The sequence below is a fragment of the Homo sapiens genome, chromosome 5 (assembly GCF_000001405.40).
Source record: "Homo sapiens chromosome 5, GRCh38.p14 Primary Assembly".
Lineage (NCBI taxonomy): Eukaryota > Metazoa > Chordata > Mammalia > Primates > Hominidae > Homo > Homo sapiens.
The window spans coordinates 141295890-141785723 of record NC_000005.10 but is presented as its reverse complement, the minus strand read 5'-3'; the positions used below and the strand labels follow the sequence as shown (position 1 = coordinate 141785723).

General features: G+C 45.8%; 29 protein-coding genes, 5 long non-coding RNA genes, 4 pseudogenes and 1 further gene across 107 annotated transcripts, besides 66 other annotated features; 8 read left to right on the top strand and 31 right to left on the bottom strand.

Annotated features, from left to right (window-relative positions):
• Nucleotides 1–10502: 10502 nt before the first annotated feature.
• Nucleotides 10503–28425, top strand: LOC124901094 (uncharacterized). The gene is made up of 2 exons (XR_007058975.1): nucleotides 10503–10814; nucleotides 15387–28425. It is a non-coding gene; the product is annotated as an uncharacterized LOC124901094 (long non-coding RNA).
• Nucleotides 23197–23697: an enhancer, noted in NCBI's record as "H3K4me1 hESC enhancer chr5:141141594-141142094 (GRCh37/hg19 assembly coordinates)". NCBI's record gives its function as "activates a minimal SCP1, AML or CMV promoter by ChIP-STARR-seq in primed H9 embryonic stem cells {active_cell/tissue: H9 hESC(primed)}" and the evidence as "EXISTENCE:reporter gene assay evidence [ECO:0000049][PMID:30033119]".
• Nucleotides 26445–27014: an enhancer, noted in NCBI's record as "H3K4me1 hESC enhancer chr5:141138277-141138846 (GRCh37/hg19 assembly coordinates)". NCBI's record gives its function as "activates a minimal SCP1, AML or CMV promoter by ChIP-STARR-seq in naive H9 embryonic stem cells {active_cell/tissue: H9 hESC(naive)}" and the evidence as "EXISTENCE:reporter gene assay evidence [ECO:0000049][PMID:30033119]".
• Nucleotides 27015–27583: an enhancer, noted in NCBI's record as "H3K4me1 hESC enhancer chr5:141137708-141138276 (GRCh37/hg19 assembly coordinates)". NCBI's record gives its function as "activates a minimal SCP1, AML or CMV promoter by ChIP-STARR-seq in naive H9 embryonic stem cells {active_cell/tissue: H9 hESC(naive)}" and the evidence as "EXISTENCE:reporter gene assay evidence [ECO:0000049][PMID:30033119]".
• Nucleotides 27584–28153: an enhancer, noted in NCBI's record as "H3K4me1 hESC enhancer chr5:141137138-141137707 (GRCh37/hg19 assembly coordinates)". NCBI's record gives its function as "activates a minimal SCP1, AML or CMV promoter by ChIP-STARR-seq in naive H9 embryonic stem cells {active_cell/tissue: H9 hESC(naive)}" and the evidence as "EXISTENCE:reporter gene assay evidence [ECO:0000049][PMID:30033119]".
• Nucleotides 42028–42322: a silencer, noted in NCBI's record as "tiled region #9103; HepG2 Repressive non-DNase unmatched - State 10:DNaseD, and K562 Repressive non-DNase unmatched - State 20:ReprD". NCBI's record gives its function as "represses a minimal TATA promoter and a strong SV40 promoter by Sharpr-MPRA in HepG2 and K562 cells {active_cell/tissue: HepG2 | K562}" and the evidence as "EXISTENCE:reporter gene assay evidence [ECO:0000049][PMID:27701403]".
• Nucleotides 50548–50842: a silencer, noted in NCBI's record as "tiled region #9303; HepG2 Repressive non-DNase unmatched - State 10:DNaseD, and K562 Repressive non-DNase unmatched - State 10:DNaseD". NCBI's record gives its function as "represses a minimal TATA promoter and a strong SV40 promoter by Sharpr-MPRA in HepG2 and K562 cells {active_cell/tissue: HepG2 | K562}" and the evidence as "EXISTENCE:reporter gene assay evidence [ECO:0000049][PMID:27701403]".
• Nucleotides 50585–50785: a silencer, noted in NCBI's record as "peak5502 fragment used in MPRA reporter construct". NCBI's record gives its function as "represses an SCP1 promoter by STARR-seq MPRAs in K562 erythroleukemia cells {active_cell/tissue: K562}" and the evidence as "EXISTENCE:reporter gene assay evidence [ECO:0000049][PMID:32103011]".
• LOC124901092 (uncharacterized) lies at nucleotides 64916–82358 on the top strand. 2 transcript variants are annotated; one of them, XR_007058973.1, is made up of 2 exons: nucleotides 64916–80882; nucleotides 82048–82358. It is a non-coding gene; the product is annotated as an uncharacterized LOC124901092 (long non-coding RNA). The 2 variants fall into 2 exon arrangements; XR_007058972.1 differs by having other exon boundaries at nucleotides 64916–81039.
• LOC124901093 (uncharacterized) lies at nucleotides 69002–79923 on the bottom strand. The gene is made up of 3 exons (XR_007058974.1): nucleotides 79847–79923; nucleotides 78058–78199; nucleotides 69002–69086 (listed from the first exon to the last, which is right to left on the bottom strand). It is a non-coding gene; the product is annotated as an uncharacterized LOC124901093 (long non-coding RNA).
• Nucleotides 83335–83484: an enhancer, noted in NCBI's record as "active region_23312". NCBI's record gives its function as "activates an Ori minimal core promoter by ATAC-STARR-seq in GM12878 lymphoblastoid cells {active_cell/tissue: GM12878}" and the evidence as "EXISTENCE:reporter gene assay evidence [ECO:0000049][PMID:35858748]".
• Nucleotides 84073–84573: an enhancer, noted in NCBI's record as "H3K4me1 hESC enhancer chr5:141080718-141081218 (GRCh37/hg19 assembly coordinates)". NCBI's record gives its function as "activates a minimal SCP1, AML or CMV promoter by ChIP-STARR-seq in primed H9 embryonic stem cells {active_cell/tissue: H9 hESC(primed)}" and the evidence as "EXISTENCE:reporter gene assay evidence [ECO:0000049][PMID:30033119]".
• Nucleotides 92371–92904: an enhancer, noted in NCBI's record as "H3K4me1 hESC enhancer chr5:141072387-141072920 (GRCh37/hg19 assembly coordinates)". NCBI's record gives its function as "activates a minimal SCP1, AML or CMV promoter by ChIP-STARR-seq in naive H9 embryonic stem cells {active_cell/tissue: H9 hESC(naive)}" and the evidence as "EXISTENCE:reporter gene assay evidence [ECO:0000049][PMID:30033119]".
• Nucleotides 92905–93438: an enhancer, noted in NCBI's record as "H3K4me1 hESC enhancer chr5:141071853-141072386 (GRCh37/hg19 assembly coordinates)". NCBI's record gives its function as "activates a minimal SCP1, AML or CMV promoter by ChIP-STARR-seq in naive H9 embryonic stem cells {active_cell/tissue: H9 hESC(naive)}" and the evidence as "EXISTENCE:reporter gene assay evidence [ECO:0000049][PMID:30033119]".
• Nucleotides 93377–93426: a silencer, noted in NCBI's record as "silent region_16461". NCBI's record gives its function as "represses an Ori minimal core promoter by ATAC-STARR-seq in GM12878 lymphoblastoid cells {active_cell/tissue: GM12878}" and the evidence as "EXISTENCE:reporter gene assay evidence [ECO:0000049][PMID:35858748]".
• Nucleotides 103445–103494: a silencer, noted in NCBI's record as "silent region_16460". NCBI's record gives its function as "represses an Ori minimal core promoter by ATAC-STARR-seq in GM12878 lymphoblastoid cells {active_cell/tissue: GM12878}" and the evidence as "EXISTENCE:reporter gene assay evidence [ECO:0000049][PMID:35858748]".
• ARAP3 (ArfGAP with RhoGAP domain, ankyrin repeat and PH domain 3) lies at nucleotides 103494–132322 on the top strand. Of its 19 annotated transcripts, none has more exons than XM_047417511.1 (33): nucleotides 103494–103551; nucleotides 105253–105761; nucleotides 105902–105963; nucleotides 106068–106179; nucleotides 111916–112119; nucleotides 112254–112323; nucleotides 112591–112711; nucleotides 112799–112983; nucleotides 113066–113172; nucleotides 113423–113622; nucleotides 113744–113829; nucleotides 113972–114154; nucleotides 114324–114459; nucleotides 115096–115212; nucleotides 115661–115802; nucleotides 115913–116015; nucleotides 119081–119300; nucleotides 120350–120413; nucleotides 120639–120802; nucleotides 123469–123621; nucleotides 123935–124040; nucleotides 125798–125945; nucleotides 126248–126316; nucleotides 127071–127145; nucleotides 127245–127359; nucleotides 128878–129006; nucleotides 129087–129220; nucleotides 129448–129530; nucleotides 129625–129660; nucleotides 129792–129855; nucleotides 129966–130103; nucleotides 130324–130362; nucleotides 131289–132322. In XM_047417511.1, exons 2-33 carry the CDS (start codon nucleotides 105472–105474, stop codon nucleotides 131772–131774), a joined length of 4341 nt encoding a protein of 1446 aa, XP_047273467.1. In that variant the 5' UTR covers nucleotides 103494–103551; nucleotides 105253–105471; the 3' UTR covers nucleotides 131775–132322. The 19 variants fall into 19 exon arrangements, 16 of the variants coding, with proteins under 16 accessions (XP_047273467.1, XP_005268556.1, NP_071926.4 ...); XM_005268499.2 differs by having other exon boundaries at nucleotides 123469–123681; NM_022481.6 differs by having other exon boundaries at nucleotides 105221–105761; nucleotides 123469–123681.
• Nucleotides 110196–110864: an enhancer, noted in NCBI's record as "OCT4-NANOG-H3K27ac-H3K4me1 hESC enhancer chr5:141054427-141055095 (GRCh37/hg19 assembly coordinates)". NCBI's record gives its function as "activates a minimal SCP1, AML or CMV promoter by ChIP-STARR-seq in naive and primed H9 embryonic stem cells {active_cell/tissue: H9 hESC(naive and primed)}" and the evidence as "EXISTENCE:reporter gene assay evidence [ECO:0000049][PMID:30033119]".
• Nucleotides 110865–111532: an enhancer, noted in NCBI's record as "OCT4-NANOG-H3K27ac-H3K4me1 hESC enhancer chr5:141053759-141054426 (GRCh37/hg19 assembly coordinates)". NCBI's record gives its function as "activates a minimal SCP1, AML or CMV promoter by ChIP-STARR-seq in naive H9 embryonic stem cells {active_cell/tissue: H9 hESC(naive)}" and the evidence as "EXISTENCE:reporter gene assay evidence [ECO:0000049][PMID:30033119]".
• Nucleotides 120483–120552: a silencer, noted in NCBI's record as "silent region_16459". NCBI's record gives its function as "represses an Ori minimal core promoter by ATAC-STARR-seq in GM12878 lymphoblastoid cells {active_cell/tissue: GM12878}" and the evidence as "EXISTENCE:reporter gene assay evidence [ECO:0000049][PMID:35858748]".
• Nucleotides 126663–127862: an enhancer, noted in NCBI's record as "BRD4-independent group 4 enhancer chr5:141037429-141038628 (GRCh37/hg19 assembly coordinates)". NCBI's record gives its function as "activates an origin of replication core promoter dependent on BRD2, P300/CBP, MED14 and CDK7 cofactors, and independent of BRD4, by STARR-seq in HCT116 cells {active_cell/tissue: HCT116}" and the evidence as "EXISTENCE:reporter gene assay evidence [ECO:0000049][PMID:35650434]".
• FCHSD1 (FCH and double SH3 domains 1) lies at nucleotides 134306–146422 on the top strand. 10 transcript variants are annotated; one of them, XM_005268524.6, is made up of 20 exons: nucleotides 134306–134376; nucleotides 134607–134704; nucleotides 135320–135365; nucleotides 135770–135837; nucleotides 136194–136329; nucleotides 136416–136552; nucleotides 136704–136767; nucleotides 137628–137756; nucleotides 138204–138326; nucleotides 138494–138589; nucleotides 139002–139121; nucleotides 139533–139637; nucleotides 139792–139953; nucleotides 140576–140704; nucleotides 140782–140865; nucleotides 141034–141151; nucleotides 141286–141506; nucleotides 142636–142723; nucleotides 143967–144022; nucleotides 144161–146422. In XM_005268524.6, the coding sequence occupies exons 1-20, from the start codon at nucleotides 134356–134358 to the stop codon at nucleotides 144224–144226; spliced, it is 2067 nt and encodes a 688-aa protein (XP_005268581.1). In that variant the 5' UTR covers nucleotides 134306–134355; the 3' UTR covers nucleotides 144227–146422. The 10 variants fall into 10 exon arrangements, 7 of the variants coding, with proteins under 7 accessions (XP_005268581.1, NP_258260.1, XP_047273816.1 ...); NM_033449.3 differs by having other exon boundaries at nucleotides 136188–136329; XM_047417860.1 differs by lacking the exon at nucleotides 137628–137756.
• Nucleotides 135706–136284: an enhancer, noted in NCBI's record as "H3K4me1 hESC enhancer chr5:141029007-141029585 (GRCh37/hg19 assembly coordinates)". NCBI's record gives its function as "activates a minimal SCP1, AML or CMV promoter by ChIP-STARR-seq in naive H9 embryonic stem cells {active_cell/tissue: H9 hESC(naive)}" and the evidence as "EXISTENCE:reporter gene assay evidence [ECO:0000049][PMID:30033119]".
• On the bottom strand, nucleotides 144660–148727 carry RELL2 (RELT like 2). 6 transcript variants are annotated; one of them, NM_001130029.2, is made up of 8 exons: nucleotides 147983–148727; nucleotides 147315–147554; nucleotides 146864–146929; nucleotides 146703–146769; nucleotides 146075–146260; nucleotides 145429–145804; nucleotides 145279–145312; nucleotides 144660–145053 (listed from the first exon to the last, which is right to left on the bottom strand). In NM_001130029.2, exons 2-7 carry the CDS (start codon nucleotides 147496–147498, stop codon nucleotides 145280–145282), a joined length of 912 nt encoding a protein of 303 aa, NP_001123501.1. In that variant the 5' UTR covers nucleotides 147499–147554; nucleotides 147983–148727; the 3' UTR covers nucleotides 144660–145053; nucleotide 145279. The 6 variants fall into 6 exon arrangements, with proteins under 6 accessions (NP_001123501.1, NP_776189.3, XP_047273069.1 ...); NM_173828.5 differs by having other exon boundaries at nucleotides 147315–148727; XM_047417113.1 differs by having other exon boundaries at nucleotides 144660–145312.
• Nucleotides 147319–147438: an enhancer, noted in NCBI's record as "active region_23311". NCBI's record gives its function as "activates an Ori minimal core promoter by ATAC-STARR-seq in GM12878 lymphoblastoid cells {active_cell/tissue: GM12878}" and the evidence as "EXISTENCE:reporter gene assay evidence [ECO:0000049][PMID:35858748]".
• Nucleotides 148139–148188: an enhancer, noted in NCBI's record as "active region_23310". NCBI's record gives its function as "activates an Ori minimal core promoter by ATAC-STARR-seq in GM12878 lymphoblastoid cells {active_cell/tissue: GM12878}" and the evidence as "EXISTENCE:reporter gene assay evidence [ECO:0000049][PMID:35858748]".
• Nucleotides 148699–148988: a silencer, noted in NCBI's record as "silent region_16458". NCBI's record gives its function as "represses an Ori minimal core promoter by ATAC-STARR-seq in GM12878 lymphoblastoid cells {active_cell/tissue: GM12878}" and the evidence as "EXISTENCE:reporter gene assay evidence [ECO:0000049][PMID:35858748]".
• Nucleotides 148875–164843, top strand: HDAC3 (histone deacetylase 3). Of its 10 annotated transcripts, none has more exons than NR_149168.2 (15): nucleotides 148875–148988; nucleotides 149094–149176; nucleotides 150771–150913; nucleotides 155599–155680; nucleotides 155808–155864; nucleotides 155985–156040; nucleotides 156418–156551; nucleotides 157085–157165; nucleotides 157512–157610; nucleotides 157767–157831; nucleotides 159441–159530; nucleotides 159653–159711; nucleotides 159960–160039; nucleotides 160359–160516; nucleotides 164187–164843. NR_149168.2 is itself a non-coding variant. In NM_003883.4 (15 exons), the coding sequence occupies exons 1-15, from the start codon at nucleotides 148934–148936 to the stop codon at nucleotides 164254–164256; spliced, it is 1287 nt and encodes a 428-aa protein (NP_003874.2). In that variant the 5' UTR covers nucleotides 148875–148933; the 3' UTR covers nucleotides 164257–164843. The 10 variants fall into 10 exon arrangements, 4 of the variants coding, with proteins under 4 accessions (NP_003874.2, NP_001341970.1, NP_001341968.1 ...); NM_003883.4 differs by having other exon boundaries at nucleotides 157537–157610; NR_149165.2 differs by lacking the exon at nucleotides 150771–150913.
• Nucleotides 149049–149098: a silencer, noted in NCBI's record as "silent region_16457". NCBI's record gives its function as "represses an Ori minimal core promoter by ATAC-STARR-seq in GM12878 lymphoblastoid cells {active_cell/tissue: GM12878}" and the evidence as "EXISTENCE:reporter gene assay evidence [ECO:0000049][PMID:35858748]".
• Nucleotides 149108–149402: a silencer, noted in NCBI's record as "tiled region #64; K562 Repressive DNase unmatched - State 1:Tss". NCBI's record gives its function as "represses a minimal TATA promoter and a strong SV40 promoter by Sharpr-MPRA in K562 cells {active_cell/tissue: K562}" and the evidence as "EXISTENCE:reporter gene assay evidence [ECO:0000049][PMID:27701403]".
• Nucleotides 151426–151555: an enhancer, noted in NCBI's record as "active region_23309". NCBI's record gives its function as "activates an Ori minimal core promoter by ATAC-STARR-seq in GM12878 lymphoblastoid cells {active_cell/tissue: GM12878}" and the evidence as "EXISTENCE:reporter gene assay evidence [ECO:0000049][PMID:35858748]".
• Nucleotides 166370–167029: a silencer, noted in NCBI's record as "silent region_16456". NCBI's record gives its function as "represses an Ori minimal core promoter by ATAC-STARR-seq in GM12878 lymphoblastoid cells {active_cell/tissue: GM12878}" and the evidence as "EXISTENCE:reporter gene assay evidence [ECO:0000049][PMID:35858748]".
• Nucleotides 166370–167146: a biological region, named in NCBI's record as "ReSE screen-validated silencer GRCh37_chr5:140998145-140998341".
• On the top strand, nucleotides 166724–270703 carry DIAPH1 (diaphanous related formin 1). Of its 5 annotated transcripts, NM_001314007.2 has the most exons (29): nucleotides 166724–166926; nucleotides 197474–197500; nucleotides 198527–198682; nucleotides 201499–201600; nucleotides 202109–202239; nucleotides 202432–202518; nucleotides 203349–203412; nucleotides 204841–204980; nucleotides 206528–206636; nucleotides 207099–207209; nucleotides 207381–207499; nucleotides 208133–208249; nucleotides 208853–208968; nucleotides 209430–209494; nucleotides 210578–210757; nucleotides 211516–212232; nucleotides 213684–213798; nucleotides 214288–214296; nucleotides 251291–251389; nucleotides 256027–256121; nucleotides 256451–256552; nucleotides 256783–257022; nucleotides 257142–257271; nucleotides 258027–258151; nucleotides 259263–259427; nucleotides 259551–259686; nucleotides 261495–261581; nucleotides 266728–266780; nucleotides 268716–270703. In NM_001314007.2, exons 1-29 carry the CDS (start codon nucleotides 166810–166812, stop codon nucleotides 268752–268754), a joined length of 3753 nt encoding a protein of 1250 aa, NP_001300936.1. In that variant the 5' UTR covers nucleotides 166724–166809; the 3' UTR covers nucleotides 268755–270703. The 5 variants fall into 5 exon arrangements, with proteins under 5 accessions (NP_001300936.1, NP_005210.3, NP_001073280.1 ...); NM_005219.5 differs by lacking the exon at nucleotides 266728–266780; XM_047416885.1 differs by lacking the exons at nucleotides 166724–166926; nucleotides 266728–266780 and adding an exon at nucleotides 167428–167730.
• Nucleotides 166950–167146: a silencer, noted in NCBI's record as "fragment chr5:140998145-140998341 (GRCh37/hg19 assembly coordinates)". NCBI's record gives its function as "represses an EF-1alpha promoter that drives an FKBP-Casp9 reporter gene in an ReSE screen in K562 erythroleukemia cells {active_cell/tissue: K562}" and the evidence as "EXISTENCE:reporter gene assay evidence [ECO:0000049][PMID:32094911]".
• Nucleotides 167090–167139: a silencer, noted in NCBI's record as "silent region_16455". NCBI's record gives its function as "represses an Ori minimal core promoter by ATAC-STARR-seq in GM12878 lymphoblastoid cells {active_cell/tissue: GM12878}" and the evidence as "EXISTENCE:reporter gene assay evidence [ECO:0000049][PMID:35858748]".
• Nucleotides 180009–180088: an enhancer, noted in NCBI's record as "active region_23308". NCBI's record gives its function as "activates an Ori minimal core promoter by ATAC-STARR-seq in GM12878 lymphoblastoid cells {active_cell/tissue: GM12878}" and the evidence as "EXISTENCE:reporter gene assay evidence [ECO:0000049][PMID:35858748]".
• Nucleotides 187778–187827: an enhancer, noted in NCBI's record as "active region_23307". NCBI's record gives its function as "activates an Ori minimal core promoter by ATAC-STARR-seq in GM12878 lymphoblastoid cells {active_cell/tissue: GM12878}" and the evidence as "EXISTENCE:reporter gene assay evidence [ECO:0000049][PMID:35858748]".
• Nucleotides 196328–196786, bottom strand: RPS27AP10 (RPS27A pseudogene 10; annotated as a pseudogene).
• Nucleotides 220464–227413, bottom strand: DIAPH1-AS1 (DIAPH1 antisense RNA 1). Its single transcript, NR_038333.1, has 3 exons — nucleotides 227237–227413; nucleotides 223819–223922; nucleotides 220464–222659 (listed from the first exon to the last, which is right to left on the bottom strand). It is a non-coding gene; the product is annotated as a DIAPH1 antisense RNA 1 (long non-coding RNA).
• Nucleotides 227528–227822: an enhancer, noted in NCBI's record as "tiled region #13738; HepG2 Activating non-DNase unmatched - State 12:CtcfO, and K562 Activating DNase matched - State 25:Art". NCBI's record gives its function as "activates a minimal TATA promoter and a strong SV40 promoter by Sharpr-MPRA in HepG2 and K562 cells {active_cell/tissue: HepG2 | K562}" and the evidence as "EXISTENCE:reporter gene assay evidence [ECO:0000049][PMID:27701403]".
• Nucleotides 227528–228435: a biological region, named in NCBI's record as "Sharpr-MPRA regulatory region 13738".
• Nucleotides 227583–228435: an enhancer, noted in NCBI's record as "H3K27ac hESC enhancer chr5:140936856-140937708 (GRCh37/hg19 assembly coordinates)". NCBI's record gives its function as "activates a minimal SCP1, AML or CMV promoter by ChIP-STARR-seq in naive H9 embryonic stem cells {active_cell/tissue: H9 hESC(naive)}" and the evidence as "EXISTENCE:reporter gene assay evidence [ECO:0000049][PMID:30033119]".
• Nucleotides 237836–238036: a silencer, noted in NCBI's record as "peak5501 fragment used in MPRA reporter construct". NCBI's record gives its function as "represses an SCP1 promoter by STARR-seq MPRAs in K562 erythroleukemia cells {active_cell/tissue: K562}" and the evidence as "EXISTENCE:reporter gene assay evidence [ECO:0000049][PMID:32103011]".
• Nucleotides 264208–264502: an enhancer, noted in NCBI's record as "tiled region #13534; K562 Activating DNase matched - State 14:Gen5'". NCBI's record gives its function as "activates a minimal TATA promoter and a strong SV40 promoter by Sharpr-MPRA in K562 cells {active_cell/tissue: K562}" and the evidence as "EXISTENCE:reporter gene assay evidence [ECO:0000049][PMID:27701403]".
• LOC124901091 (uncharacterized) lies at nucleotides 265088–268716 on the bottom strand. Its single transcript, XR_007058971.1, has 2 exons — nucleotides 268076–268716; nucleotides 265088–266743 (listed from the first exon to the last, which is right to left on the bottom strand). It is a non-coding gene; the product is annotated as an uncharacterized LOC124901091 (long non-coding RNA).
• Nucleotides 268435–269060: an enhancer, noted in NCBI's record as "H3K27ac-H3K4me1 hESC enhancer chr5:140896231-140896856 (GRCh37/hg19 assembly coordinates)". NCBI's record gives its function as "activates a minimal SCP1, AML or CMV promoter by ChIP-STARR-seq in primed H9 embryonic stem cells {active_cell/tissue: H9 hESC(primed)}" and the evidence as "EXISTENCE:reporter gene assay evidence [ECO:0000049][PMID:30033119]".
• Nucleotides 269061–269686: an enhancer, noted in NCBI's record as "H3K27ac-H3K4me1 hESC enhancer chr5:140895605-140896230 (GRCh37/hg19 assembly coordinates)". NCBI's record gives its function as "activates a minimal SCP1, AML or CMV promoter by ChIP-STARR-seq in primed H9 embryonic stem cells {active_cell/tissue: H9 hESC(primed)}" and the evidence as "EXISTENCE:reporter gene assay evidence [ECO:0000049][PMID:30033119]".
• Nucleotides 270313–270938: an enhancer, noted in NCBI's record as "H3K27ac-H3K4me1 hESC enhancer chr5:140894353-140894978 (GRCh37/hg19 assembly coordinates)". NCBI's record gives its function as "activates a minimal SCP1, AML or CMV promoter by ChIP-STARR-seq in naive H9 embryonic stem cells {active_cell/tissue: H9 hESC(naive)}" and the evidence as "EXISTENCE:reporter gene assay evidence [ECO:0000049][PMID:30033119]".
• Nucleotides 270910–271159: an enhancer, noted in NCBI's record as "active region_23306". NCBI's record gives its function as "activates an Ori minimal core promoter by ATAC-STARR-seq in GM12878 lymphoblastoid cells {active_cell/tissue: GM12878}" and the evidence as "EXISTENCE:reporter gene assay evidence [ECO:0000049][PMID:35858748]".
• Nucleotides 270910–271564: a biological region, named in NCBI's record as "H3K27ac-H3K4me1 hESC enhancer GRCh37_chr5:140893727-140894352".
• Nucleotides 270939–271564: an enhancer, noted in NCBI's record as "H3K27ac-H3K4me1 hESC enhancer chr5:140893727-140894352 (GRCh37/hg19 assembly coordinates)". NCBI's record gives its function as "activates a minimal SCP1, AML or CMV promoter by ChIP-STARR-seq in naive and primed H9 embryonic stem cells {active_cell/tissue: H9 hESC(naive and primed)}" and the evidence as "EXISTENCE:reporter gene assay evidence [ECO:0000049][PMID:30033119]".
• Nucleotides 271565–272190: an enhancer, noted in NCBI's record as "H3K27ac-H3K4me1 hESC enhancer chr5:140893101-140893726 (GRCh37/hg19 assembly coordinates)". NCBI's record gives its function as "activates a minimal SCP1, AML or CMV promoter by ChIP-STARR-seq in naive H9 embryonic stem cells {active_cell/tissue: H9 hESC(naive)}" and the evidence as "EXISTENCE:reporter gene assay evidence [ECO:0000049][PMID:30033119]".
• Nucleotides 271900–272019: an enhancer, noted in NCBI's record as "active region_23305". NCBI's record gives its function as "activates an Ori minimal core promoter by ATAC-STARR-seq in GM12878 lymphoblastoid cells {active_cell/tissue: GM12878}" and the evidence as "EXISTENCE:reporter gene assay evidence [ECO:0000049][PMID:35858748]".
• Nucleotides 272745–455039, bottom strand: PCDHG@ (protocadherin gamma cluster).
• Nucleotides 272749–296643, bottom strand: PCDHGC5 (protocadherin gamma subfamily C, 5). 2 transcript variants are annotated; one of them, NM_018929.3, is made up of 4 exons: nucleotides 294024–296643; nucleotides 290859–290917; nucleotides 280243–280331; nucleotides 272749–274777 (listed from the first exon to the last, which is right to left on the bottom strand). In NM_018929.3, the coding sequence occupies exons 1-4, from the start codon at nucleotides 296481–296483 to the stop codon at nucleotides 274551–274553; spliced, it is 2835 nt and encodes a 944-aa protein (NP_061752.1). In that variant the 5' UTR covers nucleotides 296484–296643; the 3' UTR covers nucleotides 272749–274550. The 2 variants fall into 2 exon arrangements, with proteins under 2 accessions (NP_061752.1, NP_115783.1); NM_032407.1 differs by lacking the exons at nucleotides 272749–274777; nucleotides 280243–280331; nucleotides 290859–290917 and having other exon boundaries at nucleotides 293847–296483.
• On the bottom strand, nucleotides 272749–300694 carry PCDHGC4 (protocadherin gamma subfamily C, 4). 3 transcript variants are annotated; one of them, NM_018928.3, is made up of 4 exons: nucleotides 298109–300694; nucleotides 290859–290917; nucleotides 280243–280331; nucleotides 272749–274777 (listed from the first exon to the last, which is right to left on the bottom strand). In NM_018928.3, the coding sequence occupies exons 1-4, from the start codon at nucleotides 300548–300550 to the stop codon at nucleotides 274551–274553; spliced, it is 2817 nt and encodes a 938-aa protein (NP_061751.1). In that variant the 5' UTR covers nucleotides 300551–300694; the 3' UTR covers nucleotides 272749–274550. The 3 variants fall into 3 exon arrangements, with proteins under 3 accessions (NP_061751.1, NP_001373813.1, NP_115782.1); NM_001386884.1 differs by having other exon boundaries at nucleotides 300539–300694; NM_032406.1 differs by lacking the exons at nucleotides 272749–274777; nucleotides 280243–280331; nucleotides 290859–290917 and having other exon boundaries at nucleotides 297935–300550.
• On the bottom strand, nucleotides 272749–309758 carry PCDHGC3 (protocadherin gamma subfamily C, 3). 3 transcript variants are annotated; one of them, NM_002588.4, is made up of 4 exons: nucleotides 307178–309758; nucleotides 290859–290917; nucleotides 280243–280331; nucleotides 272749–274777 (listed from the first exon to the last, which is right to left on the bottom strand). In NM_002588.4, exons 1-4 carry the CDS (start codon nucleotides 309605–309607, stop codon nucleotides 274551–274553), a joined length of 2805 nt encoding a protein of 934 aa, NP_002579.2. In that variant the 5' UTR covers nucleotides 309608–309758; the 3' UTR covers nucleotides 272749–274550. The 3 variants fall into 3 exon arrangements, with proteins under 3 accessions (NP_002579.2, NP_115779.1, NP_115778.1); NM_032403.3 differs by having other exon boundaries at nucleotides 309578–309758; NM_032402.2 differs by lacking the exons at nucleotides 272749–274777; nucleotides 280243–280331; nucleotides 290859–290917 and having other exon boundaries at nucleotides 306929–309758.
• Nucleotides 272749–355217, bottom strand: PCDHGA12 (protocadherin gamma subfamily A, 12). 2 transcript variants are annotated; one of them, NM_003735.3, is made up of 4 exons: nucleotides 352541–355217; nucleotides 290859–290917; nucleotides 280243–280331; nucleotides 272749–274777 (listed from the first exon to the last, which is right to left on the bottom strand). In NM_003735.3, the coding sequence occupies exons 1-4, from the start codon at nucleotides 354962–354964 to the stop codon at nucleotides 274551–274553; spliced, it is 2799 nt and encodes a 932-aa protein (NP_003726.1). In that variant the 5' UTR covers nucleotides 354965–355217; the 3' UTR covers nucleotides 272749–274550. The 2 variants fall into 2 exon arrangements, with proteins under 2 accessions (NP_003726.1, NP_115265.1); NM_032094.2 differs by lacking the exons at nucleotides 272749–274777; nucleotides 280243–280331; nucleotides 290859–290917 and having other exon boundaries at nucleotides 352502–355217.
• On the bottom strand, nucleotides 272749–364673 carry PCDHGA11 (protocadherin gamma subfamily A, 11). 3 transcript variants are annotated; one of them, NM_018914.3, is made up of 4 exons: nucleotides 362064–364673; nucleotides 290859–290917; nucleotides 280243–280331; nucleotides 272749–274777 (listed from the first exon to the last, which is right to left on the bottom strand). In NM_018914.3, exons 1-4 carry the CDS (start codon nucleotides 364494–364496, stop codon nucleotides 274551–274553), a joined length of 2808 nt encoding a protein of 935 aa, NP_061737.1. In that variant the 5' UTR covers nucleotides 364497–364673; the 3' UTR covers nucleotides 272749–274550. The 3 variants fall into 3 exon arrangements, with proteins under 3 accessions (NP_061737.1, NP_114481.1, NP_114480.1); NM_032092.2 differs by having other exon boundaries at nucleotides 362619–364673; NM_032091.2 differs by lacking the exons at nucleotides 272749–274777; nucleotides 280243–280331; nucleotides 290859–290917 and having other exon boundaries at nucleotides 361045–364673.
• PCDHGB7 (protocadherin gamma subfamily B, 7) lies at nucleotides 272749–368047 on the bottom strand. Of its 2 annotated transcripts, NM_018927.4 has the most exons (4): nucleotides 365450–368047; nucleotides 290859–290917; nucleotides 280243–280331; nucleotides 272749–274777 (listed from the first exon to the last, which is right to left on the bottom strand). In NM_018927.4, exons 1-4 carry the CDS (start codon nucleotides 367862–367864, stop codon nucleotides 274551–274553), a joined length of 2790 nt encoding a protein of 929 aa, NP_061750.1. In that variant the 5' UTR covers nucleotides 367865–368047; the 3' UTR covers nucleotides 272749–274550. The 2 variants fall into 2 exon arrangements, with proteins under 2 accessions (NP_061750.1, NP_115272.1); NM_032101.3 differs by lacking the exons at nucleotides 272749–274777; nucleotides 280243–280331; nucleotides 290859–290917 and having other exon boundaries at nucleotides 365288–368047.
• PCDHGA10 (protocadherin gamma subfamily A, 10) lies at nucleotides 272749–372737 on the bottom strand. 2 transcript variants are annotated; one of them, NM_018913.3, is made up of 4 exons: nucleotides 370113–372737; nucleotides 290859–290917; nucleotides 280243–280331; nucleotides 272749–274777 (listed from the first exon to the last, which is right to left on the bottom strand). In NM_018913.3, exons 1-4 carry the CDS (start codon nucleotides 372546–372548, stop codon nucleotides 274551–274553), a joined length of 2811 nt encoding a protein of 936 aa, NP_061736.1. In that variant the 5' UTR covers nucleotides 372549–372737; the 3' UTR covers nucleotides 272749–274550. The 2 variants fall into 2 exon arrangements, with proteins under 2 accessions (NP_061736.1, NP_114479.1); NM_032090.2 differs by lacking the exons at nucleotides 272749–274777; nucleotides 280243–280331; nucleotides 290859–290917 and having other exon boundaries at nucleotides 368273–372737.
• PCDHGB6 (protocadherin gamma subfamily B, 6) lies at nucleotides 272749–377703 on the bottom strand. Of its 3 annotated transcripts, NM_018926.3 has the most exons (4): nucleotides 375104–377703; nucleotides 290859–290917; nucleotides 280243–280331; nucleotides 272749–274777 (listed from the first exon to the last, which is right to left on the bottom strand). In NM_018926.3, the coding sequence occupies exons 1-4, from the start codon at nucleotides 377519–377521 to the stop codon at nucleotides 274551–274553; spliced, it is 2793 nt and encodes a 930-aa protein (NP_061749.1). In that variant the 5' UTR covers nucleotides 377522–377703; the 3' UTR covers nucleotides 272749–274550. The 3 variants fall into 3 exon arrangements, with proteins under 3 accessions (NP_061749.1, NP_001373835.1, NP_115271.1); NM_001386906.1 differs by lacking the exons at nucleotides 272749–274777; nucleotides 280243–280331; nucleotides 290859–290917 and adding an exon at nucleotides 373103–373785; NM_032100.1 differs by lacking the exons at nucleotides 272749–274777; nucleotides 280243–280331; nucleotides 290859–290917 and having other exon boundaries at nucleotides 375059–377521.
• Nucleotides 272749–382946, bottom strand: PCDHGA9 (protocadherin gamma subfamily A, 9). 2 transcript variants are annotated; one of them, NM_018921.3, is made up of 4 exons: nucleotides 380348–382946; nucleotides 290859–290917; nucleotides 280243–280331; nucleotides 272749–274777 (listed from the first exon to the last, which is right to left on the bottom strand). In NM_018921.3, the coding sequence occupies exons 1-4, from the start codon at nucleotides 382769–382771 to the stop codon at nucleotides 274551–274553; spliced, it is 2799 nt and encodes a 932-aa protein (NP_061744.1). In that variant the 5' UTR covers nucleotides 382772–382946; the 3' UTR covers nucleotides 272749–274550. The 2 variants fall into 2 exon arrangements, with proteins under 2 accessions (NP_061744.1, NP_114478.1); NM_032089.2 differs by lacking the exons at nucleotides 272749–274777; nucleotides 280243–280331; nucleotides 290859–290917 and having other exon boundaries at nucleotides 380225–382946.
• PCDHGB5 (protocadherin gamma subfamily B, 5) lies at nucleotides 272749–387777 on the bottom strand. 2 transcript variants are annotated; one of them, NM_018925.3, is made up of 4 exons: nucleotides 385200–387777; nucleotides 290859–290917; nucleotides 280243–280331; nucleotides 272749–274777 (listed from the first exon to the last, which is right to left on the bottom strand). In NM_018925.3, exons 1-4 carry the CDS (start codon nucleotides 387594–387596, stop codon nucleotides 274551–274553), a joined length of 2772 nt encoding a protein of 923 aa, NP_061748.1. In that variant the 5' UTR covers nucleotides 387597–387777; the 3' UTR covers nucleotides 272749–274550. The 2 variants fall into 2 exon arrangements, with proteins under 2 accessions (NP_061748.1, NP_115270.1); NM_032099.1 differs by lacking the exons at nucleotides 272749–274777; nucleotides 280243–280331; nucleotides 290859–290917 and having other exon boundaries at nucleotides 385140–387596.
• PCDHGA8 (protocadherin gamma subfamily A, 8) lies at nucleotides 272749–393091 on the bottom strand. Of its 2 annotated transcripts, NM_032088.2 has the most exons (4): nucleotides 390487–393091; nucleotides 290859–290917; nucleotides 280243–280331; nucleotides 272749–274777 (listed from the first exon to the last, which is right to left on the bottom strand). In NM_032088.2, exons 1-4 carry the CDS (start codon nucleotides 392908–392910, stop codon nucleotides 274551–274553), a joined length of 2799 nt encoding a protein of 932 aa, NP_114477.1. In that variant the 5' UTR covers nucleotides 392911–393091; the 3' UTR covers nucleotides 272749–274550. The 2 variants fall into 2 exon arrangements, with proteins under 2 accessions (NP_114477.1, NP_054723.1); NM_014004.3 differs by lacking the exons at nucleotides 272749–274777; nucleotides 280243–280331; nucleotides 290859–290917 and having other exon boundaries at nucleotides 388941–393091.
• PCDHGB4 (protocadherin gamma subfamily B, 4) lies at nucleotides 272749–398026 on the bottom strand. Of its 2 annotated transcripts, NM_003736.4 has the most exons (4): nucleotides 395443–398026; nucleotides 290859–290917; nucleotides 280243–280331; nucleotides 272749–274777 (listed from the first exon to the last, which is right to left on the bottom strand). In NM_003736.4, exons 1-4 carry the CDS (start codon nucleotides 397837–397839, stop codon nucleotides 274551–274553), a joined length of 2772 nt encoding a protein of 923 aa, NP_003727.1. In that variant the 5' UTR covers nucleotides 397840–398026; the 3' UTR covers nucleotides 272749–274550. The 2 variants fall into 2 exon arrangements, with proteins under 2 accessions (NP_003727.1, NP_115269.1); NM_032098.1 differs by lacking the exons at nucleotides 272749–274777; nucleotides 280243–280331; nucleotides 290859–290917 and having other exon boundaries at nucleotides 395428–397839.
• Nucleotides 272749–402982, bottom strand: PCDHGA7 (protocadherin gamma subfamily A, 7). 2 transcript variants are annotated; one of them, NM_018920.4, is made up of 4 exons: nucleotides 400401–402982; nucleotides 290859–290917; nucleotides 280243–280331; nucleotides 272749–274777 (listed from the first exon to the last, which is right to left on the bottom strand). In NM_018920.4, the coding sequence occupies exons 1-4, from the start codon at nucleotides 402822–402824 to the stop codon at nucleotides 274551–274553; spliced, it is 2799 nt and encodes a 932-aa protein (NP_061743.1). In that variant the 5' UTR covers nucleotides 402825–402982; the 3' UTR covers nucleotides 272749–274550. The 2 variants fall into 2 exon arrangements, with proteins under 2 accessions (NP_061743.1, NP_114476.1); NM_032087.3 differs by lacking the exons at nucleotides 272749–274777; nucleotides 280243–280331; nucleotides 290859–290917 and having other exon boundaries at nucleotides 399724–402982.
• On the bottom strand, nucleotides 272749–411833 carry PCDHGA6 (protocadherin gamma subfamily A, 6). 2 transcript variants are annotated; one of them, NM_018919.3, is made up of 4 exons: nucleotides 409217–411833; nucleotides 290859–290917; nucleotides 280243–280331; nucleotides 272749–274777 (listed from the first exon to the last, which is right to left on the bottom strand). In NM_018919.3, the coding sequence occupies exons 1-4, from the start codon at nucleotides 411638–411640 to the stop codon at nucleotides 274551–274553; spliced, it is 2799 nt and encodes a 932-aa protein (NP_061742.1). In that variant the 5' UTR covers nucleotides 411641–411833; the 3' UTR covers nucleotides 272749–274550. The 2 variants fall into 2 exon arrangements, with proteins under 2 accessions (NP_061742.1, NP_114475.1); NM_032086.2 differs by lacking the exons at nucleotides 272749–274777; nucleotides 280243–280331; nucleotides 290859–290917 and having other exon boundaries at nucleotides 406079–411833.
• Nucleotides 272749–415482, bottom strand: PCDHGB3 (protocadherin gamma subfamily B, 3). Of its 2 annotated transcripts, NM_018924.5 has the most exons (4): nucleotides 412915–415482; nucleotides 290859–290917; nucleotides 280243–280331; nucleotides 272749–274777 (listed from the first exon to the last, which is right to left on the bottom strand). In NM_018924.5, the coding sequence occupies exons 1-4, from the start codon at nucleotides 415327–415329 to the stop codon at nucleotides 274551–274553; spliced, it is 2790 nt and encodes a 929-aa protein (NP_061747.2). In that variant the 5' UTR covers nucleotides 415330–415482; the 3' UTR covers nucleotides 272749–274550. The 2 variants fall into 2 exon arrangements, with proteins under 2 accessions (NP_061747.2, NP_115268.2); NM_032097.3 differs by lacking the exons at nucleotides 272749–274777; nucleotides 280243–280331; nucleotides 290859–290917 and having other exon boundaries at nucleotides 412885–415482.
• Nucleotides 272749–421562, bottom strand: PCDHGA5 (protocadherin gamma subfamily A, 5). 2 transcript variants are annotated; one of them, NM_018918.3, is made up of 4 exons: nucleotides 418973–421562; nucleotides 290859–290917; nucleotides 280243–280331; nucleotides 272749–274777 (listed from the first exon to the last, which is right to left on the bottom strand). In NM_018918.3, exons 1-4 carry the CDS (start codon nucleotides 421391–421393, stop codon nucleotides 274551–274553), a joined length of 2796 nt encoding a protein of 931 aa, NP_061741.1. In that variant the 5' UTR covers nucleotides 421394–421562; the 3' UTR covers nucleotides 272749–274550. The 2 variants fall into 2 exon arrangements, with proteins under 2 accessions (NP_061741.1, NP_114443.1); NM_032054.2 differs by lacking the exons at nucleotides 272749–274777; nucleotides 280243–280331; nucleotides 290859–290917 and having other exon boundaries at nucleotides 417941–421562.
• On the bottom strand, nucleotides 272749–425730 carry PCDHGB2 (protocadherin gamma subfamily B, 2). Of its 2 annotated transcripts, NM_018923.3 has the most exons (4): nucleotides 423168–425730; nucleotides 290859–290917; nucleotides 280243–280331; nucleotides 272749–274777 (listed from the first exon to the last, which is right to left on the bottom strand). In NM_018923.3, the coding sequence occupies exons 1-4, from the start codon at nucleotides 425586–425588 to the stop codon at nucleotides 274551–274553; spliced, it is 2796 nt and encodes a 931-aa protein (NP_061746.1). In that variant the 5' UTR covers nucleotides 425589–425730; the 3' UTR covers nucleotides 272749–274550. The 2 variants fall into 2 exon arrangements, with proteins under 2 accessions (NP_061746.1, NP_115267.1); NM_032096.1 differs by lacking the exons at nucleotides 272749–274777; nucleotides 280243–280331; nucleotides 290859–290917 and having other exon boundaries at nucleotides 423153–425588.
• Nucleotides 272749–430703, bottom strand: PCDHGA4 (protocadherin gamma subfamily A, 4). Of its 2 annotated transcripts, NM_018917.4 has the most exons (4): nucleotides 428103–430703; nucleotides 290859–290917; nucleotides 280243–280331; nucleotides 272749–274777 (listed from the first exon to the last, which is right to left on the bottom strand). In NM_018917.4, exons 1-4 carry the CDS (start codon nucleotides 430614–430616, stop codon nucleotides 274551–274553), a joined length of 2889 nt encoding a protein of 962 aa, NP_061740.2. In that variant the 5' UTR covers nucleotides 430617–430703; the 3' UTR covers nucleotides 272749–274550. The 2 variants fall into 2 exon arrangements, with proteins under 2 accessions (NP_061740.2, NP_114442.2); NM_032053.3 differs by lacking the exons at nucleotides 272749–274777; nucleotides 280243–280331; nucleotides 290859–290917 and having other exon boundaries at nucleotides 427991–430703.
• PCDHGB1 (protocadherin gamma subfamily B, 1) lies at nucleotides 272749–435625 on the bottom strand. Of its 2 annotated transcripts, NM_018922.3 has the most exons (4): nucleotides 433055–435625; nucleotides 290859–290917; nucleotides 280243–280331; nucleotides 272749–274777 (listed from the first exon to the last, which is right to left on the bottom strand). In NM_018922.3, exons 1-4 carry the CDS (start codon nucleotides 435461–435463, stop codon nucleotides 274551–274553), a joined length of 2784 nt encoding a protein of 927 aa, NP_061745.1. In that variant the 5' UTR covers nucleotides 435464–435625; the 3' UTR covers nucleotides 272749–274550. The 2 variants fall into 2 exon arrangements, with proteins under 2 accessions (NP_061745.1, NP_115266.1); NM_032095.1 differs by lacking the exons at nucleotides 272749–274777; nucleotides 280243–280331; nucleotides 290859–290917 and having other exon boundaries at nucleotides 433031–435463.
• On the bottom strand, nucleotides 272749–441895 carry PCDHGA3 (protocadherin gamma subfamily A, 3). Of its 2 annotated transcripts, NM_018916.4 has the most exons (4): nucleotides 439267–441895; nucleotides 290859–290917; nucleotides 280243–280331; nucleotides 272749–274777 (listed from the first exon to the last, which is right to left on the bottom strand). In NM_018916.4, exons 1-4 carry the CDS (start codon nucleotides 441688–441690, stop codon nucleotides 274551–274553), a joined length of 2799 nt encoding a protein of 932 aa, NP_061739.2. In that variant the 5' UTR covers nucleotides 441691–441895; the 3' UTR covers nucleotides 272749–274550. The 2 variants fall into 2 exon arrangements, with proteins under 2 accessions (NP_061739.2, NP_114400.1); NM_032011.2 differs by lacking the exons at nucleotides 272749–274777; nucleotides 280243–280331; nucleotides 290859–290917 and having other exon boundaries at nucleotides 438777–441895.
• On the bottom strand, nucleotides 272749–446964 carry PCDHGA2 (protocadherin gamma subfamily A, 2). 2 transcript variants are annotated; one of them, NM_018915.4, is made up of 4 exons: nucleotides 444329–446964; nucleotides 290859–290917; nucleotides 280243–280331; nucleotides 272749–274777 (listed from the first exon to the last, which is right to left on the bottom strand). In NM_018915.4, the coding sequence occupies exons 1-4, from the start codon at nucleotides 446750–446752 to the stop codon at nucleotides 274551–274553; spliced, it is 2799 nt and encodes a 932-aa protein (NP_061738.1). In that variant the 5' UTR covers nucleotides 446753–446964; the 3' UTR covers nucleotides 272749–274550. The 2 variants fall into 2 exon arrangements, with proteins under 2 accessions (NP_061738.1, NP_114398.1); NM_032009.3 differs by lacking the exons at nucleotides 272749–274777; nucleotides 280243–280331; nucleotides 290859–290917 and having other exon boundaries at nucleotides 442417–446964.
• Nucleotides 272749–455210, bottom strand: PCDHGA1 (protocadherin gamma subfamily A, 1). 2 transcript variants are annotated; one of them, NM_018912.3, is made up of 4 exons: nucleotides 452619–455210; nucleotides 290859–290917; nucleotides 280243–280331; nucleotides 272749–274777 (listed from the first exon to the last, which is right to left on the bottom strand). In NM_018912.3, the coding sequence occupies exons 1-4, from the start codon at nucleotides 455037–455039 to the stop codon at nucleotides 274551–274553; spliced, it is 2796 nt and encodes a 931-aa protein (NP_061735.1). In that variant the 5' UTR covers nucleotides 455040–455210; the 3' UTR covers nucleotides 272749–274550. The 2 variants fall into 2 exon arrangements, with proteins under 2 accessions (NP_061735.1, NP_114382.1); NM_031993.2 differs by lacking the exons at nucleotides 272749–274777; nucleotides 280243–280331; nucleotides 290859–290917 and having other exon boundaries at nucleotides 451085–455210.
• Nucleotides 274429–274538: an enhancer, noted in NCBI's record as "active region_23304". NCBI's record gives its function as "activates an Ori minimal core promoter by ATAC-STARR-seq in GM12878 lymphoblastoid cells {active_cell/tissue: GM12878}" and the evidence as "EXISTENCE:reporter gene assay evidence [ECO:0000049][PMID:35858748]".
• Nucleotides 275119–275208: an enhancer, noted in NCBI's record as "active region_23303". NCBI's record gives its function as "activates an Ori minimal core promoter by ATAC-STARR-seq in GM12878 lymphoblastoid cells {active_cell/tissue: GM12878}" and the evidence as "EXISTENCE:reporter gene assay evidence [ECO:0000049][PMID:35858748]".
• Nucleotides 276383–276883: an enhancer, noted in NCBI's record as "H3K4me1 hESC enhancer chr5:140888408-140888908 (GRCh37/hg19 assembly coordinates)". NCBI's record gives its function as "activates a minimal SCP1, AML or CMV promoter by ChIP-STARR-seq in naive H9 embryonic stem cells {active_cell/tissue: H9 hESC(naive)}" and the evidence as "EXISTENCE:reporter gene assay evidence [ECO:0000049][PMID:30033119]".
• Nucleotides 276519–276568: an enhancer, noted in NCBI's record as "active region_23302". NCBI's record gives its function as "activates an Ori minimal core promoter by ATAC-STARR-seq in GM12878 lymphoblastoid cells {active_cell/tissue: GM12878}" and the evidence as "EXISTENCE:reporter gene assay evidence [ECO:0000049][PMID:35858748]".
• Nucleotides 277739–277788: an enhancer, noted in NCBI's record as "active region_23301". NCBI's record gives its function as "activates an Ori minimal core promoter by ATAC-STARR-seq in GM12878 lymphoblastoid cells {active_cell/tissue: GM12878}" and the evidence as "EXISTENCE:reporter gene assay evidence [ECO:0000049][PMID:35858748]".
• Nucleotides 278059–278108: an enhancer, noted in NCBI's record as "active region_23300". NCBI's record gives its function as "activates an Ori minimal core promoter by ATAC-STARR-seq in GM12878 lymphoblastoid cells {active_cell/tissue: GM12878}" and the evidence as "EXISTENCE:reporter gene assay evidence [ECO:0000049][PMID:35858748]".
• Nucleotides 292716–292835: an enhancer, noted in NCBI's record as "active region_23299". NCBI's record gives its function as "activates an Ori minimal core promoter by ATAC-STARR-seq in GM12878 lymphoblastoid cells {active_cell/tissue: GM12878}" and the evidence as "EXISTENCE:reporter gene assay evidence [ECO:0000049][PMID:35858748]".
• Nucleotides 293166–293215: a silencer, noted in NCBI's record as "silent region_16454". NCBI's record gives its function as "represses an Ori minimal core promoter by ATAC-STARR-seq in GM12878 lymphoblastoid cells {active_cell/tissue: GM12878}" and the evidence as "EXISTENCE:reporter gene assay evidence [ECO:0000049][PMID:35858748]".
• Nucleotides 293366–293815: an enhancer, noted in NCBI's record as "active region_23298". NCBI's record gives its function as "activates an Ori minimal core promoter by ATAC-STARR-seq in GM12878 lymphoblastoid cells {active_cell/tissue: GM12878}" and the evidence as "EXISTENCE:reporter gene assay evidence [ECO:0000049][PMID:35858748]".
• Nucleotides 293946–294015: a silencer, noted in NCBI's record as "silent region_16453". NCBI's record gives its function as "represses an Ori minimal core promoter by ATAC-STARR-seq in GM12878 lymphoblastoid cells {active_cell/tissue: GM12878}" and the evidence as "EXISTENCE:reporter gene assay evidence [ECO:0000049][PMID:35858748]".
• Nucleotides 300596–300823: a silencer, noted in NCBI's record as "fragment chr5:140864468-140864695 (GRCh37/hg19 assembly coordinates)". NCBI's record gives its function as "represses an EF-1alpha promoter that drives an FKBP-Casp9 reporter gene in an ReSE screen in K562 erythroleukemia cells {active_cell/tissue: K562}" and the evidence as "EXISTENCE:reporter gene assay evidence [ECO:0000049][PMID:32094911]".
• Nucleotides 306099–306408, bottom strand: RN7SL68P (RNA, 7SL, cytoplasmic 68, pseudogene; annotated as a pseudogene).
• Nucleotides 308908–309451: an enhancer, noted in NCBI's record as "H3K4me1 hESC enhancer chr5:140855840-140856383 (GRCh37/hg19 assembly coordinates)". NCBI's record gives its function as "activates a minimal SCP1, AML or CMV promoter by ChIP-STARR-seq in primed H9 embryonic stem cells {active_cell/tissue: H9 hESC(primed)}" and the evidence as "EXISTENCE:reporter gene assay evidence [ECO:0000049][PMID:30033119]".
• Nucleotides 309909–310018: an enhancer, noted in NCBI's record as "active region_23297". NCBI's record gives its function as "activates an Ori minimal core promoter by ATAC-STARR-seq in GM12878 lymphoblastoid cells {active_cell/tissue: GM12878}" and the evidence as "EXISTENCE:reporter gene assay evidence [ECO:0000049][PMID:35858748]".
• Nucleotides 343298–343798: an enhancer, noted in NCBI's record as "H3K4me1 hESC enhancer chr5:140821493-140821993 (GRCh37/hg19 assembly coordinates)". NCBI's record gives its function as "activates a minimal SCP1, AML or CMV promoter by ChIP-STARR-seq in naive H9 embryonic stem cells {active_cell/tissue: H9 hESC(naive)}" and the evidence as "EXISTENCE:reporter gene assay evidence [ECO:0000049][PMID:30033119]".
• Nucleotides 343298–345601, bottom strand: PCDHGB9P (protocadherin gamma subfamily B, 9 pseudogene; annotated as a pseudogene).
• Nucleotides 355182–355321: an enhancer, noted in NCBI's record as "active region_23296". NCBI's record gives its function as "activates an Ori minimal core promoter by ATAC-STARR-seq in GM12878 lymphoblastoid cells {active_cell/tissue: GM12878}" and the evidence as "EXISTENCE:reporter gene assay evidence [ECO:0000049][PMID:35858748]".
• Nucleotides 357466–359438, bottom strand: PCDHGB8P (protocadherin gamma subfamily B, 8 pseudogene; annotated as a pseudogene). Its single transcript, NR_001297.1, has one exon. The product of NR_001297.1 is annotated as a protocadherin gamma subfamily B, 8 pseudogene (transcript).
• Nucleotides 377245–377294: an enhancer, noted in NCBI's record as "active region_23295". NCBI's record gives its function as "activates an Ori minimal core promoter by ATAC-STARR-seq in GM12878 lymphoblastoid cells {active_cell/tissue: GM12878}" and the evidence as "EXISTENCE:reporter gene assay evidence [ECO:0000049][PMID:35858748]".
• Nucleotides 419345–419523: a silencer, noted in NCBI's record as "fragment chr5:140745768-140745946 (GRCh37/hg19 assembly coordinates)". NCBI's record gives its function as "represses an EF-1alpha promoter that drives an FKBP-Casp9 reporter gene in an ReSE screen in phorbol 12-myristate 13-acetate-treated (for megakaryocytic differentiation) K562 erythroleukemia cells {active_cell/tissue: K562(+PMA)}" and the evidence as "EXISTENCE:reporter gene assay evidence [ECO:0000049][PMID:32094911]".
• Nucleotides 451825–452054: a silencer, noted in NCBI's record as "fragment chr5:140713237-140713466 (GRCh37/hg19 assembly coordinates)". NCBI's record gives its function as "represses an EF-1alpha promoter that drives an FKBP-Casp9 reporter gene in an ReSE screen in HepG2 liver carcinoma cells and K562 erythroleukemia cells {active_cell/tissue: HepG2 | K562}" and the evidence as "EXISTENCE:reporter gene assay evidence [ECO:0000049][PMID:32094911]".
• Nucleotides 459277–459396: an enhancer, noted in NCBI's record as "active region_23294". NCBI's record gives its function as "activates an Ori minimal core promoter by ATAC-STARR-seq in GM12878 lymphoblastoid cells {active_cell/tissue: GM12878}" and the evidence as "EXISTENCE:reporter gene assay evidence [ECO:0000049][PMID:35858748]".
• Nucleotides 464412–464561: an enhancer, noted in NCBI's record as "active region_23293". NCBI's record gives its function as "activates an Ori minimal core promoter by ATAC-STARR-seq in GM12878 lymphoblastoid cells {active_cell/tissue: GM12878}" and the evidence as "EXISTENCE:reporter gene assay evidence [ECO:0000049][PMID:35858748]".
• Nucleotides 464572–464631: an enhancer, noted in NCBI's record as "active region_23292". NCBI's record gives its function as "activates an Ori minimal core promoter by ATAC-STARR-seq in GM12878 lymphoblastoid cells {active_cell/tissue: GM12878}" and the evidence as "EXISTENCE:reporter gene assay evidence [ECO:0000049][PMID:35858748]".
• On the top strand, nucleotides 464940–467234 carry TAF7 (TATA-box binding protein associated factor 7). Its single transcript, NM_005642.3, has one exon. It carries the CDS (start codon nucleotides 465680–465682, stop codon nucleotides 466727–466729), a length of 1050 nt encoding a protein of 349 aa, NP_005633.2. The 5' UTR covers nucleotides 464940–465679; the 3' UTR covers nucleotides 466730–467234.
• Nucleotides 465212–465411: an enhancer, noted in NCBI's record as "active region_23291". NCBI's record gives its function as "activates an Ori minimal core promoter by ATAC-STARR-seq in GM12878 lymphoblastoid cells {active_cell/tissue: GM12878}" and the evidence as "EXISTENCE:reporter gene assay evidence [ECO:0000049][PMID:35858748]".
• On the top strand, nucleotides 481675–483089 carry SLC25A2 (solute carrier family 25 member 2). Its single transcript, NM_031947.4, has one exon. It carries the CDS (start codon nucleotides 481859–481861, stop codon nucleotides 482762–482764), a length of 906 nt encoding a protein of 301 aa, NP_114153.1. The 5' UTR covers nucleotides 481675–481858; the 3' UTR covers nucleotides 482765–483089.
• Nucleotides 484746–485040: a silencer, noted in NCBI's record as "tiled region #13681; HepG2 Repressive non-DNase unmatched - State 24:Quies". NCBI's record gives its function as "represses a minimal TATA promoter and a strong SV40 promoter by Sharpr-MPRA in HepG2 cells {active_cell/tissue: HepG2}" and the evidence as "EXISTENCE:reporter gene assay evidence [ECO:0000049][PMID:27701403]".

Here is a 489834-nt window from a genome sequence, read left to right as displayed (position 1 = left end):
GGAATCATCCATATTTTACAGATGAGGAAACTGAGGTCAGAGGTGAACCCTGGTCAGAGGCTGCCTAACTAGTCAGTGGCTCAAACTCAGGATTGTCCCAGAGCCTGGGCTCTGCAGTTAGCTCAGCAGTTTCTGAGCTTAGGGGAAGCTCAGAATGGGGGAAGCCATATTGAGTAGGATCCCCCCATGCCCAGTTCTGGAGGTCTAGAGGAATACGCAAATTGGATCTGGTTATATTAGCAGCCCCCCTCCCCCACTCCCCATTCAGATGCTGGTGATCCAAGACCTGCACTTGAAGAACTCTGCCCTAGGACCACTGGGGAAAGGCCCAGGCTGGTATCCAGACTGGGCCAGGAGTATGGGTGTGGCCCCTGCATTCCAGATTCCAAGGTCTCTCCCCACCTGCCGGCCCACCTGGAATTAGTCCAGGTGCTTTGAGATAAAGAGGAAATCCAGTCCCAACCCTGCCGAGGTGGCTGCTTTGGGGTCAATATAAACCTGGACTTCCTAGGCCCTGAATCTCAGCAAGCTGGGCCCAAGGTGTCCGCTTGTTGGTTGGTGGAGAAGGTAGAAATCAAATCAGTGGCACCCAACTCCCTGGAAGAGGTGCTGACCTAGTTGCCCTCCCTCCAGCTCCAACACAGGCTTTGGAAGAGAAAGCCACACGCCATCCCCAGGGCCCAGCTCAGTCAGCCGGGTACAGCAGCAAGAGCATGTGTTGTCTTGGGCCTGGGTTCAAATCCCAGCCCTGTTACTTACCGGTTGTGTGGCCTGAATCCCAGTTTCCTTGCCTGTAAAACGGGGATAGTGGACTCTACCTCTGCAAAGATTAATAAAGAACATTTGCAAGGAAAGCACAAGCATCCTGCAAATGTTTGTTTTCTTTCCTCTCTGGCAACTGAAATCCACCATTAGCAGCAGAGACATCCCCAGACTCCTCTTTAAAATGCACAGAGCTGGGAAGAGAGGGACAGTTATTAAGTCCACCTGAGATGAAGCACGTGCAACGCTCTGACTTTCACAGCTGTAGGATGGAAATGATTATGTTGTTCCAGTTATTGAGTTACTGACACCTGAGAAAAGCAGGCCTGGCGGGTCCTTAGAAAGCAGATTCTGGTCTCACTCCCTTATTTTAAAAAGGGGAAAGGCAGAGAGGAGGAGCGGCTAGCTCAAGGTGACCCAGAGTCAGGGACTGGAAGAGTCAGGCTCAAATCCAGTTTGCCTGTGATTTTGCTTATGCTAGGATAGACAGGTGCTGGGAGGCAGGCCCAGGCTCCTATGGGATGGGAGGGGCCCTAACAAGGTAGCCCTGCTGCTGCTGTCCACTTCCCTAGCCCTTGGAACAATGCCTGGCACATAGTAGGTATTTATTGAATAAGGGCACCCAGTAGGCATTTATTGAATGAATGAATGAATGAATGAATGAATGTGGTGACAGGAAGACAAAGGCACCCTCCCATAGGAAGGTATCTCTGTGAGACTGTGGTCACCTTGATAAGGGGCCCTCAGGGCCTTCCCAGGGCTGAGCCCACATGTCCATCTCGTCTCCTCCAGATGGCAGCTATGAGGGCAAAGGAAGGAAGATTCTGAGAGGAGAGGAAGCTGCAGCCAGGGGGATGGAGGTTAGACAGCAGGCGAGTCATGGGAAGGAGCGCAGAACGGAGGCTGGGGATGGCTTCTTCCATCAGAGCTCTGTGAGGGAGGAGTGGGGCTGTGTGTGTGTCTGGGGGAAGGCAGGGGAGCTCTGTGAAGCTGTGGGGCACCTAGGGGAGCCCTTGAATCACACTTGCTAAGAGTCTGAGACACCTGGGGGGCTCCATGGGCAAAGGCCACCTCCACTCCTCAGAGGCAGATCCAGCTCAGCTCTGGCTGCTGAGAATCCTGTCGCCATGGAGATGAGGAGCTGGCTCGTCTGACAGCATTGGCGGCACTGGGCGTGGCCTGCCCTCAGCATGATTTGCAGGTGGGGGTGGGCAAGTTGGGGCAGCAAAGGGATTCCGTAGGACTGTGTCAGGTGCAATGTTGACTGACACATGCAATGTGGCTGCTGCTGGCTTTACAGTCCACTGACATGGGCCTGCATCCCAGTTATTAACTGGCGGCCCTGAACAAGGGCCACAGCATCTCTGAGCCTCAATCCCAGCATCGGTAAAATGGGGTTGGCAGTATTGTTCGCACGGTAGTTGTGACATTCACTCGAGCCTGTCAATGGGGAGTACAGTGCTGGGGCACAGCGAAGACTCAGTAAGTGGTGACTATTACTTCTTAATTGGTGTTAGGATTGGGGCCCTGCAGGAGCCTGCCCCAAGGCAGCAGCCCCCTGCCCTCAGCCTGCTCCCTGGGACTCCCAGGTGAGACTGGAGAGAGGCCTGACTCCTTTTCCACAGACAAAGGCGATCAGGAGTCAGGAGTTATATCATCCTTTGAACATGGGCCTGGAGGCTCTGCCGCAGGCGCCTCTGAAAAATAAATAATAACAACGTGAATAATTCACAGAATCTGTGTGAATAATTCACCATGGCCTCCTAAGCACCAGCCGATTAGTCACCGCAGACCCAGGCTCTGGTCTTGTCTGCCTCAGGCTGCCCCACTGGCCCTAGGGAGTGTGGCCTGGCCACAGGGGCAGGAGGTGGAGGGCATGTGGGGACACTTAGAGGAGCCCTCTGGAGGCTACAGGGTCCTGAGGGGCAGCCAGGAGATAGGGCTGATGGTCTCTCTGGGTTTTACAGAGACCCACAGGCTGGGGAAGTCAAAGGGGACTGGCCTAGGGTCCCCAAGTGAGTGGGACCCTGCCCTGGCCATATCAAGTCGCTTTCCTCTCTGGGCTGCATTTTGGAGACTTGGACTTACTATATTTTAGTAGCCAGTAACCAGCCGTGGCTGGACAACACTAATGCAGCCCCATCTCTACAGGGACCCAGCTGCACCTCTTAGCCCTGAAATAGATCTTGAGAAGCTCACACAGCCCTGTCATGTTTCTCTTGGGAGTTAGGACAAGGTAGGGGTGAAATGTCCCAGCTCAGGACTCAGACATCAGTTGAACCCTCAGTTGCCCGTTGTAGGACCTGGCCAAATGGCTCAAATGTTCCAGGTCTTCATTTCCTCATCTGTAAAATGGGGATTAAAAAACACCCACCTCGTAATGTTATTATTATTCTGCAGATGAAATGATGTAATGACCATAAATTGCTTTGTGCAATGCCTGGCACATAGTAAGTGCTAAAAAACAGTGGCTGTTATAGATAGATATTTGTTATCTTTCCAAAGATAGCATATTGGGGATTCAGGATAAGAAGAGGGATGCTCAGACATTGCAGATGTTCGTATAAAACATGATCCGCAGGCCCAAGAGATGGGTATGGTCTGCCAGGCTGTTTGTTAGAGTGTAGGGGGACTCCGAGATCCTCTAAGTATACACTCCACTCAAAACACTGAGTCTCCTGTTTGTTTCCTCCTGAGCACTTGCCACATTTGTTAGTTGTTTTCTTATTTACTTTTATGATCTGCCTTCCCCACTAGATTGTGAGCTCCACAAGGACGGGGACCTCATCTGTCTTGTTCTCCATTTTATCCCCAGTCCCTAGACTATGGCCTCGCACATAGTAGGTGCTCAGTAAATGTTTGTCAACTGAATAAATGGATTCATCAGGAGGCATGAGATCATGAAGGGCTGCAGGAACAGAGTCTTCATCATGGGTAGGGCAAGAGGGGCTCTCAGACAGTTGCTGGGTGTGCAGCTTAGAGAGGGGAAGGTGGTTCTAGGGCTGGCCCCTGGCAGACTGGCTGCTGGTGATGCTGCAGGGCTGTGATGATGCCCATCTGCCCCTTTCTTCCCCACTTCCCAGGTAAGCTCTCTGAAAACCAACAGTACAAGGGAGGCTTAATGGTGGCACAGGCTTGCTGCGTCTTCCCCAGTAATGATTTAATCATTTGTTTAGAATTTCCTGTGGCATTAATGATTATCCCCCAGAACGGGGGGAATAATTGGCTGTGTTCTCTTGGTGAGCGAGCTCCCTGTTGGCGGGGAGCTGAGCCTGTTCTTCTGTATTCTTCCTCTCTCACCTGCCTGCCACTCACTTGCTGGGTGATGGAGATGGATGAGCTCATGTGTGCAAAGGGGCTGGGAGGACACCTGGAGGCTGCAGGGAGTTGGGCGACGGGGGGACCGAGAAAGAGATACACAGAAATGCAGAGACCGTGGAGAAGTAGCAAGAATCAGAGACCGAGAGAGAAAATGATATTGCGAGTTTGTGTTCTTAGGCTGAGTAATCCCCAAACTGAGCTCACAGCTTCAGTTCTTCCTAGTAGCTTCACTCCTCATTTTGCAAAACCTTCTGTGCATGAACGTGTACTCTTGTGTGTATGCACATGTGGGCATCTCTAGAGCAGTGGTTCTCAGAGTGTAGTACTCGGGCCAGCAGCATCAGCAGCACTTGATGTGCTTGAAATGCACATTTTCAGGCCCCTCCCCAAACCTACTGAATCAGAAACCCAAGAAGTGGGGCTTAGCACTCAAATAGGATTTCTAGGTGATTCTGGTGCACCCAAATTTGAGAAGCCCTGTTCTGATGTATACAGTGTGTAGAGATGTGTGAGGTGGATGCATGTGCCATGTGAACATGGCCACGTGGACACACATGCGGGTGTCTGAGCATTGGAAACTGCAGCAGCAAAAGCCCAGGCAGAAATCAGGCCCCTGCCAGAGAGCCCAGGGGTGCCTGTTATTTGGAAGAAGGGGCTCAGGTCCAGCAGCAACTCCCCCATCATATCCACCTACCCCTTGGTGGCCACAAGACTCCACTACCTGGGATAAGAGGGGGCTGCTGTCCCTGCCAAGGCTTCCATAAAGTTGGCCTGTCAGCAGGATCTGCGGGGAGCTGCTAGTCTCATCCCTGACACTCCAGCGTGGCTGAAAGAGGGACTGCATCCTGGCCCCAGTACTCTAGGGATTTATAGTCCTAGGGACCCGTCCCGCTCCTCCTTGCTGCTCTTGGGCCTGAAGAAGTGAGTTTTCAGGGATTAACTGATTTAAGGAGGATTATGCAGGGCTAGGGGGAATGAATTATCAGCGGAGAGAACCGCAGCACCCACCTGCTGGAGCAGCCAGCAGTGCAGCATCACTGAGGCCTGCGGATGATATTTCAGGAGGAGGTGGGTAGGGTGAGAGAGACCCTTCAGGCTCTGAGGGTAGCTCCCAGGTGTGAAGGTGCTGCGTTGGGGAGGGGAGGGGAGGGGAGGGTAAAGGATAGGGGAGGAAAGGAGTCTGGGGAAGGAGGGGGCCGGTGGAGGAGGAGGATGAATAATTTGGTTAGGTAGAGGGGGAGGCCACAGGAGGGTGGATAGACTGATAGAAGGAAGGAAGGGAGGGAGAAGGGAGGGGTGGGTGAAGAGAGCACAGAGGGAGAAGCTCTGGATGGAGAGGGGAAGATAAGGAGAGGTGGGGATGCCAGGACAGTCGAATAAAGCAGTGCAATCTCAGGGGAGTCTGTAGGGAAGCTGGCGGGAGGGAAGTCACTAGGGAGTGGGGGCTCCATGCTTCGGGAGGAGGGGTGATGGGGGCCTCTCCCACCCTAGGCTAACCTGAGGGAAGGGGCATGGGCTTGAACTTCACAAGTAATCTTAGAAAAGTGAGCTGATTATTGAGTTTTGTATTTAACAAGACAAAAAAGTGGAAGGAGTATGAATAATTAGGAAGTAATGAAGACTTTGCAAAAATAGCATTTTATTTTTAAAAATTAGCAAAGAAAATATTGAGAACATGTGCAAATTGGCCATCTTGGCCAGGTGAGTGAGTCAGCAACCCCTGACAGCCCAGCTGGGCCTGGGGATGTGAGGAGGAAGCAGCCAGGCGGCCAAATCCTGCCAGAGAGTGGGTGGGGACGTTGACATCATTCACCTCCCCCCTGCTTCCCAGCCTGCGGCTTGGCTCACTCTGCTGGGGCACCTGGGACCCATTTGGGGGGAGACCGTGGCAGTCCCCAGCATGATGCTGACCTCAAACGTCTAGGCCCAAACCCCCAGCATCTCTTGCTTCCTTTAATTACCACTGGGGTCCTGTCATCCATTAATTTTGTGCAACCCTTTCTGAACTCCATTCTATTTTCAGCTTGTGAAGACCCCTTGGGGGTAACAAATTCCAGAAGTTGGACAGCAGCTGGTTAAAGCAGGACTTCCCTTTAGAAATCCTAAATTAAGTAACAACAGCTTTAGAAGGGACCTCCTGGTTCTGGGCTGATGCTTCCTTAGCAGTAACTTGGGAGGTTTGGGTCAACACTACCCCCTCGGCCCTCTGCAAGATTTCTAATAGCCCCTTTGCTCCTACATTCCAAATGTTCTGAGCTTTGAGGTCAGACAGATTTAGGCCCAAACAGGGACTCTACCACTTCCTGGTTGTGTGACCTTTAGCAAATCACTTATCTTTCTGTCTTCAGTGTTTCCATCTGAAAAATGATAAATAATCATACCTTCTATTTCCAAGATTGTTGGGACATGATAAAATAATGTATGCAAATCAACTCAAATAGTTCTTGGCACATGGTAAGTGGGAGCTCTGTGGAGCACCCACTCTGTGCCAAATGCTGTTCTACGGGCAGGTGATAGAATACGACAGGGAGGCCCCTGCCCTCAGGGAGCTTCCATCCCAGGAGGATGCTGGAGATGACCATAGGCCCGGAAGCAAATCAGTGGGGGATTCCAAAGAGTGATCTGAGCTATGAGGACAATGAAAAGGTCACGGGCAGGTGGGGGATAGATGGCTCATCAGGGAAGGCCTTTCTGGTAAAGTGACATTTGGGCTGTGACATGTGAGCTGAGAAGAAGCCAGATGAGTGTGGATGTGGAGGAGGCATTCTTGTGAGTAGTCTCAGGATTTGTGCGATCCCAGGGGAGTCTGTAGGGAAGCTGGCTGGAGGGAAGTCACTAGGGAGTGGGGGCTCCCTGCTTAGGGAGGAGGGGTCACGGGGGCCTCTCCCACCCTAGGCTAACCTGAGGGAAGGGGCATGGGCTTGAACTTCACAAGTAATCTGAGGAACTACTTACAAATCCTGAGATTTGTAAGTAGTTCAGGGCCACATTTTTTGCATCCTGAATGGTTTCATAGAATTGGACTCCTTGCCCCTCATCCCAACTCTTTATCTCAGGTTTCCCCTGTCTCTGCGCTTAGAGTCCTCTTGTCTGTTAATGGGTCCCGGGTCTGGGAAAGTGGTAGAGCAAACGGGGCTAAGAGCCCCGCCTCCTCCTTCCCTCACTCCCTCACTCCCACACGGTCCCTCCCGTGGTTCTCCTGCCGCCTCGCTGGCTGCCCAGGGTGATGGATGCCTCCTTGCAGGGCTGAGTCATGTGTGCCTCTTGCAAGCTCTGGGCAACATCTCTGTTACTGCTGTGCTCCCTGCTCCACTCCCCTGTGGGAAGGCAGATTTATAGGGGTTTTCCCCGGGGACTGCACGTGCATCTGCTTCACCCTGGCTTGGAGGCTGCAGGAGAATGGGCCGCTGCACAGAGAAATTTTCTTCAATGCACAGATGGGGAAACTGAGACCTGGAAGGGAGAAGAGGCTCCTAAGGTTGTGCTGCCACTGAGCAGGGGGCTGAGCAGGGGCTTGAGGCCTGATCTCCAGACTCGGTCCAGAGCTCTCTTTCCTGGCACACTTGGCTGTTGGCCCAAATTTAGGTCTTTGTCAGGGTCTTAGCTTCTCAAATTCCAGACCTAGGTCTGTGCAGCCCTCTCTGAGGAGCCCCAGCCCAGCACTCTGTGTAAGTAGCCTCTATTAGTAGTGATGGCCTAGAGTGCTGTGTTGAGGTTTTTGATGCTGCACGGGGCTTCATAGGAAAGTGTTATACAATAGTCCAGTGCTTCTCAAACTCCAATGTGCATCAGAATCACCTGGAGGACTTGTTAAGCCACAGATTGCTGGCTTTTACCCCTAGAGTTTCCCATTCAAGGGGTCTGGTGTGAAGTCTGATGATTTGCATTCCTAAGAAATTCTCAGGTGATGCTGATGCTGCTGGTCTGAGGCCCACACTTTGAGAACCTCTGCTGTAATTGATTAGTGCTGTCTGCTCTGGGCATGAGAATAGGGAATTGTGACAAGTATGGCATATATTTGCCATTCCTCTTCTAGTAGGACTGTGGAATCTTTTTCTTATAAATTATAAATCTATAAATAAATTGTAAATCTTTATTTTGTAGGCAGCCAGAGTAATTTTTTCAAAATACAAACCTAATCATATGACTTAAAATCCTTTGAGGAACCTGCAGACAAAGAGAAAATGATATAGTGTCTTACCCAGTGCAGCCACTGCCCACCGTCATAGCCCATCTTACATCACATGGCCACCTATGTCTCCCTCCAGTCCATCTCATTGTCTAGCATAGCTTTGGCCACAGGGCATTTGCACATACTGTTCCCACTGCCTGGAATGCTCCTACTGTCCAGTTAGGCTCCTTGCCTAATGAACTCCAACTCGTTTAGAGACCTCAGATCAGTCATTGTTTCTTCAGGGACGCTGTCCCCAACCTTTCTGTTCTGGTCAAATTCTCCCATCATGTGTTCTCACAGCCAGGTGAGCCTCTTCTGTGGTGTGTTTAGCACAATTATAGTTCCATGGAAGTGGTTATTTGATTAATGTCTGTCTAGACCAGACTAAGGGACCCAGCTCTAGGAAGGACAGAAACCATATATTCTTTCTACTTATTATTGATTCCACAGAGCCCAGCATGGTGCCTGTTATATAGTAGGGGCTCTGTAAATATTTGTAGAAAGAGAGCAAGAGGAGACGATGTTGTGAATTTCCACTGGGCTATTGTTTAAGATTTTGCTGGAAGGGGAAGGACGGACGTGGTCAACCAGCAACCAGCAAATGTTTATTGAGCACCTACTGTGTTTCAAGGTATTTGGGACTCAAGGCCTTGAGGTTTCTTTGCCTTAGCCAAGAACAATCTCCGAGGTGGACAGTGAGAAGGGGGAAAAGAAACTTGAATTTACTGCACCCTCTCAGTGGGCTGGTCTTTTGCTTTACGTATGCTGTCTTGTTGCATTCTCAGAATGGGTCAGCACTATTCCCATTTTCCAGATGAAGAAACTGAGGTTCTGAGAGGACAAGTGGATTGTGTCTGAGGCCTGTGCATGAATTCCTTTCTTCCTTCCACCCTAGTAAAGTGTGAGGGGGCCCAATAAGGAAGAGCACAGATGTTAGAGTGGCTGAGAGGAGGGACTCTATATTCTGGTCAAGTAATTCAGGCTATTCTTTCACCAATTTTATAGACCTTGTTGCTGGTGGCACAGGTTATTCAGCAGTGGAAAGACAAAGTCCCTGCCCTCATAGAGCTTACATTCTAGTTACAGGAGACATGGAACAAATAAACAGATAAATAAGTTATTGTCAGATGGTGTAAATTCTGTGAAGGAACTAAATTGGGGTAATGGGCCAGCAAGTGGATATGGGATATATTTTATCTTTGAGACAGGGTCTCACTCTGTTGCCCAGACTAGGGCTGGAGTGCAGAGGTGGGAATCGTAGCTCACTACAGCCTCAAACTCATGGGCTCAAGTGATCCTCCCACCTCAGTCTGTAGCTGGGACTACAGGAGCAAGCCACCATGTCCAGCTATTTTTTAAAGAATATTTTGTAGGGATGGGGTCTCACTATGTTGCCTAGGCTGATCTCGAGCTCCTGGGCTCAAGTGATCTTCCTGCCTTGGCCTCCAAAGTGCTGGGATTATAGGCACGAGCCACGATGCTCGGCCAGAAGATATTTTAAATGCAGGCTTCAAGGAAGGCCTTTTGGAGTAGGTCAGTGGTCTCCAACCTTTTTGGCACCAGGGACCAGTTTCATGGAAGGCAATTTTTCCATGGACCCCGGGTGGGGGTCGCAGTGGTGGTGATGGTTTCAGGATGAAACTGTTCCACCTCAGATCATTAGGCATTAGATTATCATAAGGAGTACGCAACCTAGACCCCTTGCATGCGCAGTTCACAATAGGGTTCACGCTCCTATGAGAATCTAAAGCATTCTCTGACAGGAGGCAGAGTTCAGGTGGTACCGGTCTGTGGCCTGGGGGTTAGGGAACCCTGGAGTAGGTGACATTTAAACTGAGGCCTAAATTATGAGAAGGATCCAACCAGGGCCCACTTCTCCATTAAGGACAGTAGCACAGTGCCCACAATACTTTTAGGGGCCCTCAAAATATTTTAATTTCTTTTAAAATCAGAAGAAAACAATGAACTTTTAGGTTAAAGAAACTATAGGTTAAAATAGTTTCTTTCTTTTTTTTTTTTTTTTTTGAGAGTCTCGTTCTGTCACCCATGCTGGAGTGCAATGGCGTGATCTCGGCTCACTGTAACCTCCATCTCCCAGATTCCAGCAATTCTCGTGCCTTGGCTTCCCGAGTAGCTAAGATTACAGGCACACACCTCCACACCCAGCTAATTTTTTGTATTTTTAGTAGAGACGGGGTTTTGCCATGTTGCCCAGGCTGGTCTTGAACTCCTGAGCTCAGGTAATCTGCCAGCCTCAGCCTCCCAAAGTGCTAGGATTACAGGCATGAGCCACCGCGCCCAGCCAAAATAGTTTCTTTAACATAACCATGCTTATACCAATGCAGTACTAAAATATAATTTGTATATATTTTCATGAAGGAAGGGACCCACAAAGGCAAGTGCCTAGGACCCACACAAATCACAGTGTGGCTCTTGCTCCAACCATGGGAGAAGCCACAGAAGAGCATTCCAGGCAGAGGGCACGGCAAGTGCAAAGGTTCTGAGGTGGGAATGAGCTGGACATGTTTGAGAAACAGCAAGAAGGACCTCAAGTGAGGTAAGTAGCTTGGGGAGAGTGATGAGAAATGAATGTGGAGGGTCAGATCGTGGAAGAACTGTGCATAGAGATGCGGGCCAGGGTGAGGAGGTGAGCTGATGACCAAGGGGGCTGCCACTGACTGCTCTTGGGGGCAGCAGGTAGTGAGCTGCTTCTCAGTGTCAGAAGGGCTAGGGCCGTACCTGGGCTAGCAGGGTGACCAGTGTGTCCCCTTTAGGGGAAGGCTTGAATACAAACCTGCCTGCTACATCTTTCCAGCCAAGATGCAGGCCCAGGGAAACCTGTCTCTTGACAACCCACAATCCCTAAGAGATTTCCTGGATCCTCCTGCCCCCGAGGAAAAAAGTGGGCTGTGTCTCAGGCATAGCGCTGAGCAGGTGTTGCTTGGTAGGTGTTTCTGAGTTGGGGGCTGAGCCCCTCTGTCTTGGCCTCATTTCTGGGGCTCACAGCCCCTCCCTGGGACAGCCAGTATTGGAGGGGGGGATGGGACTTCAGCAAGTGAGATACAGTGAGGAGCTATTTAAAGCTGCCGGCAGCTCTCCCCTTCTGTTCGCGGCTCTGCTGGGTGGGAGCTGCCATCGTCACGCACCCACCGGTGCCTCAGGAACACAGCAGCCCAGCGCACCCACACGGAGGCACGTGGAGAGGGTCTTGGTGCACTTCCACAGGCTGGCAGGGGTCCCGCAGCTTGTAGGGCAAGGCTGATAAAGCAGGAATGGACCCTGGACAGCCCCTCACTCTCACCCCGGGTTTCTACCTACAGCCCAGAAAAGTGGCCTACATTTAGGTCACCTGCCCTCCATTGGCTACAAGTGCAAACAATTAGCAGCTTCTTGAGGGTGTTGATGGAGGCAGGGGGGATCTTCAGGCCCTGTGGGACTGGTCGTGCTTCTTGTGCCCTGGAGGTTGTCCCATGCCTTGGGGGAGGAGCGACAGGCACCCAGCCCTCCCAAAGCTGTAGCTTGGAATGAGCGTCTTCCTGGAATGTTCGGGACCCATCCCTGCCCCACTCACACCTCCCAGGGTCCCACCAGAGGAGACTGACTGTAGGGGCTGCCTAGGGCCTGCAGGGGCTAAAAGTGCAAGCTGTGGAGGAAAATGGGCCCTGTTATGAATCCAGGCACGTGACTTGACCTTGTTGAGCCTCAGTTTTCTTCTCTGTGAAGGAGAGAAGGGGGCATTGGGTGTGATGAAGGGGACTTATGAGCCTTTTTCTTCTCTGTGATGTGGGTATAAAAACAGTGTCCACCTCAGATGGTCAGGGAGATTTTGAGTTTAAAATGTCCAGCTTTCTCATAGCCTAGCAGAGTGAGCAATCAATGAGCGAAAGCTTTTACCTATATTATTATTGTTATCGTTTATTTGAAATTGCTCTCCTCTCCCCCAAAACCAAAGGGTCATAGTGGTTCTCTTCAGGACCCGGTGGATGCAGACATAGGCTGCAGGGTCCGGGGGAGGGGAAGCAGCAGGTGAGTTTGGCCTCTGGGTGACTATGTGCCATCTGTGGCCTGGACACACACTGGCCCCTGGCACTTATTGGGACTCCCTGTGAAGTCATCAGCCAGCCTTAATGACTGTTGAAGGCTCCATCCCTGTTCTGATGCTCACCAGCAGAACACCCTGCTCACAGACCCAGGTTCAGGAGCTGTTCTGAACCTCAGGTGAGAACTGCTGATCAACCAGACCAGGGCAAGGGGGAACTTGGGCTCTTCTTTCTGGACCAGACAGACAGTTCTACAGGGTCAACCCTGAAACACAGAACCACCTGCAGGGCCAGACCACAGTGATAAGAGGATCTCTAAGGGGAATGTCCTAAATAGGGAGGACCTCTGGCAACTCAAAACTGCACAGGGAAAGGAGAGATGGGGAAGCCTCAGGACTGAGAGGTGAGGGCTAGAAGCAGCAAAGTGAGTACTGGGAGCAGAGGCCTGCCATTAGGTGCAGCCGGGGAGACAGGCTAGGAGCAGGTAGATGGAGCTCCAAGGAGCCCACCCAGTGGCCTTTCACCACATCCAGGTTTCTTCATCTCCTTTAATACCTCCTTCTGACCCATCCACTTCATCCACATTCACCATCCCTTGAACAAACCTCATGCAATGTCCCATCACTCCAGCCAGTGTCCCCTTCATCACACCAAATGCCCCTTCTCCCTTCTAGGCCCTTTTCACTGAACCTCCTTCACTTTCATCCCATCTGATTGCATCCCAAGGTGCTACGACCTCCACCTAACCCCTCCATTATCCCACCCAGGGTCCTCTCCAGGCATCCCCAAGTCCTCTGCCAAAGTCCCAGGACTCCAACTTCAGCCCAGCTAGTTCCCTTTTCCAGGTCCCCATCACCCCCCCTCCGTGAGCCGCCCCGGAGCTGAATCAGAGCCATAGAACTAACATTTTGCACACACGTCTCTCCAGATGACAGGCAAGCTGGGCCTTCTGCCCTCGGCCCACACATACCCGTGCTCAGGAAGCACAGAAAGCCAGGGCTGCACCCCACATGGGTGAGGAAGAGGGCTGGGGGTGGGGGTAGGGGCCCTTCCCTGCCGGAGAGCTAGCCCGGCCCTGGCCCCTCGGGCCTTTGTTCAAGGCTTGGGACTCACATTTTAGGGAGCAGAACATGTGTGAGATGGAGAAATACACAGGGCTGGTAGACAGAGGCAGCGAGAGAGCTCCTATCAGAGACAGGGACAGGACAGAGCAAGGCGTGACAGGGAAACAGGGAAGGAGAGAGAGGCAGGGATGGAGGCTGAATTAAGACAGAGATCAGAGATGGACAAGGAGAGACAGAAATAGGAAAAGAGAAAGGGAGAGTAACTGAGGGAAAAAGCAAACACTCACAGGGAGGGAACCCGGAAGAAAGGAAGCAGAGATGAGCAAAAGGAAGAGGAGGCATTTGTGAGCCTGGGGGAGGGAGAAGAAAAGGGACCCTGAGAAGGATCGAGAGCTCAGATGGGAAGGAGCCGTCAGGAGCCTGAGCAGACCCTGAAGAGAGGCCTCCGAGAAGCTCAGGAAAAACAGAACCCAGGGCTTCTGCAGGATGATCCAGGGCTGTGCCTGGAGCAGGAGAGCAGAGGCAGCTCCCAGGACTCAGAGGGGAGCTGCTGGCAGGTGCACTGAAATTACTGGGGAGGACCATGCACTCCCTGACCTGGCAGAGCCTGGGCCCAGGACTTGGGCCAGGAAGGGTTGGGCTGATCCCAGAGCAGGCCTCCTGACGCTAGCCAGTGTTCTTTTGCTACCCAGCATTGCTTCTGTCCATATTCCTAATAGCACCATTTATTTGAGAACCTACAAGGTAACAGGTACTTACAGCCATTCTCTCTTCCAATCCTTTCACAAAATGCTTGCAAGACCAAATCATTGTTACCCCCTCAGATGCAAAAACTGAGACTCAGAAACATGAAGAACCTTGTCTAGATCTGACTCCACCATGTTACCTATGAGCCTTTTTTCTAGCAGTACTGTGAAGTCTCATCTAAGCATTCACATTTTGTGAGTCTGCAGTTTGCCCATTCACCAACACATACACATGGGTGGACCCCAGGAGACACACACATGCACACACACAAAGGTATCCCCAGAGGGGACTCGGTATCTGTCCTTCATCTGTCCCATGGCTTCCCCACCCCCAGCCCCAGCTCCTCTTGCTTCCCCTCCACAGTATCTCAGATCACCTCCCTCTAGCTCAGCAGCTAAGCACAAGGATGACGTCATTCCTTTTATTTAAAGAAAAGGGCTGAGCTGGAGCTCAGGATGGGGGACCATGTGGGAGCAAAAGCCAAGTGACTGGCCTCCCAGCTCCTGGCCTCTTCTATTCCCCAACCCGCAGTCTGCTGAGCTGCCTCACGACTCCTGCCACATCCCCTGAGAAGCACCCCAGAGAGGGCCCTACTCAGCATGGGAGCAGTATGGGGAGACCAACAGGTTAACCAAGAAGCAAGAGTTCTGTGAGGGTGTTACCAGCTAGTGTGTTTGTTAAGGGCTCTCTGAAGTCAAGATACATGCTTTTGTTAAAGGCATACAGGGGAAACTGAGGCTCCAGGACATTAAGTCATCCAAGGTGGTTATCTGTGCATGGCATTCCAGTAGGAGGGTGCCAGGGAGGAGGACCAAGTAGGGAACTTACTACCAGAATCACTAGGTCTAAGTTCTTTCTCTTTCATGCTCTAATGGTCAGACTCTAACCACCTGTTTCTTCCTGGAACACCTGAGAGGGGGCTTTAGCACAGAAAGAGCCCCTGGCCCAGGAGTAGGTCTGCTCAGCTGCTGTGGCCTGAGTTCTCATCCATGCCAGGACCTCTCAGCAATATCTCCAACTATTTCATGCCCCAGCCTCACTCCCTTCTGGAAGGTCCTTTTTTGAGGGGTATGGAGCATTTAGTACCTCATTTAAATCTAACAACATTGCTAAGAGATTGGTACAACTATTACCTCATTTTACAGACCAGGCAACTGAGGCTTGGAAAGGGTAAGCTACCTGCCCAAGTCACACAGCTGGTAAGTGGCAAAGCCGGAGTACAAACCCAGGCCTGTCATGTTCTAAAGCCACTATCCTCTGCTTCTTACTATTCTGCAGGACTCTCCCCCAAGACCCCCTGTGCTCCCCCGCAATGGACTGAATGTTCGTCTCCTCCAAATTCATATACTGAAATCCTAACCTCCAAGGTGGAGCCTTTGGAAGGGGATTAGGTCAGGAAGTCAGAACCCTCGTAAATGGAATTAGTATCCTAATAAAATAGATCCTTGAGAGCTCCTTCACTCCTTCTGCCATGTGAAGACACAGCAAAAAGGCACCGTCTAGGAAAAGTGGGCCCTTGCCACACACCGAATCTGCTGGCACTTTGATCTTGGACTTTCCAGCCTCCAGAACTGTGAGAAATCAATTTTTATTGTTTTCAAGCTCCCTATTTTATGATATTTTGTTGTAGCAGCTGAAACAGACTAAGACATCCCTGAATGAGGTTAAGAGGTTTATTGAGTCTGCAAGCCTTTCTTCTCTACAACTTTATCCCAGCAAGAGACTCCACACCAGGGGACTGGGTGGAGTCCCACTCTCTTTTGTTCCCCCATCAGTTTCCAAGGTCCCTAACTCTGGCAGTCTTTAGTGAGTCCCTGCCAGAAACAGGCAGAGATGCTCGTTCTATATTTTATTTAGCCACTAATTGCCTGCATTTAAAAGGCATCACAGTGCCATCCACGTCCTCTGCTTCATGCCCTGATGCGTGTTTCTGCATGAAGGGACACGGGGCAGGGGAGTGAGGGGGAGAGGGGCCACAGTCTCCCCAGTGACAGCTTTAAAAGCCTGACCCCAGTGCTGAGTGCTGGAGGATGTCAGGTTGTCACCCTGAGAAGCGAGAGGAGGCATGCAGGGGCTGGGGCCTCTGCAGAAAGGAGGAGAGAGGTCAGGGCCCTGGCGAGGGCCAGGAAAGAGTTGTGGGGGGGCACTCCATGTCCCCACTCACCCCTAGGATGAGGGCCCGGCTGATGGAGATCTACCCAGAATGCCTTGTTTTCAGCTCCACTTTCCAGCCTGGAGGACTCTGCAATAAGCAGCTGCCTGGAAAAGGGTATGGTACGGGCCGCAGACAGTCATGTCTGCTGCGATCAGTAAGGAGACAGCATTTGAGCCTTGGCTTTGCCCAAGAGCAAGAGAAGGAAGTCAGGGGAGATGGGAGTAAGGGTTGGAAGGTGGAGGTAAATGGATGAGACAGGTGATAGGTAGATGGCAGCTAACTTTTGAGAAGGCCCCAGTATTCTCCCTTTGGGTTTTCCACCTGCTCAGGAGATGTACACCCTGGTAGATGAAGAGAAAACTTGCTTCTCATCATTTCCCAATCACTTCCAAGTCTAACTCAGAGCCAAATGTAATCTCACTCTGACACCAAGCCTCATACCAACAGCAAACCTACAATCAACCACAACCCTATTGACCCACTCCTCATCTCTAAATCCAAGCCTCATCCGACTACAGTTTCAACCCTAATCCCACACTTCATACCAAAATCAAGCCAAAATGCTCCAACTCAAACTCTAAGAGCAATTAGAATCCTAATATCATTTCCAACCCCAATCTAATCTTAACCAATCCATCACTCATCCCAGACTTCAACCCTAGTTCTTACTGTAATATCCATCTCATAGGGAAATCCACCCCCAACTTCTTTCCCAGTCCTTATTTCTCACCTGACCCAACCCCTTCTCCAACAACAATTTTACCTCCTAACTGCAATTGATGCCAATCACTTGCCCTGGCACTACATCTAGCCCCTGGCTTGGCCCTGTGGCACCTAGACAAGGCTGATTGAGGGTTAGAGGACTGCCATCTTGAGCCAAGCCACCAAGCCATGGGAACTTCAGGGTGGTGCCCCCCACTTTTTGAGTGCTCAAGGTCCCGGCTCTAAGTCTAGGAGTCTGGGCTCTTCCTGCTATGTTCAGCTCCCAGCCACCGGCCCCAGTGACACCAGCCGCTGGGCCTGAGCTAAGAAGCCATGCTTCTCCTGAAGAATGGCAAGAAATTAGCACTTGGCTGGGCCGCCCCATCATTGCTGTTCCTCACACCTTGCTGGGTAATTTCTACAAGACCAAAGCCTGAGCCTAATGGGCCGCCTGCTTCCAGCCCGGTGGACAACATCAGGGAAAGCAGCCCCCAGGGTTTCTCACAGACTAAGGGGCTCTGTGCTCTGCTGAAAGGATGGTGCTTACAGTTGTCAGGAGAGAAGGACACTCTGAAAGCTTGGGATCCTACAGCTGTTGGGTGAGAATGAGCAAGTTAAGAGTGCTCTGCTGAGCCTAAAAAGCAGGAAAACGTTCTCTGCGGCAATGGGAAAAGGAGTCATCTCTGTTAGTGACTTGAGTGCCAAAGAGCCATGTCTGTGCTCGGCACACGCCGAGTGGTGAAGCCTCCAGCGTGTACAGCCATCCAAGCAGCCCCACCGAGAACAGCTCTGTGTACCATGCCCCATTCCTGGGCCCACCACCGTCCACCCTCGAGCCACCCGGTGACGAACACCAGCCATCACCACCGCATGGGCTGGCACCCCACCAGTCCGCTGTCATCACCCACCCCTCTTCCTGGGGTCGGTCTGTCTGCTTAGATGGGGAGCTGGATGGCTGGCCTGGCCGCCAACTCTGCGTTCCCTGCCGGGCCCAGTGCACCATGATTGCTCACCAAAAGCTAACTAAATGGTCTGAACTTTCTCCAGCTTTCTTTCCCAGCAATTTCCACTTCCTGGGAGGGAGGAATGGTGACTTCCGCTCCATCCTACAAGGAAGGCAAGATGGTCTGGTGGCTAAGAGGCATAGCTCTAAAAACAAGCAAACATGTCTGACCACTAACCGTACCTCCAGCCCTATCATTTGCTAGCTGGATGGGCCTTGGGCAAGACATCTTGACTTCTCTGAACTTCAGTTTTCTGTTCTGTAAAGTGAAGATAATTATGGTACCTGTCTCAAAGAGCTGCTTTAAGAATTCAGTGAGGTAGCACACAGTAAGTGTGTGTGTGTGTGTGAGTGCTGAGCATAGTGGCTGACACACAGTAGGTCCTCAGTAAACATTAACTTAGGATCATGATGTGGCTACAGACATTGGTAGCCTAACTTCAAGACAGGGTCCCAAGAGGGGGTCAGTTTGGTCATTGTCCTGGAGAAGGCCCTAAACTTGATGTGTTTACGGTCTTGTCGGAAGCACCCACTTTGCTTTCTCTTCATCCTACCAGACATTCTCCTTTCCCCGTACCACCCTGGGCCAGGGAACCCAGTCATTCCTTCATTCACCCATTCACACATTCACTCATTCACTTCATTCACTCATTCAATATCCAACAAATATTTACAGATTGATTATTCTAATCCAGGCCCTGTGCTATGGGCTGGGGGATAAGTAAACAGGTCAAGGTGCCTACTTTCATGATACCCATGGCCTAAAGTGAAGGGGGCTGGGTGCTTTATCAGTGCTAGGGTGAGGGGCACACAGGAGGACACCCTGGTCTCAGGAATGGCTTCCTGGAGATGGGCTTGTATAAGCTAACATCTGGAGGACAAATAGGAGTTAGCTGGGCAAAGGTAGCCAGGCAAAAGGGAGAAAGAGTGTCTCAGGCAGAGGAAAACAGCCCCGGCAAAGGCCTGGGTGGGAGAAGACATGCAAGCTTTGTGTGACGAGTGTCCTGAGTCGAAGTGGAGCCATAAGCAATGATGCACCATGCAGGCTAGAGTTTGTTATCCTTCCTGGGAGCTCTCCCTGCTGGGATGGTCCTGCTGATACTTTTCCTTCTCTCCACACGCAGCCTCCACAAGGAGACCTGTCCTGAGCCCCTGCCTGGTTGTTGGGGAAAGGAAGGAGAGAGGGTGAGACCCAGGAGAGGAATTTGCACCCTGGGAGGGCCTGAGATGGAAAGAAACCAGGAAGAGTGATTCCTCAGCTGGAGATAATGTCTACAGTAACCAGTCCACTGAGGCATGAACTCCATTTTCTCACTCAATCTTCATAACAGCATTACAAGGAGATACTCTTATTAGTTCCGTTTTGCAAATGATGAGACTAACACATTGAGAGTTTCAGTAACATGCTTCACACCTACAGAATGTGGCCCTGGTGTCAGTCCCCAGAGCCTGTGCTCTTAACCCCCAGGCCACCCTGGATATGGGGCAGCACAGGGGTGGGGGTGGGGACCAGGGACAGGAAGGCAGTGGAGGGAATGGTTCTTGGGGTAGCTCCCCTTGGCCTCTTGACCAGCCAGTCTCCTTGAGACAGACCAGGGAGCAAGTGCCTGCCAGAGCCTGACAGGACAAAGTTCCCCATTCAGAGTTCTGATGATCTCTCCCAGCTGCTCAGCTCCTTGCAAAGCATTTTCCCTTAATAGCCTCCTATTCAACAGAACGGCTGCAGCCCACATCTGTGGAAACCAGGCCACAGCAACTCCTCCTACCAGGCCAGCAGGGCTGCCATGGCCATGGTCACCATGTCCTAAGCTTCTCCTTGTCCCTCCAAGTCAGGAAACTTCCAAGCCCCTTCCACTCCACCCGCTGTTTCCAGGACTCTGCCTACAGCAGAGGGACGGAGCTGAGATGCTTTCCCTCAGATCAGTCTGTCCTTAACTTTTCTCTGCCCAATGCATCTTCAGGGTGAGATTGGAGAGCAGGAGGATGGGTAGAACTCCTGGGTTCTCATCCCTCCTCTGCCTCTAACTTGCTTCGTGACCTTGGAAAAGTCACTTTACCTCTTTGGGACTACCGTTTCATCAACTGTAGAATAAGAAGAGGGCCCAGCCTGAAATCAGAAGCCCAGAATCCTGGATCTACCACTAACAAGGTGTGACCTTTGACATACCTCTCTGAACCTCAGTTTCCTCTTCTATATAAACAAGTCGACCCACCTCCGCAGCTACTGAGAGGATTCAAAGAGATGACCCATGTGAAGCACTTAGCATAGTGCCTGGCTCAAAGTAAACAACAAATAAATGTTAGCTGTAATTATTGTTATTACCATTTTCATAATTGGTGTTTTTCAAACTTTTTAGCTGTAGATTTTTTTTTATGTTCAAATGCAAATTTTTAAGCAGAACCCCGATACCATATATGAAAAGTGATGTGTTGGAAGAATGCTTGTTCACGCCTCCTGCCAGCTCTTCCCAGTGCTGATGCACAGGGGCCTCTGGTTTTGACCAGTAAGTCCCAGACCCAGCTGATTATCAGACCATCCTGGGAGGATTTCAAAACTAATATCCCAAGCCCTACTCCTGAGATTCTCATTCAGGGAGTCTGGGGTAACCCCAGAGAGTAGAGCTTATGGAATCATCCAGGTAGTTCTAATGATCTCCCGGGTTGGGGCATCATTAAGGACCCTTCTGGATCTGACAGCAGGACTTTGAGTACAAGGGCCTCCTTCCCTATGGTCCTCTCTTAAGCTGAGAAATAGCCCACACAGGCCCAGTGAGTTCCAGTTATTTCCATGCCCTCTCAGCTGGCCTCCCATCAAGGTTCCTTTCTGTGAGTTCTTTCTCTTGGAGTCCTGACCGAAAGGGAACACGGAGAAAATGCTCCTTGACTTCCCTCCAGGCCCAGCCCACAGTCACCATGTTCCTGCTCCTCCTTTCCAGGCCTACCTGTCTTGAAGGCTTTCCATGTGCCGGGCACCATGCCAAGTGCCTTACATTTACCATCTTGCTAAGTCCTCACAAAGCCCTATGAGGTATGAATTATCATCATGCCTGCTTGACAGATGAGAAAACAGAAGCAGAGAGGTGAGGTGACTTGATCAAAGCCACACAGCTGTAAATAGTCAAGATGCAACTCTACCCTAGGCCTGCCTGACCCCATAACTCATGCTCTTACCTGTACTGCTGATGTCCTCCCCTCTGTGCCCCCAACTCCTAACCTTACTCTATCAGTCTCTACTCCCTGCCTCCCACATCCCCAGAAACCTGCCAAAGTTTCTCCCAAGGAGCATGGCTTCGGGCCACAGCTCCTGTACTGGCAGGCAAGAAAAACCACAGCAGGGTCTGACCTAACTGGCATCTGAGAATGCCCTGGGTCCCAAATAGGAGTAGAGAGGCCAGGCACTTGCTTGGGAGATGAGAGATGAACGTGTGAATCCAGCCATCCAGCCAGTCTCTCCTGAGTGGATCTTCCATCTGCCATCTGCCATGTGGCATTCATCCATTCATCCATCCAGATACCACGTCAGCCTGAATTTACCAGCCCTGGTCATCTGTCAATCTTTCTTCTGACATCAGAGGCCACCCCGTGGTCCTTACTTGCCGCTTTGCTCATCAGTTGGTCAGTCCATTTTTACAGACCAAGGGCCTTGGTTTGTGAGATTCTGGGGTGGAGATCCCTGATCTCAGTGAGAACAGATCTAGCCACTGTTCCCACAGACCTCATAATCAGACACCCACAGAGCCAGCATCCATCCAGCAGCACCCCCAGGTCATGTTGTGGAACAAAGTCTCCCTTTCTGCCCCTACCACCACCTCATCTCCCCTGGGCTCAGCTGCCCCCACTGTTGGGGACCTTTCCCTTTGTGACCTGTCTTGGTAATTTGGGAGGTGATTAACAGCAATCACGCTTGAGTTTGACATCCAGGCACGGCCGCTAAATTGAGGCTCACAAAGCCGCCTTGACATCCAATATGTTATATGCTTTTCCCCTTAATTAGGAGCTAAAGTGGATAAATATGAAGTTGCCATGGCAACAGCCTCCCGGGTTGGTGGAGGGATGCAGCTCAGTTTCTGTCTGCTGGCTGGCTGACATGTTGGTTGATGGACCAAACTGGCTCCTGGGAAGGGTGAGATGGAGCCCTCTCCCACTTTCCTGGAACCTGCCCTCCAAGCCCCAGTTCTGGTTACTCTCTCCATCACTGCTCATCAGACTCCACAGAGTCTGACAATGCCCCACCTGGTCCATAGATCTCAGTTGGTCTAACTCCCTCATGGAACAGCTAGAAAAACTGAGGAGGTTGGTTCCTCCCCAAGGAGTGAGAGGCAGACAAGATCTAACACCCACATCTCCTGACTTCCAGACTAGTCAATAGTGGTTCTTAACTGTCTGGAGTACCTAGATCCCTTGAAGAATCTGTTGAAAGCTATAGATTCTGCAACATAGGCCAGAGATCAGCCACACAGTGGGGTTCTGACCCGGGACTGCAGCGAATCTGCTTTTAAAATTTCATAAACAGTCGAGCACATACTGTGTGCATTTTCTCACATGCTCTAAATTAATCCTTGAAATCCTATGAGGTAGGAACCGTAATTATCCCCATTTTACAGAGTTTCAGAGAAGTTTAGCCATTTTCTCAATGTCACACAGCTAGCTGGTGGAGGAGTCAGGATTTGGACCCAGGTCTGTCTGCAGACTGCGAAGTCCAAGCTCTAACCGCTATACTCTACTGCCACCTGGACGGCCTTTCTCTGACCCACAAGTAATGACTGTAGCAGCTGTGGGGTTTCAGCCAAGGAGTCCTTCTCTTGCCTAGGGAAGTGAGAACACTCTGAAAAACTCCCTCTCTTCCTCTAGCTCTACAGAAGGACGGGTGGAGGAGAGTCTCTTGGCTCTTGTCTCATACAAGCCTCCTATTGAGGAAGAGCCAGCCCCAAACACTGCTAATAGAGGTCAAGATGTTTAAATGTTGAAGGAAGAAGCCAGGGTTCCATTCAAAGAACCTACAAAAGAAAGCACCTCAGAGCTACCAAAGTCCTATTTTTGGGAGACCAAACTAGGTCTTCCTCCTTTCCCTTCTCCTTCTTTGCCAACAAGACCTACTGCAGAGCCCTGTGTTTGGGCAGGGAAAGGAGGCAGCGCTTCCTCCCCAGCCCCCAACCCAGAGCATGTCCCCTTGCTTGGAGATCCATCAGGCCCAAGCCTTGCTGGCAGGTGGGAGGTGAGCCATGCCTGCCTCCCCGAGGAGCTGGGACTCGGGGCTCCTCCAGCGCCCCCGCACCACGTGGCGTGGGTGCTGGCAGCAGGAGCTGGGGCTGGTGGCTTGGCCCTCGAACTTCCTTTCCTTCCAGTTCTGACTAAAAATAGAGACGGCAAGGACGCATCTCATTCTGTCAGACAGTGTAGGGGGGACGCCTGTGCAGATATAGGCCCCCTCTTTCTGAGCATGTAAGACCCAGCCCCCAGTTCTCCCCATATACGCCCCTGCCTCACAGCCTTCCTCTGTGGCAGCAGCCATTGCCCAGGATCCAGGGTTAGGGCAGGGGATTTCCCACTTTCCCGAAAGTGGCTTCACGGGTTTCCTCTCCCTCTCCCTTCAAGCCATGTAGGATGGGTGGGACAAGCCTGTCAGGACTGGACCTCTTCCTACCTTTCAGTACTGGAATTAGGTGCAGAAGTCCAGGCAGCTGAGTGGAGCCCTAGGGTGGTAGTAGTGGGCGAGAGAGAGTATGTGCTCTAAGGATGTCTTGTATGTTGCACTTCTCAGGGAATATGACTGTCAAGTCCCAGGGTCCCTCCTACCTCTTGGCTTCCTGCAGGTCCTCTCTCCAGGTGATTGAGAGAAACCCCTGGTCTCCTGTTTGGGTGCTGGGTTCCTGTAGGCAACGCTACCCATCAGAGAGGCTCAGGTGGGGTGTACAACAGGTGTGAGGGAGGAGTCTAGAATCATCCGCTGTTCCCCTCTACCCAGCTCCCCACACCCAGCTGCCCAGTTCAGAGCTATGCTTAGGGAGAATGCAGCCTCTCTGCAAAGACCCTCCTTGATATCAAAACACACACACACACACACACACACACACACACACACACACACACACCCTTTCCCGGACACAGTGAATTTATAAGACTACACCAGGTCTTGAGGGCAAGAAAAGCTGGGGAGGTGGGGCTAAGCTGTGGACAGGCACAAAAATGGTACCTTTACCATGGCTCCTTGTCACCCAAGGGAATGGTTTCTTCCTGGGGCAGAAGCCGAGCTCCAGACTTCTGATTCACCCCCACCCAATCCAATCTAAGCACACAAGACTCTAAACACTTACTGGTTCAATCACACAGGAGGTGGTGAGAAGTAGGAGGGAAGAAGCAGTTTGTTGTTTATTGCTAGTGCCTGGAACAGTGCCTGGCACATAGTAGGTGCTTGGAAAGCTTTGTTAAGTGAGTGAATGAGAGAATGAATAAATGAATGAATGAGATGCAGGCATGAACCAAGACAGGAAGGGAATCATTAAAGCCATCATTATGGTACTTTTGCAACAGGGTTGGACTGGGAAATTAGAGCCAAGGGCAGGCTAATAATTTGGTGCCTCTTCAAACCAACACTCTTTCAATATTTGTTCAATATTTATTTGGAAGAGAAGCTGCGCGGAGACTGTGCAGAGAAGGGGGCCTGCTCACAGCCCTCAGCCTCTCCTCCACCTGCTGAACAGTTCACTGCCGGCCCTAACCTTGCTTGCCCTACTGAGCTTCACCAAAACTCTTTGGTTCTCCAGGACCCGCCCCCTCGGAAGGGAAGGGAGTTTAATGAACAATTGTAGCCCGTCGGCCCCTGGGGATCTCACCTCTGTACCTAGCAGCTTATAGAAGTGTTCCTGCCAACACCCTCCACCCCCACAGCGGCTTGTGCCTGGTAGATACTCTTTTCTCCAACTCATTAGGTGACTAGTGAAGTTTTAGTGCCCCTTAGAGATGAGTGCCCCGGGCAGCCGCCTGGTGGACCCCTCTCCATCAGGCCTCTTCTCCAAGTGACTACGGAGGGGAACGGCATGGAGGAGGATTTCCTCAGTGCCCTCCTCAGCTCCTGGCCATTACCCACCACCATATTTAGGAGGAAAGGTCAGGAGGGGGAGGAGGAGTGTGTGCAGGGGTCAAATCCCATTGCTTCTAGCTTGGAGCAGGTGAGAGGAGAGTGACCAACTGGCTGCCAGAAGGGACTCCCACTTCCTCCCAGTGAGCTCTAGACCAGGCCTGTAGCTCTTGGTCCCCACTCTGCAGGGGAGCATCCTGAGCCCCATGAGTACAAGCCAGCCTGAGGTAGATGGCATCAGAGCTACTGAAGTAATACTGTCTGACTTCCATTCCCTGGGGATGCCCAGAGAAACCAGATGTCTGGCCAATGAGGCGCTCACCGGAGCAAAGTCTTTAAGTAAATACATAGTCACTCACTTCTGTTTCCTCCACTCTGCTCGCCTCACCCTCCCCTGCTTTCTGCATGCAGGCTCCTACTCCCATCTCAGCCCACCGGCCCCCTGCCCCACAGCCTCCCTGCAGCTAACTTCCCCTCTCCCAGGCCCATAACCAGCCTCTCCATCCCCTCCTCAGCCCCCTGCCACCTGAGCAGCCATAAAATGAAACATCTGAGCACCGGTACAGATGAACAAATAATAAAAACATTAACAGTATATTTCTTGAGCACTCGTTGTGTGCAAGGCACTAGGCTAAATATTTTTTTTTTTTTTGAGACGGAGTTTGGCTCCTGTTGCCCAGGCTGGAGTGCAATGGTGCGATCTCGCCTCACCGCAACCATCACCTCCCGGGTTCAAGCGATTCTCCTGCCTCAGCCTCCCAAGTAGCTGGGATTATAGGCATGTGCCACCACACCTGGTTAATTTTGTATTTCTAGTAGAGACGGGGTTTCTCCATGCTGGTCGGGCTGGTCTCGAACTCCCAACCTCAGATGATTTGCCTGCCTCGGCCTCCCAAGTTGCTGGGATTGCAGGTGTGAGCCACCATGCCCGGCTCTAAATACTTCATTATGTGCATTATCTCATTTACTCCTCATATATCCCCTGTCCCCTGATATATGGGTAACATAGGCTATTCAGGGCAAGGCTCTGGGGTCAGACAGAGTCTCAGCCTTCCCACTTACCAGCTGTGTGAGACACAGGAAAATCACTTAACCTCTCTGAGCCTGGTTTCTCGTCTTCAAAATAGGGAGGTTAAGAATACCTACCCTATAGGGTTGTATGAAGACATAAAGAAATAAAGTGCCTGGGCTGAACGTGGTGGCTCACGCCCTTAATCTCTGCACTTTGGGAGGTTGAGACAGGCAGACCACTTGAGCCCAGGAGTTCGAGACCAGCCTGGGCAACATGGCAAAACCCCACAGTGCCTGTAGTCCCAGCTACTGGTGGGGTACGGGGTGTGCTGAGGTGGGAGGATCACTTGAGTCGGGGAGGTCTAGGCTGCAGTGAGCCTTGATCTTGCCACTACACTCCAGCCTGGGCAACAGCACCAGACCCTGTCTCAAAAAAAAAAAAAAAAGAAAAGAAAAGAAAAAGAAAGAAAATTCTTAGCACAGTGCCTGGCACAAAGGCTGGTTCATGCCGGCTGTTATCACTATTATTATCCTCTTTTTAGATGAGAAAACCAGGGAGGTTGTCATATGCCAGTGTCACGTGTGGCTAGATCGTAGCAGTGTCAGGATTATAACCAAGGCCTCCCTAGTCCTGTCTGAGGGGCTGCAGGCTGGGGCCAAGTCAGATATTCTCTCCCTCCCTGGCTCCCTCCTCCTCTCCGGGGTCACAGGCTTCTCTTTTTCCTTGCCCGTGGAAAGGAAACCTCGTGGCTCCCTAGTGACAGCCAACATCCCACAATGCTCTCGGGAATGTGTGCACACGCCCACCTGCCGGGCCTGGAGGAATTCAGGCTTTAGATTTGAAAGGTAATTCAATCTCCCGGTGCTTCCTCCCCTCCCCCGCAGCGCTGGGTGTTCAAGACGGCGACAAAGACCCAGTTTCAGAGGAACAAGCCCGCAAGTGCAGAGCCGCAGGCACACGCTCAGCCTCACTCACAGGCAGCCCCTTGGTCGTAAGCACATGCTCTGCACCTTGCAGCAGTTACTAGAGACATAGTCCACCCCCGGTCCAGCAGTCACCCATCCCTAACCTGCCCACCCCTGGCCTCTCAAACCTCCAGACTTTGCCAACTCTCCACACATTCCTCAGCTCCCCACGTCCATCGGGCTCTCCGTCCCTCTCCCTTGCCCCATCCTTAGGAAGCTCCCCTTCCTCTACCCATCCGTTTCTCTTCCTTCCAGGCCCCAGACCCAGGGCTACTTCTCGGAGTGAGCACTCAGTGACTGCCCTTTCACCGACAGTGGGGGCAGTCCCCCACAACTCCACACTCCCACCTCTCTTTCTTTCTATCATTGGCTCAGCTCAGCCCAGGCTCTAAGATTGGTGCCCAGCACTTGGGGCTGGGGCAGGAGGAAGCCTGGAGCAGCTCAGCGCTCCTGTTTAATTAATAATGGGTAATAAGTCAACATGTAATTAGAGGATGAGGGCATGTGGCTGTGCTCTTTGGGCCCTGCCCTAGGGGAGTGAGCTGGAGCCTGGCCACACATGCCCCTGCACTGCCCAGGTCCTAGCCAGATCAGCCTCTTGATTCCCCTTGCTTACGCTGGGTCCTGCCACTAGGTCTCTCACCTGTGGTCCCCCCTTCATTCAGCCTTCAGGGTCTTCTCCACTTACTCCTGCCTTGGCTTCCTCTCTGCCTTCCACACTGGGCCAAAGGAGCTCATTCCCCACAGTCCTGGGGATCCCAATGTCTCCAGGGATCACAGTTTCCTGAGGGGCCAGGCCAGTCCCCGACTCCCACACAGGCCTTGAGTACCAGAAGTCCCTGGAAGGAATCCACAACAAGTCGAGCCCCACACCTCTCCTGCCGACCCCATTTGGCTCCTGCACTCTGTCCTCCATTGACATTCTCCCCATTCGCTCCCACTCAGCAGGGAGCCAGTGAGAGCCCTCCAGGGACCTCCCAGTCCCAGCCTGCGCCCTGTCCTCTTCCCTGCTCCAGCTCCTAGAAAAGCCTGTTGGGTGATGGAAGGCAGCTCCCTTCCCAGCACTCCACACCCCACTGTCCATGGGAGACAGTGTGTTGCCCTCCAGTGGCAATAGCCGGCAGCAACCTAGGGAGGAAAGGGTGTCCAGGCTCCTTGGAGTGTCTCAGGTTCAGTCCATCTGGGGGTGGGAGGTGGGGAGGGAGAGCGCCACACCTTTGTCGACTCACCTTTGTCAACGCATCACTTGCAGGCTGGGTTGCTGACTACCTTTCCCAGCAGCCTAGTTAGCTCTTATCCTGTTACTCTGGCCCTGTGCTATCAAGTTCACCTCTGACCTCTTTCCCCAAAGTATCAATGAATGGCAATTCAACTAAATGGCAATAAACACGATCAACACTTCTGTGTGCCAGGCAAAGGGATTTACAAGCATTGGCCCACTCAATCCACACAACAATCCCAAGAGGCAGGAGCAGTTGTCAAAGCCATTTTACAGATGAGGAAACAGTTGCAGTGAAATTAGGGAACCTCCTGGCTCACCCAGCCAGGAGGCGTTGAGCTATGATTCTGACCCTACAGCACTGCTCTTCCCCAGGAGATATTTGGCCTAGAATTATGGTGGAAGGCTGTAAGGAGGTGAGAAGAGGGTTAGGGATGGGAGAGGGGTGTGGTACATGCAGGGGTGCAAGGGGAGTGGTAGGGGGTGCGGGAGTGTCAGGAGCAGGAGAGGATTCCAAAGAGTGATGTGAGGGGGGCACATGAAGTGTGGGGGAGGTGTGTGAGATGTGAGGGGTGAACAGGAGTGGGGAAGTGTCAGGCATGTGAACAGGTATAGAAGGTAGAGTGGATAGGATGGAGGAGTTCGCAAAGCAGGTGAGGGGTCAAAGGGCAGGGTGAGGATAAAGTAGGAGGGGAGGGAAGTGTCAGGTGTGTGGGGTGTGTGAAGGAGAGGTGGAGGGAGAGGCGGGAGGGGTATGCAGGGTGACAGGCAGCCAGAGTGAGTATGCGGTGGGGGTGCTAGGTGTGGAGGGGATGTAAGAGTGCACAGAGTGGCTAGAGAGAAAGTGAGAAGGGTAGAAAAAGGTGTGGAGGAATGAGCAGGTCCCTGAGGGCCTGGAGGACCTGAGCAGAGGAGGAGGTGAAGGAGGGGGCTGGGTGGCATGGAGAGGGGTGGATAGGCCTGAGAGGCTTTGACAGTTTGGCTTTTGTCCCTGTCCACGTACCCAGCTGCCGCAGCCCCCACCAAACCTGGCCTTACTGCCAGGCTCATTTCAGGGATGGGTGGAAATTTCCATTTCAGCAAAATCCATTTGTAAAGCCCTGGAGCTTTGAGCCTCATTCTGCTCTGCCCGCCTGGCTCTGCCCACATGGCTCTGGCCTGCCCAGCTAGCCCCACTCTCCACCCCAGACCTCCCTCTGCTCTCCCTCCCCAGCAGGCAGAGCTTGGGCTCAGGGCCTGGGCTCCCTCAGCCCCACTCCAACCCTAGCACTGCAGCCTACAGAGGACCATCCTCCCCACCCCCCACCCCAGCCAAGCATTTTGACATTCTAGGGTGCCCCACAGATCTGGCAGAAGTGGTAGATTGGTCAGTGCCTTGCCTCAGTTAGGGGACCATCAGCATGCAGTCTACCCCCACTGCGCCCTGTCCCAGTACAGACGGTGGTTTTGATGCTACAGCACAGCAAAATGGGAAGAGCTCTTCAAGATAATCCTATTTAGGCCCTTTTGTTTTACAGATAGGGAAATGGAGGCCCAGAGAGGAAAAGCTACTTACTAGTCCAGGGTGCTACACAACTGGCTGGTGTGCAGAGCCAGAATGACCATATTGCCTAGAGGAGGAGTTGAGGAAAAACAGAGCCATGCAAACTTCAAACAGGCTCTGTTGAAGAGGTGTGCCGTCAACCCGTGATTTTACTTCTCTGTACCTTGGTTTGTTCTTCTACCAAGTGGAGCTCATGACCATTCTCCCAGGCTGGTGTGATGATGATGAGCTGGCCACAGCCAGATGCAGCAAAGTAGGGGTGGAACACAAAAGCCCTTAGGGTTCTTGAGTTCATGGGGAAGGCAGGAGCAATATCAGTTCTAGATTCATCCTGCCATTAGTGTCCAGACCCCTTTGCCTTGTCTGTCCCACAGCTTCCCGAGAACTATAGAAATTTCAAGGAACAGCAGGGATGACATGGCCAGGGATTGAGGCACTGGGTGGGAAGGTGAACTGGTCTCCCAGGGTAGAAAATGAAGGGACAGTGTGGGCCATCTCACTCAGGCCTCTGGGCAAGGAAGGCTTTTCTTCTCCAGCTCTAAAGGAATGGCCACTCTGGCCTCGGGGTGGAAACATGGGTTCCCTGGGCCAAAGTCAGAGCCCTGCATTAAGGGGAAAGGCTGAACTCTCCTAGAGCAGAGGCAAGGTCTATCTTGCTCACTTCTGTTTCCCAGCACAGCACCTGGCACGGAGGGTACACCCCTCAGGCCTTGCCACAGCTAGAGGCAGCTCAGGACAGATCTTAGTAGCTGGTACCAGGAAAGCACCCAGGGCTACCTGACCTAGACTGCTCTCTGACCAAGCCCCATGTCTTATGCACACACTGTGGCACATGCCGTGGCACATGCTGAAGCCAGCCTTAGCTCTAGTACTTACCCCAGCACATCCTCCAGCTGCTGCCCTCCTTCCCCAGCCCCCACAGGAATCCCAGGTCCCATCTGCTCCACTTCTCTGCATTTCCCCTGAACATCTGGACTGCTCCTGAAATCTGGCTCCTTGTTCCATCCAGAGGGAGCTGCTAGAGGGAAGAGGAGACTCCTGGGTCCCATTAGTTCAGAGCTGGGGCCAGGGAAGGCTCTGCCTGACCCCCACTCCAAGCCTGCAGCTGCCAGAATGAACTAGCCTAACAGAACTCTGGTTCCTGTCTCCTATTCTCCCTACCCTTGAGCACCCCCTCACCCGTAGGGTTGTAACACCCAACATACCCCACACAGCCTCCCCAACATCTGCTCGAGGGTCACATGGTTCTCTGTGCCAGGATCTGTGCATGTGTTTAGCTTTGCACTCTACACAGAAAGGTTCCCAGAGCTTCCTGGCATGGGCTGTGCTCCAGAACCACACACTCTAAGGACAGGCTGCTCCTCTCCTTCCCCACCCTGTGGTGGTGGTGGTGGTTGAGGCTGGGGCTGGGGGTATGGAGGAACCAAGGCCTTTGGTCCCTGGCAGCAAAAATTCTGAGTCCTACTTCAGAGACATGCATTCTAGGAGGACCAGGCTGGGAATGACCTTGGCCCATAACCTTCTCTTTTGCCACCCCCCCGCCCTACTTCTACTTCACCTGCTCCCTTACTCTCCACAGGGTTCTTGGTTCTTGTTTTATTTTGGGAGAGGACCGCTCCCTTATAGGATGCTCTCCATGGTCCTGAACCAGAGTCCCGGGGCAGAATTACTTCTCAACCTTGAACAAGAGGTGGCTCCTGGCACACATCTCGGAGGCATTCTGACCCGAGTAAGAAAGGAGATGATAGTGAAAGGGAAGGCATTGGAGAGAGACAGAGAGTGTATGCAAGACACACAGGGATAAAGAGTCCAACGCGAGACTGCCAGGAGGAAGAAAAAGTGATTTTGTTGTTCCTTTTAAGAAAGGTAATCTTCCCAAGTACTTGGTTTCCTCATTCTATGCAAATGCCAGCTCCTCGCTCCCGTTTGCCCCTGAAACTCTCTAGACGTCCCACTTTCCATTTCCTTCTCCACGCCGTGTCTGGCCTCTCCCTGATTTGGGGTCTGTGTGCTTGGGGACCACCCAAAGACCCGGACCTAAAGGCTCAGCTGTTGCTTCTTCCTCCTCGAAGGTCAAGAGAAAAGACTCCCCTCCAGATTTCTCTCGTCCCACGCCCCTCTAAGAGCAGGTCTGGGTCGCAAAGGGCCTGCTCAGTCCCCCTAAGAGCGGCGCCCGCCCCAGCCCGGTCCCCTTCCAGTCGCGGGATGCCTGCGGCACTGAAGGGCGGGAGAGAGGAGGGCCTTTACTGGCCGAGCCAGCCCGGGAGCCCCCGGGGCCGCACTGGAAGGAAGGAGCTGGGGAAACAGAAGAGTGGCAAGCGGTTTCCCGCTCGGTTGTGGCTGTTATTATTTATTTATTCATGTATTTTTTATTAAGGAGGAGATGTCGGCCTAATGAGCGGGGAGCCCGGCTGGCTCGGAGGGGTGGAGCTGGGGGTAATGGGGCGCTATCCACACAGGCAGGGCCTCTCTCCAGCCGCGGGGACCCCCTCGGAAGCCTCTCCTTGGCGCCCGTCTCTCTCCCTCCGCACCGCGCGTCTGCAGTGCCTAGGGCCCCCAGAACACACACACACACACGTGGCCTCTCCCGCTTCCCAACACCACCCCCCGCCCCGGGGAGGGACGTTCCTCTCCCGTCCTCACCCCCAACGGGTGCTGCCGACGCCGGAGCCAGAGCTGGATCCACGGAAGGCGCCTCTGTTTCTCCATGGAGAGCCCCTTTCCAGCTCCCCGCTCTGCCATCCCCTCTCCCGACCGTCCCCTCCAAGGCTCCTTCTCTGACTACAGACCCAGCTCCCAGCCCTTGACAGAGAATGAAATAGCCCAGCCCTTGTCCCCTAGTCAGGGGCAACCTCTCCTTTATCAAGGACCAGACTTAGCTTCAGCTTTCAGCCAAGAGCAAGCTTCCGATCGACCGAGGCACACCTCAAGTCTTAAATCAGTTCTCAACAGGGGGCTAGCCTCGGACCTAGACTGAATCCTCAGGCCCTGGAAGTGGACAGACTGCAGCTTGGTCCCAATTTTGAGTCTTTATCTGGGAAGCTACACTCAGACTAAGAACCCCCTCCAATGGTAGGGCTAGCCTTAATCCCAGTCCATATTTGTGGAATAGCCTCAGACTCAACCTCCAGCCCCTAGCCCAGTCCCAGAATTTAGGGTAGTCAAGAAGGTGGAAGCTTTTGGAAGCCAATGGCAAAAATAGTTGGGTGAGTATGGTCTAGGGAGGGGGAAAAACTGTTTGTTCCCTTTGGCTCAGTTCACTACAGCTTTACTTCACTGGCAGAGGGTCACCTCCTCTTGCTTATTGCAAGAGGTCTTGCTTATTGCAGGGACCTAGCTGAGGGCACACTCTAGTTTCATGGGAGGGGGTGGAGGGGGCTCTGGGGACCTACACCTATGCGAGCACGAGGCCACAATTTCCAACATGCTTCCCTTGATGTCCAACAAATGCTGGACCAATGGAAATAATTTCTTCAGAAAACATCAGTAGAGCCCTGCTCTGTGCCAGAACCTGGGGACAGAGAGAACATCTCTAATAAGCCTGCTCTGTCTAATGGTGGCTGGGGGTGGAACAGCATAAACATCTTAGCAGCACCTAGCTATTGAGCATGTGCTTATGCCAGGCCTTGTTCTTCACGGCATTATCTCACTGCATCATTACAGCCCTACAAGGTACACAGTTATTATTCCCATTTTATTTGTTAAATAGCATTTTATTATTACCGAAGTAATAAATATGAATTGTGCAAAATTTTAAAAGTACAGAAAGCAAAAATATAAAAATAAAAACATCATATTCCTACCACCATTAACACCTTAATGCATGTCCCTCCAGATCTTTTTCTTACATACAAGTATCTTTTTACCAAAATGTGATTGAATTATACATACTGCTTTATGATCTGTTTTTTAACCAACAATCTCTACCTTTTCTATTTCAGTAAATTTTCATCCCTTTTAATGCCCAGAACCTATAAAAATTTCCCCAAATGACCCCCAAGAAGTCCTTTACAGTTGGTCCGAATCCAATACAGGGATAGCATCTGATTGTTATGTGTATTAAATCGCTTAAAATGGTGCATTCCCCTGGTTTTTTTGGTCATTAATGCATTGAAATATTCAGATTAGTTTCCCCACAGAATATTCTTCCTTCCAACTGCCTGGTTACTTCCTTGTGCTGTTGTTGAGGTTGTGAAACTATCCCAGTGTTTTCTATAAACAGGGAGTTAGATCTAAAGGCTAGAACAATTCAAGTTCAACATTCTTGGCTAGAACACATGTGAGGCGATGTCATATACTTCACTTTGCACCGTATCAGAAGACGTAGAACATCAAATTCATCCACCATGAGAAATGCTCAGATAGACACCTGCTGATGATAGTTATGATTTCCTCCCCATCTTCCTTCTAGTAAATTATGTTTGTGGGTTACTCTGACACCACGCAAATGTCCGTTTCCCCATCAGCCATTCACCTAATGGTTATTAATACCAATACATAATCCTTGCCTGATTACTCTCATGTTTAAAGATGAAAAAACTGAGACTCAGACTGGGGAACATAGTCGTTCAAGCTCACACAATCAGCAAATTAGGACTCAGACTAGAAATCAAGTTTTCTTCCTCTTTCCCACCATACTGAGTTGGGAGCACGTTAGGTGTCTGGCGCACATTTAAATGTGTAAAAACCTTCGGGGGAGGGGGATTTCCTCTCCTTATGGTCTAGGCTGACCAGAGGTGGAAAAGCTTCTTGGTGAACCCCAATCTGCCTCCTGGTTGAGAGCTGATGCCACTAATATGGTTATCAGTGAAGCAACTCGACTCAGCAACTGCTATGTGGCAGCCCATGCTAAGTGCTTTATGAACATTAGCTTCTCGAATTCTCCCAAGAAACATGCAAGGTACGCATTATTACTAGGCTCTGACCCTTTTACAGATGAGAAAAATGAGGCTCAGAGAGGTTAAGTACTTGCCTAGGGCTGCACAGCTCATGATCAATGGAGCCAGGATTAGTTCTGACTCCAAAACTCAGGCACTTGACTGTCTCCTTGACCTGGCCTCTCAAGCTGGCCTCTCTCCCATTCCCAAGGCTGAAGAGTGAAGCTAATGAACGAGGCTTGGGGCCTCCTCCTTATGTGGCTGGTTCTGACATTGCCCACAGCTCTGTGACTATCTGTCAGCATCAGCAAGAGCATCACAGAGTTCTCTGGGTCCCCTCTGCTGGCCTCTACTCACCATATGGCTCTTGCCAGAATATGACTTGGTTCCTCCAGCCTCTGCATCCCATTAATCCTTCCAAGCTTTGCTCCCCCTGACCCCAGCCCTGGCCCTAATGCCTCCATCAGAGCATCTCACACTTGTTTATGAAACACTTTCCTTTGCTCACATTTATGTAGTTGGAATCCCAAGACTACCCTTGAAGGAGGCAGGGAAATGGGCTCCATTTGATAGATGCAGACACTGAGGCTTGGGGTGAGGAACGCTCTGGGCCCAGACCTGCTACGCTCCTGTCCCAGTCAGCATTTTCAAAATGGGCTCTAGCCCCTTAGCAAAGTCAGGACTAACCTCAGAGTTGGTGCCTTGCTGCTGTTTGGAATGTGAGGCTTGTCCTTGGGTGGGGCCTGTGGCAGTGGATTTGGGGTCAGCCCTGTATCCTCTAGCCCTGCCAGGGAGCAAGTCTCTGAAATGTCACCAGCACTGAGGGCATCCTGAGAAATGTCAGCAAATGCTGATTTGGTCCCTTGGCAGAGGGTGGAGCCAGCCTTTTTCTGCAGAGCCTCCCTCCACCATCTCCCTGTTCCCAGCTGCAGAAGAAAGAGAAGCCAAAGAACCCTTAGAGTTTGCCTAATCCAACCCCACCATCTTAGAGATGGGAGAACTGAGACCCCAGAACTCACAGAGCAAGCCAGCATCTATTTTCTTCTCTGGAAACATCAAGAATTAGTCATGGACCTCCACCCATCCACCCTATTCCCCATTCCCCACCACGGTCTATCTGGAGCCCCTTGAGTCAAGACCCCGGTTCCCAGAAGTCACAGGAGCAGAAAGAAGAAGGGACTAAGGAGCCAGCTCATGGCTGTGGGCCCAGCATTAGGGGCTGCAGGAAGGAGAACAGCTTGATCCAGCCACCATACCAGCCTCTGTCCTCCTCACCACAATACTAGACTGACACCTGGACCAGCTCTTCCTGAACCTCCAGAATGGAGAAAATAAAGTTCCTACCAAATGGTGGAGGCAGTGACACAGTAGCTTCCATGTGCTCTGGGAACTGACTGCCTTCTCCAGGCCCTGTGTGGCTAGTGCTTCTCCCATTTCACACCTCTGTTTGTGAGAGCCCTTTGCTCCATCATCCTCTAGGCCCTATCAAGGGAAGGCTACTTCTTCCCCCAGCCCAGTGAATCCTACCAAGACTCCATCCTTTCATTTTCACTGCTATGGAGTACAAAGGACCCCATCTCTCCATCTCAGGCAATCATCCAAAACCTTGAGAAGTCTGGACCTCATGTTTTTGGCTACAGAGCCTGCGTTCTCCATTCCTCTGGTCCTCCCACAGTTGTCTATACAGTTGTAGTATACAGTGATTGTTCAGAGTCCTCTCTGTGCTGTGTGTGTCTCTGTGCTGAGAAAAGGAGTTCAGTGAGGGGAGTTGGTTCCATCCTTATCTCCCATGCCTGCCATATCATAGGTGCACAGTAAATATTTATTGAGTAAATAAATATGGAGGTTCAAGATCAGGCCAAGCCTGTCCTTAATAGTCTGTACTTTTACCTCAAAGCACTTTGAGGTTGATATTCCCCATAGACTGTAAGCTGCTCCCTGAGGATAGGGGCCATGTTTTCTGGTTCATGTCTGCATCCTTAGTGATTAATCCAGCACCTAGCCCACAGTAGATGTCTATTAAATCTTCATGGAAGGGAATATGTGAGTGAATGAATGATACATACATTCATAAATGAATGAGCAACCTAGGTAGACAAGGACTTTTATCCTATTATTATAATGAGGAAATGAGATTTAGGAAAGAATGGAAATCTGGCTCTCACTTCCCACATTTCAAGTGTTAGAGGCACGATTTTTATGCAGGGAAAGCCGGCCCAGGAGGTTTGGAGCTACTGACCAAGGAGTAGGCGATAAAGGTGGGTAAAAGGCTGGATGGGCAAACCTCAGGGATTAGGTCCAAGCAGATGGAGCCTCTGCCCTGGAGGAAGAACGTTCCTAGAATTATCCTGCCTCCAGATAGAGAAGCAAGGAAGCCTAATTGGTTTCTTCAGCTCCTGGAGTTGGATCCATAAATCATGGCTCCATTGAAAGCACAGGTACCTCCTCTCTAGGGACACTGGTATGACTTGATGTGAGTTCCCAGTGACATGAAGAGGCTTGCAGCCTCCACGTGCAGGTCCCCATGCCACCCTGCCCAGAATAGAAGGCACCGCTCGATAAGGTCTGCCCATCAGCTGCAATGTTTGAGGTATGCAGGTACCCAAGGGAGGAGCAGGGGAGGGAAGGGGCCCAGGAACAGCAGCCGAACACAGGGAGGGAGAGTGAGTGATGAAGACCCAAATAGCCTTCCTTCAGTGAACTCCATCCCATTCACCATTTATTGAGTACCTACCTTGTGTCAGATACTGTGCTGGGCACTGGAGACCCAAAGACAGCTCAGATGCAGGAGAGAACGGGGGGAGAGGCAGCTACAGAGACAATAATCACAACATGGGTGATAAGTGCTTGAGAGGGATGTACAAAGTGCTCTGGGAGCTCACAGCACCAGGCCATTAATTCTTCCTCTGGTGGAGAGGATTTTGGAAGACTTCGCTGAGGAGGAGGTGTTTCAGCTGTGTTTGGTCGGCTCCGAGGTTGGCAGAGGGAGGGAAGGGCACTTCAGGCAGAGGTGAGCATGTGCAAAGGTGGGGGTTATGAAAGAGGAACTAGGGGATTTCTGTGTGGCTGGAGCTGAGGGGAAGGCATGAGGAGACACTAGATGGGGAGCCTCAGGCCAGTATTTGAAAGGCTATGAATGGTCCTACTAGAGAATTTGGATTGGATCCAGTCGTGGGCAAAGGGGAGCCATTGAAGAATTTTAAGCAGGGGTGTGTTTTAGAAAGCCTTATCCAGGGGAGATGGAACAAACCAGGATGGTGGCCAAGGGGCAGAGAAAAGGGAATGGATTCCAGGAACATTTAGGGGGGGAAAATGGACCAGACTTTCCCTGGCTCTGTCATTCTTTCGGACTTTTCTTGCCTTTCTAGGCAGGCTCCGAGTTCCCCTGGGGATGAAGGCTGCTCCCTCCTTTCTCTGTGTCTGGTGCAGGCTTCTGCATACACAGAACTGAACCTACAGGGTCTGACTGACTGACAAGAACAGAGCAGCAGAGCTGACTCCCAGTGGTCAAGGAGTCCTGCTCTGCGGATGACCTGGTGACTTCTCTCCGACTCAGTCCACAAGCCCCAGAGCAGGATGAGGCCCGGGAGGTCCTCCCCTCCCTCCCTTCTTTTCTCTCCCTCTCCTCCCTCCCCCTCCTCCCCTGAGCCCAAGCTTTCTTGCTGGGAGGCTCTCAGAGCCAGCAGAGCTGTGGATGAAATGGTTCGGTGGCTCCAGCCCAGCTGCTGCCATGGCAACCAGGCTGCCTGCCAGACCCAGTCAGGAGCAGGCCCAGCCTTCCTGCTCTAGAACTACGATTCCCAGAATGCAAAGCACCTGAGGCTGTGAGAGGAACCCACCTCCTAGATGGTATCCAGCCAGGGCCTTCCAGCTTGGAAGATGCATAGGGGCATCCCAAAGGGAACACAGTACAGAACATGGGCACCTGTGTGTGCAGAGAGCAGGGGATACTTCTGGAGGAGGCCTGAGAACCCCTCCTGATGTTGGCCCACTGGACATACCAGAAGGAGGCCAATGGCTTCAGGAAGGGATAAAGGCTGGGGATGGGTACTAGTCCTGCTTTTGCCACTAATCTGTGGTGCTGCTTGAAAACTTTCTCTCAAAACTCTACAATGCTCAGTCTCTAACACCACCTTCATAGTCCAAGCCTAGGTGGTTGCAACATGCCACTAATTGGTCTCTTTGCCTCCTTTAGACCCCCTCCCTTCCTTATTCGTGCTGAAGCCTAAGTGACCTTTTCAAAATGCAATTCTGATCATATCACTACCTCCAATGCTCAGCCCCCTGCTGTTTAAACTATTCAGTGTTTAAACCTTTCGCTCTTAGATGAAGAAGCAAATTCCCTCTGTCAGCTGACAAGGCTCTGCATGGCCTGGTCTCTGTCTAGTTTCCAGCCTCCTTACTCACTCCACACACTTCAGCCCTTCTAGACTTTCATTTCCTTGCAGAAGCCATGCTACCTCCTGCCACAGGGCCTTTGCACAAACTGCTCCCGCTCTCTCTCCAGAACACTTTTTCCTCCACTGTTGCTCTACACAAGCTTCTCTTTCTCACAAAAAATGTCTTCTTCTAAGGAAGCCTCCTCTAACCTTCCTGACTTAACCAAATCCTCCTTTTATATATTAGTGTTGGCACCATGAGCCTCTCCTTTATAGCACTCTCCCAGTTGCACTTTTACATTTATCTGTACAGGCAACTATGCACCTCCCCACTAGATCATAGCCTCTGTGAGAGGAGAGAGAGTGCCTTTTTGGCTATGACTGCAACCTCAGGATCTAGCACCATATGTGACACATAGCAGATGCTCAAGAGCCATTTGTTGAAATAAATTAATCTGTTTAAGTCTCATTCTTCCCACCTGAGTGCCCCCCGTGTGTCATGTACTGCAAGGGGGTGGGGCAGGGATACAGTACTGGACAAGACACACAAGCATGGTCCTTCCTAGTATGGTGCTCACAGTCCAGTGGGAGACAGACATTGAATATATAATGACCAGAGTGCCAAGTGGTGCAAATGGTGAAAGATATAGAGCCACGGTGGCACAGAGCCCTGGGATCTGTACAGGTCCACCAAGGAAGAGAAGCAGAAGTCACCAGGCAAAAGGGATGGAATAATGTCAAAGAATGTTGCAGGCAGAGGGAATGGCATAAGCGAGGATACTGCTGAGGCAGAGAGGGCTTGGATTGTTTGGGGCATGAAGTAAGGACAGAGTCACTGGAGCCTGGAGTGAGTGGGAGGTGGTGGTAGCTCCATCCACATTCTTTGATTTTACTGGCTGGAAGTGCAGATGAGTTGTCTTTTCAAACTGGTTGGATCTTGTCTTCTATACTCCTCCCCTATTCTCAGGCCCGGGATGAGGCCCAGCGTGGACATACCCAGGCTGTCCCACTCCTCAAGTATATGGCCTTCACCCCTGACCACCCACCACTGTATTCAGGTATCTGGTAGAGGCCCTGCCCATGTCCGGTCTGATGGGGCTGTGACATGTGTGTGTGTATTAGGGGGTGATATGCTGTGGTAGCAGCCAATCAATCCTGTAGCATACATTGCTGACAAGTCTGGGGGAGATCCCCTGAAAAGGGAGACTGGCCTGGGGCTTGGGGGTGGGTGTGCAGCTTGCCTGGGAAATGAGGCATGACTTACCAGCTGCAAAGACTTCAGTGGGTGGGGGCAGCAGAGGCCCCTGGGCACAGGGCAGGGAGGGCTCTTCTCCTCACATTTGCTGCTGTCCTCCTCACTCTCAAGGGTCCTGGGTAGGGTGGGAAAACTCTTTCCAGCAGGTTTAACCCTTCCTTTGAACTTGGCAGTTCCCCTACAAGTAGTCCGAATTGTGTGTGTGTGTGTGTGTGTGTGTGTGTGTGTGTGTGTGTGTGTAAAATGAAGTGGCACCTGGGCTGGAAATAATGGACTTTAGCTTTCTTATTTCACTGCAGGTATTCCAACCACTACCCCTCTAACACACACACACACACACACACACACACACACACACACACACACACTCACACACACCCTGAGGCCAGATCCCTGGTTTTGCTGAGGTTTCCCTGTGAGTAGGAGCCTCTAGTTTACCCATTTCTCAGGAGAGTGTTTTTCAAAGTGTGAGCTTCACTACATCAGAATCCTGTGAAATGCTTGTGAAAATGCAGGTTCCCAGAGTCCTCTGATGCATGTAGTTCACAGATTACATTTTAAGAAGCATTGTCCTAAAGGATACCTAATTCTGCCCAAAATAACTGCTGAAGCATTCTCCTCCCCAGAAGTGTCTCCCCATGGTGATCCAGCCCTGGACTCTGCATTCTCCCACTCACCTCTAGACCTCGACTAGGAAGGCAAGCCAGCCCTGCCCCTTCAGACCCCCTTCAAATCCCTGCCTTACCATGCATTCTATAAACATGGACCAAGAACTCATTATATGCTGGGTGCTGGGGTTCTGGGAAGAACCTGGCAGCCAGGATCTCTACTCTCATGGGTCTTATAATTTGGCAGTGAAGACAAATATTGTAAAAGCAAATAAATAAACAAGATAATTGTGGCAGGTGCTATGAGGAAGATAAAACGGTTACCTGATAGAGTATGCCTGGAAGGGACTGCTTCATTTGGGGGTTCAAGGAAGGAGGCCACCTTGGTGCCTGTGTTTTAAGGAAGGTTCTGGAAATAAAAGAAAAATCCCTCCTCTCTCTTTGCTACTGTTTTTATCTCTTTTCTTTCCTTTCTTTGGCTCAGCTTGGCTCTCTGTTTCTGTTTCAACTCCCTCTTTGTCTCATTTCTTCTCTCCTCCACTGCTTCCGTCCCTCCCTCTCCCATTACCTCCCTCTTCTTCCCATCCTACCTCCCTCTCTTCTGCTCCCTTCAGAGGAACTGAAGAAACTAGATCTCCTTGTCTCTCAGGCTAGATAGCAGTAATTGAACTGTGGGCTCGCTCAGCAGCTGGACCTGAGAGTAGGGCTAGAGGAGGGAGTGGGGATGTCAGAGGGGAGCTGGAGGAATGAGAGCAGGGAGGGGCCTGGGAGGGTGAGGGCACTCAGAGGGGCTGGAGGTGGCTACTGAGCCAGGTAATCTAATCAGGGGGTGAGTCATAAAGATCACTCACTCCCGTGCACAGGACCAGCCTAGGAAATCACATTAATTTAAAGAGGGTGTAAAATCCACGGAGAATTCCCCTCTCTCCACCACACACATGAAGATAAACTGTCTTCAACTTCCAATATGATCTTACAACAGCTTGTCAGTGACAAAACAGCCTCAAATCCTCCCATTTATCAAATGGCCAATCCTGTTAGCGGCTTAAAAGAGACATAATTACCTGCGGCCTTTTGTGTGATTCTTTATACTAACACCACTTCCTTCTTCCTGGCAGCATTCCAGAACGTGAGCTCAGAATTCATTCCTGGTGATGGAGGGGATCTTCAGAGATGTTAAAGTTGGGGGGCAAGAGGGGTTGAAGTCAGAAATTCCGCTTGGGCTGGGATGTGGGTTAGCACCATGGACAGGGCCAAGGGCTGAGGGAGCCTGGGAGCGGCCTTGTGTGCAATGGGTAAAGCAGCACCAAGTCCCACTCACGTTTGCAGGCACCGCGGGGCCAGCAGACACCTGCCGGCGGCCAGCAGGCATCCGGAGGGCTAGGGGCCAGCTGCCTTTACCGAAAAGGCAGTGTAGGCCTCTGCCCAGGGTGCATAAGCACTGACAGTGGGGACAGAAGATCGACGTGGCTTGGCCTGTAGATCAGTAACTTGGGTAGAGTTCTCTACTCTCAGGATGAGCGAGGAGTTTTTGTGACTTCAGAATCTGCCATGCTGCTACCAGGGAGAACATTAATGTTCCCAGCTAATATTTACTGAGTGCTTGCTATGGGCCAGGCCCTCTGCTCAGCACTTTATACACACGATCTTAATTAATATAAACTTCATGTAACTCTATTCTAACATCCATTTTATAGATGAGGAACCAGATGGTGAGTGAGGCTAAGTCACACGTGCAAGGTCACTCAGGGATGACTCAAACTTGTGGTCTATGAACTGGGCTGCCTCCAAGGCAGGCTCTGGCCATGAGGAGAGATCAGTTCTGTGATTCTGGGTTGGTCCCTCTCCCCCTCTGCCCTTATTCCTCAGGGAGCTCAGTTGGGGCAGGTCTCTGTTCTCACTACTTCGATGGATAAGAGAATCCCATGGCATAACTTTTCCTTCCATAAAGAATAAGACTTCCTAAAAACTGGCTTCTTTCTGGCAAGGTCTGCTCTGCAAGCTTGCATCTGCCTTCTCTCAGCCCCTCCCTCGCCCCGCTGGTCCAGGTCCCTGCTGGGCCTCATCCCTCCATTCCAGGAGGTCACCTCGCCCCTCCCCTCCCACTTCCCACTGCCAAGGCCCTACTTGCTTCCAGCCTTCCCCACATTCTTTTCCACTTTCCAAGAGGTCCAAAGGAATCATCTCTTGGGAGGAAACCGTCAGAGTCCATTTGGAAGCCAGATAAAGAGGCAGACAGCGAGACAGACAGCAAGAGACAGACAAGAGACAGACTGAAAATGAAATTTGAAGCACTGTTGAGTCAATAATTATGGTCAAGTCCTGTTGAGAGATGAGTCCAGGGTAAGCTAGCCAGGGGTATCTCACAGGATTTCTAGGACTCACTTTTCCTTAGCTGGCTCCTGCTGCCCTCAGCCCTCCATCCTTGCCCCTCTCCCTCCCTGGGCTGCCTCCCAGACCAGCATCCTTCCCCCCACCCCACCCAGCCTCAGGGCATTCATCACTGGGTTAGTGATTTATCAAAGGCTCTGACAGTTGCTGTTTGGCAAAATCAATCTGTGAAGAATGGGACCAACCCAAGGCTCCCTGTTCTCCTGAGCCCCCACCATCAATCTGCCCCAAAGGAACTCCATGGCTCTGACATCGGCACTGCCCCTGCCCCCACCCCAGACTTGAGTGGGTCTCTGGATCCCTACCTGTCCTTAGAGAGAAGGGAAAGAAGGAAGGAAAGACAGAGAGAGAGAGAGAGAGCATATGTGTTTTGGTGCCTTCTCTTAGATGTTTATTTTGTTGTTTTTAAGTGAGAAAGTCCCAGCTCTATTAAATGCAATCAATACTTGGCCCAAGAGAAGCTTCCCTTCTCTGAGACATTTGAAACCTGGTCAAATCATTTTGCCCCAATACAAAGTAATTTATCAATTTCAAAACCTTTCTAATCAGTGGAGGCTGTGGAGTCCCCATTCCTGCCTGCCATCTTCTGCTGCAGGACAGGCACACACACATGCAAATACACACATACACCCAGAGTTGTGCATAAACTCCTTTATTCTCTCTGCAAACCACCCTCCCTCCCTCCCACCTCCCAGAGACTGCAGAATGTCTTCCCCTCAGTTCAGCCTCCAGGCTAGGTGCCATCCTCAGCATCTTCAGCTCAGCCTGTGTGCTCCTAGCCCAGAGAGGCTGCAGGCCCTGCGGGCCCTGCAGGCCTATAGCACTCAGCCCTGGAGAGATGGAGGTAGACACGAGTCCAGCCACAGTGCACTAGTGAGTGTGCTCCTCTTCACCTGGTGTGTAAACAGTGGGGTGGAGCTGGGGACTCTGGTTCATAGGCAGGGTCCAGAACTGGGGCCAGGGGGCTGGAAGGAGCCCCAGGGCCACCAAAGTTGTCCCTTAGGACCTTGGCATAAATCTCCGAGGGGCAAACAAGATCTACTGGCTGGAGTGAGGTTTGCTGGCTGAACCTGGGGATGATGTCACAAAACTCTCCTGCCTCTAAAGCTGCTATTTTTGCCCTCGAGGACAGGCCGTGTCTAAAGGGAGACTGTGACAGCAGCAAAATCACCTTGCAACTCACCCTCCCACTCCCAGGAAGAGTGGCTTGAGCCTTTACCACTCCATTAGATTGGATTCTCGGCAGGATTCTCGGCAGGTCTTTTGTGGCCGCCAGCTGTGGTGGCCAGATAGGCCACTGACCTTTGAGGAGGGGCCACCCACTGAATGGCTAATTTAAATGCTCTCCTTACAATGGACTGTGCACATTTGGCCCTCAGAGAGTGACTGAGGGAAGTGACTCAGCAAGCCAGAGTCCTGGTTCACAAGCGAACTCAGGAGCATAGATGACATGTGAACTTTCCGAAACCTCTACCCATGGAACAGTCAATCCAAAGGCCTTACCTTGGCGTTCAAGGCCCCTCCATCTGGCCTAACCTAATATCTCCAGGAGACCTTTCATGCCTAGTGTTTGGAAGGCACTCTGTAAATATGTGTGCAATCAATGAATGGGTGGAAATCTCTGTGTAGCTCTGCCCCCCATTTCATGCCTTCCTTTCTCAAGTCTATCATAGCTCCTCTAGGGCTAGGAGCAAGGACTTTGCATATCTTTGGAGCCCTCATAGCTCTTTGCCCAGGGCTCTGCACAAAGTAATATTAAACTAGAGCGAGCACAGTGCCCTGTGGTTTACAAGGTATTTTAATATTAACTGTCTAATTTAATTCTACAATAATGCTGGGGATAGATATTACCCTGTTTTATACTGAGAGGACCCAAGGTTCAGAGAGGTGAAGTCACTTGTCCTCCATTACACAGAAAGTAAACAATAAACCTGGGATGCCAATGCAAATTCTCTGAATCCAGATCCTAAAATCTTTCTACCTCATTCATTTGTTCATTTATTACATAAATAGTGAGCTTCCCCTCCATGCCAAATGTTAAGGTTTCTTCATGGCAATCTGAAACTAGGTGACATTGTATCCTGTCTGTAGATTGGAAAATAGAGGTGAAGTGATTTGCCCAAGATGGCACAGTAAATAAATAGGGGATGGAAGTAGATTGAACCCAGATCTTTTTATTTCTTTTTCTTTTCTTTTATTTTTGAGAAGGAGTCTCGCTCTGTTGCCCAGGCTGGAGTGCAGTGGCGTGATCTCCGCTCACTGCAAGCTCCACCTCCCAGGTTCATGCCATACTCCTGCCTCAGCCTCCCCAGTAGCCGGGACTACAGGCGCCTGCCACCACGCCCGGCTAATTTTTTTGCATTTTTAGTAGAGACAGGGTTTCACCATGTTAGCCAGGATGGTCTCGATTTCCTGACCTCATGATCCGCCCGCCTCGGCCTCCCAAAGTGGTGGGATTACAGGTGTGAGCCACCATGCCCGGCCAAACCCAGATCTTTTATTTCAAATCCAGAGTCTCCTCTTACACCTCACAATTTTTTTTTTTTTTTTGAGACAGAGTTTCGTTCCTGTTGCCCAGGCTGGAGTGCAATGGTGCGATCTCAGCTCACTGCTACCTCCTTCTCCTGGGTTCAAGTGATTCTCCTGCCTCAGCCTCCCAAGTAGCTGGGATTATGGGCATGCACTACCACACCCGGCTAATTTGTATTTTTAGTACAGACAGGGTTTCACTATGTTGGTCAGGCTGGTCTCAAACTCCTGACCTCAGGTGATCCGCCCACCTCAGCCTCCCAAAGTGCTGGGATTACAGGTGTGAGCCACTGCACCCAGCCTCACAAAATGTTTTGTTGTAACATTCATGAAGAACCAATTATATGCCAAGCACTATCCCATTTAATCTTCACAACATCTGACATGGGTTCTATTATCACTTCCTTCTTAGAGATGGAGAAATCAAAACTTTGAACAAAGTCCAGTGCCTGAGCATGGTAGCTCACGCCTGAAATCCCAACAATTTGGGAGACCGAAGAGGGTGGATTGCTTGAGTCCAAGAGTTCAAAACCAGCCTGGGCAACATGGCAAGACCCCATCTCTACAAAAAACAAACAAACAAAAACAAAACAAAACAAAAAACACAAAAAATTAGCTGGGTATGGTGACATGTGCCTGTGGTCCTACCTATTCAGGAGGCTGAGCTGGGAAGATCACCTGAGCTAGAGAAGTCGAGGCTGCAGTGACCTGTGATTGTGCTGCTTACCACTCCACCCTGAGTGACAGAGTGAGACACTGTCTAAAAAAAAAAAAAAAGAAAAAAAAGAAAAGTCCAATATTTAGTAGCCAAGCTGAGAGTTGAACTGTGTTTCTCTGACTCCAGAATCTGAGCTCTATGCTATACCAGCTTACTGATGATAATAATAAACACTCATTACACATCCAAATAATCAATGCTTATTGATTGAATGACTGGTCACTGTAGATATTATGTTCATGGCACAACTAGGGAAAAAAGGTGTAAATTCTGGGCTTGCAAGCCAGCATCTGCCCCTTGGTCTGCATTATGTCTCACAAGCCCTCTGTACCTAATAATAACTGCCCCTACGTCAGCCGGGCTCGGTGGTTCATGCCTGTAATCCCTTGGCACTTTGGGAGGCCGAGGCGGGCAGATCACAAGGTCAAGAGATCGAGACCATCCTGGCCAACATGGTGAAACCCCGTCTCTACTAAAAATACAAAAATTTAGCTGGGCATGGTGGTGCACACTTGTAGTCCCAGCTACTCAGGAGGCTGAGGCAGTAGAATCGCTTGAACTAGGAGGTGGAGGTTGCAGTGAGCCGAGATCATACCACTGCACTCCAGCCTGGTGACACAGTGAGACTCCATCTCAAAACAAAACAAAACAACAACAACAACAAAACCTGCCCCTACTTCTTGAGCAGTCACTGCATGTCAAGTCCTGTGTTAGGCCCCTTACATGCGCTCACATAACCCGATGTAATCCTCATATATGACATAGGTATTATCTTCCCTATTTGAAGGATATAGAAACCAAAGCTCAGAGAGATTCAGTCACTTGTCCCCAGCCACACAGCGTATCAAAGAGATACTATTGTAAAGATGTTACCTCTTTCCTTGATCCTGCAAACCATCTTGGCACAGCTGCTCCAGTCCCAGAACCCCACCATGATTGCCAGTGGGGATTATGAACATCATTTCCCTGGGAGTTTGGGAAGAGAGTAAAATTGTGGCACCAAGGGGCACTGCAGCTGAAAGTGGTCCCCAGTGCTTAGAGTGACACACAGATCCAGGGCTAAACTCTGTTGGGAGACAAGTAGAAACCGGGAGTCAATGAGGAAGTAGCTGGGAGAGTAGCTGACTTCTGGGAATACAGTGCCCATTACTAGCTTTGATCCCCCAACCCCACCCCTCCAGAGCTAACTGCCCAAGCCTCCTCTTGGAGGAGACATCCCTCCTCTTAATGAATGGCTGCAGGGCCATTTGGCCCTGCCACTGCATCCCACATTGATGGATGAATGTGCCTCTGCAAATTAGAGAAATAACTAATGTACTACTCCTAGACCCTGCTGCCTACACGTGAAGCGGGCTCTTGTGGGTTAACTCAAGAACTGGAAGGAATCAGTCCCCTGAATAACAACCCAAAGCAGCAGTGGGGAGAGGCTCCCAGCCTGGTGGGGGTGGATTTACATTTCCTACAGGGTATTCTCAGTGTCACCTCTCATCACCATAATATTTACATCAAATGCAAAAGGCCTCCTCGGAATAGAGCCCTGAGGTTGTAAATGCCAAATCCAAGAATGTCAGTGAATGCAAAAGATCGGGTTCTTTGAGCAGCAGTCTCTCCCTGCCAGGCAATGCCTGCTGCAACCCTGGGGGCAGGCAGGGTGGGCTGCAGAGCCACCGTAAACCTCACCCAAAATAAAGAAAGGCTGGGAACATGTAGGGAGCCCAAAGGCATACATCTCTGGTCCAGGAACACCAGGCAGCCTTGTCCCTTTCACTTGGCTTCACTCGAAGTCTGAAGAAATGTGTTCACACGTGTTCGCTGTGCTGGAAGGGAGGCCAGGCCACCTCATGATCAGAATGACAGCTGGGCAGATGGACTCTCTCCGATGAACCCCAGAGCCTCAGTGGTCAGGCCTCAATGTGGTCTGCAGCCCAGCAGCTGACTGCTCTACCCAGCCTGTCCTCCTTCCTCTCACTGCCCCCTTGGGGTCTAGTGAAGCTTTTCTGAAGTCATTCATTCATCAAACATTTATTGAGCACTTATTAAGCACCAGGCCCTGGGAATACAATGGTGAACCAAAGAGACACAGTTTGTACCCTGAAGGAGCTCATGTTCTAGTGGGCAAAACAGATAATGAACAAGTGAACAGATAAATAACTTCGGATGCTGTTAAGTACTGTGAAGAAAATAAATTGGGAAGAAGGGGTAGAGAGGGAAGGAGGGAGGCTGCTATTGCCTGGACAGTCAGGGAAGGCCTTCTGAGAGGTGGAGTTTGACCTGAAGAATGAGAATAAGCCATTCTATAAAGATTTGGAGGAAGAGGTTTCCAAGCAGGCAGATCAGCAAGTGCAAGAGCTTTAAGAAGAGAATGAGCACATGTGCTAGAGGAACATAAAAAGGCCTGGTGCTGAGGCAGAGTGAGAAATGAGGTGGAGGAAAGGGACATGGTCTTGCTGGCCGTGGAAAGGAAGAGAATTTCTTGCTAAAAGCACTGGGAAGCCATGAGAGTGATTTGGGCAGAGGATGGCACTATCTGATTTACATTTTAATTTTGCTCAGATAATAAAAATCTTGGTCTAGTTCTGGCTTCACAAGTTACTCAATGTGAGATCTTGAGCCAGTTGCTGCATTTCATTAAACCTCAGGTTCTTTAAGAACTTCTTGGGGTGTCAGAAGAACATGAGTTAACTTGCATGTCTAGCTCAGAGCCCAGCATTGATAGCTGCACAATCAATGCACCACTTTGTCTCTCTTCCCTCTGCCTTTCTTCTCAGCCCCAGCCTCTCCCCCGCTGTCACACACTAAGTAAACCCCAGGGCCTAGCTGGGATCTCAGAGTGGAAGGAAGGGGTCTCATCCACAGGCATCAGGACCAGCTGAGGTAGGCCCAGTGTTCCCCTCACCAGTGCCCGACCATTTGAGGAACCACTCCTCAGGGTCGCAGGAGATCAGACCCTGCAGGTACACCAAGGGGCTGCATGCTGCCAGGGAAGTGGCCAGGATGTCTGGGCCAATTTGCATGCAGACACTATGCATTTGCCTGTATTTCCATGCCATTTGCTACACCAAAATGGCAGGCCCAGCATGCAGGGGAAAGGTTATCACTGCTACCTGAGGTCATGCTCCTTTACACTTACCTGCATTCCTTCCCTGTACTTTGCATGCAACCTTTGATCCCAGAAGTTGCCTGGGGGAGAACTAGGAGGAAAGGGAAGTTGGAGGGAGCCAATAAGGAAGGCAGTTTGGAGACTAAGCCAGGGCTGCGAGCAGACAGGGTGAACCTCACTTCTCCCAGGACCTGGGCCCACACTGCTGGCTCCAGAGTGAGTAAAAGGTGGCTGCCTGAGATAGAATCCTCCCAGCAGCTGCCTAGGTAGCCACATATCCACTTGACTGGCCTCAGGGGACAAGGCACTTCTCCTGCCTCCCTCCTAGCACTGGGACCCACAGAAAGGATCTGATGAGGTTAATTAATTGCTTGTAAAAATTTCTTTGGAAGGAAAAGAGCCATCATGTCTGGGAGCCAGAGGATGGCAGCAGCAAAGTCCTACCAGTTAGGACAGGGGTGCAAAGGGCAGGGCTGTGATGGTGCCAGGAAAGGAAGGGAGTGGGACAGCAGAAGGAAGGGACATGGGACAAGTCTCAGAGAATAGCCTCAGGGAAGCCTCTGATCCTGGAATGTTTGGGGAGCCCACAGCCGGAGAGAGTTTGGTTGGGCAAGGGTGGTAAGGCTCAGGCTGTCTCGTCCCAGTGCCTGAGAGAAGAGGAAAGAGAAACACAACCCGAGCTGGAGAATCTTCCTCCCCTTCCTCACCAGGATGCTCTTCCTCTTCCTTCCCACTGGATGAGTCTGAAGCCAAGGGCTCCCACATCAAGCCTCCCCCCCACCACCGCCCACCCTGACCTCTGGAAGATCCTCTCTTTTCATTCTTTTGGGGCTCAGTATCCCCTCACTGAGTCTCCCATGTGAGAGACCCTCCTTTTTCACATCCAGTCTCTCAAAAATTCCTGTAGCCCTGACAAGGCCCTCAACTATATCCTGAACTTTATATGTAGGTTCACTGTAACTCAGCATCTCCATCATAGCCAGAGGCATTGAAATAGGGCAGGCTGGAAACAGGCAGAGAAACTGGTGCTGCGGGAACCCAGGGGTGCTGACCAAGGTCCTGAACAGCCTCAATTCCTGTTACACAGGAACTTCACAATGCTCCTTGTGCAACCTATGGTCCCATCCCTGCCCACACACCCATCCTGGCTCCACCTCCAAGGCTTCATCCTCAATGTGAATCATATAAGGGATGGGGATGATCAGGGAGCTGATCTCGATGAGCTCCTTCAGGTTACAAGCCAGCCCTCCCTACAGAGCTGCAGCCTCTGCCCCTCCCTTTTTGTCCTTAACACTGGCTCTGTCTGTTCTGCCAGCCTTGTCAAGGACAGCCCCTGCAATCTGACCACACAGCAGCTGGTAGGGCCTGGGGCTGCACTTGACATCCTGATCCAACCATATTCTCAGAGAGAAAACAGGTTGGGAGTTCCGCATGCTTGCACACACCTGCACATATCATGCACACGCTCACACTCTCAATGTCAGCCTAGACTAGAGAAGTGGTTCTTAGATTTCTTGGGTCATGGATTATCTGGCTGTAATCTCCTCAGAAAAAAAGATGCATATACCCAACCCTTTGCACATCCCATCAAGAGGGCCTGGGATAGGGGTGTCCTTCCTGATTCCTGCCCTCCACTGTAAAACTTGCCCAGGGAGTGGGACTCTACCAAGAAGATGTTCTCTGGGAAGATGCACTGAGTTTGGGCACTCCCCAGGAGTAGTGCCAGTGGGGCTGGGCTGAGGTGCAAGAGGAATCAGAACAATCTCCAAGGCCACCTCCAGCTGTCAAACACAAGGACTCAGTGGTTCTGTACCACACATGCCTCTTGCTAACCAATGCAGTCAAGGCATCATCCACTCTGCTTTGATCTTCTTGAATCAAGACAGATGAGCTCTGAGCTCCTGGTGTCTACCTGAGTCATTGCACAGTCTGACCAAGTTTTTGCCATTTACAGTGAGCCCCAACCACATAGATGAGGAAACAGGGCTCTGCCTGGCTTCAAATCTTCCTGTGACCAACCATAGACCAACTTCTTTGGGTTCAATGCACACACCTGTAGACTGTGCACATGCATGCACTGACATGCAAGGCACACATGCTCACAGGTCAGGACACACACACAAATCATGCAAGAGCATACAGAAACACATGAATCATAAAAACAGGCTGAAACATGCAAAACTCCGAAAAGCACATGCATGTATAAACTTCACATACATATAATCACAGTCATGCAAACCATATGGACACACATACATGCTCTAAAATGTAACCCCCCATTCCCACCTCCTAGGGAATATTCCAACCCCACTAAACTTTTCATTTCTCTCTGCCATGGCCTCTAACTCCCCCTTGCCTTTGTGTAATCTGTTCCTTATGATGGAATCATTCTTCCCTTCTTTTCCTCACATGGTGGATTCTTAGTAAGCTTCTATATGAGGTACCCGGGGTTGCCATAAAAATTACTACAGACTGGGTGGCTTTAAAACAGCAGAAATTTATTCTCTCACACTTCTGGAGGCCAGAAGTCTGAAATCAAGGTGTCAGCAGGATTGGTTACTTCCTGGAGGCTCAGAGAGAAAATCTGTTCCATGTCTCTCTCTGAGTGCCAGAAAGGTTCTTACCCTTGTCTGAGTGCACTAGGAGGGGCAAAAGGCAGTCAATTGTGGTCTCCCGCCCTCAAGAGCTTCCGGTGGCTGCAATCCTTGGTTTGTAGACACATCACCCCAATCTTACCTCTGTGGTCACATAGCATTCTTCCTGTGTCTGTGTCTGTGTCCCCTCTTCTTAGAAGGACACCAGAGTCTTTCAATTAGGGTGCACACTAATCCAGTGTGACTTCATCTTAACTTGATGACATCTGCAAAGACCCTATTTCTATATAAGGTCACATTGACAGGTACTGGGAGTTAGGACTTGAATATATTTTGGAGGGAGTGGGACACAATTTAACCCTCAACAGACTAAGTCTTTGCCAACTTTTCCTTTCTCCATGAGTTCTTCCCTGATCTGTCTCCCTAGACTGGTTAAAGTCAGGGCCTCTGGCATGTGCTCCCCCATCATGGCACTTAGCTCACTTATTATTATCACTTCTTTAATGGTCTCTCTTCCCAGCTCTGAGGGGCTAGGGCTGTCCATTTCTTACTCACCATCATATCCCCAGCACCTGGCACAGTGCCCAGCTGTGACAGGATCTCAATAAATGCCTGTTGAATTAATTAAACCATTTATTCACATAGTGCCATACATGAACCATAATTCACATGCATGAGCACAGATACCTTACATATGTGTGCAAACATGTAAATCAAGGGTACACACAGACACATGAAATCTATATACAGTGTACACATACATGCCAGGCCCTGAATAGAGTTCAGCAGATTCCAATTAGCCAACCAGTCATGGATGAGTTCCAAGAAAGCCCAACCCTTCTCTAAGTGCACTGGGAGAGGCAAAAAGGGGTCACCTGTGGTCTCCTGCCCTCAAGGGACTGATGGACTAATTGGAAAAACAAGACTAATATATGATGAGAGATACCATAGAATTTAGTTATATTCTGTGAGCTGTGAAAGCTCAGAGGAAGGAGCTCTTATTGTAGGCTGGAGTAGTCCAGAGAGGCTCCCTGGGGGAGGTGAGAGTGGAGCTCAACCTTCCTATGTGGGCAGGATTTGGACAAACAGAGAAGAGAGAGGGGAGAAGGGGAGAGAAAAGGAGAGGCATGAAATCAACATGTACAGCAAAGGCCCAGGGGCCAGTTCATGGGACCAGTCTGATGGAAGGAACCCATGCTAGCAGCTGTGTAAGGAAGGGAGATCTAGATGACAGAGGGCCTCAGTGCCAGTTGGAGGTTCTCCAGCTTGTCACAACACCGGGTAGTCCAGGCTCTATCTGCTAGGTGTGGGGAGCTATTTCTCCAGAGCTTAGTGACCCCAGCTTCAAAGGGCTGGGGGGAAGGCAGGAACATGCTGACTGTGTATCTCAAGCTATGGGAGCATGAGGCAGGCCCTGGGAGGACTCCTCCTCCTCAGGAAGCCCTGAGTGGCAGCAGCACCTGCTAGAAAGGCAGAGTCAAGCCCAGTGACTCCCTGCCTGGGAGAGGTATGTGACGAGCTCGCAGAAAGCTTCAGGGACACCTTTGTTGGCAAAGCAGCTCCTGTCAGCCCCCAATGACAGGGTGGGTATGGGTGGCCATCAGGTGGAGAGAAAGCCTCTCAAAGCTCCTTCCCAGCCCCAGAGCCCTGACACTAGCAGGTCCCTTGAGACAGGCCTTAGAGCTCCTGGCCTCTCATGACTCTAGCTTTCTGGCCTCAGAGCCCCAGTGGTGACAACACCCAGCTAAAGCACTGAGTTGAGCTGCGGGAAGTGGCAAGAGTCCTGCCTATGAAGTATTTTGCAACATTTAAGAGCAGGAGCTCTGGACATTTGGATTCAAATCCCAGCTCCACGCCATTCTTGCTGTTTGTTCTTGGGCAAGTACTCAACCACTCTGAGCCTGCATTTCCTCATCTGTAAAATGGGGATAATTGTAGCTCTCTCCATCAAGGTTATGATGCTTGAGTGACTCTCACTAACTATTCAGGAAATGGGAGCTACGTATTTGTCTAAATGCTCCGATTCCATCTGCATTAATATTAGTGGCTGATGTGCAGTCAGAGCCCAGGACATCCGATCTCAACTCAAAAGGCAGACAGGAAAACCTCACAGGTTGTCCAGGCTGCAGAAAAACACCTTAGTATATAGGCATCTAAGCACCTTTCTCAGGTCCTGCCACAGAGCACAGCAATGTCCCCTGCCCCTCTCCCATGCCTCCCACAGCCCAGGGGACCCGAAGTAGACAACGTAGTGAAAGCTGATGAGGTATCTGTTTCATGGCCATAGCATGCCCTGCCCAACTGGGCCTGAGCCTCTTTCTGACTGGGGTGTATCCTGGGGCTTTAGCCTAAGCTCAGATAAGGCCAAGAAGTAGAGAGAAGAGACTTAGAAAGGAAGAGGGGGCAGCAGTACCTGCCTCTCATAAGAGAGGCTTTGGAGATGGTGAATTTCTTTTTTTCAATACAGAAAGAAATGATCATTTGTCATCTAGGTTTAGGAATCCTGCAGCAACAGAGAAGGGGCCTGGGAAGTCAATATAAGGCCTCTATCACCCTTCAGGCCTCTGTCTGACCTTGAAATTGTCCATGTCCTAGGGATTTGGGGCCAGGAAGTAGTGGTTGCCATGGAAACTTGGAGAAGCTCCCAAGAAGAGAGTGGAGACTGCAAGGAAGAGAAGCGGGGCCAGAGGTTAGAAAAGAGAAAATTTGGCTTGGGCCTGGGTCCTTCCTACTGTGGACACCACTTCCCCGTCCCTTCATGCATTGCTCAGAAAGGCCCCAGTAGCGAGTAGGGGAGAGGTAGGCAGTAAGTTCTGTGTTTGAAAGGTGAAGTGATGTTCTTGAATCTATAGTGATGGGGTTCTGGAAAACCCTGGGGCACCTGGGTGGGTCACTGAAGAAGATCTGGGCAACCAGGTGGAGCTGGAGCCAGGCAAAGGGTGATATTCACCAGCTCCTGGACATCTGTAGCTACTGGCTGTTCAGACAACATGGGAGACAGCCCTCCTGCAAGAAGCAGGAGCAAGGTGAGTGGTCCAGTCCAAGTAAGCACTGGAAATGTGAAAACGGATGATCACCCCTGCTGGAGGGCTGGCCGGCTAAGCAGGCTCAATGGAGAGGGAAGAACAAGAAGAAGCCCACAACTGGACAAAAAGGACAGATGGAGGGGACAACACGAAGGGAGCCAGAGGATAAGGGAGGAGAGTTAAGGGAACACGCAGACAAGAAAGATCTAGGGCAGGTGGACATGGGCCATTCCCCAGGCCACAGGGACTCAGGGATCTCTCACCCACATCCATCCAGAAGGCCAAAGACAGCCTCATAAAGGGGTGACAAGGCTTTCCTGGCAGTCCCCTTCCCAGCTCTTCCTAAGGACTCAGTCTGCTAATTTGATACCATTTATTCAAGCTTACCCATGGCCAGCCACAAATCCTAGATTACTGAGGAATCAGAGGCCAATTTTCTGGGCTTGCTTTAAGGTGAAATAAGGCACTCACAACTCTAGATAGCCAAGCTCCTAGAAGAACTCATCCTAGAGTGGTGCGCAAGCCCAGGAATGTCAGAGCCCACTCTTGAACTTCTCCTCCTCTCTCAACAACCAGTCCCCAATTTCCTAGCCAAGACACAGTGGGATATGCGGGGGTGGGGTGGAGGCAGTCCTAGATGTCTTTTTCTCTTCTTTCTCTTTGGCCCCAGAGAACCCTGTCCTCCAGGCTGCTGGGCCCCAGGGAGCCTCTGTGAAACCCCATTTCCTCTCCATTCAATGACAAAGTCCCTCCCCTCAGACTCTCTGACTTCTGTCCCACATCCTGAGCATTTCTAGGCCAGAACCTCCAGCCACCAGGATCACAGAAGCCTGTCGGCCCTGCAGCTCCAAGCAGGCAGAAACGCTAATTGGTGTTAATGGAGACCAGGCCAGAAACTCACAAAAGATCCCCTCTTCCTGACCAGAGCCAGGCCTGGGGCACAGCCAGGCTGCTGGCTTCTGCTATCTGCTAGTAGGAGGAGGGGATGACGTGGGGGAGAGTGCGCAAGAGTGGGGTGACCCTCTGGGGCTCCCCTCACCTGAGCCTCCTATACACTCAGCAAGAGGCTGGCTTTTCTTGCGGCCCCTTAAAACAACTCCTCAGGTAGACCAGAGCACCTTAAGTACTTTGCCCCCTCAAAGCCTGCCCTATATGCTTATTTTAATCTAATCTTGCTTGGAACAGAAAGCTCTGAAATCAGACTGCCTGTGTTGGTATCCCAGTAACACACCCTAATATGTGCGAACTTGGACCAAGAATGGTGCCTCTATTTTCTTGTCTGTGAAAAGGGAGTAATACTACCTACCTCACTGGGTTGTTGTGAAGATTAAATGCTATCCAGAAAAAGCTCCTAGCATAGTTCCCAGCATGTAGTAAGCACCCGCTCAATGAATGGTAATTGTAGTTCTATGATTATGATTATTATTTCTTGGGCTCAGTTCCCTTTGTTGTGGGAAGTTCCTGTTCCAAGACTTCGACACCGAACATAAAGAATGGAATAGAGCAGGCACCCCAGAGAAGTTTGTTGAATAGATGAAAGGAAGAGAGAGAGGGAGGAAGGGGGGGAGGGGAGGAAGTAGAGGGGGAGGAAGGGAGGGAGGGAGGGAGGGAGGAAAGTGGATGCATTTATCAGAGGTAAAACCACTCTTATAAGTAGATCACTGTTTAACACTCCATCTAATAGACCGTCTGTCATTGCCTATAATTTTACCAATGTTGACTAATTCCTTTGAGTAAAGCACTGCCCTCTTCCCATTGAATCCCTTTAAAATGCAAACTGTCACACTTTAGTTTGAATGAATTATAAGATTGACTGAGAAGAGATAGTTTGAAAGCACTAGAGCCTCCGTGGGGAAGATGGGAATTTTGACATGGAAAGTGCCAAAGGAATGGAACAATTTTATAGGAGGCTGGCTCTAAGAAAATTGAGTGCAGGACACTGCAATTTCCCTTAGTAACAGTTCAGATCTGGCTGAACCTCATATTCAAGAATGTCTTTCCTTGTCTCTGTCCCAAATCCCTCATGCTGTGGATTATAGGACAAAATGATCATCTATTTCTCCACGTTATGGGCCCAGCACAGAAGGTATGACTGTATTTGTTCCTGGAGATTTCTTTTTCTCATGGCAGGAACTATCCATATGCAATCTCAATCCTAAAGTGATTTTCATTTGCCGGGGAAATTTGAAGACTATCTCTTGCCAGTCTGAGGTTAAACACAGAGGGAAATCTAAATGCAATTTTCCTGTTTGAGAAGCAGTTACAATATTTTTAAGCAATTGAAGCTTCAAAATTTCAAATGCAATGTGCAGTTAGGCCTCAGCTACAGGAGCTACAGATTTTTCAAAGTTTACAAAACAGTGGAATATCTCACTGGCTTCTCCCTGAAGCTGAGTCTTTGACTGTTTCATAAATGAAGATGTTCTGGGAGACTTGGTGCAGTTTTATTGGCGTTCGGCTTTTGGCTGGGGCCTTTTAAAGTAAATGTTACATGGGGAAAACGTAAGAGGAAAGATGTTATAACAAAGTGTCAGAGCAATAACACGTTTTTAATAGCATTATTTATCAGCATTTATTGGTGTTTGGAGTTAACAAACACTCTGGTCCATCCCCAATGAGCGTTTGCAGTAAATTTAAAGAACTTGTTTTGCCTTTGGCACAGTGAAGATGACCCAACTAGGATCCTTGTGTCATTTTACACAGATGGTCATGGGCAGAGACCAACTTTTGGAGACGGGGGCTGAGAGCATACAGATACCCTTAGCCAGTTCTCATATTTTCCCTAACCCATTTTCCATGGCTGGAGAGCCCAGTTGCTATGGTCTAAATGTTGGTTTCTCTTCAAAATTCATAAGTGGAATACCTAATCACCAATGTGATGGTATTAGAGTTAGGGCCTTTGGGGATGATTAGATCATGAGGATTAGTGCCCTTATAAAAGAATCCTCTTGGCCAGGCACAGTGGCTCATACCTGTAATACCAGCATTTTGGGAGGCTGAGGCAGGAGGATTGCTTGAGCCCAGGAATTCAAGACCAGCCTGGGCAACATAGCAAGACCCCATGATATAGTTTGGATATGGGTCCCCACCCCAAATCTCATGTTGAATTGTAATCACCAGTATTGGAAGTGGGGCCTGGTAGGAGCTGATTGGATCAAGGGGATATATTTCTCATGAATGATTTGGCACTATCCCCTTCTTGGTGCTGTTCTCATGATAGTGAGTTCTCATGAGATCTGGTTGTTTAAAAGTGTATGGCACCTCCCTGCCTCTTTCTCTCTTACTTTTGCTCTGGCCATGTGATGTGCCTGCTCCCCCTTTACCTTCTGCCATGACTGTAAGTTTCCTGAGGCTCCCCTAGAGGTTGAGAAAATTCCAGCATCATGCTTCCTGTACAGCCTGCAGAACCATGAGCCAATTAAACCTCTTTTCTTTATTAATTATCCAGTCTCATCACCTAAGGTCAGGAGTTCGAGACCAGCCTGGCCAACATGGTGAAACCCCATCTCTACTAAAAATACAAAAAAAAAAAAAAAAAAAGATAGCCAGGTGTGATGGTGGGCACCCGTAATCCCAGCTACTTGGGAGGCTGAGGCAGGAGAATTGCCTGAACCCGGGAGGTGGAGGTTGCAATGAGCCAAAATCACGCCATTGCACTCCAGCCTGGGTGACAAGAGTGAGACTCTGCCTCAAAAAAAAAAAAGAAAAAAGAAAAGAAAAAATTATCAGTCTCAAGTATTTCTTTATAGCAATGCAAGAAGGGCCTAATACAGAAAATTGGTACTGAGGAGTGGGGCATTGCTACAAAGATACCTGAAAATGTGGAAGCAGCCTGAATCCCAGAACTTTGGGAGGCCAAAATAGGCAGATCACTTGAGGTCAGTACATTGAGATCAGCCTGGCCAACGTGGTGAAACTCTGTCTCTACTAAAAATACAAAAATGAGCTGGGCATGGTGGTGCATGCCTGTAGTCCCAGCTACTTGGGAGGCTGAGGCACAAGAATCGCCTCTGGGAGGTGGAGGTTGCAGTGAATTGAGATCGCACCTCTGCATTCCAGCCTGGGCAACAGAGTGAGACTCTGTCTCAAAAAAAAAAAAAAATGTGGAAGTAACTTTGGCACTGGGTAACAGGCAGAGGTTGGAAGAGTTTGGAGCCCTCAGAAGAAGACAGGAAGATGAGGGAAAGTTTAGAACTTCTTAGAGACTGGTTAAATGGTTGTGACCAAAATGCTTATAGTGATATGAACAATGAAGGCCAAGCTGACAAGGTCTCAGATGGAAATGAGAAACTTAGTGGGAATTGGAGCAAAGGTCAAGCATGTTATGACTTAGCAAAAAGCTTGGCTGGACTGTGTCCATGCCCTAAGGATATGTGGAAGTTTGAACTTGAGAGTGACGACCTGGGGGCTGGGCCTGATGGCTCACGCCTATAATCCCAGCATTTTGGGAAGTGGAGGTGGGTGAATTGCTTGAGCTCAGGAGTTCAAGACCAGCCTGGGCAACATGACAAAACCCGATTTTTACACAAAATATAAAAATTAGCTGGGCATGGTGGCTTGTGCCTATAGTCCCAGCTCCTCAGGTGTCTGAGGTGGGAGGATCACTTGAGCCTGGAAGGTGGAGGCTATAGTGAGCTGGGATCACACTACTGAATTCCAGCCAGGCAACAGAGCCAGACCATGCCTCAAAAACAGAGAGAGAGAGAGAGGACGTGATGACCTAGGGTATCTGGAGAAATTTCTTTCTTTCTTTCTTTTCTTTTCTTTTTTTTTTTTTTTGAGACCGAGTTTCGCTCTTGCTGCCCAGGCTGGAGTCCAATGGTGTGAGGCTCACTGCAACCTCCGCCTCCCAGGTTCAAGCAATTCTCCTGCCTCAGCCTCCCAAGTAGCTGGGATTACAGGCATGTGCCACCACAGCCGGCTAATTTTGTATTTTTAGTAGAGACGGGGTTTCTCCATGTTGGTCAGGCTGGTCTTGAACTCCCGACCTCAGGTAATCCACCCACCTTAACCTCCCAAAGTGCTGTGATTATAGACGTAAGCCACTGCAACCAGCCGAGAAAGAAATTTCTAAGCAGCAAAGTGTTGAGCAACAAGTGGCTTGGCTGCTTCTAACAGTCTATGCTTAGATGTGGGAACAAAGGAAAGATTTGAACTTGGAACTTATATTTAAAAGGGAAGCAGAGCATAAAAGTTTGTAAAATTTGCAGCCTGGCCATGTGACAGAGAAAGAAAAGGTTTTTTTTTTGGTTTGTTTGTTTGTTTTTGAGAGAGGAATTCAAGGAGGCTGTGGAGCAACCACTTGCTAGAGAGATTGCACACACACACACACACACACACAAACACACACAAACACACACAAGCCAAGAGCTAATAGCCAAGGCAATGGGGGAAAGGCCTTGAAGGCATTTCAGAGACCTTCCTGGCAGCTTGTCCCATCACAGGCCCTGAGGTCTAGGAGGGAAGAATGGTTTCATGGGCCAGGCTCACGAACCCCACTCCCCTGCACAGCCTCAGGACACTGGCTACTCAGGTCCAACCTCTGCTCCAAGGGGCCCAAGTACAGTTTGTCTGCAGCTCCAGAGGGTGCAGGCCTTAAGCTCTGGCAGCTTCCACGTGGTGTTAAGCCTGCAGGTGCACAGAGTGCAAGAGTTGAAGCTTGGAAACCTCCACCTAGATTTCAGAGGATGTATGAGAAAGCTTGGGTGCCCAGGCAGAAGCTTGCTTCAGGGGCCTCATGGAGAACTTCTGCTAGGGCAGTGTGGAGGGGAAATGAGGCATTGGAACCCACACACAGAGTCCCCACTAGGGCACTGCCTAATGGAACTGTGAAAAGAGAGCCACCATCCTCCAAACCTCAGAATGGTAAATCCACTGACAGCTTGCACCCTGTACCTGGAAAAGCCACGGGTACTCAAGGCCAGCCTGTGAGAGCAGCCTTGGGGGCTGAACCCTGCAAAGCCACAGGGGCAGAGCTGCCCAAGAACTTAGGAGCCCACTTCTAACACCAGTATGCCCTGGATGTAAGATATGGAGTCAAAGGAGATTATTTTGAAGCTTAAAGATTTAATGACTGTCCTGCTGGGTTTCAGACTTGCATGGGGCCTGTAGCCCCTTTCTTTTGGCTGATTTCTTCCTTTTGAAATGGGAGTGTTTACTCAATGCTTGTACTCCCATTGTATCTTGGAAGTAACTAAACTGTTTTTGATTTTACAGGCTCATAGGTAGAAGGGACTTGCCTTGTCTCAGATGAGACTTTGGACTTTGGACTTTTGAGTTAATGGTGGAATGAGTTAAAACTTTGGGGAAGGCATGATTGTATTTAGAAACATGAGAAAGATATGAGATTTGGGAAGGGCCAGGGGTGGAATTATGTGGTTTGGTGATGTGTCCCCACCCAAATTTCATGTTGAATTGCAATCCCCAGTGTTGGAGGTGGGACGTGGTGGGAGGTGATTGGAGCATAGGGGTGGATTTCTCATGAATAGTTTTGCACCATTCCCTTGGTACTCTTCTCATGATAGTGAGTGAGTTCTCATGAGATCTGTTGCTTAAAAGGGTGTGGCACCTCCAACCCCAACTGTTGCTCCTGCTCTGGCCATGTGAAGTGCCTATTCCTCCTTCACCTTCTGCCATGATTGTAAGTTTCCTGAGGCCTTCCCAGAGGCTGAGCAGATGCCAGCATCATGCTTCCTGTAAGGTCTGCAGAACCATGAGCCAATTATACTCTTTTCTTTATAAATTACCCAGTCTCAGGTATTTCTTTATGGCAATGAGATAATGGCCTTATACACCCTATCTCTTAAAAAAAAAGCACACACACAAGAAATGAAAAAGGAGGCCCTAGAGAGCTGCTTTGCCACTTCCACCATGTGAGGACTAGTGACAAGGCACCATTCTATGAACCACAAAGTAAACGCTTACCAGCCACTGAGTCTGTTGGTGCCTTGATCTTGGACTTCCCAGCCTCCAGAATTGCGAGGAATAAGTTTCTGTTGTTTATAAGCCACCCAGCTTATGGCATTTTGTTATAGCCGCCCGAACAGACTAAAACACTAGTCTACTTCCTGAATTACTCCCAGGCCTCAACATGAACCCCACCCACTACAGCAAGTAGACAGAGGGCTCTGAAGACACGTGAATTATGCTGTCTACTCTGTCCACCACGGCTACCAAACAGGTAGCCACAGGTGACCCATCTCCATAGCCACAGCTGATTGGGCCATTATCTGTCACCTGGTAGATAAGTAGTGGCCTGGTGAAAGGAAATAGATGAATTGGGCCAATCTAATGTCTTTCTAGGGAATCTAAGCAGGCAAGCATAAGAAGAATGAGGAGTTGACAGGGTGTGATGGACATGTGTTGTTTTTGCCTGCCTAGCACTCATTTCACATGTTTTTCTGGTGATAGCACCCCAATATTCCTTGGGGTACAGTCCTAGAGTTTAGATGAGCTAGTCTCACCTAAGAGTTTAAGTGAGGTAGTCTCACCCCAGATTCTGCAATAAGACCCTAATTCCCAGGCCTGACCCAGTCAGTAGATTTTATCCTCTCACCACAATGATGGGCTCAGGATGGGGAAGTGAATTAATTAAGATATTGATCAAGCTACTGTAACAAAGAGGCCCAAATAACAGGGCTAAAGCAAGATTAAAATTTAATTCTTTCTCATATAAAAGCTCAAGTAGATATAGTAGTTCTGCTCCACAAAAGTTCTCAGAATCCCAAGCTCCTTCTATTTTGTTGCTCTGCCCCCTCTGGGGGGTGACACTTACCACCACCATGACCACATTTCAGCCAGCCAGAAGGCAATAAAAAGGAAGGGGAAGCACAACAATTTCTTTTAGGGGAACAGCCCAAAAGTTACACACATCATTTTTGCTCATGTATGATTAGCCAGAATTTAGTCCTAAAGCACAACTAATTGCAAGAAAGGCCATCTTGCCAACTAAAATATTCTACCACATTGGAAGAAAAGGGGAACAGCTGTTGTCAGGCAACCAGGAGCCTCTGCCATAGCAACCATCCCATCAACAAGATGGGAAAGTCTGCCCAGAGATGTAGTTAACACAGTGGAAAGAATAGATGAGAGATGGCAAGAATATTATCAAGGCCCAGAGACCTAGCCATGCTGAAGTCCAGCTCTACCTTTGATTTTTCATATATGAGCCAAAAATTTTCTTCTTTTCCCTTTTGCTTCAACTACTTTGAATTGGGTTTCTAGCAATTGACACTAAAGAATTCTGGCTAATTAATGGCAAAATCAGAAGGTAAAATGTCATAAGGGAGAAAGAGGGCAAAAGGACCATAAGGGGAAGCCAGAGTCATGAGGAAACAGGAATCTCAAGATGGAAAAGCAGGCCAGGTGTGGCAGTTCATGCCTGTAATCCCAGCACTTTGGGAGGCCAGGGCAGGCAGATCACTTGAGGCCAGGAGTTCGACACCAGACTGGCCAACATGGCAAAACCCCATCTCTACCAAAAATACAAAAAATTAGCCGGGTGCGGTAGCTCACACCTGTAATCCCAGCTACTTGGGAAACTGAGGCAGGAGAATCACTTGAACATGGAAGGCAGACGTTGCAGTGAGCCGAGATCACGCCATTGCACTCCAGCCTAGGTGACAGAGTAAGTCTCTAGTCTCCAAAAAAAAAAGAAAGAAATTAGTTGGGTGTGATGGCACATTCCTGTAGTCCCAGCTACTCAGGAGGGTGAGGAGGGAGGAGAATTTGAGCACAGGAGGCAGAGATTGCAGTGAGCTAAGATCACACCACTGCACCCCAGCCTGGACAACAGAGTAAGACTTCACCTCAGAAAAAAAAAAAAAAAAAAAAAAAGAGGGACACAAAAGCAAAAGCCACAATACATAGAAAATGGGTGGTGAGAGGAGAAGAGGCAGACACAGAGAGAAGCTAAATTACTTGAGCTACCACCTCTTCCTCCAAAGGTCCTTCCTCTAAGCCACTCCGAGGTTCAAATAACCTAGTTCAGTTACAATGTGTATGGAAAGTTGTGTTATTGGTCAAAATATTTGCTGTTCCTCCCTTGGGTGCCCTTTCTGAAAGTGGAACATACTTCCCATTGATGAGAGGCCTGCCATGCGATTTGCTTTGGCCAATAAAATATGAGGGAAAGCTTTAAGAATCAGTGTGCTCCTCTATTGGCCTGGGCTCCAGAGTGAAGAAAGCAGGGGAGCAGAGCTGCAGCTGACCCATGACAGATATGTAATATAGGGGAGAAATAAACATTTGTCATAGGCCTCAGGGATTTGGGGACTGTTTGTTACTGCAACATAATGTAACCCACACTGACTGATACACAGCCTATATTTACAGCAGTTCCTGCTCATCTTGTAGCCTGATTATTCATCTTTTCCTGGATTTTCAGGCACATATTTCCTTACAGTCTTCCCTCACCTATTCCTTTTTTTTTTTTTTTTTTGAGATGGAGTCTCGCTCTGTCACCCAGGCTGGAGTGCAGTGGCGCAATGTCTGCTCACTGCAAGCTCTGCCGTCTGGGTTCACGCCATTCTCCTGCCTCAGCCTCCCGAGTAGCTGGGACTACAGGCGCCTGCCACCACACCCAGCTAATTTTTTTGTATTTTTAGTAGAGACGGGCTTTCACCGTGTTCTCCAGGATGGTCTCGATCTCCTGACCTTGTGATCCACCCACCTCGGCCTCCCAAAGTGCTGGGATTACAGGCCTGAGCCACTGCGCCCGGCCTTCCCTCACCTATTCTTATAACCAACAAGAAATAAGCCTTAAACAGTCTTCCTGATATGTAATATTATTCTGGAGAGCGCTATCCCTTAAGCCAGGAATTACAGGACTGATGTTTCATGATCAAGTATCCCTTTTTACCAAGTCCCTTTCCAACTCCTAATCTCCAAAACTTCCTGTAGCCTCAAGAGAATGTGGAATAAATAGATCTGATTATTATAAAACTGCACAATTGCATGATTTAAAGTAATTTTATTTTACTGAATTTCATGTTTATAAATTTTAAAGAATTTCTTTAAAACAAAATCAGAAATGGTTCATTTTACAGATGCTGACTTCTCAAACTTAAGAGAGTCATAGATTTGAGTACATACTGCACTAGTGATGATAATGATGATACAGACATAAATTTATGCAGAACTTTCATATTTCCAAAACATATCACACATTTGCTTGCTTTAAATTCACAACAGCCTGCAAATATTATTCCCATTTTACATATATGGAGACTGGGGATGAGAAAGTTAAAGGAACTCTTTACAAATTATGGAGGTGGTACTGTATCTCCCAGCACCTTGTTCTTCTGCTGCTTTTCCTCCACCTGCTACATCTGTCATAGCAGGCACTTATAGGAAAGGGGGGCACCTACCTCCATGACAGAAGCTGGGGAGGGGTAGTCAGAGACATCCCTGAGTTGAATAAATAAGTGAATACATGAATATATGACTAACTGAATGGATGCATGAATGGATGGGTGGACGATAGATAAATTGATGAGTGGATTGATGGGCAGATTAATGGATCTATGGGTGGGTGGATGATGAATGGGTGAATCTCTTTTGTTTGGATGAATGGGTAGATGGATGGATGGGATTCCTGTGGTCTCAGAGAAAAGGCAGTGGTGTTCTCTCAGTGTCTAGAAAGTGTGTACAGACACTTATAATACTCTACCAGCCAGAATTCCTTATGCTTAGCCATATCTTAACCCTGCCTGCCCAGGTATTTCAATCATCCTTCATCCTCAAGAAAATAGAATATCTTTCAGCCATAAGGTTGTCTATTTCTACTCTCCAACTTACTAGCCATGTTTACTGTACCTCTCCCTGCCTCAGTTTATTCACCCGTAAAATGGAGATGAAAATAACATCTCATTCATAGAGTTGGAATACATAATATATAGATAGATCATTTAGTAAAGTACCTAACATATCATAAATTCTCGATAAATAATAACTATCACCCTTAATATTCCCTAAAGTTCAGAATGGTTGCCTGTGAAAATCAAAGTGAGTCCCCACTCACTAAGCATGCCATATGGTCATTATGGTCTTTAGCCCTTTTTCATTAGTGGTGGAATCTGCAATCATACAATAACCTTTATTTTATTACACAGCCCTTGGAAATTGAGGGTTTCATCTGTGTCAATTAATTCCTTCGCAGCCCACATTGGCAGTGACAATCAGAATGTCAAAATGTCTCAGAGGATTTCTAGGAAATCTGTGGCACTTCACGAAGAGGCTGCCCCGGGTGAGAGACCAGCCAGAGTGAATCGTTAATACACTTCCCAGGAAGGGGGATTCTTCTGAAATGCTAATACAATCAACTGCAAGGCAAACTTCAAGCTTCTTTTTCAGTGATCAGAGAGGCCCTCCCAGAGCAAGGATGCTCTCCACTGTGCAAGCTAAAGGCCCTACTTTCTCACCCAGCCTTTTCTGGGGAGGAGAAACACATCCTCACCACATTGCAGCTGCCCTGCGAGGGCTGCAGGTATTGTGTGTCCCCACCAGCCAGGGCAGTTCCCAGACAGACTCTGGCTGCCTGGACCCAGGTCTGCTCCAAGGAAGCAGCACGTTTCTGGAGGAGGCTTAGCCAAGAAACCATTACGGAGTGAGAGAGGAGTTATCTGGATAAATGCGGAACTGCCCAACTCCTAGCATTTGTTCCTGGGACCCAGGCTGTAACATCCTCTGGAGCCAAACTGCCTCTGTTCAAACCCTTGTCCCCGCACTCCACCTCCTAGCTGTGTGGCACTGTGTGCATTACTTAACTTTGCATGCCTTACTTTTTCCATTTGTAAAATGCATATAATAATAAATCCTACCTCCTAGGGTTGTGTGAGGATTTAATGATTTAATAAATAAAAAACACTTAGAACAATTCCTGGCACATGGAAAGCATGTATAAAATGTTAAGTATTATTATTCATTCTTTCATACATTCCCTCATTCATGCATTTATTAGTCTTTCCACTCATCCACTGATTCCTGCACTCATGCATGCATACATCCAACATTCCTATCTGAACCCTTATTAACGAATGAGGTCATGTTAAAAGTGAATAATAAATATCAAGTTTAGGTTTGAGAGACAAAGAGCTACCAAGAGTAGCCTGGGAAAGGTGTCCTAAACCTCTGCTTTGTGCAGGCACCATGCTTAAAACCTCCAACCGCATGCATTTGCTCATGTGGTTTTGTCTCCTCAGATGCTTCTCTCCCCCTTCTTCTGCCCCTCTAAACCCAGAAAACCCTTACTTATCCTCCAAGGCCCAGTTCAAGGGTTATCTCCTGGGTGAAACTTTTCCAGCTTCCGGGCATAACTATTCCCCATCTCCTTAATGAGTAAACGACTGATAGAATGAATAAAGGCTCCCACAGCTCTGTGTTCATGTTGATGTTACAGCCTGTATCACCTTGGATTATAATTAATTGCTCATGCTTCTCCTGCCTGGAACACTCCCCCTTAAGCAGCCTGCTTCTATTTATCCTTCAAGCCTTAGTTTAGACGTCACTTCTTCCAGGAAGCCTTCTTTGACTTGCCAAATATAGTCTTGGGGCCTCTCCTGCAAGTCCCAACAGCCCCTGTTCCTCCCCCATCACCACCCTGGCCATACTGTAAGGTCATTCCTGCCTTGCCTGACTGAGGCCTCTGTGGGACTCCATCCTCTGTGAGACCAGGGGTCAGGTTGGTCTTGCTTACCACGACATTCCCAGCACCCAGTCATGTCATGTACAGTGTCTACAATATGATTGGCACCTCCAGAAGGTTGTGCAGCATGCAACTCTGTATGGCAGCCCTGCCCTGGAAAGGTGCCTGACACCGAATAACCAGACAATAAGTATCTGGTGAATTTATAGATGGTGGCTAAGCTTGGAAACCCCCAGGTTCCTGTGTCAGGTGTCACTCTCATTGCCCCTCCAGGACCCTCTGGGAGGAGCAAAAGTGTTGCAGGTTCTCCCCCTCCTCCTCCTTCAGGAGCTATTCTGTGTTTGGAAAGCTCTCAGCACCTTAAGGTAAGTGGGGTGTCAATAACAGATGGCATGGAATAGGGTGGTGTAAAGGGAGGCCAGTGTCCTGAGCCTGAAAATAAGGAAGCCACTACTCTCACCCAAATAACAGAAAACTGAGTGCTTCCAGCAGATCACATAGGCTCCGCCCCTGGCCCCCCTCCAGCTCTGACAGAAGACACCTGAAGCTCCTCCTTCTCAAAACATTTAGGTGTTCCAGCACTGAACCCTCAGAAGGCAGAAAAGAGAAGTGGTTAAGACAGAGCAAGCCACATTTCTAATTCCAGCCTCACCTCGTTGTTAGCTGTGTGGCTTTAGGCAGATTGCCCAGCCTTTCTGAGCTTCATTCCCTCATCTGTTTACGGATAATACTTCACAGGGGAGGTATGAAGATTAAATAAAACAACACATATAATATACCTGGCCCAGAGTAAATATTCCAGGAATATTTGCTATTATTATTATTATTTAACATTTTTTCAGATTCAGATGGAAGCTCAGAACAGATGTATAATATGGCTTTGATCCATCCACGCCTCAATCTATCTCCTTATTGAGGCCCAGAGGAAAAGTGGGATTTGTCAGAACCACATCTGGCATAGACACAGAACCTTCCAAAATGATGTTCTTCCTGCTGCATTATCAGTAAAATGTCACTGTTGAGTGAGAACTTACTTCATTTCTTCCCTTGGCATCTGAAGGCTACATACATGGTGTAGGACGAGCCTGGACTCTGGATTGAAATTCTGCATATGTTTGGCACTTTCCAGCTGTGTGACTTTGGGTGAGTTGCTTAGCCTCTCTGAGCGTCACAGTCCTCATCTATAAGATGAGAAGAAGAATAAAATAGTTCCTCCCTTAAAGTGAAGAATCGGTAAGATGATCAGGAAATATAAGGACCTCACTTAGTACACTAAGTAACTGGCTTAGAGTAACAGACTAATAATTGTTCACTACTATTATTTTATTAGCAAGTCTTAGGGTATAAGGCTGTTGGGGAATAGAGAAATTTAAATTATGTCCTTGACTGAGGCTTTTATTCTTCCTGGAAGTCCAGGCTTTGGTGCTCCCAATATGGGAACAGCCCCATTCCCATCTCAGGACTGAGGACTTCCCCTCTCCCCATGTTGGGATTCCTCCCCATCCCCCTCCATGTTGCACCTCCTACCTCTCCCAGGCAAGCTGTGGCCTGCCTCATCCTTCCTGGTGTCTCTCACCAGGAAACACATTCTTTCTCCCACATTCTGGGGCCTGTGAGCTACAGTTCTTATCAATGCCAAAGGAACCCAGGCTCTTGCAAGCTGGGCTGGCTGCACGAGCTTGCTCTGTCTCCTGCAGGCAGAAGAAACCTGCTTTCACAGTATTGGATGTCAGCACGCTGCTGGGTGGCTTCTGTGCGTTTTGCTCTACCTGTCTGCAGCCAGAGATGGTGGCTGATCCTTGGGGATGTCCAAGTGGCCTGGGTTTTGTTCTCAAGTTGGCATCACCTGCTCTCAGTCCAGTGTCATCGAGAGAGCTGTTTATCCTCCTACGTCCCAGAATAGCCAGGAAATTGTGGGGGTCCCTGTGCTCTGTCATACCTGGGAGGCGGTATCCCACAAGAAGGGACTGGGGGATTGCAGGAGAGAGGACACCTGGTCCCACCCCTGGCCCTCACACCTCCCACCAGCTTCTCTTCCAGGAGCAGATCTGGGGGCCCCCACCTCCAGGTGCCCAGAGGCCTGAGAAGTTGTCGAAACCGCAGAACCTGACGTGTATAACTGCAGGAGACGCCAGCCGTCTCCTCCTGGTGCGGGCTAAAAATACAGAGGAGCAAGGGGCCTTGGTAATGGAGACTTTAAGAGCCTGTGACATGCAGCAACGGCTGCGCGGCCGCTAATGAGCTCCAAGCCGATCGATGCTGGCGCTTCAAGTGAGTGTGTGGGCTGGGAGCAGGGATGGGGGTGTCACTCAGCATTTGTCCATCCTAGCTGAGAAATCTGGAATGTTGGTGTGGGCCAGGAGCTTGGAGACCAGCTCAAGTGACCCCTTGACATTCAGATGGAGAGACTGAGGCCAAGTGACAGGAAGTGGGAAGACACATCAGAAAGAGGTTGAGGCCTCAAGGGACTCCAGCCTGACCTCTGCAGTAGGCTCCCTGCCCTGTTCCCAGCTCTGTGCTTCAGAGCCCAGCACAGAACCTGCATGTGGAGACCCTGGCAAATGGGTGATAATTGACCAAATGAATGAGAGTGAGTGAGTGAGTGAATCAATAAACATCTTCTTCACTGCAGCATGGCTCCCCAGTGATGGGGACTGTAATTTCATCATCCTATTGCTCTAGGAGTACCTGGCACAGAGTAGGCACTCAAAAACTGCTTGCTGCATGAATGAGCACCTAATCTGCTTCTTGATCTACCCGTTTCCTGAGTGTGGAGACAAGGAAGCCTGTAAAAATTGTGCCTGAGGTCTCTTTTCAGTGGTCCTACTACTCAAAAATGGTAGATTTCTACCTACCAGAGAGAATAAAAAACAACACAGCAGACATTTATTAAGTACTCAGCAGGCACAGTATTAAGAACTGTTCACAAAATATCTCATTTAGTCCTCACATCAATCTATGAGTTAAGTTCAATTTTTATACCCATTTTAAACAGGATAAACAGGAGAGAGCCAAGGGAGCTCTGAAAGGTGGTGTGGCTTGCCCTGAGTCATGCATTCCTCTAGGCAAAGGAGGAGCCAGGATTCAAACCCAGGCCAGCCTGCTCTTCCCTCCTTAACCACTGCACTATCCTGCCTCCCTTAAAGTACAGCAGGAGAAGACAGGAGAAGCATGGCCAGAGAAAGCCATGCAGAATGGAGTCAAAAAAATACCTCCAGGGCCTATAAAGTGTTTGATAAATTCCAGGAGAAGAATAGGAAGAAATAATGAGCATTTGTCAGAGCCTTTTATAGCATATAAGATGATTTTCCCTGCATTCTCTCATTTGATCTTCACCACAGGCCTGGGAGGAAGGTATTATCATTATCTACATTTTATTGGTGAGGAAAGTAAGGCTCCCACACCTCTCAGCTAGGGTTGGGCAGGCTGCACACCTGAGGGGGTAGTGGTTCAGTGATAAGGACTCACTTCTCATCTCCTGGAGGCTGCCATAACCTCTCCCCAAATTGTCATTGGCTCAAAGGGAAATCTAGGCTGAGGCTCACATGGCATTTCTGTGTTCTCTATAACCACAGGGGAAAGGCCAGCAGGGCGCAGAGGCCAGACCAAATGCCACCTCCTCCAAGGAGCCTGCCTGGACCTGCCCGCCCTCGGGACTCTTACTCTCCTCTGAGCTGTCCATCTCTTTCATTTCTTTGACAGCCCCTCCCAAGGCAGAGCTTGTTATCTCTGCATCATCTCAAAAAGAATTAGTCAACAAGAGTGACCCTTGGCAGTGGGAAGGTGAACACGTGGTGCAAGAGTTTGCTCAGGCAACAGTGTTATGATGGCTTAAGAACAGAAACTATGTGTGGAGTGAGACCAGAGCCCCTCACGCTCTCCAGGCCCCTCTGACTCTCAGCTACTCTGTTGGCTCCTTGACCTTCGGAGCATGTGGCCAAGATTGGGCACAAAGCGGGTGTGGCAATGCTCTTCCTAATGCTCCCCACAGGAAACACAAATTTAATACAGCATGAGCAAGGGCTGCAAAGAGCTCCTGTCCTACAGCCAGTTCCATTTCTCAAAAGGGAATGGGAGTGTCAGGAAGTGAATGCCCTGTGATTATCTGGAATTTCCTCAGTTCAGCATAGGGTCAGTGGTGTACAGCATGCCTTACTATCTTGGCTTTATGTGCCAATTCAGATGGATGAAAAAGCATTGCTTCGGGTGGGGGGAGGGGGGAGGGATAGCATTAGGAGATATACCTAATGTTAAATGACGAGTTAGTGGGTGCAGCACACCAACATGGCACAGGTATACATATGTAACAAACCTGCACGTTGTACACGTGTATCCTAAAACTTAAAGTATAATAGAAAAAAAGCATCGCTTCTCACTAACTATATAAAAATCAAAACCCAGATTTTATGTGATTGAATTTTTTCAACCCCAGTTACCATATATGATGGGGTATTACAGTCTTTGTGATTGAAAAGGTGAAGCTAGGGCGGGAATGTGCTCCAGCAGGATTCTTGCAGGCTTTCAGCCTATGTGGAGCCCCTGCTAGCTGCCAGGCACTGTATTAGACTTTGAGGATATAGTGCTGAACCAGGCAGACAGTCCCTGCTGTTGGGAATTTCCAGCCTAGGGGACAGACAAGCAGACTTCACAAGATGAAGGCTGGAAGCTCCTGACCCAATCAGGGAAAAGAGAAGGCCTCTGGGGGAGAGGTGGCCCTTGGGCTGAATTCTAAAGGATATACAGGGGCAGATGGTGCAGCAGTTATGAATTCCAGGTCTGGAGTCAGGTAACCTGAGCTGGAACCTGGGCTCTGCCACTTCAAGCTCGTGATCTTGGACAAGTTCCTTGACCTCTTTGTGCCTCAGTTTCCTCATGTGTAAAATAAGCATAGTAATAGCAACTTAGGCTGGGCGCCATGGCTCATGCCTATAATCCCAGCACTTTGGGAGGCCAAGGCAGGTGGATCACCTGAGGTCAGGAGTTTGAGACCAGCTTGGCCAACATGGTGAAAACTTGTCCTACTAAGAATACAAAAATTAGCCGGGCGTGGTGGCACATGTCTGTAATCCCAGCTACTTGGGAGGCTGAGGCAGGAGAATCGCTTGAACCCGGGAGGCAGAGGTTGCGGTGAGCTGAGATCGCACCATTGCACTCCAGCCTGGGCAACAAGAGCAAAACTCCCTCTCAAATAATAATAATAATAATAATAATAACCCCGTAAGGTTGGGAGATAAATGAGTTAATACATAGAAAGCACTTGGAGGCCAGGTGCGGTGGCTCACACCTGTAATCCCAGCACTTTGGGAGGCCAAGGCAGGCAGACCATGAGGTCAGGAGGTTGAGACCATCCTGGCTAACACGGTGAAACCCCATCTCTACTAAAAATACAAAAAATTAGCCGGGTGTGGTGGCGGGCACCTGTAGTCCCAGCTACTCGGGAGGCTGAGGCAGGAGAGTGGCGTGCACCCGGGAGGCGGAGCTTGCAGTGAGCCGAGATCGCGCCACTGCACTCCAGCCTGGGCGACAGAGCAAGACTCCGTCTCAAAAAAAAAAAAAAAAAAACAGTGGCTGGCCAATACTAGGGATCTACTGCATGTCAACTATCAGTATTTTTACCTTGTAGGTTGTTGTGAGGACTAAATAAGATAAAATTGGGTAAGTACTTAACCCAGAGTAAGTGCTCAATAAATGTAAGCTGCTTTTATTTTTGTTATTAAGTAGGCATTTGCCATTACTAGCCAGGTGGGTGGGAGGCGAATCCAAGGCAGAGAGAATAGCATATGCAAAGGCCTGGAGGCCAGACAGAGCCTGGCGCATTTGGCAAAGTTTTGAAGTTCAATTAGACTGGCACAGAGCCTGGGTTCCAGGAGTGATGCAGGCTGGGGCTGCAGAGGTGGAGGCCAGGGCTGGATCTGGAGGTATTGGGAATAGTGAGCCTCCCTCACTCCACAGGCAAGAGTGCTTCTGCTATGAAGCCTTGCCTGCGGTGATGGAGAGGCCAGCAGTATGAGGAGGGTGCTCCACCCTCATCCTCACCTTGCCCAGTGCCACTCTGCTTGGAGCTGCCGGCTGTCCATTAGGCAGCCTCAGTGCAAGAGGCTCTCTTTCCTCATGCGATACATGTCACATCCGGGAACGATCAAAACAGCTTTGCTTTGGCAAAACGTCTTGTGCTGCGTGTTTGTTCTTTGGAGTCTGAGCGTAACTCCTGTTGTTCCCGACACCTGTGATTTGCTGGTCTGTGACAGCCATTACCTGCTCAAAGTCTCTGCCTGCCACACAACCCACCTGGTGCCACCCCCATTCCTTCCTCTGCCATCCCCAGAGCAGTAAATGCCTCTCCAGGCCACAGGGGTTGGGGCCAGCAGTGAATCAGACATAGTTGGCAAGGATGGCCAATTTTAGTAATCACCTCTACCATTTGGGAACGTCTACTGTGCACCAGGTGCTTCGAATGCCTTGTTTTTAGTCCGCCCAACAACCCCACAGTTAGAGTTCATTTTCTGTATTTAACAGAGGCACAGAGAGGTTAGGAAGTGACCCAAGTCCACCATTTGATAAGTATGAGGAATAGGATTTGAACTCAGATCTCTGCACCATTGGCTGCACACTTGCCACCATGTCAGGCTGCCTCTCCAGCTCACTTGCTCACAGCTGCTGATCCTGAATGGAGGGGCCTGGGACAGCTGAAATTTGACATTGGCATTGGGGTCAACTCATGGGAGTCAGTCCATCTGGCCCCAGGACCTTCCATTCCTGAGGACAGACCCCCTTGGAGGTACTAGACCCCCAGTGTTGGTCTCCACAGCTTGGATCCTGACCAGCCCCTCGCCTGTCTCTTGCAAACTCAATCCTGTTAAGCTCTGACACCTCCAAGCTCCTTCCTGGGGTGATCCTTTAGCCTTCAACACTTACCCACCAAATCTCCACTTCGAGTTCATGTGTATCAAGCATCCAGTTCACTGTTATTATCATTATAATGGGGGAAGCACAGCCTCATGTAAAGCTTGAGGGCCCTTCCCTGTTCCCTGTACCCCTTTTCTTCACTTTCTGGGATCTCTGAGGGAACCAAAGGAGATTCAGGCCCTCCATTTTGTGATAAGTTCCTGGAGGGCAGAGCCCTATCTGACTTATTAACCTGTTTCCCTAGTGCTTGAACTGCAGTAGGTGCTCAGAAAACATATGCTGAGTAATAATATCCACCGGTGCTCTTGCTTATGGAGCTACACTGAAAATCTCTTTCACATGATACCATTTAGCTAAGACAGTAACCAATATAAAGTAGGTATTATTTTCCCCACAGATGAGGAAACTGAGGCTCTGAAACATAGAGCAATGTGCCATAGACCACAGCTAGGAGGTAGTGGGGCCAGGATTCAAAACCCAGGGTTGCCTGACTCTAAGCCTGTGCTTCTGAACACGCATCCTATACAGCCTCCTTAATACAATCCATGGATGAATGGAGGAGTTCTACGTGCCCTGCCCAGTCGACTGCCCAGCCTGACCCCTTCCCACAACCTCCTAGGATGCTAGAGTCCTCCACCCATGCTGCCCCCTCTTCTGCCCACAGGCTCAGAGCAAAGCCTCTCCCAACAAGGCTTATTATTTCTAATCTTAGGAGAAAAACCTCAGTTCAAAGGCATTTTCTATTCCATTCAAGTCAAAAAACAGTTCTCACTTTGCCTCTCTGACCCCCTACCACCCCCACCTCCTCCTCCAACTGGCGCCAATAACGCAAGATAAATCTTTCCTCAGAAATATAATAGTTGTTCTTCCTCTTCTCGTTGAAGCCTTTGCCAGGTAATTAGCATATGCTGACACCTTGATAGACGAAAAGAAAGGCATGAGATAATTCCCTTTTTCTTTAACCATTATAGTATGAAGCAGCCTTTCAATTTGCCAGTTACCCAATCCAGCATTCCTGGACGCAGCCCACCGTGTGACATGTTATTCTAGCTGATCCTACCATCTCTGGTATTCATCACCAACCCTGGGTCACACTTGATAGAGCAAATTCCCCTTCTTCACATTGACACTTTTCTGGGAGGAGGGGCAGCCAGGGTTCAGAGGGTCTGGAAATTGTGGGGATGATGTGGTCATACTTGGGTGGGCACCCCCAGCTGACAGCCTAAGGCCTTGCAAAGGCCTGCAGAGCCCTAGGGGTCACTTTCAGAAGCCCTCTCTCCTTCCCCTGTTCCTTTCCCGCTCCCTAAAAGAAGCTGGCCTTTGATCAGACTTTGGGAGTCCCTGTATTTAGTGCAGCAGGAACCTCAGCTTGGAGTGAATGGTTTTCTCTCTTCTCATCAAAAAACACACACACACAACATGCACAATGACACATACACACAAAACATGCACGCACACTACACGTGCACGTGTGCGCGCACACACACACTCCCACTCTGGGCTCATGGCCTGGGATCTTAGGGTTGCGCCCAACCTCTTTGGAGGGACTGTCCCTCTATGGCCATTTATATGCTCACAGGGTTGATTTTATCCTTGACGTTTTGAGGGATGAGGGAGAAGACGACACTTAATTCCTTCATTTCACAATGTAGTAAGTGCCTACCAGGCACTATTTTAGACATTGAAGATACAGAGATGAACAAGACAGGCAAGGGGCCCGGCCTCATGGAGCTTCCAATCCAGCCCGAGGAAGCATACAAGAAATAAGCCAGTAAAAGATATCATTTCAGATGGTGATATGTGCTTATTAGGGAGACAAAACCAAACAGGTGAGGTGATGGGGAGGGAGTGGGAGGACTATTTTAGACAGAGTGGCCAGAGGGCCTGAGATTTGAACTGATACGTGAACGAAGATGAGCAAGCCAGCCATGCAGGAGCTGGGGAAAACATTCCCAGAATGAACAGCAAGTGCAAGAGTTCACAAATGCACCAGGTCCTGCACTGGGTCCAGTTTCTTTGGAGGGATCTGTTCCACCCTACATAGCTTTGACTTTCGCTGGTACTACTGAGGGTGAGACAAGCAGCTTGCTTGTCCATTTGGTGAGGGTAGAAAAGTTGCTGCCTGGGTCTATCTGTTAGCTAGGACTTTCCCAGGCTAGGGACTACGCATCACGCATCTGAGCAGAAACCAGAAACCAGATCAACCCTGTTATCTTGCCAATGGCTGCCCAAGGAAACTTCCAGCCCTCCCATCCCTCAACTCCTTTCCTGAAGGACAGGTCCACTCCAGGCAGGAGGTTCAGTGGCCTTAACTTCTCTTTCCTGGTTTGCCCATCTGCTCCTCCTCTTGGCTGGGACAGGTTCCCGACACCCCCATGCTTGGCCCGGGGGATGGGATGGGGAGTGGGGAAACAGTGTGCCAGCCAGCCTTCACCAGTGCAGGCACACCTCCTTTCCTCTCAGTTCTGCTAAGATAAGGTAAGATTTTTTAAAGGAAACGTATCAACCAAACAGAGGGAAGAAAAAAGGGGAAAGAAGGGGGAAATGCAGATGCTGGGAAACGGGTCCACAGAGCTGAGGTTCCTGACTCTAAAGGAACTTACGCCTGGCCACAAGCTCACTTGACCTTCTGAGGACTTAATCTTCCACCACCACCACCTCTGTGGCTCCAGATGCAGGATGACCTTGGGACCGCACCCAGGTTGAAAGGTGCGGACTGGTCGCTGTGTTTGCTATTCTGTTGTGGGAGAAGGGTCACTGGGCACAGGCCCAGGGCCCGACCGAGCCTCAAGGAGCCTGTCCTTCCTCTGCTTCCCAGGGGCTCCTGTTGGGACTTCCACACGCCTCAGCCTCAAACTGGTCTCCCCACCTCACCCTGCCCCCACCCCAGTCTATTCTCCACACACAGAAACTGGAGTGATTGTTTTAAAAAATTATATGTGAATCAGATTATATCATTTATGGTTAAAAACTTCCACTGAATAAACACTATCATAGGCTGAAAAAGAAAGGCCTAGATACATGGGATGGACAGTATGAACAGCCGCCCAGGCCCCTGTTCAGAGAAGGGCTCGTTGCCCCTGGTACTGGCTTGCTGTTGGGAAATAGCCTCCAGCTCTAAGCCCCTCCGGGATTGCATCAACTGCAAAGAACTGCCTCATCCAAGGTCATGCCACTTGCGTGGGTCTCTACACCCAAGCACTGACTGATGGGGGAGATGAAGGATGAGCCATCAGCCCAACTCACGACAGCTCTAGAAGAGGCGTGTCCAGCACTGGAGTTCCTCATCCAGCCGGCCAAGGCCACTGCCGGGCCTGTGCTCATCTTCTCCCTCTGCCCATTCCTGCCTCCTGCCCCTCTTCCATGAGCATTGGTCTCCAGGGAACTCCTACATAAAATCATGCACACAAAAACAAAAGGGAAAAATTCTGCTGGCCTCCCATAGTGTTTTAGATTTTTAAAAATATAAAGCTATGTATTTTTTACAAGGACCAGCAATGCCTTACATGACTTGAGCCTGGCCTGCCCTTCTCACCTCATGTCACTGAGGCCTTCCTTGGCTACCTTGTCTAAAATTTCAACTTCACATAATTCCTTTTTTATCCTTCTTAGCACTTATCACTATCTATCATACTACATATATATATTTAAACTTATTTATCTTGTTTATTTTCTGTCTTCCCATTAGATCATAAGCTCAATGAGGGCAAGGGTTTTGTCTGTTTGGTTTCTCTTGTAACCCCACAGCTTAGCATAGTGTCTGGCACATAGTAGGTGCTCAATAGTTGCTGAGTGAATCAATAAATGAATCTTCTACCTATCACTATCTCACACAGTACCTGGAATATAGAAGAAATGAAATAAATATTTGTAAAAAAATAAATAGCCATGTCTGCAAGTTGGCCTCTAAGATCCTTTTTCGCTCTGTGGGGCTCCTTTAGTTCCCTCCAGTTTCCCAAGTTCTTCCTGTTGACCCCTCCAGGGCTCTGGTGACAGAATAGTACAAGTCTGTCCCTGCCACGTGTAAGCCAAGGATCACAGACTCTCTGACCATGGGCAGTGTCGTCAGTGGTTACAGTTTTAGAGACAAACTACCTGGGTTCAAATCTCGGTTCTACCACAGATGACCTTAACATCTGTGAGCCTCTCATCTGCAAAACAAGGATGACAGTACCTACCTCAGGGCTTCTGCAAAGTATTTATTGAATGCTTGTCTCCCTACTTGACCCTGAACTCTCAGAGGGCAGGAACCAAGTCTACAAGTTCACATGACTCCTTGGCACTTAGTAGGTGCCTGATGAACATTAGAGAGTGTATTTCCATATTTCCCATTCTACTCAGCACCAAGTATGGGCATGAGCAAAACTGGCTGGATGACACAGCAGAGGCAGATCCCCACTGGCCATGCTCTGATGGTTTCTGCCCATTCTCCTGGATTGAATTACCAGTTGAGAATTACCACTGTTTTCTCATTTGGTAGGTGGAGATAGGAAAAGGAAGTCTGTGGTGGTGACCATCATTCATCCTGTGCCCAGGGTTCTCTGCCTACCCCCAGATCCCCAAGCTACCCCACGGCTTCTCTGCTTGTGAACCTCTGACCAAACCCCAACCTTTGCTCTGGTTCCCCCTCTGTCACTCCAGAATCCAGCTGAGTACCCCCTCCCACCTCCACATGGCCTCTGACAGCTTAGGTCACATTGTTCTTTCCCCTTCCTGACCACCCACTGCATATATCGACTAAATCGTGCTTCCTGGCATTTGCTTCCACCCAGGCTGGCATTTGATTAGATTCTGCTGCAGGTTCTCATTTTACCTCTCTGTCAGATCTCCCCGAGTTGACTTTAATAGTAATAATAGTAATAATTTTGCTTTACATCTGGGAACCCACCGGGCACTCATACAAAGGGATCCCATTTCTTTTACCTCTCTCTGTCTCTATAACCATCCCAGAAAGTAGGCAGGGCAGAGGTCATCTTCTACATTCCACAGATAAGGCAACCAAGGCTCAGAGATGCTCACATCAATAACTCCTCACCTCAGCCTGTTCCCCTTTCACCATCTCAATAATTGGCACCACTGTCCACCAAGATGTCTAAGCCAAAAACTTGGGCATCTCTATCATTCTTCACCTCCTCCTTTCTTTTACAGCCCCTACCCTGCAGATGAAACCGAAATTTCTCTCCAGACCACTCACTCCTCTCCAGTTCTACCACCTTGGCCCATATGTGATGACATCATCCCTGCTCTGGAAGATTGCAAAGGTCTCCCTCCCAGCCTCTGCTATTGCCCCACCCTACCCCATTCATTCTGTACATTGCATCACAGTGGTCTTTTTCTGATGCATACACATTCATTCACTGAACTAATAGTTTTTGAGAGCCTATTCTGTGCCAGGCACTGTTCAAGATGCTGGGGGTACAGCAATGAATAAAACTATTGCCCTCGTGGGGCTTATATTCCAGTGGGGAGGTGAGGGGTCAATAATAAGTAGTCAAGTAAATGTATAGTATTAGACAGTGATCATTGCTATGGAAAGAAAGAAAGCAGAGGAGGGAGTCAGGGAGTATATCCTGTGGCAGGATATAGGCTTGCTATTATATAAGGTAGGGAGAAAAGCCCTCATTGAGCAGACATCTGAAAGAAGTGAGGGAGTGAGGCTTGCTGATACCTGGAGTTATTCCAGGCAGATGGAACAGCAAGTGTAAAATCCTGAGGTGGGATGGCACTTGGCAAGTTCATGTTTGAGAAAGTGCACAGAGACCAGTAAGGCTGGAGGAGTATGAGAAGAGGGAGAGATCTGGCAGAAGGCCACACCTTGCAGGGTCTATAGGCCATTATAAAGACTTTGGCTTTGACCCTGAGTGAGATGCTGCACCAGTGGAGGGGTTGAGCAGAGGCATGACACAATAATTTTAATTGGCTTACATTTTAACAGGACCTCTCCACCCACTGTGTGAAGAACAAACAGTAAGGGCACAAGGGTAGAAGTGGGAAGACTAGTTAGGAAGCCATTGCAGTAACACAGGGAAGAGATGATAATAGCTCGGACCAGGGTAGAGTCTATGGAAGTGGTAAGAAGTGGTTTGATGCTGAATGAGTTATGAAGGTAGAGCTGACAATGTTTTCTGATGAACTGCATGTGGGGTGTGAAAGAAAGGCGTCAGGAAGGATGCCAGGGATGACTGCAAATATGATTTTGTCACTCCATCAATTCCCCATTGTTCTTAGGTTTGTACAAACCCCTTACCATGGATTATAAGGTCCTTCATGATCTGAGCCTCCTCCTCACCTCTCACCCTCCCCACACCATGGCTTCATCTTCAGCAACAGTGAAGAATAATACTATTTAACAGTTACTGAATGTTAACCTCATGCCAGGTCTGGGCTAAGCATTTTACAAATGCCATCTCATCCATTCTCCACAACAATCCAATGAAATGGATATTATTATTAACCCTTATTATTAATAGACTCATTTTACAAAAGAGAAAACTGAGGCACAGAGAGATGAAATAATTTGACCAAGGTCACACAGCTAGCACATAGCAGACCCAGAATTTGAAGCCAGGCATTTGATTCCAAAGCTGTTTCTTTAACCATTATGGGAGATGGAAATTTCAGTTCTCCAATCACTCATGACTTCACTCTCTTAATCCCTGTGCCCTCCCAACAGGCAATTCCCTGGGCTTAGAATATTTTTCCTCCCATCCCTCACACATTCCTAACCCTCGATCTTTGTCTGGTTAAATTACCCTCCTCTGGGAAGCCAAGTCGGGTGAAATACCCCTCGTCTGTGCTCCCACAGTTGCCTGGGCTTGTTCTGTTACGGCTCTGCCCACCCTGTGGCCAGGCTGTTTATGGACCTAGGTCTCCCTTACTAGACATGAGCTCTCTGTGCAGAGACCAGATTTACCTGTCTCATAGCTGTATCCACGAAGTGAAGAACAGTGGCTGGTATGCCAGCAGTCAGTAATTATCAGTTGACTGATCAATGGGACTGAGCCTAAACGTAGACATTCTACCTGTAAGAGGGATGCACTTTTAAATCCACCCTCTAATAATCTCCTAGGTCTGTGCTCCACACCGCTCTGCTTTCCCATAGCCCCTACACTACTACTTACATAGTAGATAATAACAGCTAGCATTCCCTGAGTGCTTACTGTGTGCCATGCACTCTCTCATTTAATCCCACCAACACATAATGAGATAAATATGATTACAATCTCCATTTTACAGATGAGGAAACTGAGGCTGTCTGAGGTTCAGCGAATCCCCCAGGGTCACAATGTGGTACTGGGATGCTGAACAAATAATTGCTGAATTGAACTGATAGCACTGGCATTACCCTGTGCCTGCTTTCTCCGTGTCCACCGATCTCAGCACAAAGCCTGGCGCAGAGTGGGTGTGCACTCACCAAGCGAGCAAAACCCAGTCCAGCCTGCGGCGGGAAAAGAGGCCTCCTCGCTCCTCTCCCCGCTCCCCCAGAGCTCCCTCTCCCCATTCATCTCCCCTTCACACCCTTAATAAAAGCCCTGAGATTGACCGATTGAAGGGTGTGATTTCCATGGGAGAGCAGCAGCATTTACATGGGAACATTCAAACAGGAACAGAATTCTTCCGCGAGGGCATGGGCTTCAGAAGATAGCTGTGGATAGAGAATTGCCGGGGGAGCGGGTGCCTACGGATGGGGAGCGATCCTTTATTTATTTATTTCCCTCCAGGAGCCTTCACCTTTCATTAAAACACCCTCCGGATGTAGGTGCAATCAAACATTCATTAGACAAGCAAGTTACATTTTTAAAAAACTAACAACGCCCAAACACACACACACACACACACACACACACACACACACACACACACACTCACGCAGCAATAATCAATCTGCGAAATGAAACCGGTCTTTCGGGCGAGAAAAGCAGCCTGTGTTTGTCTGTACCGCGCTCCCCAAGCCCTGCGTCCTCCAGGCGAACAGCCGGCAATGCCCCGAAGCCCGCTCCCCACCCCCAGCCAGCCGGCCGTGACACGAGGGGTCCTTCCACGCAGGCCCTCCCACTCCTTTCCTCGGCAGGGTTTCCCCACGGGTCTGAAGCGCACAGAGAGTTCTCGCATCTGTTCGCAAACCCTGACTCGAGGCTCAGAGCTCAGCACTGGGGGTCATCTGCCCAGGGCAGCGGGCATTTCCCTAAAGCCCTGTGGTTGGGGGAACGGGGATACCGGGCGGTTGACCGGCGAAGCTGGCAGTCCTCTGCCCCTCAATCAGGACCAGCTTCCTGGAGGAGGGGACAGCGGCGAAGCCGGGAATGGGGGCAAGGAAGTGGCTTGACAGATGGGGAGTGGGAGGCTCTTTCCAGCATATGGGGCCGCGTGGGCGGAAGGAGTCTGGGCCTGGCGGTGGGGAAGGGTGGGCACGGGGCTGCGGAGACGGTCCCCGGAGCGGGGACGCGGGCGGAGTGAGGGTGGGCGTGTGAACGGGACGGAGAGGGGAGGAGATAAGCCCCCCAAAGGTGGGGGCGGGGAGTGGGGGCGGCCTTGGATGCGCTCACCCGGGAGCCTGCGGAAGGCGCAGCACGCCGAGCGCCTTGCACAAGGGCGCCCCCTGATGGCATCTCAAGCGGCAGACACGGTTTCCATTTTCTTTTGACATCAATGTAACAAAATCCTCAATTGAGCGCTTCCTAGAAGCCTGGCGCTGGGCTGAGATCTCCTTTGGAAGCCACTACCGTGCCCATTTTACAGCTAAGAGAACGGAACCTCAGCGAGGTCATACAGCAAGAGCCAGGATTCCAATCCATGCATTCATTTACTCAACAGTTCTTAAGAAGTCCCTCTTGTAGGCTGGGGGCTGGAGGTACTGCAGTACACAGATGAACAGGTCCCTGGCCTCGCGGGGCTTATAGTCTAGGTGAGGAAACAGCATACAAGTAAACAAATAAATGAGCAAAATAATTTCAGTGCTGCGGAGGAAATAAACCAGGGTGTGGAGCTAGGCAGCAACTGTGCTCTCTCGGTTTCCCCCAGCCTGCCTCCCCCTCGCTGCTCCCTGGGGGACTGAGATTTGTCAGCCTTGGCTTCAAGGCAGGCAGCAAAGGAAGGTAGCTCTGGGGGTGGAACGAAGTGGGGGAGTGCAGATTCCCAAGGCCAAAAGCCGCTGTCATCTGGGTCCCGGCCACCCCCTCACATGTACTCCGACTAGCACCTGCAGCCCTAGACGTTCCCACTATGGCCAAGCATCTGAATTATTTCCTCATCTCAACCCGATGAGTTTTTAATCTGTCTTTATACAGCAGCCTGGCTGCCTGTGCTGGGATTATTACTGAGTTCTCTGCACATCGATCCCGCCTCCCCTGGCCGCTCTGACCAAGTGAGGCTCTGAGATGGCGGCGGGAGGGGTCTTGGCTCTGGAAAGATTTAGGGGAGTGCCAGTGCTTGCTGTGGGCTGGGGCCTGCAGCACTCAGGTGTCAGATGCCCAGGATTTCAGGGGCACTGCCCTCAAGGCTGGGCTGAGCCAGGGTGGAGGGGTATGGGTATGAAGAGGCAAAGTTTACAATTTGAGCTCAGGAGATGGGGCTGTTTCAGCAATACCAGGCTATTGTTTATTGGGGCAGCTTTGCAACTCGAAGGAGAAAGATGAAAGGAGGGAGGAGAGGCTAAGATTACCTGGGACAAGGGCAGAAGGTAGGGAGAAATGGCTTCTAGTCCCAGTTTTGCCACTTACTAGCATGTAAGTGCCCTTGCAAGCTTGTAAGTGCCCTCAAATGACTCATCTGTAAAATGGGAGTGATTGCAGTGTGTGTTCCATGAGGTAGTATGCACACAGAGCCTTCATACACTAAACACTCAATATGTCAACTATTATTAGCAGCATCATTATCTGTAAAATGGGAGTAGGAATCCTGGTTCTGCTTCCTGGAGATATCTCTCATGAAACTCAAATGGACACAGGCACCAGGCCCATGTGAGGGGCTATTGTTATTGATCCGCAATAAGGTCAACAACACCAATAATGGCATGAACAGGCATGAGGCAGGCACACATATTCTGTCGCTCCCACATTCAATCAGTGACAGACACACTCAGTCTCAGCCTTTCAGACGTGCAGCCTAGATACACCCTCTCCTGCCTTCGGATCAGCCTGATAGTGGGGAATGTGGGACAGAGGCTGCCACATGCGACTTTTCATTTGCCATGGTGCCAATGAATATTTGAGAGTGGCCTTTCAAGCATGCAAATCCGACCATCACACATGGCCCTGGACAAGCTCCAAACACCCTAGCATGGCCTGGGGCTGTCTTTTGCTCCTGCCTTGTCTTTCATCTCCTGCCCATCTTTCATCTCTTGCCTCTTGCACTCTGAGCTCTCTATGCTCCTGCGACATACTTGGCCTCTCTTGCCTCTGCCCTTGTATGTGTAATTCCTTTTTCCTGGGACTCTTTTCCCTTCTAATAGCTACCTCTTTGAGGACAGGGACTCTGTCGATTGGTTGGTCGATAGTAAATGATCTATAAATATTTGTAGAATTGACACCACCCCAGCTGACGTCCAGTGGCCTCATCTCAAACCTCACTTCTTAGGAAAGGCTTTCCCTGCTGCTAGGGCTAGGTAGAGCCTCTTGTTTTTCCTTCTAAAGCCTCCTGTACTTCCCCTGTGAAATTCACATGTTTGTATCTATCTCCTAAACTCAATTTCACAAGGGCAGGGAAGCTCCTTCTTGTTTACCGCTCTATCTTCAGTGTTCAACGTATACTAGGTGCTCAAGAAAGGTTTTGAATGAGGAAATAAATGGATGGATGGCACTGGAACTCCATGTCTCCTGTTTTAGTCCCTCCCACTGACCCTCTACCCCCATCTTCAAAGGAATGACTTTCGATGTCCTAGGACCAGTTCTTTGCTCCCCCTCTCACTTCTCTCCATCTCCTTCCTTCTTAGCCATCCACTCACAGGCCACATCTGGGCCCTTTCATCCTTGGTTGTCCCTCCCTGGTGAAGAGTAGCCCCACCACTGCCCCTGAGCCGCACTCCTGAGGGCAGGCCCTGGGTCCACCTCCTTTCCACCCTCCAAAGAGCATAGTTCTGGGTCTCCAAAAACAAGGAGGCTGGGCACCCTTCTCCCCTCATCAGCCAGCTGGGTCTAGCAAATGCCAAGTCATTGCCTGCTGGTGACTGTCTCCAGCTCCTCCAGCTGGAGGAGCTGCCAGGAGCAAACCCAGAAGAGCCACCCTTGGCAGCAGCCCAAGCACTTCACACCTGAAGCCAAGGAGTTCCTGCCCCTCTTCCTGCAGACTCCCACCTCTGCAAAGATGGTTGGAGGTCCTAAAACTGGGGATCAGGCCAGGGTGGAACCCCAAGGCTGTCCCATCTCAGCACCACCTCCCCACCCCACCCGCTACTGCCAAGGTCCCCTGGATACATGCTGGCAACCCAGCCTCAGTTTCTCCACAGGGTCCTTTCTGCTAAAGCTGCCAAGGGAACATTTGCAGGACTGCTCCACAGCTTCAGTGCCCATGAATGCTGACTAATAATTAAGCCCCTACAAACTGCCTGTAGATAACCATAATTCCTTTTATTTATGCAGCCCTGAGCACATTTCAAAGCATTTTCATATATATTATCTCATATGATCTCCCACAATAATCCTATTGGGTAATTACTGGCGGAAGGAATTAATGTCCTTATTTCGAAGAGGACAAAACCAAGACTCAGAGAGGAAGGAATCTTCTCTGAGGTCACACAGCCTGTGGGGGGCAGAACTGGGCCGACCATGCAAGTTCCTGAAAGTCCAGGGTTCTTAATTGTCCACTTGCCCTGGATCTTGAAGCTGAAACCCAGAGTAGCCTACACAGTGTAAACCCTTCCAGCTCTTATGCCATTCCAGTCTCTTAACAACAACAGCAAATAATTGAGTATCCATATATGTACACAACTTGAATTATCTCACTTAACTCCCAACACAACCTTATGATATTGGCCATATTATTAGCCCCCACGTCACATATGAGATGGCCAAAGCTCAGAGAAGTTAAGTAACTTGCTTTGAGTCATACAGGCTATTCAGACTCTGGATACAATCTTAGTCTGCTTGAATAATCTGAGACTTTAACTCCTACCCATAGGTTCTGTGGCTTAACTGATGCCCCTACTCACACCAAGCCTCCAGAACCTCTTCCTTGGAGTCTAGGATCATGGGGATCTCTCTTTTCTGTGGCTGTCTGCATTCCCAGGTCACTCATTTATTCACCCATTGGTTTGTTAAACATTCATGAGGCCTTCCCTGTGGCTGGCACTAGGCATACCATGGTGGACAGTGGCACCATGTCCTGCTCTGGAGTAGATAGCCCAGGCTGGGGAAATCTGGGAAGGCTTCCTGGAAGGGTACCCAAGATGAATCTTGAAGGATGAATAGGAAGAAGGCGGAAGAGAAGGAAGAGGGAAGAATGTTCCAAGCAGGAGAAGCCAGAGGCAAGAGAGAGTGGGGACTGCTCAGGAACCCTGTAAATGAGGCAGTTTGGCTGGGACAGCAACAGGGAGGAGAGAGGTGAGGCTTGTATAGTGTTGGCGGGTGGGAGGATGTGGCAGGGAGTGACCTGGTCATGTCTGTGTAAGGATGCTGTGGAGACTGGGGGAAGGGGAGGGTACTGGGATGCTGTCTTTTCCAGAGCAGGATCCTTCTAGTCACCTCTGGTGTTAGACCCTTGGAGCCAGCCCGGCAGGCTGTGAGGATGTGGGGAGGGCAGCCTTCCAGAGCACCCTTGGCTGAGCTCGCAGGGGCCTCCAGAGTCCTGGGGCAGGGATTGTGGATGGGATGAGGTGTAACAGCCAAAGTTTCCTCCCTACAGTCACCAGTGAGGTACCCATGTCAGAACAGATAAAAGGAAGGGCTTTCTAGACAGTGGGAACAGCATCTGCAAAGGTGCTGAGGTGAAAGAGAGCAAGACCATCTGGGAGCTAGCATAGTTTATACAGCCGAAGCCAGGGTGTGGGCTAGATGGAGTTGTTCCGGTGCAGTAGGACTGAACTCAGGCCTTCATGGGTAAGAGTCTAGGGGTTCTGCTGCTGATACCCTTAGGTTCAAAGCCCAGCTCCTGCGAGCTACACATCTGTGGGAAAATTACTTAGGCTCTCTGATTCTCAGTTTTCACATCTGTAAAATAGGGTTGTTGTGAGGATTAAGCAAAACAATGTGCAAAGTACTTAGCACATAATAAATACTCAATGAGCACAATCTATGTTATTGTCACTATCACTAATGTTGTCATTACTAACAGCCTCACAGTGGGAAATCTAAGGTGGAGCACAACTTCATAAGGGAAGAATCTCATTTTAAAAAGTAAAAACAAGTTGCAACGTGTGCTTATCTGCAATCTCCACGTTCACCGATATGTGTGAAATTTCATCTGCAACTGTTTTCTCAGAGTGTCATCCCATCCCAAATCAAATGACGGATGTTGGATGTCGCAGGAATGATAGGGATATTACAGCGACCGACAGCGGGCTGGAGGCAGGGATCGTATGCAGGGGAGTGGAAGGGGCCTCTGTCAGTCTCTGGAGGGGTGAAAATGCCCATGTTTCTAAACCAGGATGGTGGGGACACTTTGGGGAGGGGAAACGGCTCTATCTGCCCCAGTTAAGATGAGAGAAAATCAGCTGGGTTTTGCTAGAGTGAATGCTCTGAGCAGAGTCTGGGATACAGCCCATGCCTCCACAAGTTTTACCATCTTCAAGGTTTGTTAATTGATCTCTTAGAATCTGAATGGTTTAAGCTTTGAAATTAAGATTTGCAGGTGTTAACCATGAGACGTAGTTCCAACATGGTCAGACAGGTGAACAAGGGTCAGAAAGGCTGTGCCCTGGGGTCCTACCAACCAGGTTCAAATGCCACCTCTATCTACATAGCATAGGCATTAGACAAGCTGTTTCTCTGGGTTTTGGTTTCCTTCCCTATACAACTGGACTGATCATTAGACCCAGCTCAAGAGTTGTCTTAAGATTCAGTGAAATAATGCACAGAGAGCACTTGACACAGTGCCCGGCACGTGATCAGGGCTCAAAAACTAGTAGTTGTCAGCACTGATACGACGTTCTCCTCCTTCTGGAAAGTTTGACCTATCACACAGCCCCAGGTGGGCTGCTCATGGGCTGGGCTGAGAGGCAGAGGTGTTCTGCCTGGGGATGACAGATGTCCCAACCAGACTACTTTCCCCTTAGGCAATGACAGGTGGGTGTCCGGTCACGGAAGTATCACTGTGCCTGGGATGGTACATTGACTCCTTCCTATAACTGGGGAACAAGTTAGGCCTTGGCCTCAGCTGTGAGAACAAGGAAGGAGGCCAACTTAGCTAACAGACTGGCTGGACAAGAACTTGAACCCAGGTGCTCTACATTGCCCTGGAGCCACACAGTGAGGTGCAGAGCCTGGGGCAGGGTGAGGTCTGCATGGGAGGTGCTGGTGATATGGTCTTGGTGAAGGCAGGGAGAAAGCCCTTTGAAATTCAGGAATACGAAATTTTAAAAACTGCACACAACAAAGAAATTGTTTTTTGCAGCTGTTTTGGCATTTGGGGAGTAATTTACCAACTTCAAGTTCGACTTAATGAAGTTGGGGGTAGGCAGCTTCCATGGGAGCTCTGCTTCCTAGCAATCTTCAGCCGCCCAGCCAGCAAAGAGGGCTGAGCGCATGGTTGCTGGGGAGCATTAACAGTAACACGTTGTGTATTTGTCATCAGAATGGAGCCCCCGGGCACAAGGGTAGTGCCCATGGCTGCTCAATGCTGTATTTGTCATGTGGCCACTGACACAATCAATTGACCCCCTTACACACCGGTGTTTTTTAGCCATTGTATAAATATTTCACCCCTCCCCAGCTGACACATAATCTCTTCTTTGCTGCCTCTGACAAATGAACATTTCTCTGTAGACTCTTAAATGAGTATGTGTCACAGCTATGTCACTGATTAATTTTTTTTACCACTATGAACAACGATGCATAGAAATGCAACTTATATTCATTTCCCGGCTTGAGCCCAGCTGTCTAAAAAATTCCACCAGCAGTTACGACTGACAGACAGCTATCCCAGCGCTTGGGCGTGCTGACATGTGGTTGTGTGAGTGCCAGCTTGTTAATTACCGGCTCTCTCTTCCGGCCTGGCTGCCGAGTAACCAGCCACAAGGACCTTAATCACTGCTGGGGCCTGGAAGGGCCTGCTTCAGAAGGCTCCAGGGGCCAAATCTCAATCAGGCCTAACCACACACAGTTTTTTCCTTCAAGCATTGGCCACCTTTTCTCCTGGGCCCTGGTTTGGGAATGTGCCTGTAGTCACCTCAGTAACACTCACTGCACCCTTAAACCCTTCACCCACCAATCTGTGAGGACAGGGACTCAGTCTTGTTTGCTTGGCACAGGGTGAATGCTCTAGAAATATTCACTGAAATGAAATCAGCTAAGGGGCAATTATTGAACAATATATCAGCCACTTGACATATATTACTCCTTTCATAGTAGGAGCCCCTACTATGCACTGGATGCTTAGCCAATGAGCAAGACAGGTAGACCTTTAGACCTGGGCCCAGAGGAAAAGGTGGCCATCAGTTGGAGAAAAAAATTGAGTGTGTGGTTAGACTTGGGTGGGAGCCGGACCCTGGAGCCGTCTGAGGCAGGTCCTTCCTGGCCCTGTCCGTGATTTAGGTCCTATGGGTGGTTAGTTGGCAGCCAGGCTGCAATGAAGTTTAGGTTCTGGTGGTGAAGGACTAGAGGTTCTAGGGATAGAACTTCTATTTGTAGAGGTGCTATTTGTACCCTGTTTGCAGCTGAGGAAACTGGAGGACAGTTCTCGCCTTTGGCCACATAGCTCATCAGCGGTGGCATTGAAATAAGAGCCTGTGCCTTCTGACTCCAAAGCCTGCACCACTAACCACTCTTGGCCAACCACACTGAGACCCCACTGTCCTTTCCCTCAGCTGCCTCAGTTTCTCCTACACTATAGCTCTCCTTCCCTCCTTCTCCTTCACACTTTCTTCTTCCTGGCAGGCTCTCGAGTCACCTTGGGCTTCAGAGCCGATTCAGCATCCCTGCCCCAGACCGACCCCATCCATCTGCTGCTCCCCCCATCCCCATGCCCCCCACTGACACAGAACCGAGCCTTCAGCAGGTGTCTAGGCTGCCCCTAGCCCGCCCCCAACCTCCATGCACCTGTGTCCTTTCCCTGATGTCATATAACCACTGGCTAGGAGCCAAGAGCATAACACCTGGGGACACTTTTGGTGATTAACTAGCTCCACCATTGCCCACAAGGCTCTCAAGAGACTGAGCGGAGAAATACAGACCCCTCCCCCTCTAAGGCCCAAGCAGACTTGGGCAGCTCTGGAGGCAGGGGCTGCACATCCAAGGAACTGATCCTCCCCATTGCCACATCCATGGAGCCCACAGGAATCAAAACTGTGGATGTATATGGCAAGGTAGAGAGTGTGGAATGGGAGATGGTCTGAATCCCAGTTTCTCTATTTACCGACTATACATCCTAGGGCAAGTTACTTCATTTCTTCTGGGGTTGTACCTTGAAGATGCTAATACCTATTTCACAGAGCTGTTGGGAGGTTGACGAGAGCTCACGTGGGACAGCACCCACCATGGTGCCTACCATATAACAGGTGCACAGTAAACCACAGCATCTTTCTTTCCCTTTTGGCAAGGTTGTGATTCCGACCTATCTTGATTAATCATCTAATCAGAGAAGAAAAGCTGGACAACACACCTACCTATTGATACCTTAGCCCATACTGACCCAGGAGACCCCAGGCACCAAAAGCACTGCCTCTCTTCTTCCCTCCAGGCCTGAGTGGTGTGGAAGGAGAGGCAACTCCTAGGAAGGACGTGAAACTGCTGTGGGTGGGGCTGCCCTTCAATCAGCATCATCCAAAATCATGGCCACTTACAAACATTCAGTCCATGCAGCACTGAACAGAGCACATGTTTATGTGCATTATCTCATTGAAAAGTCACAAAACTCTTTGAGTTAGGTATGACTGGTTTCATTCTACTGACAAAGAAATTGAGGCCTAAAGAGGTTAAGAGAACTGCAAAAAGTCACACAGAGGCAGAGCCAGGACTTCAACCCGGGGTTCACCTTATTCTCAAGATAGTGCTCTTAACTACCGTTGTATGCCACATCCCTCACACCCTCTTCCTCACTATGTCCATCAAGCTCCCAGGGCATTCTGCAGCGAGCGGCTGCAGCAGGCATCACCTTCTCTATGACGTCATTGAGAGCCTGCTCTATCACCTCAGTGGGCCTGCCCCGTCCCACCTACTAGGCCTCAGTGGAGCTAGGGGCAGGGTCAGAGGAAGAAAAAGCTCAGATGACACAGAGCTAGGCTGGGACTGGCACAATAGCAACCCTGGGGAAGGGGCTGATGCAAGAAAGGGGTCCACACAACTGGCCCTTCAGCTGGCTGGTTAGCTGTGCCATCCGCATACATTTCCTTGTTCGAAATGGAGCACTGAGCCCCGGAAATCAGGACAAAAGCACCACCCACAGCTCTGGTCTCGATGACTCAGATTCCACCTCCCACAGCCTCCTCCTGTGTGTGTTTCTGAATGCGTGTGTACCCGCGCGTGCGCCCCTCCAGCGCGTGAGGCTGTCAGCTGTGTGTGTGTGTGTGTGTGCGCGCGCATGTACAGAGATGAGCACACATGTGCACATGGCTGAGCTGGGTCCACCTGCATATCTCTGTCTCCAAGCCCGAGTTCTCAGAATACGATGACCCACAGGGTCAGTGATCATCATAACATTGATAGCCACATGCTTCCCATGCTCGGGCTGTGTGCCAAGCACTTTACACGCAGTGCAGCATAGAGTCTTTACCGCAGCCTTATTAGGTGCCTACTATCATTCCCCTTCTGCTAACGATGAAACTGAGACTCAGAGAAGTTAACCTGCTTTCCCAAGGTCACACAGCTAGAAAATGGTGAAATTATCAGATGTCAAAGTCGGTGCCCAATAAGATGTGCTTCTCGCCTTGCCCCCTTTAGGGGGTTTGGAGAGAAGTCCCAAGGGTCCTTTGTAACCAGAAGCCAACCAGGGTCGCTGAAGGAAAGGGGGCCAGAGCCTTGGAGGAAGGAAAGGGGGGCGAATAGCAGATAGACACCGAGGAGGAGGGGGCAGGGCAGCTGTCTCCCAAAACAGGTGTCAGAGAAGCTGTGACAGCCACTTAGAACCACAGTGGCAAGCCTCCTTTACATGGCGATTTGCATACATTTGCATGCATTTGCATCACCAAATCTGTGGAATGGGCCTTAATGGTCCCTGCCTCAGAAGACTGGCAGAAGTTGAGAGAGTGGGAGTGACAGGGAGGGCCTGGGGAATTCAGGAAGGGAACGAAGGGAGAGGCAGTGCTGCGGAGGCCCTGGGAAGCGCTGGGCACCGCTAAGAGACAGTTCCAGGGGAAAGAAGGAAGAATCCCTCCCAAGTAGCCTGGGAAGTCTCTCCTCCCCGAGACCATCTCCTGGGGGTAGCAGCGAAGGGGATCGGTGATGCAGAAATCAGGGAGAGCGTCGGAGGGTTGGAGACCTGTGTCCACGGACAGAGGGGCGGGTCTCGCACAGCGCCTCCCTGCTGGGGGCCTGTCCATTCGGCCGCTGGAGCTCAGTGGCTCGGTGTTGGGGCGCCATCTAGTGGACATATGTGGGAACGCGCCCTTTCCTGCCCGCTCTGGCGGCAGCCTCTTCCTGCGGCTGCTTGCACCAAAGTCACGCCAGCTTGCAGACTCCCAACAGTCGGCTGTCTGAGTGGGCATAGGGACCTGCGGTCTTCCGGAGGATCACGGGCAGGGGAACTTCCCACGGGGCGGCCAGGCTAACGTGAATGAGCTAAGACAGCTTAGTGGTGAAGAGCTTGGGTCAAATATGGCTGTATGACCTTGGCAAATTAACCTCTGAATCAGTTTCCTCATCTGTAAAATGGGAGTGATAAAATTTACTTGTGAGAATAAAAGAAGATAATATCTATTAGGAGCTTCTCAGCAGGACCAGGACTTTAAGGACTTTCGACTTGCACGACCTTGAGATCTCCTTACAATTTGTCGGCTAAGCTTTTACCCTCTTCGTCCTCTTCCTGGTCCTGCTTATTAGCACAATGCCTGCCACATGAGGAGCACTTCATCAGCAGCAGCTACTGTGGTCGTTGCTGTCATTATTATTACTGTGAGGGTGCTGAGGCCTTGCGCAGGCAGCACCCCAGCCTCACTCCCATCTGGCCTGGTCTGGCAAAGATATGAAAGGAGATCAGAGGCTGGAGGTGAGGGGCCACTTCCCAATGAGTCAGGAATAAAGAGGAAGTCATAGGCAGATAGGAGTGAAAGGGCCATATTGGGTCACAAACTTTGTAGAACCTTCTCAAATTCCCTGTGGTCAAATGCTAGATGAGGAAGGGACTCAGCCCTGGTTCACAGATGGTCAGTGTGATATGTTGGTGAGAGTTAGAAATGGATTGCTGCCACATTATGGCCGTCTTGGCGTAGCCCTAAAGGACAGTGGGGAAGGGAGGTTCCAGGGTGCAAAGCTTTGAGCAGTACACTTGGGCGTTAGCTTTCTCTAAACGAACAAATAGCCTGAGTTGTGGATATTCCCTGGCTCCTGTGGAATAGTGAATGTCCCCTAGTCAGGAACCCGAAGGAACAAAAGCCAAAGGCAAGTGACAAAGTGGTCTAGGAAAGAGGTAGATGGGTGGACTGAGAGTGAGCACCAAGTGTGCAAATTCCCTGGCTCCTGTGGAATAGTGAATGTCCCCTAGTCAGGAGCCCAAAGGAACAAAAGCCAAAGGCAAGTGACAAAGTGGTCTAGGAAAGAGGTAGATGGGTGGACTGAGAGTGAGCACCAAGTGTGCAAACCTCTGGGTCTCAGGTAAACAACCAGCAGAGCATCTTTTGCCAGGACACGCTCCACAGAGATACAATGATTCGCCTGGTGAGTGAATCTCTCTCCCTGTCTACCCTGAATGCCTGCTCAAAAGCCCTTGAACAGAGTAGTCATGCTACCAGAGATGGAGGCTATGTATGAGCCCAACAGCATGGGCTCCCTCTCACCAAGGATGAGCTAGTTCTACCACTTTGATCACTCAACCTGCCTGCAGCCAAGACCAGTGCTGGGCCCTCCCTCAGAAGGCTCTCTTCCTCAGAAGACCAGCCAAGCCTCTGGCTGCAGATCAGTTACACTGACCCTATTCTTTCTACTCTGGAGGGGACAGTAATTCGTTCTTACTGGCAACAGTGCATGCTCCAGATTCAGGCTTGTCTTCCACAGTGTTTTTACCAAAAAAGTACAATAATGTGGTCATCAAGGACTTCTATAGTTTCTGCTCTTACATTTAGGTCTTTGATCCATTTTTGAGTTCATCTTTGTATATGGTGTATGGGATGCCGATCAACAGAGTCATTGGGCTCGCTTGGTTGCTCCTCATCACCTAGAAGCTGCCAGCCTGATGGGACAAGGGGACAGCCTGTTGAATGCTCAGTGAAGACACTGGCAGGAACATGACACCTGTGGGTTGGGGCCCTCAACTCCTTGATGCGGTATTTGTTTTGACCAGTACTATGTTCCTTATACATAGAAATTGCCAGTCCTGGAGTCAAATGTGGAAGTGGACGTGGCCCATCTCATTCACATTTGTAGAATATTTGCTTTCTGTCCCCAAAACTGGTGGCTCTGCCAATTCGAGTTTCTAGTTGCCAGGAAGGGAGAACTTATATGAAAGAACACAGTAGTTTCCACTAAACTGGAAGCTGTGACAGCCACGTGGCCACCTTATGCTCCTCATTCTAGTGGGCTAATAGACAAAGAAGGGCATTAATGTGCTGGCCAGGGCCATTGATCCTGATGGCCATGAGGAACCAGGGCTGTAGATACAATGTGCATAGATGCAATGAAGGCGGGGAGTCTGGCCCCAGCCAGGGGATTCGCTGTGGCATCTCTTGGAACTTCCCACCCGGTAGTAATTGCCAATGGACAACTTCAACAACAATTCTAAAAGGACAGGGCAACAAAGGCATCAGATCTCTTGGGGATGAACGTCTGTATAATCTCATCAGGCAAGTAGCCCAGATCTGCAGAGGGCTAGCGGAGGGTCACGGAAGGAGGGAGAGAATATCAATTATGGACTCAAGACACGCTACAGCAGTGGGACTGTAGCTTGCTTCATTAGCCCTCTCCTCTTTATCTTCCTTAAGACCACATCTGGCATTTTCTGGAAGGGGACTTGATTCCAGTGGACTGTACTTTCCCTCATGAGGAAAGAGTGAGGGCAACTTTGTCCCTGTGGGGGAAAATGCCCTGTAGGGTGGCATAGAAGTCAGGTATAATGGGAGGACTTGAGTGGATCTCAGTGGCATGAGAAATGGGCTGCCCTGAGACATGAACCTTTCTTCTCAAATTCCTTCACTACCTCCTCCTCTACTTTCAGACTTAGATAAAATGCCACACTGTACAGTGTGGAACCTGGTTTCCAAGTGCCACCAAGGGCTGGGTAACAGAACCCAGAAGCATGGGAAGGTGACTCTGTGGGGTGAACCTTGACCCATGGGAGACAGGTCATGGGTGGGAGCTGAGGACTGCTCCAAGGTGGATTTCCTCCTTACCTTCTGGAGAAGTCCCACCCACGTGCCGAGAGAGAGCACCCCTGCTGAGTAGCCAGCAGTGTCTCTGAGGGGCTTGTGTGAAGCAGGGCAGGACAGGAAGGCACCGCACTGTCTCACCTTGCATCCTCCATTTCCTCTCCCTCAGCTCAGGGCTTCCACCTGAATCCTGACCACAGGCTCTGCTTCTCAAAGACCTAAGACAAAGGGATTCCTGAAAGCTGTTTCCCCGTCTGTGTCCCACACTGTGGTCACCACTGGAGCCTGAGTTTAACCAGTCCAGCATCTCTGCTGAAGCCAAAGAAATGGAGACCCCGGGGGACAGGAACCAAGCAACTACTTTCCAGATGGGAGAGAAAGTATAGATGGACATCTGAGCAATGAGGGAGGGGCAGGCATGGTCAAGAAATCGAGTGGGGAGATCAGAGGGTAGGAAGTTAAGTCCCAGTGAAAACTGCCCCCTGTAAATGGGTCTGTGCAGTGAGTTTTCTGGGAGAGAGTGATTAGATCCTAGAAGTGAGAAGGGAGAAAAATATTATCTTTCTCCCAAGGAGTAGACAACTGCATCCATGCAAGGCAGGGAGTGCATTCTCCTGACACCTTCAGGGCTCCATATTCCTGGGTGGGGGCAGTGTCTGACCCACAGATGCTCTGGACAGTGAAAACATCAAGAGTGAGTAAACGGTTGGCTGGGCACGGTGGCTCACACCTGTAATCCCAGCACTTTGGCGGAGGTCACGAGTTCGAGGCCAGCCTGGCCAACATGGTGAAACCCCGTCCTTACTAAAAACACAAAATTAGCAAAACATGGTGGCACATGCCTATAATCCCAACTACTTGGGAGGCTGAGGCAGGAAAATCACTTGAACCTGGGAAGCGGAGGTTGCAATGAACTCAGATAGTGCCACTGCACTCCGGCCTGGACGACAGAGTGAGACTGTCTCAAAAAGTAAATAAATAAAAAATAAATAAATAAATAACCCAGTATCCGGTATTTTGTTACAGCAATGCAAATGGACTAAGATAGCCCCCCCCCCCACCCCCTCTGGTCACTCCCAAAGCCCCAGTTCATAAATACTGCATGCCCAGGGCACAACCCCATATCTGGAGTACAGCCTCACACTCCGATGGAGTTTTGTGTCCAAAAAAGGACTGGCCCAGCAGCAATTTGGTGGTTTGCAGGGAGGTAGGGCAGAGACTGAGCATGTCCAAATATCCCTAATACTCTCCTTGCACCTACCCCTGCTTTCACTCTTCTGTCTTTCTTTAGATGTGTGCAGTGGTGCACCAGAAGCTTTAAACAAAGGTCTGCTAATTCCTGGAGTCATCCTTGTCATTCTCCTGCCTCTAGGCAAAGCCCTATTTCAGCATTTTCAAGGCAGCAGGAAGGGAAGAGGAGATGAGGGACCTGAGCCCCAGCAGTCTACAGTCTGCTTTGCCTGGGATGCATAAATAGGATTGGAAGGGCCCTCGTCTTTGAGAGTTGGGTGCAGGGTGTTTTTCTAGGGAGAGATCCATAACTGTCACCAGAGTCTCAAAAAAGTTTAAGATTTGCCTGTGCTGTCCAATATTGGCAGCCAGTGGTTGTTTAAATTTAAATTAATTACAATTAAATTAAATTAAATATTCAGCTCTTCTGGCTCACCAACCTCATTTCAACCTCTCAATGGCCACATGTGGCTACCGGCTGCCATACTGGACAGCACAAATAGAGAACACGGTCCATCATTGCAGGAAATTCTATCAAACAGCACTGCCATTAATTTTATGTATAGAGAAACTGAGACCCAAAGAGAGATGACTTGCCCCAAGCCCTAAGGGGAGTTAGTACTAGCTGTAGTACTAGATACCCTTTATAAAACATTTTGCAGTAAAATTGCATTAAAAATCTTGTAAATACAGCTCATGTCAATAGCCTAGGGTGGAAGGAGACAGGGCCCAGTCATGGGAATGAGGATGCAGGGGAAGGGAGGTGTTCTGTGTTTGTTCCTTCCCTCCCCCTGACCCCAGGGCTGCCCCAGTTCTCCAGGATAAAGAAGGCGTAGAGGCCTGGAACTCCCTCCTCTCCTCAATGATGACTTCATCCTCACAAAAATGTGAGGAGGGAAGTGGGAAGGGGCTCCCTGGAGGGTAGCTCTGGAGTCTAGGGGGAAATGGCACAGCCCTCAGGCCAGAGGAATTAGGGGTAGGGAGGGCTGTGCTGACCCTAACCAGTCTCCATGCAGCCATCTTCCTAAAATTCAAACCTAAATTCATGAGTCTATTGCCCCATGCTTAAACTCTTCCCTGGCTCCCCATGGCTCCTGGCATGGAGACCAAATCTCATACAAGCCCTCCAAGGGCCTGCATGGCCTGGCCCCTGAGATCCTTTCAGTCTCAGCTGGTCCCAAACTCCCTGTCTCTTTGATCTGTCTCCCTTCCTCACCAGGCTGACTCCTACCTCAGGGCCTTTGCACTCGTGGTTCTTCTGCCTAGAACACTCCCTCCCATCCCGCTTAACTCCTACCCATCTTTCTGAGATCTCAACTTAAGCAGAGCTCCCTGCAGAAGCCTCCCAGACCCCCAGGCCAGGTCAGCTGCCTCTGTTATATGCTCTTACAGTGCTTCCCTTCAGAAAATTCATCTTGGTTTGTAATTACACATTTATTTGGGGGTTGTTTGATAAATGTCTCACTTCTTGAGCAGGTCATGTTCCCTAAAGTCTGCTGAGCACGTCATTGCATCTCTAAACCCTTGAGCAGTGGTTGGTCCAGAAAAGATGATTAATAAAAACATGAGAAATAAATGAAAGGATTGAATGGGAGTCTTCCTTCCTGTAAGAAACATGCTCGGCCGGGCGCAGTGGCTCACGCCTGTAATCCCAGCACTTTGGGAGGCCAAGGCAGGCGGATCACCTGAGGTCAGGAGTTCAAGACCAGCCCCGCCAACATGGTGAAACTGCGTCTCTACTAAAAAAAACCACAAAAATTAGCCGGATGTGGTGGTGGGCGCCTGTAATCCCAGCTACTAGGGAGGCTGAGGCAGGAGAATCGCTTGAATCTGGGAGGCGGAGTCTACAGTCATACGAGATCGCACCACTCCACTCCAACCTGGGCGACAGAGGGAGACTCTGTCTCAAAAAAATAAATAAATAAAAAGAAACTTGCACCTTGGCATCCCCCTAGGCCCTGTCCCATCTCATCAGGACCAAATGTGGGTGATGGCTGTGCCTTTTACCATCCAGAGGGTAAGGGCAGGAAAGGAGTGTGACCTGGAGGCCACTGGAGACCATGGAGGCGATCAGGAGTTGCAGGGGTGACAGGAAATTGAGTTACAAAAGTGATGGAACAGACAAGATGACAACTGGGGACCCTGGGGAAAATACAAGGGGTACAATGTGGTCTAATTTGGCAATAGGATGCCACAGGCTGATTGATTAAAATAGGTAACGGGATATGCCAGAGTGATGAAGAAACAGGCAAGCTGGGTGCATACCAGAGTTATCATGGAAGTAACTGGCAAAAATAGGAACAAGGAACAGGAAACACTTTGAGCACTCATTGAATGTCAGGTCCTTTCCACATATTACCCATATATTTCCATAGATTAATCTTTACAACCCTGTCAGGCACTATTCTCTCTCCTTTTTTCAGAAAAGGAAACTGAGGCACACAGGGCAAAATAGAGATGAATAATCTGCTCAGGTCACAGCTGGTAGAGGTGGCATCAGGGCTTTATTTTAGAGACTGTTTTTTTGTTGACCTTTTGTTTTAGTTTTTGTTGTTGTTGGTGGTGGTGTTTTGTTTTGTTTTTAGAGACAGGCCTCACTGTCACCCAAGCTGGAGTGCAGTGGTACGATCTCGGCTCACTGCAATCTCCACCTCCTGGCTCAAGCAATCCTCCCACCTCCACCTCCTGAGTAGCTGGGACTACAGGTGCACACTACCACACTTGGCTAATTTTAAAATTTTTAGTAGAGACGAGGTCTTGCTATGTTGCCCAGGCTGGCCTCAAACTCCTGCTCTCAAACAATCCTCCTGCCTTGGCCTCCCAAAATGCTGGGATTACAGGTGTGAGCCACAGTGCCTAGCCGAGAGACCTTGTTCTTAATTACTGCATACCATCCACTTTTGGTGAACAAAGTGGCCTCCAAAGTGATTGTGGCTTAATAGTCTATCATTTGAGTGGGGAACAAATCGAGACATGGAAGGGGCTATTGAAGAATTCCCTTCCACATCTCCTCATTGCTTCATTCTTCCTCTTCCTCTGCTCACTAGTGTCCCTTTTGTCCTATGTGTTAAGATTAAGATTTAAGATTTACTAATTTCGGCCGGGCATGGTGGCTCACGCCTGTAATCCCAGCACTTTGGGAGGCTGAGGTGGATGGATCACCTGACAGGAGTTTGAGACCAGCCTGGCCAACATGGTGAAACCCTGTCTCTACTAAAATACAAAAATTAGCTGGGTGTAGTGGCAGGCACCTGTAATCCCAGCTACTCGGGAGGCTGAGGCACAAGGCTGAGGCACGAGAATTGCTTGAACTCAGGAAGACACAAGCCAGGGGCCAGAAGCCTCCACCTGCCCCATATCATTGAGCCAAAGAAGGGAAGTGGGGTCTGAGGGAGGAAGCCAGGTCTCCCTCTCTGTGGCTCTGCCCCATCATCTGGCATTGGTGTCCTTAACTTGGAGTCAGTGGACTTGGATGGGAAAAGAATATTACTTTCACTAATCTCTAGCTGAAATTTAACATTTCCTCCAATTATGACAATAGCAACAAACCAGTCATTTTAGCCATAACTATGGCTTTGTCACCAGTAGAAATCACATATATTTTTATATCATATTACAATATTGCAGATCTTTTGAAATACCATTTATGCTCATCACTGCATCAAAGTTATGTGAGGTATCAACCTACCACTAGATCTTATTTAAAGCATTAATAAAGAAGCACATATATTACTATATCACATCGGTTTTATATGTGTATTACAACATAATTGGTTTCCTTTGCAATCCTATATATTTTATTTTATGCATTTTAAAATATTATTCTGAGATGAGACCACATACTTTACCGTATTGCCAAAGGAGAACATGGCACAAAAAGGTTCAGAACTCTTGCATCTAGCCCCTGACCCAAACTCCCCGGCATCCATTCCTCAAAACTCCCTGTGCCCTTTACTGTCTTTTCCTGCTCCCTTATTTTGCTGGGTTAGTCTGAGTCCTTAAAGAAGAAGCTGCCAAGGCAGAATGCAAGGATTTGACTAGGGGAGATGCCTGTGAGAGAGGAAGGGAGCCTGGAGCTAGGAGAGCTGTGAAGGAGAGAGGGAAGGAATAAAGGTTGAGAGGAGCATCCTAAAACACCAGTCAAAGGAAAGTTCAGCAAAGCCATTGGGAAATCTTGATCCAAAGTCAGCTGTCAAAGGAGTCCCCTATCTCCCAGGAATGGGTCTGCCTTAGATCTCTGCTGAGCTCTGTCACTGGCTGGGAGCAGCCCAGTGGGAAGCTGGCCTTAGATTTCAGAGAGAAGCAGCTGGGGCCATTGGTTAATTTCACTCCTCACAGTGTAAGATCTGTGAGGAGCATTCTCACTGCCACCACAGTTGCCCATCTGAAAAAAAGGACATGGTGCAGGGGTCCTGTCCAGGGTGGTAGGTGAGCATGGTAGTTATAGATATAGACTTGGAGGGTTGGCTATTTTCTAGCTGCAGAGTCTTGAGCAAGTTATTTAATGCTCCCTGTCTCCTTATATGTAAAATAGAGGTGATAAAATTTCCTATTTGTAGGGATATTTGTGAGGATTAAAGTTTGCAAAGCAATGTTTACATAGATCCTGGAGCACGGTCAGCTCTCAATAATTGGTAGCCCTTATTATGGCTATTGCAATTATTATTTTATTACTATAATTCTCTTTCTCAAAGGGAAGGCCGGGAAAGTGGGGCTCCAGTAGGTTGAAGATGACAGTCCCTCCCCTAGCTGAGGCAGCTGGAAGAGGTGGGAACCACTTCCTCCCACTCCCCTCTTCTTCCCCTGAGGCAGGGGTCTTCCCCTAGCTACTGACAGTTCCTGTGTCTGCTGACTCACAGCCAACTTCCTCTCATACAAACAGGAAAACACAGCCGGCCAGCGCCCCCGCCACCCCCAACACATACACACACACACACACACACACACACACACACACACACACACACACACACACAAACACCCCCCCCCCACACCCAAACACTGGTCCTGCTCAGAGAGGGAAGTGCCTCCGCCCCTGGGAGACAGGCTCCAGGACCGGGGTTCCGGCAAGATTAGCGAAGGAGAGAAGGGCCATTCCTCTTCAGGCCTCCCCGGCATCCCCCCTGAAATTTTAGGGTGGGAGTTGGGGAGAAGGGGCGGCTTCTCCCATGAATGAAACAGCTGCTTGCTTGGTCACTGAGCTTGCAGGGCGTCCGCCTGTCCCAAAAAGGCAGCCCCAAACCTTGGTTTGGAAGTAGGGATGTGCCTTGCGGACCTTCATCCCTCGAAGGAACCTAGGCCGGGCCCTTGGGGATGGAAGTGGGGAGAAACAGACGGGTACCCCTCTGCTGGGCCTCTGCGCTTGTTGCCCAGGCCAAGTCTCAATTCTGGATGTCCAGCTTCCGTCCCCACACTAAACTGGTTGCCAGGGTCCAGCCACCCTTCCGGGCGTGGGAGAGGTGCCCTGGGGGATTAGGGCTCGACCTTTCCTCCTCCCTTTTGGCAGGACTGGAGGGCATGGGAGCAGCGGAGAGGATGCAAAGCCGTCCCTGGCACTCTCCCTTTCTCAGTTTCTACCTCCGTCCCAGTCTCCGTCCCGGTCTCTGCCTCTTTGTCCCTCTCCCTGAGGTTGTCTTCGTCCCAACGTGTTCTGGTCCTTTCTCGGCCTGCGAGAGGGCAGACTGGGGGCAGACTCGGAGATAAGCGCGGCGGTTGGGCAAGAAGCCCAAACCCTTTGGAGGCCTGCGCTTGCACAAGGAGTGGCCGGGGCCCCGCGGAGGGAACCGGCCGGGCGGGGCGGGGCTGGGCCCGTCGAGGGAGGGCAGAGGGGAGGCGGGGCCGGCGCGGCGGGACCCAGAACCTCGGACGAGCGGCGGGCACCCGCGAGCGGACGGCGGCCGCGTAGTGAGGTGAGGACCCCCGCGCCCCCCGGGTCCCTGCTTCCCAGACTCCTCCCCATCACCTTCTCGAGGGCCTTCGTGGGCTCCCAGGCCCCCTCGGCGCCGGCGGCCCTCCCCATCCCTGCCACGACCCGCCCCTCCCTCCTGCTGCCCGGCCTCTGCCCCATCCCTCCTCGCCCCCTCCCTCGTCGCAGCCTGCGCTGCCCGCCACTGCCCGCCCCGCCCCCGCCACTCCTGTCCCGCGAGCACCTCAGCTCCCAGCCCCGTGCTGTCGAGCCCGGCCTGAGTCACCGGGAAACCGGGCCCTGAGTCAGGGCCCGAGGCTCAGCACGCGGGCCCTGGCTTGGGAATGAGGCCCAGCTGGAGAGAGGCAGAGGGAGGCCAGCAGTGATGCTGGGACGGAGAGGGCGTCCTGGTCACCGACAGAGCACAAGAGTAACAGGGAGAGAGCCTAGGCCGAGGCGGAAGACAGAAACCCAGGCTCAGAGGCAGACAGAGACACAGATACAACTCAAGATCTGGTTAGAATTGTAGACTGAGTCAAGGACAAGCTTAATAACAGAGAGCAAAACAGGGTGGGACAAGGAGAGGGACAAAGAAGAATTGAGAGGTTGAGATGGAATGGGGCAGGGACAGTGACAAGGCAGAGATAAAACTCAGGGGCCACAGAATTAGAGACAGGTCTATGAAATAGACCAGGGTCAGGGTCGGGGTCAGGCTGGTGGAAGGGGGACAGAGCACAGAGACCTGAGCCCAAGGGAATGAGCAGGGAAAAGGCAAGCTCAGAAAAGGAAGGCTTGGAGAAAGCAGAGGTGGGGGGATGGCATTTCACACTGCCAAATCGCTACAGGGCATGTGCACACACAGGTGAACAGCATGTGAACATGCTGCCGGTGGGCAGAGAGTCCAGAAGCCTCTGGAGTACCCCTGACCAGAGGTCAGGCCTCATCTCTCTGGCATCCCCATCCTTATTCTTCAATTAGCCTCCACCCAGGGCCGGGACCCCACACATTAGGACTGGTTAGGGCTCTCCCGGCAGCCTGACCAAAGCAGGCAGGATGTGGAGGCGGCCAGGGCTGGAGGGACAGGAAGGAAGTCTGAGCAGAGACAATAGGTGGAAGGGGAGGAGGGACTGGGAACAACCAGGATTAGGACGGCAGGCCTGCATACATCGGCTCTGGAAACAAGAGGGAGGGGGCGTCTGCACCTCCTTCCTCCTATCTAGGCTGCCCCTCTCCCTACCTTACTCCAGAGCTGATTGGCCACATCATTGGCCCCTCCTCTGCATCTCCCTATCCCACTCTGACCCACAGCATTCTAGCATCTTGTCCCATGCTTACTCAGTTGGATGTGCAGTCAGGCAGGAGCAGAGCTTTGACCCAGACCCAGGGTGGGCAGGAACTGAGGGGCCAACTCTAGCACTGACTTACTGTGAACCTGGGGCAAGCCCCTTCCCCTCTCTGGGCCTCAGTTTCCTTAACTTCAAATGAAGTCCCTTCCCTAAGTAGAGAGCCATTGCTGTTGTTCTGGGATGGCTCTGCTTCCAGATCGCAGGCCTTTCAGCATCTTTCTTTGGAGGAAGATTGGAGGCTGGTGCTCACTGTCCAGGCCTCAGACTCTGGGGCAGAGAGGGGGATTCTCAGCCTGAGCCCTCCCTTCACCCTGCCCCTCCCCCCAGCAATGGCCTGAGCCCCCATGGCTGCCCCTCAGGACCTGGACATCGCTGTGTGGCTGGCCACGGTGCACCTGGAGCAGTATGCAGACACGTTCCGACGGCATGGCCTGGCTACAGCAGGTGCAGCCCGGGGCCTGGGCCACGAGGAGTTGAAGCAGTTGGGCATCAGCGCCACAGGGCACCGGAAACGCATTCTACGCCTGCTACAGACAGGCACCGAAGAGGGCTCCCTGGATCCCAAATCAGATAGTGCCATGGAACCATCCCCCAGCCCAGCCCCGCAAGCCCAGCCCCCTAAGCCCGTGCCGAAGCCCAGGACCGTGTTTGGTGGACTCAGTGGCCCTGCCACCACTCAGAGACCTGGGCTGAGCCCAGCCCTCGGGGGACCAGGAGTGTCCAGGAGCCCAGAGCCCAGCCCAAGGCCTCCTCCTCTCCCCACTTCCTCCTCTGAGCAGTCTTCAGCCCTAAATACTGTGGAGATGATGCCTAATTCCATCTACTTCGGCCTGGACTCAAGAGGCAGGGCACAGGCAGCTCAGGACAAGTGAGTGGAGTTGGCTCCCTAGGGACTGATGCTGGGAGGAGTGGGGAGGAGAGCATGAGGGGGACGGAGGCGGGGAGCAGGGCATGAAGGCTTGTTCTTCCTCCTCTCTCCTTAAGTAACCAATAGACCTTTCCCTTCAGGGCCCCAGACAGCTCCCAAATCTCTGCCCCCACCCCTGCCCTCAGGCCCACAACAGGCACAGGTAACTGGGTTATCACGGGTTGGGGGAGAGGGATAGTGCCGGCAGGACCTCATACACTCCCAGCGATCTCCTCTTCCTTGTGCGTTCCCCTCTCCTCCTGCCAGTGCACATCATGGATCCTGGTTGCCTGTACTATGGTGTCCAACCTGTGGGGACTCCAGGAGCCCCCGACAGAAGAGAGAGCAGAGGTGTTTGTCAGGGCAGGGCTGAACACAGGTGAGTACTAAATAGGGAAGTGGTGGGAGGGAGGAGCAGGTGAGTCGGTGGCGGCCATGTATCCAGTTATTCAACAAATGTGCATTGAGTATTCACCAGCCAGGCACTCAAGATACAGGATGAGTATCACAGACCTAGTGCCACCCTCAGGCAGCTTGTGACTCAGTGGGACAGACAGGGAATAAAACAAGTAGACAAACCAATGGTCATATAATGGAAAATTGGGAGAAGTGCTTTTCTTTCTTTCTTTCTTTTTGAGACGGAGTCTTGCCTTGTTGCCCAGATTGGAGTGCAGTGGCACAATCTCGGCTCACTGCAACCTCCCCCTCCTGGGTTCAAGCGATTCTCCTGTCTCAGGCTCCCGAGTAGCTGGGATTACAGGTGCGTGCCACCATGCCCGGCTAATTTTTATATTTTTAGTAGAGATGGGGTTTCGCCATGTTGGCCAGGCTGGTCTCGAACTCCTGACCTCAGGTGATCCTACCTCCTTGGCCTCCCAAAGTGCTGGGATTACAGGCATGAGCCACTGTGCCCAACCAGGAGAAGTGCTTTTCATTTTTTCATTCAACAAATATTTATTGAGCAACTATCATGCACCGGATGTAGATGCTTGGGATAGATCAGCGTACACAGAAATCCCTGCCCTTGTGGGGAGATAGTCTATTAACAATAAACATAATACATTAAATACTATAGAACGTTAAAAGGTATTAAGTGCCATGGAAAAAATAGAGCAGAGTAAGAGGGCTGGGGGGTTGGCCGGGCATGGTGGCTCACACCTGTAATCCCAGCACTTTGGGAGGCTGAGGCAGACGGATCACCTGAGGTCAGGAGTTTGAGACCAGCCTGGCCAACAGGATGAAACTCCGTCTCTACTAAAAATACAAAAATTAGCCAGGTGCGGTGGTGGACGCCTATAATCCCAGCTAGTTAGGAGGCTGAGGAAGGAGAATTGCTTGAACCGGAGAGGTGGAGGTAGCAGTGACTAAGAAAAAAAAAAAGAGGGCTTGGGGGCAAAATGGGTGGACTGCAATTTTTCATTTACAGTTAGCGGAGCGTTAAGAAGATGACATTTGATCAAAAACTTGAAGGAGGTGAAGGAGTTAGCCATGAAGATAACTGGGGAAGAGTGCCCCGGTAGGGCAAGTGATTGGAACAGAGGCCTCAAGGCGGGTGTGTGCCCAAAGGGATCCAGGAGCAGTGAGGAGGCCAGGCCATCTTGGCTGGGGCAGGTGAGCCACGGTGGGAGGAATGGCAGGAGATGAAGTCAGAGAGGTAAAAGAGGCCAGATAAGGGTCAGGCACAGTGGCTCATGCCTGTAATCCCAGCACTTTGGGAGGCCAAGGTTGGCGGACCACCTGAGTTCAGGAGTTTGAGAGCAGCCTAGTCAACATGGTGAAACCTCGTGTCTACTAAAAATACAAAAAAAATATAGCCGGGCGTGGTGGTGGGCGCCTGTAGTCCCAGCTACTCAGGAGGCTGAGGCAGAGAATGGCGTGAACCCGGGAGGCGGAGCTTGCAGTGAGCAAAGGTTGTGCCGCTGCACTCCAGCCTGGGCAACAAAGCAGGACTCCGTCTCAAAAAAAAAAAAAAATAGCTGGGGGTGGTGGCGCACACCTGTAGTCCCAGCTACTAGGGAGGCTGAGGCAGGAGAATCACTTGAACCCGGGAGGCGGAGGTTGCAGCAAGTCAAGATCATGCCACTGCCCTCCATCCTGGACAACCGAGTGAGACCCTGTCTCAAAACAAAAACAAAAACAAAAAAAACAAAAACAAAAAACAAAACAAAACCAAAAAAACAAAAACAAGGGGCCAGATAAGGGACTTTGGCTTTTACTCTAAGTGAAATGGGAAGCCATTGAGGGGTTTTGACTTTATAAAGGGATCCCCCTGGTTGCTATGTTGGGAGTGGTCTGTAGGGGGCCAAAGGAGAAGCAGAGAGACCAGTGGGGAGGTTTTTGTAGTAATGTAGGTGAGAGACCTCAGAGTGTAGTGATAGTAGTGGAGATGATGAGAAGTGGCTTTATTTTGAAGGCAAACTGTCAGATTAACTTGGGATGTGAGAAAAAAAGAGCAGTCAAGAATGACTTTGAGGGCTTCCATCTGAGCTGGTGCTGACCAGTATGGTAGCCATTAGCCACATGTGACTACTGGGCCTATGAAATGCGGCTAGTATCCTTTGAGATGCACAATAAATGTAAAACACCTGCTAGATTTCAAAGACTTAATATGAGAAAAAGCAATACTGGATGAATATAACAAATATAAACATAAATTATCTTATGTTTATATTTTTATGTTGATTACAGAATTTTTATGTAGTAAAAAATAGTAATTTTTATGTTGATTACATACTAAAATGTTAATGTTTAGGATATATTGGGTTAAATAAAATATATTATTAAAATTAATTTCACCTGTTTCTTTTAATTTTTTTAAACGTGGCTACTGAAAAGTTTAAAATTACATACTTGGTTCGCATTAACTTCTGCTGGATAGCACTGTCCTGAGCACCTGAAAGTTCCTGGAGCCGCCACGGTCTGAGATGGGGAAGACTGTGTTCAGGCAGCTGGGAGGAGAGGGTAGATTAGGAGTGCAGTTCTGGATGTGTTGAATTTGAGGTGTAAGTTATGCCTCCAAGAAGAGGTGAAAATAGACCACTGGGTAGACGAGCTTAGAGTCTAGAGAGAGGTCGGAGCTGGAGACCTAAACTTGAGAGTTGTCAGCACTTAGATGGGTGCATAGAGCTGTGAGTGAGTGCAGATAGAGAAGAGGACCAAGATCAAAGCCCTTGTGCACTCCCATATCTAGAGGTTTGGGAGAAGCGGAAGAATCTGCAAAACGGACAGAAGAGAAATAGCAAAGTAGAAGGCCAGGAGAATGTGATGTCATAGGAGCAAAGTGAGGAAAATGTAGAAGAAGAAGGGAGAGGCCAGCTGTGTCCTACGCTGCTGAGGGGTCTGCTGCTGAGTATGATAGGACTTAGAATTCACCCTTGGAATTGGAGGTCACTGGGGATCTTGACAAGTACAGTCTCAGAGTGATGGGGTGAAAGCTCGATGAGAGTGGGTTTTAAGGGAGAATAGAAAAGTACAGACAGTGTCTTTTGAGGAATTTTTCTGCAAAGAAGAGCAGAGAGTTGGAACTATTGTTGCTAGAGGAAGCTGAGTCAAGAAAAGAGTTTTTTTGTTGTTTTTGAGACGGAGTCTTGCTCTGTCACCCAAGCTGGAGTGCAGTGGTGTGATCTCGGCTCATTGCAACCTCTGCCTCCTGGGTTCAAGTGATTCTCCTGCCTCAGCCTCCCAAGTAGCTGGGACCACAGGTGCGCTTCACCACACCCAGCTAATTTTTGTACTTTTAGTAGAGACGGGGTTTCACCATGTTGGCCAGGATGGTCTCGACCTCTTGACCTCGTGATCCGCCTGCCAAAGTGCTGGGATTACAGGCGTGAGCCACCGTACCTGTCCAACAAGAGTTTTTTATTGGATGCAATGTTATATAGGTTTGTAGGTGAATAGGAATGATCTGGTAGGGAGGGACAGTTATGTAGGGGAGAGGAGAGTGAGGGATGTCTAAGTGATTGTGTAGGTGAGAGGAATAGGATTAAGGGCACAGAGGAGGGTCTGGCTTTAGACACGAGTGTTTATTATAGTCACAGGAGGAAGGCAGAATATGTGCGTGAAATTGGGTAAACATGGCACTGGGAGTCTGTGGGGGTTCTTATCTGATTACTTCAATTTCTCAGTGAAGTAGGAAACAGAGGCTGCAGTAGCAGTTTTCAACATTAGCTGTATCATAGGCTGGGGAAATTTTTTTTTTTTTGTGACAGAGTCTCGCTCTGTTGCCCAGGCTGGAGTACAGTGGCTCGATCTCTGCTCACTGCAACCTCCGCCTCCCAGGTTCAAGCAATTATCTTGCCTCAGCCTCCCGAGTAGCTGGAATTACAGGCGCCCGCCAGCACACCTGGCTAATTTTTTTTTGTATTTTTAGTAGAGACGGGGTTTCACCATATTGCCCAGGCTGGTCTTGAACTCCTGACCTTGTGATCTGCCTGACTCGGCCTCCCAAAGTGCTGGGATTACAGGTATAAGCCACCACGCCCAGCCTTTTTTATTTTTTATTTTATTTTTTTTAGGCTGGGGAATTTTTAAAACTATGAGTGCCTGGGCCCTCTCCCAGAGATTCACATTTAAGTGTCTGGTGTGGAGCCCATGTACTGATATTTTTTAATGTTTCCCAAGTGATTTTGTGCTGTTGAGGTTGAGAACCCCTGGAAAGTGACAGAGAATAATAGAGGAATCTACTCAGGTTAGTTAAGGGAGGCCTCTCTGAGAAGATGACATAAGCAAAGACCTGAAGGATGAGAAAAAGCAGCCCAGGGAAGCATGGAAGGCGGCAAGTTCTAGGTAGAGGGAAGAGCGTGTGCAAAGGCTCTGAAACATGGAGGAGAATGTGGCTATAAGCAAGGGCCAGGGCAACACAGGATGCAGTCAGGGGAGTGGCCTACGGGCCTCACTGTACAAGTTCTTGCAGCCCATTGGAATTTGGGTTTAACCTAAGTGCGAATGGGACGTTATTGAAGGGCTTCCTGCAAGGGAGTAAAATGGTCTCATCTGCATTTGTAAAAGAACACTTTGGTGCCTGTGGGAGAATAAGTGTGGGAGGGAGGGCAAGAATGAAAGCAGATGGCCAGTTAGGGAATTTGCATCACCCTGGTGAGAGTTGATGGGAACTTGGTCCTTGGTCCAGGGAGAGGTCAAGAACGTTTTGGACAAAGAGTCAAGACATATTGATTAGCCATGGGCAACCATGACAGGGAGCCATCTACACAGCCCTTCCCCGTCTTTTCCATCCAAGTCATACTAACGGCAAAGAAGATGGACTGAAATTTTCCCAATAAAAATTCCAAGTATGCTCAGGAAAGCAGCCCCATGCCAATCTTAAGGGTTCTGAACCTCCCTATTCCCCTGTTTGAAAAGCAGATCCAGGCTGAGCACAGTGGCTCACACCTGTAACCCCAGCAATTCGGGAGGCCGAGGTGGGAGGATCACTTGAACCCAGGAGTTTGAGACCAGCCTGGGCAACATAGCGAGACCTCATCTCTACTAAAAATAAAATAAAAAATTAGCCAGGTGTGGTGGCCAGCACATGCCTGTAGTCCCAGCTACTCAGGGTGGGAGGATCCCTTGAGCCCAGAAGTTTGAGACTGCAGTGAGCCATGATTGCACCACTGCACTCAGCCTGGGCAGCAGAGAGAGAGAGAGAGACCCTGTCTCAAAAGAGGCTGGGCGTGATGGCTCACGCCTGTAATCCCAACACTTTGGGAGGCCAAGGCGGGTGGATCACCTGAGGTCAGGAGTTCGAGACCAGCCTGACCAACATGGAGAAACCCCGTCTCTACTAAAAATACAAAATTAGCCAGGCGTGGTAGCGTATTCTTGTAATCCCAGCTACTCAGGAGGCTGAGGCAGGAGAATCGCTTGAACCCGAGAGGTGGAGGTTGTGGTGAGCCGAGATTGCGCTATTGCACTCCAGCCTGGGCAACAAGAGCGAAGCTCCATCTCAAAAAAAAAAAAAAAAAAAAAGAAGAAAAGAAAAGAAAAAGAAAAGAAAATCAGATCCAGTACCTGCCAGGCATTCTATTCTTAGGTGATGTGAGTAGGATGGAGAAAGTACAAAGAGGGTGTCCGGGGTACTTGTCTAATGTGTGTCCCTCCCTGTCTTGGCCCCCACAAGGCTCAGCAGACAGGATCTGGAGGCACGGGAGGATGCTGGCTATGCCAGCCTTGAGCTACCTGGAGACTCCACCCTCTTATCGCCCACCCTGGAAACAGAGGAGACCAGTGATGACCTCATTTCACCCTATGCCAGCTTCTCCTTCACGGCAGACCGCCTCACGCCCCTGCTCAGTGGCTGGCTAGACAAGCTCTCCCCTCAGGGGTGGGTGCTGGGAGGGGAAGGGAGGGAGAAAAGAGAGGCTGGGAGGTGGTTGCGCGGGAAAGTGCCCCCAGACCCTATGATCCCCCTAACCCCATGCAACCTCAAACACTGATCTTGGCTCCTTCCTTCCTCAGAAACTATGTCTTCCAGAGACGCTTTGTGCAGTTCAATGGGAGGAGTCTGATGTACTTTGGCAGTGACAAGGTGGGGGGCTGGGAGATGTGACGATATGGAGATGAGGGAGAGGGAGGGCTGAGAGGGGCTCAGAATTGGAAGGAGGGAAGTCCATTGTGTGTGTGGGCGGGGCAGTGACTGCATGACTGATGTCAGCATTTAAAGTAGCTGGCTTAGCAGCTGTACCCACTGCTTGTGGATTTAATGCCAATCTTATAAAATCTGGGGCAGGACCCAGGGGCTGGCACACATGGCTCAGTTCCTGTCCTCATGGGTCATTGAGCTCTCTCTCTCCAGGACCCCTTCCCTAAGGGTGTGATACCTTTGACTGCCATTGAGATGACCCGCAGCAGCAAGGACAACAAGTTCCAGGTCATCACCGGCCAGAGGGTGTTCGTGTTCCGCACAGAGAGCGAGGGTGAGGGCCACAGCCCCCTGAGTCAGGGCAGGAGGGAGGGAGGCTGTGTGAGCAACAGCCACTGACCTGCTTCTCCATCCCCACCAGCTCAGCGGGACATGTGGTGCTCCACGCTGCAGTCCTGTCTGAAGGAGCAGCGCCTCCTGGGCCACCCCCGGCCCCCCCAACCACCCCGACCCCTCCGCACGGGCATGCTGGAGCTGCGTGGACACAAGGCCAAGGTGTTTGCTGCCTTGAGCCCTGGAGAGCTGGCACTGTACAAGAGTGAGCAGGTGAGGAGAGCCGGGCCAGGGCTGAGGGGCCTGAACTAGTCCCTTCTGGCACCTCATGATGCCCACCCCCTGACCCCACCAGGCCTTCTCTCTGGGCATCGGGATCTGCTTCATCGAACTGCAGGGCTGCAGCGTCCGGGAGACCAAGAGTCGAAGCTTTGACCTGCTCACACCCCATCGCTGCTTCAGGTGGGGCCTGGGCCAGTGGGAGGCAAGGCTGGGGGACTTTTGCGGGAGGCACAAGGGTGCAGAGGACTAGAGGCCTCTTTAGTAGGACGTCAGAGGGTATGCACAGATGGTAGTCCAGTGAGCTAGGTCAAGATGTCAGAAGGGTCTGGGCTGCCCCAGGTGTGGCCTGTGGTGGCTCCTGCAGGAAGAGCCAGGGGGATGGGACATGGCAGGTAGGTCCATGCCCATGGACTGGCTGTCCACCCCTCAGCTTCACAGCCGAGTCTGGGGGTGCTCGGCAGAGCTGGGCGGCCGCTCTGCAGGAAGCAGTAACCGAGACCCTGTCTGACTACGAGGTGGCTGAGAAGATCTGGTCTAATCGGGCCAACCGGCAGTGTGCGGACTGTGGGTCCTCCCGCCCAGATTGGGCTGCTGTCAATTTGGGGGTGGTCATCTGCAAGCAGTGTGCAGGTGAGGAATGGCCTCAAGCCCATGTGGGGAACAGGAGGGCTGGGACTAGAGGGCTCAGGGTACCCGTGCCACATGCCCCTCACACCCTCACACACCCTCACACACCCTCACACCCTCACAGGTCAGCACCGGGCCCTGGGTTCTGGGATCTCCAAGGTGCAGAGCCTGAAGCTGGACACGAGTGTCTGGAGTAATGAGATAGTACAGGTGAGCGGGCGAAGAGGGAGAAGGTGGGAGGCGTAGAAGGGAGCGTCCAGAAGCAGGCCTTGGGCCAGCCTGGGGACAGGAATGGAACATCTGAGGACTCTTGAGTTCCTGTCACCTGCCTTTGTCCCTTGTCATCCCACAGTTATTCATTGTCCTGGGAAATGATCGTGCCAACCGCTTCTGGGCAGGGACCCTACCCCCAGGTGAGGGACTACATCCAGATGCGACCCCTGGCCCCCGGGGAGAGTTCATCTCCCGAAAGTACCGTCTGGGTCTCTTCCGGAAGCCCCACCCTCAGTACCCAGATCATAGCCAGCTTCTCCAGGTAGGAGGGACAGAGCAGGGGTGATCTGGGGTGGGGGGGTCAGGAAACACTCTCTGGAGTTGGAATGCCTAGACTTGGGTGGTGGGGACTGTTTTTAGTGATGATACGACTGTCCCCAGTGCTCTCAGTTTGGGATTTGGGGCTGACAGAGGCCCTTCCCTCCCTGCAGGCACTGTGTGCAGCTGTGGCAAGACCCAACCTGCTGAAGAACATGACCCAGCTCCTCTGTGTTGAGGCCTTTGAAGGCGAGGAGCCCTGGTTCCCCCCAGCCCCTGATGGCAGCTGCCCTGGCCTCTTGCCCTCAGGTCATTCCCCCAAGTGCCTCCTCTCTCCCCTACAGGAATTCTCAGACCCAACCTATGATTCAGTTCTTCCAAGGGGCCCCAATTAGCTGATCACAATGGCCCAGCCTGGGCAGTTTCCCAAACCCTCAGATCCTCCAGGGCCTATCTCCTGATGTCATGTGATAGCTGATGACGGTCATGGCTGGGGAGGGTCTGGGTGTTCCAGGTGCTAGTGCTGGTCCACCCCTGACAGGGCCGACCCATAGGTCAGGACTAGTCTCCCTGGAGACAGTGTGATCTCTCAAAGAAGTGATCAGCTTAGTGACACTCATCTCCATTGGTCAGGCCAGGGGGCTGAGACCCTTACAGGATGGTACATGCCCTGAGGTGCTCACCCAGAGCTAAGAGCCTGGTTGGCTGGCTGGTAGGGAGAGGCAGTGGGCAGGGGCTGGGCCAGAGGCCTCCCTGTCTCATTACCCCCTGCCTCTCTCTTCTGCAATCTGGGTAGTGAGGGATCCAGCTCCATTGGGCTCTACTTGGCTGTGCTGGCAGTGGAGTCAGGTCCCACTGTCTTTCTCCATTTCATCCCTTCCCCAGAGGGGGTCAGGTTATCCCGTTGCACTTGGTTGACCTGACTACTTCCCCTTCCCCTTGCAGACCCCTCCCCTGGTGTGTACAATGAGGTGGTGGTGCGTGCTACTTACAGCGGCTTCCTGTACTGCAGTCCCGTCAGCAACAAAGCTGGACCCTCACCCCCTCGCAGGGGCCGGGATGGTGAGGGGGAGCCAAGGGATGGGAGGATACAGGGACAGAAAGTGGATGGGTGTGAGGGTACTGCAGAGGGACAAAGAGGAGAGGGCTGGGATGGGAAAGTGGGGCCATGCCTGGGAATGGGCTGGGGTCCTGGGGGTGAGAGAGGGACCATGCCAAGTGGCAGCATTGGGTGATAGTTAAGAGCATCTGTTCTGAAGTCAGACTGTCTGGGTCAAATCCCAGCTCTGCTACTTCCTACCTATGTGTCTTGGGCAAGCTACTGAAACTGAGCCTCAGTTTCCCCATCTGCAAAACAGGACTGAGTATAACACCTCATAGGGTTATTGTGAAGATTACATGGGATCATATATGGGCAAAGGGCTTGGCACAGAATAAATATCTGGTAAACTGGAACTATGACAGTGGGGGCAGAGGTCTGCTGCTCCCTGACTATCTCCCTCTGCCTTAGCTCCCCCGCGCCTTTGGTGTGTGCTGGGAGCAGCTCTGGAAATGTTTGCATCGGAAAACAGCCCTGAACCCCTCAGCCTCATACAGCCCCAGGATATTGTATGTCTGGGTGTGAGCCCCCCACCCACTGACCCAGGTGACAGGTAATAGCCCTTCTGTGACCACTGAGCTTCCCCCTTTTCTCTTCCCAACCTCCAGCCTGACAGCCCTCTCATTGGTCCCATCCTCCTCCCTGACCTCATCTTCTCTCCAGGTTCCCCTTTTCCTTTGAGCTCATCCTCGCTGGGGGGAGGATCCAGCATTTTGGCACAGATGGAGCTGACAGTCTGGAGGCCTGGACTAGTGCTGTGGGCAAGGTGAGACAGGAGAGCGCCCTCTGCAGCATCTCATGCTTTCCTTGTCCCCACGTGCTCCCATCTTCTCCTCTCTTATTCCTACAGCCACTTCTTCCACTAACAGCTAAGGGTGACTGAGCACATATTCTGTGCCAGGCCCTGTGTTAAGCACTGCCCACTCGATATCTCATTTAATTTTCACAACCACTCTCTGAGGTGAGGTTTTAAGTATAAGGAAACTAAGTTTTAGAGTTTACGAATTCACTTGGTCAAGGTCACAGAGCTAGGAGGCAGCAGAGCACAGGACTAAAATTCAGGCCTCTGTCTGCAAAGCTCACGGCCCAAACCTCACTGTGCCAATGCCTCCTCCCACGAAGAAGCTGGCTCTGATTCCCACTACCCACCCTCTGCTCCAGTTTTCCAGCAGGCCCGGAGGCAAAGCTACCTTCATATTTCCCAGCTTCTCCATTCTTAGATAAGCCAGTATCTCTCTCCTGTATGCCATTCCCAAAACTGAAAATTCAGGCCCTGGAGTCAGACATCCTGGGATTTGAGTCACAACTCTCAGCCTTGTGAGCTTTTCCACATCTGTAGGGTGGGCGTAAAAGACTCACCCCCTAGGGTTGAGGATTAAATGACATGTGAGGCCCACACACAGCAAGCCCTCAGTATGTGGGCGTTGAAATAATAATGATGGTAGTGATGATGACGATGATGACGACAGTCTCTCCCATCCTAAGACAGCTTTTCCCTAAGATCTGTTCCATCTTCAACTTTTCACCCTGGTGCCTTCCTTTCCCTCCTGACAATGCGTCAGAAAGTCGTGTGCAGCCTGCAGTTCCCCTTTGACCCCTTGCAGCTACCCTCCTCTGCCCATGCCCTCCTGAACTGCTACCTGGCAGGTCACCAGTGCCTTCCCATTTCCAAAGGCCAAGGCTGCCTCCCAGCCTCACCAGGTCATCTCTGCAGCATCCGGCACTCCTGTATGGGAAATGCTCCACTGCTCTGGCTTTTGACCCCCTTCTCCCAGGTCTCCTACAACTCCTCACACTAACACATTGTCTCCATATCTTTTCAGGGCTCTGTCGTGGCCCTCCCAACCAGGTTTAAGTCTCCTCTCATTATTATCTACACTTTCCAAAAAGCTATCCCATCCTTTAAGGCAGTGCTACCCGGAGGGTGCTGTGAAGACTGTCACACCATACTAGCCCCTGGACTATGTGTTATGGTCCATGACAGGATAAGCACAGAACTTGAGAGTAAGCATTTAGAATATTTTATAGCAATTTGACATAGTAATTTTATGTGTTGAATCTAATTATAAAAAAAGGGCTTGGGCCAGGGGTGGTGGCTCACACTTGCAATTCCCAGCACTTAGGGAGGCTGAGGCGGGAGGATTGCTTGAGCCCAGGAGTTTGAGAGCAACCTGGGACCCTGTCTCTACAAAAAATAAGAATTAGCCAGGCATGATGGTGCTCACCTATAGTCCCAGCTACTGGGGAGGCTGAGGTGGAAGGATTGCTTGAGCCTCGGAGGTTTGAGCCTACAGTGAGCTGTGATCATGCCACTGCACTCCAGCCTAAGTGAGGCCCTGTCTCAAAAAAAAAAGCGGGTCGGGTTGTATTCTTCATTTTTTCATCCAGATTTTCTAGCAACTCATTTTTATTATTATTATTATTTTCTTTTTGAGATGGAGTTTCGCTCTTGTCTCCCAGGCTACAGTGCGGTGAAGAGATCTTGGCTCACTGCAACCTCCGCTTCTTGGGTTCAAGCGATTCTCTTGCCTCAGCCTCCTGAGTAGCTGGGACTACAGGCGCACATGACCTCGCCCGGCTAATTTTTGTATTTTTGGTAGAGATGGGGTTTCACCATGTTGGCCAGGCTGGTCTCGAACTCCTGACCTCAGGTGATCTGCCTGCCTCGGCCTCCCAAAGTGCTGGGATTACAGGCTTGAGCCACCGCACCTGGCCACTTATATTATTTTTAATGAAAATACAGTACTGGCCGGGCGTGGTGGCTCATGCCTCTAATCCCAACACTTTGGGAGGCCGAGGCAGGTGGATCACCTGAGGTCAGGAGTTTGAGACCAGCCATGCAACATGGTGAAACCCCGTCTCTACTAAAAATACAAAAAATTAGCCAGACATTAGCGCCTATAGTCCCAGCTACTCGGGAGGCTGAGGCAGGAGAATCTCTTGAACCCGGGAGGCAGAGGTTGCAGTGAGCCGAGATCATGCCACTGTACTCCACCCTGGGAGAGAAGAGCAAAACTCCATTTCAAAAAAAAAAAAAAAGAAAGAAAGTACACTATTGGTTAGTGACAGCTTGGGACTTTAAGAAGGAAAAAGGAAAAAACCCTGGTCCTTTACTGCAATTTACTGCAGGTAGTTTGAGAAGCACTGCTTTGCAGTCAACCTCAAACATCCTTTCCTCTATGAAGCTTCTCCCCAGCCCCCTAGGGTGGTGGGATTTCCCAGGGCATCATGAGTCTTCAGGTGTAGCATTTTTGGCTATAAAGAATGAGTATGCCTTTTTGGCTGGGCGCAGTGGCTCATGTCTGTAATTCCAGGACTTTGGGAGGCCAAGGTGGGAGTTCGAGACCAGCCTGGGCAACATGGCAAAACCCTATCTCTACAAAAAAAGTAAAAAAAAATTAGCCAGGTGTGATGGCATGCTCCTGTAGTCCCAGCTACTCAGGAGGCTGAGGTGGGAAGATCACCTGAGCTGGGGGAGGTCGAGGCTGCAGTGAGCCATGATCACGGCACTGCACAAGAATGAGTATTCTTTCTTATACCCACACCTCAATTAAGGGCATGAGGCTGCCACACAGGGGTCTTCTTTATGTTGGGGAGAGCAAACTGAATTGAATTGAATTGAATTTCTTTCCTGTCTTTCTCCAACCATCTCATGTCTCCTCCTTGGCTGTCTCCTCTGCTCTCTCGCATCCCTTTTCATTCCTGCTTTTCTTCTGCTTTCTCTTCATGTTTTTCTCTGCTTTTCGCTACCCCGGTCACTCTCATTTCTCTCCCCTATTCCTTGTCTCTTCCCCCATCCCCCTTTCTCCTGTCCTCCCCCTGCCTCTACAGTGGTTCTCCCCGCTGAGCTGCCACCAGCTGCTGGGCCCCGGGCTGCTGCGGCTGGGCCGCCTATGGCTGCGGTCCCCCTCCCATACAGCCCCGGCCCCTGGTCTCTGGCTGTCAGGGTTTGGCCTCCTTCGTGGTGACCACCTCTTCCTGTGCTCAGCGCCGGGCCCAGGCCCCCCAGCCCCTGAGGACATGGTGCATCTGCGGCGGCTACAGGAGATCAGTAAGCGGGGAGGTTTGGGGGGACAGGGATGAAGGGTGGCCATGCGGGTGCATGGAAGCAGACCTTTATTATTTGGGGGTTCTTATGGGAAACAGCAGAACATGGTGGCTTCAGGTACAAGCTCTGAAGGGAAACTGCCCAGCTTTAGACCCCACCTTCATCACTTCCTAGCTGTATATCCCTGGACAAGTTATTTAACCTCTCTGTGCCTTAGTTTCCTCATCTTTAAAATGGGCACAATAATAACACCTTCCTCAGAGGGTTGTAGTGAGGTTCAAATAGGGTAATGCATCTAAAACATGTATCGCAGAGCCTGACAAGCATTTTTTAAGTGCTCAATAAATGTTGTTATTATTATTATTATTATTATTTTTTTTTTTTTTTGGAGACAGAGTCACGCTCTGTCCCCCAGGCTGGAGTGCAAGGGCATGATCTCAACTCCTCAACTCACTGCAACCTCCGCCTCCCAGGTTCAAGCAATTCTCCTGCCTCAGCCTCCCAAGTAGCTGGGATTACAGGTGTCCGCCACCACGCCCAGCTAATTTTTGTATTTTTAGTAGAGAAGGGGTTTCACCATGTTGGCCAGGCTGGTCTTGAACTCCTGACCTCAGGTGATCCACCCACCTTGGCCTCCCACAGTGCTGGGATTACAGGAGTGAGCCACTGCGCCCGGTCTATAAATATTATTATTATTTGGAATCACTTGCTGGTTGGGTCCTGGGAGAGGGGACTGGGTGCCCTCACTGCTTTCCTTTCTCCTAAAAGAGGAACAATGTAAGATAATATTTTAGGACTTTGGAAACAAGAGACCTGGGTTTGTGCTCAGCCTTGCCATTTTATAGCAAGTAATCTGGGGCAAGTTACTTAAACTTTCTGAGATTAATGTGTCACCTATAAAATGGGAATAATAGTACATAACTCATAGGATTCAACTGAACGTTTTTTGTAATGCTCCTAGCCTGGCATCTATGCACGTTAAGCATTTAATAAATAATAGTCTCTATAATGAAGACGATAATCATGAAAATGTCCACTGATTCTCCTCCCAGGTGTGGTTTCTGCAGCTGACACCCCAGATAAGAAAGAGCATTTGGTCCTGGTGGAGACAGGAAGGTAAATTGCCCCTGCCCTTGACCTGGGGCTCCCCTTCCTGGAGCAGAGCCCATACTCTGCAACCTGGCCTGCTGGGCCATTGCCCACTTCCTCAAAGTTTCTTCCCTTGCTCCAGGATGATTTGGGTTGGGTGTTGCTGCCCTCTGCTGGTGGCTCTGGGAAGTCTGGTCCCCATGCATCTGGGCCTGTCGGAGCTGGCTCTGATTCAGGCCTCTGGGGTCTCAGGACCCTGTATCTGCAAGGAGAGGGCCGGCTGGACTTCACGGCATGGAACGCAGCCATTGGGGGCGCGGCTGGTGGGGGCGGCACAGGGCTGCAGGAGCAGCAGATGAGCCGGGGTGACATCCCCATCATCGTGGATGCCTGCATCAGTTTTGTTACCCAGCATGGTGAGTAGGCACTGGCTGGTACTGAGCCAATGGGGGTGGGGGGTGGGGGTGATGAGGGGGTGGAGAACGTGAGCACAGCCAGGGTGGAACGTGAGCACAGCCTGGAAGAGCTTTGCCTCCAGAAACTGCAGCTGGACCCCAGCTGGTCATTTGACTCTTGGCAGGCTGCTTTGCTTTTCTGAACCTCAGTTCCATCATCTGTAAAATGGGGCCAACGGTCCTCATTTTCCAGGATAATTGTGACAGTGAGACAATGCCTGTCAAGCCTTGAGCGCAGGGCCTGGCATGTAGTAAGTGTTCAGAAGTTTCGTCAGAGTGTGGAGTAGGGGAGGAGCACTGAAAATGTGACTGAGGACACAGAGCCATGGCAAACAGCGAGCAGCTGCGAGGTGAGAGCTGAGCTGTGCAGCACATTCCCAGAAGTTTTAAGCAGAATTATTCTGTGTGGGAGGTTTTCTGGGCTTAAATGGTCAGCTGTGCAAGTGGCCCCCATAATTCTTTGTGAGTTTTTTTGGTTGTTGTTGTTTGCTTTTTTTTTGAGATGGAGTCTTGCTCTGTTGCCCAAGCTGGAGTGCAGTGGCATGATCTCAGCTCACTGCAACCTCCGCTTCTCGGGTTCAAGCAATTCTCCTGCCTCAGCCTCCCAAGTAGCTGGGATTGCAGGCGTGCCCCACCACACCTGGATAATTTTTATATTTTTAGTACAGGTGAGTTTTACCATGTTGGCCAGGCTGGTCTCAAATTCCTGACCTCAGGTGATCCACCCACCTTGGCCTCCCAAAGTGCTGGGATTACAGGTGTGAGCCACCACACCTGGCCCTTTGTAAGTTTTTTATCCTAAATAAGGACCGAAAAGAATCTATTTCTCCTGTGAACCCTCTTTAGAAGGCTGGACTCTTAAGAAGGAAAATTCACAGAAAACTAAGGTGGGCAGATCCCTAGATCATTTATAATACCTAATACAATGCAAGTGCTGTGGAAATAGTTGTTATGCTGTATTGTTTTTATTTGTATTTTGTTGTTGTTATATTGTTATCTTGGGGTTTTTTTCCAAATATTTTTGATGTCGGTTGAATCTGCAGTTGTGGAGCCCATGGATACAGAGGGCTGACTGTAAGGAAAAAAACAGCGCCTCCACAAACATACACATAATTGTTACTAGTCATGGGACATGGAAAGTCAGTGGCTAATAACATTTTCCATGCCTTGGCAGTGGCCTTGTTCAGTGACCTCCCCCACTCGCTACATCCTTATCCTCTTCTCAGCCTCTCTCGTGTTCGAAGGAGGAAATAAGTCAGAGGCCCAGTGAGAAAGCCCTGAAGAAAGAATATGGGGCCGGGCGTGGTGGTTCAAGTGTGTAATCCCAGCACTTTGGGAAGCCGAGGCAGGTGGATCACCTGAGGTCAGGAGTTCAAGACCAGCCTGGCCAACATGGTGAAACCCTGTTTCTATTAAAATACAAAAATTAGCCAGCCATGGTGGCGGGTGCCTGTAATCCCAGCTACCCAGGAGGCTGAGGCAGGAGAATTGCTGTGAGGTGAGGTTGCAGTGAGCTGAGATGGCACCACTTCACTCCACCCCGGGTGAAAGAGCAAAACTCTGTCTCAATTAAAAAGAAAGAATCTGGGTGTTCATCCCCTCCCCTCCAAGGTTCCTGCACCACCATTGTTTAGTCAGCATACATTGGTTGAGCTGCTACCGTGTGTCAGACACTGGGGATATGGCAGTAAGCAGGGTGGGTCCTAGGAGGGTCCTAGGAAGCTTATTTATTACCCATCTCTTAGGTAATAAATAAGAAAACAAATATAGTCTGTTCTTGTTATTTGTGGTAGTTATGCTCTAAGTCACTGCAAACATTTAATTAGTGAATACTGGATCACTGCCCCAGAGGAAATACAGGGTTAGCTTCCTGCTAGCCTCTGGTTACAATAACATTTTAGTCAAGTGATCAATATGTATCCTTGTTTTGTGTGTTTTTCTGTGTAAAGAGACCTTATTTTATATATATTGTTTGATTTGTTAACACTGAACTCAAGGCCAACAGCACTGTAACTCAAGCTAATCTAACACATGTATTTTCTCTGTAAGGCATGTCACAGCTTTCTCACACGTAGAAACACTAGACAGCATTTCAGCACTATACTTGGGCCATTTTAAACAGTGAAGTCACCAACAAAAAGCACAAAAATATGGCTGTAAATATACCATTAAAAGGATACACTTGTTTAGAGTAAGAACATGCACATTGGGGAGGGGACTTAAATTTTTCTTCACTCTGTTCATAAATGATGATGAAAATGCCAAAAGTATTGATTTTGGGGTTACAAATAACTTTTAGCAAGTAGGAGAATGTGCAGATATGGAATCCACAGATAATAAGGGTGGACTATAAAGTGATTTCAGAGAGTGCTATTTAAAAATAAAAGTGGTGAGGAGATACAGTGTGATGGGGGTTGTACTTGTGACAGTGAGGTCAGGGAAGGACTTTCTGAGGATGAGGACTCCAGCAGAGACCTGAGAATCAAGAACATGGAGGCATAGATCTCCTCCTCTCTGAATCCCATGCCCCCATCAGCCACATACCACATAGGGAGGCCACAGATGGGCCGTGGTGGGTGGTGGTAGCCTTTGCACCATGGTGAGCAGAGACGGCTGGCTCTCCTCAGGGCTCCGGCTGGAAGGTGTATACCGGAAAGGGGGCGCTCGTGCCCGCAGCCTGAGACTCCTGGCTGAGTTCCGTCGGGATGCCCGGTCGGTGAAGCTCCGACCAGGGGAGCACTTTGTGGAGGATGTCACTGACACACTCAAACGCTTCTTTCGTGAGCTCGATGACCCTGTGACCTCTGCACGGTTGCTGCCTCGCTGGAGGGAGGCTGCTGGTATTCCTAAGATCCCTGAGAGCCAAGGCCCAACCAGGATCTCTGCCTTCCCCCACCAGAATCCATGGTTTGGCAGCCCTCCGCCCCATCACTTCCCACCCTGGGGGATCATCCAGAGACTTGGCTCAGGGGGAGGTGGGAAGGGGGCAGAGACACATCCATCCTGCATTTGTGCCTAAAAATCCCTCCCTCTGTACCAGCTGCCACTCTTTCTTCCCGGGTCCTCCCCAACCCTCCTCCATTCCATCCCCAGAGCTGCCCCAGAAGAATCAGCGCCTGGAGAAATATAAAGATGTGATTGGCTGCCTGCCGCGGGTCAACCGCCGCACACTGGCCACCCTCATTGGGCATCTCTATCGGTCAGTATGGCTAGACCCTCTGCAGAACCCTTCCTCACTTCAATCTGACCCTGCACTTTCATTCATTTATTCATTCATTCATTCATTTGTTCATTCCACAAACAGTTGTTAAGTGAAGGTATCATAGCACTAAGGTTCAGAGAATGGATTTGAGGGATCAGGCAGACCTAGGCTTTAATCTGGTGCCGTCATTCTAGCTGTGTGACTTTGGGTAAGTTACTTGTTCTCTCTGGGCCTCAATTTCTTCATTTCTAAAAGGAAGTAATGGATGATGTAATGAATCATATCCACCTCATAGTTTATGAGAGAGTTAAATGAAGGCTGGGCGCGTGGTGTCTCACACCTGTAATCCCAACACTTTGGGAAGCAAGGTGGGCGGGTCATCTAAGGCCAGGAGTTTGAGACTAGCCTGGCCAACATGGTGAAACCCAGCCTCTACTAAAAATACAAAAATTAGCCTGGCATGGTGGTACATACCAGTAATCTCAGCTACTCAGGAGGCTGAGGCACGAGAATCGCTTGAGCACAGGAGGTGGAGGTTGCAGTGAGCCAAGATTGTACCACTTCACTCCAGCCTGGGTGACAGAGGGAGATCTTGTCTCAAAAAAAAAAAAAAGAAAAAAGAAAAAAGGAAAAAAAAAGAACAAAAAGAGTTAAAATTCATAAAATTCTTAACTATAGTACATGCCAGTACATCCGGCATGTCATAAGCCTTCAGAAATGGTTAGCAATCAATATTATTTTGTTTTATTATGCGATGTCAGGGAAAGGGTTAGATATAAGAAACACAAAAATGAATAAGATGCACATCTACCTTTACCAATCTGTTAGGGAGACAGGCCTTTGAGCAATTCTGGGGAGAAGCCATTTCTGTATTGCACTGATTATACTATATTACAGGGGCCAGGTATGGTGGCTCACACCTGTAATCCCAACATGTTGGGAGGCCAAGGCAGGAGGATCATTTGAGCCCAGGAGTTGGAGACCAGCCTGGGTAACATAGTGAGACATCCCATCTCTATAAAAGATAAAAATAAATAAATAATAAAAATATACTATATTATAGGGATTGGTCAACTACAGGCCCATGGGCCAAATCCAGCTTGTTGCCTATGTTTGTAAATAAAGTTTTGTACATAAAGTGTAAAGCCACACCCATTCATGTATATATTTTCTTTTTTTTTTTTTTTGAGACGGAGTCTTGCTCTGTGGCCCAGGCGGGAGTGCAGTGGCGCAATCTCGGCTCACTGCAAGCTCCGCCTCCAGGGTTCACGCCATTCTCCTGCCTCAGCCTCCCGAGTAGCTGGGACTACAGGCACCCACCATCACGCCCGGCTAATTTTTTTTGTATTTTTAGTAGAGACGGGGTTTCACCGTGTTAGCCAGGATGGTCTCGATCTCCTGACCTCGTGATCCGCCTGCCTCGGCCTCCCAAAGTGCTGGGATTACAAGCGTGAGCCACCGCGCCCGGCCCATGTATATATTTTCTATAGCTCCTTTCATGATGCAGCAACAGAGCTGAGAGTTAGAACAGAGACTGTCTGTCCTGCAAGCCTAAAATGTCTACTATCTGTCCCTTTACATAAAAAGTTTGCTGATTCTTGCCTTATCTGTCTCCCCTAGACTGGGAGCTCCTTGAGGCCAATATTATCTTACTGCTGTATTCCAAGCACTTAGCCCAGGCATACAATAGGGACTCAATAAGTGTTTGCTGAATGAGTGGCTACACTGATGAAGACCGTGGCACCCCTCTGCAGGGTGCAGAAATGTGCGGCTCTAAACCAGATGTGCACGCGGAACTTGGCTCTGCTGTTTGCACCCAGCGTGTTCCAGACGGATGGGCGAGGGGAGCACGAGGTGCGAGTGCTGCAAGAGCTCATTGATGGCTACATCTCTGTCTTTGATGTAAGGCTTTCCTGACCCCTAACCCACAACCCCTTTCCCCTACCCTTGCAGGACCCAGAGACTCTGGATCCTGATCACCCCAACAAGCCCCCAGCCCAGGCCTCTGGTGGCCAGCTATACCAGGAACTACCTCCCAGAGCCCTGGCCCTTCTTCTCCCACAACTTCACTTCCAACATCCTCACCCCCTTGGTTCTTAGCTCTTCTGGCCTCCAGCCCTCTTAAACAGGTCCTCCTTGGCCTTGAGATCTTCCCGGCAGATCCTCTTCCAGCACCCCAACACTCTCTTTTGGCTCTTTCACAGATCGATTCTGACCAGGTAGCTCAGATTGACTTGGAGGTCAGTCTTATCACCACCTGGAAGGACGTGCAGGTAACTCGTCCTGACCTTAGTCTCCTGAATGGGGCAGGAGGAGACATCAGGACAGGAAGCTGACTTTCTGCCCAGTTGAGGAAGTTTCCAGCCTGTCCTTCTGGACACTAGCACTCAGCTCTTTGGGAGACAGGGGGAACCCAATGAGAGAAGTGCTTTGGGGAGTGGGGTTTGGTTAGGGTTTGCTCCATTTGTTCCACCATGAGGATTCTTCCTGGTGATAATCTTGGCACTGGATAGTTGGTTTTGGTTTTCTGTGGGAACATCAAGTGAGACCATACTACTAAGTGTAAGAGATCCAAGGACGAGTTAGTAAAGTCAGACAAAGCAGTGAGAATAATAATAATAAATATAATAGCAAACATAGCTGAGGACTTACTATATTCCAAGCATCTCTAATCTCATGTTAGTATGATACAACTCCATGAAGTAGGTAATCTCATTTTTTTCAAATAAACGGGTTCAGCGGGTCATTTATTCAAGGTCACCCTGTAGCGAGTGGCAGAGAGACCAGGCAGTCTGACTCCACATCTGTCCTCCCAACCACTATGATGCCTTGGGAAGTACATGTGCAGCCTAAAGATGCAGTTCTGCCACTCCCAGAGGTCTCCCTTTTAAGAGCCTGAGTGACATTGGGGTTGGGAGGAGACCTTTGTTGGAAGAGTCACTTATGAGGCAACACGAGGAACCCTCTGACTTTGATGTCTTTTGCACCCTTTTTTTGCCCTTCTGACTTTTTTACCCCTCCCCTCAGCTGTCTCAGGCTGGAGACCTCATCATGGAAGTTTATATAGAGCAGCAGCTCCCAGACAACTGTGTCACCCTGAAGGTTGGTCCTGAGGGGACTGGAGGGGAAATAAGAGGATAGTGAGGTTCCAGGGGCAATAGCCTGACCAGCATGAATTCTCTGCTCTTGCCCTGACCCCAGGTGTCCCCAACCCTGACTGCTGAGGAGCTGACTAACCAGGTACTGGAGATGCGGGGGACAGCAGCTGGGATGGACTTGTGGGTGACTTTTGAGATTCGCGAGCATGGGGAGCTGGGTGAGTATGACCACGCCTGTGTGTTCATGCATGTGTATATGCGTGTGTGTGGTTGTGTGGTCAAGGTCATCAGTGACTTCATGTTACCAAATATGAATGGTAACTCATGGATGACTCATCCACTCATCCATGCGAGGGGACATTCAACACAGTTGACTCACTCCCTCTTTCTCAGTATTCTTCCATCTTGGCCTTAGTGACCCCCACAAGCTCGTAGTTTACCTTCTACCTTAAAGGGAGCTTCTCTTCCTCTTTTGCCCAGACTCCAAATGTTGGAGAGACCCACGGCTCAATCCTAGGCCCTTTTCTCTCATCTATCTACATTTCTCCTTGGATGAATTAACCCATTCTCATGGTTTTAAATGCCATTAATAACCTGACACCCAAATTTGTATATCTGGCCCACATCTCTCCTCTCAGCTCCAGACTCACATATCCAAATGCCTACTCAACACCTCCACTTCTGACAAGCAACTCAAATGTAAAACATCTAAGACCAATTTAGATGATGTCTAGTCCCCTTTCCTCAAAAAAAAAGCCTAGGCCATTCTCCAATTTTTCCCAACTCAGTAAATGGTACCACAATTCACCCAGTGATTAAGGCCAGAAACCTGGGAGTCCTCTGGGACTCCTCCCTTTGTGTCATCTTCATACACAACTCACCAACTAGTCTTGTCGATTCCATTAGAATCAATCACTTCTCTCCATCTCCACTGCTACCACCATCCTAGTTGAAGTCATCATTATGTTTTTGTCTGTCAACAGTAACCACTAAAATGTGTGGCCCCAGAAAGGGGATAGCTGGACAATGTTCCATGCTTGCCTCCCTACAATCCATTTTCCATGCAGCAGCCAAGTGAATATTTCAAGCATAAATCAGCTCATATCCTTCCTATGGTTAAAACCCTTCAGTGGCTTCCCATTGAACTTAAAGTATCATTCCAGTCCCTTACCATGGCCCACATGGCCTTGAATGTCTGACCCCTGCGTCCTCCATGCCTCATCTCACATCACCTGTTCTCGTATCTATCCTCTTTGCTGTAGCTACATTGGCTGTTTAGTTCCCCAAATACATCTTTCCTGATTGCCAGCCTTTGTTCTTGCATTTTGTCATGCTTGAAATCTTCTACCACCCAATCTTAGCATGGCTTGCTCTTCCTAATCCTTCAGATCTCTGAGTCTCATCTTCAAGTGCCACTTTTGAAAGGTCTTGCCTGACTACCCTATCTCAGTTGCTGTCCTGTTGCTTGCTCAGTTTATTGTTTCTTGCAAAGCAATTATTTGTCTGCAATTATTTTTTTGTCTGTACCCTCACTAGACTGTGTGCTTTGTGAAGGGAGGCCATGTGTATCATGCTCACCACCGTATCCCAGGGCCAGCACAGTTCCTGGCATAGAGACAGTGAAAAATAAATGTCTGTGGTTGGATAGTTGAATGGATGAATGAATGACTGGTGAGAGCTGGGGGCTTAGTATGGATATTCTGATTGATATATAAACCCTCACCTTTCCCCTTAAGAGCGGCCACTGCATCCCAAGGAAAAGGTCTTAGAGCAGGCTTTACAATGGTGCCAGCTCCCAGAGCCCTGCTCAGCTTCCCTGCTCTTGAAAAAAGTCCCCCTGGCCCAAGCTGGCTGCCTCTTCACAGGTGAGCCTCCTTCCTCTGCCCAGCATCCCCCAGGTCTCTCCCCTAGCATCCTCCACCCAGGATTGCCCATCTATGCCCAGGTATCCGACGTGAGAGCCCACGGGTGGGGCTGTTGCGGTGTCGTGAGGAGCCACCTCGCTTGCTGGGAAGCCGCTTCCAGGAGAGGTTCTTTCTGCTGCGTGGCCGCTGCCTGCTGCTGCTCAAGGAGAAGAAAGTGAGGCCCTGGGGCCAGAGGTGTGGGATGCTGGGTGGCCATGGAGAGGAGCCATGACTGCACCCACCCTCTGACTCCACAGCCCATACTCTCATCAATCTCATTGCTTCCCTGCCCCCGACTTCTGTGACCCTGTGACCACAGACCCCATTGCTTCCATGACGTCTTGACCTCATTAACCATGATCTCTCATCTCTCCATCTCGCTGACTCTGTTTCTGTTCTCAGAGCTCTAAACCAGAACGGGAGTGGCCTTTGGAAGGTGCCAAGGTCTACCTGGGAATCCGCAAGAAGTTAAAGCCCCCAACACCGTGAGTTTTCTTCCCCAGCCCGCACTTCCAGGGCCTTCCTGCCTTCACCCCCCTGCCCTTTCTGACTGCCCCATCACTGTTCTTTGTCTCCCAGGTGGGGCTTCACATTGATACTAGAGAAGATGCACCTGTGAGTACCTCCTGCCCTGGCTTCTCCTCTGGCCCACCTCTGCACCCTGTCTTTTCTCTTCCCTCTTTGTATGCTCCATTCCTATAGCTGTGACCCTCTCTCTCCCTCTGATTCCATTCTGATCACCCCAGCTACTTGTCCTGCACTGACGAGGATGAAATGTGGGATTGGACCACCAGCATCCTTAAAGCCCAGGTGAGGGGAAAGAAAAGGCTGAGGGCTGGGTCTGTGGTCCCCCTGGGGCCCAGCTGTCCTCCTCAGTGCCTTTCATGCCCACTGATGCCAACCCCTCACGCTCCCACCAGCACGATGACCAGCAGCCAGTGGTCTTACGACGCCATTCCTCCTCTGACCTTGCCCGTCAGAAGTTTGGCACTATGCCTTTGCTGCCTATCCGTGGGGATGACAGTGGAGCCACCCTCCTCTCTGCCAATCAGACCCTGGTAAGGCACCCCACCCTGCCCCAACCCGATTCCTGTCGTGTAGCCCTTGTCACATTGCAGTAGGCAGTGGTGTGCCTGCTAGCCTGGTGCCACCCTATGCTCACTGTCCCCCTCCCTTCTGCCTTCTTCACCCCCATTCCCCACCCCTGTCTCCTGTTGCTAGTCCTCACTGTGTCTTTATGTCTTTCCTTCCCCTTGTCCCCACCCCACCTGTGTCCAGCGGCGACTACACAACCGGAGGACCCTGTCCATGTTCTTTGTGAGTATTGTGCCTGCTCCAGCGGTGTGCCTGTCAACCCTGTATTCCTCTGTGCTGCCTGAGCCCCGGGTGTGCTGTTTTCCTCATGTAGGCCATCAGGGGGTGTGTGTGTGTGTGTGTGTGTGTGTGTGTGTGTAGGCCATCAGGGTGTGTGTGTGTGTGTGTGTGTGTGTGTGTGTAGGCCATCAGGGTGTGTGTGTGTGTGAGAGAGAGAGAGGGAGAGCGAGGAAAAGGGAGAGGGAGAGGGACAGGACAGAGAGAGAGAGGAGGCCAGAAAGAATGAGGAAAATGAGGGATGTAAGATGCAGTAATAAAAGGAGAAAGGTCGGGCACAGTGGCTCATGCCTGTAATCCCAGCACTTTGGGAGGCTGAGGTGGGTGGATCCCCTGAGGTCAGGAGTTCAAGACCAGTCTAATCGACATGGTGAAATCCCGTCTCTACTAAAAATACAAAATTAGCTAGGTGTGGTGGTGCATGCCTGTGATCCCAGCTACTTGGGAGGCTGAGGCAGGAGAATCACTTGAACCTGGGAGGCGGAGGTTGCAGTGAGCCAAGATCGCACCACTGCACTCCAGCCTAGGCAACAAGAGTAAAACTCTGTCTCAAAAAAAAAAAAAAAGGAAAAAGTTGTCACAGAATCTGTGAAATAGAAGGAAAGTGATGAAGTGAATGCATTTTGGAGTTAGACAGACCTGGGTTCAAACCCCAGCTCTACCATTCACTCATTATGTGATGCTGGGCAACTTACTTAACCCCTTTGCATTCAGTTGACTCAGTGTAACCCACTGCACAGGGTTGTTCCAGAATCATACATGCCAAGTATTTTACAGCATCTGGCCCAGAGGAAGAGCTCAGTAAATGTTAGTGATTCATAATCTGGTAACTTTAACTATGTGCCCACTCCTGCCATTCCATTCCCATCCAGCCAATGAAGTCATCCCAGGGGTCTGTGGAGGAGCAAGAGGAGCTGGAGGAGCCTGTGTACGAGGAGCCAGTGTATGAGGAAGTAGGGGCCTTCCCTGAGTTGATCCAGGACACTTCTACCTCCTTCTCCACCACACGGGAGTGGACAGTGAAGCCAGAGAACCCCCTCACCAGCCAGAAGTCATTGGATCAACCCTTTCTCTCCAAGTCAAGCACCCTTGGCCAGGAGGAGAGGCCACCTGAGCCCCCTCCAGGCCCCCCTTCAAAGAGCAGTCCCCAGGCACGGGGGTCCCTAGAGGAACAGCTGCTCCAGGAGCTCAGCAGCCTCATCCTGAGGAAAGGAGAGACCACTGCAGGCCTGGGAAGTCCTTCCCAGCCATCCAGCCCCCAATCCCCCAGCCCCACTGGCCTTCCAACACAGACACCTGGCTTCCCCACCCAACCCCCATGCACTTCCAGTCCACCCTCCAGCCAGCCCCTCACATGACCCTAGGACCAGCAGTCTGAGAGGGTAGGTACCAGAAGACCCAGAAACTCTTATCGTGGCACTGTTGCAGCTTCCTCTGCCCTGGCTGGAAAGACTCCAGAATCCAGTGTGGTGCTGTGGAAGGAGCACTGGACTAAAGGCTTCAGTGGCTGCGTGTCCCAGGACAGGTCATGGCCCCTCTCTGGGCCCAGCCCATTTATCTATACCATGAGGTAACTGAAGTAAGGAGAGCAGTGAATGTCAAACTGTGTTTCTTAGAGCCATAAGCCCCACATATTATCCCTGAACAAGGGCAGCTCCTGCTTTATATATTTGATACGTAGGGGTTCCATGAGAGATTTTGGGTTTTAAAGGAATGGTTTTACTGCATTAAAGAAAAAAAATGCTTTGGAAACCAGAGGCCTGGGTGATGTTAAAGTCTATCCTGTCCCACTTCCTACATTCTGGGACTACCGTGAAGCCTGGAGTAGGGAGAGCGAGTTTGGGAGCTGGGACTCGGGGAGTCAAAAATAGATGAGTAATTGTCAATAAACCTGGGAACCAAAAGACTACCATTCTCATTCATTCATTCAACAAATATGTATTGTGCACCTAATTGGTGCCAGGTCTGGGGATATAGCATGAACAAAACAAACAGGGCCCCTGCTCTTATGAATCCTCCGTTGTGGAGGGGAACAGAAAATAGCAAATAAACACATAAACCAGTACTTGAACAAGTGAGTTTAGTGCTGTGAAGAAACTGAACCAAAGTGATGAGCTTGAAGAGTGATTGTGGAGGCCAGGCGCAGTGGCTCACACCTGTAATCCCAGCACTTTGGGAGGCTGAGGGGGATGGATTACCTGAGGTCAGGAGTTTGAGACCATCCTGGCAAAGATGGTGAAACCCTGTCTCTACTAAAAATACAAAATTAGCTGGTTGTGGTGGCACGTGCTTGTAATCCCAGCTACTCGGGAGGCTGAAGCAGAAGAATCACTTGAACCTGGTAGGTGGAGGTTGCAGTGAGCCGAGATTGCACCATTGCACTCCAGCCTGGCAACAGAGCAAGACTCCATCTCAAAAAAAAAAGAGTGATTGTGGAGATGGTCTTTGGATGGGTGGATGGGGAAGGCATCTGTGAAGAGTTGCAAAGTAAGGGAAAGAAGCTGTTGGAGGCGACAGATGGAACGCTGGAAGGAGGAGATTCTGGAGAAAGAAAGCAGGCATGAAGAACTCTGCATTGGAAGGGACTTGGTCTACTGAGGGAACAGCAAAGAGGCTGGAGCACAGTGAGCAGACAGTGGGAGGAGAGTACAGGCTGAAGTAAGAAAGACCAGCAGGGTCTTCCATGCGTAGCCTTGAAGGCCATGGATTCTATTTGGATTTTATTCTGAAGCAAGTGCATTTTAAGCAAGTAAATTATGAGATCTTATTTCCCTTTAAAAAAGAAAAAAAAGGTTGATCACTCTGAGTGCTGTGTGAACAGTGGGTTGGGGTGAGGGCAGTGTGGAAGCAAGGAGATCAGATATTAGACCAGAAGTCTAATAATGGGGGCTTGGACTAGGATGGTGGTCTTGGAAATTGAGGGAAGTGGATCAAGAGGTTTTTGTTTGTTTATTGTTGTTTGAAATAGAACCTGTAGGACTTACTGATGGATAGAATGTAGGGGTAGGAGAAGGCACATTGACTCTGGGTTTCTGACTTAACTGACTGGAGGAAATGCGGTGCCATTTAAAACGTTACGGGGGGAGGATCAGGTTGAAGGAGGTTTAAAAGCTTTAAAAGTTGAGGTTCCTATTAGATATACTAGCAGAGGTGTCAGTGGGGAGTTGGAATGTGAATCTGGAGTTTTGAGACATGTCAGGGGTACTGGGACAGGTGCCTGAGCCAAAGAAGCTTAGGTGAGGAGGATGAGGAATTGGGGAGAGGCTCCTCAGGAAGCAGTGCTAGGGCTGGAAGATCCTAAAGGTGGCAGGGGCTTCCTGCGCATCTCCCAGCTCTCGCCGACTCACTGGTATCGTTTAGTTTTCAGTGGGGCCAAGTCTTTTTCCCTTTGGGCCTGGTTCCTTCCTGGATCCAGGCATCTTTCTCACCCCGCTCACGCTGGCTTTTCCAGTTAAGCGGGAATTAGGAAAAGGTCTGGGACCAGCCCTCTCTTCGTCAGATGCATCTTTGCTCAGGTGCCCAGTGACTCAGTTTCCCTGGTCACACACTGAATTCCTCTCCATTCCTCATCATTAGCTCGGGGACTGGGGATCTACATATGCAAATGAATAATTATCAATAATTACAGGCTGAATCAGTGGTTACACTACAAATAGAACTTAGGCGTCTTGACTCAGATGCCTGGGGTTCTTCCCACCGCCCAGCGGACGCTGCGTCCGCCCCGCCCGCCCCGCCACCCGGACCCTGCCGGCGTATTCGCAGCAGTAACAGGTTTAGTTTCTCGGTGGCCCCCTCTCGCTTCCGCGCCCTGCGACGTCGCCGGACAAGTCGTGGGCGGGCAGAGGGCGGGGCCTGACCTGGCCTGGGGCGGGGCTCCATAGTGGGCGGGGCTTCCTCCAGTTCCGGAGTCCAGTGGCTGACCGCCTTGCTGGAGCGGAGATGCAGCCGCCGCCCCGAAAAGTGAGCTTGGCCCTGAATGGGGACTCCTGGCGGGCTGGGGGAACGGAGGGAGCTAAGGGGGCATCCGACTTGTGGTAGGAGACGGGAAGTCGGAAGGGGTCAGACCCCAAACCAGAAGTAACAGAGGAAAGAGCTCAGCACCCCCCCGGCCCCGCCCCCTCACCGCTCCCTGCGCGGAGTGTTTTTTAGGTCCTTGCGCTGGGGTCTTCATCCTCTCTTTGCCCCCACAGGTGAAGCCGGCCCAGGAGGTGAAGCTTCGCTTCCTGGAACAGCTGAGCATCCTTCAGACCTGGCAGCAGAGGGAGGCGGATCTGCTGGAGGACATCAGGTAGCTCCCCCAACCCCCTTCATTTACACTCACCTTCGTCGTTGTGCGCCACTTCTCCCCAATATACATGTGCTGGGGTGGAGGAACAGGGGCCAAGAGCTCCCCAGCCGACCCATCCACAGCCCTCACCCTAGGCCTGGCCTCTCCAGATACTGGATAGGAATGCTCCCCCACCTAACCCCTCCCAACCCCCTCCCACCCACATAAACACACAGGAACCCTCCCTCAAAGCCCTTGACTCCACACCACTGCCCCCAACCCCACAATCAACCTTAGGGCAGAATCCCTCTCCCTCTTCCAGACCTGTTGGAAGGCTGGCAGACATCGTACCCAGGCCCCCATCAGTCTTCACCTCTAAGCCTACAGATGAACCTCTGGGGTGGGGAGGATCCTGCTGGGGCCCGGGGCAGTAAGGTGAGGGTTTCCTGTGTTGCAGCTGCCCGAGGTGATCTCAAGGACTCCCATCAGTCCCATTCCCTCTGGGTGTAGTTACACTCTAGGAACCTGGCTCCCCCCAACCGCTCCCTCCTGCCCAGAGTAGAGGACTGAGGATGGGAGAACAGGACCAAACATAACCTTATCCCCCACCTCACCCCCGACCTGCAATCTCCGCAGATCCTACAGCAAGCAGAGGGCAGCCATTGAACGGGAGTATGGGCAGGTATGGGACTTTTCTCTGGACCTTACCTCTTGTTCCAGCCTCTCTTATATCACCAGTAATGTCTGTCCATACCTATCCCTATTGTGGTCAAGAGCAGATGCCTAGAGTCAAGCAGACTGGTGTCAGATCCCTGCTGTGTAATTATAGCCATGTGACCTTGGACAAGTTACTTAACCTTTCTTGACCTCAGTTTCTTTCTCTGTGAAATGGGAATAATAATAATACCTTACCTTCATGTAGGGTTGTTGTAAGGATTAAACAAATTAATGACTATAAGGCATTTAGCAAAGCAAGTGGCACATAATGTACCCAAAGAATGGTATGATTATACTCTGATGTCATATTCTGCCAGTTGGGGTGGGTCTTTGAAAGGGAACTTGGTTCTGTGATGGCTTTTTCACCAGGCACTCCAGAAACTGGCTGGCCCATTCCTGAAGAGGGAAGGGCACCGGAGCGGTGAGATGGACAGCAGGTGGGCCCTATGGAGGGGGAGGGCCACAGAGGCCAAAAAGTGATGGGGAGCTCAGCCCCAGGAACCTGTGGGGATGAAGGCCTAGCAAGTGGGGAAGGCACGTGAGCTGTAGGTAGAGCTGACACAGCAGCAGCAGAGGAGCTGACCCAGCAAGGACACTGTGGGTGGGGTGGAGGGCAGGAGTGAGGCTTGTGGCTGAGCTAATGGGCTGATCGATTGATGGGCTCCCAGACAAGGGAGGATGGGAAAGCACTCTGTCTCCCATGGTGTTGGTCAGGGGGCAGGGGGTGGGGGTGGTCTCATGAAGCTGTGGAGTGCTCTCCTCCTCAACACAGACCTTCTCTGGGGAGGGGCAGGACAGTGTTCGGTGCCTGGCGCTGCCTGCTGGATGCCACCGTGGCTGGGGGCCAAACCCGACTCCAGGCGTCTGACCGATACCGTGACCTAGCAGGGGGTACAGGGCGGAGCGCCAAGGAGCAGGTGCTTAGGAAGGTATGGCTCAGAGGTTGGGGTGAAGGAAGAGCTGGCTTGGGACCAAAGGTGGTCTAGGTAAGGACTTTGTGTATGCATCCCAATAGGGAACAGAGAACCTCCAGAGGGCGCAGGCTGAGGTGCTGCAGTCTGTCCGGGAGCTGAGCCGAAGTCGGAAGCTGTATGGGCAGCGGGAACGTGTGTGGGCCTTGGCACAGGAGAAGGCGGCTGATGTCCAGGCCAGGTGGGGTCATGGAGAGTGAGGAAGCCCAAGGTTGGGGAACAGGGAGGTGGGGCTGTCTAGGGGTGGAGCCAAGTCACCAAAGCTGGGCCTGACTCTGATCTCATATTCTCCCACTTGGGGTGGGCCTGACTCCTTTCTCTCATCTGCACAGGCTAAACCGAAGTGACCATGGGATCTTCCACTCTCGGACCAGTCTCCAGAAACTGAGCACCAAGGTTCGAGGGATGAGGGCATGAGTGGGGGCAGGGAAGAGGGAGGCAGAGTAGTCTAGTGGTTTGGAACATAGGTGCATATGTATGAAAGACTGGGTTGAATCCAGGCTCTCCTACTTCCTGGGTGGGTAACCTTGGTTAATTTACTTGATCTCTGTGAGCCTTATTTTCTTCTATAAAATGGAGAGAATACCCTTCTTTTTCAGTCCTTTAATATGCATTTATTGAGGATCTGTATATAATAGGCACTGTTCTAGACATTATGGATACAGTGGAGAACACTACCAATGGAGTTCCTGCCCTCACAGTCTGGTTAAGAGAGACAGACAGCAAATAAATACTTAGATTAAGATGAAAATAAAACAAGGTACTATGATAAAGAATAACAAGGGGGTAGAATTTAGAGGGAGGCCTCTCTGAATAGGTGGCCTAACTGTCAAGAAGGAGCTGGCCTTGCAAAGATCTAGGGGAAGAACATTGCAGAGAGAAGAAATGGTGAGTGCAAAGGGTCTGAGGTGGGAATAACTTTGTAGGCTCGAGGAACTGAGAGAGGGCCAGTATGGCTGGAGTACTGTGAGCAAGGGAACAAGCGCTTGAAAAGAGGTCAGAGAGATTGCGGGGGCCAGCTCATATTGAACGTGGTGGACCATGGTAAGGAACAGTGGATTTTATTTTAAATGCGTGCAGAAGGCACTAGAAGATTTTGAGCAGGAGTTGTGTGTATGCAACATTTTTAGTGTAGTGCCAGGCACATAGTAAGCACTCAATAATGTGAGAATCCATTCTGGATCTGGCTTCTCAATTGGTCTTGGAAGGACTCTGGGGGTCTAGGGCTTCCTATTGACATCAGTTTACCCTCCTAGCTGTCCGCCCAGTCAGCCCAGTACTCCCAGCAGCTGCAAGCAGCCCGCAATGAGTACCTGCTTAACTTGGTGGCTACCAATGCCCACCTCGACCATTACTACCAGGAGGAACTGCCAGCTCTGCTCAAGGCCAGTTTTAACCCAGACACCCCTATCCCTCAGCAGGGAGGGAAAGGAGGACCTCCCCCTGCTTCTTGATCCCCATGACAGTGGGTGGTGCAGGGGATCTTGTCTGTTTAGAGTGAGTAGATGATACATACATGCACTCTGGTTCTGCTCCTAGCTGGCTGCATGGCATTGTACAGTACACTTAAACTCTTCCGAACCCCAGATTCCTCATCAGGGATAACCCTTTCTCTGCCTATCTTATAGCACTAGTGGGGCTCAAAGGAGAGAATGGATGTGAACGTGTTTTAAACTTCTAAGTGCTCTGCACACGAGGGCCTTTCTCATGAAGAATGTCTTCTTCTCTCCTTCCTATACCTCATGCCCATCACCTGTCAAATCTGGAACGAGCCTATTTTACAGTAGAGGTCTGGGGGAAGGGTGGTGTCAGTATCTTGGGGTTCTCTCTAGGCCCTGGTCAGTGAGCTGTCAGAGCACTTGAGGGACCCCCTGACCTCCCTGAGCCACACTGAGCTGGAAGCCGCAGAGGTCATCCTGGAGCATGCCCACCGCGGGGAGCAGACAACCTCCCAGGTGAGGGCTGTGGCCTCTAAGAGCTTCCCCGGGGATCCTTTTTACCCTTCCCTCCCAATGCAGCCCTCTTTGCTTCACACATTGTCCTTTTTCTTCCAAGAAGTGCTAGGGACAGGGTTGGAGAGTGAGTCAGTGAATGAGTGACTTTGACTTTTCCCAACCCCTAGGTAAGCTGGGAGCAAGACCTGAAGCTGTTTCTTCAGGAGCCTGGTGTATTTTCCCCCACCCCACCTCAGCAGTTTCAGCCAGCAGGGACTGATCAGGTGAGATCTTCCTGCTTGTTGGAACCAGGCCACATATAAAGGCGATTATGATTTAGGCCTCCTCCATTATCTTTGTTTTGTGTTAACTTAGTGAGTGTACACCGTGGAGAGGGGGTTTCAGAACTCCAGCTCACCTCCCTCCCAACAGGACACACACAAAAAAACACACCTCAGTCCACCTTTCAGTCACTTGACTGCGCCATCCTTTTCATTCTACCTCTGTCCCTTGACCTGGATCCCATTTCTGAAGCTCTGTATCTCTGTGTCCACATTACCTGTGTCCATGACTGTAGGCATGTGCCCCTTTCTCTTTGTCCTTGTCCTTGGAGGTCAAGATAGAGTGGAAAAAGGAGGGAACTGGAGAGAAGGAGCAGCCTCAGGTCCTCCTCACAGCACCCCCTGACCCATTCAGGTGTGTGTCCTGGAGTGGGGAGCAGAAGGCGTGGCTGGCAAGAGTGGCCTGGAGAAAGAGGTTCAGCGCTTGACCAGCCGAGCTGCCCGTGACTACAAGATCCAGAACCATGGGCATCGGGTGAGGTGGGGGGGCACAGGTGTCATGTGCACCTTCTTGTCTCAGCAAGAAGAGCTGAGAGAGGGGATCTTGGAGCCATTGAGGGTGTCATGGAGCTACAGAGGGGAGGGAAAGGTATTTTAAGGTAACAGTGTGGCACAATAGTTAAGAGCACAGTTTTTGGAGCTAGACCGACATAGGTTCAAATTCTCTTCTGTTGCTTCCTAGTTCTGTAGCCCCAGGTAAGGGAGTGACTTAACCTCTCTGGACTTCAATTTCCTCATCACTAAAGTAGGGCCAATAATAGCACCCACCTCATAGGGAAGATTAAATGACATAATGTATGTGATGCAACTAGCAAAGTACCAGTCCCATAGTAAGTCATGCCCCACAGTATTTCCACCCACCCCTGTTCTCTGCCTTCCCAACCAGGTACTGCAACGACTGGAGCAGAGGCGGCAGCAGGCTTCAGAGCGGGAGGCTCCAAGCATAGAACAGAGGTTACAGGAAGTGCGAGAGAGCATCCGCCGGGCACAGGTGAGGCACACCCCTGAGGTTAGAGATCCCACCTTCTCAGGCAAGCCCCACTCCCTCTACTCCTCTTTCTGATGGTGGGAGGAAGGAAGGGAGAAGCAGAGAGTAAACACTGCCGTCAGCCAGGTTCCACTAACTTACTTCCTCCCCATGGCAGGTGAGCCAGGTGAAGGGGGCTGCCCGGCTGGCCCTGCTGCAGGGGGCTGGCTTAGATGTGGAGCGCTGGCTGAAGCCAGCCATGACCCAGGCCCAGGATGAGGTGGAGCAGGAGCGGCGGCTCAGTGAGGCTCGGCTGTCCCAGAGGGACCTCTCTCCAACCGTGAGCTCCTCCCCCAACACTACCCATCCTTACTTAGAAGGGAAAAACTCCAGTGGAAGGCAAACCCTATAAAACTGGAATCACAGTTGTGCCTAACTCAAAGGGTTATTACGAGGCTTAAGTGAAATCATCATATATCATTCTTTGCATAATTTCTGGCATAGAGTCCTCAGTACATTTTTATTATGAGCATAATAGAATGATTAAGAAGTAGGGTTCTGGGGCAGTCTGTAAGGGCTTTGAGTACCAGCCACTCCACTTATGAGCTGTGCAATCTCGAAAAGTGACTTAACCTTTCTGAACCCCAGTTTCCTTGTAAATAAAGTGAGGTTAATAGTTGTGCAAAACTATTAACACTGGGTCATTATGAAGATTAAATGAGACAATATACACAAGATACTTTGCATTGTACCTGGCACATAGTATGCACTCAATTACTGTAACTCTATTACTGTTAGTATTATCCTGCTCTGTGGTGACTGTGGTTGTGTACATGGTGAGTGGATGGGTGCACCTGCCTTGGAGGATCCATGGTGTCCTTTAGAGGAAAGATGGAAGAGTGGGAGATAGAACCAGTGCTTGAGAGTGGGCCCCATATGAGGTCTGTTCTTTGCCCCTCTAGGCTGAGGATGCTGAGCTTTCTGACTTTGAGGAATGTGAGGAGACGGGAGAGCTCTTTGAGGAGCCTGCCCCCCAAGCCCTGGCCACGAGGGCCCTCCCCTGCCCTGCACACGTGGTATTTCGCTATCAGGTATGAATGGGGGTGGGGACCTCTGATGGGCAAGGGTGGGGGACAGCCAAGTCCTGAATCCTTCGTGTGTGGCCCAGGCAGGGCGTGAGGATGAGCTGACAATCACGGAGGGTGAGTGGCTGGAGGTCATAGAGGAGGGAGATGCTGACGAATGGGTCAAGGTGGGTATGGGACCCCGGGCTCTGACCTTGGGTTGGGGGCAGTAGGAGGGACTTCTCTGTGGCCTCCATAGACCCTTCTAGGCAAAGCTAGAAGCCTGAGTAGAAGAGAGCCAGGGTCATGGACTGCTGAGGTAAGTCTAATATCTGTTCACATTGCTGGGTGAGCAGGCTCGGAACCAGCACGGCGAGGTAGGCTTTGTCCCTGAGCGATATCTCAACTTCCCGGACCTCTCCCTCCCAGAGAGCAGCCAAGACAGTGACAATCCCTGCGGGGCAGAGCCCACAGGTAAGAAAGGGAAATTTTGGGTTAGAGGACCCTGGGTATGGAGAAAAATTGTTAGGGGTTGTAGCCCTGGGGTGTCATGGTCCTGGGGCACTGCTACCCACCTCCCTCTCACCGTCTCTCCTGGGCCTCTGTAGCATTCCTGGCACAGGCCCTGTACAGCTACACCGGACAGAGTGCAGAGGAGCTGAGCTTCCCTGAGGGGGCACTCATCCGTCTGCTGCCCCGGGCCCAAGATGGAGTAGATGACGGCTTCTGGAGGGGAGAATTTGGGGGCCGTGTTGGGGTCTTCCCCTCCCTGCTGGTGGAAGAGCTGCTTGGCCCCCCAGGGCCACCTGAACTCTCTGACCCTGAACAGGTGAGGCTTACCTTCTCCCTGAACTCCCCAGGCACCTCTGGGTTGACCCTCCCACCCCAATAAAGCCTCATATTCATCTTAATGCCTCCTCTGCTCCCCAGTTTTACCTCCTACAGTGGCCTGGGCCTCCCATCTCCTATGGGGGGGCAGGGAAAAGGGAAACCAAGGCAGCCTTCATAGGAGTTTGGGGGGTCCTACTTTAGTGCTGGATAGATCTGAGTTCAAATTTCTATTGTATGACTTGGGCAATGATTTAACCTCTCTGAGCTTGTTTCTTCACATGTAAAATGGGGATAATACCTACTTTAGCAGGCTCACTGTCATAATTAGAGATAATCGAGGTAAAGCCTTCTTCTTTTTTTTTTTTTTGAGACAGAGTTTCGCTCTTGTTGCCCAGGCTGGAGTGCAATGGTGCGATCTCAGCTCACCGCAACCTCTGCCTCCCGGGTTCAAACGATTCTCCTGTATCAGCCCCTCGAGTAGCTGGGATTACAGGCACGTGCTGCCACGCCCGGCTAATTTTCTATTTTTAGTAGATACAGGGTTTCTCCATTTGGTCAGGCTGGTCTCAAACTCCTGACCTCAGGTGATCCACCTGCCTTGGCCTCCCAATGTGCTGGGATTATAGGCATGAGCCACTGCGCCCCGCCGAGGCAAAGCCTTTAGTGCAGTGGAATGCAGAAGGTGTTTCAATATAAGATATCTGTTGTTATAATGTATATACATACAGCAGAAAGAGAATAGGAGTGGGCATCAGGAGAACTGGGTTCTAGCCAGCACTCTGCCAATAACTGGCTTCGTGATTTTGGACAGCTGGCTTAACCTGGGTCTCACTTCTAACATAGGAGTCATATTATTAAAAATGCCTACCTCATGGGGTAGTGGTGAGGATTGAATGAATTGGTACACGTGAAGTGCTAGCAGAACACTTGAGACATAGTAAACATAAGCGTTCAATACATATTGGCTGTTGAAATATTTGTCAGCTACACCCCCCCACCGAATGCAAGCATTTGGCCACTTCCTGTATTGAGAAGTGATGAGGAAGGAACTGGAGATGGGATGAGAGGAAAAGCTGGTAAAACCTCCCCACATGCCAGGAATAACTCTGTGCCCACCCCACCTCCAGATGCTGCCGTCCCCTTCTCCTCCCAGCTTCTCCCCACCTGCACCTACCTCTGTGTTGGATGGGCCCCCTGCACCTGTCCTGCCTGGGGGTGAGTGGAAGGAACTGGGAGCCTTGGGAGGCTAACAGACAGGAAGAAGGAGGAAGCTTGGACTCCCAGGTCACGCTCTGGTCCTCTCCGTGCCTTCAGGCATCTTGCTTGGTGGAGAGCACTTGCCTGGGCTCTGGAGCCAGGCTGACTGGTTCAGGTCCCGCTCTGTCATCTCCAAGTGTGTGGTGGGATTCTGAACCTGTCTTGGCCTCAGTTTATGTTCTTTATGAGGTAAGGAAAAGGTACTAGCTTATTGAATTCTTATGAGAGTTAAAAAAGATGCCTGTGGACTACACAGCATTGTGCCTGGCACACAGTAAGTATGCAGTCACTGTTATTATTTTAAAAATTAGCTAACTTCTCTCACGGTGTCCTCCCAATATGCACCTTTTGCTCCTAGTGTCCAGATACCTAGCTTTGTATCATTATTTTTTCTGATGCCCACTTTTTTTCTTTTTTAAATGTCTATAGCAGTTTTATTTTATTATTTATTTTAGATTCAGGAGGTACATGTGCTTGTTTGTCATATGGATATATTGCATACTGGTGGAGATTGGGCTTCTAGTGTACCTGTAACTCAAATAGTGAACATTGTACCTGATAGGTAATTTTTCAACCCTCGCCCCTGCCTCTACTCCTACCTTTGCCCCCTTTGGAGTCCTGGGAGTCTGTTATTTCCATCTCTATGTCCATGTGTACCCGTTGTTTAGCTCCCACTTATAAGTGAGAACATGCAATATTTGGTTTTCTGTTTCTGAGTTAGTTCACTTAGGATAATGGCATCCAACTCCATTCATGTTGCTGCAGAGGACATGATTTCATTCTTTTTTATGGCTGTGGAATGCCTGCCTTTTCTAAAACTTTCTGGTACTTCCACCTTGTCCACAAGGAGTCTCCCTCCCTGGAGTTACCACCATCTCCACCACCCCAAGTTCACTTTGCATGACTTAGCACTTAGTCATTTATTGTGTTTGTTGAGGTTTCATTATTGGTTTCTTGACAGCCATTGGGGGTGGGAGCACTATGCATCCTATCTCCCTTAGTTTTGTACCTTGAGCAGAGCTGATTATACAGCAGTTGCCCAATAAATGTTGAGGACAGTGGATAGAGTGATGGATTTTATGGTCTAGGATGGTGACCATTAATTTAACAAATATTTATAGAATGCCACTGTCCTAAGTGCTGGAGATACAGCATTGAACAAAACAAAGTCTGAAGACTGACTTGTGGTTCTTATTTCCAGACAAAGCCCTGGACTTCCCTGGGTTCCTGGACATGATGGCACCTCGACTCAGGCCGGTAAGGGCCCTTGCCTTGGAGGAGATTGTATGTAGAGGGGTTATTCCAACCAGTCCTGTTTTGTCTGCAGGGCTGAGGGAATAGACAGGGATACCCTTAAGGGAGAACTCTGGAGCACTAACTGTGTGTTCCCTACAGATGCGTCCACCACCTCCCCCGCCGGCTAAAGCCCCGGATCCTGGCCACCCAGATCCCCTCACCTGAAGGCCAGGGAAGCCTTGACCCCCAGTGATGCTGCTGTCCCTATCTTCAAGCTGTCAGACCACACCATCAATGATCCAGAGCAACACAGCCAAAAGCTGGAATCGCCCTTATTTCCACCCTCACCTCCAAGGGTGGAAACTTGCCCCTTCCCATTTCTAGAGCTGGAACCCACTCCTTTTTTTCCCATTGTTCTATCATCTCTAGGACCGGAACTACCTTCTCTTCTGTCATGACCCTATCTAGGGTGGTGAAATGCCTGAAATCTCTGGGGCTGGAAACCATCCATCAAGGTCTCTAGTAGTTCTGGCCCACCTCTTTCCCCACCCTGGCTCCATGACCCACCCCACTCTGGATGCCAGGGTCACTGGGGTTGGGCTGGGGAGAGGAACAGGCCTTGGGAATCAGGAGCTGGAGCCAGGATGCGAAGCAGCTGTAATGGTCTGAGCGGATTTATTGACAATGAATAAAGGGCACGAAGGCCAGGCCAGGGCCTGGGCCTCTTGTGCTAAGAGGGCAGGGGGCCTACGGTGCTATTGCTTTAGGGGCCCACCACGGGCAGGGGCCTGCTCCCAGCTGCCACGCTCTATCATATGGAGCGAGGTGTTGGGGAAGGCGGGGCAGGCAGCCTGTTGCAGGCAGGGGAAGGAGAAGAGACTGAGGGGCTGTGACCTCTCCTGAGGCCCCCAGCCTGAGACTGTGCAACTCCAGGTGGAAGTAGAGCTGGTCCCTCAGCTGGGGGGCAGTGCTGTCCAGTGGAGGGGAGGGCTTTCACGCCCACCCACCCCCTGGCCCTGCCAGCTGGTAGTCCATCAGCACAATGAAGGAGACTTGGAGAAGAGGAAGAATAACACTGTTGCTTCCTGTTCAAGCTGTGTCCAGCTTTTCCCCTGGGGCTCCAGGACCTTCCCTACCTCCACCACCAAACCAAGGGATTTATAGCAAAGGCTAAGCCTGCAGTTTACTCGGGGGGTTCAGGGAGCCGAAAGGCTTAAATAGTTTAAGTAGGTGATGGGAAGATGAGATTACCTCATTTAGGGCTCAGGCAGACTCACCTCACATACTCCCTGCTCCCTGTGGTAGAGACACCTGAGAGAAAGGGGAGGGGTCAACAATGAGAGACCAGGAGTAGGTCCTATCAGTGCCCCCCAGAGTAGAGAGCAATAAGAGCCCAGCCCAGTGCAGTCCCGGCTGTGTTTTCCTACCTGGTGATCAGAAGTGTCTGGTTTGCTTGGCTGCCCATTTGCCTCTTGAGTGGGCAGCCCTGGGCTTGGGCCCCTCCCTCCGGCCCTCAGTGTTGGCTCTGCAGAAGCTCTGGGGTTCCCTTCAAGTGCACGAGGGGTTAGGCTGCTGTCCCTGAGTCCTCCATTCTGTACTGGGGGGCTGGCTAGGACCTGGGGCTGTGGCCTCTCAGGGGGCAGCCTCTCCATGGCAGGCATCCCTGCCTTGGGCTGCCCTCCCCCAGACCCCTGACCACCCCCTGGGTCCTGTCCCCCACCAGAGCCCCAGCTCCTGTCTGTGGGGGAGCCATCACGGTGTTCGTGCAGTCCATAGCGCTTCTCAATGTGTGTCACCCGGAACCTGGGAGGGGAGGGAACACTGGGGTTTAGGACCACAACTCAGAGGCTGCTTGGCCCTCCCCTCTGACCAGGGACATCCTGAGTTTGGTGGCTACTTCCCTCTGGCCTAAGGTAGGGGAGGCCTTCTCAGATTGTGGGGCACATTGTGTAGCCTGACTTCTGCCGGAGCTCCCAGTCCAGGAGGAAAGAGCCAAGGCCCACTTTTGGGATCAGGTGCCTGATCACTGGGCCCCCTACCTCAGCCCCCCTTTCCCTGGAGCACCTGCCCCACCTGCCCACAGAGAACACAGTGGTCTCCCCTGTCCGGGGGCGGCTTTTTCCTTCCTTGGAGCGTCCCTGACGGACAAGTGGAGGCCTCTTGCTGCGGCTGCAATGGAGGCAAGGGGCTGCAGAGCCCAGGTGCACTGTGTGATGATGGGAGGGGGCTCCGTCCTGCAGGCTGGAGGTGGCATCCACACTGGACAGCAGGGAGGAGGGGAGTGAGGGTAACATTTCCATTTCCCTTCATGTTTTGTTTCTTACGTTCTTTCAGCATGCTCCTTAAAACCCCAGAAGCCCCAATTTCCCCAAGCCCCATTTTTTCTTGTCTTTATCTAATAAACTCAATATTAAGATGTTAGTGACCATATGTTCTTCCTCCCAGGGCTGTTTGCTAAAAAGAACACTGCTTAACCCAAAGGAGTGGCACTAGAGGTGAATGTTAGGCTTGATGATATCTAGATGAGAGAGATGGTTTGAAGGAATCGCGATTTCTACAAAACAACTTTCTTCCTATAAGTTAGCCAGCTTTGCCCTTCCCCCAACCCCATACATGCAAGGAGGCTGGGAGAGGATTGTGCTGGAGGAGAGGATACTCTCCAAGGCAAGCTAAGTCATGCTGGCCCTTGTTTCCAGCTCACCTGGACAGCTGCACTGTCCCTTCTCCTTCACTGTCCCCCAGCATCTCCTTCAAGGCCTCAGCATTGGCTGAGGGAAGAAGGAAAAGAGGGAGTCAGTGGAGGTGGAGGTCAGGGCAAGAGAAGGTTGGAGAAGAGGGAGCAAGGGGCTATGCTAGACCCACCTTCATTCTGGATGATGCAGCGAACAATCCTCTCTACTGTGTCCTCATTCATGTCATCGTCCTCAGCTGAAGGATGAAAGAGATTGGCAAGGAAGCAGGAATGAGTCAGCTTTGGGGGAATATTACCTGGTGGCTCCCATCATTTATTGCTTAGGACATACCCTTTTACCTACTTGCTATCATGCTGGACCTCAGCATTTCAGGGACCAGAAAAGATGGGGACACCAATGCAAGCCCAAGACTACCATCCAGAGGACCGTTCCTGCCCATGCTGCTTTCTCTAGTTTTGCTTTCAGAGTGGTGTCACCCCACTTGCTAACTCAAGAGTGCATCACTAGGCTTCCTGAGCAGGTTTGATCAGGATTTGGCCTGGGTCTGTTGGTCAGGGAGGCAGAGGTGTGGGGAGAAGGGTGAAAGGTGACTGAGCCAGGGTTCCAGGCTCCTCACTCACGGGGCTGAAGCTGGGCATCGTCAGGCTCAGAGCCCCTCGACGTGCGGCAGCGGTAGCCCTTCTTCTTGAGCACGTGGCAGATCATGAAGCCTACCAGGCCCATGAGGAAGAAGACCAGCACAAGCAGGAAGAGCATATATAGCCCATGTTGGGGCGGTTCCAGGTCAGGCTGTGGTTCCGACATGAGGCCCTGGGGGGCGAGCGCGGGCCAGGGCGCCTCCTGGGTTTAGGGGGCTGCAGCTGGGAATGGGGGAGGGGTAGGAATGCCGTCCTCAGGATCTGAAACAAGCACGTCTAAGACGTCCGGCTGAGGTCCGGCCCCACCCCCTACCCAACCAGGGAGCTGTCCGGGCCAGGAGTGCTGTTTCGCCTTTCGGCAAGAGGTCAGCGGCAACGCAAGCTCTCTACCACGACCCTGGTCCCGCTTCCCCGACGCCCCGAGCGTTCCCCTTTCCAGCTTGTTCGCGCTTCTGTCCCTCCCAAGGACACTGCAGCACGAGATGGGACGGCATTCTTAGGCGGCGGGAGCAGAAATCCTGCCTGAGTCAGCGCCCGCACCTCCTCCACGCCGGCCTGAGCCAGGCCTCTGCAGCCCCTTCCTCTCAGTACTCCCGCACCCCTCTCCCTTTTTGGTTTCTCCCACCCTGACCACCTGGCCGACCCGGTACCGGTGATTTGGTTCTGGTTCCGGCTTCTGCTGGGGTTCCGGCTCCAGGGGCGTCCTAGTGCGGCTCAGGGCCCCCGACGCCCTTCCGGCGCTCATCCCTTGATTCCTCCCCTCCCCCTTCGCCGCCTCACCGGCCCCGGGCTGTGGCTGCGGATACCCGCGCCGTGGCAGGCGGGGGGAGGGAAGAACAGAGAAGGATGCGGGCTGGCTGAGAGCGGTGGCAGGCTCCGGGCAACTCCGGCCCTGGGTCAGGGAGATCGCCTCCGCAGCCGCCCTGGCTTCCCAAATGCCTTCACCCGTCGCGGGCCCAGGACCAGGGGGCGGAGCGCAGGTGTGCGGGGCGGAGAGCGTGAGCTCTGCGCGCGCGTGACTGCGCCGGGCCCCCCCGGGGCAATGTGCGGCGCCGAGTCTGGGTCCGGGTAGGGGACAGGCGGTCCGGCGTGGGTGTTGTCCACTGGTCTATCCGGTACGCCTGGCGCAGCTCCTGCCCTCAGATGCCCCGACCGAGCGGAGAGTCAGGAATCTTCTCCGAGGGCTGGGGGAAGCCGGCTTTCCGCACCTTTGAGGGACGGAGTGGCGGGATCTTCGGAGCTTCCTAGAGAAGTGACCACGGCCTGCGCCCGGTTTGGGGCAAGCGGCTGGATGGGATGGCTCGGCTTCCCGAGGATCTGACCCCCGGCCGGAGACAAATGGCCCTCGCATCCTAGGAGCTATGCTGCCAGTTCCCTGCCCAACCCGGGACGCTCAAAGCCCCAGATACCGGGAGAGCTGAGCCGGGCGAGGGGCGGAGCTCCCCTGGGGGCGTGGCCTGGGTGTGGATGGAGGCGGGGCCGCAACGCCCAGTTCCGCAGAGGCCGGCTACGTGCTTGCGCAGCACGCACGGCCGGGGAGGGGCTGGCGGCGGCCGCGGGCGGCGGGCGGCGGAGGTGCGGGGCCTGCTCCCGCCGGCACCATGGCCAAGACCGTGGCCTATTTCTACGACCCCGACGTGGGCAACTTCCACTACGGTGAGGAAACAGGGATATGCATGAGGGGTTGGGACACGGAGGTTTTGAGGCGGGGTTGCAACTCCAGGGGTGAGAGCTGACGAACTCTCTTCTCCCCACCCCCAGGAGCTGGACACCCTATGAAGCCCCATCGCCTGGCATTGACCCATAGCCTGGTCCTGCATTACGGTCTCTATAAGAAGATGATCGTGAGTTCCGCCGCCTCGGCCGGGGGTTGGGGGGTGGGGCGAGCTGTGGCCGTAGGGATAGGTGGGCTGGACTGAGTGCATGAAGTGCGACCCGCCCCTAGAGTATCGGGGAGCTGGATAGAAGTCACCAGGAGTACCTTGAAAGTGCAGGGTGTTGGGGGTGGCGTCCTCTGCTTAATGGAAAGTACTTTCTCACCTCAGGTCGGCCACCCTCTGACTGTAGGCACACTAGCCCTTGGCCTAGGGTTAGCGTGATGTGGGGCTGGTTTGAAGACAGAAGGTGTGTTCCTCCTCTGCATTTTAGAGTGTGGATAGGGCCTTGGCCTCAGGAATTAGGGTTAGGGGAGCGGATATCACTGTATCAGGGTGTGAGGTTTACCCTCAGTTCCCACTCCTCTTTTACCACCTTTCTTTACCTCCAAGGAGCTAGGGCTCCAGGGTGGAACGATGCTGCCGTCTTTGTAAATGTGTATGTGCGTGTGGAACAGAGGCGATATTTTAGATATTCCTTTTTCAGCCTGGAATACCTCTACATGGTTCTGCTTAATCGCTATCCAGTTTTTCATCTACCAGACATACACATGCTGTCTTCCCAGCTTGGAATTTATGGCTGTGATATGGGATAGTAACAGTTAAGCCACGCCAGGCGTGGTGGCCCATGCCTGTAATCCCAGCACTTTGGGAGGTTGAAATGGGGGGGATCGCTTGAGGCCAGGAGTTGGAGACCAGCTTGGGCCACAGTGGGACCCACATCTACAAAAAATAAAAATAAAAAAAGTAGCCATGTGCGGTGGGTGTGCCTGTAGTCCCAACTACTTGGGAGGCCGAGGCGAGAGGATGGCTTGGGCCCAGGAGTTTAAAGTTACAGTGATCTATGATCAGCAGCCTGAGTTGACAGGGAGGACCTTGTCTCAAAAGAAAAAATAAGACAAAACAGCTAAACCCAGGCTTTATGTGTTGCTAGGGAAACTAGTGAACAATATGAATGAATGTTCATTGCTTGTGCCAAGGCACAGACAAATGGACTGGTCATAGAAAAGACTGAGGTGATGTTAGTGCAGGAATCTATATCCCTTGAGATTGTTTGCCTGTATGTACCTGTGTGCATTTTCTGGGAGAAGAAAAGCTCTTTCTTGTGCAGTTTTCAAAGAGGTGTGACACATCCCCCTGACCTTCCAAAGATAATAAATCTTTGATTTTAATTAGAAAGTTGACATATATCCCATATATTTGACTCCAGAAAGAAGAATCCAGAGGAAAGAGGACAGAATCAGAGCTTGGGGGAGGAGATGAGCATGGAGAGAACTGGGAATAGGAGATTCCAAGGAACAGGGCAGGTGGATCAGGGCTCAAAGTTGAGAAGGTACGATAGGCTGAGCTGGAGGTGGAAAGGAAAAGAAGTGGTCTTCAGGGGGCTCATTTGTAATAACTTACCTGGTTAATCGGAGTCTCTCTACTGACTTAAGGATTGTGGGATGAGGGGAATGCTATGTTTGGCTTCATATAGTCTCCAGGACTGGGTTCAGTATGGGTGGTCTGAGCCTGTGGAGTGGGGCTGACCCTGCCTGGGTTCATCTTGTGTCTCCATCCCGAGGTCTTCAAGCCATACCAGGCCTCCCAACATGACATGTGCCGCTTCCACTCCGAGGACTACATTGACTTCCTGCAGAGAGTCAGCCCCACCAATATGCAAGGCTTCACCAAGAGTCTTAATGCCTTCAACGTAGGCGATGACTGGTGAGGGAGGACTGGGAGTTTTGATGTCTAACAGTTTAATGCCAAGCCCTTCAGTGAGGTCTTTTGGCAGCAGTGGGAAGATCTCAAGGGGGGCCTACTTGTCAATGCATCATAATTCATTTTATTTGTTTATTCAATAAATATTTATTGGTCACTTGTTCTAGGCAGGCCCTGTGCTAAGTGCTGGGAATGCAGTGATGAACAAAAACAAAATTTTAATATCGTATTTTTGCTAAGTCTTATAAAGAGGAGGTGTATGACAGATTATGAGAGTGTATACGTGGAGGATTGTTTAGCTTGGTGGAGTGGCTGGTCGGTGGGGCCTTCCTAGAGGAAGTAAAGATTGAGCTGAGATCTGAAAAAAGAGTAGAAGTAATCAGATGAAAGATGGTTGGAGGGTGAGGGGAGAAGTATAGCAGGCAGTAGGGACAAGTGCTAAGGGTCTGTGGTAGGACTGAGTATGACTCATTTGAGGAACAGAAAAAAGGCCAAGTGCAGAGTATGAAGAGGAGGTGAACTGAATTGAGGCTAAAGAAATAGGACCTTTTAAAAGCAAACAGCTCTATTATGAATTGGGGTTTTTACCCGTAGAGTAGAGGGAAGCTATCAAAGTGTTTTAAAAAGCAAGGGATCTTAAGAGGGCTATGGGCAGTTAAAAAAACAAAAAAAACAACGAAGGAGTGGTTTGATATCATTAGGTTTACATTGAGCTTGTATCATCCATAGAAGAGTCAGGGTTAGACCCTCTGGGGAAGAGAGTGGACAACAAAGATAAGCCACACTCTACTCTATATCCATGAAAAAATAGTAACCATCACAGCTACCAGTTGCTCAATTCTACTTACTTTTGTTTTTAAACTTTTTATTAGGGAAAATTTCAAAAATTTCTGAAAGTGAAGTAGTGCAGTGACCTCCCATACGTCCATCACCTAGCTTCAACGCTTATGAGCAAATGGCCACTCTTTTTTTTTTTTTTTTTTTTTTTGAGACAGAGTCTCACTCTGTAGCCCAGGCTGGAGTGCAGTGGTGCAGTCTTGGCTCACTGCAACCTCTGCCTCCTGGGTTCAAGCGATTCTCATGCCTCAGACTCCCGAGTAGCTGGGATTACAGGCGCCTGCCACCATGCCTGGCTAATTTTTGTATGTTTAGTAGAGATGGGGTTTCACTATGTTGGTCAGGCTGGTTTTGAACTCCTGACCTCAGGTGATCCACCAGCCTCAGCCTCCAAAAGTGCTGGGATTACAGACGTGAGCCATCGCACCCAGCTGAGCAAGTGGCCACTCTTACTTCATCTATACTCCCTCATGTTAGATTGTTTTAAAGCAGATCCTAGATGTTATATCCTTTTATCCATAAATATTTTATTATGTATCTCTAAATGATACTCTTTTAAAAAAACATAGTATCATTATCAAACCTAAAAAGTTAACAGTGATTCCTTAATGTCATCAAATATGGGATCAATATTCAAATTTCTGCAGTTGTCTCATAATTATTTTGTAGCTAATTTAAATCCAGATCTAAACAAGGTCTATACAGTGCATTTGGTTGATATGTCTCTTAAGACTTTTAATTTGTAGCTTTTCTGTCACCCCCTTGAATTTATTTCTTGAAGAAACCAGGTTGTTGATCCTGTAGAATTTCTTATGATAGCTACCATTTACTGAGTGCTTACTCTGCTAGGTATTATGCCAAGGGTTGCTGGTAAATCCACTTAATTCTCATACCAATCCTTAGATGTATTATAATAGACCTTTTTCTGATGTTATATATAAGTAAATTGAGGTTTGGGAATATCTAGGTAACTTAGCCGTAGTCACATAACTGGTCATTGGAGGGGGCATGATCCAGATCCCGGGTTTTTAAACCACTAATCTGTTTTCCTGAAAGATCTTAATGACAGAAGCAGCCAGGGCTGTAGGATAGAGGCCAACTCATTAGGCTGGCATTGGCACCTTTCCAACTTTATCCCTACACCTCAGCTGCACAGGATGCCTTCCTGGAATGCCCTTAGTTCTCTATTCAACCTCTTCAAGGCCTTCTCAGCCTTCACACCATCTCCATGAAACCTTTCTTGACCACACCAGCCCATAGAGCTCTGTCTTGCACACACTGCACTGCTCATTTGGTGTTCAGTCACATGCTGTTTGGGGAGGTTTCTTGTTTTTTTGTTAGTATTCCTGCTGTTATTTCTGAGCTCACTTTCTAGCTCTGTGAATACAGGGTCAGCCCTTACGCCACACTGGGGTCCCGTAGATGCTCTTTGTGCGATTAGGGAATGCTAATTAGAATACTATCTCTGGGCTATTTATGCTGCATCAGTCTTCCTGTCAAACAAGTTACAGTTGTGCTTATCTGTATTTCCGATGAGAATCAGGAATTTTTCTTCTGTTTAATGAATTTCTGATTGGTTTCAAAGTATTCTAACATAAGTAGCCAAATTGTACTATAGGCCTTTAAATGAAAAAAATAAAAAAGTAGTCCCAAGCCGGGCGCAGTGGCTCACGCCTGTAATCCCAGCACTTTCGGAGGCCGAGGCGGGTGGACCACCTAAGGTCAGGAGTTCAAGACCAGCCTGGCCAACATGGTGAAACCCCATCTCTACTAAAAATACAAAAATTAGTCATGTGTGGTGGCACGTGCCTGTAGTCCCAGCTACTCCAGGAGGCTGAGGCAGGAGAATTGCTTGAACCCGGGAGTTGGAGGTTGCAGTGACCTGAGATTGCACCACTGCACTCCAGCCTGGGCAACAGAGTGAGACTCTGTCTTAAAAAAAAAAAAAAAAAAAAATTCCAGACCTCTCCTTTTCACCCATAAATCCCTCTGCCCAGTGACAGCCACTTTCAGCTCCTTTCCCCTATGTCTTCTGGTATTTACCTTTGGATTTCTAAATAATAATATTAATTGACTGTTATTACTAATCTGTAATCCTTAGGTAATACCTGTTATATACTAGGTACTGTTCTAAGTGCTTTACAGCCATTAGCTTATTTAATCTCAACAACCCCTATGAAGCAGGGTCTATTATTGTTTCCTTTTACCGATGAGGACACTTAAGCACAGAAAGGTTAAACAGTTTGTACAACCTCACTATCATTAGTAGGTGTTAAAGAACCTAGGTAGTCTAGCTCCAGAATCGGTGCTTGTAATCATACTCCCCTCCTGTATTGTCTCTCATTGCTATTTCTTCGTCTGTCAATTTTAGGCATTATCTGTTAAGCTTTTAGTATGGGATATGAGCATTTAGTCTTCTTACACCATCACATTGGCTTCCTTTCCCCTTTCAGCTTCATAGTAATTTAAAAATAAATCAGTATTCTGTGTTTACATTATTATAACTCTGAAAGATTCATTTACTATCAAGCCAAATAGTGTAGTGTGATTTAATCTATTTTCTTCTAAAGCTTTTTGTTTTTCCTGGAGCTGACAATTGCATTATTTTTTCATTTGCTTAGTTTTCTGGTATTAATCACTAATTCTTTCCAAGCCTTTTGAGAAACTATAAAACCCTACAATTCTTGCTTGAACCCGGGAGGCGGAGGCTGCAGTGAGCCGAGATCGCACCATTGCACCCCAGCCTGGGCGACAGAGCAAGACCCCATCTCAAAAAACAAACAAACAAAAAACCCCTACAGTTCTGTTTTTCACATGGTCAAATGTATCAGCTGCACTATTTTTTTTTTTTGAGACCTAAAACTAGGGATTGCCTAAGCCTTTCCTTTTTAAAAAGTCAGGTTTATATAGGTATAACTTGCATACAGTAAAATTAACCTTTTTTAGGTGTAAGAGTTCTGAGAGGTTTGATAGAATATATCAAGGTATAGGGCCAGCGCCGATGGCTCACACCTGTAGTCCCAACAATTTGGGAGGCCAAGGCGGGAGGATCACTTAGGCCCAGGAGTTTGAGACCAGCTTGGGCAACATAGTGAGACCCTGTCTCTACAAAAAAAAAAAAAAAAAAGGTATCAAGGTACAGGAAATTTCCACTACCCAACAAAGGTCACTCACCCTTTTGTAGTTAATAACTTCTCTGCAACCTAGATCCAGCCAACTACTGATAAGATGTCTGTCCTTGTATTTTACCTTTTCCAGAATGTTACATAAATGGAGTCATACAGTAAGTAGGCTTTTGTGTCTGGCTTCAAGCCTTTACTTTTTATAAAGAATAACAATGGTAATAATTATAGCTGACATTTATTAAAGGCTGAGCGGATACTGTATACTGTGCTACAGGCTTTTCGTGGGTTATCTCATCACTGTTTCACATATGTAGGTATACAGTTCTTTCTTTAAAATATGTGACTGAAAAATATTATTGAACATTATGCTAAAATTTGTTACACTGAGAAGACTAAGAAAAACAGAGCTCATGTTTTCTTTCAACTGATTTCCTTTTTACATTGTACTTGAGTACCTGGAAGCTGCTTGCTTCTTTCCGCAGCTAGGATACAAACTCCCTGACAGTTAAGTGCTTCTTTACTTCCCATCCAGTGCCTTGCACAGGGCTTGGTACATGGTTTGGTCCAAAATATTTGTTGAATAAATTTGCAGATAGCCCACGTGTGTAGGAGAGGGAGAGAAGGTTCTTGAAAAATGGAGATTGGAGGAATCTAGGATGGGGAGGGAGATATGGGAAGGGCCCAGACAGAGGCAGGAGGGTTCCAACTTGTTCCTCTTCCCTGCAGCCCAGTGTTTCCCGGGCTCTTTGAGTTCTGCTCGCGTTACACAGGCGCATCTCTGCAAGGAGCAACCCAGCTGAACAACAAGGTGACATAGTCCCGAGTCCTGTTCTTCCTTTCCTCTGGATCCCTGGACTCGGGATTTAACCCTGATCCTGGGCTCCCAGCTTGAGGGGTGGGCAGGAAGGACTGTGACTTAGGTGTTTGTCTTTCAGATCTGTGATATTGCCATTAACTGGGCTGGTGGTCTGCACCATGCCAAGAAGTTTGAGGTGAGTGAGGAGGTGATGGGAAAGACAGTGGCCATCCTAGGGTAGGTGTTTAGGATGATGGTGGGGGGCAGCTGGGAGGGGAATTGCTCTTCTCTTTATGAGACCACTGTCTTGCCATAGGCCTCTGGCTTCTGCTATGTCAACGACATTGTGATTGGCATCCTGGAGCTGCTCAAGTAAGTAGCCCAGGAGGAGATGGGGGCAGTTACGGGATTCTTGGCTGAGGAGGTCTCTCAGTCTCAACCCTGACCTTGACCTCCCTCCTCCCTGATTAGCTTCTCCCAAGTTCTTGATGCTTTATTCAGGCTGCCTCTTCCACTGCTGCAGATTCCCTACTGCCTGCTCACATTTCAGCCTTCTCTGCATATCCCTCTCCTGTCCCTGCCTCTAGCCTCTAGGCTGGAGCCCCCAGTTGCCTTTAGGGAACTGGTGACATTAAGTTTCAGGTGACCAGGGCAGAAGCAGACTCTTCACAATTCGAGACCCGGTGTTTGAGAGGAGTGGGTTGGGGGGTTCACTTCTAGCTCAGACCCTGGCTTTGGCTTCCCTCTAGGTACCACCCTCGGGTGCTCTACATTGACATTGACATCCACCATGGTGACGGGGTTCAAGAAGCTTTCTACCTCACTGACCGGGTCATGACGGTGTCCTTCCACAAATACGGAAATTACTTCTTCCCTGGCACAGGTATGGGAATAGGGATTACTTTCCCCTTTGCACCCTTCAGCTCTTTACTATGAGTGCCTCCTTCTCAGCCTTCTAGTCTCATCTCAGGTGTCCCCTCCTCAGAGAAGCCTTTCCTTACCACTCCAGTTATCATAATCACCTCCTTCCCCATTCCTCTGTTACATCAGCCTCATTGTTTCCCTCAGAACACTCACTGCTATTTGTGTTTATTGTGGTTTTTTGTTTTGTTTTGTTTACTGCCTCCCTCCTCCTCATGGCTATTCCCTAAGAATATAAGCGTGGTGGGATATCGTAAATTTCATTAGTTCCATTCGTTGCTGCATCCCTACTGCCTAGTACACAGTTGGCTCAGAGTGGATCCCCCAAAACTATTTGCCCAATGAATGCAAGCTGCAAGAGATTTAGTGGCTCTAGGGAGTTTATGGTGAAGCTACATAGATGGAATGAGAGGCTCCCAGAGTGCAGATTGGGGCTGAAACAGCTGGGTTGTGGGTGCTTCCCATGTGTGGCTACCACCACCCACTTCCCTACAGGTGACATGTATGAAGTCGGGGCAGAGAGTGGCCGCTACTACTGTCTGAACGTGCCCCTGCGGGATGGCATTGATGACCAGAGTAAGTACCGAAGTCTTCCCTCTGTTCCCTAGGCCCCTTCTTTTTCTCCTTGAAATAACCTCTTCTGCCTGGTATTGTCTGCTGTTGGGCCAGTTGTCCTTAAGGATGAATGGCCTTCAGAGGGACCATGAATCTCTGGAAATTGTATGCAACATATCATGTGTATGTGCATTTTTCTGGGAAAAGTCATTGGCTTTCATCAGTCACTCATAGCAGTCTGGGATCCCTTCCAGAAGTTTCAGACCAGTGATTTGATTCTTTTGGGTGGCCCCTTTCCTGGGCTACATGCTCGCTCAACCCCCTTTTTCCTTTTGTTCCCTGTCTCCCCATCCCCTTGGGGTGCCAGGTGCCCATCTTTGGCCCTCTCCCAGGTTACAAGCACCTTTTCCAGCCGGTTATCAACCAGGTAGTGGACTTCTACCAACCCACGTGCATTGTGCTCCAGGTAATACTGTCAGTTCCTCCTCAGGAGTGTTCTGCCTGGGCTTGGGGAAAGAGAGCAAGGGAAGAGGAGGTTCTTTAGGTTGGTGGTGGAAGGGGTATCTGTGATGTTCTGATCAGTTCTGATCACTGCACTTTCCTGGGGTTTTGCTTTTTGCAGTGTGGAGCTGACTCTCTGGGCTGTGATCGATTGGGCTGCTTTAACCTCAGCATCCGAGGGCATGGGTGAGACTTGCTCTCCTTCTTCTCCCCAAGGTTTTTAAGTGGCCTTGGACTTCAGTACGTGGGTGGGGGTAGTTGGGGAATGGGCCTCACCTCTTCTTGGAAATCAAAAATAGCTACAAATTGTACTTGAACTAGAAATGTCATCTTGAACAGGGTTCCCTAGATGGTCATTCATTCACGATATATTTTTATTAAGCACCTGTTATGTTCCAGGCATCATACCACATCATGGGGATGGAATAAGGAGTCTCCCATGGAGTTTACAGTTTAGGAAACAGACAAAAAATAAATAATCAAATGAAATAAATAGATTCTTATAAATTCTGTGAAAGAAAAAAAGAAAGCTGAGACACAGGATACAATGGGGGACCTACTTGAGATAGCATGGTTTCGGAAAGTTTTTCTGAGGAAGTAAAATTTGAGTTGAGACCTGGAGACTAAGAAGGAGTGAGTCATAAGAGGAGCAGAGAGAAGCCTGACCCAAGCATGGACAAAGGCCCACAAAAGGCTCTGAGGGCTGGGCCCAGTGGCACACACCTATAATCCCAACACTTCCAGAGGCCAAGGTGGGAGAATCGCCTGAGGCTAGGAGTTTGAGGCCAGCCTGGGCAACATAGTGAGAGCCATCTCTACAGAAAATAAAAAACAAAATCAGCTGGGCATGATGGTGCATGCCTATAGTCCTAGCTACTCAGGAAGCTGAGGCAGGAGGATCACTTGAGCCTAGGAGTTTGAGGTTACAGTGAACTATGATTGTGCCACTGGACTTCAGTCTGTTGAGGTGAGGTCCGAGAAGCTGGCCATGGTGAGATTGTGCAGAGCCTTTAAACCCTGGTAAGGAGTTTGAATTATATTCCAAAGATGATGGGAAACCATTGAAGGATTTTAAGCAGGAAAGTGACATGATCCAATTTGTGTTTGAAAGTGACAATTCTGACTGCTGAATAGAGAAAGGTTTGGGTAGGGGGGATGGAGATGGAAGTAGAAAGACCAGTTAGGAAGCCATGGTGTTGGTTAGGTGCCCAGACTAAGGTGGAGGGGGTGGCAATGGAGAGAAGTAGATGATCTGAGAGGTGTGTGTGTGTGTGTGTGTATATATATATATATACACACACACACACACATATATATGTTTTTTTTTTTCTTTTTTGAGATGGAGTCTTGCTCTGTCACCCAGGCTGGAGTGCAGTGGCACGATCTTGGCTCAGTGCAAGCTCTGCCTCCTGGGTTCAAGCATTTCTCCTGCCTCAGCCTCCTGAGTAGCTGGGACTACTACAAAGGCGTGAGCACCGCGCCGGGCGTGAGTTATATTTTCAAGGCTAGAATTGACAGAACTTGGGTTGATGAGAATAGTTGATTAGCAGGCAGGGTGCCAGGGAGGGTGTTGAGCAGAACAGAGGGGGGACTGTGCTTTATTTTAAAATTTTTATTGAGACACAGCATATAAAGTATACCCAAATCTTAAGGGTATAACATAATGAATTTCACTATCAAGATAAAGATTTAGAACATTTATAGTTTTCTTGTGCTCCTTTCAGGCAATACCTAAAGGTATTTACCTTGTCTTTTGATAACCTCCTCCACATCTTCCTCTGGTTCCTTTTAACAGGGAATGCGTTGAATATGTCAAGAGCTTCAATATCCCTCTACTCGTGCTGGGTGGTGGTGGTTATACTGTCCGAAATGTTGCCCGCTGCTGGTGAGCACTCTCCTGATTTCCTCCCCTGTTGTCCAGTGTGAGCTAGGGTGTCCCTCAGATATGGCCACATGGGTCCTTCAGCCCACTTGGTCAGCCTGCTCCCCTCTGCTGGTTGGTTTCAGGACATATGAGACATCGCTGCTGGTAGAAGAGGCCATTAGTGAGGAGCTTCCCTATAGTGGTAAGGACCACCCCACAACACCCCCATAACAGGAAGGCCATTCTCACCAGATTCCAGAATGACCTGGTTTGAAGGCACATGGGAAATTTTACACTCTCAGAGCTCTGCAGACTAAACCCCTGGGCTCAGAGCAGGGAAGAGATTGGGCAGCTATTATGTAGGTGCTCTGGATGGGAAGGAAAAAGATTGGGAAGTCTTGTTAGCTGCCTTTCTCAGTCTGAGCCATACTTTCTCCTCTCCTCCCCAAGAATACTTCGAGTACTTTGCCCCAGACTTCACACTTCATCCAGATGTCAGCACCCGCATCGAGAATCAGAACTCACGCCAGGTCAGCAGCTCAGAAAAGCTGAGCACAAACTTCTCCTGAAAGGTGGAGCCCAGGAGAGGTCAAAGATGTGGGAAGTAGGAAAAACCAAAGAGAAGGAAGTTCTAAGCCATCACAGTCACTGTTATTGACTAGGAGGCAGTCCAGTTTAAAGTAGAGGCAGTTGGGGTTGGTGGGGAGGGAGAGCTATCAGTTGGGGGACCTGAACTAGAGGTACCACTGAGATGAAAACCAGTATGGTAGGGGTAAAAGGCAGCTAGGAGATTCCATGTCCTGGGAATCTCTGGAAACTGCTCACTCTGTATTCCTCATTTCCAACCAGTATCTGGACCAGATCCGCCAGACAATCTTTGAAAACCTGAAGATGCTGAACCATGCACCTAGTGTCCAGATTCATGACGTGCCTGCAGACCTCCTGACCTATGACAGGACTGATGAGGCTGATGCAGAGGAGAGGGGTCCTGAGGAGAACTATAGCAGGTCTGGGAGCAGGGACTTCAGCCTACTTTCAATAGGCTTGCTGGGGAGGTTTAAAAGGGAAAAAGTAAATGGGAAGGTATTAGTTTAATTGCCTCTGGCTTACCTCCTTTAGTCTGCTACAATTTCCTCACTCTTTTCTTTGTTATTTTTAATGACAAAAGTAACACGTATTTATTGCAAAATTTTAAAACAGCACCAAAATATGGTGTTGGCGTTCACACAATCCCAGACCTATTCCACAGGAGTAACCACTGTTAATAGTTTTTATTGTTTTGGATAGACCTTTTTCTATAGATTGCAAATATACTATTCTGTATGTACATATAAACAAACACATATACACTCATTTACAGTTTGTGTGGTTTTTGGTTTTTCGTAAATACAAATAGGGTCATTCTACGTATGCTGCTTTACATCATATAGCTGTTTTCAGCTAGCTAATATAGATCTGCTTCAGTATTTTATCAGCTGTATAATAATTTACTATGTGGATAGATTATTTTCCATTTTTTTGGTATTACAATAATAATGTGGCAATGAACCCCCTTACATTATACATCTTTGCATTCTTGTTTGAGTGGGTTAGATAGTAGAATGGTTGCTGCTAGGTCAAAGGCTGTGTGCATTAATTTTTTTTTTTTTTTTTTTTTTGAGACAGGGTCTCATTCTGTCACCCAGGCTGGAGTACAGTGGCATGATTATAGCTCACTGCAATCTTGAACTCCTGGGTTCAAGCGATCCTCCTGCCTCAGCCCCTCGAGTAGCTGGAATCATAGGTGTGCACCACGACACCTGGCTAATTTTTTTTTTTTTTTTTTTTTTTTTTTTTTTTTTTGGTAGAGACGGAGTCTTGCCTTGTTGCCCAGGCTGGTCTCAAACTCCTGGGCTCAAATGTCCTCCTGCCCCAGCCTTCCAAAGTGCTGGGATTATAGGCGTGAGCCACTGAGCCTGGCCTAAAATTTTTTATATTTGCTGCCAAATTGCCGTCCAGAAAGTCTGTAGCACCCTATAGTCTTGCCAGCATTTTTCTCAGTCTTTCCAGGTCTTGAGCTGGACAGGTCACTGCCTGCGTAATACTCTCTAAGGCTCTTTGATTTCTTTGCTCTGTTAATTTTTTCGGGTGGGATAATTGCATTGTGGTTATGTTTTTTTTTTTTTTTTAAAAGTCTTTATCTTTCTGAGATACATACAAAATATTTGTAGATGGAATGAATTAGGGGGGAAAAAGGATAGGATGGAATTTTTTTTTAATCCCAAAACTTTGCTGAAAAATGAAAGGGAAAGACAACAGAACCAAGAAGTGCAGAAACAGATGCACTTAATGGGGAACAGATTTCCTTACATGACTGAGGGATAACCACAGCTGGACACTTGTGGGACACGCTGTCTTGCTCCCACGCAGGGTTAGAGGTTTGAGCCGGCTCTGCTGCAGAGCCTGATGGGCTTCTCAGCCCCTTCTAGAATCTGCTTCTGTCTTAGAATTCAGGCCTCCGAATCTCTCCTCTGGACCTGGGCTTTACTGCTCTGACTCTTGGGGATCTCTGCAACTCTCTTCCTCCAAGGATATCCCCCGATCCCTTCTGAGTGAGGAAGTGTCTGAACATCTGGAAGTGTCTGGCTTCAGGGCTTCCAGGACTATTGGAAATTGCTTTTCATTGTCTGGTTTGGTTTGGTAAAACCTGTTTTTAAGTTCTTCCTTTTGGGTTTTTTATCAATAGCTCCAGGCTGGCATCTGGACCTAGTCTCTGCATTATAATAATACCAAGCCCTGTCACAGCCAGCAGAAGCCTCAGGCCTCTTCCTGTTCCTAAGCCCTACCTCTCTGTCAGGCCACCCACTGAGTTTCTGTTCTTCTTTGATGCCTATAGCTCCAGCTTGCATATGACTTGCAGAGTAGAAATAGGAAGAGTTACCACTTTTTGTAGGTTTGCCAAGCACCAGACACTACTAAGTGCTATCTATTACAACATATATATGATCATTCTGTTGCCATCAGACAACTCTGATGGCTCTTATTTTCAGATTAACACGGGAGGAATCTAAGGCTCAGAGAGTCTAAGTAACTTTCTTTCTTTCTTTTTTTTGAGACGGAGTTTCGCTCTTTTTGCCCAGGCTGGAGTGCAATGGCATGATCTCAGCTCACCACAACCTCTGCCTCCCGGGTTCAAGCGATTCTCCTGCCTTAGCCTCCCAAGTAGCTGGATTACAGGCATGAGCCTCCACGCCTGGCTAATTTTTTTTGTATTTTTAGAAGAGATGGGGTTTCTCCATGTTAGTCAGGCTGGTCTCGAACTCCTGACCTCAGGTGATCTGCCTGCCTCGGCCTCCCAAAGTGCTAGGATTACAGGCTACAGGTGTGAGCCACCGCCCCCGGCGAGACTTAAGTAACTTTCTGAAGGTCACATGGCTAGTTAAAGATCAGGGCTGAGATTCAACCTGATTCTCTGACTCCACACCTTTAACCCTGTGCACTTAGAAGTAACTGAGACATTGCTCACCATGCAGATAAGGCCTTTCCTGGCTTAGTGCCTCAGCTTCTCTTTGATGACTTTCTCAATTCTCTGTGTCCCAGAGAATACTTTTTCTTTTCTTTCTTTTTTTTTTTTGAGATGGAGTCTCACTCTGTTGCCAGGCTGGAGTGCAGTGGCTAATCCCGGCTCACTGCAACCTCCGCCTCCCAGGTTCAAGCGATTCTCCTGCCTCAGCCTCCTCAGTAGCTGAGATTACAGGCATGTGCCACCACACCCGGCTAACTTTAGTATTTTTAGTAGAGACGGGGTTTCACCATGTTGGCCAGGATGGTCTTGATCTCTTGACCTTGTGATCCACCTGCCTTGGCCTCCCAAAGTGCTGGGATTACAGGTGTGAGCTACCACGCCCGGCTTTTGAGAATACTTTTTCAAAAAGAAAGAAACCAATATTGAGTACCTGTTGGGCCCTGTTTTGCTTTCACATCCATTCTTTCACTATGGGTTTATAATACCACGTCACTCTTCTTAAAATTAAAACTCTCCTTTACCTTGCACTTAGAAGAAAATCCAAAATTTTGACTGTGGCTTAAAAAGGTCCTGCATGCTAGCCCTTACCTACATCCAGGATCTCATCTCTAACTACTCTCCTCCATGCACAGTGCTCCCGGCTGTCCTGGCCTCCTTGTTCTTACTGGAATACATCAGTCTCTTTCCATTTCATGACCTCTGTAGTTGGTTTTCTTGCAGCTTGGAATGGCCTTCCTGAAGTCTTTGCCTGCTTAGCTCCTCCTCAGACTTTAGGTCTTATGTCCCAATAGTCCTGTCTGAAATTTCACCCTTTTCCTCTCATCACCTTCAGTCCTATCACTTCATTTTATTAATTGTACTCTCCATCATCTGAAATTATTATATTTATTTACTTTGTTAGTTACTAGTCTCATTTATTAGGTAAGCTTTTTGAGGATAGACAACCTTGTCCAGCTTGTTACTCTACTGTATTGCTAAGGTTTATGACAGTGTCTGTATAGAGTAGTTCCTTAATGTTTATTTGATACGTGAATGGGTGAATGAATAGCAGTCTCTACCAACAAGAGGAGGAGTGGTTCTCAACGGGGCCTGAGAAATGGCTTTGGAAAAGGGTGCTGGGAGAAGATTAGAACTTAGAGTGAGATCCTGACCTCTCTCCCCTTGCTTTGCAGGCCAGAGGCACCCAATGAGTTCTATGATGGAGACCATGACAATGACAAGGAAAGCGATGTGGAGATTTAAGAGTGGCTTGGGATGCTGTGTCCCAAGGAATTTCTTTTCACCTCTTGGTTGGGCTGGAGGGAAAAGGAGTGGCTCCTAGAGTCCTGGGGGTCACCCCAGGGCTTTTGCTGACTCTGGGAAAGAGTCTGGAGACCACATTTGGTTCTCGAACCATCTACCTGCTTTTCCTCTCTCTCCCAAGGCCTGACAATGGTACCTATTAGGGATGAGATACAGACAAGGATAGCTATCTGGGACATTATTGGCAGTGGGCCCTGGAGGCCAGTCCCTAGCCCCCCTTGCCCCTTATTTCTTCCCTGCTTCCCTCGAACCCAGAGATTTTTGAGGGATGAACGGGTAGACAAGGACTGAGATTGCCTCTGACTTCCTCCTCCCCTGGGTTCTGACTTCTTCCTCCCCTTGCTTCCAGGGAAGATGAAGAGAGAGAGATTTGGAAGGGGCTCTGGCTCCCTAACACCTGAATCCCAGATGATGGGAAGTATGTTTTCAAGTGTGGGGAGGATATGAAAATGTTCTGTTCTCACTTTTGGCTTTATGTCCATTTTACCACTGTTTTTATCCAATAAACTAAGTCGGTATTTTTTGTACCTTTCGCCTTTCTAGGAATGTTAATTCTTGCTAGTTTCCTATTTATGAAAGGAGAGGGAAATGGGCATGATGATGCATGTAATAAAAGCATAGTTAACATTCATTCAGCACTTATCCTACGTTAGGCCCTGTGTATGTATTCTACATTTATTATTGTAAATATAAGAAGTTAATAGAGGATTTTGGTTAAGAGTTAGACAAACCTGGGCAGATTTGAGAGGAGTAGAAGATGACTTCAGGTTTTTGAATCTGGGTGTTTAGAGTAGTGATGCTAGTTGGTGAAGATACACTGAGATAAAACATGTTAAGTGCTTAGCACAGTGCCTGACAGAAGAAGTTGCCCATTATCTGTCTATGTGAAGAACAATGCTAAATACTGTAGTAGCCACAAACATGAACCTTTCTCTAGAAGAGTTTACATTCCAGTCAGTAGTATGATAAATATTGTAGCAGATACAGACTGATACAAGAAAGAGGACTGATAGATGGGTCACTTCCTCCCCTCCATTCTCTGATTCTGTCTGTTCTCAACACTAGCTTAGAAAGTAGCTTTTGGACTTTTTAGACAAAATGTCTGGAAAGCTCAGCACTAAGTCAAGTTTGAAGTATGGGATGGACAGCTCTATGTAACATTCTATCCGATCACCATCAGAAGGTCTGGACCACAAGAGAGATGAATGCCAAATTTAGGAGCCAGCCAGCTTGGCAGAGTCCCTGGTATATCTCAGGCCCTTGACTAGGTACTGGGGCTCTAGAGTAAGTAAGTCACTGACTCTGCCCTTCAGGAACTTATGCTTGAAATCTTGCTAGCTGTGGTCAAGAATATTCAGTCCATATTGTGAAGGCCGACTGGTAGCCACGTAACTGTCACACAAGGGACAGATGTAGCTGGGAGAATGGATGAAATTGCTTAGGGAGAAAGTCATGCTAGAAGAGCAAAGAATATACTCTTGGAGAATACTCATTCTTTTCACTCATGTTTGGTTTATGTCAGTGGGGAATCCTGGTTAAACATAGGGTTTGGCAGCAAATCAGACTAAGCTGGGTTTAAATTTTATATCAATTATGCGTTCTTGGGCAAGTCACTTCAACTCTCAAAAGTCCAAATTTACTATTTATAAAATGGTGAGGCTAGCAGAATCTATCACATGGGACTGTGGGGACTTAGAAAAATACATGTAGAGTGTTTGCCTAGTGCCTAGCAGAGAGCAAAGGGCATGGTTAAGTGGTAACTGTTATTGCTGTTTAGGCACATGTTGGCAATAATTAGTTTGTCCTGATTAGAAACAATTAGATGGTACCTAACCTGGAATTCGAACTAGGAAATTAAACTCCAGAGCGAGTCTGGTTTAGTCTAGTGCTTGCCCTGGACCGAGCTCTGTTCTTGCTACCTTGCTTTCAAAACATGGTGGCTATCACTATAATTTTTTTCATGTGTTCCATGGGTATTGCACACATTGAAAACTGCATTCTCTTGGAAAACCTGTCACTAATTTTCTGCCAGGATAATGGTCTCACGCGATTTTTGGTCTGGGATGTGAGAGGGTCCAGGCTGTCAGGCTGTACAGCCACGTGGGCGCTGCGTGGGAGCCAGAGGCCTGCGCTGCTCCAACCGCCAGGGGGCGGTGCTCTCCGCCGCGGCCGCGGAGAGCTGCACCGCCCACTCACCACCCCCCCCCACGTGGGTCCGAATGGTTAGGTCCGCTGGGCAGGTAGCGCGCTTCCGCGGCTTCCCTCCGCCCCTCTCCCTTCCCCCATTGGTAGGGGCTGCGGGTCCGGGCGGAAGTGGGGCAGGCGGGCGGGAGCGAGGCGTCGTCGTTGTATATTCATGAGGCGCGCGCAGCCCGGCATGCTAATGAGGCGGGGCGCGGCGGCTGGCTAAAGAGCGACTGGGCGGCGGCGGGCGCGGAGCTGCCAGGCGGGAGCGGCGTAGGCGCGGGGTCGCCGGCCAGCGTGAACCGGGACATGGAGCCGCCCGGCGGGAGCCTGGGGCCCGGCCGCGGGACCCGGGACAAGAAGAAGGGCCGGAGCCCAGATGAGCTGCCCTCGGCGGGCGGCGACGGCGGCAAATCTAAGAAATTTGTGAGTGTCCCTCCCATCCCGCTCCTGCCTGGCCCCGTAACCGCCCTCTGGACCCCTGCAGCCGGCCCCTGGGGCGCCTGCCCGGCTTTGGGGAGCCGCCCCCGCGCCTTCCTTCCTCGTTTCGCTCGGTCCGCAGCTCTGCAGCCCGACATCCTCTCCCTTCGGGACCTCGGGAAGCCCCGGAATCCCACCCGGCTCTTGCCCCGGCCACCTCGGGGCTTCCCTCGTTCCCCAGCCCTTACATTCTGCCCTCCCGCCCGCATATCCCCGGCCGGCTCTCAGCCCCGTCTCTCCCCTCTCAGCCTCACTTCCTTTCTTCTTCCTCCAGTACCCGAACACGCCTCCTCTTTTTTGGTCCCCTCTTCTGGGTCCATTTTCTCTTCTTAACCTTACACCTTTTTTGGTATTCTCGTATTTCCTTCTCCTAAAGGTCACTTCCTTCTCCATGATTCATCCTTTTTACCTGCTAACTTTCCTCCCGCCCAGTCCCCCGTGGGCCCTCCGCCCGGTGTCACTTGATAATCCTTCCCCTGAGGAATGTTACCTGACTTGAGCCCTACCCCCAACTCCTTCTTTGGACGTTTGTCCTTGCGATTACAGGAATGGGCTCCTGCCCAGGTCCTATGGTCACTGGGGCATGACGTTTATTTGTTTACCAGTATTCCTCTCTCCAGAGAACCTCTCTCTTTGCCCTGTTGCTTATCACTTTTCAGAGGATTAGAACTCTCATGATTGTGCCCTTCTTGACCTAGGATGGTGATAAACCTCTCCTGTGGGAAGAAAGTTGGACTGCGAGTTCAAGAAGTTTGTAATTGAATTGTTTTTTATACATTTCCCATGATAACCGTCTCCTCTACTCCTTTTCTACTGCCTCTTGTGCCCCAAGGCGACTATCGGCTTCCCTTTGCGTGCCTGTAGAAGAGTAAGCTTTCCTCAAGTGCCAGTTACTTTCAATCCGAGTGAAGGAATAGTGATATACATGTAACCCTATCATATTTCATTACCTTTTGCCCACACCAACGCCTCTCTCCAGGGAGCCGTTTGGTTGCTTTTTTGCTATAAAAGCTTTGTAAGATACGGGGCACTGTCCAGGAGAGGAAAAGTCTTGGATATTGATGATCATTATAATAGCTAGTTATAACTGTAGCTCTTTTGTCTTCTCTTCCAGGTATTTATGCCCTTACACTAGTGTATCTTTCTACTAAACAAATGGCTTGTAACTCTTAGTCCCACCTCCCAACATTTTGACCCAGCTCCACAAATTTGGGAAGAAAACTGATAAAGCGATGGAAACAGGAAGAAAATGTTGTTTTATGACCTAGAGGGTTGAGATGTTAACCCTGGAGGGTTAGATGTTTAATTCTAAATAGAATTAAAATAGTGACTCATCTCTTCCTATTTCTAGCAAGACCAAGTGCTCCTGGACTGCCCTTTCCAGTGATATCTGAGATGTCAGTAACCATCTGTTTTTATCTGGTGAACATCTTTTTTTCCCCCCCTAGAAATATAAGGTTAAGGGTATTGACACCCCCTCCTTCTTTGGTGACTAAAGCAGCATTTTTGTATGTTTCTTTAGGATAAGAATTGACCCCTCCCCCCCGTTAGCTTTCCTTCCAAAACTTAAGTTCTAGGGCTCATATTCCTTCTATTTCTGTATCTTTTTGTTTTGATTTTATTTCCATGAGTACTGTTTGACCTTCCTCACCCAAATTCCAGCTATTGCTGCTGACTTGTGGTGACCTCAGTGACTTGTTTTCATGTCTTGAGTAGAATTTTATATGTACTCTATTTTATCTAACAATTATTTCACGAACTTGTGAAGTCTACTATGTGTGTGGTACTGTAAGGTGAGAAACCTGAGGAAGCTCAACCCCTTTTCACCTGTCTTTTGGAATGTCCATGAAGTCTTCTATATGTTTAATGGATTTGGCTCAGGGTTGTAGGTATTTGCTTTAGAGAGGATGGAGCTGAACCAAGTTCTCTTTTCTTTCTGCGGTGTTAGTCTTAACCCTTAATCTGCTGAATTTTTAAAACTAAATAGCTCAGGTAATGAGGAAAATTGCATTAGTAGCTACGGAATTGGAAGGTTTCTAGGAAAGTAGTGCTGCTTAACCCTTTTATTGCCAAATGTAACCTATCTCAAGGCATCAGAATATTCTTTCTTCCTCTTGCTCCTTTTATGAGAACTCTGTGGAAATGAGAGATGAGGAGGAGCATTGCAATCCACTTCTCTTTGTGTCTGTGTATGTATACGTGGGTGGGTGGAGTGGGCGAGATTGCTGGTGTGCTTTTGATACCCGTGGCTTAGTTTTCTTGAACTATAGGCTAAAACTGAACTCAAAGGTCTTTCGCCGCCTCCACCTTTTCTAGAGTATGTGTCCTCTGGAACTCCATTAAGAATGTACTGTATAAAACTGCACTGGTTTGGACTAAGTGTGCCCGAAGGTTGTTTGCATTTGAGGGTTTATAATTCCTTTAGCTGCTACATACCTTTCCTGGCTTATGCAGGTTCTAAATACGGATTAACTGGTGAGAACACAGAGCTCACAAATTGTCTGAGATCTGCTCTTACCCTCTGAGGCATCTTGTGTGGAAAGGAGATGGACCCTCAGTTTAAAAGTGGTTGGGCATCATCTTTTAAAAACACATGATTGTTAGACGTGCTGACAGTGAGTGGCTGAAGCCAGGCTGCCTGGTATTACCCCTTGGTTCTTCATGAGTCTGTCTTCTCCTGGGCCATGAGCATACCCCTTCTCCGGCATTATTCCATTTCCTTTCACAAGTCCTTAAGATGAAGGAAAATAAAAATTTTAGGTGAACAGAGGGTTTTCTGACTTTTCAGCAGTGATCAATGTGGGTGTCAAATAGACTGATTTCCAAAATATACGTAAGGGGAATAAGTAGAACCGGGATGTTAGGAGGCTGCAGAGTATTCTTACATTTAATAGACTTTGTATGCACTCTCATATAATCGAGAAAGTGATGCATTGTAAGAGAGAATATTGCTTCCTGATTTAACTAGGAGCATTAGCGAGAATTTTTTTTTTCTTTTTTTGAGATGGAGTCTCGCTCTGTTGCCCAGGCTGGAGTGCAGTGGTGCAATCTCAGCTCACTGCAAGCTCCGCCTCCCGGGTTCATGCCATTCTTCTGCCTCAGCCTCCCCAGTAGCTGGGACTACAGGCACCTGCCACCACGCCTGGCTAATTTTTTTTGTATTTTTAGTAGAGACGGGGTTTCACCGTGTTAGCCAGGATGTTGTCGATCTCCTGACCTCGTGATCTGCCCACCTCGGCCTCCCAAAGTGCTGGGATTACAGGCGTGAGCCACCGCGTGCGGCCCTTTTTTTTTTTTTTTTTTTTTCTTTTTCTGAGACGAGTCTTGCTGTGTCCAAGGCTGCAGTGCAGTGGCGCGATCTCGGCTCACTGCAACCTCCACCTCCCGGGTTCAAGCGATTCTCCTGCCTCAGCCTTCCAAGCAGCTGGGATTACAGGTGTACGCCGCCACACCCAGCTAATTTTTGTATTTTTAGTAGAGACTGGTTTCACCATGTTGGCCAGGCTGGTCTTAAATTCCTGACCTCGTGATCCGCCAGCCTCAGCCTCCCGAAGTGCTGGGATTACAGGCGTGAGCCACCTCGTCCGGCCAAGAGAATGATTTTTACTATTATTAAAATTATTAAAATTAGTTTAATTTTGGATTCCTATATTGAGTTATGATCATGTTGCAGTTACACGGTCTTCTAAATGCAAAGTAATAGAGTATAAATGTTTAGTAGTAGACTCCTGTCCAAAAGGAGACAAATTAAAGGATGCCAGGCAGAAAGAAGTGGAGTTGTTCGTGCAGATTTCTGCTTATATCCTCTTAAAACATTAACTTTAATCCAAAAGTTTGCAGAAAACTGAAAAATATACAGAGAGCTTTGCAAAAGTTTGCAGAAAACTGAAAAATATACAGAGCGCTTTGTACACCTTTTTTTTTTTTTAACAGATGATGAACGCAAGGATTATATAGTTTGGAAAGAGGGAGGGGAGCCTACAGGAACGTTAGTGAGATGTTTGAGATGACAGAATGGTAGCTTAAAGATTTCCGCCATTCTTCCTGCCTTGTCTTAAGGACAGATCATGAGTCTACTTGGTATGGTTACCTGTACTTTTTCAAAGAAAATTCTCCCTCACAGGAGGTGAAAGTGAGGGAATGCCTTAGAATTAAAATCTCTGCCTTGGGAGAGTTGGTAAATTTTTTTAAAAAGCTGAAAATTTTATGACCCGTAAATTATGTTTATTATGAAAGCTAAGAAAATAGTGAGACATGATTTAATTTTGTTGATGGGTGCACGGGTCAGAATAATTTTATTTCCTGTGTCTTAGAATCACCTTTTGTTATTCCCCAAGGCCCTTGGTATTTTATAAATGTATTGCCAGGCTATTCTCAGGGAGTGTTATATATCTTCCATGAAATGTAATAGAGATTTAAAAGATAAGTTGTATGTCACATATGATTTAGAAGAACAGGTTAAAATAATTTTTATTGATAAATACTAGATGTTATAGAGAAGCAAAGAGTTTGTATATGCAGGTTTATATATCCCTTTTTATGTCCCAGTAGCTGAAATTATTTATGGCTACAAAAATCATCCCCATTTTGAAACAAACTTTGTATTACTTAAGTGGTTTTCTTTTTTCATTGAGCCTCCTTTTCTCAATTACCTTTGTTTGAAAGCAGTAGGCAAAAAATTCATTTTATGCTACCAGCAAAGCATTGGATGTTTGCCCCTCCTTGGGGTTAGGTGAGACAAAGCCACACTCTCCCCTTGCCTGGCTGCCTGTCACCTCCTCCCTGTGTTTTTATTCCTTTCCTACTTACGTGGGGGCTGATTTGAGCGCTATGAATAGCCAGGCCTTTGGGGAATTAGGGGCAGTCAGAAGCTGTTGATAATAAAATTTCTTAAAACTTTTAAGCTAAAATTGAAAAGTAAAGAATAATTACTATGAACATATTTTACTGTATTTCTCCTTTTTTTTAACACGTTTCTTAGGATCAAGAAACCCTTTTTAAGGAAGTAAAAGAATTACTGAAGGAAAAGAGAAATAGACTAATATTTTAATGAATTTTACCACTGATTACAAGATAACTCTCATTGTTCTTTCAACTTTGAAATTCTTACTTCCATCCATTATTAAATCTTACTGTGAATGGTACCCTTAAAACTTCAGAGTTGGAAGGGACTTTAAATGTCATCAAGTCCAAACACCCACTCAGTGCAACAGTCACTTCTGCAGTTGTAGGTTGGAAACATCAGGGGGCTAAGAGGTGGAAATTGGATGAACAAGTGGAGGAAGAGGAGCAGAAATTTTGGATTCTACATTTTCTTTACTAAATTTTAGGATCTTGGGAATGGCTGGAGTAGTAGAAAGAGATTATATAAAAGGAACAGATATACTAGAAGCTGTGAGATTGAAAGGAAAAAGATTGAAGAAATTGGCTCTCTATTGCTTGGCTCTGTAACAGTTAGGGAGAGTCAGTTTGCCCTTTAAATATTTGTTTAAATTTCTTTCCTCCAAGGCGGGGGATAGAACAGATAAGGGGATGCAAATGAGAGTTAGCATAATGGAATTGAATTAAAGGAAACATTCTCTTATGGAGGATGGGAAAATTCCATCCTTGGTGGTGGATATGACTGGTCCTTAGTAGCTATCTGGGAATTTTGTTAGGGTGGCAAATATAGGTAGAATTTATGGTGTCCTGTATAATTTTCTGGATTTCTGATTTTGTGACTTATTTCCTGTCTTGTGAGTAGTGTCATCTGAAGGCTTTGGATTTGTAATTTCTTTTAAGATTTAAAATACTGTAAGGACCCAAGACAGGATGATTTATAAACCATTTTTGATACTGAAGGTCACAGAAAACCAAAGAGCATACGTTGGTAGTTGGCCTTACATCTCAGATCTGTCTGTGTTTTATTTTCAGTGTCAGAACTTTAAGATCAAGTAGAAAAGATACCCTTCATCTCTATTTTTACAGCATTATTGATATATAATTAAAATACAATAAACTGCATATTTATTCATGAAACCATTTCTATAGTCAAGATAATGAATATAGCAGTCACCTTCAAGTTTCCTCCTTCTCTCTTTGTTATCCCTCCCTCTCACCCATCCTCGTCCTCCCATCTCCAGATTACCACTAATTTTCTTTCTGTAACTATAGATTAGTTTGTGTTTTCTAGAATTTTATATAAATGGAATCATACAGTATGAACCCTTTTGCTGGGGCTTCTTTTATTGTGATGTGTGGTCTTTCATATATCAATAGCTTAATCCTTTATATTGCTGAGTACTATTACATTGTATGGATTTACACAATTTGTTTATTCATTTACCCTATTGATGGACATTTGGGGTGTTCCCAGTTTTGGGAGTGCAGTTTTTGTCTGTGAACATTCTCATACAACTTTTTGGGCTGGACATATGTCTTCATTTCTCTTGGGTAAGTACCCATGAGTGGAATGACTGGGTCATTTGGTAGATCTATGCTTAATTGAGAAATTGCCAAACTGTTTTCAAACTGTTTTCCAAACTGTTTTCATTTTACATTCTTACCAGCAATGTGTAAAAGTTCCAATTTCCTGTCAACTGTTAGTATGATCAGTCTTAAATTTTAGCCATTCTAGTGGGTATGTGATGATATCTCAGTATGCTTTATTTATTTATTTATTTATTTATTATTTTTTGAGACAGAGTTTCACTCTCGTCGCTCAGGCTGGAGTACAGTGGCATAATCTCGGCTTACCGGAGCCTCTGCCTCCCAGGTTCAAGGGATTCTCCTGCCTCAGCCACCTGAGTAGCTGGGATTACAGGAGGCTGCCACCACACCCAGCTAATTTTTGTATTTTTAGTAGAGATGGGGTTTCATCATGTTGGCCAAGCTGGTCTTGAACTCCTAACTTCAGGTGATCCACCTGCCTGGGCCTCCCAAAGTGCTGGGATTACAGGCGTGAGCCACTGTGCCCAGCTGCAGTATGCTTTAATTTGTCATTCCCTAATGATGTTGAACATCTTTTCTTGTCCTTACTTGCTGTTTATATATCTTTCTTAAGAATCTGTTCAAGATTTTGCCCATTTGCTATCTATGTATCGTCCGTGAAGAATCTGCTCATGATTTTTCCTTCCTTCCTTCCTTTCTGTCTTTTGTCTTTCTTTTGTCTGTCTGACTTTCTTTTGTCTGTCTTTCATTCTGTCTTTGAAATGGTAGTCTCACTCTGTTGCCTAAGTTGGAATGCAGTAGTGCAGTCATGGCTCACTGCAGCCTTAATCTCCTGGGCTTCAGGAATCCTGCCTCAGCCTCACAAGTAGCTGGGACTACAGGCGTGTGTCACCACTTCTGGCTGTCTTTTCATTTTCCTAACAGTGTATTTTGAAGAACCAAAAAACTTAATTTTGATGGAGTCCAATTTTTTTTCATTTTTGTTTTGTGTGTTACATTTCAAAAATCTTTGCTAAAATTATGGTCGCTAAGGTTTTCTCCTCTGTTTTGTTTTTTGTTGTTGTTAAAAGAGAATGGATCTCACTTTGTTGCCTGGTCTGGAGTGCAGTGGCACAATCATAGGTCACTGCAGCCTTGAAACTCCTGGGCTCAGCCTCCCCAGTACCTGGGACCACCATGCCTGGCTAATTTTTCTTTTCTTTTCTTTTCTTTTTTTCTTTTTTTGAGGCAGAGTCTCACTCTGTCACCCAATCTGGAGTGCAGTGGTGCAATGACAACTCAGTTGCAGCATCGACCTCCTGGGCTCAAGCAATCCAGCTGCCTCGGTCTCCTGGAGTATCTGGGACTACCGGCATGCACCACAATGCCTGGCTGATTTTTTTCTTTTTCTTTTTTTTTTTTTTATAGTGGTGGGGTTTCACTATGTTGCCCAGGCTGGTCTTGAACTCTTGGGCTCAAGTGATCCTCCTACCTTGGCTTCCCAAAGTGCTGGCATTAAGGCATGAGTCACTGCACCTGGCCTAATTTTTTTTATGTTTTATTTTTGTAGAAATGACGTCTCGCTAGGCGGGGTACGGTGGCTCATGTCTGTAATCCCAGCACTCTCGGAGGCTGAGGTGGGCAGATCACGAGGTCAGGAGTTTGAGACCAGCCTGGCCAAGAGACCAGCCTGTCCAATGTGGTGAAACCCCATTTCTACTAAAAATACAAAAATTGGGCTGGGCACAGTGGCTCACACCTGTAATCCCAGCACTTTGGGAGGTCAGGGTGGGCGGATCACGAGATGAAGAGATCGAGACCATCCTGGCCAACATGGTGAAACCCCGTCTCTACTAAAAATACAAAACTTAGCTGGGCGTGGTGGTGCGTGCCTGTAATCCCAGCTACTCGGGAGGCTGAGGCAGGAGAATTGCTTGAACCTGGGAGGTGGAGGTTGCAGTGAGCCGAGGTTGTGCCACTGCACTCCAGCCTGGCGACAGAGTGAGACTGTCTCAAAAACAAAACAAAACAAAAAAATTAGCCGGGTGTGGTGGTGGGTGCCTGTAATCCTAGCTACTTGGGAGGCTGAGGCAGGAGAATTGCTTGAACCCAGGAGACGGAGGTTGCAGTGAGCCATACATCATGTCACCCTTGGGCGACAGAGCGAGACTCCAACTCAGAAAAAAAAGAAAGAAAGAAAGAAAGAAATGGGGTCTCACTATGTTGCCCAGGCTGGTCTCGAACTCCTAGCGTCAAGTGATCCTCCTGCCTTGGCCTCCCAAAGCCCTGTGATTACAAGTGTGAGCCACTGTGCTCGGCTTCTCTCTTTTCTTCTAGAACTTGTATAGATTTAGCTTTTAAATTTCCCTCTTTTCTATCATGCATATGTGAGTTCCACATGTTCACTTTGGGATATAAATTGTCACCTGTGGTCAACAGAGAACATTTCTGATACTCTGAGGATTTCGGGACTTTCATTCCATTTATCGTGGAAGCATTTTTTTCTTGTTAGGTGGTGGTGTTAGCAACCTTTTGTTTTCCTGTATTCAGTATACTACAGATTGTGTAATGCCAGTCTTCCTGTTTCTAAATATTAATGAATGTTTAGCATCTTTATAGATAAGGAAAATTAATTCATTCCAGACTAGGATAGGGAATAACAACAGTAGCAGTAATAAAAGCAGTTGTTTGTTGCATACTTAACTGTATCCCTAGTGCAGTGCTAAAGAGCCTTAGATTTATTATCTCATTAATCTCTACATTGACCTTATAAAATAGGTACTGTTATTATTCCCATTTTATAGGTAATGAAACTGGAACTCAGATCAAGCAGCCTGCTTGAAGACATAGAACTAGTTAGTGACAGAGCTAGGATTCAAACCTAGGCCTAGCTGATTCAAAACTCATGGACTTACTCACTACATTGTACTGACAGTTTATGTGTGTCCAGTTTTTGTGCCTGCAGTGTAAAACTGGACTGCAGTGTAACTATTCACTGCTAGGAATTTCTTAGAAAATTTTGGTGGTATTCCCTTAGAGTTCTTTGGTCATCTACAGTCTATTAAAATGAACTGGATTCTCCTAGAGTTCAGTTGGCAGGAAAAAAGTACTAGGCTTAGATGTAAAAAGCGTAGTGGCTAAATGCCTGTTTTTTTTTTTTTTTTTTTGCATTTAGTAATTTAGACTTTGAAGCCATTGGAAGAATCTTAATTAAACCTTTTTTAGGCATGAAAAAATAGCTATTACAGTGCTTGCAAAACCTATCTTTCGCTTGGCTCATGCGTTATTAGGATGATGCTTAAATTATTATTTTTTAATGTAACTGTGTCTCCTTTGTAAGTAGAACAGCTCTAACATCATCACCTGTCAGGAGTTTTAGTTGTTTAAATTGCTGAGAGCCACAAGTAGTGGTAACAATGTTACAGGAAGGGGGAAGCTGTTACTAGACTGTCTCTATAGTTATCCTTTTTATATTTTAAATTTGACGTTTGGTATTCTTAAAGACCTCTGTTTGTGCTCCTGAAATTTGACTGTTGTAATGATTGCAAATGGCTAATAACCAGGATCTCTTCTGAGTCTGGGAACTGCTGAAGTTTGTTCTTTAGACCTGGCAGTTATTTGCCAGTGGTTAATAATTAAGACATTGCCACAGAGGTCCAAGTACCTGGAACTGGGATTTGTTTCTGGTGACTAGTGGTGAGGAGTAGGGAAGAGTTTCTGTTGATTTCCTGAGTCTACATGTATCTACTCTAGATCCAAAGACTGACCAAGAAGTCATGAGACTGTCCTATCAGGTTCAGTTCTTGCTCTTTAAGAAATTGTAATTTCAACCACGTCTATAAAAGAGGGATAGAAAAAGCTCTAAGGCTGTGATCTTAGACTTTAAATGCTGTAGAAATTCATAGAAGTGAGGGAATTAAGTGGAAAGGCTATTGGACTGACAGAAGGCCTAAGTTTCAAAATCTTAGAATGCTGGAGTCAAAAGGATGCTAAGAATTATCTAATTCAACCCCTTTATTTTTTATTTTTTAAGAGTCAGAGTCTTACTCTGTTGCCCAGGCTGGAGCGCAGTGGTGCAGTCATGGCCCACTGCAGCCTGGAACTCCTGGGCTCAAGCAGTCCTCCCACCTCAGCCTCCAGAGTAGCTGGGATACAGGCACAGGCCACCGGGCCCAGCTATCAACCCCTTTACTTTATAGATTAAGAAATGTTGACTAGACAAGTGATCTGTCCAAATTTAAAACTAGAAATAGAACCTTTATCTCCCACCCTGTCTGAATTATTCTTTCCATATGTAGCTGCTTAGTTGTGTCTTTACCACTAATTAACCATGTGAACTCTAAGCAAGTTATTTTACTTTTCTTCATCTTTTTATCTTTTGTAAAATTAGGGGGTTATTATGAATCATTTCTAACATCTCTGCTAATGCCCCAGATACTGTAAATGACCCAGAATGTAATTGCGGGCAGTGTTAACTTAGCTTCCTAGAAGATGGGGGATATGACTGGGCCTTGAATAAAATCCAAGATTTGGCAGAGTAGAGAGGGAAAGAATTCATGAGATGGGGAGCAGTAGAACAAAGGCTTAGGTGTGAATATGTGGCTGTAGTAAAGAGAAATGGCCTGATTATAGCAATTATATGAGGTTTAGTAGAACCATTTAAGAAAGGTAAAGCCACTTCATAGAAATTATTTTATCCCTGGTAAGGGCTTTAAGGTTCCCTTTCTATAAAAACCTGCAGAAAGCAGGATTGAAATTTAACATTTTGTAACAGGTTGTAATACATGTTGATGTCCGTTTTTGGCCATGTGATAAGTGGTGGTGACAGTAAGTACATTGGAATATCCAAGAAGGAATAGTGTTAAGGTCAGTTTTCAGCAAGTTATTTCCGCTACGTAGATGGAGTTTAAAAAGTTAAGTTTATTTGATTTTCAGTCCTTACCAATTTTAATACATCGATCTTTTTAGACTTTCAGAAATTAGATTTTAAAAGGCGTGACTCTTCAGCTGGATCTCAAGGATGTATAAGAAAATTATGGGCTCAGATAGGTAATGCCATTGTTGAAACAATCTGAGTCTATCTTTGGGCCCTGTTGTTTCTTCTAAATGTTCTTTAATACAGTACGATTTAGCTTTTGATTGCATACTTATTTGAAGTATTCTTCTGTCTTTCTTGAATGCAAAAATATATGTTTATATCTTATTTTGGGGTCTTATCTCCCATCTAGATTGTAAGGTTTCTAAGAGTAGTGGTAGTATTTAGCTCATGTTAGTTAATATCCTTTATGTATTTTATATTTTAGTTTTAATGTTAACCTTGGGAATCTTTTTCTTTTTTCTCATCTTAAGGTTTGCTTCCTTTTTTTTTTTTTTTAATAGCCTTGGGAATCTTGATTATTTTCAAGGCTCTCTGTTTCTGTGATCTAATATAGGAGACTGACAGTTTTGAAAACATTAATTCTCTCTCACCAAAGTAACTATGGGGCAGAGAGAATCACTAATGTAACTATATGTGACCAGAAGAACTCTGTTGAGAAGAGATTATTATTCATCTCTGGAGAGATAGTTTTGACTTGTGTTTAATGAAAGAACATGTCTGTAGGATTAAAAAAAACTCTTATGTTATTTTACATAGTGTAAGGCTATCAACTTTTATTATTAAAAATGAAAGCAGGCACTTTGGGAGGCCGAGGTGGGCAGATCACCTGAGGCCAGGAGTTCAAGACCAGCCTGGCCAACATGGTGAAACCCCGTCTCTACTAAAAATACAAAAATTATCCAGGCGTGGTGGTGCCCAGTTGTAGTCCCAGCTACCCGGGAGGCCGAGGCAGGAGAATTGCTTGAACCCAGGAGGTGGAGGTTGCTGTGAGTCGAGATTGTGCCATTGCACTCCAGCCTGGGCGACAGAGCGAGACTCTGTCTCAAAATAAATAAATAAATAAAAATGAAAGCAGGATTTGACTCAGTGCCCTTAGGGATTGTTACATACATTTAAAGTGAATAATTGCTAAGTTCCCATATTATTTGAATCTATTAATATGATCTTTAATGGCTACAGAAAGGTTTACATTGAGTATTAAATGAAGAGAACAAGGAAGAGTTTTCAAGTCCTCAGGGTATGTCTGGATATCCACAAAAAGTACTAGTGGCAGTAGGAGTGCACCATTTTTTTCATAAGCACATATACTCCCACCCAGAGCTATAAGAATTCCTTCAGTTCCTTCATTTGGCAATAGAAGCAAAATAGTTTTGGACTATTCTAAAATTATTTCATTTTGCATGGGGCCTAGAGGGATATTTTTAGTTTTCTTAGTTTTTGTGAAAGATGTGTGTCAGGCTTAGAGGTCTCTAGTGATTTCTTTCTTGATTCTTGTATTTTTAAAAGATGGGAGTTGGTCTTAGTTGGCAGCTCTTTGCATCCGCCAGGGCTGTTCGTTACTTACTTCTAGGTCTGTGGGTGACGTCTGTTTCCTGTGATTGAAACCGCAAGAAGAAGTGGTGAGAAGCCACTGTAGGATATGTATTATCAGGCAAGCAGCAGGCATTGGGCTGCCCTCAAAAAGAGCAGTAGTACCTAAGTATAGTCTTTAAGGAGTCGGAAGAGACCCTAGAAATGATCTGACCCAGCCTCTTAAAATTAGGAGGACACTGAGGCCTAGTGGTATTAAGTTGCTCAAAGTCGTGTAATTAGATGACCTAGGTTTTAGACTCCACTAATATTCTTCTCAGTATTCTTTCTCACATTGCATTGTCATACCTAAACTTTGTAACTGTGCCTTGTCAGGAGTGTTTCCTTAAGCAAAATACCACTGGAGAAGAGTAAATACTGATAGGCATTTTGCCTATGGTAATTGGATGATGATGTTTTGCTTTTAGATGATGTGCTAATGATTTTTTGTGTGTGCTTTTTTTTTGAAAACACATATATATTTTTGAAACAATACGTAAGAACCCTAAATTTCTATTTTTCATTTTTATTTTACAGTCTTTGTATATTTTAGTCATTATCTCTATGCACAAATATTTTTACAACATTGCCTTTATAGTTTACAGATGTTTTTTGCTTTTAAAATAGTGTCATAAAAATTTTCCAGCTTTCTAATCTTTGAAAATTGCCACCTTAATTTGAAATGGAAATGTATGTGTATTCTAAAAGTGATAGTTTTTTTCTAAGAAAATACAAATGTATATAAAAAGAGTAAAACAGTCCCATACTTTGTTTTTCAGAAATTAATTTTTTTTAATGGTTAGAACCAAAGAGAACAGTACATGATATATGGAAGTTTCTTTAGATCCTAAGTACTTTGGCATGAAATTCTGTGTGTGTTTGTGTTAGAACATAGTTCAACACAAGTACAATTGCTAGAAGTATCAGAACAACCTTATTTTAACACTTATATTTCTGGTGGTAGAGAAATAATAAGATTTCATCTTCATGCTCATCTCCCCTCCTCCCTAAGATTTTTTCAAAATCTTATTCTGAATGTGTACCGGGCCAAAAAATATTTTCTGTGGTTTCGTAGGATCAAGTCTGGCTTATTGAGTAGTAGTATAATTTTTGGATTAGTTAAGCGGTTGTCAGTAGGGGTAGGATTATTTCTGGGTATTCAGGAGTGGTGTGAGGATACAAAAAAGAGATTATTTAGAAATGAAAGGACTTTAGGAATGGGATTTAAAACAAGGTGTCCTCATACTTGGTGCCTGTATGTAGAAGCGGTAGCAGTTGCAGAAACTTCCTGCTGTCTGCTAGGCTTTGGGTGTGTCACACACATGCCCACCCTTGAGGAAGAGTAGATGTCCTGCTACTCACATCATAACATGGGAGGAGAAGACAGTTGCTACGGCGATTGGGAAACAGCATTCCTGAGTCACTGACTATTTCTAAATGAATGGACAACACCCCTTTTTTTAAAGGAGTGATCATAGTCTTCTCTAAGCTTAGGCAGCAGAGGGAGAGGCCTAGTAAGAAAGGAAGAGCAAGTATCAATATTTGAAGCTTGAGAAATATGTTGAAATTTTGGAAAAATTGGTTAACATTATGTTTTGTTTCCTGTATATGTATTCAAAAGTTGTATTGGAACCTTAGAATGTTTGAAAGGAAGGAAGCTTTGCTTACTGTTCTGTCACCAAATGACAGACTATGCATGCTGGCTTTCACCTTCTGAACAGCAGAAGATACCGGTGTGCCTGCTACACCTTGTGATACTTGATAGGAAAGTAGGACTTCCAGACTCTGAGCACTTTCTCTGTTGGCAGCTTGTTTGCCCAAACCATGTGTGCTTTATAGTGCAAGGACTGGCAGTTTGTATGGATGGACTTGGAGGAATGCAGCATCCTCAGCCCGGTTTCTACCTGTTCTGCTGTGCTGGAATAGTGATACCAGCGTGGCCTTTCCTCCTTCCCTCTGGGCTATCAACTACCTAGGATGCCGGCTGCCAGTTGCAGGGCTTTAGGATGAGCTGAGCTGTAGGCAAAAAGTTACTTTTTCCCTTTCCCCAAGGTACTTGCCTTCTTGAACTATTAGAGAAGTGATACTTTGGACCTGTTAGAGGATCCAATTCTAATATTAAGATAGTTTTCCCCTCATTTTAATTATAATTGGGAAATAAGGTTTATTGGAAAGCAGACTCACCAACAGTTTTAGACAGTTGTGCAGGACATTAAGTTAGTTGCTTTACATTTATAAGTAAATTATTTCAAATTTATAAGCAAATTATTGAAATACAGAATGGACTACAGTTACTACTGTTCTTTATACGGCATTTCTAACTTGTGCTTGACACTGGCCACTGCCTAGAATCTTTCATTGTTCCCGGGTGGGGTTAGGAAAAAGATGCTGATTTTGGAAGGCAGGGGTAGATTGATAGAACTCTTTTAATTAGGAATAAAAGATATTGGACTGTCTTTTACTATGTTTCCTTTGTTGGCTGTTGTATGAATTCTAACAAGTTTATTATTTATTTATGTTTTCTCAGCTTTATTGAGGTATAATTGACATACAAATTGTTTATGGTATACAACATGATGTTTTGATATATGTATACATTGTGGAACTAATGAGTTTAACTCTCCAGTGCTTAGTTTAGCTGTGGGGCTGCTGAGGCACTCTGAACCAAATGGAGGAGCTGCTACAGTCTTACCTAATCCTTCAGCACTTTTTCCTCAGTGGTCATGGAGAACATGAGCCTATCATTTCCATTTCTGGGGACTGCTAGGTAATCTTCAGCCTTCTTTCCCTTAAACACATTTAGCTTTTCTAGGTTTATAGTTTATATTTTTAAATTCCTGGTCATTTTGTGCCCCTCTTCTAGACTTCCTTTCCTCTGAGGTACCCTTTTTCTTTCCTTTATTTTCTTTTTGAAGTGGGTACTCCAACTCTACACAACGCCTGTGTAGGCTGCAGGCACCAATAAGTGGTGATGTCAGAATCTAGTTTGTTTCTCTGTAAATGCTAGATGAAATGTTGATTCAATTGCTGTTGTCTTTGGGCCATTCCTTGAAAATGGAAGGGAAAGTTCTTCTGTGCATTTAAAGTTGTCCATTATTTCATTTTCTTTAGTTCTGACTGACTTCTGTTTAAGGAGTGGGAATTGAAGAAGGGAAACTAGCCAGTTTCAGTGGTTCCATCATATATTATTTAACTTTTACAAAGTACTTTGCAAAACAAAGTGCTTTATATCTGTTTTATTATTTATTCTTCATACTAGTCCTCTGAGACAACAGAACCCTAGAGATAGGAAGACTGAAACTGTGGTCGATTTTTAAAAGCTTACCCTGACTTTACATTCCTTTAGTGGAAATGTGATAAATTTTGTGGCAAAGGCCAGGCGTGGTGGCTCACGCTTGTAATCCCAGCACTTTGGGAGGCCAAGGCAGGTGGATCACGAGGTCAGGAGTTCAAGACCATCCTGGCTAATACGGTGAAACCCCGTCTCTACTAAATATACAAAAAATTAGCCGAGTGAGGTGATGGGCGCCTGTAGTTCCAGCTACTCGGGAGGCTGAGACAGGAGAATGGTCTGAACGCAGGGGCGTAGCTTGCAGTGAGCCAAGATTGCGCCACTGCACTCCAGCATAGGCAACAGAGTGAGACTTCGTCTCAAAAAAAAAAATTTTTTTTTGTGGCAAAGCTAGATCAGGCCTCAATGGTAACTGAATTCAAGATCCTATTATGACCCTCTGTTGCCTCAGTACCCTAAGGAACTGTGTCAATCCTGAATAAAGAAATTAATCAGAGCTGGACCCTTATCTCTCTGTTCTGCATGATTCTAAGTGACATATGCCTTACCTTACCTGTTCTTTCTGGGTAGGTAGATTAGGATATGAAAGGAAATTATTTTTGGCTGTAGTGATACTTATTTCCCATTTTACCCATAGGTAGACTTTGTCATTATTGAGGGCTTATTGTCCTGTGGGCTCCAGTCAAGGTTCCTTGGTCTCATTCATAAGGAAAGACATTACTCTTGAAGGTTTGATTTACTGAGCTATTCGTAACAATCATAGTGTACTGTCATATACCTTGAATTGAAACTTTTCCTTACTTTTCTCAATTTGAATAGAGTAATGAAAGAATAAATATACTGTTTCGGATGATGCTCCTAAACCTGTAGTGATGCTAATTTTAAAATTTATTTATTAAAATGTGGGCCACATCAGTTGAATAAGACATGATTTTGCCCTCATGCAATTTAGTCTGGTTCACAGAAAAAGTTACAACAAATGATCTGTTAAGAAGGTTCTAATATAGTCCCGGTGCGGTGGCTCACGCCTGTCATCCCAGCACTTTGGGAGGCTGAGGCAGATGGATCGCTTGAGGTCAGGAATTCAAAATCAGCCTGACCAATATGGCGAAACCCTTTCTCTACTAAAAAAATAGAAAAGTTAGCCAGATATAGTGGTGTGCAACTGTAATCCCAGCTACTCGGGAGGCTGAGGCAGGAGATCACTTGAACCTAGAAGGCGGAGGTTGCAGTGAGCCAAGATCACACCGCACGTTAGCCTGGGTGACAGAGTGATACTTCATCTCAAAAAAGAGGGAGTAGTTCTTTTTTTTTTTTTTCTGTGTCTAAGATTTTATTTTTATTTTATTTTTATTTTTTATTTTTATTTATTATACTTTAAGTTCTAGGGTGTATGTGTACAACGTGCAGGTTTGTTACATATGTATACATGTGCCATGTTGGTGTGCTGCACCCGTTAACTTGTAATTTACATTAGGTGTATCTCCTAATGCTATCCCTCCCCTCTCCCCCCATCCCACAACAGGCCCCGGTGTGTGATGTTGCCCACCTTGTGTCCAGGTGTTCTCATTGTTCAGTTCCCACCTATGAGTGAGAACATGCGGTGTTTGGTTTTCTGTCCTTGCAATAGTTTGCTCAGAATGATGGTTTCCAGCTTCATCCATGTTCCTACAAAGGACAAGAAAAAAAAGGCAGTTCTAGTATAAAATATTTAGAACCTGGCTTGAGTGAGTCCTTTAGTTATTTTTGTGTAAGAATTGTGGCTAAGTATATGATTTATAGACAAGGAATAGATTTTTTCCTTATGCCATACTGTTGGCATAAAGCATCCACTAGTCTATCTTCAGGTGTGTATTTTACAAGAAGTCTTGTAGCACATTTGCCTTTACAGAATGATCTCTCACCACTCCATTTTGTTTATGACCTCAGTGGTCGTAAGAGGTATATGTGGGGGGTTAATAAATGGGGGAACTGAAGCATGAAGAATTAAGCATGTTTGCTCAAAATCATACTTGTAGTTTTCTAGGAAGCCAGAAATAAAAATCAGGACTCATGAGCCTTTTCCTTTAGCGAAGTTCTAGATAAATTCCAGAGTTCAGCAGTTTGCTTAATGTATTGGTTTCCTATTGCTTATAACATCACCCCAAACTTACTAGCTTAAAACAAACACACTTATTAGCTCATAGTTCTGTTGGTCAGAAGTTTGGCATGGATTGTGTATCTGGGATCTCAGAATATCACAAGGCTGAAATCAAAATGTCAGGCTGGGCTAAGTTCTCACCTGGAGGCTCTGGGGGAAAATCTGCCTCCAGGTTCATTCAAATTGTTTGCCAAATTCAGTTCCTTGCAGTTATAGGGCTGAGGTTCCTATTTCTTTGCTGTCTGTCACCGGGGAACTGTTCTCAGTACCCAGAGGCTGCCTATAATCTGCCTTTTGGCCCCCTCCACCTTCATGCCAGAAATGGCATCCTGAATCCTTGTGTCTCTGACCTCTAGATTTAAAGGGTTCATGGGATTGGGTCAGGCCCACTTGGATGATTCCCCTTTCTTAAAAGTCAGTTGTGCCTGAGCCAGGCATGGTGCTATATGCCTGTAGGCCCCACTACTTGGGAGGCTGAGGCAGGAGGATTGCTGGAGCTCAGGAGTTCAAGGCCAGCCTGGCAACATAGTGAGACCTTGTCTCAAAAACAAACAAACAAACAAAAAAACATAGACCAAAAAAAAAGTCAATTTTGCCTAAAATGTAATCTAATCACAGGAATGATATCCTATCATATTCACAGTCCTGATGATTATACAGGGTGTGTACATCAGGCTAGCAATCTTGGGGGACATCTTAGACTTCCACCTATCACATTAAACATGTTCCTCACACTAAATTAGCCCATGAGCAAGGGTGGATGTCAGAAAAGAGAGAAGTAGGAGTGTATACCGAGGGAGTTAGTGAATTGTGTTGTGATTATACATATAAGAAAACCTGGCTGGGCATGATGGCAGGTGCCTTGTAATCCCAGCTACTCAGGAGGCTGAGGCAGGAGAATCACTTGAACCCAGGAGGTGGAGGTTGCAGTGAGCCAAGAACACAAAAACCTTTGTAGTTCCCAGGGATCCTGGGCCTCCTAGAATCGTCAGAGTGTAAGGACCAAGTGGCATTCAGCTGTGCTGTTCTGGTGGTAGTCCATTTAGCCAAGAACTCAAATATAATTGTAGTTGTCTATTACAACTTAGCCTTAACAAAATCTTTAGAAAGTAATGAAATACAGGCTTACAGTGTGGGTTTATATTTCCCGTGTGCTGGCCACATGGTTCTTGCAATTACCGTCCATGATTAACTGTCCATGTGAAGCACAGAAGTAGGAATTAGAAACACTTTTTGCTATGTAGAATGTACTCTGTGTTCAGAGTAATGTTTAGTCATACTCTCTTTTTAGATCCCTGCTAACCTCTCTGCTGCTAAGAACTACCCAATTACCTTTTGCTTGGCTACATGAGCATCCTGTGCCAAGAGACCATGCTTAGTTGTCTGAGTATTCTCTGGGCCCTTTTTCTGATTAAAGTGAAAAGTTAAAGATTCAGAGAATCAAGTAGAGGTGAATCAGTCTCTTGGATGAGTTTTCTTGTGTCCTGAATTTACAATAGATTGAATTCTGTTACTAAGCAAACAGAGGGAGCCTCTGTGCAGAAGACTGCCATTGGACCGTTTTTAAAAAGCTGAAGTATTAATACACACAACCACCACCACTGCAAGAACAAATCCAGATATGCAAAATAAGTTTTAAACTTCATTTATGTTTTCTGATAATAATTAATCAGGGTGTTTCAAACTCATTAAGTTATTAATTAGCTTGACCTTACAGGGAATAAATACCTTGGGGTCTTTTGACTTTTTTGTTGTTGTTGTTGTTATAAACTATAAAGTATCTAGGAAGTTTCTAATTTCCTGTAGATGGTAACCAAAAGATTTATCTTACCACATATTACATTAGGATGTGGTAACTGAATCAGAACTTGAATTACTCTCTGGAAGGGGAGTAAAGGGACAGCTTTTAATTTTTATGTTGATGGATGGTCTTAGTGCAGAGAAGAACCCAGCCAAATATATTTATATTTGATGCTGTTATTTTTGATGTACTGTACCTTTGAGCAATTTGTATTGATTTAAGTAAGATTTGATAGCACTGAGAATCTTTTGGAGAAGAGAAGCTCATTTTAATACATGCAATTCTATTAAATTATTTTCCTGTACCAGCTAATGACCTTTAGACATTTATCTAGTCATCTAATTCTATTGCATAAAAACTCCTATAGAATAAATGTTTTTCTGCCCCTTTAAAAATATTTTGTTTTCATTAATAATTATTTGCATATAAATGAAATAGATAAAACTTAAGAAACAAAAATCTAACATGTGTATAAAAGTTGGCATTGCCACTGTTAGATGGAGTCTTCCAGGCAGAGAAAAACTGAATACCATCTCAGAGTCATAGCCCAGCTTCAGATTCTGTGAGTGTTTACGAGTGCACCTAGATTTTAAGGACATCACTTGGCCAGGACATAAGTAAGGCCTGGGAAACAGGGTTCACCACAGTTGAGCATCTGGCAGGCCTGCAGTGAGGGCCAAGTACTAGACATTCAACAGGAATAAGGTTGAGGGAGTACACTGCTCTGTATTTTCTGCTTCTGAGCTTACCATATGCAACCTCTGGGTCTCCTGAATAAGTCAAAGCGGGAAAGTTCTGTGGTGTGGGAATGAGTATCCTTGACAGTCCAGGTAGTAGAGCAGAGAAGGAAAGAAAAAAACTGTTAACATATGGTCCAGACAGGCCAACCATCTGGGTCAGATTCACCCAGGTGTTGTGAATTTTAAAAGCCAGAACAAAAGCAGATGATGGTGATGACAGGCTTCAAGGGTCTGGCTCAAGTCTCATTGCTCCCTTTTAGCTGGTGGTTCTCTGTACCTGGCACATACAGTCATCCTGGAACCTTTATCCCCGGGATTTCCTTCAATTTCCTCATGTGTTAGGTTTCATTTCCTGTATTTCAAGTCTTGCACTTTTTTGGTTTGCATCCTCATTTTGGTGGAGCATGTCCTACAGTAGCTTCCTGCGGTATATGGGAACAGATTTTTTAAAGCTTAAATGTCTGAAAATGTCTATTCTAAGCTGACATTTGATTGATAGTTTTTGTTGGGTATAGATTTGTAGTTTGGAAATTATTTTTCTTCAGATTTTTAAAGGCCTTGTTCCATTGCCACCCAGCTGTTGATATTATTGTTAAGAAACCCAGAACTGCTCTGATTCCTTTGTATATGACCTGTTTTCATCCTTTCTGTGGAATTTTGTAGGATTTTCTTTGTATTCCGGTGTTTTGAAATTTCACCATTATATGCCTTTGAATAATCTATTTTTGTCCTTTGTGCTAGAGACTTATCCTTCAATACTGGGAAATTTTCTTTATTTCCTTGATAACTTGCTCTCTATTTTATGTTTTCTCCTATTATTTGGATATTGGTCCTCCCAAACTGGTCTTCTAATTTTCTTATCTTTTTGCTGTACTTTTTGGGGAATTTCCTTAATTCTTCCAGTCCTTTTATTGAGTTTTCATTTCTGTTCTTGTATTTTAAACTTCTAATGACCTCTTTTTCCTCTGAATGTTTGTTGTGGATATTAATGATTTTTAGAACATCTTTCTTCTTGTTGCATACTGTTTATTTGGCAAGTTGCTTCCCCCAGCCCCGCTTTCTCTCATGTTAGGATCTTTCCTCAGATGTCTGATAATCCTGGGTTGTCTACTCATGTTTAAGAATGAGGGATTACAAAGCAGATTGGAAACTCTAGGTGCGTGGGTAGGATTTGAAAGCTGGTTGCTTTGCTGTAGGACAGCACCATCCAATAGAAATCTAATGTGAATCACATTGTAAGTTTAGATTTTCTAGTTTTAGAAACGTGAAATTAATATATCTAAAATATTACTTCAATATGAATGAAATATAAAAATTATTAATGAAATATTTTACTTTTTTATATTGTTATGAATTGCAGTGTTTATTTTACATTTACAGACATCTCAACTGAGACGCTAAATTTTTATTTATTTATTTATTTATTTATTTTGAGATTGTCTTGCTCTGTTGTCAGCAATGTGATCTCAGCTTGCTGCAACCTCTGGGGGCTCAGCTGATCCTCCCACCTCAGCCTCCTGAGTAGGTGGGACTACAGGCAAGCGCTACAATGCCTGGCTAATTATTATTACTTTTTTTTTTTGAGACAGAGTCTTGCTCTGTCACCCAGGCTGGAGTGCAGTGGTGCGATCTCGGCTCACTGCAACCTCTGCCTCCCGGGTTCAAGTGATTCTCCTGCCTCAGCCTCCCGAGTAGCTGGCACTACAGACGCGTGCCACCACGCCCGGCTAATTTTTTGTATTTATTTTTTAGTAGAGACGAGTTTCACTGTGTTAGCCAGGATGGTCTCGATCTCCTGACCTCGCAATCCACCTGCCTCAGCCTCCCAAAGTGCTGGGATTACAGGCGTGAGCCACCGCGGCTGGCCCATGCCTGGCTGATTTTTAAATATTTTTGTAGAGGCAGGTTTTGCCATGTTGCCCAGGCTGGTCTCCAACTCCTGGGCCCAAGCCATCTACCTGCCTCAGCCTCCCAAAGTGCCGGGATTACAGATGTGAGCCACCACAGCCAGTCCCTAAAAATTTTTTTAAGCCTTTTTTTTGAAGAGCAGTTTTAGGGTCACAGCAAAATTGAGATGAAGGTATAGAGATTTCCAATATATCGCTGCCCACACACGTGCATGGTGTATCAATCCGTTCTCACACTGCTATGAAGAAATACCTGAGACTGGGTAATTTATAAAGGAAAGAGGTTTAATTGACTCACAGTTCTGCATTGCTGGGAAGGCCTCAGGAAACTTACAATCATGATGGAAGGCAAAGGAGAAGCAGGCACCTTCTGCTTTGCCTTCTAAGGGTGGCAGGACAGAGTGAGTGCAAGCGGGGGAAATGCCAGATGCTTACAAAACCATAAGATTTCATGAGACTCACTTGATATCATGAGAACAGCATAGGGGAGACTGTCCCCATGATCCTATTACCTCCACCTGGTCCCGCCCTTGACATATGGGGATTATGGGGATTACATTTCAAGGTGAGATTTGGGTGGGGACACAGAGCCAAACCATATCGCATGGCCTCCCCCATTGTCAACATCCCCCACTAGCGTGGTACATTTGTTGCAATTGGTGAGCCTGCATTAACACATCAGCATCACCCAGTCCATAGTTTACATTAGGGTTCACTCTTAGTGTTGTACAATCCATGAATGACATATATCCATCACTATAGTATCATACAGAGTATTTTTCACTGCCCTAAAAACCCTCTGTGCTCTATTTATTCATAACCTGCCTACCCTACCTGCCTCCCCCAACCCTTGGCAACCACAGTTCTCTTTACTTTTTCCATAGTTTTGCCTTTTCTAGAATGTCATATAGTTGGGTACATATAATATGTAGCCTTTTCCTTTTTTCTTTCTTTTTTTTTTTTTTTGAGATGGAGTTTCGCTCTTGTCGCCCAGGCTGGAGTGCAATGGCGTGATCTCGGCTCACAGCAACCTCTGCTTCCCGGTTTCAAGTGATTCTCCTGCCTCAGCCTCCCAAGTAGCTGGGATTACAGGCACCCGCCACCATGCCCAGCTAATTTTTGTATTGTTATTAGAGAAGAGATTTCACAACGTTGGCCAGGCTGGTCTCAAACTCCTGACCTCAGGGAATCCACCTGCCTCAGCCTCCCAAAGTGCTGGGATTACAGGCATGAGCCACCGCACCTGGCCGCCTTTTCCTTTTTTTGAGACTGGGTCTTGCTCCGTCACCCAGGCTGGAGTGCAGTGGCTCGATCTTGGCTCACTGCAACCTCTGCCTCCCAGGTTCAAGCGATTCTCATACCTCAGCCTCCCAAGTAGCTGGGATTACAGGCACCCACCACCATGCTGAGCTAATTTTTGTATTTTTAGTAGAGGCGGTGTTTTCACCATGTTGGCCAGTCTGGCCTCAACCTCCTGGTCTCAAGTAACCCACCCGTCTCAGCCTCCCAGAGTGCCATGTTTACAGGTGTGAGCTACCGCGCCCGGCCATATGTAGCCTTTTCAGTTCAGCTTCTTTCTTTTAGCAGTATGCCCTTAAGATTAGCACTAAGACAACAGATAATGTTCTGTTGTCTGAATGTGCCATGGTTTAGTTACCTGTTCACCTACTAAAGGATGTCTTTGTTGCTTTCAAGTTTTGGCAATTATGAATAAAGCTGCTGTAAACATTTCTCTGCAGGTTTTTGGTGTGGACATACGTTTTCACTTCCTTTGGATAAATAAATACCAAGGAGCATGATTGCTGGATCTTATGTTAGTGTATGTTTAGTTTTATAAGAAACTGTGAAACTCTTCGAAAGTGGTTGTACCATTTTACATTCCCACCAGCCATGAATTGAAAGTTCTTGCTCGGCTGGGTGCGGTGGCTCACGCCTATAAATCCCAGCACTTTGGGAGGCCGAGGTGGGCAGATCGCTTGAGGTCAGGAGTTCCAGACCAGCCTGGCCAACATGGTGAAACCCCATACTAAAAATACAAAAATTAGCCACGTGTGGTGGCATGCGCCTGTAATCCCAGCTACTCGGGAGGCTTGAACCTGGAAGAAGGTTGCAGTGAGCTGAGATCATGCCACTGCACTCCAGCCTTGGTGACAGAGCAAGACTCCATCTCAAAAAGAAAAAAAGAAAAGAAAGTTCTTGCTCCACATCTTTGCAAGCATTTGGCATCATCCGTGTTGTGGATTTTGGCTATTCTAGTAGGTATGTAGTGGTATCTTATTTTAATTTACACTTACCTGATGACATATGATGTTGAGCTTCTTTCGTAAGTTTATTTGCCATTTAAATTTTGTTAAATAAAATGTAATAAATTCCTCCTCACTTACACTAGCCACCTTAGTAGTGCTGTACAATTATATGTGCCTAGTGGTACATGTTGGACAATGGAGCTCTGAAGTGATCTACTTGGACTATGTCACAAGCTTTAAGTTGATTCCCCAGAGAAGACACTTCCAACCTTCTGTCTCAAGGGGAAAGGCCAGGCTGCTGGGGCTCTAAGAGACTAGAGGGGGAAAAGTGCTGAGTGTCTCAGTATATACTATGCCTAGGTTTACTTTTCTTTTTAGTATAGGGACCCTGGCATCCTCCAATCCAGAGACCCTCCGTTTTACCCTCTTCTGAGAACAAACTTCCAGACCTCTGCTGGAAGAAGGGAGGGTAGTTTCCCAATGGCATGGTTGAGGGGTGGGGTATGATCTAGGGATCTAACTGCTTCTTAAACAGCTTCCAACCAGTCTTATTTTTAGCCTCCCCCTCCTTTAACTCCCATTTCCATAGGTATCTGGTGCCAATTATTCCTAAGCCTTTTGAGGATCCTTAAAGTGTAATGGGTTGGTTATTGCTCTTTCCGGTTTAGGACTCAGCTTTCTGTAATGTGTTGGATTTAATACCTCTAGTTCTTCTAGTCCCAGTCTTCAAAATTTGCAGTTGCTCTTTTGTTCTTCCCAACCTTGTAGGCTCTTTCCTTGCATCACTTCTTACTTTCTAAAAAACACCTTTTCTGTAGGTTTAGTGAGGTTTCAAGAAGGAGAGAAATTAGATGTTTTGGTTCAGTCTGACATCTTTTACCTGAAAGTTCCTATTAATCTGGATTCCTAAGCCAGATTTGGATATTTTAAAAAAATTCATTCTGTATTTATGCTTCCTTCAGTATCTATATTTGTAGTTAAAGGTATAAGTGCTAATGTTTAGTGGAGGACTCAATAGAAGGGCCAGGAAGTGAGATATTTACCACAGCCAGCCTAGGACAGTAAGGGTTTGGTTTGGGACCAGAAGAGAATTGACAGCAAACAAGGAGAATGATGAAAGTGGATGCATTTAGATGTAGGTAGGATGATTAGAGACTTAATTTTAAGAATCTTGGATATCTGAGACCTAATACATAAATAAAGCTCCAGTAGCATTTATCTCCCTGGACTCCTGTGTTTTTGTTGTTGTTGTTGTTGTTGTTGTTGTTGTTGTTAACTTGTCATGATCTAGGAACTTATTCTATATTTCAGAGAATACACACAACTAATGATACAATTAAAAAATGACTACTGAACAAAGCTGTTTGCCAACATAGAATCTGTAAGAACACACATAGTATTAACTAAGTAAACAATACACTCTGAATATACTGTAGCAGCAGGTTTCTATTTTAATAATTGAGCTTGCTGTTTGAGTGTTGTATTGGATTCTAAAACCGTTTTGCTTGTACTGACTGGGCTGTGATTCACTTTGCTGGTTGTTGCTGCCCTCTGTTGGACTAGCTCAGGAAATGCAGCTTTTTTTCCCTCGTGGATCATGTTTGCTGTCCTTCCCCAAATTGAACACTAAAACATGGGTAATTTTTTTTAAATTTTCTTTCTTTCTTTTTTTTTTTTTTTGATACAGAGTCTCGCTCTGTCACCCAGACTGGAGTGCAGTGGTGCGATCTCGGCTCACTGCAACCTCCGCCTCCCGGGTTCAAGTGATTCTCCTGCCTCGGCCTCCTGAGTAGCTAGGATTACAGGCAGGCGCCACCACACCCGTCTAATTTTTGTATTTTTAGTAGTGATGGGGTTTCACCATGTTGGTCAGGCTGGTCTCAAACTCCTGATCTCGTGATCCACCCGACTCGGCCTCCCAAAGTGCTGGGATTACAGGCGTGAGGCACTGTGCCTGGCAGATAATTTTTTTTTAAGATAAAATCTGTTTCTGATGATGCCCTAGGAAAGCAAGGGAAACTGGCATCTTCCTTCATATATATATATATATATATATATATATATATCCCCATCTCCCTTCCTTCCTTTTCCATCTAAAGGCGAGAGTTAGTGGATATTGAATAGGAAAAAGGCACAAGAATTTGGGGAATGCAAAGATTTGGCAGCTTTGGAGTCTGGATGCCTGAGTTCTGTATCCAACTCATCCCCTAATCATATGACCTCAGTAATTTACTTCACCTGGCTGGGCTTCAGTCTCTTCATTGATATAATGAAGAGGTGTAATAGACTTGGAGAGTTTCTCCAGGGATTGATATTTTAGGGAAGCAAGCCTAGATTATAGTATTTGTTCATAGGAGATATAATGACTTAAGTTACAGGCTCTGCCATCAAGTAACTTAGTCTGGAAATGGGTAGAGGAAACAGACAATCAGAAGACAATTGTAATCCATTTTTAGTGCTGTGAGACAGGCAAGTGCCTTTTACTATGGAAACACAAGGAAAGGTACATATCCATTTAGAGGAGGGATCATTCTGTAGGGCCTGTTGGAGTTGTGAAAGCACAATCTAGGCTGAGGAGGCAGCAGCCTAGGGCAAGTCTGGGGCATTGAGGCAGCGTCATCTGTTTGGAGACGAAGATGGAGTCTGAGGTGGAGAGTTTGCTGAGAAGATGAGACTGGGGGGAAAAGCCAGGAGAGTCATATGCCATGCACAGGAATTTTGATTTTAACATAGGGCAGCGGAGAGTTATTGAAGGCTTTTCAATGGAGAAATAACATGGACAGCTTGGCATTTTAGAAAGATTTCCTCTTGGATATAGTATGGAGAATGGATGTGGTATGGGGCAGATGGGACTGAAGGCAGGGAGATCAGTTAGGAGGCTGTTGGAGTAAATCAAACAGGAGACAATAATGGTGTGAACTTAGGTAGTGCTAGTAGACATGGATGGAAGAGAGACGAATCAAGAGTCTGTAGGCAGAAAGAACAGGTTGCTGGTTACCCCCCACCCTTTTTTTTTTTTTAAACTTAAGCTTCAGCTGTGAACAATTCAGCTGCCATTAATTCTTTAGACGCAGGTTCTGTTATCTACATTACATCTATCTTAGAGTTGTTTGCTTGTTGCTTGGTTCTGAGGGAACTCTTTGAGTTTGGGGGACAAGATTTTGGAAGCAATGACTCTGGGAGCAAATAAGTTTAACCTTGGCTACGGTAACCCAAATTGTATGCACTCATCCCTTTTGTGCTTGTTTCACCTTCTATATGCCAAGGGACTTAGGGTGGTGACAAAAGGAACTATGTTGTTGGTTGTCTTGGGTGGTGCTTTCTGCTTCATCATCCTTCTGCTTTGCTTCTATTACATAATCAGAACACATGAAGTAACTAAATTCCGTGGACCCTTTCTCATGGCAAGATTCTCATGGTTTGGGTGAGTGATTAGCCCTCAGCCAGTGGACTCTTGACCTATTCTGGACAATGGAGGTCAAAGTTTGTTTGCTTGTTTGTTTTATTTTATTTCAAAAGCACCAGGTTGGTGAAAAATGGACAAAGTATACATTCACAGTTTACACTGGATTGAACTGAATTGTGTTATATGGGGAACGTGAACATAATAATGTAGATTTTTCTTGTCCATGAAAGAGGAAAAATAGCTTTGTGGCAGAAATGGAACCAGTTTTTCATTAGTTGGGGAAGGTTATTCAAGAAGCATTTACCAACTGGGTACGGTGGTATGCACCTGCAATCCCAGCTACTCAGGAGGCGGAGGCGGGCAGATCACTTGAGCCCAGGGGTTCGAGACCAGCCTGGGCAACACAGGGAGACCCCGTCTCTTTAAAAAAAAAAAAAGATTTACTATACTCGTCTAAGGACATTAATGAAAAAGAAATATTGTTTAAAATTAGGCAGGATGAAGAAAAATTCACACTTTCCCAGACTTGCTCATTCAGACTTTTTTGGGGGGGCAGGAGGGGTAAAGTATAACATGTATACAGAAGAGAATGTAAAACATACAGAATAATTATAAACTGGACAGTCATATGATCCATGTCAAGATACAGAATATCATAAACACCCCAGAAGCTGCTTTGTCCCCTTCCCCAATCACGACCCCACCCCACCCACCCCAAGTAACCACTGTTTTGACATTTATGGTGATTATTTCCTTTATATAATAATTTTACATACCAAATAATACAGTGTTACATGTTTTTGAACTGAATGTAAATGAAATAATAATTCAATATTATATTTATGAATAGCTGTAAGTTCATTCACTTTCTTTGTGAAATTGCTTTCCTTGTACCAATATACCAGTTTATTTGTCCACGCTACTCTTTTAGTTCACATCTTTCATTAACTCATACACAATTATTTGTCTTCTGGTTTGTTGAAGCAATAAATCAGACAACTTTTGTCACAATAATATCTGTCAGAGTGGCCAGCCGGCCATAAACACTGTAACACTACATCCATCTGAAGGGCACTCCCAACGAAGGTGGCTACTTTTGCCATTCTCATTGGCCTTATGGGATTTCAGGACAGCCAGCTTCACCTTCTTTCTCATGCTTATTCTTCTTGGGAGTAGTGTAAAACTTCTTTTTCTTAGCCCCACCACAAAGTCTCAAGATGAAGAGTGGACTCCTTTTGAATGCTGTAGTCAGACAAAGCACATCTACCTTCTAGTTGCTTGCCAGCAAAGATCAGTCTTTATTGGTCAGGAGGAATTCCTTTCTTATCCTGGATGTTGGCCTTTATATTTTCTGTTTTATCCAAGGATTCAACCTCAAGAGTGATGGCCTCCCCCATAAGGATTTTTATGAAAATTTGTGTTTTGGTGGTGGTTCCAATATATCCAGATGGCGGATCAGAAAACCCGTTCTACTCTTGATGGCCATTTGCATTGTTTTCTGTTTTACATGTCATAGTGTTACTATGAACACTCTTGGTATACACATTCCACTACGTATATGCAAAATTCAGCAGGGTAGATAACATAGAAATTGATGTGTTGCGTTGTAGTACATGTGCATATTTTAACTTTACTGGACAATGCCTTACTGTTTTCCAAAGTGGCTATAGCATTCTATAGTACCACCAAGAGTTCCTGTTGGTCTGTGACTAGACGGACATGAAAGTTTTTTCCAGTCTTGGGAGTGTGAATTGATATCTCACTGTGGTTTTAATTTGCATTGCCTCATTTACTATGAAGTTGAGCATATCTTATAAGTGTATCGGTCATCAGATTCGGATTCTGTTCAGTTCTGCATCATCTTCTTTTTTTTTTTTTTTTTCCTTTTTAAGAGTCATATGTTAGTGACCTTCAAACTCTTCCTGCCCCTTACTTGAGGGAATGTGCTAAGGAATACTTTGACAGAAATCATTAGCTTGCAGAAAGTAGCTTGGATCCTTTCAACTTCTCTCCCTCTTTTCCCCAACCCGTCTGGTGTTTGGGAGGTTTCCTTGTACTTCACTGATTTCTCTTCTTTCTTCTCCCTCCTTTTTCCTGTTTCCTAGACTCTGAAGCGGCTCATGGCAGATGAGGTAAGGACATTTTGTTTAGCATGTGCATGTTCTAGCTCATTGCCTACACTATCATATTTACCAGTTTTCATAACTTTGACTTTCTGTAACTTATAGTGGTGATATGGCTTCTACTCAGTATCTCAAGGCTTTTTTCCTAACTCTTTGCTGTGTTTGGCCCATTGCATGCATTTCCGTGGACCTTCATTATCTTCCGAAGTTAGGCATGCTCTTTAAACTCAAAGCTGACTTGCAGTCTGAATGCCACTCATATCACTTGAAGCCCTATAATACTTACAGATAATTACTGTTATTTTCAAACAAGGAGAGCTGATAAGCTGTTGCTTATTGGTGACTCTTGTTGATTTGAGCATCAGTATTTGAGATTTGAGGAATGGCTTGTTAGCATTTGTTTGGCAGAGAGATGGCATATATACCCCTGAGGTACATTGTATTCTTTGCTGACGAGATGTCATGCAAAGGGGATTTTGAAGAATATATATTGAACTTTTGCTGCCTACATTACACAAGTGCTTTGGAGTGTACAAATTAAAGAGAAAGGAATGAATCCTGACTTTAAGGACAAATTTATCCTATTTGGCTTGTATCTATTAAAATCTGTAGTAATACCTCTTGAAGGGAGACATCCTCTGGGGTCCTAGCAACATTTATTGTTGGGTAGCTAGAAGGAAACAAAGGGCATTTTATTGATAGAACTCTGTCATGAGAGGCTTTCAGTTCCGTACTACTACAAGGCTTAGAAATGGCAGGGGAGATCAAGAACAATGTTTCTTCTAGTTTAAAGAGGTTTGAAATCTTAATACTTTGGTCCTCTTATCTTTGAACATAGATGAGAGTACAGAGTCAGTATGGTAAGTTAGATAGGAGGAAGACTGATTTCTTCTTTTCATGTCAGAAGAGTCTTGAACTGCTTGTGAACCAGAGGAACCATGCCTGTGTAAGAGGTTAAAGGGGTAAAGAATTTGATGTGTGGCTTGTTATGTAAGTGAAAATGGATCACTGCTAATGCTTTTTTCTGTTTCTCAGCTGGAGAGATTTACCAGCATGAGAATTAAGAAGGAGAAGGAAAAGCCCAATTCTGCTCATAGAAATTCTTCTGCATCATATGGGGATGATCCCACAGCACAGTCATTGCAAGATGTTTCAGATGAACAAGTGCTGGTTCTCTTTGAACAGATGCTGGTAAGTTTCCCATTCCCAAAATGTTGCTTCTTCCTGTGCATTTATGGACATGGTGGGCTCTTTTTGGTGCATAATTCCCAACTAGCCCTTTATTACAAAGAATTCCAGGCTTAACATGGAACTTTTTAATATTAACCCTTTAATCCCATAATTAGGGACTAAATATACAAATACCAGTTCATAAAATTGGAATCTGTGCTTGGAAACATCCGATCACTGTCTTGTTCATGGTCTTCTGCCCAGCAACACTTTAGCCACAAAGACGTAGTGGACCATCTAACCCTGTGTACCAGAGTTGGTAATATGGAGACCACCTTTGGGTTAAGCCAGAGCAGATAAAGTGTGGAGGTATTCACAACAAACTCTGTATAAAGGAGAAACTGAGGATGGAATATCATTTGCTCAAGGTCCTGTATAGTGGTGAATCTGGAAAGAAAATACATAGAATTGCTAGAAGACCTTTAAAGATTGTGTCTGAAGTCAGCTAAGTAACAAAGTATATGTGCATGTGACTTACTTTGTTGTCCTCAGTGAGGAACACCGAATAAGGAGGATATTCAGTGAGTGTCCATTAGTGGTAAGTCTTGGAAAGTTTTGATGAGTACAAGATTTCCTAAGACCTGTATATTGCATAGATATGTGATCTCAGATTCAAATAGAGACTAGTGGCAGGCCTAGCTTAATTAAAAGCTTAGGTTTAAAATCCTTAGCACAGGGCCTGGTACATAGTAAGCACTCAACTGGTACTACTGTTGTTATTTTTCACTGAATCTTTCAGTTTGTCTCTTAATATTCCAAGTGCATTAAGAGTCTTAAGAGTATGGTCTGTCAAGATAATCTCTTGGCCTTGGATTGCAAGTTTAAATGTCTCTTGGGCCAGGCAGGTAGTATAAATAAGGTAAGCAGGCTAGATAGAAGATGGCAAAAGAAGTGGGGAATGTGGCAAATTGAAGAGAGGCTTTTGGCATTTTTGTTAGAAAAGCCAGCCACAACTCAGTTCTAGTAGGTGGTTGCATTCCAGTTGGGAATACTTGCCTAGTAGTGCCAGATATTTCTATTTTTCAAAAGAAGTCAGCAATCCGTAATTTTAAAAAAATAATAAATCTTGAATAACATAAAATATCCTAGTCACTATTTGAATTTCCCCAATTAGGTCATTTTTTTAAAAACCAGTTTGTTCAAATCACAATTCCAAATATAGTCCACTGTACTGGTATTCTCAATTTTCATTTAAACTATAGGTTTCCCTTCCTCTTTTTTTTGAGATGGAGTATTGCTCTGTCGCAAGCAGAGCAAGACTTGCAACCTCCGTCTTCTGGGTTCGAGCAGTTCTCCTGCCTCAGCCTCCTGAGTAGCTGGGATTACAGGTGGACACCACCATGCCCGGCTAATTTTTGTAGCTTGAGTAGAGATAGGGTTTCATCATGTTGGCCAGGCTAGTCTCGAACCCCTGACCTTGTGATCCACCCACCTCAGCCTCCCAAAGTGCTGGGATTACGGGCATGAGCCACTGCACCTCTTTTTCTTTTATCCTTACTATTGATACTAAAAAAAAATTGTTGAAAAAACCGTTTGTTTGACCTGTAGAGTTTCCCACAACATGAAATTCGATGGATGAATCCTTTGGTGCTGTTTTACTAGAGATCTGTATCTTTATGTAAGGTCCCCCAGATTTAAAATGTTGAGCTAGCCAAGTGAAACATTTTATCTTTGGGTTTGACTTAGCTTGAGGGCCACCATTTTGTAACTTCTGTGTTCAGTTTATCTGCAAGAGGAAAAATGCATCTGGCTGGCAGTGGTGGCTCACACCTGTAATCCCAGCACTTTGGGAGGCCGAGGTGGGTGGATCACGAGGTCAGCAGTTCAAGACCAGCCTGGCCAAGATGGTGAAACCCCGTCTCTACTAAAAATACAAAAATTAGCTGAGTGTGGTGGCGGGCGCCTGTAATCCCAGCTACTGCCAGGAGGCTGAGGCAGGAGAATCACTTGAATCTGGGAGGTGGAGGTTGCAGTGAGCCAAGATTGTGCCATTGCACTCCAGCCTGGGTGACAGAGTGAGACTCCGTCTCAAAAAAAAAAAACCCACCAGGAATTAAGTCACAGAAACTTCAGATTAATTTTGCTGCTTGCAGAAGAAACAGAATACATCCCCCCATCCATATTTTTCTCAATTCAAATAACATTCTGGAATTATTAGGGCTAAATTTGTGCACACCAAGGTACTAGGCTTGGACACATGGTTGTTATATATGTAGAAAGATCAAGCAGAGCCTTTCCCCAAACATACATCAGATTATGTCTGTCAGGGGGCCTCTGCTTTATCATAGAGTTTCCAGTTCTTTCTTCGTGGGAAAGGAGTTTGTACAGGGACTGAGTTAACCAGGGGTAATGGGTTTGTAGGCCCTAGAGTTGGTGCAGAGTTTGTTGCTGTTGATTTTGCTTGTGTTTAGATTATGCCATTCATCCAGTGCTTCAGTCTGAAGAGATTTTTAAGGTCCATCCTTGATGCAGAAAGCATTGTGTGTGGTTTTCTTTCAATAATACAAAATAAATCTTTCATTTATATTGAGTCCATTTTTCTTAGAGAAAAAAAGTGTGTATATGTCTATAGAGATTTATACTAAAATGTTAACTATACTTATCTTTGAGGAATTTTCATCAGCTGTAATAGCTTAAATTTCTAGGGATCAAAAAGATTTATTTACTTAAGCATTTTACATGCTCAACTCTTCACTAAGCATACTAATATTAAACACTAAAAATTTGTAAAGAATTTGAGGCAATTTTGTTTTTTCTCTTTTTTCTCCCTCTCCTAGCTGGATATGAACCTGAATGAGGAGAAACAGCAACCTTTGAGGGAGAAGGACATCATCATCAAGAGGGAGATGGTGTCCCAATACTTGTACACCTCCAAGGCTGTGAGTCCTGGGACAGGTACCCATGACATGGGAGACTGTGCCCTTGTCTTGGACCTGTTTTTTTTTTGCCAATTTTATGTAACATTTTATGTCTGCATCAATTCTGTTTCATTCCATTATATAAGCCTGTTCACTTTTTACTGTCTTATTTAGTTACCGTTCTTACATACATTTTGCCTGGTTAAATTTTCATGAAGTATGTAAATATAGGGAATGGGATAGGCAGTTCTAAGTCTCATTTATGTTGGTGGTATGTGAGATGGGTATCTGCCCTGATAAACGTGGCCTGACATGGTGGCTTACTCCTGTAATCTGAGCACTTTGGGAGGCTGAGGCAGAAGGATCACTTGAGCCCAGGAGTTTGAAATCAGCCTGGGCAACGTAGTAAGACCTTGTCTCTGCTAAAAATAAAAAATAAAAATAAAGTATAAACTCTATTGACTAATACTAGTCCTTAATTTATGACTGGGTCCACCATTACTAATCTCTGTCTATGCCTTCTGTCTAGGGCATGAGCCAGAAGGAGAGCTCTAAGTCTGCCATGATGTATATTCAGGAGTTGAGGTCAGGCTTGCGGGATATGCCTCTGCTCAGCTGCCTGGAGTCCCTTCGTGTGTCTCTCAACAACAACCCTGTCAGGTGAGGATTCTGAGGAGGTAACAGGAGTAGGAGCCAAATGTTGGACTTCACTGGTGGTGATTGAAGATCAAAGGAGCCAGGGAAGCATGAGAATAGTCTGAATTGGGAGTAGTAAGTTGTCAGGATAAACTTTGTTTGGCAAATAAGTATTTATTGGTTTGATATTGCATTGCCTCTCTCTGTTCCTTACAGTTGGGTGCAAACATTTGGTGCTGAAGGCTTGGCCTCCTTATTGGACATTCTTAAACGACTTCATGATGAGAAAGAAGAGACTGCTGGGTGAGGACTTCCAAGTCTTTGCAACTTCAAGTTGGAGAGTCACAGGGGACTTGGCTATTTGCTCTGAAGGAGAAAGTAGCAGTTAAATGTAAAGTTGTGGGCTAGGGGAATGTACTGTTAGCCAAGAAGGGGTTTATCATAGTGGTGGCTAGAGGATGAATGATGATTATAGATACAGGAAAGGGAGGAGGAACTTAAATTTCATGTTGGATAAGTTCAATACATACCACAGAATATTAGTCTCCCAGCACTGGTTCTTTTTCAATCTGGAAATAAAATCTGATTTAGTGCTGCTGTGTAATCTGGTCTGGGTAATATCCATTTGGAAGTCTTATAATATACTTGGGACTAGTATTGTGACAGTCTTCAAGGTTGGAATAATTTTAGGTATACCTTGGACTCTCTTAGGCTACCTTGAAGCCAACCTGAAGCAGAGTACTTCCTGGAATCTTTCTGAAACAAAATAATAACATGGCCAAGACCTACATATATCTTCTCAGACTTGAAACCTCTAGTAGCAAGGCAAGCAGCAATAGATGGGATGTTATCCTGATAGAATTTAGCATTTAGGAGCCTAGGGAGAGTTAAAAAGAAGATTTTAATATAATACTAAATTCTTGGATTACAAGAGGATCAGCCAGATTTGTTGATGGTGAAGATCCCTCTTCAGTTATCTATTTTCTTCAGTGGTTCTGGGCAAGGTGCTATTTCCTAAAATTTACTCATCTGCTAGATGGGGCTGTTGTTCCTAAGAACCTTGTTTGCAAGATTAAAAATGGGAAAGGGGTAGAGAATAAAGGGACCTCACTGATTATGTCTTCTATATACAGGAGTTACGATAGCCGGAACAAGCATGAGATCATTCGCTGCTTGAAAGCTTTTATGAACAACAAGGTGAGATTTTTCCCATTCTCATTCCAAACCCCATCTGGACGCCTGTTCTTTCTCTTCTATTGGCAAACCAAAAGAGGAACTAGGAATATGAGGTTCAGGACTTCTAGCTTTCTCTTTTAGTATCATAACTGTTTTTCATTGCCACATATACATGCTTCTGTGGATATTTTTTTCTCAGTTCTAACTTCTGTTTCAGAGGACAGGCTCAATTTTGTTTCTCTCTCTTTTTTTTTTTTTTTTTTTTTTTTTTTTGAGATGGAGTCTCGCTCTGTTGCCCAGGCTGGAGTGCTGTGGCTCGATCTCGGCTCACTGCAAGCTCCACATCCTGGATTCATGCCATTCTCCTGCCTCAGCCTCCCGAGTAGCTGGGACTACAGGCACCCGCCACCACGCCCGGGTATTTTTTTTAATTTTTATTTTTAGTAGAGACGGGGTTTTACCATGTTAGCCAGGACGGTCTCGATCTCCTGACCTTGTGATCCACCCGCCTTGGCCTCCCAAAGTGCTGGGATTACAGGCATGAGCCACAGCGCCCGGCCTGTTTCTTTACTTTCTTTTGCTAATTCTTGAATTTCCTGACCTGTAGTTATTGTCTCTGCAATATTTGCTTTATTTCCTGTTTCTTTTTTCTTCTAGACTGTTGCTCCATTTTTATCTTCTTTTTGTCTGTTTAGTAATTCAACCTAGTGAGCCCACAGTCCTGTGCCTCTGAGGACAAATCTCTCTTCCTCATTGTTTAATTTTGTTATAATTAACTTATTCCATTGGATTGCGGGGAGAGAATTAACAAGAAACATATAAATCAAAGACTTTTATTCTTGGAAGACATCTAATTCTGTTGTGCCTCCTAGAAAATTATTTTGGTATGTTCATCTCTAATTATATTGGGAAAAGTATTCTACCCCTGTATTAATTTGCTAGTGTACCACAAAATTAGATATCTTAACAGAAATTTATTATCTCACAATTCTAGAGGCTAGAATTTCAAAATCCAAGGTACCAGCACGGTTGGTTCTTTCTGAAGCTGTATATGGTAATATGTTCCATATCCCTCCTAGTTTCTGGTAGCTTGTTGGCAATCCTTGGCACTCCTTATCTTGTAGATGCATCATCCTGATCTCTGCCTATGTGATCACATGGTGTTCTCCCTCTGTATGTATCCATATCCAAATTTCCTCTTTTTATAAGGACACTGGTCATATTGGATTAAGGACCCTTTCTACCCCAGCAGGACTTCATTGTAGCTTGACTAATTATATTTGCAATGAGTATATTTCCAGATGAGGTTACATTTTGAGGTACTGGGGGTTGGGACTTCAACACTGGAATTTAAGAGGACACCATTCAACCCATAACAACCCGTAAACTTGTCCCCCAGTTAGATGCTTTCGTCTTTCAGCCTCCTTTCTTTGTTCTTGGTCCTACCAGTTTGGAATCAAGACCATGTTGGAGACAGAAGAAGGAATCCTACTGCTGGTCAGAGCCATGGATCCTGCTGTTCCCAACATGATGATTGATGCAGCTAAGCTGCTTTCTGCTCTTTGTATTCTACCGCAGCCAGAGGACATGTATGTGACTGGAATAATTTTTCTTCTCCATTTTCAATTTTATCATTTTCTCTTAGTTCAGAGGACAATTGAGTTGGTTGGGTGTCCTCTCGGTCATAAATACTAGGTAAGATTGTGTTTCTTCCCAGAAGTGAACACTAAGCATCTTAAAATTTAAGAACAATTCCTAAGTGATGGGTGCTATCCTGAATGTTCCACTGGTCATCAGAGGTATAGCAAAATGTCTCCTATATCTCCATTAATATCTGTATTGTCTAGGATGAGGGTTTCTTTTTACTATTCTTTTTTTTTTTAATTCAGAAGTGGCACAATGTTATTTTTAAAACTCAAACGATATAGAAGTATATAAAGTAAAATTTAACTGCCTCATCCCTTTGCCAAATCCTATTCTGCAAAGAGAATGACTGTTAATGGCATGGTATAGTCTCATAGAACGTTTCCTAAGCATAGACAAACATATTGCGTTCCCTTGATTCTAGACATCTGCCACCGCAAAAGATAGTATCTTAAGAGCTGAGGAATGACACTTATGCCTATAAAACTAACTGCATATATAGGATAGATTTTTATTATTGAAGAGGGATTTGGTTTAACCAAAGCTAAATCATTCTTTTCAACCTGTTTCTTTTTAATAGTAGATCTTGGACATTTCTTCTATGTCGGTACTTACAGATCTACCTTATTATCTTTAGTAGCTATTTAGTATTCCATATACATGTATGTATGGCCTATAATTTATTTAACAATTCCCCTGTTGCTGGACTTACAGATTTTTTTTTTTTCCTTTTTTTTTTTTGAGACGGAGGCTCGCTCTGTTCCCCAGGCTGGAGTGCAGTGGCGCGATCTCGGCCCACTGCAAACTCCTCCTCCCAGGTTCAAGCGATTCTCCTTCCTCAGCCTCCCGAGTAGCTGGGACTACAGGAGTCCGCCACCACGCCTGGCTAATTTTTGTATTTTTAGTAGAGATGGGGTTTCTCCCTATTGGCCAGGCTGGTCTCGAACTCCTGACCTTGTGATCCGCCCGCCTCGGCCTCCCAAAGTGCTAGGATTACAAGCGTGAGCCACTGCGCCCAGCCAACTTACAGATATTTTTTAAAGCAGATTTCACTATCTGTTCTAGGTGATCATTTTTACAAATGATACTGCAGTGAACATCCTTGTGCATATCTTCTTTCACATTTATGCCCATATGTTGGATACATTTCTAGAAGTAGACTATATGTTACATGCATGAGAAATTGATTAGTACTGTTAAATGCCCCTCCAAAAGTTGTATCAATTTATACTTCATTGAATAGGGGACTTGATTTGGTATTTATGGACAGGAGCCTAGGGATGGATTGTAGGGAATGCATTTCCCTGAAGAGATGGTCCTTAGCTTTCAGCAGTTTCTGGAAACTGAGTGGTGAGAATAATAATGTGAGAAATCCGGAACACTGATAATGTCCTGTTTCCTAATCGGTCTGTGCCCCTGTGTAATTTACTCATTATACGTGTCCGTGTCACAGTACCTGGAAAGTTCTCTCCGTTTCCTTTCTCTTGGGCAGGAATGAAAGGGTTTTGGAGGCAATGACAGAAAGAGCTGAGATGGATGAAGTGGAACGTTTCCAGCCGCTGCTGGATGGATTAAAAAGTGGAACCACTATTGCACTGAAGGCATGTATATCCCCTGAAACTGGGCCCAAGAATAGAATTCAAGATGGACAGACTTAAATTCATTTGACCTTTTAATAAAATACATGGAGTGCCTCCCAACTATATATTTTACATTTCAGAATCTGTTATGAAGGGAAAATGATTAACCTTCTTTCTAAGAAGGTAAAGAATGAACTGTTTTCCTCATTATGAGATGGAAAAAGGCATGATATCTATTTACAATCTAGGAAAACCAAGACCTACAATAACATATACTCTCAAATCCTTGAAACCATTTAGAGTTTAGGCTCTCCGGATCTGTACTCAAACCAGGTCTCATTGCTATAGTAGAAAAGTCATCTTTAGAGTTTTTGTATTGTATCTTTCAGGTTGTATTGGGGACCTAAGAATGCATGTAAAGAAAATGGATTCTTGATCTCCAGGAGTTAGCATTGACATAGCTGCTGAATTTTCTTATTTTAGGTTGGATGCCTACAGCTGATCAATGCTCTCATCACACCAGCGGAGGAACTTGACTTCCGAGTTCACATCAGAAGTGAACTGATGCGTTTGGGGCTACATCAGGTGTTGCAGGTAAGATATTACACTTCATTAGAAAGGCTAGACTGGTTCCTTCTTGCTCTACAGCCCCAATAATCCCGGGGATAATTCTGGTTTTCAATTAAAAACCAGGTTGAAAAGCTTAGGTTTCTAACCACAGAGGATACTTTTGGGTTCCCTGACTTCTACTTTTGTTGTTGACAGGACCTTCGAGAGATTGAAAATGAAGATATGAGAGTGCAACTAAATGTGTTTGATGAACAAGGGGAAGAGGATTCCTATGACCTGAAGGGACGGCTGGATGACATTCGCATGGAGATGGAATATCCTTTTGCTGACTAGGTTCAAGGCAGATGAGACATTCATTGTATTTAGTTCCCTGATCCCTGTGTGGAATGGTTTGGGAGATGATGACTCAGAACAGAGCATCAGGCTTATGTGTCTTCTCATTAAATAAGGCAGGTGTATTTTTATTGCGCTGGCTTTACTTAGCTTATCATAGATCAGGGAAGTCAGTAAAGGTGATCTGAGGGTTGTTGAGCATGGAAGCCATCAAAATCAGTGTAAACTTCCTAGAATGTGATAGCTTAGCTTACTAAGATGTAGAACTGGCTTTTAGAGATGTTTGGACTGACAGAGGGAGTAATTTAGTTACCTGTTAATATTTTCAGTAAGTGACTTTGAGGCAGTTACCTCTTATTTTCTGTCTACTGCCTGATCTTCAAGCCAAGTACTTACTAGGAATCCTCTGTGTGTATAGTACCACCCAATTCACTGGTCCCTTAAAGGACGTTTTAGAAAGCTTAAAGTTTCTGGTGATGTTTACAGGAAGAACAGCCAGTAGAATGGAAGTGGTGTCTTGCTACTTTTCCCTAGCTTTTTCAAGAGTTAAATAAGCCACCTGTCAAACATAATTTCTGCATATTTGCTTTCCTTAGCCTATTTCCCTTTTCCACTGACTTTAATGAAGTCTTTCAGATTCTCTTAAACACAGTGAAGGATTCAAAGGCAGAGCCACACTTCCTTTCCATCCTGCAGCACTTACTCTTGGTCCGAAATGACTATGAGGCCAGGTAAGATGCTGTGCTTATGAGAAGTTTTGAATTTGAGCCTAAGTGGAGAGAGTGAATTCCTTAAATTCAAAGATTGTTCTGTAAAAGGAAAATGTAAAGACAAAGACCCAAGATTAGGGTTCATTAGTCACCGATATAAAGGAAGTTGTCTTATTTCTTTAATCCAACTCAAAGGCATCCCTATGGCAGAGGTCAGAGTGTATAAGGTGAAATGCCGTTCTGTTTTTGGAGGGGAGTAGGTAAATAGGATGAAGATGTTAGCAAACAGAAGTGGCAATTTAAAATTCTTTCTAGTTTCCTGGAAGTATAGATTTAGCAATAGCACTATCCATCACAGGAAGGATCAAACGCAAATTTTTAGATGGGAAAGTATTGGCACTAGGAGCGGATGGCAAGAAGTTTTGATTATTTGAAGTAGATAGGGTAGGGTAGCTGATGTGGAAAAAGGAGTTTTCTTAGCATGGCAGCAATACTTGTGTTAACTTTACAAAAGTTTTTCCAGGTCTCTCAGTTGTCAGAGCAATTACGTTTTCTTGGTCCTGAATACTTCTGAAAATTATATTTTGATTTTCCTTTGATGACCCTGTTTTTATTCTCTTGTAGACCTCAGTACTATAAGTTGATTGAAGAATGTATTTCCCAGATAGTTCTGCACAAGAACGGGGCTGATCCTGACTTCAAGTGCCGGCACCTCCAGATTGAGATTGAGGGATTAATTGGTAAGCATACTCTTCTATCTGGCTCCTCCAAGTATTGCTTCTTCCTTTCATTTTGCATCTTGTTTCAGTGAAAATGTCAGAGAAGATACCTTTCCAGTCCCCAGATAGTTCTATTTTTGTCCTTTCTTAGGTCATAACCAGCATCTTTGCTAGGAATCTATAGGTCTTTAGTTTATTTTTAGATAAAACACACACCAGCACCTTTTGCAGGAACTCCTGGTGGTCTCAGAGAGTCAAAAATATCACTCATAGGCATTCTTCTTGCCACCCAGCATGGTGGCCTTACCGCACACTCAGATTACATGTTGAACTTAACTGAAAGTTCCATTTCTTTGTCTAGTGCAGAACATTAAGAAAGATAATAAAAATGATCAAAAAGACTGTTCTTTGGAAGGGTGTAGTGTGAAAGAAATAGAACAAGAGAATTAGGAGCTTTACTTACTGACTCTTCTTCTTTTCAGATCAAATGATTGATAAGACAAAGGTGGAGAAATCTGAAGCCAAAGCTGCAGAGCTGGAAAAGAAGGTGCATATGAGAGACCAAAGACATGTGTTTGAGTATATCTTTCTTTGAGAATTATTATTTTCCTGATCTATGAGACAGTTTTCCTCTGTGGTATTTTGGAAGCGTTTAGCACCCAATAGTGTAGTTCCCAGGGGAAACCTTTCCAGTATAGGGTAGTCATTGGAGAAAGTGATATGGATGTCTTCATAGGGAGCTCTAGTGGTGGACTTTCAGTTCTTGGGCTACTGGGCAGGAAAAGAAAGACAGATGATACTCATGTAATAGTAATGGCACTCTCAGGTTTGCTTGGCATTTTAGGCCTCTTACCCCTAGAACAATAGGAACTGGGGTCCTTAGAGCAATAGAACTAGAGGATGTCTGAGTTCTCTTTTTCTCTTCAGTTTTTAAGAACGTTTATTGTGGTTAATAGGTTTTTGATCCTAGAGAATATTGGGATTGTACTACCATGGTCGTCCTCGTTAAATACCTTTAAAATCTTATTTTTTTTAACTATAAAAATAGGGAATCTGTGGAAATGAACTGATTCCCCTCTCCTTTAACCTTGTTTTATTTTCATTTTTATTTTTATTTGTTTTTTTTTTGAGACGGAGTCTCACTCTGTCATCCAGGCTGGAGTGCAGTGGCGCGATCTCGGCTCACTGCAACCTCTGTCTCCTGGGTTCAAGCAGTTCTCCTGCCTCAGCCTCCCAAGTAGCTGGGATTACAGGTGCCCACCACCATGCCCGGCTAATTTTTGTATTTTTGGTAGAGGCTAGGGTTCACCATGTTGGACAGGTTGGTCTCGAACTTCTGACCTCAGGTGATCCACCTGCCTCGGCCTCCCGAAGTGCTGGGATTACAGGTGTGAGCCACTCCGCCCAGCCAAACCTTGATTTTAAGGTCAGAATCATGGTGCTTTTTTCCCCCGAGCATGGCCTGGATTTATGAGCTCTGTAAATCAAGTACTGGCCCAGAACAGGAGGCAGTGGGGGGATTCCAGCACCCCCAGGCAAAAGAGGAGGTAGGGAGAATTATGGGTAATAATACTTGTGCTTCTTACTGAGATGGAGAGCTTGCTGGGAGCCTGATTCGTTTTTTCTCTAGTTGGACTCAGAGTTAACAGCCCGACATGAGCTACAGGTGGAAATGAAAAAGATGGAAAGTGACTTTGAGCAGAAGCTTCAAGATCTTCAGGGAGAAAAAGATGCACTGCATTCTGAAAAGCAGCAAATTGCCACAGAGAAACAGGACCTGGAAGCAGAGGTGTCCCAGCTCACAGGAGAGGTAATGCCTGAGCAGGGAAGGCAGAATGACCTGTAACCTCAGGATGCACATGGCTTGGAACAGGAGTCAGTCATCTCGCTCCTAGGGAGGGTTCAGCTACTAATAGGTAATCTAGTTACATGGTGCATATTTTAAAAATAATATACTGGTTTTTGGTTTGTGTTGGGGGTAAGTAATACATAAGACAGAAAATCTGGAAAATACAGAAAAACATTAAGAATAAAGTAAGTTTCATTACCACCCAGAAATAAAAGTAATAAGTCTCCTAATAAATTAGGAATAAAAACTAAACTGTTAAAAATTGACTAATTTCCTGTTATTTTAGTCACCTCTGCACAGATTTATCCTTACACACTCTCTCTGCAGTAGTAAATACTTAAATGATCTTTGATGTCTGATAACTTGATTACTTATGTGGTTATATAATCATCTGTGTAGCACATATATTAGTTATATAACTAGAACATTTAATTTACTTGACCTTTACATTTTCTAATCAAGGGAGGGTTTAACATAAAGGTTGAAATTGTCTTCTTAATACAAAGCATGCTGAACTAAGAACATGAAAACCTGAATTCTAGTTTTGGCTCTGCTGCCAAGCCGTGTGACTTTAGGTGATCATGTCATCTCTCTGACTCCTCTCAGTTCCTCCATTTGTAACATGAGAAGTTTGGATTAAGTAGTTTATTAGGTTCCTTCCAGTCCCAGTAGTCCCTGAAGTGGGGTGAGAAGTACTCACATTGATGTTATTTCTGTAGGTTGCCAAGCTGACAAAGGAACTGGAAGATGCCAAGAAAGAAATGGCTTCCCTCTCTGCGGCAGCTATTACTGTACCTCCTTCTGTTCCTAGTCGTGCTCCTGTTCCCCCTGCCCCTCCTTTACCTGGTGACTCTGGCACTATTATTCCACCACCACCTGCTCCTGGGGATAGTACCACTCCTCCTCCTCCTCCTCCTCCTCCTCCTCCTCCACCTCCTTTGCCTGGGGGTGTTTGCATCTCCTCACCCCCTTCTTTACCTGGAGGTACTGCTATCTCTCCACCCCCTCCTTTGTCTGGGGATGCTACCATCCCTCCACCCCCTCCTTTGCCTGAGGGTGTTGGCATCCCTTCACCCTCTTCTTTGCCTGGAGGTACTGCCATCCCCCCACCTCCTCCTTTGCCTGGGAGTGCTAGAATCCCCCCACCACCACCTCCTTTGCCTGGGAGTGCTGGAATTCCCCCCCCACCTCCTCCCTTGCCTGGAGAAGCAGGAATGCCACCTCCTCCTCCCCCTCTTCCTGGTGGTCCTGGAATCCCTCCACCTCCTCCATTTCCCGGAGGCCCTGGCATTCCTCCACCTCCACCCGGAATGGGTATGCCTCCACCTCCCCCATTTGGATTTGGAGTTCCTGCAGCCCCAGTTCTGCCATTTGGATTAACCCCCAAAAAGCTTTATAAGCCAGAGGTGCAGCTCCGGAGGCCAAACTGGTCCAAGGTAAGAGTTTCTGTCTATTTCTTCACCAGTCAATCTTTTTTTTTTTTTTTTTTTTTTGAGACGGAGTTTCGCTCTGTCGCCCAGGCTGGAGTGCAGTGGTGCGATCTCGGCTCACTGCAAGCTCCGCCTCCCGGGTTCACGCCATTCTCCTGCCTCAGCCTCCCGTGTAGCTGGGACTATAGGCGCGCGCCACCACGCCCGGCTAATTTTTGTATTTTTAGTAGAGACGGGATTTCACCGTGTTAGCCAGGATGGTCTCGATCTCCTGACCTCGTGATCCGCCCGTCTCGGCCTCCCAAAGTGCTGGGATTACAGGCGTGAGCCACCGCGCCCGGCCCACCAGTCAATCTTAAGAAACAGTTTCAGTTTTCTACTTTGTATTTTGTGCATGGATGGGCTACGCCTTAAGGCTTTCATCTTTCTATCTTTAAGCTTCACTCATGCTTATGTTTATTCAGGAGATATTAGGCATCTTCTTTATTCCATACATCACCACGGAGAGTTCTGTGAACCCTGTATTCTGAATTTAATCTTAACTTAATGTTTTTTGCCTTTTCTCTGAGGCTGTGAATACCATGGTAACACACAGTTTGATAATAGTCATTCACCAGTCTGCAAACTACTGATAATTGTGCTGATCCCAAAGTCATGGATTTATGAATCCACTCTCCTATCCCAATTCCGCAGGATGTGAGTTACACAGGCCATTTTTTTTTTTTTTTTTGAGTTGGAGTCTTGCTCTGTTGCCCAGGCTGGAGTGCAGTGGCATAATCTCTGCTCACTGCAACCTCAGCCTCCTGAGTAGCTAGGATTACAGGCGTGTGCCACCATGCCTGGCTAATTTTTGTATTTTTAGTAGAGATGGGGTTTCACCATGTTGGTCTGGCTGCTCTCGAACTCCTGACCTTGTGATCCGCCCACCTTGGCCTCCCAGAGTGCTGGGATTACAGACGTGAGCCACCACACCTGGCCTACATAGGCCATATTTGCATGCACAGTATTGTTCCCATGATGTGTTTGAGATGCCTGTGATTCTGAGTGAGTTAGCCTTTTTCTTCTAGAAACCAAGTTAATATAAAGGACCTTAGGGATTTGCTCATAAAATGAGCAAATTTGGCACAGTTAGCCAAACTGGTGGGAGAAATTTAATGATGAGCAAGACTTCTCTGAAATAAAGCCTTAATGGTTATGAAGCTAGAGGATTTGGAGTTAGGAGGAGGATACGTAGTATATATATGAATCTAGTTCTTGAATAATCACCAATTAACAGATGAACTGGAAGTATTCTCTCCTAATCCCACTGCAGCTATTCTGTGCCTCAAGTTAGTCTTATTCTAGTAAGACATTGCTGATAATCAGCCAGCCACCTATTTTACAGCCTCATCCGTTTTCTAGGACGGAAAGTACAGGGCTCAGTTTACTAATTCTTAACACCCTGCCTTTATCCACAGCTTGTGGCTGAGGACCTCTCCCAGGACTGCTTCTGGACAAAGGTGAAGGAGGACCGCTTTGAGAACAATGAACTTTTCGCCAAACTTACCCTTACCTTCTCTGCCCAGACCAAGAGTGAGTACCTTCCTCTTTGATGCAAAGGTCCAGTGTAGGGCTTAGAATATTTTTTCATTAGGTTTCCTATTCCCTTCCCTTCCCTGGGTGAAGATAGAAAGGGTATGTTGGATGGAAGACTGATGGATTTTCCCATTCAAAAGAAAGAAAAGATGTTTTTGTATTAAATATTATGGAGTTACTTGGTTTGGGAAAGAGAACTGTTGTATGTAGGTATTTTGTATCAGTATAACTTGTTAGGGATATGAGATTAAAGTGACAGAGCTTGATTTGGGCCCATTTTGATACTTTTGAACAGATTCTGGCACTGCCTTAAGGTGCAGTTTCCAGTTCTAAGTACATAATTAATAAGGGTTGGAAAGAGTCTTTAACAGTTTGGGTGACTGAGTGACTGTCTACAGTAACAAGAACCATATGTGATTCCTTTTCTTCCTTCCATTTCTTTCCAATATTGGATGCCTTCTCCCTCCTGGCACTTTGCTCCTGAAGCTTCCAAAGGTAAGAATACAAAAGAGCCTTTTAGTTTGGTCTCTTGAATATTAGAGAAAAAGATGAAATAGATATAAAGGAATTTCTCATTAGAAAACTGAGACCAGAGATTGAGGGTTGACTTGTCTTTGCTAGGTGTTTTTTGTTTTTGTTTCCTCCCCTGGAGTTCAAAATGACCAATAGCTTTGGCATTAACTAATAGGGAGGAAAGTTTGCTTCCCGTTAAACTACCACATACTTAATCTCTTTAGAAGGTGAGGGACAACGTAAGCAATAATACTATTACCTTACATTTGTGCTGTTTTACAATTTTCATAGTGCCTTAACATATATGACCCTATTTGATATGCAGAGAAGCCTTATGAGACAGGCAGGATGTGTATCATCTCCATTCTGTAGCATATATAGACTCTGAACAGTTAGGTAGCTTTCCCAAGGTTATGTGATCAGAACCAGGAGTCTTGACTTCTGGTCCATTTTTTCTATATAAATTCTTGATTTTCTTTTTTAGCCTTCATATGGTTCCTTTTATTTTACAAGAGCTGATCTACTTTGCCCTCTTCTTTCTTGACTTCCTAATTCTTGTGGTTTTGTGCTACCTTGTGATAGGGTACTTATAGTTACTTCCCCTGAGATAGTATTTGAAAGATTGTGTCATGTATAATGACAATTATAGCCCAATAATTTCATATTTTTATCTTCTTCCAGCATTTTTGTTTGTTTAGAGGCTTACTATGACCCTAGTGATGAAAATTAAGTGCAACTTTGGAGCATTTATTTTCCCCACCTCCCCCTAGTCAATTAGTATTTTTAAAGGCAATTCCTTTTTTTTTCCTTAAGTGATCTGATGGAAACAGGCTGCACTTTGTTCTAATAAGGAGTCTAACAGATTGTGAGGTGCCTTGGTGGCCCCTAGTTACATATGTGTGTGTGTGTATCTAGGAGTATAAGACCATAATGCTCAGATCTGTCTTGTTGCCCTGTCATTCAGGTCAAAATGGCCTTTTCCTCTAAGAAAATTGTCACCTTCCATGCCAAAGTCCAGCCTAAGGGATTAATTCCACTCTCTTAATTAAAATACTGGGATGGTAACCACATATACTGTATTAGTCTATCAATAAAGACTAGTTGACAAAGTCAAAATTAAATGATTTTCTAATTTGTAAGTTCACAGAATCCCTATGTTGGCCTCTGGCATAAGTTTCTTTCTTGAGTCTGGGCTCTGCACTTTTAGTGCCATTGCAAATGAATACTGACTGGGCCCCTTTTCTCCCCCCACCCCCATCCCCATCTTTTTATTTGGTGCATTTGTATTCCTATTAATTCTAGTTGGGTTTTATACAGTTTAGTGGTCTTCCTTGGCATTATATTCTCATTATGAATTGGGATATGGTAGTATTTTTTAAAATACCAAAGTGGCCCCCTTAGTCACAAAAGGCCAATAAAAAGAAAACTTTAGTAAAAGATCTTTGTGCTTCTTATTTAGAGTTTAGGTTTTTGTCAGATAAGGAATTTCAAGCTCTCAAAAATTGCAAGCACTCAGAAGACCCAGATCTCCTCAGTATGACAGCAAGTATACTTTACTTCAGTGCTTTAAACATCTCTAGTATTTATATTTCAGAAAAAGATCTTCATCCTTAACTACTTTTATTTTTTTTATTTTTATTTTTATTTTTGAGACAGAGTGTTGCTCTGTCGCCCAGGCTGGAGTGCACTGGCGCGATCGTGCTCACTGCAGCCTTCGCCTCCCGGGTTCAAGGGATTCTCCTGCCTCAGCCTCCTGAGTAGCTGGGATTACAGGCACCCACCATCATGTCCAGCTAATTTTTGTATTTTTGTAGAGATGGAGTTTTACCATGTTGGGCAGGCTGGTCTTGAACTCCTGACCTCAGGTGATCTGCCCACCTTGGCCTCCCAAAGTGCTGGGATTACAGGCATGAGCCACTGTGCCCGGCCATCCTTACTACTTTTTAAAAGTAATTCTTGAATACTGAATTGAATATTGAACCAGTTCAGTTTGAATGCTGAAGCCAGTGTCAGTTACCAAGTCTCTCATTCATAGTCTTGATATTGATGATATAATTAAATGATAGATAACTACTCATTATCAACCTTGTAAATATTTCATCTTCCAGATGAAGTAGTGACATAGATTAGATAACTTTTTCCAAACTGTATAAAAAGTGTCAGAATTCAGACTCCAAACAGTGACTCCAAAGTCCTTGCTCTAGCCTTCTACTTCTTAGGAAGTGTGTATGTACTTGCCCTAAGAGCCTCTGAAAGCTTAGATCCAGACAAAAGCTGCAAGAAAGGGGATATGCCGCCTTCAGGAACCACTTCATTCATTCAGACGCAAATGTCCTTGAATTGGCAGTGACTGAGTAGAAAAAAGGGAACAATAATAGATTAAAAAAAGTAAGTGAGATACTAGATATTTAGGGTTATAAAAGAGAAGGCATATTCTGACTGTATTCAACTCTAGCAAAACTAATCCAGTTGAAGAAATAAGACATGTTTATCTAGTAGAAGCACTGCTTAGGTGATTTCAGTCCAGGTGGTTGCCAGTATTGATGAAGAAGTTATTTGGACACTGGGTTTTCATCATATTGCATTATTTCCTCTCTTGCTTGCTAAACACAACTCTGCTATTTGTTAAGCATGCCTGTATCCCCCTTATGTTTTATTGATACCTAAAACCTTCGGTATACCTACTGGCCCCTCCAAGAATGGGCATTGAAGAAAGCACCTGCCTCACTCTGCACATTTGCCTCCTGTAGTGAAAAGTCTCCTGTTACACATATTCTGAAGCAGAATATGTGTGCCTTTTTACAAGAGAAGAGCTGAGAGACAGGAACTGGTCCTAGAATATTATACTCCAGATTCTTTTACACATTATTTCTCTTTTAAGGATTAGTGTCTTGTTTCTGAAGGCTTTGTTTCCCATAAATGAGGTATTTACTTACTCAGTTAACTTATTCCCTGCCAGAGAATATTTTGAATTTACTTTTGATAGGCAGTGCCATAAAACTTCTGGTCCTTTTTCACATTCTCACTTTCCTTATAGTGATCAGCAAGGAGTCTTTGTTGACTCTTTTTGAATTTCTTGGAAATAGGTCCAATAGTTAAATTTCTTTTTTTTTTTTTTTGTTTCATTTTCTCCAAGGGAGCATTTTCATTGCTGTAGTAGCCTTAGGCAGCTCATTATTTGTATGTACAAGATAAACTAGTTTTTCATTTTCCATTTCTTCTCTTCGCTGTCTTTTGTTGATTATGTGATCATTACACTACCACCTCTTGAACCATAGCATGGTGAGTGATAACTCATGTCTTAAATAAATAGTACAGTGACTTTTATTTTTAGGTTTATTCCTTCCTTCCAGAAACAATATGGAACATTAGACTTGTTAAAGTAAGAGGTGTGTTATGTGAACTGTGAGCATCAGAACAGTTCTCCAAATATTTAATGGCAGTAATTTAGAAAAAACTCTGGCTAAAAAGACCTTCACTAAGAATTGAGAATTTTATTAAAAAATAACAGTATTCTAGTTAGCATTTGACTGTGTGGGTCCAGTACTGTTGTTCCAGAAGTCAGAACTGTTAGCCGTAACAGATAGGTTTACCTGTCTGCTGCCCTGACATAATTTTCTTGCTTCAGGCTTCAGCAGGAGCCCCTTTCCCAAAAAGAATCTGAGGGTCTTTTTCTTTTTCCCTGTGATATCTCTTCTGTCCACTAGGTGGCACTCACCCAGTTGCATCTTTATTAGTGAATTTTTGTAGCTTCTGCAGCTTTAACCTTTAGCAGCAAGGTTTTGTGAGAGCTCAGCCTGCTCTACCTTGTTCAGTGAGTCTCTTAGCAGAAAGATGTCTGTTCCATCAGTTTCTTATTCCACTCAAATCGGTAAGATTAGGACTAGAGGTACTAGTCAAGTGAACACTTGTTGGGAGTCTTACCTTTTAATTACTTAGCTTCTCTTGGGTTTTGAGTAGGGTCAGACTACTAGCACAAAGAAATTGGGAAGTTCTATAATATCAAGATAATAGTCCCTTGTGATTTAAAAATATAAATCTATCCCTATTATCTGGGGTTTCCAGAACTTCTTCACATGGAAAAAGTACCATACCTCCTCCAGGTTGTCATCTCACTGTCACTAGTGATATAAAAAAGGAACCTAAACTGCCCCCTCATATACCCCTCTACACCCCAACCTTTCCATCACCATTTTCTTTTAATCCACTGGATCTAATATTATGCCATTTATCTTGGTTTATGTCACTTACCACAGGCAGCCCCAGACTCCTGGGTCATCCTTCATCTCCCATAGTTTAATTGCGATAAGGTTCTGTGTGGTTCCTATTCTGTCTCCTCCCATCCCACCTAAGCTCCTGAAACTGGTCCACTGTACCCTCTGGAATTCATGGTCCATTACTGGCAAAACCTTTTTCACTTTGCTCTACTGGAAACCTGGTTTTCTCTCAATACCACTTTCCCTTTTGCTTGCTTATGTGGTTTTGTTTTGTTTTGTTTTGTTTTGTTTTGTTTTTGAGATGGAGTCTTGCTCTGTTGCCCAGACTGGAGTGCAGTGGCAAGCTCTCAGTTCACTGTAGCCTCTGCCTCCTGGTCACAAGCAATTCTCCTGCCTCAGCCTCCCGAGTAGCTGGGATTACAGGTGTGCACCACCACACCTGGCTAATTTTTGTATTTTTAGTAGAGACAGGGTTTCACCATGTTGGCCAGGCTGCTCTCGAACTCCTCACCTCAGGTGATCCACCCATCTTGGCCTCCCAAAGTGCTGGGATTACAGGCATGAGCCACTAGGCCCAGCCCATGTGATTGTTTTTCTTTGTTCTCATAGACCTCACCCCAGTGGGCTTGGAGATGGGGTAGATGTAATCTTTGTTATTCATTGCCACTCTCAGATCATTTTGCCTCTTTACTAAAAGGAAACAATTCCTAAAAACCAACAATTTCAAATCTTATGACATCGTTATGTCACCCATTTTCTCTTCATGTTGTCATCTACTGACACCCGTGTTACTCCTCATTTCTCAAACAATTTAGCTCTTGACTCATATCCACTCTTCTATACTCCAATACTACCTCTGACTTAATTCTTAGGAATTTTTATACGAAAAGGTCATGATCCTACCAATATTCTGGCCTTTCAGTTCCTTGAATTCTTCTACTGATTTTGTCCTCTATCCTACCTCAACCATTCCCCCGTTCTAGGATCTCATGTCATACCACCCAGGTTCTATCTTTTTACCTTACTCCCTTTGCTATCCTGACCCCAACAGGCCTCCAGCCCCGCTAATCCATTTGTCCTACCAGCATTTCACTGTCCTTCACTTTCTGATGACTTCACTCTTTCCCTGAGCTAAAATTTCTTGGTTAATCATTATAATCATTCGCTTGGGTTTTGTTCTTCCATTATCTCTCTCATTTCATACTCGATTGGCAAAACCACAATCCCGGTTAATTCCTTTTCTGTCTTTGTCCTGCTCCTGTAGCTGTGCAACTGAACATGGCTGGAGAATACCACAAAACTGGGCCCTCCTTTGACAGACTTTCTTCTCTTAGCTTTCAGGACAGGAAACACTTACTTTTCCTGCTAACTCACTGGCTGATCTTTCTCCCAACTCTCCTCTGCTTAATTTGTGAAGTTGCTTGGCCCTTGATACTGCCAGGCACTCATATTTGAAGCATTACAAATTCATTGAATTTCCTGCTCTCCTAAAGGTTATTTCACACCTTTTTTTCCTCCTCAACAGCCCAAACCTCCCTCATCCTCATTCTCAGTTGGGGATGTTTTCTTTCTACTTCACTGACAAAATTGAAGCAATCAGAAAAAGGAACTTCTAAAGACTTCCATCATTACTTTTACCTAGCAGAATTCTGTCTTCCTCTGTTACCATGGTCCTGTCTAAAGCCAGTTCCTGGACTAATTTGTTATCATCATTTTAACAAATATGTAGAATACACTGGAAATACAGGGTAAAAAGGTGTCCTCCCCCAGAGTGACTGTGGTTAAATCATACTTTTTATATACATATGTTATTCTAATAAAGGAATGGGAAAATCCTTTTCTTCTTTAGTTCAAGTGAGAAAGGTAAATTTTTGAATAAAACTTTACTGGAAAAGGGGCAAGGGAATTAAAAATAAAATTACAGAAACATGAAGGTATACACACTTCTTTTTTAATATAATTGGTGTGATCTTATACAGTATATACTGTTTTGTATTTTGCTTAACGTGTTTTAGCATCTCGATGTCCTTACATATAGATTTGTGTCATTATTTCTGATAGTTGTATTCTGTCATATAATACAAATAAGTTTTCCATTTTTTTATTACAAGCAATGCTGAAGGAAACATCCATTTTTAATTGTCTTTGCAAACTTGTATTTCTGCACAGTAAATTCTTAAAAATAAAATCTGTGGGCCCAAGTTGCTAGGTATAAGATTGTAGCAATTTATACTTCCACGAAAAATAAAAAAATATTTATGGTAATGTCTAGTAGGGGAAAAGTGATATGTTGTTTTAGTCTGACCACTAATAAGATTGCACCAGGGGTTATCTTTCTTACCTTGACTCTATCTGTAAAGTGAGATACATGAACCTAAAAGGTATCTTTCAGTTTTAAACTTCTGGTTCTGTTACTTTTTTTCCTTGCAATAAGCTGTCTTTGGTGTTATCTGTCATGTCAAACTCTTCTTTTGTTTCTGACAGCCTTCCAGGTCCTTTTGTTATTTTGTTTGTTTTGGTCTGAGTTTCATTCTCTTACTCTATGCACCAAAGGTCAGGCATCAGGAGCTGCTGCTTGCTTACAGCCAGTGTTTAGGAGTATAGAGCTAAACTGGGGCAAAACTTTAAAACTATTGCGCGAAGGCTGCTGATGTAGTTTCCACAGAAGACTTACTATTGGAGATTTAAGGGACTGCATCATCAGGTAAAGGAATTAAGTTTTAATTTTCTTCTCAACCGTGGGAATTTGATATTTTATTTCTAGCAGTGTGCTTTACTGCTTTCAGCCACCAGATGGCACATGGATCCCTTTTATTTTAGATGTGTCATTGTTGCGTTTGGTAGTGATGTCATCACGTTAGAGAGAGGCAACCTCTGTCCTTTCCAAATACAAGCTGATTAGTATACTGCCCTCTACCTGTCAGGAAATTTATTTGGAGGACTGATCAGCAGTTAAATTATGCAGAAAGCTACAGCTTGCCCTTTTACAAAAGGATCTTGTCCTGTTGCAGCTAGTATTTTCAATAGTAGCAATATTCGTGTTCTTTTTGGGGTCCAGAGGCTGGAAAGGTTTTTGTTCTTTAGTCTGATACCTTCATGAAAGCATAGCCTTCCTTTGAGAGGGCTCAAAGAGAGGTTTGTATTTTATCAGCTTGGTAGCTCATTGTAGCCTCATTATATACACACTCATAATCCCATCTCTGTCTCAGTTTCTGCTGAAAAACTACTTTAAGCGCATAATAGAACCTACCCACATTATATATGGATAACTAGCTTGAGATAACATACTGAATCCATTTCTTCAGGGAATTCCCCTGGTCTAACTTGGATAGAATATGCTGGTGCAGAAAGATTTTCACGGTCAAAGTCAACCCTTTGTGTCATATGTTAACTCCTAATTATCCCCAGCTAGTCTCATTTTTAGAGCCTCTTTCTAGCCATCCCAGCTTTAGTGTGTGCCTGTATTACTCTTTTCTAGAAACATATAGACTGAAATGGTATCTTTTAAGTCCAAGGTACCATCTGCCATTATCTGTGGATTCCAGATTTTATTTCTAACCAAATGTCCTTTTAAATGTCATTGTCTGAGACTTAGACCATCTAGTTGGGGGGTCAGTATTACTTAAACTTCTAACATCTTGGTACAGTCAGTTCCTAGCCTTAAATGTCTGTTGATACCAGTAAATCTCAAACTTTAGTATAAGGATTACATGAGGAGCATGTTTGTAACATGTAACATGTTTACATGTTAATGGTGTGAATTAAGCCACTCTTCACCTGTTCTCTTAATAATATTTTGGTATCTGTATCTGAATAGGTATTATATAAGTATTATCCCTGTTCTTATGGAGGTCATATGAGATTGATTAGGAAACAATTCAACATTTTCTGTTGACTTGGCAGTCAATTTTGGAGTCACTGTTTCAGAGGCACTTTTCTTGCCATCTTCCAAACTTCTCAGTAGCCATCTTAGAAGGACATTTTGAAGAAGTCCTCTGTGGTCAGTGAACTAGCTCGGAACCACTTAGAGATTGACTCTGCTGGAGAGGATGGATGGAGGGCAGAGTGATTAGGGCAGAGTATTGTGCTGGACTGGGGCTTGTACAACACGGAAGGAGTTGTGAGAAACTGGAGGAGATAGAAATCAAGATGAAGAATGTTACAGTTATACAGACATAACTTTTGTTCAAGCTTGGTTATTCTCTTGCTATGGAGACCTGGAGTTGGTAGACATCAGAGATGTGTTTAGGCAAAGAAATGGGATATCTAGCAAGTGTCAAAGCAGAACTAAGGATTGGGGTGAACAAAAGAGTGATCCAGTGCTCTCTTACTACATACTAGAACCCAAAACTGTTGCCTTAAGGAAAAGGCACTGTTTTGAGGATCCCTTGACCTTACACTATTTGGGAATTGTTGGACCTGAAATGACTTTGCTGCTGATGCTGAACAAGTCTCCCTCCAAACATAAGGTTGTAGACAGGCTAGTTTGCAAGGAGTGCTAAGGATGTCTCCACAGAATGTTTCCTCTGGGGCTTTTCTTTCAGCTTCTCTGTTATCTGTTTTTTTTTGTTTGTTTTTTTTTTTTTGCATAGGTAAGTGGTTCAGAAGTCAAAACAGTATAAAAAAGTCTCATTCCCACCCTAGTATTCATCCATGCCATCCTTCTCCCTCCCCTACCTTCTAGAGGTAACCATTTTTATTAGTTTGATTATCCTTTAGACTTTCTTAAAAAGTGCAGTTATAAACAAATACTGATACAGATTCTTGTCCTTCCTCTTACCAAAACAAGGAACATACTATCTGTACTGTTTCTATACCTTGCTTCTATATCCTGGAGAGTCTTCGTATCAGTATGCAGAGACTTTCCTCATTAAAAAAATTATAAGTTTTTAATAAGCAGGCATTACTTTTATAATGAACACAAGGATAAAACAAAAGTAGAGTAATGAAATAATTGTTCTTTTTTTTTTTTGAAACAGTAGCTACAGTAACCCATTTGATCTGACTGCATCTTAGCATGTATACATGTCCTTTTGATCTTCCTAAAAAAAACTCATACATAACAATGAATTGAAGAGTTAGTTACCCACATCAGCTCTGTAAATGTATGGCAACTTATGCTAGAGCTTACAGCCATTATGATATGGGGAAGAGAGACTTGCAAAGTTCAGCCAGGGGACCTTCCAGACTTCACTCGAGTGTGATACTTGAACAGGAGGAGATCTTTGTACTGCTAGCAAAGGGATGCTACTCTATAAAAGGTCTTTAAAGGAAAGGAGTGGCCTACCTTATTTTTTTCTTGCTTCCATTTCAGTTTTTGTTCTGGAGATGAATTGCTCTAGAACTTAGTGTCCTGTAACTGTTCCATGTATTAGAACTCTCGCCCATTGCCTTTGGAGCAGTGTGGAAGAATGCTTGTGATTCAGTGTTTGGTGGGAAAAGCAGGAAACAAATTATGTACACCTTATTACAATTGTTTCATATTAAAAACAAATGCATTAGTGAAAGATTAGAAGGGAATATACCAGACTACTGTAACAGAGATTTTGTTAGGGTACTACATACTTTCTCTTTTAATTTTTCTATAATGTGGTTATATTGTTTTTATAATGAAAAAGACACAGGGTTAAAAAGGAAATTTCAGTGTCTGACATGCTTGGAGAAGATTCTAGAGCACTTCTAGATTTCTAGAAGTACTTGGACCTGAGATTTCGTCTGCCAAGCCAAGTACTAGCATTCAGTTCTATAAAGCAAGTAACAGTATCCTTTACTTCACTCTTAACAGTTTCTTTTTGAAAAAACAGACTCCAATGTAAAAAAAAAAAAAACAAAACTCTTTTCACTTCTAAGTACCATTGGACAAGGGACCCCAGTGATATAACAGAAGGGCATTGGTAACCCCATTTCTGCAAGATGGGATGGAACCATTCTTTCCTCCTGATCCTACAATAACCCCAACTCTTCTTAGAGCCAGTGATTTCTTCTTTTAGATCTATTAGATGGGAAGATACGGCACTCTCCTGTGTGTGTGTTTGCATTTCTTTTAGCAAGAAAAACTGCAAAAATCCTTCCCAAGAATTTCCCGTTTTTCCTATTCTGCTTGCATTTTTCTTTTCGGCCACGGGGTGCGCGCAGTTGAGCTATTTTGGCTCAGGTTCCAGATTGTGAGGTCAGAGACTAGGGATTGGAGGAGAAGATCAGGTGACTTTCAGTAACAGAGATGGCGGTCCTCCCATCTCCACCCCTTCCCCCCCTCATCTTTCCCCACCCTTTCCTGGCTTCCACCTCAGGAACAAAGAAGGGAAAAAAACAGCAGTATGACGAAAACCAGCAGCTGTCTCTGCAGGCTCAGGCTGGGGGCTGGGAGTTTATTCCATCTGTTCTCTTTGTTCTGCTCTTACCCTGTTACTTCCCTTCCCAACCCTGAATAAAACAGAATATTTCTAGAATCCTTTGTTATGGAGAATGGTTTAGAATTCTGCAGTTTACTCAGTATTTATTTAGGTTAGCGTGGGTGAGATACAGCAGAGATTAAAACTGATCTGGAGCACCTAAAAAAAAGATGAAGGTACTTTGCCTTCTCATTCAGTCTTAAATTATGAATACCTATTTAATGTCAGATTTGTGACAGGGGATTATCAACTATTATTTCCAATTATCAAAACATTATTTCCATAATGCCTAATTGGTATTATCTTTGTTTTATAATTGAGAGATATAAAAGAGAATTAATATGTCCTTTGCTTGTTAAGATTTTATAGCAAGTAAACACCAAGCCAGAATTTGAGCCTAGATATATTGGGCTCAAATCCAGCACTTAGTGAAAGGGAGTGGCAAGAATGCAGGCATGTTGAGAGAAACCTCAGGTGCTTGCTTCCAGTGACTGACAGTGTAAAGTAACTGTGCTAGTGCTTCTTGATTTTTACCAGTGATTAGTGTCCTGATTTCTTCAACAAATAAATTTCAGGGGAAAAAATGAGATGGAGAGGAACATATAGATTAAGAGGGAATTTTAAATTTTATCAACCAGTACAGTATATGGAACTTATTTAGATCTTGATCCAAATGAACTATACAAAACACTTGACAGTTGAGACAGCTGGAAATTAGTGTGATAATGGTTTCATGGCATTTTTTAAAAAGTCATCATCTTTTAGAGATGTGTACAGAAATAATTGCGGATCATTATGGGATTTAGAAGTGGGGTGTAGATGAAACAGAATTGGTCACGAGTGGATAACTGTTGAAACTGAGTGATGTATGCATGGGGATTAATAATTGTGTTTTTGAATGTTTAATTTTTCCCATAATAAAACATTTTTTAATCCAGGAAAAGAGTTTTATTTCTAGTACCTTATTTTAATGCCTTTTCTTCTGCCCTCTAGCCTATTGTTTCCTTGCATAAACCTGTCCTCTTTGCTGACATACCTGAGTCCTTGTTTGGGATAGTGCCTGTCCTTCCAGTCCTTCCCCACCCACATCCTAGAAGCAGACCTCTTTTTAGCACTCCCTAATTGAGTCACCATCCTGGGTGTGCTGGGAAAGTATCTGTGGGAAACTCAATGACTATATTATCTGAAAGACCAAATGCTTGGTGAAGTGCCCAGATTTTTAATACTGCTTTTCTGCTACCCTTCCAGACTTATATCTGTCCCCTTCTTTATAACTCTCAGCATCTGGTTCTTCCTTTGGGATTCTGTGTGGCTTTGTTCTTGTCCTTTAGGTTTGTTCATTAATGCCAGTTTGCCCTGTCCCTCCTTACAGCTTGCACATCTGTAATGGTCTAGTTCTGTGGGATTTTGCAGATAGTTGTATATTTTGGCCAAGGTATCAGTGATACGGTTACCTTTGGGCAGGGATAACTGCTATTCGGTTGGCATGATATTTTTTCCTTCTATAATGTATACCTTAGTGATTGTTTTAAAGTGCTGAATTTATCCCTTATGTATATTACAACCATGAAGAATATAAATCAGAAGTCCTCCATTTGGGCAGCTTCTTATATTAACACTTATATTAACATTAAGACCCTCTTACTGTCTCCTCTTCCCAGAATTAGAGAGTTGATGTAGTGCTTAATAGACATGGCTTATTGTATGCTAGGTGAACTTGGCAATTCCATAGCTATGTTACCCTCACAGAAAGTTATTTCCTGGAGAGATTATTAAGTGTTCTGATCTTTCATATATGCCTGAGAGATCTAAGATTCTTCCACAAAGACCCTATTTCTTCAGAGAAAACTATAGTGATGCCAGAGTCTTTTTTTTTTTTTTTTTAACAACTTGTGATTTTTGTGCACCTGTGTTGTATGTGTTGCCATTATCTCACTTTAGGGACGTTGGATAAACTGGCGTATTTGTGCAGCCTCATTTAAGTAGTGGCAACCATTAATGACTTGTACCCACAAGTTTTTCCAGATAATTTCTGTTTTTTCCACCTTTCTTACATGTTCTTTTTTAGTCATAGGTACTTGGCTTACTCAAGGGAGGTGTAGCGTAAGATAAAGATAATGGAGGGTGTTCCCTGTAGAATAGGTACAAATGCTGCAGGCTTTATCTTGGGCAGAGCAAGTAGGGTTTTGGTCCTGAGTAAGTGAGTGAGGTTAGGTGGAGCTGCCTGTCTTCCAGCCGTGCGGATACAACTGACTCAGTCCGTGTTCTCAACAGTTTTTGAAAAGCCCATTTTTCTATCCCACTTACTCCCACCTGCAGTTCTTTAAGAACGTAGTTTCCAGGATGTCAGGCAACTCCCCACTCCTCCATTTCCTGTTTGTGGTCTTCATTGAGAGACGCCTTAAACAGGAATTCCTGGGGAAGTGCAGGCTATAGCGGTGGGATTCCGGGGGTCATTAGTCCATTATTGAAGCTGGGGAATCATGTACTATAAAAGGACCTCCCTTCCGTTCTGTTGTCTCCTAGAAACTATTACTGATCATAACCAAGCAGTAACTGCAACTCAGGGCTGTTGACTTGTGCCCTTTGTCTTTAGAGACTGAAAATTATTTTCCCTTCTTGTGCCTCAGTTTCTATTAGTTGAATTTTAGAGCTCAACATCAAGATTTGTGACAAAATTAACTTGGACTCTGTAGGACTGATTCGTTTGAAATGCAAAAGTAGTGAAGAACATAAAACAGACTCCCTATCTTGGCCGCCAGGGGGTGCCCTTTCCCTTCGCTTTACTGTCTGGCACTCCCCACCGCATTCAGCCATTTTAGACAGATTGTTTTTGCTCCCAGCTAACTCCATTTTGTATTTGTGACGCAGGAATAAAAAAAGGAGTTAGGCAAAGGAGGAGTCTGGTTTGCAGAGGGAGGGAGACTGGCTGAGGCGCAGCTACGTACTCTTTTACTCAGCAGTTGCTCATCAGGGACACACCTTGCTGCAGGCTGCCTGCATCCTGAGCAATCGATGCCGCAAGTCCTTGCCAGCGGAGCACAGAGCAAAATGGTTTGGCTGCCGGACACCTACTAACAGTGACAGAGTGCTAGCTTTTGAGGCAGCAGGCCAGGGCATCCCCTCTGCCTCATCTAGACTCTAATCCTGGGTTTAGGTGTTTTTGCTACAGAGATGTTTAGGGCAGTTTTCTTAATTATAGGATCAGATAAGAAAAGATACCCCCAAAAAAAGAAGAAAAAAAGGAACCCCTTTCACTTAGCTGTCTGGGAAGAATCAAATGCCCCAAGGACTCTAGGGAAATGGTCCTGAATTTTTTTAAAAAATGTTATTTTTGAAACCGTGAAAAAAATGCACGCACACATACACACATATATGTAAAGAGACTAGTATGAACACCCCTATGTCCATCACCCATTTAAAAAACTTAATCAACAGCTAGTCTTGTTTCATATACCTGTATCAACTTTGTCTTTGCCACCCATTATTTTTACATGTATCCTTGTTCATATTATTTAATCCTTAAGCAGTTCAGAATGTGTGTCAAAAAAATTAGGACTTTTAAAAGAAGATAATTACTACCATTATCACATTTAAAAAATTCTTTATCATCAGATAGCCAGTTAGTATTAAATTTCCCAAATTATCTTATGATAGTTGTTTTTTTTAATAGTTCATTTGAATCAGAGCCAAATAAAGTCTACACATTGCAGTTGGTTGATGTCTCTATAGGTTCTCTCTTATGCTCTTTTTTATTTTTTATTTTGCAATTTATTTATAGACTTAATTTCTTTTAAAAAGATCTCTGCCAGGCGCGGTGACTCACGCCTGTAATCCCAGCACTTTGGGAGGCCGAGGCGGGCGGATCACGTGAGGTTGGGAGTTTGAGACCAGCCTGGCCAATATGGCGAAACCTCGTCTCTACTAAAAATACAAAAATTAGCCGGGCCGCCTGGTGGCGCATGCCTGTAATTCCAGCTACTCGGGAGGCTGAGGCAGGAGAATTGCTTGAACCCGGGAGGCGGAGGTTGTGGTGAGCCAAGATTGCACCACTGCACTCAAGCCTGGGTGACAGAGTGAGACTCCATTTCAAAAAATAAATAAATAAATAAATAAAAAGAAGATCTCTCAGGTTGGGACTGAGAAGATACAAAGCCAGACTTCCCTTCTTGCCAGAGCAGAGCCTCTTCTTTAGGATTTCCCACAGAGGCTATTGGTGACCAAGTGAAGGAGCAATGCCCTGCCACCTTCAGAGGGAGAAAGGGCTGGACTCTTACTTTTCTCCTGACGTGATAATCTGTTACCCAAAGTCTTGAGAAAAGTTTGCACACTGCCGTCAACGGAGAACATGGTCATAGAAGTGGGCCTCACCCGTTCTAAGAATTAAAGGAGAGCTTTTAAGCTTTGGGACAACTGTGTTTGGCCACTGTGTAATAGCTGCATCCCTATGGTGATTCTAGAGTATCAGCTTTTTTTTTCCCGAATACTTTTTTTACTTAAGTAGCAGCTTTCTCCCTGGTAAGACTCAATGAATTAACAGCACTTCATGGACTTTTACAGAAAGAAAAAATATAATACTGTGTTGGGGCCGGGGGGGATGTGGTGAAAAGTCCTTTATGGCTTCAGGATTATAATATCGCTAGTCCTTCCCTTGACCTTTTTGGAGATACTCCCTGAGACTGACTTAGATGCAAATGATCAGATGAAAGTTCTTGCTTAATATTCTTCTCCCACTTCTGAAATGGGTCAGTGACTCTGACTTTCAGCAGCCACAGCAAGCAGTCTATTCCCTTGCCCAAGGGAAGGGCACAGGTGATAGAAGGGAATTAGCAGGGTCTGGCTTCTTGGCAAGGCTGGCAGGACACTCGTAGAGTCTGGTCTGTGGAGACTAGATTGGCCCCATGTCTAGTTTGGAAACTATAGTTCCCACTAGCAAAAGGTTTAGAATCTGCTGAATAGGTCAGGATTGCAGCAGCTAGAAATACGGATCCTGGCACGGCCACTTTTTAACCACATAGCTAGGTGTAAGGGTCTCTCTTTTCTACTATTGTTTGTTGAGAGTCACAGCCTTTGCAGAAAAAATTTTCCTCTTTTCCTTTGTGCTAAGGTGCTATCTATACCCACCTATTTTGGTCCCTTATTTCACACAATTCTGTAAACTGAAATTACTCAGCCCTTGATGTTGTTTTTAGGGTGAGGGACAGCATGAGGCCTTTGTTCTGGACTTCTCATCTTTGCTCTTATGAAAATGGGGGCTGGAACCCAAGCATTGATAAGGTTGTATATTAGGTGCTTTAGTATCTGGATGATTAATTAGTGCACCATTCCTGTAAGAAGGCTGGGAAGGCAGCAAATGGGAGCATTCTATGGGTTCTACATTTGACTGCCTGTCTTTACTGCTGGTTGTCAGTGGGAGTTCTTCCTAACCCACCGTCAAAGTTGAACCAGGCCTACCTGTCTAAGGATATGAAAATAAAATAGGTGGTGCCCAGAGCCATATCTGTCTTACCTTTCTCACAGTTTCCTGTTTGGTGACAGTTTTTAAAATTTACACATAGTTACATTATCACACTATGTTAACAAATCAAACTGTTTTAATTTGTTCATATTCACTTGTAGTCTTTGCCTGTGCTGTATATATAGCATTTACATGGTTGTAATCAGAGGGGGACGTGTGTGTGTATCTTAGTTCTTCTTTATTTCAGGTCGAAGTGTACAACTCATTATGCAGCATTAAATTTCAAAAAATTTAAAAGGAAATTTACATTCATGTAATCAGGGTCTGAGACCAAGATGCCCTTTGTTATGTACCCCCCTTCCAGTTACAACTGAACCTCCACCCCCAACTCAGAGTACCCACCATCCTGAAGGGTTTTGCCTGTAGCTTTTGGTATATATACACATTGTCAAAGAAGTTTCTTCGATTTCTAATATGCTAAGACTATTTATTCTGAATGGATATTAAATTTGGTCAGGTTTTTTTTTGTATTGTTGAGATGATCATATAATTTTCTACTTTAATCTGTAATTGTGGGAAGCATATTAACTGATTTCTGTTACACCGATTTTGCATTCCTAAAACAAATCTAACTTGAATGTGATCTGTTATTATTTTTATTTTATACCCCTTAATTCACTTTGCTATTAGGAATTTTGTGCCTGTGTTTATGAGTGAAAGTACCTATGATTTTTTTGATACTGTTCTTTCACATTTTGATAGTGAAGTTATGCTAGCCTCACAACATGAGTTGAGAAAATATACTTCTATTCTGTGGAAAAATTTTTTGCGTAAAATTGGTGGAATTATTTATTCCTTGAGTGTTTGAAATAATAGCTGGTAAAGTCATCTGGGTCTCTGAAGAAATTTTTGATCACCGATTTAGTTCTTTTATGGTTATAGGACTGGTTTTTTCTTATTGGATAAGTTTTGATGTGTTATGTTTTTCTAGAAATTTATCAATTTTATCTAAATTTGCAGACATATTTTGTATGATATTATTCCTTTTTTTGGGGGGAGCGGGTGGGGATGGAGTTTTGCTCTTGTTGCCCAGGCTGGAGTGCGGTGGCACAATCTCGGCTCACTGCAACCTCTGCCTCTCAGGTTCAAGCGATTCTCCTGCCTCAGCCTCCCGAGTAGCTGGGATTACAAGCATGCACTACCATGCCTGGCTAATTTTGTATTTTGGTAGAGATGGGGTTTCACCATGTTGGTGAGGCTGATCTCAAACTCTTGGCTTCAGGTGATCTGCCCGCCTCAGCCTCCCAAAGTACTGGGATTACAGGCATGAGCCACCGCGCCCTGCCTGATATTATTCCTCTTAATGCTTGAGCCTGAGCCATATTTAGTTCAGTCCTGTATTTTGTTCCTGATGTTAGTTACTTATGCCTGATTTCTCTGTTTTTCTTTCTTGTTTTAAAATACTGAATTTAACTGGTCTTAAAAAAAATGTTTTAAGCCAAAACTGTTGGCTTCGTGAATCCCCTCTGCTACAGATTTCACTAATTTCTGTTCTTGTCTCTATCTTTAAATTTTTCTTTTGGTTTATTTTATTATTCTTATTCTAATTTTTTTAAATAGGTACTTACCTCTTTAGTTTTTAGTCTTTTTTCCCTGTCATATATGCATTTGAGACGATGTTTTCTTGGGGGGTTTTTTTGAGATAGAGTTTTGCTCTTGTTGCCCAGGCTGGAGTGCAGTGGTGTGATCTTGGCTCACCGCAACCTCTGCCTCCTGGGTACAAGCGATTCTCCTGCCTCAGCCTCCTGAGTAGCTGGAATTACATAGGCGCCCACCACCACGCCTGGCTAATTTTTTGTATTTTTAGTAGAGTTGGGGTTTCGCCATGTTGGGCAGGCCGGTCTCGAACTCCTGACCTCAGGTGATCCACCTGCCTTGACCTCCCAAAGTGCTGGGATTACAGGCGTGAGCCACCATGCCCGGCCGAGACTGTTTTTGTTTAAATTATTGTTTGGGACACATCTCTTAAGTTGTTTTTTTGAGACAGGGTCAAAAAAAAAAGACAGCCTGTCACCCAGGCTGGAGTGCAGTGGTGCGATCTTGGCTCACTGCAACCTCCACCTCCTGGGTTCAAGCAATTCTTCTGCCTCAGCTTCCCAGGTAGCTGGGGTTACAGGCGTGTGCCATGACACCCAGCTAATTTTTGTATCTTTAGTAGAGACAGGGTTTTTTCACCGTGTTGGCTAGGCTGGTCTTGAACTCCTAACCTTAAGTGATAGGCCCGCGTCAGCCTCCCAAAGTGCTGGGATTACAGGTGTGAGCCACCATGCCTGGCTCACATCCCTTAAGTCTTGATAGGAAGTGTATTCGTTTGCTAGGGCTGCCGTAAGAGAGTGCCACAGACTGAGTAGCTTAAACAACAGAAATTTATTTCTCACAGTTCTGGAGGCTTGAAGTCCAAGATCAAGGTGTTAGCAAGTTTCATTTCTTCTGAGGCCTCTCGCCTTCTCTTGCAGATGGTTGCCTTCTTGCTGTGTCCTCGTGTGGTCTTTTCTTCTGTGTGCGCATTCCTTGTGTCTCTTTGTGTGTCCAGATTTCCTCTCCTTTATAAGGACACATCAGATTTGAAGTACTTAATTTCCATATATATTGAGTGTATTAGTTTCCTATTGTTCCTATAACAAATTACCACAAATTTAGTGACTTAAAACAATGCAAACGTATTATCTTACAGTTCTGGAGGCCAGAATTTCTAAAATCGAAATGTTGGCAGGGCTGTATTCCTTCTGGAGGCTCTAAAGAAGAATCTATTTCCTTTCCTTTTCCAATGTCTAATGCCTGCCCAGATTCCTTGGCTTATGGTCCCTTCCTCAATCTTTAAAGCCAGCAGCATAGCATCTTCAAATCTCTTTCTCTGACCTCTGCTTCTGTCATCACATGTCCTCTCTGACTCTGGTCCTCGTATCTCCTTCTTATAAGAATCCTTGTAGCTAAGTGTGGTGGCATGTGCCTGTAGTCCTGACAGCTCAGGAGGCTGAGGCGGGAGGATTGCTTGAGCCCAGGAATTTAAGGCTACAGTGAGCTCTGATTGCACCACTGTTCTCCAGCCTGGGTGACCGAGTAGGACTGCAACTCTAAAAAAAAAAAAACAACAAAAACAACTTGTGATTATACTGAGCCTACCCAGATAATCCAGATTAATCCTGTCATCTCAAGATCCTTAATTAAATCATGCCTGCAAAGTCTCTTCTGCTGCATAAGCTTGTTCAATATTCCCAGATTGTGGGAATTAGAATGTGGACATCTTTGGAGGACCATTATTCTGTCTACCACATGGAATTTTCAGGATTTTTTGTATTTCTTGTTAATTTCCGGCTAATTGCATTCTGGTAGGTGCTCTTGTGATTTCAGTCTTTAGAAATTTGTAGAGTTTTGCTTTAGGGCTCAGAATATTGCCAAATATTATAAATGTTCTGTGTGCACTGAAAGAACACGTATATGGTCTTCAGTTACGTGAAGTGTTCTGTATGTCTCCATTTGTTCTTGTCTGTTAATTGTGTTGTTTGAATTTTCTGTATTCTATTTGTTTTATCAATTACTGAGAAAAGTAGTCAAAATATCTCACTTTATGGAGTAGGCATTGTACTATTTGGTTTTATTTTATATTTTTTCTTTTGATTTTTTTATATTGACATAATTTTAGACATACAGAAAAGCTGCTAGAATAGTACAAAAAATTTCCTGCATTTGCTTGACCACATTCCAAATCAACTGTTAATATTTTACCTTTGTCTTACCCTTTTCTCTCTCTGTGTGTGTTATTTATGTATGTGTATGTGAGTATAGTATTTTTTATTGAACTATTTGAGGGTAAGTTAGACACGATGCCTTTTTTTTTAAGAGACAGGGTCTTGCTCTGTTGCCCAGGCTGGAGTGTGGTGACACTGTAACCTTGAACTCCCTGGCACAAGCAATCCTTTCACCTCAGCCTTCTGAGTAACTGGGACTACAGGCGTGTGCCACCGCACCTGGCTAATTTTTTGATTTGTATTTTTGGTAGAGATGTGGTCTCACTATGTTGCCCAGGCTCTTCTTGAACTCTTGGGCTCCAGTGATCCTTCCTCCTTGGCCTTCCAAAGTGCTGGGATTATAGGCATAAGCCACTGAGCCCGGCCCAGTGTGTTTTCTAATAACAGGTCCATAAATGCGGTACAGTTGTCAAAGTTAGAAAATTAACATAAGTGCAATACTGTTATTTAATCTACCGACTTTCTTCAGATTTTACCAATTGTCACAATAATGTCCTTTATAGAAAAAAGTCCTGGATCATGTACTGCATTCATTTGTCTTTTATCTTTAGTCTCATTTAATTGGGAACAGTTCCTGTTATGGTCACCTGCAAGGGCATTATAGACCCCCACTTAAAATTTGGTTTGGATGTTAAGACTATTCGTGTTACATGCATAACAAGAGGGTATGAAAAGGTTTATTAACATAATTGAGGTCCAGGAGAGCAGGGCAATCCTCTCAAGCAGGTTTGAAATGACTGTAGAGAACAAGGAAAGGATAGCTGGGCATGGTGGTGTGCACCTGTATTCCCAGCTACTCAGGAGGCTGAGGTGGAAGGATTGCTTGAGCCTGGGAGGTGGAGGTGAGCTGAGATTGTGCCACTGCACTCCAGCCTGGGCAATAGAGTGAGGCTCTGTCTTGAAAAAAAAAGAAAAGAAAGAACAGGGAAAGGAGATTCGTTTGGGCTTTTATTGTGGTTAGGGGCTTGGGCTGGGGTGAGAGTTCTTACACAAGAGCGGACTTTACCTAGTTTGGATTTCTTGCTGATTCCCAAGGAAGGAACATCTAGACTTTCATATCAGCTTGCCTGGATAAGGGACTTAGGAGAAAGAAAAAGAGGTAAGGTTTACATCTGGCTTATGTACAGATATAGGACATGAGAGAAAGAGGAAGAGGTGAGCTGTCAGCAGTTAAACATCAAAAAATGAAGTCAGACTCTTTGTTATAGTTCCTCAGTTTTTATTTTTTGTGACCTTAACGTGTCCATCAGTTTGGATTTGTCTCGTGTCCTCATTATTAGATTCAGGTTATACATTTTTGGTGCTTTATTTATCTTAAGATAATGTTATTAGGTACATACAAATTTAAAAATCCTGCATTTTCCTGATGAACTAAACTTTTTTTTTTAATCAGTATAGAAAGTCCCTCTTTATCTTTTATACTGCTTTTTGTTACCTTAAAGACTATTTTCGTCTGATGTGAATGCAACTTGGACAACTTTCTTCTAGTTAGAATTTGCCTGGTATAGCTGTACTTTTTCTTCCTTTCTGTATCCTTGCTCTAGATGTTTCTCATAAACAGCATATCCTTGGACTCTTGTTTTTTAATCCACTTGACACCATTGGTCTCAACCAATACAGAGTGTGTAGTCTGTTTACATTTAATGTAATTACTGAAATATTGAGGTTTAAATCTACCGTCTTATTTTGTGCTTTTTATGAGTTCCATTTGTTGCATGTGATGTGTTGATTTCATTCCATTCAAAATATTTTTTTCTATTTTGTGATTTCTTACCTGACTCCAGAGTTATTTATATATTTGCTTAATATCCAAATAATTGGGTATTTTTTGGTTATCTTTTTACTGATAGCTTAGTACTTTGAATTATTTCTATCCTTTGAAATTTGTTGAGGCTTGCTTTTACCCATATATGGTAAATTTTGGCAAATATGCTGTATACATATGAAAAAAGATATGTTAGTATTATTGGGTACATTGTTCTAACATGTCAGTTAACTTTGTTAGATATGGTCAGATTTTCTACGTCCTTTCCAAGTTTTTATCTGCTTGTTTTATTAGTATTGTGTGACGGGTGTTAATTCTTCCACTGTGGTTATGGATTTGTCTTTTTCAGCCTTTAGTTCACTCAATTTTTAACTTTATATATTTTAAAACTAAATTATTGGATATTTTTAGATTTAGAATTATTATATTTTCCTCAAGGATTGACCCTTTATTATGAAATGTATGTATCATGCCAGTTATTAGAGATGATATCTCTATCTGATACTAGTATAGCTACACCAGTTTTCTCTTGATTATTGTTCTTTTGATTAGTACATCTTCTTCCACTATTTTACTCTCAATATATCTGTGTCTTTATTTAAGGTGTGTCCCTTATAAGCAGCACATATTTAGTATGTTTTGTAACTCCAGTCTGACAGTTTTAGTCTTTTCATATATTTAATCCATTTGAGTTGATATATACCCTATTTCTATTTGTTTTCTGTTTGATTTTCATGATTTATGTTCTTTTTTCTGTTTTTGCCCTCTTACGGATTAATTTAGAACTGTATTATTTCACATTTCCCCTGTCGTTATATACCTTTTTACTATCCTCCTAGTGAGTATCTTAAAAATTACAATATACATACTTGACTTATGATAGTCTAATACAAATTATAATTTTACTACCCTCTAGATAATGCTAGAACTTTACAACATTTCTTTTTTTATTTTTCTTTTTTGAGGCAGGGTCTCACTTTGTCACCCAGGCTGGAGTACAGTGGCATGATTGTGGCTCACTGCAGCCTCAGCCTCCTCGGGCTTAGGTGATTCTCCCACCTGAGCCTCCCAAGTAACTGGGACTACAGGCACACATCACCATGCTTGCTAATTTTTGTACTTTTTGTAGAGACAGGGTCTCAACCTTATTGCCCTTATTGCCCAGGCTGGAACATTTTAGCTCTGTTATGTACCTTCCTTTTGAGTTACTGGTGTCATGCAGTTTGATTCTGTAGGTGCTTTAAACCCCACAAATATTTTTACTGTTACTTTGTAATACCAGTAGTCACTTAGAAACACCTTTCTAGTGTTTTTGCTTCCTGTCTACATTTTTGTATTTCCTTCGGATAATTTTTTCTTTCTTCTGCCTGAATAAATACTCCCTTTACTATATTAGTTCAGGTCTGCTGCTAATGAATTGTGTTTTTTTGTGGATATATCTTTATTTCATCCATATTTTGGAAGATGTTTTTTCTTTTTTTTTTTTTTAAAGAATTCCACTGTCAGTCTTATTGTTTTTCATTTGAAGATAATATGTTCCACCCCCTGCTATTTTGAGGTTTTTTTTTTTGAAACAAGATCTTGCTCTGTCGCCCAGGCTGGAGTGGAGTGGCGCAATCATAGCTCATGGTAGCCTTGAGCTCCCAGGCTTAAGTGAGCCTCCTACCTCAGCTTCCTGAGAAGCTAGGACTACAAGCGTGCACCACCGCATCCAGCTAATTTTTTAGTTGTTTTGTAAAGATGGAGTCTCACTGTGTTGCCTGGGTTGGTCTCAAACTCCTGGGCTCAAGGAATCCACGCACATTAGCCTCTCAAAGTGGATTACAGGTGTGAATCATCTGGATCACCACACCCAGCAAGGATTTTTTTTTTAACTCTGATTTTTAGCAGTTTTACTATGATGATATGCCACGGTGTGGTTTTCTTTGTATTTATACTTGAGTTTCTCTGAGCTGCTTGATTCTGTATGTTGAAGGCTTTCATCACTTCTGAAAAATACACAACTATTTTCTCTTCAAATCTTGCTCCTGTCCAATTTTTCTTCTCTTTCTGGGCCTCCAGTTATACATATGTTGGACCATTGGCCTTTTCAATGTGTCTCACTTGTCCATTACATTCTTTTTCATTCTTACCATTTTTAACCTCTGTGCTTTTAGTTTGGATCTTTGTTACTGTCTTCCAGTTCACCCATTTCTACTATGTCTACTGTTAAACCCATCTGTTGAGCTTTTAATTTCAATTATATTAATATTTTTTAGTTGTAGAATATTCATAGATTTTTATTTTTTATTTTTATTTATTTATTTTTGAGGCGGAGTCTCTGTCGCCCAGGCTGGAGTGCAGTGCCGCGATCTTGGCTCACTGCAAGCTCCGTCTCCTGGGTTCACACCATTCTCCTGCCTCAGCCTCCCGAGTAGCTGGGACTACAGGCACCTGCCACCGTGCCTGGCCAATTTTTTGTATTTTAAGTAGAGATGGGGTTTCACCGTGTTAACCAGGATGGTCTTGATCTCCTGACCTCATGATCCGCCCGCCTTGGCCTCCCAAAGTGCGGGATTACCGCGCCTGGCTGAATGTTCATAGATTTTTTAAAAGTAAATTCTACTTCTCTGATGAACTTCTCCGTCTTCATTTATTTTTATTTTTTCCTCTATATTCCAGAACATGTTAACCAGAGTGATTTTAAAGTCCTTTTTGGGAAACTGTAATGTCTGAGTTGTATGTGAATCTGTTCCTATTGGTTTGTTCCTTGAACTTTGGGCAAATGATCCTCCCTTTTGACATTACTAGTAATTTTGATTAAATGCCCAGGCATTGCATATAACAATGGTGGAAACTCCAGATGATGTTACTTTTCTCTGAAAAGAGAAGTCACACTTTCCTCTCTAGACAGATAATAGTAGAGGCTGATTGTGTTAATCCAGTCAGGAATTGAGCTGTGCCAAGACGTGGTTGTGGTTTTGGAAAAGCTTGATCTACCTCTTTCACCCTGTTCCTAGAGTGTAGTCTTTCTAAGGCTTTCAGCTGTGAGCCTGTTTTATTCAACTTTAAGGATATAGCCTTTTGTGCTCCCAGCTTAAGGAGGAGAGTCTCTTTTTTTTTTTTTCTTTTTTTTTTCAGAGTCTCATTCTGTCGCCCAGGCTGGAGTGCAGTGGCACGATCTCAGCTCACAGCAACTTCCACCTCTCGGGTTCAATCAATTCTCCTGCTTCAGCCTCTCAAGTAGCTGGGATTACAGGCACCTGCCATCATGCCCGACTCATTTTTGTATTTTTAGTAGAGACGGGGTTTCACCACGTTGGGCAGGCTGGTCTTGAACTCCTGACCTCGTGATCCACCTGCCTCGGCCTCCTAAAGTGCTGTGATTACAGGTGTGAGCCACCACGCCTGGCTGGTCTCATATTTTGTTTGTTTGTTTGTTTTTTGAGACGGAGTTTTGGCTCACTTCAGCCTCTGCCTCCTGAGTTCAAGCAGTTATCCTGCCTCAGCCTCCCGAGTAGCTGGGATTACAGGCATGCGCCACCATGCCTGGCTAATTTTTGTAGTTTTAGTAGAGACAGGGTTTCGCCATGTTGGCCAGGCTGCGCTCAAACTCCTGACCTCAGGTGATCTGCCCACCTCAGCCTCCCAAAGTGCTGGGATACAGGCATGAGCCACTGTGCCCGGCCCCAGAGTCTCATATGTTTTACTTTATACCATCTTGATTTTTTGTTATTCTTAGGGAAGTTTTCATTTATTCAAGATTATATTTCTGTTTTTTATAGTTAGATTTTTAATGTATCTAGAATTTAGTTTTGTGAATATCATAAAATTAGGATCTTACTATATTCCTTTAAAATGGAAAGCCAGTCGTCCCAACACTATTGGTTAGACCAGGAGTCAGCAAACTACGGCCAACATGTTTTGTTAATAAGGTTTTATTGGAACACAGCCATTCTATTGTCATTGTCAATGACTATTTTCATATTATGCCGGCAGAGTTGAGTAGTTGCAACAGAAACTATTAATATATGGTCCACAAAGCCTAAAATATATGTCTGTTTATGGAATTTCTTTTATTTCTTTATTTGCTTAATGTGTTCTTCTCTCATCATCTCACACTGTTTTTTGTTGTTGCTTTTTTTCTGAGACAGGGTCTCATTCTGTTGCCCAGGCTGAGTACAGTGGCATAATCACAGCTCACAGCAGCCTCAGCCTTCTGGGCTCAGGGGATCCTCCTACCTCAGCTTCCTAAGCAGCTGGGACTATAAGCATGTGCCACCATGCCTGACTAACTTTTTATTTCTTGTAGAGACAGACTGTGTCGCCTAGGCTGGTCTCGAGCTCCTGGACTCAAGCAGTCCTACCACTTGTCCTTCCAAAGTGCTGGGATTACAGGCATGAGCCACTGTGTCCAGCTGTTCTCACACTATTATAGTTATTTTAGCTTTATCCTACTGTATTGGCCTTGAAGATACAATTTGTTTAGTCAGGTTTGCTGAGATATAATTTATATATAGTAAAATTCACCCTTTTTATGTGTACAGTATTATATGGCTGACAAATGTATACGGCCATATAATCACAGTCACTCCAAAAAGTTCCTTCATGTTCATTTGTCAGTCCTCCTCCTTATTGCCAAACCCTGGCATACCACTGATCTATTTTCTGACAGTTGTGTCTTTTTCAGACTGTCATATAAGTAGAATCATACACTAAGTAGCCTTTTCAGTCTGGATTCTTTGATTTTAGCATAATGTCCATTATGTCCATTCACTGGCTGATGGACATCTGGGTTGTATCCAGTTTTTGGCAATTATGAATAAAGCTGATAGAAACGTTTGCATACAGGATTTTGTCTAGACAAATATATTTTCATTTTGGAGGGATAAACACCTAGGGATGAGATTGTTGGGTCATATGGTATGGTAAATGTATGTTTAACTGTATAAGAAACTGCCAAACTGTTTTCCAAAGTGGCTGTACCATTTTTCATTTCCACTAGCAATGTATGAGAGTTGCAAATGCTTTGCATCCTCACCAACACTTAAGTCTCATAAGTTTTGTTTGGTTTTGTTTTTAGTGATTTTAAAAGGTTAGACTTTGTAGTTTTAATTCCTAATGAGTTTAATTCCTAGTACATAGTTTTCATGACTTACTGATGATATTGAGCAGCTTTCTCTGTGCTTAATTTGCCATCTGTATATCTTCTTTGGTAAAGTGACTTTCCAAATCTGTCCATTTTTTAAAATTGGGTTGTTTTCTTATGATCTAGTCATAACTTTTTAATCTGTGTTGGGTATACTAGTTCTTTATCGGATAAGTGTTTTGCAGATATTTTCTCCCAATCTTGTCTTCTCATTTCTTAATAATGGCTTCAAAAGAACAGAAGTTTTTAATTTTGATGAAGTCTGCTTCATCAATTTTTCTTTTTATGTTTTGTATTCTTTTCTTTCTTTATTTTTATTTTTATTTTTTTGAGATGGAGTCTCACTCTTGTCGCCCAGGCTGGAGTGCAGTGGTGCCATCTCAGCTCACTGCAAGCTCCACTTCCCAGTTTCACACCATTCTCCTGCCTCAGCCTCCCGAGTAGCTGGGACTACAGGTGCCCGCCACCACGCCCGGCTAATTTTTTGTATTTTTACTAGAGACAGGGTTTCACCGTGTTAGCCAGGATGGTCTCGATCTCCTGACCTTGTGATCTGTCTGCCTCAGCCTCCCAAAGTGCTGGGATTACAGGCGTGAGCCACCGCGCCCGGCCGATTTATACTTTTTTTTGTGTCTTACCTGAGAAATTATTACCACCTCAAAGCTGTGAAGATTTTCCCCTGTTCTCTTCTAGATGTTTGGTAGTTTTAGGTTTTCCATTTAGTTCTATGGTCCGTTGTATAGATGCATGCTTGTCTATATGCATGTATACATTTATCTATTGATTGTATTGACATATAATTCACATATGATAAAATTCATCTTTAAAGTATACAATCCCATTTTTTGTGTGTGTACAGATGCTCCTTGACTTACAATAGAATTATGTCCTGAAAGCCATTGTGAGTCGAAAATATTGTTAAGTTGGAATGCATTTAATAACACCTAACTTACCAAACATCTTTCTTAGCCTAGCCTACCTTAAACATGCTCGGGACACTTATATTAGCTTACAATTGGACAAAATAATGTAACGCAAAGCCAGTTTTATAATGTTGATAATGAATTTTGAATCAAAATTTGAAGTACAATTTCTACTGAATGCATATGGCTTTTGCACCATCATAAGCTAAAAAAAATTGTTAGGTTGAATTATCTTAAGTCAGGGATAGTCTGTATTCAGAAAGTTGTCCAGCCATTACCACTATCTAATTCCACAGCATTCTTATCACGCTTACAAGAAACCCTGAATCCACTAGCAGCCACTTCCTACTTCCCATTCCACCCAACTTGGCATCTGCTAATTTACTTACTATCATATGGATTTGCCTGTCATGGACATGTTGTGTCAATATAATTAATAAAGTATGTGCCCTTTGTGTCTGGCTTCTTTCACTAATCATGATGCTTGCAAGGTTCGTGTTGCAGCATGTATTAGCACTTCATTCCTTTTTATGACACCACATTTTGTTTTTTCCATTCATCAGTTGATGGACATTAGGATTGTTTCCACTTTTTGGCTATTATAAATAATGCTACTATGAACATTTTCTTTTTTTTTTTTTGTAACTAAACTGAGATGAAGTACCAACAGCATGACCTTTTACCCTTAAATTCTTCAGCATGCATCTTCTAAATACAAGTTCTATAATCACAGTGTAATTATCACATTTAGAAAATTTATCATTGATAGGATACTGTTATCTAATATACAATCCATATTCAAGTTTCACCAATTGAATTAGTTTTTAAACATGTAAGACAATAAACAATTTTATTGAGATGAAATTCACACAACATAAAATTAACCATTTTAGAGCAAGCAATTTAGTGGCATTTGGTATACTCATAATGTACAACCATCATATCTATCCAGTTCCAAAACATTTTCATCACTCCCAAAAGAAATCCTTTACACTTTAAGCAGTTGCTCCTCATTCCTCCATCCCTTTAGCTCCTAACAATCACCAGTCTATGTGTGTCTCTATAGATTTACCTCTTCTGAATATTTCATATAAGTGAAATAATATATGTGACTTTTGTGTCTGGCTTCTTTCACTTTAGCATGATGTTTTTGAGAATTCTCCACATTGTATCATGTTATCAGTAGCTCATTACTTTTTATGGCAGAATAATATTCCATTGCATATGCCACAGTTTGTTTATGCATTAATTGACAGACAGACAATTTCTTTTTTTTTTTTTTCCCAAGACAGAGTCCCACTCTGTTGCCCAGTCCAGAGTGTAGTGGCACGATCTTGGCTCACTGCAACCTCTGCCTCCTGGGTTCAAGTGATTCTCTTGCCTCAGCCTCCCGAGTAGCTGGGATTACAGGCATGCGCCACCATGCCCAGCTAATTTTTTGTATTTTTAGTAGAAATGGCATTTCACCATGTTGGCCAGGCTGGTCTCGAACTCCTGATCTCATGATCCGCCTGCCAAGGCCTCCCAAACTGCTGGGATTACAGGCATGAGCCACTGCGCCTGGTGGACAGTTAGACTATTTCTACGTTTTGTCTATTTTGAATAGAGCTGCTATGAATGTGCATGTACTTGTATCCATTTGAGTAGCTGTTTTTGGTTTTGGGGGATATATGCCTTAGGAGTGGATTTGCTAGGTCACATGGTGATTCCGTTTAATAGGATGAAAGGATATGTTGAATCTGTAGATCGATTTGGGGAAAATATACATCTTTCAATGTTGAATTTTATGTTCTATGAACATCATGTATCTTTCCATTTATATAGGTCTTTGATTTCTCTCATCAGTGTTTTGTGGTTTTTAGCATACAGTTGGGTCACGTAACTTTTGTTCACATAACTGAAATGTAACTGAAGTGTTTCTTTCTCTTTTCTATTTATTTATTTGCTTTTGTCTTATGGTACTTTATTTCTCTTTCTAGTTGTTCATTTCTTTTTCTTTCTTTCTTCTTTTTCTTTCTTTTTTTTTTTTTTTTGAGACAGAATCTTGCTCTGTTGCCCAGGCTGGAGTGCAGTGGCACAATCTTGGCTCACTAGAACCTCCGCCTCCCGGGTTCAAGCGATTCTTATGCCTCAGCCTCCCGAGTACCTGGGATTACAGGCACACACCACCACCAGCTAATTTTTGTGTTTTTAGTAGAGACAGGCTTTCACCATGTTGGCCAGGCTGATCTCGAACTCCTGACTTCAAGTGATCAACCTGCCTTGGCCTCCCAAAGTGCTGGGATTACAGGCATGAGCCACTGTGCACAGCCCTTAAGTATATATAAAGAAATATAATTTAGAGAGTAGTGAGAGCAAACATCTTTACCTTGTTCCTGGTTTCTAGAGTCTCAGAATTCAATCTTTCACAATTAAGCATAAAGTTATTTGTAAATTTTTCGTAAATGTTCTTTATCAGGTTGAGGAAGTTGCCATTAATTCCAAGTTTACCTAGAGTTTTAAATCATGAATAGGATTTTAAATTTTGTCAAATGCTGATATGATTTTTTAAACATCTCTGAAATCATGATGTTTCTCACAGTGGATGTCATAGTTTCATTGGCAGGACTCTTTCATTTTTAATGGTGCATAAAATAGTGTGTATTTTATAATTGCTGCCATCATATATTTGATGAAATAGCCCAAGCTGGAGTGCAGTGGCATGATCTCAGCTCATTGCAACTTCCCCCTCCCGGGCTCAAGCGATTCTCATGCCTCAGCCTCCAGAGTAGCTGGGACCATAGGCGAGTGCCACCACACCAGGCTAATTTTTTGTATTTTAGTAGAGATGGGGTTTCACCTTGTTGCCCAGGGTGGTCTCGAACTCCTGAGCTCAGGTGATCTGCCCACCTCAGCCTCCCAAAGTGCTGGGATTATAGGCGTGAGCCACCACACAGGGCCTGAAATGGCGTCTTTTGATAGGTGATAGTGCTGGTGACATGTCTGTTTAAAAATTTTCCTGAGACCAGGTGCAGTGGCTCATGCCTGTAATCGCAGCACTTTGGGAGGCCAAGGTGAGTGGATCCCCTGAGGTCAGGAGTTCGAGACCAGCCTGGCCAACATGGCGAAACCCCATCACTACTAAAAATACAAAACTTAGGCTGGGTGTGGTGGCTCACGCCTGTAATCCCAGCACTTTGGGAGGCTGAGGCAGGTGGATCACGAGGTCAGGAGTTCGAGACCAGCCTGGCCAGTATGATGGAACCCCGTCTCTACTAAAACTATAAAAATTAGCTGGGCGTGTGGCAGGCGCCTGTAGTCCCAGCTACTTGGGAGGCTCAGACAGAAGAATCGCTTGAACCCGGGAGGCGTAGGTTGCAGTGAGCCGAGATTGTGCCACTTCATTCTAGCCTGGGCGATATAGCGAGACTCCGTCTAAAAAAAAAAAAAATTAGCCAGGCATGGTGTCATGTGCCTGTAATCCCAGCTACTCGAGAAGGAGGCTGAGACAGGAGGATTGCTTGAACCCAGGAGGCGGAGGTTGCAGTGGGCTGAGATCATGTCACTGCGCTCTAGCCTGGGTGACAGAGCAAGACTCCGTCTCAAAAAAAAGAAAAAAAACAACCTTATGCCTTATGAGATATACAGAAAGCACTGGTTAGAGGGTAATTTAGACCTGTAAATGCCCATAGTAAGGAAGAAGAATGATCTCAAATCAATAACCTAACCTTCAACCTTAAGACACTAGAAAGAGAAGAGCAAACTAAATCTAAAGCAAGCAGAAGGAAAGAAATAATAGAAATTAGGGAGGAAATTAACAAAATAGAGAATAGAAAAAAAAAATAGAGACAATCAGTGAAACCAAAAGCTTATTATTTAAAAAGATAACAAAATTCATAAAACTTTAGCCAGATTGACCAAGAAAAAGAGAGACTTGAATCAGAATGAAAGAGTAGACATTACTACCAAACTTCCAGAAATAAAATAAAGAGGATTACAAAGAATACCGTGAACAACTGTTCACCAACAAATTAGATAACCCAGATGAAATGGCAAGTTCCCAGAAATATACAAACTACCAAAACTGACGCAAGAAAAAATAAACAATCTGAATAGATCTGTAACATGTGAGGAGATTGAATCATTAGTCAAAAACTACCCAAAAAAGGCTGGGGGCACGGTGGCTCACGCCTGTAATCCCAGCACTTTGGGAGGCCGAGGTGGGCGGATCACAAGGTCAGGAGATCAAGACCATCCTGGCCAACATGGTGAAACCCTGTCTCTACTAAAAATACCAAAAAAAAAAAACAAAAAAAAAAACAAAACTACCCAAAAAGAAAAGGCCCAGATATCTTCACTGCTGAATTCCACCCAACATTTAATGAAGAATTAATACAATTAACACTAATTCTTTGCAAACTCTTCCAAGAAATAGAATATTTGACAACTCTTTTTTTTTTTTGACACATGGTCTTGCTCTGTTGCCCAGGCTGGAGTGCACTGGGGCAATCTCCACTCACTGCAACCTCCGCCTCCTGGGTTTAAGTGATTCTCATGCCTCAGCCTCCCAAATAGCTAGGATTACAGGTGTGCGCCACCATGCCTAGATAATTTTTTAATATTTTTAGTAGAGACAGGGTTTCACCATGTTGGTCAAGCTGGTCTCGAATTCCTGGCCTCAAGTGATCTGCCTGCCTCAGCCTCCTTAAGTGCTGGGATTACAGGCGTGAGCCACCACGCCTGGCTCACATCTCATTTTATGAGGCTAGTATTACCCTGATGGCAAAATCAGACAATGACATCATAAGAAAAAACTATAGAGCAATATTTTTTATGAATTTGGTAGCAAAAATCTTTAATGAAAAACTATTGACTGGGTGTGGTGGCTCATGTCTATAATCCCAGCACTTTGGGAAGCTGAGGTTGGTGGATTGCTTGAGCCCAGCCCAGCCTGGGCAAAGTGGCGAAACTGTGTCTCTACAAGAAATATAAATGTTAGCCAGGTGGGCTGGGCACGGTGGCTCACGCCTGTTATCCCAGCACTTTGGGAGGCTGAGGCAGGTGGATCACCTGAAGTCAGGAGTTCGAGACCAGCCTGGCCAACATGGTGAAACCCCGTCTCTACTAAAAATACAAAAATTAGCCAGGCATGGTGGTGGGTTCCCGTAATCCCAGTTACTCGGGACGCTGAGGCAGGAGAATCACCTGAACCCAGGAGGCGGAGGTTGCATGGTGGTGGGTACCTATAATCCCAGTTACTTGGGATGCTGAGGCAGGAGAATGGTGTGAACCTGGGAGGCGGAGTTTGCAGTGAGCCGAGATTGTGCCACTGCACTCCAGCCTGGGAGACAGAGCGAGACTCCGTCTCAAAAAACAAAAAGCCGAGCGAAGTGGCTCACGCCTGTAATCCCAGCTCTTTGGGAGGCCGAGGCGGGCAGATCACGAGGTCAGGAGATTGATACCATCCTGGCTAACACAGTGAAACCCTGTCTCTACTAAAAATACAAAAAATTAGCCAAGTGTGGTGGTGGGTGCCTGTAATCCCAGCTACTCAGGAGGCTGAGGCAGGAGAATGGCGTGAACCCAGGAGGCGGAGCTTGCAGTGAGCCAAGATTGCGCCACTGCACTCCAGCCTGGGTGACAGAGCGAGACTCTGTCTCAAAAAAAAAAAAACAAAAAAACAGCCAGGCATGGTGGCTCATGCCTGTAGTCTCAGCTACCTGGGAAGCTGAGATGGGAGAATTGCTTGAGCTCAGGAGGTTGAGGATGCAGTGAACCATGATTGAGCCACTGCACTCCAGCCTGGGTGACCAAATGAGACCCTGTCTCAAGAAAACCCCTCAAAAACAAAGATTCTATTTTGATTTATTTGCAGTGTTTGAGTGTATTGCTTTATATAGTTTTCTTAGATGTTGTTGTAGGTATTACAATATACGTATATAACCTATCCCAGTCTAATACATAACCTATCCCAGTGTTTTACCAGGTTGAGTGAAGTGTAGCAACTTTTTTTTCCATTTAAGTCTCTTTGCCCTCCTCACTTTTTAAATATAACTGTCTTAAGTATTTCCTCTACATGAAGCTACTCCATTTTGGTGGAACTGGAAGTGCATATGCTTGTCTTTTATCTGTCAACCTTACTGAATGATTAATTCTTGTAGTTCTTCCTTGGGTTGTCTTGAATTGCTATATATAGTCATATCTTCCACAAAAATGACATTTTCATCCCTTTTTTTTTTTTTTTTTTTTTTTTTTGAGACGGAGTTTTGCTCTTTTTGCCCAGGCTGCAGTGCAATGGCGCGATCTCAGCTCACCACAACCTCTGCCTCCCAGGTTCAAGCGATTTTCCTGCCTCAGCCTCCCTAGTAGCTGGGATTACAGGCATGTGCCACCACACCCGGCTAATTTTGTATTTTTAGTAGAGACAGGGTTTCTTCATGTTGGTCAGGCTGGTCTCGAACTCCCGACTTCAGGTGATCCGCCCGCCTCAGCCTCCCAAAGTGCTGGGATTACAAGCATGAGCCACCGCGTCTGGCCAATTTTCATTTTTTATATGATTTTCGTTTTTTGGAGACTAGGGACTCTCTCTGTCATCCAGGCTGGAGTGCAGTGGCACAGTCATGGCTCACTGCAGCCTCAACCTCCTGGGCTCCAGTGATCCTCCTACTTCAGCCTCCTAAGTAGCTGGGACTACAGGCATGTGCCACCATGCCCAGCTAAATTTTTTTTTAAATGGAGACAGGGTCTCACTATGTTGCCCAAGCTTGTCTCAAACACCTGGACTCAAGTGACCCTCCCACCTAGGCCTCCTAAAGTGCTTGGATTATAGGCATGAGCCACCATGCCAGGCCTATTTTTTTATGTGATCTGTCTTTACCTACTTCTCTCACTTCATCTCCTGCTCTTCCCTTCATTGCATCTACTTTTAGCCTTAGTGACGTTTTTGCTCCTCCTTCAACAACACATCCAACATGCTCTATCTCAGGCCTTTGCATTTGTTATTGCCTCTGCCTGGAATGCTTTTGCCCCTTTCCCCTGGATGTTTATGTGGCTTGCTCCCTCACTTTCTAAGAGGTCTTTACTCAGATGTCACTTACAGTGAGATCTTCCCTGACCATCCCTCTAAAATTGTAAACTGCCCCCGTCATCAAATCCCCCATCCTTTTCCCTGTTTTTCTTTTCACAGCAGCTATGATAATATAGTATACTATTTTATCTATTAAATGGTCTAGTTTATTTATTTTTGTTAGGACGTAAGTTCCATGAAGGCAAGAATCTTTCTCTATTTTGTTCACTTCTTTTATTTCCATTGCCCAGAATGGAGCCTGGCACATATAGGTACTCAATAAATATTTATTGAGATAATTAATCTTTGTGTATTTAGTATTTTTCTTCCTCAAACTGGGACTACTGAGCTCCAAAACAGTGAATTTTTTTGAGACAGGTTCTTACTGTGTCATCCAGGCTGGAGTGCAGTGGCACCATCACAGCTCACTGCAGCCTCAATCTCCTGGGCTCAGGTGATTTTCCCACGTCAACCTCCTGAGTAGCAGGGACTACAGGTGCGCGCCACCATGCCCGGCTAATTTTTGAACTTTTTTTATAGAGACAGGGTTTTGCCATGTTGGTCAGGTTGGTCTCAAACTCCTGAGCTCAAGTGATCTGCCCACCTCAGCCTTCCAAAGTGCTGGGATTACAGGTGTGAGCCACTGTGCCCAGCCAAGAGTGAATGTGTTTTATAGTTCTTTGTACCTTTTGTATGTAACTTTTTTGTTTTAATTCTTGTTTATTTGTACCAGGTAATACTTTTCATGTGGTTTAAAATTCAAATGGTATAAAAAGGTTGTGTTCAAAAGTATTCCTCCCACTGTCGTGTTCAAACACCCCATTCCTCTGCTCAGAGGCAGCTAGCTTTGTCAGCTTCTCGACTCTCCTTTCGGGGATATTCCCATATGACTTTCTGAAAATTTGATACCAAGTTACACTATAGTACAAAGTATTTTACAATTATATCTGTCCAGAATAGTTACTTGGTTTTTTCCTATGTATTGCTCAACCCTCCTTGGATAGCCAGCATCAACCATTTTTTAGAGAATGTTACTATCATGAGAGCCATTAAGGGAGTGATACAATGAAATACTGTTTTGCCCATGCCCTTGAAGTTCAAAATCTAGGTGGGATGAGAAATATCCACACTTATTAAATAACAGAGGCTTTAAAAAGATCAAGATAATACGTATGCAATGTCACAAAACATTGAATAATTAATTGTTGGATGAGATATAGATAACAAATACCATGAAAATAAGTTTATCAAAGCAGAGAGTGAGTATCATTTATCAGGGAACGTTTCATGAGAAGGGAAGAATATGATGGCTTTGGATAGTCTGAAAAGAATGCAGAAGGCAGAAGTATATTTTACCTCAATCATAGGCAGTTGAGAAAACAAAATTTTTTTAGAGAAAGTCATGTTCAAGATGGAGCTTAAGGTAGGGCAACAGTGGCTCATGCCTGTACTCCTAGCAGTTTGGGAGGCTGAGGCAGGCAGATTGCTTGATCCCAGGAGTTTGAGGCCAGCCTGGGCAATATGGTGAAACCTCATCTCCACAAAAAATAAAAAAATTAGCCGGGCGTGGTGGCCTGCACCTGTAGTCCCAGCTCCTTGGGACCCTGAAGTGGGAGAATTATCTGAGCCCAAGAGGTCAAGGCTGCAAGTGAGCCATGATTGCGCCACTGCAGTCCAACCTGGGTGACACAGTGAGATGCTGTCTCAAAAAACAAACAAAAAAGATGGAGCTTGAAAGATAAGTTGGATTTTTAAATAGGCACAAAAGGAAGGATAACATGGTGGAAGGGGACTGCTGAACTACTACTAACCAACTGTTCTTGTGAATCAAGTTTTAATGGAACACAACCATGCCCATTCATTTATGTATTGTCTGTGCCTGCTTTCATGCTACAGTGGCAGAGTTGAATAATTGAGACCATATGGCCTGCAAAGCCTAAAATAGTTACTATCTGGTCCTTTACAGGCAGCTTGCTGATCCCTGCAAGTAGATAGGATGTAGGTAGGAAAGCATTACTGATAAATATTGAAGAAATGAAAATGAGATATTTATTAGAGTTGGGGGAGGTTCAGTAATAAAAGGGTGGTTGGTTGAAGAGGAGGTTAGTTTTGAAGGAATACAATAGACCATTATAATAGAGAGGAAGTGAGGGGCCATTTCACGCTGGACAGTAGTTGCTTGGTAAAGCACAGAGGTGGCTTACTTTTAATCATGCTTTTCTAATCTTTTCCCTGCTAGCCAAGAAGGATCAAGAAGGTGGAGAAGAAAAGAAATCTGTGCAAAAGAAAAAAGTAAAAGAGTTAAAGGTGTTGGATTCAAAGACAGCCCAGAATCTCTGTGAGTATCTCTTGGTCCCAACTATTCAAAATGTGAAGGAATTCTTTTAAGAATTTTTAATTCTCTTGAATCTATGGTCCCTTGATATGGAACTTTAATTGTTCAATTCCTGCTATATACCAACCATTGCACAGTGAATTTTCAGTATCATGTTTAATTTCTTCAATAGCACTGCAAGATTTTTAAGTATCCAGTTTTATGTCAAGGAAACAAGCTAAGACTTTTAGGAATTTGCTTAGACATAAAGCTAGTAAGAAGGAGGTCTGGGATTTGAGCCTTTTTTTTTTTTTTTTTTTTTTTTGAGACACAGTCTCACCACTCTGTTGCCCATGCTGGGGTGTAATAATGCGATCACAGCTCACTGCCACCTCAGCTTCCTGGGCTCAGTTGATTCTTCCACCCCAGCCTCCCAAGTAGCTGAGACTACAGGTGTGCACCACCATGCTCAGCTAATTTTTTGTAGAGATGGGGTTTTGCCATGTTGCTCAGGCTGGTCTCAAACTCCTGGGCTCAGGTGATCTGCCCAGCTGTGTCTCTGACTTTCTTATTTAAAAGTTCTTACTATGTCCATTGCGTTCACAGAAAGTCTACCACAGATGGTCTAGCCACTGGACATTTCCTTGCTCCCACTTTTGCTTTTTTATTAAATAAATAGAGAAGGGGTCTCGCTATGTTGCCCAGGCTGGTCTTAAGCTCCTGGCCTCAAGTGATCTGCCCACCTCAGCCTCACAATATGTTGGGATTACAGATGTAAGCTACCATGCCCAGCTTTCACTTTCTGATAAGTAAAGGTACTAGCTTGGCTTCAATTAAATTTAAAATTACTTTGTGATTTAAAATAACTAAGGTAAATTTTGTACTTCTCAGAGTAGGATCAGTAACTCCAGAGAAGGGTTCTGTTCTGAAGTTTCCACGTATACTCGTAACTCTTTGGTAGCAAAATTTCAAATGAGAAATTCCTCTGCAAAGTTGATATAGGTAGTACTTATTTGATGATCAGGACAAATGTTAAATTTTTGTTCTTTTTAATTACTCATCTACCTACTTCATACCAAGAAATATAGACTTAAATATTTATTTGACAAATATTTCAGGGTCTGCTATGTTATAGGCTCTATTAGGCATGTGTTCCAGAGATGAAAGGGTATTTTCCGTAAAACCCACTCATAGTCTTGTGATGCAGTTATTGTCCCTGTTTATCCAAATGAGAAAACCAAAGTTTAAATGATGCGAAGTGCCCAGATCACACAGCCAATAAGTACACATACCCATAAGTAAAGTCAGTGATACAATGAGACCAGTAAACTGTCACATTATTCTTGATTATATAATCTTAAATTATTGTCAATAACTATTACTACATAGTGTCTGTGGTGAAGTCTTATGGAGATTAAAGTATTGTGAGTCAGTTCCTCTTCCCAAGAGTATCTCTAGGAACATAAGACATGAGTAATTGGTTTAAAAAATGATACAAGAAAGACAATGGTGTAGTACATTATGATTTCTAGTGTTATGATATTGATATGGAAAACAGAATTTAAGAAAAGAAAATTGAGAGTAGTATAGGATAGGATGGTCTGGAAGATGGAATTTAGTGATTAAATGTCTCTCATGTGCTAATGATACAAAGCTGAATAAGACAATAGTCCCTGTCTGCATGAGCCACGTATTTGGTAAAGACAGAAAGGCAGATGATAACAGTGCAGATTAATAAATGCTATGATGGAGGTATGCTAGAATGTTTATGAGAGTACTAGGAAGGGAGGGATCTAAATCAAGTGGGGGCAGTGTTGGAGGGGCAAATCCCAGAAGATATTCTAAAGGAGGTACTACTTAAACTGAGTTGAAAGACCAATTAAGGAATTAAGGAGGCTGGGCATGGTGGCACATTCCTGTAATCCCAGCAGGAAGCTGAGGTGGGAAGATTGCTTGAGACCAAGAGTTCAAGACCAGCCTGGGAAACAAAGCAAGACCCCTGTCTCTACAAAACATAAAATACTAGCTGAGCACAGTGGCGTGTGCCAGTAGTCAACTACTCAGGAGGCTAAGGCAGAAGGATCACTTGAGCCCAGGAATTTGAGGTTGCAGTGAGCTGTGATTGCACCACTGCACTGCAGCCTGGGCAACAGAGTAAGACCCGTCTCAAAAAAAAAAACCAAAAAATTAAGTGAAGGCGGGAAGGTTGGCTTGTTTCAGGAGAGGGATCAGCATGTATGAGAGCATGAGATAACATTGTGCAGTTCAGGAACTGCAAGTAGTTGAGTACAACTGAGTAAAGTTTAAATCAGGAAAATGAGTGAGATTATCCTGTGTAATTTTTAGGAAGGCTGCTTTGGCAGTGATTTTGAGGCTGGATTGCTTTTTATCCTGTGTAATTTTTAGGAAGGCTGCTTTGGCAGTGATTTTGAGGCTGGATTGCTAAGGTAAGGGGAGACTATAGGCAGAGATGAGTTATGTCATTGTTTTAAACTAGGTGAGATGTGATCAGGGCCTGAAACTAAGGTGATGAGAATAAGAGAGGGAGAGGATATTAAGATGGTAGAATTAGGCTAGGTGCAGTGGCTCATGGCTGTAATCCCAGCACTTTGGGAGGCTGAGGCAGGTGGATCACTGGAGGTCAGGAGTTCGAGACGAGCCTGGTCAACATGGCAAAATGCTGTCTCTACTAAAAATAGAAAAATTAGCTGGGCATGGTGGAGCACGCCTATAATCCCAGCTACTCATGGGGCTGAGGCAGGAGAATCGCTTGAACCCGGGAAGCGGAGGTTGCAGTGAGCCAACACCATGCCGTTGCACACCAGCCTGGGTGACAGAGTGAGACTCATCTCAAGCAATAAATAAATTAAAATAAAAAACTAGCCAGATGTGGTGCCGCATGCCTATAGTCCCAGCCACTTGGGAGACTGAGGTGGGTGGAGGATTGCTTGAGGCTGGGAGGTCCAGGCTGCCATGAGCTATGACTGCACTGCTGCACTCTAGCTTGGGCAACAGAGTGAGATGCTGTCTCAAAAAAAAAAAAGAGAGAGAGAGAGAGAAGGTAAAATTAATGGAATTTAGTGATTGACTTGGGATAAAGGAGAAGGTGCTTTGAGGTTTAGGTCACTCTGCGGAAAGTGGTACCATTTACTGAAATAGGAAAATTCAGCAGGAACAGATTGTCTTTTCGGGGAGGTGGATGTGAGAGGTAGCAGGTTGGTGTCTTACTTAAAGTATATTCTCTAAGTGGCTGCCATCTTTTCATTGGCTTTGTGGTTATGGAATAAATCAGAGTCGTGGAAGTGAGAGAGAATAGGCTAGTTTAGATTGCTATAAAGTGAAAGAAAGAGAAACTGGTAATTTAGAGAGGAACATTGAGTAAGATTTAAAAAACTTGATTATGTATATATGATGAAGGGAAAGGTCTGTGGGGCTGCCTCTTCTGTTGACACATGAGGAAAGGATGAGTACATGGGAGTATATATACTTAGACGTAAATATATGAACACATGCCTCCTATAAGCTTACGAAAATGTTGGTATAGTTTTCTTCTAGGCGATTCCAAAAGGCTTATCTGAGTCTTTTCTAGTCTGGCTCTAACCAAGAGCCCTAGTGCTTTATTTTTAAGTAGGATAAGAGAAAGCTGAGCAAGTAATTTGACCAGTGGCTTTGATTTTTCTCAGTGAAGAGGAGCAGGGTCTTCCTGGAACAAATGGGGAAGTGGTGGGGCAGTGGGGAAAGTGGGAATATGTTGGAGGACCTGCCAAGAAGGGTGGGAGAAAGTGGAATTGGGACACACAAAGAGAATTGCTAACAGCGCGGAGGCCCCAGTTATCATTGGTGCTACTGCAAATTCATAGACTCCAGTCCGCATCAGCCTAGGTGTCAGAGTAGAGAAATGAAATGGCTAGACTGACCAGGGACCCAGAAGGAGAAGGAAGCAAAAGAAAGGTAATAGTAGGAGTAATAATACTAATGGGAGTCATAGTAGAGAGCAAATGAACTGATGGTTTAGAGGCTCCTAATGAAATAGGAAAGGCAGAGTGGAACTGATATATCAGTGAAAACAGAATGGTCAGGAGACTGGAAAGAGAGGTCCTGATAAGGCTGAAGAGTCAAGTGAGAGATTAGAAAGGGAGAGTTGAAAAAACAGGATGTATTTGTTAGGGAATAGGATATGGTGGTTTAAGGTCAAGGCAGCTTTGAGGATCACGTCCTGAGAGTGGGGAACTAAAGTAGAGTGGGGTGAAAGTCTTTGACGTATATATACTTTTTTGAGACGGGTCTCGCTCTGTTGCTCAGGCTGGAGTGCAGTGGTGCGGTCACAGCTCACTGCAACCTTGACCTCCTGGGCTCAGGTGATCCTCCCACCTCAGCCTGCCGAGCAGCTGGGACTACAGGTGCACACCACCACGCCTGGCTAGTTTTTGTATTTTTTGTGGAGATGAGGTTTCCCCATGTTGCCTAGGCTGGTCTCAAACTCTGGGGCTCAAGCGATCCGCCCACCTTGGCCTCCCGAAGTGCTGGGATTACAGGCATGAGCCACTGTGCCTGGCCTAAAAGAGCCCTGTTAGGAAGATTATCCAGCATAGGTTTGCAGGATGGGTTGGAAGCGGGAACAGACCGAGAAGAACATGTCTTAATATCTCATTTTCTGGCAGCAATCTTTTTGGGTTCCTTCCGCATGCCCTATCAAGAGATTAAGAATGTCATCCTGGAGGTGAATGAGGCTGTTCTGACTGAGTCTATGATCCAGGTAAGGAGTAAGGTGGTTCTGCTGGAGCAGGCTCTTCTGTGTCGCTGGGCACTGGCCTCATCTCTGTGTAGATGAAGAGGATCCTCCTCCAGCATTGCTGACTTATGAATGCTGGCTTTGAGAAACTGCCTTTTCTCTGGTGGTCAGATTACTTCTGGTATATTTTGCAAAAGTACCCCCATCTCAGTAGCTGCCTCTCTTCTCCCACCATATGTTTCTTTCTGTATGGTCCTTGAGCAGAGTGTGGGACTGACAACAGAGTAAAAGTTGTTTAGGCTTGAGTTGTTAGCGAATTCCCCTCCAGCTGAGATGTCTCTTCTGTCTTTCAGAACCTCATTAAGCAAATGCCAGAGCCAGAGCAGTTAAAAATGCTTTCTGAACTGAAGGATGAATATGATGACCTGGCTGAGTCAGAGCAGTTTGGCGTGGTGGTGAGTGAGGCCTGTGGCAGTAAGCGGTTTTCCACCTCCTGTATTCCCCTCCCCTCTAGAGAGCAGCCTGGGCATATGCTCCTTGCCGCTTGTCTGTTTTTGAACCTGTCTTAATCTCTCTCTTCTCCCTGCTCTGGAGCTGTGATCCTCCCATAGGAGGCTCAAGCGTGTATCTTTTTCTGACTTCCCCCTCTTTTGACTGTAATGGAACTGCTTGTGTTCTTTACTAGATGGGCACTGTGCCCCGACTGCGGCCTCGCCTCAATGCCATTCTCTTCAAGCTACAATTCAGCGAGCAAGTGGAGAATATCAAGCCAGAGATTGTGTCTGTCACTGCTGCATGTGAGGAGTTACGTAAGAGTGAGAGCTTTTCCAATCTCCTAGAGATTACCTTGCTTGTTGGAAATTACATGAATGCTGGCTCCAGAAATGCTGGTGCTTTTGGCTTCAATATCAGCTTCCTCTGTAAGGTGAGCCAAAGAGGTAGGGCAGGACAACACAAGGAAGGCTGTAGCCTCTATGAGTTCAGTGTTGGCAGGAGGCCATCTTGGACATGTCAGGATTTAACAGTTTCTCCTCTTTCTCTAAGCTTCGAGACACCAAGTCCACAGATCAGAAGATGACGTTGTTACACTTCTTGGCTGAGTTGTGTGAGAATGACTATCCCGATGTCCTCAAGTTTCCAGACGAGCTTGCCCATGTGGAGAAAGCCAGCCGAGGTGGGGCAGTTTGGAATGAAGCTAGAGCCCAAAAGTCTCTGCATGGGGAGGGAAATAAGACACAGTCTAGATGTGAGAGCATTTTCAGTTCAGACTATTTCAAGTGGAAATGAGATAGGATTTAGGCATGGTGCCTAAGTCACAAGGGCAGAGCGTATGGCTGAGGAGAGATCTTTATGTGTAGAAATAGGAAGCACTCTTTCTCTTCCTAAGGAAACACCAAACACCAAAAAACAGCTAGAAAGGCAGGTGTTTTTAGTCTAGGTTAATAGTTCTTTTCATTAAGAAAACATAGACTACATTAACAAAAATTAGGCCTCACTGTCCTGGAACTAGACAAAGAAAAAGCAGCATTCACTGGAAATTGGAACAGATTTCTGCCCCCGCCTCTATATTTCTATGTATATCTCCTTCCTCCCAAACCCTGTTCTCTAAAATAAATGAGACCAAGATCTCAGGGGATTTCATAGATTCATGTTAAATTAAATGAAGTCTCTCTTCTGTTCCTAGTACTGCATACCTTGTGAAGGCTGGAGGTTCAATGATCAAATAATTTATAGTTTCACTGGAAAGATGAAAACTTAAGTATGTGACACAACTAAAGTACATAAGGAACTAAAATTATTAAGTACCAGAATGTGTGTATAGACTGAAGCTATGCTCTGAAAGGTGAAACTAAGGGGTGTTGAGGCTGGGATTATTAGTAAGCTCTTGCTGTCTGTTTTTATGGTTTTTTTTTTTTTTTTTTTTTTTAGTTTCTGCTGAAAACTTGCAAAAGAACCTAGATCAGATGAAGAAACAAATTTCTGATGTGGAACGTGATGTTCAGAATTTCCCAGCTGCCACAGATGAAAAAGACAAGTTTGTTGAAAAAATGACCATATCCTCTCTTGAAAGGAGGGAGTTGTTCCCTAGGAAGGGAAAGAAAACTTCCTGTAGTGGGGGAAAAACAGGATAGATAGGGCAGTATGCAATTTTTTTCTCTTAAAAAACTCTTTTTCTTTAAATACATAGTTTTTTGGGTTTGTTAGTATTTTGAGACAGGCTCTCTCTGTGTCACCCAGGCTGGAGTGCAGTGGTGCCATCACGCCTCACTGCAGCCTTGACCTCTTGGACTCAAACGATCCTTACCCCCTCAGCCTCCTTGGTAGCTGGGACTACAGGCATGTGCCACCAGGCCCTGCTAAACTTTTTGTAACCTTTTTTTCTTTAGAGATGGGGTCTCACTTTGTTGCCCAGGCTGCATAGTTCCTGAGAGCATTCCATTGTTGTGGAGTAGAAGCACACCATGCAGATCAACCATAAAAGTCCCACCAACTCCCCTGCCTGTACCCCGTCTCCACTACACACGCTCACACATGCTTCCCTCTCTTTCCCCTCCCCAGAGGTAACCACTGCCACTGGACTTTATTCTGATTTGCACCTCATACATTTATTTTAAACAAAAACTGCATTGTATTGTGTTTTGCACATATGTCTTGGCCATGTTTCCATAATAGTATTTATAGAAAACCTCCTTTTAGGTCAAGAGATGGAGACCATCCTGGTCAGCATGGTGAAACCCCATCTCTACTAAAAATACAAAAAAATCAGCTGGGCGTGATGGTGCGCGCCTGTAGTTCCAGCTACTTGGGAGGCTGAGGCAGGAGAATTGCTTGAACCCAGGAGGTGGAGGTTGCAATGAGCCAAGATCGCGCCACTGCACTCCTGCCCGGCGATAGAACAAAACCCTGTCTCAAACAAACAAACACAAACAAACAAACAAACAACAGTTTAAACTGCCACCTTCTTTTTTTATAGGTGTACCATAGTTCATGGTTTACTATTCCCCTATTTAGGGGTACCTACATGGCTTTGGTTTTTGCTGTTATAAACAGTGCTGTATTGAACATCCCTTTGCATGCCAGTACTCATCTTTGAGTAATTCCTTGGGCTAGAGAAGTGGGTCTGCTTCTTGGTCTTGGTCTTGGTCCTTTACTCCTTGGCTGCACAGCTTTGTGAAGGATGCACAGGAACAGTATAACAAGCTGCGGATGATGCATTCTAACATGGAGACCCTCTATAAGGAGCTGGGCGAGTACTTCCTCTTTGACCCCAAGAAGTTGTCTGTTGAAGAATTTTTCATGGATCTTCACAATTTTCGGAATATGTTTTTGGTGAGCAAGGGATACTTGCTGACTGAATCTTTTGTGGGCATTTCTCACTTTCCCCTGGGTTCCTGTTGGCTGGTAGTAGGTATACAATGCCCATGTGTTCCTTCCTCCTCTTCCCTGCCCCAGCAAGCAGTCAAGGAGAACCAGAAGCGGCGGGAGACAGAAGAAAAGATGAGGCGAGCAAAACTAGCCAAGGAGAAGGCAGAGAAGGAGCGGCTAGAGAAGCAGCAGAAGAGAGAGCAACTCATAGACATGAATGCAGGTGAGGAGTGAAGACGGGTTGATGGGCTGAGATAGGAATGTTGGGAAGACTTCTCTGCCTAGAGTCTAGAGGCAGAGTCTCATGTCTGAGCTCACCTCCTGGCAAATGATTTTTGGCAGTCTTCACTCCGAGATCCTGATGCCGGACTTTAACCCCAATTCTGATACATGCGCATTCCAACTTGCCCTGGTTAAACTATTACCTTTTCTCTCCTTTGCTCGCTCTTGCATTCTCTCTCATTCCCCTGTGATTGTGGTATTGCTGTGATATATACTGTTTTCCTTCTGTCCATCCAAAGGTTCCTCTGGCCTGTTCTCATTCCCTCCACTAAATCTTTCGGGTTTTTTTCTGTAAAATATTTTCCTGACGCTCCTCCCATCTTTTAATTGTGGCGTGTCTTCCCTTTCTGCTTATTTCACAAAGTACTATGTCCCTAGTACCTTAGCACAGTTGTATGCACAATTAGATTTTAAATGGATTGAACTTTTGGAGCGGGTGGGGAGCCGGTCACCCTCTTCTTTCTTCAGCAGAATCTCTGTTTCACTACCAGAAGCATGTCTTTGTTGAAACATATGGTTTCAATTACTGGCCCTCTGTTTCCTGTCTCTGCTTCTTTCTTGCTGCAGATTCCCTACCCCTTCGCCCCCACTGCTCTCTCTGTGGGCAGCGGAAATACAGCATACACTGCTCACACAGCACTGAGCCCATGCCACCCTCCTCTAAACCTGAGGGGCCACAAACCTTCTGCAAATGAAGAGGTGTTCACAGAGCTGCTGAGTTTGTTAGGAATCAGTATTTTACAGAGCACAGGCACAAGGGCTGCTCTGATACCTCTTGCTACCAGGGACTTTTTATACTTTTCTGTAAAGCAATTTCCTTGCCCTTAGTTGTAAGCCACAACTTCGTAATGCTATTAAAGCCCACACCAAGTATCCTTCACCTTCCCCTGGGACTCCAGGGTTTGTCCCCAGGTACTGGCTAGGATGCAGTGGGGGAAGGTGGAGTCCCGCTGACATGTGGGATGAGGGCTGCACACGGTCAACAGGTGGCGTAATGGACCTTGCCCAGTTTCCAGTACCCGGGTCAAGCAAATGAGGGTGGAATGTAGGTCAGCTGCACTGGTGATGCTCAGCCAGCAGGTGGCGCTGGGAGCAGTGAGCCCCAGCCTTGGATCTGGCAGCCTATGGACTTTTTGGGATTTCACAGTTTCAGATTTCACTATCCTAAGCTGTTGTCATGGAAACCGAGCCAGGCTAGAACAAGGATTCTACATTAACTCTTTGTATTCCAGCCAGGCTGCTCCTCTTAGATGCAGAGGACTTAGACATCAGGAAGACTTAGCCACTGGAGGCAGTACTTCAGGAAAGTGCACTCTTTGATCAGTGGTCTTTCCTCGGCCCTGCTCTGAAACCTAACCAGGCAAAACACTTTAGGATAAAAGGGAGTGATATAGTTGCTTAGTAATTTCACAATCGTAGTCTCTACTTATCCTGGTCTTGGAGTTGGGCAGTTGTATAATTTTGTTGCTAGTCCTGATTGGGGTGGGGAGGATGGCATTGCGGGAAAATATCCCAAGGTCTGCATTGGATAATAGGCAATGAGATCTTTTGTTTTAACCATTTTTTAGCAGATACAAGTAAACATGAGCGTGTGAGACTTAAGGCTGAGCTCTCTTTGCCTCTTCTTAGCTGCCAGCTGCTGTGGGAGAGGGGAAATCAAGCAATAGCCATTCATTTTGTGTGGGGCTTGATATTTGCCATGCTGCTCTGGCTGAAGAGTTCACATCTCCATCTTGTTCTTTATAACAGAGGGCGATGAGACAGGTGTGATGGACAGTCTTCTAGAAGCCCTGCAGTCAGGGGCAGCATTCCGACGGAAGAGAGGGCCCCGTCAAGGTAAGTAAGCACATGGAGCTCATCCTGGGTGTCGAAGGGGGTGAGGGCTCTCTACTCCTGCCAGTCTGCGGCTAAAGAGCAAATAATGATGCTCTAAGCATCTTTTTAGTCCCTGCATCCAGAACGGATTATCTAGTCCTCTTCTTCCCATGTTACAGAGTAGCGACTTAGAAAACTGGGGTTTAAGGGACTGGCAATAAATCAGTTACATTGGATTATGCCGCATTTCTCCCCACTCTTGAAGCAGATATTTGGAACAAAGGAACTGAGCTGCAGGACCCAGGGATTTGAGTTGGCATTTGTGTGTATGAACAAAAGTTGATCTAAATACAAAATGTATATTAGATATAGATTGAAATTCAAAGAAAAAATAAGTCAGAGTCCTTACTCTGGACTTCACAAGCAGAAGACATACGTAGAGAGAACTAATAATAGAAAGTATAAAATTTTGTAGACAGGTTTAGGCATCATTATTCCCAGATAGAAAAATATAGAGGAGCATCTCAGTTGAAGGATTATGCCGTGTCTGAAAACTACCTTTTCCTTGAGTGCAGTTAGCCTCTATTGCCCTTGCCTTCCCCATCACTGCCCTGCAATCTCCTTTCATGTCCTTTGGAAGATCTAAGTGGATTACATTGAGCTAGAGATTCTAAAAAGAATTATGGAGCTAGGACAAGTGATCCAGGCATTAGTATGGGAAAAGATTAATGAATAAGTTCCCTTTCAGGGAAGCTTACAGTGGCCAAGAGACTAATTCAAAGGAAGGTATAGGCAAGTCTGCCCCTCATGTGGAGTTGACCTGCACTATCGTGTCTAGTGAAGGTCTTTTGAGGCTAGGAGTGGTGGCTTCTTTACTAATTTGAAGAGTGGGAATTACAAAAAAAGGCATCATTAGAGGTTTCTACTTCAGAGGGACTTAAATCTATGTTCCCTGTTTCCTGGCTGTTGCATTGTGTAGGCCCATTTGATAGTTATACTTTGAGATTATTGTAAACAGAAGGAGTTAACACAGCTTGCTTTGGCCAGTGCTTAGCTATTAATACAGTGGTATCTGTAGGGCCTGTAGTACCTGCCACAGCCTGGAAAGGGGGACCTTAGAGCATGCTAGCCTATGTAAACTCAGTATTCTGGCCCAACAACAGCCATCACTGTGAGTTTCATCTGTAATGGCTGGCTGCCCATTTCTACCTATACTCTGAATAACCAGAGTGATACTCCCTTCTGAGGGTTCTCTTGTATGACTTCAGAATGTTCCCCAAACTGAAAGCTCCCGAGTCAAAGTTCTTACCCATTTTCTGGCATTCTCTGAGTACAGGCTTTCTAAAGCGTGGGGAGAAGTGGATATGAAGAGCTGAGTACTCTCTGGGCTCGAGCATTTAGTCTTATAGATAGGTGTTTGCAAGGAGAGTACAGCTAGAGGTACTATTACTCCTGTATTTTGTCTTTATAGGTTCTTACAACATTATTTCCTACTGACCACACAAGGTGATGTGGCCTTAACATTAAGCATTTCTAGCCTTACAAAAATACATTGCATCTTATTGTTTTTTTTTTTTTTTTTTTTGACCCCGTCGGCTAAGTGCCTGCATCAGAATTTTGGTGGGGAATTCCCTTTTAAGCCTCTTCCTGTGGAACTATACTAGAATCCCAGATGCTTCCTGTCCACAGGTAGCCAGACATCAGTGGCTTCCCTCTGCTGGGGAAGCCCCATTCTTCACTTCTTTCCAAGTAGAAAATCAGAACTCACAGGTGGAGGAAGGAGGAATTTTGTTGGAAACTAACCTTCCAGCAGAGGACCTGAATTAGTCAAAGTACTCTCTCCCATGCAAGAGGGAATAGGAGGAGACTTATACTAGGAGATACTAAATTGGAAAGTAGGTGAAATGACAATTACATATATTTTAAGTGGCTCTAGCCTATAAGCTTATCTTTCTAGGCTCTGGGTCCACTAAATACACTTGAATATATCTGGGAGAATCTCAAGGGAGACATTTGTAGTTATTCTGGTAACTCTTTAGACCCTGGTGCATTCACATCATGTAAAGTGATGTGATGCGGTCTCACATTAAACAGGAGGATAGCCATCAGAGTAGATTACAAAGAACACAGGGCTAGGTAGGGATCAAAAGACCTAAAGTCACATCTAGTTCTGATGCTGTCTGTGTTATCCTAAGCAAGTCACTTAATGTTTCTGGGACTCAGTTCCTCAGGTATAAAATGAGAGTTGGACTAGAATGAATGGTCTGCAGGGTCCCTTCCAGCTCTAATATTTTTTTTGTGCAGTGACAACAGGATTAAGAGGAGAGAGAGGCTGGACTTAGATGGCCCCATTCTCAAAATACAAAGGCTCCACTGGCTATAGGTTTCTCTATGCAGCTACTGAATTTGGCTGTTCCACCCCTTGCCTGGCTGTCTCTGACTATTCCTCTTGGCTGATTGCTTTGAGCTAAAAAAACAGAGGCACTGTGGAACATATCTGCCTCATAGCCCTCCTTTTTTCCAGAGAGGCAGCTGTCCCTATTCAAAGACACTAGCTTTTTCCCTAGAATTTAAAGGAATGTTAAATTCTTCCGGTCTCTGGAGACCTGGGGGAGTGACCAGTATACAAAGACTCATTGAGGAGTTGGAAGAGGAGAGTTACTATCAGGCTTGGTTCATTAAAAGCAACATGTAAACTCCTGTGATCCGCAGGGTGTGGGAGAACAATGGTTGGAGTGTCAAGGGGAAGAATCCATGTGATTGTATTACAGCTGCTATTTCAGGCCCATGATTGAGTCAGCTTGTGGTTTTAATGACTCAACTTTATCTCCATGTCTGAATTGTGGCCTCTTGTATACAAGTCATTTGCTCACTGGGATAAAAGCCAAGGGAAGAAAGAAATTCAACTCTTCCTTTCCTTCCCTCTACCATTTCCCAGCTTCCCTATAAGCTCCATCCATCTAACAGAACCATAGAGTTGGAAAGACTCTAAAGACTTCCAGTGATTAGTATCTAACCTTCTCATAGGGAAAGGGATTAAAACCAGATAAGGTGACTAACACGGTGAAACTCTGTCTCTACCAAAAATACAAAAAATTAGCCGGGCGTGGTGGCAGGCACCTGTAGTCCCAGCTACTCAGGAGGCTGAGGCAGGAGAATGGCATGAACCCAGGAGGCGGAGCTTGCAGTGAGCCGAGATTGCGCCACTGCACTTCAGCCTGGGTGACAGAATGAGACTCCATCTCAAAAAAATAAAAATAAAAAACAGATAAAGTCTTGCCCAGGTCTACATGGCTAATGACAGAGCACTGTAGCCCACTTTTGTGACTCCAAGTCCAGGCCTGTTTCCCCTCAGCCTGCGTGATTGAACAGGAGACAGCAGTGAACCCACAGTATGGGCCGGAAATATTCTTTCATACCTTCCAGCAAGGAGAGTCGGACATAATGACATTGCTTCAGGAAGGTGCTCTCATGACCACCTGTGTTAGTCTATTTTGTATTATTATAAAGAAATACTGGAGACTGGGTAATTTATAAAGAAAAGGGGTTTATTTGGCTGACAGTTCTGCAGACTGTAGAGAAAGCATGGCGCCAGCATCTGCTGTTGAGGCCTCAGGAAGCTTCCAATCAAGGGGGGAGAAGGTGTATCACAAGGCGGAAGTGGGAGCTAGAGAGATGCCAGGCTCTTTTAAACAACCAGTGCTTGTATGAGCTCATTACTGTGGGGAGGGCACCAAGCCACTCATAAGGGATCCACCCCATGACCCAAGTGCCTCCCACTAGGCCCCACCTCCAACATTGTAGTCCACATTTCAGCATGAGGTTTGGAGGGGTCATACATCCAAACCATATCACCTCCTATCTAGAGAAGGTTGCTAAGAATATTTCCTGTACCACTGCTTATTCTCCCCCCTACTTTTGTAAATAGGACAAGAAACATAATTAGCAGAGTTTGAGACAAGAATGAGTTATTTAGTGTGATGATGATTGCCCCATCTGTCCTAGTTTCCTCTTCCCTAAGGAAGCTTAATGTATTAACAAGAGCACTTCCTCTTTAGTAATAGTTCCTAGCCTACGTTTTATAAAGGTCTTTTTTCAAATCACTAACCTTTTTAAAACTTGCGTTATATGGTTGATTTTGCTGGTGTTTTTATCCTAGCCCACCCCTAACTTCTAGGAATCTGTCCTCAGAGAGCATTCACCAGTATCTCAACATTGTTCCCTTTTCCCACACAGCCTGTGGGACTGTTCTCTTGTAGTCAAAATATTTATCTGGTTCTATGGCTACTTTTCAATAGTCTAATAACAAGTGAGTAAGTTGGGGGAAGCATGGGGAGGTCAGTTTTTCTTGACTGTTCAACCTGCTGAGCATAATGGTGAGTGAGTGGAAAGCTGGGAGACCTGTTCCAACAAGAGCTTTCTCATCCCCTGACCTTAGGCCAAATCACACCCTCCCTGGTGTATAGGCTTTCAAGGCTTAAAAGGGAAATTTTGATCTTCTCCCTACCTACTCTCTGCTCCTGGTTCTTATGAAGTTTGTAATACATCAGAAGCTTCTTGAGTCCAGAAAAGTCTAGAAACACCACTTGGTTAGGTACAACTGGTATCTTCTTATTTTGGAGGAAGAAACCACAGAAAGCAGCAGCTAAAGACCTACCACATGGGACCTCTGCCTTCTCCTGTGTTGCCCAGGACAAGTGGCCCAGTGTTCTTTTCCCAAGGTCTGGAGTCAGATGTTATTTCAACATATATATACCACTAGAGTTACACACACACACACACATGCACAGAGTCGCAGTGTCTTCTCAACTGTTGGAGACTGAATTCAAAGAAATAATAAAATGATAGGAAACTACTACCCTTCTGGATATGAGAAATGGGGTCTAGAGAGGGAGTACTTCAGAAGAGAGTGGAAATGTAGGAGGCCTGAGGAAGATTTTGGTGGTAAGGACAGTATGAGAAATGCACACATGTAGACCATCATAGTCACACTCACGTAGGCTCCTTTTCCTCACTTGTCTCAGTCACGGGGCATTAGTTTATGTTCATAATCCAATAAATGGTTTTGTGAAAATCCCACAGTCTCGGGCACATACCTATGATCTGTAACTAGATAAGTCCTGTGGCTGTCAGTCAGGGTCTTCACTATTCTTTCTCCTCTTGGTAGACAACCTCTTGTGCCCCTGGGAAGTAGAGGAGGAGGAGGAGACCTTTAAATTGGTAACCTGTGTGCATGCTGCGTGTTCCCTGCTTGATCTATGGGCAGCCTCTCCTGGGATGAAAACAGTAGCTCTGGGTCATGGCTCTGCAGGGAGAGAAGACCTGGTTAAGACTTGGGCTTTGGCAGGCTGTGGTGACTCATGCTTGTAATCCCAGAACTTTAGGTTCCAAGGTGGGAGGATTGCTTGAGCCCAGGAGTTCAAGACCAGCCTAGACAACATGGAGAGACCCCATCTCTGCAAAAAAATACAAAAATAGCCAGATATGGTGGCACATGCTTATAGTCCCAGCTACTAGGGAGGCTGAGGTGGGTGGATCACTTGAGCCTGGGAGGTTGAGGCTACGGTGAGCTGTGATTGCGCTGCTGCACTCCAGCCTGGGCGACTGAGATTCCATCAAAAAAAAAAAAAAAAAGACGGGCTATCTGATCCTGTTTGGCTTCTGCCTACCTAAAGCTTTTTGCTGGTCCAAAAAGGCGCTTCATTCCAGTCATGCAGCTGCCCCAGTCTTGGTCTTTATTTAGGAGTGCTCGGCTCTTTCATCTGGTCCTGCTTCTAAAACATTCCGGTACTGCTTTCTCCACTCCAGCTTTCCCAGATCTCCAGGAAGTCTTTTTTTTTTTTTTTTTTTTCCAATTGAGCTATCATTTACATACCTAAAATTCACCTTTTAAAAATGTATAATTCAGGGGTTTTAGAATATCCACAAGATTGTATAACCATTACTATCTAATTCCAGGACGTTTCATCATCCCCAGAAGAAAAACTTCATAATCCCCATTAGCAGTCACTACTGATTCTCCCCTCCCCTTGCCTCTGGCAACCACCAGTCTATTTTCTATCTCTGGGTTTGCCTGTGCTGGACATTTCGCAGAAGCTGACCCATAACATATGGCCTTTCGTGTCAGGCTTCTTTCGTCCCAGACAGCTGTTTGTGTATACACAGTTGCTCTGTGCTGTTCTGGGGCATGGGAGGAGGAAACATCATGAGATGGGCATGGTCTCAAGGAGTGGCCTTCCTGCTGCAGATACTGGGGCCATAAGCCTAGATACCATAAATGAATATGAGAGTCTTGGGGATGAAACCCAGCAGTTAGAACAGAAACTCGTGGATTGATTTGGTTCTTCTTTTCTAATCTGGTATGACAGCCGGAACTTGACCATCTCTTAGCCACCTGGGCTGAGATTTCTTGGTAGGGGTCCTCTCCTGTCCATCTTTATCCCAGTTCTGCTTCCCTGGCATAGTTTTTATTACTACCTCCCCCCCGCCATGCCACCCCCACATACTCTACACACCTTGTAGGGCCCTTGGCATTTGTATTACGGCTGCTACCTTTGAAGGGGTGGGAAAGAGCTAAGGCATGTGGGCATCTGTTGTTGGAGGAACACGTGGGAGTGCGGTGTCAGTGCGTGGCTGCTGTTCCTCTTTGCGGGAGTCTCTCCAGCCACTTACGGAAGGTTGCCTTCTGCTAGGGACAACCCTCCCAGGGCTGACTGAGAAGTGTTTTGGCCTAGGAGTTTCCTGGGACCTGTCAAGAAAACAAAAATAATACTATGTACTAAACTTTAGTCTATTTAATTCCAACATCCCTATTACGAGAAAATAGACTTTGAATACTTCATCTCTCCTTAAGTCACATAGCTAACACTTCAGCCCAGTTCTGTCTGTCTGTGTTCAAACTTTTGTGCTGTTTTCACACAGGGAAGCAAGGGGGCAAGGCTTGCTTTCCTGTTGCACCACACTCTCTTACATTCTTTGCCACCCAACAATATATTCCACATGCTGGATCTCTGCCCCTTTCTTCAAAGTAAGGGCCTCTGTGAAGTGGCCAAGGTAGTCATGTCTGCATGGCTTACGCTGATTATCTGCTGTAGAGTTTGAAAGAAATTAGAAATGAGGCCTTCCATAGACAGAATCTCTCGTCTTCTCTTGCAGCCAACAGGAAGGCCGGGTGTGCAGTCACATCTCTGCTAGCTTCGGAGCTGACCAAGGATGATGCCATGGCTGCTGTTCCTGCCAAGGTGTCCAAGAACAGTGAGACATTCCCCACAATCCTTGAGGAAGCCAAGGAGTTGGTTGGCCGTGCAAGCTAATGTGGGTCCTGTGACCGCGGCAGCTCCTCAGCGGAGCCGCAGACTGTCCTGCCCTGCAGCATGTGCCTAAAGGCTCAAGGGGATATTCCTCTGGGGTGGCCACTCCCACCACCCTGACCCTGTCTTTCTCTCTGGCCTGCTGCTCTCTCAACATCACATACAGCTTCAGCTGCCTGGAGGCCAGAAGGAAAGGGCAGTGCAGGGGAGGCCTGAGCCCGACTTAGCCAGCCCTGGCTGTTGTATTACCAAAGCAGGGTCCATGTTTGCTGCCTTAACCCTGTCTCCTCTCTGTTACTCAGAGGGCCTCATCTCAGACAAGGCCCAGCCTGCTTTTTCTCAGCCCTGACTTTCTAATGGGCTTTCCCCCCTAGGTCAGTCTTGCTGGATTTGTGCTTTTCTTTTGTGGTTTCTCTGGCCCTGAGAATAGCATGGGGCTTGTAAACCTTTGGGCTAGATCCCTCCTTTCATTGCTGTTGTCTCTGCTCTTCCCTCTCCTGGCTGTGGTTATTTATTATTAGTGGTGTGGCACTGGGAGCTGCTCCTAAGGAAGCAGGGAGCAAATCCCACCTTTACCCCACCTTCCTGGGAAAGGCCTCCAAAGCAAAGGATCTGGACCAGTTTCCCTGCTGTGCTGTGGCCCAGGCCAGAGCCTGTGGGCAGGCAGGCAGGGCATAGCGACAGTGTGGGACCTGCCCCCAGCTTCTGCCACGCTTTATGCCCTTGCCTCTCTGGACGCTCTGCACCAACCCCAGGCTACTGAGCCACCTTCCCTCCTCATGCCTTCCCTGAGCTTTGGTGCATCTCATCTGGACTATGGGTTGTACTGTGACCATCCCAACACCTCACCCTCTGTCTACAAGGAAATGGGAGGTGGAGCCTCCTGGCTGAGAAATTGTTTTGCAAATGGATCTATTTTTGTATGAAAAAAAAAATTTTTTTAAAGAAAACTGTTCCTTCCCCCTTTCCCCTCCATAATGTAAGAAGCTTTGGTGGCAGGTTACAGAGTTCTGGGATTTCTTCTCACAGGCCCAATCCTGAATGTGCCCCTGGACCTTCTGGACCCTTGAGTCCAAGGCAGATCCTCTCTCCCAGGGAATCCGACACAGGAGGAACCCCTTCTCTGGTTGAGCTGGGCCAGGCCTAAGAGTAGCAGGAACTCTAAGACCACAGAGTTTTTTATAAATGTATAAATGTATCAAGCCAAATGTGCAGATGCTAACTGGACATTCTGGGGAACTGGGCACCAGGAGTGCCTTCATACACTGTACCCCAGCTCTCTTCTAAAAGAGAAGTGGGTGGGCACACTGAACTGTTTGGTGGCCCCAACCACAGGAAGCTGCAATTCTCTGGCTTAGGGTGATACTTTTGCCCTCCTTGTGCCCCTCTCAGCTTTCCATCCCCAGCTAGGAAGAAAGAATGGCACTCTTGGGCTTGGCCCAGAATTAGAGTTATTAGAGCAAGAGAGAGCTTAGGAAGCATGAGGGCAACTATAGTGAGGCCTTATTGCCAGGAGGGAGGGTTTTGGTTGCTGGCGCTTGTGTATAAAGGGGCAAGAGCAGCTCCTTTGGACTATTCCTGGGAGGACTCTGATGCAGGGCGTCTGTTGCTCCCCTGGGTCACCTCCTCCCTGCTCGCTGACATCTGGGGCTTTGACCCTTTCTTTTTTAATCTACTTTTGCTAAGATGCATTTAATAAAAAAAAAGAGAGAGAGAGAGAGGTGTGAGGGACAAAATGCAAACCTATTTCCCTTGCCTCATAGGCTTCTGGGATGTCATCACCTCCAGTTTGTTGGTTTTGTTTCCAACTGTTAATAAAGCATTGAAACAGTACTGCCTTACAGCTTCCTGTGTGAATTTCTGAGCTGTTTTCTTTTCACTCTAGTCCAGGCTCCTCTAGTCTTTCCTGCCTCAAATCCCTGGTTGACCTGACAAATCACTGTGAAAAAGCTAAAGGTGCCAGACACTTTACTTGGGCACAGGGCTAGAGATGATTAATACATGGTGGCTGCTGCCCCACCAGAGCTCACCTCAGGGCCGTTTGGCCACAGTAAAGGAGTGGGCGCCTGGTTCAGCTCCCTGACTCTTCCACATTGCTGCTACTTGGTTTGGAGCCCTTTTTTGGAACTCACTTGGAACCTTTCATGTTCCCAGATGTCACGCAAGGTTTCCTGGCAGTACCTGTGTCTCTTGCTGAGGGAAGCATCTGGCTCCCATTTTCTCATCCCCTCTGCTCTGTTGGTGGCCACAGACCACATTCCAGAGTAGAGGGGTTTACCCTGGGGTGGAAACCTGAGCCTGCCCAGCAGAGGTTGGGAGCCTGAGGTCATGCTCCAGATGACTTGCCACTTGGAGCCATACTTGTCTGAGCACGTTATGACCTGCACAAAAAAGCCAGACCAGCAATGAGCAGGCCCAGGATAGACAGGGAGAGGCCTGGAGAGGACCACAAACCCATTCGGGCGGGCTCTGGAACTGGAAATAAAAGCCTTTTAAATAGCCCTGGAGCCTGGGCAGCTGCCTCCTCAGTATGGCCTGAGGTGTGGGGATGGGTTGCCTGCCGCCTCCCTCCCGTCCCCCCGGAGGCCACGCCTTTCTGGTTCAGAGCTTTATAGGCACACATACCAATTAGGGGACAAACCACAGCTGCTCACGCGCTCTGCCAGTCTGCTGCTGTGCCTGGAATAGAACCCAGGCGCCCGGCACCCCGCCCCTCCGCAGCCTGGCTCTGAGTAACAAAACCCTGCTTCCATCTCAGCAACCGTGCACACCACCCTTCCTCCCACGCTAGAAAGTCGCCCCCAGATTCTTAAGTTGGAAGGTTTGGTTCCCATGACAACAGACTTGAGCTGGCAGAATGGGTGACCTGGCTCTGGGAGCCTCCGCAGCGCGGAGGAAGCCGCATACCCTTGCTGACCAGCCAGATAACCGCAGTGGCTCTGTCTTTGTGTTCTTGGGTCCTTCCGGGTAGTTCCCCTTTTAAGTCCCCCTTCACCCCCAGCTCCGTGTTTTTCTGCAGCTTCTCTGGCTGCAGCAACCTCGGAATCCCACAGTGCTTCGAGGAGGCAGGCGGAGGGGGCGGGGAGATGGGAGAGCAGGCGAGTGAGTGGAAAAGCACCGACAGGAAGGAGGGAGGGGAGCTGAGTCTGCGATGGATCTCATTTCCTGCACGTCCTTTCAGTCCCCTTGACCCCCGCAAGAAGAGGATGAGCCCTCCAATTTCTTAGGCTTCGCTACGGAGATGTCAGCGGGAAGGCGAATTCCAGATGGGGAAACTGAGGCTCGAGCTGCAGACTTGGCTTTGGAAGAATCACCTCCCGCATTCCCTCCCACTCCCGCGGCTTTCCCAAAACCCCTAGGCAGCGGGGGTGGGGGTGCGGGGGCAAAGGAGAGTCTACCCTCCTCCCGTGAAGCCCTCCGGGGCGCTTCGGGTAGGCAATTTTAGTCAGGAAGGGGCGGGAACTAACGAAACGTCCTCTCCCCTCTACCCAAGGCGTTTGCCCGGCGCCAACCCGCCCCCGCCCGCGCCGGGGTCTCCTCTTCTGCCTGGAGACAGCCGCAAGCTTAGACTGCACACTCCACTGCACACTGACACGCCGCACTCAGATCCCCACCCCCACAGCGGACCGATCACACAATGGCACACGGTACACAGATCCATAGGCACACAATCGCACACTGTCTCATAGGCACAACGGCATTGCAAGCATACACAACCATATTGCACAGTCACACACACACACGCAATTCGGAAACATCTAGACGCGCAATGACACAAAGTGGCCTCCCGATTCCGCCCTTCTTCCAGCACCCACCTCAGCTCATCACTTCATGCACACATGCCAGGAGCTTCCATCGCTTATACAGAAACGTTCAGCTTTTCAGAAGAAACGTTTTATTATTTTTTTGTCGAAGAAAAAAAGCCATATAAATATTAGAGTATAAAACTTGCGTGAGACACAGGAAGAGGGTGGGGTGGGAGCTACGTGACTATGCGAAGAGAAGCGCTTATAGGAGAAGTCAGTACGGGGGAGGGGGTCGCCTTAGCGCGTGGACACAGCACAAAACACAACACGGGCCGCCGCGGGCAGATCAAGGACAGACGGCTGCGCGGAGCCCGCCGCCCGCTGCCCACCCGCCATCACGTAAAAGCACACCGCACTACACTACTGGCTATTCTACACCAGCCGAAAGAGGGAGGGGGCGCTACACTACTGTAAGGGCAGGTCTGGGGTTCTCTGGCAGCCCCGCTGGATGGCCGGGGACCCAGGGGCAGAAGGGGGTGGGAGAAGAAGGTCTATGCACAAGGAGGCACTGGGGAACTTTAACCAGGCTATGGCCACTAGGGGGCGCACTGGGGACCTGGGCAGTGGCCTTCACGGAAGAGAAACGGCACCTGGCAAGGTGAAGGACTGAGGCTTCAGGAGGGCAGGGGCCCTGTTGAAGAAGCCCCATCCTGGGCTGAGACTTTCTGTTCATTTGGTCCCTGCCCTAGCTCCCTGCCTCCCCAACCCAGGGACTAAGAATGGCCTGGCTGGCCCACCCTTCCTGCTGGGGCTCCGCTGACCCTTCCACCAGTGGCACCTCTGGAGTACCCAGCACCCACAGAGGCCCCTCTGACCTCTCAAGGGGACCTGGTCCTAAACCTGCTTCGAGCTTCCTTGGACTGAAATGCCAGTTTAATCCATTGGTCCTGTTAGCTCAGCCCAAAGCTGGCTGCCTGGGCTGAGCCCTATTATGTAGTGGGAAGGGTCCAGCCTAGTTATTGGTTTATGGCTGGAATCTGGAGGATGTTGTCAGTCCCCTGAGGACATACAGAGCCTCCTCCAAGGCCTTGATAACTTGATGTGTCAAGCTTTGTCCATGCCCCCACCATCCACATCCACACACTTCCCTTCCTTATCTTACCACCCCATACTGTCTTGGAACATGCAGTGGAGTCTCTTGTTTGAGGAGGAGGTGGGGGAAGTCAAGGCATGCAGTGGAAACGTCAAACAATGAAAAACAAAACAGAAGACTGGTCCCCAGGGCGTTGGGAAGAGGCTTGGTAGCAAAATGCCCTCCCTAAATCCAGCAAGCATCAGTACCATGGGGATGGTGATCATGTCCTCCAAAACTTGAGCATTGATCTTGGGCTCTGGAAGGAGGTGAAGGGGCTGGCACCAAACCATGCTTTGGGGGAAGATTGAGAATCAAAGGAGAGGCCAAGAGGTCATGATGCCCTTCCAACTTTTCAGAACTAGGAGGCTTGTAGGTTACTTGGTACTTCAACACCCCAACCACCTTACTCGGGAAAGAGGAACTGTTGGAGTGGGGTGGGGAGGAGGGAGGCATGGGATGGATGGGCCTGATTGATTTGGAAGATGGAGGAGTTCAGCTGTAACTAAACGGGGTGTGGCAAATGGTTCTTGGTGTCTACAGTAACCCCACTACCCCCATGGGTACAGCAGTTGATTGGATGGGGGTTCCCAGCGGAACTGCTTTTGCATATTCAACCCCCTGGGGGGGAAGGGGTAGGTGCTGACTGGGCACTTGTTTCTGTTTCCCAAGGGGAGCATGGCCTTGGCCCCTACCAGTATTCTGGGGGTTAGCCCTGAAACTCTGAGGCCTGGGTGCAGGTAAGGAGAAGCTGGGCTGGTTGGGGAGAGGCCGCCCTGTGGCTCTTGGCCTGGCCTCCATGTTACTTCTTCTCCTTCTTGCCCGACTTCTTCTTGTTGCCATTGCCACCTGCTGGGGCCTTGCCATCCCGCTTGCCAGCTGCGTTGGTCAGTGTGGCATTGCTGCCTGGGATGTAGACATTCTGGCGGTAGTCGGGCACGTGCTGCAGGGTGAACTGGGGTCCGTAGCGGGCGCTCAATCCCATGGTGCCGGCACCCCCTCCCAGGGTGGAGCTCCCATCAGCAGCTTCTGCAGAGACAGAGGAAGATCAGGTGGGAGCTAAACTTAGGGTCCTCAACAGTCACTGTCTTATATCCCCAGCAGTTAATGAATGCCTATACAGCACCCTGGGCCTTGACCACGCTGAGCACTGGGAATATAGGGGTCACCAAGGTAGTCTCTCTTCACAAGAGTTGAGGGTAGAGGTTAAGAGGCTCTGGAGTGAGAAAGTCTAGGTTTGATTCCTAGCTCCTTTCCTTACTCACTGTGATCCTGGGCAAGTCTACCTAACCTCCTTATGCCACTTCAGTTTTCTCATCTGCAAAATGGGGATGATAATGGTAACCACCTCTTCTGGTTTTAGTGAATGCTAAATAAGAAAATGTATGTCAGGTACGTAAAATAGTGCCTGGTAGATGTAAGTGCTCAAAACACATTCGCTGGTATTTCTCTCAGGGCTGTGACACGGGCTCTCAGTTCCTTGCCCTGGCTTTCTCAAGGGAGCCTCTGACTCCCACACTAGACCATGGGCTCCTGGAGGGCAGCAGCCATGAAACCATGGCTTTACATGCCCCTAGCCTTTGCCAAGCAAGGCCTGGCACGAGTAGAGATTCGGTAGTTCCGTTAGTAAGTGTGTGGGGTGGGGGTGAAGAGTGCTCTTCCAAGCCTCCATTTCAAAACAGCATTTTTTTTTTTTTTTTTTTAAGATGGAGTCCTGCTCTGTCGCCCAGCCTGGAGTGCAGTGGCGCGATCCCGGCTCACTGCAACCTCTGCCTCCTGGGCTCAAGTGATTCTCCTGCCTCAACCTCCTGAGTAGCTGAGATTACAGGTGCACACCACTAGCCCAGCTAATTTTTGTATTTCAAAACAGCATTTGAGCACCTACTGTGTGCCAGGCACTCTGCTGGATGCTTCACATGCACAATCACTTTTAACCTCTACATAACAGCCCAGCCAGCTATGTGGTATGACCCTCATTTTACAGATGAGGGAACCAAGTGTTAGAAGGACCAAGGCCATACCCGGTAGCATTTGTTAGAGGGGCATTCAGGCCCAAGTGTACCTAAGCGCATGCTGGAAGGGACAGTCAGTCACCATCACCACCAGCAGCTTGGACCTTATCCCTGTTCTGAGTGAATGGGAGGTAGAGAGAAGATGGAGAAGAGCTCGGCTCTATGAAGCTGAGGAGATGATGATCTCGGGGACTAGACATCTCAGGGACACTTTAGGCACAGGCTCAGAGTGCCACAGCTAGGTGACATCAGACAGCACCTCCAGTCCAACGTCCCACTGTACAGAAGAAGAAACTGGGGCCCAGAGAAGTCCACACTCTGGCCCTGGCTCAGCATCACCCAGGAACTTGTTTAGAATGCAGCCTCTCGGAATTGCCAGCTGATTTGTACGCACTGTGAAGGCTGCTGTGAGGACTAAATGAGATGGTGCTTCATCCTGTGCAATACATCATCAACACCGTCACATCCAGCATGCCATCACCTCTACCCCTCACCTGCCCTGACTGGGTCGGGGGTGGGAGAGGAGGAAACAAGAGTTTGACTCATTGGGGCTCGCTGCTGGAGGCCCTGAGATCCTCTGTGGTTAGGAGACAGTTAAAACCTCAGGGATGCCCAGGCCAGCCCAGGCCCAGCTGGCAGTAGAGCTTCTCTCCCAGCCTCCCTCTGCCTCCACCCTGGACCCTGGGAGCGGGTAGCGAGAGTGACTAAAGCCGGAGAGGCTGAGTAATCCTGGGACATCAACCAGGGATTGAGAAATAGAGAGACAGGAAATATTTTCAAGCCGGCATAAGAGGAGGAGGGCACACGGGAGGGGAGAGCCGGGATGCGCCTCGGTTTTTCTCTTCACGCACCAGCGCTCAGGTTTCTACAGCCCCCATTTCATGTCGCAAATCCCCGGAGCTGAGAGCTTTCTGGGGGCGGGGGAGAGGGGTTGAGTGGGAGGGAGCAGCTGCCCACTTCCTCCTCTCCTACCCCAGCTGGCCCCCACCCCCAGCCCTTTCATTCCGCTGACATTTCTCTGTTTTCCCTAATTAACTCCAAAAGGAAGCCAGATCCGCCACCGCCCCGCCCCCTCCCCTCCAGCCGTCAGCCTCTTCAGCCTTTCCCAGCCTGGGAATGGAAGGGGTAGGGGAGGGGGGCCCAGATCTGGCTTCAAAGAGCCAGGATTCCAGAGTGATTTAGGGGCTAGAGGGGGGACCTCAGAGGCGCCAGAGAAAGAGCGGGGTGGGGGGTGTAGTCTCCCTGCACACAGAAAAGAATGAGGAGGAACACGGAGAAGCAGGGAGAAGGGAGGCAGAGACAGAATGACAGGAAGGGCCTGACGGAGTAGCTAGAAGCTCGGCCCACCCACGTCCTATGTGCACCCAAGATCTCTGAGTAGCACCCCGAGTGGGTGCAAGTGACAAAGCCATCCCCCGCCCACCTCGTGGGGGGTGCCCTGAGGTTGGGCTGGACCAGGAGGGAGAGAAGATATGGAAATCCAGAATGTAAAAGAAAGAGAATATTTGCTCTGCTCTGCCACTAAGGAACTGTGTGAGCTTGGTCAAGTCTCTGCGTGGCTCAAGCCTGTTTTCCCATCTATAAATCTGAGGGGAAGAAGTTGGATTGCCAGCTTTGACTTTCTGTAGAGTCAGTTCTCCAGTGCCCCTCCCTCTACACCCCACTCCCCCCAAGGCCCACCTTGGTCAAGGACCGGGATTTTCTCTTGGTCCCAGGAGAGGCAGACTTAGGAGAGCCTCAAGAAGCTGGACATCTTCTGGCCTGGACGAGGTGGGGGTGATGCCTTCTCTCCTGTGCCAGCCTCTACTCAGGGAAACTCAGCCCCCAGCTCCCTGACCTCCCTCTGTCCTCTTAACCTACCCCATCCCAGGGCCAAGGCAGCAACTCCAGAGTAGCCCAAGGAGGCTGATTAGCTGGAACACAGCTGGCTGAGCTGCAAACCGCAGCCTCCTTGAGAGCATCCCTCCCCGCAGATGTTTATTTTAAAAGCCTCCTCCCAAGTGTCGGTTTTTACTCTCCCTCTTACTTAACCCCTCTCAGCAGCCCCACAGGCCTGGCTGGGCTGGACTTCAGGAACCTCTCTGGTTTCAGGGCTAGGAAGCGGGTGTGAAAGTGAGAGCAGGGCCTGACCCACCACCTCCACCCCCAGGGTCCGTTCCCCAGGGCGCAGGCTTAGACGAGGGTCAGGCCCTGTGTGGGCCAAAGGTGGGAGGCCTTGACAGGGGAACGAGCTGCATGACTTGCTTGGAGGGTTTGGGGCCATAAATACTGATTTCATTTCTGTTTTTAACATCTGGATTTAGGCTAAAAAGCTGCTTCCTGGCCTCAGGGCGCAAGGCCACAACAGCTAAATATACCTGTTTATTTCCCTCAAGAGGCCAACTTGGCATCTCCTCAGACCCAGCCGCCTGCCACTTTCATACTCAGTCTCTGGCCTCTCTGGAATCATAGCCCCACCAGACCTGGGACAGCTCTGCCTCAGGAGGCCAGCAGTCCCTGCCACCTCTCTCTCTGTCCTTCCGTCAGCTGTAGGCCTGGCCCCACTTAACCTCACAGACATCTGGGGTAGAGTTGCCAGATTTAGTAAATAAAAGTACAGGGCTCCCAGTTAAATTTGAATTTCAGGTAAACAATGAGCATTTTTTTTTTTAGTACATTATGTCTCATGCAACATTTGAGACTGACTTATGCTGAAATAGTACTTGCTGTTTATCTGACATTCAACTGTAACTGGGCATCCTGTATTTTATCTGGCAACCCTGATCTGGAAGAATAAAGCAGAGCTCGAGGAAGAGGACAGCCTCTCATCCTGCTCAGGTAATAGAGAAGCCGAGGCTGGATCCAAAGGCAGCCATGGTCCCTATAGTAGAAAGAGCATAAACTTAGGAGTTGAGCCAGGTTAGAACCTCAGCTTGGCAGCTCAAAACTGAGGACCCTGGGGCAAGTGCCTTCTCGGTTCTCTCATCTGTCGAGTGTGAGAAATCAGACCTGCCTTGCAGAGCTATTGAGAGGATTCATTGACAGGAGGCCCCTAAAGTTTGTTTAGTATGTGCCCAGGTGTGATGACAGTGCTTCTTGTGATTTCACCTGGTTCTCTACCCACCAGTCCTCCAGACATGCTGGAGGGCAGGGCTATCAGTTCATGATATAGGGCAATGCCTTGATCCTCTGCCAGCCTCCTTATAAGCCCAGGATTTGCTGCTCCAGAAGCTAGTCTTTATTAATAGGCATTATTCTAATTCTGCTTTCTACCCAGTAAAAAACGGGTTTGGGTCAGCAAAGATAATAATATATTGTGCCCTTACTCTCTGCCAATCCTGTGCTGAGGGACTTGCATTTGGCCCTGGTAACACCACAATGAGATCCGTTAATACTGTGCCCATTAATAGTAAGTGAAACCGAGGGGGTTTAATAACTTACCTAAGGACTCATTGCTAAGTGGTGGTGCCAGGTGCCAGGATTTGAATCCAGATTGGCCTGCCTCTAAAGCCTGTGCTCTTTTTTTTTTTTTTTTTTTTTGAGACAGAGCGAGACTGTTGCCCAGGCTGGAGTGCAGTGGTGCGATTTTCTGCTCACCACAGCCACCTCCCAGGTTCAAGCGATTCTCCTGCCTCAGCCTCCCAAGTAGCTGGGACTACAGGCACGCACCACCATGCCCAGCTAATTTTTGTATTTTTAGTAGAGACAGGGTTTCACTATGTTGGCCAGGCCGGTTTCGAACTCCTGACCTCATGATCCTCCTGCCTCAGCTTCCCAAAGTGCTGGGATTACAGGCGTGAGCCACCACGCCCAGCTTAGGCTGTGCTCTTAAGGACAAATGATATTCTTCTTCTCCTGCTCTGGGCCCTAGTGACTCTTCAGGGACAACCACCACTAGCCGAATCTCTATTACAAAGGAAGCCCTTAGTCAACCTTATGGGAAAACCAGAATCCTACTCTGGAGTTAGGGGCAGCAAAAGAGGAGCCTCGCATAAAGAGGAGGTGTTCTCTCGGCTGGGGATTTCTACACCCACTTTCATTGCTTGAGGGCTTCCAAGCGCCAGGCCCAGAACTCTATGCTTTGTGGTATCATCTCATTTAATCTCTACAACAACCCTTTGGGGTCCCTGTCCCCACTTTCTAGGCTGAGGAAACTGAGGTTTAGAGAGATTGAGCAAGTCGATCCAAGTCCCAAGGATAGTAGCAGAGCTAGGACCTGAGCTACACTGTCCCATTCCAGAGCTAGACTTGTAACCACTATTCCCTCCATGAGTCTTTTCCTTGTTCGCTCTCCTCCAGGCATCCCAGGACCCCCAACCCCTCTGCTGTTCCTTAGCCACAATTCCAGGCTTTATGTTTGGAATTGTGGGTCCTTTCAGACCTGCCGAAAGATCTGGAGAAACTACACAGGTTTGACATCCAGTCCGTGGGCATGGTGGCTGTGAGATGCACCCCAGAACCCCAGGTCTCCCACTCTTCCATACACACACTGACACCACTTACCACTGGCGGACGCCAAGATCATGGCTTGCAGCATCTCTGTGTCAAACTGGTTGTTGGGCCAGGTGCCGGTGTCATCGCCATTTTGGGAGCTGGGGAGAGAGTAGGATGGTGAGCACAGACTCCCAGGCCGGCACAGCTCATGCCCCTCCTGTCCTCTCCCAGGGCTCCCAAACCTAGTACCCTAACCCTACCCCATGCCCAAGACCTGTTTCTCTCAGCAAGGTAGGAGGCACTTCTACAATCCTTCAGAAGCCAGAATCCCACAAGTCAGTCCCTCAAACCAGCTCTTTGCTGCCTCCGATGCTTTTTTCTTTTTGTTTTAGACAGGGTCTTACTCTGTCATCCAGGCTGGAGTGCAGTGGCGCGATCTTGGCTCATTGCAACATCCACCTCCTGGGTTCAAGCGATTCTCCTGCCTCAGTCTCCCAAGTAGCTGGGATGACAGGCACCTGCCACTGTGCCAGGCTAATTTTTGTATTTTTAGTACAGACGGGGTTTCACCATGTTGGCCAGGCTGGTCCAATGCATTGAACATAGTGCATTCCCCCACCCACCATGAGAGAGCCTGGCTTCCTGTCATAGTGAGGGAGATCAGACCTTCTCCAGAGGACTGTGAAGGTGGGAAATGGAAGAGAATGTTCCAGAGCTAGAGAAAAAGTGGGGACCTAGGAGGTACCTAGGGGGAGATGTAGGAGGCCCCAAGAGACCCTGGAGCAGGGAGAAGAAATTTCTAAAATTCAATGGCTTCCTAAGCCCTCAGAGTAAAATCCACGGCCATAGAAGAACCTGCCCCTCCTATTTTACAAGAACCCCCACCCCCCGCCCTCAAACACTCTATCATCAAACCTTTTCCAAGGTGCACTTTCCTATCCCTCAAGTTCCCTCTTGCTGTGAATCCTGGGCAGATGGTGTTCCCTAGAATGCCAGTCCCCCAACATTTGCCATGATGACACGAATAAAATATATCAGAGGAGATCCACTCAGACTGGGCAGGTGCCTCCACTGTACTCCCATCCCAGCGGCTGCCCCACATGGCACTAGTCACACTGCAGCTGTTGTAGTGCCTGTCTGTTCCTCCACCACACTGGCTTCTGTGAGGCAGCGACTCCACCTGCTTCCTACTGAAGCACCTAGCACAAAGCCTAGCACTTGGACCTAAGTGAGACTTTTAGAAACTCCGAGTGTTGAAAAAACATGAAATGATTCATAATTTAAAAAAATACTAAACCATAAGAAGAACTCTCTGCTTCTTAGAAGGTTCAGCTCTACTTGGAATTTTCCCACAGTGACAATTTTCATGATTTTTTTGAATTTCCAAGGATGAAATTATTTCAATTTGCAGGGGAGTGTTGGCGGGAAACAGCCCTGGCACACACACAGTCTGCCCTTTAGGTAACTGTTTGGCACCATCTGGCTCAGAGAAGTTTTTCAATAAATATTTGTTGCCTAAATGAGTGGGAAGAGACCAGCAGAGACAGTTAAGTGACTGTAAGGTAAGAAGAAGGGTTTGGCACCATGGGAAAGGCTGTAGGGTAGGCCTTGAAGGCATGAAAATGTCTGTGTGTGTGTTGCGTTGTGTGTGTGCATATTTTGTCATGGTGGGTGAGCACAACCAAGAACTGCTTTACAATTTTTCCAAGGTCTGTCCCTGCTTTTGGTTTTGCCCAATCTGGGATTCCCCGTCCCTAAGTAGATGAACTCAGCCTAAGAACAGACACAAGGCTGCCATGTGTGACCTCTATACCATCACAACAAACATAAAGCTAGGGTTGAAGGGGAAAGCAGGAATCTCAATTCTCCTTCCCAAAAGTGGGAAGAGTTGTAATTCTGTTTCCATTGATTCAATAATTATTTCTTTTCTTTTTTCTTTTTTTTTTTTTTTTGAGCTGGAGTCTCGCTCTGTCACCCAGGCTGGAGTACAGTGGCGCGATCTCGGCTCACTGCAACCTCTGCCTCCCAGGTTCAAGTGATTCTCCTGCCTCAGCCTCTTGAGCAGCTGGGACGACAAGTGCACACATGCCACCATGCCCAGCGAATTTTTGTATTTTTAGTAGAGATGGGGTTTCACCATATTGGCCAGGTTGGTTTCGAACTCCTGACCTCATGATCCACCTGCCTCCGCTTCCCAAAGTGCTGGAATTACAGGCGTGAGCCACCGCGCCCCTCCAACAATTCTTTCTTGAGCAATTTCTATGTACCAGACACAGAGCCAGGTGCTGGGGTTGTGGCTGTGAGTATGATAGAAACTGTCCATCTTTACGGTGCTCATGGTGGGCACTGAGAGGCTGATTTTAAATAATTACACAATAGAGTAATTGCAATTGTGATACTTGCCATGGGCTGTGTCAGGGGCTACCAGAGGGTATGAAGAGAGGCAGGGGCGGGCAGACCACGAGGTCAGGAGATCGAGACCATTCTGACCAACATGGTGAAACCCTGTCTCAACTAAAATAGATATTAAAAAAAAAAAATTAACCGGGCATGGTGGCACACGCCTGTAATCCCAGCTACTTGGGAGGCTGAGGCAGGAGAATCGCTTGAACCCAGGAGGTGAAGGTTGCCACTGCACTCCAGCCTGGCAACAGAGCTAGACTCCCTGTCAAAAAAAAAAAAAAGACAGAGAGTCAGGGTTAGGCAGCTCAGCCAGTCCAGGCTTCCCCAAGGAAAAGACAGTGAATTTAAATCTGAAGAAATCATCCAGGTAATTTTCAGAAGAATACCAGCAAATACATGTAGAAGGAATGACAGAACATCACCGCTTTGTAATCACTGATGTAAAAACAGATACAGGCAAGGATCATCAGGGAATACTAAAATTGCATGAAGGGTTGCTGCCTATCTCAAAGTATCATCCACAGATTACTTATATTTTCACAAATATTTTAAAATATCTTTATAAAAATATATTTTTATAATGGAGAGATCTGGGACACTGTTTTTACCACACGAACAAACTCGGCATCACTGATAGTGGGACAGGCCGACGTTAGATGAGTCCCAGTGTGATGCTGCGGGAAGTATTCCTACCAAGGTGTGTAATCTGAATCTAACCATCAGAGAATAGCCAGCAAATCCAGGTTCGGGGACATTTTAAAGTACAACTGGCCTGGACTCTTTAAAAATATCCATGTCATTAAAAAAATAAAAAGACTGGGAGCTGGCTCCAGATTAAAGGAGAGGAAAGACGTGACAACCAAATGCAATCTATGCTCCTTGATAAAATCCTGGATTAAAAAAAAGGATAAAAGAACACACAGAACATTTATGAAAATCTGCTGGTGGATTCTATATTATTGTATTAATGTTAAATTCCTCAACTGAATATCTGGGGTCCTTACTTCCGGCCCGACTGAGCTCTGTGGGCCTGGCTGAGGGTGCAGGGTCAAGGCCAGGTGTTCTCAGCCCCAGGTGAAGGGGGCTAATGGGAATAAAGTAGGGAGAGCAGGCAAGCGGCGGGGGTTGCAGGGAGGAGAGCATGCGGGTTGTCAGGGAGACAACGGGACCAGATGCCAGAGGTTAGGAGGATGACCTGTCACAGGGAGCAGTGGTGTTGAGGGAACAAAGCTGAGTGGAACAGTGGGGTTGGAACCATGATGATCAGGAGTGTAAGGAGGCGTCCTGGGAAATGGTTGAAGGTTGAGGGCCAAACAGGTGGGTGGGCTGCCAATTATGTGAAGCTGGGTAAGAGATGAGCAGAGGGAGAGAGACCTCTTTTTTAACCATTTACTGAGAGCTTCCTATTCTAAGCTGACTGGGTAATATATTTGTCTTTTTTATCCTCGGAATCACCCTGCAGATAAGTGTTGTGATTATCTATATTTTCCAACAGATGAAAACAGGGCTCAGAGAGGTTGAGAGACTATACCAGAGTCACACAGCTGGAACTGGTAGAGTTGCAACCTGAAAGCCAGCCTAATATGATTCCAGGGCCTATGATCTTATGCACAACAACGTACTGGGCTTCAGCTTGGAGGCCTTGGAGCCCCAGCAGCAGATATGAGGGACTCTTCCAGGATTTGGGGAATAGTGAAAAGTAAAAATGGAAGAAATGGACTACATTTAGTCAACTATTTTCCAAGCAGTGGCCTGTGACAGGACCTAGGATTTAAGAGATGATGAATATGGTTCTTGCCCTATTGAGTTTGGGGTGTGTGTGTGTGTGTGTGTGTGTGTGTGTGTGTGTGTGTGTGTATAAGGGAATATCCCATAGACTGGACTATAATAAAATACTCCCTACATCATGCTCAAAAAACTGAGAAATCTAGGAAGTCACCCTGACAACACCCTGAATTTAATTGTGTTAAAATGTAAATGAGGCTGGGGATGGTGGCTCCCACCTGTAATCCCAGCACTTAGGGAGGCTGAGGCAGGCGGATCACGAGGTCAAGAGATTGAGACCATCCTGGTCAACATGGTGAAACCCCGTCTCTACTAAAAATACAAAAATTAGCTGGGCGTGGTGGCGCGTGCCTGTAGTCCCAGCTACTCAGGAGGCTGAGGCAGGAGAATTGCTTGAACCCAGGAGGTGGAGCTTGCAGTGAGCCGAGATGGCGCCACTGCACCCCAGCCTGGAGACAGAGCGAGACTGTCTCAAAAAAAAAAAATTGTAAATGAATGTGTATGTTTTCTAATGTAGCAAAAGCCCATTAGCATTAGAAAAATAATATGTATATTCATATGAGGACTTATTCTGTAAAATAATATGTATATTCATAAGAGGAGTTACTCTGCAAATGACTTGGGAAGAATTTTGAAAGACATGGGGAAATTCTCATGATACACTGCAAAGAAGAAAAAAGCTATAATTCTGTTGGACAGTATGGCCTCAGTTGCTATTTTTAAAAAACTAGTAGGAAATGTACCGTATGACTGGGAATAACAGTTCTTAATATGTGAATAAAGTGTCACATGAAAGTGTGACAAGTTTGTGAACAACTTATTTAGGTGAATGAGATTTTTTTAAAATGAAGCTCGGCCAGGCGCGGTGGCTCACGCCTGTAATCCCAGCACTTTGGGAGGCCGAGGCGGGCGGATCACGAGGTCAGGAGATCGAGACCATCCTGGCTAACACGGTGAAACCCCGTCTCTACTAAAAATACAAAATAATTAGCCGGGCGTGGTAGTGGGCGCCTGTAGTCCCAGCTATTCTGGAGGCTGAGGCAGGAGCATGGCGTGAACCTGGGAGGCGGAGCTTGCAGTGAGCCGAGATTGCGCCACTGCAGTCCAGCCTGGGTGACAGAGCAAGGCTACGTATCAATAAATAAATAAATAAATAAATAAATAAATAAATAAATAAAAATAAAAATGAAGCTCATGCATGTTCTTTGATTACACAAAGAAAAGTTTAGAAAGATATATATGAAAAGGCAGGGATTCAACAAATAAATTGCAAAAATGGAAGATGGAGGGGAAGTCTTTTACATTAAAAGAGCATTAAGATACTTAAGAGACACTCACTCAAATATAAAATGTGGACCTTATGAAAGAATCATCTGGCCGGGCAAGGTGGCTCACACCTGTAATCCCAACATTTTGGGAGGCCGAGGAGGGTGGATCACTTGAGGCCAGGAGTTCAAGACCAGCCTGGCCAACATGGCGAAACCCTGTTTGTACTGAAAATACAAAATATTAGCTGTGTGTGGTGGTGCACACCTGTAATCCTAGCTACTTAGGAGGCTGAAGCATGAGAATTGCTTGAACCCGGGAGGCGAAGGCTGCAGTGAGCTGAGATTGTGCCACAGCCTGGGCAAGAGAGTGAGACTCTGTCTCCAAAAAAAAAAAAAAAAAAAAAAGTCATCTGTTAAAGATGGTGGAGACCAAGATGAAATTATATGATGTCTGAGATTTGCTTCAAAAGAATCCAAGGACAGGATAAGGGTAGGGATATAGGTGAAACAAGATAAGGCATTAGTTGAAGCTGGATAGTGGTATCATACAGGTTCATGACACCATTCTCTCTACTTTTGTACATATTTGAAATGTTTCATATTAAACTGTAGTTGGTGGTGGTTCTCCCTAGATTGTAAAATGATGGGTGGTTTTCCTTTTAATTTTTTTTCTATTTTTCATGTTTCTATAATGAGCATGTACTATTTTATAAGTGGAAAAAAATTAAGTTGCTATTTGTTTGTTGAATGACTGCCCAAACTGAGAGAGAGCAGGGATACTGTCTCTCAGAGGAGGGATGGTAGTGTGGAGCCATCAGAGAACAGTCTAGGGACCAAATGGAGACTCTTTGTGCAGAGGCTGGGGACAGCTGCAGGGCAGGGCCTGGGTTACAGCCTAAGAAGGGGGAAATGGTTTGCTGGGCTCAGAGCTTGAGACAACAGCTATTGGGATCAGACACCCAAAGGATGACCTGAGAAGGGATAGTGGTGGGGAGGAGAAGCATGTGCCAAGCAGGAACTTCAGAATGTAAGTCTTCTTCATTTTTTCTCCCTTTTTCTTTCTTTTCTTCCTTCCTTCCTTCCTTCCTTCCTTCCTTCCTTCCTTCCTTCCTTCCTTCCTTCCCTCCCTCCCTCCCTCTCTCTCTTTTTCTTTCTTTCTTTCCTGATGGAGTCTCGCTCTGTCACCCAGACTGGAGTGCAGTGGTGTGATCTCAGCTCACTGCAACCTCCGCCTCCTGGGTTCAAGCGATTCCCCTGCCTCAGCCTCCTGAGTAGCTGGGACTACAGGTGTGCACCACCACACCTGGCTAATATTTTGTATTTTTACTAGAGATGGGGTTTCATCATGTTGGCCAGGCTGGTCTCAAACTCCTGACCTCAGGTGATCCACCCACCTCAGCCTCCCAAAGTGCTGGGATTACAGGCGTGAGCCACCACACCTGGCCAGGTCTTCTTCCTTCTGTCTAGGCAGTGTGACCCAGTGCTGACTTGAACTTGAACCAAGTTTACTGAAGAACTCAATACTAGCCCTGCTTTGAAGCTGGTGTGTCTGACCAGACCAGGCTGGAGGGCAGTGGGCAAGATGGTGGGGAGGGAGTGAGGCAGGGCATCAACAGAAGGCTGGAACCAGGGTTAGACTGGATAAAAGGAACCTCTCCTCTTCATCCCCTCACTCCAGTGCCAGCAAAGAGAAAACTCCCTGCCATTCCCTTGATCCCAGGAGGCCTCACCACAAGGCTTTTGCATAGGCTTTTCCCATTTGGAATGCTCTTCCTTCTGTGTAGGCAGTGTGACCCAGAGCTGGCTTGATCTTGAACCAAGTTTACTGAAGAACTCAACACCAGCCCTGCTTTGAAGCTGGTATGCCTGACCATCTGGAATGCTCTTCCTTCTTTTCTTTAGCTGGTTAATTTGTATTTGTCTTTCAGATCTCAGCACAACTTCATTTCCAGGATGTCCTCCTGCTCCCTAAATCAAATCCCTATTATACGCCCACACCACCAGATACAATTCTACCTAGCACTTATGACAGTTTCAGTCTCACATTTATTTTTGTAATTATTTGGTCAATATTTGTCTCCTTCAGTGCACTGTAAACTCCTTGAGGGCAGGGGCCTCCCACATCGAGAACACTGCCTGGCCAACAGAAAGTGCTCACTGACCATTTGTTGAATGAATGAAGGAGAGAAGTTGAAGTTACTGGACTAGATCCTAACGCTTATTTCACTTTGGAGCCGCTGAATCAAAAATGTTTGTTGTGGCCGGGGGCGATCACACCTGTAATTCTAGCACTTTGGGAAGCTGAAGCAGGTGGATCAGTTGAGGTCGGGGAGTTTGAAACCAGCCTGGCCAACGTGGCGAAACCCATCTCTACTAAAAATACAAAAATGAGCTGGGTGTGGTGGTGCACACCTGCTGTCCCAGCTACTCGGGAGGCTGAGGCAGGAGAATCGCTTGAACCTGGCAGGCAGAGGTTGCAGTGAGCCAAGATCGCACCACTGCACTCCAGCTTGGGCAACAGAGCAAGACTCTGTCTAAAAAAAAAAAAAAAAAAGGTTTGTTGCATCCTCCACAAGTTAACTAAGGAAGCAGAGAGAGGAGAGAGAGAGAGGTTCCGCACCTTCTCCTCCATATCTCCAAGAGCTCCCACATGTATTCCAGGCCACTAAGCCTCTCATTTGATGGAATGGGAGTTGAGGCAGGGGTAAGGTGCTCACCCCAGAGGACACATGAGAGGCAGTTGGTGGGGCTTCCAGGTTCAATGGTGAATTCTGCTTCAAAGCCAGTGTATGGCCTGGGGTGGTGGTAGGTAGAGGGAACATAAATGGCCTAGAACTTCTCAATGTCACCTCCTCCTAGAAGCCTTCTCTGATCTTCCCCCCCCCATTACACTCACATTGTTCTCTGCCTCTCAGAACTTACTGTGATTTGTGGCTAGATTATTTTTTTTTCGTGATCTCAGCTCACTGCAACCTCTGCCTTCCGGGTTCAAGCAGTTCTGCCTCAGCCTCCTAAGTCGCTGGGATTACAGGTGCCTGCCACCACGCCTGGCTAATTTTTGTATTTTTAATCGAGATGGGGTTTCACCATGTTGGCTGCCAGGCTGGTCTCAAACCCCTGACCTCAAGTGATCTACCCACCTTGGCCTCCCAAAGTGCTGGGATTACAGGCGTGAACCACAGTGCCCAGCCTTTTTTTTTTTTTTTAAGTGTTACTTGTTGCAAATTTTCAGTCTCCTCTGCTGGTCTGGAAGCCTATGAGTTCTGGGATCACATCTACTTGTTCACTCCTATAGCCCAATGTTTAGCACAGGGCCCTGCTCATAGTAGATGCTCGATAAATATTTGTTGAATAAATGAACGAATGAATACATTAATGACTTAATGGATAACTTATGAGAAGGTTGGCAAGGCCAGCAGGGAGAAGGACAACAGCTGGGGTCAAAGGAAGGGCAAGGGCAGCCCAAGCCTTTTGATCTGCTGCTTTTTAGGGGCCTTCTAAGAAGCGCTTTGCGTTCCTAAAATGGGTGACAGGACTGTGCATGCCCAGAAGCTGGAATCTCTGCCATACACCAAGGGCTCCTGGGTCCTTGTGGCAACAAGGGTTTGGTTGGTTGCAGGATGGGGGAAAGATAACTCTTGGAAGCTCAGCATCTGTAGCAACTTGGCAAATGTGGACAGCAAGTACTCAACCATTGAGGAGGTAGGGTAAGGTGGCCCAAGCTCCTGCTTCTCTCCCTGGGCTCTGAGACTCCTCCAGGCTCCTGACTTCTAACTGGGAGGCCTGGCGCAGAGCCTATCCCACTCTGCTCAGACCAACTGAAGGTCTTTCTGCTGAAGTTTCCCTCCCCTTCAGCCCGCAGGGGGTTCCTGTCTCAGCAGGAATTCATACCAGATTGAAATGAGCAGCTGGGGCTGCTTGGATGGGAGGGTGTCTGGTGGAGAGCTGCGATCAAAGGCTCAGTGTGTGAGGGGCAGGGAAGGAAGAGAGCGGGGTGTTGGTGGGTGGTGGGTGGGGGGTTGTGTGTGCTGGCTTGCCCACAAGCACAAAAAAATGAGAGACAGAGACAGAGGCTCAGAGAAAAAAGACAAGATAAAAGAAAAAGAGAGATAAAGAAAGAGTAACAGAGAAAGAGGCAGAAAAAGACAACAGGCACAGAGACCAGAGACAGAGACAAAGAAAGATATACAGAGACAGAGACAAAGAGAGACAAAGAACAGAGAGGAAAGCAGAAATAGTGAGAGACAGAGAAACATAGAGGCTGGGGATAGAAGAACACAAGGCGCTAGGAAACGGTGAAAGGAGAAACAGAAAAGAGGTCCAGGACAAGGACAGGGAGGCAGAGATAGAGAAGGAGAAAGAGACTAAGGGTCCCGTGTAGTTACTCACTCCACATTTATTGAGCACTTATGCCATGGCAGGCACAGTGGGCGGCACAGATCAATGCAAGTAGACAAATGAAAGGGACTGAGGCTGAGGTGCAGCAATCAAGACGGAAGCTAAGACAGAGATGGAGAAGAGAGGGAGAGGCAGAGATTGCAAAGCGAGATAGAGACTGAGGGAAGGACTGAGAGGTAAGAGAAAGTGGCAAAGACGGAAACTCAAGAAAAAGGGGCAGAGACACGGAGACCCCACAGACAGAGAGCAGGACAAGTAGGGGCAGAGGACAGTGGGAGGAGGGGCCGGAGAAGGGGGCCTGCTCCATGCCCCGCCCAGTCCTTCCTCAGTTCCACCTCCAGCTGTGCTGCCTCCACTCTCCCCAGGCTGCAGTCAGCCTCGGCTCTGGAGGCTCTGGAGGAGGCGCTGAGTGCGGACCGCCTCCTCCGGTCAAATGCTTTTCTGCCTGAGCCCCAGGTCATAATGGAGCCCAGCTCAACTCAGGGGAGGGGGTTAGGCAGTACATGGGCATAGAAAGCCTCGCTTTCACCCAGAGACCAGCTTAAGACCATCCTTTGGTTCCACAGTGCCCTCAGGGGATAGGAAAAGGTGCCGGTCGTGGCGAGGAGGGAAGGGGCAAGCATGTGAATTGAGCTTCCTGAACAGTCAGGGCAGTCGCCTCTTCCTTCCGGGGTCTGTGTGCCAGCCCCCCGCACACCAAGACCTCCCTGGGATCTCAAACTGAGGGAGAAGCCATCTGTAGCAAATGCTGGGCCCTCCCCCATCTCCTCCCACGTCATCCCTGAGAAAATGCCGCAGAGAAGAGGGTGGGCTGGAGAATCAGTCACCTACCCGCTGGTGCCGGGTCTCTGGGCCTGAGAGAAACGCCAGTCCGTGTTGGGCGGGGCTTGCTGTGGAGAAAACAGAGGGAAAGGGGCTGAGTACCCGTGAGAAGTTAGAATGTCACCCGAGCCCCTAGGGATGGGCCGGGAGAGAAGGAGGGGAGTGGGCACAGAGAAGAAAACGGACTAAGAGGGGGCAGGGGTGGACTCATCTCCAAAGACAAAATACACCTCAGGTCTCAGAGGTCTGAGGTACCAGAAACCAAGAGATAAATCACATTTCATCTGACCACAGTGAGCAAGCTGAGACTCCTTTCCTAAAGAAATGGCCCCTTCCTCCCTGCCCCCAGAGTCAGAACTCCTGAGCCAAAATTCAAGGACTGAAGGCATCTTCTGTGGAACTGGGGGAAGAGGTGCAGACAAAGCCCCCTAAAGTGGCAAAGGAGGCTTTTCAATGAGAATTCTACCAGCCCTAGAATGAATTTATTCAACTCCTCAGCTGGGAACAAAGCATCCTCTGCAGCAAGATGGCTGCTGTTCTTGGTAACCCTTTTGGTGCCAGGTTGTGCAGTGACACATTCACAGGGACATCTTCTCTGGGCCCTTGGCTTGCAAGAATCTCTTCCCACAGCTAAATACATTATTAATTTAGGAGTCATGCCAGATTGGGCCTTTGCGGGGCATCCAAGTCCCGGGACACTTCTCACCCCTAGAACTCCGTGCCAGACAATGGTCTGTGACTAAGGAGAAGAGAACAAGGCTGCTCTGTCTGAGACGGAGAAAAATGGAAGGGATGCAGCGGGGAGGGATCCAGCTCCCACAGCCTCCAAGCAGGGCCAACTAAGTCTCCAGGGCTCCCAAGGGGCTGATGTGTAGCCATCTCCCACCTAGCTGAAGGTGTGGGGCTCTGGCCAGCCACTTCATTCCTGAGTCCCTTCTGGTCTTTCCAGGGGGTGTGTTATCCCATCACACACTCTCATGGAGCACTCCTAGAGCCACCTCCTCACTGGTTCTGGGGTGGGCTGGTAATTAATACTCATACTTGCTCCCAGAAGCAGAGAGTGTGAGTATCTCAGATTACTCCAGGGAGAAGGAAGCTCCGGAACTGCCAGTGGCTCACTCAAGGCTCACAGGTGGCAGTGATATGAGCAGAACCCAGAAACCTAGCATTCCAGGTGTATCGGGAGTCACCAGCACCATTCTGGGGCTGCCATGGAGAAGGGCACAGGGATGGCCAGCCCTCAGCCACTGTATTCTTAGACACAGCAGAATCTACATGGAAATGCAGTGATTGTGATAGGAGGAAACGGAGCTGGGGGAACTCAATCTCCAAAAGGATAACTGGCCAAGTTTGCGCTGCGGGGACTGCTCAGAAATGAGGAGCCACAGAAGACTTTCCCCACATGTAAGGTCCTAAAAGGGAAGGAACCCCACCCTTGCCCCATCCCAGCAGAAGCAAAATCCCAGCAGAGGCAACTCCCCTCTCCTGTCCTCAAGCTTTTAAAGTTCCAAGTGCCAAGAAATTAAAAGCACACATTCTGGAGTTAGACAGGGGTTAGAATCTCTCTTACTTGCTCTGTGAACTTGAGCAAGTCACTTGACCTCTGTGAAGCTGTTATAAGAGAGGCATGTTAGTACCTAGCCAACAGCAATGGTGGGAAGAGCAAATGAGATGAGGTTCTCAAAGGAGTTATATAGTAAGTTTCTCTCAATCAGCTATCAAAATCACCTGGGGGTGTTTCAAAATACAGTCCTAGGAGCAGAGTTAGGCATTGATATATTTTGAATAAAAGCTCCTGGAGTTGGAGAAACTTGTGTTTTTTACTATTGTAGTTTCCTCACACATAAGGGCACCCTGGCATCTGGCAGAGCCTATAGCTTTCCATCTGCCAGAGGAGACAGGACTTGTTAGAGTGTCAGATAGTTTGGTCACCTCCAAATCTCTGACCCTAGATCGCTGGGCACATTGTGATCACGACGGCGCCAAAAGCCTGTATCTCTGGGGGTTGAGAGCCAGGGCGCTCGAGGCTTTCACTTCCTGCGGGAGGAAGGGGCCGCTGGTGCCACTGGAGTCCCAGTCCTGCTGTCCTATAGAGGCTCACTCACTCGCCCAACGCGGAGCCCTGCCGCGCCTCGGCCACTGGGCAGCTCTGCCTGTCCGCCTGCTCGAGGCTTCTGGGTTGAGGGGTCGCCGACCCTTGAGACGGAGTCCCGGGACCATCCGGACCTCTGGCCCAAGGATCGTAGAGTCCTGCCCGCCCGGCACTTAGAGCGGCAGTCGCTCCAGCGCTCCTGGCCCCGCGCCTCGCTCAGGCCGCCCCCCAGGCGACCCGGCCCAGCCCGGGGCGCAGGTGGGAGAGGTGAGAGGAGGCTCCGGAGTCCTCGCCTGGTCCTGGGCGGCCGCGATCTGGGACCCTCAGGCGCGCACAATCAGCTACGAGTACTCCTGAGCCCGGCGGAGGGAGCGGCAGAGGGGAGCTGCGAGTGGACCGGAACAGGCCTGTGAATCTGGCCGCGAGCGAGTGGCAGTGAAAGCTGGTATTCGCGTAAGCCCACGTGCGAGGAGTGCGTGCGTGCGTCCGCGCACGTGTTGGCGGGGCGTGGCGAGCCCGTGCAACTTGTGTGGGCCGTGGGGGTGGCCAGCAGGGAGGACACGCATGAGCCCCGCGCGCACACCTAAGTCCCGCAGACAGGTGCGGTTGGGTGATGCGGGGATAGGGAGGGTAACAGTGAAGTCACAGATGCTGGGAGCTGGGGAGAAATCGAAGAGGAAATCTACAGACCGGCGAAGCGTGCCGGAGCCGGCGCCTAGGAGGCTGGCTGCAGGGGTGGATCTGTGACTGCCTCCTCCCGGGACCCCCGACACCCGCGGAAATCGCCCGAAATTCACCGGAAGCTCGAAGGAGGCCCCGGCCTTTTTTGAGTGTAGGGGTGGGGGTCGGTCCCACCTCCCCTCGCCCACAGTCGCCACCACCCCCGGTGCTCGGAGCCCCATCCCTTAATCGGCCACTCTGGTTTCGCGCAAACGGTCCAATGATCCCGAGAATCGGGTGGAGCGCAGCCAGCGACCAAGCCGGCCGGAGAGGAGTGGATGCAAGTTCAATCCCTTATGAGGACGGGCGGCTTCTCCAGTGCCGCCCCCAGGGGTCGCCCGGGGCGGCGCCGAGCCCCTCACCTGGCTCCGCTCCCGCAGCGTATTAGAGCGGGACCGGATGGCGTCAGGCTCCAGCGCCAGAGCTGTGGGCTGCTGAACGCTGAGGGGTCTTAGAAAAGTGAAGTCACTGCCGTCCGAGGCCGGTGAAAAGCACGTCCTGTAGCAGTGGCTCTGCGAGTCTGTGGGCCGCAGCGTCACCTCCATGTACTTGAGCGTGCCGTCCGAGCTCACCTGCAGGTTGGGGCTGGACTGCTTATAGAAGTCCGGGGAGGGTGAGTCCTGGCGCCTGCAGCACTGCCCTCCACCCCCGTCCCCGTCTGCGTTTCCCTGAAGGCACTTCGCTGACAGAAAGGTGAAGGTGACTAGGGATAAGAGACTGACGGTCGCTAGAGCCACAATGAGGTAAAGGGTAAGGTCTGAACGCTCAGGAGGGTGTATGAGGAAGTCACTGGATTTGGGCATTTCCTCAGGGTCCTCATCCTCCAGAACCAGCAGCACTGTGGCTGTGGAGGAGAGTGAAGGGTCACCATTGTCCCTCACCAGGACCACCACCTGCTGGGTGTCAGAGTCATCCTCCAGTAAGGCCCGGGCTGTGCGCACCTCACCAGTGTGTGTAGACACGAGGAACAGTCCTGGGGCTGTGGACTGTGGCAACAGTGAGTAGGAGAGCCACGCATTGTGGCCTGCATCAGCATCCACGGCTGTCACCTTGGTGACCAAGGAGCCAGGAGGAGCAGAGCGAGGGAGACGCTGGGGGGCTGAGTGTTCCCAGTCTGGCCGTGGGTGCAGCACAGCTGGGGCATTATCATTCTCGTCTAGGACAAACACATGCAGAGATGTGTTGGCATGCAATGGGGGAGAGCCGGAGTCTCGAACCCCCACCACAATCTGCAGCATCTGCAGCAATTCATAGTCAAAGGTACGCTGGGCAAAGATCCGTCCATCCTCTGGGTTGACATACACAAAGGAGGAGGCTGGGGCTCCCTGAACCTGATTTCCTACAATGGAGTAGGTGAGGCGGGCATTATCCCCAGTGTCTGGATCTGAGGCAGCCACAGTGCAAAGAAGGGAGCCCGGAGGCCGGTTTTCTAGGATGTAAGCAGTGTAAAGCTGCTGGTTGAAGCGGGGTGCATTGTCATTGACATCTGAAATGTTGAGCCTGATGGTGAGATGTTTGTGTAGGGAAGGTGAACCAGCATCGCTGGCCAGCAGCTCGATGATATAGTGGGATGTGGCCTCCCGGTCCAAAGGCTGGCTGGTTAGCAGCGAGTAGTGGTTCTCAGAAGGCTTAATCTGAAATGGCAGGTCCGGAGAGATATCAAGGCTCACTTCACCATTTCTACCTGAGTCCCGGTCTCGCACATTAAACAACCCCACTACTGTGCCCACTGGTGTGCTCTCTAGGACAGGGTTGGCCAAAGAGGCCAATAGCACCTCTGGGGCATTGTCATTGACATCCCCCACATCCACTTGAATCACACAGTGGCCCTCCATGGCAGGCTGTCCCTGGTCACGGGCTCTTGCATGAATTTCATAGAAACGTGACTCCTCAAAGTCTATGGGACCCAACACATGGATTGCCCCACTGCTAGGGTCTAGGCCAAAGAGGTTCCGCACTGCCTCAGATGTGTGGTCTCCAAAAGAATAGTCTAGTTGGCCGTTGGTGCCCTCGTCTGGATCAGTGGCATTGAGGCGGAGCAGCAGAGTACCAATGGGTGCATTCTCTGGGATTCCCACACGTAGAACTGAGGATTGGAAGGTTGGAGCATTATCATTGATGTCCAGCACGATGACAGAGATAAGGGTGGTCCCTGAGCGGGCTGGGGTCCCCCCATCCACAGCAGTAAGCACCAGCTGATGTCTTGCCTGGGCTTCACGATCCAGCTGCTGCTCTAGCACCAGCTCTGGGAATGGCTTCCCATCTTTTAGGGTCTTCACATTCAGAGAGAAGTGGCTGTTGGGGCTTAGAGTGTAAAAGCTCACAGTATTGGTGCCCACATCCGGATCCTGGGCACTGTCCAGTGGGAATCGTGCCCCAGATGCTGCTGATTCTGAGATGCGCATCTCTCGCTCAGGGGTGGCAAAGCTAGGAGAGTTGTCATTGAGATCCAGGATCTCTACCTCTACACGGATTAGCTCCAGGGGGTGTTCAGTCACCACCTGCACTGGCAGCAGGCAGCTGGTGCTGGCTCCACATAGGCTTTCTCGGTCAATCTTTTGATTCACTGCCAGGGCACCACTCATCAAGCTCAGGGAAAAATAGCGCCCATTCTCCTCAGAGCCCAATTGCAGCCGCCGGCTCAACAGATCTGTCATCTTTAAGCCCAGATCCTGAGCAACATTCCCCACCAGCGTCCCCGGCTCAGACTCCTCCACCACTGAGTAACGAAGCTGCCCAGACACCCAGCCCCAGCAGCACAAGGACAACATGCACAGCACTTGCCATTTCCCAGCGAGCTGTGGGAGTGTCTTGGGCCCCATGACCCAGAAGTCCCTTTGTGGAGAGTAAGTCTGTGCTGTCCTGTCTCCAAGGTAGACCCAGGGCTTGGAATGCAGCAGCTGAAGTCTCTTATGTCTCCTTCCAGCCTCTTAAAAACTGCTCGGAGGTTTGCCTGCTTGCAGCAGTTCTTAGTCACCGAGTGGCGGGGGTGGGCAGGGGGGAGGGGAGCTGAATTTGAGTGGAGCTGGGGAGCTGGAGGAGGAGAGGCGGGCTGGAAGAGCAGATCTCCCACCTCAGCTCTGAGTCTGATTGGCCAAAAAGTCTGTGTGCTCTCAACCAATTATGGAGTTTCCTCAATCCTGGAAACCTTGGGAACACAGGCTGCAAATCTGTGTCACAGAAGCTTCCTACCTCCCCACTCACTTCGTGCTGCAGGTTGATTCAGCCCCCTTGGCAGCAAAGTTTGACAGCTCAGATGGTACTCAACAGGGAAGACAAAGTGATACAAAACTCCTCAGCGTTCTGTCCCAGCAACTTCCTGCATGACTTCAGAAGCTTCCACCACTTTGCTTGAACCAGCAAAATCTTGTCCTTCTGGGAGAGGCAAAGCCCATGTATTCCCCCACCCTCCCCCATCCTGCTGAATGCTGCTAAGGTGAGAGAAAAGATTAGTAAGAACCTTGTAAAGTCTTGCCCTGACTCTCCAGCAATGCTTTGCGGAAATCTCAATGTCAGCTGACATGGGACTTAGCTTTTCTGACACCCCAGACCCCAAATGTGGAATGAGTGTTACAGTTTTTGGGTAGGGGAACATTTCTGGGGCTGAATCAGGTCACCCAGGAGGGTGGTCAGAGGCCAAGCATGGATGGCTTGGCTTCTAGGTTTCATGGTTTCACCAAATTCAGGAGAACTCAACTTAAAGATGCACAGGGTGGCTGTTTCTATGAATCAGCCAACTGTAAACCAGTTTTCTGACATAAGTGATTTCACTTACTGTTTTTTCCAAAGGTGATGACCAACCCGCCCCAACCTTCCAATTTACCGCATCTAGTTCAAATCCCCAGTAGGGACTTGATATGAGTCCTAAGACCCAGACCAAAAGATCTATGCCACCACTCTGATGCGTGCCTCTCTATTCCTTTAGTTCTCTCCTCTTTCTGCTGTCTCTATGTTTCAAATAGAGAGGTCCCTTCACAGTGTACTAGATACTGGGAGACAAAGATTTTATTTCCCCTCAATCCCTTGGGAAATGGTAACCTAGAGTTAAGGTACTTCAGAATCTGATCCCCTCTTTCAGGAAGAGTAGAGAAAACAGCCACCTTTGTCCAAGTGACTGCCTGGTGCACTGTACCCTGTGCACTGTAGCCTCCTGTGCTCCCACATTCCATCATCATGCTTCCACAACAGCCTGGCTCTTGATCACCAATTACTTTCATTTCTTACTCAGATATAGGCATGACCCGCCCCCAATGCTAAACTGTGACAACTCTGGTTAATTCACGAAACAGTTACAAAGCACAGCGTCTACCACATAGTTACCTCTTACAAAAATGGTGACATCACTATGGGCACTTACTGAGAGGCCAGTACTCTCTAGGACATGGCCTAGCCATATGCCTGGATCAGAATAACCCTCAAGCATTTGTTGAGCCTGCAAAGGTCTCACCTCTAGCCCATAGAGAAGATCAGAGGGTGGGCAGCTTGGGCGAACAGGCTCCCCTGCCATAGGTGCACTGGGTGACTTCACCATCATGAAGCTATCACTCCGAGTGGGTGCAGAAGCCAAGGGTGTACAGCCATGAGAGTGGCCTCCCACATCAACAAACTTGATAGGGTCATCTGACCCTAGCTGGATTCGGAGGATCCCATTGGAAGGGGGAAGCCCCTCCCTCCTTCGAGATCTGGTGAGACAGGCACAGGTGCCAGCAGGAAAGCATGTGACTCCACAGGCTGCCCCACGAAGACACTTAGAGAGTAGTGCCACGAATGAGCCAAAGGAGACAAAGCAAATTGCCACTAGGGACACAGCCAAGTAGAGGGTTAGACGAGATTCTCCTTCCCTTGGAGCTGAAGATTCTCGAAGATCTGGGACAACTGGATGAGTGTCTTCCTCTAAGGACACTAAGAGAGTAACAGAGGTAGAGAGTGGTGGACTACCACTATCCTTTACCACAATGACCAGCTTCTGTGGTGGGAGGTCAGCTGGGATAGGAACAGCCGTCCGCACCTCCCCAGCATATCGAGAGACTGCAAACAGGCTGGGATCTGGGGCCTCCAGGAGCTGATAGGAAACCCAAGCATTGTAACCTGAATCCAAGTCCACAGCAGTCACCTTTGTGATTAGGTGGCCAGCACCAACTGATGGAGGCAGTGCTTGGGGACATAAGGAACCAGGCCGGGCCCGAGGACGGAGCACAGCTGGAGCATTGTCATTGAGGTCCAGCACAAATAGACGAACTGTTACAGTGCTGCTAAGGGGTGGGTTGCCCCGATCCCGGGCCTGCACCTCAAACTGCAGTGTCTGGGTTTGCTCATAGTCAAAGGATCGAGTAGCATGAACAGCTCCTGTCTGGGGGTTCAGAGAGATGAAAGAGGAAGCTGATACATCTCGATTCCTGGGCTCCAGGAGTGAGTAGGAGATAAGCGCATTCAAGCCAGAGTCTGGGTCAGAGGCTGCAAGGGAGCAAAGCAGGTCCCCTGGGCGATTGTTCTCAGGAACAAACACCTCATGTGACCTCTGAAAGAAAGAGGGTGGATTATCATTCACATCTGAAATATTGAGGAAAATAGTTCTGTGGGTACTGAGAGGAGGGTTCCCAGCATCAGAAGCAGTGACCATGATGTCATAGCTAGATTTGGCCTCTCGATCCAAGGGTCCAGCAGTCACCAGGGAGAACTGGTTCCTGAAGGCAGACTTGAGGGCAAATGGCAAGTGGTCAGGAATGCGGAGGCTCACATCTCCGTTTGACCCTGAGTCTGGATCCTGCACACTGATAAGTGCCACCACAGTGCCAGGTTCTGCACTCTCGGGGAGGGTTCCAAGCTCTGAGGTCACTGTGATGTAAGGGGCATTGTCATTTACGTCCAGCAGATCCACTCGAAGGCTGCAATGTTGCTCCATGGCTGGAGAACCCCCATCGCGAGCCCGCACATCAAATTCATAGTAATTCTCACTCTCAAAGTCTAGGGGCCCCAAAAGAGTAAGCTTTCCAGTAGTGGGGTGCAGGCTAAAGAGGTTTCTTACACGATCAGGGGTATGACCACTGAAATAAAAGGTGACGTTACCACTGGGACCCAGGTCCGGGTCTGAGGCATTGAGCTGGATGAGCACCATGCCCGCTGGTGCGCTCTCCAACACACTAATCCTGTAGCTGGATTGCTGGAAGGCTGGGGCGTTGTCGTTTACGTCCAGCACGGATACCCGGAGCTCTGCGGTGCCAGATCTCGGCGGGTTCCCTCCATCGACAGCAGTCAGCACCAGGCGGTAGTCCGATTGCTTCTCTCGATCCAAAGGCTTCTCCAGGAGCAGCTCTGGGACCAGGCTGCCGTCGCTGCGCTTCTTCACATCCAGTGCAAAGTGTTCATTGGAGCTCAGCCTATAGCTGCTAATCGAATTGCTCCCCACATCTGCATCCTGAGCCTTTTCCAACGGGAAACGCTGTCCTGGAGGAGCTGCCTCCCCAATTTCCAAGTCCAGCTGCTGCCGCGGAAAACGGGGGGCGTGATCATTCACATCTACGATCTCTACCTCTGCTCGGTACATTTCCAAAGGACCTTCGGTGACAAACTCCAGGGGCACGATGCAGCTGGCACTGAGCCCACACAGTGCCTCTCGGTCGATTGGGTTCTTGATGAGCAGGGCTCCGCTGTCCAAATCCACACGGAAGTGTCTTTGGTTCACCTCTCCAGCGACCTGCAGCCTGCGAGCTGACAGACTGTCCGTATCCAGCAGGAAATCTTGAGCGACATTCCCTACAAAAGTCCCTTCCTGTGACTCCTCTGGGACCGGGTAGCGGATCTGCCCACAAACGTAACCCAGGTGGTAAAAGAGGAACAAAAGGGTAGCCCACCGCCAGATTTCTGTCCAGCTTCTCACCTTGCGGAGCATTGCTGCCGCCCGCTAATTCTCTACTTGCTCCTGAGACGCGGATGAAGCCGACCCGCCCCAAACAGCCACAGCAGCTGGAGACACCTATCTCCCTTTCCCCGCGCCAGCTCTGGCGCGGTTCGGCCGGCGCCGCAAGGGTTACGCGCCGTTTTTGCTGGTGGCGGGGTAGATTTGTCTGCCTTTCACCACCCGATTGGCAGACAGCGGCTCCCGGGCTCAGCCAATAGGCTGAGCAGAGAACGTCCCAACAGCAGCAGGGTTAATGCGTCGCAGCATTGGAGGGGAAAAAGCCCACCCTATCCTCCACGCTCCCCCACCCCCCAAAAAACCCAGCCTATCTTTTCGCCTTCCTCCCGCTCAACGGCATGTTTTTCCACGGGTTGTTATCTCTGTGGGGAGGCAGACAACATATATATATATATACATTTTTTTTCCTAACACACCGACTGACCCCGCCCCTTTTCGGCGGGGAAAACAGCCACAGCCTGAGCCCTAGCAACCTGCGGCCCACTGAGAGGGAGAGTAGCCATTGGAGAGTGGTCACTTTGTTCAAGCCAGTGTTGTCATCAACCAGTATTCTAAATGAGTAGCTTCCGTCTCAGTCTGATTGTATTGGAGCAACTGCTAATTAGAACCACTGCCATATACTCAAAACTCTGCCCTTCTGCAGAATATTCAGAAACGGATCCATCTCTTTGCAGAAAAGGCTTACACATTAACGTAGCCAATTAAATTTATGCAGTACATGTTCTCATTGTAACAGGAGACACAGCGGAAACCAAACCTTTCTTATTCAGACATTTGCTAGTGATACACTAGATACACTAAATTACCATTCATTGATTTCAAGGACAGTATGGAAGCGGGGTGGAGGAAGCCAGGAGAGGGAGATGTTTCAAAACAGTAAAGAATCAGTGTGTCTGGGAGGTGCTAAGGACCAGATCTCTTTACCTGGCAGAATGCTAATGTTCATAGATTTAATAGCTTCCTTGAATGATTGAGATCAGCTACCAACAGCATTGTGCCTACAAATTCCCTTTATCTGACACCAAGGTATTCTTGATCTTTTGTTAATTACCAACGAAGACCATTTCAAAAGAGCAAGCTTTTCACTTAGCCCCAGGGGACCTCTTGGAGCTGGAGACTTGATCTCACCCCACCCCCACCCTCATCCAGACCTCCCAGCAACCTAGCTACTCCCTTGCACAAGCACAGAAACACAACACAATTCACACCGTAGGTACCTACGACCTGCAATCTGAGTGGGAAACACACCAGAGCTCAGAGAAATAGAAAAATCCATCCTGATCTGGACATGAAATTTCTTAATTCAACCAAGTCCTTACCTAGGTTACACTGGCTGCCAAAAAAAGCAGCAACAACTGGAGTTCTTATCCTTCCCCAATATTTTTCCAAGCCTCGATCCTCAGGAATATCCTTTTGACTATGGTGGGAACCAATATTCTGGTGTCAAAAAGAGGAATCTGGCTTTCTGTGTTCTTTTACACACACACACACACACACAAACACACACCCCTCTATACCTTCTCCCATGGGAATGATGGAGGTGTAAACCAGCCTGACCTATTAGGTGTTTATGCCAGAATTCACTGTCTCTGTGAATGGCACTGTCAACCACCCAGCTTCCTTAGTCAGGATCTAGGGGGATCAGCCTTGACTCATCCCTGTCCCTCACTTCCTATATCATGTCAATCAACAAGTCCTGATGATTTTATTGTAGTCAGCTCCCTCCATCTGTACTGCCACTGTGCTGGTTCAAGCATTTATCAATCTTCTCTTCAAATATTGCAATAGCTTTCAAACTATTGCAAAGAGATAAGATCTCTTTGCCTCCAGTCCCAATGTCCCCAGTCCCTTCACTTATGACTGACAGAATAATATTTCTAAAACAAAAAAACCTCATGATATATGCATATCAGTTCAAATTTCTGCAGTGACTGTCATCTATATGGAATAAAATAAAAACTCCTTGGCTTGGCCCAAAGGTAACTCAGGATCTAACTCCTGCCTACTTGCTTCACCTCATCTCCTACAAAGACTGTCTGTTTTACACGCACACTTTTTTTTTGAGATGGAGTCTCTCTCTGTTGCCCATGCTGGAGTGCAGTGGCCTGACACCAGCTCATTGCAACCTCTGCCTCCCGGGTTCAAGCAATTCTCCTGCCTCGACCTCTCAAGTAGCTGCTCAAGTAGCTGGAATTACAGGCACCCACAACCACACCTGGCTAATTTTTTGTATTTTTAATAGAGATGAGGTTTCACCATGTTGGCCAGGCTGGTTTCAAACTCCTGACCTCAAGTGATCTGCCCACCTTGGCCTCCCAAAGTGCTAGGATTACAGGCATGAGCCACCGTACCCGGCCACACACACAGTTTAAGGTTCAGTGATAATGAAATACCATAATCCCTCTGCATGGAATTTCTTGCAATGGCCCCTCCCTGCCCTGTCCTTTCCCCTTTACTGTCTGACAAGCTACTACTCAACCTTTAGATCATAGCTCAAGCATCACCACCTCTATCATTTCTTCCTTTCTCCAGGCTCATTTAGGTGTTTTTTCCCGTTTGGTCCCACTGCATCTTATGCTATGCAGATCTCCATTATCTTTTTTTTTTTTTTTTTTTGCATGTCTGTCTCATACTGTACTCTGGGTACCAGAATGATAACTTTTAATTGTTTACAGTGTCTGGCACATAGGGATGCTAATAAATGGTGAATATCAGTATTATCATTTTTAGTTCAACAAATAGTTATTGAGTACTTGCTCCATACAGGGACTTTATATGCATTACTTTTCACTCTCACAACAAGTTTGCAAAGTAGATATTCTCTTTATTTTATAGATGAGGAAACTGGAGTTTAAAGAGATTAAAAGACTTACCTAAGCTAAACAACTAATATGTACAGTACTATACTTATATTGGCAATTTCACACCAAAACAAGTACCTGGTCTGTTTTACTAGAACTGGAGCATCGTAAAGCCTTAATCTTACATATCTTTGACTTGACCTTTTTATGCCAGCCATATGATTCTCCCATCTCTAGATATTTTTTTTTTTTTTTTGAGATGGAGTGAGTTTTGTTCTTGTTGCCCAGGCTGGAATGCAACAGCATGATCTTGGCTCACTGCAACCTCTGCTTCCTGAGATAAAGCGATTCTCCTGCTTCAACCTCCCAAGTAGCTGTGACTACAGGCACCTGCCACCACATCTGGCTGATTTTTTTTTTTTTTTTTTTTTTGAGATGGAGTTTCGCTCTTTCACCCAGGCTGGAGTGCAGTGGCGCGATCTCGGCTCACTGCAACCTCCACCATCAAGCGATTCTCCTGCCTCAGCCACCACGCCTGGTGAATTTTTGTATTTTTAGTAGAGACGGGGTTTCACCATGTTGGCCAGGCTGGTCTTGGACTCCTGACCTCGTGATCCGCCCGCCTCCGCCTCCCAAAGTGCTGGGATTACAGGCGTGAGCCACCAGGCCCGGCCTGATTTTTGTATTATTAGTAGAGATGAAGTTTCACCATGTTGGCCAGGCCGGTCTTGAACTCCTGGCCTCAGGTGATCCGCTGGCCTCAGCCTCCCTAAGTACTGGGATTACAGGCGTGAGCCACTGAGCCCAGCCCCATCTCTAGATTTTTACTGAGACATAATTCACATACCATGCAAATCACATATTTAAAGTGTATAATCCAATGGTTTTCAGTGTATTTACATGTACTAAACTGATACAATCATCATCACAATCTAATTATACAAGAATTTTGTCACATCCCTCCAAAAAGAACCCAATATCTATTGAACAGCTGTAGATGTTTAAATAATAGTTGTCCAGGGGCTAGTGCTTTAGGAAGGTTTTTCCCTTAGATGACTGAAATACCATTTTATGTCTTCCTACAGTGATCTTTTAGAGCTATGCTATGTAATACTTTAAGGCTGGGAGACCTTACCATGTTTTTTAAAAAAATTGGGCCTGGCCCAATAAAGCTGGATTCTGGTTCTGCAAATACCAGAATAACACTTTACTTCACAAATATGCTAAATGATGGATTGGTAGGTTCCAGAGTACTGCTTTTCTTTTTTCTTTCTTTCTTTTTGTTTTTGAGGTGGAGTCTCGCTCTGTCGCCCAGGCTGGAGTGCAGTGGTGTGATCTGGGCTCACTGAAACTTCCACATCCTGGGTTCACTGATTCTCCCTCACTGATGCTTCCGCCTCAGCCTCTAGAGTAGCTGGGACTACAGGTATGCGCCACCATGCCCAGCTAATGTTTGCATTTTTAGTAGAGACGGGGTTTCACCATATTGGCCAGGCTGGTCTCAAACTCCTGATCTTATGATCCACCCACCTCAGCCTCCCAAAGCTGTGGTTTTCAAATTTGTCTGCACATTAGGATCAAGTGGGGACCTTCAAAAAATGATGCCTATGTCCCACCCCCAGAGACTGTGCTTTCATTTGTCGGGGTGTGGCCTGGGTTTCAGAATTTTTAAAAGGTCTCTAGGTGATTTTAATGTGCAACCAAGTTTGAAAACATTGTTCTAGGGAAAATGCCAGTTGCTTTCCAGGCTGACCAGAAGAGCGGCAGTTATTTCTTGCTGGCTTTCATGCTTTCTTAGCCTTTTCATATGTGCTTCTACTTTGTCATTTTTGGTTGTTCTCATATGTGTATTTCTAAGGTGTGTTTGAGATTTTAGGTGAGTGAGGAACTAATAAAAATAATTATAGTAATAGCTGATAATTTTTTTTTTTGAGACAGGGTCTCACTCTATTGCCATGGTTGAAGTGTAGTGGTGCAATCACAGCTGACTGTAGCTTCAACCTCCCAGGCTCAAGCAATTCTCCCACTTCAGCCTCCCAAGTAGCTGGTACCACAGGTGCATGCCAACACACCCAGCTAATGAAAACACATTTTTTTTTTTTTTTGTAGAGACAGGATCTCACTATGTCGCTCAGGCTGGTCTTGAACTGCTGGCCTCAAGCAATCCGCCTGCCTCAGCCTCCCAAAATGCTAGGAGCTGGCTAATAATTGTTTAACAGTTATGATATGCCAGGCACCATGCTAAACACTTTGCATACATTATATCATGCATGAATCTTATAAAACACTTATTATTCCCTTTTTGCATATGAGGAAGAGGCTTAGAAAGGAGATTGAGTAACTTGGCCACAGACTCCTAGTTGGTAAATGGTAGAACCTCATTTGACTAACTGCCAAATCCAAGAGTTGATAGCAATGATGCACTGAGTAACAAAATAACAGTGTTTCTCCTACAGTTGAGAGTATGTATAGGGTTCTCTCCAGGGCAAAGGCCTTGCAGTCACCTTGCATGGATACCATGCCTTGGATAGTATCCTTGCATACCACCCTGAATTAATGAATGCTTTACCTGTCTAAGGATATGAATTTATCTACCTTTCACATTGTGCATATACTTAAGAAAAATAAGGCTGGAAGGACAGGGACTAACACTGGAGGCACCAAAAAGACTCTCCTTTTGTAGTTTCTGGGATTGTTGTTGTTGTTGTTGTTATTGTTAAAGAGACATGGTTTCCCTATATTGCCTAGGCTGGAGTGCAGTGGCTATTCACAGATGTCATCCCACTACTGGATAGCACAGCAGTTTTGACCTTCTCCACTTCCAACCTGGGCCAGTTCACCCCTCTTTAGGCAACCTGATGGTCCTGCCCTCCCAAGAGGTCACTGTATTCATGCTGAACTTAGTGCAGACAGTGGATTGATCAATTGATCAGCATAGTGCACCACAGCCCAGAACTCCTGGGCTCAAGCAATCCTCCCACCTCAGGCACTGAGCAGCAAGAACTACAGGTGCACACCACTGAGTCTGGCTACTTTATGTTTTCTTGGGTTGCCTAGATTTATTTTTGAAATAAATTATTACTTTTATAATTAAAAATGGTTATCTTTGGGTTTGGAGATTATAGTTTTAATTTTTTAAATACTTTTCTGTATTTTCTGAATTTTCTAGCAAACATGCATTACTGTTATAAGGTAAAAATATTTTGTAAGCAGGGTGCACATCATTTCCAGTAGAATGCTTGAAATAAAATTTAAAGGATGCCTGGAATTTCATTTCATTCATAAAAAATTATCTGAGAATGAGGTACACGATCTGTATAAACAAAGGAAAATTATCAAAAAGCTATTAGTTTTAATACAAATGTCACAATCACTTGAAAGGTGGAGGAATGAGGTAGTTTTTGTATTCCTAGAAGCTGCCACTGGTTAGAGGTATCCAGCAGCTTATTCCTAATGTAAATGATACCAAGCTAAACTCTGATCGCTGAGATCTTGTGTTTTAGCTTAACCATCCCTTAGCAAGATTGGTTAGTTGTGATAGCAAAAGAGTGCTGAGGATGTGAATTAGGTCCACAGATGAGTCAAGTATCTTCCCCCTGAAATGGGACCACAAACCACACTCTGGCAGGCCACCATCTCACAAAGGCACTAACTTTGATCTAGGAAGGGCCAGTTGAAAGTGTGAATGCATCACCAGGAAAACATCTTCATCACTAAAAAAACAGCTCCATTCCTTCCTCAATATGATGTAGGAATAAAAAAGCACTAACAGGGTCAAGCATGACTTGCTAAACCTTACCTGTCCGGGAGGGGCGCTCTCTGCACCCAACACCTGCCTATAGAACACCGGATCACAGCTCCGCAGCGTGTTCTGGCGGCTGGCCAGTGGACTGGCTGCACCAGGTTTCTTCAGCAGCGGGTCGCTGCGGCGGGAGTCCGTGGTGAGATACACCTGATGGTAAAGGTGCGGCGACATCAGGCCTCCCCGCACGGCGTCCGCGTGCAAGGAGGGCCCTGGTGTTCGGTACAGTGAGCTCACCGGGGCTCGGTATAGGTCTCTAGACTGCTTCCACTTGTAAACTTTGAATATGATTACTCCGAACACTGTGACCACAAACCCCACAGAAACCAGGATTAGAGAAAGAAGTAGATAAAAGGTGAGATTTTTTTTCTGCTCCCGGGGGGCAGAGCCAGAGGGGAACTCGGCTCGGGCTTCAGGAGAGTCCTCGGTTACTGACACAGTGAGGGTAGCAGTGGTGGAGAGCGAAGGCTCCCCATTGTCTTTGATCAAGACCGTGAGAGTCTGCCTGGGTGAATCTGTGTCTTGGACTGGACGGGCAGTACTGATTTGACCAGTGTGCAGCCCTATGGCAAAAAGGCTCTGGTTAGGGGATCCCAAGAGACTGTAGGAGAGCCAGGCATTGTGCCCTGCATCCGCGTCCCAGCCTACCACCCGTGACACTAGGTGGCCAGCTGAGGTACCTCGAGGCAGCATCTCCACCGAGCTCCCACCTGGCCGAGGATATAGGACCTGGGGGGCATTGTCATTGCGATCAGTGACAAATATGTTCACGCTGATGTTGGTGGCTAGGACCGGGGTGCCCCCATCGCTGATATGAGCTGTTAATTCAAATTCCCGCCGATCCTCATAGTCTAGGGGCACTAAGGATGACACTATGCCATTGTCACGATTTATTGTGAAATAGCGACCCACTAGCCCGGTTTCAGCTCCTTGCTCCAAGAGAAAGAAAGAAAGCCGAGCATTCTGCGGGGCGTCGGGGTCCCAGACACTTAGGTTTAGTATTGGAGCCCCGGGGAGGTTGTTTTCTTCAATGTAAACGTCGTAGGAAGATTGAGAAGATTGTGGAGGGTTGTCATTGATGTCGGACACTTGAACACGCACTATTGTAAGGGCTGAGAGGGAAGGGGTTCCGGCGTCTCGGGCGGTGATGCTGAGGTTGTATTCTGGCACAGTCTCCCGATCCAGGTCTGCACTGGTTTTCAAAGTGAAGTAATTCTTGAGGGAAGAAGTAAGGCTGAAAGGGAGACCCGGTGGAACTTCGCAGGTCACCAGCCCGTTCTCGCCAGCATCCAGGTCAGTCACACTGAGCAAAGCGATGACAGTCCCCAGAGGGGCATCCTCGGGTACTGGGCTGTACACGGAGGTGACTGTGATCTCCGGGGCGTTGTCATTCACATCCACAACCTCCACCAACACTTTGCAATGTGCTCCTTCGGGATTGGCGCCCTTGTCTTTGGCCTGGATGTAAATCTCATGGAGTTTGGTGTCCTCGAAGTCCAGCCGACCCTTGATTGTCAGCATCCCGGTTACAAGGTCTAAGGCGAATAGTTGCCGCACGCCGGCGCGGTTGTGGCTGCCGAAGGAGTAAATAATTTCACCGTTGGGGCCTTCATCCAGATCCGTTGCAAGGACTTGTACCACGCGCGTGCCGGAGGGTGCATCCTCCAGGACGCGCGCCCGGTACAAGGACTGGTTGAAGACAGGCGCATTGTCATTCGCGTCCAGCACCTTGATGTGAATAGGCAGGCTGGCGGAGAGAGCTGGGGTCCCTCCGTCCAACGCCGTCAGCACTAACTGGAGACTAGGCTCCCGTTCTCGGTCCAGGGCGCGCTCCAACACCAGCTCCGCGTACTTGGTGCTGTCCTCCCGCGTCTGCACGCGAAGCGCAAAGTATTCATTTCGGCTCAGCTCATAGGTTTGTAAAGAGTTGCTTCCCACATCGGGATCGTGCGCGCTCTCGAGCGGAAAGCGCGTCCCCGGAGCCACGGCCTCGCTAATCTCCAATTTCATTTCCTGGGTAGGGAAAGCAGGATTGTTGTCGTTGATGTCCTGGATCACCACTTCCACGCTGAACAGCTCCAGCGGGTTCTCCACTACCAACTCCAGAGTTACAGTGCAAGAGGGCAGTGTCCCACACAGCTCCTCTCGATCCAGACGGTCGTTCACAAACATCTCTCCGGTCTCCCGGTTCACCTCAAAGAATCTTCGGCTAGCTCCAGACACCACCCGGAACCTGCGGGCTGAGAGGCTACCGAGATCCAAACCAAGGTTCGCGACCACGTTGCCCACAGCGAAACCCTTCTCTCTTTCCTCCGGGATCTCATAGTGAATGACCGTGGAAGCCTTGTTCAAGGCACCAAGCAGAAGCAAAACTCCCACTACCCTCCCGGTGCTTACCAGTCCGCTCCTCCAGGCCTCTGGGACCATCTCACTCAAAAGCAGTTCCTCTCAGCGGGGTCCAGATCGTCCCTGAGATTTCGCTGAGAAACTTTCAGCGGGTTAGCGCTTGGGCGCTGGGCGCCGAGTCCGACATGGCTTTCTGGATGCCGTTGATTTGCTCGCCGGCTGTTCAGTCTCTGCCTCATCCCGGGGCGCAGAAAGGGGACGGGCAGGGGCCCGATCTCCAGCGTCTTCATTGGCCGACAGCGGCACACAGAGTCCCAGCCAATAACTGCACGAAGAATGAGCTAGCGCCGGGCTCTCTGAGCAGGACACGCGCTAGCGCCAGGAACTTCACTTTCCTTTGGCTTCCTTCCAGAGTTTCCAGCCAAAGCGCCTTGCCAGTATCGGTGCATAGGAAACCTACCTTAGGGAAAGCCAGCCTTGGGGCTGTGAGGCTAGCCGTTCTGCAAGTCTCCAATCCAAATCAAGACTCATTAAACATTTGAATCACTTTCTTTGATCACAAGAAAGGGGATCGAACCAAACCGAAAACTACACAACATTGTCTGGAAAAACACCAACAAATCTGGCTTGTTGGAAGACAGACAATTAGCCGGACCCTACTTGTAAGGAGGCATTTAGCATTTCCGTGGAGACATTAATAATTTCAGTTTTATCTCTTACCAAATGAAATTAGCATTCCCTGTCACTTCCTCATTATCTGGAGCTACTATCAAATTAGCAGGAGTTACAATCTATTGGTTTAACTCTGGCTTATAAAATTTAAAAGTACAATTCAGATTTTATTTCTTTTAAAACTGGATGTCATTGTTAGCTCTCATTTCTTAAGAACCAGGGAGCAATAAGAAATTTCCCTACCCTGTCTTTCACAAGGAGCATGATCTCAGTTGTAGAGCACACTCTCTCTATCGTTTCCCTTTACTTGATCAATCCTTTTCCCAAGATCTTGGGTACCATATGCCACAAGAAGTTGCACTGCTAATGAAGAAGAAGACGGAGAAGATTTCAAAAAGAAAAAAAGCCAGGCCTATTTACCACCTAGGATCTTTATAAAATTATTGAAATAATGGCAGCAAAGCTCCACAAATCTTTAGAAAATACAAAGCCTTTAGTCACAGAATAAAGAGCCTTAACTTTTCTGCATTTAGAATTGTTGTCACCAAACAAAATTATAATGATTAGGATAGTGAATAAAAGAGTCCACTGTGATATAAGCCAGAGATGAGATGTATATCCTTGAACAAGAAATGAACCTCTAAGAGTTCCTGCTCCTATCCTATTAAATGAAGAAGGCAGGTAAAGTGCCTGGCACAGAGTAAGCCTCAATTAATGATGCAAACCACTCCATTAGATGTAAAGTGTTAGAGCCTCATACTATTTCTGTATATTTGTCTTGGACATCACTTTGATTGCATAGAGTCCTTTTGAAGTATAATAGAACCTTGAACATAAGTGAAGGGGTAGGCACATAGGTTAGGTAGGTAGAAAAGAAGTAAGGATATATAGGATATTTCCGGAAGAGATGAAAAGCCATATGTGACCTATATTTCCATGTCTTTAACACTTCAATTAATCTCTGAAAACCCCCAGTTTTAAATGCTCAAGTTTGATAATTAGCCAGACCAGCAAGAGGGCTGATAGGCATTAGAAGATAGAATACATTTAGAATTTAGAATAAAGAGTATAGCCCAATCACTTGCTACTCAAAGTGTGAGGACCAATGGTCTAGGCATCACCGGGGAGCTTGTTAGAAATGCAGAAATGCCCTCCTCTAGACCTACTGAGACATGACTTACATTTTAACAAAACATCAGGGTGATTTGAAAACACATTAAAGTTTGACAAGCACTGATCTAGTGGGTTATTCAGAGATACACTGGTTTATCAGTCTTTTTTTCCCCTATTCAGCATCACTTAATTCACAATCTGGTTTTTGAAAATCAGCTTTTAAAAATGTAAGTAGTTTTCTCAATAATAAGGCCTGTCATTTTCTTGATAATAAGGCCTGTAGTTTTCTGAGATTTTCGTTGTTGTTGTTTTTGTTGTTGTTTGTTTTTTGGTTTTTGTTTCTGAGGCAGGATCTCGCTCTGTCATCCAGGCTGGAGTACAGTGGAATAATCATAGCTCACTGTAACTTCCAGCTCCTTGGGCTCAAGGGATCCTCCCGCCTCAGACTTCTAAGTAGATGGGACTACAGGCCTGAGCTACTGCACCCAGCTCATAGTTTTCTTAAGACCTCTTCATGAACCAACAGAACCCTTGTGTATGCATTCTCCACAATAGCGAGGTTCATCTTCCTAAAATTTTAATTGGATCACACAATTGTCCAGCTGCTCCTCAGTAGCATCATACTGCTCTTGAATTAAAATACCAAATCCTTTGCATAGTATCCAAGTTCTCATGTCTTCTCCCTCTCTCACTATATTCCATTGCACCACTTGGAGGGTGGTCAGAACCCCAGCCCTTCCCTGTCTCAGGGCCTTCACACAAATTGTTCCTTTGCCAGGAAAGCTGCTTTTTCCTCCCTCCCTTTGCTTTGCTAATTTCTACAGGTCTGTCTGGTCTTAGTTTAAATGTTATTTCCTAATAGAGGTCTTCCATTAGGCCCCAGTTAAAACCAGGATCCTTTGTTATGCTCTCTCAGAACACCTTATATTTTTTCCATTGAACTTGGCACAACTTTAAATTTTATAATTATTTTTGCATAAGCAAAGTATCTGCTTCCCCCACTGAAGAAGAAAAAAAGAAGCTCCAGGAGGGCAGGGACCATGCTATTTTGGTGGCCACTTGCATCCTCACTGTCTAGCACAGCAGGCACTTAATGCTTATTAATATAGCAATCTTTATGCTACTGACATAGTAAAATAATCATAGCATACACTAAGGACTATATATGTATTCACTTGTGTGGATCCAATCTCCCTGGAAGTAAGCATTTTTTAGAAGATACATTTACTCCTTCAAGTTACCAGTGGGCCTTCCTAGCCCTAGTGATCTGAAGAGATAATATAGTTTGCCAAAGAGCCAAGTAAAGTGTGGTAATACAACTCACAGTGGATAATAAACAAAGATGCTGTAACTTGTTGTATCACTTCTTTCTTTCTTTCCTTCCTTCCTTCCTTCTTTCTTTTTCTTTTTCTTTCTTTTTTTTTTTTTTTTTGAGTTTCACTCTTGTTCCCCAGGCTGGAGTGCAATGGCATAATCTTGGCTCACCACAACCTCCTCCTCTTGGGTTCAAGCAATTCTCCTGCCTCAGCCTCCCGAGTAGCTGGGAATACAGGCATGTGCCACCATGCCCAGCTAATTTTCTATTTTTAGTAGAGACGGGGGTTTCTCCATGTTGGTCAGGCTGATCTTGAACTCCCAACCTCAGGTGATCTGCCAGCCTCCGCCTCCCAAAGTGCTGGGATTACAGGTGTGAGCCACAGCGCCTGGCCTGTATCACTTATTTCTAGGGGAAATGGAAGGACCAGTATACAGGATTTATATACTGATTCAACACAATTTCCCAGTCTTTATCTTTTTTCTTCTTTGTTTTATAATTTCAAGAGAGCTTCTGACCAATGAGATGCAGCATTTATAATATAATTTTTTTTTTCTTGAGATGGTGTCTCACTCTGTCACCCAGGCTGGAGTGCAGTGGCACGATCTCGTCTCACTGCAAGCTCTGCCTTCTGGGTTCAAGCGATTCTCCTGCCTCAGCCTCCCTAGTAGCTGGGATACAGGTGCGTGCCACCACGCCTGGCTAATTTTTTCTATTTTTAGTGGAGACGGGGTTTCACCGTGTTAGCCAGGATGGTCTCGATCTCCCAACCTCGTGATCTGCCTGCCTCGGCTTCCCAAAGTGCTGGGATTACAGGTGTGAGCCACTGTGCCCGGCTATAATATAACTTTAAAATAGAAAGTGAATGTATTATATGATCGAGAGTAAGGTCTTAGTGTCAAAAAGATTCAAATTCCAATACTGGATATTACACCTAGTAGCTATGTAACCATGAAACTTTTATTTTTAACTTCTCTTTTATTTTCTTTATGTATAAAATGGGAATAATAATAGTACTCATTGATATAACCACAGACATGTCAATCATTTTTAAAATCTTTTCACAGCTTTCTACATACAATATAGTGCCCCTATACGATGCAGGGATTTTTAATAAATTTATACAGTAATGCAACCAACCCCACAATCCAGTTTTAGAAAACTCTCATCACCCCCAAAATTTCCCTCATGCTTGTCTGTAGTCAATCTTCCTAGCTTCAGCCTCAGGCAACCACAGTTTTGCTTTTTCTGAATATTTTATTAAAAAGGAATTATAAAATAGGTAGTCTTTTATATGTCTTTTATATGACATAGCATAATGTCAAACTCATCTTTTGACCACACCCTCAAATATGTTATGTCTCCAACCTTCCTTACCTGGTAAGTGGCACTTCTATTCCAGCCAGAATTTCAGAAGTAATTTTTAATATTTTTTTCTGCATCCCCACATCCAGTATATTACTAATCCATACCAATGCTTACTACTCCCAAAATATATTTTGAAACTATCAATTACTTACCCTATCTACTGCTACCCCTGAGTCAAAGCAACCTTAAATGCTATCATAGCTTCCTCGCTGTTATTTTTACTCCCTCTCTTGCATTCCCTAAATTCCATTTCACATGCAGAGACCTGAGTAATCTTTCAAAAGGTACATGAGATTATACACTTTCCTTGCTAAAAACATAACTAAGCCTAGCTACGTAACTTGTAGGGTCAGTGCAAAATAAAAATAGGGGGCTTGGAGGCCGGGCGCAGTGGATCATACCTGTAATCCCAGCACTTTGGGAGGCCGAGTTGGGTGGATCACTTGAGGTCAGGAGTTTGAGACCAGCCTTGCCAACATGGTGAAACCCCATCTCTACTAAAAATACAAAAAAATTGCCAGGCATGGGGGTGGGTGCCTGTAATTCCAGCTACTAGGGAGGCTGAGCCAGGAGAATCACTTGAACCCAGGAGGCAGAGGTTGCAGTGAAGGTAAGATCGCACCACTGCACTCTAGCCTGGACAACAGAGGGAGACCCTGTCTCAAAAAAAAAAAAAAAAAAAAGAGGGCTTGGGCTTGTTAATAAAAATGATTGACCAGGCACAGTGGCTCATGCCTGTAGTCCCAGCACTTTGGGAGGCTGAGGTGGGAGGATCACTTGAGGCCAGGAATTTGAGACCAGCCTGAGCAACATAGGGACAGTCCCATCTCTACAAAAAACAAAAACAAAAACAAAAAAACAAACAAACAAAAAACTTATCTGAGCATGGTGGCGTGTGTTTGTCGTCCTAACTACTCAGAAGGCTGAAGTGGGAGGATTGCTTGAGCCCAGGAATTCAAGACTGTAGTGAGTCCACTGCACTCCAGCCAGGGCGACAGAGCAAGACCCTGACTCAAAAAAATAAAATAAAAATTATTAAGAATTTCAAGATGGTAACAGCAGAGCCCTAACCAAAGGGTAGGGGCCTTCAAAGCAAGGGGGCCTATCTAAGCATGAAGCCCTGTGTCCCCGCACAGGTCGCCTGCCTATGAAGTTGATCCTGCTTGGCACAGAGGAAACTCTCAATAAATATTACCTGATACATATTTTAATATTAGCTAACTGTCTAATTACCTAATATTATTCCCAGAGGGTTAGTAATATCAGAAAATCCTATTCAAGATGCTATTAAATTATTGCACACAAGGAAAAAATACATAAAATCCTCTTAAAATCCTAAATATCATCGAGTAGTCTTTCCATTCAACCTAATGTGTCTATTTGAACAGCTTCCTAAGGTCAAATTATGGGATCATTTGAGGAAAAATGGAATAAAAACAGTTAACCAATAAATCAAACAAACATGTATCTCCATTTAGACAGGTGGGACATTCAAGGGTTTGGTGAAGAAGCTGAATGGTTTAGCCTTCATATTTATCTGAAGTTTACTTGAATATTTTGCATACTTTGATTTGATAAGATGATCTATGATCTTTTTTTTTGAGACGAAGTCTTGCTCTGTTGCTCAGACTGGAATGTAGTGGCATGATCTCAGATCACTACAGTCTCTGCCTCCGGGGTTCAAACAGTTCTCGCGCCTCAGCATCCCGAGTAGCTGGGATTACAGGCGTGCCACGACGACCAGCTAATTTTTGTATTTTTGGTACAGATGGGGTTTCACCATGCTGGCCAGGCTGGTCTCAAACTCCTGACCTCGGGTGGTCTGCCTGCCTCGGCTTCCCAAAGTGCCGAGATTACAGGCGTGAGCCATTGCACCCGGTCTGAATCTTAAGAATAAGTTTTATGTGACCTCCATTCTATCTACAATGTTTTTGCAATTACAAATAACGCTGTAATAAATAAGCTGGTATATATGTATTTTTGTAATTTTTGAGGTGTGTATTTATGATAAATTCCTAATAGTGTGATTACTAGGTCATAGGACCAATGCATATGTAGTTTTATTAGAACAAGAAGAAATTATGTCATCAAAATATTTTGGAACTACAAACATTTATTTTATTTTACTTATTTTGTTTTATTTATTTATTTATTTAGAGACAGAGTCTCACTCTGTCGCCAGGCTGGAGTGCAGTGGCACAATCTTGGCTCACTGCAACCTCCACCTCCCGGGTTCAAGCGATTCTCCTGCCTCAGCCTCCCGAGTAGCTGAGACTACAGGTGTGCACCACCACGCCCAGCTAAGTTTTATATTTTTAGTAGAAACGGGGTTTCACCATGTTGGCCAGGATGGTCTCGATCTCTTTACCTCATGATCCATCCACCTCAGCCTCCCAAAGTGGTGGGATTACAGGCGTGAGCCATCGTGCCCAGTCTATTTTGTTTTATTTTTTGAGATGGGGTCTTGCTCTGTTGCCCAAGCTGGAGTGCAGTGGGGTGATCATGGCTCACTGAAGCCTCAACTTCAAAAGGCTCAAGCAATCCTCTTGCCTCAGCCTCCCAAGTAGCTGGGACTACAGACATGTGCCACCATTTCTGGCTAATTTTTAAATTTTTTTAGAGACAGGTTCTTGCTTTGTTGCCTAGAATGGTCTCAAACTCCTAGGCTCAAGCAATCCTCCCACCTTGGCCTCCCAAAGTGCTGGGATTACAGGAGTGACCCACCGCACCCAGCAAAAACAATAATTTTGGAAGTCAAAAGCCTAAGGTAAAAAAAACCACAGGTTTACCCCATCTCCCATTTTAGTGCTATTCTCTTCTAGTCTGGATCATATTAGTACCTTATTATTATTATTATTATTTTTGAGATGGAGTCTCGCTCTGTTGCCCAGGCTGGAGTGCAGTGGCTTGATCTTGGCTCACTGCAAGTTCCGCCTCCCGGGTTCACGCCATTCTCCTGCCTCAGCCTCCCGAGTAGCTGGGACTACAGGCACCCGCCACCACGCCCAGCTAACTTTTTATATTTTTAGTAGAGACGGGGTTTCACCGTGTTAGCCAGGATGGTCTTGATCTCCTGACCTTGTGATCCGCCCACCTCGGCCTCCCAAAGTGCTGGGATTACAGGCGTGAGCCACCGCGCCCAGCCTTTAGTACCTTCTTATTGTTTACTATATCACAAATGTTAAATATGTCAGGAAACTACCTGCAAAAAATTTACTAAATTTGTCCACATGAAAATCTTCCATGAGACCTACATTCTCCTCAGAAATAACTTGCTTTAATTTTGCACCCACATTTTGCTATTACCTTGCTATCTAACTTATTATTAGTTCTCACCAAATGGGTAGCCTTGTATGGCTGAGTTATTTCTTTTTTCTTTCTTTTTTTTTTTTTTTTTTTGAGATGGAGTTTACCGTTGCTCTTGTTGCCCAGGCTGGGGTGCAATGGCGTGGTCTCGGCTCACCACAACCTCTGCCTCCCAGGTTCAGGCAATTCTCCTACCTCATCCTCCCAAGTAGCTGGAATTACAGGCACCCGCCACCATGCCCAGCAAATTTTTCTATTTTTAGCAGAGACAGGGTTTCACCATGTTGGCCAGGCTGGTCTCAAACTCCTAACCTCAGGTGATCTGCCTGCCTCAACCTCCCAAAGTGCTGGGATTACAGGTGTGAGCCACTGTGCCCGGCTTAGTTTTCTAAATGAAGTATTTTACTTCAACATATAACAGAGGAAGAAAGAATTGTGGTTTTCTGATCATTAAAATTTTCTGGCAGCCGGGTGTGGTGGCTCATGCTTGTAATCCTAGCATTTTGGGAGGCTGAGGTGGGCGGATTTCTTGAGCTCAGGAGTTTGAGACCAGCCTGGGCAACATGGTGAAATCTCATTCTACAAAAAAATATAAAAATCAGCCTGGTGTGGTGGCATGTGCCTGTAGTCCCAGCTACTTGAGAGGCTGAGGTGCGGGCACTTGAGCATGTGAGGCGGAGGTTGCAGCGAGCTGGGATTGTGCCACTACACTCCAGCCTGGGCAACAGAGCCAGACCCTGTCTAAAAAAAATAAAAATCTTCTGGCACTATAGAAGTTTGGTACATGATAAAGATGCTATCTCAAATCACTGGGACAAAGATGAAGTGCTTAATAAATGGCATTGGGACAACTGGATAGCCATTTGGGAAAAAAGATATAATCAGATCCATATCTCAGCACACAAAAGAATAAACTCCAATTAGATCAGGGATCTAAATGTGGAAACCAAAAACCATGCAAGTACTAGCACTGGAAGAAAAAAGTAATGAATGTTTCTATAACCTAGGTGTGGGGAAAGGCTTTCTAACTATGACTTAAAACCTAAATGCAATATAAGAAAACGTTGATTTGGCCGGGGGCAGTGGCTTACGTCTCTAATCCCAGCACTGTGGGAGGCCGAGGTGAGTGGATCACTTGAGGTCAAGAGTTCGAGACCAGCCTGGCCAACATGGTGAAACCCCATCTCTACTAAAAATACAAAAATTAGCCAGGCATGGTGGCATGTGCCTGTAATCCCAGCTACTTGGGAGGCTGAGAGATGAGAATCACTTGAACCTGGGAGGCAGAGGTTGCAGTGAGCTGAGATTGCACCATTGTACTCCAGCCTGTGTGACAGAGTGAGACTTGGTCTAAAAAAAAAAAAAAAAGAAAACATTGATTCATTACACAAAAAACAAAAACAAAGGGAAAAAAATTGCATTGCAAAAAAATGCCAAAAGGTAAATGATGAGCTGTGAGAAAATATTTGCAGTCTGTTTACTGGACAAAGGACTAATATTCCTAATACAAGGAGTTTTCAAAAACTTCATGGAAAATGCATATTATGAAAAAAATGTGTGGATTTCAAAATATTTCTTGCACCAAAATAAACCCATACTAACTTGTTATACCATGTCTGAATAGGATCTAGTTTGAGGCACTAAGAAGAATAAGATAACAGTTTGAAAAGAGCCCCTATCAGAGTAACATGAATTCTGCTAAAATGGAAACAAGAACAGACATCAAATTTATGATGAAGCTTGAGTGGAAGAACGGTGAAATCACTGATGTTTTGTGAAAAGTTTATGGAGACAATGCTCCAAAGAAAACGGCAGTTTACAAGTAGCTAGCTTGTTTTAAGAAGGGATGAGACAATGTTGAAGATGAAGCCCACAGCAAAAGACCATCTACATCAATTTGGGAGGAAAAAAAATGATCTTGTCTGTGCTCTAATTAAAGAAGACCTACAATTAACAGCAGAAACAATAGCCAACACCATAGACATCTCGGTTCAGCTTACACAATTCTGACTGAAAAATTAAAGTTGAGCAAACTTTCCATTAGATGGGTGCCAAAACCATTACATCTAGATTAGCTGCAAAAAAATTATCCAGGCATGGTAGCATGTGCCTGTAGTCCCAGCTACTTGGGAGCCTGAGGTGGGAAGATTGCTTGAGCTCACGAGGCCAAGGCTGCATTGAGCCATGATGGTGCCACTGCACTCCAGCCTGGGTAACAGAGCAAGGCTGTGTCTGAAAAAAAATAAAAATAAAATAGATCAGCTGCAGTTTAAGACCAGAGTTTTCACTTGATTTTTTTTTTGAGCTGGAGTCTCACTCTGTTGCCCAGGCTGGAGTGCAGTGGCATGATATCAGCTCACTGCAAGCTCCGTCTCCTGGGTTCATGCCGTTCTCCTGCCTCACCCTCCCGAGTAGCTGGGACTACAGGTGCCTGCCACCATGCCCGGCTAATTTTTTGTATTTTTAGTAGAGATGGGGTTTCACCATGTTAGCCAGGATGGACTCGAAATCCTGACCTCGTGATTTGCCCGCCTCGGCCTCCCAAAGTGCTGGGATTACAGGCATGAGCCACTGGGCCCAGCCTCAGTTGAAATTTTAAACAAATGTGATCAAGATCCTGAAGGGTTTCTTAAAAAAAAAAAAACTGTAACAAGAGATGAAACATGACTTTACCAGTCTGATCCTGAAAACAAAGCACAAGAGGTGGAAGTGGTGGCATTTGACCAATGCAAAAGCAGACTGGTCAAGAGCAAATGTCATGGCAAGCGCTTTTTTGGGATGTTCAAAGCATTTTGCTGGTTGACTTCCTGGAGGGCCAAAGAGTGATAAGATCTGATTATTATGAGAGTGTTTTGAGAAAGTTACCAAAGCTTCAGCAGAAAAAATGCCTGGGAAAACTTCCCCAGAATCCTTCCTGACCACGACAATGCTCCCGCTCATTCCTCTCATGAAGCAAGGGCAATTTGGTGAGAGTTTTCTTGGGTAATCATTAAGTGCCCACCTTTCAGTGCTGATTTGGCTTCTTCTGACTTGTTTTTGTTCCTAATCTTACAACTTTAAAGGGCACCCATTTTTTCTTCAGTAACCAATATAAAAAATACTGCATTGACATGGCTAAATTCCCAGGACTCTCAGTTCTTTAGGGGTGAACTAAATGGCTAGTATCATTGCTTACAAAAGTGCCTTGAACTTGATGGAGCTCATGTTGAAAAATAAAGCTTATATTTTTATTTTTATCTTTTAATTAAATTTCTTCATAAACATTTAGAGTCCCTTCATATATCCCCTAAACTTTTTACAAATTTAGGCTAAAACACTTAAAAAAAAAACTACTAGAAAAATGAAAATAAGACATGAACAGACAATTCAAAAAAATATATAGGGTCATTTGTGGTGGTTCATGGCTGTAATCTTAGCACTTTGGGAGGCTGAGGTGGGAGGATCACTTGAAGCCAGTAGTTCAAGACAAGCCTGGGCAACATAGTGAGACCTCACATCTCTACAAAAAAATAAAAAAATTAGCTGGACATGGTGGCATCCATCTGTAGTCCTAGCTACTTGGGAGGCTAAGGTAGGAGGATTGCTTGAGCCCAGGAGTGCGAGGCTACAGTGAGCTATGACTGCATCACTGCAATTTGGCCTGGGCAACAGAACAAGATTCCTGTCTCTAAAAAAACAAAAAGATATAAACTGGCTTTTAAACATATGAAAAACTATTTAACCTCATTCATAATAAGAGAAATTTTAATTAAAATTATTTGGAGATATCTTTTTACCCATCAGGTTGGCAACAATTAAAAAGCTTGACAATATACTCTGCAAAGGAGACTATGGGACAATGGACATTCTCATCTATTTGTAGGAATGCAAGATGGGGAATAGCTATATTTAACAAAACTACATATGCCTTTACCTTATGATGCAGCAATCACACTATTAGGAATTTATTATACGTACATACTTCAAAAATAACAACAACAACAACAAACATATATATCTATATATATAGATATATATATATCTCAGGTTCTTCATTAGCATTTTTTATATTGCAAAAATATTGGATGGAAACTACCTAAATGACAAGTCATAGATGGGTTGAACAGATAATGATATGTGCACATACAATGGAGTTTTTTTTTTTGCTTTTTTTTTTTTTTAGACGGAGTCTCGCTCTGTAGCCCAGGCTGGAGTGCAGTGGCGCAATCTCAGCTCACTGCAATCTCCGCCTCCTGAAATCAAGCAATTCTCCTGCCTCAGCCTTCCAAGTAGCTGGGACTACAGGCGCCCACCACCACACCCAGCTAATTTTTGTATTTTTAGTAGAGACGGAGTTTCACCATGTTGGCCAGGCTGGCCTTGAACTCCTGACCTCAGGTGATCCACCCGCCTTGGCCTCCCAAAGTGTGGGATTACAAGCATGAGCCACTGCACCTGGTTTTTACAATGGAGTTTTATGAAGCTATTTTAAAAATGAAGATTTCTATAAATTTATATAGAATGATTTCCAGGATATATTATTAGTACAAAAAGCAAGGTGAAAACTTTTCCTTTCAGTCATGTGAAACCAGATATACCACTATAACAACTGGGAAGTGGATCAAAATGTGTGATAAAAGCTTTTAGACATTTGTTCAAAAGACAGTGCAGGATTCTAACCCATAAGAGAAGAGAAGCAGGCCGGGCGCGGTGGCTCATGCCTGTAATCCCAGCACTTTTGGAGGCCGAGGTGAGCAGATCACGAGGTCATCCAGACCATCCTGGCTAACACGGTGAAACCCCGTCTCTACTAAACAAAATACAAAAAATTAGCCGGGCATGGTGGCAGGCACCTGTAGTCCCAGCTACTCGGGAGGCTGAGGCAGGAGAATGGCATGAACCCGGGAGCCGGAGTTTCTAGTAAGCCGAGATCACGCCACGTCACTCCAGCCTGGGTGACAGAGCGAGACTCCATCTCAAAAAAAAAAAAAAAAAAAAAAAAAAAAGGAGAAGGAAATGAGGATCCGCAAACTAGGATCTCCATTTTTTTTGCCTGGAGACAACTTTCAGACTGTGGGGCAGGAAAGGGGAAATCCAAGAATAACACCATGGTTTTGCTGAGTTGAGGAATAGATATTAGAGTTTGGGGAGATTAGGAGATTGAGGCAGCCAGAATTTATGGGATAGAGTACTAAAGAGAATGGAGCTACACAAAGAACTCCAGGAATATTAATATGGATCCCCAAGTCTTTGGCTAAATAATAATCTGAGCATACATAGAGTGCACTGACACTTTTCTGCAGCTGGGCGAAGAACTGCCAGGGAGCTATTAGCTGAATTCTTGATGGTCACATAGGGCTGGAAAATGTTTGAATTTCATTTAGCCATAATAAAGAGACCCTGCTGAACACTCAGATTAATCAAAAAAGTCAGAATTAAGTGGTAGGTCTAAATTAGCCCAAGGCAAAAGTTACTACAGACCTGTCCTAACAAAGCTTAAAAACAAGCCTTGAAAAGATCAACCTGATCTGCAAAAAACATAATAGCCTTCCAAAACAAACTGCAATAGTTCTTAAAGAAAGACAAAATCCAAACACTCAAAAATATAACATTTACAATGTCTGCTGTCCAATAAAAACATTATTAGACATGCAAATAAGCAACAAATTATGACCCCAAGCCAGGAAGAAAATCATCATAGGAATTACAGAGGTGACAAAATTAGCAGACAAGGACTTTAAAACCTCCATTATAAATGTGCTCAAAAATTTAAAGAAAAATATGAAGATAATTGAGGATGGAAATGAAAGAGTCAAATGGAACTTCTAAAAGTGAAAAATACAATATATGAAATGGAAACTTCACTGGATGGGATTAGCAAATACAGTAAACACTGAAGAAGAAAAGATCACTGAACAACACTCTTACTAACTTGATCTAGTTGACAATTATAGGATACAACAACCACGAGAAGCAGAATACACAGTTTTCAGTTACACAGTTGTGTGTAAGCAACACTCACCAAGATAGACCATATTCTGTGCCATAAAAGAAATGTTAACGAATTTAAAAGAATAGAAACTATACAATGTATATTTTTGGATCACAATACAATTAAATTAGAAATCAGTGACAAATATATTTGGGTAATACTTACATATTTGGTGACTAAACAATACACTTTAGGCTGGTCATGGTGGCTCATACCTGTAATCCCTGCACTTTGGGAGGCCGAGGCAGGCGGATCACCTGAGGTCAGGAGTTCAAGACCAGCCTGGCCAACATGATGAAACCCCATCTCTACTAAAAATACAAAAAATTGGACTGGGTGCAGTGGCTCATGCCTGTAATCCCAGCATTTTGGGAGGCCAAGGCGGGCAGATCACCTGAGGTCGGGAGTTCAAGACCCGCCTGACCAACATGAAGAAACCCCGTCTCTATTAAAAATACAAAATTAGCCTGGCGTGGTGGCATATGCCTGGAATCCCAGCTACTCAGGAGGTTGAGGCAGGAGAATTGCTGGAACCCAGGAGGCAGAGGTTGCAGTGAGCCGAGATCGTGCCATTGCACTCCAGCCTGGGCAACAAGAGCAAAACTCTGTCTCAAAAAAAAAAGAAAAAAAAATTAGCTGGGTGTGGTGGTGGGCACCTGTAATCCCAGCTACTTGGGAGGCTGAGGCAGGAGAATCGCTTGAATCTGGGAGCCGGGATTGTGCCACTGCACTCCAGCCTGGGCAAAAAAAGTGAAACTCTGTCTCAAAATAAACAAACAAAATAACAAACTTTAAAATAATCCATGGGTCAAAGAAGAAATTGCAAGGTGTATTAGAAAATACTTTGAACTAAATTATAATGGAAATATAACATCCAAAATATTATCTTTGCAAAGTACACATCTGACAAAGGACTAGTATCCAGAATCTACAAGGAACTAACAAATCACCAAGAAAAATAAAACACAATCCCATTAAAAAGTAGGCAAAGGACACAAATAGCCATTTCTCAAAAGAAGGTATACAAATGGCCCACAAACATATGAAAAAATGCTCAACATCGCTAATCATCAGGAAAATGCAAATTAAAACCACAACGAGCTACCACCTTGGTCCTGCAAGAATGGCCATTATTAAAAAGTCAAAAAACAATAGATGTTGGTGTGGATGTGGGGAAAAGAGAACACTTACACATTGCTGCTGGGAATATAAATTAGTACAACCTCTATGGAAAACAGTATGGAGATTCTCTAAAGAGCAAAAAACAGATCTACCATTCAATCCAGCAATCCCACTATTGGGTATCTACCCAAAGGAAAATAAGTAATTATATGAAAAAGACACTTGGACACATATGTTTATAGCAGCACAATTCACAATTGCAAAAATGTGAAACCAACCTAAGTCCCCATCGACTAATGAGTGGATAAAGAAAATGTGGTATATATATATACACATATATATATATACACACACACACACACACACACATATATATATACATAATACATATATATACACACACACATATATATATATACACCATGGAATATTACTCAGCCACGAAAAGGCATGAAATAATGTCCTTTGCAGCAACTTGGATCGAACTGGAGGCCATTACTTTAAGTGTGTATATATGTATACATACATATATATACTTTGTGTGTATATATGTATACATACATATGCAATATGTATATGTACACATATATATACAATGTGTATATATGCTTATAACAATAGTTTATTCTCATTCAACTGTTGGTGGATATATAGATATATAACTGTGTTTACAGTTACATATGTGTAAACACAGTTATATATCTGTATCTGTCTATCTATCCATCTAACACAGAGAGCCCAGAAAAAACCCACACCTACATATGTCCATGGCCAAATGATTTTTGATTAAGGTGCTAAGATTATTTGGTGGGGAAAAGATAGCCTTCTCAGCATATTTTTCCAAAGAGACAATTGGATATTCCTTTGGAAAAAAATATGAATCTTCATTGTTACCTCACACCATACACCATACATAAACATCAACTCAAAAGGATTCATAGACCAAATTATAAATGGTAAAACTATAAAACTTCTAAAAGAAAATATAGGAGAAAATCATCATAAGTTTTCAGTAGGCAAGGAGTTTTTGAATAGGACATAAGAAATACAAACTATAAAAGAAAAAATAAATTGGGCTTTATCAAAATTACATCTTCTGCTCTTCAAAAGACACAACTAAGAAAATGAAAAGACAAGTCATAGTCTGGGATAAAATATCCACAAAATATGTATGTGACAAAGAGCTCACATCAAGAATATATATATTACATATATAAAAATCATATATAATTACATGTATAATTATTATTTTTTAGATGAAGTCTCACTCTGTTGCCCAGGCTGGAGTGCAGTGGTGCAGTCTCGGCTCACTGCAACCTCCGCCTCCTGGGTTCAAGCGATTCTCCTGTCTCAGCCTCCTGAGTAGCTGGGATTACAGGCACCTGCCATCACGCCCAGCTACAAGGATATATTTTAAAACTCCCATAGCTCAATTTTAAGAAGGCGTTCAGCTCAGTTAAAGATGAACGAATGCTTCAAGAAGATATACAAATAGACAACACATGAAAAGTTGCTCAGTGTCTCTAGTCAACAGGGAAAAACAGTTGAAACTTCAATGAGATAGTATCACACACCCACTAGAATTGCTAAAATTTAAAAAATTGACAATAGGAAGCATTGGTGAGAAAATGTAGCAAGCGGAACGCTTTATGCATTGCTCATGAAAATGTAAAGTGATATTACCATTTTGAAAAATAGTTTGGCAGCTTCTTATAAAGTTAAGCATATACTTCCCATTTCATATGACCCCCAAAACAATTCTGTTTTGGGGTATTTATCCAAGAGAAATAAAAAAAATATGCCTACAAAAATACTTGTACATGATTGTTCACATCACTTTAATTCAGAATAGCACTAAACTGGACACAACTCAAATGTCCACCAACAGTTGAATGAATGAACACATTGTGATATATCCACACAATGCAATACTGCTCAACAATCAAATGGAACACGCTGCTGATACACACAGGAACATGAATGAATTTCAAGAACTTTGGAGTAAAAGAAGATGGATACAAAATAGTATATGTTATAGGATTCCATTTAGATGAAATTCTGAAAGAGGCAACACTAATTTATAGTGACAGGAAGCAGACCAGTTGTTGCCTGGAGCTGGAGAAGTAGTGAATTGATTGCAAAGGGGCATGAGGGAACTTTTGAAGGTTATAGAAATGTTCTATATTTTGATTGCATGGTGGTTACACAGATGTAAACAATTGTCAAAATGCATTGCACTGTATAATTTTAAAAGGCAAATTTTATGTTATATAAATTATACTTCAATATAGCTGGTAAGGCTGGATGTGGTGGCTCATGCCTGTAATCCCAGCACTTTGGGAGGGTGAGGCAGGAGGACTGCTTGAGGCTGTGAATTTGTGACCAACCTAAGCAACATAGTGAGACCCCGTCTCCACAAAAAATAGAAAAAATTAGCTGCGCATGGTGTGCATGCCTGTAGTCCCAGCTACTTGGAAGGCTGAGGTGGGAGGATCACTTGAGCCTGGGAGGCAGAGGTTGCAGTGAGCTGAGATCACACCACTGCACTCCAGCCTGTGTGACACAGCAAGACCCTGTCTCAAAAACCAAAACCAATAGCTGGATGTGGTGGCGAATACCTGTAATCCCAGCTACTCGGGAGGCTGAGGCAGTAGAATTGCTTGAACCCGAGAGGTGGAGGTTGCAGTGAGCTGGGATTGTGCCACTGCACTCCAGCCTGGCTGACAGAGTGAGACTCGTCTCCAAAACAAACAAACAAACAAAAACCCAAAACCAAAACAAACAAACAAAATAAAGTTGATAAGTTAAAAAAAAAAACAAAGTGTCAAACAGTATGTACAGGCAGTCCTCATTTTCTGCAGTTGTACGGTATTTTAAAAATTGTTAATGTGGGGGACCTCCTCTTTCAGCTTTGGAACCCCCGCTCCGTCTCTGCAAGGGGGAGCGTCTTCCTTCTCTCTTCTCCCTTCCTTCTTGCTTATTAAACTCTCCACTCCTTAAAACCACTCCACATGTGTCTGTGTCATTTTATCTAAACCAGCATGAGGACCAGGAACCCTGTTGTTCCTCCACTCATCAGAGCCGTATCATTTTGGTGCATGGACTGGGAAAGGAAACTTATTTTAAACTATTTATGGCCTTTAATAATCAAGTAAGGTATACTACTGTGAACAAAATTTGGAGCATGTTCATTTTTCTCTGCCTGGTTCCTCTAAAATTTGGAGACTATCTGTAAGTACTCTTAACTTACGGCAATATAGTTGTTCGCATCAGTGCAGCAAGAATCCATTTTTCTTTGTCAACAGAACACAATTGGAAAAACCGGTTATTTTGCCAAGGCTTTAACTGAAAGGGTGTGTTTCCCTTTAAGGAATCAAGCTTGACATGCAGAGCCAATAAAAGCCCCTTGGGGAGAACTGGCCTCACACCTTGTCTACACAGTCCCCACACAGGGTTCCTAACCTGTGGTCAGTGAAGAATGTCACTTTCTAACAGGTCTGGAAGCTCTGAGTTTATCTTGGGACCTCAAGAGGAGAGGATAACCCAACTCACAGGTATTAGAGGATACAAACCCATGTCTGGGCTCAGCTTTAAAAGTCTAATCTGAAATTCCTTGTGGAACAGTGTTTCATCAAAGCCAATCCAAAAGTCCTATGTAGAAATAACCATTCTTGCTGCACTTCATGCAAATAATCAGGCCAAGTATAAGATTAAAGTTCATTCATAATTAGTTTTTACCAAAAATGAGGACTGGAGAGAAAAATTTTGCTCCAAAGCTTATCATACATTTGTCATTAAACCCTAGTCTCATTAATTGTTTTTAAGCTTTTTGCCTACATTTTAGACTAACCCTGGCCCTGCTTATTCCTGTGAATCAAGTGGTGATCTTCTGCAGCTTGGTGGGGGGGAAAAAGGGATGGGTAATGTGAAAATGTGAATCAATATGCTAGTTCTGGGCAATTATTTTGCAAATTGTGCCAGGTAATGAAAGTAAGTAAGGTACCTGTAACCCGGAGGTTTCTTTGTTTGGGAAAATAAAACCAAGGAACTTCGTAGGCCCACAGAGGGGAATTCTATATGTTGGCAAGTAAAATTTTAGATGGAAATTACCTACCACACCACATTTGTGGGAACTGCTTTCCTCACTCTACTATTTGCAATAGGGTTATCCATGGTAGCACCTTCTAACTGAAATATTGGACAGAGTTTCCATTGCTGTCGTATTTTGCTTAATTAGTATCCTTATAGCAGGGATAATAGTTACTGGCAAAAAGGAAGCATGAAAGTTTTACTATCACTGAGTCTACTAGGACTTTTTATTGGATTTAGTAATGCAGTTTTTGTTTGTTTGTTTGTTTGTTTTGTTTTGAGATGGAGTTTTGCTCTGTTGCCCAGGCTGGAGTGCAGTGGTGCGATCTCGGCTCACTGCAACCTCTGCCTCCCGGGTTCAAGCGATTCTCCTGCCTCAGCCTCCCAATTAGCTGGGATTACAGGCGCCCACTACCACGATGGCTAATTTTTTGTATTTTTAGTAGAGATGGGGTTTTGCCATGTAGGCCAGGCTGGTCTCAAACTCCTGACCTCATGATGCTCCCGCCTCAGCCTCCCAAAGTGCTGGGATTACAGGCGCGAGCCACCACGCCTGGCCAGTAATGCATTTTTAAATGAAACATGCTTCTTTGGGATTAACACCTGTAGTAAAGAAGAGGCAAATCTACAGGGACTTAAAAATCAAATCAAAATTATTGACAGGCTCAGGGAAAATGTGGGCTTCAGCCCCGAGTGGCTACAATCCCTCTTTAATTACTTCCAGTCTTCTTTATGGAATTGGTTAACCCCTTTATTAAGCACTCTCTTGCTTATATGTCTTGTATTGATATTTGGACTCTGTATACTCAATACTATAACTTGAATTGTTTCTTCTCGCCTAGAAGCAATCAAACTCCAAACGGTGCTGTAAACTGAACCACACATGGACGCCATTCTTCCGAGGACCCTTAGATCAACCCCAGGAGGAGCCCTAGCTGCTGTTCTCCATTAGACGCCCCTTTTCAGCAGGAAGTAGCCAGAAGCAATGGTCGCCCAAAGCCTCCTAACAGCAGTTAGTTTGATATCGCCACAGGGAGGAATGTGGTAGGAGTTATTAAGAAATTATTCTGTAATCCCAGCACTTTAGGAGGCCGAGGCGGGCGGATCAGGAGGTCAGGAGATGGAGACCATCCTGGCTAACACGGTGAAATCCCGTCTCTACTGAAAATACAAAAAATTAGCCGGACGTGGTGGTGGGCGCCTGTAGTCCCAGCTACTCGGGAGGCTGAGGCAGGAGAATGGCATGAACCCGAGAGGCGGAGCTTGCAGTGAGCTGAGATCGCGCCACTGCACTCCAGCCTGGGCGACAGAGCGAGACTCCGTCTCAAAATAAATAAATAAATAAATAAATAAATAAATAAATAAATAAATAAATAAATAATAAAAGAAATTATTTTATGCAGATAGACAGGAAAAGGGGTCCTTGGGAAGTTTTCATTTTTTAAAGCATCTCCGGAAAAGTTTCTTTTAAAGCCCCGGCTCTAGGAGCCAGGCCAGCAACCTTTGATATGCAAATGCAGGCCATTAGAAACTAGGTCCATTCAACTTGGCGATTCCCACAGCCTTCTTGCCCTTGCCCCACAAGTTCCTGGCCACATGGCTGCCCCCCACATATCTCCACGTGTTTAGAACATCCATGGCGCCCTACGTTTGCATATTAAAAGGCTGGGGTGGGAGGGCCAGCTTTTTCTCGGGCTACGTGAATGATATGCCTGGTCAAACCAATCCCCTGAGCCCTATGCAAATCAGACATCACCTCCACCAGCCTCTGCATATATACCTGGCTGGTATCCGCGGTAGATGGGGACCTCCTCTTTTGGAGCCCCGCTCCCTCTGTCTCTGTAAGGGGGAGCTCCTTCCTTCTGTCTTCTCCCTTCCTTCTTGCCTATTAAACTCTCCGCTCCTTAAAACCACAAACACACACACAAAATTGCTAATGCAAGATGAAACTATGTAAAGTGATGTTAATAATCAATGGGAAGAAATGCGATTGTACTATGACCTTTAACATTTTTTGTCAAAGCATTAAAAACTCTTATTGGTTGTAAATTTGTAGAGAAATAAAAAAACTAAAAAAAAAACCAACAAACTAATATTTATTTAACACAGTGTAATTTAAAACATTAGACCCACCGGGCGCAGTGGCTCAAGCCTGTAATCCCAGCACTTTGGGAGGCCGAGGCGGGCGGATCACGAGGTCAGGAGATCGAGACCATCCTGGCTAACACGGTGAAACCCCGTCTCTACTAAAAATATTTTTTAAAAAATTAGCCAGGCGTGGTGGCCGGCGCCTGTAGTCCCAGCTACTCGGGAGGCTGAGGCAGGAGAATGGCGTGAACCCGGGAGGCGGTGCTAGCAGTGAGCCAAGATCGTGCCACTGCACTCCAGCCTGGGTGACAGAGCGCGACTCTGTCTCAAAAAAAAAAAAAAAAAAAAAAAAAAAAATTAGAACCATGGAGGATTATTTCCTTGTAAAAAACATGTCAAGATTAGTTTGGCCTCTTTTCATCCTATAACATATAATATGGAATAAGCAGGTGGAGCATGGTGGCTCATGCCTGTAATCCCAGTGTTTTGGGAGGCCGAGGTGGGCAGATCACCTGAGGTTGGGGGTTCGAGACCAGCCTGACCAACATGGAGAAACCCTGTCTCTACTAAAAATACAAAATTAGCCGGGCGTGGTGGCACATGCCTGTAATCTCAGCTACTTGGGAGGCTGAGGCAGGAGAACTGCCTGAATCCAGGAGGTGGAGGTTGCGGTGAGCTGAGATCATGCCATTGCACTCCAGCCTGGGCAACAAGAGTGAAACTCTGTCTCTAAATAAATAAATAAAAAGGAATAAGCACCTTTTCTTCATCTTGACAAGTTGCCATACTCCTTTCTAAGTTTGGATCAACTTCCAACATTTTATTTATTCTTGGAGGTTTCAATGCTTTGAAATATCTGAGAGTTCCTTTAATGTGAAGTTTTTGCTGGCATTACTTTCTCTGGGACATCTTCATCCTTTTCATCACAATTACTTTTCTCATTCATGTCAATAAATTCACCTTCACTAAGCTCCTTTAGCTGCCCTTCTAGAGATTCTTGAAAGTAGCAGTGTGAACATTCCCATGGTCAGCTATTTCTTCTATAACTCCATTTATGTTCAATTCAAATTTCACTGAAAACATTATCACTTTTGTTTCTTTGCTGCACTTTTATCTTTGCTGGCCAATTCTTAATACATTTTTCTAAAATGTTATGTGGGTTTATCACTGGAAGGCAACACAACTACATGCTTTGCTGTCTGTGCATGAACTAAATTATAGGCACACAGTGACTGATCACTGACATACTTTGAAAGAAGTCATGTGATTGGCCACATTATTTTGCTCATCTGTTATTTTCAAAGTGCTCTGTGGACTGAAGGGCTAGCAGCCAAGTTTGTCCTTTATGGAACTACTCAAAGTTAATATACCATGGTAACTAAAATTTGAATTATTTTTAGGAGACTTATGTTATTTAAGCTGTAGTAACAAATATTTTTATAGTGAAACTGTTCAAAGCCAGGACTACCTACATAGTGTGTTACCTTTTGTGTAAGAAAGAAGAGGACATAAGAAAATATAAATATGTATAGGTTTTGTTTTTGCGTTTTGCAAAAAGAAACACAGTGAGGATAAACCACAAACTAATGAAATCGATTATCTACAGAGTGTGGTGTGAATGAGGCAGAAGGTATAGGGGAGGAATGACAATTTTCTGAGTACACCTTTTTTTAATAGTTTTGACTTTATGTTAATGTTTTACATATTCAAAAAAGAATACTAGGCTAGGTGTGGTGGCTTATGCCTGTAATACCAGCACTTGGAGGCTAAGGCAGGAGGATCACTTGACCCCAGGAGTTCAGGGTCAGCCTGGGGAAACATAGTGAGACCCCATCTCTAAAATAAATAAATAAATAAATAAATAATTAAAAAATTAGCCAGTCATGGTGGTGTGCACTTGCAGCCCCAGCTATTTGGGAGGCTGAGGTGGGAGGATCGCTTAAGTGCACGAGGTTGAGGCTGCAGTGAGCTGTGATTGTACCACTGGACTCCAGCCTGGGTGACATAGCGAGACCCTATCTCAAAAACAAAACAAAACAAAACAAAACAAAAAAGCAACAGAAAATATACTAATCAACCAGAGTGTGGCAAAACTCTAAAACTGCACATAATAGAAACAAACTTTATTTTAATGAATCACATAACTATACTACAGGTAACTTTTCAGCACAGTACTTTGACAATATACCCTCAGTTTAAAGACAACCAATTGCAAGCAAATCTTCAGCAGCTCTTTCTTACTGTATAATGCCAACTAATAAAAGTGGAATAAATTATTACAAATGGAGTTAGAAAATCATCTCCCCAGAGTGTGGGCTGGACCAAGTGATTTTGCTTCTTATGAACAAACTACAGCAAAAATGATGGTATGTTACTTTCTCAGTTTTCCCTCCCTCCCTTCCTTCTTCCTTCTCTCTCTTCCTCTCTCCCTCCCTCCCTCATTCCTTCCTTTCTTTCTTGACAGGGTTTCATTCTGTGGCCTAGGCTGGAGTGCAGTGGATGGAGCAAATGAGTAAATATATTCATAGCACTGGGAGCCAGGGTTCTTACTGTTGGAAAATAAAAATACAAAGATGGAAAGGGGGAAGGCTAGGAAGAACCAGAACTGGAGGTATCAATATGAACTCACGATTTTGAGGGAGTGTGTGTACAAATATAAATATGGGTGTGTTTATGTGTGTTTTTCCTAGCTCCGTCTGCTGACAAGGCCTAGAAACAGTGACAGCCCATTAGCAGTGAGCATACCTCACACCCAGATCTTAGTTTCTAAATACTATTCCCTACTAAAATGAAGCAAGGCTTTTGGATAAATGGTTCATCTCAGAACTGGAACAAGGAAAGTATGAGTCTCTAATATTTTCTTATATCAGAAAGTAAGAAAGGGTTCAAGAAAATGAGAGAGTTATGGCAAAAGGACACAAGAACCAGCTTGAAGAGGTTCTTATTGGTAACATCTAAAACAATTTGAGGTCAAAATAAAAAATGTTAGTAATAGAATATAACTCATTGGAAAAAACACATGAGCCATATATGAATAAATAAGAAGAGAAAAGAAAGCTCTTTCTTACTGTATAATGCCAACTAATAAAAGTAGAATAAGTTATTACAAATGGAGTTAGAAAATCATCTCCCCAGAGTGTGGGCTGGACCAAGTGATTTTGCTTCTAATGAACAAACTACAGCAAAAATGATGGTATGTCACTTTCTCGGTCTTTCCCTGCCTCCCTACCTCCCTTCCTTCCTCCCTCCCTCCCTTGTTCCTTCCTTTCTTTCTTGACAGGGTTTCATTCTGTGGCCTAGGCTGGAGTGGAGTGGTGTGATCTCGGCTCACTGTAACCTCCGCCTCCTGGGTTCAAGCAATTCTCTGGCCTCAGCCTCCTGAGTAGCTGGGACTATAGGCATGCACCACCAGACCAGCTAATTTTTGTATTTTTAGTAGAGGCAGGGTTTTGTCATGTTACCCAGGCTGGTCTTGAACTCCTGGGCTCAAGCAGTCCACCCTCCTTGGCCTCTCAGAGTGCTGGAATTACAGGTTTGAGCCACCATGCCTAGCCTTGTATGTCACTTTCAAAATTAGGTTTATAAAAAGATTGTGGCTTTCATCACATTTGCCCTCTCTGGCACTCTCCTTTACTTGCTCTAACAGAAGCTGGTTGCCCTATGGAGGTCCACATGGCAAGGAACTGAGGTAGACCTCAAGCTAACAACCAGCAAGGAACTGGAACCCTTAGTCTAACAATCCACAAGGAACTTAATTTTGCCATTAACTATGTGAGAGAGATTAGAAGCGGATCCATCCTCTGTTGACCCTTCAGATAAGACAATAGCCTTAGGTGACACTTTAATTGCTGCCTTGTAAGACTTTGAGGCAGAGGCACTCAGCAAAGCTATACCCAGTCCTGATCCACAAAATTTATGAGATAATAAATGCTTCTTTTAAGCCACTAAGTTTTGGGATAATTTGTTACACAGCAATGGCTAAATAATATACTACCAAAAAAATGTCTAGTCTAAATACAATCATAAGGCTGGGTGTGGTGGCTCACGCCTGTAATCCCAACACTTTGGGAGGTCAAGGTGGGTGGATCACAAGGTCAGGAGTTCGAGACCAGCCTGGCCAATATGGTGAAACCTCGTCTCTACTAAAAAAAATACAAAAAAATTAGCCGGGTGTGGTGGCACATGCCTGTAATCCCAGCTACTTGGGAGGCTGAGGTAGGAGAATTGCTTGAATCTGGGAGGCAGCGGTTGCAGTGAGCCGATATCGCACCACTGCACACCAGCCTGGGTGACAGAGCAAGACCCCATCTCAAAAAAAAAAAAATAATAATAATAATATTAAATAAATAAATAAATACAATCATGAGGTCCGGGCACGGTGGCTCATGCCTGTAATCCCGGCACTTTGGGAGGCCAAGGCGGGCGGATCACCTGAGGTCAGGAGTTGGAGACCATCCTGGGCAACATGGCAAAACCCCGTTTCTACTAAAAGTACAAAAATTAGCCAGGCATGGTGGCAGGCATCTGTAATCCCAGCTACTCAGGAGGCTGAGGCAGGAGAATTGCTTGAACCTGGGAGGCAGAAGTTGCAGTGAGCCGAGACTGCGCCACTGCATTCCAGCCTGGGTGACAAGAATGAGACTCCATCTCAAAACAAACAAACAGACAAACAAACAAACAAACTCTATATATAAAATCACGAGGAAACATAAAACAAATATAAATTAAAGGCATTATACAAGACAAATGGCTTCTAGTCTTTACAAATGTCAGTTTCATATAAACAAACAAGGCTGAGGAACTGTTTCAGATTAAAGTAGATTAAAGAGACATGGCAACTAGGCCACACATGGTGGCTCACGCCTGTAATCCCAGCACTTAGCTGAGGTGGGCAGATCACTTGAGGTCAGGAGTTCAAGACTAGCCTGGCCAACATAGTGAAACCTTGTCTCTACTAAAAATACAAAAATTAGCTGGGTGTGGTGGGAGTGTGGTGGCACATGCCTGTAGTCCCAGCTACTCAGGAGGCTAAGGCAGGAGAATCATTTGAACCTGGGAGGCGGAGGTTGCAGTGAGCCAAGATCATACCACTGCATTCCAGCCTGGGCGAAAGAGTGAGACCCTGTCTCAAAAAAAAAAAAAAAAAAGAGACATGGCAACTAAATGCAATGTGTGATATTTTGGACTAAAAAAAATTACTATGAGGTATAGTAAAATATACTATAAGGTATGGTAGAATTTAAATATGGACTATAGGCTAAATAATTATATTGCATTGATGTTAAATTTTCTGATTTTTATTATTAAAATTTAATTATATAAAAGAATGTCCTTGTTAGGAAATACACAATGAGGTATTTAGGAATAAAGAAACATAATTTCTACAACTTACTCTCAAATGTCATAAAAATAATCATGTCATAAAAAAATCATATCATATAAAAATAATGTGTTTGTGTACATACACACAAACATATATACATACACACTTGGGTGTGTATGTAAATATGTATATATAGATACATCTTTTTAAAAAACTTTTTTACTTTTTTTTTTTTTTTTTTTGAGACAGAGTCTTGCTCTGTCGCCCAGGCTGGAGTGCAGTGGTGCGATCTCGGCTCACTGCAACCTCCGCCTCCCAGGTTCAAGCATTTCTCATGCCTCACCCTTAGGCATGGGGTACCAGGCCTGGCTAATTTTTGTATTTTTAGTAGAGATGGAGTTTTATCATGTTGGCCAGGCTGGTCTTGAACTCCTGGCCTCAAGTAATCCACCTGCCTCAGCCTCCCAAAGTGCTGGGATTACAGGAGTGAGCCACTGCACCTGGCCTACAGATACAATTATATAATACATATAATTCACCCGGTGCATCCGGGTGAAGGAGATACAGTTCTTTGTACAATTCTTGCAACTCCTTTGAAAATTTGAAATCATTTCAAAACAGAAAGTTAGAATTAACACTTCTTGTGAAAATACCTAAGAAAATTACACCTATTTCCTCTTTGACCCAGCAATTTCAATTCCATTTCTGGGAATTCATCCCAAAGATATACTGCATATGTAAAAACTGATGTAGGTACAGGGCTATTCAATAGCGCTCATTTATGAGACTGGTTAATAATCCAAAGGAATGCTAAGCAACTGTTAAAAAAAACAGCTTTCTATATATTAATATGGAAGTTCTTTTTTGTTTGTTTGTTTGTTTTTTTGAGTTGCAGTCTTGCTCTGTCGCCCAGGCTGGAGTGCAGTGGCACGATCTCGGCTCACTGCAAGCTCCGCCTCCCAGGTTCACGCCATTCTCCTGCCTCAGCCTCCAGAGTAGCTGGGACTACAGGCGCCCGCCATCACGCCTGGCTAATTTTTTTTTTTGTATTTTTAGTACAGACGGGGTTTCACCGTGTTAGCCAGGATGGTCTCGATCTCCTGACCTCGTGATCCTCCCGCCTCGGCCTCCCAAAGTGCTGCGATTACAGGCGTGAGCCACCGCGCCCGGCCAATATGGAAATATTTTTAAAGGATATAATGTGAAGAAAGGAAGATATAAAGTGGTGTATAGTATTTTATCTTTTTGTAAAAAAAATGGGGAAATAAAAATATATGTACATATTTGCATAAGAAATGCTGACAGGATGCTTAATAAAGTTATAAAATGTTTACCTACAGGGGACAGGAGGAAGCAAGGGTGGAATAGGAGTAGGATAGGGATGGAAGTCAGACTTCTCAATATATACATAGTATATTGTTTTGATTTTTAAAACCATGTAAATGTATTTCCTATTCAAAAATAAAATAAAGAAAACTACTAAGATTGAGGTACATGGCTATAAAGATTCAAAGAAAAGATTCCTTGAGATATTAAGTGGAAAGAGCAAGTTGCACAACAGTATATATACTGTAAAATGATCCTGTTGTGCAAAGAAAACCCCACACATACATTCGCATACACACAGAAAATGTTTGTAAGTGTACATAACCAGGGATGAATAGTAGTGATCTTTCAGGGGTGAGTCTGAGGTATAGTGAGGGTGGGGGAGGCTAATTTTCTTTTCTTTTAATTTTTTTTTTTTAAGATGGCATTTCGTTCATGTTGCCCAGGCTGGAGAGCAATGGCATGATCTTGGCTCACTGCAACCTCCACCTCCTGGGTTCAAGCGATTCTCATGCCTCAGCCTCCCGAGTAGCTGGGATTATAGGTGTCCGCCACCATGCCCAGCTAATTTTTGTATTTTTAGTGGAGACAGAGTTTCACCATGTTGGCCAGGCTGGTCTCGAACTCCTGACCTCAGATGATTCACCCACCTCGGCCTCCCAAAGCACTGGGATTACAGGCGTGAGCCACCACGCCCAGCCAATTTTATTTTCTTAAATTTATTTTCAATTAAAGTATAATTTATATACAGTCACATGCAAGACTCTTAAGTTCAATGAGTTTTGGAAAATGTGTACATCCTTATAACCCATCCCTCTATCAAGATATGGAACAGTTCTAACTTCCTGGGGGGGAAAATTCTACCATCATTCATACTGTTGGTTTCAACTTTAAAATGCTAAGGACTCTATAGGATGTTTAAGGTATGTGTGGACATAGAATCCTCCAAGTGTACTCATAACATTAAAACCCAACAATTTTGTTATGATTGTTATGCATCTTTTATCCTAAACATTCCTTCTATGCAGTTTTACAGATGGTGAAGAAAAACTGAGGTTAAAAATTTCCTCCGGGTGCGGTGGCTCACGCCTGTAATCCCAGCACTTTGGGAGGCCGAGGTGGGCAGATCACCAGGGTCAGGAGTTTGAGACCAGCCTGACCAATATGATGAAACCCGTCTCTACTAAAAATACAAAAATTAGCCGGGTGTGGTGGCATGTGCCTGTAGTCCCAGCTACTTGGGAGGCTGAGACAGAAGAATCACTTGAACCCGGGAGGCGGAGGTTGCAGTGAGCCGAGATCAAGCCATTGCACTCCAGCCTGCGCGACAAGAGCAAGACCCCGCTTAAACAAAAACAAAAACAAAAAACAAACAAACAAAAAAATCCATGGAGCACATATAATCATGTGAAAGAAAATTAAACAACAAAAATTAAAACAGCCTGACACATTTTAATAGAATTCCAGACACAGAAAAAAAACAAAACAAAACTGAACACTAGGACTAGTCTGAAGAGTGGAGTATGAATTAGACAGCAAATTTCCCTGGGTGCTGGATGTTTCTTACAGTGAAAAAGAGATCAGGAAGATAAATAAAACACAAAAGTAGCTCAGCCATGAACCCCAAAACATACCAGTGTAGAGCTATCAGGAAGCTTATTATGCTCAGCCTTATAAGGATCTACCCATCTGACTAGATGATCACAATGGAAGAACTCAGAGTAAAAGAATGGTAACCGGCTGGGCGCGGTGGCTCACGCCTGTAATCCCCACACTTTGGGAGGCCGAGGCGGGCAGATCAGAGTTCGAGACCAGCCTGGCCAATATGGTGAAATGCTGTCTTGTACTAAAAATACAAAAATTAGCCAGGCGTGGTGGTGCACGCCTGTAGTCCCAGCTACTCAGGAGGCTGAGGCAGAAGAATCACTTGAACCTGGGAGGCAGAGATTGCAGTGAGCAGAGATAGGGCCACTGCACTCCAGCCTGGGTGACAGAGCGAGACTCCATCTCAAAAAAAAAAAAGAATGATGACCATATGTCTAATCACACACTGAATATCTGCACTGTTTCTCAGATCCTTCAAATGAACATGGCTGGAACTCAACTCGATTTCTCTTAAATCTATCATTCTTTAGTCTTCCATTCTCATCAAATGGTAGCTTTGTCCATCCAGTTCCTTAATGTGGAAACCCAGGAATCACTCTTAATCCCTGCTCCCCATTTATCCATTGTATTTATTCAGTTAATAATATTTCACTGAAGATCTACCACTTGCCAGGCAACACAACAATATTTTCAGACACCTAGGAATATAATAATAAACAAAACACCCCCTGCCCTCATGAAATTTATATTCCACCTATTCCATTATTAAGTCTTATTGAACCCATTTCCTAAATATATCTATAATTCATCCATTTATTTCTACATCCACTGCCTCCCCTTTAATCCAAGCCAGCTCTTCTTCCATTTCTTACCAGGAATATTGCCATAGTCTCCTATCTTATCTTCCTATTTCTATTTATAACCCTCATAAATCAATTCTCCATATAGCAGCCAGAGTAAGCTTAATAATTCAAATATCTTGTCACTGCCTTGTTTAAAATATTTTAATAGCTCCTAAGTACAAGGGTATTTAGAACAAAATCCAGAATTTTAAGTGTGATTTACAAGGCTCTCCCTGCCTTATTAGTTTCATCTATTTATTTTCTGTTTCTAGCCTCCCTAGCCCTTTTAAATTGCTTGAGTCACACCTTTTATTTTTTAAAAAGATCTTTACACATGCTATTTCCTCTGCCTGACAATTTCTTTTTTACTTTCCTTGTTACCTAGATAACTTCTACTCATCCTATTAATCTATTCATCTCTCTAAATATCACTTTCCGAAAAAAAGAAAGCCTTCCTTGACCTTCAGATTAGGCGAAGCTTCCCTACTATAAGCTTTCTCTTAGTGCTTTTGTATTTCTCCTTGTTGGCTTTTATCAGACCTGTAAAATATCATGTATTAGAATAGGGCCCATTAACTCAGGAATCATATATGCCTTGTTCATTGCTGCATCCTTAGTCCATAGGTCAGTGCCTTGCATATAGCAGACAGTTAATAAATATTTGTTATGTAAATGAATGAATGAACCACCCAGGACCAGACTTGGGCAGACACCAATGTTTACTGTTTCTGGATGGGTTCTCTCAACCTACAAACTGAAGAGAATGGAAGCCTGAACTTATGCAGAGTGGTTTCGACTTATATTCTCACACAATATAGTGTAAGAATAGAGCACTTTGCACCTCTTACTTTTCAAAAGCATATAGAATACATAAAAACATAGTTTTTCATTTTTCTGTAAACTAGAAATGAACAATTAGAAGATACAATTTTAAAAATACTATTTACAATAACATTAGAAAACATCAAATATGTAGGGACAATTTAATGAGAAATATACATGACCTCTCTACACTGAAAACTATACAACATAGCTGAGAGAAATTAAAGACCTAATTAAATGGAAATATATACCATGTTCATGGATTTGAAGTGTCAATATTGTTAAGATGATCCTCCTCCCTCCTTCCCTCTTTCCCTGATAAAGGTATAGATGCAATGCCATCCCATTCAAAAATCCTACAAGCTTTGTCCTGTAGTAAGACTTTGTAGCAAGACTTACTATAAAGCTACAATAATTGAGACAGTGTGCTATTAGTAAAAGAATAGACAAATGAAACATGATCAAGAATATAGAAATAGAACTACATATATCAGTGAAATGACTTTCAACAAAGGCACCAAGCAAATTCAACAGAAAGAGGAAAATATTTTTAATAAATGGTATTGAAAAAAATGGGAAATAACTTCAACCCCTACCTCAATGAACTGGTGCATCATGCCACATGCAAAAATCAATTTTAAATAAGGTAAGTAGAAAGGAAGAGTCAAAAGTGTCAAATAAGTGCCTTTTGCTCACTAGACACAGTCACTGTCTCACCTACTATACTGCTAGAGCAAAGTATTACACAATATAAATCCAGTACGCGACCGGGCGCAGTGACTCATGCCTGTAATCCCAGCACTTTGGGAGGCCAAGGAGGGAAGATCACCTGAGGTTGGGAGTTCAAGACTAGCCTGACCAACATGGAGAAACCCCGTCTCTACTAAAAATACAAAATTAGCTGGGCGTGGTGGCACATGCCTGTAATCCTAGCTACTAGGGAGGCTGAGGCAGGAGAATCACTTGAACCTGGGAGGCGGAGGTTGCAGTGAGCCGAGAGCATGCCATTGCACTCCAGCCTGGGCAACAAGAGTGAAACTCCATCTCAAAAAAAAAAAAAAAAAAAAAAAAAAAAAAAAAAAATCCAGTACACACAAGTGACACATATCTGTTGAGATACTTCACTTTTCTTGGTTTCCAATCCTTAGCAGACTTTTCAGGTGAGCATCAGAATCTAGATTGAAGATGCCAAATTATCTGATTTACTGAATTCCTTTTAGAAGCCAATACCCAGGTAGCATTTAAAATAAAATTAACATAGCTTAGATGGACCACAGAATACATACCAATAAGGAAACCTGCTGTGAGTAGTCAGACACACTTTTATGAATTTTCCTACTAATATTCCTTTTCTCTTGACTTATCAGTAATTTTTTCAGTTTTCAGACTTTCCATATTACCCATTTTACCTAATTATGTTTTCCAAAGGTAACTGTTTCCTTTTCATTTTTTTTGTCTTTTTGGTAATATTGTATATTGTAAGCTTCCAATTCACTGATAGGGAAATGTATGAGGAATTTTATATGCAAATGTTATTCTATAATTTTTGAAGTGTTTGTAAACTACTAGTTCAGTAAAATGCTATGCTAACATTATCTGGATCAATTTTTACAATCACCTGATTATAAGAACATTTCATATACCACATTCTGTTTTAGCTCAAGTCCATTTAAAGCATTTGAATTGGAACAATTTCCCAAGCTTTAAATAAGTCATAAGGAGAGAAGCTCTTTATTTGTTTGTTTGTTTTGGGACAGGGTCTAATTCTGTCACCCAGACTGGAGTACAGGAGCGCAACCACAGCTCACTGCAGCTTCAATCTCCCCAGACTCAGGTGATCCTCACACCTCAGCCTCCCAAGTAGCTGAGACCACAGGCATGGACCACTAAACCTTGTTAATTTTTGTTTTTTTTTTTTGTAGAGATGGGTTTTTGCCATGCTGTCCAGGCTGGTCTCAAACTCCTGGGCTCAAGTGATCCACCCGCCTTGGCGCCCCAAAGTGCTAAGATTATAGATGCGCCTGGCGAGACAAGCTCTTTGTACTATAGAGAATGATGCAGTGGACATGGGTAGGGAAATAAAATGCAGTATAACTTATGATAGTGTTCTTAATCTGGTTTGAAAAGCAAGGTTCAGCTTGAGAAGGAGACTGGAACACTCAGTCATAAGACGCTCTTCAGTGGAACAATAATTTTCAAAGTTTAGGTCTGGCAACTTCCATTAGTCATATTCTTAGATTTACTGAAATTATAGGCTAACTTTATCAGCCAGAATGTCTTTTTGCAGTGAGAGGAAGTTTCTTAAATAGAAAATGAAACAGTTGTGTGCTGAAGGAGAAGTGATAAGCAGGGATTCTGAGTTGTAAATTTACATCTCTCATACTACAATGGCCAAGATTTGTCCCTCCCTTATTTTTGGATCAGTACAATTTGAATATCAAAGTAAAATTATAAAATATAATCAAACACATACAAATATATATAATCAAAACATGCTCCTTACCTACAGGCCCCAAATGCTCTGGCATGTCTGATACTCTTGTCTGCCTGACTACTGTCCCTCAAGCTCACCATGCCAAATATTTCTCATCTTAGGCCTTTGGTCTTGCTGCTAGAAATGCTTTTTACTGAGATCTCTGAAAATATTTAATGCTAGAAGAAAACCTGCTTGTGACTGAACTTAGTTTCATCAAGAATTTTTCACCTTGGAGAGTGGATTCTGCCCAAGCAATTAGAATAATCACAATCATCCCCTTCCCCAAGGGGCTTTCTGCAGTGAAACTGCTATTGAGTCCTGAGGGGTAGGGATTCAAAAAAGAAGTTCACTCAGCCCTGGATTCGTAGGAGAAGCACACACCTGGTAGGAATATGGCATCATAGAGCTACAGTTACCCAGAAACCTGGGGCTTAGCGCGGGATAGACATCCGTGGGAAAGACTCAGACAGGATCATTTTGGGGTCTTCGGCACTTTAAAACCAGCACAAACAATGCAATCAGGAAGAATAAAAAGGAAATTAAAGCTAAGGCAATCACCAGATATAAATTAATTTTGGATTCAGGCTGTAGCTTTGCAGAGTGATCGCTGAGGTCTGGCAGAGTCTCCTGCAGGCTGTCGGCGACGAGGGGCGGTAGTGGTGGTGACGTGGCGGTAGCGAGAGGAGCGGCTGTCCACCGCAGTGCACCGCGACCAGTAGGCGCTGGCGAGTCGCTTTCCTGTGGCCCATCGTGCGAGCTGTCAGCACCTCGTCGGTGCGCATTCCAGGCTGAAGAGCCTGGGCTTGCTGGCCTGCAGCACGTGGTAGGACAGCCACGCATTGTGTCTCACATCTGCGTCTACAGCCACCACCTTGGTGACCAGGTAGCCAGGCTCCGCGGCGTGCAGCACCATATCCAAGAGCGCGAAGCCATTGCGCTCCAGAGCTGGGGTACAGCACCCGCGGTGCGTTGTCATTCAGGTCGTCCACCAACACGCGCAGGCTCACGTTGACGCCGAGCGCGAGCTAGTCCTGGTCGCGGGCCTGCAGCGTGAGCTTGAAGGCTCGCGGCTGCTCTTGGTCGAAGGCGCACTGTGCGCTCAAGGACACCTAGAATCACAGCGCCTGTGGCTCCAGGTCACTGGCCACGATGGAATAGGGAACTTGGCTGTTGGGTCCCAAGTCTAGGTTGGAGGTGTCTACTTGCACACTATGGAGGCTTTGGGAAGATTGTTCTTGGCCACGTGGACGACGTAGGAGGCCTGGTAGAAAACCAGAGCATTGTCGTTGGCATCGCCAATGAGTAGGGTGATGCTTGGGCTGGACGAGAGGGTTGGTTTGCCTCTGTCAGTGGCAGTGATGCTGATGTTATACCTTGGGTCTGTTCCTGGTCCACGGCCCCATTTGTTACAAGCATGTAGTTAATTATTGGAGGAAGATTTTTCTCAAGGTGCATTTTCTTATATCAGACATGTGACCTCGTTTTCTCCCGAATCCAGATCTTGTGATTTAAAGATCTTGTGATTTAAATCCTGGACAGTGATTACTGTCCAAGGTGCAGAATCTTTGGGAATCATTGTGGAATTAGAAGTAAAAATCGCCTCTAGGATATTGTCATTATCTTCTAGAAATTCGGTCTCAACTGTACACTGGACAATGAGTCCCTCTCTGTCACTTGCTACCAAAACCATGGAAATTAAAAATCTTTAAAAGTCCAATGTACTTAAAGTTTTCATTTCTCCACTATTTGATCAAGGCCAAACTAGATATGGGTACTCTGGGTTGTGAAGCCATATGTGATCTCTGCCTTGACACTCTAGTCCTGGTTGGTGGCCCTCACTCTCAGCACAGGAGTGCCCGGATGCACATCTTCCTGAAGGCCGACGCTGTACACATCCTAGATGAACACAGGGTTGTCATTGGCTTCAACCAATAGGATCAGGAGTTGAGTGATGCTGCTTTGTTGGGGGGCCGTCTAAGGCTGCTAGCACTAAGGGATGGGAGCTCTGCTTTTCCTAGTCAAGCAGCTTCTCTAACACAGGATCAACATATGTCTTTCCACTGTTGGTCACTTTTACTTCAAAGAGAAATATAGAGTTGCTGCTAAGGTGATAATTTTGTAAGGAATTTCTCTCAACATCAGGATCTTCTGCAGGTTCTGTTGCAAATCTTGTTCCAGCTGGGTAAACTCAGAGATACGTAACTTAATAACATTCCTGCTGAACCGTGGTGCATGATTCTTCATATCCTGAATCTCCATATTAATGTGAAAAACATTTAAAGAATTTTCAACTACCGTTTGTTCATTTTTTTTGAGATGGCGCCTTGCTCTGTCACCCAGGCTGGAGTGCAGTGGTGCGATTGCCTCTCGGGTTCAAGCGATTCTCCTGCCTCGGCCCCCCGAGTAGCTAGGATTATAGGCCTGCACCACCATGCCCAGTAATTTTTGTATTTTTAGTAGAGACAGGGTTTCACTATGTTGGTCAGGCTGGTCTCGAACTCCTGACCTCGTAATCTGCTCGCCTCGGCCTCCCAAAGTGCTGGGATTACAGGTGTGAGCCACCATGCCTGGCCTTCAACTATTTCAAAGCGTTATGGCCCAAGCTATAATTGGGGGGCGTATCTGCTCCTGATCCATTCAGTCATTCACAAGTAAGTCTCCACTTTCCCCACTTAGAATGAAGTATTATTCCTCAGCATTAACCCGAAGCTTTCAAGTGGGCATGTCCTCGACACTGAGTCCCAGATCCTTGGCAAGGTTTCCCACCACCAAACTCTTGGCCAGCTCCTCTAGGACTGAATAACGGATCTGCATCATAGAGAATGCCCAGCAGGATAGAAATAGCAGGAAAGGAGGCAGTAGTCGCCTTGGTTCTACCCAGACTGTCAGTCCAGCACCATTCCCCACCTTTTCCACAGTTAGAGTTGCTGCTGCTCCAGCCCAAATAAGCCCCTTTTCAAACTCTTCTTGGATTATAGAATCTCCAGCCAAGAAGGAGCTGAACTCATTGCCTGTAAATCCGTTCCGTTCCTGCTTATAATTTGTAGAACTAGGAGCCATAATAGGAATGTTGTGGGTCTGCTCTTGGATTTGCATTCCATGAAATTAGAAAAGCCACCAAGCCGGAATGTCTGGGGATTGGCTCATTTATCTCTGTTTCCAGACTGGCCAACAGTGGCACTCTGAGTCCCTACTCTAGAACTGCAGCCTGAAGAAATGAGAGGACAGCGTTCTGTAGAGTTAGTTGAGAGCAGAGAGAAAGACGTTTCTCACTGGAATTTGCAAGCTGAAAGGCAGCAGTGCAGTCTTGCTCCCGCAATAAAATATTCCTGGGAATTTATAACCTCAGTGATGTTAGCACATGAAGTCGAAGTGATGACTTATTTTTATTTCTTCTTGATGTTTGAGTATTTGTAGGCTTAGAATCTTTCTTTCCATTCCCACTTCCATGCCTGGGCTTTACTTTTTCCATGGAACACAGTCTCAGAATGAACTGTTGGCTGAATCTTCAGCTGAAATTGTATAGGAAGCTTCTAAGAATTTTCACATATGGATTTTTTTTTTTTTTTGTCAGAGTCTCACTATGTCGCCCAGGCTGGAGTGCAGTGGCGTGATCTCAGCTCACTGCAACCTCTGTCTCCCGGGTTCAAGTGATTCTCTTGCCTCAGCCTCCTGAGTAGCTGGGATTACAGGCGCCTGCCACACAATATGGAAATCTTATGAACTGAGGCATCTATTTTCAAAATTTGACAAACAAACCAGGTCCTTAGCCTTTTAAGATAAGTCAGACAGTTGGCAGGGTGCGGTGGCTCATGCCTATAATCCCAGCACTTTGGGAGGCCAAGGCAGGTGGATCACCTGAGGTCAGGAGTTCAAGAGCAGCCTGGCCAACTTGATGAAACTCTGTCTCTACTAAAAATATTTTAAAAAATTAGCTGGGCATGGTGACAGGCGCCTGTAATCCCAGCTACTGGAGAGGCTGAGGCAGGAGAATCGCTTGAACCCAGGAGGCAGAGGTTGCAGTGAGCTGAGATCACACCACTTGCACTCCAGCCTGGGTGACAGAGCAAGACTCCATCCCCTACTCCAAATATATATATACATATATGTGTGTGTGTGTGTGTATATATATATATATATATATATATATATATATATATATATATATGTATGTATGTATGTATGTATATCAGACAGCTGCCTCTTATTAGGGCTTAGATATAGAGGAAAAGTCCATGTAAAATAATTGGTTTTGCACTATGATTCTTTTTTCTCCAAGAGACCACTTTCCAATAATTGAACTCAAGCATTGTATTGAGTACTTAGAAGGTGTACAAACTACTGTGTGAAATACTTCAGAGAGTTAATGATGAACTAAGAAATTATATCTGCCCTCAATGACAATACACAGAGTAGATCCTTATATGACATGTATAAGAAAAATTATGGTGGTACCAACTTCTTTTACATACAGATTAAATTATTTTGTTTGATTCTATGGTCTCTTCAATGACAGTTTTTTAAAAACATTTTCCTGAACCAGAGCCCTTCCCATATGGTATCCAGAAGTCTCATCCTTTATAAAATATTTTTTCCAATTAGCTTTGCCATAGGCTGGCTATCTTTTGCCATTAATATTTTAGGAATGCATCCTAAACAGTATGCCCTGTTACTGGTAATTTTCCATTAAGTATGGTTTCTTAAAAGTGAACTCAAAGTGGTCGGGCATGGTGGCTCACACCTGTAATCTCAGCTATTTGGGAGGCTGAGGTGGGGTGGGTGCATCCCAAGATCAAGAGATCAAGACCATTCTGGCCAATATGGTGAAACCCCATCTCTACTAAAAATACAAAAATTAGCTGGGTGTGGTGGCGTGTGCCTGTAGTCCCAGCTACTCGGGAGGCTAAGGCAGGAGAATAGCATGAACCCAGGAGGCAGAGGTTGCAGTGAGCCAAGATAGTGCCACTGCACTCCAGCTTGGCGACAGATTGAGACTCTGTCTCAAAAAAAAAAAAAAAGGTGAACTCAAAGTGTAACATTAGAGGGTAACTGTGTCTCTTTCTTGAGATTTAGCCTCATCAGTTTGATCAACATCTCTTCGAAACTATGTGTTTGCTTTTCTGAACCTGACATCTTATATGGGGATAAAGCAGATTTTTACACCAGAACTATCCAATTCATGATCACAGCTATACTCTGTTACATGTCATAAAGAAAACTGATACAATTTGCTCATTTGTCATCAGCCTTATAATTCATTGAAAAGTGATCTACGAGATTAAATATGCTATAAAAGTATAGTATAGTCTCCTCAACATTCCTATGCTATTGCTGCTTCAAAAAGCATAATACTTCTGGAATGAAAGCAGTGGATGAATGTCTTCTGACTGATTACATTCCAATTTTAGGTACTATAAAACAGTGAAGCTACAAATTTTAAATTATAGCTGAACGCTTTAACTTGTTAGATGAAATGGATACATACACATCTGTCATACACATAAAAAGACAAGGAAAGTCCTTGACATAATTTTATGACTGGAATCAGAATAAATGTAAACACATCCAAACCCATTGCCCAGTTAGTCTCAGAAAACAATCAACACATATGTTAATTATGAATCCTAAATTATCAACAAGTGTCCTAAAAATCCTAAAGCTAAGCCGTTAGTTTCAATTCTTATATGGCCCAAACCAAATAATGATCACCAGCCTTCTGGTTTCGGTGATCCATTTTCTGGTGAAATTATCTAAGATCCCATTGAAGTAAACTGCTTCTTTAAAATAAGTTTCACAAGATCCTTGTTTAGATTTCACTATGGTTCAGACAAAGAAAAAGTAACACTCACAAAATTGTCTCATATAAAAATCTTTCCCCCATCTTTTATGGCCTAAAACTGTGGCTTCTCAATCAAGAATGTGCCTAGGCACTTAAGATTTTTAAACCAGCTGTCACAAAAATTTTAGAACAGTTTTATTTCCATCCACAAATCATTCCATTATACCATATGGAGAAGCACACAAAAATCATTATTATTTTTCCCAACAGAACATCGAGTGTGCTGGCATTGAAAATATAAATCCTTTTTTTGGTCAACCACTAAAAATGGCTACTGTTAATTAATTGCATGTTGTGAATCAGATTTTTGTTAGCCCTAGCCATCACCACGACCTTTCAAATTAGATATGATTATTCCTACTTTGCTGAAGCTCAAAGAGATTAAATAACTTGCTAAAGGTGACACAGTTAACAATTTACCTAATTGCAAAGCTGCTATCCTTCTATGATACATCTGAAAATTCAGAATCCTGGTATCAGGTAATCCCCAGAGTACATTATTTGTTTATCCATTCATTCAACAACTATTTAATAAAGCCTATTCAGCTTAAACTGGAAACATAGTTGATTGAAGTCACTGATATTTGAGATATGGTCTAACAGTCTTGACTATTCATGCTCTAACTCTCAATGATTTGTTCCTAAATCAAGTTAGGTGAGCAGAGGTCAGAATAATTAGACCATGTTAGCTTAGTTTCCCAAGTCATTTGTTTTCCTATTATGTCTTTCTTTCTATTTGACTATATATGAGAACTGTCCATATGATAAACATTTTGGTAGTTCATACAAGATGATGGAGGAGAGAGGTTTCATTGTCCTCTATTTCTCTCAATATTACCTATAGAACACTGTACTTATTAAATTCTATTTGAAAACTAATGTAAATACAAATTTAGTATTTTTAGATAAATTCAAATACTTTCTTTCAAAAAATCACACAAGTAGAACCACACACTCTATATTTTGCCCCCTTTTTTGGTCTCAGAAGCAGCAACTGCCGCATTTTAGAGCCCTTGGATGTCTTTCATTCTCTAAGGGGTTTCCAATCTCTTTTCTGGGTTTTAACTATTGTATCTTTCAAAGTAGATAGGCAGCAAACAAAGAAGAAAGAAAAAATAATTGGGACGTTATGTTTCCCTGCACCTTTACAGAATTCACCAAAAGAAATCAAGCAATGCTTTTCAAAGAGTAATACACTTTAGCATTCAGTGTCTGTAACCACTCTACAATAAGCATAAAGTTCTCAGAAAACACTTGGAATCTGTGCACGTTTCAGAAATTTTCCCATAGTTGTAAAAGTTATGGGGAATTTAATGTAAAAAGCAGGCGATATTACTGCAAATTTGCCCCAGTACTAAAAAAAGCACTCAAAACACATTTTGTTAATTCTGAATATTCCACAAAGTCATCATTAGTATCATTAGTGTAGGAAATGGGCAAAAGAAATGTCTAACTTGGAAACACATACAGATATCGTATTAATGAAATGCATAACAGAAGTGAAAAATAGTCTTTACCATTTTTCGTCATGGCAATACGGTATATTGTATATTTAAGTGATAAAATTTTAAATGCAGAAGAAATAAATTCACTATATTTGGAAGTTCATGAATGATTTAAAACCATGAAATGACTTGGGATACTGAGAAAGTATAAATGGACATATCCCTAATGGCCAGAAAGAATTACTGAACTTTGAAAGAAAGTAAATTCACTTTATGAATTTGCTAGCCATCTCAAGTGTAGTTAAAAGCCACTCTATTTACAAAAGTTTATCACAATTTTATTTATATTTTCCATTGAATTAGATTTCTCCCCCCTAGATAAACAGATCAGTTGTTATCAGACGGTCTACACAAAACTGCTGCATGGTCAATGGGAAAAAAATAAAAGTGGGAAAAGAGCATTATCATTGATAAATTCAGCTAGAAAATGATATAGAGTATTAACAAAGTAATTTTATAAATTGTTAATAAATTATATCTATTATATAAAATATATGTACATAAATAAGGTATGAGGGAAGGGGACTGGATTGTTGTTGGTATCTGTCACATATATATAAATTTATTGATGTCTGCTTTATAAATGCCAAGTGTACTAAGGGATATATTTCTCCAAGCTCAGAAAAAAAAATTTTTTTTTTTTTAGAAGTGTGAAGTGGGGAATCAGGGGTCTCATAGCCTTCAGAGCTGAGAGCCCTGAACAGAGATTTACCCACATATTTATTAACAGCAAGCCAGTCATTAGCATCATTTCTATAGATATTAGATTAACTAAAAGTATCCCTTATGGGAAACGAAGAGATGGGCGGAAATAAAGGGATGGATTGAGGTAGTTATCTGCAGCAGGGGCATGTCCTTAAGGCACAGATCACTCATGCTATTGTTTGTGGTTTAAGAACACCTTTAAGCAGTTTTCTGCCCTGGGCGGGCCAGGTGTTCCTTGCCCTCATTCCGGTAAACCCACTACCTTCCAGCATGGGCATTACGGCCATCATGAACATGTCACAGTGCTGCAGAGATTTTGTTTATGGCCAGTTTTGGGGCCAGTTTATGGCCAGATTTTGGGGGGCCTGTTCCCGACACAAAGAGACAAGCAGCAAGAGGAAGAAATGCAAGATCCTACAGGAAAAACAGAGAATACCTCTAATTTCCACCTCCCCCACAATGCCCAAGTCATCTAGTCCAGAAATCGTACTTTGTTTACACTGACAGAAGTAAGTACATTGGAATTACAAATCTTGGATATAATCCCAAGCTTGCTGTAACAGAAAGGACATAGAAATCAGCCTAAAGGGAGTCCCAAAGGCCAATCCTGGGACAATTTCAGCATCAAAATAAATAATTGATATTAACAGATTACAGGCCATTGAATAAAATAGAAAACCATGCTTCCAGAATCATAGAAACAAACATATATAGAGAATATAAAACTCTTCTTCAAGGTAGAAAGCCAATTAACAACTGTAGAAGAAACAATGGAATTATAAAATCTTCATTTGGAGGTGATTGTAATAAGTGATTAAAGCAAGTGTCATCAATGGATGAAACTAGAGGATAAAGTTTTTTTTTTTTTTTTTTGAGATAGAGTTTCACTCTTGTTGCCCAGGCTGGAGTGCAATGGCACAATCTCAGCTCATTGCAACCTCCACCTCCCAGGTTAAAGCAATTCTCCTGACTCAGCCTCCCAAGTAGCTGGGATTACAGACATGCACCACCACGCCCGGCTAATTTTGTATTTTTTTAGTATAGACGGGGTTTCTCCATGTTGGTCAGGCTGGTCTCAAACTCCCAACCTCAGGTGATCCACCCGCCTCGGCCTCCCAAAGTACTGGGATTACAGGCGTGAGCCACCGCGCCCAGCCAGAAAAGAATATCTGATAAGGGCGGGGCACTGTGGTTCACGCCTGTAATCCCAGCAGTTTGGGAGGGAGAAGCAGGAGGCTAGCCTGAGCCCAAGTTTCAGATCAGCCTGCTCAACATAGTGAGACTCCTGTCTGTACAAGAAAGTAATAGATAGATAGATAGATAGATAGATAGATAGATAGATAGATAGATAGGCAGACAGTAGGTGGCTTGCACCTGTAGTCCCTGTTACACCGGAGGCAAAGGTGGGATAATTGCTTGAGCCTAGGAGTTTGAGGCTGCAGTGAGCTATGATCGTACCGCTGCATTCCAGCTTGGGAGACAGAGCAATTAAAAAAAAAAAAGAAAGAAGATTTGATATAAACTCACCTCAATTAACCCATGACTGTCTTTAGAAAATACCGAATCACCTGACAGCAAAAGGGGCTCGCTTTTTTCAAAGCTCTCCTGGCTGACGAGCATGTCTGCATAGTTGGGCTGGGGGAAGATCAGGTGACTCTTCCGCGAGTCCGTGGTGAGGGAAACCTCGTGGGAATAGGTCTGCAGGAAAGCCTGCACCCCGTCCACGCCCACAAAGTGCGACGCCGGCGCTCCTGTCAAGCCGCCTCCTGAAGCCTGCAGCAGGCGTGACTTGTGCCAGCGCCGCAGCCTGAGCGCCAGCAGCAAGATGACGAAGGCCAGGAAGACGCAGGAGACCGCGGCCACCGCTACCACCAGGTACAGAGTGAGGTCTGAGGTTTCAGAGTTAGCTGGAGACTCGAGGCTGCCGAGGTCCGCCAGGACTTGGGGGATGCTGTCGGCCACGGCCACGGTGAGCGTGACAGTGGCGGAGAGAGGGGGCTGGCCGTGGTCCTGGACGGCCACTACGAGGCTCTGCTTGAGCGCGTCTCTGTCCAGCAGGGCTCGCGCCGTGCGCACCTCGCCCGTGTGCAGACCCACCGAGAAGAGTCCCGGCTCGCTGGCCTTGAGCAGACGGTAGGACAGCCAGGCGTTCTGGCCGGAGTCTCTGTCCACCGCCACCACCTTGGTCACCAGGTAGCCGGGCTCTGCGGAGCGGGGAGCCAGCTCCACGCCAGTGGAACCGTCCGTGGGGAGGGCGGGGTACAGGATCTCGGGCGCATTGTCGTTCTGGTCCAGCACGAACAGGCTCAACGACACGTTGCTGCTGAGGGGCGGGTGCCCGTTGTCCCGCGCCATCACTTTCACTTGCAAGTCTCGGAACTGCTCGTAGTCGAAGGAGCTCAGCGCATACAGTACCCCAGTGTCGGAGTTGATGGACACGTAGGACGATAGGCTTGCCCCTTGGATGGTGTTCTCAGCCAGGGAATAAGTGATCTGGGCGTTCTCTTCACAGTCGGGGTCGTGGGCGGTCACAGAGACGAGGGAAACTCCTCTGGGATTGTTCTCTGGGATATAAGCGGAATAGGAGGCCTGAGGGAAGACCGGCGGGTTGTCGTTGGTGTCTGCCACGTTCAGCGAGATATGAGTTTCCGTGGATAGGGGCGGGGTTCCCCGGTCAGTGGCGGTCACTGTGATGTTGTAGCTAGGAACCTGTTCCCTATCCAAGACTATGTCTGTGACTAAACTATAGTAATTTCCGTAAGATTTTTCTAATTTAAAGGGCAGATTTCCTTGGATGAAACAGATCACCTGTCCGTTTTCCTCAGAATCTTGGTCATTTACATTTAAAAGGGCAATTAATGTCCCTCTGGGAGAGTTTTCGGGAACCGAGCTGGCGAGAGAGGTGAGGACCACTTCTGGGGCATTGTCGTTCACGTCCAGAACAGTGATCAGGACTTTGGCTCGCGCAGAATATCCTGCATTATCCATTGCTTGCACTTCCATCTGGTAGAATCCTGACTCCTCGTGGTCCAACTCCCCTATTGTTGATATTGTCCCTGAATTACAATCTAGTTTGAAAACTTGGGCCGCCTTGTCGTCCACATACCGGAAGGAATACCTCACTTCCGCATTGACTCCTTCGTCAGGGTCGGTAGCGTTGACTACAAGCAGCTGCGTGCCCAAGGCCAGATTCTCCGGAACGCTCGCGCGGTACTCGGGCTGAGCAAACGCTGGTGCGTTGTCGTTCGCATCCAGAACCATCACGCGGATGCGCGCGGTGCCTGTGCGCACCGGGTCGCCCCCGTCGGAGGCCGTAAGGACCAGGTGGTGAGCAGCCTTTTCTTCGCGGTCCAGGGCGCGTTTCAGCACCAATTCGGGGTACTTACTACCGTCGGCTCCATTTTGCACGATGAGGGAGAAGTGAGTGTTCGGGCTGAGCTCGTAGCTCTGCAGAGAGTTCTTCCCGATATCCGGATCCCAGGCGTGGGGTAGAGGGAACCGCATCTCAGTGGCTGCATTTTCACTAATTTTTATTTCTAATTCACTTTCACGAAAGTAAGGCGCATTGTCGTTAATGTCCCTTACTTCTACTTCTACTCCATATATTTTCACTTTATCCTCCATCAGAATGTCTAGATTTAATTGACACTTGATGGCCCCCATACAGAGCTCCTCCCGGTCTATCCTGCCCGCCGTGACCAAGCTGCCGCTGCGCGGATTCAGGGCGAAAAGCTGCGTCCTACCTCTGGGGATGATGCGGACTCCGCGCTCCGCGAGCTCCCGGGGCTCCAGCCCCAGGTCCCTGGAGATGTCGCCCACCCTAGAGCCTTTCTCCAGCTCTTCCGGAACTGAATAGCGTATCTGGGTGCATCCGGTCTCCCACAGAGTCCCCAGGAGGATTCCCAGCAGGACAAGCCCTTTGTAGTCCCGGTGCAGTCGCGCAGGAATCATTCTTATCTTCCTCCAGAATTATTTTCAATTCTGCCCTTAACCACTGAAGTCAGGAGCAGTTCCTTCGCCCATAGAATGGGACAGTTGGGAAGTCAGAGCTCCTCCGTTGTTTCCACATACTCCCAGGGATGGTTCATTCCTAGCTATCTGCTTTGTGCTTCAGGCGCGTGCAAGGCGAGCAGGATCTCCGCTTTTCTCTCCCCGATTGGTGAACAGCGGCGCTCAGAGTCCTAACCAATTACTGCACAATCTTGAACTCCCAGAAAGGATATTTCGTTTTTATATCTTAAATAGCTCCACCTACTGTTCTTCAAAAGGGGATGGAAATCTACCGTATTCGCTTTAATAGAAACTTTAGTGAGCTTTTTTTTTTTTTCCCAATGAGCTTTTTTTTCCCCAATGAGCTTTTAAATGAATTGGAAGTTTCTATAAACAATGATTTTAATCTTATAATGTTAGTGCATCTGCTTTGAGATTACTGTTCCCCCAACACACCTATTATGGAGATGTCTCCCTAGGAGTTTCTCTTTTTGACAAATCATATAATATAATAATTTAAACTTTCTGATTCAGCTATAATTTGGGGAAAATATTTTTAAATAGATTCCTTGAATGATCCTGAATGGAAGGATTACTTTACCAGGTTGTTGACATGTAACGCTTAAAAATCAAATTTTCATGATATTATGGAAACCTAAAAATGATATGTGATTGTATACATTATCAGAATCACACTTAACAAGAACCCAAGTGAAAAAGAAACATTAATATTTTTAGCATAAAGTAGAAGCATTCCAACTTGCATTGACTGGAAATAATGGAAGTACTCCAGAATTCTATTAATACATTATATTTCAAAAATATTTATTGTTCAGGAAACTTAGTAAAAGAAAATTGGTAGTCCAAAGAATGTTACAGACTTACCTTTTCCTGGGTAACTGACCTAATTGTAATTACTGAGAATTACTGGTAATACTTTTGGAAGCCCATCAAAATATAGGGAAAAAATTCTCCCTAAGAAATAACTGGCTACGTACTTTCATGAGCGTAAATATTTATACTGTAAAGATATTTGCTAGGCATAAAATAAAATAATATATTTTAAATTGGGAAGAAATATATAGGTAGCTGTGAGAAAATATCAGACATAAAATTGAGTTTACTTGAATTACAAGAATCAAAAGTAAATGTAACTGAATATTATCAAATCATTACCATGTTCTTATTTTTTTAAGCTTTTTTCTCTGCCAGGCACAGTTTCAGGCAACTGTAGTCTCAGCTACTCTGGAGATTGAGGTGGGAGGATTACTGTAGCCCAAGAGTTTGAGTCCAGCCTGGGCAACATAATGAGACCTTAATCTCAATTTTTTTTAAAAAAAAAACACATTTTCTCCATTTTCTCATGCATTTTCTTCAAAATTTATAGTTAATGGATTAAAGAAAAAGCCTTATATACTCAAATATTGATGTCCCAAGAAACATCACAGGAAAAAAATTTATTCCTCAATTAAAATATCTCAATGACAGCAGTATCATAATACCCACTTTTCACACGTGTGTGTGTGTGTGTGTGTGTGTGTGTGTGTGTGTATAAACAATGTCTCCGGGCCGGGTGCAGTGGCTCACGCCTATAATCCCAGCACTTTGGGAGGCCGAGGCGGGCAGATCACGAGGTCAGGAAATCGAGACCATCCTGGCTAACACGGTGAAACCCCGTCTGTACTAAAAATGCAAAAAATTAGCCGGGCGTGGTGGCGGGCGCCTGTAGTCCCAGCTACCCGGGAGGCTGAGGCGGGAGAATGGCCAGAACCCGGAAGGCAGAGCTTGCAGTGAGCCGAGATCATGCCACTGCACTCCAGCCTGGACCACAGAGCGAGACTCCGTCCAAAAAAAAAAAAAGTCTCCCGTAAAAATGGTGAAAATGTTTCAAAAATACATGAAAGCTAATAATGAAGTTACTGGCCCACACAGAAAGGAACAGGAAATATTAAGAGTGGGCAAACAAACCTGAAGCAATAGTAGATATAATATGTTTAAGATTTTCTTGCCAAAATATTGGTTTGAAAATTAAACCTCATCCATTTGTAAATGAAAGACATTCATTGGAACTCACGTGAGTAGGAGCAACAGAGTTAGAGCTTATCTTGTTATTCTCTTCAGTGAAGCTTGCTACCAGAGAAACTTCATTAGAAAGATCTTGTGGGGGGACTGTTTCTGGTGTCATGGTGAGAAAATTAAATCTTCTTTTTCTAGAATCCGAGGGAACATACAGATTGCAGGAATAAAGCAAAGTTCCCTCATTGTAGTTGGGAAAAACCCCTGGTCTAGTCTTAGAACAGAGACCAGGGTGAAAGCAACCCCAGGCAGAGGGGCTGGAAGAGCATCGCAGGTGCAAGGCGACCGCCAAAATCACTGCGAGGAAGAAGAGCATAGAAATCAAGGCCAAGGCCACGACCAGGTAAATCTGCAGCTTTGCTTGGGAATCAGAGGGCACAGGACTGTCACTGAAGTCTGGCAGTGCCTCCTGCAGGCTGTCTGCGAAGACTAGGTGAAGCGTAGCGGCGCAGAGAGCGGCGGCTGTCCTCCGTCACGCACAGCAACCAGCAGGTTCCCGTGTGCAGCCCCAGGCTGAAAAGCCCGGGCTCGATGGCCTGCAGCACGTGGTAGGACAGCCAAGCGTTGTGTCCCGAATCTGCGTCCACCGCCACCACCTTGGTCACCAGGTAGCCGGACTCTGCGGCGCGTGGCACTATATCGAAGAGTGCGGAGCCATCGGGCCCCAGCGCGGGGTACAGCACCCGCGGCACATTGTCATTGAGGTCGCCCACCAACATGCGCCGGCTCATGTTGGCGCTGAGCGCGGGCGAGCCCTGGTCGTGGGCCTGCATCGTGAGCTCGAAGGCGCACAGCTGCTCGTGGTCGAAGGCACGCTGCGCGACCACCACCCCGCTCTGTGCGCTCACGGACACGTAGGACGACAGTGCCCGCAGCTCCAAGTCAGTGGTAACGATGGAGTAGGAGACTTGGCCATTCAGCCCTAGGTCCAGGTCAGAGGCGCTGACTTGTGGGATGGAGGCTCCGGGAAGGTTGTTTTCGGCCACGTGGACCACGTAGGAGACTTGGTGGAAAACCGGAGCATTGTCGTTGACTTCACCAATGCGTAGGGTGAGGCTTGTGCTGGATGAGAGCGGAGGCTTGCCCTTGTCAGTGGCAGTGATGGTGACGTTGTACTCCGGGATCCGCTCCCAATCCAGGGTCCCATCTGTTACAAGCTTATAGTCATTATTGGCGGAAGATTCGATTCTAAAAGGAACTCTTTCGTTTATGAGGCATGTAACCTCCCCATTTTCTCTCGAATCTTTATCATGTGTTTTGAACAGAGTGATCACCGTCCAGGGTTCTGCGTCCTCAGTTACAGAACTGGACACTGAAGTAAAAACCACGTCTGGGGCATTGTCATTCTCATCTAGGATTTCTAGTATAATTTTACATTCGCTGGTCATGCCTCCACCATCCTTAGCTTCTACTCTCATGGTATAACTGCTACGAAATTCGAAGTCTATTAAGTCTTTGGATTTAATTTCCCCATTTTGATGGTCTAGCACAAACATATTTCCAATATCATCTCGTAGGGATTTGAAAGAGTAGGTGATCTCCGCATTGACACCCTCATCCTGGTCAGTGGCTGTCACCTTTAGTACAGAGGTGCCTGGGGGCACATTCTCTCTAAGGCTGACTTTGTATACATCCTGGCTAAAAACTGGGGCATTATCGTTGGCATCAGTGACCTCAATTTGAATTGCAGCAGTGCCAGTTGGGACTGGGTCACCCATGTCCATTGCTTCCAGGACCAGGAGATGAGAGCTCTGTTGCTCCTGGCCCAGGGGCTTCTCCAGCACTAATTCTGGAGCGTTCTTGCCTTTAGTCTTGTCCATCATCAGAGAGAAATGTTCATTAGAACTGAGCTGGTAACTCTGGAGAGAGTGAGGCCCTACATCTGCATCTATAGCAGATTCCAGGCCAAACCGAATGCCTGGAATTGCTAGTTCATTGATTTGTAAAACAATGCTATTTTGGGGAAAATGAGGTGGGTTATCATTTATATCTTCTATCATCACATTTATGTGAAAAACATTTAGAGGATTCTCTGCTACAATCTCTAAGGGTATGACACAGAGGATTTTGAAGACAGTGACTCTCGATCTATTCTGTCACTCACAAGTATGTTCCCATTCTCCGTGTTCACGGTAAAGTATTGTTTCTCTGCACTAACTCTAAGGTTTCAGGTCAATAAATCCTGAACATGCAGCCGCATGTCCTCCGCAAGGTTCCCCACCACGGAGCCCTGGACCGTTTCTTCTGGAATAGAGTAGCGGATCTGCTCCGAGGGTGCCCCGCAGAACAAAGGCAGCAGGAAAGGGAAGAGTGCTTGCCACTGCCGGGTCCTGCTTCTCTGCTTCACCCTGTTTCCCATCCTTCCCATGCGTTGCTGCAGTCTCCGACGTTAAGAGAAAATGTTTCACAAAGTGCTTTTAAAATATTTACTTCCATACATAGAAAACTCAATGCTCCCAGTTTGAGGGCACCCCAATCCGTATGGAATCAGATTTGCAGGAGCAGAAAGCCCAAGTCTTGGCCACTCTCCGACTTGCTTCTGTGACTGAACAGAATATCGTCCTGGTAGATCCCAGGCTCCAGTTCTTGCAGCACATTGGCCAACAGCAGGGCTCTGAGTCTATTTAGAAAACTGCAGCCGGAAGCCTTTGCTAATTCAATGGGATTCAGAATTAGACTGATGTGTTGGACTAATGTATAGGAAACTAGACATTTTATGAGTTTTCGTAGTGACTGTTTTCCAGTGTTTACTACCAAAGAAGATTCCTTAGAGATGGGAATCTATAGAACAGTCATTAACCCAGCAAAGAGAATTTAAAAGTTTGTTTTTTTCTAAGCAGAAGCAATGCACATATTGGAAGAACTAGGCAAAGTCTTCTCTCCTGTTGTAGAACAAAAACCTTGTGGGAAAACATCCCCATCAAGTGGTATGGGAAAATTTTGACCACTATGAAATGATATGCAGTATTATTTTCAATCTGATGTGCAGATAATTTTCCTCCTAGTTTTATCAGAGAAAACTGGAGGAGCACTGAAAGCTATATAGGGCATATTCAGAATAAAGTTAGCCAAACCCTTCTTATCACTTATAAAAGAGGTTTCTGAAAAGGATTATTGTTTCATGTTTCATCATAAAGAGAATATAAAGGTATAGCCTAGTAGGTTGCCATAGGAATTAATAACATGAAATGTGATGGTGTTTTATTTTTATCCTCTATTTAATGGGACTATATGTTATACCTTAACAGAACTTTATCACTACCTCCGAATCAACATAACCCTCTTAATATCACATTTCAAAGCCAACCCTTCCTTTTTGTTCTCCACGATCTTGGGAAGTTAGTTTAGATGAGGTTTTATAATATGGAACAATCTCCTTTTCCCAGCCAAATACCTCATATCCTTTTTATTTAACTAATTCCAGTCAAAGTACAATGCCTTACATCATTTTTCTCAGTTTGGAATTCCACAAGTATAAATCCTATCCCTAGATGCTCAAAATACCTGAACATTTTTCTTGACTTCAAGAAAAATGTAGGCATCTGTTGGAAGACTTGCCTTTCCTACAGTTGAAATTATTTTTGTCCGAGCCCTAGATAGTCAGTTTACAACTAATGACATAAGGTAAATTCCTAAATGAGAAAACTAAACTTGAAAGGGAACATAAATATCCAAGTAATTTGGGGCAAATACCTAGAAGTGATGTGAGAGTGTTGACTGAATTGATTATGGAAATGATTCCTGTGATCAAAAACCCTAGATAAGTCTCCTTTCCTCATTTGGCTTTCCTAGACATTGCTTCAGATAACATGTATGTCAGGCAACTATCAAGCTTCAATAACAAGTTGGTCTGAATAAAAGAACTGAATGTACTATTTGCCATAAGAATGACCTTATAAAGAAAGAAAGAAGGAATCTATGACTCCCAACTACACTGAAAATGAACAAAAAAATAGCCAGAAGGATACTAGCTAAATCAGTTTAATTAAAGTCCAAATACCTTCAATCTATTTATATATTCACAAACTACTCTATTTGAATAAATCTGTAGACATCTTTAGCACATTTGAAAATAGGTTTTTGAGAAGCACTGAATCAAAATCAAGTTATTTCTATATATGGATTTACTACATTAAAAAACCTTCCATACATACAAACACAGACACCAAAGTAAAAGAATAAAAGGAAATAATACCAGTTCAATAATTCAATTATTTCCTCAGAACAGTCAATGTAACTTCACCATAGTAATGGAAAAGACATCTAGAGCTTAAGAAAAAATGTGATCTAAATTTTATCTCCCAAGGAAATCCAGTAGTTAAAAGCCAGTCAATATGTCTGTGTTGATAGGATGAAGAAATGAGACAAAGTTGAAATAGTCAACAGGATCTAAGCATATTACCAGCCACCAAGAATCAAAATAAAATTGCTCAGAGAAAAGCTTACGTGTATAAGTGTGTGTGCATGTGTATAGATAGATAGATGAGAAGGAGAGCTAGAGGGAGCATGCTATTAAATCAACAGGATCAAAATTTGAACATTAGCAGTAATAGCAAATAATGGTGGAATATAACTACAAATCAGTGAAGGCACAGCAAAATTGAAATGGAAATAAAAAGTGTTTGTGAATCATTAATTTGTATCTATATATAATAAATTGAGAGCCTCATACACTGATAATAGAAAAATAATACTAAAATTCAACTTACTTCAAACCAAACCAGCATAGTTGAATGGCCCCTTTGAAATCAAAAGAAAATATGCCAAGATTGAAAAATGACTTTCACAAAAACGTTCTGAAAGATTATCGTAATCTCATGAAAGGCAAAGTAAAACTCACATGTATTGCTCTAAATATATATGAACTAAATATATGCCGCCCCACCCCCCCCCCAAACAGTTTTCATAACAGGCTCAAAAAACATCTCCTTAAAAGACTTGTGCCAAGACACCAACAATTAGGAGGCAGAGAAATAAATCTCACCTGATTACTTGTCGGGTCACATTTGCCTAAAATGATAGCTGAGTCTTCAGCTATCAAGAGTGGCTCGCTTTTCTCACAGCTCTCCTGGCTGATGAGCGTGTCCCCATAGTTGGGCTGGGGGAAAATCAGGTGACTCTTCTGCGAGTCCGCAATGAGAGAGACCTCGTGGGAATAGGTTTGCAGGAAAGCCTGTACCCCGTCCACGCCTACAAAATGTGACGTGGGCATACCTGCCAACCCGCCTTCAGAAGCCTGCAGCAGGCGTGACTTATGCCAGCGCCACAGCCTGAGTGCCAGCAGCACGATGACAAAGACCAGGAAGATGCAGGAGACTGCGGCCACCGCCACCACCAAGTACAGCGAGAGGTCTGAGGTTTCAGAGTTAGCCAGAGACTCGAGGCTGCCGAGGTCCGCCAGGACTTCGGGGATGCTGTCGGCCACAGCCACGGTGAGCGTGACGGTGGCCGAGAGAGGGGGCTGGCCGTGGTCCTGGACGGCCACCACGAGGCTCTGCTTGAGCGCGTCTCTGTCCAGCAGTGCCCGCGCTGTACGCACCTCGCCCGTGTGCTCCCCCACCGCGAAGAGTCCCGGCTCGCTGGCCTTAAGCAGGCGATAGGACAGCCAGGCGTTCTGGCCTGAATCTTTGTCCACCGCAACCACCTTGGTCACCAGGTAGCCAGGTTCCGCAGAGCGGGGCGCCAGCTCCACGCCAGTGGAGCCGTCTGTGGGGAGGGCAGGGTACAGGATCTCGGGCGCATTGTCGTTCTGGTCCAGCACGAACAGGCTCAGCGACACGTTGCTGCTGAGGGGCGGGTCCCCGCTGTCACGTGCTATCACTCTCAGTTCTAAGTCTCGAAACTGCTCATAGTCGAAGGATTGTAGGGCATAGAGAACACCAGTGTTGGAGTTAATAGAGACATAGGAGGACAGAGGCACCCCCTGGACAGTGTCATCCGTCAGAGAGTAAGTGACCAGGGCATTCTGTTTGCTGTCCGGGTCGAGGGCGGTCACTGAGAAGATGGAGGCACCCCTGGGGTTGTTTTCGGGAATGTAGGCAGAGTAAGAGGAGTGAGGAAAAACGGGAGGGTTATCGTTGTCATCTGCCACATTCAGCCAGACATGAGTTTCTGCAGACAAAGGCGGGCTTCCCTGGTCTGTGGCTGTCAACGTTATATTGTAGCTCTGGACCAACTCCCTGTCCAGCACTCTGCTTGTTATCAATTTGTAATAATTTCCATAAGTCTTTTCTAATTTAAAAGGCAGGTGGTTAGGAATAAAACAGGAGACTTGACCATTTTCTCCAGAATCTTGATCTTGCACATTTAGAAGAGCAATCACTGTACCTGGAGGAGAGTTTTCCAGAATTGAATTAATAGAAGAGGTGATAGTTATTTCTGGAGCGTTATCATTCACATCCACAACAGTGATCAACATCGTCGTGGTGGTAAAGAGACCTCCACCATCTTGGCCTTGAATTTCCATCTCATAGAATCTATATTTTTCAAAATCCAGAGACCCCCGTACTTGAACTTCTCCAGTTTGTGAATCCAATTGGAATATTTCAGAAGCCTTGCTTTCCATGTTCCGAAATGAATACATTACTTCCCCGTTGATTCCCTCGTCTGGATCCGTTGCATTAACCATCAGCACCCGAGTTCCGGAGCTGATGTTTTCTGGAACACTCACGCGATATACGGACTGTGTAAACATTGGGATGTGATCATTTACATCGAGGACCACCACACGAATGGGAACTGCGCCCTTTCGGATGGGATCGCCTCCATCTAAAGCTGTGAGGAGGAGCAGGTGAGCAGCCTCTTTCTCTCGGTCCAGGCTTCCCTCCAGTACTAGCTCTGGATTCTTGGCCCCATCCGTTCTGCCCCGCAGTTGCAAGGAAAAGTAATTATTAGGGCTGAGCTGGTAGCTCTGGAGGGAGTTCACGCCCACATCTGGATCCCTAGCATTAGGAAGAGCAAATCGCGCCCCAGGAATTGCGTGCTCACTGACTTTTATCTCCACTTCGTCCTCCTGGAAGCTGGGGGCGTTATCATTAATATCTATTATTTCCACCTCCACTCCGTAAATCTTCAAGGTGTCTTCCACGAGAAGTTCCATATTTAAAAAACAGGAGGACACCGTCTCACAGAGCTCCTCCCGGTCTATCCTGCCTGCCGTGATCAAGCTGCCGCTTCGCGGATTCACAGCGAAAAGCTGTGTCTTCCCTCTGGAGACGATGCGGACTCCGCGCTTCGCCAGCTCCCGGGGCTCCAGCCCCAGGTCCTTGGAGATATTGCCCACGAAGGAGCCCTTTTCGGTCTCTTCTGGCACCGAATATCGGATCTGCCTGGCCCGGAACCCCCGCAGCGTCCCCAGGAAAATGCACAGCAGCAGCAGCAGCCGACTGCGGTCCCCGCGCTGTAGCCGATTCGCCATGGCAGGCTCTAAGCCGATATTCCGCGGTTTCTCGAGCTGGTTGGTTGTGAATCGGCTTATGTATCTATGAAGTCCTAGGCCGACTACATCCAAAATATATCAGAAAGCGAAGGAAAATACTTCTAAGTCTCCAGTGTCAGGATCTGTGAGTATCCATCTCATTCCGCTTTGTGTGGTAGAGGCGGGGGAGGGAGGGACTCAATGGCGCGCAGCTTCCCATTCCCTGATTGGTGAGCAGCGGCGCCTAGAGCCCATTCTTATTATTGCAACGACTAAGAAATTCCAGAAGAAATGATTACGCTCACCTTTGTGAATCACACGTATTTGTAGAGCTTAAAAACGATGATACACAATACTTACATTATGTGACGTTAAAACTTTACCAAGAACACCTGCGAAAGGAGTAATTATTAAAAGGGCTTGCTTAATTTTTAAAAAGTTTTCAAAATATTACTGGAGCTGAAAACTTGTAGGTTGTAGTTGGTTCCAATTGATTTTAACCGACTGAAAGGAACGACATTTCTGGAAGTGGAAATAATACGGTCCCGATAAAATCATCAGGTAGGATGCCTAACTATAATTCTTACAAGGTTCCTTTATTGAGTAAATGAAGATGAAATACTTGAGAAAAATTGAGTAGCATCAGGGTTTCAATTAAAATACCATGCCGTAAAAATATACCTGTATTTTATATTTTTAACCGAAAGGTATTTTACTTCATAAAAATGTCACCGGAGATTACCCATGTAGTTTGCTTTAAAATGTCTTTGAATAGTAGGAAGACTGAGGCATTTAATTTAAACTTTTGTTTTAATAATGATAACCATAAATTTGACCTATATTTTGCGAACTCTATGAAGAAGTTATCTAGAATCTTAAAATAATACCACTATATTGGAATATATTGGCATATTGTAATATAAAAAGGATTAAATACATTTTTAAATACTTACCTGTTTAAGAATCTTCTTATCTGCTTCAACGCTGGGAGTTAAAATGCTAGCCAGTAGCATGCTATCTTTGTTGAGGTTATCTTGTGTGGCTGGACAATGATCAACAGATGTGAAAAAATTAAATTCTGGATTCATTTGATCCCCAGGCACACAAAAATTATAGGCATAGGGCAACGTTCCCTCACTGTAGTTGGGGGGACCCACAGGTCCGGACTTGGAGCAGAGAACTGACTCAAAGCAGTCTCCTGCAGTAGGGCTGAAAGACTGTCGCAGGCGTAGAGCAATAGCTAGAATCACCGCGAGGAGAAAGAGCACAGAAATCAAGGCCAAGGCCACCACCAGGTAAAACTGCATCTCAGCCTGGGAGTCAGAGGGTGTGGGATGGTCGCTGAAATCCGGCAGTACCTCTTGCAAGCTATCTGCGAACACCAGGTGCAGCGTGGCAGTGGCTGAAAGGGGTGGCTGTCCTCCATCTCTTACAGCGACTAGCAGGCGCTGGCGGACCGAGTCCTTGTCACCCAAAGCACGCACCATGCGCACCTCGCCTGTTCGCAGCCCCAGGCTGAAGAGCCCGGGCTCACTGGCCTGCACCACGTGGTAGGACAGCCAGGCATTGTGCCCCGAGTCCGCGTCCACGGCCACCACCTTGGTCACCAGGTAGCCTGGCTGCGCGGCCCGCGGCACTGTGTCGAAGAGCGCGGAGCCGTCGGGACCCAGCGCAGGGTACAGCACCCGCGGTGCGTTGTCGTTACGGTCGCCCACCAACACGCGCAGGCTCACATTGGCGCTGAGCGCGGGCGAGCCCTGGTCGCGGGCCTGCAGCGTGAGCTCGAAGGTGCGCAGCTGCTCGTGGTCGAAGGCGCGCTGCGCGAACACCACCCCGCTCTGCGCGCTCACGGACACGTAGGACGACAGCGTTCGTGACTCCAGGTCGCTGGCAATGAGAGAGTAGGAGACACGGCCGTTGAGCCCGAAGTCTGGGTCAGAGGCACTGACTTGCGCTATGGAGGCACCCGGCTGGTTGTTTTCTGGCACGTGGACCAGGTAGGCTGACTGTCCGAAAACCGGCGCGTTGTCATTGACGTCAGTAATGTGCAGGGTTATGGTTTTGCTGGAGGATAACGGAGGCTTGCCCCTGTCTGTGGCTGCGATGGTGACGTTGTACTCTGGGGTCTGCTCCCGATCCAGGGCCTCATCTGTTACTAGCTTGTAGTAATTATTAGAAGAAGAATGAATCTTAAATGGAACACCTCTACTTAAGCTACACCTGACTTCCCCATTTTCCCCTGAGTCTTGGTCCCGTGTTTTGAAGAGGGCAACAACCACTCCTGGAGGGGAATCCTCCATAATCTGATCAGAGAGTGACGTGATGATTATTTCTGGGCTGTTGTCGTTTTCGTCTACAACTTCTACAATTACTTTACACCGTGTTGAGAGAGATCCTCGGTCTTTTGCTTCTATGTTTATCGTATATCTTTCTACTTCTTCAAAATCCAAAGGCTGCTGAGTTAGAATGTTTCCTGTAGTGTAATCCAGAGAGAACACGTGCTGAGCTTTGTCAGCCACACCAAAGAAGGAATAAGTGATCTCTGAGTTGATGCCCTCGTCCTGGTCAGTGGCCTTCACTCTCAGGATGGAGGTGCCTGGAGGCACGTCTTCCCGAAGGCTAACCCTGTACACGTCCTGGCTGAACACTGGGGGGTTGTCATTGGCATCTATTACCAGGATTCTTATCTGAGCAGTACCGCTTCGGGGAGGGTCCCCACCATCTAAGGCGGTCAGTACCAAGTGGTGAGCGCTCTGCGTTTCTCGGTCCAGAGTCTTCTGCAATACTAATTCTGGATATTTGCCACCATCAGGATTGTCTTTCTCCACCAATGAGAAATACTCGTTAGGACTTAGTTGGTATTTGCTCAGCGAATTCATACTAATATCAGGATCTTCTGCAGACTCAAGAATTGTTCCCATCCCCAGGCTGACGGATTCACTGATTTCTAAGTTTATTTCATCTTTCCGGAATTGAGGGGCGTGGTCATTAACATCCTCAATCACCACAATGACATGAAAAATATTTAAAGGATTTTCCACCACAGCTTCCAATTGCAACTCACATCTTCTTCTCTCTTTGCATATTTGCTCACGGTCTATTCGGTCCTTCACAAGTAAGTCCCCGCTCTGCGCGTCTACGCTGAAGTGCAGCTTCTCCGCGCTCACTCGCAGCTCGCGAGCCGACACATCCAGGACACTAAGCCCTAGATCCTTAGCGAGGTTCCCCACCACCGAGCCCTTGGCCAGCTCCTCCGGAATCGAGTAGCGGATCGGCTCACACAGCGTGGGGTAGAACAAAGGCAGCAGCAAAGGAAATAGTACCTGCCGCGGGCCGGCCCGGCGCCTCTGCGCGCAGCTCCCTCCCATCGTTCGCTCGGGTTCTCGCTGGGTCCCCGCTTTTCCAGTTGGAGAAAGTGCACTCTACCGCGCTAAAAGAGCATTCGGCCCAGGACAGGAGGAGTCCCGGGTCTCGGAGCTGGCAATCTGGTGTGCTGGGCAAGGTCTGCGCAGCCGGGAGCCTCTGTGTGGGAGCTGGTTTTCTTTTCTGTTGTTGGCTGCGCAGGGAATCCCAGGCTAGAGGCTGAGGGATCCCCGGCGTCAGCGCTTGCTCTGCACTGGCCGACGGCGGCGCCCAGAGGCTCTGTGTGGGACTGCAACTTGACTTTTCTCTACCTCTTTCAAGGAATTTTTTTTAAACTACGAGTTGACAGCCAAAATATTTTAATCTTTTTCCTCAGTGATTCCTTTTACATCAGGAAATATATTTCCACTTGGTCATAACTATCATATCTTTTTATTTACTGAATTTACATATATCTTGAATAAATGAATATTTTTTCTTCAAAATTTAAAAAGGCACAAAATAATATAGCATGAAGGTTTATAGGTCTCCTATCCCACGGCCCATTGCTATCCAATTCCTCCATCCAGAGGCAGTCATTCTTGTTCCTTTTAAGAGTAATTATCTATGAAGCTGGAAGTACTGAAGATAAGCAACAAATTTTTTTGTCTTCAATTCTAGCCTATATTCACCCAGAAAGTAATAATTCCTTATTTCATACTTAAGTACTGGAATGCAACCATTGCCCTAGTCATTACCATCATCCAGGGTGTCCTGTATTGCTTTTAAATAATTATAATCAAAATATTTTCTCACAATAGCTACAATGTCAAGAGCAGTTTTTTTTAAAAAAAAAACCTGTATTTTTCAAAATAATAGAATTATTTGAGATGAATGCACAATAATTTTGACTCTCATTAACACAAATATAAAATAATAGTTTCAATGGTTTAATAGTTAATAACTATGACCCTAAAGAGTGTGCTTTCCTTCCACAGACCTATCATTCAACAAATGTTGACTGACCTGAAAAAAATCATGGAATTATAAGGGTCTTGAGAAACTTCGGAATGCTTTTTGACTTTATACTACCACATTTAGTAGAATACTAGTAATAAAATTAAGAGATCTACCTAATACGTCACTATTTTCATTGAACTAAATGAACTCATCAGTACCTCCAATGATCCTTTGTTTATATAATTTCCCTTCGTTGCATATATTCTTTTCTTTTTTACAGCTGTGGTTGGTGTTTATATTCTGATCTGCAGAAATGGCATTTCTTTCTTGACTCTAAGTTTATTTTGCCTCTCAATTTCAGAGTTTTCAGAGTTTCAGGTGTTTGCCTCCTTATACATTAAAGAGCCACTGAAATAGCTTTGTCATATATCTCTTGCTCCTGTTCTCGGGAACATGTACAAATTTATCTGTCTTCCCAACCCATATTTACTTTCAGCCTTAGTCACTAGAAAATTTAACAAAAAAGACAAAAGCAGAATCCCAAATATTCTTAATTTCACCCTCTATAGCCTCCTCAGGATCCCTATTGAGCAATGAAAGTTAAATTAAAATGCTATATCTTCCACATAGCAGTGTGAAATTAGAGAATTGTATGCAAAAAGGATACTGCAGTGTTATCAGTTATAAATAGGGCTGGAAAAATCTAAGCATACATTGTTATAAATAAATTGTTAATTCAATATTAATGAAAAACTTAGTATATTCAACTGCAACTATCACCACAAAGTATAGATTGAAAAATATATAAAATGTAGTTTGAAAAAGGCCTATTGCCCTTCTCCTTGGGAAGAACTGCATTGAGTATTCTTGGATTTGGGTTGTGTTTCCAGAGGTGATTTCTTTCTGATACTTACCTATTCTTACCAGACCTGCCTTCAGAACAAGAGGGTTGCTTAAGGGGCTGGAGTTTCAATATGTGACCACCCAGGAGGAAATATAAATTGACAGGCACTTCTGTATGGAAGTCTGTCTTAGGAATTGTCAATATTGTACTCAACAACACTATAAACTACAAGGTTCTGCAAAGCTAATCATAACAAAGCCTTATGATATATAGGCCTTGATTGAGACTAGGTGAATTTTACCAGAAAGTAAAAAAAAAAAAAAAAAAAAAAAAAAAAAAAACCTTAATAAACATCAAATTCTACTCATCAGTGTTTTAGCATTTACACTTTCCACCATCATGCCGCAAACTTCAAAGTAAAAACCAATCTTTTTTTTTTTAACAAAAGTAAAAATGAAAATAAAACTCACTGGAACCAATGGGGTATCCTCTATAGGAAACTTCGAATCATCTAACAAAGACAAAGGATCGTTTTTCTCACAGCTCTCCTGGCTGATGAGCGTGTCCGCATAATTGGGCTGGGGGAAGATCAGGTGACTCTTTCGCGAGTCCGCGGTGAGAGAGACCTCGTGGGAATAGGTCTGCAGGAAAGCCCGAACCCCGTCCACGCCCACAAAGTGCGAGCCGGACACACCTGTCAAGCCGCCTCCTGAAGCCTGCAGCAGGCGTGACTTGTGCCAGCGCCGCAGCCTGTGCGCCAGCAGCACGATGACGAAGGCCAGGAAGACGCAGGAGACCGCGGCCACCGCTACCACCAGGTACAGAGTGAGGTCTGAGGTTTCAGAGTTAGCTGGAGACTCGAAGCTGCCGAGGTCCGCCAGGACTTGGGGGATGCTGTCGGCCACGGCCACGGTGAGCGTGACAGTGGCGGAGAGAGGGGGCTGGCCGTGGTCCTGGACGGCCACTACGAGGCTTTGCTTGAGCGCGTCTCTGTCCAGCAGGGCTCGCGCCGTGCGCACCTCGCCCGTGTGCTCCCCCACCGCGAAGAGTCCCGGCTCGCTGGCCTTGAGCAGACGGTAGGACAGCCAGGCGTTCTGGCCGGAGTCTCTGTCCACCGCCACCACCTTGGTCACCAGGTAGCCGGGCTCTGCGGAGCGGGGCGCCAGCTCCACGCCTGTGGAACCGTCTGTGGGGAGGGCGGGGTACAGGATCTCGGGCGCATTGTCGTTCTGGTCCAGCACAAACAGGCTCAACGACACGTTGCTGCTGAGTGGAGGATCCCCGCTGTCGCTGGCTGTCACCTGCATCTGTAGCTCATGAAACTGCTCATAGTCGAAGGATCTGAGTGCATACAGGACGCCAGTGTCTGAGTTGATGGATATGTATGAGGACAGAGGTACCCCCTGGATGGTGTCTTCAGCCAGGGAGTAAATAATCTGGGCATTCTCTTTGCTGTCCGGGTCCAGCGCTGTCACTGAGAAGATGGAGGCACCCCTGGCGTTGTTCTCTGGGATATAGGTAAAGTAGGAGACTTGAGAGAAGGTAGGTGGGTTGTCATTGATATCTGCCACTTGTAGCATAAAGTGAGCTTCCGTTGATAGAGGAGGACTTCCCCCATCTGTGGCTGTCACTGTGATATTGTAAGAGGATACCTGTTCCCTGTCAAGGGCTCTGTGTATCACCAATCTGTAATAACTGTCAATGGACTTTTCTAATTTAAATGGTAGATACGCCAAAATGGAACAGGTTACCTGTCCATTCTGCTCAGAGTCTAAATCATGCACATTTAAAAGGGCTACGACTGTTCCCAGAGGTGAATCTTCAGTCACTGGACTAAATAGAGACGTGATGGTCAGCTCTGGACTGTTGTCATTTACATCTTCTACTGTAATCAACACTTTTGCAGTTGCAAGATATGCTCCTCCATCTTCTGCTTGTATTTCTATTTCATAGAAACCGGTTTCTTCATAATCTAGATTTTCTGATATTTTTATTTCTCCAGTATATTTGTTTAGTTGGAACTTCAACAATTGCGTGTCAGGTAATTTTCGGAATGAATATGTCACTTCTCCATTGGCACCTTCGTCCCTGTCGGTGGCTGTGACTGTCAGCAGCTGAGTGCCCACAGGCAAATTCTCAGGAACACTCACTCGGTATTCTGGCAAGGTGAAGACCGGCGCGTTGTCATTTGCATCGAAGACAGTCACACTGACAAGGACAGTGCCAGATCGGAGAGGGTCACCCCCGTCGGAGGCGGTGAGGACCAGGTGGTGAATGGCCTCTTCCTCGCGATCTAGGGAGTGCTCCAGTACCAGCTCCGGGTACTTGACGCCATTGGCACGGCTCTGAACTCTTAGGGAGAAGTGCTTATTGGGGCTGAGCTGATAGCTCTGCAGGGAGTTCACGCCCACATCCGGATCAATAGCTTCCGGGAGAGGAAAACGCATTCCCGCAGCGACATTTTCATTAATTTTTACGTCTAGATTTTCTGCTTGGAATTTTGGAGCATTGTCATTGATATCAGTTACTTCTATTTCTATCCCAAAAAGTTTCACCCTGTCTTCCACAAGGATATTAAAACTCACCACGCACCGCGCGCTCTGAGCGCAGAGCTCCTCCCGGTCTATCCTGCCCGCGGTGATCAAGCTGCCGCTGCGCGGGTTCAGAGAGAAAAGCTGCGTCCTACCTCTGGAGACTATGCGGACTCCGCGCTCCGCCAGCTCCCGGGGCGCCAGACCCAAGTCCTTGGAGATGTTGCCCACGAAAGAGCCTTTCTCTAATTCCTCAGGAATTGAGTAGGAGATCTGCCGGGCTCCAGCCTCCCATGGAATCCCGAAGAAAAGGCAGAGCAGGACCAGCCCGCTGCAATCCTTTGATTCCTTTGAGCGATTCCTTTGAGCGGCCATTGTAGTCTGGTTACAGAATTCTGCAAAGTCCTCACTGGACACGTTGTGTGTTTCAACCGGTTCCTTTGTCTTTCTGTGGCTTCAGGGTGTCTCTGTAGCCTGGGCACTTTAAATTCTGGAGTGAGCTTCCCTGCAGCCCAGCAGCCGGTTTGTGGGGCTTGTGTAGTTGAAGCCCTGAGAATCCGGATTGAGCTCTGGCTGCGTTTTCTCTCCTAGTAGGTGAACAGCGGCGCTCAGAGTCCTAAGAAGTTACTGCACCCAAGTGATACATGCAATGGAAAGTAAACTATTCTGTTGGATTATTATATTTTACATAGATTCTTTGGTTTCTCCACTCCTATCTTTAAATAATTTACTATATGTAGGTTTCTTAGGGGAGGTGTGATAAAGTGGAGTGAAAATATTGTAAATATTTCAAGATAATGTTTGGTTAAATATATATTTGCAACACGTTTTCCCAACAGAAATGTACACACTTTAATAAAAGGTAAATAATACTTATTTTAGGTCATATTAGTGTCTAGGTAAATTCAGAAAAGTCTTATAATTTAAAATTGTGATTTGAATAGGCCAATTTTATTTAGTATACATTCATACAAAGATTATATTAAATAAACTCATGAGATAATTCACTCTGAAGCTTTATAATTGTAACTACTTAATTCATTAAACTTATTTAGCTTAGGATTGTGTAAGAGGTTTTTAAAGTACTCTTCTAGAATAGTTTTACTGAGCCTTAATTAACCTTTTTGTGTAAAACATACTTTATCTTACAGGGATACAAGTTAAATGGACCTATTTAAATGATTAAGCAGGTAATCACAAACTAAAATGAACATATATTACAGTTGCAAATTAAACTGTTTGCATTGTAATGAGAAAAGAAATACGTAGAATTTGAAGTACTAAAAGTTTTAGAAAACAAAGTTAGATGTAGTGATATAGGTTTTTAACAAGTAAGTGTTTATGTCAAATGACCTGTTTTCATCAGAGCATTAATACCAGTATAAATAATCTCTTCTCTTAGGCAGTTTGTATCAGAGGCCAAAGTCCAGTGGTTCACATATCTTCAACTGTGTGTGCCCATCAACCCAGTAGCAATTGTTCCCTCAAATGCAAAGGGTATAGAAGTTCACTTCTTTCACACAGAGAACAGGATGTTCAGAAGTGTTTATGTCACTATGCCTTCCAAGTATAGAACTCTTCAAAGATTTTATCTTTTTTCTTCAAAAATCTTCTATCAGAGAATCAGAGACAGAGACTGAGTGCAAAGGCAATAGTATTTCATTTATTTCTTAGAAATGTCTTTTTTTTTTGAGACAGGGTCTCACTCTGTCACCTAGACAGCTCACTGCAGCCTAGACTTCCTGGGCTCAAGCGATTCTCCCACCACAGCCACCAGAGTAGCTGAGACCACAGGCATGTGCCACCACACCCTGCTAATTTTTAAATGTTCTGTAGCGATGGAGTCTCCCTGTGTTGCCCAGGCTGGTCTCAAATTCCTGCGCTCAAGAGATTCTCCACCTCCACCTCCCAAAGTGCTGGGATTACAGCACACTTGGCCCTGCCTGCATATTTATTTATTTATTTTAGAGACAGGGTCGCACTCTGTCGCCCAGGCTGGAGTGCAGTGGCAAGATCAGGGCTCACTGCAACCTTGACCTCCCAGGACCAAGCAATCCACCCAGCTCAGCCTCCCAAGTAGCTGGGACCACAGGGGAATGCTACCACACTCTGCTAATGTTTTTTTTTGTTGTTGTTGTTTTAGTAGAGATGGGGGGTCTCCCTATATTGCCCAGGCTGGTCTCAATTCTTGGGCTCAAGTGATACTTTCCGATTCAGCCTATCAAAGTGCTGTGATTATAGGTGTGAGCCACTGGGCCTGTCTTCTGAATATTTTTAGGCTTTAAAAATATATAAATAAGATATCGTAAATTCACTAAGTCTTCGCAAATTTGAATAGATAGGTTACTTGTTTGTTTTCTTAGATGCCAAGACCACTGCTTCTGTTCGATAGTCAGAACTTGACAAAATATTGTGGCTCACGCCTGTAATCCCAGCACTTTGAGAGGCCAAGGTGGGAGGATCACGAGGACAGGAGTTTCTGAACAGCCTGGTCGACATAGTGAAACCCCATGTCTACTAAAAATACAAAAAATTTAGCTGTGGTGAGGGGCACCAGTAATCCCAGCTACTTGGGAGGCTGAGGCAGGAGAATCGCTTGAACCCAGAAGGCGGAGGTTGCAGTGAGCAGAGATCACGCCACTGCACTCCAGCCTAGGCAACAGTGCGAGACTCCATCTCAAAAAAAAAAAAAAAAAAAAAAGACAAAGACAAAATATCTTCAGTCTGGTGACATTATTTTACAAAAAGATAGAGCAACTTATGAACCAAATACATAGTGAAAACTATAATTGAAAAAACATTGAGAAAATATTGTAAAAAGCTATGGATTTTAAACATATGATTCTAGATATGAAAATAAAGTAGTATGCCTAAAATATGAGAAACTAGTAGACTATTAGATAAATCACACACAAAAAAGAGAAACTCACCGAAGTCAGAGTCTCAGGATGTGAAGTCAAATCCTCCCCACCATGAGGTGGAATTAAGGCTCCAGGAGAAACACTGCAAACCATGTCTTCATTGGAATGTAGGGGCACACTGCATTTTAGGAAATTAAACTCTTTTGTACCCGTATGTGCAATGCACAGATTATAAGAATAAGGCAAAGTCCCCTCACTGTAGTTGGGGGGAACTACAGGTCCAGACTTGACACAGAGACCAGGATGGAAGCAGTCCCAAGTAGCAGGGCTGAGAGAGCGTCGCAGGCGCAAGGCAATGGCCAGAATCACGGCGAGGAGGAAGAGCACTGAGATTAAGGCCAAGGCCACCACCAGGTAAAACTGCAGTTCAGCCTGGGGGTCAGAGAGTACAGGGCGGTCGCTGAGGTCTGGCAGTATCTCTTGCAAGTTGTCTGCGAAGACCAGATGAAGCGTGGCGGTGGCAGAGAGTGGCGGCTGTCCACCGTCACGCACAGCGACCAGCAGGCGCTGGCGGGCTGCGTCCCTGTCGCCTAAGGCTCGAGCCGTGCGCACCTCCCCAGTGCGCAGCCCCAGGCTGAAGAGTCCGGGCTCACTGGCCTGCAGCACGTGGTAGGACAGCCAGGCGTTGTGTCCCGAGTCGGCGTCCACCGCTACCACCTTAGTCACTAGGTAGCCGGGCTCTGCAGAGCGAGGTACCATATCGAAGAACGCGGAGCCGTCAGGACCCAGAGCTGGGTACAGCACCCGCGGTGCGTTGTCATTGCGGTCTCCCACCAACACGCGCAGGCTCACGTTGGCGCTGAGCGTGGGCGAGCCGTGGTCGCGGGCCTGCAGCGTGAGCGCGAAGGCGCGCAGCTGCTCGTGATCAAAGGCGCGCTGCGCGAACACCACCCCGCTCTGCGCGCTCACTGACACGTATGACGACACCGCCAGGGGCTCTAGGTCACTCGCCACTATAGAGTAGGAGATGTGGCCATTGAGCCCCAAATCCGGGTCAGAGGCGCTCACTTGCGCAATGGAGGCTCCTGGCGGGTTGTTCTCGGCCACGTGGACCACGTAGGACGTCTGGTCGAAAACTGGGGCGTTGTCGTTGATGTCAGCGACATACAAGGTGATGCTTCTACTGGAAGAAAGAGGCGGCTTGCCCCTGTCAGTGGCTACGATGGTGACATTGTATTCTGGTGTCTGCTCTCGGTCCAGGGCTCCATCTGTCACCAGTTTGTAGTAGTTATTGGAAGAAGAATAAATCTTGAATGGAATGTCTGTTTCTATATTACACCTGACTTCTCCATTTCCTCCGAAATCCAGATCCCGTGTTTTGAAGAGGGCAACAACCATTCCTGGAGGTGAATTCTCCAAAATCTGATCAGAGAGAGAAGTGATGATTATTTCTGGGCTGTTGTCGTTTTCATCAAGGATTTCTATGATTACTTTACACTGGGTAGAGAGACCACCTCCGTCCTTCGCTTCCACTTCCATGGTGTACCTTTCTACATCTTCAAAATCAAATGACTGGTTATTCTTAATCATACCTGTTTTCTCATCCAATGAGAACATATGTTTTGTGCTCTGGGCAGTGCTTCGGAAGTAGTAGTTTATCTCAGCATTGACCCCCTCATCCTGGTCAGTGGCTGTCACTTGCAACACAGGGGACCCAGGGGGCAGATTTTCACTAAGACTAATTCTATATTCGTCTCTGCTGAAAACCGGGGGGTTATCATTGGTATCCTTGACAGAAATTTCTATGTGAGCGGTGGCACTTCTTGGTGGGTCCCCTCCGTCCAAGGCAGTCAATATCAAGCTATGAGATCTCTGTTCTTCCCGGTCTAGGAGTTTCTCCAGAGATAACTCTGGGTATTTGCCACCATCGGAATTAACTCTAACCATTAATGAAAAATAAGGATTAGAGTTTATCTTATAATCTTTAATTGAGTTTATGTTTATATCAGGATCCGTGGCAGGGTCAAGCGATAGTCGTGTACCAGCGGATGCAGATTCGAAAATTTCTAAATGTATTTCCTTTTTATCAAATTGAGGGGCGTGGTCATTAACATCCTCAATCACCACAATGACATGAAAAATATTTAAAGGATTTTCCACCACAGCTTCCAATTGCAACTCACATCTTCTTCTCTCTTTGCATATTTGCTCACGGTCTATTCGGTTCTTCACAAGTAAGTCCCCGCTCTCCGCGTCTACGCTGAAGTGCAGCTTCTCCGCGCTCACTCGCAGCTTGCGAGCCGACACATCCAGGACACTGAGCCCTAGATCCTTAGCGAGGTTCCCCACCACCGAGCCCTTGGCCAGCTCCTCCGGAATCGAGTAGCGGATCGGCTCACTCAGGGTGGGGTAGAACAAAGGCAGCAGCAAAGGAAATAGCACCTGCCGCGGGCCGGCCCGGCGCCTCTGCGCGCAGCTCCCTCCCATCGTTCGCTCGGGTTCTCGCTGGGTCCCCGCTTTTCCAGTTGGAGAAAGTGCACTCTACCGCGCTAAAAGAGCATTCGGCCCAGGACAGGAGGAGTCCCGGGTCTCGGAGCTGGCAATCCGCTGTGCTGGGAAAGGTCTGCGCAGCCGGGAGGCTCTGTGTGGGAGCTGGTTTTCTTCTTTCTGTTGTTGGCTGCGCAGGGAATCCCAGGCCAGAGGCTGACGGATCCCCGGCGTCAGCGCTTGCTCTGCACTGGCCGACAGCGGCGCCCAGAGGCTCCGTGCGGGACAGCAGCCCGGTTTTTCATTTTGAATTCGGTCTCCGAAATGTATATATTCTTCGAAAATGCAGGTGTACATCCCCCTCAAATTTTGCTCTCACCATAATATTATAGTAGATATTTCTATGCTTTGTGTTTTAAATAAATCTATTATGCACAATTTCAAACTTATACAACAGTAGGGAGTATATATAGTGAACCTTCACATAGCCATCACCCCACCTTCAACAATGATCACCACAAAGCCAATCTTTGTTTAATATATACTGCGCTCCCCCATTATTTTTAAGTAATACGAGATATAGAATGTCAACCAATGCTTCTTTTTAAGATGAGACATTAAGGTCAAGAATTTTATCTTTCAGCTTATGTTCTACAATCTGTTACCAATGCACAATAAGTTAAGTCCTACATAGCCTAAGAAAAACAGAAATAAAGATTTTCCATACTCCATTCAGTCATCTGTCTGGTGAGCCTCGTGTTCTGGTTTTAAGGGCAAGAGACATTTTTGTGGTATCGAATAGTAACTACCTACCATGACATACAAGCCTTCATGGATATCTGTTATGTTTTCCCCAAATTAACATACATTTCAATATTTATAAATACTAAGTATGAAGGCTACTCCTCAGAACAGAAATTGTAACAATTTTCTTGTTGCATGGTTAAAAATATGAGCCTGAAGTATGCTTTATTTTTTTTGCTACCCACTTAAGGGGGAAAACGTGTTTGAAATAATTAAAATGTCTGTATGTCATAAAGGATTCCCAGACACTTCAGCTTTTTTTTCTTAAAAATAAAGCAACTGAAACCCAAATAATTACAAACAAATAAAACAATTCTTCATTTCCACAGAAATGCCAGCAGTCATCAGTGTATCTATGGATCACATGTTTAGCATAGAATTTTGAGTCAACTTCAAAGCTTATTTTCAAATGTCTTGTGAAATGTTATTTACTATTTGAAACAACACTATGTTTAAAATAACATTAAATAATACATTATTCTCTTCCTTATAGCTAAAAACAGTAAAATAGTTTTAGAATCTTCCCAGCAGTTCCTGAGAATATTTTCTTAAATTATATCTGATATGCAAGTTCATTTCTAGACTCAAAAGTTGGAGAATTGAGCCAGAAATAATATATAAGTGAGAGAAATATTTTTAATTCCTTGTTTTGTCATTTCACAGTGTCCAGTCTTAGAAACTTCTCTTGAGCAAGCATATACTATAGAAAAGAAGAATGTCCTACTATTCTCCATAATTTAACATTAAAGCATTAGGAAATTAAGACCTTTGAAGATATGAGAATAAAAGATGTGACAACTTTCACCATTAAAGGGAAAAAATTGGTTTACTAGGGTTTGGAAGTGGATAACTGAAGTTTGAATCTTCGTCAGAAAATATCTGTAAACACAAACAGACTTTACACACTTGTGATCTGAAAAATATAACCTCAAAGAGGTGTTTTCCTGTCATAGAAATGGAAGAATAGAAGCAATAAATCTGGGCTTTCAGCTGTTTCTCTAAGAAGAATACATTTACCTTTTTATCAGTTTACCCTTACAAACATAGTATGACCTGAATAAATGATCGTAGGAGTAAGAATTTGCTGGGTGAGGTGGTTCACACCTCACCCAGTGCTTTGGGAAACTGAAGCAGGAAGATCGTTTGAGACCAGTCTGGGCAACATAGCTTGCTAGCCCTCCCACCTCAGTCCTAGCTACTGTGAAGGCTGAGGTGGGAGGATTGCATAAGCCCAGGAGATTGAGACTGCAGTAAGCTTTACCCACACCACTGCATTCCACCCTGGACAACAGAATGACACCCCCATCTCTTAAAAAAAAAAAAAAAGGAGTAAGAATTTTATGATATGAGTCCACTGCAACCAATGAAGCAACCCTACCCAAAAAGCCCACATCAATGCAGGCTGAGAGCTACCCCATGAAGTATGGTTTACGTTGACAGCAGGTTAATTATTATGAGAACATGAAAGTTATATCAGCAAATATAACTAATAAATGCCTCCTTTCAGTGTTGGAGCAACAATTAGGCCCAGTGAAAAGTGATGAGAAACACACTGATATCAACTTATACTACCTTAAGTACAGACAGTTAAAGAGAAAGCTAACTATAATAGAAAGTTAAGGGCCAGGCGCAGTGGCTCACGCCTGTAATCCCAGTGCTTTGGGAGGCTGAGGTGGGTGGATCACTTGAGGTTAGGAATTCAAGACCAGCCTGGCCAACATGGTGACACCCCGTCTCTACTAAAAACACACAAAAAATTAGCCGGGCGTGGTGGCACGTGCCTGTAGTCCCAGTTATTCTACTTGGGAGGCCTGTAGTCCCAGCTACTCTACTCTAGTCCCAGCTACTCTACTTGGGAGGCTGAGGCAGGAGAATCGCTTGAATTTGGGAGGCGGAGGTTGCAATGAGCCGAGATCACACCACTGCATTCCAGCCTGGGTAACAGAGTAAGACTCTGTCTCAAAAACAAAACAAAACAAAAAACAAAAAAAGAAAAGAAAGAAAGAAAAAAAATGAACTCACCGGAACCAAAGGGGTGTCTTCTATAGGAAACTTGGAATCAACAGAGACGCACAAAGGCTCATTTTTCTCACAGCTCTGCTGGCTGATGAGTGTGTCTGCATAGTTGGGCTGGGGGAAGATCAGGTGACTCTTCCTTGAGTCAGCGGTGAGGGAGAACTCCTGAGAATAGGTCTGTAGGAAAGCTCGAACCCCATCTACACCCACAAAGTGTGAGGTGGGCACACCAGCCAACCCATCACTGGTAGCCCGCAGCAGATGCGAGGAGTGCCAGTGCCTCAGCCTGAGGGCCAGCAGCGTGATAACGAAGGTGAGGAAGACACAGGAGACGACTGCCACAGCCACAACGAGGTAGAGGGTAAGGTCTGAGGCCTCCAGGTCTGCAGGGATCTGAAGACTGCCCAGGTCAGCCAGGATGTCTGGGATGCTGTCAGCTATGGCTACTGTGAGCGTGACAGTGGCCGAGAGAGGGGGCTGGCCATGGTCCTGTACAGCCACCACAAGGCTCTGTTTGAGCGCATCTCTATCTAGCAGGGCCCGAGCTGTGCGCACTTCACCTGTGTGCAGCCCCACCGAGAAGAGCCCTGGCTCACTGGCCTTGAATAGGCGGTAGGAGAGCCAAGCATTCTGGCCTGAGTCTCTGTCCACTGCCACCACCTTGGTCACCAGGTAGCCAGGCTCTGCAGAGCGGGGTGCCAGCTCCACACCAGTAGAACCATCAGTGGGGAGGGCAGGGTACAGGATTTCTGGGGCATTGTCATTCTGGTCCAAAACAAACAGTCTCAATGACACATTGCTGCTAAGTGGTGGGCTTCCACTGTCACTTGCCGTCACCTGCATTTGCAAATCTCTAAACTGCTCATAGTCAAAGGAGCACAGAGCATACAGCACACCAGTGTCTGAGTTAATAGAGACATAGGTGGAGAGAGGAGACCCTTGGATGGTATCCTCTGCCAAGGAGTAAATAACTCTAGAATTCTCATTGCTATCAGGGTCATAGGCAATCACGGAGAAGATGGAAGTACCTCTGGCGTTGTTTTCCGGGAGGTAGACTGAGTAGGAGGCTTGAGAGAAAGCAGGTGGATTATCATTGATGTCAGTCACTTGCAGGGTGATGTGAATTTCTGTGGACAGGGGCGGAGTTCCTCTGTCTGTTGCAGTCACCGTGATATTATATTCTGAGGCTTTTTCTCGGTCAAGAATTTGGGCCGTCAACAATCTGTAATAATCTTCTTCTGAATTTTCTAATGTAAAAGATAGATTCTCCTGGATAGAACAGACAACTTGACCATTCTTCCCGGAGTCTCGGTCATGAGCATTGAAAAGAAGAATTACTGTTCCCTGAGGTGCGTCTTCTCTCACTGGGCTAAACAGAGATGTAATGGTCACTTCAGGTCTATTGTCATTTACATCTTCCACCGAAATGAGCACTTTTGTCCACCCTTTCAATCCCCCACCATCTTCAGCTTGTATTTCCATTTCATAAAATGAACATTCTTCATAATCTAGACTTTTTGCTGTTGATATTTCCCCAGTATTTTCATTAAGCTGGAATAGCAGAGATTGTTTTTCATTAATTTTCCAGAATTTGTATGCCACTTTTCCGTTGATTCCCTCATCCAGGTCGCTGGCTGTTGCAGTAAGCAGCCAGGTGCCTGGGGGCACGTTCTCAAGGACTTTAACTCGGTAAATCCGTTGAGCAAAAACCGGGGCATTATCATTTGTATCCAACACTGTCACATGGATGCGCACTGTGCTGGAGCGACGCGGCTCGCCGCCATCCGAGGCCGTGAGGACCAGGTGGTGGGCAGTTGCCTCCTCCCTGTCCAGGGCGCGCTCCAGCACCAGCTCTGGGTTTATGGCTCCATTGTCTCCAGTCTGCACGTTCAGGGAGAAGTGGTGATTGGGGCTGAGCTGGTAGCTCTGGAGGGAGTTCACGCCAACATCCGGATCAATAGCTTCTGGAAGTGGATAACGTGCTCCAGGAACCGCGATTTCGTTAATTTTTACTTCCAGACTTTCGGCCTGGAACTTTGGGGCGCTGTCGTTAATATCAGTTACTTCTATTTCTATTCCGTACAGTTTCACTCTGTCTTCAACCAGGACTTTAAAGTTCACCAGACACCGCGGGCTCTGAGCACAGAGCTCCTCCCGGTCTATCCTACCCGCGGTGACCAAGGTGCCGCTGCGCGGGTTCAGAGAGAAAAGCTGCGTCCTACCTCTAGAGACGATGCGGACTCGGCGCTCCGCCAGCTCCCGGGGCTCCAGAGCCAGGTCCTTGGAGATGTTGCCCACAATATAGCCCTTTTCTGTCTCTTCAGGCACTGAGTAGCGAATCTGACTGGCCCTGGCCTCCCATAGCATCCCCAGGAGCGAGCATAGCAGGACTAATCTTCCGCGGAGCTGGCATTTGGTTGGAGCTGCCATTGCTGCCTCGCTTTGGAATTTTCTCAAAAGGATCTCTGTGCGCGCTGCTTCATCAGGTTCTTTCTTCCACCCTGCAAAGTATGGTGATCTTTTCCTTAGAAGAAAGAGGCTGAGTTTTGCTGCAGCCTGGGAGCAGGTTTGTGGTATCTGCCGGGTTTTGTGTAGCCGCAGAACTGGAAATCCGGATGGAGTCCTGATTTTCGCTTAGAGTTGATCAACAGCGGCGCTCAGAGTCCTAAGCCGTTACTACACCCACTGATGTGTAACATTATATCAGATGGCTGATAAAGAAAACACTACTCTCTTCTAATTATGATTTTAGATTTCTCCAATTGTTTCTTGCATTTGTATTTCAAAAGCAATCTATTTTTTAGATATCTGAGTTGTAAATAAAGTGGAATAAAATTTCTGTAAGTGTATTATAAAATCACAAACCATTGCTTAATATTAATTTATTCTTATTCTTGGTAGAACTTTGCACTCTATTTCTAGATATGTAAACTATTATAATTTCCTTTTTATGATGCTTCAATTTTTTCTGTGTATCTTAACAATTTTCTGAAGTAATTTTTATGTGCAATCTTGTTTGGAAGTACATTCATTTTTAATTTTTATACCTATATATTTGTAAATGTAAAATATATAATTGTATTAATACATATATAAGGATAGATTATCCACTTTGAAATTATTTTCTGGGGTTTATTTTGATGATAAAATTCCTGGAAAAACGTTTATTTTAAATTTTTGTATTATAAAAGTAATATTAATTCAGCAATAGTTACAGATGTTCTCGCCTAATATTGCTAAATATTAACAGGATTAAAGTTGGAAATTTTCACATTTTTGTAATTGCTTAAACTTTTCTGCTATTTCAAAAATGCTTAGTTTTTTAATGTGAATATGTAATGCATGCACAGACTGTGTTTCAATGATTCAAATGCATATACACTGAAAAGCAAGTTTCTATTTTAATCCTTCATCAATAAATTATGCAATTTTAAAGTGGTCTTAAACATTATTCTAAGCATCACTTAAACTTATATAATAATTTGGGAAAAAGAACACAAAATATACAACAAAGAAAACTACTGAAAGGTTAAAAGTAAGTGGTATTATAAGAAATCTCAGCACTTTGTAAGGAACCCATTTACTGAATCACATACTAAGGGAAACCAAGCAAAAGACTTATACCATGTAATGGGAGCTTTGTATGTACACAAGACTAGTAGTTTTTGTCTTAAAAATGGAATAATCCTGTATTCACCTTCCATCCTACAAGGATGTTGAGAAAACATCCAGTCATTTATATTTAAAGCTCCAAACGATAAGACAAATCCGGTGTCTTTTTCCCCTTCTTCAAGAATATGTCAGGATTCCGAGCAAGAGAAATTCAGGCAATAGCATTTCCTTTTTTTTGTAAGTTTCTTCTGGTAATTATATAGAGGTGGAAAAGGATTTTGCATCCAAGAAAACCTGGATAAACTTAGAAAATTATTTGGATGATTTGGACCTTCTAAGTTCAGTGAATCAGTCTCTCTCTTTCTCTCTCATACACATAACATGTAGTATTTTTCTTCTTCTTCCTCTCCTTCTCCTTCCTTTTTTTTGAGATGGAGTTTTGCTCTTGTTGCCCAGGCTGGAATGCAATGGAGTGATCTCGGCTCACCGCAACCTCCACCTGCCAGGTTCAAGCAATTCTCCTGTCTTAGCCTCCTGAGTAGCTGGGATTACAGGCGCCCGCCACCACACCCAGCTAATTTTTGTATTTTTAGTAGAGACGGGTTTTCACCATATTGCCCAGGCTGGTCTTGAACTCCTGACCATGTGATCCAACCGCCTCGGCCTCCCAAAGTGCTGGGATTACAGGCATGAGCCACTGCACCCAGCCAACATATAGTATTTTTAATAAAATTTTAGGAGATTCAAAAAATCATAAATCCATTAGGTAGGAATAAGAAAGCATATATGAGGAACATAAGAAAGAGATGAAAACTACCAGTGAAATCAGTGAAGAAAGACATCTACTAGCAGTTTCTTTGCTTTAAAAGATGAATTAAATGATTACATACATTAAATTTAATGGTTTATCTACATACAATAAAATATAAACATGTTAAAGAATGAGACAACGAATAGGTAAAATTCATTAGCTTTGAGAAAGAGGACAAAAAAACGCACCAAATGTTTTTGCTAGAGAGGAAGCTAAGAGCAAACTCTCACTACTTTGTAAATCTATAAGGCTACTTCTTTTATGCGACATAAAAACTCACAATTTACTGCTCCTCTTAAAGAATGGTAGGACAGCTTTCTGAGCAGCTCTGACTTCCCTAAGACAACTCATTGGACTTGAAAATGTACGATAGTTTCATGTAAATACAGAAAATTGGGTGGGTAATGAAAAAGAATAGACATAAATGAAACTCACCAACTCAGGATGGGAAGTCGACTCGCTGGAATTACAAAGTGGAAATAAGGCCCCAGATGAATCACCACAAAGTATGTCTTGTCCTGAACTCAATTGCTCACTACATTTTAGGAAATTAAACTCCGTCTTTCCTGTATGTGCAACACATAGGTTGTAGGAATAAGGCAAAGTCCCCTGACTGTAGTTGGGGGGAACCACAGGTCCAGACTTGACACAGAGACCAGGTTGGAAGCAGCTCCAGGCGGCAGGGCTGGAGGAGCGTCGCAGGCGCAAGGCAACGGCCAGAATCACGGCCAGGAGGAAGAGCACTGAGATCAAGGCCAAGGCCACCACTAGGTAAAACTGCAGCTCAGCCTGGGGGTCAGAGGGTACAGGGCGGTCAGTGATATCCGGCAGCACCTCCTGCAAGCTGTCAGCAAAGACCAAGTGCAGCGTGGCGGTGGCGGAGAGTGGCGGCTGTCCACCATCACGCACAGCAACCAGCAGGCGCTGGCGGGCCGCGTCCCTGTCGCCCAAGGCACGCGCTGTGCGCACCTCTCCTGTGCGCAGCCCCAGGCTGAAGAGCCCGGGCTCGCTAGCCTGCAGCACGTGGTAGGACAGCCAGGCGTTGTGTCCTGAGTCTGCGTCCACGGCCACTACCTTGGTCACCAGGTAGCCGGGCTCTGCAGCGCGCGGCACCATATCGAAGAGCGCAGAGCCGTCGGGACCCAGCGCGGGGTACAGCACCCGCGGTGCGTTGTCGTTTCGGTCGCCCACCAACACGCGCAGGCTCACGTTTGCGCTGAGCGCAGGCGAGCCCTGGTCGCGGGCCTGTAGTGTGAGTTCGAAGGTGCGCAGCTGCTCGTAGTCAAAGGCGCGCTGCGCGAACACCACCCCACTTTGCGCGCTCATGGACACGTAAGAGGCCAGTGCCAGAGGCTCTAGGTCGCTGGCCATGATAGAGTAGGAGACTTGGCCGTTCAACCCCAAGTCCAGGTCCGAGGCGCAGACTTGCGCGATGGAGGCCCCAGGAGGGTTGTTTTCGGGTACACTGACTAAGTAGGACGCCTGGTGGAAAACCGGAGCGTTATCGTTGACGTCTCTGATATGTAGGATGACGCTTATGCTGGAGGAGAGGGGCGGCTTGCCCCTGTCTGTGGCTGTGATGGTGACATTGTACTCCGGGGTTTGCTCTCGGTCTAGGGTTCCATCTGTTACCAACTTATACGAATTTTTGGATGAAGAGATAATCTTAAAAGGGACTTCGCCTTGTAATTGACAATTAACCTCCCCATTTTCCCCAGAATCTTGGTCATGTATTTTGATCAAAGCAATTAGTGTTCCAGGCACCGCGTTTTCCAGAATCATTTCAAGTAGAGAATGGAATGTAACTTCTGGGCTATTGTCATTTTCATCTTGAATATTAATTTCAACTGTACATTGTGCAACCAGTCCACCACCATCCCTCCCTTCTACAACCATTGAATATTCCTTGGTCTCTTCAAAATCCAGTTTCTTTTGAGTGGTAATTTCTCCGCTCTTTGAATTCAGACTAAAGATTTGCCCGGTTCTGTAGAAGGAATAAGTAATTTCTGAGTTGATGCCCTCGTCTTGGTCAGTGGCTGACACTTGCAACACAGTGGTGCCTGGTGGCACGTTTTCCCGAAGGCTGACTCTGTACACGTCTCGGTTGAATACCGGGGGATTATCATTGGCGTCGGTTACCTGGATCCGGAGCTCAGTGGTGCCGCTTAGGGGTGGATGTCCACCGTCCAAGGCAGTCAGGACTAAACGATGGTAACTCTGTTGTTCCCGGTCTAAGGTTTTCTCCAGTGCCAGTTCCGGGTATTTACTACCATCCTGTTTCTCCTTAATTATTAATGAGAAACTTGGGTTAAGAGAGAGTTTATACTTCTGCAGAGAGTTTAAGCCAATATCTGCATCTTCTGCTACTTCTAGTATAAATCTTGTGCCAGGCTGTGCAGACTCACTTATTTGCAGCTCAAAGGAATTTTGCGTGAATTTTGGCGTGTGGTCATTAATGTCCTCGATCTCCACATTCACGTGATAAAAGTTCAGTGGATTTTCAGCAACAGCCTCAAATTCCAGAGCACAAGCTGGCTTCTTCCCGCATATCTCCTCCCTGTCTAGCCTGCTGCTCACAAGCAACTCCCCGCTCTCTGCGCTCACGGTGAAGTAAGGCTTCTCCGAACTGACGCGCAGTTTTCGAGTCGGTAACTCCTGGACGCTGAACCCCAGGTCCGTGGCGAGGTTCCCCACTACGGAGCCCTTGGGCATTTCCTCGGGAATCCTGTAGCGGATCTGCTCACAGAGCGCCGGGCAGAACAAAGACAGCAGGAAGAGAAAGAGCACTGGCAGCCTCTCAGCCCGGCCCAGCTCCCCGGCGCCGCTCCCCATCCCTCTTGCTCTCCTCAGCTTGCTCACCAGCCTGGAGACGCCAGGTTACAAATAACCTCTGTATTGTAGATTTTTGGATCTCCGAACGGGCTTTAGTTCCAGTTCCAGTTTAGGAAACGATTCTTTTTCCGAGGAGGAAGCGGTGTAAAGGCCGGCGCTGGGGAGTCTGAGCTGGGGCTGCCCTGGAAAGCGCGCTGCGGCTGCGCGAGGAGATCTGGAGCGCCAAGCTCTGCACTTTGGCCAACAGCGGCGCCCAGAGTCAGCACTAGGAAACTACAGCCTCTGCGGCTTCAAGTTAACCAGTGCAGTAATTGTTTTTGTGTGCCTAACTTAACAAGCCAAGTTTTTACGTCCATATACTTAATAAAAAATTATAACAACTTCTTTAAGGTATCTTTCTCTGTTTTCCAAATTGTTAGAAATATCACGTTGGGTTTTTATACAAACCTGCATACATTGGTCCATTCTTTCACCATTCTGCAAACATACCTTGAACTCTTAGCTAGAACTAAGTATTGCCCTTGTCACTGGCAATATAATAATTAATATGATACAGTTCTTGCTCTCAGAGCCTTCATACTATACTGATTTCAAAAATTCATTTTTTATTAGCTATGGAAACAATTTTATCATTCTTCTGTTCATTTCTATGATTTCCAACTCCCCAATATTTCTAGTGTTTTATATTACACATATTAGGGAAATCTATACTATTTAAAACTATTTTGTAAAGTTGTGGCAATTTTATACCAATCCCCAAACATCTCCTCTTCCTGACTATATTAACATTCTTTATAAAAATAATTTTTCTTTACTCTTCTACTTCAGGAAATATTCATTCAAGTATACTGCCCATATGATGTAGCTAAGAAATGATATACCCTACTACGTTGCTCTTCTTCATATCTCAAAATACTTCTCTTATGTCATATCTTTTACAGTACATAAATTCATTCTTAAGAGTTATTGGGGAAATGCTTATCTATTCTGCAATACAAGGTACAAAGGGATATTCTAGTGGATTGCATTATTATCCTATCTGAAATGACTTTGGAATTGGATAAATGAAGCTCATAAGTTCATTTACATAAATTTGTGGACATTGGTCAACCTTCTTTAGTCCATTTGTCAGATTAATAAAAACAACTAGCCAACATTTTTAGGGAGAGTAAGGATTTTCTTTCCTACCAGGGCAACTTTCATCCGAGTTTTTAAAATTGCAAAGTGCCAATAATATGTTGTCCTCTCAAATGTGCATCCAAATGGTACACAAACTATGAAGTTAACTCCCACTCCACTGAATATGCACCATACAGTAGAACACTACACAATCCTTAGGAAATGTCCTTTTCATTAATAACAAACATTTATTGGGTCATCTACTTCTACCTTACAACAATCAATTCAGGTATTAGCTTTATTCAAATGCTACAAGAAGGTATGCAGGAATACAATAATGGATAGCCTATACCGAGTTTTTACTATTAATATTAGTTTTTTTTTTTTTTGAGACGGAGTCTCACCCTGTTGCCCAGGCTGGAGTGCAGTGACAGGATCGAGGCTCACTGCAACCTCCACCTCCCGGGTTCAAGTGATTCTTCTGCCTCAGCCTCCCGAGTAGCTGGGACCACAGGCGCATGCCACCATGCCTGGCTAATTTTTGTAGTTTTTAGTAGAGACGGGGTTTCACCATGTTTGCCAGGCTGATCTTGAACTCCTGACCTCAGGTGATCCACCCACCTCAGTCTCCCAAAGTGCTGGGATTACAGGCGTGAGCCACCGCACCCGGCCTAATAATAGTTTTTTTAGAGACAGGGTCTAGTTCTGCCACCTAGGCTGGAGTGCAGTGGCATGATCATAGCTCACTGCAGTTTCAAACCCCCGGGGCTCAAGCGGTCCTCCTGCCCCAGCCTCCCAAAGTGCTGGGATTTCAGACATGAGGCACTGTGTCCAGCCAAGACTGAATAACTTTAATTGAATTGATCAGCTTATTTAGAACTTGTGTACCTGAAACATTGGTTCTTAATATCAACATTCTCACCACTTCACATCAATGCACAACCGAAACAGCTAATTGGAATTGTATTGAAATATGTTCTTACATATTTTACAAAAGTCACTTTCAACAGTTTAAAATTACATTTTAATTCAGATCTAATGTTTTTGCTTTTGTTTTTTGTTTGGGGGAGCAATGGACATTCTAGGCTTTAGATTTCATGTCTCCATGGGCATGGAGCCCAGGTGACCACTGACTCACATACTTAATATTTAGTAACCAGTCTCATCTCCCACCAAGATCCATCTTTAAAGTTTGTTCATGTTTTGAAGGATGGTAAGAAGTATTAAAGTTTTGAAGGGCACTGGTACAGAAACAGGGCTCAGAAAAGAGGTTTAAAGTGAAGAAATCTACAAGAGCCTAGTTACAGGTTCAAATGCTAAACATAACCCTAAAAATTCTGAGATATATTTTACTTTTGCTAAGCTAATAACAAGGCTTTAGACTTCTTGATAATTTTCTGAAGTTCTAGTTTGGGATACACACACACACACACACACACACACACACACACACACACACACACACAAACAATAGCAAAATTACCAGTATGGACGGGTAGCTACTTCTTAAGTGAATGAGTGATAATAGGAATAAAATACTGGAAGGCTTAAAATGGTTGAACAATCTTTTCCAAGTCGTTTAAAAGCAAATGAAACAATAACCTATGACTATTAGAGTTCAATTTTATAGTAACACCACCAAAATAAACCCAAAACTCTGTGATACACCTTAAAAATTATTTTCAACTATCTTCACAATGTTTTTCAAAACATAATTTATGCCAAATAAAATTCATCTGGAAATTAAAAGCAAGCAAAGAACTAAACTCACCTGACCATGATCAGCTTCATTCTTATATTCATGAAAATCTACGGATGTTAACAAAGAATCATTTTTCTCACAGCCCTCCTGACTGATGAGCATGTCTGCGTAGTTGGGCTGGGGAAAGATCAGGTGACTCTTCCGCGAGTCGGCGGTGAGGGAGACTTCCTGGGAATAGGTCTGCAGGAAAGCCTGTACCTCCTCAACACCCACAAAATGTGAGGCAGGCACGCCTACCAATCTGCCACCGGAATCCTGGAGCAGGCGTGACTTGTGCCAGCGCCTCAGCCTGAGCCCCAGAAGCACAGCGACAAAGGCGAGGAAGACACAGGAGATGGCAGCCACTGCCACCACGAGATAGAGTGTAAGGCTCGAATCGTTCGGGTCGACCGAAGGCTTCAGACTGCCCAACTCGGTCAGGACTTCGGGGATGCTGTCAGCCACGGCTACGGTGAGCGTGACAGTGGCGGAGAGAGGGGGCTGGCCATGGTCCTGGACGGCCACCACGAGGCTCTGCTTGAGCGCATCTCTGTCCAGCAGGGCTCGCGCCGTGCGCACCTCGCCCGTGTGCAGACCCACCGAGAAGAGTCCCGGCTCGCTGGCCTTGAGCAGGCGGTAGGACAGCCAGGCGTTCTGGCCCGAGTCTCTGTCCACCGCCACCACCTTGGTCACCAGGTAGCCACGCTCTGCGGAGCGGGGCGCCAGCTCCACGCCAGTGGAACCGTCTGTGGGGAGGGCGGGGTACAGGATCTCGGGCGCGTTGTCATTCTGGTCCAGCACGAACAGGCTCAGTGACATGTTGCTGCTGAGGGGCGGGTCCCCGCTGTCGCTGGCTGTTACCAGTAGCTGCAGGTCTCGGATCTGCTCATAGTCGAAAGATTGCAGCGCATACAGGACACCGGTGTCAGAGTTGATGGAGATATACGAGGACAGGGGCGCCCCCTGCAGCGTGTCCTCGGTCACAGAGTAAGTGACCTGGGCATTCTCCTGGCTGTCGGGGTCGTGTGCAGTCAAGGAAAAGATGGAGGCTCCTCTCAGGTTGTTCTCTAGGATATACGCTGAGTAGGAGGCATGAGGGAAAGTAGGAGGGTTGTCGTTAATGTCTGCCACGTGCAGAGCGATTTGAGTTTCAGTGGACAGAGGTGGTGTTCCTAGATCTGAGGCCATCACTGTGATATTGTAGATAGAGACATTTTCTCGGTCCAAATATTTCCTTGTCACTAATCTATAATAATTACCTATTGACTTTTCTAATTTAAAAGGTAAATTATCACGTGTGTAACAGACAACTTGACCATTCTTTCCAGAGTCTTGGTCATGCACACTCAAGAAGGCAATTACTGTCCCGGGAAGAGAATTTTCTAACACTGGGCTAAACAAAGACGTAATGATCACTTCTGGTCTATTGTCATTTACATCTTCCACCGAAATGAGCAATTTGGTCCTCCCCAGAAGTGCCCCCACATCTTCGGCTTGTATTTCCATTTCATAAAATGAACATTCTTCATAATCTAGACTTTTTGCTATTGATATTTCCCCAGTATTTTCATTAAGCTGGAATAACGGAGTTTGTTTTTCATTAATTTTCCGGAATTTGTATGCCACTTTTCCGTTGATTCCCTCATCCGGGTCGCTGGCTGTTACAGTAAGCAGCCGCGTGCCTGGGGGCATGTTCTCAAGGACTTTCACTCGGTAAATCGGGTGAGGAAAAACCGGGGCATTGTCATTTGTATCCAACACTGTCACGTGGATGCGCACTGTGCTAGAGCGAGGCGGCTTGCCGCCATCCGAGGCCGTGAGGACCAGGTGGTGAGCAGCCTCTTCCTCCCTGTCCAGGGCGCGCTCCAGCACCAGCTCTGGGTTTATGGCTCCATTGTCTCCAGTCTGCACGTCCAGGGAGAAGTGGTGATTGGGGCTGAGCTGGTAGCTCTGGAGGGAGTTCACGCCCACATCCGGGTCAACAGCTTCTGGGAGTGGATAACGTGCTCCAGGAACCGCGATTTCGTTAATTTTTACTTCTAGATCTTCGACCTGGAATTTTGGGTTATTATCGTTAATATCAATTATTTCTATTTCTACCCCAAAGAGTTTTCCTTTATCCTCAACCAGGGTGTTAATATTTATCAGACACCGCGGGCTCTGAGCGCAGAGCTCCTCCCGATCTATCCTGCCCGCGGTGATCAAGCTGCCGCTGCGCGGGTTCAGAGCAAAGAGCTGCGTCCTACCTCTGGAGACGATACGGACTCCGTGCTTCGCCAGCTTCCGGGGGTCCAGCCCCAGGTCCTTGGAGATATTACCCACGAAGGAGCCTTTGTCCGTCTCTTCTGGCACAGAGTAGCGAATCTGTCCCCTCCCGATTTCCCACAGCGTTCCCAGCAGCGCGCACAGCAGGATCAGCTCGCCGCGTCTGGGGCGACTCTGTGGAGCGGCCATTGTTGTTTTGCTGCAGAATCCTCTCAGAATCTTCACTGTGCATAAATGGGTCTTATTTAGTTTCTTGCCGCAGCTATGGAGATGACAATCCTCCGGAAACCTGGAGTGCCTCCAAACAGGGGTCGGGTTTCGCTGCAGTCCAGCAGTTAGTTTGTGGCATCTGCGGGTCTTCGTGAGGTGTGAGATCTGAGTGTTTTCGGTTGCATTTGTCTTCCAGTAGGTGAACAGCGGCGCTTACAGTCCTAAATAGTTACTGCACTGAGATACAGATTACTTCTAAATGTAATACTCTACTAGATTACTGAGAAAAAAAAATCATTTGCTTATTACTTTGTTTTGAATTTATTTGATTTATCCGTAAACCCATATTTTAAAAGAAACAGCCAAAGAATGTGAGATGAAGGTTTTATTTAGTGTTATTAAATGATCAGATTAGATCAGAATGATCAGATTGTAGCATCGGATTAAATTACTCACATTTCTGCAATACATTTGGTCTTAAAAAAAACATGATACTTTCATTTCCCATTGTGCTCTAAGCTTTATTGTAAATGTCTCCAATATATACTAACAAATAACTAAGAACTTCAGTTGTCACCAGAAATGAATTTATCTTGAGACTAAAATAGACCTACTGGAGATGACTGACTCAGAAATTGTTTTATTTGGTTTAAACTACTTAATCATTTTACAAGCTTTCTATAGAGTTGTTGCTTTTAAATTATTCTTCTAAATGCCACTTGAATTACATGTCGATAATATTTTCAAATAAAAATTGTGGAATTTCAATAGGATAAATGCTTTTACCATTGCAGTTTTATGAGATATTACATTGTTTTGCTATTTTATTTACATTGTTTATATTTTTCTATTTGAATACTTGAAAGGTACAGATGAATATATGATAAAAAGCAAAGCTCCATCCCATCCCTTTCACCAAAGAGATGATTAAATTTAAAGCAGACTTGACTTTTACATATATTCTAAAATTAACTTTACCTACATTAACACTTTGATCTAAAAAACTGCAAAAAGTAATGACTATATAATACTTACTAAGAAGCCAAAGGATAAGTATGACTACAAAAAAGTCTGTTTCCCTTCAAGACCAGCCTGGGCAACGTAGCAGATGAACTTATTTCACCCTTCCTTTGAAGACTGGTATGATAGTTTTTTCACTGACTAAAACTTTCTTAAAACCACTCATGAAATCTGAAAACTTTATATTTTCCTGTGAATATATTTTCTTATGCATATGGAAAACTGGGTAGACAATGGAAACCATACCAGTTAAATTAGTGAAAGAAAATATTTTCTCTACTGAAAACAGAAAAATTAGCCAGGTCTGGTGGCATGAGCCTGAGTTCCAGCTAGTCAGGAGGCTGATGCAGAAGGAATGCTTGAGCCCAGGAGTTTGAGGCTGGAGGGAGCTATCATTGTGCCACTGCACTACAGCCTGAGTAACAGACAGAGACTCTGTCTCAAAAAAAAAAAAAGAAAAAAAAAAGAATCGAAAGACGTTTCCTTCTTTCAGCAATTTGTAAAGTGGCCATTAACTGAAGCAGTTGCTTAGATATACCTAGCAAAAGGCTCATATAATGTTCCTTGGTATTTTGTATATATTTTGTATGCACACCAGATTGGCAGTTTTCAAGACTATATTTCTTTCCTAGAGGTAGGAGAATGATTAGAAGACCTCTAGCTATATTAGTTTAGGGCTGCAGATAAGGCAGTTACACATTATATATTAGGGCTGTGTGTGAGAGGGACAACAGACACAAAACATTGTCTTTTCTTTGATGAAGGATATAGAATGAGCTTGAATACAGATTAATCCTGAAACTCCTATGTTACAAGTAAGGAGAATCTGCTTTTGATCTTCTAATGAGCATAGTAGACCTTTTTCTAAGTAAAAGGATCTCTCTCACACACACACACACACACACGCACACACAGCGTACACTGCATATAATCACAAGGGGTCCATGGACATAAAAATCCAGTTGACTCCTTATTCTAAGAGCTTTTGAAACAAAAGGGAAGTTAACACAGGAAACAAAACAGTGGACTACTATGGAGACCATACCAGTTAAATTAGTTAAGAAAAGTGTTGAATTTTAGCTTAAATTCTTTGGCTTTATTATTTTTATATTTATGGTATATCCAAGCTGAAAAAAGTATTCATCATATATTAGTCAACAAGAAGGAAAATGTATAGGAAAAATCTCATTCACTTTTTAGGAGAGAGCCAACAACTGTCTAACACTTTCACTTTGTGGTTAAAACCACACCCTCATTGCTTTATAAATCTAAGCTTGGCTAAAAAACAAACAAATGTTGGGCCACACAATTGCTCCTACTTTACTCCTCCTTTGTAGAATGATATGACAGCTTTTTAACTGACTACAACTTTCCTAAAATGATCCATGACATCTAAAAATTATATATTTTCCTGCAAATATGTATATTTTCTTGTGAATATGGAGAAATGGGTAGGCAATGAGCATTAAATTATACTTAAAGGAAACTCACCTGATGGGAAGTCAATTCACTGGAATTACAAAGTGGAAATAAGGCCCCAGATGAATCACCGCAAAGTATGTCTTGTCCTGAACTCAACTGCTCACTACATTTTAGGAAATTAAACTCCGTCTTTCCTGTATGTGCAACACATAGATTGTAGGAATAAGGCAAAGTCCCCTCGCTGTAGTTGGGGGGAACCACGGATTCGGATTTAACACAGAGACCAGGCTGGAAGCAGCTCCAGGAGGCGGGGCTGGAGGAGCGTCGCAGGCGCAAGGCAATGGCCAGAATCATGGCCACGAGGAAGAGCACTGAGATCAAGGCCAAGGCCACCACTAGGTAAAACTGCAGCTCAGCCTGGAGGTCAGAGGGGTCGGGGCGGTCAGTGATATCCGGCAGCACCTCCTGCAAGCTGTCGGCGAAGACCAGGTGCAACGTGGCAGTGGCCGAGAGTGGTGGCTGTCCACCGTCACGCACGGCGACCAGAAGGCGCTGGCGGACGGCGTCCCTGTCGCCTAAGGCACGCGCTGTGCGCACTTCGCCCGTGCGCAGCCCCAGGCTGAAGAGCCCGGGCTCGCTAGCCTGCAGCACGTGGTAGGACAGCCAGGCGTTGTGTCCTGAGTCTGCGTCCACCGCCACTACCTTGGTCACCAAGTAGCCAGGCTCTGCAGCGTGCGGCACCATATCGAAGAGCGCAGAGCCGTCGGGACCCAGCGCGGGGTACAGCACCCGTGGCGCATTGTCGTTGCGGTCGTCCACTAACACGCGCAGGCTCACGTTCGCGCTGAGCGCTGGCGAGCCCTGGTCGCGGGCCTGCAGTGTGAGTTCGAAGGCGCGCAGCTGCTCGTGGTCGAAGGCGCGCTGCGCGAACACCACCCCGCTCTCCGCGCTTATGGACACGTAGGATGACAGCTCCCGCTGCTCCAGGTCACTGGCCATGATGCAGTAAGAGACTTGGCCGTTGGGCCCCAAGTCCGGATCAGAAGCCCTGACTTGTGAAATAGAGGCTCCAGGCGGGTTGTTCTCGGCCACGTGGACTATATAGGAAGACTGTGAGAAAACCGGAGCGTTGTCATTTACATCACCAATGTGCAGGGTGATGCTGGAACTGGAGGAGAGGGGAGGCTTGCCCCGATCTGTTGCCGTAACGGTTATATTGTACTCTGGATTCTGCTCGCGGTCTAGAACAGCATCTGTCACTAATTTATACGTGTTTCTTGAAGAAGTTAATATTTTAAATGGAACATCACCTTCCAATTTACAAGTCACTTCTCCATTGTGTCTGGAATCCTTGTCACGGACTTTGAGCAAAGCAATATGTGTTCCCAGCTCGGCGTCCTCCATAATTAGGTTGGGTAGAGACTGGAATATCACTTCTGGGGCGTTGTCATTTTCATCTATGACTTCTACCTCCACTGTGCATTGCGCAATCATTCCTCCACCGTCCCTTGCTTCCAAAACTATGGAATATTCTTTGACTTCTTCAAAATCTAATGTATTTAAAACAGTAATTTCCCCGGTGTTAGAGTTCAGGTCAAATTGGGTGATCTGGCTAGCTTCACTGAAAGAGAAAGTAATCTCGGCATTGACACCCTCATCCTGGTCCGTGGCAGTCACCTGTAGCACCGTGGTCCCCGGGTACACGTTTTCTGAAAGGCTCACCCTGTATACGTCTTGACTGAACACTGGAGCATTATCATTGGCATCAGTCACTAGAACGTGTATCTGTGCAGTGCTGCTTAGGGGTGGAGCTCCAAAGTCCAAGGCAGTCAAAGTCAAGTGGTAGGATTTCTGCTTTTCTCTGTCCAAAGGTGTCTTCAATACCATCTCAGGGTATTTACTGCCATCTGATTTCTCTTTATTTATCAGTGAGAAATGATCACTGGGACTGAGTTGGTAATTCTGCAGTGTGTTGCTACCAATATCCGCATCATGGGCAGATCCTAATATAAATCGTGTGCCAGGCTGTGCAGACTCACTTATTTGCAGCTCAAAGGAATTTTGCGTGAATTTTGGCGTGTGGTCATTAATGTCCTCGATCTCCACATTCACGTGATAAAAGTTCAGTGGATTTTCAGCAACAGCCTCAAATTCCAGAGCACAAGCTGGCTTCTTCCCGCATATCTCCTCCCTGTCTAGCCTGCTGCTCACAAGCAACTCCCCGCTCTCTGCGCTCACGGTGAAGTAAGGCTTCTCCGAACTGACGCGCAGTTTTCGAGTCGGTAACTCCTGGACGCTGAACCCCAGGTCCGTGGCGAGGTTCCCCACTACGGAGCCCTTGGGCATTTCCTCGGGAATCCTGTAGCGGATCTGCTCACAGAGCGCCGGGCAGAACAAAGACAGCAGGAAGAGAAAGAGCACTGGCAGCCTCTCAGCCCGGCCCAGCTCCCCGGCGCCGCTCCCCATCCCTCTTGCTCTCCTCAGCTTGCTCACCAGCCTGGAGACGCCGGGTTACAAATAACCTCTGTATTGCAGATTTTTGGATCTCCGAACGGACTTTAGTTGCAGTTCCAGTTCAAGAAAAAATTCTTCTTTTTCCGAGGAGGAAGCGGTGTAAAGGCTGGCGCTGGGGAGTCTGAGCTGGGGCTGCCCTGGAAAGCGCGCTGCGGCTGCGCGAGGAGATCTGGAGCGCCAAGCTCTCCACTTTGGCCAACAGCGGCGCCCAGAGTCAGCACTAGGAAACTACAGCCTCTGCTGCTTCAAGTTAACCAGTGCAATAATTATAATTGTGTGCCTAACTGAAAGAACAAAAACTACGTGGATACGTCTGTATATTTAATGACGTCTAAAAATGTACTCTTAGGAATGCCTTCATCCCAACTTTGAGGATTTTTAGGCAAATCATGTAGATTAAGTACATAAACATTTATTGACATAAGCTTTCCCCAATCTTCAAACATGCACTATCTATATAAAGATAGCCATAACACAGACTTGGCCTAAACCGTCTCAGAGTACAGTAATTTTCCATACTTACTCATTAGAAATATACTGGATACATTTTATCTTTCTTTCATTGTTCCTAACATTTTCTCCACTTTTCTAAGTACCTCCAAGTTGATTTATTTCAACTTTTTCCGGAGAGTATCAGTAATACCAAAATTGCCTTTTAGAAGGTGCAATTTATACTTATCTTCAAATACACCCCCTTCCCAATAGTTTCAGTGATTTCATTACAGGAATATTATGTGATTCTCATTTCGATGATCACAGGCAGTAGCCTACTCCTCTCCTCATTACACAATTATTTTACTGGTTATGAAATACAACATTCATCTTCAAAGTTATCAGGGGGATAATACATAGCCTCAAAACACAAAGTCACTGAGATCTGCTGCACTGAAGCACTGCTTCCTACCTCTGCACTTATTTTACATTCCTTGGTGACCTCTGAATTGAAGGAAACAATCCCTGGAAAGTTTGATTGCAATAGCTCACTGAGTTTAGTGATTATGTCTCTCCATTGCTTAAAAACAATTTTATGCATCTAATAAATTTTGGTCAGGAGATTTTCTTTTACAAAATACCTTATAACCGTAGTTCTGCCATAGGATCTTCCCTCAGTAACATTGTTGGTGTCAGCAACATTGTCTTCTACCCCAAGTGATTGTACATCTGAAATGTGAACACTGCAGAACTTGTAAAATGTATCCAGCCTGGGTGACAGAGCGAGACTCCATGTCAAAAAAAAAAAATGTATCCCCCACACTATTGTACAGAGTCTATCATGTGCAAAATACTACCAAATACAACACTAGTCTAAAAAGAGTCTTTTTTTGAAGAGACAGAGTCTTGTTATATTATCTAGGTGGGCCTCCAATTCTTGGGTTCAAGCTGTCCTCTTGCCTCAGCCTCCCATGCAGGTGGGCTACAGCTTGCAACACCATACCTGGCTAAAAGTGTGTTTTTAATTAATACTCAAAGGTCTCTGGAATCAAGATTACCTTGTCATCCACCCCTTCTGGATGACAATCACTTGATATACTGAGCTTTACTAAAATGTTATACAAAAGAATATGGAAGTAGTTAATCCCAGATTGGGTTATTTCCAACTGAATTTTTCAGTAGACCTAATAAATAAAATCAACTACTGGTCTAGGATCTGTGTACATAAGATGGTCTAAGGTTTGAGTACGTGAGACAGTTGAAACAAAGCCAGTATCCCCAATCTCCCACTTTGATAGCCCACAGACACACTTCATCTGGCTGTACCACTAAAACAACATACTGGAATTCTCTGTTAAAACATGTAATTGCCTATGTCACAAATGCCAATTACAACACTTAAAATGACATTTTATTTGACATATTTTATTGGTTTTGTCCGATGGCCTTTAGTGTGGCATTAGACTTGATGTCTGTCTTTGATATAGATCTTAGTGAAGTGTGATACACACACATTTCATTCTTTAGGCATAAATCCAACCTTCTACTACCACCCCATTAATAAATGATTATACTGTAAATAGGTCAAGAAGCAATCAAGATTTTTTAGGACCACCAAGCTGAGGTACATGGAGGCAGAATCAGCCACAGAAAAAAATCTTCACATGGAAGAAATCTTTCAGAACCTTTTACATATTTGAATGCTAAAGAGAATCCTGAGAAGACAGCTGAGGTGTGTTTTATTCCTGCTAACCTTGTGCAATATGAAAGACTCGATTCATTCCAATGTATAAAATATATGAGTTAAGAAAGTAGGTTGGAACATAGATTGGAAAGTAGGTGGAAATTATAAAATGTGATAGTCCACATATTCATAATCTTGTCCATAGGCTTTCACTAAAGAAATACTATATCCTATGTGTTCTATATTAAAGTGTCACCACTGAAGGAAACTGGTAAACTCATTTTTACCTCTATAAAGTTTTTTAAATCCCTATTTTCAAAACATTTGTTTTGCAAAATAATAGAGAAATATCATGCAAATAAATTCCTCATGGAAATAAAGGAAGGGCTGGGCTCACCTGAATACTTGGCAGGTTTTCTTTACATTCCTGAAAATCTACGGATGTTAGCAAAGAATCATTTTTCTCACAGCTCTCCTGGCTGATGAGCATGTCTACATAGTTGGGCTGGGGGAAGATCAGGTGACTCTTCCGAGAGTCCGCGGTGAGGGAGACCTCATGGGAATAGGTCTGCAGGAAAGCCTGCACCCCGTCCATGCCCACAAAGTGCGAGGTGGGCACGTTCGCCAAGCCACCTTCTGAAGCCTGCAGCAGGCGTGACTTGTGCCAGCGCCGCAGCCTGAGCGCCAGCAGTACGAGGACGAAGGCTAGGAAGACGCAGGAGACTGTGGCCACCGCCACCACCAGGTACAACGTGAGGTCATAGTTGTAAGGACCGTCGGAGGGCTCAAGGCTGCCCAGGTCGGCCAAGACTTCGGGGATGCTGTCAGCCACAGCCACGGTGAGTGTGACGGTGGCTGACAGAGGAGGCTGACCGTGGTCCTGGACGGCCACCACGAGGCTCTGCTTGAGGGCATCTCTGTCCAGCAGGGCCCGAGCCGTGCGCACCTCGCCCGTGTACAGCCCAACCGCAAAGAGTCCTGGCTCGCTGGCCTTAAGCAGGAGGTATGACAGCCAGGCGTTCTGGCCTGAATCTTTGTCCACCGCCACCACCTTGGTCACCAGGTAGCCGGGCTCTGCGGAGCGGGGTGCCAGCTCCATGCCAGTAGAACCATCTGTGGGGAGGGCCGGGTACAGGATCTCGGGCGGGTTGTCATTCTGGTCCAGCACGAACAGGCTCAGTGACATGTTGCTGCTGAGAGGCGGGTCCCCGCTGTCATGTGCAGTCACTCTTAGTTGTAGTTCTCTCAACTGCTCATAATCAAAGGATTGCAGCGCGTACAGGACTCCAGTGTCAGAGTTTATGGAGACATAGGAGGACACTGGAGCCCCCTGGATGGTGTCTTCGGCCAAGGAATAAGTGATCTGGGCATTATCCTCACTGTCGTGGTCCTGTGCAGTCACTAAGAAAATGGAGGCCCCTCTGGGGTTGTTCTCAGCGATGTAGACTGAGTAGGATGAGTGGGGGAAGGTGGGTGGGTTATCGTTGGTGTCTGCCACCTGCATGAATATGTGAGTTTCCCTGGACAAGGGAGGAGTTCCACCATCTGTGGCTTTCAGTGTGATGTTATACAAAGAGAGTGTTTCCCGGTCCAAGTTTTTGGTTGTGACCAATCTATAATAATTATCTATTGATTTTTCTAATTTAAAAGGTAGGTTTTCTGGAATGGTGCAGGTCACCTCACCATTCTTTCCAGAATCTCTGTCTTGTAGGTAGAAAAGAGCAATGACTGTCCCAAGAGGTGTGTCTTCAGGGATTGAGCTACTTAAAGACGTCATAGTCACTTCTGGAGCATTATCATTTACATCTAAAACTGTGATCAGTACTTTTGCCTTTGTCAGACTACCAGGACCATCTTGAGCCTGAACCTCCATTTCATAGAAGGCAGTTTCTTCATAATCTAATCCTTCTAAAGTTGATATTTCTCCTGTAAGCGAGTTCAGATGAAACATCTTTGGAAGTTTAGGAGTTATTTTCCGAAAAGAATATGTCACTTCCCCATTGACTCCCTCGTCCAGGTCGATAGCATGTACCGTGAGCAGTCTTGTACCCACTGGCACATTCTCGGGGACAGTTACTTGGTACTGAGGCAGAGAGAAGACAGGCGTGTGGTCATTCACATCCACCACTGTCACCTGGATGTGGGCGGTGCTGGATCGGGGCGGGTCGCCGCCATCAGAGGCTGTGAGGACCAGGTGGTGAACCCGCTCTTCCTCCCGGTCCAGCACCCGCTCCAGCACCAGTTCCGGGTACTTAGTTTCATCGTCTCCACTTTGCACAGCCAGGGAGAAGTGGCGATTGGGGCTGAGCTGGTAACTCTGGAGGGAGTTCGTGCCCACATCTGGATCCCCAGCCTCGCTTAACGGAAACCGAACCCCAGGAGCTGTATTCTCCATTATTTTTACATTTATTTCTTCCGTCAAGAATCTTGGAACGTTGTCATTAATATCTATTATTTCCACGTCTATAGGGTAAAGATTCATTTTATCTTCCATCAGGATGTTAAAGTTTACCAGACACCGCGCACTCTGAGCGCAGATCTCTTCCCGGTCTATCCTGCCCGCAGTGACCAAGCTGCCGCTGCGCTGGTTCAGGGCGAAAAGCTGCGTCCTACCTCTGGAGATGATGCGGACTCCGCGCTCCGCCAGCTCCCGGGGCTCCAGCCCCAGGTCCTTGGCGATGTCTCCCACAAAGGACCCTTTGTCCGTCTCCTCCGACACGGAGTAGAGAATACGTCCTGCCCAGGCTTCCCAGGGGGTCCCCAGGAGGATGGAGAGCAGGAAGAATCCTCTGTAGTCCCCGCCCCTCGGCTGAGCCGCCATAGTCGTCCTGCTTCTCTTGCTTAGGCGCCGATCTCGGGAAGTGCTTCAGAATGCGGGTGTATCCGGGTGGACCCCTCTGTCTTAGGAAGGGGAGCTCAGAATCCAGCAGGATAGAGGCTTGAGTTTAGTGCAGCCTGGAAGAGGGCTTATCGCAATCTGTCGTTTCTCTGTGCTGTAAAACTCGGTGGTTTCTGTGGGATCTCTCGCACCATTTTTCCCTGGTTGGTGAACAGCGGCGCTGTGAGTCCTTACTAAGTTACTGCACCACATTGATGCACACAATACACTGATTTCATAGAAAATTGTTTCATCTTTCAAAATTTCCCTGTTAGATTTCTTTGCTCTAGATATCCCTGATAATTAAAAATCCATTTTAAGACACTGAATTAATGCAACAGTGTTCATGGACCGGTGTTTGATAATCTTAGATAATTTTTAAAAAACTGCTTTGCCTTGCAACTTTCAAGTGACTCTTTTGGGCACTGACTCACACGTTATTGCACATGGGAAAATCAGTTATTGAAGGCAAAAAGGTAAATTTTATTTAAATACATATGAAAGATTTTACTTAGAAAATATTTACATCAGTGTATATAAATTTTAATTAATTCAGTATTAATTGAACACATATGTTCTAGACACCATGATGCAAGATTCAGAAAGTCAAAATTGTTGTAAAATATATAGACCTATTTTAATAAATTTTTGATTGTATAGAACCTTAGAGACGGTCTAACACCTTCATTTTAACCGTTTAAAAAATGAGAGGGGGGGCCAGGTGCTGTTGCTCACGCCTGTAATCCCACACTTTGTGAGGCCGAGGCGGGCGGATCACCTGAGGTCGGGAGCTTGAGACCAGCCTGACCAACATGGAGAAACCCCGTCTCTACTAAAAATACAAAATTATCCGGGCGTGGTGGCGCGCGCCTGTAATCCCAGCTACTCAGGAGGCTGAGGCAGGAAAATCGCTTGAACCCGGGAGGTGGAGGTTGTGGTGAGCCGAGATCACACCATTGCACTCCAGCCTGGACAACAAGAGCAAAACTCTGCCAAAAAAAAAAAAAAAAAAAAAAGAAGAAGAAAGAAAGAAAGAAAGAAAGAGGGAATTGCCTTGCCTTGTTCCTGATTATTGATTATATAGTAGTAGAACAATGTCGGAATCCAAATATTCTCACTCCCAGTCTTGTGAGAAAAAAAGAAAGAAATCGTTGTTTGTCTTGGCTGCAGCAATCAGCTATAGAAGCAACCCATTTTCTACAGAAGGCAGAAATCTGCAGAGATCCTACTGGGCTGTGAATTCATAAGAAACTGGATAATGGATTGGCTGATTCTTTTCATTATGCAATTCAATTCAAGTCTTCATCCTAGTATGCAATTCAAATCTTCATCCTACTCTATTCTAGTGTAATTGAGAAAACAGGGATCTCTAGACAGCATTTGAGCAAAATGCAGGACTGTCCTGACAGGATCCTTAGAGGTACTCGTCTCTCCACTGATGTTGATAGAGTAAAACTAAATTATTGATGGATCCGAGGCTACCCTCTGCTAGCAGAAAGAAAAGAAAGCTCCTTTCACATAGTTGCAGAATAAAAGAGAATGACCTGCTCTGGAATAAAGACCTGGCAAGAAACAGTCTTGGTTTGTAAATTCTTCTAGGTCCTGGAGAGTAGTTGGTGGAACCAGGAGGAGAATCCAGAACTAACACTAAGAAAGCTTAACTTCGTTTTGTGGGAGGCTCCTAAGTAACCTATTTCTGCTTTCTGGTGGCATTGCTCCAGAATACAGGGAACACTTTGAAGGACATTCTGTTTTGATCTATCAAAATAATCCATAGTTATCTTTGCATTCACAAAGTAGATAAATTTTGTTTAAAGGAACTAATAGAGGTATTATAGATGAATTCTGTAAACTGGAGTTAAATTCTATTTGTTTAATAGTACTTTTGAACTTCTTGTTGAGGCAAGCAAAGTGTATGATTATTAAACAATGTAAGCACTTGTAGATATTTTCAAACAAACTTTCATGTTTGGAGGTTATAGCTCTCAATGTCTTGATCCATTTTTACCTGATGCCTCAAAATTCATAGTTTCATCTCACATTTGTTTCTTATTCTACTGTTTTAAAAAAGTCTCAATTAATTTATAGTGTCTTGGTACCTTCTTTGGAGAAAAGGAAATAAGAGCTAGTTAAATTAAATTATAGACTACTCCGAACACAAAGCATACATACCCTATGGAGTAAATGGCTTCATTGTCTCTAGCATTCACATTTTCTAAGTTATCGAACATCATAAAATTAAATATTAAAGATCTTTACTAGACCGCCAAGATATGTTTAATAAAATCTAACATAAGCTCATTGTATCAAATTGAAATCATTTCATAGTTTAAAGAGTGTATATTATTGTTGACTGAGATATTGGGAAGAATCCTGACCATTTGTTTGGTTGCATTAAAAAGAATTCTATGTAAAGTCTATTTGGCTTCCTGGGCATCGAATTGATTATCTTCTCTCTTTTCTTTTTTGGGACTTTTTTTTCTAAAAAACAAACAACAAAACAGTTCTTTGAAGTTCCATTTAGATTTTCATTCTCAAGCAAAGATATAGGTATCTTCCAATGTTTCTCCTCTGAGATTTTACTCCTTCCCCTTTGACAATTGCCACCTCAACAGAAGCCTGATCAGAAATGAATGCCTTTCAGGCCGGGCTCAGTGGCTCATGCCTGTAATCCCAGCCCTTTGAGAGGCTGAGGCGGGTGGATCACTTAAGGTCAGGAGTTTGAGACCAGCCTGGCCATCATGGTAAAACCCCATCTCTACTAAAAGTATGAAAATTAGCTAGGCATGGTGGCATGCACCTGTAATCCCAGCTACTTGGGAGGCTGAGGCAGGAGAATCGCTTGAACCCAGGAGGAGGAAGTTGCAGTGAGCAGAGATCACACCACTGCATTCCAGCCTGGGAGACAGAGCAAGACTCTGACAAAAAAAAAAAAAAAAAAAAAAAAAAAAAAGAGGCTTTCACAGACCATAAAATAAGAATAAGACAATAATTTGGTAGTTTTTTTTCCTGATGCTTCAAAATTCTATACTGAACTCTCAAAACCTCAGATAGCCTATCTTATTATTAATGATCTGTATTGCAGGTGGATTAAAGAACCTCATTTAGCCATAACTTAGCAAATTCCATGACTGCCAGGATGTTTAACAGTTGGTCAGTCCACATGAGTGAATGACTTTTGTGAGAGTAGAAGTTGGTAGTTTTTCCATCAGAGAAATATTTTATTTGTTTAAATGAAATGGTCACAGGTAATAAGAGAATAAAATAAACCAGCCTGATCTCCATGAAAAGTAGTTAGTGAGCTTTCCCTATAACAACAAATGCTCAAGATGTAGTTTAACATCCCAAATTGGTAGTATAGTAAAATAACATTCACACTTTCAGAGTTTATGAAATAATCATATGTATAACAGCCCATCTAACTCATGAGACTAATATCCAAGATTCAAGTTGTTTAAAATTGTTATTTTATCAAATTATATCACAAAGATACAAGAAAATGAGCTTTGAAGATGTGTATGATTAGATCTCTTGTTTAGGTATATACCTTTGGAAACTTGAAATAAATAAATCTATAACAATTCCTTAAATGTAAATACCACAATATTGGTTCAGAAAAACACATATTACTCTTAGCAGCTTATTTAAAAACACATCAACTCAATGTTATCTTTAAGAAGACTGACAAAGTCAGGTTACAAAGGAGGTTCTCATTTATTTTCAAGGTATCTTCTCAATTGCTTTTTTCTTACACATTCATAACAAATTCAGATGCACAAGTGGCCAATCCATTCTATAATACCACCAGATTGTAGAATCTTCCAACTCATGACTGGAGAAAAATCTTGACTATAATGTAGTTCAACAAGTCATCAAATTAGAGAATCCCCTGTACTCCATTCATTCCAGGGCCATCAACTTACTTTTGAAGACTGTCGATAACAGAATCTCCTATCTCCTTAGTGATCCATTTTCTATTCGAACATCATTGACAGTCAAAAACTCTGCTGTTTTCTGTTCATGAAACAATGATTCTGTTTGCACATTTCAGTCATAATAAATAAGACTAATCAGTCTTCTAAATGATAATCCCTTTTTTCTTGAAATATTTCAATAAAGAGTTCCTATATGATGAAAGCCTTATTGTCTGGGTTAAAATGCTAAAATATTTAAATTTTTATTTGAACCTCATTAACATTTGTTCTCCCATTCACCAGTCAGTCATCTATTTTTAGAGATATGTCCTGTAAGCAGACACTACCGAGCATGTTTTAAAATTCATGTTCACTCTTTATTTATTAATTATCATTATTATTTTTTGAGACAGAGTCTCGCTCTGTCACCCAGACTGGAGTGCAGTGGCACGATCTTGGCTCACTGCAACCTCTGCCTCATGGGTTCAAGCGATTCTCCTGCCTCAGCCTCCCGAGTAGCTGCGATTACAGGCCCATGCCACCCCACCTGGCTAATTTTTGTATTTTTAGTAGAGACGGGGTTTCACCATGTTGGTCAGGCTGGTCTCGAACTCCTGACTTCGTGAGATGCCTGCCTTGGCCTCCCAAAGTGTTGGGATTACAGGCATGAGCCACCGCACCCGGCCATTTTCACTCTTAAATACTATCAGGCACACAGTATGCAAAAGACACTGTAGTAGGCACACAGCATCGGTGCTTAGTTATTGTTAACAACCCAATAATTATAATAATGGTGATGTCAACAAATACGTGTTCACTATGCTGCTTTAGAGTTTGAAAAAAAGTTATAAAATTATTTTCTTAGAATTTGAGTCAGATAGATAAGGAAAGTCTTGTTTTAAAAAATAATATAAGTAGAGCTTATTTGAGCCAAGCTTTAGGATTGCAACCCAGGAACATAGATTCAAGTTGCCCTGGATACACACTCTATAAGCAGCAGTTACAGGTGGATTTTTACTCCAGACTGGGCAACAGAGGGGGATCCTATCTCTGATAAGAGAAGTCTTTTAAATCTTAATTTTAATTGGAAGATAATGGCGATTGTAACTGGCCCAAGTAAATAACAGATAGTTACAGGAATGTTATTCAGGTCTTTTAACACCAAAGATCTGGTGTCCCCTGCTGCAGTTACCAATGATTCTTATCTTTTCAAAAATAATTTTTGATTCCTAAGTAGTAAAGGTGAAAGATCTCTTGTATGAACGTCTGTCGTTTATAGTTATCAAGTAACACTGAGAAAAAACAAAATCTTTTTTTTTTTTTGAGAGAGAGAGAGAAAAAGTCTCATTCTGTCTCCCAGGCTAGGGTGCAGTGACACAATTATATCTCACTGCAGCCTCATACCCCTGGACTTAAGCAATCCTCCTATCAGAGCTTCTCGAGTAGCTGGGACTACAGGTGTACGCCACACATCTGGCTACTTTTTTTTCTTTTTGGTAGAGACAGAGTCACCCAGGCTGGTCTCAAACTCCTGGTCTCAAGGGATCCTCCTGCCTCAGCCTCCTGAAGAGGTGGGATTACAGGCGTGAACCACCATGCTAGCTAAAACCAAGATCTTGATCTTTAACACTGACCTAAATTAAGGTTATTTTTTTTCCCACATTAGAAAAAGAAAGAACCTTACAAATGTCACATAGTAGGAAAAAACCTAAGAAACGAGATGTACTCAATCCAAGACACAAATAGTTTGCCAAGAAGAGAAAGGTAAAGAAAAACTAGGACATGCATTATTTTCCCCCACAAAATTAAGACTTCAGAACATTCTTTTGATATAAAAGAAAAACATTAGAATTATGTGACTCTCTGCAAAGGGCTAAGAAAACTAAGCACTAATCAAAGACAATCTTGAATTTTCCTGTCAACCAATAAAAACGATACCCTCGGCCGGGCGCGGTGGCTCACGCCTGTAATCCCAGCACTTTGGGAGGCCGAGGCGGGTGGATCATGAGGTCAGGAGATCGAGACCATCCTGGCTAACAAGGTGAAACCCCGTCTCTACTAAAAATACAAAAAAATTAGCCGGGCGCGGTGGCGGGCGCCTGTAGTCCCAGCTACTAGGGAGGCTGAGGCAGGAGAATGGCGTGAACCCGGGAAGCGGAGCTTGCAGTGAGCCGAGATTGCGCCACTGCAGTCCGCAGTCCGGCCTGGGCGACAGAGCGAGACTCCGTCTCAAAAAAAAAAAAAAAAAAAAACGATACCCTCACCTGAACAAGGGAGTCTTCCACTTTACAAAATCACGAATCTTCCTGTACCAAAAGAGGTTCGCTTCTATAACAGCCGATCTAGCTGATGAGCCTGTCTGATTAGTTGGGTTGCGGGAAGATCAGATTACTCTTCCCGCTTAGGCGGAAAGAAACTCACCTGAAGTTGCCTGGGTTCTCCTTTCGTTTCAAGTAAATCCTGAGTTATCAGAAGAGGCTCGCTTTTCTCATAGCTCTCCTGGTTGATAAGCGTGTCGGCATAGTTGGGCTGGGGGAAAATCAGATGACTCTTACGCGAGTCTGCAGTGAGTGAGACCTCGTGGGAATAGGTCTGCAGGAAAGCCCGAACCCCTTCCACGCCCACAAAGTGCGAGCCGGGCATGCTCGCTAAGCCACCTCCCGAAGCCTGCAGCAGGCGTGACTTGTGCCAGCGCTGCAGTCTGAGCGCCAGCAGCACGATGACGAAGGCCAGGAAGACGCAGGAGACCGCGGCCACCGCCACCACCAGGTACAGAGTGAGGTCCGAATCGTTGGGTTTGGCGGAGGGCTCGAGGCTGCCCAGGTCGGCCAGGATGTCGGGGATCCTGTCGGCCACGGCCACGGTGAGCGTGACAGTGGCGGAGAGAGGGGGCTGGCCGTGGTCCTGGACGGCCACCACTAGGCTCTGCTTGAGCGCGTCTCTGTCCAGCAGGGCGCGCGCCGTGCGCACCTCGCCCGTGTGCAGGCCCACTGAGAAAAGTCCTGGCTCGCTGGCCTTGAGCAGGCGGTAGGACAGCCAGGCGTTCTGGCCCGAGTCTCTGTCCACCGCCACCACCTTGGTCACCAGGTAGCCGGGCTCTGCGGAGCGGGGCGCCAGCTCCACGCCAGTGGAACCGTCTGTGGGGAGGGCGGGGTACAGGATCTCGGGCGCATTGTCATTCTGGTCCAGCACAAACAGGCTCAGTGACACGTTGCTGCTAAGAGGCGGGTCCCCGCTGTCGCTGGCTGTCACCCACAGCTGTAGGTCTCTCAACTGCTCATAGTCGAAGGAGCGCAGGGCGTACAGAATCCCAGTGTCGGAGTTGATGGACACGTAGGAGGACAGGGGCGCCCCCTGGAGGGTGTCTTCTGCCAGTGAGTAGGAGACTTGGGCGTTCTGGTCCACGTCAGGGTCCAGTGCATTCACAGAGAAGATGGAGGCACCCCTGGGGTTGTTTTCAAGGACATAGACTGAGTAGGATGAATGGGGGAAGGTGGGCGGGTTGTCGTTGGTGTCTGCCACATTTAGAGAGATGATTGTTTCTGTAGACAGAGGTGGTGTTCCTTTGTCCGTGGCTGTCACAGTGATGTTGTACAAGAATACCTCTTCCCGGTCTAGAGCTGCATTTGTCACTAATCGATAATAATTGCCAACTGATTTTTCCAATTCAAATGGGAGACTTCTCGGGATGGAACAGGTTACCAGGCCATTCAGGCCAGAGTCTCGATCGAACACTTGAAAAAGGGCGATTACTGTTCCTGGAGGTGCACTTTCAGCAATTGTTCTGCTTCCAGATGTAACAACCACTTCTGGTACATTATCATTGACATCCAAGATAGTTATTAAGACTTTCGCTCTGTCTCGAAGACCTGGCCCATCCCGGGCTTCAACACCCAGCTCATAAAAACTCGAGTCCTCATAGTCTAGATTTGCAGAAGTTGAAATTTCTCCAGTCAAAACATTCAAACAGAAAATTTGTGAGATCTTTTCTGTAATCTTCACAAAGGAATAAGTTACTTCCCCGTGGACTCCTTCATCCTGGTCGGTGGCAGTCACTGCCAACACTGGTGTGCCTACTGGCAGGTTTTCAGGAACACTTACACGGTAGACAGGCTGAGTAAACATTGGAGTGTTGTCATTCACATCTAGAACTGTTACCAGAATTTGGGCGACGCTTGAGCGGACAGGGTCGCCGCCATCCATGGCAGTAAGGACCAGGCGGTAAACGGCTTCTCCTTCCCGGTCCAGTGTGCCCTCCAGCACCAGCTCCGGGTACTTGGGCCCATGGGCTTCGCTTTGCACGTCCACTGAGAAGTGACTATTACCACTGAGCTTAAATCCCTGAAGGGAGTTCATTCCCACATCAGGGTCATAGACCTCCATTAGTGGAAAACGAGAGGATGGAGCTGCGTTTTCGAGAATTTTCACTTCCAATTCTTCCTTTAAGAATCGGGGTGTATTGTCATTAATGTCCACTATTTCCACTTCCACGGGATAAAGATTCAGTTTATCCTCGACAAGGATGTTAAAACTCACCAGACACCGCGGGCTCTGAGCACAGAGCTCCTCGCGGTCTATCCTACCCGCGGTGACCAAGCTGCCGTTTCGCGGATTCAGAGAGAAAAGCTGCATCCTACCTCTGGAGACGATGCGGACTCCGTGCTCCGCCAACTCCTGGGGCTCCAGTCCCAGATCCTTGACGATGTTGCCTACGAAGGAGCCTTTCTCCAGCTCCTCGGGAATAGAGTAGCGGATCTGCGCTGCCGCGGCCCCCCACAGCGTCCCCAGGAGCGTGAGGAGCAGGACCTGCTCGCTGCGCTGCGGATGCCTCTGCGGAGGCGCCATTACTGGCTTATTAGGAACTTCTCTGGGATTAAGAAGAGGAAGAACAGATCTGCATCACTTTTGCTCTTCTCAGAAATAGCGGTGAAGGTCCTTCAACAAGCAGAGACCGGATGCGAAGCGTTTCAGGTCAGAATTTCTGCACAGCTTTCCTGCTTTCCCGTCTAATTTGCTTTGTTGTTGGAGGATGTAACTTGAGTTTCCGTTGATTTTCTTGCCCAGGTTGGTCAACAGCGACGCTTAGAGTCCTAACTTAATACTGCATCGTTTTGTGAAACTATCACACAGAGGATTTTATTTCTGCTAAATCTGCAGAGATGACACTCATAATATTTCCCTCCCCAAGATAATGAAGCATTTAGAAGAGTGTAAGAGATTATTTTGAATAATTTTAAATGTTCTCTGAAGTTTACCATTCATTTTTATGAAAATATCTCTTAGGACCTTGGGGAACAGAAATAATATTACAATCTTCTGTAAATTTTGAATTATCATCACATTTCACCACCATTTATGCTAGTCCCATTTTCAGTAAGGGTACCAACAACCACAAACACTTTTTTGGAGACAAAGTCTCGCTCTGTCTCCCAGGCTAGAGTGCAGGGGCACAATTATAGCTCATTGCAGCTGCTACCTCCTGGGATCAAGGGATCCTCCCACCTCAGCCTCCCGAGTAGCTGGGACTACAGGCATATGCTACACAAACACATTTTGAACCAATTCATTACAGTGCCCATTACAAGAGTTGCCATTTTAGATGCCATTATTTCTTTTGATTAGCATAGAAGTTAAAAACTGCCCTGACATAGGCAACATCTGTGTATACTTTTAAAAACATGCAAAGGGAAGTAAAAATATTATATACAGGTTACATTAAAAATGTGTTAAGATATACATAATGTTTCATATATTTTAGGATTGACTGCATTAAAACTAAGTAAACCACTTAATTGTGAGGATTTGGGTCTAATTCTGGATAGATATGTCTGAAAATGACAGTGTGAGATAATACTGTATTAAAAATGTTTCAGATTATAGTGTATTAGGATTAAGAAAAGTTTCAAGACTATCAAAAGGAGGCTTTCTATGAAAGAACAACTGCAACACAGATATTCTACAGGAAATTCTACAAAGAATTTCCTAGACACCCTACTCTACACCAGAAAATCAATAAAATAATGTAATCAGGGAATATTTAATCTGTATTCTTTTTATCTCTAAATCAATGAATTGAAACCCAATTATATTTATGGAAGGAAAGGTTTGAAGAAACTCACCTTTTGCAAATTGCCTGAATTAGAAGGCATTTCTGGATTGTCATTACTTTCAAACCAAGAGGCTTCATCACATAGAAGATCTTGTGGTGCAGCATTTTCAGCCTTTATATTGAGAAATTTAAACTCGGTGTTTGAGGAATGTGAGGCAGCACACGGATTGTAGGAATAAGGCAAAGTCCTTTCGCTGTAGGTGGGGAGAACTCCAGGTACAGTCTTGAAGCAGACACCAGGCTGAAAGTAGCCCTCAGTGGCGGGTCTGGAGGAGCATCGCAGGCGCAGGGAGATTGCCAGAATCACCGCGAGGAGGAAGAGCACTGAGATCAAGGCCAACGCCACTACTAGGTGAAACTGTAGCTCCGCCTGAGGGTCAGAGGGAGTGGGGCGGTCGCTAAGGTCAGGTTGTATCTCTTGCAAGCTATCTGCGAAGATTAGGTGCAGCATGACGGTGGCTGAAAGAGGCTGCTGTCCTCCATCACGCACAGTGACCAGCAGGCGCTGGCGGGCGGCCTCCCTGTCGCCCAAGGTACGCGCCGTGCGCACCTCACCCGTGCGCAGGCCCAGGCTGAACAGCCCGGGCTCGCTGGCCTGCACAATGTGGTAGGACAGCCAGGCGTTGTATCCCGAGTCTGCGTCCACCGCCACCACCTTGGTCACCAGGTAGCCAGGCTCTGCAGAGCGCGGCACCATATCGAAGAGCGCAGAGCCTTCGGGCCCCAGAGCTGGGTACAGCACCAGCGGTGCATTGTCGTTGCGGTCGTCCACCAACACGCGCAGGCTCACGTTGGCGCTGAGCGTAGGCGAGCCCTGGTCGCGGGCCTGCAGAGTGAGCTCGAAGGCACGCAGCTGCTCGTGGTCGAAGGCTCGCTGCGCGAACACCACCCCGCTCCGCGCGCTCACGGACACGTAGGACGACAGCTCCCGCGGCTCCAGGTCACTGGCCACGATGTAGTAGGAGACAAGGCCATTAGGTCCCAAGTCGGGATCCGAGGCTCTGACATGCGCAATGGAGGCTCCAGGCGGATTGTTCTCAGCTACATGCACGGTGTAGGAGGCCTGGTGGAAAACGGGAACGTTGTCGTTGACATCAAGGATGTGCAGAGTGATGGTCTTGCTGGAGGAGAGCGGTGGATTGCCTTTGTCGGTAGCTGTGATCGTCACATTGTATTCTGGGATCTGCTCCCGGTCCAGGGCTCCATCTGTCACCAACCTGTATGTGTTTTTGGTATCTTGAACGATTTTAAAGGGGAAGTTTCCTTTTAGTTGGCATAGGATTTCTCCATTAAATCCAGAATCTAGATCATGTGTTTTGATCAGGGCAACGGCAGTCCCCAGCTCAGCATCTTCTTGTATATGTTGGGATTCAGAAGCCAGGGTTATCTCCGGGGCATTGTCATTTTCATCTGAAATATCTATCTGTACTTTACAATATGCAGTGTGATGTCCACCATCCTTTGCTTCCACCCCAATTGTGTAGCTATCTCTCTCTTCAAAGTCCAGTTCTCCAATAGTGGTGAGTTCCCCCGTTTTACTGTCCAGCTTGAACAGTTGTCTCACTTCCTTGCCAATATTGATGAAGGCATAGATGATTTCGGCATTGATGCCCTCATCCATGTCAATGGCCATCACTTTTAATACGGAGGAGCCAGCGGGCAGGTTCTCTGCAACATTGACCCTGTACATGTCCTGAGTAAATACTGGGGGGTTATCATTTGCATCTGCGACAATTACCCTGATCTGGGTGGTACAGCTTCTGGAGGGCTCGCCCCCATCCACAGCTGTGAGGACCAGGTGGTGATGTGGCTGCTCTTCCCTGTCCAGGGGTGCTTTCAGTACTAGCTCTGGGTACCTACTGCCATCCAGGTTCTCCTTCTGAATCAAAGAGAAGTGCGGATCAGGGCTGAGGTAGTACTGCTGCAGCGAATTGACACCTACATCAGGATCTTGCGCAGATTCCAGGGCAAATGTGGCTCCAGTGAGAGCCAGTTCGCTGATTTCCAGCTCAGTGATATTTTGGCTAAAGGTCGGTGGGTTGTCGTTAATATCCTGGATCAGCACAGTTACATGAAAAAAGTTTAAAGGCTTTTCAGCAACCATTTCAAATTCCAGAACACACGTCGACTTCTTGCCACAAATCTCCTCTCGGTCTATACGGTCGCTCACAAGTAAGTTCCCATTTTCGGGGCTCACGGTAAAGAATTTCTTCTCTGCAATAACCCGCAGGTTCCTAGTAGGTAAATCCCCCACGCCAAACCCCAGGTCCTTGGCGAGGTTCCCTACCAGCGAGCCCCTGTCCAGCTCCTCGGGAATAGCGTAGCGGATCGGTTCGGAGAGAGCCTGGTCTAACAAAGAGAGCAGGAAGAGAAATAGCATTCGCCTCTGCCCTGCTGGGCCCCTCCATCCGGAGCTATTTCCCATCCCGCTCTCTGCGCCTTTGCCTTTCTAAATCCGAGGAGAGGAGATCTTTAAATAATCCCAAGAGTTCTCCGAGCAGGACCAACTATTTGCTTTGTCTTTGTGCTTGGGTTCTCTAATGGGTGTCTCCGCTGCAGGAAGCCTGATAGAGAGTGCACTTTTCTTCCGAGCTGGCTGCAGCGGGAGGAGCCAATATTTTGCACAGCACTAGCCAAGAGCGGCACCCGGCGCCTCTGCTGCAGAACTGCAGTAATGGTGACTAAATCAGCTCCAAATAAGGAGCTAGTTAGGAGAAAAATCGGCAGTGTACTGATAGTGATACTTTCTTCCCATTTTAAAAGGACTTTTAAAAAACATTAAATATACTTACTATATCTTTAGTCTGTTATTTCTTTTAATTTGAGCTTTATCCATCCAAATCAAGTACCTTTTACTTGTCAAAGGGCAGAGATAATCTTGCTCAATCCCGTCACGTTTTTAGTTTCCATTTTCATAAAATGGTCATAATAATATCTTCTCTGCTTACTCTAGTAGAAATGAGGGCCAAATAAAATAATACATAGAAAATCATACAAATGGAAGCTATTTTTGGTGATGGCAGAAGACGTAGTATAAAGAGGCTTGAAATATCAGCTTCACGTGTATTCTTATTGCATTCTATTTCCTTTACTTCTAACTTCTAAAAGTTATAATGTCATAGCTTTTAGTTTTATTCTATGTTTCACTTTCTTCTCTTTTATCTTTATTATCTCCCCCCAAAAGAAGTTAAAGGTAATGAGGAAATGATTGACCTTATAAAATAGAAGTATAGTAAAAAGCAAGAGGGTCTCTTTTCCTTTGTTTCCAAGTGTCTACTTTTAATTAAATAAGTATGATTGAAAACTTTTTTTTTCTATAGAGGTGGGGTTTCACTATGTTGCCCAGGCTGGGCTAGAACACCTGGCTTTAAGCAATCCTCCCACCTCAGCGTCCCAAATTGCTGGGATTATAGTCATGAACCACCCTGGCCCAAATGAAAAACTTTTACAAAGGATGTTTTTTCATACTACATCACAATTGTCCTGAAATGTACTGTTTCTTCTCAAGTAGCCTAACAATGATGCGTTATTAGGATTGGGGAGTGAATTGTAAGTCCTTATAATTATATTATTTAATTATATAAGTAATCTTCCTGTCCACTTTTCCTTGGTCCCCAGTTTACCATCTGATAATCCTAACTTTTTGTTATTTACACTTTTCCCTGGTCAATAACATGCCATTTTCCATGTTTCTGACAGGTGTCTTACAGTTTTAATTCCATTTTCAAACCAGAAAATCTTCCTAAAGAAATTATCTTTAGCCTACATAATGTATTGTTACTCTAAAACTAGGCAAGTGTGCAGCAATAAGCAATGAGTTCCACACCGAATTCACCTTATAGTGGAAAAGCATTATAGCATCTTAAACTACTCACAGTAACCAGAATTCTAGACAGACACTCATTGTCACCTTTATACAAACATCAAAAATATAACTGACTCAAGACTTTGCTCCAAAACATTCCAAAGCAAGTGCCTTCCAACACAATGCCAAGTGTTCATTGTATGAACACTTCAATTAGTATGAAAAATTATTCTTCAGAACACATATAAAACTAAAGATTCAGATATTTAAAAGTATATGGTATATACAGTACATACATTCAAAATGTATGGATCAAGCATTTTATAGTCTGTTAGTAGTTTATAGAGGGTTTAAAGATATTTTTCCATTGCACAAAACATTTAACTCAGAAGAAATGTACCCAAATCTATAACCTTTACTTTTTTCCCAAACACCTTACCCTAAGAAGCATATAACATTTTCTTTTAAAAAAAATGGAAAAGCAAGTTTTCACATAGGAGTGAATAATGTCGACACCTACTGTATAGATTCTCTTGTTACTCTTTGGATGCATTCACTATTCGGTGAGTTTGTACATTTTACATTTTGGTCAGAATGTCCATGTGTGTATGTATGTGTGTTTGTGTGTGTGTATGTGTGTATATATATGTGTGTATATATATGTGTGTGTATATGTATATAGATATAGATATACTTGAATGCTCTTTAACAGTGTTTAAAAAATAAAAATCAAGTGGTCTTAGGTTCTTTAATGTGTCAATTAACCTTTCATGTGGTTGAGTAATGTAGCTTACTATCCCATTTGTAATATTTTATTACCTTTTCCCCTTATTTAGTCATTATTTGAAGCTGATGCTCAAGGTTTTAAAAGTACAAAATTTGAAGGATTAAGAATATTTTAATAAGAAACATCTGAAAATCATCTTCAGCAAATCAGATGCAGAAGGGAAATATAGTAGTTCTTTCATTACATAACACATCCTCCTGGAATTTGAGGCACATAGGCCAGTATTTCATTAAGACAAATCTATTAATTTAAGATGAGCACATACGTTAGATATGAAATTTAAAATTTTGAACCATCTTTAAGTTGAGTTCTTTTTTTTTCAAATACAACCTTAAACTCAAGTAATAAAGAAGAATTGCACCTACACTTAAAGAAACGCTAACATTGCAGTAGGTATTGATTCTAATAAGTAAAGGGTTTATCTATAACAGAAGATGCCAGGTGTGTGACATATTTACATTTATTGAGTGCAGCAGTATGTAACTCTCTGGAGGCTTTACATCACAGAACGAAGCCCAACCTTAAGGTTCCTTTACACTGATTTCTTCTCTCAACAAGCCCACATATCCAATAACTACATGGCTTAACACAAACTTTCCAGACTTTAGAATGCTACATGTTATCATTAATATAAATTTTATCTACTTTTCTGATATTTATTTATTTATTTATTTATTTATTTATTTATTTTGAGACGGAGTCTCGTTCTGTCTCCCAGGCTGGAGTGCAGTGGCGCGATCTCGGCTTACTGCAAGCTCCTCCTCCCGGGTTCACCCCATTCTCCTGCCTCAGCCTTCCGAGTAGCTGGGACTACAGGCGCCTGCCACCACGCCCGGCTAATTTTTTGTATTTTTAGTAGAACAGGGTTTCACCGTGTTAGCCAGGATGGTCTCGATCTCCTGACCTCGTGATCCGCCCACCTCAGCCTCCCAAAGTGCTGGGATTACAGGCGTCAGCCACCGCACCCGGCCTCTTTTCTGATATTTATGACCCAGAAGTTCTCTGTACCTTTCCACTGATTTATGTAAATACTGTAAATTATTTCCTTAAACAAATTTCAGGTAGACTAAAATATCAGTCCTATACATTATCCTTTCCAAAACACATTCACTAATGGTGTCTAGGCAGACACTCAAAAGAGAACAATATATCTAACAATTTGAATAAATAAAACATCTTTTCTATTAATAGAACTGCAGTTCCAATATAACAAAATATTTGGGTAAAATGATTATATTTAACCACTTTCCTTTAAGGTATTTGTTTCACTTAAGTCTACAGATATCAGCTAGACTTCCCAAAACAGAATTTGAAAACAAATGGAGAAAGCATGAATTATATAAAAAAAATTAATCTCCAATACAGCAAATAATGTTCCACTATTTACATAACTAGCTGATTCTGAATATGACAGAAACATGAAAAAGGAAACAAATGAAAATGTTCTGGTCATCCTTACCGAAAGAGAAAACTAACCTGAACTCGCCGTTCTTCTTTGTTTGCATCTACCTTATCAGACATCAGAAGAGGCTCGCTTTTCTCACAGCTCTCTTCACTAAGGAGCGTGTCTGCGTAGTTGGGCTGGGGAAAGATCAGGTGACTCTTCCTCGAGTCCGCGGTGAGGGAGACCTCGTGGGAATAGGTCTGCAGGAAAGCCCGAACCCCATCCACGCCCACAAAGTGCGAGGCGGGCACACCCGCCAACCTGCTGCCTTCAGCCTGAAGCAGGCGTGACTTGTGCCAGCGCCTCAGTCTGAGCACCAGCAGCACGATGACGAAGGCCAGGAAGACGCAGGAGACTGCAGCCACTGCCACCACAAGATAGAGTGTGAGGTCCAGATCCTCAGGGTCAATGGGGGTCTTGATACTGCCTAGGTCAGCCAGGATGTCAGGGATCCTGTCGGCCACGGCAACGGTGACCGTGAAGGTGGCTGACAGAGGGGGCTGGCCATGGTCTTCGACGGCCACCACGAGGCTCTGCTTGAGCGCGTCTCTGTCCAGCAGGGCTCGCGCTGTGCGCACCTCGCCCGTGTGCAGCCCAACCGCAAAGAGTCCTGGCTCGCTGGCCTTAAGCAGGCGGTAGGACAGCCAGGCGTTCTGGCCTGAATCTTTGTCCACCGCTACCACCTTGGTCACCAGGTAGCCAGGTTCTGCGGAGCGAGGCGCCAGCTCCACGCCCGTGGAACCGTCTGTGGGGAGGGCGGGGTACAGGATCTCAGGCGTATTGTCGTTCTGGTCCAGCACAAACAGGCTCAGCGACACGTTGCTGCTAAGTGGAGGGTTCCCACTGTCGCTGGCTGTCACCCACAACTGTAGGTCTCTCAACTGCTCATAGTCGAAGGATCTCAGAGCATACAGGACACCGGTGTCAGAGTTAATGGATACATAGGAGGACAAGGGCGCCCCCTGAAATGTGTCTTCAGCCAGGGAGTAGGTGACTCGAGCGTTGTCGCCGCTGTCGGGGTCATGGGCTGTCACAGAGAAGATAGAGACACCTCTGGGATTGTTTTCTGTGACAGAGGTGGAGTAGGAGGCTTGAGGGAAATTGGGTGGGTTGTCATTAACGTCTGCTACTTTCAAGGGGATGTGGCTTTCTGTAGAGAGGGGCGGGGTTCCATGGTCCATGACGGTTAAAGTGATATTATAATCTGAAGTCTCTTCTCTGTCCAGGTCCCTAGTTGTTAATAGGTGATAGTAATTATCAACTGACTTCTCCAATTTAAAAGGCAAATTCCTAGGAATAGAGCATGCAATCTCACCATTTTCTCCAGAATCACCATCATGTACGCTAAACAGCGCGATTACAGTTCCGGGAAGACAGTCTTCAGAGATCGAACTGGTCAGAGAGGTGAGGATCACTTCGGGGGCATTGTCATTCACGTCCTGTACTGTGACCACCACCTTAGCGCTGGCAACAAGAGCGCCTCCATCCTGAGCTACCACTTCCATGAGGTAGAATCTGGATTCTTCATAGTCCAGTGATTGTAGAGTTGAGATTTCCCCCAGGTTGGAATCAAGTTGGAAAGTCTCCGAAATTTTTTCTTCTTCATTGCGAAAAGAGTAGGTCAATTTCCCGTTTATTCCCTCATCTGGATCCGTGGCGGTTAGCATGAGCAGCCGAGTGCCCACAGGTATGTTCTCTGGAACACTCACGCTGTACTCGGATGGGGTGAACAGGGGCGCATTGTCGTTTGCGTCGAGGACCGTAACACGGATGTGCGTGGTGCCGGAGAGTACCGGGTCTCCGCCATCTAAAGCTGTGAGGAGGAGGTCGTGAACAGTCTCTTTCTCGCGGTCTAGGGGCTGTTCCAACACCAGCTCCGGATACTTTTGTCCATCAGTTCCGCTTACCACATCCAGAGAGAAGTGCAGATTGGAGCTGAGCTGGTAACTCCGGAGAGAGTTCACACCCACATCCGCATCCCGCGCGAAGGGAAGCACTAACCGTGTCCCTGCAGCCGCATTTTCATTAACTTTTACTTTTAACTCTTCATCCCGGAAACGCGGGAAGTTATCATTAATATCGATTATTTCTACTTCTACTCCATAAATTTTCATTTTGTTCTCAACCAAGATGTTAAAGTTCACCACACACAGTGGGCTCTGAGCGCAGAGCTCCTCCCGGTCTATCCTGCCCGCGGTGACCAAGCTGCCGCTTCGCGGGTTCAGGGCAAAAAGCTGCGTCCTACCTCTGGAGACGATGCGGACTCCGCGCTCCGCCAGCTCCTGGGGCTCCAGCCCAAGGTCCTTGGCTATGTTGCCGACGAAGGAGCCTTTGTCCAGCTCCTCCGGCATCGAGTAGCGGATCTGCCCGGATCCTGGCTCGCACAGCGTCCCCAGGAGCATGAAGGGCAGCAGCAGCTCTCCGCAGCCCCAGCCCCTAGGTGGACTCGCCATTGCCTTCTCTCTGCCCAATTTTCTCTTAGTTCTGGTTCAGCCTGCTGTTTCCTTATTTATCTAAAGCCGATGGGTACATATTCCCTGACGAAAATGGGCGTGGAGCGTTGGCTTTTCGTAGGAGCTTGTCTGGTCTGTGTGTTTAGTATGGAGGGAGCAGAGTCGGGTCGCCTCTGCGGCAGCTTCTTTCCCACTTTGGTCAACAGCGACACTCAGAGTCCTAACCAGTGACTGCATCAAATTCCATTTTTATTTCTCCTAAGTTTAGTTATAATTTTATTTCTAATAATGTTGCCATATCCTTAATGTTTAACTGTGTAGCGTTGTTTATGACCGTTAATTCAGCTTTAATTCTGAATAGCAAGACTTCCACAATCCCTGAGATCAATATGATTATTAGATCTCAATACCTTACAAAAATTTTATTTAATGCGTCATCGGGGGAGCCTATGTCCTTTATTTACCTCTTATCTATATTTAGTCCATTAAATTAGGACATTCAAATTCTTACCTTTGTAGGATTCAAGATTTCATCTCCTTATTAGGATAAATTTAGGAAAACGTGCTTATTTGCATATAAGAATACCAAGGAAACAAACCCAGTTCTCCATGCACCTTTCCAAACAGGCCTACTGATTTATGTAAGTTATATTAGCTGTCATATGCAGAAGAAATAAAGATCTTTGTTACTTGTGAGGACTTTGAGAAAGTCTCTCCACTATCTCAGACAGCGTTTGAGTTGGGTTAACTATGCATTTTTATGTTTTTCTATTACCATGTTCAAATATTTGTAGTTCCAGTGACAACCAGTATAGTAACTGTGGAGGATGGGGTTTTATTTCATCATCCATGCAGGAAAGCATGAGCAGATACTTGTCGAGAAGTACTGAGTGACCTTTCTATGTTGAGACAGATATTTACTGCTATCATCTTTATATGACAACAGAAATAGAAAAACCTCTTGATTGAAAAAAATGGACATTTCAGAAAGTCATTTTATTTAATAACACTTTCATAGAAAACTAAGAAAATAAAAATTCTATATAATTAGGAAATTCAAAAGCAAAGTTTTAAGTAATATTTTGTAGAAAATGATGTGAACATAGGTTGTAAGATTTTTCTCAATGTGTAGTTTTTCTTAAGAGCAATTTGTTAAAATGCATGTTAGAGAATGATTTCTCACATTTGTTAAATGCACTCTTTCTAGCAGACACCTCAGACCTCAAACATTGCCTGTCCTTTAGAAATACATTTGTGATTCCAAGACATTTAGCTTACTGAGTGTTGGTCTTCAAGTCAATGGGACAATGTCCTACCCATGCCCTGTGATTAACAAGCCATGCCATTATGCAAAAGTCTTTCTTCTTTGTTTCCCAATTTCCAAAGCCTACTAAAATGAAGACTCTCTTTACTCTGAAGTATTATGATTCTAAGAGGAAGTAAAACTAAAATTTGAATAACAAAGAGCCTGAAGGTGAAACTAATTGCCTAAAGTCTCAATAGCAACAAATCTGCAGAGAGAAGTAATGTAAAGATGAGGAAGAAAAAGAAATACAGTGCAATATCTCATGTGATAAAGGTTTGCAATCATGGGTAAATAAATCTCACACTTCAGAGAGAAAACACTTAAAATTCAGTTAGATAAGATTAAGACAATTAAGGCACAACATTGGCCAAATCTAACTCACAGACAAAGAAATACGCAGTGGAACTTCCTACCCAAATTAGGTGAAACAATAAAACCAGAAGTGAAAATAAATTAATTAAAGCTCACCTTCAAAATAGTATCTGAGGCAAAAGGGACCCCAGCGGCTCCATGATTTGTATTTTGTTCCCAAGAGGCATTGTCACAGACGAGATCTTGCGCGGGAACCAATTCCGGGGTTATGTTCAGAAAATTGAACTCTGTCTTGGCTGATTGTGAGGCAACACACAGGTTGTAGGAATAGGGCAATGTACCCTCACTGTAATTGGGGAGAACCCCAGGTCCAGGCTTGGAGCTGAGACCAGGCTGAAAACAGTCCCAAGCATCTGACCTGGAAGAGAGTCGCAGGCGCAGGGAGATTGCCAGAATCACCGCGAGGAAGAAGAGCACTGAGATCAAGGCCAAGGCCACAACCAGGTAAAACTGCAGTTTTGCCTGGGGGTCAGAGGGCTCCCGGCGGTCGCTGAGGTCTGGCAATACCTCTTGCAGGCTATCCGCGAAGATTAGGTGCAGCGTGGCCGTAGCGGAGAGTGGCGGCTGTCCTCCATCACGCACAGCGACCAGCAGGCGCTGGCGGGCCGCGTCCCTGTCGCCCAAGGCACGCGCTGTGCGCACCTCACCCGTGCGCAACCCCAGGCTGAAGAGCCCGGGCTCGCTGGCCTGCAGCACGTGGTAGGACAGCCAAGCGTTGTGTCCTGAGTCTGCGTCCACCGCCACCACCTTGGTCACCAGGTAGCCGGGCTCTGCGGCGCGTGGCACCATATCGAAGAGGGCGGAGCCATCAGGCCCCAGCGCGGGGTACAGCACCCGTGGCGCATTGTCATTGAGGTCGCCCACTAACACGCGCAGGCTCACGTTGGCGCTGAGCGCGGGCGAGCCCTGGTCGCGGGCCTGCAGTGTGAGCTCGAAGGCGCGCAGCTGCTCATGATCGAAGGCGCGCTGCGCGAACACCACCCCGCTCTGCGCGCTCACGGACACGTAGGATAAAATCTCCCGCGGCTTCAGGTCGCTCGCTACGATGGAGTAGGAAACTTGGCCACTGGGGCCCAAGTCAGGGTCAGAGGCACTGATTTGAGCGATAGAGGCGCCAGGAGGATTGTTCTCTGCCACGTGAACCATGTAGGAAGTCTGTTGGAAAACTGGGGCATTATCGTTGACGTCGGAGATGTGCAGGGTGACAATTATGCTGGAGGAGAGGGGCGGCTTGCCCCCGTCGGTGGCTGTGATGGTGAGATTGTATTCTGGGATCTCCTCCCGGTCCAGAGCGCCGTCTGTCACTAGTTTGTAATAGTTCTTTGAGGAAGATTTCAAAATAAACTTGGCATTTCCCAACACTTGGCAGTAAACTTCTCCATTTTCTCCAGAGTCTCTGTCTCTCGTTTTTATCAAGGCGATCACTGTTCCTGGTGGCGAATCCTCCGGTAGGGGAGTAGATACTGAAGTCACAATAACTTCAGGTGCACAATCGTTGTCATCAAGAATTTCAACTTGGATACTGCAGTGGGCTGCTAGATCTCCAGGATCTTTTGCTTCGATACTCAGAGTGTAACTACTTGCAATCTCAAAATCCAAATCATCCTTTGTCGTGATTTCTCCTGTTTTTTCATTTAAGTTGAAAAAGTGTTTCACTTGTTCGTCCACATTATGAAAGGAGTAGGTGATCTCTGCGTTTATGCCTTCATCCCGGTCGGTGGCTGTCACTTGAAGCACAAAGAAGCCCGGCGGCACGTCCTCCCTCAGGGTGACCCTGTACACGTCCTGGCTGAACACTGGAGGGTTATCGTTGGCATCCGTGACTTTGATTCGGATTTGGGTCGTGCCACTTTGAGGTGGGTCTCCGCCATCCACAGCTGTGAGGACCAATTGATGTAAACTGTGCTCTTCTCTGTCCAGAGAGTGTTTTAGAATCAACTCAGGATATTTACGACCATCTGGAGTCTGTTTCTCAGCGAGATCAAAGTACTCGTTGTCATTAAGGTGGTATCTTTGTAGTGAGTTAGGACCAACATCTGAATCCAGGGCTGGGTCAAGTGGAAATGTTGTACCTGGCTTAGTGGATTCGCCAATTTTTAAATTAATCTTAGTCTGTTTGAATAGCGGGGTATTATCATTTATATCCTGCACAATTACTGCTATGTAGAAAATATTTAGTGGATTTTCAGCGACAGTATCGAAATCCAGAACACACAGAGGCTGCTTCCCGCATATCTGTTCTCGGTCTATTCTGTCACTCACAAGTAAGTCTCCGCTTTCTGGGTTTACTGTGAAATATTCCTTCTCCGCGCTAACCCGCAGCTTCCGGGCTGGCAAGTCCCGGACGCTGAGCCCCAGATCCTTGGCGAGGTTTCCTACGACCGAGTTTTTGGCCAGCTCCTCTGGAATTGAATAGCGGATCTGGACTGGGAGAGCCCCGGGGAACAAAGACAACAGGAAGGGCAACAGTACCTGCAGCCACCGCACCAGCCCGCACCTCCCTGAGCTCGCTTTCATCTTCTGGCTCCCTTTGCTCCTTTGCCCATAGGAGGAATAAGCCTTCCGGGGATGGCAGAATCCGGGCTAAGGTCACTTTTCCTGCTTTTGTTTTCTGTTTCCGAATCTATACTGGCCTTCTCTGTGTGGTTGGTTTGTGCAGGAAGTTCCCCTCTAAGAGGCTCCCAAACGCTTCTCTTCGTTCTTTTGACCAACAGCGACGCTCAGAGGTTTTCTCAGGAAACTGCACTAATGGCTTGTCAATATTTGCTAAGAACTTTTTTCTTTTCTTTTCTTTTTTAATTTATAAAGTCTTCATTTGTTTTAAAATATGTGAAATATTCATATAGTTCCAAATTCAAAAGATGCATTCAGCATAGGTTCTTCCTTTCATCTCTGCTTTAGATGAGGAGAAATGCTTTCACAGGGGAAATGAGTGTTAAAGTTTCTTAGGTATCCTTCCGGAGATATGTCTTGTATAGGGCAACGGATTTTTATAAATATTCTGTCTCCTTCTTTACACAAATGTAAGCATACAACATACCATATTCTGCACATTGCTTTTTTAGTTGTTATATCTTAAAGATCATATCAGTACATAGAGAGCTTTCCTATTTATTTCTTATAGTTATCTAGTGGCCCATAATATAGTTATCTAGTAGTCCGTAATATGAATATACAACAATTTGTTTAATCAAAATTGTTATTTGCTAAAAGAAACCCACTGCCCATTCTAACAAAAACACATTTTTTAAAAAATTTGATTTTAGGTTATAAATTATCTACTGCTTTCCTAGGCCTTTAAAACATGTGGCACTCTCATTCTGGAATATATTCCTAATGCCAACACCTGAATATGCTTGACACAGTTTCAGACCAATTGAGCATTTCCAAATTATATTTTATGGCTTAATTACTTTAAACAATCTCTCCTCAGATGTAAGTTGTCTCTCAACATTCACTTGTTATTTCTGCTTTCTGCTCCCCAAGCCAGGTAACTGCATCATATCATATTCCAGCTTACTCTATGTATTGCACCACAACTTTCTATGAATACAAAACCATGTAGAAACTAAAACTCTCCTTTGTAAGTCAAATTGAGGCATATTCCACAGTCTATCACTACAACTTCCAGTTATCAAATTACACTAATTTGTGTAAGCATATGCATTCATGAATTTTGAATTCTCACAGAACCTAAATGAAAGCACAAAGAACAAAAGTGTTGTATATCCCCTACACACAAAATATTTTCCCTCATATAAAATAATCCCAGAGCCACATGATGACAGAAATATCTGAAAGCAATTTGTAGCAATAGGGATGAGGCCACCTTACTAAGCAGCGTAAATCATATCAGTCCAGAACCCAAGTAACTCAACCTTTGAAAGAGGCTCACATGATGACAAGAGAAAAGACTCCAAAAACTTATATTTTCCTTGGAAATCAAGAAAGTCTCAATAGTGATGTCATGATAAGCAATTTAAAAATTATTAAAGTTACTCCTAGAATCTACTTATATATGACTGAAATTAGCTTGGAAATATTTCTCATAATCACAGGAGTGCACCAGAGGAATCACACATAGTCACTTCTGGTGCATCTCAGAACAGCAACAAGAAAATATTTGAAATATACCAGTTCATTGAGAAAATATCCTGTTAAAGTTATATCTAAAAGTTAAACTCACAAATTGCCAGTATTCTTAAATTGACGTTGCCTGTTATAATGGAAAATACCCTTTCAAGGAAGGAAAAGTAAACTTCAAGCAAAGCATGGTAGAGTGTGAAAATAGGAAATTAAAAAACCCTCAGTCCAGATCCAACAATAGCTTCATGAGAAAGAATATTGTAAATGTGAATTTACACAATTGCCTTCTATTTTACAGGTCTCTTGTATCTTTTCAGGAACACCTAAGAGAAAAGGAAATTTATTCTTTATTTTACTTTATTTTATTTTACTTTTTGGAGACAGAGGCTTGCTCTGTTGCCCAGGCTGGAGTACAGTGTCATGATCTCAGCTCATTGCAACCTCTGCCTCCCAGGTTCAAGCAATTCTCATGCCTCAGCCTCCAGGGTAGCTGGGACTACGGGCACACACCACCACGCCTAGCTAACTTTTTGTATTTTAGTAGAGACTGGGTTTCACCATGTTGCCCAGACTGGTCTCGAACTCCTGAGCTCAGGCAATCCGTCCTCCTCACACTCCCAAAGTGTTAGGATTACAGGTGTGAGCCACCACACCCAGCACAGAAAAGGAAATTTAAGGAAATGAGGTGGCTCAGAGTTGTAAAATTAGAAAATTCTGGCTGAAACTACAACTGAATGAAGACCAAAAAGGATAAGTAATAAACAACATTTTTGTGTGGTAAATACTGTTGATCATTATTGGAAGGTCATCCACCAGTTTTCTTTAAAGCAATAAAATATTAAAAGAGGCAACTTTATTTGATATATTACATATAAAATGAGAGACATTTACACAACTCTTTGTCTATATTTCAGTGTGGTATGATCTATTATAAGATTGACTCACCTGAAGATTAGGGTCTCCTTTTGTTTCAAGTAAATCCTGAGTTATCAGAAGAGGCTCGCTTTTCTCACAACTCTCCCGGCTGATGAGCGTGTCTGCATAGCTGGGTTGGGAGAAGATCAGGTGACTCTTCCGCGAGTCCGCGGTGAGGGAGACCTCGTGGGAATAGGTCTGCAGGAAAGCCCGAACCCCGTCCACGCCCACAAAGTGCGAGGCAGGCACACCTGCCAACCTGCTGCCTTCAGCGTGAAGCAGGCGTGACTTGTGCCAGCGTCTCAGCTTGAGTGCTAGCAGCACCGTGACAAAAGCCAGGAAGACGCAGGAGACAGCGGCCACTGCCACCACGAGATAGAGTGTGAGGCCCGAGTCGTCTGGGTCTGCTGAAGGCTTGAGGCTGCCCAAGTCAGCCAGGACATCTGGGATGCTGTCGGCCACAGCCACAGTGAGTGTGACGGTGGCCGAGAGAGGGGGCTGGCCATGGTCCTGGACGACCACTACAAGCCTCTGCTTGAGCGCGTCTCTGTCCAGCAGGGCCCGTGCGGTGCGCACCTCGCCTGTGTGCAGCCCCACTGCAAATAGTCCCGGCTCGCTGGACTTGAGTAGGCTGTAGGACAGCCAGGCATTCTGACCTGAGTCTCTGTCCACTGCCACCACTTTGGTCACCAGGTAGCCGGAATCTGCGGAGCGGGGTGCCAGCTCCACACCAGTGGAGCCATCAGTAGGGAAGGTGGGGTACAGGATCTCAGGGACATTGTCGTTCTGGTCCAGCACAAAGAGGCTCAGTGACACATTGCTGCTGAGTGGAGGGTCTCCACTGTCACTGGCTGTCATCAGCAGCTGCAGGTCTCTAAACTGCTCATAGTCGAAGGAGCAAAGAGCATATAGGATCCCTGTATTGGAGTTGATGGAGACATAGGAGGACAGAGGTGCACCCTGGAAGGTGTCTTCGGCCAGGGAGTAAGTGATTCGGGCATTGTCACCACTGTCAGGGTCTTGAGCAGTCATAGATAAGATGGAGGCTCCTCTGGGGTTGTTTTCAGGAATGTAAGCAGAGTAGGAAGCATGAGGGAAAGTGGGTGGGTTGTCATTGATGTCCATCACTTGCAGTGAAATATGAGTTTCTGTAGACAGTGGAGGAGTTCCCTGGTCAGTGGCAGTTACAGTGATGTTATATTCTGAGACTTCTTCCCTGTCCAGTGTTCTGTGTGTCAACAACCGATAATAATTTCCATAGGTCTTTTCAAGTGTGAATGGCAGATTATCTGGAATAGAACATGTGACTAGGCCATTTCCTCCTGAGTCACTGTCATGCACGTTGAAAAGTGCAATTACTGTACCCGGGGAAGAAGATTCCTGGACTGAGCTGGTGAGAGATGTAACTGTGACTTCTGGTGCGTTGTCATTTTCATCCAGAACTGTCACCAGTACCTTGCTTCTAGCTCGGAGACCAGGCCCATCATGGGCTTCTACATCTATGTCATAGAATCCAGAGTCCTCATAATCTAGACCCCCCAATATTGTTATATCCCCACTCAGAGAATTCAACTGAAATAGCTGTGATATTTTGTCTCTTACTTTCCGGAAAGAATACGTCACGTCTCCATTGGCTCCTTCATCTGGATCAGTGGCTTTTACGGTGAGTAGCCGAGTGCCTACAGGAACGTTCTCACGAACACTTACGTGGTACTCGGGCTGAGTGAACACGGGAGCATTATCGTTGGTATCCACAAGTATTATGAGAATCCTGGCAGTGCCAGAGCGAACCGGGTCACCTCCATCGAAGGCCGTGAGAACGAGGTGGTGAACCGCCTCTTCCTCGCGATCTAGAGCGCGTTCCAGCACCAGCTCTGGGTACTTAATCCCATCGGCCCCACTTTGCACGTCCAGGGAAAAGTAACCGTTTGAGTTGAGCTGGTAACCCTGCAGGGAGTTTACACCTACATCCGGATCAAAAGCTTCAGGAAGAGGAAATCTTGCCCCAGGATTTTCATTTTCAGCAACTTTTATTTCCCTCTGTTCTGTCCCAAAACTGGGTGGGTTATCATTAACATCGATTATTTCCACCTCTACCCGCAAAATCTTCACTGTATCTTCTAGAAGAATCTCCAGGTTTGTCACACAGTTTGGAGATCTGTCGCAGAGCTCCTCCCTGTCTATCCTACCCGCGGTGACCAAGGTGCCGCTGCGCGGGTTCAGGGCGAAAAGCTGCGTCCTACCTCTGGAGACGATGCGGACTCCGCGCTCCGCCAGCTCCCGGGGCGCCAACCCCAGGTCCTTGGCGATGTTGCCCACCACTGAGCCTTCTTCCTGCTCCTCAAACACCGAGTAGAGAATCTGTTCGGCCCTGATTTCCACCAGAACCCCCAGGAGAAGGCAGATCTGGAGCAGCCGGGTGTGGTCTGGGCGAGCAGGAGGCGCCGCCATTACAACCCCGCCGCGGAGTCGCCTGTGCTTCGGTTTTCCCTCTGTCGAGGCCTGAGGAGCCCCAGGATCTTCTGGGTCCAAAATAAAGTGCATTCACAGCCAGAGCTCTCAGGGCTTCCGCTTGAAGCTTTCATAAAGCTCCAGAGCCAGTGCTTTGTGCTGCAGAAATCTTGTGATTCTGATTAAATTTCTGGTTTGTCTTTTCCCCCTGATTGGTGAACAGCGACACCCAGAGTCTTAACCTGTTACTGCAATTTATTCTTGGTTAAAAAAAGTTTATTTTTTATACACTTTTCTATTCCTATTTCTCCCAAGATAATAAAGTCAAATTCCTGTTTTTGATTTGCAATGAAAATTCAAGAATGATCCAAGTCTTCCTGTACAATAAACTTTATGAAGTTATTTATTTTCTTAGAGAAAATATGACGATTTTTTTCCTAAGATGTGTTCTTCCTCTTTTCAGTTTTCACATTGTTCATCCCCACAGCCCATTCTCAGTATAGCGTATTGTGTGAGGGACATAATTATCTCTCCTAAAGACAAAGGTGGACTTGAAAAATGGATGAGACAGATAAGTGAAAAGACAGTGGGACAGGAACTTGGAGGTCTGGCTTTAGTCCCAATTTATGCAGTAACAAGTTTCCTCACAGGAGTTGACCCTCTAGAACCTGGGGCAATGCTTCAATTCCCTTGCAAAAAACTCACCTACTGTTCAAGAGTTAGCCTTACCCTGTACAAATGAGATTGACAAATAGGATAATAGGTTTGGGAAGAGAATTTGCTCCTTAATTTTGTGTACAGTAGATTCTTGGCCACAAGCTATGCATATGACTATCTTGTTCACAATGTGTTCTCAATCTTTAGAACAATACCTTTCATAGAGTAGTAATTTTTATGAAACCTTTCAATGTTTCATGAATGACCAGTTCAAATGCAAAGCCTAAAACAATGGGTAAATAACTCTGATCTTAAAAATAAAAAAGAAATAAAAAGAAAAGTTAGACTGAATAACTATAAAGTGCAGATAATAGTTTAGTGATTTTTTCACATGACACATTCAGTATTATTTTACAATTTCTAACTTTACTTTAGCTCTCATTTTAGAAATAGCCAGTAAAAGGAAATGTTTTGGTAGCCGAACATGGATTATCATTGCATGTGCCATCGCTTTCTTTCTTATGAATACTTACAGTAATTTACTAATCTGTGAAAATTTGAGATAAAGCAGTACATCAGTTCTTAAGCTTATTCCTCACTTAACAATTAGCAGTAGAAATGACTCATACAAAAGGGCATTAGCTATACAGAATTTAAAAACCCTCAGACTTTGAGAGAGTAGATTAAACGTGTTTTTCACAATCCTCAAAGACCGCACAAACTGCGGATGATTGAGAGGTGAAATAAGATGTTTGGAAATAAATTTGACAGTATGCATTAAAAAAATCTCAACATGTTTATAGATTTAACTAATTCCTCAGAAATCTACACTAAAGAAACAAGAAGTATGGAAAACGCTTTATAAACCCAAATGTTCATTACATTCTTTGTTTTAATAGAGACAAAATAGAAAGAGCATAAAAACAAATAATTTAGGAATGGTTAAGAAAATTATGAAATATCATTGACTGAAATTATAGAGTGGGAATAATATTGACTCAAAGTTAGTGATGCAAATATAAAATTGGACAATATTTGCTACTTGTGATGAGACAAAGTGTTAAGAGTCTTAATAATTGGAAGGCTGTATTAAACATACATGTTGCTGCAAAAAGACAAACTAGAATGTAATTGATGAAGATTACATTAATTACATAATTACATTAATACATAATTACATCAATTACATAATTAATGTAATTGATGAACTTTAACTTGGGTGGGAAGAACTCTAAATACATTTATAAAGAGCTAAGAATAAAATGACTTGAAAATATAGTATTGCATATCAACTAAGAAAAGGCACTGCTATTACTAAGTGTTAACATCTAGGAAACAGGTCTCTTTAGCAAGATTTGCCAACCATACAGAAATGCCAACAGTAAAGATTGAAAATTAAATTGCCAAGACTACTGAGCAATCAAGAAAGCAATCTCCATCTATCTAGTACCCCCTCCCGCAGTAGATACCATCACTAGAACAATGAAAGAAAATCAAAATTACTTATACACCAATGAGAAGAAAATGCAATATATAATTTTTGTTTGTTTGTTTTTTTAGACAGTTTCCCTCCCATCACCCAGGCTGGAGTGCAGTGGCACACTCTTGGCTCACTACAATCTCCACCTCCCGGGCTCAAGCGATCCTCCTGTCTCAGCTTCCTGAGTAACTGGGACTACAGGCGCGTGCCACCACACCCAACTAATTTTTGTAATTTTAGTAGACCGGGTTTTACCATCTTGGCTATGCTGGTCTCAAACTCCTGACCTCAAGTGATCCACCTGCCTCAGCCTGGTTAAGTGCTGGGATTACAGGCTTGAGCCACCGCGCCCGGCCGCCATATATAAAATTTAACTAGATTTGCAGAAACTCACGTGCGAAGACAAAGAAGGGTCATAAGCGATTTTGTGATCTTCATTACTGGCACATACAACCATAGAAGGATCATCACACAGCAGATCCTGAGGGGGAGCCATTTCCGGTGTCAGGTTGAGAGAATTAAACTCTGTCTTTGCAGAATGAGAGGCAATACATAGATTGTAGGAATAGGGCAAAGTCCCCTCGCTGTGGTTGGGAGGAACCCCGGGCCCAGACTTGGAGCAGAGACCGGTTTGAAAGCAGCCCTCAGTGTCGAGGCTGGAGGAACGTCGCAGGCGCAGGGCGATCGCTAGAATCACCGCGAGGAGAAAGAGCACTGAGATCAAGGCCAAGGCCACAACCAGGTAAAACTGCAGTTCCGTCTGGGGGTCAGAGGGCTCAGGGCGGTCGCTGAGGTCTGGCAATACCTCTTGCAGGCTATCCGCGAAGATTAGGTGCAGCGTGGCGGTGGCGGAGAGTGGCGGCTGTCCTCCATCACGCACAGCGACCAGCAGGCGCTGGCGGGCCGCGTCCCTGTCGCCCAAGGCACGCGCTGTGCGCACCTCACCCGTGCGCAACCCCAGGCTGAAGAGCCCGGGCTCGCTGGCCTGCAGCACGTGGTAGGACAGCCAAGCGTTGTGTCCTGAGTCTGCGTCCACCGCCACCACCTTGGTCACCAGGTAGCCGGGCTCTGCGGCGCGTGGCACCATATCGAAGAGGGCGGAGCCATCAGGCCCCAGCGCGGGGTACAGCACCCGTGGCGCATTGTCATTGAGGTCGCCCACCAACACGCGCAGGCTCACGTTGGCGCTGAGCGCGGGGGAGCCCTGGTCCCTGGCCTGCAGTGTGAGCTCGAAGGCGCGCAGCTGCTCGTGGTCGAAGGCGCGCTGCGCGAACACCACCCCGCTCTGCGGGCTCACGGACACGTAGGACAACAGCTCCCGCGGCTCCAGGTCACTGGCCAGAATAGAGTAGGAGACTCTGCCGTTGGGTCCCAAATCCGGGTCGGAGGCGCTTACTTGTGCAATGGAGGCGCCAGGTGGGTTGTTCTCAGACACGTGGACCACATAGGAGGCCTGATGGAAAACAGGTGCATTGTCGTTGATGTCGGAGATGTGCAGGGTGATGCTTGTCCTGGAGGAAAGGGCTGGTTTGCCCTTGTCGGTGGCTATGATTGTGACGTTGTAGTCTGCTGTCTGCTCCCGGTTTAGGGCTCCAGCAATCACCAGCTTGTAATAATTCTTCGAGGTGGATTCTAATTTGAAAGGAACTTCTTCCTGAGTATAGCATGTCACCATGCCATTTTGCCCAGAATCCTTGTCTCGCACTTTTATGAGGGCTATTACAGTTCCAAGGTCTGAATCCTCTGGAATCTGGTTAGAGAAGGACATGAATGTCACCTCTGGGGCATTGTCATTCTCGTCAACAATTTCTATTTGAACATTACAGTGAGCTGTGTGTACTCCTCCATCCTTAGCTTCCACACTCAACACATATCTACTTGTCTCTTCAAAATCCAATGTGCCATTGGTTGTGATGTCGCCAGTATTTGGATTGAGATTGAAGAGGCTGGTACTTATTGGGGAATTGAGGAAGGCATAGGTGATCTCTGCATTAATGCCCTCATCCTGGTCTGTGGCCATCACCCGCAGCACGGAGGTTCCCCACGGTACGTTTTCTTGGAGGCTAACCCTGTATACCTCCTGGCTAAACACGGGAGCATTATCATTGGCATCCGTAACTCGGATCCAGATATGGGTGGTGCCGCTTAGAGGCGGGTCCCCGCCATCCATGGCAGTCAGGATTAAGCGATGAGAGCTCTGATGTTCCCTGTCTAGAGGTTTTTCCAGCAGTAATACCGGATATTTACTTCCATCAGGACTTTCCTTCGTTGACAGAGAGAAGTATTGATTGGGGTTGATGGTGTATAACTTCAGTGAATTGCCTTCCACATCTGCATCTTGAGCAGAATCCAGAGAGAATTTTACCCCGGGTAAGGCTGACTCACAAATTTCTAAGTCAATGCCTTTTGCAACGAAACGTGGTGCATTGTCATTAATATCTTGGATTACAACAACCACGTGGAAAACATTCATTGGGTTTTCAGCGACCGTTTCGAATTCTAGTGCACACTCAAGTTTCCTTCCGCAAATCTTCTCTCGATCTATCCTACCGTTCACTAACAAATCCCCGCTCTCCAAACTAACGTTGAAATAATCCTCTGCACTAACCCGCAGTTTTCGAGTTGGCAACTCCCGGACACTGAGCCCCAGATCCTTGGCAAGTTTCCCCACCCGTGAGCCGTTGGCTAGCTCCTCTGGAATCGTGTATCGGATCTGCTGGGAGATGGCCCCGCAGAACAAAGACAGCAGGAAGGGAAACAGTACCTGACTTTTCATCATTTCGGCTTCTCTGGCTCTCTGCATTTCAGGAACTCTCCGCGGAGCTTCTTTCCTCTGGGATGTTTTTCAAAAAGAAATGGCAGCACCCTGGACTTCTGTGATTTGAGCTTAGGACTTATTAGTTAGGCGCTCGAGGGTGAACAGGAGCAGCGTCTGTGCTCAGTGCACCGGACAAAGCAGGAAGGCACCCTGCCTGACGCTCCTGCAGAATTGAGAAGCCTTCACTTCCTTTTGGTCGACAGCGGCGCCCAGAGGTTGTCTTGGAAAACTGCACAGGGCCCAGCTTTTTATCCTCAAAGCGCAACCTCTTGAATCTATGTACCCTGTCTTTAATTTGCTGGAGGGAAACACATACTCACATTTTCCCCTTTACATTTCAGTTTTCTAGTTTGTCATCATCAGATAAGGGCCTTCATCATTTCGTATTCTTTTTTCATTTAAAAAATTCACAAGGTACACTGCCATTTTTTTCAGTTTTGGGGGTAAAAAAAAATCTTCAGTGATTTCACTATATTTATAAACTCTGGCATGACTGCTGTATCCAAATAAGTGAATTGATAATTTTTATTTATATTTTTAGTTGACTAAAATACCTACCTTTCTGTAAATTCATTGGAATAAGCTCCCTTATCTAGTATTTTAAATCTCTCCATATATATGTTATCAATTCAGTAATACTTTTCAAAAATAGTTTTTGCAAAAAAGAGGAAATCACAGCCTTACTATTATGTTATTTCTCTTCTTTATAAAATATAGATAATCTTTCCAGTTAAGTAGGACAAAGTCTGATATTTTGTTAAAAGGGCCAATTTAGTGTTGGGGTACACATACATGCTTTTATGAAGTGGAATCTCATATAATGTACATTTGTTTTATGAAACCAGTGCTTCTTTTTTATATGAATGTATATTAAATACTCTAGGCTGGGTGCAGTGACCTGTGATCCCAGCACTTTGGGAGGCCAAGGTGGGAAGAACACATGAGGTCAGGAGTTTGAGACTAGCCTGTCCAACATGGTGCAAGCCATCTCTACTAAAAAAAATAAAAATTATCCAGGCATGGTGGCGGGTACCTGTAACGCCAGCTACTCGGGAGGTTGAGGCAGCAGAATCACTTAACTCAGGAGGCAGAGGTTGCAGTGAGTTGAGATCATGCCACTGAAGTCCATCCTGGGTGACAGAGCAAGACTCTGTCTCAAAAACATTCTCTATAATGCCAATTCTCAGCTCCAGCCGACTTATACCATTAATGAGCAAAACGAGTTTGACTTGACCACTGGTAAATATTGGAGAGGTATTCAGAGTTCTTAGACACCCAATTTTGGAACTTATTCTGTAGTTCCAGGCTTAGAACCAGTCTTGGTTCAAAGCAAATCCCTTTATTTCAAATGCATTACCAAATGAGATCCAACTCAACAATTTATTCTACTATTTTGCAGTGCTCACCCATACTCATACTCTATTCGAAACAGCCTATTATCTGTTTTCTTAAGATACCTTTTCACTTGTTTCCTTGCATCATGCCTTTATACTTTCCATTCCTTTTACTATGAACTTCTCCTCCCTTTCTGTTGTAGTGGATTCTTGCCCATTCTTCAAAAAAATAAAAATAAATCCTTTTTAGTGAAAATGGGATGTCTGAGACCTTCCATTACCTGTACAAGTAGGTGGAATTGTATGGGTTCCATACTCTCAGTGTATTTTCATGACACATATGTAGGCTATGTTTCATATAGAATTCTTAGAAATTATCTTTGAGCATCCAAATTTCCCCTGACACAGCTAATTAATTTTTTTTCTCCTTACAGGGAAAGTGATACTAATACTATAAACATTTTTTTTTCTAAAAATGATATGTTAAAAGTTACGTGCCTTTTTCTTTTGAGACAGGGTCATGCTATGTTGCCCAAGTAGGTCTCAAAGTCCTAGGCTCAGAAGTCCTCCCCTGGCTATGGGCCTTTTAAATTCTGTGATGTATTTCCATGTTTCAGTGAGAATACACCTTACTCTGCTTACAGCTTTTGTGTTCTGGCCCTGTTGTCTCATACATTTAAATGTGCCTTTTCCTAATATATTGAGGGAGGAATCTATTCTTTTGTTTGAGTTCTAATAAAACATATTTTGGTCTAATTTTGGATAACTCTCATATGATTTCATGAGTGAAAATAATTTCATAAATTGCAGAATAAGCCAACAATTTCTGGCTCAAGAAAGTTGTAGAACATGACAAAAGAAGGGACTTCTATTCCATTGTTGGAAGAGATTGTCTGGAAATCTCCCGCAGAGGCTGAGACATATTCCTTTACATGTTTTTGATGTCCTTCTCAAGGACAAGAAATACCACTCCAAGGCTCATAATAATTTAGCTAGGTGAGCTTTCCACCCTCAGGCAAAATGTTGAAATCAAAATGAATACACACATAAGCATATACATTAGGCATATGTAACAGGCACTATAGGTAAAACCATTTGACCAGCCTCTACTTTTTTTTTTTTTTTGAGATGGAGTCTCTCTCTATTGCCCCAGCTGGAGTGCAGTGGCCCAATTTTGGCTCTCTGCAACTTCTGCCTCCTGGGTTTAAGCAATTCTTCTGCCTCAGCTTCCCAAGTAGCTTGGATTACAGGCGCCCACCACCATGCCCAGCTAATTTTTGTATTTTTAGTAGAGACAGGCTTTCACCATGTTGGCCAGGGTGTTCTTGAACTCCTGACTTCAAGTGATCCACCTGCCTCAGCCTCCCAAAGTGCTGGGATTACAGCATGAGCCACTGCACCCAGCCTCTACATTTTTGTTCTCCAATTTTTATGTTATTGAGATGAAAAGAATAACAGGCCAGGCATGGTGGCTCATGCCTCTAATCGCAGTACTTTGGGAGGCTGACGTGGGCAGATCACTTGAGCTCAGGAATTTCAGACCAGCCTGGGAAACATAGCAATTGCCCCATCTCTACAAAAACAAAAACAAATTAGCTGGGAGGGTGGCTCGTGCCTGTAGTCCCAGCTACTCGGGAGGCTGAGGTGGGAGGATCACTTGAGTCTGCGAGGTCAAGGCTGCAGTGAGCCGTGATCATGCCACTGCACTCCAGACAGAGTAAGACCCTGTCAAGAAAGAAAGAAAGAAAGAAAGAAAGAAAGAAAGAAAGAAAGAGAGAAACAGAGGAAGGAAGGAAGGAGGAAAGAGAGAGAGGAAGGAAGGAAGGAGGAAAGAGAGAGAGGAAGGAAGGAAGGAAGGAGGAAAGAGAGAGAGGAAGGAAGGAAGGAGGAAAGAGAGAGGAAGGAAGGAAGGAGAAAGAAAAAAAGAGTGTCACCTGTCTTGGAAGGAGTCAAACATCATTTAATTTCATGGGCATAAAATATCTTTTATTCATATGTATTTTTACTTGTATGTATCAGGATAAGCTATACAGGTTGGAATGACAAACTCCAAAGCACAGGGATTTAAAATGAAAAAGGCCTATTTATCACAGGTATACAAACCAGTGTTGTGTTTCTCTCATCATAGTTACTCAAGGACCCAGGTAGAAGGAGCAGTCACAATTTCAAATAGTAACTTAGAGATCTGAAAATTCTCACAGTGGCAGATTCCTCTAGGAAGTGACACTTTACTTTCACTCACGATGTATTATTTTTTCCCTAAGCCCACTCAACCATAACCAGACCGGGGAGTGCAGTCCTACTATAGGCCCAGAAAGAAAGGGGGACAAATATTTAGTCAAAGGACTAATGACAACCTCATGGCTTTATTTCTCAAATACATATGTGTTAAAGCTTTATAATAACCACATTCTCATATTTGTTCTTAATAATCAAAGAAATAAATAAACTCACCTGAAGTAGGTTGGAATCTCCTTTCATTTCAAGTAAATCCTGAGTTATCAGAAGAGGCTCGCTTTTCTCACAGCTCTCCTGGCTGATGAGCGTGTCCGCATAGTTGGGCTGGGGGAAAATCAGGTGGCTCTTCCGCGAGTCCGCAGTGAGGGAGACCTCGTGGGAATAGGTCTGCAGGAAAGCCCGAACCCCGTCCGCGCCCACAAAGTGCGAGCCGGGCGTACTCGCCAAGCCGCCTCCCGAAGCCTGCAGCAGGCGTGACTTGTGCCAGCGCCGCAGCCTGAGCGCCAGCAGCACGATGACGAAGGCCAGGAAGACGCAGGAGACCGCGGCCACCGCCACCACCAGGTACAGAGTGAGGTCCGAATCGTTGGGTTTGGCGGAGGGCTCGAGGCTGCCCAGGTCGGCCAGGATGTCGGGGATCCTGTCGGCCACGGCCACGGTGAGCGTGACAGTGGCGGAGAGAGGGGGCTGGCCGTGGTCCTGGACGGCCACCACGAGGCTCTGCTTGAGCGCGTCTCTGTCCAGCAGGGCTCGCGCCGTGCGCACCTCGCCCGTGTGCAGACCCACCGAGAAGAGTCCCGGCTCGCTGGCCTTGAGCAGGCGGTAGGACAGCCAGGCGTTCTGGCCCGAGTCTCTGTCCACCGCCACCACCTTGGTCACCAGGTAGCCGGGCTCTGCGGAGCGAGGCGCCAGCTCCACGCCAGTGGAACCGTCTGTGGGGAGGGCGGGGTACAGGATCTCGGGCGCGTTGTCGTTCTGGTCCAGCACGAACAGGTTCAGCGACACGTTGCTGCTGAGTGGAGGGTTCCCGCTGTCGCTGGCTGTCACCAGTAGCTTTAAGTCTCTAAATTGCTCGTAGTCGAAGGATCTCAGCGCGTATAGGACGCCAGTGTTGGAGTTGATAGAGACGAAGGAGGACAGGGGCGCCCCCTGGAGAGTGTCCTCGGTCAATGCATAAGTGATGCGGGCGTTGTTGTTGCTATCTGGGTCCTGGGCTGTCACTGAGAAGATGGAGGCTCCTCTGGGGTTGTTTTCTGGAATGTAGGCGGAGTAGGATAAATGAGGGAAGGTGGGTGGGTTGTCATTGATGTCAATCACATGCAGGGTGATGTGAGTTTCTGTGGACAGTGGCGGGCTTCCCCCATCTGAGGCTCTCAGACTAATGTTATATTCTGATATTTGTTCGCGGTCCAGGGATGTGGCCGTCACTAAGCGGTAATATTGATCTATTGATTTTTCTAACTTAAATGGCAGATTTCCCAGGACAAAAACTTCAACCTGCCCATTCTGCCCAGAATCTCGGTCATGCACGTCGATAAGAGCAATTTCTCTTCCAACGGTGCCCTCTTCTGGGACTGAGCTTGTGAGAGACGTGATTGTAATTTCTGGAGCATTGTCATTCACATCCAGAACCGTGACTAGAATCTTGGCTCTTGAAAGAAGACCTGGTCCATCCTGTGCTTCAATTTTAATTTCATAGAACATGGCATCCTCATAATCTAGACTTTTTAATATTGATACTTCTCCACTCACTGAGTTAAGATGGAAAATCTCAGCGATTTTCCCAGGCATTTTATCTAGAATATAAGACACTTGAGCATTGAATCCCTCGTCAGGGTCAGTGGCATTCACCGTGAGCAGCCGGGTACCCACAGGCACGTTCTCCCAAACACTCACACGGTACTCAGGCTGAGTAAACATTGGTGGGTTGTCATTTGCATCCAGGACTATCACTTGGATGTGCAAGTTGCCAGAGTGGACAGGGTCGCCACCATCAGAGGCAACCAGGACAAGCTGGTGAATTTCTTTTTTCTCACGGTCCAGGGCCCGCTCCAGCACCAGCTCTGGATACTTGGCCCCCTCAGAGACGCTATTCACAGCCAGAGAGAAGTAGTCATTGGGGCTAAGCTTGTAGTTCTGCAGGGAGTTAATGCCTACATCTGGGTCAAAAGCAGTTTTAATTGGAAATCGGGTTCCAGGAACCGTTAGTTCACCAATTTTTATTTCCAATTCCTCTGTTGGGAAATTAGGAGCATTATCATTAATATCTTTAATTTCTATTTCTACTTCAAAAATTTTCAATTTATCCTCAACCAGAATGTTAATTTTTACCAGACACAGCGGGATCTGAGCGCAGAGCTCCTCCCGGTCTATCCTCTCCGCGGTGACCAAGCTGCCGCTTTGCGGATTCAGAGAGAAAAGCTGCGTCCTACCTCTGGAGACGATGCGGACTCCGCGCTCCGCCAGCTCCCGGGGCTCTAGCCCCAGGTCGTTAGCGATGTTGCCCACGAAGGAACCTTTATCTAGCTCCTCAGACACCGAGTAGCGGATCTGACCGGATCCTGTTTCGCACAGCGTCCCCAGGAGCGCGCACAGCAGGGCCAGTCCTCTGCCATTTCGGAAACTCAGGCAATTGGTCATTTCCTTTTCGGTGAATCGCTTTCTCTGAATTCGGTTCCAGTTTCCTACGACGGACTCCAATCTTATTTTCTCAAGAAACGAAGTCTTTTACGGGCCTAATTCACAGGTCAAACAGCTGGTTGACTAAGAGGTGAGGTTGGCAGCCGCCCCGGATCTTCTGAGTCTGATTTGCTGGTTCTTTGCATTTTAGGAGCAAGGAAATGGTGGACTAGTTCTCCAGCTGCGTTCTCCTTCTTGAGTGGTCAACAGCGACACTAAGAGGCCTAACCGTTTACTGCATCCTCTCAGACACATTATTATTTTTGAATTATCCAAGATCTGAAATCCTTCTTGTCAGAGATAAGAGGACTAGTGTTGATTGAACATAATTGAATCGATATATGTTAAACAGTGTCACCTCAAGTTATCTTTCTTGGGAATCCATGCACTAACCTTAATGCCACCAATATTGCTTCAAACATAGTGGAGTTAACTTTTTTGAATTGTTCAGTTTAAGAAACACACAGTAACAAAGAACTGGCCGTAAGGACCAACACAACTATTAAAAGACATGACCACCACTTGTTCTTCCACCACTGAACCTTGATAATGTGTTTATTCTTATACTTACTACATTTATCAGGGTTATTTGATAAGATATCCACCTCCTCTTTGACCTTTCCCTCTCTATACTCTTAACTCTCTAAGAGCTGAGACAAGGAAAAAAAGAAAAGAAACACACAGAAATCAGCCATATTTATACATTATATTTCTTTAAGTTTGTTCTTGGTGACCTGATAACTTAGTTTCGATATTTGTTGTTATTTAATATTCATTAAACAAACACATAATTAGGCATCAGACAATATGTTTGGGGATTTAAGGTGAACAATATAGACACAGTAGCTTCCTTCACAGAGATTATAAGGATATAAAAGCAAACAGGGAATTGCAGTGTACTGAGATAATTACCATAATGGGAGAAGCCAAGGGGGTTAGGGGGGCCTTCAATTGGGCCTTTAATGTTAGCAAACGCTTTCCCAGGAAACATGAGAGGAGTGGATCAGTGAAAAGGCCTGGATGTGGGAGAGAACAGCATGACAATGCCTAGGTGTGAGAGAGAAATCACAGACCTTCAGGGTACTGAAAGAAGTTTCCTTTGTTTAAATCTAGACTGTAAGGATGTTTTTTCAAAACCAACTGAAACTAGTAGAAATAAGCTTTTATGTTCCAGAATCTCTTTCCCCATAAGTTTCCAAGCACAGAAATATAAATACAATATATTTGTCGTTTCAATCATGATGCATTACATATCTATGCATAAGACATTTATTCTTGTGGAGTTACTACACACACTAAAAATAACTTTGCTTTAATTTTCCTGTTTATACTTTATTATTCACTTACAAGTAAAGCTATTATGACATATTATTCCACAGTGAGTTCCAATTTTACTCATAGACAATTATGTAATAGTAACCAAAACAACACCTTGTCTCAGAAAATTTTTTCTTGATCAAATGCAACGGAAAGAATCACAGCACTTTGAGAAATATGGTATCATTCAATAAAAGGCTCAATTGGTACATGATAATTTTCAAATAAAAATAAAAAATGATGCCAGTTACATAGAACATTAGTGTGCTTATTATTCTCTGTTATTAAATACATAACCAACATACTAAAAGCCAATATAGGAAGAGGAATGGGAAAAGAAAATTGATCAGAGGGGCACTGGGATTGGGTGAGGGATTGGGAACATTTCTAGCAGCTATTGTGAGTAGAAACCTTGAGAAGAGAGATGTATAAAGAAGTTGGTTCTGGGCAATTGTATGATATGAATCTTTTGTATCTTTTCTTTAAGCAAAACTATATTGAGGATATATATTATTTTAAAGATTAAAATACAGTATGGTTCCCACGTATGAGAAAGATAAAAAAAAAGGAGAAACCTGTTTATTACCACTCTACAGCTTTATTATAGAGCAGATGATAAGTCAGTCACTTCTTCAAGAAGCATATAGCTTAGAGGTTAATGTGATTTTTAAAACTAAGCCAAAATAATATGACATACCTTCCTGAAACACTGTAAGGAATGTATATTTCTAAATTTCCATATTTTTAACAGGGAAGGGCATGCAAGTTAAGGAAAACAATTTTGCTGCCAAACTGAAAGAAATGTATTAAGACTGAATGAGAAAGAACTAGCCAACTAACATGTTTCACTGTTCATATACAGATTCAAATATAGAGTAAGAGTCATAACTTAAAAGAAGAAAGGACTTGAGTAAACATAAACTCCAATCTTTATATTTTTAACAAAGAAAAAATTGTTGATCTGGGTGGATGAGATGATTTGCCCAGGGATGGAGAAGAAAGTATAAGAAACCAGACACCCTAGTTCCTAATGCAGTGCTCTTTGGATAATCTTATCTATTAACTCCTGGTTTACATTCATTGCACAAAGATTCTCACGTCTCTTCTTCCTCTTACAGCCTGTGAACACTAAGACCTACCAAGAAATAATTCACCAAGACTCACTTCCTAAAACTTGACTCTACCCTCAAGGAAATATGGGGAACAAAATAGATATAGTAAACAAGTAAGTGAATTACTTCAGCAAACTAGCTAGTACGTATGTTGTGAAAAGATAGATTACCTGAGAAAACGTTTCTTCTCTTTCTTCTTCGAGTAGAGATTGAGGCGCTGATAAAAAATCCTTTTTCTCACAGCTCTCCTGGCTGATGAGCGTGTCCGCATAGTTGGGCTGGGGGAAAATCAGGTGGCTCTTCCGCGAGTCCGCAGTGAGGGAGACCTCGTGGGAATAGGTCTGCAGGAAAGCCCGAACCCCGTCCACGCCCACAAAGTGCGAGCTCTGCATGCCTGTCAAGCTGCCTCCTGAAGCCTGCAGCAGGCGTGACTTGTGCCAGCGCCGCAGCCTGTGCGCCAGCAACACGATGACGAAGGCCAGGAAGACGCAGGAGACCGCGGCCACCGCCACCACCAGGTACAGAGTGAGGTCCGAATCGTTGGGTATGGCGGAGGGCTCGAGGCTGCCCAGGTCGGCCAGGATGTCGGGGATCCTGTCGGCCACGGCCACGGTGAGCGTGACAGTGGCGGAGAGAGGGGGCTGGCCGTGGTCCTGGATGGCCACCACGAGGCTCTGCTTGAGCGCGTCTCTGTCCAGCAGGGCTCGCGCCGTGCGCACCTCGCCCGTGTGCAGACCCACCGAGAAGAGTCCCGGCTCGCTGGCCTTGAGCAGGTGGTAAGACAGCCAGGCGTTCTGGCCCGAGTCTCTGTCCACCGCCACCACCTTGGTCACCAGGTAGCCGGGCTCTGCGGAGCGGGGCGCCAGCTCCACGCCAGTGGAACCGTCTGTGGGGAAGGCAGGGTACAGGATCTCGGGCGCGTTGTCGTTCTGGTCCAGCACGAACAGGCTTAATGATACATTGCTACTGAGTGGAGGGTTCCCGCTGTCCCGCGCTATCACCCACACTTGCAAGTCTCGCAACTGCTCATAATCAAAGGAGCGCAGTGCATAGAGTACTCCAGTGTCGGAGTTGATAGAGATGTAAGAGGATAAGGGTGCCCCCTGAACAGTGTCCTCCGCGAAAGAGTAAGTTACATGAGCATTGTCGTTGCTGTCGGGGTCATGGGCCGTCACTGAGAAGACAGAGGCTCCTCTGGGGTTGTTTTCGGGAATGTAGGTGGAGTAGGATGTGCGGGAGAAGGCGGGTGCGTTGTCGTTGATGTCTGCCACCTGGAGCAAAATGTGAGCATCCGTGGACAGGGAGGGGTTCCCTCCATCTTTAGCGGTTAGAGTGATGTTGTAAAAGGAAAACTGTTCCCTGTCAAGGGCTCTGGTTGTAACCAGTCGGTAGTAATTGTCTACTGACTTTTCTAACTTAAAAGGAAGATCCTCGGGGAGTGAACAGGTGGTGAATGCGTTCTGCCCAGAGTCTCTATCATGTACATTAAAAAGCCCAATTATGGTTCCTGGAAGAGAGTCTTCAGAAACTGAGCTAGTAGCAGATGTCATGTAAAATTCTGGGGCATTGTCATTCACATCCAGAACCGTGACGATAACCTTCGCTCTGGTTAGAAGGCCCGGACCATCCTGAGCTTCAATATCAATTTCATGGAATGTAGCATCCTCATAATCTAGATCTTTTATGATTGTCAGTTCTCCAGATGTTGACTTAAGCTCAAATACCTCTGAGGTTTCTCCAGGGCTTTTCTCTAGAAAATATACCACTTGAGCGTAGTAGCCCTCATCTGCGTCAGTGGCGGTCACCGTGAGTATCCGGGTGCCCACGAGCGTATTCTCCGGAATGCTTATGCGGTACTCGGGCTGTGTAAAAACAGGCGCATTGTCGTTCGCATCCAGGACCTTCACGCAGATGCGGGAGGTGCCAGATAGCACTGGGTCACCCCCATCAGAAGCCACGAGAACGAGGTGGTGAACAGCCTCTTCCTCGCGGTCCAGAGAGCGCTCCAGCACCAGTTCTGGGTACTTGTTCCCATCAGCTCCCCTTCGCACGTCCAGGGAGAAGTGGTCATTTGGGTTGAGTGCGTACTTCTGAAGGGCGTTCTCACCTACGTCTGCATCATGCGCATTCTTAAGAGGAATCCGGAATCCTGGCGTAGTGGTTTCACTGATTTTTAGCTCCAGTTCCTCTACTCCAAAGCGAGGGGCATTATCGTTAATATCTGTTATTTCCACCTCTACTGAATAAATAGTCAATTTATCCTCCAGCAGAATGTTAAAATTCAACAGACAGGGTGCGCTCTGAGCGCAGAGCTCCTCCCGGTCTATCCTGTTCGCAGTGACCAAGCTGCCGCTTCGCGGGTTCAGAGCAAAGAGCTGGGACCTACCTCTGGAGACGATGCGGACTCCCTGCTCTGCCAGTGCCAGGGGCTCCAAACCCAAGTCCTTGGCGATGTTGCCTACGAAGGAGCCTCTGTCGATCTCTTCCCGCACAGAATAGCGAATCTGCCCGGCCCTGGCCTCCCACAGGGTCGCCAAAAGGAAGCACAGCAGGACCAGCTTTCTGCAGTGTGGCAACTTTTGCAGAGCCGCCATTTCCCTCCTGTCGCAATTTTCTCCGAGTCAACTTCCAGCATCCAGTGCGGATTCCAATCTTTATTCCTCAGGGTGTGAGATAACCAGCATTCACGGGACCCAGGTCCCTATGGAGAGAACTGGTGGGCTGTTCGACTGAATTTCTTTGGTGTCCTGAAGCTTTAGGGCCAAACCTCCACCCCCTTGTGCTGTGGGAGCCGTATTGCTGGATTGGATGTCTCGCTGCCTTTTACTCCTTAGGTGGTCAACAGCGACGCTCAGAGGCCTAAATAATTTCTGCACCTGCTCAGGAAAACCTAAGTTACTTCTTGTTTGTTTGCCTTTGTTGACTTTCAAGGCGCTTTAAAGAATCTTACAGCTCTAAGATACCCTAGAATTAGATCTTTCAAAACAGGAATCTTTTTATCAGGATTAATAAGAATGGTATAAATGAACATGATCTTGATAATAGTTGCTAGGAAAGTATTATTGACTGCTCAAGGCATTAATCAATGCCACCACTGCCCTTGCTCCAAACATCTTCCATCTCTTATTGTATAATCAGAAGCAGTAAGATCAATTAAGAAACGTTAGCTACGTTTTCTTCTAAGGTTATATATTTTGAACGTTTATGGTTGATGGCTTTGCATTTACCTTCAAAATCTGCCTTTAAATTATTGAATCATCAGACACTTAATTGGGTACATGTGCCTCCCACTTTGCATGATTGCAGCTGGAGCTAGAAATGGTGAACATGATAAACACAGGCCCTGGTCTCAAGCGTGAAGGTTGGAGGAGGACATAAGAAAGTAAAGAGAGTATAATAGAGTATGGTAACTGCTGTGATATGAGGTAGGAAACACTGGGTGATGGAGGAATACCTAGGAGGGGTATCCAGTCTAGATTTGGGGTCAGAAAAGTCTTTTTGAGGGCATGATTGAAGCTGAATCATAAAAAGTAGGATTGAATCAAGAAAAAGGCTGAAGAAGTGTTCTAGAACCTCTGAACAAATGCTTGAAGGTAAGAGACAGCATGGAACATTACAGAAACAGAAAGCAGGTCTATTTGATAAAGCTAGAGCCGGAAGGGGTTTTTCACCACACTAGGAATCAGTCACTCAAAATTGTTTGAGGTTGTCAAGTTCTTTTTCTGATATTCATTTTCCAAGGGTGTAAAATACAATGCAGTGGATGTCTTCTTACTCTTGTTTCATCTTTACCATTTTGACCATAGTCAAGCATACAATTCTGTGACATTAAGTACATTCAAATTACATTCTGGTGTGACCATTACCACCATCCACTTCCAGAACTTTTTCATCCTCCCCAACTGAAACTCTGTACTTATTAAATAGCAACTCCCCATTGCCTTTCACCCAGTCCCTGGCAACTACCATTCTACCTTTTTTCTCTATGAATTTGACTAATCTAGGAACTTCATATATGAGGAATCATACAGTATTTGTCATTTTATAACAGGTTTATTTCACTTGATATCATGTCTTTGAAGTTCGTCCATATTGTAGCATGTAACAGAATTCCCTTCCTTTTTAAGGCTAAATAACAGCCCATTGTATGTGTGAACCACTTTTTATTTACCCATTCATCTGTCAATGGACACTTGGGTTACTTCCACTTTTCAACTATTGTGACTAATGATGCCATAAACATAGGTGTACAAATATCTGTTGAAGTCCCTATTTTCACTTCTTTTGGGTAATAACCAGAGTGGAATTGCTGGATTATATGGTAATTCTATGTTTAAATTTTTGAGGAGTCACCATACCATTTTCCACAGCAGTTGTGTCATTTTATATTCACCAGCAATGCACAAGAATTCCAATTTCTCCATATTCTTGTTAACATTTCTTTTCTTTTCTTTTATGACAGCAATTCTAATGAATGTGGAGTAGTATCTCATTATGGTTTTGATTTGCATTTCCCTAATGACTAGTGATGTTGAACATTGTTTCATATGGTTTTGGCCATTTGTATATCATCTTTGGAGAAATGTCTATTCAAGTCCTTTGCTCATTTTAACATCCAATTGTTTGGGATTCTTTGTTGTTGAGTTCGAGTTCTTTATTCTGGATATCCATTCTCAGATACATGATTTGGAAACATTTTCTCTCTTTCTGTGGGCTGCCTTTTCACTCTATTGATATTGTTCTTTGCTGCATATAGTTTTTAACTGTGATAAAGTCCAGTATACAATTTTTTTCTTTTGTTGCTTGTGCTTTTGGTGTCATATCCAAGAAATCATTGCCAAAAATCAATGTTATGAAGGTTTCCTCCTGTTTTCTTCTAAGAGTTGTATAGTTTTAGTTCTTAAACATAATAACTAAAAGGGTTTTATTGCTTCTGAATATTGCTTCTTTGATCCATTTTGAATTAATTTTTGTATGTGGCATAAGTGGAATTGCCCATTTCTGGTGACACTTTAATCTGTTTGCCTTTTGGCTCCTTCCTTATTGAAATTTTCTCATTTTTACTTTCATCCATTCCTCTTACAAGACTGAAGAAAAATATATTGGAAATAATTGATACCAACTCACCATGTTTTCTTGTAGAGCTACTATGGTATATTTTGCTTTTGTTTTTTATTTTTATTTTTGTGTTTGTGTTTGTGTTTTTTTGTTTTATAGAGATTGGGTCTTGTTATACTGCCCCGGCTGGATTCAAACTCCTGGGCTCAAGCAATCCTACTGCCTCAGCCTACTCAGTACCTGGGATTATAGGTGTGCCATTGTGCCTGGCTCTCTTACATGAGTCCTAACGTTAGACTTGACAGAATTTTCATTTTCTCCCCACTGGTTTTATTACATTTATTGTCTGCTTCCATTATTTCATCCTCAGAACTCTTCCATGGTTGCATTTCAAAAATGTAACTCTTTGTTATTTTTTCCATCATTTTATTTTAGTATATACTCATTGTATGTTTTTTATCTTACTTCTTGAATGGCAAGCTAAATTCATGTATTTTAAATAATTTTGTTTGCTTTTAAAAAAATTATTGCATTTGTCTATAAACTTACTCCTAATTAGTTTTAGTTGCATCTCACAATTTTTAATAAAGAATATTTAAGTCCTTTTTTTCTGAGTAGTTTTCATTGTCATTGTGATTTTTGAAATCCAAGAGTTATTTAAGGGTGTAGATGTAAATATCCAAACTTTTTCCCTTTTCTATTTTTAAATGTTTGCTTTGTGATTAAGTATGTGTTGTAAGGCAAGTATATTATTGGTACTTTGCAATTTGCTGAACCCTTTTTTGTAATGACTAGGTAATAAACTTGTAGATTGTCTGCTTGTTCAAGGATGACTATTCCATATTTGTTGTGTGCAGAACGGATCTATTAGAATCCTAATAGATCAAGCTTCTAAATTATGTTGTTCAAATCTTCTTTATGTTAACTAACTTTCTTCCTGTGGGGTCTATTATTTCTTATGGAATTATGTTTAAATATTCCGGTATTTTCTAAGCTATATTTTTCAGTAATAGAAGCTTATATTTTTATATCCTTTTGATCATCTGCTCTTTTTACAACTATAATCAGTTCATTTTTTAAAATCACAATTTGTGTTTGTTACCTTAAATATGACTTTGTTGTTACATTAACATGACTTTCTTTTTTGTGTGTGTACATATATATTTAGTTTCACTGTTTCAGTGTATTTTTATTTTAAGCACGTGTATTATTAGAATATGGATTTTAAAAATCAACCAGTTTTGTAATATTTGTCCTTTAATAGGTAAATGTAGCTCACTTGTATATACACAGAAAAAAAATTATGATTATAAGAGCTGAGAAAGTCCAGAAGTGAGATAACTTAGTTATCAATTGAGAGTATACTCTTGGTACCAAGCAAAAAATAAAAATAAAAATGCAACAGACACACAGCAAGAATGAGAGAAAGTCTTCAATAGTTACCAGAGAGAAAACAGAGATTACCTTAAAAAATAACAGTGTGTTGACAGAAAGTTTCTCACTAGTAACAATAAATTCTACGAGACAAGTGTGTTTTGAAATTTTGGTTTGTATATTTATTTTTAGTGGAAGAGCTCTGTTTGTTTTTAGTTTTAGTTTGTTTTTTTCTCTTCTACACTATATCCCTCTCTCCTTCCCTCCTGGGTTCAGTGCTCATTTGTAATGGTTTTGAAATAGTTTCTATCTGACCTCAGGTCCCAGGCCATAACTAGGTCTCTTAATGACGCTTTAATGATGCACAGCAGTGATATTCTGGATACCACAGCTCACATATGAGATACTTGGTGTTCGCTGTCTCTATCCAGCATCCGTGTCTGTCTCTCTCTCTTGGTCTACACAGCTTACGAAGAAAGTTATAACCACCGGAATTGGGAAACAGCTTTTATTATTATATTTATTTATTTAACAGGGTGTGGCTCTGTCGCCCAGGCTGGAGGGCAGTGGCGCGATCACGGTTCGCTGAAGCCTTGACTTCCTGGGCTCAAGGGATCCTCCCACGTCAGCTCCTGCCCCGCCCCGCCCCGCCCCTCCCCGCCCCGCGTAGCTGGGACTACAGTCGCAGGCCGCCCTGTCCGGCTGGTCTTGAACTCCAGGGCTCCAAGGATCTTTCCGCCTCAGCCTCTCAAATTGTTGGAAATACAGACGTGAGCCACTGCGCCCAGCTAGGCAGCATGTTAATGCATCTTTCTTTTCCTTTTTAACCAGCTGAAGGGCCTCATTGCTTATTTTGGATTCAGGCAGTAAGCCTGGTCCAGATATTTATCTAGTCTGAAGCACTTCTGTCCCTATTACATTGCTGGAGGCAGTTTCCTAACCTTCAATTTCTGCTTTTAAGTCCAAGACTATAACTCACATGGCTTTAGACTAGCTCACCACTTTGCTTTTGCTTTCCTCTTATATTTTATGTATCTCTGTATTTTATTGGAGCAGAGTAAATACATCAAAGCATGGACTTACTCCCCGACCATACTTTTTTTTTCTTCTGAAAAGTTAACACACATTAAAATAGGATATATACTTGATTTTTGTTAGCTGATTTCATTACAGGTATAATGTATAAGTCAGGAGGCTTCAAAGATATTTCTCAAGTTGCATGATAAATTTTGTGTTGTTCATTTTGTTACTTCATACATTACTTAAATAGACGTATTCTTCAGTACAGGCACCACAGCTCACACCTGTAATATCAGCACTTTGAGAGGCTGAGGTGGGAGGATCGCTTGAGCCCAGGAGGTAGTGGCTGCAGTGAGCCATGATCATGCCACTGCACTCTAGCATGACCCCATCTCAAAACCAAAAAAATCTGATAATAAAGATAGAATAAAAGGCTAAAATATTCAACAATAATTTAAAATTGCAGTTTATATAGATCTCTATAATCTTATATGAACACAACTAAAAATACTACTTTAGACAATCTTCACCTCTTCAAATGTCCCCAAATAAACTATCACAGTGTCCTGACAGATGACATCTACATTAAATTCAGGGGTAGATTAGCAGGTACTTATAAAAAGAAAATTTGAAAATAGTGTTAGTCATTTAAATATTGGTGAGCCTTTTCTAATCAAACCTTTTAGCCCAGAGGCAAGTAAGAAAATGTTAGAAGCTAGATCGCCGTTTCTAATGCAGTGCTCTTTCCAAACAGAGATGGCATCTCACACATACCTTCAACCCAACCACCTACATTATGATCACAGTCTCCTTTTCAGTGCAAGAACAATTATAAATATACCTGCATATGAACGTGTAGACTCAATCGTGATTTTGCAGGACTTGTAATAAAAAGCTACAAAGATACATGGGTTAGAAGAACTATCTGTAGCAAAGAGCGAACGCTAGTAAGTTAAATCAAGAATTATTTTTCTCTAGATAGCTGATACATTCATCACAAAAGTTTACCTGAGAAAATGGTTCCTTTTTGTCTTCAAGTAAAGACTGGGGTGCTGATAGAAAACCCTTTTTCTCACAGCTCTCCTGGCTGATGAGTGTGTCCGCATAGTTGGGCTGGGGGAAAATCAGGTGGCTCTTCCGCGAGTCCGCAGTGAGGGAGACCTCGTGGGAATAGGTCTGCAGGAAAGCCCGAACCCCGTCCACGCCCACAAAGTGCGAACCGGGCATGCTCGCTAAGCCGCCTCCCGAAGCCTGTAGCAGACGTGACTTGTGCCAGCGCCGCAGCCTGTGCGCCAGCAGCACGATGACGAAGGCCAGGAAGACGCAGGAGACCGCGGCCGCCGCCACCACCAGGTACAGAGTGAGGTCCGAATCGTTGGGTTTGGCGGAGGGCTCGAGGCTGCCCAGGTCGGCCAGGATGTCGGAGATCCTGTCGGCCACGGCCACGGTGAGCGTGACAGTGGCGGAGAGCGGGGGCTGGCCGTGGTCCTGGACGGCCACCACGAGACTCTGCTTGAGCGCGTCTCTGTCCAGCAGGGCTCGCGCCGTGCGCACCTCGCCCGTGTGCAGACCCACCGAGAAGAGTCCCGGCTCGCTGGCCTTGAGCAGGCGGTAGGACAGCCAGGCGTTCTGGCCCGAGTCTCTGTCCACCGCCACCACCTTGGTCACCAGGTAGCCGGGCTCTGCGGAGAGGGGCGCCAGCTCCACGCCGGTAGAACCATCTGTGGGGAGGGCGGGGTACAGGATCTCGGGCGCGTTGTCGTTCTGGTCCAGCAGGAATAGGCTGAGAGACACGTTGCTGCTGAGGGGCGGATCCCCACTGTCCCGCGCCATCACTTTCAGTTGCATGTCCCGGAACTGCTCATAGTCGAAGGATCGCAGCGCATACAGGACCCCAGTGTCGGAGTTGATGGAGAGGTAGGCAGATAGGGGTGCCCCCTGGATAGTGTCCTCTATTAGGGAGTAAGTGATTTGTGCATTCTCATTGCTGTCCAAGTCGTGGGCCCTCACAGAGAAGATGGAGGCTCCTCTGGGGTTGTTTTCGGGAATGTAGGCAGAGTAGGAGTCCTGATGGAAGACTGGGGAGTTGTCATTGATATCTGTCACTAGTAGTGAAATGTGAGTTTCAGTAGATAGAGCTGGAGTTCCTTGGTCTATTGCTGTTATTGTGATGTTGTACCCAGAGATAAGTTCTCTGTCCAGTGTTCTTTCAGTCACTAAACGGTAATAATTATCAACTAACTTTTCCAATTTAAAGGGTAAATTTCCAGGAATGAAACATGTGGTGTAGCCATTGTCTCCTGAGTCCTGGTCATGCACACTGATAAGAGCAATTATGGTCCCAGGAGGAAAGTTTTCTGGAACTGCAGTGGTGACAGAGGTGATGGTCACTTCTGGGGCATTATCATTTACATCCAAAACTTTGATCAGTACCTTAACTTTAGCCATGAGCCCCGCACCATCCTGGGCTTGAACTTCCATTGAATACATTTTGTATTCTTCGAAATCTAGTGGTTCTTTATTTGATATTTCTCCTGTGTAAGAATCTAAACGAAATATTTGGGCCACTCTGTGGTCTACATTGTGAAAGGAGTACGTTACTTCCCCATTGGCTCCCTCATCAGGGTCAGTGGCATTTACCATGAGCAGCTGAGTACCCAGCGGCACGTTTTCGGGGACATTTATATGGTATTGTGCCTGAGTAAATGCTGGAGGATTGTCATTTGCATCCACCACCTGAATGTAAATTCTGAGGGTCCCTGAACGGACTGGTTCACCCCCATCAGAAGCTGTGAGGATGAGGTGGTGGACAGCTTCTTCTTCTCTGTCTAAGGGACTCTGCAGCACCATCTCTGGATGTTGAGGCCCATCGGCTCCCTGTTGCACATCCAGGGAGAAATGAGGGTTAGAGCTGAGTTGGTAGCTCTGGAGTGAGTTCATACCCACATCAAGGTCTTGCCCAAAAGGCAATGAGACTCTGGTACCTGGAGTCGTTATTTCATTCATTTTAAACTCCAGTTCCTCTAACTGGAATTGGGGAGTGTTGTCATTAATATCAATTATTTCTACTTCAACAGGAAAAAGCTTCATTTTATCCTCAACAAGGATATTAAAACTCACGAGACACGGCATGCTCTGAGCGCAGAGCTCCTCCCGGTCTATCCTGCGCGCGGTGATCAAGCTGCCACTTCTAGGATTCAGAGCGAAAAGCGGCATCCTACCTCTGGAGACGATGCGGACTCCGCCATCTGCCAGCTCCTGGGGTTGCAGCCCTAGGTCCTTGGCGATGTTGCCTACGAAGGAACCTTTGTCTGTCTCTTCCGGCACTGAGTAGTGAATATTCCCAGCCCCAGCTTCCAACAGCAGCTCCAGAGAAAGACACAGAAGCATCAGCCTGCTGCAGCCAGTCAGCTTTTTCTGAATCTTCATGGCTCTCTCACTTCGTAGTTTTCTTCCAGTCCAGTACCAAGGGTATCGTTTCTGCTTTTCTGAGCTGAAATTAACCCAATTTTCAGGAGAATTCTGACTGGAGAGTCATCCAGAAGTAGGATTTAGGCAGTCTTGGACAGTCAGTTTTCAATCTGGCGGTTATGGAGGTTCTAAGAGGCACGAGAGCTTTTTTCTTTTTCTTTTTTTTTTTTTTCCTCCTCCTGACCTGTGTGTACTGCCTGTATCTACCAGATTAGTGAACAGCGGCGCCCACAGTCCTAACCAGTTACTGCATTCCTAGCAAATACTGAAAACCTTCTCATTAACTTGTTATTTTCTTAAGTTTTAGTCTATTGTCAAGGAAATAATTCTACAATATATGTATGAAAAAGAGAAACTATATGTTCACTTCTTTAAATGTGCCTAAATGTCACCAAATTGAAATATACAGGAGAATCCAAGTATTCCCATGTTATCTGCTTTCCAAGTTTGCTATTCAGGGAATTATAGTAAAAACCTAACATTACAATGAGGACAAAATCATCTCTCCACTTTTTCTGTAGTAAAGTTTGACCACTTGGTAATTTCCCAGGCCACATAGAGCAGCTCCCCTTTGACTGGAGGGTGAAAAGTATTAGAGGGAAAAATAATCTTTTAGAATATAAGCTAGACTTTAAAAAAATCATACCATCCCATTTCCTTCCCATTATGATTTGAATATTTATCAGAAACCTTGGGATTTTGAAGAGCATGGTTTAACCCTATCCTTATTTTTCCTCTTTTTTTTTTTTGAAGTGTCTTTGCATTATGTGGGTTTTTAAAAAATTCTTAAGATTCACCAAAGGCAATATATTTTGAAAAAAATAAAACTGGGCTCTTGGAATTTCATTGAAAAGTCACATGAATATATAATTTAGATTTCAAATTTCAGAGACAAAGTCTATGATATTATTCTTCACAGCTGAAAAGAAAAATGGTCTCATCTTTATTTTTAGATAGGCTCTTATAATATGTATTCCTCTATAATCGCACTTAATATTTTCTCCAAGAGAAGTTGGTTTTCTCTTAACAGTATTTTTTAACCAGTTGAGGATGTGGCCTTCTTTTTTTTTTAATCACTGCACTATTAGCAAAGGGTTACTAATTAAAATGTCTCAGGCTTAGAGTGACTTACTTATCTTTACCCCAAAGTTAGAGAAGCATGCTATCTGTACTCCAGAGTCTGATAATTTCAGGAACAAATTCGGCCAGCCAACCCATGGACACCATGACTGAGAAAAGTTAAAAATGAGGAAAGAAAGAAAACAATGAAAGGTCTCAATAATAGTTTTTGGAAAGAGAACTTTAGTTCTTAACCAAATCTACAGTTTCTCAGCTTCTCAAAGACAAGTACATGGAGCCAAAGAGTAGAAATTTAAAGGTGCAATAAATCATCTTCAATATTGCAAGGAAGTAACTCTTTAACAGAGAATGTAACTTTTCAGAATACACATTAATAGGCATAAACTTTTCCCCAAAGAAATTGTGAGCTAATGAGGTAAATTAAAATATACATAAGAACTAGTAAGTAAACCTGTAGAGCTCCCTACTTTCAGCAACCAAAAACACGCAGGAGTGATTTATAAAAGGATGGTAAGTATAAAATAAAAATGTTAAAATATCACACAAATACATTTGAATCAAATGCAACATTTAAAGCTTCATTGCTGCCCACACACAGTGGCTCACGCCTGCAATCCCAGCACTTTGGGAGGCCAAGGTGGGCAGATTACTTGAGGCCAGGAGTTTGAGACCAGCTTGGTCAATATAGTGAACCCCGTTTCTACAAAAACAAAAATAAAACAAAGCTTCATTGCTGGCACTGCAGAGAATACCTGGTTCAAAGCTGTTTCTTGAGTTAAAGAAATTAAGATTTTAAAAATATCTAAAACCACACATACGTTGTAGGAACAGGGCAAATTTCCTTTCTTTAAGTTGGAGACAACTCCATATCCGGGCTTGGACCAGAGATCCAGCTGAAAACAGCCCCAGGCAATGGAGCTATAGGGGGCATTGCAGGTTCAGAGAGATGGCCAGAGTCACACTGAGGAGAAACAGCATGGAGATCAAGGCAACGGCCATCGCCAGCTGTTGGGTGCTGTCTGCTGCCTGCTGTTGGGTGCTGGGCGATTGCTGAGGTCTGGTAGCAACTCCTGCAAACTATGAGCAGCAACCAGGTGATGTTTCAGCGTGATGATTCACCATTGACCACGGTGACCAACAAACCTTGGCAGGTTGCATCTCTGTTACCCACAGTGACACGGCACGCATCTAGCTCGTGCACATCCCTAGTTTGAAGAGCCACATTAGCTGGCCTGAAGCACATGATAGGACAGTCAGCCTTTATGCCCCAGCTGGTGTCCACTTTGGTGATGGGATAGCTGGGTTGCATTGTGAGTGGTGCAGCATCAAAGAGGGCCCCACTTGGCTGCAACTCCTGGCATAGTGTCCTTGCATTTTTGCAATGGTCATCCACCATCACATGCAGGTTCAGGATGACACTGAGCAAGTTGAACCCTGGTCACTGGCCTGCAGAGTCAGCTCAAAGATAGTCTGCATGGTAACCATAGCACTCTGCACTCACTGACATGTAGAATGACAGTGCCCACAGTGGCAGGTCACTGGTCAAGAAGAAACAGGAGGCATATGGGACCCTAAGTTAGGGTGGGAAGCGCTAAAGCATGTGATGGAGGTGCTGGGCAGTGTTCCCAGTCACCCAAAAGAAATAGGAGGCTTGTTGAAGAATGAGCATTTTTGTGGATGCAGATGGTATGCAGGGTGATGCAGGAGAGGGACAGTTTGTCCTTGTTGGTGGTTCTGATGGTGACATTGTCCTTCAGGGTCTGCTACCAGTTTAGAATTCCATCTGTGAGTATCTGACAAAGAGTCACATCATAATTCTTGGAGGTGAATTGTTTGCCAGTATGATCATTTCTCTCTATAATAACTTTCATCTTTCATTTAAGGTCTCTTAGTCCTATTGTTTTGGTTAGGGCAACCACAGTTTTTACCTCTGATAGGACTAGATACCCAGCTGAAAGTCACCTGCACTGACTGCATTATACTTCTCAACCTTCATTTCAACCAGGACTCTGAAGTCGGCCCTCAAACTGCCTCCAGTCTTCTATTCCAAGCTATAACTGTTACTCTTCAAAATCAAGTATTTCTGTCATTATTGGACAGGAAATATATTCTGTATGCCCTGTAAAATTGTGTAGAAAAATCAGGAGAACTCTATATTAAAGATATTGTCTAGGTCAATGGGGATCACCTAAAGAATGAAGAGGAGGAGGTGGCGAGCAGGTTCTCCTGCAGGCTAACCCCACTTACACATTGCTCAATATCTGACGGCTGGCATTGGCATCCAAGGCCTGTGTCTTGCCCTGAGCTGTTCTGCCCCATCCCCACCACTAAGTGGTGGCAGCTCTGCTCCTCTGGTTCAGGGTTTCTTTTCTTTTCTTAAGAGATGGGGTCTGGCCATGTTACTCAGGCTGGAATGCAGTGGCTATTCACAGGTGTTCTCATAGTGCACTGCAGCCTCTAGCTGGCATCAAGCAATCCTCCTGCCTCAGCCTCCTGAGTAATGGGGACCACAGGAGTGCCACGCTGCACAGGCTCAGGGGTTCTTCAATAGCAGCAATTCAGAGTACATACTGCTGTAGTACTCTCCTTTACTTGTAGGGGAAGGGGAGATGGCTATTAAAACTAATCTGATATATTTGTACAGTTACTGCCGGTGTTCAAAATCTACTGCAGACTTAAGAGTAAACATTCCTCTTATTAAGACGTTTTTCAAAATTTCCAAAACAAAATTTGTGCTAAAAGCCATTTTGTTATTTATATCAAAGATGCATACGTTTATATGAAAACATTTATACGATTTTCAGTGCCTTCAAATTCAAAGGGCCGAGGGTCTTCCTTGGGCATAACTGCTAGATCTATCCCGTCATTCTCAAGCTCGGCTCTGGCTCGTTCTCTGGCTGTAAAGAGAGGCTTCTCAGCACTTACCCTTAGTTCTTTCCGTCACCGAGACGCAGATCTTCTGAGAGATTACCAACCTTAAACCCCTAGCCTTCTCTTCCAGAATTTTACAGCGTATCGGCTACGTAGAATAAAGACCTAGTAGAATAAAGATCTCAGGCAGGGAAACAGCGCTTCCTGCGCTCCTCACGCCTTCCTTATGGGGGACTTCTTCCTCTGTTTCTTCTTCCTGCTGATACTCAGATCCGAATACCTCTCGCTACCGTTGCTCCCTGCTTCCTGCTTCCAAAGATGCTCAGGAATAAAAGGCAGCACCTCACTCGGGGTCACTAGACATCCTGAGATTCCTGACCAAGATATTTCGAGCAGATTGTGAGACAGACAGCGGGCAGAGTCCTCTCCTAATGTGTGTCTCAAAAGCCTGCGGGGACTGCTGCGTCAGTGGATTGCTTTGTTTCCCTCCAGCCACGGATTGGCGGACAGCGGCACCCAGAGGCCTAGTATGATATCCCTAGCAGGTTAGTTTTCAAGGTCCTCAAAAGAGACTGTATTGGCTTTTTTCTCGAGACATATTTTAAAATACCAGCTGCTTTACTAAGAAGGGTACAAATCATTGTTTTTGATAAAATATTAGCAAAATGATCATTTCACAAAATTTAGTTCTAACGTTTTATTAAAATTCTTAATTTTTTTTTTTTTTTTTTTTGAGACAGAGTCTTGCTTTGTCACCCAGGCTGGAGTGCAGTGGCACGATCATGGCTCACTGCAACCTCCGTCTCAAGGGTTCAAACAATTCTCCTGCCTTAGGCTCCCTAGTAGTTAGGATTACATGTACACACCACGATGCTCAACTAATTTTTGTACTTTTAATAGAGATGGGGTTTCGCCATGCTGGCCAGGATGGTCTCGAACTCCTGATCTCAGGTAATCCGTCCGCCTTGGCCTCCCAAAGTGCTGGGATTACAGGTGTGAACCACCGCACCCAGCCTAAAATACATTAAAATTCGACTAAGAATTCTTACAAATTTTTCCCTCTTGACATTTCCTTTTCAAGATGACACACTATTGAAACTTATTTTCTGTAAAAATGGCTACTCAAGAAATTATCCACTGTAAAAAAATTATAAAAAATTCTCACTGTAAATTCAATATATTAAAGGAGAAAATTTCACTATAAAAGGTAGAAAATACTGATAAAAATGTAAAATTATGAATAATTGCATTATGTAACTACTGATATAAAGAATTTACATTCGATGCTTATCCATACTTTAAAAATAGATATATACTTTCACAATTACAAAAATAAGCAGCTCTTTTATGGATACTATTGGTTGCTCATGCCCCTTTTTCCTCTTGTAACACTTCCTTTTAGTTTAGGTGTTCGCCCTTAATGTACCTAGGGAAGCAGAACCTATTCAGAGCTGTAGTAGGTTCTGATAAATTTAATCTAATAATGATAATCTCATCCTCTTGACAGTGCTTAGTTAGGAATATAGACTTAAAATAATAAGCTTAAAGCAGGGCTTCTCAACCCTGGTACTATTTTGAGCCATATAATTCTTTGTGGTGGGGAGCTGTTCTGTGCCTTGTAAAATGTTTAGCAGTATCCCTGGTCTCTATATACTAGATACCAGTAGGACCCACCCCCCACAGTTGTGACAACCATAAATGTCTCCAGACATTACCAAATGTCACCTCACCTCTCCCCAACCATTTTCAGAAACACAGGCTTAGGGTATTTCCCTAGTATTACTGAGCTAAGAATGGGAACATGGCCTAAGTTGGTCCAGTTGGATTGAAAGATAGACTGTTTGGGGAGAGTAACTCTCTTGTCACGGACAATGAAGAAAGTTCTCCAGTTATTGCTGCTGGCTGGTATCTTGTGACTACAGCCTTTAGAATTCCACAAGGAGAGGAAAGCAGAGCTGAAACAACAGAAAAAGTATAAATAAGTGCTCATTCTTCAAAATTAGGAAGAAAAAACAATTTGTGCTACACCATGATTGTATCTGGCCTAGAGGCAGTGAAACTTCTAGACCTGCACTGTCCACTAGAGTAACAACCAGCCACACGTGGCCACTGAGCACTTGAAATGCAGCTAGTCTAAACTGAGATGTGCTGTAAGTGTAAAACACACACTAGGTGTTGAAGATTTAGTACAAAACAAGAATGTAAAACGTATTATTAATATCTTTACATTATTGTAAAAATATGTTGCAATTATATCTTAGATATATTGGATTAAAATTATTGAAATTTCACTTGTTTCTTTTTGCTATTTGAATGTGGCTACTAGATAATCTAAAATCACATCTGTGGCTGACCATCTGTGGCCCACATCATATTTCTATAGGACAAAGCTGTGCTAGACTACCTGTATTTTGGGATCATAGATTTTCTTACTGTTTAAACCAGCATAAATTAGATTTTAATGTTTTCCTATAGAAAACATCCTACTAGATAAAAGAACTGCTAAATATTTTTAGTTAACCTTTTTATCTTTAAAATATATGGTGATATAGCAATATGTAAGCTGGCTTTTCTGTGGTATTTGCTATTTCCTCACCCCTATAATTTTCTACCTCCTAAATATAAGCAGGATTTCTCCCATCACCCATAATTTAACCTCCAAAGTATAAGCAGCCCTTTAAGGAACTAAAAAGTGTATTAAAGGGCAGCTTATATTTTGGAGCCCTTTAAAGAACTAGAAAGTGTATTAAAGGGAATTTTCAAACATACACGATTATTAGTAACCTGATTGCCACACTCCTTAATCACAGACAGGAAGCCTTTGGAGGACTTGTTACCACACTGGGGAATTTATTGCTCTCCCCAAATCTTTTGTTCACTGGTATCACAGATATTCCATGGAACAACCACAGGAGTGTAATTCATCAATTCAGAGTTTTTCTGAATGTCTAATGGAACTTTTTTTTAAAAAAAAACTGGGGATTTATCAGTAGACATTAAGATAATGTGATGTGGCAGAGGCCTTAGGCCTTAGTGATAGGCAGAGGACTGCCACATCACATTATCTTTTTTTTTTTTTTTCTTTTTGAGATGGAATTTTGCTCCAGTGTTGCCCAGGCTGGAGTGCAATGGTGCAATCTTGGCTCACTGCAACCTTCGCTTCCCGGGTTCAAGCAATTCTCCTCCCTCAGTCTCCCGAGTAGCTGGGATTACAGGTGCCCGCCGCCAAGCCTGGCTAATTTGTTTTTGTTTTTGTTTTTGTTTTATTTTTGAGAAGGAGTCCCCTCTATTGCCCAGGCTGGAGTGCAGTGGCGCGATCTCGGCTCACTGCAAACTCTGCCTCCTGGGTTCACGCCATTCTCCTGCCTCAGCCTCCCGAGCAGCTGGGACTACAGGTGCCTGCCACCGCACTCGGCTAATTTTTTGTATTTTTAGTAGAGACGGGATTTCACCGTGTTAGCCAGGATGGTCTCAATCTCCTGACCTCGTGATCCACCCGCCTCGGCCTCCCAAAGTGCTGGGATTACAGGCGTAAGCTACGGCGCCTGGCCCTTTTTTTGTATTTTTAGTAGAAATGGGGTTTCACCATGTTGGCCAGGCTGGTCTCGAACTCCTGACCTCAGATGATCCATCCGCCTTGGCCTCCCAAAGTGCTGGTATTACAGGCATGAGCCACTGCACCCAGCAGATTATCTTAATGTCTACTGATAAATCCAATTTAAAAAAATATTTAGGGTCAATATAATTTCCTCCCCTAAAACAGCATATAGAAAATGTGTTAAACTCAAAAGCAGAAAATGTATTTCAGGACTGAAGGAGCTAGATACATTAAGAAAACCTCAGTTAATCCTTTTAACTATGTCTGGCAATATTCCATGTAAAGAAAGGTTTAGAAACTAAAATACACAGTAATTTTGGAAAATGAAAAATTGCATACAATTTATCTCAAGTTACCTTCTATGATAAGAATATTTGAGCATCATAAAACTCATAGGGAAGATGCTGAGTAATATTTGGATTATTTTCATGTATAATGACCTCACATTGTATATGGTTAAACAAAACACAGCCAGGCGAGGTGGCTCAAGCCTGTAACAGAAAAAACTTCATCTTTGAAAAAGAGGAAATAGATCATTCTGGAAATTACAAGTAAGTCAGCTAACATTCTTCAACACATTATAAGCAAAGAGAAATAATTTACCGTTATCTGGAAGGGCATACTTTCTCTTTTAAAATTAACATTAAAAACCAAACTAACGTCAGGTCATTTTAATTTCCTCCCACAACAGTATCTCATTCTAGCTAAACCACATTCACACACACTATTAGTAAACCTCCCCACCTCATAACAATTAGAATTGTCCTTGACTAGAAAGGAAATGTATGTAAAGTGGCTCTATCTCATTTTAAAATGACAAAGAATGTATTTTCTCTCAGAAATCACTACAGGATTTGAGACTATGATCTTTCTAGACAGATAAGTTTTTTCATTCAATTAGCAAATATTTTTTGTGTATCTCCCACATTCTGGTACTAGGCACTGGGACACAATGACCAGGATAGAAGAAGATCACTATCATGGAGCTTTCAATCATACAAGAATAAAGTGAATTTTGGAAATGTTAATTACATCTTAAGAGAATTCTCTTAAATTTAGGGGCAATTGTTAATATTTTAGAGGATAGAAATGAAATATTAATGGCCTTGATGCTCTCCCAGATATTTTAAAAATAAATGGAAATAAATAGAAATAAGTACCAACTGTTACCCAGTTATGTTAAAATACTAAAAATATGTGTTGATGAATACCTGACTATTGATAGAAAAGACAAGCAGAAAACAGCAAAATAGTAGAGGTGGAGTTAAAAAAAATGTCAAAGTAATTTAAAATTACTTGTACATGAGAGACAGGAAACAATACTTCAATTATATCTACTTTAACCAGATGCTCAGTCTATCAGACAATTCTGTCCAAAAGAACACTTCCTTCTCTGTTTACATTTACATCTAAATCAAGCACATAAAAAGGAATCACCCTTGTTTCCCCAGAAGTATTATAGAACACAAGTAAAACCAGAGGCACAATTCCCCTACAGGGAATTATATTTAAAAATACAGACTTTGGGCCATGCGCGCTGGCTCACACCTATAATCCTAGTACTTTGGGAGGCCAAGACAGGCAGATCACCTCAGGTCAGGAGTTCGAGACCAGCCTGGCCAACATGGTGAAACCCCTTCTCTACTAAAAATACAAAACTTAGGTGGGGTAGTGGAACGTGCCTGTAATCCCAACTACTTAAGAGGCTGAAGCAGGAGAATCGCTTGAACCCCAGAGGTGGAGGTTGCAGTCAGCCAATATTGTGCCACTGCACTCTAGCCTGGGTGACAGCCTGAGACTCCATCTCCAAAACAAACAAACAAACATATATATAGAGAGAGACTTATATAGTAAGCTGCATGTCCTCCTCACTCCATTGATTTGGGTACTTTGAAATCCATTGTATAGTAGCTACACATTCTTGTATTGGCACCAGATAGGCTAGACTCTAGGGAACATCCGAGATGTTTCCAGAAGCAAAGACGCTTACTGCAAGGCGTCCCCCATCTCCCGGAATCACCCGGAAGTCTAGAAGCCATCCGGCCCCACAGCGATCCCGTAAAAGTGCTGGCTTAGCGGGGGACGAATCTGTGTCTTTCTTGGAACTTCCAAGCTCTAAATAGTTTGAAACCAACAGCTCTTCCGAAACACTGTCATTTCCATCCCGGAAAAACAAGTTCTCGCGAAAAGATGAGTTTCACGCTGGGCAGCGTAATTGCGCTATTGCGCCTGCGCTAGCTGGGGCTCCGCCCTTCCGCCCGGAGGGGCTGTCACTCACAGCCGCCTCCCGCCCCGCGTCGCGACGTAGCACTTCCGTTTTTGCTGGGTAGGCGACCCGGACGGAGGGCCGGCGAGGTGCGGGGTCTGGTGATGCGAGCTGCGCCTCTCGGCAAGATTTCGCGCTGCCCATCCCGGGCCCTTTCATCAGTAATCGGTAGTGGATCACTCTGCCAAGCGGCAGGAAGAATTAAGGAAACGACAAGGAGACGCTCGGCTCTCTCCCGCTTGGCTCCTTGCGGCCTCCTCTTCCCTTCGCTCCGGCCCGGTGAAACTGAACTTATAATCGTCACTGGATTGTAAGTACCCGAGGCGAAGAGAGCTCGCTGAGCCCTGATTTTTTGAGTGTCTTTGTTCCGGGAGAGTTTGTGAGTTGAAAGTATCTCTGCTGGGCTTTCTGGGCCGAAAACCGTTCCGGGGGAGCCGCCATTTGCTTTCCTGTTCCCTAGCTAGCTAGCTAGCTCTCTCCGCGTTGTCCGGCAGCGGCACCTAGAGGTTGGGACTTGGCATTGCATCTGATTTAATGAACTTAAGTCTGTGAATAAGCCTTTGTGTTAACGACTGGTATTCGGTCACAGCATATTTAGAGAAAAGACTTGGAGCTTAAATAAAAACTAAGGCAAAATAGACGCTTAGCTGCTGATCTACAGAGAACTTCTTGTAATTAAAAGATTTCAATTCATAGCAAACTGGTGTTTTAAACTATTGCAGTAGCTGGAACTTTTTAGTGTAACCAGCATTTATTGGAGAAGTGAATCACAAGGAAATAAAGATGAGTAAAAGCAAAGATGATGCTCCTCACGAACTGGAGAGCCAGTTTATCTTACGTCTGCCTCCAGAATATGCCTCTACTGTGAGAAGGGCAGTACAGTCTGGTCATGTCAACCTCAAGGACAGACTGACAATTGAGTTACATCCTGATGGGCGTCATGGAATCGTCAGAGTGGACCGTGTTCCATTGGCCTCAAAATTAGTAGACCTGCCCTGTGTTATGGAAAGCTTGAAAACCATTGATAAAAAAACTTTTTACAAGACAGCTGATATCTGTCAGATGCTTGTATCCACAGTTGATGGTGATCTCTATCCTCCTGTGGAGGAGCCAGTTGCTAGCACTGATCCTAAAGCAAGCAAGAAAAAGGATAAGGACAAAGAGAAAAAGTTTATCTGGAACCACGGAATTACTCTGCCTCTAAAGAATGTCAGGAAGAGAAGGTTCCGGAAGACAGCAAAGAAGAAATATATTGAATCTCCAGATGTTGAAAAAGAAGTGAAACGATTGCTGAGTACAGATGCTGAAGCTGTTAGTACTCGGTGGGAAATAATTGCCGAAGATGAAACAAAGGAGGCAGAAAATCAAGGCCTGGATATCTCTTCTCCAGGAATGTCTGGTCACAGGCAGGGCCATGACTCATTAGAACATGATGAGCTTCGGGAGATATTCAATGACCTCAGCAGCAGCAGTGAGGATGAAGATGAGACCCAGCATCAAGATGAAGAAGATATAAACATCATTGACACGGAGGAAGATCTGGAGAGACAGCTACAGGACAAGCTAAATGAATCAGATGAACAGCACCAGGAAAATGAAGGAACCAATCAGCTGGTTATGGGAATTCAGAAGCAGATTGACAACATGAAAGGCAAGCTCCAAGAGACCCAGGACAGGGCAAAACGACAAGAGGATCTCATCATGAAAGTGGAAAATCTGGCTCTCAAGAACAGATTTCAGGCTGTACTGGATGAGCTCAAACAAAAGGAAGACCGAGAAAAGGAGCAACTCAGCTCTTTGCAAGAGGAGCTAGAATCACTCCTAGAGAAGTAAAAAGAACTGATATTTAATTTCAGTCTTCAGACTGGTCAGCATTAGAAAATTCTTGGCTTTATTGTACTGGGTATTAAGACCTTGCTCTTCCTAGTCCTTTTAATGCTGTGTGTTCTGTTAAGTTCTTTCATTTGTTTGTAATTTTGTTTTTCAGCAAATTTATATTGTTTTGCTAGGTGTTCATCCTATAAGAAGCAGGATTGTATAGGCAGAAAAATGATTGTAGGAAAGTTGCAGGATTAGCGGAATGTATGGTTCAACCTTAATTATAGCTTCATTGCAGGACTTTACTGTTTCTCCATTTTCTAGAAGCTGCTGTTGCTGCTTTGTGATGACGTGAGATCAATAAGAAGAACCTAGTCTAGAGACAATGATGCTAGTTTGCATATGTTTTCCTATGCAATAATTGTTTTCCCAGTTATTCAAAGCAGCTTTCTATATGTAGAGATGCAAATTATTAAGTTGTTTCCAATACAATAAATAAAAGCATCTGTTTTTCACTTTATAGTGTATCTTGTTCTTTCATGGTTGGTGGGAGTCAGGTCCTCTTGTGAGGTGGTTTTATGGTGGAGTTTAGTGACTAAGCAATTTGATCCCGTTCTGCAGGTAGAGGCAGTAGGGTTTATGAAAAAAAGGAACACAGCAGGGGTAAAGAAATTGGGAATGGTCATGTTTGCATCATATTAAGATTCCAATTCTATTTGATCTACTTGAAAGCTGGGAAACATTAGATACAGAGCTTTCTTAAAGTACCCTAATTTTTGTAGATGAAGGCCTTTGTGCCTTTTTTAAAAAGCGCTAAATCTACCTGCATAAAATGTTGGAAACAAAGCAGTGGTTATCAAGTGCAGTCCAATGAACCATTCCATTGGTTTGGATTAATATTTCTAATTTTCTTCAGTTGAGTTCCTATAATTAATATTCTGAGAACTGAGGTCATTTATCAATGTCATTTCATCAAAATTGCTCATAAAGGAAGTTGGTACCAAATTTCTCATGCTCTAAAGATAATCTAATGCCTCACAACATAAGCTATTTTTGAAAAATCAGTTACTGATAAAAGAGGCAGAGTTGTATGCAATTTGTTTGACAGGTTGGTTTATGAGAAGCTTGGGTTTGAAAATATTTAAAGTTTTTTTTTTTGAGACGGAGTCTCGCTGTGTCACCCAGGCTGGAGTGCAGTGGCACCATCTCGGCTCACTGCAAGCCCCGCCTCCTGGGTTCACACCATTCTCCTGCCTCAGCCTCCTGAGTAGCTGGGACTACTCAGGTGCCCGCCACCATGCCCAGCTAATTTTTTTGTGTATTTTTAGTAGAGACGGGGTTTCACTGTGTTAGCCAGGATGATCTTGATCTCCTGACCTCATGATCTGCCCGCCTTGGCCTCCCAGAGTGTTGGGATTACAGGCATGAGCCAGCGCGCCCGGCCTCTTTTTTTTTTTTTTTAAGACAAAGTTTTGCTATTGTTGCCCAGGCTGGAGTGCAGTGGTGTGATCTCGGCTCACTGCAGCCTCTGCCTCCTGGGTTCAAGCGATTTTCCTGCCTCAGCCTCCCGAGTAGCCGGGATTACAGGCATGTGCCACCACACCTGGCTAATTTTGTAGTTTTAGTAGAGACAGGGTTTCACCATGTTGGTCAGGCTGGTCTTGAACTCATGACCTCAGGTGATCTGCCCACCCTGGACTCCCAAAGTGGTGGGATTACAGGCCTGAGCTACCACACCCGGCCTAAAGTCCATTTTACTTCTATCTGACAAGAAACAGTATTGAAATGTTAAAAAAAAAAAAAAAGTTACCTAGTCCTCAGGTCTATAATTAAATATGCTGACATTTGCAGACTTCAGAAGGCTAATTTATCTTTTTAAGTGAAACGTTTTTATGAGTAAGTTTTTTTTTTTTTTTTAGATGGAGTCTTGCTGTGTTGCCAGGCTGGAGTGCAGTGGCGTTATCTTGGCTCATTGCAACCTCTGCCTCCTGGGTTCAAGCGATTCTCCTGCCTCAGCCTCTGGAGTAGCTGGGACTACAGGCATGTGCCACCAAGCCCAGCTAATTTTTGTAATTTTAGTAGAGACGGGGTTTCACCATGTTGGCCAGGATGGTCTTGATCTCTTGACCTTGTGATCCACCCGCCTCGGCCTCCCAAAGTGCTGGGATTACAGGCGTGGGCCACCGTGCCTGGCCGTGACTAGGATTTTAGCACAGAATATGTAAGCTTAAGCAAGGTTTCCCTCAATATCTAGGTTTTATATTATTTCTTGAGGTTTCCAAATAATATATATTAAACAACAACAAAAAAACAGTTTAGGATGCTAGGTGACAAAATTTACTGTTTTTGTAATCTAGGTATTTTGCTACACTTAGAAGATTGACACCTGAAAAGCTCCCACCATATCTGGCTTTACAGTGGATCATTTATCAAGTAGTTTATTCTTACCAAGGTCTCAACACCAATGGTGGCAGTTCCATCAATAACAGAAAGGAAAGATTCTGGATACAATAACAAAATAGTATATTGATCTCACTATTCCTGTTTCAGTTATGAGTTCTAAGTGGATTCTAAAATCCACGTTTCCAACCTTGATTCTTCTGTGCTTCAGGTTTAGTTTAGCCAGATGTGTACTAGAAACATACTTGAAAGTATCTCTCAGGCAACTCAAGTGTAAATGTTCAAAATGGCCGGGTGCAGTGGCTCATGCCTATATCTCAACACCTTGGGAGGCTGAGGCAGGTGGATCACCTGAGGTCAGGAGTTCAAGACCAGCCTGGCCAACATGGCAAAACCCATCTCTATTAAAAATACAAAACAAATTAGCTGGGCATGGTGGTGGGCACCTGTAATCCCAGCTACTTGGGAGGGTGAGGTGGGAGAATAGCTTGAACCTGGGAGGTGGATGTTGCAGTGAGCCGAGATCATGCTACTGTGCTCCAGCCTGGGCAACAGAACAAAACTCCATCTCAAAAAAAAAAATACAGGTTCAAAATGGAACTTTTCCTCTTCCTTGAAAATTTGCTTTTCCTTCTGGGTTCCAGTAAAAATAAATGGCACCACCACACATCCCAACTGTGGAAGCTGGACACTAGAGCCATAACTTTACATTTCTCCCTTTCCCTTGCTACTTTTGATTTTACTTAAGAAGTTCTTCACTCACTCTACTTCATCCTTACAGCCACTGTCCTATTTCAAGCCATTATTATTATCTATCAAATGGCAATAGCTTCTTTACCATCCAATTTAGTTTTCACTGCCACCAAACTCATTTTTCTGAGACATATTTGATTGTGTTACTACCATGCTGAAAACCCTTCAGTGACATCTCATTGCTCTCAGGGCTAGGTTTGTATTTCTCAAAAAGATGCACAAGATTATGAGTTCTCCATTTACCTTTTCAGCCTCAGCTCCGCATTCAGTATATGGTCAGTCCACTCTGAACTTACATTTTTTTCAAGGAGCTTACTCATTCTCCCACTCCTGGGCCATAGATCCTTTTAACAAGCAGTTCACTCCACCTAGATGACTTTACCCTTTGTCTGAGTCCTACTTAACCCTCAGGTCTCAACCTAAGTGACTTCAGCAAGGCTTTTCTGACCCTTTTCTCCCTCTAGGTTAAGCAACCCTATTACGGCTTTGCACTTTGTTCTTCCCTCTCTCATTTATTTGACAAACATTTTGTGTGTGTGTGTGCCAAACTACAAGGGGTGTGTGTGTGTGTGTGTGTGTGTGTGCGCGCGCACCAAACTACAAGCTACTGGATATGCAGTGATGAACAAAGCATTTAGTGTCTATAAACTCATGCACTGCACGGTCTACTGGGATGAGTATCTGTTATAACTAAAGTGTAAATTACCTTTGTTCGTATCTCCTGCTTGGCTTTAAATTTACTGAGATATTTTGCTACATTAGTGACTGTAAACTTACTGAAGAATAGTAGAAAGATCAAAATCTTAACATCAAGACATGTCATGCATGGTTCGTATCCTAGCTCAGTTACCTATTAGTTGTGTGACCTTGCACAGGTAGCAATCTGTTTACCTCAATTTTCTCATCTCCAAAGTGGAGGCAATAATACTACCTACCTCATAGGGTTATTGGGCTGTTGGCTGCTGGCTGCTGAATCATATAAATGACTTATTTAGAACAATGCCTGGAACATAGTAAGTAAACAACAGAAGTAAATTTACCACTATTACAACCCATTAAGGTATGGACCATAACAGATACTAAATAATTAAAGAGTGACTGAAATGTTAGAAAAAGTGTTTATAGGGAAACAACTATTCTAAATGTAATTGTTTTCAAATTTAAGAAATTTTAGAGATCAGTTTCAACCAAATTCAGATGGGAAAAAAAATTCTAAATGAAAGCTTATAAATTAGGTTACAGCAGAAACGGTTTGCTTCAAATTTATCTGCAGCATAAACAAATTTACTCAGCTCTTTCCTCCTACAGTTTAGCACTTACAGTTCTCTTTTCTTGGAATAGTCACCAGATATTCTCATGGATAGCTTTTTGTCACTGAAGGCCCAACTCAACCCTTATTTTCTCTGGTAACCCTATCTGGCCATTCAATCTAATTCTTAAGAAGCATGTGATTTAGATGTTTCATCATGTCAGGTGCTATGTCAAGTGCAGTGGTCTTCATTAAAAAGTTGGAAGGTTCTTTGCTACTATTTTCTAATATATGTGTTCTGGAGGATATGTGCTTAAAAACAGAAGCAGCATCATTCTGGTTAGTTGGAATCAGGGAAATGGTTTTAATTGCTTAAGATTGCCTATTATCTTGGGCAATGTTACTGTATATGCTTGGCTCTGTTTTCTCCAAGTCCAACTGTATGGTCAAATGTATTTCATAGAATTTGACCTCAGGGAATCTGCCTCTGTTACTTGTGTTATTATGCCTGACAATTCATTGAAGGTATTAATGTTCTTGTACTGATCCCTGGCCTTGGTGTTATGGAGTATGGTTTCCAATGTGATATTTTCCTCCAAATAACTTTGTTTAATGGAACTGGGGCATACTGGGACACTGTCATTTACATTTATCTTTAGTTATGGGTATGTGAGTTCCTCTCACTGTTTCACCTCTGGTGGTCATAATGAGATGATGAAAGACTTCCTCTTTCTTTTCTAAATCATTCTGTAAGATCAGCTACATGGTGGTGTCTTTTTTTGTTCTAATTTTAATATCTAGGGAAAAATAAGCATTGCTTTTCAAATTCTAGTTTGCAGACAACATATTCTCATGTTGAAGTTTCAGGTACCCCTTAACTGGAAACTCATGTCAGGCAATAGTCTTACACTAATTTTAATAGATGTCTTTCTACTTGTAAAAGAACACCCGGCTGGGCATGGTGGCTTACGCCTGTAATCCCAGCAATTTGGGAGGCCAAGACAGATGGATCGCCTGAGGTCAGGAGTTCAAGACCAGCCTGACCAACAAGGTGAAACCCCATCTCTACTAAAAATACAAAAATTAGCCGGCTGTGATGGCAAGCACCTGTAGTCTCAGCTACTTAGGAGGCTGAGACAGGAGAATTGCTTGAACCTGGGAGGTGGATATTGCAGTGAGCCGAGATTGTGCCACCACGCTCCAGCCTGGGTGACGGAGCGAGACTCCATCTCAATAAAAAACAACAACAAGAACAAAAAAATCAAAAAACAAAAGAATACCCATGAATTGTCACTCATAACTAGAATTTCACTATCTGGTTTTTCAACATCTGCAGGTATTTTCAATATCAGCATGGGTTTTGTACAGTTTTTCAAAATGTATAAGGCCTTGGCTTTTCTCATCATGTATCTCTTCCTAATTACTGTTGCTATTGAAACATATGACCCCATTCTGTAAGCTTCACATGAATTGTGTTCTACCTTAAGAGACAATGTCCTGAGAGAGCACTATTCTGAAGTCCTTGGTTGTTACTCATGAGAAAGACTTGTCTCATTTCAGGTACATTTTATGAAGAATGCTCAGCAGGGCTGGGCGCAGTGGCTCACTCCTGTAATCCCAGCACTTTGGGAGGTCGAGGCAGGCAGATCACTTGAGGCCAGGAGTTTAAGACCAGCCTGGCCAACATGGTGAAACCCTGTCTCTACTAAAAATACAAAAAATTAGCTGGGCATTGTGGTGGGTGCCTGTAATCTCAGCTACTCAGGAGGCTGAGGCGGAAGAATAGCTTAAACCTGGGAGGCAGAGGTTGCAATGAGCCAAGATCTGGCCATTGCACTCCAGCCTGGGCAACAGAGCGAGACCCTGTCTCGGGAAAAAAAAAAAATGCTCACCAGAATAAGCCCACTGCAGGGGCAGTGTCGCAGTTCAGCCATTTTCTAGTACTTCTAATTCCTCAAATTTCTCTAACATCTGTGCTTCAGTTTCTTTTTCTTATAGTAGCTAGTACATTGACTCCCATTAATAGCAGGCAAATGGTTAATGTAGCATATTCATTTTTAAAAATCCTGTTCTTTCTGTTGCCATATGCAGTTTCTATATTGTATCTCCTTATAGAAGAGCAAAAGGGGAAAGGTTAGATGTCTCTCTTTTCTCTCCTTCATAAATGAGCAGCTAAATTCAGAATACAAAGTAAGGTACTGTACTAACATGAGATAAAATTGAAAATAAAACAATTATAGTCCAGTATTGACTTTCCAAGTGCACGCATTCCAAGTCAGTACCAGACAATAAACGCATCAAGAGGAGAGCAAGAAATAAGCAAGAAAGGAGCACTTACCCAGTAAAACATTTCTCCTTTCTTGCTTATTTCCTGCTCTTCTCTTCATGAATTTATTCACTTGGCCCCATCAAAACTCTCATGCCCCCTATCAATATTTATGATATATTTTTATACAATCCTAACATTTCTTCTTATAAATAAAACATACTCCTAAGCAGAAAAAGTAATTTTTCATGGGTATCCTTATCACTGGGATATTCTTTTCTAGGCGAGAGCTACATTTCCTGGATTTACTTCCATTTCCTACATGTCCTGAACTCAATGCCCACCCTTCCTATTAACCTGAAGCCTGAGAGTGACCCTTCCATGGAAATTATCTCCCACATTCTCTCTACAATCTTTTCTTAGATTTTTTTTTTTCTCACAGGTACTGTGATAGCTAGCCTCCAAGATGGCTCCCATTGATTCTTACCTCCTGGTATTAATCTTGTATAGTCCCCTCCTACATTGAATGGGAATGTCCTGAGTAAATGATAAGCTATTGCAGAAATAATGATTTGTGACTTGCAAGGCAAGGTCATAAAAGACATGTGACTTTTGCTTCCTCTCTCTTGGATCGCTCACGCCAAGGGAAATCAGCCACAATATTGTGGGGACACTCTTTAGAGAGGTCCAAGTGGTGACAAACTGAGGCCTTCTTGTGAACAGCCAGCAGAACTTGCCAGTCATGTGAGTGATCCATCTTTGAATCAGATTTTCCAGCCCCTGGTCAAGGCTTCAGATGACTGAAACTGTAACTGACATCTTGACAGAAACCTCATGAGAGACCCCTAAGTGAGAAATACCCAGCTAAGCTGCTCCTAAATTCCTGATCCACAGAAACTATATGACATATAAATGTTTGTAGCTCATTTATTTCACTTCATTTTGGAGTAATTTCTGATGCAGCAGCAGATAACCAGTACAAATTTTTGCTACCTACCTAGAAGTGAGGTGCTGCCATAAAAATATAAAGTGTGAGAGTGGCTTTGAAATCAGGTCTGTACACATTTCTCAAAAGAAGACATTTATGCAGCCAACAGACACATGAAAAAATACTCATCATCACTGGCCATCAGAGAAATGCAAATCAAAACCATAATGAGATACCATCTCACACCAGTTAGAATGGCGATCATTAAAAAGTCAGGAAGCAACAGGTGCTGGAGAGGATTTGGAGAAATAGGAACACTTTTACACTGTTGGTGGGACTCTGAACTAGTTCAACCATTGTGGAAGACAGTGTGGCTATTCCTCAAGGATCTAGAACTAGAAATACCATTTGACCCAGCCATCCCATTACTGGGTATATACCCAAAGGATTATAAATCGTGCTGCTGTAAAGACACATGCACACATATGTTTATTGCAGCACTATTCACAATAGCAAAGACTTGGAACCAACCCATCAATGATAGACTGGATTAAGAAAATGTGGCACACATATACACCATGGAATACTATGCAGCCATAAGAAAGGATGAGTTCATGTCCTTTGTAGGGACATGAATGAAGCTGGAAACCATCATTCTCAGCAAACTATCACGAGGACAAAAAACCAAACACCACATATTCTCTCATAAGTGGGAATTGAACAATGAGAACACCTGGACACAGGAAGGGGAACATCACACACCAGGGCCTGTTGTGGGGTGGGGGGAGGAGGGAGGGATAGCATTAGGAGATATACCTAATGTAAATGATGAGTTAATGGGTGCAGCACACCAACATGGCACATCCATACATATGTAACAAACCTGCACGTTGTGCACATGTACCCTAGAACTTAAAGTATATAAAAAAAAAAAGAAATCAGGTCTGCACATGGAGAGAAACCGCTCTGGAATTTTGGACACACAGAAACTATGGGATATAACAAATGTTTATTGCTTTTTAATGCCACTAAGTTTTGGGAGTGATTTATTTTACATAAGTATATAAGTAATGCTTGTACATAAATGTCATTTGAAAAAATAAGCAGAGTTCATTAGAAGAGTAGATGGAATTAGTACATGGAGAGCCTTCAACTCTTAAATTCAAGATCTAATATTAGTCCCCTGGTACAAGTGTTTAGAAAAAAAAAGATATAATATTAGGTGTTGGTATCAGTTGGGAGCAATTGTTATTTCTGTGTGTTCTTGATCCGAGAGACAAAGTGAAGAAAAGTGTGATATTGTGAAATATGTATTTGGTCTTTGACTCATTTCCTGGTATACAGCTGCTAAAATCCTTAGAAACTCCAAAGTGATGTTTTTTTCTATGCTAATGATTGACTTGAAGGCTGGCAGTCCCTAGGTAGCCTTAGGATGGGGTCTGGTGGCCAGAAAGACCAAGGCAGGATTAGGATCAACCTCTAGAGAAGGGGAGAGGGGCTGAAGGTTAAGCTGATCACCACTGGCAAATGATTCAATCAACCAGTCCTATGTAATGAAGCTTCCATAAAAACCCTGGGTTCAGCGAGCTATCTGATAGCTAAACACATGGAGGTTCTTGGAGGATGGAGCCCTGGGGAAGGCATGGAATTTCTGTGCTTCTTTCCCTATGTCTCACCTTATGCATCGTTTCATCTGTATCCTTTTGTAATATTTTTTATAGTAAACCAGTAAACGTGTTTCCCTGAGTCCTGTGAGCAGCTCTAGTGAATTAAACCCAAAGAGGGGCCGTAGCAACCTCAACATGAAGCTGGTCTGTTAGAAGTTCTGGAGCCCCGGACTTAACGACTAGTGTCTGAGGTGGGAGTGGGGTGGGGTGCAGTCTTGGATACTGAGCACTTACCCTGTGGAATCTGATGCTTTCTCCAGGTAGATAGTGTTGGAATTGGATTGGAAAACACCCAGCTGGTGTCTGCTGTAGAACTGATTGCTTGCTTGGTGTGTGGGGAGAAACCCCGACCCATTTGGTCACAGAAGTCTGCTGTGTTTATTGTTGTGGTGTGAGCAGACGCAAAACATCTTGAGTGCATTTTTCCACTCACAGAAACAGTGCTTAAAGACTGGCAATATGTGTGCATCATGAACTGTAGCCCAGTGGGATCCATATATTTTGATTTCATTCTCAGAAAAGGGAAGGGGGGAAAAAGGTTTTGTTTTGTCTTGCTCTGTCACCCAGGCTGGAATGCAGTGAAATGCTTTTTATGGAGGCAAAAATAGCCTAGCATGGCTGTTCATACAGCAAAAGAAGATAAAATAGCAATGTAGAACTTAATCCATTTATTTGCAATGAAAGATAAAATATATAAAATATTTTTTAAATCTCACTCAGATAACACCTTTACAGTAAATAACCTTAATTATATGTTTTAGGCTCTCTCCATAATGAAATAGTAATGCAGACTATATGCCATGTCACTAGACTTGGAATGCCTTGGACTTGCTTATATTTATTACACATATAATGGGCTCCCTTTGTCTTAAGGTCTACATCTAATGGCTAAACCATTTCCAAATATCTGTTTCATTTGCCATTCAGTGTTTATTTTTAGACTACAGGATGCTTCGAAGGCAAATTTCTAATTTATATTAGGTGACCTTGCAAAATCTACATAATATGTTATTATTTAAATAATTTCTGGGCTGAGCACAGTGCCTTATTCCTGTAATCCCAGCACTTTGGGAGGCTGAGATGGGAGGATCACTTAAGCCCAGGAATTTGAGACCAGCCTGGGCAACATAGTGAGATTCTGTCTCTACAAAAAATTTAAAAATTAGCTGGGTGTGATGGTGCACACCTCTGGCCCAGCTACATGGGAGGCTAAAGTGGAAGGATTGCTTCAGCCTGAGAGGTTGAGGTTACAGTGAGCCATGATTGTGCCACTGCATTCTGGCCTGGGCAGCAGAGCAAGACAAACCAAAACAAAACCCTTTTCCCCCGTTCCCTTTCCTGAAAGTGAAATCAAAACATAGAAAAAAATTCCTCAAATATGACATGAAGGATTTAAAAATCCTAATGAAGTTTTCTATTTTCAAATTGCAGATTGTTCTCATCCTTTCTGCTTTACCTAAGAGGCTGCTAAATAAAACAACAGAAAGGATTTTTAAAAGATGTTAACTTCTAAGGACAAAGAGAATAGGAAATGAGACAACAGTGGATGAGAGATGTCAACCCATTATCTGAAGGCCAAAACAGAGAAATGATAAATGAATTCATAGATCAGAAAAAGTTACATGCTAAATGTCTGCAAGTAGTTATACCAAAGAGAGACAAACCCACTTGACAGAGCCTTGTAAGATGCAAAATTTTTGCAAGCAGAAGATTCCAGGGAAGGTGGGAAGGTGTAGGGTTAGAGATGTGAGATTCATTAAAGTCTGTGTTCAGAGTTGTTGGGTGTCCAGGATCTCTATCCCACTCTATGAAGCCAGATAACTCTTTCCATCCCACAGAAGATGGAAATTTTATTTTCTGGATAAATTGAACCAAAGAAGGCCCAAACTCAGAGAAAGTAGGCACAGTGTCAAATAAGGAAAAAATTATGTGAAAGTCTGTATATTTACTCCAGGTGTGTCATCCCTCTTCCCCTCTCTTGTTCTCTTTAAATCAGTATCTAGGTTTATAACCTACCTCTCCCCCACCACACCCTGCACACACACAGTCAAAGCTCATAGAGCATTCTCTGAGGAAACTATGTGGTACCAGAGAAAAGAACTGCAACTGCTGACATTTGGGCATTTCCCAAAGAAAAGCCCAGATTACTATTTACTACAGTGAAGACTACCTGGTGACAAATTATCCATGCACAATTTGCTTTTTAGTACCTCATTAAAAAATTTTTTTTTAAATTTTCTCAGAGACCTTTGTTCTGAAGTACCTCACTTTTAATTGACAGCCAAGGATAATTAGACAAGGAAAGTTTTCTAAATGAAAGAGAATGCTTTCAGCATACTTTCTTCCCCCCAGATTTTGTTTTTACTACCCATGGCCGACGACGGCTTGGAATGTAAGCCTGGAGAGAATTCATTCCAATGCTGGGATTATAAATATCTGGGAGGAAGAAGTGTGTCCTGACAGTGGTATCCTCACTAATGTCCAAAAAACATCTTGCTTTGAAAGCTAGACATGTCATTTGTATCCCGAACTTCTACTTCTTTTTAAATTGAATTTCATTTTAGATTCAAGGAGTACATGTGCAGGTGTGTTACATGGGTATGTTGTGTAACGCTGAGGTTTGGGCTTCTAGTGAACCCGTCACCCACATAGTGAATGTAGTACCCAACAGGTAGGTTTTCAACCCTCAATCCCTCCCACCCTCCCCACTTTTGGATTCCCCAGTGTCTGTTATTCCCATCTTTATGTCTTTGTGTACCCATTGTTTAGCTCCCACTTATATAAGTGAGAACATGCAGTATTTGATTTTCTGGTTCTAAGATATTTCACCTAGAATAACAGCCCCCAGCTCCATCCATGTTGTGAGGGACATAATTTCATTCTTTTTTATGGCTGCATAGTATTCCGTGGTATACATATACCACATTTTCTTTATCCAATCAACTATTGATGAACACTTACATTGATTCTGTGACTTTCCTGTTGTGAATAGTGCTTCCATAAACATATGAGTGTAGATGTTTTCTGGTTTTTTTTTTGGAGACAGGGTCTTGTTTTGCCACCCAGGCTGGATCATAACTCACTGCAGCCTCCAACTCAGCTCAGTCAATCCTCCCATCTCCGCCTCCTGTGTAGCTGCCACTACAGGGGCATGCCATCATGCATGGCTACTTTTTGTATTTTTTTGTAGAGATGGCATTTTGCCATGTTGTCCAGGCTGGTCTGGAGCTCCTGGGCTCAAGCGATCTACCTGGCTTGGGCTCCCAAAATTCTGGGATTACAGGTGTAAGTCACTGTCCCCAGCACAGGTGTCTTTTTGATAAAATGATTTCTTTTCCTTTGGGTAGATACCTAATAGTGGGATTGCTGGGTTGAATGGGTGTTCTATTTTTAGTTCTTTGAGAAATCTCCATACTGCTTTCCATAGGGGTTGAACTATTTTACATTCCCACCAACAGTGTACAAACGACAAATTTCTACTTCTGCATGAGGCTGTGTGGGTCCTCAAAGAGAATCTCAAAACTTAGAAAGCATAGTGCTGAGCCACCCAGCTCTTTTCTATCAAGTTTCTTAGCAATGCAGTATATAAATACTATCCATTTTCCAAGTTGATTTTATAGTGCCGTGTTCTATCTTCAGAAATGATAAGGACTCCACGTTCCACCAGTTCCCAGGGCTGCAACCCCAGATCCTTGGGGATGTTGCCATGTGATAGCATTTCTCCAGCTCTGCAGGAAAGCAGTAGCACATCTCCAGGGCTAAGGATTCCCACAGTGCCCTACTCCCCTCCTTGCCCCCCAGGAAAGTGAGGAGCGTGGGCAGATCGCTGAGGGTTTTCTGATCAAAAGCAGTCACTGTCTCTCATGTAGCAACCCTCAGATCGTTTCGTTACCGGACAGGGGTCCCGATCCAGACCCAAGAGATTGTTCTTGGATCTCATGCAAGAAATAATTTGGGGCAAGTTCATAGAGTCAAGTGAAAGCAAGTTTATTAGAGAAGTAAAGAAGCAAAAGAATGGCTACTCCATAGGCACAGCAGTGGCCTGGGCGGCTTGACTAAGGATACTTACAGTTTTTTATTGAATGTAAGCTAAACAAGGGGTGGATTATTCATGAGGTTTCTGGGAAAGGGGTCCAAAGTTACCGGAACTGAGGATTCCTCCCCCTTTTTAGACCACATAGGGTCACTTCTTATTGTTGCCATGGCATCTGTAAGTGGACACGGCGCTGGTGGGCGTGTCTTTTAGCATGCTAATGCATTATAATTGGCGTATAATGAGCAGTAAGGACGACCAGAGGTCACTTATTATGCCATCTTGATTCTGGTGGGATTTGGCTGGCTTCTTTACTGAAACCTGTTTTATCAGCAAGGTCTTTGTGACCCGTATCTTGTGCCGGCCTCCTATCTCATCCTGTGACTTAGAATGCCTGTCTTCCTGGGAATGCAGTCCAGTAGGTCTCGGCCTTATTTTACTCAGTCCCTAGTCAAGATGGAGTTGCTGTGGTTCCAGCGCCTCTGACAGTTTGTCTTCTCTACTTTATTTTTTGTAGGGGGTAAGGGGTGTCTCATTTTGCTGCCCAAGCTAGCCTTGAACTCCTAGGCTCAAATGAGCCTCCCTCCGCAGCCTCTCCAAGTGTTGGGATTACAGGCATGAGCCACCACACCTGGCCTGTCTTATCTACTTTAAAGCAGTTTTCTTGTAGATTGACCCTCTGAATTCAGGGTCTATTCAAGTGAGGGCATCTTCTTTTCGGGTTGTTTGTTTTTGTTTTTTGCATGGTAAGAAGCGTGGGATAGGCCGGGTGTGGTGGTTCATGCTTGTAAGCCCCAACACTTTGGGAGGCCAGTGGGTGGATTGCTTGAGTTCAGGAGTTCGAGACTAGCCTGGGCAACATGGCGAAACCCCGTCTGTACAATACAAAATTTAGCCAGATGTGGTGGCTTGCGCCTGTAGTCCCTCTAGTCTCAGCTACTCAGGAGGCTGAGGTGAGAGGATCGCCTGAGGCCAGGAGATTGGGGCTGCAGTGAGCCAGGATCGCGCCACTGAACTCCAGCTTAGGCGGCCGAGTGAGACCCTAAGTCAAAAAAAAAAAAAAGAGAGAAAAGAAAAGAAGCAGGGCTGACTGATTAGGACAGCATTTCTTTTGCCGCCAGCTGAACTGCGGCGTCTAGAGTTCCCGGCCATAATTGCAAGAATTTATCGAAAAGCTTTACATGTTTTCTTGGTTTTGGTTTTGTTTTGAGACAGAGCCTCACCCTTTCGCCCACCCTGGAGTGCAGTGTGCGATCATAGCTCACTGCAGCATCGACCTCCCGGGTTCAAGCGATCCTCGCTTCATTCTCCTGAATTGCTGGGACCACAGGCGCGCGCCATCGCGCCCGGGTATTTTTTCGTTTTTGTAGAAATGGAGTCTTGCCATATTGCCCAGGCTGGTCTCGATCTCCTGGGCTCAAGCGATCCTCCCGCCTCGGCCTCCCAAAGTGCTGGGATACAGGAGTGAGCCACCGCGCCCAGTCGCAGTACACTAAAAGTATTTATTCGGTCCGCGTCCCCCGCCTGCGGGTGCAGGGATGGCGGCTCCAGGCTGGAGGCGGCTGGGGGCCCGGCCAGTGCGCCAGGAGCCGCAGGAACGCTAGTGAGCCGCGCGCTGGGCCGGCAGCTGGGGGTTATTTTAGTGCGCGGGGAGGGGGCGGCCCGCGGCGGAGCGTAGGGTTGAGCGGCTTCCCCCGCACTGGGGTGAGAGCCCAGAACAGGCGGTAGAGCCACCCCACCACCCCCAACTCCATTCCCCGCGCTCGCTGCGGCTGGACGTGAAAAGCCGGTCTCACGCTCTGGGGAGTTAGTCGCCTTCCACTGGGACCCTCAGACGAGTGAGCGAACATGAAGTCCGGTCCTGGCATCCAAGCCGCCATCGACCTCACAGCGGGGGCCGCAGGGGGGACAGCGTGTGTACTGACTGGGCAGCCCTTCGACACAATAAAAGTGAAGATGCAGACGTTCCCTGACCTGTACAAGGGCCTCACCGACTGCTTCCTGAAGACATACGCTCAAGTGGGTCTCCGGGGCTTCTACAAGGGCACCGGCCCGGCACTTATGGCCTACGTCGCCGAAAACTCGGTCCTCTTCATGTGCTACGGGTTCTGCCAGCAGTTTGTCAGGAAAGTGGCTGGAATGGACAAGCAGGCAAAGCTGAGTGATCTCCAGACTGCAGCCGCGGGGTCCTTCGCCTCTGCATTTGCTGCACTGGCTCTCTGCCCCACTGAGCTTGTGAAGTGCCGGCTACAGACCATGTATGAAATGGAGATGTCAGGGAAGATAGCAAAAAGCCATAATACAATTTGGTCTGTCGTGAAGGGTATCCTTAAAAAGGATGGCCCCTTGGGCTTCTACCATGGACTCTCGAGTACTCTACTTCAAGAAGTACCGGGTTATTTCTTTTTCTTTGGTGGCTATGAACTGAGCCGATCGTTTTTTGCGTCAGGGAGATCAAAAGATGAACTAGGCCCTGTCCATTTGATGTTAAGTGGTGGAGTTGCTGGAATTTGCCTGTGGCTTGTCGTGTTCCCAGTGGATTGTATTAAATCCAGAATTCAAGTTCTTTCCATGTATGGGAAACAGGCAGGATTTATTGGTACCCTCTTAAGTGTTGTGAGAAATGAAGGAATAGTAGCCTTATATTCTGGACTGAAAGCTACTATGATTCGAGCAATCCCTGCCAATGGGGCACTGTTTGTGGCCTACGAATACAGCAGGAAGATGATGATGAAACAGTTGGAAGCATACTGAAGTGTCTTGGTGAACCTGGATCCGAGTCCATGAGTTTGAGGACTACAGTTCATCACAGGGTTCAGCAGAGTACAAGACCACTGTCTAATTTTGACTTCATGGGAATTTTGGTTTTATCTTCCCTTCTTCTACCCTAAATCTTAACTTTATGGAAGGGCCTCTATTTTACATCATATAATTTCTGCCCATAATTGTATTGAAATAGGAAAGTTGCTGCTCTTGCACTTGCTGGAATGTACAGGGTGGGCTGGTTGGCCCTATGTACCTAATCTGAAAAACTAAATATCGTTCTGTCAGGGCCTTTGCATAAAGCCATTTGTGTGTACATGCAGTTTGGATGATTCTATGTCGTGAGTGAAACAATTTAGTTCTATATATAATCTCAAATATCAGCCCCCCAAACCCAGAATTGACCATATTTTGTGAAGATAGGTATGAATGATTACTTAGGATCACTCTCTCTTTTTTTCTTTTTTTTTGGAGACAGAGTCTCACTCTGTCGCCCAGGCTGGAGTGCTGTGGCATGATCTTGGCTCACTGCAACCTCTGCCTGCCTGGTTCAAGCGATTCTCCTGCCTCAGCCTCCCGAGTTGCTGGGATTACAGGTGCCCGCCACCATGCCCAGCTAATTTTTGTATTTTTAGTAGGGATGGGGTTTCACCATGTTAGCCAGGCTGGTCTCGAACTCCTGACCTCAGGTGATCCACCCAGCTCAGCCTCCCAAAGTGATGGGATTATAGGCATGAGACACCGCACCCGGCCAGGATCTCTTTTAAAGTCTGCTTAACATGCGCACTACATTAGGCGGTTCAAGTTTTGAAACATCTTCATGTGGTGCTTGATACCAAAATACTCCTCTCTCTCTCTCTCTCTCATATATATATATATATGAGAAAAAGTATATATATATATATACTTTTTTTTTTTGAGATGCAGTCTCACTCTTGTTGCCCAGGCTGGAGTGCAGTGGCACGATCTTGGCTCACTGCAACCTCCGCCTCCTGGGTTCAAGTGATTCTTCTACCTCAGCCTCCCAAGTAGCTGGGACTACAGGTGCACGCCACCACACCCGGCTAACTTTTGTGTTTTTAGTAGAGATGGGGCTTTGCCATGTTGGCCAGGCTCGTCATGAACTCCTAACCTCAGGTGATCCACCCGCCTAGGCCTCCCAAAGTTCTGGGATCACAGGTGTGAGCCGCTGCGCCTGGCCTCATCTATATTTTTAAGAGGAGAAGGTACCTGCATACCAGTGTGGCTTTGACATTCTTGAGTTAAAAGTTTCAGAGTAAGCATTGTGGATTTTCCCAAGAAACAATACCCTTAATATAGTGTTATCCATTTTCAAAGTGGGATTATATTCTGCACTCTGCCTATATGGTTAGGGATGATCTAGAGTATCATCAGGCCTTGGGGAATCCACACAGCCTTCCTGCGCCAGCTTCCGTTCTCCCCCTCAAACGAGCTGGGCTTTAGTTCGAGGAAGGAGCTGTGCACCTCTGCTTTGATGAAGACCCATGTGGCTGATAACAGTTCTTAGCTTCCAGTCTCTGGGTCCTGGCCTGGGTAGGACTCAAGGGTGTTCTATCGGCCCATTTAGAGGTTGTTGATTCATTTTGGGTCACTCACTGTCCTTTCTGCCTCCATCAGCCAGAAACCTTCCTGGGGAACAGAAAGTGACAAAGCTAAGAGAAGCTTTTGTTCCCTATTTGCTAATAATACTTGTGGGTAAAAGTCATCTACTCTCAGATAGAACTAGACAGAACTTAGTGCTTTTGCTCCACAATGAGTCATGTTAGGGACAACCCTTTCTTGAAGTTTACCTTGGGGTCCATAATACCTTCCCATGCCTTTACAGTGCTAGAGTCTTCTAAATTTGGTACTGTTCATCAGTAAATTTTAATGATAACTACGTATGGGGTGTGACTAAGGAATGAAACAGAAGAAAAGTAATTTTATTGAACTATATACCATATGTATGTATATGTACACTGTCAAAACCCCTCCAAAACAAAGAAAAACCCCCAACCCCAAAACGTAGTTCATTTATCTGATCCCCACAGACTTGGAGATAAGCAACTGTTCTTTGGCCATGTCATTCTTGTCACCACTAAAGTAAGCCCCATCATTCTGTGTTGCTCCAAGACCACCAGCAGGGTCTCTTTCAGTATCAAGTTTTCTTAAGCAGCCTCTAAAGCTGAAAAGAAGCAGGCTACCAGTCTTAATAATAGTCTGTACCATGTGGGTTTATTATTTGACAGAATGTAATTCCTGTGGGAAACTTTGTTTCCTTAAGCTTTTTGCTATCTATGAAATCTCTGTGGTAACTCTAGCCTTAGTGTCAGAAGCAAGATGGTCAGGGAAATGAGATACTGACCAGTAAGGGTTGCTGCGGACATTTAGGGGAGGGGAGGCTCAGTGTCAGGCCTGGTGTGCCCCAGAGCTATGGCTGATCTTCCATTTATTTACTTTTACTTTAAAAGAAAATCATGTTTATACTTTAAAGTTATTTATAGATTTAAGTTATATATTCCATACTTAAATGGTCAGTAGCTATGGAGTGGTGCTTCATCGGAGCAGGCCTGTATTAAATATAAAACGGGACTGGCGTTTAACAGGAAGTGGATCATTTCAGAGTCCACCGTCCCGCTGCCTGGCACCCATGAGGTAGTCTAAGTTAGCTTTGTTGTCAGCATACCTTCTTACGTGTCATTCATTAAAGATTTAACTCAATACCTTCAAAAAAATAGTATGAGGCAAGTAAGGATAGTGGGAGTGAGGAATAGAAATCTAAGTCAGGAGAATTTTTTTCCTGTCCTATTTGCTTAATTCAGTGTTCAATATTTGGGTACAACTTGTATCATTTCAGATCTCTAAGCAAAAATATAGTAATTTGAAATACTGTGTTTAAAGACATTTGAGGGTTCTATCGCCAAATTATTTATCTACATAATACTTATTTAACTCACACCATTTACAATGTATTGTATTGAACTGTGGCTATTCAGACACTAATGGTATCTGGTTTCTGACTTCAAGGATCTGACAGTCTAGATGTTTGTTCTACAGTTAGAAGAGTGATATTTTAGAATAAAATTTAGAAGAAAAAGGTGGAATCCAAATTTTATATTGTGTGTGTGTAATCAGTGATGGAATCTCTGAATTTAATGAACAGTCCCCTTCTCTTTGTTTTTGTTTGTTTGTTTGTTTTTTGAGATGGAGTCTCGCTCTGTCGCCCAGAGTGCAGTGGCACGATCTCAGCTCACTGCAACCTCTACCTCCTGGGCTCAAGCAATTCTCCTGCCTTAGCCTCCCTAGTAGCTGGGATTACAGGCCTGTGCCACCGCACCTGGCTAATTTTTGTATTTTTAGTAGAGATGGCGGTTTCACCATGTTGGCCAGGCTGGTCTCGAACTCCTGACCTCAAGTGATTCACCCACCTCGGCCTCCCAAAGTGCTGGGATTGTCCCCTTCTCTTAATTGTGTTTTTGTATTGTGGCTTTTTGTATTCTTTAAATTAGTGCCATGGTATTTGTTTCTAAGATTTAAATTGATCAAATCATTTTTCTGATGCCTAGCCTTATTTTAAAATTTTCTTCACTTCCACATAACATAATTTGCCCCTTAATTTTGAAAAATCTTTTCTGTAGTTTATTATACCTTTTGGTCTATTGTCAAGGCCAAAGGGTCTGCATCTTGCATTGCTGAAAGACATCGTAGTTAGAAATTCTTTCTGTGTCCTAGCATTCACTGGATGCTAAGCTGTAGTAGTTAAGTATATGTGATATCTCAGAAGGATCATATCTGGCAATGGAGTATCAAAGCTGCTCATTTTCTTCATGATCTTCTTGCTGAACTCAGAAGAAATGTAGATTCTCTTTCTTCTGGCTCAGACCTCTAAGGAGGGTGATAATTATTTCCAGGAAGTTGTTGTGTGACTGAAACTACTGGAGATTTTTGCTCAAGACCAGAAAGTATCCCTCTGTCCAGGGCCTGCACTTCCAACTTGAGCAGCTCCTTAACTTTAAAATCCCTGTTTTCAAAGTCTATAATTCTCTACGCTCTCTGATCTCTCTAGATTCATGTGAAATAGGCCAGACATCTCTGAGATTCATTTATTCATGTGAAATAGGCCAGAAGTCTTCCCTGAGATTCATTTTAGAAAGCAAATTATTTCAGTGTTGAAACTGAAAGGAGTTAGTTAGCTTGCCTTAGGTAGAGAGCAAGGCAAGGGTCCCTGGAGAGCCCCCAGCCCATGGGTCAGTGTCTCATCCCCACATAACATAAAAAGGAGCCTGGGAAAAAAATTCAAGCTGCAGGCACTGATAAGGAACTAGCACAGGGTGTTGTGCCTGGAGACAGGCCCACAGCTGCACAGATAGAAAAACCTCCGGCCCATTTGGATAAAAACTTGCATAGACCTCCGGCCCACTCAGATAAGGGAACAAGGCCTGGCATAGAAATAAAAACGTACATAAACCTCCGGCCCACTCAGATAAGGGAACAAGGCCTGGCATAGAAATGCCTTTGTCCTTTGTATAGTCAGCAGGCTCCCAGGAAAAAGTTTCTTCTCCTTTTGTGGGCAGGGGCACAGTGGGCTCTAGTGGGTTCCGGTGGGCACTTTTCTTTCTTTTTTGGACTGTAAGTCTGGGCTCTATGAATCATCACTTCAGCCCCTGATTGTTCCCAACCCAAGGTCCCGGGCAAACCTTTCTGGTTGATGTCAGGTCAAGCTGAGTCACATGTTCTCCAGACAGCCCAGGGACTAAGCACATTCCTTCCTCTTCCCAGCCCCTGAAAACCCTGGACCCCAGCCTCACACGGGGCACCCTGTTTAGGCCCGCCTCTCTGCTGACAGAGAACTTTCTTGTTTCGCTTATTAAACTTTCGCTCCAACCTCACCTTTGTGTCTTCTTGGAGGTAGGACAAAGAACTCTGGGTGTTATCTCAGACAAGGAGAGACTGTTACATCTTGGTGCATTGCTGAGACTACAACAAAACTATCATCAGGGTCTGTGGCCTGCTTTCTGAGCTCCACTGTCTACACTGTTCTTGGCTTCCTCCTAATGCCAGCACTTACATACAGACTTCTTGTTAATGATGTTTAAAAGGTGGACTGCTATCTTCCTGTTTCCCCAACCTCTTCAAGGTTGGTAGCATCACCAGTAGTGATGCTCTATTCCTTACATGAGGCTTAGTAGATTTTTCAAAATCAGTTCAGGCTGGCTTTAGTCTGCATGTTGAGAAGAAAAAATATCACAAGTGGGTAAGTAGCTTTGTAGATAATTGATGTCTCTTAACAATCATGCACATTCTGCATGTGAAAATAATGTCCCCAGAAAGGGCATTATTATTTCTTCCACTGGGAAGCCAGATAATTATGTATATAGCGAGTATTTCTACTGCAGCCTGAAGAAGTTTCACTGGGTCCTTCTCAACAACCTGGTCTCTCAGCAGACGTGAACTAGGGCATCTCTCTACATATCTTCTTTAATCATTGATTTACAAACAGATCTTTTGTGCATTTAGAAGAAGTGTGCTTTTCTGACTTTGGAGAAATAGTGGACTCACCTCTAGCCGGTGCTCAGGGTTTCTCATCTAGGTTCTCCACGACGTTGCCCACAAAAAAGCCTTCTTCAACTCCTTGGTACTGGACTCAGATGCTCATTTAGACAGGCAGAGGCAGCTCAGGAGGTTAGTTAGTCTTCCCTTGTGTCTGCAGCCTGCTGCGGCACCATGACTGTCTTCTGGTGAATGCATTATGGGATTTATTTATTATTATTATTTTTTCAGACGGAGTCTCACTTTATTGCCAGGCTGGAGTGCATTGGCACGATCTTGGCTCACTGCAACCTACGTCTCCCAGGTTCAAGTGATTCTCCTGCCTCAGCCTCCCAAGTAGCTAGGACTACAGCCACGCACCACCACACCCAGCTAATTTTTGTATTTTTAGTAGAGACGGGGTTTCACCATGTTGGCCAGGATGGTCTCGATATCTTGACCGCGTGATCAGCCTGCCTTGGCCTCCCAAAGTGCTGGGATTACAGGCGTGAGCCACTGCGCCCAGCTGGGATTTATTTTTCTACTTTCTGCTTCTGTTTCTTTGTTTGCCTCCCCTCTTCTCTTTGCCATCTGGAGTCAAAGCTGATCCAAGTCGATAAGACCCTAGCTCTATGTCCAAGCACTAGTGATTCTCCAGGTTGATTCTGTTCTGTGCCTGCAGTAGAGCTGGGCAGGAAGGCTCCTAGGTTCTGTGTTTTCCATGCTGGAGAAAAGATCTAAAGGCCTGGGAGAAGTTAAACATGTTTGGCAAGAATACATCATTGGTGATTTTCTGTGCTTCATATTCTATCACATATAGGATTTTATTGTTATTTATTTTTATTTTTGAGATGGAGTCTCACTCTGTCACCCAGGCTGGAGTGCAATGGCACGATCTCAGCTCGCTGCAACCTCCGCCTCCTGGGTTCAAGCGATTCTCCTGCCTCAGCCTCCCAAGTAGCGCCCACCACTACGCCCGGCTAATTTTTGCATTTTTAGTAGAGATGGGGTTTCACCGTGTTGGTCAGGCTAGGCTCAAACTCCCGATCTCAGGTGATCTGCCTGCCTTGGCCTCCCAAAGTGCTGGGATTACAGGCGTGAGCCACCACACCCAGCCCACATATAGAATTTTTTAAAAACAAATCCTGTTGGACCTCAGATTCACAGAATTGGATTATGATAGACTCTCATCATTAGTCCATACATGGCCTGCTTTATTTATTTACTTACCTAGCCAGTGTCAGATTTAAAATCCTCAATACTTGGTGTCATATCTCTGGCTCTGTCCTGTACTAGGTGTGTGACCTTAGTCAAGTTTTCTAACTCTGTGTATTGGTTTCTTCAACAGTAAAATGAGGATTATTACCTCACAGAGCTGTGTGAGAATTAAATGAGTTAATATATGCAGACTAGTTAATGCGGTGCCTGGTGTCTGGTAAACTGTGTACGTGTTGGCTTTTATATTATCTCTGGGTTTCCATCTATGATCCTTTGCCTTATACCCAAAATAAATTCTTTAGAATTTCCTTTAA

Bases quoted from the DNA above. Each gene is read 5' to 3' on its own strand.
- ARAP3 (NM_022481.6), top strand. From the start codon at position 105,238: ATGGCTGCCCCTCAGGACCTGGACATCGCTGTGTGGCTGGCCACGGTG. The intron at 112,324-112,590 runs GTGGGGGGCTGG...CTCTCTCTCCAG, and splicing joins TGTACTTTGGCAGTGACAAG to GACCCCTTCCCTAAGGGTGT. The intron at 120,803-123,468 runs GTGAGTAGGCAC...GGCTCTCCTCAG, and splicing joins CAGTTTTGTTACCCAGCATG to GGCTCCGGCTGGAAGGTGTA.
- FCHSD1 (NM_033449.3), top strand. From the start codon at position 134,356: ATGCAGCCGCCGCCCCGAAAA. The intron at 136,768-137,627 runs GTTCGAGGGATG...TTACCCTCCTAG, and splicing joins TCCAGAAACTGAGCACCAAG to CTGTCCGCCCAGTCAGCCCA. The intron at 139,954-140,575 runs GTGAGCTCCTCC...TTGCCCCTCTAG, and splicing joins AGAGGGACCTCTCTCCAACC to GCTGAGGATGCTGAGCTTTC.
- RELL2 (XM_011537624.3), bottom strand. From the start codon at position 147,498: ATGTCGGAACCACAGCCTGACCTGGAACCGCCCCAACATGGGCTATAT. The intron at 146,930-147,314 runs GTGAGTGAGGAG...TTCATCCTTCAG, and splicing joins CGATGCCCAGCTTCAGCCCC to CTGAGGACGATGACATGAAT. The intron at 146,261-146,702 runs GTGAGCTGGAAA...CCTGCTGTCCAG, and splicing joins GGGACAGTGCAGCTGTCCAG to TGTGGATGCCACCTCCAGCC.
- HDAC3 (NM_001355039.2), top strand. From the start codon at position 148,934: ATGGCCAAGACCGTGGCCTATTTCTACGACCCCGACGTGGGCAACTTC. The intron at 155,865-155,984 runs GTGAGTGAGGAG...GTCTTGCCATAG, and splicing joins ACCATGCCAAGAAGTTTGAG to GCCTCTGGCTTCTGCTATGT. The intron at 160,040-160,358 runs GTCAGCAGCTCA...ATTTCCAACCAG, and splicing joins AGAATCAGAACTCACGCCAG to TATCTGGACCAGATCCGCCA.
- DIAPH1 (NM_005219.5), top strand. From the start codon at position 166,810: ATGGAGCCGCCCGGCGGGAGCCTGGGGCCCGGCCGCGGGACCCGGGAC. The intron at 201,601-202,108 runs GTGAGTCCTGGG...CCTTCTGTCTAG, and splicing joins ACTTGTACACCTCCAAGGCT to GGCATGAGCCAGAAGGAGAG. The intron at 257,272-258,026 runs GTGGGGCAGTTT...TTTTTTTTTTAG, and splicing joins TGTGGAGAAAGCCAGCCGAG to TTTCTGCTGAAAACTTGCAA.
- PCDHGC5 (NM_018929.3), bottom strand. From the start codon at position 296,483: ATGGGGCCCAAGACACTCCCACAGCTCGCTGGGAAATGGCAAGTGCTG. The intron at 290,918-294,023 runs GTGAGGGGCTCG...TTTTCTCCACAG, and splicing joins CGCTGCGGGAGCGGAGCCAG to CAAGCCCCGCCCAACACGGA. The intron at 280,332-290,858 runs GTAGGTGACTGA...CTCTCTCCCCAG, and splicing joins CAGAGACCCGGCACCAGCGG to CTCCCAAAATGGCGATGACA.
- PCDHGC4 (NM_018928.3), bottom strand. From the start codon at position 300,550: ATGCTCCGCAAGGTGAGAAGCTGGACAGAAATCTGGCGGTGGGCTACC. The intron at 290,918-298,108 runs GTGAGACCTTTG...TTTTCTCCACAG, and splicing joins ATCTTCTCTATGGGCTAGAG to CAAGCCCCGCCCAACACGGA. The intron at 274,778-280,242 runs GTAAGTGGTGTC...CTGTCTCTGCAG, and splicing joins GATCTTGGCGTCCGCCAGTG to AAGCTGCTGATGGGAGCTCC.
- PCDHGC3 (NM_002588.4), bottom strand. From the start codon at position 309,607: ATGGTCCCAGAGGCCTGGAGGAGCGGACTGGTAAGCACCGGGAGGGTA. The intron at 290,918-307,177 runs GTAAGGTTTAGC...TTTTCTCCACAG, and splicing joins AGAGCGCCCCTCCCGGACAG to CAAGCCCCGCCCAACACGGA. The intron at 274,778-280,242 runs GTAAGTGGTGTC...CTGTCTCTGCAG, and splicing joins GATCTTGGCGTCCGCCAGTG to AAGCTGCTGATGGGAGCTCC.
- PCDHGA12 (NM_003735.3), bottom strand. From the start codon at position 354,964: ATGATTCCTGCGCGACTGCACCGGGACTACAAAGGGCTTGTCCTGCTG. The intron at 290,918-352,540 runs GTGAGTTTATAT...TTTTCTCCACAG, and splicing joins ACAGTCATGGGTTAATTGAG to CAAGCCCCGCCCAACACGGA. The intron at 280,332-290,858 runs GTAGGTGACTGA...CTCTCTCCCCAG, and splicing joins CAGAGACCCGGCACCAGCGG to CTCCCAAAATGGCGATGACA.
- PCDHGA11 (NM_018914.3), bottom strand. From the start codon at position 364,496: ATGGCGAATCGGCTACAGCGCGGGGACCGCAGTCGGCTGCTGCTGCTG. The intron at 290,918-362,063 runs GTGAGATTTATT...TTTTCTCCACAG, and splicing joins GTGACCCGACAAGTAATCAG to CAAGCCCCGCCCAACACGGA. The intron at 280,332-290,858 runs GTAGGTGACTGA...CTCTCTCCCCAG, and splicing joins CAGAGACCCGGCACCAGCGG to CTCCCAAAATGGCGATGACA.
- PCDHGB7 (NM_018927.4), bottom strand. From the start codon at position 367,864: ATGGGAGGGAGCTGCGCGCAGAGGCGCCGGGCCGGCCCGCGGCAGGTA. The intron at 290,918-365,449 runs GTAAGTATTTAA...TTTTCTCCACAG, and splicing joins ATAAGAAGATTCTTAAACAG to CAAGCCCCGCCCAACACGGA. The intron at 280,332-290,858 runs GTAGGTGACTGA...CTCTCTCCCCAG, and splicing joins CAGAGACCCGGCACCAGCGG to CTCCCAAAATGGCGATGACA.
- PCDHGA10 (NM_018913.3), bottom strand. From the start codon at position 372,548: ATGGCCGCTCAAAGGAATCGCTCAAAGGAATCAAAGGATTGCAGCGGG. The intron at 290,918-370,112 runs GTGAGTTTTATT...TTTTCTCCACAG, and splicing joins AGGATACCCCATTGGTTCCA to CAAGCCCCGCCCAACACGGA. The intron at 274,778-280,242 runs GTAAGTGGTGTC...CTGTCTCTGCAG, and splicing joins GATCTTGGCGTCCGCCAGTG to AAGCTGCTGATGGGAGCTCC.
- PCDHGB6 (NM_018926.3), bottom strand. From the start codon at position 377,521: ATGGGAGGGAGCTGCGCGCAGAGGCGCCGGGCCGGCCCGCGGCAGGTG. The intron at 280,332-290,858 runs GTAGGTGACTGA...CTCTCTCCCCAG, and splicing joins CAGAGACCCGGCACCAGCGG to CTCCCAAAATGGCGATGACA. The intron at 274,778-280,242 runs GTAAGTGGTGTC...CTGTCTCTGCAG, and splicing joins GATCTTGGCGTCCGCCAGTG to AAGCTGCTGATGGGAGCTCC.
- PCDHGA9 (NM_018921.3), bottom strand. From the start codon at position 382,771: ATGGCAGCTCCAACCAAATGCCAGCTCCGCGGAAGATTAGTCCTGCTA. The intron at 290,918-380,347 runs GTGAGTTCATTT...TTTTCTCCACAG, and splicing joins AAGACACCCCTTTGGTTCCG to CAAGCCCCGCCCAACACGGA. The intron at 280,332-290,858 runs GTAGGTGACTGA...CTCTCTCCCCAG, and splicing joins CAGAGACCCGGCACCAGCGG to CTCCCAAAATGGCGATGACA.
- PCDHGB5 (NM_018925.3), bottom strand. From the start codon at position 387,596: ATGGGGAGCGGCGCCGGGGAGCTGGGCCGGGCTGAGAGGCTGCCAGTG. The intron at 280,332-290,858 runs GTAGGTGACTGA...CTCTCTCCCCAG, and splicing joins CAGAGACCCGGCACCAGCGG to CTCCCAAAATGGCGATGACA. The intron at 274,778-280,242 runs GTAAGTGGTGTC...CTGTCTCTGCAG, and splicing joins GATCTTGGCGTCCGCCAGTG to AAGCTGCTGATGGGAGCTCC.
- PCDHGA8 (NM_032088.2), bottom strand. From the start codon at position 392,910: ATGGCCGCTCCACAGAGTCGCCCCAGACGCGGCGAGCTGATCCTGCTG. The intron at 290,918-390,486 runs GTGAGTTTAGTT...TTTTCTCCACAG, and splicing joins ATGAAGCTGATCATGGTCAG to CAAGCCCCGCCCAACACGGA. The intron at 280,332-290,858 runs GTAGGTGACTGA...CTCTCTCCCCAG, and splicing joins CAGAGACCCGGCACCAGCGG to CTCCCAAAATGGCGATGACA.
- PCDHGB4 (NM_003736.4), bottom strand. From the start codon at position 397,839: ATGGGGAGCGGCGCCGGGGAGCTGGGCCGGGCTGAGAGGCTGCCAGTG. The intron at 290,918-395,442 runs GTGAGTTTCCTT...TTTTCTCCACAG, and splicing joins GTGAATTGACTTCCCATCAG to CAAGCCCCGCCCAACACGGA. The intron at 280,332-290,858 runs GTAGGTGACTGA...CTCTCTCCCCAG, and splicing joins CAGAGACCCGGCACCAGCGG to CTCCCAAAATGGCGATGACA.
- PCDHGA7 (NM_018920.4), bottom strand. From the start codon at position 402,824: ATGGCGGCTCAGCCGAGGGGCGGGGACTACAGAGGATTCTTCCTGCTC. The intron at 290,918-400,400 runs GTGAGCCCAGCC...TTTTCTCCACAG, and splicing joins AAAACCTGCCAAGTATTCAG to CAAGCCCCGCCCAACACGGA. The intron at 274,778-280,242 runs GTAAGTGGTGTC...CTGTCTCTGCAG, and splicing joins GATCTTGGCGTCCGCCAGTG to AAGCTGCTGATGGGAGCTCC.
- PCDHGA6 (NM_018919.3), bottom strand. From the start codon at position 411,640: ATGGCGCCTCCGCAGAGGCATCCGCAGCGCAGCGAGCAGGTCCTGCTC. The intron at 290,918-409,216 runs GTGAGTTTCTTT...TTTTCTCCACAG, and splicing joins GAGAACCCAGGCAACTTCAG to CAAGCCCCGCCCAACACGGA. The intron at 274,778-280,242 runs GTAAGTGGTGTC...CTGTCTCTGCAG, and splicing joins GATCTTGGCGTCCGCCAGTG to AAGCTGCTGATGGGAGCTCC.
- PCDHGB3 (NM_018924.5), bottom strand. From the start codon at position 415,329: ATGGGAAATAGCTCCGGATGGAGGGGCCCAGCAGGGCAGAGGCGAATG. The intron at 280,332-290,858 runs GTAGGTGACTGA...CTCTCTCCCCAG, and splicing joins CAGAGACCCGGCACCAGCGG to CTCCCAAAATGGCGATGACA. The intron at 274,778-280,242 runs GTAAGTGGTGTC...CTGTCTCTGCAG, and splicing joins GATCTTGGCGTCCGCCAGTG to AAGCTGCTGATGGGAGCTCC.
- PCDHGA5 (NM_018918.3), bottom strand. From the start codon at position 421,393: ATGGCGAGTCCACCTAGGGGCTGGGGCTGCGGAGAGCTGCTGCTGCCC. The intron at 290,918-418,972 runs GTTAGTTTTCTC...TTTTCTCCACAG, and splicing joins AAGAAGAACGGCGAGTTCAG to CAAGCCCCGCCCAACACGGA. The intron at 274,778-280,242 runs GTAAGTGGTGTC...CTGTCTCTGCAG, and splicing joins GATCTTGGCGTCCGCCAGTG to AAGCTGCTGATGGGAGCTCC.
- PCDHGB2 (NM_018923.3), bottom strand. From the start codon at position 425,588: ATGAAAGCGAGCTCAGGGAGGTGCGGGCTGGTGCGGTGGCTGCAGGTA. The intron at 290,918-423,167 runs GTGAGCTTTAAT...TTTTCTCCACAG, and splicing joins CCTCAGATACTATTTTGAAG to CAAGCCCCGCCCAACACGGA. The intron at 274,778-280,242 runs GTAAGTGGTGTC...CTGTCTCTGCAG, and splicing joins GATCTTGGCGTCCGCCAGTG to AAGCTGCTGATGGGAGCTCC.
- PCDHGA4 (NM_018917.4), bottom strand. From the start codon at position 430,616: ATGCACTTTATTTTGGACCCAGAAGATCCTGGGGCTCCTCAGGCCTCG. The intron at 290,918-428,102 runs GTGAGTCAATCT...TTTTCTCCACAG, and splicing joins AAGGAGACCCTAATCTTCAG to CAAGCCCCGCCCAACACGGA. The intron at 274,778-280,242 runs GTAAGTGGTGTC...CTGTCTCTGCAG, and splicing joins GATCTTGGCGTCCGCCAGTG to AAGCTGCTGATGGGAGCTCC.
- PCDHGB1 (NM_018922.3), bottom strand. From the start codon at position 435,463: ATGCAGAGAGCCAGAGAAGCCGAAATGATGAAAAGTCAGGTACTGTTT. The intron at 280,332-290,858 runs GTAGGTGACTGA...CTCTCTCCCCAG, and splicing joins CAGAGACCCGGCACCAGCGG to CTCCCAAAATGGCGATGACA. The intron at 274,778-280,242 runs GTAAGTGGTGTC...CTGTCTCTGCAG, and splicing joins GATCTTGGCGTCCGCCAGTG to AAGCTGCTGATGGGAGCTCC.
- PCDHGA3 (NM_018916.4), bottom strand. From the start codon at position 441,690: ATGACCAATTGCCTGAGTTTCCGAAATGGCAGAGGACTGGCCCTGCTG. The intron at 280,332-290,858 runs GTAGGTGACTGA...CTCTCTCCCCAG, and splicing joins CAGAGACCCGGCACCAGCGG to CTCCCAAAATGGCGATGACA. The intron at 274,778-280,242 runs GTAAGTGGTGTC...CTGTCTCTGCAG, and splicing joins GATCTTGGCGTCCGCCAGTG to AAGCTGCTGATGGGAGCTCC.
- PCDHGA2 (NM_018915.4), bottom strand. From the start codon at position 446,752: ATGGCGGCTCTGCAAAAGTTGCCACACTGCAGAAAGCTGGTCCTGCTG. The intron at 290,918-444,328 runs GTAATCTATCTT...TTTTCTCCACAG, and splicing joins GAGAAGAAACGTTTTCTCAG to CAAGCCCCGCCCAACACGGA. The intron at 274,778-280,242 runs GTAAGTGGTGTC...CTGTCTCTGCAG, and splicing joins GATCTTGGCGTCCGCCAGTG to AAGCTGCTGATGGGAGCTCC.
- PCDHGA1 (NM_018912.3), bottom strand. From the start codon at position 455,039: ATGAAGATTCAGAAAAAGCTGACTGGCTGCAGCAGGCTGATGCTTCTG. The intron at 290,918-452,618 runs GTAAACTTTTGT...TTTTCTCCACAG, and splicing joins AAAAGGAACCATTTTCTCAG to CAAGCCCCGCCCAACACGGA. The intron at 280,332-290,858 runs GTAGGTGACTGA...CTCTCTCCCCAG, and splicing joins CAGAGACCCGGCACCAGCGG to CTCCCAAAATGGCGATGACA.
- TAF7 (NM_005642.3), top strand. From the start codon at position 465,680: ATGAGTAAAAGCAAAGATGATGCTCCTCACGAACTGGAGAGCCAGTTT.
- SLC25A2 (NM_031947.4), top strand. From the start codon at position 481,859: ATGAAGTCCGGTCCTGGCATCCAAGCCGCCATCGACCTCACAGCGGGG.